Raw genomic sequence first — 483,770 nt, 5'->3', positions numbered from 1 at the left:
AAAGCAATAACCCTTAAAAACCATACACTGTTTCATATTCATACATACTTCATGGTTATGCATACATTCTATTTAAAACAAGACCTTCTGTCTGCTATATGTCAACTATTTCTTTTAATCCCCATGGCATCTTCGAGTCTGAGCAAGGCCTGAAGAAATTAGCTTCTTCTGATAAGAGAACCATAAATTCCTCTTCTCTGGAAGATTTAGGTGTTCTGTGACTGTTATCTCAAAGTGAGTATCTTATTCCTTTAAAAAAAAAAACACATACATAGTTTCTATTTTAACTACTAAAGTTTCATTTTAACTACAAAACTACATTTACCATTACCATACTATTAAAATGTTAATACAGCACTTCTAATCAATATAACAAAATACATATAGTATTCAATTTAATATTTGCAAAAAGCCAATCATTAAATATGCATTTTTCACAGAAATAATACTTTCTATAATTTCAAGTTGTTCCTTCAGTCTTGCATGCTTGTAAGCTTTCTACAGCTTTAGTGATTACTATATAAAATTTAGAAATCACTGCATAGCAAATAAAGGTAGGATGTTATTGATCCATTAGGCACTAACTATTTCTGCTATTAAGAAAGCTTGCTCAACAGACATTCATCTTGGTTCTTAAAAATTCCTCATACTTTAGAAAAGTTTATTCTCTAACACTCCTCAGTTCCGGATCTACATACTTACCATGGACATTTCCATAATGTTATTAATTCTGTACAGAGACAAAAGCTGAAATACAACTTTGGAAGTGCTCTATATTAAGACAGTACTGTACAGAAACATATTTTAACATGCCTCTGATATACTAGTGTTAAAAATAGGTTAGCAACTGTTGTAAAATAGTTGATAATTGTTAAGCATGTACTGTTAGTTTGGTTATTATATTGTAAAAGAGGTTAAAACGGTAGTTATAAGAAATACAGTACTCAATGTACCATATTTCACCCAAGTAAAGTGCACCCCCCCTGCCCCCCAGCAAAAGAAGCCAGCCTGGACAGAACTGTAATGGGCCAATCAAGTGCCTTAAAACTTCATGCAAATGAAAGGATCCAAACAGAAACCAATCCAGAGGGACAAAAAACAGGACAAAAAGGGGCATCTGACCCAGTGAATTCGTGCCGCTCCACCTAGAACATCAGGGACATCGCTGTTCCAGAAAGAACCCAGTGTCGGTGCTGCAGCATCCTCAACAGGACTGCTCCTGCTCGGCCCGCAGGCCCCCATGCTTTAGGCCTTCCCTTTTTATTATAATAAGTGATGAAATCAGTTTTAGTACCTGGAGTGTGGTCCCATTTTTAACAGCTTGGGGGCTTCGCTGAGGTCATACCTCAACCGAGACCGCCTGTCCTCCACAGAGGGACCTTGTGTCGATATCTGGGTAAAAGGCCTGAGGCACATGTACAGCACAGTGGAGCTGGTAAGTATCACCCATCCACGGGCAGGGGGAGGGCCTGAGGGGATGGGGGGGGCGAGTGTGTGTGTGTGTAGAGTGTGTTTGAGATGGGGCCATCAGCTCAAGCAACTTGGAGCCCCGAAGTGAGTGAGGGCCTCTTATCACCACAGTTCCAGCTCTTCGAGAGGAGACTGGCTGGGACCGGAGGGAAGCGAAAGAGGGAAGACCGAGTGAGATGCCTCCCCTAGCCCTTCTTGTTTCGGCACCTGGGCAGGCCCCGTTAAAGCCTGACAAGCGACTGTTCCCTGGGCGAGTGGGGACTGTGGCAAAAAGGTGTAAGTGACCCGCAAAAAAGCCATTGTTCCCCGGGCAGGTGGGGAGCCGTGGTGAAAGGGAGTGAGTCACCCGCAAATCAGCTTCAGCTTCCTGGGCGTGTGGGGAGCTGTGGCGATGGGTTTTGAGTGACATGCAGACAGCCTCACAGGTGAACTAACATCAGAAGCAACCAGATTCAGGGCCCTTCCCCGAGGCCCAGCAGTACTGAAGCCCAGAGAGGCTGACCCTAAGGCAAGGGGGTTACAGTATCGTAGGACCTTTTAGCACCACGGCTGTGAGGGGTAGTTGTGTGGCCCATTCCTCAGGGTACGGGGGGTGGGAAGTCCAGATTGGGCAAGGTGCAGAGGTCCGAACCCCTGACTCTGAGGCTTTCTCTTGGAAGATGGAGAGCCAAACCTCGGGGGAGGTGGAAGGGGTCGGAATGGGGGCCCTACACGGACCAGTGATTCTCCGGCAACAGGGGTCCTCTTTGTGTAAGTCTAAGAGGTTTGCTAATGTTGCCTTCCTCTGTTCAATAAAATGAAAGGGAAATTCCAGGGTGCTGAACCTAGGTCAGTGGGGAAACTTAGGGGTATCAGGACTTAAGGTTCTGGGGTGTCAAAAAAAGGTACCTTACATAGTCCGGGTGGGAGAGGCATGTTGCCTTCTGCTGGGGAGGCAGGCGACCTGGTTTCAAGACACAGCACGGCAACCCGGCCTCGCCCGGGTCACTCGGGCCACTGACATGCACAGACTCCAATGTGGTGGATGGTCAAATGGCATTTATTACCTTATCTCGTGAGGTTAAATAGTCAAGGGGTCTTACTACGTCAAAAGGGGATGGTGGGTCCGGCTAGAGTTAGTAAGGAGTGGAAAACTACTGGAGTTAGGAGGGGCTACCTGTCTCAGGGGTGATTGATTACCTATAGCAGGATGAGGGGGGGAAGGGTCTTGCTTTCCGTCACATCCCGAAATCTTCCGTTCGCCTGTCCCTATCTACCACATCTCCCCCCCCCCCCCCTTTTTTTACTAATAAATGAGGTAGTCATAAACTTAGGCACTAAGGTGAGGTACAAAGTTATAATTTGATAAGGGAAAAGGGGTTTTGGTAAACCTGAGTAATCTTCGCAAGGCAAGTTTAGAAAACTTTTGCTACTGGCAGTGTTCTCAGTTTTTTGTTTACAGCATTTGTTGCTGGCCTATAAACAGAATGTTGGCCCGTTCTAGGCGAGCTTGAACAAATGAGACCAGCTTGTTCAGCAGGCATGGTCCGAAGGTAAGAGCTAAAAGCAGTATCGCTAGCGGACCTATCAGGGTGGAAATTAAAGTGGTGAGCCATGGCGATTGATTGAACCAGGATTTGAACCAGCTCTGTTGGGTTTCCCTGTCTTTCCTTCTCTGAGCCAGTCTATCTCGGAGTTCTGCCATGGAGTCTTTAACGACTCCCATGTGGTCTGCATAAAAGCAGCATTCTTCCTTCAAGGCGGCACACAGTCCTCCTTGTTGCATGAACAAGAGGTCCACTCCTCGCCTGTTCTGCAAGACCACTTCCGAAAGCGAGGAGACTGATTTCTCTAAAAAGGAGATGGATTTCTCGATCCTCTGCAAGTCCTCATCGATGGTCATTTGCAGCTGAGCAAGCCCTTGGTGTCGGGTCGCGAGGGCCGAGACACCCGTGGCTGTGCCAGCTGCTCCCAGGCCGAGCAGCATTGCGGTAGTCACTCCTGTTATTATTTCTCTTTTGTGGAGCCGGCCGGGTTCCTCAAAAAGGTGGTATACCTCTTCGTCTGAGTGGTACAGGACCCTAGGAACAATCAGAACTTGGACACAGAAGTCAATAGCGTCATTGAATTTGGCAAGGAACACACAAGGACTCACCCCAGATCGCTGACAAACCCACATCCCAGATGCGGATGGGACCGCCCACTTATTGATCTTTTTGTTGGGCTTGACAACTTTGGTGCAGAAGTTGCCTTTCTGCTTTGCTATGGCCGCATTGCCAAAGCATTTGCCCTGGCCTATGACTTGACTCAGGGTGATTCTTCTGCAGGGAGTGTCCCATCTGCACTGGTGGGGGGCATTGGCTGTAGAGTAACTGAAGGGGGTGTTTAAAGCAACTCCTTTGTAGAAAGGAGGTTTAACATCGTAGCAAAGCCAGCAGGAATTGGTTAGGTTTGGGTTGGATTCGTTCAAGGATAGAAAGGTAGCTTCTAGAATGCGAAAGATTGGGTCCGAGTCTGACTCAGCTAAGCGGCCGATCTGGAAGGCATCCGCATGGCTGGTCGGGATATAAGTGGCCTTTGTGGGCAAGGTTTTGGGATGGGTTATGTTTTTCCCTTTCAGCTCGTCTTTAATAACTTTATTGGGTCCTACCGGTCGGGGTGCTGGTAGTTGGAGCCTGATAATTCGTACATTCACCCACTCTTTTGGCCCTTTGAGGACTACTGTCCACGTTCTGCCTGTGGCCCAACTAGGGTGATCTGGCTGCAAAACCGTCATGTTATAGTCTGTGCATTTCCGATATTCGTGCTGTGTATAATAGTTGTTATAGACCCCTTTCGCAATGGCAGGTTTTTTACAGCTGGTAGGTGCCCAGGTGAACTGTAGAAATTTATTGGGCTCCTGCGGTTGCCACCCTTCTCCTGATGGTCTGGCATCTGTAACAATGGTTTCACAGCCCCAGTGTCCGCAATATCCCCACCCCGGGTAGTTACAGTACTTTTTCCCCGGGTTGGAGGCTGGACACCAGTAGGATAGTGTCGTGGTTTGACATGGAAGTGAATTTTTTCCAGGAAGTTGGGTCAAACCAATCAGTGGTCAGGTTTGGATATTGGCACCTGGAGTGACCACTGAAAGTATGGACACGCCTCTGAGAACACAAGGGGTTAAAAGCAAGAACTCCCAGGGGAACTGTCTCTTTGGTTCCTCGTTGGAGAGTGCAGACTCTCCCCTGCCCAGCCTTAGGCTGGGTGGGGGAAGGGAAGCTACGCGGCCTTGTCCAGGTAGGCCGAGGGGCTGAAGGTCTGGAACCAAGCCAGCTCCTGCGGACGGAAGGGTGGAGAGAAGCGGAGATGCCTTTGTTCCCCCCCGCCACAGAGGGAATGTGACAGAGAGCCTGGCGGCACCTGGAAATTTGCCGACAGAGGAGAAGGAGAAGGGGGGGGGATGATGTCCAGCGTGGGAGACGGGACGCTGGACCGAGATATCAGCCGTCCAGGGAGTCTGAACTTTTAACCCTTTCTGGGAAATGAGGGCTTTGTAAAATATTACTCCTCCTTGATTTGTAGTGGAAGAGAGATAGTCCGGGACCTGAGATGTTAGAAGAAGAAATATTTAGGTGGGAGATGATGAAGTAGCTTTTGGCTGGACTTTTCTTGTTAGCCATGGACTGAACCAAAATCTCCTGCAATAGAGACTGCATTTTAGGGGGATGCAGTGGTGACCCAAGGAGACCTGTTTCAGCTTCAAACAGCACAGGAATTGCAAGAACTGAAGATAGCTGAGGAGGGAATGGTGATGCCCTCTGTCTTCGGGAAAGAAGATGATTCCTGTTCTTGGACCCTCGGCCCCAGGGGAAAATGGGGGGGACTGTAGTCCCAGGATGAGAAGCTGAACTGTTGTATCTTTGGGTCCATGGCAAAGCATCCTTAAAGGAGCCCTATGAGCAGTCTGTCCATGCACGGTGGTGAGAGCACTGTGACATGGAATGGAGAGTGTCACACTGGCAGATTTTCTCCGGGCGGTTGCCATGTGTGGCAGGGAAACACAGGGTGTGGCAACTGTGTTTCCTGGGGGGTCTGTGGCGCAAGAGAGACTTCTCTCTCCCTTGATAGTTTGAGTATTGATTATCCGAAGGGTGGTAGTTTGATCAGGAATCCCGGGTGATGTTTCATGGTAGGTGTTTTTGGAAATTGGGAGGAGGAGGGGTGTTTTAAAAGGTCTTCATCCTGGATTTAGTTTATGTGTTTTTTGTGTTAGTAGTAGTTTAATAAAGTTTTTTTTCCCTTTGTTATTAAGCTTGGGCCTGCTCTGCTCTGTTCCTGATAACATCTCACAGCATTTATTTGGGGAAGATGCATTTTCATGGGGGCGCTGGCATTGCGCCAGTGTCAAACCATGTCAGATAGGTACATGTACATGATGTGTGGGTGATGGGGTTGTAATTTTGGTCGTCCTGGAAACAGGTCAGCTATGTGGAACACGAAGGATGGGGTGCCCGCTGTGGTGATTTCTTTGAACACCTTATCACTTGAAAGATGTTGCATGACCCACCTGAATTGCTGATGAGGGTAATAGTCTGGGTCGGCTCGCCCTCTGGCAATGAGCCCCAATAGCAAAATCACGCAAAAACACCGTTGATGTCTGGGTCTCACCAGTGCGGGACTTTTGGGTGCTGTCTGGCGGTTTGGTGGTTCGTAGTTTTCCTCTGGAACAGGGGTGTACGCGTTACGGGGACGTCCCGCAAACGTGTCCTGCAAACAGAAACTCACAATTCTCGTTAGTCTCATTCTGAAGGTCAGGCTGGCAGGGAGCGCAAAATGTCCTTGGTGACGGAGTTGCATTGCTGGCGCAAGCAGTCCTCTACCACAGGGCCCTCTGCCTCCGCAGGCAGGGTAGAGGAGTCTACTGCCGTTTGCAGGCGGTCTACGAACTGCGTGAAGCTTTCACTCTCTGCCTGCCTTATGGTGGACCACGGTGATGGCTTGGCCACTACTAGAGAGGCGGCATGAATAGCTTCCCTGGCAGCTCGAGTGGTGGCCCTAACTTCCTCGGCCCGCATTTTTGCGGCTTGTTGTTGAGGTGTAATCATCTCATCATGTTTTCCCATCAGCCTGGATAAACTCGAGCCATGCAGTGGTTGCCCCGCCCCAGAAGATTGGGCTAGCTCTTTTGTACAATTATCTTCCCATTCCTGCTTAAACATGATCATTCCCGCACCGCCTAGTATCATGTGACATATTTGTTTGGTATCAAAGGGGAGCAAGTCATCATTGCCAAAAAGGCCGTCCACGAGGGTGGAGACCATGGCTGAGTTGATCCCTTTCTCTGAAATCGCTTTGACAATTGCCTGTATGTCTTTGGGGTTTACCGGAGTATATATCCTTTGTTGGTTCCCCTCTGGTCCGGTGATCCTCACCGGGAGGGCTTGAACTACGGCTGAAGGGGCCCATTCAGCACAAGCTATTTTTATTTTTCCCCAGTCGGTGAACTGGGCTGGTTCGTGTTGTGATTGCCTTTCGATGTGGCTTAAGGCTTTATTCGTTTTTGTTTTGAACCGCGTTAGCTCCGCTCTCTCCGTTTCTGAGTCCCAGTCGGCTTCCGTCAGCTCTCTCGAGCTGGCGGAGCTGCTGTTGCTGGACTCGGAGCCGGAAGTCGAGTGCCAGCACACTTCTGGGCTTCGGTGCCCTTTTGTGCGGCTCCGGCCCCGCTCCTCCCTTCGGGGGTGGTGCCGCTCCCGCCCCCTGGTCTTGTCCTGTCGCCCGCAGGGGGAGGTCTCTCCCTTAAATGGTAGCAGCATTGAGCGCAGCTCCCGATTGGGCATGCGCTCTCTGCCGCTCTCCCGTGCACGCACGTTTGCAGAAGTCGGTGGCCCCGGACTGAGCATGCGCTCTCTCCCTTCCTCCTCCTCTTTTCCCCACGAATGCGCATTAGCAAAAACCCGCGACTCCGGGCTCTTCCCGCCGAGAGCATCCGTGCCCCGCCCATCCCCTCGGTCACCGGCGCCATGTTCGGTTGGGTATGGCGGCGGCGCTGCCCACGTTTCCTCCCAATCCGCATTGTCTGTGTCTCTGCCTTCCCTCACCAGTTCCTCCCAAAAGGACTGCGCGCGCTGCCGCGCCCCCAACACCGAATCGCTGATCGGCGGCGAGGGGACGGATAGGGAACCCGCGGATTTTTGCGAAGGTTCCATGGGGGGGTTTGTACTCTGGCTCGGGGAGGCCCCCCCCGGATCCCTGCTCTCGGGCAAACCGCTTTCGGAGGCGGTTTGCATTGCCGCCCCCATCCCCAGCTTGGGTGTAGCTAATAAACATGTGCGCACGGCGCTCCATGTTTCCTGTTCCTCAAGCGCTCTGCATAGGGCCTGTTTGACTTTACCCCATGCCTTGAGGCTTTTGCCACTGCCTGAGGTCTTGGTATCCTCGGCCAGCGCGGCTGTGCATTTCTACCACACCTCCGGATGTAATATTTCCACGGGACGTCCAATTGCCCCAAACTCTAGGAGTCTCGCAATAGCAAGATAAAAATCCTTGAGCCTGCACTTAATTCCCCACTGCTTATGAACTGAACTTACGACCTTTGCAATGGCCTCCATGACGATCGCTGGTCCAGGGACGTCTCCCCCGCCGAGAGTCGGTCCCGCCGCTCCGGCTGCTGCTCTTGTCCAGGCGATACCCGCTACCCGAGAGAGGTTCTCCCTCCTGGGTTTCGGCACCACTTTGTTGCCTTCTGCTGAGGAGGCAGGCGACCTGGTTTCAAGACACAGCACGGCAACCCGGCCTCGCCCGGGTCACTCGGGCCACTGACATGCACAGACTCCAATGTGGTGGATGGTCAAATGGCGTTTATTACCTTATCTCGTGAGGTTAGATAGTCAAGGGGTCTTACTACGTCAAAGGGGGATGGTGGGTGCGGCTAGAGTTAGTAAGGAGTGGAAAACTACTGGAGTTAGGAAGGGCTACCTGTCTCAGGGGTGATTGATTACCTATAGCAGGATGAGGGGGGGAAGGGTCTTGCTTTCCGTCACATCCCGAAATCTTCTGTTCGCCTGTCCCTATCTACCACAGAGGCACCAAGAAAAAAAACAACCTAGACTAAGCAGAAGTCAAGAAGTATGAATGAACAGGCTTGAGGGTGTGAATGAATGTGTGTGAGAGAGTGACAAAGAATAAGTGCTCCTTAGATAAGTACGCCAGATAAGAGTGCCCAGGGGCACCAAAGTTGATTGCTGCAAGGAGACCTTTCTGCACAAAGAGAAAGAGATTAGGAGATCTTCTCTCTCTTAAGTTAAAAAAAAAAAAATAAAGAGAGTAAAACGGAACTTTTAAAAGGTCCAATAGCAGTAAGCAGTTTTATTTACCAGCCCGAAAGCTTATAGTAACTAAAAGTCACTATGGGTCAGACAAGGAAGACAGTAGACAAGGAGGGCGACCAAGGAAAAAGAATAAGGATATTCCTCCTGGAAGGCCCCCTGGTGATATACTGGATGTCTGGATGTGGAACACTGGCCAAAGAGGAAATTATAACAGAAGTCCTTAAAGTGGCCCTGTGTAAGAGACGGTCCGAAGTTTCCTGTGGCTTGTAACTTTGTACACTTGCACCTGCTTCACAGACCCAGGGGTCTCATCACAATGGCCCGTGAATCTTCCCCAACTTTTGGTCAGATGCCACTCGTTTTGGATTAAGACTATATAAGCTGCAACTTTCTGAGATAACCTTGGTGAACCCCCACAGAACAATGACGGATCTATTGGCTAGACCAGGAGGATTGGCATTGTGAGCCATTCAGGAGCAGGAGGTGGAGCTTCCTTCATTCCCGAGTGACTCGTTATAAGAGACCTCTGGGGAGCGAGGCAACCTGGAGCGCGGCAAACAGGAGCAGGCAAACAGGGTCACAGCAGTTTGCGCAGCAGTTCGCGCAGGCAGGGCAAGCAGGCAAGGTTGCAGGTTCCTGCTAGTCAGGTGAGGTATTTTCATTGGTTGCTTGATTTCAGGCTTTCTTCTAGTAATGGTTTTAACCTGGTCAAAATCTGTGGTTGGTAAAAATGTATGTGACCAAGTGGAGCCCTTCAAAAAGGATGCGTCTGTACAGACCCATTCCTGTGTGGAGTGCTTGAGCTTATCAATGGCTTCAGGGGGTGCTGTGGAGGAGGCCTGCCTATGGTGTGAACAGGTGAACGACCTCCTTTCGCTACTGGCTGAGCTTAGGGAGGAAGTTGAAAGATTAAGGAGCATCAGGGATAGTGAAAGGGAAATAGACTGGTGGAGTTCAGCCCTCACATCTTTAAGGGAAGCCCACCAGGAGTCAGAGGACTCTTATGCCTCTCACACTCAGGCAATAGAGGGGCACCTGGTAGATGAAGGGGAATGGAAATGCGTCCCTGCTTGGGGAGGTAATAACAAAAATCCCTCCTGCCCCCCATCCCCTAGCCCGGTGCCACTTCAGAATAGGTATGAGACCCTGGATCTAGAGGGTCAGCCAAATGATTTAGAAGAAAATTATCTGCCCAGTGAGTCTCCCAATTATGACGCATCTGTAAGACAAATCACCACCTCCAACATCAAGAAGAAAAGAAGGGTAATTGTAGTGGGTGATTCCCTTCTGAGGGGAACAGAGGGCCCCGTATGTCGACCGGACCCATCCCACAGGGAAGTCTGCTGCCTCCCTGGGGCTCAGGTACAAAATATCACTGAGAGACTTCCCAAGCTGATTCAGTCCTCTGATTATTACCCACTGCTAATACTCCAGGCTGGCAGTGATGAGATTGAAAAGAGGAGTATCAAGGCGATTAAAAGGGACTTCAGGGCACTGGGTCAAGTGGTTGACAGGACAGGTGCACAGGTAGTGTTCTGCTCAGTCCCTTTGGTGGCAGAAAAAAACGATGAAAGAAATAGGAGAACTCTCATCATTAACAAGTGGCTCAAGGGTTGGTGTCATCGGCAAAATTTCGGATTCTTTGATCATGGGGCAAATTTTACGGCACCTGCTCTACTGGAATCAATCGGGATACATCTCTGTTAAGGGCAGGAGGTTTTTAGCTCACGATCTGGCAGACCTTGTTGAGAGGGCTTTAAACTAGGTCTGAAGGGGGAAGGGGATGCATCTGGGCTGTCTGGAAGCAGGCCCAAGGATGGCAAGACTGTGTTAGGGGAGAAATCAGTGGCCCAGCTGAGGTGCATGTATACCAATGCACGCAGCATGGGTAACAAACAGGCAGAGCTAGAGGCCATGGTGCAACAGCAGAACTATGATGTAGTTGCCATCACAGAAACATGGTTGGATGACTCAAATAGTTGGAGCACTGCACTAGATGGCTACAAGCTCTTCAGAAGAGACAGAAAAGGGAGAAGAGGTGGAGGGGTGGCCCTTTATATTAGGGAAGTTTTGGATGTTATAGATATTGAAACTAATGACAACGAAGTTGAGTCCCTATGGGTAAGAATTAAAGGGAAGGCCAACAAGGCTGACATCCTACTGGGAGTCTGCTATCGTCCACCCAACCAGGATGAAGAGGTGGACAACTTATTCTATAAGCAACTGAACAATGTTTCAGGATCATCAGCCCTTGTTCTTGTAGGCAACTTCAACCTACCAGACATCTGCTGGGAACTTAATACATCAGAAAAGCAGCAGTCTAGAAAGTCTTTAGAGTGTGTGGAGGATAACTTTTTGTCACAACTGGTGGGCCAGCCCACCAGGGGAGGGACTATCTTGGACCTGTTGTTCACAAATAGAGATGGACTGGTGGGTGATGTGGAGGTTGGAGGCTGCTTGGGGCACAGTGATCATGAAATTATAGAATTCTTGATAATTGGTGAAATAAGGAGGAATATCAATAAGATCTCTACATTTGACTTCCGGAGGGCAGACTTTGGCCTATTTAAGAGACTTATTCAGTGAGTTCCTTGGGAAACAGCCCTTGAAACAAAGGAGTCCAGGAGAGATGGGCAAGCTTCAAATCAGAGATCTTGAGGGCGCAAGAACAGACTGTCCCTGTGTACCGAACGATGAGTCGACGAGGCAAACGTCCAGTCTGGATGAGCGATGGGGCTTTGGAGGAACTTAGAAATAAAAAAAAGATGTATCATCTTTTTAAGCAGGGACTGATTTCTCAGGAAGTATTTAAGGGAGCTGCTAGGGCATGTAGAAAAAAAAATTAGGGAAACCAAAGCTCAGTTTGAACTTAACTTGGCAACTTCTGTTAAAAATAATAATAAAAAAAGTTTTTACAAATATATTAATAGTAAAAGGAAGGGTATAACCAACCTCTGTTTCTTATTGGATGAGGCAGGCAACTTAGTAACTAAAGATGAGGAAAAGGTGGAAATGCTTAATGCCTTCTTCGCCTCAGTTTTTAGTGGTAAGACAGTTTGTCCTCAAGACAACTGTCCTCAGGGGTTGGTAGGTGGTGCCAGGGAGCAGAATGGTCCTCTTGTTATCCGAGAAGAGGCAGTCTGAGAACTGCTGGGGCACCTGGATATTTATAAATCAATGGGACCAGATGGGATCCATCCCAGGGTGATGAGGGAGCTGGCAGATGAGCTTGCAAAGCCATTCTCCATCATTTATCAAGAGTCGTGGCTCTCTGGCAAGGTTCCAGATGATTGGAAACTGGCCAATGTGACACCTGTTTACAAAAAAGGGTAGGAGGGAGGATCCTGGTAATTACAGGCCAGTTAGCCTGACCTCAGTACCAGGTAAGATAATGGAACAGTTCATACTGAGTGCTATCACACAGCACTTACAGGATGGCCAGGGTATCAGACCCAGTCAGCATGGGTTTACGAAGGGTAGGACATGTCTGACCAACCTGGTCTCCTTCTATGACCAGGTGACCCATCTGGTGGATGCAGGAAAGGCTGTGGATGTCTATTTAGACTTCAGAAAGGCCTTTGATACTGTCTCCCACAACATACTCCTGGAGAAGCTGGCAGCCCATGGCTTGGACAGGAGCACTTGTCACTGGGTTAGGAACTGGCTGGATGGCCAGGCCCAGAGAGTGGTGGTGAACGGTGCTGCATCCAGCTGGCGGCCAGTCACCAGTGGTGTCCTTCAGGGCTCTGTACTGGGACCAGTTCTATGTAATATTTTTATAGATGACATGGATGAGGGCATCGAGTCCTTCATTAGTAAATTTGCAGACGACACTAAGCTGGGAGCTTGTGTTGATCTGCTGGACGGAAGGAGGGCTCTGCAGAGAGAATTAGATCAGTTGGATGGATGGGCAGAGTCCAACAGCATGAAGTTAAATAAGTCTAAGTGCCGAGTTCTACATTTTGGCCACAAAAATCCCCTACAACATTACAAGCTGGGGACAGTGTGGTTGAACAGTGTTCAGGCAGAAAGGGACCTGGGGGTGCTGGTCGACAGCCAGTTGAATATGAGCCAGCAATGTGCCTTGGTGGCCAAGAAAGCCAATGGCATCCTGGCCTGCATTAGGAATTGTGTGACCAGCAGGAACAGGGAGGTCATTCTTCCCCTGTACTCAGCGCTGGTGAGACCACATCTTGAGTACTGTGTCCAGTTCTGGGCCCCTAAGTTTAAGAAGGACATTGAGATCCTTGAGCGCGTCCACAGGAGGGCAACAAGGCTGGTGAGGGGCTTGGAATACAAGCCCTATAAGCAACGTTTGAAGGAACTGGGGTTGTTTAGCCTGGAGAAGAGGAGGCTTAGAGGTGACCTTATTGCTCTTTACAACTTCCTGAAGGGAGGTTGTAGACAGGTGGGGGTTGGTCTCTTTCACTAGGCAGTAACTGACAGATCAAGAGGACACAGTCTCAAGCTACATCAGGGAAGGTATAGGTTGGATATTAGGAAAAAAAATTTCACCAAAAGAATAATAAAGTACTGGAATTGTCTTCCCAGGGAGGTGGTAGAATCACCATCTCTGGATGTGCTTGAAAAAAAGACTGGACACGGCGCTTTGTGCTATAGTCTAGTTGAGGTGTTAGGGCATAGGTTGGACTTGATGATCTTAGAGGTCTCTTCCAACCTCATTATTCTGTGATTCTGTGATTTCGCCTCCCCATTGGTAGCTATATCCCCCTTCCTCTCTCTCTCTCTCTTTCTATCCTTTATCTCCCTTTCTAATCCTCCTATCGCATTTGCTGTTGGCACTCAATAAAGGTGCATTTGTTGTGATTAAACTGAAAGTCCCCTTGCTGTTTGCCTTTTGCACTTTGGGATTGATAAACGAACCATCACGACCACCCCTTGTCCTAGTAGATTGTGACATTAAATTGGCGTCACAGACAGGATTTCTGTCTAGACAGAAGGGGTGCAGGTTCTGTGTAGTCTGTAACAGGGGAAGGACATTTCGCTCCAGCTACACCTAGCCCAACAGTCCAAAAGACTGAGCAGTTGTCTAGATAGCAAAGGGAGTAACTCGAATTTCCCACAGACTGCACGTTGCCTAGGTGAAAAAGGACCCACACTGTCTTTGGAAATTCACAAAGGATCTCCTAGTGCAAAAGGCGGGACTGTGTTGTTTTGTTTTGTTTTTTGTTGTGAGTATGAATTTTGACTGCTTGGTGTAGCGAAGAGACAAGCAGAAATTTGTAATGAAGGAGTACCTCCCAAGCAGCTTCGGTCTCTTCACCCACACAGGGAAGCGAAGGGAGACACAGTGAAAGCTGTGTGGGTTGTGCAACTTAAGTCTATACCTCCCTGTTGTGGTTTTCCGGTCCCTTCACAAAATGACTGAAAACCCCAGTGCAAAAGACAAAGCTGAATTTTATGCTCCACTAGCTAAACACAATGCTAAACCTTCTCCGGCAGGAGAAGAATGGGCACAAAGTAACTGGTTTAATTTGGAAAATGTGGTTTGATAGAGTATGTTCTTTACAACATGAAACAAAATTTAAACTGGGTAAAAATAAAACTATTCTCTGCTCAGTTTTGGGAGCTTGTCTTGCAGCAGCTATAGAAACTCGCTTTAGGCAAAGAAGTGAGGAAAAAGCTATAATAGACTCCCTTCAAACCCTAGTTGAAATTTTGCAAAAACAATTAGATGAAAAAAGGAATGAGGTCCATCTGTTGTGAGCTGCCCTTAGAGTGGAACATGTTAAAAATTCAAAGCATGCTGTCTCACCAAAAGAAACAGAGGAGAAGGAAACTCCTCATGTTAACCAAATTTACCCTCAAAAAGAATTATCTCTGATGAAAAATTGTGGGGAACACTGCTGTCCTAGCTTGAGACCTTTAATTAAAACAGAATACAACTATATTAATGATGAGGATCTTGACCCGCATATAACCACTAAAGAAATCCTGTACACTGCTACTAGATTAGCTAAATTAAAAAATGAGTACGGGCGTCTCCCTCACAAATTTGAGACAGAACACGTATTTTGAGTGTCTCTCACCGGGGGAGATCAAATTCATTTGTCAGAACAAGAAGCCAGTGGGTACTGGGGACATGGGGTGTTCTTAACAACGGGGGACAGACATAGCCCATGGTCCCTAACTCAGCGCACAGCTTATTGGGCAGGGGGGCTTAACCCCTTGGAAAGGGGAGACCCTTTAGCCATAGTTGGTACCCCCGACCAACTCCTGGAAAACATTCAGAAAGCTGCCTGCTTGCAAATTAAAGAAATGAAAGAAAATTAACTACAGGATATGAGTCACCAATGCGATTACCTGTTAAGCCTGAAACTATGACCCCTTTAATTCATGACCTTCCAGAATCACTTAAATCCACAAGAATTCTCCTTCAAAAAACCAGAGCAGCTATATGTCCTGTAGAAAAACTAGATAGATTTCCTAGTAACCAGAACGACACATTTGTTCCCCTTTATGACTTGCTGAGGAAAGGGGTGAAATGGGATTGGATTCCTTCTCAAGAGGAAGCATTGCAATTGCTGATTTTTGAAGCAACAGCTTATCAAGCACTGGGGCCTATCCATCCTACAGATCCTTTCCAGGTGGAATGGGGATTTGCCTCCTCAGGACTGTCAGTACACATATGGCAGCGGGGTCCTGAGGGTCTGACGAGGCCTGTTGGTTTTTACTCCCGTAGTTTCAAAGATACTGAGAAAAGATACCCTGCCTGAGAAAAAGGATTGTGGTTAGCTTAGCTCTCATAGTAGTGGAAAAAATTGCACGACAACAACCAATTGTCTTGAGAAGTCCTTTTGAGGTTATTAAGACAGTCACTACTGGGACTCCCCCGCCTAATGGGGTGGCCCAGGGGGCCTCAGTTAAAAAGTGGTATGATCAGATTGAACATTACTGTAACATCTTCTCACTAACAGAAGGAGCTGTAAAAAATTTAGCAATACAAGAAACTGAGAACTTGGGTAGCAGCCATGACAAACCTGCCTCTGTAATTAAAGTAGCCCCTCCTTTCTCCCCCGAACAATCAGCAAATTCTTGGTTCATTGATGCTTCTGCCAAATGAGAGGGAAAGGTGTGGAAATACAGGGCAGCAGTCCTTCACATTTCCTCTGGTGAGCAAATTATTACTGAGGGAGAAGGTAGTGCTCAGGTTGAGGAGCTGATAGCTGTTTGGAGTGTTTTCCAATGTGAGGCGCAGAACACCTCTCTTGTCTGTATCTACACTGACTCCTATGCTGTGTACCAAATGATCCTAATAATCTAGCATGTTACCCTGGACAACCTGTTCTGGTTGGACCTCCCTACTGTAGGGCAAGTACCACTTGTGCTACAAATCTCTCTGAATAAATATGCATGGGTAGCCTCTGATGCTCTAGGGAAAGAGCATTGGATAAATACACGCTGGATAATTCCATCATTCTAATTTCGTGGCAGGACTCTGTTGTGCTTACGCTTTCACAGAAGAACTCCGAGGGACATGAAGACCTGATAAACCATGATAAAAAAAAAATACTGAAGGGCTTTCTTTCAAGTTTAAAGTAAATGCTATAGCCTAACCTGTTACAGTCTGTTCCATCACCACTCCAGCCCAACCATTGGTTATGCTTAGCCCGAGAATTTTTGAAGTTGGACCATATATAATTAAGAAAACTGGCCAACAACAAATATTGTTCAATCCAGCATGGTCTCTTAAACAAGTCAAATTGCTGATGCAAAATAATGTCTCAGAAATTCAGCCAGCTTGTTCACCTTTTTTGCAAACTTCCTTTCAGGGTTGGACGACCTGGTTGCGAAAGTGGAACCCTTTTAAAAGACAGACACTAAGAGACATAACCGGTTGAAACATAAACTTCAAGAGATTTAGAGATTTTGAAGGAGCTAAGATTTTAGTTAGAGATAAGCCTTACAAGAGTTAATTAAAATAAAGGGATTCTGTAAGTAGGCCTTGATGAAGTTAAGAGTTAGTAGTTAACTAATAATTGATTGCTTGTCAACACAATGTTTAGTTAGCTGGGTTTATAATGAAGAATATAGAAACTGACAAATACCTTTTAGGAACATAAGACAATTGTGGGCCTCCTCTGTTCTGAAACCAATTGAAGACAAGGAATGGGAGTTCTACCAAGGTTCATTTGTCATATTTGCATTGAAAAGGTAGAAAGGTCAGAATGAGGAAGACTTCATTTACTTCCTCATTTTGGGACCCCTCCCCATGAAAGGGACCACCGACCCATTTCAAGGAACAAACTACGCATGCTTAATAGCTTTTGAAATGATTAGCATACGAAGCGAGGAATGGGATGTACCAAAATGATGAATATGTATTTGTATTTTGGATATTCAATTCTTGTGTGGATAAAAGGACTCTGTAATCATTTGAAAGGTGCGGTGTGTATTTGGGAGCTATCCCACACGCTGTCCGGCGTCGCAATAAACATACACTTTCTAACTTTAAAACTGTTAGAAAGTTTTTGTCCGTCACAGTTGGATATTGGTGCTAGATCAATATCCATATTTCTTTAATAAATCACGGTGTTGTGGGAACAGGATTGGGAATTCTAAATAGCATTGATTCAGAAGTACTAATTAATTAATTGGCTGCCACAACTAGAGATTTGACCAAATTACAACAACCACTGCAGTCATCCTTATCAGCTTTGGGAACCCAGCAGTGGTTGTTATCAAACATATTACCAATTTGGGAATAGGTAGATGTAAATGACCACAAATTGATAATTGATGCACTCGGTGCTACACAAAACAACATTTCCTTGGCTCTCAGCTGTATCCAAGCTCACTTGTGGATGCAGTCAGTTGCCCCCTCAGTTATAAGAGAAGGTGAAGAAGGCACTTTCCCTACTGAAATTCGGAAAATAGTTTGGGACAGTGCCACTGATTTTGAAAGAGAATTCCAATCCTGGTGGAACTTAGTGAATTTTACCTATGACCCTAGCACAAACACAGCCACAGCCTTTGTACTAACCATACGTAATGCTTCAGTGCATTCAATTTTCCCTATTATTGCATTAGGGCTGAATTATGATGGAGCTATTCTCTATCCTTCCGAGCATAGAAAATGGGCCCGTCAAATTGGTGAGAAATGGCAAACTGTTAATTTAGAATCTTTTATTGTCCAAGAACAACAAGGGTTCATCTGTGAAAGTAATGCAATTATAGCTCAAGACATTTGTCTAGACACAGAACAAAATATCTGTAATTTTGAAATTCATCCTAATGAGACTTCTGAAACAATCCTTGCATATATAGGCAATGGTTGTGCATGCTTTAGAACTGCTTGTGATGTTGTATTTGTAGAAAACATAGTAGTGGATACTAAAAATCATTCAAATTTTTGTGTTTGTAACTTTACCAGAATTACAGGATGTGATTTCTCTTATGAAGCCCCAGTTACATCTCATCACCTTTTACAATCCAATTACACACTGATTCACAAATTATTGCCTACCCCCATTGGAATGAACCTTACTCTGGTAAAGCAATTGTTGCTTCACCAGAATCTAATTGAAATTTTAGAAAAATCAAGAAAAACGGACAGAAAACCCTGGTAACTGTTCATCACAATGTGAAAGAAATACATAGTGTTTTGGAAAGAGTAAAGAAAGATGCTGAACACAGGTGGTGGGATACTCTTTTTGGGTGGTCACCTACTGCTACAGGCGTCCTAAAAAAATTGTGTCATCCCATCATTGTTCTTTTGATTTTGGTTTTCATTGGTTTTATTTTATCGGCAATCCTATACATCATGAATTGGAAGATAATGAAATGGTTGACACAATTGACATCTATAACGAATGCATCTATAATTGACATCTATAATGAATGACCCCGCTTGTCCTAGCGGATCGTGACCCTCTGGTATGAAAGTAGAGATAAGTAGTTATGTAATTTATTATATCAGCAAGTGTGCAACCAAGAAAACCCTAACTCAGAAGAAGTAGAGTATGTTACTTGCTGGGTCAAATTCTTAGAAGGAGAGTCTAAGGTGTACAAACTAAAAAAGGGTAAAGAGCAGAAATCAGAGGAAAAGGATAAAGAAAACAAGAGTGTTATTCAAAAGAGGTGGGATCCCCTCAAATATGTCACCCCACCAACTCTTCCTCCAAACTATCAAGCCACTCCCCCACTTAACACCCAGCCTCCTGCTTCTCAAAACCTACCTTTATCCCCTCCAATGATCCTCACCTCTCCTCTATCTCCTCAGGGTATCTCCATTTCATTTTTACCCCCTCCAACAACCCCACTCCCTCGTATATATCCACCCCTTGATGCTTTTCCCCCACCGCCTCCTACACCCACTAACCTGCAGCTGGCTCCACCTGTAAGTCAGAATACAACACCTTGCCCTGAGAAAAAAACTCTGGATATATCCTCCAACCTAACAACTGAACCCTTCCAAAATGATAACAAAGAATTAGTGAGCCAGTCAAATAACCCTTCAGATGCTGGCCCTTACTGTAATACCAGATCAAAGAAGTGGTGTAAAGCCAGAGGTAAATCTGGACAGGCTGTTTCCCCTGAGGGAAGTTCCACTAGGTGGAGGGAGTAGGAGGAATAGGTTTTGTAAAAAAAGGTACAAAAAGCTCAGTCCTGAAAGAGTTGTGGGGATCCTGTCAATTCCACCACCCAAGACTAAAAGAGATGTAAGAAAGCTATTAGGTCTAATGGGCTATTGTAAATTATGGATTGATCAGTATACTCAAACTGTAAAATTTTTGTATGAAAAATTAATAAGCACAGAACCTGTAGCCTGGACTCCGGAGGATACTGAACAGTGCCAAGACTTAAAGGCTCGCTTGACGAAAGCCCCAGTTTTGAGTCTGCCTAATCTAAGAAAACCATTTGATCTGTTTGTTAATGTTAATGAAGGGATAGCATATGGAGTAATAACCCAAGATTGGGGGGGAAGCAGGAAGCCAGTGGCTTATCTGTCAAATTAGATCCAGCTGCAAGAGGGTGGCCAGCCTGTATTCAAGCTGTGGCAGCGACAGCTACCTTATTAAAAGACACTCTAAAGCTTACATTCAATGGGAGGATTCGAGTACACACACCCCACGACTTGAGGACAGTGTTAAGCCAAAAAGCTCCTCAGTGGTTAACAGACAGCCAAATCCTGAGGTATGAAATAAGCCTGATGAATATCAAGAATCTAGAGATTGTCATGTCAAAATGTTTAAATCCTGCTCAATTCTTAACCAGGGAACCAATGGAAAATTTAGAGCATAATTGTATAGAGCTAATTGAGATACAAACAAAAGTAAGAGAAGACCTAGAAGAAGACCCTTTACCATATGGAAGGGTCCTGTATATAGATGGATCCTCTCGAATTGTAATGGGAAAAAGGGCATCAGGATATGCCATTACTGAAGCAGGGGAAATCAAAGAAAAAGGGAAATTACCCTAGAATTGGTCTGCACAAAGTTGCAAGATATATGCCCTAAAGAGAGGTTTAGATTTATTAGTAGACAATATAGGGACAATCTACACGGATTCTTGATACGCCTTTGGGATAGCTCATACCTTTGGAAAAATCTGGCAAGAGAGGGGATACCTTAACTCAAAAGGGAAAAAATCTGGTACATGAAAGTCTGATTAGGGAAGTACTTGAACCCCTCAGAGGACCAAAAAAAAATTGCCATAGTCCATATTAAAGGCCACCAAAAAGGGGATAACCCTGAAATCCAAGGAAACAAATGAGGAGACCTGGCAGCCAAAGAAGCAGCCTTAGAAATAGGGGACCCAGTCATAGTCCTAAGGGTAAAAGAAGACCAGGAAAAAATAAGGCAAGAGTGGGTACCAATTTTCAACTACAAGGAGCTAAAAGAAATAGAGAAAATGGGAGGGGTAAAAACAGAGGATGGAAAGTGGTGGACCCCAGACGGGCGACAAATATTCAACCAAATAATAACCAGGAAAGTGATGGAAGAGATACACCAATTAACTCACTGGGGAACACAAGGAATATGTGATAATTTCCTGAAATATTACATGGGAATATATTAAATAGCCAGACCCATCACAGGAGAATGTTTAACCTGTCAAAAAGTCAGCAAAAAGGTGATGCAAAAAACCACTCTGGGAGGGAGGAAATTTGCCATAAGACCTTTCCAGGGTATTCAGGTTGATTTTACTGAATTAACTACAGCCCAAGGGTATAAACACCTATTGGTCATAGTTGACCATCTAACCCACTGGGTTGAAGCATTCCCCATGAGAAGGGAGACAGCCCAAACTGTGACAAAAGTTCTCTTGGAAGAAATTAGTCCGAGATAAGGGCTAGTAAATATTATTGATTCGGACCGTGGCCCCCACTTAAATCCAGTGTTCTGAAACAAGTCATCAGGGCCCTGGGAATAAAGCGGGAGTTACACACCCCTTGGCACCGTCAGAGTTCTGGGAGGGTCGAGAGGGTAAATCAAACCTTAAATAATATTTTAACAAAATTAGTCTTAGAAACCCAATGGAATTTGGTCAAATGTTTACCACTAGCCCTATTATGAATAAGAACGAGACCCAGAACAGATCTAGGGGTCTCTCCTTATAAAATGTTGTTTGGGCTGCCTTTCTTGCTTACCCTGTACAGTGTTGGGGAACATCTAGAAGGGGGGATGATAATGCAAAAATATATAGAAACAGTAACAACAACCCTAGAAGAACTAAGGAAAAAGGGCTACCTTCCCCAAACTTCTCCACTGAACTGTAAAATACATGGTATTAACCCAGGAGACTGGGTATTGATTAAATAATGGAAAAACCCTCCACTAACTGCTTGCTTTGAAGGCCCCTTCCAGGTGCTGCTTACAACAAACACCGCAGTAAGAACAAAGGAGCGGGGGTGGACACATGCAAGTAGAGTGGAAGGGTCCAGTACAACCCCCACCTGAGGCAAGAGAATGGACTATAGCCAGCAGAGATGATAAAGACATGAAACTGGTCCTGAGGAAAACACCAAAAGAAGCACAACCTTGAACACAACTCTCCACGGGAAGCATCTACATTGTTATCCTTATATCCTTAAAGTTTGTTAATGTTTGTTATAGTTAGTATAAGTTTTGTACAGCTAAGAATTGACAATCCAAATAACATCTCAGTTTCTGGTGCTGTTCCATAGAGCACTCTCCTTGCAACCCTAATTGGGACCAAACTGAGGGAAGGGAGTCAGTACGATAAGGGTCATGGCAGATTGTCTGCAGAAGAAGAGAAAACCGGAGGTGGGAGGCAAGACTGGATCGGGAACTACCTCTGGGAAAAACTCTCTGGGCACCGAGAAAACCCCTGTGGATCGAGAGGTGAGGAGGCCAACCCATACCAGACTCCCACTTGTAGCAATGCTACTACTCATTCACTTTGGAGGAAGTGGAGGAAACACTTGTGACAAGTGTTACTATCCCTTGTATAGAGGAGATAGAGTAAGTGTATTAATCAGAGTACACACAAACATGAATCCCAAATGCATCCATCACTCCCAGTTAACAGCCTGTAAAGAAGATAATAAAATATATTGTCTAGCTAAAAATATTGCAAACCCAAGCCAGAGGATGACAGGAGAGTGCCCTATGAAAGAAAGATGGGTATGTTTTGAACAAGAAAGTGAAACCAACTTAGAGGATACATTCAAAGAGAAAGAAGTGCAATTGAAAAGACAAAGAGATAGAGAAGGACAAATATATGGTAAGAATCTTTTTATTGATATGGTGGAAAAGATTACAAGATAATTTAATTTGACTGATTGTTGGGTGTGCGGGGGGACACACTTAAGTGAAATTTGGCCATGGGATGGTATCAGTTTAGGTCCCCTAGATATTTTAAAATGGATTACATCAAGAAAAAGCACGGTAGTACCCAAAAGAAAGGAAGGAGAGTGGAAGCTAAAATCCACAATAATAGGGGAAGAGTGTTTATCAAGGAAAGGGAAAATGTATACTATGGAAGTAGGAGAAACTCCATGTAAAAGATATCTAGCAGCAAATGACACACACACCAGGTGGATCCCAGAAACCCCCCATTCATATTGGTCAATAGAAAAAACTGAAAGTAGATGTGCATATGGTGAAAAAGAAAAAATGTTTGAATGCTTAGGAGATTATATTAACCCATTCTGGGCAATAGAAACCCTATCCAAATATTGGAAACATATAACGAATCAAGATTCTAATTTTTGAGATGCACCTAAAAATCTATTTTGGATCAGTGGTAACACGGCATATGTGAAATTACCGGGAGGGTGGACCGGGAGTTGCACAATTGGAGCAATAAAACCATCCTTTTTCTTACTGTCTAAGGATGCGAAATCAAACTTGGGAGTTCCAGTATATGATGATGTGGCCAGAAAGAAAAGGAGTTTATTTGGTGGAACCCAAAATTGGAACAATGAAATTTGGACCCCACAAAAGATTATCGATACTTATGGGCTGGCTACTTGGGCCCAAGATGGATCTTGGGGGTACAGAACCCCAGTATACATGCTCAATCGAATAATCTGTTTACAAGTAGTACTTGAAATAATGTCCAATCAAACAACTCTGACCATTGATTTCTTAAACCAGCAGCAACAACAAACACAATCAGTAATTTACCAGATCCGATTGGCAGTGGACTACCTCCTCGCAGAGGAAGGAGGGATCTGCAGGAAATTTAATACTTCAGAATGCTGCCTAGAGACCGATGACCACAGTCATGTAATTAAAAACATTAATAAAAATATTTGAAAACTAACCTATGTTGGAACACAAAAATGGACTCCATTGTTTGGAGAATCCGATTGGTGGGACAACTTGTTCCCCTGGAACGGTAAATGGTGGAAGAAATTGGTCTTCTTTGTGGTGTGTGCATTAGCAAGTGTAATATTTCTACCATGTGCAATTCCATGTCTAGTCCGGATAGTAACCAGCATTGTCCCAAGCAGTATCATGCTGCAAGGTAACGTAGAAGAGAAAAATGGCGAAAAAGTAATGTTAATAAAAGAACAGTGATCAGAATGCCAGAGATATGCTTGAACAGTACGAGAAACTGAGAAAAGTAGAAGCTAAACTTTAAAAGGTTGATGCAGGCTAGAAGCCTGATCAAAGAGTTAGAGGGGGGAATTGTTAGAAATAGGTTAGAAACTGTTGTAAAATAGTTGATAATTGTTAAGCATGTACTGTTAGTTTGGTTATTATATTGTAAAAGAGGTTAAAAGGGTAGTTATAAGAAATACAGTACTCAACGTACCATATTTCACCCAAGTAAAGTGCACCCCCCCCCCTCCCCCCCTCCCCCCTCCCCCCCCAGCAAAAGGAGCCAGCCTGGACAGAACTGTAATGGGCCAATCAAGCGCCTTAAACGCTGATGCAAATGAAAGGATCCAAACAGAAATCAATCCAGAGGGACAAAAAACAGGATAAAAAGGGGCATCTGACCCAGTGAATTCGTGCTGCTCCACCTAGAACATCGGGGACATCGCTGTGTAGCAGTCAGAGGCCCTGCAAGGCCTCCATGGCGGTCACTAGCCTAAGAGAAGAAATGCAGAGCCATGATGAGTGGAACAGAGCTGCCCCTCTTCCGCACATCAGACCACTGTTATCTCTCTGTAAAGCTATAGGTCATATTCTCCTCGACCTCAGCCACAGGACAAATCCTGATCCCTCAACAGCCTATATAAACCCATACCATTGCCCAGTTCGGACGGAAGAGCTGTCACTGGAACCCTTTGCAGAAGCTGCCAATAAAGACATCTCCGCAGAACTCCACACAGCCTTCACCTCTCTCCTTCCCTGTGTCTGCTGAGGCACTTTGCGAGCACAGAGCTGAAATCACTAAGAGCTGAAATCACTCCACTAGTGCTCGCAAAGTAGCCAGCGGCTCGGAGCTAGCCCAGGGGCCCAGACAGGCTGTGCCTCATCAGCACAGTGCTATCCAGGACACCTATGGTGGCTGCTGCCCCGGGGGCGAGACAGACCCCCGGGGACCACCAAGCCGTAATACGTGGCAGCCCGAATGGGAGAACGGACATCCTGGTACTCCTGAGAGCAGCATTCCTTCGGGGATCGTTACTGCCTCAGCCCGCCACGACCCTCTGAGGGTAACTTCTCCGTTATAGAAGAAGCTATCTGGAAGAGGAGTCCAATAAACCTGAACATCACCATCTGGGACGAAAGTCCTCAGGAGCTGGACAGAGCAGACCACCCACCCAGCAGTTTCTGACCCAGTTTCGGCTGAAAAAGTGTTAGTTTAAAACAGCCTTTCTGCGCGCTTCTAAATTTGGGTCCGCTTTTTCGTTTTTTTTTTTTTCTTTTTTTTCTCTTTTTTACTGCTGGGGGGGGCAAGGGAATTTACAGCAATGGGATCAAACTCTAGTAAATGAAAACAATCCCAGAACGAGATATATATATACAAATCCTAGAAATCCTAAATGCTAACAACTTTTCTTTCTCTAAAGGCAATCTTTCAAAAACTAACTTGAAAAAATTTATAACATGGATCCTTTCTCAGTTTCCAGACGCTAAGATAAGCATGATTAATTCAGACTCCTTTTGGGACTCATTAGGGACAAAACTATATATTTTCCAAACCAAAGAAGACTTTTCTGTTGCTAAATTTCTGCCTCTCTTTCACTACATTGCAAAAGCGGTGGAAAAAGCTAACACAAGCAGCTTAACAGCAGCTGAGGAAATTCCAAACTTATCTCCTATAGCAGATCCTCCAAATGCTAATCTCTCAGATAACAGTCCTCTCTCTGTGAGCTCATTTTTTCCTGAGATGGGGAACAGGGGAACCGCCCTGCCCCAACACTGCCCTGCAGCCCGTCGTGCAGCCCGCCGCGTCCCCTCCTCTCCCCCCCGCCGCCGCGACTCTCCCTGCTGCCACGACTCTCCCCACCCCCGTTACCACCCCTACCTGCCTGTCTGCCGTGGTGCCAGCAGCAGCAGCAACCCCCAACCCCACCGCCTCCTCTCCCCACCTTCTCCCCTGCCTGCATTCCGAAGCAATGCATCCACCCACCCACCCTCAATGCCCACCTAACGGCAACCCCCCACACTCTGTCCAGTCTCCCACACCCCTGCAAAAGGTTGCTCCAACACGCCCAAAAAAGCATAGAGCACCTCCTCACCACACCTCATCAGAGGAGAGTGAGTCTGAATCTGACACAGACGAAATTGAACCATGGACTTTAATTAAAATGGAAGCGACTCTGGCAGGAGATTGGGAACTAGCTCAGAGAATTACTGCCTTCCCAGTAAATTATATAAAGGGGAAAAGAGGGGGGGCCACTACTAGAACAACATGGGAACCTAACACAAATAAAAGAATTGATACAACTATGAAATATAGCCAAAGAACATGGTAGAAGTTCACATATTTTCATAAACTTCCTTGAAGCGCTTTTTTTTGGCGCATATTCTGGTCCCTCATGACCTTAAAAACATTGCCAACTGCCTTCTTTCCCCGGCAGAATATAGGCTATGGGAAAGACAGTGCAAAAGGCAATTAAAAACATTATCAAACACCTATGCTCAAGATGCAAATAAGCCAGATTTTACAGTCCAGCAGCTGGCCGGAGAAGGGGATTTACAGAAACCCTCTGACAAAGCTAACACCTTACCTAAGGCAGCACTACAAGATTTGGCTATTGCAGCAAAAACCTCATTGCTTCTTACCCCAGATGCCTCTATTCCTACCCAACACTTCTCTAGTATTAAACAAGGAGTAGATGAAAGCTTTACCAAGTTTGTAGACAGAATTAAAGATGCTCTGGAAAAACAGATAGAGAGCACAGAAGCAAGGAAAGAACTGTTGTGCAAGCTTGCTTTGTCAAATGCAAACGAACAATGTAAAACAATTCTGGAGGGCCTTACCCTTGGATACAGAACCCACCATAGAGCAAATGGTGGAAAGCTGCACACGTCATCTGTCCACTGAAAACACAGTGGCCCAAGTAGTCTCTAAGGGAATTGCAGAAGGAGTTTCTGGTGTGTATGCAGTAGTAACTTCCAAAGACCAGGACTGCTGCTATTACTGTGGGGAATTTGGACATTTCATGAAGGACTGTCCAGACAGGTCACCTACCCGAAACCCCCGTAACACCTACCAAAGACCCCAGAACCAGCAGCGATACCAGCAGCGTTTGGGAAACTTCCAGCAGAGTGCGGCCAGGCCCCGCGCAAAGACAGCAAATCAAAAGCCCCCCAGATCCAGTCACGCATCATCCCAGCAGATTCCAGGACACGTGGAGAGGATCCAACCCACGGAGAGATACAGATGGGAACATGGCGCCAGTTGGTAACTGTTTTATCCATTTACTTTAATAATAAGGATGTCTATCATGTTCCCACAGGCAAGCATGGGCCAAAAGGTGGTCCTTTTAACATTTTAATTATAGGGGACACTCTCCATGGCCCAGAGGAAATCTTGGTCATTCCAGAGGTACAAACAGTGCACCCAGGACAAGAAATCTCTGTTCAGCTGTGTTGCACGGACTTATCATTTTTTCTTTCAAAGGGAACTCCTATCGCACAGGCCTTTCTACTCCCAAAGAATCACAGGGAACAGCTTCCTCTCAACCCTACAGCAATGTGGGCACAAGTCGTGGGACCAAGTAAGCCTACCATTGAGTGCGGTCTATCCTACAGAGGAGAAAAGTTCCACCTACCAGGGATGCTGGACACCGGTGTGGACGTGACCATCATCGCTCGCTCGGAATGGCCAGCACACTGGGGACTACAACCGGTAGCAGGAATGATTTCGGGGATCGGTGGAGCCACAGTGTCCATGCGAAGCGAGCACAACATCCTCATCGAAGGGCCGGAAGGCAAGCTGGCAACCATCCGCCTATTCGTGGTAAGAGCCCCCATCACCCTTTGGGGAAGGGATGTTCTATCCCAGTGAGGGGCCTCCCTACGTATTCCCAGTCAGGATTTCTGACTGGGGCCACTGAGGAGTGCATACTACCAGATACACCTCGGCTCACCTGGAAATGCCAAGACCCAATCTGGACTGACCAGTGGCCCCTCTCTAAAGTAAAATTGCACGCACTACAAGCCCTTGTGGAAGAACAGCTCGCCAAAGGTCACATCGTCGAGACCACCAGCCCTTGGAATTCTCCAGTCTTCGTACTGCAAAAACCTGGGACGGACAGGTGGAGGCTCCTCCATGACCTTTGCAAAATTAATGCGGTACTCAAGGACATGGGTGCCCTCCAGCCTGGACTGCCTTCACCATCGATGCTGCCTCGAGACTGGACACTTGCCATCATAGACATTAAGGACTGCTTCTTCAGCATTCCGCTGCACCCCCAGGACGCTCCATGGTTCGCTTTTTCCGTTCCCTCTCTTAACACAGAGGCTCCACTCAAAAGATACCATTGGTTGTATCTCCCCAAGGACTAAAAGTCTCACCCACCATATGCCAGTGGTACGTCGCTCACATCCTGTCTCCTGTTCAGAACCTATTTCCAGATGCAATCATCTACCACTATATGGATGATATCCTGGTCTGTGCATCAGAAAAAACCTACTTAGAAAAAGGAGTTAAAGGGACAATCGGAACCATAGAAAAAGCAGGGTTCGAGATCCGTGAGGACAAAATACAATACACCAACCCATGGACTTATCTTGGATTCCTGATCCGGGAAAGGAGCATCGTACCCCAGCAGCTCGCCATCCGAGACAACCCAAAAAACCCTGAGAGACTTACACAGTCTGTGCGGATCCATCAACTGGGTACGCCCCTTGCTAGGAATTACAACAGAGGACCTTGCTCCCCTGTTCAACCTTCTCCGTGGCAACGAAGACCTAGACTCTCCACGCACGCTCACAACAGAAGCCCGAGACACCATCGCCAAGGTCCAAGAAGCCCTGTCTTCACGCCAAGCCCATCGCTTCGAGCCCAAGCTGCCTTTCCAGTTCGTCATCCTCGGAAAAGCACCTCGGTTCTATGGACTGATCTTCCAATGGGATCTTCAACTCCGAGACCCTTTATTGATACTGGAATGGATCTTTGCAAATAACCAACCTTCAAAGACAATTACCACCTTCCAGGAAATAATGGGACATTTAATAAAAAAGGCCAGAACTCGCCTCCGCTCCCTTGCTGGGTGTGAGTTCACATGCATATATTTGCCACTAACCACTGGGGATCTGGAACATTTGCTCCAGACCAATGAAAACCTCCAATTTGCCCTAGACAGCTATACAGGCCAAATTTCCATTCATATCCCAAAACACAAACTTTTTAATGCAGTCTTTAATCTGACCCCAAAATTAGTCCAAAGTAAAACACCTCTCAAAGCTCTAACAATCTTTACAGATGGCTCAGGATCATCCCACAAATCTGTAATGACTTGGAAATAGTGGAGGGATCTCCACAGATTGCAGAATTAGCAGCAGTTGTCAGAGCCTTTGAGAAATTCAAAGATGAACCTTTTAATCTGGTCACAGGTTCTGCATATGTTGCAGGTATAGCTATGAGAGCAGAACACGCTCTTCTCAAAGAGGTTTCCAATCCAAAGTTACATCAATTGATTTCGGCATTAACACGCTTAATCTCTCACAGAAAGAAACCTTACCATATAATGCATGTGAGGTTGCACACTGATCTCCCAGGTTTCATCACAGAAGGGAATAGGAAAGCGGACGCATTGGCCATGGCAATAGAAACTGCTAACGTTCCTGACATCTTTGCCCAGGCAAAGTTGTCACACGCATTCTACCATCAAAATGGACCTGCCCTTATTAGAATGTTCAAGCTTCAAAAAGATCAAGCAAAAGCTATTGTCGCCACATGCCCGAACTTTCAAAATTACCAGATACCCTCGATGGGGACAGGAGTCAACCCCCGAGGACTGAACAGCTGCCAGCTGTGGCAGACGGACGTAACTCACTTCACACCTTTTGGAAGGTCCAAATACGTGCATGTATCGGTTGACACGTTTTCGGGAGCAATATTTGCATCAGCTCATCCAGGAGAAACTACACAGCACACCATAAAGCACTTCCTCCTTGCATTCGCTACTCTGAGAGTACCGAAACAAATCAAAACGGACAATGGACCTGCCTATACCTCTCGAAAATTAAGAAAGTTCTTCAGTGAAGGGGGAATAGAACACAAGAGAGGTATACCAGCAAATCCCACAGGACAATCAATCGTGGAAAGGACACATCAAACCCTCAAAAGAGTCCTCAATCAGCAGCGAAGAGAGACAAAAATCATATCTCCAGTTGAGAGACTTTGCAAGGCTCTCTACGTCATCAATTTCCTAAATGGTACAACATCAGAGCCTGACCCGCCAATACTTCGCCACTTTGCAAATACCACCCAAGTAAAGCTCACTGAGAAACCACCAGTGCTACTGAAGGACCTGGAAACACATCAAATTTCTGGCCTTTCCAGTTGATTACTTGGAGTAGAGGGTATGCATGTGTTCTACTACCATCAGGTCCAAGACGGTACCCAGGAAAAAACATAAAGCCATACCTAGGCACTGCAAACACTACTCCCACAAACAGTGACAAGAATTCTCCGGAATCAAATACAAGACCTCCTCAAAATCAGACAAGTTCTGCCTGGAGACAAAGACGTTGCCGAATATTCATATACAGAAGACAAGACCATCCCATTACGCGACAGCAGACAAACCGAAAGTGGAAAAACATTCTGCTGTAGCAGTTAAGCCATAAGCTAGAAACAGCCTGAACACAAACTGTTCTCTGAATGATATGTTATTAACTTTGTTTGCCCTATAAAATCCAAATGCTTTCCCTTCCTAACTTGTTAACTCTTACCAAAAACCTCTAACCTTATACCCACTCCCCCATCCTTAGCTTATAGAAGAAAAAAAAAGAAAAAAAAAGGGGGAGGGAAGGAAAGGATGAAAGGAATAAGGGAGAAAACCCTCTCCTACCACCATAAAGATAACAAATGTTACTTATATTCCCGATTAGAAGCCCCATCCTTATCCAAAGATGAAAATTATCTCCATCGGTGCTGTCCTCACCGCTGCCTGGATGTTCCTCAACATACCGTATGCCTACGGCTGGATTAGTCCACAGCCTAGCCACAATGTTTGGGTGACCCTAGCAAAAACATTAAAACAGGATAACATGTGCATACCCATGGGAAGCATTGATAATCCACTTTCCACATGTTTAGTAGGGATTCCATTCGTAGCAGACGATTGGCCCGCCTACAATTCAGAGCTTCTCCGCACCACAGGTAAGAGATCCAACATGGTAGATACTTGGGACGAGTGGACAAAAATGTTGCCCAATGCTCAAGAGGAACCCCAAGAATTGGACCTGTTGGGGTCCACCAAGGCAACATACTGTGTCAAATTTTACTTTAGATGTCCAAAGAGCAATTGGCCAGAAATTGACAAGACAAAAAACACATACAGAAAGGATGTATCACCCATTAACGAAGCCTATAACGATCTGGATTGGTGCAATTACACCGTTCGGGTGATCTCTGTATCCTCTCTCCACCCCAAAGTATTACCCAAGGGAACGTTTCTCATCTGTGGTGACAGAGTATGGGCTGGGATTCCCTCCCACCTTCAGGGAGGTCCCTGTAGCCTTGGAAAACTTTCCACCCTCACTCCAAATATTACCTTGTTACATAATTGGAAAAAGGAAAGCAAATTAAAATGCCACAAAAGATCTGTCGTGGTTTGACATGGAAGTGAATTTTTTTTTCAGGAAGTTGGGTCAAACCAATCAGTGGTCAGGTTTGGATATTGGCACCTGGAGTGACCACTGAAGGTATGGACACGCCTCTGAGAACACAGGGGGTTAAAAGCAAGAACTCCCAGGGGAACTGTCTCTTTGGTTCCGGTCGTCAGAGAGTGCAGACTCTCCCCTGCCCAGCCTCAGGCTGGGTGGGGGAGGGGAAGCCACGCGGCCTTGTCCAGGTAGGCCGAGGGGCTGAAGGTCTGGAACCGAGCCAGCTCCTGTGGACGGAAGGGTGGAGAGAAGCGGAGATGCCTTTGTCCCCCCCCCCCACAGAGGGAAAGTGACAGAGAGCCTGAGAGCACCTGGAAATTTGCCTGCAGAGGAGAAGGAGAAAGGGGGGGGGATAATGCCCAGCGTGGGAGTTGGGATGCTGGACAGAGATTTCAGCCGTCCAGGGAGTCTGAACTTTTTAACCCTTTCTGGGAAATGAGGGCTTTGTAAAATATTACTCCTCCTTGATTTGTAGTGGAAGAGAGACAGTCCGGGACCTGACATGCTAGAAGAAGAAATATTTAGGTGGGAGGAGATGATGAAGTAGCTTTTGGCTGGACTTTTCTTGTTAGCCATAGACTGAACCAAAATCTCCTGCAATAGAGACTGCATTTTAGGGGGATGCAGTGGTGACCCAAGGAGACCTGTTTCAGCTTCAAACAGCACAGGAATGGCAAGAACAGAAGAAAGCTGAGGAGGGAATGGTGATGCCCTCTGTCTTCGGGAAAGAAGATGATCTCTGTTCTTGAGACCCTTGGCCCCAGGGGAAAATGGGGGGGACTGTAGTCCCAGGATGAGAAGCTGAACTGTTGTCTCTTTGGGTCTGTGGCAAAGCATCCTTAAAGGAGCCCTATGAGCAGTCTGTCCATGCACAGTGGTGAGAGCACTGTGACATGGAAAGGAGAGTGTCACACTGGCAGATTTTCTCTGGGCGGTTGCCATGTGTGACAGGGAAACACAGGAGGTGGCAACTGTGTTTCCTGGGGGGTCTGTGGTGCAAGAGAGACTTCTCTTTCCCTTGATAGACTGAGTATTGATTATCTGAAGGGTGGTAATTTGATCAGGAATCCCGGGTGATGTTTCATGGTGGGTGTTTTGGAAATTGGGAGGAGGAGGGGTGTGTTTTAAAAAGTCTTCATCCTGGATTTAGTCTGTGTGTGTCTTGTGTAGTAGTAGTTTAATAAAGTTTTTTTCCTTTGTTATTAAGCTTGGGCATGCTCTGCTCTGTTCCTGATAACATCTCACAGCATTTATTTGGGGAAGGTGCATTTTCATGGGGGCGCTGGCATTGCACCAGTGTCAAACCATGACAAGATCCTACACGGAATTTGATGAAAATTGCAATCCAAAATTATACATTTGGAATAAAACAAAAAAGATTGCAGTCTCCCTATTCCTACCCTGAGTAGTTGCAGCTGAAGCTCTTGGGGAAATAAATCACTTAGGGTGCTGGCTCAGCAAGCAAGCCAATGCTACCTCTGCCACCCTAAGTGATCTTTTAAAGGAAGAAGAAACCACAAGACATGCATCACTTCAAAATCGAGCAGCGATCAACTTCCTACTGCTAGCCCACGGACATGGCTGCGAAGACTTTGAAGGGATGTGTTGTTTCAACCTCTCTTCACGCTCAGAATCCATCCACGCAAACATCCAGAAACTGAAGGAACTTGTGAAGGACTTAAAAGTAGAAAACAACCCAGACTGGGTTAATGACCTTTTAGGTCAATGGGGATTAACGGGATGGGTTGCATCTTTGGTTAAGGGAATTTTGTGGATTTTCGTTGTAATTGACATTGTGTTAACTGTGTTCTCATGCCTTGTCCACTGTTTCAAAAGAACTATAGGACATGCATTTTTACTAAATACAGAAAGTGGAGCTGTAGCAGTCAGAGGCCCTGGAAGGCCTCCATGGTGGTCACTAGCTTAAGATAAGAAATGCAGAGTCATGATGAGTGGAACAGAGCTGCCCCTCTTCCGCACATCAGACCACTGTTATCTCTCTGTAAAGCTATAGGTCATATTCTCCTCGACCTCAGCCATAGGACAAATCCTGATCCCTCAACAGCCTATATAAACCCATACCATTGCCCAGTTCAGATGGAAGAGCTGTCACTGGAACCCTTTGCAGAAGCTGCCAATAAAGACATCTCCGCAGAACTCCACACAGCCTTCACCTCTCTCCTTCCCTGCGTCTGCTGAGGCACTTTGCGAGCACAGAGCTGAAATCACTAAGAGCTGAAATCACTCCACAAGTGCTCGCAAAGTAGCCAGCGGCTCGGAGCCAGCTGGGGGGCCCAGACAGGCTGCATCTCATCAGCACAGTGCTATCTGGGACACCTACGGCGGCTGCTGCCCCGGGGGCCAGACGGACCCCCGGGGACCACCAAGCCATAATATCACTGCTCAAGAAAGAACCCAGCATTGGCGCCGCAGCATCCTTGTTGGGACTGCTCCTGCTCAGCCCGCAGGCCTCCATGCTTTAGGCCTTTCCTTTTTATTATAATAAATGCTGAAATCACTTTTAGTACCTGGAGTGTGGTCCTGTTTTTAACACTAGTACAAAATGAGCTTTTTAATATGTAAACTAACATGGCATTCAAGCTTTCATCTCCCTCATCTGAACTGATACACAGTGATGGGGAGCAGAATAGACCCCCAGCAATCCAGGAGGAAGCAGCTAATTACCTGCTCTGCCACTTAGACACTCACAAGTTTATGGGACCAGATTCATCTGAGGGTGCTGAAGGAGCAGGCAGAAGAGCTTGTCAAGCCACTCTCCCTCATTTATCTTCATTACTGGTGTAGTGGGTTGACCCTGGCTGCATGCCGTGCACCCACCAAAGCCTCTGTATCACTACTCTCTGCAACTGGACAGGGGAGAAAAAATATAATTAAGGGTTCATGAGTTGAGATAAGGACTCACCAAATACTGTCACGGGCGAAAAAGACTAGAGGTATTAATTGAATTTATTACTAACAAAATCAGAGGAGGATAATGAGAAGTAAAATAAGACCTTAAAAACACCTTCCCCCTACCCCTCCCTCCTTCCAAGCGCTACCTCCTTCCCCAGCAGCACAAGGAGACAGGGAATGGGGGTTATGGTCATGCCTACATTGGGTGCCAGAAGGACTGAAAAGGGTTCACCATGATTAGGTGCTAGGTGCCCACCAAGTCACTCTATCACTCCCCAGCTGGACAGGGGAGGGAAAATAAGATGGAAAACAACTGGCAGGTTGAGATTAGGCAGTTGACTAAAGCAAAAAACCCTGCAAGTTTGCACATGCATAAGCAAAGAGAAAAAAAAGGTTATTCTGTACTTTCCATCAGCAAGTGATGTTCAGCCACTTCCTGGGAAGCAGGGCTTCAGCACATGTAGTGGTTGCTCTGGAAGGAAAACATTGTAAAAAATGAATGCCTCCTCCCTTCCTTAGCTTTTATATCTGAGCTGATGTCATATTGTATGGAATACCCCTTTGGTTAATTTGGGTCCACTGGCCTAGTTGTGTCCCCTCCCAGAATCTAGCCCACTTCCAGCCCCTTGATAGGGGTGGAATGTTGAGAGACAGCACTGATGCTGTGCCAACGCTGCTCAGCAGTAGCCAAAACACTGGTGTGTTATCAACACCTTTCTAGCTACCAATGCAAAGCATAGCACTGTGAGGGCTGCTATGGGAAATGAACTCCAGCTCAGCCAGACCCAATACACCTGGTTAACCAGGGAGGACACTGACAACTGGAGGTTGGTCAATGTAATGCCCATCCACAAGAAAGGTTGGAAGGAAGACCCAGGGAACTACAGGCCTGTCAGCCTGACCTCAGTGCCAGGAAATGTTATGGAACAGATTATATTGAGTGTGACCAGACGGAACATACAGGACAACCAAGGGATCAGACTCAGCCCAGATGGGTTTCGGAAAGGCAGGTCCTACTTGACCAAACTGATCTCCCTTTATGATCGGGTGACCCGCCTAGTGGATGAGGGAAAGGCTGTGGATGTTGTCTACTTGGATTTCAGTAAAGCCTTTGATGCAGTCTCCCATAGTATTCGCTTGGAAAAGCTGGCCGCCCATGACGCACTCTTGACTGGGTTAAAATCTGGCTGGATGGCCAGGCCCAGAGACTGGTGGTGAATGGAGTTACATTCAGTTGGCGGCCAGTCACTGGTGGGGTTCCCCAAGGTTCAATATTGGACGAGTCCTGTTTAATACCTTGATTGATGATCTGGACATGGAGATTGAGCATACTTTTGGTAAGTTCACAGTCAACACTGAGTTGTAAAGGAATGTTGATCTGCTGAAGGGTGGGAAGGCTCTACAGACCTATCTGGACAGACTGGATCAATGGGTCGAGGCCAACTATATGAGGTTCAGTAAGGCAAAGTGCCAGGTCCTGCACTTTGGTCACAACAACCCCAGGGGATGCTACAGGCTGGAGGCAGAGTAGCGCAGCGGAAAAGGACCTGAGGGTGCTGATCGACAGCCAGCTGAACATGAGCCAGCAGTTTGCCCAGGTGGCCAAGAAGGCAAATGGCCTCCTGGCTTGTATGAGAACTAGTGTGGCCAACAGGACTAGGGCAGTGATCATTCCTCTGGATTCAGCACTAGAGAGGCTGCAACGTGAATCCTGTGTTCAGTTTTGGGCCCCTCAGTAAAAGAAAGACATTGAGGTGCTGAATTGTGTCTAAAGAAGAACAACAAAGCTGGTGAAGGGTCTAGAGAACAAGTCTTATGAGGAGAGGCTGAGGGAACTGAGGTTGTTTAGTCTGGAAAAAATGAGGCTGAGGGTAGACCTTATTGTTCTCAACAACTATCTGAAAGGAGATTGTAGCAAGGTGGGTGTTGGGCTATTTTCCAAAGTAACAAGTGATAGGATGAGAGAAAACAGCCTCAAGTTGCACCATGGGAGGTTTAGGCTAGATATTAGGAAAAATTTCTTCACCAAAATGGTTGGCAAGTTTTGGAACAGGCTGCCCAGGGTGATACATAAAGATTTTTAGCTTTTTATGTATTCTTCATGTATTTTTAGTTTTATAGATTTTTAAGGCATGGTTGTAACTTCTAGTACTTTTCCAGCTCTCTTTCCCACAATGAACAAACTGTTAGTGATGCATTCTTGGAATTCTGTTTAGTCTTGTTTGTTTAGCAAGGGCATTTTATTTTGCATCACATAATTGTAGACATAATAAAGGTAGAGCTAGGACATGGAGGGGGAGCACCAATGGGGCAGAACCCAGGGGGGAGATTACCTAACCAACTGCTCTTCTAATTGGACAATATTTGCTAGATATACTAATTGCCCAATCTTATAAAATTGTACTAATCTAATTTGGGGCACAGTTTTTACCGTATTGTGCACCTGAAAGCTTTCAAGTAAGGGTTTGTTTTTGTATTATCATTTTAATATTGTTTGGGAAGGTTTTGTTCTATTTCCAGGCATCAAGGGAACTGGTGGAGTCACCATCCCTGGAAGTGTTCACGAAATGACTGGACATGGCAGTTTCTGCTATGGTGATGTTTGGTCAAAGGTTGGACGTGATGATCTTGGAAGTCTTTTCCAACTTTACTGGTTCAATGATTCTATGATAACCTCAGTAATATATGCAAACTGTTTTCCTGTCAAATGGTTTCCTTACATTATAGTATTGTATATAACTTTATATGCAATCCAAAAGTTGATTACAAGGTAAAATGTTTTAAATAAGTTTCTCCAAAACACTGAAAGTTAAAAATAACTACAAAGCAGGATTTTTCTTCATATTTTTTAATACTTTTCACTTTTAAATACTGGTTCAAAATTTGTGATTGTACCATGGTAGGACCAACTTCTTTTTAAGTTTTAAAAATTTATCATTAGGAACATAAAGGTATTATAGAACAAAACAGTTATGCTCTATACACTCAAGGTATTCAAAAATATGATTCATGTTTTCAATCTGTAGATGAATGGTGGCAATTCAAACACAGCGTAATCTGTACAACTTGACAAAAAATACAGATGGACAATCTGATTAGTTAAAAGAGAATCTGCACAACTTCACATAAGCCAGCTCAGCCCAATTAAGTAAAAGGTAATTTTTTTTCCAAAATGTGTCAAATTTTTCACAGATAAATTTGTCAAAATAAGATGTTCAGGTTTTCAGACAGGATAACAATGACCATCTCTCATCCTCATTCCCAATACAAGTTCTACAAAGTAATTTCCTTCACATCTAGTTCAGAAACATTCAAATTCACCAAACAGACACAGATATTTAGAGAACAATATGTGATGGATCAGAAAACTGTCTTCTCAGCCCTTCAAATTGGTTCAGCTTATGAAAACAGCCATTCTAGAATCATGGGCTGCTTCTGCAAAGACCACAGCTGTATAAATACTACAGATCCTTTAACAGGAAGAAGAGAACTCAGAATGCACAGATATGTGGCAGTGACTGGAAAGAGGGTTGGGCTCAAAAGACAGGGGGAACTTTAAAAAAACATGAAAGATCCCTTCTAGAAGAAAAGACGTAATGGCTACTTGCACATGGACAATCTGACAGTCCGATAGCTGCCTTTTAAAATTTGTTTTTAAAGCAGTCAATTAATACCTATTTTTCAATTTTGCAACTCCTTCCGTATTCTTTAAGAAGACTTACAACTCTGATTGGGCAGGGCCAGTTGTAGTGAAGTACCAGTGCCTTTATCTAAAAGCAAAATATTATTTACAATTAGTATCTGTAGTTTAATTTTATTTACAGAATTGCAAAAATACATCATATTTAGTGCAAATGCAACTAATGATATAAGAATTATATACTGCTTTGTAAACTTCCCATACCTTTGCAAAATAAAGTTATCCAATTAAATTAATGAGCAGTTAGTTGCCTGTGTTCAACAACTACAAGAAAAGGCAAAAATGGAATTAAGCTCTTTATATTTTGGACTTTTTTTCCCTTTACATTCCCATCAGTAGCTATGGTGGAATTAACCACTGTTTGGTTGATTTTAAAATGAAGAAGTATATTTGAGATATTTTTTTTAACATTGCTATATAAAATGTTCACTAGTGATATAGTAAGCATACAGCTTTTTATCTTATTTGCCTTAGTAGCATTAACATATAGGCACTTTTCTAGATATTCAAATTAATAAAATAACTCTGTAATAAGGCATATTCCATGTACATCATTTGAAAAAGGCAAATAAAAAGGAAAAAGTTATGGAACATGAAAGCTGCATGCATGTATAATTGTGTGTTATGTATGATTTCATCTCTATGAAGAAAATGAACAGATAAAGTATTTTTTCCAACACTGTGCAGATCACATTTAATCATTCACCAAATCTTTATTAAATTGCTATTTTTTATTTATTTTCAGTTACCTACCATACTATAGCAAACAAGACTTTCAGTTTTCTTTTGAGAGAAAAAAATAAATCTGGAACTTTTTTCTTGAAATACACAGGACAGTGAAACACCCAGCAGTCTCTGAAGAGTTTCCAGCTACAGGACATGGATAAAAGACCTCAAAATCAGTACTAGTCTGCCAGACACTTCTCTTAATGAGCCTATCCAGAATCAGAGGCAGGCAAATATCTGACATTTAAATTATCATAGCAAATAGACAGAACTTTCCAATATGAACTATACATCCTTATAACTGATTGAGGCAAGTATCAGTGCAACTTATTTTCTACATGAACCTCATAGCATGGCTTTATCAAGATGAGAAAAACACATGCAGGATCTGAAAATAATGTACTCATCCTCATTCTAGGCTGGGAATGTTGTCCTATGTAGTCTAAATTACTTCAGTAAATATTATAGTCTACCTTCTCACAGCTTTGGGAAAGCCCCAGATATGCAAGAACGCAGTCCACATTTATAACGATCAGATGACTTGTAGCTTTCAGGTACTGTCTTGCCCTCTCATACAGAATCTTCCTAGAAATTTCTGGATCATGTTTAATAGCAACATTTCTTTAGCACATATTGCATAACTAAAAAATCCAATAGAAATATACCTGGGAAAAAAATAAAGCTTTTCACACTCTTATTCCTTCAGAGACAAAGATCTTGATAAGAGTAAGACAATAGAAAAGGCAAAGTCATAAGGATATTGAAAGCCCTCAATTATTACCTGACATTTTATGTAACAAGACGATTCATTATAGAAACAAATGGCAATGAACTGATTACAACAAAGCAAAACAAAACCTGTTAATAAGTCACTTAGGCTTTACTGAACTCCGTCCCTCCCCACCAAAATACTACAAATTTTTGTGCACATAAAGCACATAGAGTATGCTATATGTGCATTTGTCTTTTGTGTTTTTTAGACACGCACAAAAACTGCACTAGTATCTTAGGAATGTTGACAGAGAAATTCTGCAAGTTGTTTAAAATTAAAGCAGTAACCCCTGTTGGTGATTCAAAGCTGTACACATTCTTCCTCTTCTAAAGCAATCAAAATAGCCATATGCATGTTATCAAAACATCTATTGATAATTACACACTGACTCGGCAAAAAATTTAGGAGAGAGCTAGTATTAAATATACAGCCTCATGGTAATGCAGTGCTTCTTCAGTATACAAACCCTAGAAACCATAAAAAGACTATAGATCCTTTGTTCCAACATTGAGTGATTTATGCACTTATCGGTCACTTCAAGGTGGAATGCTCACCCAGTCTTGTTCTGATCACTGCAAAGACAAAATACAGTAGTGAAAATTTTGAACACTAATAGGAAAACCAGAACTTGTTAAACCCGTGAAATAGTATCAGCACTGCTATCACATTTGAACTGCCGGCTAGTGACAGCTATGTTTTAAATGATCCACCTACACCAGTTTTTTAACAACATACAAATAAAAATGAGAATCATTACTGGGCTACCTCTTACAGAAGGATGAAACTATGATGACGTTTGGAGACTGACAACAAATAGAATTGAAAAATATAAGTAGCCTATGGCACACATAGAAAAATTATAAAACCCCATTTTCATAGAATCATAGAATATCTGAGTTGGAAAGGACCCAAAAGGATCATTGAGTCCAATTCCTGACTCTGCACAAGACAGCCCCAAGAAGCACACCATGTGCCTGAGAGTATCGTCCAAATGCTTCTTGCACTCAGACAGGCTTGGTGCTGTGACCACTTCCCTGAGGAGCCTGTTCCAGTGCCTAACCACCCTCTGAGTGAAGAACCTTTTCCTTATATCCAAGCTACATATCCCCTGACTCAGCTTCATGTCATTCCCTCGGGTCCTATGACTGGTCACCACAGAAAAGAGATCAGTTGCCAGCCTGCCTGCCTGCTTCTGCTCGTGAGGAAGTTGTAGACTGCAATAAGGTCTCCTCTCAATCACCTCTTCTCCAGGCCGAACAAACCAAATGACCTCAGCTACTCCTCATATGGCTTCTGCTCAAGGCCCTTCACCATCTTCATGGCCCTCCTTTGGATGCTCTCCAATAGCTTTATTTGCTTATTATATTGAGGTGCCCAAAACTGCACACAGGACTTGAGGTGAGGCTGCACCAGTGGAGAGCAGAGTGGGACAATCACCTCCCTTGACCGGTTCATGATGCTGAACTTGGTCACCCCAGCACCTGGTTGAGTCTTATGACTGCCAGGGCACACTCCTGACTCATATTCAACTTGCCGTGAACCCAAACGCACAGATCTCTTCCCATGGGGCTGCCCTCCAGCCTCTTGTTCCCTAGTCTGTATGTACATCCAGGGTTGTCCCATTCCAGATGCAGAATCAGTCACTTGCCTTTGTTAAACTTCAAATGATTGACTCCTCCCGATTTAGTGTCATCAGCAAACTTACTTAGTATCTTTTCAAGTCCTGCATCCGAGTCATTTATGAAGATGTTGAAGAGAACTGGCCCTAAAATGAAGCCTTGAGCTTCAAAATGGAGCTTTACTGAAATTCCGAAAGATTACATTAACTGGCTTCCTTGGATCATCTAGGTGGGCTACCTTGTCATAAAAGGAAATGAAGTTTGTCAAACTGGACTTTCCCCTCGTGAAGCCATGCTGGCTGTGATCAGTGATTGCGTTGTCCTTCAGGTGTTTTTCAATAACTCCCAGAATAGTCTTCATAATTTTACCAGGCACTGAAGTGAGACTGGCAGGTCTGTACTTACCAGGGCCATCCCTCTTGTGCTTCTTGAAAATTGGGATAATGTTACCCAGAATCCAGTCAACTGGGACCTCTCCAGATTCCAAGACCATTGAGAAATCATTGAGAGTGGCCTCACAATGACATCAGCCAGCTCTTTGAGCATTTTTGTATGAATCTCATCAGGTCCCATAGACTTATAGGAATCCAGCTGGAGCAGCAAATCCTGCACAGTTTCACTGTTGACTGGGAGTTTGTCATTCTCACAGCTGTGGTCCTCCAGCTCAGGGCTCTGGGGGTCCCAGAGGCCATCATTGGTGTTGACGAGAGAGGTGAAGAAAGCAGTAAATGTCTCTGCTTTGTCTGTGTGCCTGTTTGTGAGGTGACTGAATTCATCAAGCCACAGACCAATGTTATCTCTGATTCTCCTTTTGCTGTTAACATATTAAAAAGCCCTTTTTGCTGTCCTTCACAGTGTTAGCCATCTTGAACCCTAATGGTGCTTTGTCCACACAAATTTTCTCCCTACAGTGGCGAGCAGTACCTCTGTAGTCCTCCCATGTCACCTGACCTTATTTCCAATGTCCATACACCTCATTTTTTTGCTTATCTCCAAAAGATCACTGTTCAGCCAAGCCAGCCTTCTGCCTCATCTGCTTGACTTCCAACATTTGGCAGTTGCCTGCTCCTGTGCCCTTAGGAGGTGGTGTTTAAAAAGTGATGAGCACTGATGGACCCCAGCACCTTCAAAAGCATTTTCCCAGGGAACCTTAGTCACTAGTTCCCTGAACAACCTGAAGTCTGCTCTCCTCATTTGCAGGGTTGAAGCTTTGCTGACACTTTTTCTCCTGTCAACAGATATTTTAAACTTGATTGCTTTGTTGTCACTGTGGTCAAGACGGCCACCAATCTCCCCTCACAAGACCCTCTCTGTTAACAAGCAACAAATCAAGGAGGGCATCTTTCCTAGTCAGCTCCCTTAGCACCTGTACCATGAAGTTGTTATCCAGGTGTTTTAGGGATCTCCTGGACTTGCTTGTACCAGCTGTGTGGTTAACGTCTGGCAAGTTGAAGTCTCCCATAAGGACAAGGGTGGTTGACTTAGAAGTGTCCCTTAGTTCCTTAAAGAATAATTCATCAGTGTCATCATCCTTGCTGGGTAGCCTATAGTAGACCTCCATGCTTTATTTGTTTTTCCCTTGATCCTTACCCCGAGGGTCTCAACTGTGCCACTGCCAACTGTGAGCTCCATACCTTTCAGCCCCTCCGTTACATACAATGCCACCCCCGCCAAATTGCCTTCCCTGCCTATCCCTCCTGAAGTACCTGTAACCATCTACATGTATTAAATCTAAGCACTGAATTCATGCTAAAAAGACATTTCTTGATCACATACTTCTGTTTGGCCCTATATATTTACATTAGTGAATCAAGATTTAAAAAATGAATGCATACCTCCTAATACTAGAATAAAATAGTCTTTCCTGCTGTTTTCTCTTGCACATATGATGTAAAACGCTTTAAGAATTTTGGATATTCTCGTTTTGCCACTGCCCGTAACACTGATGCTGGTGCCCATCCTCCTGGGTTCACTAGAAGTAGACAGTAAGCCAGTCATTGAAATACAACAAATCTGCTAAAAGCTAGAAAAGAAAATTTAAGTTTGTATTTTTGCAATTCTTTCTGAAGTAGCAGGAAAGGATAATGAGCAGAATTTAAACCCTTACAGCTTGTGTTGCCGCACTTTCTACTCTTATTACTCTCATTTAGTCCAGTTCTACAATGCTACTATTTAGAAAATATTAATCATGGTGTGTTGGCTTTGGGGCATCCTCAAATGAAAGATGATATTCTTTAAGTACTTTCAAAAAACAATGGAAAGACAGACTCAAGCTACTTCTCATTTCAAAGAACATAGAAGTCAAGCTTTAACTTTTCAAAAACTGCTGCATTTGCCTGCAGAGTTGCTACATAGCCAATATCTTAGAAATTATTTTTAAAGCACTTCAAGCAAAATTTGCTCTGCTTATAAAATATGCTTAAATTCACGGGTCAAATACTTTGCTGAAAAAGATGCCACTTCCCATATAATCACAGTTCAGAATTTGTCAATGACGATATATTTTTTAAATAATTGTGAAACTTCTAAACAGGAAACAAAGGAGCTTACCCCAGAGTTTAACATCATTCAGTATTATTTGTACAGGATTTAATACAAGTTGTATCACTCCTATATGGCAAAGATTTACTGAACACAATTTTCAGATTGTGATTATTTAACAAGCTATGTAATAGGTGGTCAAAAATAATAAGCAGGTGAGATACTCGAAGTATTTTGCAGATACAGGAGAAGAGATAATAGGTATGAGGTTCCAATACTATAATATACTGCTAAATACTGGGTACAGTAACAATACAGTTTGGTTTTGCTAACTTTGCAGTCAGTACCAAAGATTCTGTCACTTAAAAAAAAAAAAAAAAGTAGACTACATTATACTATAGTTTGCAAACATCCTTTCACAAACATGAATTGTGTAAAAACATTTGATAGTAATGCATGAATAAAACCCCCAGATTATTACTAAAACTTAAATCTCATGCCAAGTCATGCCAATTGCAGACATTTCTTCTGCCTACCCCCCCCTTCACCCCAAGGTTCTGTACTTAGGACTGAGCTACACATTACTTTCATTTATTGCTCTCAAAATGCAATACAATGAAAGATACCATTCACTGATTGATGTAGCACATTAATTTGAGTACTTTTGACCATGAAGACCACAAGTGTGATCCTATATATAAATTTAACAGAAAACTGCATCAACTTTTTTGTTCCCCAGTATTCAGCTCCCAGGAATTAACATATATAATTAACGTCATACTGAATAATTTTAGACTTACCATTAGCTACATATGTAATCTTGCATAGGATATTGTCCCTGCTTATTTCCTTGTTCCCCTCTGGCGGGCTTACTAAAGTTTGACAAATCATAGCAATATTTATTTTGGCACGGACACAACGATTGTTCATCTATTAAAAAAAAAAGAAACATTTGTAAACTTCAAACTAGGTTTATTTCAGCATATTCAAATGCTAACATTTTAATTTAGTATAAAGTCTAAGGTAGTCCAAAAGTTATGTTTCTGGGAGTTTGCATTCTAGCACTACATGGATGTGACATGAATGTGAATGAAATGAAAGGTACATGGTGAGTAGGGAAAGGGTTAAACTGAAACACCTGAATCTCAAGTTTCTGCTTGCTTAATACAGTGAATTATTTCAATTATTGTGACAAGTAAGGAAACATCTAAAGAATAATGCATTAGTGTTCACAAATATCAATTAGTAACTTTTCCCTTGTAAGCAGCAATGGCATAGTATTGAGCACAGAAACACTACAGAAGAAACAATCATTGCTACTGTCTGACAGAACCAAGGCAGAACTGTGTAAGCTGTAGGTTTAACAGATTCCATATCTAGTTATATAAGCCTATCCCCATGTCTGACAATATTGAAGAGTTATTTATTCAATTCCATATGAAGGAACCTCAATTCTTTAAAATGTTTTCACCAGAAATTTTGCTTCCATTTTTCTGCAACACCTTAGGTCTGCCAACTGTTGAGATAAGGTAAGAAAGTTTTTGGCTCAGAATGCTTTCATCAGGTCATTGTATCATCTGGTATAAACCAACTGTATTTTTGAATACACCTCTCTCTCCCTCCCCTTCCCTCCTCCTAGTATTGCAAGAGCATCACACCACATAATAGAAAAATGGCATCTTTAAAGCAGAACTTGGTAGAATAAAAATAATATTTACAGGAGCACTGTCATGTTCCACAGAGAAATTGCAAACAATCCATGTTTCAGGATCATTTTCACTGAATGCTGGTATTTTTCTGATGGCAGACAAATACAGCACATCCCTTTGAGAAGCCGGCCACACTCTCTGCAGAGAAACACCTGAATATAAGCTTTTCCAGTTTTGCAAATTAAGTACTTACTATCCTTAGATAAAGGAAAAAAACAAACAAGGCAAAACAGGTCAGTCACATTATTTAAGTAAAAGTTTATTCAAGTTAGTAATTTCATGCAGTTTTGAAAACTCAAGCAGAACACAGGCGTTGTACAGATGTATAACAGGTTATATGGCTATACTTAATTTTAAAAATTTAAGACAGAAGTTTAAGGCCTTTGAAAGGCAGGGAGCCAAGTTGCAATGACTTTTTCAGTAGACAACCAGGAAGAGGCACTTCCTCTCCTGTTCTCTCAATCTCAGGTTTACACTGTAATTAATACTTGTAAGCTACAAACTATACTAGTGGTTATGTAAAAATAGAAGCATCTACAGTTATTTATGTCTCCATAAATATGGTGAAAGAGAGTGCGCAATAAATACTTCTAACAAATATTATTTCAAGAAGTTACTACTTTAATGAAATAGATACGGTAAATTGGTATTATCTAAGAGAACATTTCAGAAGCAAAGTGTCATAAAATAAAGCAAAACTGTACAGAAGCCATTTTCCTGACACTCAATATGGGCAAAAAGTCTAGCTTTTACCACAACACTATTTAGTTCATACAACTGTGTTGTTCAAAAATCAGTCTGCTCTTCCATCAGTTTTAACATAACCACATTACCAGTTTTTAAAAAAATGGTTTCAATATTTGAATATACTAATACTTAGAATCATGCAAGATTAAAGATAAGATTGTACACTTCATTCCCAATTTTTTAGAACTTGTTAGGTTATAGCTATTGGGTTATAAGTCAAATGAACATTTTGGTAAAGCTAAATCAGAGCTAGTTGGGGTGAAAAACCATAATGAAGTTAAAAGAACAAATGTACCAGGAATTATAAGACCTCATAATGCCAATGCAGAATATCAACTAATTCTGGTCAACAATAATTTGCATTATTGCAACAAAATGAATGATACAGGGGTAGAGGTTTCTTCCTTGTAGTCAGTACCAATTTATTGCTTCAATTTTCTTGAGATGAGCCTTGCATTGCTGCCAGTGATACACTTAAGAGATTAAAAACAGTCCTCATTTGTTATTACAAACTCTATCAGATAGATACACAAACAAGTATACAATCAAGCCAAGTTTGAAAAATTTACAAAATTGCAGTTCAATAGAGAAGTTGTTCTAAACTGTTGTTCTGGATAATATTTTAAGTTGCTAAGATTGTAAAGCATTTCAGAATAGATTAGAACACATATAGACCAGACTGTCTCACCAAGGTTTGTATACAGGCAGAGGGTTATTACCTTATGCATCTGGTAAATGATGATGGCATTATCAGCTAAATTTTCCACAACATGGAAATTTTCAATTGTTGCTAAGGGGAGAGGAAATAAAAATCCATCAGTAAACAAGCACAGATATTAGGTCAATATTATAAACGATATGCGTGCTGATAAACATGCAAAGATTAAGAATGGATTCCTTACTTTCCCAGTCATAACGAACATCAACATTCCAGAAGTAGTGGCAAACTTCATGCCCTGTTACCCCTTTAACGGCATGCGTTGCTTTCAAAGGATCTAATACTATTCCATTCTCTTCCACCTCTCTTCGGTACACCTATGGTCAAATGCAAAGACAGAAATGAAGAGAAATTGCCAAAACTGTTGATGTTTTTATTATAATTCCATCAGCTTTGATAAAAATTCAGAAGACTAAAAAATGAATAATTTGCCATGTCAGTGTTCTATGGCAACTACCAATGCAGATATTCTTGAAAGACATTTCACATGGAAATACCAGTATTTTGAAAAATCTCAACTCCAAAAATGAATATTACAGAATATCATCAGTTGGAAGGAACCCACAAGGATCATCGAGTCCAACTCCTGACTCTGCACAAGACAGCCCCAAGAAGCACACCATGTGCCTGAGAGTATCGTCCAAATGCTTCTTGCACTCAGACAGGCTTGGTGCTGTGACCACTTCCCTGAGGAGCCTGTTCCAGTGCCTAACCACCCTCTGAGTGAAGAACCTTTTCCTTATATCCAAGCTACATATCCCCTGACTCAGCTTCATGTCATTCCCTCGGGTCCTATGACTGGTCACCACAGAAAAGAGATCAGTTGCCAGCCTGCCTGCCTGCTTCTGCTCGTGAGGAAGTTGTAGACTGCAATAAGGTCTCCTCTCAATCACCTCTTCTCCAGGCCGAACAAACCAAATGACCTCAGCTACTCCTCATATGGCTTCTGCTCAAGGCCCTTCACCATCTTCATGGCCCTCCTTTGGATGCTCTCCAATAGCTTTATTTGCTTATTATATTGAGGTGCCCAAAACTGCACACAGGACTTGAGGTGAGGCTGCACCAGTGGAGAGCAGAGTGGGACAATCACCTCCCTTGACCGGTTCATGATGCTGAACTTGGTCACCCCAGCACCTGGTTGAGTCTTATGACTGCCAGGGCACACTCCTGACTCATATTCAACTTGCCGTGAACCCAAACGCACAGATCTCTTCCCATGGGGCTGCCCTCCAGCCTCTTGTTCCCTAGTCTGTATGTACATCCAGGGTTGTCCCATTCCAGATGCAGAATCAGTCACTTGCCTTTGTTAAACTTCAAATGATTGACTCCTCCCGATTTAGTGTCATCAGCAAACTTACTTAGTATCTTTTCAAGTCCTGCATCCGAGTCATTTATGAAGATGTTGAAGAGAACTGGCCCTAAAATGAAGCCTTGAGCTTCAAAATGGAGCTTTACTGAAATTCCGAAAGATTACATTAACTGGCTTCCTTGGATCATCTAGGTGGGCTACCTTGTCATAAAAGGAAATGAAGTTTGTCAAACTGGACTTTCCCCTCGTGAAGCCATGCTGGCTGTGATCAGTGATTGCGTTGTCCTTCAGGTGTTTTTCAATAACTCCCAGAATAGTCTTCATAATTTTACCAGGCACTGAAGTGAGACTGGCAGGTCTGTACTTACCAGGGCCATCCCTCTTGTGCTTCTTGAAAATTGGGATAATGTTACCCAGAATCCAGTCAACTGGGACCTCTCCAGATTCCAAGACCATTGAGAAATCATTGAGAGTGGCCTCACAATGACATCAGCCAGCTCTTTGAGCATTTTTGTATGAATCTCATCAGGTCCCATAGACTTATAGGAATCCAGCTGGAGCAGCAAATCCTGCACAGTTTCACTGTTGACTGGGAGTTTGTCATTCTCACAGCTGTGGTCCTCCAGCTCAGGGCTCTGGGGGTCCCAGAGGCCATCATTGGTGTTGACGAGAGAGGTGAAGAAAGCAGTAAATGTCTCTGCTTTGTCTGTGTGCCTGTTTGTGAGGTGACTGAATTCATCAAGCCACAGACCAATGTTATCTCTGATTCTCCTTTTGCTGTTAACATATTAAAAAGCCCTTTTTGCTGTCCTTCACAGTGTTAGCCATCTTGAACCCTAATGGTGCTTTGTCCACACAAATTTTCTCCCTACAGTGGCGAGCAGTACCTCTGTAGTCCTCCCATGTCACCTGACCTTATTTCCAATGTCCATACACCTCATTTTTTTGCTTATCTCCAAAAGATCACTGTTCAGCCAAGCCAGCCTTCTGCCTCATCTGCTTGACTTCCAACATTTGGCAGTTGCCTGCTCCTGTGCCCTTAGGAGGTGGTGTTTAAAAAGTGATGAGCACTGATGGACCCCAGCACCTTCAAAAGCATTTTCCCAGGGAACCTTAGTCACTAGTTCCCTGAACAACCTGAAGTCTGCTCTCCTCATTTGCAGGGTTGAAGCTTTGCTGACACTTTTTCTCCTGTCAACAGATATTTTAAACTTGATTGCTTTGTTGTCACTGTGGTCAAGACGGCCACCAATCTCCCCTCACAAGACCCTCTCTGTTAACAAGCAACAAATCAAGGAGGGCATCTTTCCTAGTCAGCTCCCTTAGCACCTGTACCATGAAGTTGTTATCCAGGTGTTTTAGGGATCTCCTGGACTTGCTTGTACCAGCTGTGTGGTTAACGTCTGGCAAGTTGAAGTCTCCCATAAGGACAAGGGTGGTTGACTTAGAAGTGTCCCTTAGTTCCTTAAAGAATAATTCATCAGTGTCATCATCCTTGCTGGGTAGCCTATAGTAGACCTCCATGCTTTATTTGTTTTTCCCTTGATCCTTACCCCGAGGGTCTCAACTGTGCCACTGCCAACTGTGAGCTCCATACCTTTCAGCCCCTCCGTTACATACAATGCCTATCCCTCCTGAATTAATCTGCCTTATTTATCACTATACACAAGAATGTGGACAAGCACAGTGGAGTAGCCTGCCGAAACCTGCTACCAAATAAGATTTTCATACACTGAATTTCCATGTTGTCCTTTGACACTGGCAAAATGCCAGGCACCCACGAAAGCCGTTCGCTCACTCTCTTTTGCTTTCACCTGGACAGTGGAGAGGGAAAAATAATTAACAAAGGGCTCATGATTTGAGATGAAGATTGGGAGAAAACATTCCCAGGGCAAAACAGGTTCAAATTTAAAAGTCTAAGGTACGTTTATTATTAACAGAGTCAGAGGAGGATAATGAGAAGCAAAATATGCCTTTGAAACACCTTTTGTCCCTCCCATCTCTCCCTCTTTCCCACCAACAGCACAGGGAAACAGGGCATGGGGGTTTTGTTCAGTTCGAGATCTTTTTCTGCTCGCTCAGGTAGAGGAGTCTTTCCCCTGCTATGTCGTGGGGTCCCTCCCACACCACAACCTGCAGTGGAATCTCAGCTCTGGTGCTTGGAGTACCTCCTCCCCCTCTTTTTCCACTGACCTTAGTGCTACCATGGTGTTCTCCCTCACATGTCTTTACTTCCTCCTCTTTTCTGACTAGAAGAAAAACTGCTGCATGCAGGTATTACTGCCAATAAGTTCCACCAATTCAAAGATTATTGCAGGATCCCGCAGGTTCCACATCTTGTTCACCATGTTTCCACTGCCAGCAAGCGGCCCCACTTCCACCTAGTGGGCAGTGGCGGCTGCTGCGGTGCTGGCGCTATTTAACTCCTCTCTTCATGCAGGACGCCAGAAAGGAGAAGCCACCGCTGCTGCCCCTGCCCTTCTGCCCACAGTACGGCTGGCTAGGGGGGGCCAGGCAGGCAAGGCTCGCCGCGGGCCTCACTGAGATGGTGGTGGCTGCAATGCATTGCCACGTGCTGTACCAGGATGGCCCTGGCAGCAGTACCTTGCCACCCCTGGAAAAAACTACACACTGTTTTGATTTTCTTCTTAAATACGTCATCACAGAGGCGTTACCAACCTCTCTAATTGGGCCAGCAGCATGTCCATCTTCAGAATCATCAGAGATTGGCTCTGTCAGACATGATGGAAGCTTCTAGAAGCTTCTCACAGAAGCCACTTCTGTAGCCCTCTCCCACTACCAAAAACCAGGCTGTGCCAAATCAGTACAGCACACCATGTTGATAGGAAGTTTTAAGTAGAAGAAAATGAGAAAGGAATCTGTAAAGAAAAAGCTATTGCAAGTGCTGCATAAGATTTTGCTGATTAGAAGCTGCTGCTTGTATGGTCTCCAGTCCTAACTTAAACAATGCTATTCTCAGAGAGGAATTTTAATAGCATAACTTGCTCAGTAATAGTATTCAAAGAGAATAAAAATATCTGTCTTCACAGCATATCATCTTATATCAATTAAGCAAAACAACAAATGCTTACCTTCATTTCTCCTTCTTCTACCACTAGCTGCCAATTGGCATCTCCTCCTACATCTTGCAAGGAATATGTCATATGGTTTTGTACCATCTCTTCCACCTTTAAAGGAAAAATTACACATTATTAAGTAATTCCTTTCATCTTCTTGTGCAGGTGACTGTATAGTATTGGAAGCCATAAGTCAATACTTCAAATCCTGTGCAGGAGCTGAACTTGGACAATAGAGCCTTCTATTACAGGTTAAGATCAAGCAGGTACTTGTGGCCTTCAGAAACAAAAGCCAAAATCTTGATTCCACTTCCAATTTCATTCTTTATGGGTTCTTCCCTATCCTTCCTTTGTACCTTTAAACTGTCAAAACTCACTATTCCTACCCAAGACAGTTCTATTTCAGCATGTAGGAAATTACTTCCAGTACCTCCAAATAAAATTACAGTGCACTGTAGGACTTGAAAGACAATATTCACTGAAGAGCATTTAAAAAGATGAAGGGGAGGGAGGGGGGAGAAGAGACAGACAAACGAGCTCTAAAAAAGTAAATGCATATCAAAAGTTATATTGAAACAGCAGTGAGGGAAACAGACATGAGAAAATCATGCCTATTCTGTTTCTTTGGCATCTTTGCACAGTTGCCAACTAGAAAAACAGAACAGAAATGCGTACATTCAAAAATATTATGATGATGCAGAGGTCCACTATTTTAAAATACTCATTCAAGAATACCTAGCTAGACAGTTGCATGTTTTTCTTAAAGGCCAAATACTTAATACATTTTTATCAAGCTATGTGAATACATTTTTTTTGTTCCAAATAATGTGCATGAAAATAGGGGGTGGGACAGGAAACACATTTTTATGTTAAATCTACGGTCTTGTTATGTTTCTTTGGTGTCTGTCCGTCCATTTACAAATCCTATTCGCCCCCAAATAAAAACAGAGACAAAAAGCTAAATTATCCATTGCTGTGTAATGTATACAAGTGCTGAAAACAATTCAGTATTTTTTTTTGCCTAAGAGGTAGGTGACAACTAAAACTCATCACCTCAAATAAGTCCATGTAATTGACACTATTTTCCTGAATCAGTAGAAATTTTCTTTTAAGAGGAATTGCATTGCAAGCTGTCATGGTTTGACACTGGCGCAATGCCAGCACCCCTACGAAAATACACCTCTCTAAATAAATGCTGTGAGATATTATCAGGAACAGAGCAGAGCAGGCTTAAGCTTGATAACAAATAAAAACTTTATTAAACTACTACTACTGTACAAGTCACACACATTAAATTTAGGATGAAGACCCTCCAAAACACTCCTCCTCCCACCCAATTTCTAAAACAACTACAGTGAGACATCACCTGGGATTTCTGATCAAGTTGACACCCTTCAGATAATCAATACTCTGTCTATTAAGGGAGAGAGGAGTCTCTCTTGCGCCATAGACCCCCCAGGAAACACAGCTGCCACTTCCTGTGTTTCCATGTCACACGTGGCAACCGCCTGGAGAAAATCTGCCAGTGTGACACTCTCCGTTCCATGTCACAGTTCTCTCACCACTGTGCATGGACAGACTGCCCATAGGGCTCCTTTAAGGATGCTTTGCCACGGACTAAAAGAGACAACAGTTCAGCTTCTCATCTTGGGACTACAGTCCCCCCCATTTTCCCCTGGGGCTAAGGGTTTAAGAACAGAGATCATCTTCTTCCTGAAGACAGGGGGCATCACCATTCCCTCCTCAGCTTTTTTTTGTTCTTGCTATTCCTGTGCTGGTGGTTGATGAAGCAGGTCTCCTTGGTTCACCACTGCATCCCCCTAAAATGTAGTCTCTATTGCAGGAGAATTTAGTTTAGTCTATGGCTAATAAGAAAAGTCTAGCCAAAAGCTACTCTATCATCTCCTCCCACCTAAAAATTTCTTCTTCTAACATCTCAGGTTCCGGACTGTCTCTCTTCTACTATAAATTGAGGAGGAGTAATATTTTACAAAGCCTTCATTTCCCAGAAAGGGTTAAAAGTTCAGACTCCCCAGACGGCTGAAATCTCGGCCCAGAACTCCCAACTCCCATACTGGGCATCTTCTCCCCCCCACCCCCCCCCTTCTCCTTCTCCTCTGCCAGCAAATTTCCAGGTGCTGTCACGCTCTCGGTCTCTTTCCCTTTGGGAGGGGGAGGGAACAAAGGCATTTCTGCTTCTCTCCACCCTTCCGTCCACAGGAGCTGGCTCGGTTCCAGACTTTCAGCCCCCTCAGCCTACCTTCACTAGGCCGCGTGGCTTCCCCTCCCCCATCCAGCCCATGGCTGGGGGGGGGAGAGTCTGCACTCTCTGACGACCGGAACCAAAGAGACAGTTCCCCTGGGAGTTCTTGCTTTTAACCCCCTGTGTTCTCAGAGGCGTGTCGATACCTTCAGTGGTCACTCTAGGTGCCAATATCCAAACCTGACCACTGATTGGTTTGACCCAACTTCCTGAAAAAATTCACTTCTATGTCAAACCACGACACAAGCAAAGGTTAGTCATTTGACCAACATACGGATTAGTCTAAGATTTGTATAATCACAAGATTAACAGCCTGAACCTATGGGTGGTTTTTGTACAACTTGAAGGAAAAAAGTAATTGAATCAATTCAAAATTCTTAAAAATACAACATAAAAATAAAATCCTTTCAACAGAAATGCTCCTTTATCTTATTTTAACTATAGAATTCTCTACAGAAACCAAATTATCAGTTCAGTTTTGGGGGTTTTCTTTGTTTTCTTTAAGTTTTTTTAGTTAAAATGAAGTATAAACACCCACAAGATTCATGTTTCTGCTTTTAGACAGGCTATCTTTTCCTGCCACTTACTAACAGGTTTCCTACCAAATATTCTTCTAATTATTCTTTTTTCCATGGAAACAATGACACAGTACAAGCCAAGCCAAGTAAGAATGTGAGCTATTTAAATATTCAATTTTCTAGCTCTAGGTCACACTTCTTTCAGAAAGGAATCCTCCCTATGCTCCTGCAACTTTACCTGCAACATATTCAGGGTCCCTATCTGCTCCCCTGGCTTCTAATCTATTAGGGACAAAGCCAGCTTGTATGTGATTGTTTTTTATTTTGCTGCTTTTTGCTTTATGCCAAATGCAGAGGGAGGAGGAGAATAGGAAAGAAAGAAGAGAATGAAGCATTGACAGGAGTATCAGAGAATTAGAGAATACCTGAGTTGGAAGGGACCCATAAGGATCACAGCGTCCAACCCCTAGCCTTGCACAGGAATACCCCAAGAATCATACAATGTGCCTAACTACAATCTAAACAGTTTAAGGCCTTTGGAATTGTTCAGCATTTACCCCCTGACTTCCTCTGAGAACTTCAAAGGCATCTTTAGTTTGTTTCTCTCCCTCTCTTCTCCCAGTAAAGTTTCATTCCTGCTAATACATCCTTCAGACAGCTTCCCCTTAGGTTTGGGAAAGGAGAGGTCTTACCACTGCAGCTTTCAGAGGAAAGACAATGTTGTTTTTCACTAACAAGCAATTATTTCAATTTGACCAAGTAATTGCAGTGCCTTCAACCGCCTTGTGCATACTCTGTCAAAACTGTGATCTACTGTTACAGTGCGCTCGGGCTATGCTATTCCCCCTTTCAGGGACCCCTGTGACTGGAATCAGATAAACAGGGTCCCTTCCTTCCTGCTCCCCAGGGGTTGGCAGAGAACCAGAAAGCCCTCCCTGTCCAGAGCCTAGATAAGGCCATGACACTTCCTGTTCGCTCTCTCTTTTCCCCTCCATCTCATGGATTAAACAAGCTTGGAGAACCACATTGGGAATTGGAGCCTCTTTTGTACCTGTGCCCATCTCCTGACGTGCCTTCCCTCAAGGCTATGTATATCTGGGCTGGCCTGGTGATTCGGGGGCTGAGAGGGTAGGTTCGTCAGTTGGCCCCCAACGTGGGTTTGCTAAAAGCCCACACAAGAGCTGGAACCCTTATTTTAGGGGTCTCAAAAGCTCTTTGGGAAAGTCAACTACCCTGTTCACAATCAGCTGCTTTTGAGTGGCTTTCAGGGACAGGGATAGGTCGGGACCTCGCCTGAGCGCCCCAGGCGAGACAGCTGGAGCTGGGACCCCAGACCCTTCCACGCACGACCCCAAGGTTTCACAGGATTGGTAAGAACCCCTTTGTTTCGCGTTTCCCGGGTACGCGCCTAGCTGGGAGAGGGTTACCATAGTGACCGTAGGACGCTGCGAGCACGGGTAAGCTAGGACCCAGCGCAAGAAGCTTGGAATGGGCGGGCTTGTGTAAAGAGCCCGCGTTCCCAGGGTGGGGAAGCCACGGGAGGGGTATCTAACCCTGGGAGGGCGGCGGGAAAACCCCCGTGCCCCAGGGGAGCCGAGAAAAAGAGCAGGAGCCACCCCGGCAGCCCCCCCCCCTCCATTTCCCGTGCTTTGCGAGTGGGTAATTCAAATTTCGTGCTGTGCTAAGTCTCTGGTGGTGGATAAGTGCACCGATAAGAGAAAAAAAATGGGTGCAGAATTATCGGTGGACCAAAAGAGCACACTAAAACACCTTAACAATATTTTAACCAATGTTACATTCCCAAATAAGCTTCTACTGCGTTTTGTGTGCTGGCTAACAAAGGAAATACCAAATTTTACTGTGCAAGAAATGAATTCACTCTCATTTTGGGACCAAATTGGACAGATATTAACTTTAAAAGTCGAAAATGCTGAACATAAAATTTCTCTATTTATTCCAATATTTTTACAAGCTCGAAAACAGATTTCAGAAGCAGAAAAAAGCATACAGACAGAGACTAACAGTCCGACTAACCCTTTTTCTCATCCCGAAGTACCCCCCCAATACTCTAGCTCTGATATCGCTTTACCCACCCTCTATCCCCCTACAACACCTGTTTCTTCTCAAGAATATAGTCCGGACTTCTGCAAAAGTCAAAGGCTCTCTTCCCAGAGCCCTGGGGATGTGGCAGGATCTCACAAATACACGCGGCAGCATAATGGCGGCGGCCACGTGCTTTTGCCTTCTCCCCACAGTCCCTTCCTCGCCCCAACCACCCATCCCTCCCCCAACCCTTTCTGGCCTCCGGCAGCACCGCCCCACCCTCCTTATCAACGCCTCCCTCCGAGTTGCCACGGGAACGGGGCAGGGGCCGGCCCCTCCACAGCTCCCAGCCCGGATGGAGGGGGGAGGCAGGGAAGCCCACCCCACAGCACCGGCGGGGCGGGGGTTTCCCCGGCGGCCCGGGGGAGGGGGGGCGACCTACTTCTCACCGGGACCCAAGGGAGGGGGGGGAACCCCTGCCTCTATGGACAGTGGAAAAGCAGCAGAAATTCCTGCAATTCAGGGAAATGATGATGAATTCATACCATCTGTAGCACCTGTTGTATACCTAGGCAGGAGAATGGGTACCAGAGCTTATCAACCAATACCATATAGGGACAAAACAGAGATCTGCAAAATACAGAGAGAATTTGGGAGATCAAGCGAGATTTTCAAAGGGATGATATGGGCAACTTATAATTCAAATGAGATGGTACCGAAGGATATTACAGATCTTTTTAAATGTTTACTAAGCCCTTCTGCATATGAGATGTGGGAAAACAGATGGAAGTTGGCTCTAACAGCAGTTTTAAAGGAGATACAACAAACGCCCAGTGAGGCCAACGATAATGAGGGTAACCCTATTACAATAGTTCATCTGTGCGGCACAGGTGACTGGCACTGTCCAGAAAACCAAACCCGAGTGCTATCTAAGTCGGTTTTAGATAAGATCTGTAATGCTGCAGAAAAAACGTTTTATCAATTACCAATAACTGAGGCTAAGGGCAGCTATACTGACATTAAGCAGTTCCCTTCAGAGAGTTTTTTACAGTTTGTGGATCGCTTGAGAACACAAGTTGAAAGAGAGGTGCAAGACCCTATGATACAGACCGAGCTGCTTAAAGAGATGGCTCAGAGGAATGTGAATGAGACCTGCTGCAGAATTATCCTCAGCCTTCCTTTTGACCCATCACCTAGTCTTGCTCAGATGATCGACGCGTGTACCAGAAAAGCAGAGCTGTTTGATACCCCTGACAGAAATACAACATCTGCACAACTACAGCCTGCTGCCATGGCCATACCAGGTCTAAGGAGGCAACCAATGTCATCAGACCAGCTGCAGAGCATCATCTGCCTCCATTGCAAGAAACCAGGACACTTGGCTAGAAACTGTCCTCGAAACCAGAACCAGAGAAAGTTCAACAAACAAAAAAACTGAGTGTACAGCGCGTGCCCGCTGCTAATACAACTACACGCAAAGATATAAATATAGTGGGACCCACACGGGAAAATGCCTCTCTCTTAACAAATAAGGGGGAGGACAGGACTCATGGTGGGGGGGGGGGCAGAAAAATAGAAATGTCAAATGTAGAACTTACAAGGCTTGGCAGCCGCTAGGCCGACCTCACCTAGTGACTACCAAAGGGTTTCATTTCAGATCCACTGATTGGGAAGTCATTATAGTGGACCTGTCAAACAGCTCACAGGACCTGAAGGTGTACCAAATGGAACCGGACAGTGAGTATTTTGTTGTTGCATCCTGGAGTTTGGGTTTAGATTAGGGTTTTTAATTTATGTTAAAATAAGTCAAGTGCTGTAATCCTGCATTTCCCCCTTGTTGTTCCCCCCCGCGGTTTCTGGCCCCATGTTGCCTGTTGCCGGACCTTACCCCTGTGCCGCTCCTGTAACCACCCTGCCGTCCAGCCCCGGGAAACCCCGTGCTGGCCGCCCCGAGCCACACGATCCCGCTCAGCCCGCTCTGGCTCGGTGCCCGCCCCTGCGGGGTTCTCTGGTTGGTCGCTGTTGCTGGCGTCACCGCCACGGCAGCCGCCCCTATTGGGCGGCAGGCCGTGGATCCTCTCGCCCCGCCCCTCCATAAAGCCCTATCCCGCCGGCACGCAGGCGCCATTTTCTCCCATGCGAGTGCCGGGAGCGGTCGCGTCTTTCCATCGAACCACGCCATGCGTGACCAATAAACCGTTCCTGCCAAGCACGGAGTAAATGGACAAATTCCTTTCCTCTTTACCAGATCCCTAGCGCACGGCAACAGAGGCTGGCCAGCCCACGCGCCCGAGACACGGAGCCGTGTCCGGGAACCCGCGGCAGCAAACCCCGGCAGCACGTGGAAGCTACGCCACAGCCGGGCTCCCAAGAGCCGCGTGCAGCCGGGGAGAGGAAAAACCCACGCTGCAATTGGCGCCCAACGTGGGGCCGAGGCCAGCGCTGAGCTGATCGCGTGGACGGAGGTTCACCGCGGAGCTTCAGGAACAGCGCCGGGAGCCGCCGCCGCCGCCCAGGGGCCGCGCCGCAGCCAAGGGGGGAGCGCCGCCGCCAAGCCAGAGCGGGCAGCGATCCGCGCCAGACCACAGCTCCGTGCCGGATGGAAACCGAGAGCAGGGGCTCTCCAAAGTACGTCAGTGAAGTCTCCGTCGCCCACGGGGGACCAGACAGTGTGTCCTGCGTGGAGCAGGAAGTGCAAACTTTCGCAGCCAGGAGGGCAGAAGAAAGAACACTTCCCGGGACTCCCGGACCCTGGTGGCAGCTTTGCTTTGCAGAGACTTCAGTCTGGTAAGTATTAGTCGTGGAAACGTGTCCAGCTAATATGGGGAGGGCTGGCCGTGTTCCCGAGGTTGGGACGTGCGGCACGCAGCACGAACGGCAGCCGCTGGAGTCGCCTGCGTTTTTTTGCTTTTTTTTCTCCTTTTTACTGCCCCAGGGGTGAGGTGGTTTGGGTGGAAGAAGCATGGGGACCGTGCTATCTGCCCAACAAAAGGAATTTTATTCCCAAGTTAAAGAAATCCTTTTGGTGAAGGGCCCCTACCCAAAAAATTTAGTTAAGAAATTTGTCCGGTGGTTGTTCTTTGCTTTCCCCCGTCTCTCTACCGAGGACGCGCGCAAAACAGAATTTTGGGAGCAAGTGGGAAAAAGGCTAGCAGAGGGGATCGGTAGGGATCCCTCCATAGATGACTGCTTCCCTAAATTCCATTTGTTGATCACAGATGTGGTAAAATCAGACCCCGCGCGAAACTCGGTTGGGGAAAGGAAAGAACCATCCGGAAAATCTGTTACTCCCCCTGAATCTGTTTCCCCATCCCCTTCTCCTACCCCTTCTTCCCCTAACCTGGGTGGGCGGAGGGGGGGCACCCCGTCGATCTGAGACGCAGGGCAGCTCCACAAATGTGGACCGTGCTCCTGGCTCCCCCAAGCCACCCCGGCGTCCCCGCCTTAGCGAGATCGGTCGATTCGCTGAGGCCACGACCCTAAACCCCTTTTCCAATCCCTTTTTCCCAGTTGAAAATCCCAGTTTCGGCGCTGCCCCGCGCAGTTCTGTTTCTTTAAACCCCTTTCTTTGTTCCTCTGAGGAGGCCGAGGCCACGTGGTTGATCCCTTTGTCTTCCCAAGATGGAGGGCAGCCACATGGCAGGGTCTCTTCTTCCCACAACCCCTTTCTGTTCTTTGTTCCTGGTGTCCCCGCCTTTGACCCAACCCCAACCTACCTCCCTGTGGGTGTGGGCGCCGCCCCCTCGGGAGGTCAGGTTACTTCCTCACCCATTGTTCTCCCTCAAGTGGGTGTTCCCTCGAGTCCTTTGCATGTCGTCCCTGCTGAGTCATCGACTCCGCCCTCCTCCACCGGGGAGAGCTCTGCCATCTCCACCCCGCTGCCTGAGGGAGGCAGCCCCCGTCCTGTTGCCCGTACCCCGTCCCCATCTTCCCATGGGTCCCGGAGATCCGGGCGGGAGGGAAGAGGGGGGAGGGAGGAGCGGGAACCCCTATCCCCATCTTCCCATGGGCCCTGGAGAGCCGGGCGGGAGGGAAGAGGAGAGGGGGGGGGACGGGAACCCCTACCTCCAAGTTCCCATGGGCCCCAGACGTCTGGGCGGGAGGGAAAAGGAGAGGGGGGGGAATCGGAGCCCCTGCCTCCACATTCCCATGGATCCCGGAGACCCGGGAGGGAGGTAAGCAGGGGGATGTGGGTCTCTGAGCATTTTCCGGATTCCGTGGAACGGGTCGAGCCGACAGATGAGAGGCAGGTAGAGGGATTGGAGGTTCAGGACAAGTTTGTCCTGGAAGCGGCATCCATGAACACTGCTGCCTTGGATGCCGTGCCTCCAAAGAACGCTGGTCCGAAGCAGCCTCCAGCAAGACGCCAGTGCTTCCACTGCAATCAGAGAGGACATTTTGTGGTTCAATGTCCGTTTCTGGGCAGGGCACCGCCAGGGACAGTGGGAGGGGGGAGAGGGGGGGAGGGAGATCCCATTCCCCCAAAAAACTGAAGAAACAACGCACACCTGCCTCGCGTGAAGATAAAAGTAAGGCAGGCCACAGCACCTTAAGGGGAGCTGTGAGTTATCAAGTAACTGTGCAGGTGGTAGTTCAGAACATCAGGGTGCCTTTGAGCGTGGCAGATGACCCCACCAATCGAGGGGTTGCATCAAACCGCAGGTGATGCAAAAGAAAAAGGACCCTACAATCTCCTTAAAAAATGTTTTTCCCCAAAGCCCCAGTCTGTGTGTGTCCCAAATCCCCATGTTTTTAATAAAGTTGCCTCCCAGTTTCCCTATCCCTAAACACCCTGAAAAGAACCAACCCCAGCACCATCTTCAGGCCCTCTCCACCTGCGTAGCTGTCACTGCAGTTGCAGCAGCAGAAGAAGCTGGGAGAAGAGGCCACCGCTTGAGAGACTGAATCAACACCACTGCTTTCTTTTTATATTTTATTAAGCAGGGAGATGTTGCATCCCGGAATTTGGGTTTAGATTAGGGTTTTTAATTTATGTTAAAATAAGTCAAGTGCTGTAATCCCGCGTTTCCCCGCGTTGTTCCCCCCCGCGGTTTCTGGCCCCATGTTGCCTGTTGCCGGACCTTACCCCTGTGCCGCTCCTGTAACCACCCTGCCGTCCGGCCCCGGGAAACCCCGTGCTGGCCGCCCCGAGCCACACGATCCCGCTCAGCCCGCTCTGGCTCGGTGCCCGCCCCTGCGGGGTTCTCTGGTTGGTCGCTGTTGCTGGCGTCACCACCACGGCAGCCGCCCCTATTGGGCGGCAGGCCGTGGATCCTCTCGCCCCGCCCCTCTTTAAAGCCCTATCCCGCCGGCACACAGGCGCCATTTGCTCCCATGCGAGTGCCGGGAGCGGTCGCGTCTTTCCATCGAACCGTGCCACGTGACCAATAAACCGTTCCTGCCAAGCACGGAGTAAATGGACAAATTCCTTCCTCTTTGCCGGGTCCCTAGCGTACGGTAACAGAGACTGGCCTGCCCACGCGCCCGAGACACGGAGCCGTGTCCGGGAACCCGCGGCAGCAAACCCCGGCAGCACGTGGAAGCTACGCCACAGCCGGGCTCCCAAGAGCCGCGTGCAGCCGGGGAGAGCAAAAACCCACGCCGCATTTTGTCATTAGAGATACAGCACACACACCTTCAGAGATTGAGGTAGCTCCCATGACGACTAAGGAAAAGATATCAAGCCTTATGCTGTTGGCACGCTGCTCGCACCCACCATTTTACCTAGAAAAGGGGCAAATTCTGGCCCAAGCCATTCCCATCCCAGTAGAAATAACAGTAGAAGGAAAATCACCAGAAGTCTACTGGGCAGAGGTCGTGGGAGAGGTTAAACCCTCAATGGCATGCAACCCAGCCCATGGGTCAGAGCACCTTCATATGGAAGGGGTTCTGGACACAGGCACAGACATCACAGTAATACCTAAGAGCATGTGGCCATCACATTGGGAGTTGTAACCTGTGGCAGGCAAACTTCAGGGCATAGGAGGAACCACATTGCCAAAGATTTCAAAAAATGTTGTGCAAATTGAGGGACCGGATGGGAAATTGGCAAGTGTTCGTCCATTTGTTGCAGACTATAAGGCCCCTCTGTGGGGGAGGGACACTATGTCACAGTGGGGAGTCGGGTTGGTCATTCCTAAGACACCCCAGGATTTTTGGAAATAGCCACTGTGGTGCGCCCTGCCCACAAGTTAAAGTGGTTGGATAACACCCCAAGGTGGGTAGCACAGTGGCCTTTGAGTATCGAGAAACTCGAGGCGCTTGAGAAACTTGTGGAAGAGCAATTGGCTCAAGGACACATTCAAGAGACAAATAGCCCTTGGAATTTCCCAGTCTTTGTAATAAAGAAACCTGGGAAAGACAAGTGGAGATTGCTACACGATCTCCGAGAAATAAACAAACTTATAGAGGACATGGGTCCACTCCAACCAGGGATGCCTAGTCCAACAATGCTCCCTCGAGATTGGCAATTGGCTGTCCTAGATATCAAGGAGTGTTTCTTCCAAATTCCACTGCACCCTGAAGATGCCACGAGGTTTGCATTCTCGGTTCCCACCATCAATCGAGAAGCCCCAATGAAACGCTATCACTGGAAAGTTTTGCCCCAAGGTCTAAAATCTAGTCCTTTCATATGCCAACAGTACGTAGCCTCACTACTGTCTCCAGTACGCGCAGAGAGAAAGGACGCCATCATCCTTCACTATATGGATGATGTGCTTGTGTGTGCCCCCAATGACTCTATACTCCAACACACGCTTGACGTAGTGGTTCAGATTTTAACCTCTGCTAGATTTCAATTGCAGAACGACAAAGTTCAAAGGATGCCACCTCAGAAATACCTGGGTCTGGAGATCGCTGCAAGGACTATTATCCCGCAGAAATTGGAGATCAATTGCAACCCCAGAACACTAGTGGACCTCCACTCTTTGTGTGGGTCTTTGAATTGGGTAAGGCCCTGGCTAGGCCTCACTAACGAGGACCTAGACCCTCTCTTCAATTTATTGAATGGGGAGAAGGAGCTGGCCTCCCCCAGGGAACTGACCCCACAGACAAAGACAGCAATCGAAAAGGTACAGAAGGCCTTGTCAGAGAGGCAGGCACATCAGTGTGACCCAAACATGCCTTTCCAATTCATTGTTCTAGGAAAGTGGCCACATTTGCATGGATTGATTTTCCAATGGATCGAGGTGCAGAAGGATCCACTCTTGATCATAGAGTGGGTTTTCGTCTTGAACCAAAGATCCAAGACCATCACTGAGCCACAAGAGCTGATAGCAAAGCTGATTCGGAAGGCCAGGGTGAGATTGTGCGAATTAGCAGGGTGTGACTTTACATGTATTCACCTCCCAGTCAGGCTTTCTGAGGAGGGAGGGAACTCTTCTGAGAAACTGACCAAAGGGAGGTTTGAGCATTTGCTCCAGAGCAGCGCCATTCTCCAATTATCTCTGGACAACTACAGGGGACAAATATCAGTCCATTGCCCCATCTCACAAGTTGTTCAACAAGGAATTCCACCTTATTCCTCGAGAGAAAAGGAGTTGAAGACCACTCAATGCTCTCACAGTGTTCATGGATGCATCTGGGACTTCCCACAAGTCGGTGATGACTTGGAGAAATCCACAGACTCAGCATTGGGAAGCTGATGGCGAGTTTGTGGAGGGATCCCCCCAGGTGGCTGAACTGGCTGCAGTGGTAAGAGCTTTTGAGAGGTTCTCTGAGCCAATCAACTTGGTGACAGACTCTGCCTATGTGGCAGGAGTAGTGTCCAGGGTGGAGCAGGTCGTGCTCAAAGAAACAGAGAATGAACATCTCTTCAGACTGCTCTCAAGGCTGATTTATTTAATCTCTCACCGAGAGCATCCATTCTTTGTGATGCATGTGAGGTCACACACTGATTTGCCAGGTGAGATTGCAGAGGGGAATCGCAAAGCAGACTCCCTTGCTGCTCCAGTCGAAAAAGCACGTCTCCCTGACGTCTTCCAACAGGCAAGGCTGAGTCACCAGCATTACCATCAGAATGTGCCAGGTCTGATCCGACAGTTCCAGCTAACACGGAGTCAGGCTTGAGCCATTGTGGCCAACTGTCCCAGTTGCCAGCTCCAGGCCATGCCATCGATGGGCATGCGGGTAAACCCCCGGGGCCTTGGCAGCTGTAAGGCGTGGCAGACAGACATCACACACATTCAAAGTTTTGGTCGCCTTGAATGCGTTCATGTAAGCGTGGACACCTTCGCAGGTGCAGTGTATGCCTCTGCTCATATAGGACAAAAGGCTGCACATGCCAAACAGCACCTAGTGCAGGCATTTTCAGTATTGGGGGTTCCAAAAACGATTAAAATGGATAATGGCCCAGCGTATGCATCCAAGGAGTTTCTGGAATTTCTCCAGCAGTGGGGAGTGGAACATAAGACTGGCATCACCCACTCCCCCACAGGTCAAGCCGTGGTCGAGCATGCACACCAGACGCTCACACAGGTATTGAAAAGACAGAGCAGTTCAGCTCCGTGGATGTCTCCATGGGAGAAGCTCTGCAAAGCCATGTTTACCATCAATTTTCTGAACTGTTCATTTGAAAATATGAGTCCACCAGTTGTACATCACTTTAACAGTGTCAATCAGTTCAAACTGTCTCAGCATCCACCGGTCTTGATTAGGGATCCAGAAACTTGGGAAACCAAGGGTCCCTATGCTCTCGTGACCTGGGGTCGTGGCTACGCGTGTGTAGCTACCCCCTCAGGCCCTCGGTGGATTCCCCAGAAGTGGGTGAAACTTTCTGTCCCCAAGAATCCAGGTCAGACAGAAGGGGATGAGAAGCAAGTAGCTGATGCTTCAAAGAGAAGACACCGCCGAATGGAAGAAGGAGACTTTTCCTAAGTGTGAATTCCTTCCGGCAGAAACAGAGACTTTAACATGTTCTCAAAATGTTTGTTTTTCCCTTCTAAAGAAAACCTACCTCCCACTCAACCCTGTGATGAACCCCATCCAAGTTGTCATCTTGCTAATTGGTTCAGAGAACTGTTCAAAGGCTGGGGATTCACGGGGTGGTGGACATCTGTTGTTAGATCAATTTTGTTACTTCTTGTTATTCTGTTCCTTGTAACCTTGGCGTTCAGGATCCTGCGTTGTTGTAGATGTCGGCGAACCCAATGGGAAGAATGATGATGTCTAACTCCATTTCAGAAGGCTGAATGATTTCTTTATTATAATTATGTTATAAGACATTAATATGCTATATAAAAGAGGATACTAAATACTGCATGCTACTTTCTCTAACTATCATATCTCACTAACTCACAACTCGTGACCCTGTTCGCCAGAGTCCAGACACAGGTGGATCCGATTGGCCATCAGGCCCAAACAATCCACCATGGTCCAACCAAGCGCTCACTCCGGGTAAACAATTCTCCAAACACATTCCACAAGAGAAAAGCCAGGAGCAGAAATAGAAATTGTTTTCTCTTTCATTTCTCTCTGTGCACCTCAGTAGAAAATCCTGAGAGAGAGAGAAATGTGCTTGCCACGTATCACCCTTTTAGTATAAATTTAAAAAAATAAAATAAAAAAACTGCATCTGCAATTCTTCTGCAGAGTCCTGCAAAAGAGAGCAAACACATCTCAAGAGGTCCCCTTATCAATTTGCTAGTTATCAATCAAAAGCCAAATCAAATGCTTATGTGAAATGTTCAAAGAGATCCTTTACCTGCAAACCATCTATCAAATCTCTAAAACAAAACTTACAACATAAAAACCCAAACAACAATTAAAAGAATGCTCAAATTTCAAAGCCCAAACAACTGATTCTCAGGAGAAGGTGTCCACTGATTGGAAACGTTGATCTTGACATCCTCAAAAGTCCTTCTCAATGCTGAAACAGAGAACTGCTGAATCCTAAAACAAAACAACTGAAGAAAGTCCAAACAACAATTAAAAACCCATAAACAAAAACCAAATGTGACATCATATAATTATCTAATACCAAAACACTGAATGTCATCCCAGAGACTGCAACAACTGATAAAACCAACTCTGGGCTGATCGTCAACCATGCAAACATACCTTTCTTGTGCAAAAAACCATCACCAAATTAAAAAAAAAAAGAAAAAAATCTCTGAAATTCCATGGCCAAAACTCTTAAATCAACCACTTTTTTTCTTGTTTTTTGTCTTTTCAACCACCTCTATTTAATTAATCTTAAATCTAATTTTTTTTTTTTTTTTTAATCTCGTTATCAGAATGCCCAGCAACTAGCAGGCTTTAAAACCCTGCGCAGCTGGCGGCCCCGGTCCATGCGGGCGGAGCCAAGATCCCAAACCCGGCCGTGGAGGGCACACACGGGGCCCTCCGGCCGGGGGGCTGGACCAATCGGTCTCAGCCCGACCGGCGGGGCGGGATCTTCATCTTCACAGCCCGCCCCCACCACGCGGCCAGTGTCACGGCAAGTCTTCTAGCATTGTGTTCATCCCACACCGCGCCTGGCTGTGGCCGCAGCCACAGCCTCTCAGGACGCGGTTGGCCCCGCCCCTCAAACGAGGGCATGACACAAGAACTGCCCCAGGGCTCAGCAGAGAAGGTGTTTTTCCCAGAGAAATGTTGATTCTCAGGACCTGCGGCACGGTTGGGCCGGCACGCAGCTCTCTGACCCCCGGCGGCAGCACCCCCACGCTCTCCGGGCACAAGACCAGCGGCAGCATTCCCAGAACTCATCCCCCCCGCCCCCCAAACGTGAGCGGGAGGGGCGAGGGGCCTCGAGCTCCGGCGAGAATCCCCCACCCAAGCAAGAATTGGACCAAGAAAAACACTGTTCCCCAGAAAGGCACTAAACTTCATAACTTTCACTTTCGCGGCAGCTGCAAGGAGCTGCCGAGGAGCGCCAGCAGCAGAGAACAGGCTGGGAGGGGACCCCGGGCTGATTGGAGACGGCGGGGTCCGCTCCAACGCGGCCCCAGGCTGCTGCTGCTCGCTGCTGTTGCTGCTGGCAGCGCCTGGCGACCCGGCGAAAGCCGCGGGAGGCGGCGGGGCAGCCGGGACCAGCGGGGCCGGCGCGGGGGCCGGTGCGGGCGGCGAGGCGCGCATCACAGCCGATGTCGGCGGCGGAGCCGGCGCGGGGAAGTCCTCGGCCGGCGCCGCAGGCTGGGGGTCTTCTATATCATCACAGCTCGCATCGGGAACAGCCTCCGAGCCGGCGGGCGGGACCACCGGCGCGGCGGAACTGACCGCTGTGGAGGGATCAGCCGCTGGCGCAGGGGGCGCAGCCGCCGCCGCGGGAGCGATGACGGGCGGTGGCAGAGGCGTGGCTGACAACTCCGAGGCAGGGGCCGGCGCGGGAGCCGGCGCAGGCGGCGTCTCCGCCCCTGCCGAGGTGGCTTCAGGCTGGCTCTCAGCGGCGGGTGTGTCTCCCAGCTCCGAATGGGCAGGAGGAGGAGGAGGCACGGCTGCAGGCGGGGAAACCGGCGGGCGGAGCGGCGTCTCCGCCTCCGCCGGGAGCGGCCCCGCACCCTCCGAAGGGACGTGGAGGCGGGGCTCACACGCTGCAGCAGGAGGAGGAGGAGGAGGTGGAGGATGCTCCCTCTGCAGCAAAGACTGGATTATCGGAAAAGGGGTCCATTTCTGGACTATCGGAAGAAGCTCTAAATAAACTTTCATGTATCGAAACGCCCAGAGATCTCGCATGATGCTTTGCCTGATGAGGAAATACAGGGATCTCCAAGCCTCTGTATTCAGGGAAAAAGCCAGATCCCCGAAAAAAACACGACTGTCTGCATATTCAAGAAACTCCAAAAAATCATCATCAGGGATAGAAATTCCATTGACCCGAGCCAAATCTCTCCAGATGGCAAGTATAGGGCCATGTACACAAGAAAAACCAATGTCGAAATCTGCAGACATCTCTTCCCAAGGTTAAAGTCCACCCCAGATCAGGGTAGTACTATTATCAGAAAATCAGTACCTTTCAAAGGAAGGCAGAGGCGTCCAGGTACGGCAAACTGCTCGGGGCTGCACCTGGTCCTATAGAGAGGGTTCCCACGGCGTCTTACCTCCCCTATCCCTCGCAGGGACGTCGGACATGCCTTTTCAAGAGGGTTCACCTCCTTTCCCGTGTTAAATCACGGCTGTGGACTGATCCAGGTCCTGGTTCTTCATCCAACGTTCGGGGCCACCACTTGTTGTAGATGTTGGCGAACCCAATGGGAAGAATGATGATGTCTAACTCCATTTCAGAAGGCTGAATGATTTCTTTATTATAATTATAAGACATTAATATGCTATATAAAAGAGGATACTAAATACTGCATGCTACTTTCTCTAACTATCATATCTCACTAACTCACAACTCATGACCCTGTTCTCCAGAGTCCAGACACAGGTGGATCTGATTGGCCATCAGGCCCAAACAATCCACCATGGTCCAACCAAGCGCTCACTCTGGGTAAACAATTCTCCAAACACATTCCACAAGAGAAAAGCCAGGAGCAGAAATAGAAATTGTTTTCTCTTTCATTTCTCTCTGTGCACCTCAGTAGAAAATCCTGAGAGAGAGAGAAATGTGCTTGCCACACTGTGTCACTTGATTTTCAAAGCTATCAAGGGTCTCATACCTTCTACCTCAGAAGTCAACCACATAGAGTTGGCAAACCTGAGGAGGTCTGACTATGCCGCCAACCATAGGTGGTGGGAAACCCATACTCAGGTTTAAATTAAGCCCAGTGAATTCCTGTAACCTTGTTAAACAAAAAAGGGGGAGGTGTTAGAGTGCGCTCAGGCTATGCTATTCCCCTTTTCAGGGACCCCTGTGACTGGAATCAGATAAACAGGGTCCCTTCCTTCCTGCTCCCCTGGGGTTGGTGCAGAGCCAGAAAGCCCTCCCTGTCCAGAGCCTAGATAAGGCCATGACCCTTCCTGTTCGGTCTCTCTTTTCCCCTCCATCTCATGGATTAAACAAGTTTGGAGAACCACATCGGGAATTGGAGCCTCTTTTGTACCTGTGCCCATCTCCTGACGTGCCTTCCCTCAAGGCTATGTATATCTGGGCTGGCCTGGTGATTCGGGGGCTGAGAGGGTAGGCTCATCAATCTACCTGTTGGTTGCTGTCAGCCTGAACCTATTTCAGGTACCACATTAGGCACCAAGTCAATATTCACAGCTTCTTTCCCAGTGGGGCGGGCATACTATTACCTCTGGGTTCCTGGCAGACGAAAGGAATGATCTGCAAAAATACTTCTATCCTATGCAGCCTTGGTCTTAACATTAAATGGGCAGATCATTTAAAAGGCTCAATCTATTTTAAAATCTGATAGTCCTTTAAAAGGAGAAAATTATTTGCAACACATTTGCAGCATTTTAAGCCCACAACCTCTCACTCAACTGGCAGAGACAGATCAATGTCTTTCTGAAGGCACATTGAAGAACCAGCTCCTGTCAGAATATGTTTATGCGTCTCCATCTTAAAAGCAAAGCTGCAAGTTTCTACTTGACCTGTTACTAAGATTCCCTTCATATAAATGAAGTCTAGAAACAAGCCCCATTTTTTCAGAATCAAGATTTATCTTGCCTTTCTAAAAGCCAAATCCTCAGCCTGGAGACAGAGGAAAATTTCCTAATAATAAGGTCTACAGCAGGTTGTCACCAAAAGGTGTGCTGCTTTTCTCTTCATGCTCTCAGTTGTCTTTCACCTACTTGTTCACTAGCAGTGGAGCTCCAGAGCAGGTGAAGCAACTTAGTGAACTGGCAAGTTTGTTCTAGGGAAGATATGGGGGAAGAATGGGGCAGAGGGGAGTAAATTTCTTGTAAGTTAGCAGGATCATTCTTTCTCTAGTCAGTTAACTTGAAACCACATCCTAAGACACTGGGTAGTAACTTCTACACTGTATAATCCCTGAAGCTGCTAGAAAGAGGAACACCATGACCCCATAATCCAGTCCATTTGACCCTGATCTTTAACATCAATTTGCATTATTGTGATAAGGACCTGGTCAATCTCAGATTTAAATGGTTAGGTTTTCAGCCACACTAGTGGTCTGATACTCAGGTTTACCATATAGACTCACAAATGTTATCACAGACCTAAGAGGTGAAAATGAGAAGGTTCACATATTTTAATGACTCTTTCCCTTACATTGAACTGGCAATGCAGCCTGATAGAAAATTAATTCTCTCTTTAGACTCAAACTTACTTTCTATTACTTGAATTATTAACGTCACTGGAGTACCAGTAGATCAGCCTATTGGTGTTGTGCAATATGACCTGCATACTTTTCCCCTTGTAAAAATTCAAATTTCAGAAATTAACTGACTGCAAAAAGTCAAGGCAAGTGTTGGGATTTCAGTCCAATAAGTAAATCCTTAAGTATTAGGGTTCTGCTCACAAAGCTGGTGGCAAGGTATTCAGGTAGTATGATTCCAGGCTCTGTTACTCAGAAGAAAAATCCATTTCATCTATTTGAAAAAGCAGGTTGTTTGCAGTGTGTCAGAGATTGGAAAGATGGATGTCTGGAGACATTTTGGGATGCATGTGTGTGGGGGGAGGGGCAGGTTGGGTCTTGCCCTGGCAAGACAGTGAACTACCCCCCACTCCCCACCCTTAGAGCCAGTATCCCAGTCCTGCAGGGGTGCCAATCATGGAACACTGGAGGCAGAGCTCCACTCTCGCCTAACCCCGCTTCTGAGTGGCTGGAAGTCCCACCTGGGGGGAGGGGCCACAAAGGTCAAGGGGTATTTAAGGCTGAACATGAAGCCAGCACATGTCTTGACCCTACCTTCCTCTTGGAGTTTCTCTCTGAACACTGCTGGAACCCAGGAGTTGGTCGCTATATGCATGCCTTTCTATATATTTTCTTTCTGTCTTTCTCTCTTTCTTCTTCTAATTCCTTCTTGGAACATTTTGAGTAATTTAGCATTGCATGGGTTTAAAGTTTGCTAAGTTGAATGGACCAAATTAATGCTATGAGAAGTGTTTTATGTTGACTGGATGTTGTAGTAAACCTTTTGCCAAAGGTCTCTGATTTTTTCTAAAGTTTGCCAGTAAACTTTTGTCTTGTTTCGATTGCTTGAGAATATCTGGTCAGTATTTCTCTTGTGTATCTAACCCAGAGTATATGAACCATTGTAAAGTCCTTTTATTGGGGCCTTACACAGCATTAGTTAAAAATTTAAAAACAAACAAACCCAAAACCAACAGACCCCAGAAGGAAGCCCCATATTCATAATCATATGGACCACAGCAGAAGGAAAGTAATGGCATGAATGCTGTTTGAATGATTTTTTTTTTTTTTTGAGACTAAAGACCAAACACATGAATTCACTTATCTAATTCAACTTTAAACTATGCTCTTCAGAGCAAGCACCTAGAGTAATTTTGTACATGACTGGAATATGTCACCACAACTAAATTCACTTACTTATTCAGGATGTCAGACATTTTTTGAAGCATAATTGAGTATATTGGAACTCTTTAGTAAAAGTTCTCATATCCGCAATCTCATTTTTTTAATGACACACTTTATGACCTTTTGGTAATAAAACTAGTTGTAGAGGTAAAAAATTATAATAGAGAACCTTAAAAATTGGTGTTAATGTTATTATAAGTGACAGATTTTAAAGACAGAATTAAACCTTTGATTTAAAAACAAGAAAAACTATTCAATTTAAAGCAAAGATCATCTCTAGCCCACACAAACCAGGTGTTATTTTATTACTTTTATTATAATCAGAAATGTAAAATTTTCAAGTTGTAGGTATTTTTATTAAAGCTAATTAAATCAGTCCAAAAGTTCACAAGATTTGGGCTTCTGCACAAGTGATATGCATGCAAGCAGAATGTAAAAAGACAACCATTTAGTATAGAAATAATTTTTTTTTGTCTCAACATACTAGTTTAGAGTAAACAGTGATTTATGTAACAAAAAACCCAGGTTCTAGAGAAGAGGATGATATGCAGCAAAGATACACAACCCCCACTCTACACATTAATACAGTACCTGGGTGCTGAATCTGTGAACATCAAAGGCACTGACTAGATCAATGGAAGACATGGAGGAAGAGCAACTATAGGGCTACCAGAGACAGACAAAGAAAAAACCAAGTAATCAGAACAAAGGCACAACAGAGCACTCAGTACCAACTTGCAAGCACAAGATAATGAAGAAAATGAAAACCAAAGCACCATAAGAAGCAAGCACAGTGGCAAATACTGATTTCACGCACCTATGATGTATTATGCTCCCAGTGTAGCCCTAAAAAAGGCATAGTGTTTAAAGTAACACTAAAAGAAGTCAATTGATCCTAATGCAAGAGACTGTATTTTTTTTTTCTACCAATTAAATTAATTTTGGTGAAGGTATCTTAAATGCACCAAGGTTAGGAAGTTGTTGGTTTTTTTCTTTATAATCTCTAACTGACAAGCTTGATACAAATCAAGAGTACTCTAAATAGAAACTGAAATAAGGATTTTTTTAGCCAAGACAGAAAACAGTTCTTTTCCAATTCCAGCTACTTCAATTAAAAATGAGTAAACCACTGAAAGTTATTCTAGAAACATCTAAAAAATAATTTAAAAAAATCTTACCTATCCATATAAAATAGTATATACAAATACAAGTCAGCCAATTATACAGAGGAGAACACGAGAAATATCTTACCTTTTGGACAAATCTATGAGTCTCCACAGCAGAATATGCATCTCCGGGAGGTAAGGATATTGGCCAGTATAATCTGACCTTTTCACTTTGGGACTGCAACAAAATAAATTTCATTATTGGTAGTCAGCTGCTACTGGATGGACTATGAAAGAGTGAGGCACCTTCAATCTTTATAGTGGCTACAACTAATGCTGTCCATGACAGACATGAAGTTGTCATCCTGCTGGAGTTCTCAGGAATCAAATGGGCCTGGAGACTGAATCACCCATTTATCTATACTTCAAGGTATATTTCCAGGTTAAGCAAAATAGATTGGCAGCACCACAGATGTTGCATCCATGTAGTAGTACTGCAGAAATTCAAAATTTTTACCTTCTCCTAAGAGACCTCAACATAGATAAACTCTATTGGGTACTGTATGTCCACTAGGCAGTCTTATAATTCTTAACCAAGTCATTGTATTCACTATATTCATAAGCCAAAACCATTTTAAGACAAAGGAGGCATCACTTTATTATTCCCTCTCATTTTATACACTACTATATTTTATCATATTCCATGTATTTCATCATACACATCCCTTTTTGATCCTTGTCACTGAAGAGTATTCAAGAAATTAGTTAAAGAAATAGCCAGAGTCTACACAATTTTTAAACAAAACCAAACACCAATAGAACTATGTCTTTCCTATTTCATATACTGCTACAGTCAAAAGAAACTTCAGAGCAAAAATTAGGTTTGGAAAAATAGCTGCATCATTGGATATTCTTATTTGCCCAGGGCATCAGTTACATATAAAGATAAGTTTTATACAGGACTAATACATTTATTTAGGAGTTAGAAACCAGAGACAATCAATTAGCTTAACACTTATACTATCCTTTTCTATGCAAGCTGTCAAGTCACTTTCTCAAAATTAGCATTAAACAATTATATTTAATTGTAAATATTATATAGTGAATCCCATTTATAAGTGTCAGTCTAAAATATCTAGAGTTTCAGGAGATGCACCCCAGGACTGATTAAGTCACAGAAGTCTTCAATTAAGTGCCCATCATTAACACATTTCTCAACTATCAATACCTGTTCTTCCATTTTATCCTGTCTATCAAGAGCAGCTTCAACAGCATCAAAGAATTCTTCTTCATTAATCAGACTATTAGGACCCTCCTAGAGCATAAGAAACAAAACTAGTTCAAGATTTTGGAGACATGAGAGCTCCACTTAAGTTCAATATTAGAAATAGCTATTTATGTGTTATGCGTATAACTGACAGAAGGAAATTTTTTCCATAGACCTTAAATATTTTCACCAATATTCATATATTAGAATTAATCTGAAAACTCTACTTGTTAAAGGAAGTTATTTCCTTTAAGTACAATTTAGGGATACTTAAATAAACAAGCAAAAACCCCAGGAAACTGAAGACTGAGTAACAGTGTCAATATGCTTTGATATGAGATTTAGGTTTTAATTAACAAATATCTTCTCTTAAAAATGTTTACTGTACATAAGTAAATATATTAACATAATTGTGTATTTAGACTCCTTCCAAGTATTCCATTGCCTTAGGATGGATTTCAGATATATGTTCAAAGCACAAGACAAAATCCTATGGATCACTATTGAGAATTCTTGGAAAGAACAGTTTAACAACAAACAGCAGGTAGAGTTGACTCAATTATTAAAAACTTGTGTCCACTAAGTAAAATGGTAATTTAGGAAAATTAGGTTTACTGGTTTTATTGTATTGTAAAACAAACTAGTCCAGCAAATTTCAAAAATCTACTTTATATCAGGGATATCTGGGAGAAGCAGTTGAGTTCATAACAAGGTAGACGAAGTCCAACTTCCTATCCACTCTTTTCTTTTACAGTGCCTCAGCCACAACAGAAAATATAAGCTCAAATACCTTTTAAATATCTCAACATATTAATAATATTTCTCAGGCTATGATTTGTAAGTAGAAACCTACTTAATTAACGTAAATAAACAAATTGAGTTCTTAAAAATTATGCAAACTGCTTTATAGGTGCATTACTTTACATTATTGTTCAGAAGGCAGTTTAAGAAACTCAGACTCTAATTAAATAATGAAACTGAGGAGGAAGTTGATAGCATATGCCATTTAACAGATGAAGCAGAACCTAAAATAATTGAATTTATCAACACATTTCAAGTGGCAGTGACAAGTTAAAAATCAATTCAAATTAAACTTCAGATTCTAGGACTGCCTCTGCAGTCAGGGCTTTCATATTTGCATTACATATCCAGACAGCTGGCTAATTAAAATGTAAGAGTACACAACTTTCAAATGAACAGCATAAAATGTGCAAGAAAAATAATTATAAAGCCAGCAAAAATATATGTAAGCAAAATGCTTTAGACAAAAGTAGAATAGGAAATCCGAGGTGAAGACAGACTTCTATTCTCAAAACACTGAAGGATTTTGATTCTTCATTTAGTTTCAGTTTCCAAGGCAGAAAAAGTGGCATGAACACATTGCACAAAGACCTTGATTTACATACACACTCTGCTGAGAAACAAACTAATCTTCAAAAGCCTTAGCATTTTTAAAAATTTCAAAAGCAGAATTTGTACCTCATAGTCTGGCCCTCCGAAGTGGGACTTTTTCTTCAGTTCTGTCATGGCATTTTTGTATGCTTCTTCAATTCTTCTCCTTTTCTCTATTTCCTGTTAAAATGACATGATCATTTAAAGTAGCAAGAATATATTGACTGATAATAGTCAGTATGACAATAAATGGAATAATCAGTATAAGTTTTATTCCTGAGGAACAATTGCAGAGGTGCTGATTTTCTGATTTTATTTGAATGCATGCATTATATGTGCCCTTATAGATGCATATATAATACAAAGCTCAGGGAGCTAGCTACCTTGAGCATAACTTCTCTAAGTCACATGGAATAAACTAGATCAGCAAGAAAAATCTGGTATCTAGTTTAATCATAGCTATTCATGGTTTGTTGAGGGTCAGTCCTACTTCAGTGCCTGAAATGTTATGGAGAATATTCTGGGACTTATTGAAAAACACCTGAAGGACAATGCAGTCACTGATCACAGCCAGCAGAGGTTCATGAGGGGAAAGTCCTGCTTGTCAAACTTAATTTCCTTTTATGACAAGGTAACCTGTAGCAAGCACATTTCTTTCTCTCTCAGGATTTTTCATAAAGGTGCACAGAGAGAAATGAAAGAGAAAACAATTTCTATTTCTGCTCCTTGTTTTTCTCTTGTGGAATGTGTTTGGAGAATTGTTTACCTAGAGTGATCGCTTGGTTGGATCACGGTGGATTGTTTGGGCCTGATGGCCAATCAGATCCACCTGTGTCTGGACTCTCGCAAGAAGGTCACAAGTTGTGTGTTAGTTAGATATGATAGAGAAAGTAGCATGTAGTTTTAAGTATCCTCTTTTATATGGTATATTAATGTATTATAACATAATTATAATAAAGAAATCATTCAGCCTTCTGAACTGGAGTTAGACATCATCATTCTTCCCATTGGGTTTGCCGGCATCTACAACAGTAGCCCACCTAGCTGATCAGAGGAAACCAGTTGATGTAATCTTTTGGGATTTCAATAAAGCTTTGATACTCTCTCTCACAGTATCCTTCTGGATAAAATGTCCAGCACACATCTGAATAAACACATCACACACTGGCTTGTACTAAATGGGGTTACATGAGGCTGCTGACCAGTCACAAGTGGCATTCCACAGAACTCCATTTTAGGGCCAGTTCTCTTTAACATCTTCATAAACAACTTGAATGCAGGATTAAATTATATACTGAACAAGTTTTCAGGCAACACTAAATTGGGAGGAGCTGTCAACTCCTTCGAAGGCAGAGAAGGCTAAACTGTCCCTCTACAAGATAGAGGCTGTATAGTTTTGTGAAGTAGCAGGACTCTCACTAGTCACATTTGTGTTTTGCTGCCAAGTAAAACATGGTCCTGAAGCTAGTGAAGTGCCGAGGCTGGAGAAGGAAGGAGAGCAAGCTGGATTACGATGGTACTTAGACAACTTATAAAACACTCATTGCTTTTAGCCACTGACAGAGATCTTGTTCTTACTGACACACATGCACAGCACAGAGCCTGCATAGTGAATCTGCTGATATATAAAGGACAAATCTGATGCTGCACCTTTGAATTTTTCTAGCTGGTCTTTTACAGATACTGAACAGACTTACAAGAGCCTTAAAAACCTCCCAGCTAAAACACACACAAATTGGCTGCCCAATTTAATATAATTTTTCCCTCTAACCTCGCAGAGAAAACATTCTGAATTTTATCATCTTCTAATATTTATTTCTTTTTCAGAGCAACATAAGCATCTATCCAAGAAAGCCAAGAGTACACATATCAACATCATTCTCCTCCTACATCTATTTATCAGATGACAGAATAATTATTTTTTGCTCAGGCTCATAGTTATAGAAGAGACTTTTATAGAGCCATGTTTAGTCAGTAAAACAAGGAGAAAAAAACAAAACAAAAGAAGGTCTACAACTGAAGTGGAATAAATAGTGTTAGCAAAGGTCTGAATATATTCAACTGCTGTTTTTAAAATTTTGTGCAGGGTGTAGCTGTCAAGGTGTTGATTGTGGGGGGCTGCAGGAGTGGCATATGAGGGAGGTGGCAGGGGCTGTCCTGTGTCAAACAGGCTCCAAAACAGACCCACCACAGGACATAGCTGAGCCCATCCACCACATGCATGGAATCTCTGTGAAAGTGCATTTAAGAGCAAAAAACAACCCAGGGAAAGAGGAGAGGGAACAAAAAGGGAGAAACAGAGGGAATGCCAAGGCCAGAAGAGAATGATGAGGAGCTCCAGGGCAGAGAATATATCCACACTGTAGCCCATGAAGGACCCCATGCTGGAGCAGAGGGACATTTCCTAAATGAACCATGTTCCATGGAGGACTCCCAATGAAAAGGAGTTTTCCCAGAGGACTACAGCCCTGAAAAGGACCTGTGCTGGAGTAGGGGAAAAGTGTGAGAAGTGGCATAGACTAAGTGTTTTGGATTGACCTCCAACCATCCATTCCCCACCCCCCATCCCCACCACACTGCATTCCTTGGGGCCAGCAAGCAGGGATGTAGAGTAGCCTGCAGTTAAAGAGTGAAGTTGAGCTGGGGAAATGGGGGAAGAAAGCTGCTTTAGTGTTTGTCATTTTGTTTCCTACTAACTGTACCTATTTTAATCAGCAACAGATTTTCTGCCAGGATAAAAACTTGTAAGCAGTCTTCCTGTCTTTCTCTTGACTTGTGAGCTTTCTCATCCTGTTTCTCCTACACACACACACTCCAGTCCTTCTGGATGGGGTGTGGATACGACAGTCTGGTCAGAGAGAGAGAAAGCTAGATAAGTTTTCCCATTAATTGGTCTGGGAAGCTTTAGGGAGCTGGAGAGATAAATGATAATCAAATAATAAACAATCCACAGGTGGTGTTTTTTAACAAGTTGTTTTTCTCATAAAGTTGTTTACAGATGGGTGTCTCCTTAATTAGCCAATCATGTGAGGTGTTGATTACATGACCAATCAGGTCCACCTGTAGCAAACCAAGGCATAAAAAGGAGAGGATTGAATAAATGGGCTGCTTTTTAGCATTTGCTTTCTGATCTGATTTTGTGTCATTTCTGACTCAAGGGTGACATCTGATGACCACGACATGGAATTGCATCTGTCAACCCTTAGTGTAGCGTGGGACGGACGGAGGCGCCTCGGACCCCCCACCGGGATCTCACAGTGCCCGCACAGTCTGCTCATGACTGGACACCCTCTGTTCCCCTGGAGAGGTAACAATGTCCCTTCCCCGCGTCTTCCTGGAGAAGACTCATCCCTTTTGGACCACAGTTTTGGCCCTAATAGCTTAAAAGCTAGGACAGGAATGAGTTCCCCAACAAAGCAGACAGTCGGTACACCGACGTAGTCTTGCTGGAGGTTGGGAAGGGTGCCTTCACGATGGGAAGTCACCTCTCTACAGAAGAACATGCAATTATTTCTGTGTGGAGAGATATGAGTCCTCTTATTGGAATTTCTGTGTTGGATGACTCACTTTGCACTCTGCTTGCCTGGGCCAAATCTCATGATTTCCCCATAGATGTGGACACTGCTTTTAGTCCACAGACGTGGGATGCATTAGGCTACCGGCTGTGGGAGGAGGTTGCTAGGGGAGATACGACCATGCCGCGATTAATACCTGTATGGGGAGTCCTGTCCAGAGCCTTGCTGTAATGAAGAGTTTCCAGGTGTTCCCCAGAGATGCGGGCAGGGCCTTCCTAGTTCCCATGGCAACACTGAAACAACTACTAACTCTAGCTGAGTACCGATATTAAAATGCTAACTAGCTAATTGCTCTGTTTGTTTTCTCTAAACTGGGAAGCAGGGAGATGGAAGAGACAGAGAGCCCTGGTGCTGCCACCAGGGAAGGAGCGGGGACAGCTGTTGTTCTGGACTTCAGCGACAAACTCTGCATGCCTCCTTCCTTTCGGCCACCTGGGAAAGCTACAACAGCAGGGGCGAGCTCTGTGTCAAGCCCCCTGCCCAGCTGATCTTTTTAATACAGAGCTGAACATTAATAAAGGCATTAGCCCTGTTCATTTCAGCTGGGGGCTCGTCCGGGATAGCCACACCTGAAGAGGACCCCCGGACAGCTGGCCAGCTCGACTACCTGCTTCGAGGGACCCTCGGGAGTTGCTGGCTACCTTCAGACGCTAGGATCAGCATGAGACGAGCAACGCGGAGGAGCATTGGATTGGTAAGAAAAACCGGGAGATGAGCGAGTGAGTGAGTGAGTGAGTGAGTGAGATGGGGGCTGGCAGCACGGACCCCCGAAGTGAGAGGGACCCGCTAGTACCACATTTCCGGACTCCTGCGAAGGGGCCGGCCGGGAACAGGGGGAAGCGAGTGGAATAGAGGAGTAACTGAAGCGTCTCCTTAGAAGTAAAGCAGGCCCTCCTCCGAGTGTGTGGAGGTCCCCTAGGGGCAAAGTAAGTCCCTGGAAATCAGAGCAAGGGGAATGTCCCCAGCTGGGCAGGTGGGATGTGAATGTCCTAGCAGGCAGGAATGGCAAGTCCCGCCAGGCAGAGAGCATGTCCCTGACAGGCAGGACGGGATAGCAGGGCAGGTGGGATGTCCCCGGCAGGTAGGGCAGGATGCCATAGCAGGCAAGAGCGGCATATCCCCTCCAGGAAGAGGGCATGTTCCTGGCAGGCAGGACAGGATAACAGGGCAGGTCAGATGTCCCTGGCAGGCAGGGCCGGAGGTCCCCGGCAGAGCAGATAGGGGAACATCCCTGGAAGGCAGGGCAGGATGTCCCCAGCAGAGCAGGCATAAACCCGAGTAAGCAGAAAGGCAGGAAAGCAAGTAAGTTAAGCCTACCAGGAGAGTCAGGCAAGGGGGCTTGGCCGGAGTTCGGGTGTAAGGCTCGGCAGGACGTTCGACCTTACCTCGGCAGGGAGACCAAGCTTCCTAAGCCTAGTAGGGTCAGGCAAGGGGGGCTTGGCTGGAGTTCTAGTGTAAGGCTTGGCAGGACGTTCAACCTGACCTTGACAGGGAGATCAAGCCTCCTAAGCCTAGTAAGAAGGTTAGGCAAAAGGCCAAGTAAGAGTTTGGGCGAGACTTAGCAGGGGTACAAGCCTAGAAAGTCCAGCAAGAAGTCCAAAACTCAGGCCAAAGAGCAAGAGAACAGAAGACAATAGATGTGAATGCGACTAGTGATTGTCCTAGCCGAGAAACAATGTAAAGTGTCAAGAGGGTAGTACCAAGAGTGGGAATTTAGTTAAAAGAGACTAAGTTCAGTCAAGAGATTCAAAATACTAAAGTTGTGGGAAGGGAGCTTTCGTTGCCTGTCAGTATATTCCATTTTAGATAGAGGTACCATTTAAAGTATATTTTTTTCTTCTTTTCTTTTTGAGGCCTGAAAATGGGAAGAGGTTATAGTAAAGGAGCAAATCCTTCCAAAGAGAAAGCAAAGAGGATTCCCCCGAACAGCCCCTTGGGGCAACTGTTAGACCAATGGGATTCTCGAGAGACCACGAAGGGTCTAGACAAGAGTAAGATGATACATTACAGTATAGAAGTATGGCCGAAGTTAGGATTACAGGGAGAGTGGCCATGGTATGGAACCCGAGATCAGTGGATGTGTAATCAGTTAAACCAACACCTACAAACCCGAGAGGACCTTGATATAGAACAACTATCTTATGCAGCTTGCTGGCTGGAAAATTCTATAAATAATGAGACTGTGAGAATATGCAAGTTACAAAGAAATAGAGAAGAAGACAAAGAGAATGGAGAAGAAGAGACTAGAAAAAAAAAAGATGGGACCCCCTCGATTACCTACCCCCTTCTACTCCTGTTACCTCTCCAACAGTTTCCCCAGTTAATCCTTCGGCCCCTCCTATTATTCCTTTCCCCAGTTTTCCCACCTCTATTCCAACCACGTCCCCAACTCCCTCTTCCCCTTCCCCAACTGGAGTTTCCTTGCCTCCTCCCACTTGGGAGCTGAGACCCCCCTTGCCCAGTGTTAGTTCACCACCTAACATGCCCCCTAGCCTCCAACAAGCATCTGTCTCAACTACTGTCTCCCTACCTGGTGTCTTAGAAGGAGGGCCATATTGTAACACCCAATCCAAAGCACCAAGGGTAGAAAGGCTCTTTCCCCTTAGGGAAGTTCCTATGGGTGGAGCAGCTGGAGGAGCTGGGTTTGTAGATGCACCTTTGACAGCTTCCGAAGTCCGGGGATTTAAGAAAGAGCTAGGAAATTCAGTAGAAGAGCCCGTTGGAATATCTAACCAGTTAGACCAATTTCTAGGGCCAAATATTTATACCTGGGGAGAGCTTAACTCTATTTTAAGCATTCTGTTCTCTCCAGAAGAGGTCCAGATGATCCGAACAGCAGGGGTGAAGATATGGGAAAGAGAAAATAGATTGGGGCCCCCAGGGGACTAAAAGATACCCTTAGTAGACACCAACTAGAATCCCAACCAGGAAGAAGGAAGGCAAAACATGAGAGACTGTAGGTCCCTCATGATAAGAGGGATCAAAAAGTCTATCCCTAGGGGAAGCAACACAAAATTGGCCTTTGATAGTACTCAGGAGAAGGATGAGACCCCAGCAATTTGGGTTAACTGACTAAAATGAAATTTCCAGTTATATTCAAATATAGACCCAGATAGCCCAGAGGGTCAAGTCCTCTTGAAGGTCCAGTTTGTCACCAAATCCTGGCCCGATATTAGACGGAAGCTAGAAAAGATGGAGGACTGGCAAGAAAAGAATATGAATGAGTTGCTCAAAGAAGCCCTGAGAGTCTATTTAAGGAGGGAAGAAGAAAAAGCCAAAACTAAGGCTAGAATTATGGTCGCGGTTGCTCGAGAAAGTGTAAGAGCAGACAGATCACCAGCACTGCCGTCTAAGTCAAGTGAGAGTAGACCAGGGCCATTACCTAAAAAAAGTAGAGACGAACCAACACCATCATATGGAGCAAATAAGAACTTTAATAAGTTCAGGAAACCTGAGGCTTCACAAAGCAACAGGAGGTGCTATTACTGTGGCGAGATAGGACAACTTAAAAGGAATTTTAAGAAGTTTCAGTTTGATGAGGCAATGCATAAAGAACAGGAAGTCTTAGAAGAGATTTCAAGGGGAGACGACTGGGGGTGTCAGGGGCTCTATAAGTTAGGGGATCCAATGAACCATCAAGAAGAGCCCTTGGTAAACTTTGAGGTAGGTCCCCACTATGAAGAATTTGAGTTCTTAGTTGACACAGGGGCAGATAAGTCCAGTATAAACAAGTTACCAGTAGGAGTCACCATTGGGAAGAAGGTCTGTGAGGTTTTAGGGGCAGAGGGAAGACCATTTATTTAAAGCATCTATAGTTGAGAATATAGAAATCAAGGGGAATTCAAGACAATGTTTGGCAGACTTTATCTATCTGCCAAATTTAGGAAGTAACCTCTTGGGAAGAGACTTGCAAGTTCAACTGGGGGTAGGGATCATCCCAAGAGATGGGAGGATGGTAGTCCAGGTCATGAGGCTGACCCAGAGAGACATAGAGGAAATAGACCCCAGAGTATGGGCAGAAGAAAGTAAGTGTGGATACTTGAACATCACGCCAATAAAAATAGAAATGCAAAAAAGATACACCCTCTATCCGAGTCAAGCAATACCCAATATCCCCTGAAGGCAGGAGAGGATTAGCCCCAGTGATCGAACGACTATTAGAGCAAGGTATTCTAGAATCATGCATGTCCCCCCATAACACTCCTATACTAGCCGTAAGAAAAGCAGAAGGGAAATGCAGGCTAGTTCAAGACTTAAGGGAAGTAAACAAGAAGACTCTTACCAGACACCCTGTGGTATCCAACCCCTATACCCTTTTAAGCCAAATTCCAAGGGAGCATGCCTGGTTCACAGTTATAGATTTGAAAGATGCCTTCTGGGCATGCCCGCTGGCAGAAGAATGTCGTGACTGGTTTGCATTTGAGTGGGAAGTTCCTGACAGAAGGAGAAAGCAACAGCTAAGATGGACATGCCTCCCACAGGGGTTTACAGAATCCCCAAACCTCTTTGGGCAAGCACTAGAGGAACTATTAGGGCAGTTCACCCCTGAAGAAAACGTTCAGATCTTACAGTATGTAGATGACTTATTAGTATCTGGAAATGAGCGAGACCGGGTCAAAACCACCAGTGTTCGACTCCTAAATTTCCTGGGAGAAAACGGCCTAAAAGTATCCCAAGAAAAACTACAATTTGTAGAATCTGAAGTGACCTACCTAGGTCACATAATTGGAGGAGGGTATAAGAAACGAAGTCCTGAGAGAATCTCAGGTATCCTGTCTATCCCAGCCCCCAAGACCAAGAGAGACGTAAGGAAGCTACTAGGCCTGTTTGGTTATTGTAAACTGTGGTTAGATCAATACACCAAAAGCATGAAGTTCCTTTATGATAGATTAGTAGACTCTGAGCCTGTAAAGTGGACAGAAGAGGATGAGGAACAGCTACGGGGCTTGAAAGATAAACTATCCTCGGCACCTGTTCTAAGCCTGCCTGACCTTAAGAAAGAGTTTAACCTGTTCGTGAGCACAGAAGGGAAAATTGCATATGGGGTATTTACTCAGGAATGGGGAAGACATAAAAAGCCAATAGCCTACCTCTCAAAACTACTAGACCCAGTAGCCAGAGGATGGCCAACTTGCCGGCAAGTAATCACAGCTGCAGCTATCCTGATAGAAGAAGCCCAAAAGTTGACCCTGCAAGGGAAAATCAAAGTCCACACCCCCCATGATCTCAAAACAGTGCTAATCCAAAAAGCTCAGCAGTGGTTGACTGACTCTAGAATATTGAGGTATGAGATCATCTTAATGAACACAGGTGACTTAGAGTTAGTCACCTCCAAATGTCTAAACCCTGCACAATTTCTTGCCAGAGAACCCCTGGCAGATCTAGAACATGATTGTGTTGAACTCATAAATCTACAGACCAAAGTGAGAGAAGATTTAGAAGATGTACCCTTGCCATACGGGAGATCCCTTTTTATAGATGGTTCCTCAAGAGTAGTAGGAGGAAAAAGAGCCTCAGGATATGCTGTCATAGACGGGGAAGACATGAAAGTCGTGGAAAAAGGGAAACTGCCCTTGAACTGGTCAGCCCAGTGTTGTGAAGTCTATGCTTTGAAAAGAGGATTAGACCTGTTAGAGGGAGACCAAGGAACTATTTACACAGACTCGCAATATACGTTTGGGATCATCCATGCCTTTAGAAAAATTTGGGAGGAGCGTGGCTACCTAAACTCCAAAGGGAAGAACCTGGTACATGAGAAAGTGATAAAACTAGTATAAGAATCCTTACAAAAGCCCACAGAGATAGCTGTGGTGCATATCAAGGGACATCAGAAAGGACACACCCGTGAAGAAAAGGGAAACTGATTAGCAGATCAGATAGCTAAAGAAGCAGCCTTAGACTCAAGAAATCCAGTAAAAGCTTTTAGAATAGAAGTAGGACCAAATAGAGAAAGAAAAGAAGAACAGCCAAGGTTCAGTGAAAAAGAATTAAAAATAATAAAAGAACTAGAATGACATCAAGGGGAACATGGAGAATGCTTAACTCCTGATGGGTGTAAGTTCATAAATAAAGCCCTAGCTCGAAGAGTGCTAGTAGAGTCACATGAATTGACCCACTGGGGAATCCAAGGTTTGTGCGTCCACTTTTTATAGGAAAATTTATGTTTTGGAGTATATGATCTGGCGAAGGCAGTCACAAGAGGGTGTGTGATTTGCCTGAAAACTGACCAAAAGGTAATGAGAAAAACAGCACGTGGGGGAGGAAAACTTGCTTTGAGACCTTTTCAAAACATACAAGTAGATTTCACTGGAATGCCCTCTGTACAGAGGTACAAACATTTACTAGTGGTCGTAGATCATCTCACTCACTGGGTGGAGGCTTTCCCAACCAGAAAAGAAACCGCGCAGGAAGTTGCAAGAATAATCCTAGAAAACATTATACCACGATACAGGCTAGTCAATAACATTGACTCGGACCGAGGTCCACATTTTGTCACTCAGACTTTACATCAAGTAACAAAAGCCCTGGGGATAAGGTGGAGATTGCACACCCCATGGCATCCTCAAAGCTCTGGAAGAGTGGAAAGGATGAATAGAACTCTTAAAAATGTGTTAACTAAATTAATTGAAGAGACAAAGATGAATTGGCTCAGGTGTTTACCTCTCGCTCTCTTGTGCGTCAGAACCAGACCTCAGTTCGACATAGGGGTTTCTCCCTATGAAATGGTGTTTGGACTCCCTTTTTAAATCACCCCTTTCAGTACAGCAGATTATCTGGAAGGGGAGGCAGCAACTTAGAAATATTTAGAGGTCATAGGAAAATCCCTAGAAGGCCTCAGAAAGAAGGGGCATATCTCCCAAACTTCCCCTCTGGACACCAGTGCCCACAACATCAGTCCCGGGGATTGGGTGTTGGTAAAGTCCTGGAACACCACCACTCCATTTACCCCCAAATTCGAAGGACCTTTCCAGGTGCTACTCACCACACACACTGTGGTGTGAACCCAAGAAAAAGGTTGGACCCATGTCACCAGAGTCAAAGGACCAGTGCCACCCCTGGACGTCTGACCAGACCCAACAGTGTCACCCGCCTCCTCTTGTGCATGGACAGTAATTAAGAAACCAGAGGACTTAACTTTAAAGAAGACTTGCTAGAGACTGATATGCAGTAAGGTGTTAATAACTGCTTCTGAGTTAAAGTACCATAGTAAAGGTTTAAGTACTTTGTAATTGTTTAATAAGAATAAGTGTCCTTTAGCCAAAGGAGTTAACTGAAAAAAAATTAATTAGAATATTATTAAGTCTTACTTAGTTTCTAAAGAATAGGAGAATTACCATCAGACATAAGTAAAAGCATACAAATGCCAAAAGAAGTTAGCCCTCAAAAGCCAAAGACTGTAAGTTGATGCGGGCTTAAGCCCAATCAAAGAAATAGAGGAGGGATTTGTAATGAACAAAGTTCCCAGGTGTTCCCCAGAGATGCGGGCAGGGCCTTCCTAGTTCCCATGGCAACACTGAAACAACTACTAACTCTAGCTGAGTACCGATATTGAAATGCTAATTAGCTAATTGCTCTGTTTGTTTTCTCTAAACTACCTGGAGATAACTGGCCTCCCACCCCCCATGCTGCCATTCTGGGACTAAAATTCAAATTAAAAACCCTTGGGATCATGGGAGTGTTTTTAGGGGATAAAGACACCCCTAAATAAAAAACTAAACACAGTAGAGGAGCTTAGATAAATGCCCTAGCTGAGGAAGAGGGAAACAACTGATCAACTTTTGTCCATCACCATCAGCTAAAAAAAACTAGACTAGAGTAGGCTAGGAAGCAGGGAGATGGAAGAGACAGAGAGCCCTGGTGCTGCCACCAGGGAAGGAGCAGGGACAGCTGTTGCTCTGGACTTCAGTGACAGACTCTGCATGCCTCCTTCCTTTCGGCCACCTGGGAAAGCTACAACAGCAGGGGCAAGCTCCATGTCAAGCCCCCTGCCCAGCTGATCTTTTTAATACAGAGCTGAACATTAATAAAGGCATTAGCCCTGTTTATTTAACTTGCGAGGCCAGACCTCGAGGGAAAGTGAATCGGAAATAGGGACCTCGAAGGGCGAAGATGCTGTTTCTGTGGGCACCACACCCGAAGGACCGGACGGGCGGGCCGGGCGGTCACCGGCTTTTCCTTGGCTCCACGCGGACCTGTGGGAGACATGGGGGGCCCCCTGCAGAACCTATCTCTCACCTAAAGATTATGTTCCGCTAAAATATCCTCATCACTATGATTATGTGAAGCTAACATATCCTTCTCCTGCAAGGCTGCCACCACCGGATGTGGTAGCCACGTTCCAGCCGTGCCTGGAGGACTGCCCCTCCCTGTTTGTGCCGCTTTTGGCCCCTCCAGCGCTGCAGGTGGCGCTGGGAGTGCCTTCGTCACAACCAGCAGATTGGGCTTTCTCTGCTCCGCAAAGAGCAGCTGGTGAGCCTCTACAACAGTTGGCCCTGCTCCAGACACCAGTGATGCCCGTCTTTGCTCTGCAGGAAGCAGCGGATATGTCTTTGTTTTGGCCAGCCTCGCCCCGCCCAGCGAGGCTGCCTTTCGCTGCTCCACAAGCTGCTTGGCCCCACCTGCTGGCCCCACTTTCCCCCACTCTGTGGCGAGCTGGGGACCGACTCTTTCATGACCAGCAGGAGCCATTGCCCCCGCCGCTGATTCCCCCCCCCCGCCCCGGACCGTGTGTGAGGGTGGAACTGCCTCCGTCATCAGCTGGACCGATTGCCCTGTCAGCTCCCTTGTCGTCAGCTATGGACCCTGTGCAAATGTACTGGCCACACCCTCTGCCATCGTTGGCACCTGCCGACGAGCATTTGTTCCAGCTAATGTCGCCCCCCCCCCCCCCCCCCCCCCGCTGGTTTTCTCCCCCTTTTCTATGGTGTCTGCGCAGATGACAGTGACACCAGCACTGATAGCAGCACCAACAGCGTCTCTCCTATTGGTTAATGACACAACAGGGGCTGTGATCCCTTTCGGCCCACCCACCTTCAGCTGCGGAACAACTGCCTCCTCCTTCTCCCTGTGTGGCAGGTGATTCGGCTGACTTGATGTCTTTTGCAGTCCTACCACTACAGCCTGCGTCGCTTGTCATGGGCAGGGCTGCACCACCAGTGGCCAGACCCCCTGCGCCGGGGCTCGCAACCAGCCCCTTGGCTCCGCAGTCCGCAGTTGGTCCCTCGACTTCGGAGCCTTCAGCCAACCCACCACTCCCTGCTGCCCGCAGACTGTCCTCCCTGTCCCAGGACAGGAACAGTGACAGCAATGAATACTAACAACCTGTCCCCCAATGGGGGCATGCCCTGGTGGCAGAATGCAGCACCAACAAGCAGTGACATCGTCCCAGAGTCATCTCTGGACTTAGCCTCCTTGTCAGGTGACTGTGTGACCCATGAACCCTCACCGCTTTTGGGAATTAGTTAAGATGTGAGCTTTAGAGAACGGGGATTGGGACCTGATAGAAAAGGTGGGAATGCCAAAGTGTGGACTTACCACCATGGCAGATCCAGGAGAAGGGGCCACAGATGACAGTCAAATAGTTAATCCAGCATCCGAGGAGGGGACACAGGTGGATCAAGGAGACAATGTTCTGCCACAAGGGGGAGTCCAAGCCTTTCCCGTGTATAAGGTTGTCCCAAACACAGGACAAACTGACAGGAACGACATCATTGCCTGGCGAATTGTCCAAGATTTGCAAGATAAGGTAGCAAAATATGGCCTTGGTTCTACACAAGTTATGCAAGTTATGAGAGTGCTAAACATGGATCTACTTGCTCCATTTGATATTAGACATATAGCTCAAGTATTGTTCCAACCTGTGCAATTTAAAGTTTTTCAGGACAATTGGAGGCAGGTCGCTCAAAGGGTTGCAACAGAGAACAGGCAATTGCCTCAGAGGGATCCTAGGTATTACGTGGGGGTGGATGTTGTCATGGGGGAACATGCCTTTTCTAATCCTGATCTTCAGGCTACCTGGGACCCTGCCGTTCTTGAGCAGAGTCAAAGGGTAGGATTTAATGCATTGCTAAGAACTATAGAAATGGCCGCTCCCAAGCCACGATATGTGACAATAACTCAAGGAATGAAAGAACCATTTCTACCATTTGTTGAGAAAATGGCAGCAGCCCTGGAGAAACAAGTTGAGGATGATAACTTGAGGCAGCTTTTATGCAAACGAGGGACAACCCAAACAACAATTGCTGGAAGATCATAGATGCTCTTCCAGGTGACCCAATGCTAACAGACACGGTCCAAGCATGTTCCAAAGTAGGTACTGTAGACTACAAAATGTCTGCTCTAGCGGCTGCCTTACGGCCAGGCCAGAAATCCTCAGGGGACAGACAACAGAAAAAAGGAAAAAATAAGGGCAAGAGAAAACAGGGAACACACAAGCAGACAGAAACTAGTACCAATTTCTTGTGCTCTAAGTGCTTAAAGGCAGGTCATTTTGCAAACCAATGTAAGTCTAAATATCATGCCAATGGCCAGCTTTTGGTAAGCCTGGGAAACAGGAGGATGCGCGCACAGAGGAACTGCACTCTGAAACAAGTGATTCCCCAGGGCATGGCACCGGCACGGGCCTGCTCAACCAGTTCAGGGGCAGCACCCACGGCTCAGCCGGGGTGTATGTACATACCGCAACCACAGTCATCTTAGAATCCTGTCATGTACATAAGGTTCCTTTGGATGTGTTTGGACCTTTAGGGCAAGGACTGAGTGCACTGCTTGTGGGAAGATCTAGTGCCACCTTCCAAGGAATCTTTGTGCACCCAGGTGTCAGTGACTCTGATTTTATGGGTCAAATTTGTGCCATGGTTTCTATGCCCACCTCCCCCTGTCACTATTCCAGCAGGGACTCAGATTGCTCAACTTGTGCCTTTTCAGTCATGTGTCCCCAGGGCTGACCAGTGGACTTGTGAGAATGGTGGCTTTGAATCCACAGGACCACCACAAGTCTTCTGGTCTGCAGATATTTCTGCTCAGTGACCACAGATGACATGTACCCTGATTCTACTGGGTGCCAGTCTGCCAGAGATCTGGCTTCAAGGTTTGATCAACACAGGGGCTGATGTGACAGTCATCTCCTTCTCTGCATGGCCTCCTATGTGGCCTTTGTCTTCCATAGGGTTGGCCATCTAAGGGTTGGGGGATGCAACGCAGACCTTTGTAAGCCAATGGTCTGTGCTGATCAAAAACATGGATGGGCAGATGGCTGCAGTTCGGCCCTATGTCACTACAGCTCCGATCAGTCTCTGGGGGTGGGATGTATTGACAGTCTGGGGGGTATGAATTGAGACAGATTTTTAATTGGGGCTACTGCACTAAAGGGCGGAAAATATCCTATGCTGCCTTTACGGTGGCTAGTGGACAAACCCATCTGGGAAAACCAGTGGCCCCTGACAAAAGAAAAATTGGTTGCCCTTTGTGAATTGGTTCAGGAACAATTGCAACAGGGACACATTGAGCCTTCCACTAGTCCCTGGAATACTCCTGTCTTTGTGATAAAGAAAAAATCTGGGAAATGGAGGCTGTTGCAGGACCTCCGGAAAATTAATGCAGTGATGGAAAGTATGGGGGCATTGCAGCCTGGTATGCCCTCACCCACCATGCTCCCTATGGGATGGGAAATCTTGATCATTGATCTGAAGGACTGTTTTTTCACAATTCCTTTGCATCCTGATGACAAACCAAAGTTTGCCTTTACTGCGCCTGCAATTAACAATGCTGAACCTGTGCAGAGATATCAATGGAAAGTTTTGCCGCAGGGCTGTAGAAACAGACCGACTATTTGTCAATGGTATGTGGCTTGGGCCTTGTTTGGAGTCCATGAGCAGTTTCCTGATGCATATTGATATCACTATATGGACAACATCCTGGTGGCAGCATCCACCCAGGATGAGTTGCTGAGGATACAGCCTCAACTGTTCACTGCTCTGCATTCTTATGGGCTGCAAGTGGCTCTGAAGAAGTTTCAACAGCATCCTCCTTTGAAATATCTGGGAGTCAAAATACTGGACCAAACCGTTCAGCATCAAGAGGCACAGTTCTCAGATTTTATTAAGACTCTGAATGATGCCCAGAAATTGCTGGGTGTCATCAGGTGGTTACGTCCTTATTTGGGACTAACCACAAAACAATTGTCCCTGCTGTATGATATTCTAAGGGGGGACCCTGACCTGAGATCACCTTGAAAATGGACTCCTGAGGTGCGACGAGCGCTGGAGGAAGTCCAACAAGCTGTTTCTGCTCGTCAGGTTCATCGAGTAGATCCTTCCATTGATATCACTGTTTTCATTATCAATCTAGATTTTCATCCTACAGGTATCATTGGGCAATGGAGTGACAAATGGTCTGATCCCTTGCACATTTTGGAATGGGTCTTCTTGCCCCATCAACCGAAAAAGACAGCACCCACATTGTTTGAATTGATCGCTCATTTGATAATCAAATGCCGTCAACAGTGTTTGCAATTAATGGCAGCATATCCCGCAAAAATTATTCTTTCAGTACAACGGGAAGACTTTGAATGGAGCTTTGTTAACAGTGTTCCTTTGCCAAGTGTGCTGCAAAACTTTTCAGGGCAGATTGCCTATCATCTGCTCAGTCATAAGTTACTGTAGCTGGCAAAATCAACCAATCTATCTTTGCAGCCAAAAAGTAGTCGGGTGCTGGTGCAAGGACCCACTGTCTTCACTGACGCTCCAGAAAAACAGGGAAAGCCATTGTTACTTGGAAGGATGAATCTGGATGGAAAGTGCTGGAAGGCCATGAGTCAGGCTCGGCCCAACTGGTTGAGTTAAAGGTTGTTACCATGGCATTCCAGAAATTTTCTCAGGTGCCTCTGAACTTGGTCACTGATTCTGCCTATGTCGTAGACATAGCCAAATGTTTGGATTGTTCACTTCTGAAGGAAGTCAATAACGTGGTTTTGTTTCAGTTATTGAAAGCCTTGTGGTGTGCAATTCACACCCGAGTTAATTTGTATTATATCTTGCACATTCAGAGTCACACCAATTTACCAGGTTTCATAACAGAAGGTAATGCCAGGGCTGACAGGTTAGCTAACCCTGCGTGGGTAGGGCCTCAGCCCGACAAGATTGCGCAGGCCAAAGCGTCACATGATTTTTTCCATCAAAGTGCACATACTCTGCAGAAACAGTTTCAGTTAATGCCAACCAAGGCTCGTGACACTGTCAGTTCTTGTGCTGACTGTCACAGACTTGCTGCACCTTTACCAGCGGGGGTGAACCCCAGAGGCCTAAGAGCCTTGCAGCTTTGACAAACAGATGTTACTCACATCGCTGAATTTGGCCACCTTAAGTATGTGCACATGTCTATTGACACCTTCTCCTTTGCTATGTGGGCATCTGCTCATACTGGAGAAAAGGGTCGCAACATGATTGCCCAGTGGAGAATGGCTTTTGCAATTTTGGGAATACCTTCTTCTGTGAAAACTGATAACGGCCCTGTCTATGTCTCACAGAAGACATGGCAGTTTTTGTGCTTATGGAGAGTCTCACACAAACTTGGTATCCTGCACTCTCCAACGGGCCAGGCCATTGTTGAACGTGCTCATGGTACTTTAAAGCGTGTTCTGGATAAGCAAAAAAGGGGAATGCCTGGAGAAATCCCGCATAGTCTATTGGAAAAGGCTCTCTATACAATCAATAATTTTACAGTGCCACAAAATCCAGACAATCCTGTCATTCTAAATCATTTTCTCTCGTTGCACTCTTCAGGTGAGATGCACCTGCCTCAAGCGAAAGTCTGGATACGGGACCTAACCACTAATAAGTGGGAGGGCCCATGTGACCTTGTCACTTGGGGCCGCGGGTATGCATGTGTTTCCAGATACTGGGGTACCGTGGATACCTGCGAGGTGTGTTCACCCTGGCTTGTGACACCAAAAACAGAATGTGGCCAACAGGCAACCTTTGAACGATGATCAAGATGCTGACCATCAATCAGATGGCCCCTCTATGAGTGGGGAATGAACATTCTATCTTTTCTTTGTTTCTGGAAAAGGGTTGTTGACAAGTTAGACTGCCAGTTCTTTGAGCAGACTAACAATGTTTGGTTACTGTATTAGAATAGGTAACTGATTTTAGGATTAATACTGTATTTCTTGTAAGAGGGTACCACAAGACTTGATGTTGGTAAATATGTTGGAAATATCTCTGACCATTCTAAGTCCAGAGAAGGGCAACAGAGCTGGTGAAGGGCCTGGAGCACAAGTCTGATGATGAGAGGCTGAAGGAGCTTAACCTGGAAAAAAGGAGGCTCAGGGGTGACCTTATCACTCTCTACAACTACCTGAAAGGAGGTTGTAGCCAGGTGGAGGTTGGCCTCTTCTCCCAGGCAACTAGTGACAGGACAAGAGGACATAGTCTCAAGTTGCACCAGGAAAGGTTCAGGTTGGACATCAGGAAGAATTTCTTCATGGAAAGGGTTGTTAAGCGATGGAATGGAATGCCCAGGGATGTGGTGGAATTACCATCCCTGGAGGTGTTAAAGAAACAACTGGATGTGGCACTTCATGCCATGGTCTAGTTGACAAAGGTGGTGATCATTCAAAGGTTGGACTCAATGATCTTAAAGGTCTTTTCCAACCTAAATGATTCTGTGATTCTGTATGAGTGAAAGTGAATTTTAGGTTTGAATTTTTAACTGCTTACAGCTGAAAACAAGAGCTTTAACGTTAGTCCACAGAAGAAGAAAAATATGACAACTAAACCGAATTCTACACTAACATATTATTTTGTAATAACATATACTAACCTACTGACAAGAAAAAATCACTTCATCCATGCTGTAAGCAAACTGTGATCAGCAAGAGTGAACTCTGTTTGCTCAGTCTGGAATAGAGAAGGCTTCTGTGGAGGGACTTAATAGTAACCTTCCAATACCTCCAAGGTCATCAACAAACTGAGCCAGACTCTTCACAGTGGTCTATAGTAGGAAGAGGAAAAACAGTAGGCAGATACTGGAATAAGAGCTGTTCCAAGGGGATATATAACAGCAGTTGAGCATCAGAACAGGCTACTCAGAATTGCTCTGCAGTCTTCAGCCTTGGAGACTAGAAATCAGACTTGATAAATCCATGATCAACCTGATCTGATTCAAACTGTCCTTCTTTTAAGCAGAAGGTTGTACTAGAGATGGTCTCTTCTAACCTAAATTACCCTACAATCCTATGAACAAGCTTCAAGTCTTAGGTCTGCTATAATTCCTCAAACTACCTAGATGATGCAATAAAGCAAATGTTGACAGAAGTCACAATACAGTTAGATAGGACCAGGTCTGACATACGGACAAAGAGCCAGGAGCCATGGACAAGGATTCAAACATGGTTGTATTTTGTCTGAATAACTTCATTCTTTGAATTGTGTACCACTAACACATATTGAGTTAGATTTGAAATGTGATATACACCATACGGAAATATGTTAAATTAAAACCAGACAATAATGGCTAAAGGACTGTACGGGACACCAGCCAGTGATGGCAGAATTCTAGAAATCAAAGCCTGAAGTACAACCTAGCCATGTTTCTAGCACATCTCATCTGAAGAGAGAAGACACTGCTCCTTTCAAGTTGCTATAGTGATTGAGTAGGCTTACCATGAACTATGACTGCCATAAGAATAACCTAATATCAGCCCAGCCCCACCCCAAAAATTAACCAATTGGTATAAAACATGACTTAAACTAATCTCTTTAGTCTCCTAAAGATAAGTGAAAAACCTGTGTCTTAGGCCTTTAAAGTTAGAACTGGTTGTTCTCCTCAGTTCTGTCACCCATTCGGCTGTTTAACGCAGAAATAAGTTTTGCACCTTTAAGACTGGTTCCAAGAGCTAAGGGGGGGGGGGGGGGGGCGGGGAGGCAAGAAGCTCAGAGTTTGTTATCAGAAACTACACTTGTTCCCCCACATCCTTCTCCGGGACTCTGTTGTCTGCAGCATGGACAGCAAGAGAGAGCTCTCCTTTGCTTTTTAATTAGTTTTTAGCTAGCTAAGGCAGAGAAGTTCCCTGGACTGTGATTTTTTTTCTTTTTCTTGGAACGGTTTAAACGTGCTCTGGACTGAAAACCCAGAAGAGCACTGGCAGCTTGCACCTGTGGCCCACTGGGCCAGGCCTGGGCAGCGACATTTCCAGTGCCGGAGGGACTGATAACAGACTGGGTGAGCCAAGCTGCAACCCATGAAAAGGACTTTCTGAGTTTGTCATCTCTTTGGAGCGGTGAGAGGTTTTATTGTTTCATATTGTTCTTTTTTTTTCATGCTGGTGAATGCTTTGCCTGTTAAATAAACAGGTTTTTCGACTTTTCTCCAAGGAAATCTTTTCCCGAACCACTTGGGGGAGGGGCCACTTGAATTTGCTTTCTAGAGGAACCCCTTTGGAGGTTTTCTCCCAAATTTTCCCTAAATGAGGACATCACCATTTCTTATCACAAAACATTTCAGAGATTTTCACATCATTTTGCAAGCATATATAATTAGGTCTCTCTTAGAGGGCTGCAAGCAATACACTTATTGCTGTAGAATGCTATCAGGACCTTTATAGTATTAAAAATATAGGAATACTATCTGAACAGGGCTGAGAAAAGAAAAAATATGATGAGTAATGTTACTGTATCACCAACAGTCAGAATGGGTTTTAACATGTTAAACGAGTAATAAATAATGAAAGCATCTAAAATTAATAAGTGCTGTACATAAAAATAAAATTAATACATGGAATAATAAAGTTTAAACCAACTAATTTGAAATTTCAATTTTAAGCTGAAGAAACAATTTTTTCAACAAAAGTTAAAGGAATATCATCTTACCTTATCTAGTCTTTTTTGCCAGCTTTCTTCATGTTTTACCATGAGTTCAATACAATGAGAGAGTGTAGCAAGGATTCCAGCAGTAGTTGCCTTGAAAGTTATAGCTTCACCTTTAAAGTCTATGCCATTAATTCCTTTGGGTGTCACATATGGAAACACTAAAACCAAACATGAATTACTCATTGATAACTGCCTTCAACTCAAACAAGCATTTTACATGCATGCTTTATATTATCACTGTTTGAAGAAAATAGATTGGCTAGAAATTTAATTTAAAAATAAAAAACAGAAGTGCTAATAATTTTCTGCTATTCACTGGATAAGGAAAGAGATTTAAAAAGAAAAACACATCCCTTCAGCTTCATCTTGCTATACTGTATTTCAAGTCTGCTTGTAATGCCGTATTACTCTGCAAATCATGTGGGTGGAGGCAGTGGGAATACTTTGTAACAATAGCAGTTTGACAGCTTGAAGTGAGGCCTAATTAATACAGAGCAGCCTTAAAACATATCCAATACAGCACTAAGAAAGAAACTATTTCAAAATGCAATGAAACACCAATGGTAATATTTCAAGTCTGCTTTTAGCAGGTAACTACAGATTTAAAAACCACAACATAAAAAGGTATGATATAAAAGTATCAAATATGTTGAATTATCCAGGTACTGTGGTGTTTGGTAGTTCCAACAACTACTTCTTGCTGTCGACCAGGCCATTTGTTACTAAGGCTATTTAAACAAGTCACTTAAAATATGTGACAAAATAGTACCTAGTCTGCGTCAAACTCATATGTAGGTTGACAGAATACAAAATCAAACACTATGCAATAATGTCAGAAAATATTAGAAAGCAGAAGTAACACTCATGTTGAAGCTGAGCCAAGCAAGTTAAAGTAACTCCTGCTATGCCATGGGGCAACCTGATGACTTATCACCCACTTGGACATTGCTTTCTTTTCCTGGTCTGTCAGTTTGTCAATGTGCCACTATTGCAGTTTATAATAAAGAAACCTGGGAAGGACAAGTGGAGATTGCTACACGATCTCCGAGAAATAAACAAACTTATAGAGGACATGGGTCCACTCCAACCAGGGATGCCTAGTCCAACAATGCTCCCTCGAGATTGGCAATTGGCTGTCCTAGATATCAAGGAGTGTTTCTTCCAAATTCCACTGCACCCTGAAGATGCCACGAGGTTTGCATTCTCGGTTCCCACCATCAATCGAGAAGCCCCAATGAAACGCTATCACTGGAAAGTTTTGCCCCAAGGTCTAAAATCTAGTCCTTTCATATGCCAACAGTACGTAGCCTCACTACTGTCTCCAGTACGCGCAGAGAGAAAGGACGCCATCATCCTTCACTATATGGATGATGTGCTTGTGTGTGCCCCCAATGACTCTATACTCCAACACACGCTTGACGTAGTGGTTCAGATTTTAACCTCTGCTAGATTTCAATTGCAGAACGACAAAGTTCAAAGGATGCCACCTCAGAAATACCTGGGTCTGGAGATCGCTGCAAGGACTATTATCCCGCAGAAATTGGAGATCAATTGCAACCCCAGAACACTAGTGGACCTCCACTCTTTGTGTGGGTCTTTGAATTGGGTAAGGCCCTGGCTAGGCCTCACTAACGAGGACCTAGACCCTCTCTTCAATTTATTGAATGGGGAGAAGGAGCTGGCCTCCCCCAGGGAACTGACCCCACAGACAAAGACAGCAATCGAAAAGGTACAGAAGGCCTTGTCAGAGAGGCAGGCACATCAGTGTGACCCAAACATGCCTTTCCAATTCATTGTTCTAGGAAAGTGGCCACATTTGCATGGATTGATTTTCCAATGGATCGAGGTGCAGAAGGATCCACTCTTGATCATAGAGTGGGTTTTCGTCTTGAACCAAAGATCCAAGACCATCACTGAGCCACAAGAGCTGATAGCAAAGCTGATTCGGAAGGCCAGGGTGAGATTGTGCGAATTAGCAGGGTGTGACTTTACATGTATTCACCTCCCAGTCAGGCTTTCTGAGGAGGGAGGGAACTCTTCTGAGAAACTGACCAAAGGGAGGTTTGAGCATTTGCTCCAGAGCAGCGCCATTCTCCAATTATCTCTGGACAACTACAGGGGACAAATATCAGTCCATTGCCCCATCTCACAAGTTGTTCAACAAGGAATTCCACCTTATTCCTCGAGAGAAAAGGAGTTGAAGACCACTCAATGCTCTCACAGTGTTCATGGATGCATCTGGGACTTCCCACAAGTCGGTGATGACTTGGAGAAATCCACAGACTCAGCATTGGGAAGCTGATGGCGAGTTTGTGGAGGGATCCCCCCAGGTGGCTGAACTGGCTGCAGTGGTAAGAGCTTTTGAGAGGTTCTCTGAGCCAATCAACTTGGTGACAGACTCTGCCTATGTGGCAGGAGTAGTGTCCAGGGTGGAGCAGGTCGTGCTCAAAGAAACAGAGAATGAACATCTCTTCAGACTGCTCTCAAGGCTGATTTATTTAATCTCTCACCGAGAGCATCCATTCTTTGTGATGCATGTGAGGTCACACACTGATTTGCCAGGTGAGATTGCAGAGGGGAATCGCAAAGCAGACTCCCTTGCTGCTCCAGTCGAAAAAGCACGTCTCCCTGACGTCTTCCAACAGGCAAGGCTGAGTCACCAGCATTACCATCAGAATGTGCCAGGTCTGATCCGACAGTTCCAGCTAACACGGAGTCAGGCTTGAGCCATTGTGGCCAACTGTCCCAGTTGCCAGCTCCAGGCCATGCCATCGATGGGCATGCGGGTAAACCCCCGGGGCCTTGGCAGCTGTAAGGCGTGGCAGACAGACATCACACACATTCAAAGTTTTGGTCACCTTGAATGCGTTCATGTAAGCGTGGACACCTTCGCAGGTGCAGTGTATGCCTCTGCTCATATAGGACAAAAGGCTGCACATGCCAAACAGCACCTAGTGCAGGCATTTTCAGTATTGGGGGTTCCAAAAACGATTAAAATGGATAATGGCCCAGCGTATGCATCCAAGGAGTTTCTGGAATTTCTCCAGCAGTGGGGAGTGGAACATAAGACTGGCATCACCCACTCCCCCACAGGTCAAGCCGTGGTCGAGCATGCACACCAGACGCTCACACAGGTATTGAAAAGACAGAGCAGTTCAGCTCCGTGGATGTCTCCATGGGAGAAGCTCTGCAAAGCCATGTTTACCATCAATTTTCTGAACTGTTCATTTGAAAATATGAGTCCACCAGTTGTACATCACTTTAACAGTGTCAATCAGTTCAAACTGTCTCAGCATCCACCGGTCTTGATTAGGGATCCAGAAACTTGGGAAACCAAGGGTCCCTATGCTCTCGTGACCTGGGGTCGTGGCTACGCGTGTGTAGCTACCCCCTCAGGCCCTCGGTGGATTCCCCAGAAGTGGGTGAAACTTTTTGTCCCCAAGAATCCAGGTCAGACAGAAGGGGATGAGAAGCAAGTAGCTGATGCTTCAAAGAGAAGACACCGCCGAATGGAAGAAGGAGACTTTTCCTAAGTGTGAATTCCTTCCGGCAGAAACAGAGACTTTAACATGTTCTCAAAATGTTTGTTTTTCCCTTCTAAAGAAAACCTACCTCCCACTCAACCCTGTGATGAACCCCATCCAAGTTGTCATCAAAGAATTGTTCAAAGGCTGGGGATTCACGGGGTGGTGGACATCTATTGTTAGATCAATTTTGTTACTTCTTGTTACTCTGTTCCTTGTAACCTTGGCGTTCGGGATCCTGCGTCACTTGATTTTCAGAGCTATCAAGGGTCTCATACCTTCTACCTCAGAAGTCAACCACATAGAGTTGGCAAACCTGAGGAGGTCTGACTATGCCGCCAACCATAGGTGGTGGGAAACCCATACTCAGGTTTAAATTGAGTCCAGTGAATTCCTGTAACCTTGTTAAACAAAAAAGTGGGAGGTGCTACAGTGCGCTCTGGGCTATGCTTTTCCCCTTTTCAGGGACCGCTGTTGTTGCAGTGTGCAGCTACGCAAATGGAGCAAAAGGGCTTTGTGAATTTGAGATGGGAGTTTCTATTTCCTAAACCTAAAGCTGGAGTTTCTATTCTGTATTTTTACGTGTATTCATCCTTCCCCGTGGAGTTATTCCCATTGGATTTTACCTATAATGTATTCACACTGGGCATTGTTCTATTGGTCTCACCTTATCTCTTATTTTTTCCTATAAAACCTTTGTTTGGACCCGAGATCGGGGTCACTTGTATGTGCGGCGATCGGGCAAATACAACCTACTTTGGACTGCACAACAAGTGTCCACTCTCTTCAGTCTCTTTATCTCGGTCTTGCTAGCGCTATTTAAACAGCTGTATCCGTATCAGACGAACCTGCAAAGGTGTTTGTCGCTTCTCTCTCTTTCCGGCGGCCCCCGGAAATGCCTGGCCAGCGTTCCGGGAGAGAGTGTCCGGGCGAAAACAAGGAAGTCGGAGAGAGAAGAAAAGAACGAAAAGCGACAAGTGGCGCCCGAACGTGTGGCTTTGATGCGGAAACTGTTTTCATAGCGCGGCAGATAGCGTTCTGGTTTGGGGCTTTTCCAGACGCGGGAGACACGGCTGCTAGCGCCGAACCGCCAGCGCCAGAGTCCGCCCGGAGGGAAAGCCGCTTGGACCACAGCGAGTCCGAGGGGATTCCGCTCCCTCCGCTCAGCCGCTGAGAAACTCCTCCGGCTCCTGCCGAGTTCCGGGTTTCCAGCGGAGAGAGGACGCAACTTCTGCACACCCCAGAAGACGTCTTCAGACCGAGAACTGCTGCTGTTTTTTGTTTTCTAAGGGTCGACGGATCAGTAAGATTCAAAACTAACGCGGGAAGGCCCCGGTTAGTGGATCTGGGTGGAGGCGACCCCAGTTCCCGCGGAGGGAGAGAGCACGCATGCGCGCTGCGTGCGGGGTAGCCGCCGTCGGGTTTTAGACTTTTTTAGGTTTTTTTTCTCTGCTTTTTCAGCAGCAGGCGGGTGAGGCTTGCTGATGGGCAACATGGGTGGGAAGTTGTCCAAGCAGCAAAAAGAGATTTATTACCAAGTAAAATTAACCCTGACAGAGTCAGGAGAAGGTTTTTCTAAAAGTTTTGTGAAAAAGTTTATAAAGTGGTTGACTTTAAAGTTTCCAAACGTCTCAGCTCAGGATGTGAGGCAGAAAGTTTTTGGAAAGGGGTTGGCGCAGTTTTAACAGAAGGCACCAAGAAGGGGGATCCTTCAGTGAAAAAGGGTTTCATGAGGATCTTTTTGTTAGTTTATGACATTGTTAAAGAGGGTGCAGACAGTCGGGAAACGCGGGAAACAGAAAAGAGTCCATCTGCTTTGTTTCCCCCGTCTCCCCGACCCCCACGGTCTGAAAATGCTAATCGCTCTGTTGAAACTTCTGTTCCTAAACCTTCTGCTTCTTTCCAGGGTTGTTGCTGTTCCCAAAACTTCTGTACTCCTTCTAACCCCTTCCCTCACCCCCCACGGGACGAAACGCCACAAGATGGCGGCGGCCGCGTGGCGGGGGTCTTTGTCTCATCACCAGATGGACAAAGAAGCACGGTGGGAACTCCTCCTTCCCAGGTACCCCCCCCCCTCACACCAGTCCCTGACCCTCCTTCCCTTTGTCCTGACCCCTCCTCCTCCTCTCTTGCGGCAGACCAAACCCCTCCAAAATGCTACTGCAGACCTCCGCCCACAGCACCGCCCGTCCAGGTGGTTCCTTCAGCTCCACCTCTCGAGTTTGCACCACCCGATCCCGCCCCGCTCCACACGGCATCACCAACCTCAGCCACTCCCACACAAACCTCCACCCCCGAGCCTCCGGACCCTGCCCCCGTTCCTCCTGTTTCCCAGAGCCCGGCCTCTGGTTCCCATGGCGACGGGAAAGGTGGGGAGGCCGAAGCTGAGAAACAGAAAGCAGGCAGGGATTCAAACTCCTTGTTTCTCGCGCCAGTGTTGTACAACGCGAGAGGGCAAAACCCCAGATGGGAACCACTTTCATACGAAAGCATAAAGGAACTCTGCAAAACGAAACGTGAATTTGGGCAAAAAAGCGAATTTTTTAAGAGCATGTTAAAAGCAACTTTCAATTCTAACACCTTAGTTCCCGCTGATTTAAAGCGCTTGTTCAGTTGCTTGCTCCCTCCATCAGAATACAGAATGTGGGAAAGAACTTGGAAAAGGTTTGCAGGAGACCTTGTTCCAGGAATTTTGCAGAGTCCCGATTATGCAAAAGATATAGAGGATGATGAGATCACCCTCGAACATCTTGTGGGTGAAAAAGATTGGAATCAAGCCCAAAAACAGGCAGCAGGGATTCCAAAACCAGTGTTAGATCTCACAAAAGATGCAGCAGAACGGGCATTTCTTAGTATGCCCTCAAAAGAACCTGTAATACCTTGTATTGCTCTCATGCAGTCTGTTTCAGAGCCATTCATGGATTTTGTTGATCGAGTGAGAGACACAGTCGAGAAAAAGGTGGAAGGGCAAGAAGCACGAGACGAAATCGCGTTTGAAATTGTCACCACAAATGCAAATGAGGCCTGTCGGCGAGTCATCATGGCTAATCCAGCGTCACCTCCACCTGCGCTGGATCAGCTCATCGAAGAGTGCACAAGAAAAGCCACCCTGATGGCAGAGGACTTGGTGGAAAGTCCTCAGGGAAAAGTGGTTGCTCCAACATCAGCAACCTCAGAAACCCCAACATCGAGTTCTCCTCCTCCCAGACGCAGGTGTTATTACTGCAATGAGGAAGGCCATTTCACCAGCCAGTGCCCCTTTCGGGGGACAGCGCCTCCTCAGGGGGGAAGGGGGGAGGGGGAGAATTCTCCAACCAGCAAAAAAACTAATTGGGGAGCGCAGACCTACCCTGCGTGATGATACAAATGGGGTGGGTCAAGGGGGTGTTGGAGACCCCACAGATGACGCAGTAGCGTCAAACAGGAAACGCCGCAAGGGAGGAAGAGAACCCTAATTTCTGTTTTTCCTTTATACTGGCAGAATTTTTATAGTTAGTTTACCTTGTTGTATGGTTTCATTTTTCTTTCAGACCAGCAGGATGTCAATTTCTACGTTCCTGCTCCTCGTTTGGCTCCAGAAAATGACCTTCTACCTGTCCACAGGGGATGCATGGATCGTCCCTCAGCCACGAAAAAATGTGTGGGTTGCCCTTGCCCAAGCCTTGAAACAAGAACACCTGTGTTTAGCCACTGCCTCAGCAGAAAATCCAATGTCCACATGCATGGTAGGGATTCCAAGCAAGGGGCAAGAATTTCCCAAGTCCTTGATTCATTTGCAAACTGAGTTAAATGAAAAAAAATCCACCAAACATCTGGGCAGAGTTCTACAAGCACAAGGATGTTGTAGAACGTGTTAAAATACCTGTTCAGAATCCCCTGCTCCTGTGGCAAAGGTTTGTTCTAGACTTGCCCGCTGCTGATGGAGAACCCCAGGAATTAGAACTTCTGGGCTCCACAAAAGATGAATTTTGCGTTCAATTTAATTTTTTTCCAGATAAAGAAATAAAACAATATGCACAGGTCAGACAATACAAGATGGAATTCAGAGCAAGCCAATGGTGCACAGCTGTTGCTGTTTTAGAGGTCCCTAGCACCACGGATTTCTATCCCCGCAAGCTGGAAAAGGGAATGTTTTTCATCTGTGGGGATAGAGCATATCCAGGAATCCCTTCTCATCTGGTTGGAGGTCCATGCACTCTGGGGCGTCTTTCCCTTGCTTCCCCCAACATGACTCAAATTCCAATTGGGCAAACAAAAGGTGAAACAAAAATTACTAAACAGAGTGCAAGTCAATTTGATGAACATTGTGATGCCGAAATTTACCATTGGGCAAAATCGAAAAGGGTTGCTGTCTCTGTGTTCCTACCGTGGGTAGCGGCAGCCAAAGCATTGAGTGAATTAGGCAATTTGGAATGCTGGGTGACGAAGCAGGCAAGTTTAACATTGGCAGCCTTGAGTGACCTGCTTGCAGAGGAGGAAATTACCAGGAAAGCCACCCTGCAGAACAGGGCAGCTATCGATTTCCTGCTGTTGGCACATGGGCATGGATGCAAAGAATTTGAGGGATTGTGTTGCTTCAATTTGTCATCAAAAGGCCAAAGTGTTCAATCATCCATCCAGGAGATGAGAAACCTCATTGGCAGCGTGAAGCAGGAGAATGAAGACTGGTTCAAGGGCATGTTTAAAGGCTGGGATCTTTCTGGGTGGGTGTTGTCCCTTCTAAAGGACATTTGTTATTTTGTAGTTGCAATTTTTTTAGTTTTAATATTATTTGGGATTCTCAAGCGAATCATTTTTAGCATTGCTTCCTCCAAGTTTGCAGCCTCCGCACTTGTTGTGGTTGCTGCTGCCTCCACAGGAGGAGAATGGTGGGAAGATGGAAAACAAAACAACACTGCAGTTTGATAGCCGCAGTTTCTCCTTCCCCAAAGCTCCGTTCATTTTATTAAATAAAAAAGAGGGAGATGTTGCAGTGTGCAGCTACGCAAATGGAGCAAAAGGGCTTTGTGAATTTGAGATGGGAGTTTCTATTTCCTAAACCTAAAGCTGGAGTTTCTATTCTGTATTTTTACGTGTATTCATCCTTCCCCGTGGAGTTATTCCCATTGGATTTTACCTATAATGTATTCACACTGGGCATTGTTCTATTGGTCTCACCTTATCTCTTATTTTTTCCTATAAAACCTTTGTTTGGACCCGAGATCGGGGTCACTTGTATGTGCGGCGATCGGGCAAATACAACCTACTTTGGACTGCACAACAAGTGTCCACTCTCTTCAGTCTCTTTATCTCGGTCTTGCTAGCGCTATTTAAACAGCTGTATCCGTATCAGACGAACCTGCAAAGGTGTTTGTCGCTTCTCTCTCTCTCCGGCAGCTCCCGGAAATGCCTGGCCAGCGTTCCGGGAGAGAGTGTCCGGGCGAAAACAAGGAAGTCGGAGAGAGAAGAAAAGAACGAAAAGCGACACCCTGTGACTGGAATCAAATAAACAGGGTCCCTTCCTTCCTGCTCCCCTGGGGTTGGCGGAGAGCCAGAAAGCCCTCCCTGTCCAGAGGCTAGATAAGGCCACAACCCTTCTTGTTCGGTCTCTTTTCCCCTCCATCTCATGGATTAAACAAGCTTGGAGAACCACATCAGGAATTGGAGCCTCTTTTGTATCTTTGCCCATCTCCTGACGTGCCTTCCCTCAAGACCCTGCATATCTGGGCTGGACTGGTGATTCAGGGGCTGAGAAGGTAGGCTCATCAGTAATTCTTTAATAACTAGTCTCAAAGTAGCAGTGATACATATAGAGTTTGGAGTTTCAAAGTCAGTGTCATCAAATTTCAAAATGAAATCTTGTATCAGGAGATCTGTAGGTTTAAGTTAAAGGATAATAGAAAAGTGTTATCACTGCAGCTGCTCTTCTTGCCTAGAGATCAAACTGTATGTTGCCAGTTGAAAGATGCAGCAGTATTATTTTTCTTCTACGTTAACTTCAACATCTTTCAAGTGGTTTCTTTTTAATTGTCCTATCTCTTAATAATTTTGCTTTATTCATTAATTGTTTTCTCTTGTCTTTCTTAAAATGGATTTTTTGTAGCATGTTTTAGCCTCTTTCAAAAGGTCTTCAGCCATCCTGTCCTACACATCTCTTTTTGTTAGGATAGATCAGTTGTGCCTTCTTATTCAAAAGATGCTGTTTGTATTCCTTTCCCAGATGTTCCAAATCAAATATTTTCAACTGAAATGAAAGACTAGTTTTAAAAGACGGTAAGTAGAAAAACAAAGTTCCTTTATATTTTCCATTTTATGCCACCCTATCATATTTTGTCACTAAACTAATTCTAAATGAAAGAGAAATGCTTTGGTACACAACCAATTTATTTACACCTACTGTTGTTGGTATTCTGTGGATAGCAATAGTATCAATATAATTAGTTTTCCTCTAAAAACAACCTCATTATTCCAGCTGTATATTGTTAAATATTCTTCCTCCATTCAAAGCATTAAAATCCAATACAAATCCCACTGTGTTTTATATAAAAATCTTCTTTCAGTCTCTGTACCATTTCCATCTTTGTAGTTTCAGTACAAAACCATCTTTCATCTTCAAAGAGGTTCCCTTAAGTACCACCTTCTGCTCTTATTATTGCATAATTTAAACCCAAATGCACTCATTTTCCTGAGCAGATGAATGGTAACACTTCCTGATCTAGATTCTACATTCTTAGATTCTACAATCCCACTGGGTAAATATGCATCAGCCAGGCTCTCCCTTGGTGCTTTATACAAATGGTCATTGTTTCAGTTACCAGATTTTCTATTTGGTAAGTGAGCAATAAATTTGAATACCTTCATAGTGCTCTTTTAAGCTTTCTGTCTTAGGTTGGAAATGGGGGTGTGTTCTATTCCTATCTGATGGGGCAGTTATCTTTTGTTAGTTGGGCAGTTTTCTTTATCTCTTCCACAACCCATCCTCCCTCCGGCGAGATATCTTCTGTTAATGGGCCATTTAGTGTCACTGCATGACTGAAAAACTACATCATCCCATTGTGAGAAGCTCTGCCCAGAGGGAGGAGCCAAGCATTCCTAACTGGATTAAATCAAAGATCTGGAAGAACACAGCCAGCCTTTTCTACTGGATTCCCAGAGGAGCAGCTGTCTTTTCCACTGGATCTTCAGAGGAAGACTACACCCTTCTACAGGTTCACTGCTTCAACAGAACCACATCTGCCACTCCAGGATGACAGCAGCCACCATTTCAATTGGACTGCTACCAATACCCTGACCAACAGGGTGTAAGGTCGTATTCTGACTCTGTCAGTGTTGTTTTGTATTACTGCATTGTGTATTTTATTTTTTATTTTCTTCCCTAGTAAAGAACTGTTATTCCTGCTCCCATACCTTTGCCTGAGAGCCCCCTTAATTTCAAAATTATAACAATTCAGAGGGAGGGGGTTTACATTTTCCATTCCAGGGGAGGTTCCTTCCTTCCTTAGCAGATACCTGTCTTTTCAAACCTAGACTCTTTCATTCAAAGATCCTAGGGAACTGTACTAGTTTAAAACCAAGCTAGAAAGTTAAATCCACTGAAGATGTTCCCTTTTCCCCCTGCCCCTTCTGATAATGGCGGAACACTAGGAGAGATTAAAAGTTGGAATCACAACTTACTGAAAAATTGCAATACCCACACAATATTAATAAAAGAATGTACAAAAGAGAAAAAGAGTTTTACCCACAAAAGGGCACTCACCACCAAAGAAACACAAATGTCTCCCAAAGATGGCACCTGGCATGGTTTCCCAGACAAAGGCAGAATGGTAACTGGCCCTGGACTGGGGCAACATGGTATTTGGAAAAACAAAAAGATATATCGGGAGGCTCTCACAGCCTAACTTTTTCCCCCTAGCCCGAAAACAATATAAAGCAGGGACAAAAAGAAACTTGGAAAACTAGTTCATCCAAATGAGTTGTGCTGCTGAAATGCTGACTTTGCGCCACCTGGCACAGCTCGGGCCCCACTGCAGAGGCTCTCTTTCCAGGGCAGTGGCGTGGATACAGGGGCTCACTGTCTGGTGCAGTGGAGGCATAGCAGCAGCGACAGCAGTCCCGGTCCCACACCCTCTCCAGAGTAAGCCCAGAAATAAAAAAAACTTTCCTGTTTCCAGCCTTGTTTTTTTCCCTTCCAAATCTACACCCCCCAGTGGTGACATGGGTGGTATTGAAAAGACAGTGTAAAAAAAATCCATCCCCTTGTTTCTGTACCCAAGATATTATCCATCCCTTACTTTATACCATTAATATCATGCCCAGATTTTATACCTTTCAACTATATACATATATATACATATGACTATGCACAAGCACAGGTATTATTTCAGTAGTCACTGGAAATACCCCCAAGATGTTTGTTGAATTCTTTTAGTCCATGACTGGTGTAACTGCATCAGTTCATACTCATTCTCCATTGTATTTACAACATACAGTGTCATTCAACAACCCATATTACATATGCAATTCAACATTAAAGACTGTTCTCACCCAAATATCAAATCACCTTGAGGTACACATCATGTTTCCCTGTCCCTCTGCATTTCCCACCAAGTGCACCCAGGTCCTTGAGCAAAAAGAGTCCCATGCCCATGGGTTTGCCTTTGCTTGAAACAGGACTAATCCAAGCTGTCTTCCGTAACACATTCCTCATATGCACCATGGGGACTTCATCCCCTTCTAAAGTATGTAGAGGCTCTGATTGGGCAGAGCCAGCTTGATTGGTGGAGCCTCTAGTGTTAACTGACCAGGTGGCCTTCACTAAATGCAGATCCCAATGTTTGAATGTCCCACTGCCCATTGCTTTCAATATGGTTTTTAACAGTCCATTACATTGTTTGATCTTTCCAGAGGCTGGTGTGTGATATATCCACTCAATACTGTGCTCTTTAGCCCAGGTGTCTATGAGGCTATTTTTGAAATGAGTCCCATTGTCTTAAATCTTTCTGGGGTACCATGTGGCCACAGGACTTGCTTCTGAAGGCCCAAGATGGTGTTCCGGGCAGTGACGTGAGGCACGGGATATGTCTCCATCCATCCAGTGATTGTTTCCACCACTGTAAGCACATAGTGTTTTCCTGGGCAGGTTTGCAGGAATGTGATGTAATCGATCTGCCAGGCCTCCCTATAGTTATATTTCAGCCATCATCCCCCATATCACAGAGGCTTTACCAACTTGGCCTGTTTGATTGCAACGCATGTTTCACACTTAAGGATAACCTGGGAGATGGTGTTCATGGTTTAGTTCATCCCTCAGTCACAAGCCCATCCATATGTTGTATCTCTTCCTTAATGACCTGAGGCGTTATGGGCCCATCAAGCCAGAAATAATTCACCCTTAGGTTTCCAGTCCATATCTACCTGAGACACTTTAATCTTGGCAGCTTGTCGTGGTTTGACATGGAAGTGAATTTTTTCCAGGAAGTTGGGTCAAACCAATCAGTGGTCAGGTTTGGATATTGGCACCTGGAGTGACCACTGAAAGTATGGACACGCCTCTGAGAACACAGGGGGTTAAAAGCAAGAACTCCCAGGAGAACTCTCTCTTTTGGTTCCGGTCGTCAGAGAGTGCAGACTCCCCCCCTGCCCAGCCTTAGGCTGGGTGGGGGAGGGGAAGCCACGCGGCCTCATCCAGGTAGGCCGAGGGGGCTGAGGGTCTGGAACCCAGCCAGCTCCTGTGGACGGAAGGGTGGAGAGAAGTGGAGATGCCTTTGTCCCCCCCCCACCTAAGAGGGAAAGAGACAGAGAGCCTGGCGGCACCTGGAAATCTGCCGGCAGAGGAGAAGGAGAAGGGGGGGGAATGCCCAGCATGGGAGGCGGAACGCCAGACTGAGATATCAGCCGTCCAGGGAGTCTGAACTTTTAACCCTTTCCAGGAAATGAGGGCTTTTTAAAAGTATTACTCCTCCTTGATTTGTAGTGGAAGAGAGATAGTCCGGGACCTGAGATGTTAGAAGAAGAAATATTTAGGTGGGAAGAGATGATGAAGTAGCTTTTGGCTGGACTTTTCTTGTTAGCCATGGACTGAACCAAAATCTCCTGCAATAGAGACTGCATTTTAGGGGGATGCAGTGGTGACCCAGGGAGACCTGTTTCAGCTTCGAACAGCACAAGAATGGCGAGAAACGAAGAAAGCTGAAGAGGGAATGGTGATACCCTCTGTCTTCGGGAAGAAGATGAGTCCTGTTTTTGGACCCCTCGGCCCCAGGGGAAAATGGGGGGGACTGTAGTCCCAGGATGAGAAACTGAACTGTTGTATCTTTGGGTCTGTGGCAAAGCATCCTTAAAGGAGCCCTATGAGCAGTCTGTCCATGCACGGTGGTGAGAGCACTGTGACATGGAATGGAGAGTGTCACACTGGCAGATTTTCTCCAGGCGGTTGCCATGTGTGACAGGGAAACACAAGGGGGCAGCTGTGTTTCCTGGGGGGTCTGTGGTGCAAGAGAGACTTCTCTCTCCCTTAATAGTTTGAGTATGGATTACCTGAAGGGTGGTAATTTGATCAGGAATCCTGGGTGATGTTTCATGGCTGGGTGTCTTTAGAATTGGGAGGAGGAGGGGTGCTCTAAAAGGTCTTCATCCTGGATTTAGTTTATGTGTTTTCTGTATTAGTAGTAGTTTAATAAAGTTTTTTTTTCCTTTGCTATTAAGCTTGGGCCTGCTCTGCTCTGTTCCTGGTAGCATCTCACAGCATTTATTTAGGGAAGGTGCATTTTCATGGGGACGCTGGCATTGCGCCAGTGTCCAACCATGACACAGCTTGATCTACCTGTCCATTGTTGCAATGCTCTTCAGTAGCCCAATGCTTGGGTATGTGTGCATCTACATGATGGGCTTTTAGAGCCAACTTCTCTTCCTGGGTAGTTATGTCTTGTCACACTTTGGCATCCCAGATGTGTTTACTTCTTTGCTGCCAATTGGTCTTTTTCCATTGCTCCAGCCACCCCCACAGAACATTTGCTACCATCCACAAGTCAGTGTAGAGGTAGAGCGTTGCCCATTTCTCTCGCTCAGTGATATCTAAAGCCAGCTGGATGGCTTTCAGCTCTGCAACCTGACTTGATTCACCTTGTCCCTCGGTAGCTTCTGCAACTCACCACTAAGGACTTGATACAGCAGCTTTCCATTTTCAATTTGTCCCTACAATATGGCAGGAACTGTCAGTAAAGAAAGCATGTCACTTTTCATTTTCTGGTACCCGATTATATGGTAGGGCCTCCTCAGCACACGTCACCTGCTCCTCTTCTTCTTCTGATGACAGTTGGAAATTTTCTCCTTCGGGCCAATTCATGATGATCTTCAAGATCCCTGTAGCAAGATCCACATAGCATCAGTGGCATGATGTATGGAAGGGACTTATTTTGAACATCCAGCCCAACACTGGTAATTGTGCAAGAAGGATCTGTGCTTCAGGGCCAGTCACTTCTGAAGCAGCTCAAACCCCTTCAAAAGCTGCCAAGATCTCTTTTTCAGTTGGGGTGTAGCAGGCCTTGGATCACTTGTTTCCCCTACTCCAGAACCCCAGGGGTCATCCTCGAGTGTCCCCAGATATTTTCTGCCAGATGCTCCGGGAAGGACCATTCTCCCTGGCTGCAGTGTAGGATATGTTTTTTACATCCTGTCCTGTCCTGACTGGCCCAAGGGCTATTGCATGAACAATCTGCTGTTTAATTTGTTCAAAAGCTTGTTTGTGTTCAGGGTCCCATTTGAAATCCTTCTTCTTCCAGGTCACATGATAGAGAGGGCATACAATCTGACTGTACTCTGGAATATGCATTCTCCAAAAACCCACAGCACTTTGAAAAGCCCATGTTTCCTTCTTGCTGGTCACGGGAGACATAGCTGCTATTTTGTTGACCACATCCACTGGAATCTGATTATGTCCATCTTTCCATCTTACTCCTCAAAACTGAATTTCCTGGGCAGGTCCCTTGACCTTACTTTGTTTTATGGAAAAAAACATCTTTCAGGAGGATTTGGATTATCTTCTCCCCTTTCTCAAAAGCTTCCTCTGCTGTGTTGCCCCACATGATGTCATCAATGTACAACAGGTGTTCAGAAGCATCATCCTTTTCCAGTGCAGCCTGAATCAGTTCACAGCAAATAGTGGGGCTGCTTTTCCACCCCTGGGGCAGTCAGTTCCAGGTGTACTGGACACCCCTCCAGGTGAAAGCAAACTGTGGCCTGCACTGTGCTGCTAAAGGAATGGAGAAAAACCCATTACTTTGCTGCCTTGGACTCCAGTTCCTACTGAAGTTCCAGCATGTCTGGCACAACAGCACTCAGGGGTAGTGTGACTTCGTTCAGGCCATGATAGTCCACTGTCAGCCTCCACTCTCCATTGGACTCAAGCATTGGCCATATAGGACTATTAGAAGGTGAGCAAATCTTGCTGACCACTCCCTGGCTCTCTGGTTCATGAATCATCTCATGAATGGGGGTCATGGAGTCCCGGTTGCTGCAGTATTGTCAACAGTGCACTGCTGTGGTAGACATCAGTACCTGTTGTTCTTTGACTCTCAGCAGTCCCACAGCAGAAGGGTCCTCTGAGACACCAGGCAGGGTATTCAACTGTCTAATTTCATCTGTCTCTACAGCAGCTATCCCAAATATCCAGTGATACCCTTTTGGGTCCTTGAAATACCCTCTCCTGATCACTACAATTAATCCTTAGCAGAGCAAACTTTTTATATGATTGAAAAAAAATTTACTCATATTTTTAGTTCTCTGGAAGTATACTGTAACTCCTTCCAATTCCTTTCCTCCTAACAGTTTAATAATAATAATCTAGAAAGAAAACTTAAATACAGCAAGGAAACATGCAACACATCGGGAACTAGAGCCAGATAAAAAGCAGAAGACAGAAAAGGCTTATTTTGCACATATATTTTTCAGATTCTTGAAGAAAGTGTCTACAATTTTAAACATGCTTTTGTTAAGTACTTTTTTTGGAGATTCCATCAGATTTGCAACTGTACTGCTTCAAAGTTTTGTTGAACCAAAGTCTAACAAATACTGAATTGTCAACCATTATAGAATGTCAATGCGGAAATAATTTCAGCCAGGAAACAAGAGAAAGTATAAGAAGAATGCAAATAGATTTTTTTTTAAATGCATACACAACTTCTGTCAGGCCAGATGTATCAGATTTCTAAAAAAAGCAAGACTTGCATGAGGAATTCACATTTGGTGAATGGATGCAGTGAGTACAATGACTATAACCAGATCATTTAAGAAAAGAATAAAAATCAGAATTCTGTTCAGCATAGCACTGAAAAACACAGTTTTAAACAGTGCTAAAATTAGGATGAGTGAGATTCAGTAACAATGTTGACTTAATCCTTACATTGACACAGAAGTTAGAAAAACCATAATGGGGCACACCTAACTGGAAAAGCATTGTGCTTCACCACACTCCTAAAGCAGATAATACTTGCAAGAAAAACTGCAATTGCCTGTTACAAATCTCAGTTCCCAGTATACAAATGATGCAGCTGTTTCAACAGATTTTTGTAGTGGAAATGGCTTTGGACACAAATAGGGAATTCCAGCTTAACAGTCTTGCATTAATATTTGTGTGAATGAAGAATAACTCAGATTATAATTCCTTAACTGCTTTTCATTATTATCTTTACGTGAATAAGAATGTCCTGTCACATACATTCAAATAACTACTCTTGTCATTTTCTGCTTAGAAAAGAACATAAATACCCATCTTGTATCAGGCTTATCATACCATTCATATGAACATTCAGTGAAAAAGTTGACACACTTACATTTTTCCTTACTGCTGTTACTGTTATGTAAAAAATCCCCATCAGAACGCATCGCAGGGAAATCATCTTCATCATCTTCTACCACTAAATGTGAGAAAGTGTGTGTTATGGGAGTGAGAAAGTTTTCCCAACTCTTTAGTGTGCAAAAAAGAATTAAGAGCATCTTCATGGCTAAGCAGCATTTAAGATTTTTTCCTATAACAGTCATGACACACACCCTCCCTTCTTTTTTTTTTGGCCACTATCAACATTACCTTCAGAAACCATCAGGAGACTAACATTTGCTCAGTGTTGAAATTTAGGACTTAATTTGATGGCAAGAAGAGCATTATCTTGGTGTTACAACTGGATAAGCAAGGACCCCCAATTGAGCAACTATCTATTCTTTTACACTAGAAAGTTCTCAAAGAAGTGGAATCATACTTATCTATTGTTTTCTCACTATCAAAAGTTTCAGGCTACCAGAACAAACATGGGAATGAATATTAATGCCTCAGAAGAGTGCATGAATATGACAAGCTGTGCTCTGGGAAGAACAATTCAGAGAGATGTAGACATCCACACCTGAGTCTACTAGGACTTCCAGTGTGCACTCAGTGCTCTAGCTGCAGCCAAGACATCTCAGGAGCATTCATTATGGTAGAATCTTTGCCTTTTTAAAAGAATATATTGTTCCTATGAAAACGAATAATCTATTGCTTTTCAAAATAAAGAGAAAAGACTGGTTTTGGCTGGGATAGAGTTCATTTTCTTCTCAGTAGCTGGTACAGAGCTGTGATTTGGATTCAGTATGAGAATAATGTTGATAACACACTGATGTTTTGGTTGTTGCTAAGTAGTGCTTACCCAAAGCAAGGGCTTTTCAGTGTCTCATGCTCTGCCAGTGAGGAGCTGCACAAAGGGCAGGGAGGAAGCATGGGCAGGACAGGTGACTCAAACTGGCTGAAGGGATATTCCACACCATAGAATGCCATGCCCAGTATATAAACTGGGGGGAGTTACCTGGAAGAGGAGGCTCATCACAGCTTGTGAACAGGCTGGGCATCGGTCAGCGGGTAGTGAGCAACTGTATTGTGCATCACTTGTCTTTCTTGGCTTATATCTCCCTCTCTCCCTCTCCTTCTTATTACTATTATTATTATCTTTTACTTTGTTTCAAATAAACTGCTCTTATATCAACACATGAGTTCTATTTTCTTTCCTGATTCTCCTCCCCATCCCATTGGGAGAGAAGGGGAAGTGAGCAAGCAGATGCATGGTAATTGGTTGCCAGCTGAGGTTAAACCATGACAGAGACACAGCAATAAACAAACTTGAATTCATGTTATGGAGTAGACAATTATTGTTATATAACATCAAATGCTTAAAAGATCATTTATACAATTGACAGCTAGAGGTCAATATGTAAGTTAAGCATATTTTTATGGGAATCCAACTTCTGAAGTGAAAATAGTTAACAGTGTATGCAGAAATATCTACAATTGATCTAATTACTAAAGACTGAATTTAATATACATACTTCATTTATGTGGTATCAAATGCTATAGAAACTATTTCAAGGGCTATTACTGTGTAAAAAGTTATATTCTGTGGAGAAAACAGTTCTCAATTACAGTTTTACCTTTATCCCTCTGGAGTTCATCTTTGGAAACAGCATCTGCACAGGCATCAAAGTATTTCTGTAAAGTATCAACTTGTCTACACAAGATGTCTCTAAAGGTTTCCATTTCTGCAAGCTTCTCAAGTAAGCTATGGCCCTTCTGAAAATACAAGCAAAAAAAAAGGCTCAAATGCTTCTACAGGGTCAGCAATAGTTCAATGCAAAACAAAAGGATTTTTGCAATTATGAAGAACAAATTCTTTAAGCACACCAAAGTAATTTCAGATATCAGCAGCTATGAAATACTGGTAATGTTAGAAGAACATAAGAAACTGTATAAAAGTGTTTCTTACTCATTCTGTCCACTGGTCTCAATTTTTCATCTTGATTTCATCTGCTTCTTTAGACCATTCAATAAAAGTTTATTAAAAACACAATCTTACATACTATGAGATTTACACCTATTTACTGGAAAACAGTCAGTTCTAGTTTAAGATCTTTATTCTAGCCTTTACTCCGCCTTTTCTTGTGCTGCTCTTCTTCTGCCCCAACCAATTTCAAATGTTAAATATTTATACACATGAAACCAAGAAAGCTGTCATTTGTCAAGTCACAGAATCAGCATTTCCTTTCATCTAGAAGCCCTGATATTCTTAGAAATACGCTAAGAAAGACTAATGAATCCTCCCACAGGTTTGATTTCCTTGCCATTTGAAAAGGACACCATAGTTTAAGAGGGACTGCATAGAGGCACAAAAAAGTTTCCTGTATGATCTGTTCATCATCACATGCTGGATTGCTAACACTTATAGTAAACTAAAGATTTGTTTGGGGTTTTTTTCCTATAATTGTGTGAACAAGTCTTCACATAGCTTATTTACTTTCCAGTTTTGTGTGTTATTTAAACACTAATACTAAGAAAATGTTATTCACTAACCTTGAATGAAGAGGTGGATGTTGCAGAGTATCCACTTGCTCCAGAAACAAGAGACACCATGGAGCCATGGCGTCGTAAACTTGACTCTGATGCATAGCCAGATTCAGTCTAAAAAACAAACCACACACAAAAGTAGAGCGTTGAGGCTTTTAATAAAAAACTAGTGAAAGCAAGTTTAATATCTCCTCTAAACTAGCCCATTTGTTTCTTGTCAGGAAGCAGCAAGGGCTTAATAACTTGAATTGTGTCTGCAAGTTTAAGATGTTGATGTAGTAACTGTAAAGTTACTATTAATCTTTTTTTTGTTGTTGTTATCATGTTGATCTGGAAAAAAAGTAGTTATCTGCAATTTATTGTGTATCCCCAAAACAGTAACTAATTAAATAATAAAAAAAATGAAAAACCTCTATTGATTAAAATAGCATGAAAAAGATAAGAAAATATGAAGTTTGACAAATGTCCTCACAAGTAAAATAGAATAAGATAGTGAGGAACTGTAAGAAGAATATTTTCCTAAAGGTTAACATAAAATGGCTCACACATGACAGAGGAGAAGAAAAACCCTAAAAGAGAATGTAAGACACTGTTGGAAAATCTCATTCCCTAACTACTGTGCCAGTCTTTATAGTATTCATTTCTATGAACTTTCTTCATCCCAGGAGGACCCTGAGAACTACTGACCTGTCAGCCTTACCTCTGTGCCTGGGAAGATCATGGAAGAGATCCTCCTGGAAGCTATTCTAAGTCACATGGATGATAGGGAAGTGATTCAGGACAGCCAGCATGGCTTCACCAAGGGCAAGTCTTGCCTGACCAATCTAGTGGCCTTCTATGATGGAGTAACTGCATCAGTGGACAAGGCAAGGGCTACAGATGCCATCTATCTGGACTTCTGTAAAGCCTTTGACATGGTCCCCAACAATATCCTTCTCTCCAAATTGGAGAGCCAAGGATTTGATGGGTGCACTGTTTGGTGCATAAGGAATTGGTTGGATGGTCGCATCCAGAGGGTAGTGGTGAATGGCTCAGAGTCCCGATGGACATCAGTGACAGGTGGTGCCCCTGAGGCATCTGAATTGGGACCAGTGTTATTTAATATCTTTATTAATGACATAGATGAAGGGATCGAGTGTACCCTTGGCAACTTTGCAGAGGACATCAAGCTGAGTGGTGTGGTTGACACACCTGAAGGATGAGATGCCATCCAGAGGGACCTGGACAAGCTAAAAAGTGGACCCATGGGAATCTCATGAGACTTAAGGCCAAGTGCAAGGTGCTACACCTGGGCTGCTTGGTTGCACTGGGCAACCTCTGGTATCAATACAGGCTGAAGGATGAATGGATCGAGAACAGTCCTGCCAAGGACTTGAGGGATACCAGGGAATGAGAGGCTGGACATGCCCCAGTCATGTGCACTTGTGGCCTAGAAAGTCAATTGTATCCTGTATTGCTTCAAAATCAGAAGGTCGAGGGTGGTGTTTCTGCCCCTCTATTCCGCTCTGGTGATACCCCACCTGGAATACTGCATCCAGCTCTGGGGTCTGCGGCGTGGGTTTTAGCTCTCCCCGGCTGCACACGGCTCTTGGGAGCCCGTCTGTGGTGTAGCTTCCATGTGCTGCCGGGGTTTTCTGCCGCGGGTTCCCGGACACGGCTCCGTGTCTCGGGCGCGTGGGCTGGCCAGCCTCTGTTACCGTGCGCTAGGGATCCAGTAAAGAGGTAAGGAATTTGTCCATTTACTCCGTGCTTGGCAGGAACGGTTTATTGATCACGTGGTGCGGTTCAATGGAGAGACGCAACTGCTTCCGGCACTCGCATGGGAGAAAATGGCGCCTGGGTGCCAGCGGGGTAGGATTTTATGGAGGGGCGGGGCGAGAGGATCCACAGCCTGCCGTCCAATAGGGGTGGCTGCCGTGGCGGTGACGCCAACAACAACGACCAACCAGACAACCCCTCAGGGGCGGGCACTGAGCCTCAAGCTAGAGCGGGATCGTGTGGATTGGGGTGGCAGGCACGGGGTTTCCCGGGGCCGGACGGGGGGGTGGTTACAGGAGCGGCAGAGGGGGAAGATCCGGCAGCAGGCAGCGTGGGGCCAGAAACCGTGGGGGGGGGAAACGACACGGGGGAAGCACGGGGGTACACAGGACTCGGCTAGCTAACACAAATAAGAACCCCTAAAACCCAATCCCAGGATGCAACAATTCCCTCTTTTTCAAAATATAAAAAAGAAGAACGGCTGCTTGATCTTCGCTCAGCTTCTGCTCTTGGCGTTTCAGCTGCTGCAACGGCTGCCCTTTGCAGATGGAGAGGGCCTGCTGCGATGATGCTGGGGTGGTTCTTCCCTGGGTGCTTGGGGATAGGGGAACTGGGACAACTTTATTACAAACATGGGGATTTGGGACACATGCAGACTGGGGTGGCTGGAAAGTTTTCCTGGGGCTTTAGGGAAAAACATTTTTTAAGGAGATCGTAGGGTCCTTTTTCTTTTTGCATCATCTGCGGTTTGATGCAACCCCCCGATTGGTGGGGTCATCTGCCGCACTCACAGGCACTCTGATGTTTTGAACTACCACCTGCACAATTAATTGATAAATCACAGCTCCCCTTAAGGTGCTGTGGCCTGCCTTAATTTTATCTTCACGCGAGGCAGGTACGCGTTGTTTTTTCAGTTTTTTGGGGGAATGGGGTCTCCCTCCCCCCCTCTCCCCGCTCCCACTGTCCCTGGGGGTGCCCTGCCCAGAAATGGACATTGAACAACAAAATGTCCTCTCTGATCACAGTGGAAGCACTGGCGTCTTGCTGGAGGCTGCTTCGGACCAGCGTTCTTTAGAGGCACAGCATCCAAGGCAACAGTGTTCATGGATGCCGCTTCCAGGACAGACTTGTCCTGAACCTCCGATCTCTCCACATGCCTCTCAGCTGTCAGCTCGACCCGTTCCACGGAATCTGGAAAATGCTCAGAGACCCACATCGGCTTCCCCCTCCCCCTGCTTACCTCCCTCCCGGGTCTCCGGGAACCATGGGACTGCAGAGTCGGGGGCTTTTGTTCCCCCCTCCCTCCTCTTCCCTCCCTCCCGGGTCTCCAGGAACCATGGGAATGTGGAGGCAGGGGCTCCGATTCCCCCCCCTCCTTTTCCCTCCCGCCCGGCTCTCCGGGGCCCATGGGAAGATGGGGGTAGGGGTCCCCGCTCCTCCCTCCCCCCTCTTCCCTCCCGCCCGGATCTCCGGGACCCATGGGAAGATGGGGACAGGGTGCGGGGAACAGGATGGGGGCTGCCTCCCTCAGGCAGCGGGGTGGAGATGGCAGAGCTCTCCCTGGTGGGGGAGGGCAGAGTCGATGACTCAGCAGGGAGCAAAGGACTTGAGGGAACGCCCACTCGAGGGGGAACAATGGGTGAGGAGTAACCTGACTTCCCAAGGGGGCGGCGCCCACACCCACAGGGAAGCAGGTGGAGGCTGGGTTAAAGGCGGGGACATCGGGAACAAAGGACAGAAAGAGGTTGTGGGAAGAAGAGACCCTGTCATGTGACCGCCCTCCATCTTGGGAAGACAAAGGGATCAACCACGTGGCCTCGGCCTCCTCAGAGGAACAAAGAAAGGGGTTTAAAGAAACAGAACTGCACGGGGTAGCACCGAAACTGGGATTTTCAACTGGGAAAAAGGGATTGGAAAAGGGGTTTAGGGTCGTGGCCTCAGCGAATCGACCGATCTCGCTAAGGCGGGGACGCTGGGATGGCTTGGGGGAACCAGGAGCACGATCCACGTTTGTGGAGCTGCCCTGCGTCTCAGATTGACGGGGTGCCCGCCCTCCGCCCACCCAGGGTTAGGGGAAAAAGGGGTAGGAGAAGGGGATGGGGAAACGGATTCAGGGGGAGTAACAGATTTTCTGGATGGTTCTTTCCTTTCCCCAACCGAGTTTCGCGCGGGGTCTGACTTTGCCACATCTGAGATCAACAAATGGAATTTAGGGAAGCAGTCATCTATGGAGGGATCCCTACCGATCCCCTCTGCTAGCCTTTTTTCCACTTGGTCCCAAAATTCTCTTTTGCGCGCGTCCTCGATAGGCAGACGGGGGAAAGCAAAGAACAGCCACCGGACAAATTTCTTCACTAAATTTTTTGGGTAGGGGCCCTTCACCAAAAAGATTTCCTTAACTTGGGAATAAAATTCCTTTTGTTGGGCAGATAGCACGGTCCCCATGCTTCTTCCACCCAACCCACCTCACCCCTGGGGCAGTAAAAAAGAAAAAAAGGCAAAAGCACGCAGGCGACTCCAGCGGCTGCCGTTCGTGCTGCGTGCCGCACGTCCCAACCTCGGGAACACGGCCAGCCCTCCCCATATTAGCTGGACACGTTTCCACAACTAATACTTACCAGACTGAAATCTCTGCAAAGAAAAGCTGCCACCAGGGTCCGGGAGTCCCGAGAAGTGTCCTTTCTGCTGCCCTCTTGGCAGCGAAAGTTTGCACTTCTTGTCCCATGCAGGGCACACTGTCTGGTCCCCCGTGGGTGACAGAGACTTCACTGACGTACTTTGGAGAGCCCCTGCTCTCGGTTTCCGTCCGGCACGGAGCGGTGATCCGGCGCGGACCGCTGCCCGCTCTGGGTTGGAGGCGGCGCTCCCCCCTTGGCGGCGGCGCGTGGCCACAGCCCGGCGGCGGCCGCTCCCGGCACTGTTTCTGGAGCTCCACGGTGAACCTCCGTCCACGCGATCAGCTGAGCGCTGGCCTCGGCCCCACGTTGGGCGCCAATTGCAGCGTGGGTTTTCGCTCTCCCCGGCTGTGGCGTAGCCTCCATGTGCTGCTGCGGTTTTCTGCCGCGGGTTCCCGGACACGGCTCCATGTCTCAGGCACATGGGCTGGCCAGCCTCTGTTACCGTGCGCTAGGGATCCAGTAAAGAGGTAAGGAATTTGTCCATTTACTCCGTGCTTGGCAGGAACGGTTTATTGATCATGTGGCGCGGTTCGATGGAAAGACGCAACTGCTCCCGGCACTCGCATGGGAGAAAATGGCACCTGGGTGCCGGCGGGGTAGGATTTTATGGAGGGGCGGGGCGAGAGGATCCACAGCCTGCCGTCCAATAGGGGTGGCTGCCGTGGCAGTGACGCCAGCAGCAGCGACCAACCAGAGAACCCCGCAGGGGCGGGCACCGAGCTTCAAGCTAGAGCGGGATCGTGTGGATTGGGGTGGCAGGCACGGGGTTTCCCGGGGCCGGACGGGGGGGTGGTTACAGGAGCGGCAGAGGGGGAAGATCCGGCAGCAGGCAGCATGGGGCCAGAAACCGCGGGGGTAGGGAAATGACACGGGGGAAGCGCGGGAGTACACAGGACTCGGCTAGCTAACACAAATAAGAACCCCTAAAACCCAATCCCAGGATGCAACAGGGGTCCACAGCACATTGATCTGTTGGAGCAAGTCCAGTGGAGGGCCATGAAGATGATTAGAGGGATGGACCACTCCTCCTATTAGGAAAGGCTAAGAGAGTTGGGGTTATTCAGCCTGGAGAAAGCTCCAGGATGAGTTTACTGTGGCCTTTCAGTACCTGAATAGGATCTAAGAAATGGCTGGAGAGGGACTTTTTACAAGGGTATGTAGTGATAGAACAAGGGGAAATGGCTTTAAACTGAAAGAGGGGAGTTTTAGATTAGATATTAGGAAGAAATTCTTTATTGTGAGGATGGTGAAGCACTGGAACAGATTTCCCAGAGAAGCTGTGGCTGCCCCATCCTGGAAGTCTTCAAGGCCAGGTTGGATGGGGCTCTGAACAACTTGGTCTAGTGAAAGGTATCCCTGCCCTTTTCAGGAGGGGGGGAATTAGATGATCCTTAAGGTCCCTTCCAACCCAAACCATTCTATAATTCTTAAGATATATAGTTAACATTGTATACTGCATAGTCATGGTTAAGTCAGAATGACTAAAGGACCGCAGCTCATTGCAAGGAGAAGGACAGACCCCACACTGAAGAATAAAGGATACCCCTGGACTATCACAATAATGCCATCATTCTAGCCCCTCTAACACCTCTGTGAAACACTCCCATTATCTGGCATCATAGACAAGTAACTGTAGAAAGACCCACTCCAGGCACATCTCAGTCATGAAAAAATCAGATGGACAATGATGCCATAGAATTATAGTTGCTTTGCAAAATAATATGATTGGTCAAATGATGTTGTATCTGAACACTTGAAAGGTAAAAGAACCATGTGCGAAATCACATTTGACGTACCTCGATTTGCATGGAATACCTCATGACCATGAATAAAGAATTACTTGCAATTTTATACTATGCATCCTCACCTCTCTGTCAACATATGTCAGTTGCAAAATTTCTGTGACAGAAGAAACAAATGGTTCAGAGCAATATCTGAAATACTGTTAATAGATTTGATCAAGTAGACAGAGAATACTGTAAAGGATCTTTGACACAATAATAAATACTGCAGCAGCAGAACAATTCAGACAGGGCAGGGAGAAGGGGAGATATGTTCATATAATATGGAACAAGCAAGAAGCAACAATGGAATTCTAGGTGTTGAACTTTTGTAGAAAATTTGAAAACAGCATAGGCTTTGGGAAGTTGAGAAAGTGCTGATACATTAAGATGCAAATGAACTTACAGAGTGTTAAAAGAAAGGAGAAAGGACACAGTTGTAGTTAGTTATAACAGGAGAATTCATACAATACTGCAAATTTGCAGGACAAAACGTATATTTGGTTTACAAAGGAGGAGTGGCAATGAAACAGAGTTTTGGAAAAATTAAAGCATGATTTAAAAGAAAAATGTGACTTCCAGAATTAGCATAATTCCTGAATGAATGTGACTAAATGAGATTACCCAGCCAAAACAAGTAAAACGGAGCCAGGAGTCAGTTTCTATCTGGCCCATTTAAAGAATGAGGTATAAGACAACAAAGAATTGAGGAAACAGAAGAAAGGAATAAGTATCAGAAGTAGAAGCAAAGTGGAAAAATAAAAATGATCAGAAAACGCAAATATAGTTAGAAAAGAGTATTCCAAATCTTGGTGAAAAATGGCTAAGTAATCATCAACTTAAAAGAAAGAAAAAGGGAGAGAAAGAGAATGAGAGAGCAGAAAGGAGTGAAAAAGAAAAAAAAAAAGAAAAAAGGAAAAGGACACTCATAAGTTCAAAAGATAAGGCACATCTTAAGTTAATTGCTTAATTTAGTAAAAAAAGATTATCTGAGATAGCAGAGTTTTTTTAACGACAGCTTATAGTGAAACAAGATAAGGCAAGATGCATTTGAAAATTTCTGCTATAAATAATGAATTTAAAGCTATTTTACACAGAGCAAGAGTGATAGAAATATAGTTACATAAGTGTAGTGACAGAAGTGCTAAAAGGTCAAATTTTTAACAATTAGTACTACTATTTGTTTTAAACCATAGCTTTAAAATATCTATTGGAATAAGCTTTTTATTAGAACATTCACATTGGATACACAGGGCTCTTCTAGACTATTAGTTCAAGTGTTAAGCAGTATACCTAACTTCGGCAAAATATTTGGTATACTGGACCACATTTTGAATTGCATTGCACTTGTGTTACAGTACAGAGATTATACGTTAATTCACCAGATTTGAATTTCAAATATAACAAAACAAATAATGAAGCCTTGATTAGGTTTTTTGCAAATACTCAAGGTAAGGGCTTTTGGCTCTTTATATGGACTTTAAGACTTTCAAAGGCTTGACAAGTGAAAACAGAGGAAGTAAGGGAATAAAAGGATTTTTAAAAGAAAAATTAAGAGTTTTAGGCATGCAATGCTATAATTTAATTTCAGAAGTGTTTAATTAGCATAAGCCTCAAGAGAGCATTTTGTAAGAGTTTCAAACTTCAAAGTATCATAAAACACTTCTGTTTAGATTTCTTCTAAATACAAATCTAAACCAAACTTCACTGTTTTCCTGGTAACTTCAATGTTTACTTAATCATACACTACAAATATTAAGATGACTTGGAATGTGCTTTTACTACAGTCAGTTTGACAGTAGGGACTCATTCTGTTTTCTGTTTAATTTGATATGATTTAATGAGCAGATCAGTTTTAAAATGTAGACAAATTATCCATTGCATTGAGGTCAAAGCATTTTAACGAAGGACAGCAAATGTTTTCTATTTTTCTCCTTTAAGTGCGAAAGACATATCTATGTAAAACTTGAATTTAAGCTTAAGAAGTGAAATTTCTGAATGTCCCTATTTGAAGATTTAATCAGTCACATCTTAATAGTACTACTCTAGTACTTACAAGAACAGATGTAATCTTAGAAGGAAAAGAAATCTTATTACTTATATTCTGCATTTGAATTAAATCCTTTTCTTGTGATGTTACCCTTATAGTCAATGCTCAGTTAATTTAGTTCACAAAATAAAAACTAAAGTGTGAAAGACCAAAACCACCTTATTTCCATATCAATATGTAAGATTGATATTTTTAAAGGTACCATTTCAGCAGTATGTTTATTTGACTGTAATTTATGTTTGTGATTAACAGTTCCACTAAAAAGTTTATCCATGTTTCTGAACTGCACACAAGACAGCTGTATACAGCTATTAGCTGTATACCCTACCTATAAAAAGGTGTTACAGAATCAGAATCCGAGACACATTAAGGTTGAAAAAGACCTCGGAGATCATCGAGTCCAACCTTTGAGCAATCACCACCTTGTGAACTAGACCATGCCACTAAGTGCTGCATCCAGTCGTTTCTTGAACCTCTGGGGATGGTGACTCCATGACCTCCATGGGCAGTCCATTCCAATGTTTAACAATACCTTCCATGAAGTAATTCCTCCTGATGCCCAGTCCAGTCTGAAACTCCCCAGGTGCAAATTCAAGCTCTGTCCTCTTGTCCTGTCATTAGCTGCCTGGGAGAAGAGGCCGACCTCCACCTGGTGTCTTGGGGTGATTTTATAAAAATACTGTATTCCACTATCATCTGCTTTATGCCCAGAAATGGGTCCTGTGGTCCTGTAGTCCTGTAGCTTTAAGCTCGGAGGGGGGGAGAAGCCGGGGGAATTCCTCGGCATGTGGTTTGTTGTCAGCTCACACATACTTTCCCGTTGTCTCTCATCTCTCAGTTCTGCAGCATGGAGACAAGGTACATTTTTTTTGCTTTTAGCTAGTTTATTTTTGTTAGCTGAGGCAAGAAGTTTTTCCCGGACTGCATACAGCTTCTCCAGTGATTTCTGTGGCTTCTTCTGGAACTGTTCAGCTTTGCTCCGGTCTGAACATCAGAACATTGCCGGGAGCCCCACGCAGTGAGTCCCAGCGAGGACGCTGCAGGGACGCCACATCCTGGCTCCGGACCTTGGGTAAAAGCCAAGCCACAGCTAAGGAAAGAACTCTGAATCCACCAGCTTTCTCCACAGTGAGGAAGTTTAAAATCTAACATTATTCATTTTCTTTTTCCCGTGCCCTGCAGGCACTTTGTGTGTTAAATAAACAGTTTTTTTCACTTTCCTTCAAGAAATTCCTTTCGTATGGGTGGGTCAGGGAGTGCCAAAACCTGCCTTCTTTAGAGGAGATGTTCATTTTAGGACGTTTCCTCCAGAACTTGTCTCACATTGAGACACTTCCTTTCAGGTAGTTGTAGAGAGTGATGAGGTCTACCCTGAGCTTTATTTTCTCCAGGCTAAACAACCCCTGCTCCCTCAGCTGCTCCTCATAGGACTTAACCTCTAGACCCTTCACTAACTTTGTTGTCCTTCTCTGAAATTGATCCAGCACTTCAATGTCTTGTAGTGAGGGGCCCAAAACTGGACACAGGATTTAAGTCTGGCCTCGCCAGTGCCGCATACAGGGCAGCAAGCTCTTCCCTGGTCCTACTGGCTGCACTATTGCTGATACAGGCCAGGATGGCATTGGCTTTCTTGGCCACCTGGGCACATGCTGGCTCATATACAGCCAGCTCTTGATCAGCACCCCCAGATCCTTTTCTGCAAGCACCTGTCCAGCCACTCTTCCCCCAGTCTGCAACGCTGCATGGAGTTTTTGTGGCCTAAGTGCAGGACCAAGCACTTTGCCTTGTTGAACCTCATACAGCTGGCATCAGCTCATCAATCCAGCCTGTCCAGATCCCTCTGCAGAGCCTTCCTACCCTCTAACAGATCAACACTCCTACCCAGGGCCCAAGAAGGCAGCAGACTTCCTTGTGAGACAGGTTCAATCGGCATACAGGGTGCTCTGTCTCCCTCAGAAGGGAATCACCTGCTACAATTACCCTTCTTTCTTTTTTAACACCCAAAGTTGTGATCTATCTGTTTGATTGACTAGTTCTGGGTAACCCCACAGACAGACCTTTGTTTCCATTATCATTTGCCTGACATTTTAATTTGTACAGGTTTTTTTTCACTTTCTCCAGGCCCACATTGGGCGCCAATATATTTGTCCCAGTTTAAGACAAATTTAGGAGGAAACATCCCAAAGGGGTGTCTCCTCTTGAAAAAAGCAGATTCCGGCAGCCCCTCCCCTGTTATGTGGGGTCGTTGGTCAGAGACAGGGACGACAGAAACTCTCAGAGATCTAGGCGACAACAGCGTGTTTTATTGTTTAGACCCTCCTTATATAGGGGGTTAGAATTTCCTGGGCTTAGACAGCTGATTGGTTGGGATCTCTCTCTGCCCAGATCTCTGCCCAGTGGTGTGCTTACATCTAAGCTTGAATAGGGTTGGCTGAGGGTCCCCTGTATAGGTTTGAATCCAGCCTATCCAGGCACTTGTTACTGTGACACTCCCCCACCAGCTCATAAAAGGTTCCCATGGAGAAAGTGAAAACAACAAACTGTTTATTTAATAAGCAGTGCTCACAAGCATGAAAAAAAAATTAATAATGTTAAATAATAAAACCTCTCGCTGTAAGAAAACCTGGTAAATTGAGAGATTCTTTTCTATGGGTGTGGCTCGGCTTTCTCTCTCCAGAGCTGGGATGCAGCATCCTGGGCACCTCTGGGCCACGGTGTGGGCTCCTGATGTTGGTCTGAGTTTTTGGACCGGAGCAGAGATGAACAGTTCCAGAAGAAGAAGCCACAGTCCTGGGAAAACTTTTGCCTGAGCTCACAGATGAGAAACTAGCTGAATGTCCTAAGGTGACGTTATGGTGCTTGCATTTGTCTCATAAAGCAGATTGTAATTTTTTTTTCACTGCAGAAATACTCAATTACATTGACCAGAGGAATGCTGACACAAGCTTCTGTTTACATAATTTTTCATTTCCCATATAAAAATTGGAAAAGCAGGTAGAGTGTACACGATAGAAGCCAGCAGTCTCTGCTTGAAAACAAAATAATTTGCAGAAGTTGTATCAATTCATAGCATCAAGCACTGATGTTATATTACCATTTTGAGTACATAGATGCAGTTCTTTAAATTACATGCATACATCATAGCTTCAAAGCTACGGACAAAACTGGCATTTGTTAGTACATTGAAACACCTTCAGCTTTTTAAGGCAGTGCATGAAATCAATTAGTCCTTTCAAAATTATTTTCATTATGATAGACAAGAGGAAAGGGCCACATGATCCAAAGCTTCATGTGATTCTTTACTTGAGCAGGTGCTGATATCAGCAACAAGGCAGTACATCAGAAAAACTGCTTTCAATAAAATAGCTAAGTATCCATAGAATCATATTGCAGACCGGCATTATGGCTCACACTGATCCACCAGTTAAGGATTTCCTAAAGCGGGTAAATAATACTCTGGAGTAAAGTAAAGACTCACTGAAAAACTCCCTCACTAAAAAAAAAAAAAAAAAAAAAAAAAAGCTCATCTTTTTCTGCCATATTTTTAAGGCATTATTTTGGTTATGTCTCAATAAAGTGCCTGTCAAGCACTTCCATGTATGTTTGTCCACCAAAACAGATATTTTCAGTTAGCATTATAAATTATTTATTATTTTACATAACACAAGCAGCAGGCGGCATCTTCAAGACATACAGCCCACCCTAGGAAGGGATAAAACAGACTTTAGGATACAGTGACTCTTATCGTGTTTTCTGCAGTATTTGTGAAAAATCTTACTAAAACATCTATGAGAACAAACCACAATATGTTATAAAAACAATAATGTAAAAAAAAAAGTAGCAACACAAAATTAAAGAGGTGGAAGGTACTATGAAAGACTTGGTGGATACTAAGCAGAAAAGCTCTATCAAACACCAGTGTTCCAAGAGCAATTTTTAGACTTGCTGCAGAAGTTTCAAGAATGAAGATGAGCCACAGAGGGGCTACCTAGGGATTGCTGTAGACAGAAAAACAGAAACTACAGGTAGGGCAGTCCAGGATGCATTTCTGTGAATTGAAGTTAATTTTATCTTTAACATGCATCTGTTGGTTTTATCTTTAACATGTGTCTGTAGGTTTTATTTTTTCAATTGCTCTAAAAGGTCTGACAATAGATGGTTTCACAAGCAAGGCAATTCTCAGGAAGGTAGAGATAGAAATTTCACAGATGGATGATGATTTCCCTGCCTACAGCCCTCTCAAACACAGTGCAGGAGACTACTTAGAGAGCAAAAAAGTTTCTAACCTGACCTTTCTTTGCAACTGCAAGAACAGGTAAAGAAATGTAAACATTTTTCCTGCAGCAGTTTTAAATGTTGCAACTCCACAGTAAATAAACATACTATATGCGCAGGAGGAAAAAAATAGGAATTCTGCAATGAAAAACAAGACAACTGAAAAATAAAAGCTATAATGATACAGCACTGATATCATAACAGCTCTATTCACTCATTTAATCTAAGTAACATCTTTTGGATGTTTAGTTCTCAAACACCATACATTTTTCCTAAGTTACTGTGTGTTGCCTGCAGACAATAAGCACCTTTAATAGCTGCATGAGCTAGAGTGGTACACAGGTTAATAAGCCCTTGAACCACATACTGCTTTCTAAAGAAAGGGAAAGGGCCAAGAAGTAGTACAAATAAGACAAAATATTGAAGAGAGAAGAGAATGCAGATTGACAAAGAGGCAACCAAAGGCAAATGACTGGCCTTTGAGAATCTCTATCCACATAGTTCACACTTAGGTTTAATTACATGGATGTACACTGTTTTTTCCATGAATTCCCTTTAACTGTTAATGTGCACAGGAAAAGTATTCACCAAATATTATTTGGTGTCTTTAAATCTTAAGCTTCCATACAAGCTGAATAGAAAGGGTCAAGCACTCCCTTGAGCGGAAGGAGAATGAAGAAGAGCTAGGACATTGAACAAAAGGACACTCAAGCTAACAGAGAAAGTTCTGCTTCTCATGCTTCGGAACTGCTATGGGAAAGTGTGATTCACAGAATAAAACTCTTTCCTGAGCAAAGGGGCCAAAACCCAATCTGACAATAACCACTTTGCTCTATATACTGACTTAATAATAAATCTAAAAGAAGCTTGTTGGCCTGGCTTGTAAAATAAGCATATATTCTATTTGCCATCTGTTGGGCAGTTTTCTTATCTTTTCCAAGAACAATGTCTCCCTCCGGGGAGATATCTTCTGTTAATGTGCCATTGAATGGCTCACTGCATGACTGATAAAGTTAGATCATCCCATTGTAAGATGCTCCACCCAGAGGGAGGAGCCAAACATCCCTACCTGCATAAAATCAGCATTTCTTGAGACAGCAACTCAGCCTCTTCACTGGATTCCCAGAGGAAGAGGAAGACCAGGCCCATCTACTCTATCACCAGACCTTCATAGAAAACTACACCCTTCTACTGGATGATCGCTTCAACAGCATTTCATCTGCCACTCCAGGAGCAGGAGGAGCAGCCACCATTTAACTGGACTATCACTAACACCCTGACTCCTCAGGGTGTCAGGTTTCTGACTCTATCAGTAGTTTTGCTCATACTAATTACATTTTTTTTAATTTAGTTTTTTCTTAGTAAAGAACTGTTATTCCCATTCCCATATCTTTGCCTGAGAGCCTTTTTATTTTGAAATTGTGGTAATTTGGAGGGAGGGGGTTTACCTTTTCCATTTCATGGGAAGCCCTTGCCTTCCTTCACAGACTCCTGTCTTTTCAAACGAAGACACTTGTACAATTGGGCAGACAGGCTATATCAAGACTGGAGGAAGGCTATTTCTCCCTCTTGTGAATCTGGGCTGTCAGAAGGGGGACAAGCAAGATCTACACAAGAACCAGAAATCTCCATTCTGCTGTTAGACACTATCAGGAAAAGCACTGATGTTCTGGCCTCAGCTACCAATGCACTAAAGTTCACCTGCTGCACTTAAACATTATCTTGTCACTGCCACATACAGAAATGGGGTGGGGTTTTTTTTCCTCTCTACTCAATCCTCAGATATTCATCTAGCCATCAGAATAGAAATCCATTAAATGCTCAGCGTATCCCAGAGTATGTAATAGGTAGCAAGCACTGAAGCATAGTCAGAATTGTCAAAGATCAAAAAGTCCATATTATATCTGACAGGATTTAAGAAAAACTGATCTTACACCCTAAGAAAAATTATTAAAACACATCATTCAGTTTAAACTGCAATTTTACAAGAATAATTTAGGGGAAAAAAGGGGGGCAGAGAAAAGAGTTTTGCTTTCAACAATGCTTGTTTGCATCTCACACCTCATCAAATCTAATGCATTTTTCTTGGCTTTCAAAACATATTCCAACTTCTTCCCACTTCCTTCCTGCTGTAGTCCTTGTTTTTATCAGGTCTCAACACCCACACCCCTTAAAACTCCCCAAATACCAAAGAAGATTCACTGCACCAATTAGAGTTGAACAAAAAAAGGTTATATGAAATAAGGGAATTGCCAGGACATAGAATCCTTAAGGTTGGAAAAGACCTCTAAGACCATCAAGTCCAACTGTTAACCTAACACTACCATCCACCTTCATCACTAAACCATGTCCCCAAGTGCCACATCCACACATTTTTTGAACACTTCCAGGGATGGTAATTCCACCACTTCTATGGGAAGCCTGTTCAAATGCCTAACCATCCTTTCAGTGAAGAAATTTTTCCTAATATCCAATCTAAGCATCCCCTGGTGCAACTTGAGGCCCTTTCCTCTTGTCCTGTCACTTGTTACCTGGGAGAAGAGGCCGACCCCACCCCTTGTAAAATTGTCCTTTTATGTAGTTGCAGAGACTGATAAGGTCTCCCTCCAGCCTCCTTATCTCCAGACTGAACAACTCCAGTTCCCTCAGATGCTTATCATAAGACTTGTTCTCTCTTAAGACTTGTTCTCTTGTCCTTTCACCAGCTTCATTGCCCTTCTCTGGACTCACTCCAACACCTGAATGTTCTTATTGTCGTGAGGGACCCAGAACTGAGCACAGTATTCGAGGTGTGGCCTCACCAGTGCTGAGTACAGGGAGACAGTCATTTCCCTGGTCCTGCTGACCACACTATTGCTGATATAGGCCAAGATGTCATTGGCCTTCTTGGCCAACTGGGCACACGCTGGCTCATGTTAACCTGACTGTCAACCAACACCCCAAGGTCCTTTACCACCAGTCAGCCTTCCAGCCATTTTCCCCCAAGTCTGTAGCATTACATGGGGTTGTTGTGATCTGAGTGCAGGACCCAGCAATTCACCTTGTCGAATCCCAGAAAATTTGCCTTGGCCCATCAATATAGCCTGTCCAGATCCCTCTGTAGACCCTTCCTACCCTTCAGCAGATCAACATTCCCACTACATTTGGTGTTATCTGCAAACTTACTGAAGGTTCACTTGATTCCCTCATCTAGATAATTGTTCAATATATTAAACAGAACTGGTACTAGTACTGAACCTTAGGGAACATGCATCTTTTTTGTCATGTTCCTGATATAACCTCAAATTCCTAAAGTTGGCCAGGGTTGAGGTTCCATAAAAACAGTCTTTTCTATTTGCATCAAAATGATGTTTGTTTAGAAATGAAGCTCAGTCTGGTCAAATATATAAAACACAATGGATGTACCAACATTTTAAAAAGTTAAATGAAAGCATGAATTGGTTTACAAAGACTAGACCTACCTGATTCTATAATTCTCATATTAGTCTGTAGGTCAAGAACAAGTCTAACATGATAAAAACAAAATGCTAAATAGAAAAATTATCTTAACACTTAAGTATTTAGACACAACACTTAGTCTCAGATACAGAAAGGAAAAAGATATGCATATAGTGCAGCTCTCCCCTCAAAAGGTTCAAAGCACCTTCGACAGCATTAAGGTTTGCTGCAACATATACTTATGTAGTCAATAGAAACTGCCAATTCACTGGCTTTGCCCTGAAGTCTTCTTTCAGGAAATATACAATGTCCAGTAATAAGGGCACTTAGAAAAATTAGTAACATTAAATGATGAGCAATATCATATGTTTTAAGAGTTCCTAAAATAAAAAGACATATCAGTGCAAGTATTACATATCAGCTGAGCAGCGCCATCTATACTTGCTTACTCAAACCAGCAATTTTAAGGTAATACAAGTTATTTCAGATTACCAGGGGGAAGAAAGATGAACAACTCTCTCCCTATTCCGCTCCTCCCAAACACCAATATGTTCTAATGCTCATGTTCATAACAATAAATATCTCTGACATTTATATATTAAACCTTTCTTCCTCCTCTCCCATTTAAAACATATATTCAGGACACCAGATTTTGATTACTCTGCAGTAAGTCCATTCACCTAGATGACACTAAAGAGACAGCAAATGCATATTTTCACGCTTTGTTTTCAGAGAGAAAAAAAAAAAATTTATTCTTTTACAATAGAAATTATATTAGGATGATTACCTTCAAAGCTTCCAATAAAGGCAAGCGGACATTGAATTAAATATGCAAGAGATGTCCCAAGTTTTATTGTCCTGTTTTTAAAAGAATTCCCTTTTCCAAAGTCTTCCATAGCTCTTTAGAGTCATGTTAGCTCCTGCAGTTATTATCTTTTTTGGGAGGGACATGGGAAGGGGTGTGACAAAAGAGCAAAAAAGCCAGGAAGGACTGAACAACATTACCTGTGTTGAATGTTACTGACTATATATCATGGCTGGGCAGCACATACTCCCTTTGACTAGGGTGTAACTCTGTTCTGTTAAAATCAACTCAGTGAGTTTCACTCTAATGAAAGCTCACTGAAGCAAACCCACCCCTTACCAAGTCTTTTAGAAAAGGAGAAAAAAAAGACATTTCATTTGGTAGATGAGGCAGAGTATCTGAGATTTTTCTATTAAACTATTAATGCACAATACTGTTTGAGCTGATGAGTAATACTTCTGAGTAAGCAGTATGCAGATCTATTTGGTAACTGTCAACTTTTACTATTTAACCACTCACTACCTCCACATTGCAGCTCTGTACTTTTTGTTCTTGATACAAAGAGCAGCACTTAACCTGATTTGAAGAGGCATTTACCACTAAAGTCAAGCTTAGCACAGATGTCTCAACAAAAAATACTGTTTTCAGGAAGACTGTGCAAAAATGTGCTGCCACTGCCACAGAGAGTTTGATTTCTAGAGCTAACATGAAGGAGAAATATATCGTATTTAGCCAAGAAATTCAGTGATTTTGAATTTTGTAAGGAGCAGCATTGAGATTAGTTAAGAAATCTATGTTTTTGCAACTTCATTATTTTAGTTTCTATAATTCTGCTATTTTAACTGCTTTTAGATTTAATCAGTGGTTAACTTTGTTTTAATAAAATAAGACATGATATGGGAAAGAACAGGGAGTAACCCAGGCTTAGACTGATAAATGTACTGCACCTGTACTAAGGGAGATTGCTACACCCCAGAAGCTTCAATCAAAAGGTATTGTTTTAACTAGAGGAGCCTCAGAGTTATTTTATAACTAGAGACAGATTAGATGTTGAAGCAAACAATTAGAACAATAAGATAATAAATGGGACACCATAAGAAAGAAAGGTGCATGCATGAGGCTTGAAAGGTTATCTGGAAGGAGGCATGATGAAGGTGATTTAGAAAACGGAAACATCTCCTCACACCCCTCCTCAAAAATTACCAGAAAAGGACGCTAGATGGCAGTATTGCTTCACAGAAGAACAGCAAGGCAAAATATGATAGACCTGTACCTGATGAAATAGTAGAAGGAGGGGGTAAAAGTTGTAGTGTATATAAAAGTTGTAGTGTATATTGCTTCGTCGGACATTTTTGGCAAATAAATGACCGCTTGTCTCTGATTTTTGCCCAGAATCGTTATTAGGGATGTTAATTCAACAACTCCCAAGTTGCTGAATTTTAAGCTTTTTGGCTTAGCCCTTTGTTTCATCATGTGTCATTCTGTCAGTTACAAGCACCAACATTCCCTTTATTTCTATGAAATAAAAGTATCATAATGATCTACCACAGTTGTTGTCACAAAGTGAATTAATAACACCTTTGAGTTTACTACTAGAATCCCACTCGTTTATAGAAATGAGACCCGTTATTTACTGCATGGCCAAATGTATGTGGAGTTTGGTATCTTAGTTCCAGTCCCCTCAAGACTCAGCATTAGACTTGGTACCAAGTTTACTTCAGCCATATACATTGCCTTTCATTAAATAGCATTACAAATATATTGATTGACATACTCTTAACAGCTTAGCAGTAGTGTCACAAGCTTTTCATGCTATATGATACTGAGTTAGCGCTTTTCAAAGTGGTTTTTGTTGTTGGGGGGGTGTTGTGTTTTTTTTCAGTTGTATGTAGTTTTGTCTGTGTTGTTTTTGTGTATGTCCCAGTGGTATTGCACCCATAAGGCAATGCTTTGCTTATTTGCATTTTGGCATGTAATTTTCAGGCATTCTTTAGACATTTCAGAACAGCCCGGGTTACCAATCTGGCTATATGGTGATCAAAAAGTTACTTTAAACTTTAAATACATTTGAAGCTTCAGTCAATTAATATATTTAGCTAATTCAAGGGAAAGATAACAATAAAGTATCTTAAGTTCACTACCATTTGGGAAGAAGGGTTAAAAATGATAGTTTAAGACCTCTACTGAGCTTATAAAGACTATCTGTTAATGCTCTGACTAGATAAAGGAGACTTCAGCTTTCATGGACACAAAAATTTAAAATTATCCTAAATCCACATATATATACCACTTCAGACTCAGATAAGCAGCTCCCAACAGAATAACAAGAAAGCTCAGCTAATAACTAAGTTAGCATTAACTGATCTAGCCTTTCCTCAGCCAGCAGGTCTCCGTTCAGACCATTCTTTAGAAAGAAATAGATCAATCAGCACAATCACTAAATAAACTGAACCAAATCCAGGCAGCACAAAGAATTATTTATGGAAAGAAATCAAAATCCAAGACAGCAGAGCTAGAAAGACTAAAGTTAATGGAAGACCACCAAAAATGTAACACTTGTCTACATCAGGGAAAAATGATGTTTAAGGTTGATTTGGTTATAGGAAATATTGTACTGCATAAATACAGGACAGATAACAATCTGCAGATAGTTCTAGACATTAATCAGATTTAGTGGCTTTCAAGCTGAATTAAAAAAAAAATAATACTGTTGCAATACAGGGTAGTTTAAAAGACCTAGAAAATAATGCCATGTTCTATTCAAAATATGGAAGATCCTCTGTAGGATTACTGAATCAAATTTTGGTGCTACTCAGGAACCCAGTTAGTAAGCTTCCCTGGGAGAATGTTTTTGAAGGTTCTGGGGTCCATCAGTGCTCATCACTTTTTAAGAGCCATCTCTTAAGAGCACAGGAGCAGGAAATTCAAAAGTGTCATAAGTCAAGCAAGCAAGGCAAAAGGCCAGCTTAGCTGAGAAAGGATCTCATCCTAGAATTTAGGTGGAAAAGGAAAGTGTATGGGCATTGGAAGCAAGGACAGGCAACATGGGCGGACTATAGAGATGCTATTCAGCACTGTAGGGAGAAAAATTGTGTGGACAAAGCACCATTAGGGTTCAAGATGGCTAACACTGTGAAGGACAGCAAAAAAGGCTTTTTAATATGCTAACAGCAAAAGGAGAATCAGAGATAACATTGGTCTGTGGCTTGATGAATTCAGTCACCTCACAAACAGGCACACAGACAAAGCAGAGACATTTACTGCTTTCTTCACCTCTCTTGTCAATACCCCCAGAGCCCTGAGCTGGAGGACCAGGGCTGCGAGAATGACAAACTCCCAGTCAACACTGAAACTGTGCAGGATCTGTGTAAGTGATGGTCTGAAGTTCCCCCTCACTTTTTTGCCTCACGATCGTCTCAATGGCAGAGACTAAGATCCTGAAGACCCCGATTGCAGTTCTGGCCTGGTTGAGGTGGATGCTCGCCAAGTGATTGTTTGCAGGTGTATTTGCTGTGTCGCCACGCTACACTGCTTTAAGCGGGGCCTGGCAAAGAGCGGCTTGCTCTGTATGCTTACACTTGCTTCATGATACCCGCTCATCACAATAACCCATGAATTTTCCCACTTCTTGGCCAAATGAACTTTCTGGGTTAACATTGGTGATCTCCCACAGAAGATCCGTCATCTGCCTTACGCCCACCGTGATGGATGGAGATTGAAGCTCCCTCCCAAGGACTGAGACTGAGACCCCTATAATCATAACGCAGGGGCGCTGGCCTGACTGAAGTGGGATGTTTATCAAGTGGTGCCTGCAGGTGTGTTCACTGGACCAAAAAACAATGGGTCTCGCTCACTGCTGAAATTGACTTGCCCTGCTTTGGAACATGGACTGTCTGTACCCATTTTTCAATAGACTCATTTCTCCATTGTCTTTTACCTGTTCCCCCTTCCTTGGCGGAGGACTATAAAAGACCCCTGAGACTTTGAGACTCTCCCCGACAGACAAGACGAATCTATTGGCTGGACCACGAGGATTTCGTCTCTCCGCTGGTAGCTATATTCCCTTTCCCCTCTTTCTCTCCCTCTCTCTATCCTTTATCTCCTTTCTAATCCTTCTATCGCATTTGCTGTGGGCACTCAATAAAAGGTGCATTTGTTGTCATTAAACTGATAGTCTTCTGCTGTTTGTCTTTTGCACTTTTGGGATCGGTAAAACGAACCATCACGACCCCGCTTGTCCTAGCAGATCGTGGCAATCTGCTGCTCCATCTGGATCCGATAAGTCTATGGGCCCTGATGGGGTTCATACAAGAATGCTCAAAGATCTGGCTGATATAATTGCAAAACCTCTCTCAGTGATTTTCAAATGGTCTTGGGAATCTGGAGAGGTCCCAGTTGACTGGACGCTAGGTAACATTGTCCCAGTTTTCAAGGACAAGAGTGATGACACTGGTAAGTATAGGCCTGTCAGTCTCACTTCAGTGCCTAGCAAATTTACAGAGAAGGTTATTCTGGCAGTTATTGAACAACACTTGAGAGACAATGCAGTCATTGGTTACAGCCATCATGAGTTCATGAGGGGAAAGTCCTGCTTAATTAAAGTAATTTCCTTTTGTCTTGAGTTGATTCATAACGACATTGTATTCCATATCAATCTACGCCCTTAAAAATTGTTACTGTATCTTTAAGACCTGGCAACTGGGGACCTTGGGGGGAGGGGGGTGTTGCTATGTGTGAGGCATTTTAAAAATTTTCCTGCACAGGTTTTCTGCAGCTTTTTCCACAGTGTGGCATTTGCGCCACTGGTTTTTTGGTCTTTGTTCTGGCAAAGACTTTCTTTTTTTTTTTTTTACAGGGCTTGGAGAAACTGCAGTAGCAGTCTTTGAGCTGCCTTAAGGGCGAATTTGACATCTGCCTGTCCAAATCCGGGGGCATTGTGTTGACAAAAGCGGAGCAGAGTGGCCCTGCTCCAGCCTGAGTCGCTGTCCGACTGTGCAGAGCCAGAGAGAGGAAACACTGAGTGGCTCCAGCCCAGCTTCTTCGCCTGCCATGCCCGGTCTCCTGTGCCTTGGCGTGGGGAAGCTTCTTCAGCTTCTGCTGGAAATGGTCTATGAGACTCATGCTTTTCCGAGGGGGATGTGATGCCTTCTTGTCCTTTTTGTCCTGCAAAGCCCGGGGTTGTCCCTACTAGGCCCTGTATTGGGAATGGGTATTTCTAGCATTTCGGGTCTTTCTTTGTTCCAGTGGGGTTGTGGGATTTAGTAGTTTGATATCTAGTGGTTATTTAGGTTTTTCCCCCCTGCTTGTTGTCATTCTGTTTCTTAATAAATGGTTATTTGTCCACTTTTATGTATATTAGTATTTGCCCCTGTCTTGGTTTGAGACAAATTGGGAGGAAACATCCTGAAATGAATGCATCCTCTAATAGAAGGCAGATTTCAGCAACCCCTCCACCACCCAGGTTTGGAAAGAATTTTCCTTGGAGGAAAGTGAAAAAAACTGTCTATTTCACAAGCAGGGTGCTCACAGACACGAGAAAGAATGAATAATGTTAAATAATAAAACCTCTCTCTGTGGAGAAGAGCTTATAGATTCAGAGTCTTTTCTGTAGGTGTGGTTCAGCTCTCTCTGGGATCCAGAGTTGGCCTCCAGGCCGGCGTGGGGGGTCCAGCGACGTTATGGTGTTTCAGACCAGAGATAAGCTGAACAGTTCCAGAAGAAGGAGAAGAAGCCACAGTCCCAGGAAAAACTTCTTGCCTCGACTAACTAAAAAACTAGCTAAAAAGCAAAGAAAAACTCTCCATCTCTCTCTCTGGAGAAAAAAAGCCAAGACAGCTGGAAAAGCCGAGTGAGTTATCTGCGTTTTGAATACAGCCACTGAAAGAATTCCACCGCCTTCCCCCCTGTGCTGGTTTTATTATTGGAGCCACCACAGAAGTGAGTTTCTTTTGAAAGGAGCTGCTGACAGCTTACTCTGTGCCTGATAAAACCAATCAGTGAGTCATTTTGAATATTGACACTTTGTTAAACCACTAGAAAGCTGTACACGCCTCTGTGAACACACATGTTAAAAACAAAAAATCCGGGGAATTCTCTCTTTCTCTTCTGGCCTGAGAGCAGGTAACAAGGCTGGCCCGGCCACCCTGTCTTGGCTGGGCCGGGCTGGTCTGCTCTGCCATGGGGCCGGGCCCCATTGGCTGGCGGGCAGGGGGAAGGGAGGCCATGGGGCTGAGGCCGGGCCACGGCTGCAGCTTCTAACGTCTTGCTGCTACTAAGCCCTGCCCCACCGCCAGCCCAGGCCGAGCCAGGGTCCGCTGGGCCCTGGAAGCAGCCCCCGGCCGGGTCGGCTCGGCCAAGATTCTGCCACCTTTGAGGTTCATCCGCAACCACTGGGCATGGGGAGGGGAAGCCATCAGCCTCCAGCATTCTGCTGCTGTGTTCTAGCCTGGCTACTGAGATCCTAGCCTCCCCCTGCCAGCGCAGCCACCGAAGAAATCCTCTACCATAAACAGCTCTGCCACCACCTGGCAGAAATCACATTACCATCTGCAGGCCTGGGTGAGATATTAACTCTTTTAGTGCACGGATAAGACTTTCAGATCTTCAGTCTTCCCTTGGGTGAGAGAAAAGGACAGAGTGAGAACACGTAGAGGAACAACATGAAGACACCAAGGTCAGTGAAGAAAGAGTCAAGTCTCAGATAGGAAGGATGAGGAGATGCCTTGATCTTGGGGCTGAAATCCTCTTGTAAAGCTGTGGAGAAGAATGTAATTGATACATCAGATTTTTTGTTTCCCTGTAACTCATGAAAGTATGGGGAGATTAAATGTTCAAATTGTAGATATGAGCAAAGCTAAAGCAAGCAGATGTTAAGGTAGCTGTGATCCTATGAGAAGTTTGAACAGAGAGAGAGGGAAGAGTGATGAAGACTCTTTGCCCCAGGGAGAGAAGTTCTCTGTTCTCAGAGATGAAGATGATCTCAGAGATAGATAAAGAGAACCTTTGCTCTTGAACAGCTCATCTTTAAAATAGTACCCTATAAGTTGATATGGCCCATAAACGCAGCTGTGGGAAAAGCTGTGAAAAATGGACGGGACTTCATGATTGTAGATTTTCCAGGCAGTTGCTATTCATGGAAATTAAAAGCCACAAGAGAACTGTTTTCTTGTGGAGAAGTCTCCATAAATTGACAAGAGGGACTCTTCTCCCTACGTGAACTGAAGAAAGACTATTCTAGAAGTGATAAACTGACTGAATTGTTTCTCTATAATGTTAGTGGGAAAGAAAAAGTTGTAGGGGGATGAGAAATGTTCTAAAGGTTGTTGCCCTGATTTTTAAAAGTGTTAAGTTTTCTTTTATAGTTCTTTTGAAAGTTTTAAAGTTCTCATAAAACTTCTTTAGCCTTCTGATAATGTTTACATATTTCTACTGGAGTTCTCAGCACTGTTCATGTAAATAATGATTGTTTTGCATTCTTCTTTGTGGGAGGAGAGAATTGATGGACTGTTAGTAAAAGTTAAAGTAAAAGTTAAAGTTCTAGGCCAAAATTTCAGCCATCCTGGAAGTCCGAGACTTTTAACCCCTTCTTAAACAATAAAAGCTTTGTAAAATATTACTCCTCCTTAATCTAAAAGAAAAGAAAGATGGCCTGGGGCCCGATATGTCAGAAGAAGATAAAGAAAAAATCCTAAGTAAAAAAAAAAAAAAGAAAGTAGCTTTTAACTAAACTTTTTTTATATAACCATAAACTAAACCAATTTCTCCTACAACAAAAACTACATTAAAAAAAATACAATAGTTAAAACCAAGAAAGTAACCTACTGCAGTAATAGAGTGTAGTAGTACCCTCTGTCTTCAAGAAAAAGAAGATCTCTGTTCTTAAGACCCTCAGCCCCAGGGTGTGGTGTTATATTTTAGTTAAATGTTATGCTCTGTCTCACCCCTCAAAAATGTATGGTTTATTCTAAGCCGGTAATCCTCCCCTGAAGTATCATGTGTCTGTAATCCCATTGGCCCAACTCTTATTCCACGCCCACTTTGAATCTCCCTGTTAAGTGTGACGGTGGGATGGGGCTCTCTCTCTTAGCCGGCTCTCCTGGCCCGTGCTCTCTCGGCCCCTCTCTCCCCCTCCCCTTTCCCCCTCACTCCCCCTTCCCGCCCCCCTCCCCCCCCCCCTCAGAAACCATGCTGCTTCCCGAGGGTAGGACCAGGAATAAACCCTCATCTAATTAGCACCCTCAGAAGCCGTGTGGAGTTTCCTTGCCTGCCTGCTGCTACCAGCGAACTCACAGCTTAGGGGGCCCCCCGGGGACACCCCAGAGGGTCCCCCCAAAAATGCTGCAACACCAGGGGAGGAGAAAATAGAAAAGACTGTTGTCCCGGAAATAAGAAACAAAACTGTTGTTCTTTTAGTCCTTAACAAAACATCCTTTTAAAAAGCCCTATAAGCAGTTTCAGTCCATACACAGTAATAAGAGCACTGTAACATTAAAAAAAAAGTGTCACAATAACAGACTTTCTCCAAACAGTACCATGTGTAACATGGAAACACAAGAGATTACAATTGTGTTTCCTAAAGGTCTATAGTACAAGAGAAACTCCTCTCTCCCTTAATAGACTAAATATTAATTAACAGAAAAATAGTAACTTAATCAAAAACCCAGAGTTGTGTCTCACTATAATTTGTTAAAGAAAAGAAGAATATTGTAAAAGGTTTTCATCCTAAATTCAGTGTCTTTTATTATAATAGTTGTAAGTTAATAAAGTTTTTCCTTTGTTTTTAAACTTAAACCTGCTACTCTGTTCCTAATCACGTCACAGCACTCATTTAAGAAAAGTGTATTTTCATTAAAGCACTAACATTACACCAGCATCAAACCATGACACCAGTGTAGTTGGAGAGGTAGCAATTTCATCCTCCAATCCACTGTCACTTTTAGAATTCTATATATTGTGAGGTCAGAAATAAAATTAGCTCTTTTTCTCTCTTGAACTCACTAAGCTTCTGTGTACTCATTTTGTGTCCAATAGCGACAAAAGGTTTTATTCTGATTCTTATTATTCTTTCTTTTAGTTACTGTTAGTAAACTTTTCTTTATACCCTTTTCAAGTTTTCAGCCTACTTTGCCTTCCTCCTAATCCTATCTCACAGCAGGAAATAAGTAAGTATATTCTAGTGGGTGCACTGGCGTTTGGCCAGCGCTAGACCCACCACATTAATTGATGCGTTAGCCAGGAAAATCTCAAATTGGCGAACCAAAACCACTACACCCCCCCTTCGAACTTAAAGCTACAGGACTCATGTCTGGGCATAGAGCAGATGATAGGGGATACAGTATCATATAGTCACCCCAGGACAGTCCCTTATTTGTGGAAAGGGATGTTTGAACCCTTAAAGAGAGACAACTCATTCCAGAGTGTTCTCCTCTAAATTACCTCAAACAAAGACACCTTTTATGACAAGGTCACCTATCTAGTTGTCCTAGGGAAGGCAGTAGATGTGGGGTAGTTTGGATTTTAGCAAAGCTTTTGATATAGCTTTTCACTGTTTGCTTCTGGAAAAAATGTCCAGCATAAACCTAGACAAGGCCATAATAGGTTGTGTGAGCAAATAGCTGATGGGTCAGGCTCAAAGAGTTATAGTAAATGAGGTTATATCAGGCTGAAAGCCAGCCACCAGCAGGGTTCCTCAGGGCTTAATTATAGGGCCAGTGCTCTTTATTGTTTTTATAAATTATCTGGATGCAAGTACCTACTGAACATTAGGTAAGTTTGCTAATGATATCAAATTAGGAGCTGTGGACTCTCTCAAGGGTAGAGGCATTAGAGAGAGATCTAGACAGACTAGAGAGCTGTGCAATCATCAACCATATGGAATTTAACAAGAGCAAGGGCCAGATTATCCATCTGGGATGCGGTAATCCTGGTTATACATACAAATTGGGAAACAAGAGGCCCCAGAGCAACCCCATAGAAAGAGATCTGTGGATTTGGGTTAATGGCAAGTTGAACATGAGTCAACAGTGTGCCCTGGCAGCCAAAAGGGCCAACCAGGTCCTGGGGTATCAAAGCAGTCACCCTTGAAGGGGGAATAACGTGCTCTGCCTCCATGTTGCAGAAGGCTGAATAAATTGCTTTTATTAAGCTAAATTATATTCCATTAATACTACACTATACTAGAACTATATCATACTAAAAAGATACTCCAGAAAACCCCGTGACTGTCTCCAGACAGTCACGACACAGCTTTGACCCAATTGGCCAATCAATCCAAACAATCATCACTGGTGTCCAATTAACAAATCACTCTTCGGTAAATAATCTCCATAAAACATTCCATATGTGCCAAACAACAGGAGCAGCGAATACAGATAAGAATTTTCTTCTTTCTCTGAGCTTTCTCACTGCATCTCACAGCTTCCCAGGAAAAATCCTGGGAGAGAGAATCATGTGTCTCTCTGTTCAGAGAATGAGAATACCACACTGGAGTGCATCAGGCACAGCATCCCCAGACAGTCAAGAAAGGTGACTGTTCTGCTCTACTGTGCATTGGCATGGCCTCACCTCCAGTACTGTGTGCAGTTTTAGCTGCCTCAATATAAGAAGATATAAAGCTATTAGAGAGCATACAAAGGACAGGTATGAAGATGGTGAATGGTTGAGTGTGGTGGTTTTTCATGGCTTGATTTTTGGTGAGGAGGGAGGAAGCCAGCCATGGAAGTGATTTTCTGTGAGGAGCTCTAAAAGCTTCCTCCGTGCCTGGCAAAACCAATTGCTGGCTGGCTTCTGAGAATAGGCATACTGCTAAGCCAATTAGAAAAGATGGTAAAGCCTCTATGATAACATATTTAAAAGAGGAAAAAAATGCAGGAAGCTTTTTTTCTTTCTCACCTCGGAGGGATGGTAAGGGGGCCACCAAGCTCTTTCCTGGCAGGCCTGCTGGACCCCTTCCTGGTGGGGCAGCTGGGGCCATGCTGTTGCGGGGGGGGCCATCCCAGCGCTGTGAGCAGCCACGCAGTTGAGACCATGTGGCCAAGGCCAGGAGTGGCCACCGCCATCCCAGTCCAGGAGCTGCCATGCAGCCGGGACTGCATGGCCAAGGTGGCATGGTGAGACGGCACCATGCGGCTGCTGCCATCTTGGCATGGCTCACAATGAACTTTATTTGTTTAGCCACTTTTAGTCAGCCATGCTGTGGACAGAAGGGCAGAAGCGGCGGCGGCAGCTTTTCCTTTTTGGTGCCCCACATGAGGAGAGGTGTTGAGTGGAACCAGCAGCTGGTGCAGCTCGGCATGGTGCTGTTGGGAACCACATGATCCGCAGCAAGAGGCATGGCGAGCAGTTCCCTGATGGAATCAACTTTTCAGCACTGCAGAACTCTATAAAAACTTTTCAATTGATAGAACTTGAGAACAAACTAACTTACAGACACCAATTCTCTCTTGAATCAAATAAAAGGAAAAAACCTACAACAGAGAGCAACTTATTTGACAGCAATGAAAGATAATAGAGTCTTTGCATGCATCCTCCTTATACACACACCTCCTCTCCCTTTCCACAGTCTCTGATGCGCAGTGTGTTTTGTCCTAAGGTAAGAACACCAGGTGGGTTTTGCAGGAAGAACGGCTCATATAATTAATGCATTCCAGAGATGGGGGAGCTGAGATGGTTGAGATTGACTTTGGTGCACATCAGCCTGTATAAGGGTATAAAATGCTGCTGGAGACTGGACCAGCTGGGCAAATTGGTTTCCTGAGACTGCAGGGAGCAATCCCCTCCCTGCTTGCCTGCCAAGTATGTCCACCCCAAAGGCTGGGAACACCCACTTTTCACTTTTGTACAGGTAAGTAAAAAGTTGCTAAGATCCAGTTGATGTCAGTCAGATCAAGTTAAAACTCTCAAAAAGTTCACAGCAACAATGAGTTGGTCTTGAAACCATGTCAACAAGATGCCAGAGCAAGGGAGCAGTGAAGAGTCCCCAAGAACAGAATACTATAAATCCTTATTTCATTGACAACTAATTTTTCAAATAGATTTAAGCAGAAACTGTAACAGTATAAAGTTAAATAATAACTTGGTTATAACTGATAGGATGGAAATATAATCTAGAGTTACCTTAGATGATTATAATGCTAAAAAACACACCCCCAGGGAAATTAATATATGTAAATGATAGTATTATGAACTGGACCAAGACCACCACAGGCATATTAAGAATTTTGTTATATAAGCATGAGTGACCTGTTTCTGTATCATTGTTTCTTTGTTACTTTTTTGTAAAAAAAAAACTCTGCCGGTTTCCTAAAAGGTATGCCAGCTCTGTTAGATGCCTGGCACCCTTTTCTGCACAACTGTAATAAAATCGAATATCTTAACTCAGTGTGTTGATTGGCTCCTTCACACTGGGTAAAAGAACCCTGCTTTAGGGACAACACAGTCAAATATAGAGATAAAATCCTAAAGTAGTTCCATAGGTGCTTTCTTGGTTTCTAATTGTGAATTCTGCAAGGCCAAAGACTGTAACCCTGTACATTTCTAGATGAAAATGCTTCTATTATAACCCTTTAGTCATAGACTATTGACCAAATCTGAGACTAAGTGGACTGAACAACACCTAGACTTTTCTGAGAAGTTTAGAAAGCAGGGGGGTTTCACTTAAGCATGTGACTCCACAGGAGGGACCACAACCTGATGATACTATAATCCATTGCAATAAACAGTAAAGTTGTTATTTAAATACTCTATCAGTAATGTTTAGATACTGTATTAGCAATAAATCTGATCATAATCCATATAATCACTGTGTCTTACTTCTTGAGCCTTCTCTCAACTAGTTTGTGATAATTTATGAGGAACAGTTGAGGTCACATAGTTTTTCAGCTTTCTGACATTGACAGGGGGGAGGAAGTGAGTTGGAGATAAAGAGACCACACACCCTGATGTTCATGTGGCAAAGAGAGAGCGCTTATTTCCAAGCCCTTCCTTATAAAGGGCATTTGAAAAGCCTGGTCTGGCTATTTTCTGATGCTGTTGAGGCAGGGACAGAAAAAAGACTCCATCGTGTTCAGAAGGCAAAGAAGAATCTTTATTAGGAAGTAGCGTTCCTTTTTTATAGCCAGGATCACTAAGGTGAAATATGATTGGTCTCAAAGTGAAAACCTTTCACACCAGTGGTGCACTATGAATAGCACACTGTGGTAGAACATATCTATAAACAACATGAACAGAAAGAGAGATAAAAATTGTTTTCATTCCTTCTCCTAACTTTCCCAGGCTAGGCCTGGAAGAATTCTCTCTTCTCTCTGACTGAACTGAGAATATCCACAATTTTCATTAGTCTGATCTCTACTCCCCTTCAGGTTCTGGCCAGTGAAATGTCTGCAGCCTTGGGAGAGATGTAATTGGGCGAGGCCCCTGTCAGTCAATCCAGGGGCTGGTTAGTTTGCCTAGCACAAACCAGCTAGTATGTGGTAACATCTCACCTTTCTTGTCTTTATAAAATTTGTGATCTGTTCTCTGTCACTCATCTGCAAGGGCCCTTTGCAAACAGGGCGAAAGAAGACAGCATGGGTCTAATTTGCACTGGAGCTGCAGCATTCACGTCCAGGATCTGTTAGGGGAGAACTCAGGAAAACATGTCACAGGCATAATGCTTATAGGTTACAACTTATCTCTAAAAACAAAAAACCACTTAACCCACTTAACCTTTAGAGAAAAACCCAACTATCAGAGAAAACAATCTGTAAACAGAAAAGCAGTTTGTAAACTGGAAAAATAATTTGTAAACAAATCAAGTCCTTATATGAACTATCACTTCAAGAGTCCTAGATTTCCATGAGGTAGGTCCTTCTGATGTTTGTTGAGGGGACATCAGGATAAGCAGACATATCCAGCGTGTTCCAGTGTCAATTGAAATGCATTTATCAAAGGATTATTGTACTGTTATACGATAGATTAAAAGACATTATATTACCTAAGACTTAGTGTCCAAGACTGAGCACCAAGATGTTTCCTATTACCATCTGAGTAGCAGTTGCATCTGGACAGTTTTCCTTATCTCCTGTTAATAGGCCCATCAATGTCTCGCCTCATGACTCAGAGATAACACTCTCCAAGAGCCAGTTCTGTTTAACAGGTGATTAAGAACACACCTTGTGACTCAAAATAACATCAGCCCATTGTGAGATGCTCCGCCCAGGGGGAGAAGCTAGGCATTCCCACCTGGATAAATCCAGGAATTTCTAGACAGAAAGCCAGCCTTTCCACGGGTTTTCCAAGAAGACACAGCAACCACATCTGCCACTCCAAGAGGACTGCAGCCACTCCAATTTGGACTGCTACCAGCACGCTGGCCAAAGCGGGTGTCAGGTTGTATTCTGACTTTGTCAGTGGTCTTCCTTTTGTATCATTGTGTGTATTTTTGTCTTTTGTTTTCCCTTTTCCCAATAAATTGTATTTCTGACTTGGAGTGTCTCACTGGTTTTGCTTTCAAACCAGAACATATTTTTGGCGCCCAATGTGGGGCAAGAAGGTACTGAGAGAAGTCAGAATTACAATTTTGTATTGTAGAGGGTACCTATTGATTATGATGCTTAACATGTTTTTTTGGGTCTTATACCTAGCTCTCTATATTTTCCCGAATGTGGGGAATTATCTGGCAGTTGTAATGCTCATGTGTAAACCAGGGTATGGTATGAGAATTGCTTTATTGATCTATTATGTCTATTGCATTATAACCTCTGAGGCAATGAACATGATTTGGAATATGAACTCAATTCTGTTTGCTTGTCCTAATCTAGGCTGCTACGTCTGGGGCCTCGGCAACCACACCCAGCCCCTGGGGGGAGGGCTAAAGATTGATTTTTTCCAACCTTTCAGGCTTGACACAGCAGTTTTTGAAAATGTTAAGTTCCCTCTGGGTGCCAAGGACAGCATAATGTTGTTGTTAGTTCTGCTTTGTCTTCTCTGCACAGTCTGCAACATGCTTAGAAACAAAACACTACATAGTATGGTGCAGCAAAACATACATAGTGTGATGCAGTGTCTTCTTGAGGAAGAAGAAACAAGGAGCAAAGCAGCAATGTCCGTGTCCATACAAAATGCCACAACAGCATCCATGTCGACGCAGACTGTCACAGAGGAGGAAACCAAAAGCAAAGCAAGGGTGTCTATGCCTGCACAGACTGACACAGAGGAGGAAGGAATCCAAAGTGCCATCAGCATCTCCACACAAACCATCACCAAACCAGAGCAGCCTGAACCAATAGTAGTTGCCCCTGTTCAAAAGAAGAAATCAAGGAGCAAATCAGTCCGCATAGTGACTGATGAGGACGCTGCAGGACCTTCGTACCCAGCAGAAGAAACAGAACTAGAGATCATCACTCGCTCTCTATCCCTGGGTGAGCTGCGTGACCTGCGGAGGGAATTCACCTGCCAGACAAACGAGTCCATCCTGACCTGGCTGCTCCGCATCTGGGATGCTGCAGCCAATGACACCATTCTGGATGGAAGTGAGGCCAGGCAACTGGGATCACTGTCCCGGGATGTGGTCATTGACCAGGGGATCGGGAGAACCCAAGAAACTCTCAGCCTCTGGCGGCGACTGCTCGCAAGTGTGAGGGACAGATACCTTTGTAAAGAAGACCTCCAGGTGCACCAAGGAAAATGGAACACCATGGAACAAGGTATCCGATGCCTGAGGGAATTGGCTGTGTTGGAGATAATTTTCTCAGAAGACGAGAGATTTCCTAAGAGTCCAGACTGTGTCCAGTGCACATCGCAAATGTGGTTGAGATTTGCACGGCTTGGACCAGACATGTACTCCTGTTACCTAGCAACACTGCAGTGGAGGGAAGGCGAGGACAGGGTGGGCGTTTTAGCCAATAAATTAAGAATTTATGAGGATACTGTCACCGCCCCATTTCGTACCCATGTCTCGTCTGTGGAAACAAGGTTGGCTGAGCAAGTCCGGGACTTGATTGAAGAGAGTCATCAGAAACTAAAAAAGGAACTTAAGGAAGAAGTCTACCATATTTCACCAGAACCAACAAGAGTCTCTGCCATTAGGAGCCAGCGTTCCCAAGCCAAGGAGAAAGGATACACTCCATGAGGAAACCTCTGGTTTTTTCTTCAGAAGCATGGAGAAGACATGAGGAAGTGGGATGGAAAACCCACCTCTTCCTTAGCAGCCCGAGTACGTGAACTAAAAAGAACACCTAATACAAAAAGCTCATCTAGAGTCAATGCTGCTCCAGTCTCTCACACACAGAATTCCAGACAATATAGGAATGATGATATAACTGATCCTCTTGAAGGAACCTCAAGAACCTATTTATAGGAAGAGAGCAATGTGTACCATGACCAGGAATAGAGGGGCCCTGCCTCTAGCCAGGTAGAGGACAGGGACAATCGGATCTATTGGACTGTGTGGATTCGATGGCCTGGCACGTCTGAACCACAAAAATATACAGCTTTGGTTGACACCGGTGCCCAATGTACCCTGATGCCATCAAGATATGTAGGAGCAGAATCCATTTCTATTTCTGGGGTAACAAGAGGATCCCAGCAGCTGACTGTATTGGAGGCTGAAGTGAGTTTAACTGGGAATGGGTGGCAGAAACACCCCATCGTGACTGGCCCAGAGGCCCCATGCATCCTTGGCATAGACTATCTCAGAAATGGATATTTCAAAGACCCAAAAGGACATCGCTGGGCTTTCGGAATAGCTGCTGTAGAGGCAGAAGACATCAGAAAGCTGAATACTTTACCCGGTCTCTCAGACGACCCCTCTGCTGTGGGACTGCTGAAAGTTGAAGAACAACATGTACCAATTGCCACAGGAACAGTACACCGTCGGCAATATCGTACCAGCAGAGACTCCGTGATCCCCATCCATGAGATGATTCGTAAACTCGAGAGCCAAGGGGTGGTCAGCAAGGCCCATTCACCTTTCAACAGCCCTATATGGCCAGTGCGCAAGTCCAGTGGGGATTGGAGACTGACGGTGGATTACCGTGGCCTGAATGAGGTCACACCACCACTGAGTGCTGCTGTGCCAGACATGTTGGAACTTCAGTACAAGCTGGAGTCCAAGGCAGCAAAGTGGTATGCAACCATCGATATTGCGAACGCCTTCTTCTCCATTCCTTTGGCAGCAGAATGCAGACCTCAGTTTACCTTCACCTGGAAGGGAGTGCAGTACACCTGGAACCGACTGCCCCAGGGGTGGAAGCACAGTCCCACCATCTGCCATGGACTGATCCAGGCTGCACTGGAAAAGAATGAGGCTCCCGAACATCTACAGTATATTGATGACATCATTGTGTGGGGGAGCACAGCAGGGGAAGTCTTCGAAAAGGGAGAAAAAATTATCCAGATTCTGCTGAAAGCTGGTTTTGCCTTTAAGCGAAGCAAGGTTAAGGGACCAGCTCAAGAAATTCAGTTTCTAGGAGTCAAGTGGCAAGATGGACGTCGTCAGATCCCGACAGAAGTAATCGACAAGATCACCGCTATGTCTCCACCTACCAACAAGAAGGAGACACAAGCTTTCCTAGGTGCCATAGGCTTTTGGAGGATGCACATTCCCGAGTATAGCCAGATTGTGAGCCCTCTCTACCTGGTCACCCGCAAGAAGAATGATTTCCACTGGGGCCCTGAGCAGCAACAAGCTTTTACCCAAATTAAGTAAGAAATTGCTCATGCGGTAGCCCTTGGCCCAGTCAGGACAGGACCAGAGGTAAAGAATGTGCTCTACTCTGCATCCGGGAACCATGGTCTGTCCTGGAGCCTTTGGCAGAAGGTGCCTGGAGAGACTTGGGGTCGACCACTGGGATTCTGGAGCCGGAGCTACAAAGGCTCTGAAGCAAACTACACTCCCACAGAGAAGGAAATCTTGGCTGCCTATGAAGGAGTTCAAGCTGCCTCAGAAGTAATTGGCACCGAAACGCAGCTGCTTCTGGCACCCCAGCTACCAGTACTGGGGTGGATGTTTAAAGGAAAGGTTCTTTCCACATCATTCATTTAAAGGAAAGGTTCCTTCCACATCATGCCACAGATACCACATGGAGTAAATGGATTGCCCTCATCACTCAGCGTGCCCGTATTGGAAATCCGAATCGCCCTGGGATTCTGGAAATTATAACAAACTGGCCTGAGGGGGAGACTTTTGGATTGTCTTCTGAAGAAGAAGAGTAAGTGGCACGTGCCGAGGAGGCCCCACCATATAATGAGCTACCGGAAACTGAAAGACAATATGCCCTTTTTACGGATGGTTCCTGCCAAATCATAGGCACTAGTCGGAAATGGAAAGCTGCAGTGTGGAGCCCCACACGACAAGTGGCACAAGCTACTGAGGGACAAGGTGGATCGAGTCAGCTTGCAGAGCTTAAAGCTGTCCAGCTGGCTTTAGATATTGCTGAGCGAGAGAAGTGGCCGAGGCTCTATCTCTACACCGACTCATGGATGGTAGCTAATGCTTTGTGGGGATGGCTGAGTCCCTGGAAAAAGGCCAACTGGCAGCGCAGAGGGAAACCCATCTGGGCCGCCGAGATCTGGCAGGACATTGCCACCTGAGTAGAGAAGCTGACCGTGAAGATCCGAAACGTGGATGCACACATACCCAAGAGTCGGGCTACTGAAGAGCATCACAAGAACGGACAGGTAGACCGAGCTGCCAAGGTGAAAATATCACAAGTAGACCTAGATTGGCAGCGTAAGGGAGAATTATTCCTAGCTCGTTGGGCCCATGATGCTTCTGGTCATCAGGGGAGAGACGCAACATACCGATGGGCCCGTGACCGAGGGGTGGACCTTACTATGGACAACATCTCACAGGTCATACACAACTGCGAGACCTGCGCTGCAATCAAACAGGCCAAGCGGATAAAGCCTCTGTGGTACAGTGGGCGATGGCTAAAATACAGGTATGGGGAAGCCTGGCAAATTGACTATATCATGCTTCCCCAAACCCGCCAAGGCAAGCGCTATGTACTGACCATGGTGGAAGCAACCACAGGATGGTTGGAAACCTACCCTGTGCCTCATGCCACTGCCTGGAACACCATCTTAGGCCTAGAAAAGCAGGTCTTGTGGAGACACAGCACCCCTGAGAGAATTGAGTCAGACAATGGGACCCATTTCAAGAACAGCCTTATCAACACCTGGGCCAGAGAATATGGCATTGAGTGGATATATCATATCCCCTACCATGCACCAGCTGCTGGGAAAGTTGAACAATGCAATGGACTGCTTAAGACCACCCTGAAGGCACTCGGTGGGGGAAACTTCAGGAATTGGGAATTGAACTTAGCAAAAGCTACCTGGATGGTCAACACCCGAGGGTCCATCAATCGAGCTGGTCCTGCCCAATCTGAACCCTTGTGTGGTAGATAGGGACAGGCGAACGGCAAATCTCGGGATGTGACTGAAAGCAAGACCCTTCCCCCCTTCTTCCTGCTATAGGTAATCAATCACCCCTGAAGCATGCAGCCCCTCCTAACTCAGTAGTTTTCCACTCCTTACTAACCCTAGCCAGAGCCACCGTCCCCTTTTGACGTAGTAAAGCCCCCTTGACTATTTAACCCCACGAGATGAGATAATAAACGCCATTTGACCATCCACCACATTGGTGTCTGTGCATGTCAGTGGACTGAGTGATCCGGGGGAGGCCGGGTCGCCGTGCTGTGTCTTGAAACCAGGTCGCCCGCCTTCTCATCAGAAGGCGACACCCTTGCACACAGTGGATGGAGATAAAGTCCCTGTGGTACATATGAAAGGTATTTTAGGAAAGACTGTTTGGATTAATCCCACCCCAGGCAAAGACAAACCCATCCGTGGGGTTGTTTTTGCTTAAGGACCCGGTTATACTTGGTGGGTAATGCAGAAGGATGGGGAAACCCGTTGTGTACCACAAGGAAACTTAGTCTTAAGTGAAGACTATGTGTAAGGTTTCATCATGATACAGATGGAAATAGGAAAAGGGGTGGATAATGTCCAAGACTGAGCACCAAGATGTTTCCTATTACCATCCGAGTAGCTGTTGCATCTGGACAGTTTTCCTTATCTCCTGTTAATAGGCCCATCAATGTCTCGCCTCATGACTCAGAGATAACACTCTCCAAGAGCCAGTTCTGTTTAACAGGTGATTAAGAACACACCTTGTGACTCAAAATAACATCAGCCCATTGTGAGATGCTCCGCCCAGGGGGAGAAGCTAGGCATTCCCACCTGGATAAATCCAGGAATTTCTAGACAGAAAGCCAGCCTTTCCACGGGTTTTCCAAGAAGACACAGCAACCACATCTGCCACTCCAAGAGGACTGCAGCCACTCCAATTTGGACTGCTACCAGCACACTGGCCAAAGCGGGTGTCAGGTTGTATTCTGACTTTGTCAGTGGTCTTCCTTTTGTATCATTGTGTGTATTTTTGTCTTTTGTTTTCCCTTTTCCCAATAAATTGTATTTCTGACTTGGAGTGTCTCACTGGTTTTGCTTTCAAACCAGAACACTTAGAGAGGGGGTGTACTTTCCCCCCTTTTTTCTTTGTATTAATAACTGAACATAGGAACAAAACATGGACTTTGAATATTATTACTTAGGGGGTTACTGAGGGGGTCTCTTTTTCACTATGAGGACTTGAAAAAAACTTCTTCCAGACAAGGCTTTCTCATTTATCTAAAAGATAAAAGGGTTTAACTTATATTTTTCTTTACCAGCCAGGTTCATGGCTTGATCAGGGCCAATGAACTTGGTCAGAAGAGGTATTTTATATTTTTTAAAACAAGCTTGTGTTAATATCTAGTGCAAAAAATAAACTTTAACATGAACAACTTATGAATAATTACAGAAATATAGGTATTTAAATTTTATAGTTAATATGGTAACAGTGCAATTAATCTTTTTGTTAGAAGTTAGAAATTTGTTATTGATTTTAACAGGTGACTTTTAGGGTTTTTAAAATGATGACAGGTTGAAAATTCTAAGTTAAAAAGAATTTTGCAACTGAAATTTGCTTATGATATTTCTAAATTAATGTTCTATGTAAGCTTTAGTGGATCTAGAGTGTTAGGACAAGGGCATTCTTTGAATCTTCCAGGTCTGTCTAGAAACAATGCAAGCAGAAACACTAGGAACACCAAGAGAATACTTGTTAATATACATCCTAGGACTTCTTTAAGACACAGTAGTCCATGCCTGAGACAGAAATGTAATACTTTCTTAATAACTTTAGCAGAATTAGCTATCAGAGGCTTATCAATTTTGCTTTAAGCAAATGCAAACAACAATAATAAGTATTGTACTATGAATTGTAGGACATATTTCGTAAACTGTTGTGTAAATTTGTAACCCTTGTGTGACACTCTTTCAGTATTTTTACCCTTAGCACGTGTTATTAGTTTATTACAGTCTGTGGAATGTGAGAATCTTTCTATATCACAAGGTAGGGTGGTCATGAAGCTTTGTTTAGGTTTGAGCAGTAGAAACTTGGTCTTTGCTTGCTTTCTCACTGTCCATATGCAGGGAGGTGCTGGTTTCCTGCTGGACTTGGTGAGAGTGGCCCTCTCTTAGCTGCTGTGAAATGGCTATGGTATGTGGCCAGCAACATCTTTTCGGGACGGCTTGATTGCTATTACTCACATGGTACCACACCCCCGCACGTTTCTTTCCACTGCCTTTTGCTGGGTGGGCTCCCCACAGGGGCTTTTCCCACGCTCTGCTTCTGGGTTTGGTGTCTGCAGTTCTTCTCAGATCCGTCCTCGGAGGCAGGGTCAGCAGTGGGGCCACGCCCCCTGACGCAGGCTGGATGGAGAGTGTGGGCAGCCCCGGCGAGGACGGTTGTGGGGGGCGGTCCCAGAGACCGCATGGTGTGTCCTCATGGCCGCGGACCCCCGCCCATCCCGGCCGTGCTGGGAGGGATCGGGGCAGCCGCCGCGTGGTCTGGTCCCCCAGAGCAGAGCATTGTGTGCCCGCCTTGGATCGGTGATATGGTACCCCGAGGCAGCTGAATAACGACTCAGCTCAGCACTGCAGTCCAGAATAGCACATCTCAGAGCTACTGGAGCTGCACAGCCTGCCGAGGCCATGGCAGCCGCCATAGCTCCATGTGGCTGAATTACGCAATGCGCTCCGCCGGCTCCCTGGGCATTGTCGGCAGCTGTGGCGTGGGCAGCCCGGGGATTGTCACTGCTGGTATTTCCCCACTCCCCAGGGCTGTGCCGTTGCCCACGGTCACTCTGCAGTGGTCAGCCGCGGTCCCACTGCAGCAGGGTACGCTTTCACAGCGGCCGGGGCCGGCCAGCTTCGGCAAGGGGGGGCCGTCCCCGTCCGGGACGGCTTCTCGGCTCCGCACGGAGGTTTCGCAGTAGTCTGTGGTTGCTCCGCCCACCCTCCTTTGCCATTTACAATTCAACTGTTTTAACAAATCCATAATGATTGTCCATGGCTTTATAACACTGATGGCTGCATCATGACCAATTGAGGCTGCTGCAAGTATATTTTGTCCAACCCGCTCCTAAGTTAATAAATCTAAGGAGGTCCTTTTGGACACATCCAGTTTATGGTTTTCTCACCACGTGAGCAGGGCTTGCAGAGCCCATTCCTTGTATTTAATCCCTGTTTTTTTCAACAAAGAAAGTCCATACCTTCAGAATGGGGTTTTCTGATGCTGAAATCCAGGCCCCCATGGTCTGCTGTCTGCTGAAGGGATTTTTTGCCACAGCTTTCCACTGCCCGTGGTAGTTTCACTGCATTACCGCTGTCTACCCAGCGAAGTCCCAGTTTTTACACCAAAATTCCGGTTCCCACACCGTTTTTTGGCTTTTACACCATATTTATCCCGGTTCTAACACCAAAGTCCAGTTCTGATGCTGTAATAATCCCGGCTTTAACACCGTACTGGCTCTTACGCCATCTGTCTCCTTTGCTCTGTGTGCAGAATGTGGCTGAGTCCCATCACATCACGAGGTCACCATGTGTAACGTTGACGGGGGGGGGGGAGGGAGGGGGAGGGGGAAGTGGCTTGGAGACAGAGACCACACACCCTGATGTTTATATGGCAAACAGAGAATTTATTCCCAAGCCCATCTTTATAAAGGGCATTTGAAAAGCCCGGTCTTAATATTTTCATTGGTTTGATTTCTACGCCCCTTCAGGTTCTGGATAGTGAAATGCCTGCAGCCTTGGGAGAGATGTAATTGGGTGAGGCCCCTGTCAGTCAGCCCAGGGGCTGGTTAGTTTGCCTAGCACAAACCAGCTAGTATGTGGCAACACAGCTTGGAGAAGAGAAGGCTGAGGAGTGACCTCATCACAATCTACAATTTCCTCAAGAGGGGCAGTGGAGGGGGAGGTGCTGACCTCCTCTCTCTGGTGACCCGTGATAGGATACAAGGAAATGGTATGAAACTGCATCAGCGGAAGTTCAGATTGGACAGTAACAAAAGGTTCTTTGCTGAGAGGGTGGGTGATCACTGGAACAGGCTCCCCAGGGAAGTGGTCACAGCACCCAGCCTGTCAAGAGTTCAAGGACCATCTGTGTAATGAACAACGTTTCCAGGTGTTCCCCAGAGATGCAGGCAGGGCCTTCCTAGTTCCCATGGCAACACTGGAATGGCTGCTGGCTCTAGCTGAGTACCGATATTGAAATGTTAATTAGCTAATTGCTCTGTTTGTTTTCTCTAAACTACCTGGAGATAACTGGCCTCCCACCCCCCCACGCTGCCATTCTGAGACTAAAATGCAAATAAAAGCCCTTGGGATCATGGGAGTATTTTTAGCAGATAAAGACACCCCTAAATCAAAAACTGAACACAGTAGAGGGGTCTAGACAAATGCCCTAGCTGAGGAAGAGGGAAACATATCCCCTGATTGACTTTTACCCGTCACCATCACCTAAAAAAGAATAGACTAGGTTAGGCTGTGAGAAGCAGGGAGTCAGAAAGACAGAGAGCCATGGTGCTGCCACCAGGGAAGGAGCGGGGACAGCTGTTGTTCTGGACTTCAGCAACAGACTCTGCGCGTCATGCCTCCTCGCCCTCTGGCCACCGGTGTGCCACAAGGAAAGAAGAAGGGACAGCTGCTGCTCTGGACTTCAGCGATGGACTCTGCACGCCTCCTTCTTTTTGGCCACCTAGGATAACTACAACAATGGGGGCGAGCTCCGTGTCAAGCCCCCTGCCCAGCTGATCTTTTTAATAAAGAGCTGAACATTAATAAAGGCATTAGCCCTGTTCATTTCAATCTGGACGAGTCTTAGTCATATGGTTTAGTGTTAGGTAGCCCTGCAACAAACAGGGAATTGGACTCAGTCCTTATGGGTTCCTTCCAACTTGAGATATTCTGTTATTCTACCTATATAGCTGTGGCAGGACTTCCCCCCTACCACAGAAGAGCTTATCTATTCTGTCCATCAGCTGGAGCAATAGCTCCGGGCATTCTCCCCCCTCACATTAATTGATCGGATAACCCAGGCCAGCTTGTCTGCCTAATGAGTTGTCTCTGGCTAGTGAATTAATTCTCTCTCTGGAGCCAGGGGTGGAATTTCCAGTTGTCAATAAACAACTTGTCTTGAGAACAAGATGCAGGGAGATAAGCTGGAATTCCTGACAGACAGACACTTCACTTTACAAGCTATAAAAGCCACACAAACTTTCATGGAGGCAGAAATCTCCTACACACACCCTGGAAATGTATGGGACTTCTCCCTGAAATTTGGATGCAAATTTCACAGATACTTTCTTGGGAATTGAGGGAAAGGATTATATGTGTACTCTGTCATCAATTTGGTGGCAATTTATATTGACTCCTAATCTATACTATAGGTACCTTTTATCGTGCATTGTTTTTTTTTAATCTACTAGTATATCTTTTGTTTATCCTGTGTAGTAAGTAAGCCTGTTAAAGCCTTATGTCTGTTTTTTCCTTGTGTCTATTCAATAAATAATTCATGTTGTAATAGACCCAATCGGTCATTATTAAGAACTTGCGAGCAAGAGTGGTTTTGGGGTGCTGGCCGCTTCAATAAAGCTGCTGCCTACTGCCAGAAACCTGGACAAAGGCAGGGGCCATCCAAACTCTCCCTTCTCATTCGTAACAATAACCCAGATGCAAATGTTTAGTTGTGCTATGTATTGTACTCACACTCAACACCTTGGAGCAGTGCCTGTCTTTCATCTGAAAACATAACAGATGTTTTGTGTGTTACATATTTTAAAAATATCTGACCTTCAAGTCCTTTAGGCAAAATGAAAGTGACAGAGTTCATCAGAAGAGATAAGGCATAGATCTGGAAAACTGAATGAAAATGCTGATGAACAATAGGGCCTTAAAAGACAAGGAGACAAAAGCCAGTAATGAGATACAGTTAAAGCAGCCAAATAAAACCCTAGGAGAATGGACTCTGCAACTAAGAAGTTTAACATTTGTGGCTTTTAGATAACAACCAATTCAATAATCAGTGAGAGAGTGTAGCAGTCAGAGGCCCTGCAAGGCCTCCATGGCGGTCACTAGCCTAAGATAAGAAATGCAGAGTCATAATGAATGGAACAGACCTACCCCTCTTCCGCACATCAGACCCCTGTTATCTCTCTGTAAGGCTATAGGTCGTATGCTCCTTGACCTCAGCCACAGGACAAATCCTGATCCCCCAATACCCTATATAAACCCATACCATTGCCCAGTTCAGACGGAAGAGCTGTCACTGGAACCCTTTGCAGAAGCTGCCAATAAAGACATCTCCGCAGAACTCCACACAGCCTTCACCTCTCTCCTTCCCTGTGTCTGCTCAGGCACTTTGCAAGCACAGAGCTGAAATCACTAAGAGCTGAAATCACTAAGAGCTGAAATCACTCCACAAGTGCTCGCAAGGTAGCCAGCGGCTCGGAGCTAGCCGGAGGAGCCTGACAGGCTGCACCTCATCAGCAGAGTGCTATCCGGGACACCTACGGCAGTCGCTGCCCCGGGGGCCAGACAGACCCCTGGGGACCACCAAGCCGTAATAAGAGAGGATAGCCAAAACAAATAAAAAGTCACTCAAACAATGCAAGCTTTTTCAAGCTAGAGCTCAAGAAAGGTTCAGTTGTTAGCTCACAGTTCTTTAAACTCTTGTATATGAAGGATAAGGAAATCAATTCCTTTGGAACATAATTAACATCATGGCTTCAATCTTACAACTTTTATCTTTCAGAAATACCTTGAGTACTTTAATGACAGTACATTGAAGCTTACAAGTCTACAAGCACTACTAGATCTAATGAGGGACTGAAAAAGGAAATCAGAAAAAACACATACCTTGTGTTGTTCTATTGCATCTACCCACTGTTGTCTGTGGTCTGGGTCCTGAGCTCGGAGGTACCAAACACTGTCGTTTACACTGATATCGAACCTGCATTCATCAAAGTCATGAGGCTGTGAAATAATGTAAAAATAGCTAAAATTATCATAATGATCAACAACATCTCACACTCTAGAAATATTGCAATTAGAAAAACTGATCAATATTGCCTTGAATTCATCCTAGATTTTAAATTTGGTTGTATGTAGCTGTCTCAAATAATGAACATAATACATTTGCATAATAAAAAATGCCAATCTTCTGAAACAGAAAAGCCGATTTAGTACAACTTTAACAAAATTGTCACAAAAAAGTTCTGCACAAACAGTGACCAAACATTCCAAAGGAATCCTTTAGCAAAATAACTACTGGGGACAGCCAGGAAAATATGGTTTTTTTTTTTAATTTCAAAGCAGGAAACAGAAATTAAGGTTATTGCTATCAATATTAGTTTTCGATGGAAGAAGCACACACATCATAGCAAAAAGCACCAGGATAGAGCCATAAAAGCAGAATATATCAAAATGACAAGGAAGGCAGGAAACTAAAGGAAGCTGTGGCAACCTCTGCCTCAATTACCTTAACAAAGAGGATTGTCAGATAATTGGGAGCAACATGCAATCCCTTCCCATATGACCACTCAAATGCATGTAACTTTCAGTTCATATGCCTCAAATAGTAAAATGCCTTTAATAGCATTACAGTGAAGCTAGTAATGAAAGTACAGATGAACAAAAGAAGGATCTATTTTGCCCTGTGACACTGTCAATTCAAAGTTACTCCCTAGCAAACATCCAACACAGAAAACCTTTTTTTTTTTCTTTCATTGAAAACTATTCTTAGCAAAACATAACACAGGTCCAGCTGAACACCTTTTTGAATTTGAATACAAAGAAATGTTACACATAGAAGCACACAGGGACATCACAGACTCTAAGGCAAATGATGCAATCTGAAAAGCAATAAATATTGATTCCAGATGCCAAAGACAAGTCTATACCTGTTAATATCCTTTACTGCTCTGTGAATACATTAATCTTGCAGACAAGTAAAGCACTGTGGATCACTTGTGCAACACTCCACAAAAGAAAACCTAAAAGCAAATCTCATTTGTTGTGTTCTGTGCAACAATTCAGTGTCCATAAGAATTATTTTCTAAGGATCTGAAAATCACAAGATACTTATGTATAATAGACAATGTTTCTTGTTTAACTATACTAGAGGAAGAAAACTACAACAGAAGCCAACATGCAAAAAAAAAAAAGCTAGGAAGAGTTCAACAAAAGTACTTGAAGCATCACCTTTTTTTTAATAGCTTCACTTATTTGGTCAGGCATCTTAAACTAAGTTGAATTTAAATAAATTTAAATTTCCACAAAAAAAATCCAGCAACCGACAAAGCTAGCAATAAAGCGAATCAACTGCAGCTACCAATTCCCTTAATACCTGACCATCTCAACTTAATTCAACTTCATCCTACCCACAAAATAGCAAGGCCATCAATGCCAGGACAAAGCAGAGACATTATTTGTATTAACATGTTTCCAAACTCAGCAGAATAAAGAGATAAGCTGTTGTAGATGTTGGCGAACCCAATGGGAAGAATGATGATGTCTGACTCCAGTTCAGAAGGCTGAATGATTTCTTTATTATAATTATGCTATAATACATTAATATACTATATAAAAGAGGATACTAAAAACTACATGCTACTTTCTCTAACTATCATATCTAACTAACTAACAACTCGTGACCCTGTTCTCAAGAGTCCAGACACAGGTGGATCCGATTGGCCATCAGGCCCAAACAATCCACCATGATCCAACCAAACGTTCACTCCAGATAAACAATTCTCCAAACACATTCCACAAGAGAAAAACAAGGAGCAGAAATAGAAATTGTTTTCTCTTCCATTTCTCTCTGTGCACCTTTATAAAAATCCTGAGAGAGAAATGTGCTTGCCACAATAAGCCGTGCAGCATACAAACTCCATATCCCACACAGGAGCTTGCCATTTAATAGCTACCATAGTTATAGCACACAATACAAAACTGTTGTCGCAAGCCCCACACTGGGCACCAAAAAGGACTGTGGTAGGTTGACCCTGGCTGGGCACTAGGCAGCTATCAAAGCCACTCTGTGAATCCCACTGCAGAACAGGGTAAAAAAAATATAATGAGAGGCTTGTGAGTTGAGATAAGACAAGGGAGAGATCACTCACCAATTACTGTCACAGGCAAAATAGACTCAAGTTACAAAAATTAACTGAATTTATTACCAATCAAATCAGAGTAAGGCCAGGAGAAGTAAATCCAAATCTTAAACACACCTTACCCCACACCTCTCTCCTTCCCAAGCTTAACTTTATTCCTGATTCTCTACTGCCTGCCCCAGTGGTGGAGGGATAGGGGTTACAGTCAGTTCATCAGCTGTTGACTCTGCTGCTCCTTCCTCCTCTGGGGGAAGACTCCTCACACACTTCCCCGGCTCTAGCGTGGGATCCCACCCATAGGAGACATTCCTTCATGAACTTCTCCAATGTGAGTCTTTCCCACGACCTGCAGATCTTCACAAACTGCTCCAGTGTGGGTCCCTTCCACAGGGTATAGTAAATAACATAGAGAATAGAAATTTTCAATTCCCCTGGTGTTGCTGAATAGAGCTTAAAGACTAACTAGCAAAAAACATAAAAGAATGTAAAAGTATACACACAGGGTGATAAACATAGCTGAAACCAGTGGAGAAACAGATCATGAGGAATATAGTGGCTTTTTGGCAAGTTATGTAACAAGAAGAAACAGCGCATGCCCAAAGAAATAGTTCAAGGAAAGGGCACCTCTAATATTGAAGCATTCAGTGACTACGACCACCAGAGACCCCTTTACATGACTCTCTAGGACTATAAAAGGACTTCCAGTAGGAGGTGCATGCATGCAAATTAGTTCTAGGAAAAGTGATGTTTATGTATTAGCTAGGAAGTATGTTGTAATGAATATGTATGATCATGATGGAATAAATACCCCGTTGTAAAGTTTAACCACACGCATCTCATTCAAAGACAGATCCTTCAGTGTGTCCAGCACTGATAAAGAATGCCTGCTTTCTAATGCTTCAAATTGTGTTAGAAAGTTTTACAGATGACTTTGGTATCAGGTGCAGTCCTTCAGGAACAAACTGCTCCACCGTAGGTCTCCAAAGGGGTCACAAGTCCTGCCAGCAAAGCTGGTCTATCGTGAGCTCTTCTCTCCATGGGCCTACAGCTCCTACCCGGAGCCTGCTTCAGCACGGGCTTCCTGTGGGGTAAGAGCCTCCTTTAGGAATCCACCTGCACAGTTGTGGGGTCCTCTATGGCCTACGAGTAAAGATATGTTTCACCATTAACCTGCACAGGCTGCAGGGGGACAGCCTGTCTCACCATGGTCTTCACCATGAGCTGCAGGGGAATCTCTACTCCAGTACCTAAAGCACCTCCTCTCTCTCCTTTCCCACTGACCTTGGTGTCTGCAGTTGTTTCTCTAACATAGTCTCATTCTGCTCTTCGCTAGATGCAAAAGCTTCTGTGCAATAACTTTTCCCCTTCTTAAATACATTATCACAGAGGTGTTACTACCATTGCTGATTGGCTCAGCCGTGGCCACTAGAAGGTCCATCTTGGAGCTGGCTGGCACTGACTCCAGCAAACATAATGTAAGCTTCCAGCAGCTTTTCACAGAAGCCACTCCCCTGCTACCAAAACTTTGCACTGCAAACCAAATGCACGAGAAAAAAATGGGTGAACTGACCATTCCATGTCTCACTGTGCTGCTGGGATTTTGTTAGCAATAAATTCAATTAATATCTCTAATTCCAGCCTGTTTTGCCCTTGACAGGTTTTGGTGAGTGATTTCTTCTGGTCCTTATCTCAACTCATGGAACCTTTGTAATTTTTTCTCCCCTGTCCAGCTGTGGAGGGGAGTGAGTGGCTTTGGTGGGTGTTGTGGCTTGACACTGGCCAAATGCCAGGCACCCACAAAAGCCGCTCGCTCACCCTCCCCTGCCACAGCTGGGTAGAGGAGAGAGAAAATTAACTAAAGGGTTCATGAGTTGAGATAAGGACTGTGAGTGTCGGAACCTAACGTGTCCCTCAGACACTCTTGGATGTTCTGGGTCCAGGTCAGAAGCATTTAAGACCCTGGCATGCAGCCGGAAACCCCTGTGGCTTTGAATCTGATCCATGGAACAATTTACCAACCTTGCAGGGAGAACAAGAAATCACAAAAGTTTAGATATTATAGTAGAAGTAGCACAAAATGAAAGGAAGAATCTTTGAGTGCTGTACAGGAGGGTTTTAGGCCTTGTACAAGAGGGGTCTGAGTTTTGTACATGGGGGTCAGAAGTTCTAAGATGGAGGGATTTGGGTGTGCCCTGTCCTCCTTCTTTCTCCTTCCTGTCTTCCATGTTCATGGTGATGTTGGCACTCACAGATTGGTTTAGAGTAGAAAGTCACCATTCAATATAGGAAATAGGCATTGGGGAAAAACTATAAACATTTAACACGTAATGTATGATATAAAAGATAGCACGAGCCCCCTGGGCAGGCAGAGAGGGTGTCAGAGACAGTGTCAGTGTGTGTGTGTGCCTTTGCCTGACCTGCTGAAAGAACAGCAGCAGTTCAGGAAGAAAATCTTTTAGATAATATACAATAAACTACCTTGAGACCGGACGACTGAAGACTACTGAGTCTTTCTTTGAAGGCCCAGGTTGGAGAAGAGACTTTACCACCTCCCGGGGTCACCCCAATCTCGGGGTGAGCCCCGTCATGGGAGAAAGACACTCCAAGGGCAAAACAGTTTCGGCTTAGAGGTACAAAGTGAATTTATTGCTAACAAAATCAGAGGAGGATAATGAGAAGTCAAATATGCCCTTAAAACACCTTTTTCCCCCCAACCCCTCCCTTCTTCCCGCTGATAGCGCAGGGAGACGACATAGGAGTTTTGATCAGTTTGTCAACTGAGATTTTCCTTTGCTGCTCAGGGAGAGGAGTCCTTCCCCTGTGAGATTGTGGAGTCTCTCCCATAGGAGGCAGTTCTCTGTGAACTTCTCTAGCTTGGCTCCAAATCTCATGGGCAGCTGTCCTACTGCACCTGCTGCAACGTGAGTCCCTCCCATGGTCACACAGTCCTCCCAAAACTGCTGTGGCATGGGTCACTCTCCCACGGGATGCAGTCCTCCAAGAACAGGCTGATCCAGCCTGGAAGCAGGGGGACCCCTTGTCTGAGTTTAGGGCAAAATTTGGGAGAAGACTTCAGGAAGGAGCCTCCAGAAAGCAAACCCCCCACGGCCCCTCTCTCACCTGGTTCGGGAAGGATTTTTTCAGAGAGAAATGGAAAACAACCTGTTTATTTAACAAGCAAAAACACTCCCTAATACAAAAAAACCAACACCAGATGACAAAACCCTTTCACCATTCTGAAGAGATGACAAATTCAGAAAGTCTCTCCTGGGAGTGGTTGCCTAGGTATCAGTCTCTGGTGCTGGGGATGGCTGCTGCAGGTCACAAAATGCAGACTTTCGGTGTTTCTTGATGTTTCCCAGGTCCAGGTCTAGAGCAGGTTTAGATGATATTCAGGAAAGGGAAAGGGAAAGGAAAAAGAAACAGTCCAGGGTAAAAATTGGACTGCCTAGCTAAACTAACTAATAAGCAAAAGCAAAAGCAAAAGCAAAAGCAAGCAAGCCAGCAAGCAAGGAAGCCAAGCCAGCCAAGCCTCTCTTAGACACAGACTATGGGGGGAGGTGAGCCGGCTGATAACAAGACAAAACAATCCTTCACTTTCAGAGTCAGTCCTGAAGGCACAGAACATAATATCAGGCATAAACAGAACACACGATTTGGGATACAAACACCATACCGTCACCCTAGGACATTCCACCCCTTATCTCCAAATCATCAACATAACTACCAAACATCATGTAAAAACTTCATCAAGTAAAACTTTTATCTTTCACTTACTTAGACTTAAGCTACTTACACATTTCTTTCTATCTCACTTGCTCAAACTTTCGTTATTTACACATTTTTTTTCTGTTTTATGTTTGTGTGGTTTAATGTACAAACAATGGCAGTAACATTGAGCAAATTGAGATATTTGTATATGAGTCTCACCCTACAATCAGGTCTCCCTGAGATACACATCATGTTCTTCTATTTTTCTGCATTATTTACTATGTACAACTTGGTCTCTGAGTAAAGACTATTCTATGAATGGGTTTGTCTGTACTTGAGGCAGAATTTATCTACACTGTCTTTCTTAACAAACTTCTGATATGTGCTACTGGGACTTTATTTTTGTCTAATATATTCAGGGACTCAGACTGGGCAGGACTTGCTCGATTGGTGGAACTTTGGGTGTTAACTAACTAGGTGGCCTTTGTTAAATGTTGCTCTTAGTTTTTGAAAGATCTCTTACTTAATGCTTTTAAGGTGGTTTTTAACAGTTTATTGTACTTCTCTACTTTGCTTGTAGCTGGTGCATGGTAGGGGATATGGTACACCCACTCAATGCCATGTTTCTTAGCCCAGGAGTTGATAAGGTTGTTCTTAAAACGAGTCTTATTGTCTGATTTAATCTTTTCAGGGGTACTGTGCTTTTAAAGGACTTGCTTTTTAAGGCCCAGGATGGTGTTATGAGCCGTAGCATGAGACACAGGGTAGGTTTCTAACTATTCTGTGGTGGGTTTTACTATTGTGAGCACATAGTGCTTGCCTTGGCGTGTCTGGGGCAGTGTGAGGTAGTTAATTTGTTAGGCCTCTTTATACTTGTATTTGGACTACTGTCTACTATACTATAGGGGCTTTACTTGCTTGGCCTGTTTGATGGTAGTACACGTCTTACAGTTATGGATAACTTGAGAAATATTGTTTATGGTTAGATCTACTCTTTGGTCTTGTGCTTACTTATAGGTGGCATTTCTACCTTGATGGTTGTCCAAGACTGAGCACCAAGATGTTTCCTATTACCATCTGAGTAGCAGTTGCATCTGGACAGTTTTCCTTATCTCCTGTTAATAGGCCCATCAATGTCTCGCCTCATGACTCAGAGATAACACTCTCCAAGAGCCAGTTCTGTTTAACAGGTGATTAAGAACACACCTTGTGACTCAAAATAACATCAGCCCATTGTGAGATGCTCCGCCCAGGGGGAGAAGCTAGACATTCCCACCTGGATAAATCCAGGAATTTCTAGACAGAAAGCCAGCCTTTCCACAGGTTTCCAAGAAGACACAGCAACCACATCTGCCACTCCAAGAGGACTGCAGCCACTCCAATTTGGACTGCTACCAGCACGCTGGCCAAAGCGGGTGTCAGGTTGTATTCTGACTTTGCCAGTGGTCTTCCTTTTGTATCATTGTGTGTATTTTTGTCTTTTGTTTTCCCTTTTCCCAATAAATTGTATTTCTGACTTGGTTTTGCTTTCAAACCAGAACAATGGTCTGAGGCATTATGGGCTCATTGTGTTAGGAACAACTCTCTCTTGTGTTGCTAATTTAAATCTATTTTTGACACTCTTATTTTTGCAGCTTGATTTACCTGCTGATTGTTTTCCTGCTCTTTATTAGCTTTACTTTTGGGGACATGAGCATCTACATGGTGAACTTTCACAGGTAGTTTCTCTACCTGGGTAGTAATGTCTTTCTATTTTTTAGTAGCTTAAATTGGTTTTCTTTTACGCTGCCAGTTAGCTCTTTTTTATTTTTCTAGCCATCTTTACAGAGCATTGGCTACTATTTATGAATTAGTGTAGAGGTAGAGCTTTGGCCACTTCTCCCTTTCTGTAATGTCTAGGGTCAGTTGAATGGTTTTGAGTTCAGCAAGTTGACTTGATTTACTATCTTTTTTAGTGGCTTTTGTGACTCGTCGTGTGGGGCTTTATACAGCTGCTTTCTACTTTTGATTCATCTTTACGACGCGACAGGAACTGTCAGTGAAAAGAGCATAGTGTGTTTTTTCTGTTGGCAATTGGTTGTAGGGTGGAGCTTTTTCAGCCCGTGTCACTGGTTCTTGTTTTTTATTTGTGACACTAAATTTTTGACTTTCAGGCTAATTTGTAATTACTTTTAAAATTTTAGGGCGATTCAGTTTATTAATACGCGCGCGCTGCGTGATGAGAGCAATCTATTTGTTCCATGTAGCACTGGTGGCATGGTGGGTGAAGGGAACCTTTTTTCTGAATATCTACCTCAGCACCGGTAGTTGGGGTGCCAGGAGGAGTTGCGCTTTTGTACTAATCACTTCTGAGGCAGCTTGGACTCCTTCGTAGGCAGCTAAGATTTCCTTTTTTGTTGGGGTGTAGTTGGTTTCAGACCTTCTGTAGCTCTGACTCTAAAATTTTAGCGGTCGGTCTCGAGTTCTATTAGGTACTTTCTGTCAAAGGCTCCAGGACAGACCATGGTTCCCGGCTGCAGAGTAGAGCACATTCTTGACTTTTGGTCCTGTCCTGACTGGGCTAAGGGCTACTGCATGAGCAATTTCTTACTTAATTTGGGTAAAAGCTTGTTGCTGCTCAGGGCCCTAATGGAAATTGTTTTTCTTGCGGGTGACTAGGTAAAGAGGGCTCACGATCTGACTGTACTTAGGAATGTGCATTCTCCAAAAGCCTATGGTGCCTAAGAAAGCTTGTGTTTTCTTTTTGTTGGTTGGTGGGGACATAGCTGTGATTTTGTTGATGACATCTGTAGGAATTTGACACTGTCTATCTTGCCACTTCACTCCCAAGAAATGGATTTTTTGAGCAGGTCACTTTATTCTTCTTGATGGTGAAACTAGCTTTCAGGAGGATTTGGATGATTTCTTTTCCTTTTTCAAACACTTTTGCTGCTGTGTTCTCTTACACAATGATATCATCAATATACTGTAAATGTTCTGGAGCCTCATTCTTTTTTAGTGTAGGCTGGATTAGTCTATGGCAGATGGTAGGACTGTGCTTTTACTTCTGGGGCAGTCGGTTTCAGGTGTACTGCACTCCCCTCCACGTAAAGGTAAACTGAGGCTTGCATTCTGCTGCTAGAGGAATGGAGAAAAACGCATTAGCAATGTTAATAGTGGTGTACTACTTTGCTGCTTTGGACTCTAGCTTGTACTGGAGTTTTAGCATGTCTGGCACAGCAACGCTCAGTGGTGGAGTCACTTCGTTTAATGTATGGTAGTCTACAGTCAATCTTTATTCTCCTTCAGATTTATGCACAGGCCAAATAGGGCTGTTGAAGGGTGAGTGGGTTTTGCTGACTACTCCTTGGCTCTCTAGCTCTCGAATTATCTTATGGATGGGAACTACAGCATCTCGAGTTGTTCTGTATTGCCGGCGATGTACTGTTGAAGTGGCAATTGGTACTTTTTGCTCTTCTCCCTTCAGAAGTCCTACTATAGTTGGATTCTCAGACAGTCTAGGCAAGGTGTTTAATTGCTGGATGCCTTCTGTTGCTGCAGCTGCTATCTTAAATGCTTATTTGAGTCTTTTTGGGTCTTTAAAATACTCCTTTTGGAGGTAATCTATACTTAAAATGTATGGGGCTTTTGGGCCAGTCACAATAGGGTGTTTCTTCTACTTATTTCTGGTCAGGCTCATCTCAGCTTCTACTAAGGTAAAGTCCTGTGATCCCCTTGTCACGTTAGTGATGGAGACAGATTTTGCCCTCTCATGTCTTGATGGAACTAATGTGTATTGCGCAGTAGTGTCAACCAAAGCCTTATATTTTTGTGGTTTTGATGTGCCAGGCTAACGGATCTACACAGTTTAGAAAACTCGGTTTTCCTTTACCTCTACTTGGCTAGAGGTAGGGCCCCTCTAAGCCTGGTTATCTTTCTTTGGGCATATGTCTTAGAGGTTCCTTCCAGGGGATTGGATATGTTATCATCATTATCATACTTGGAGGCTTGGCTACTGGCAATTGGGGCTGCTTTCTTTTTGGTGGAACTTCCTCTTTAAGTCTTACTTTCTTTCAATTTACGCACCTGTTGTGCTAGAGCAGCAGTAGATTTTCCATCTCATCTCTTCATGTTTTTTCTGCAATCACGCAAGAAGAACCACAGCTCAGCTCGTGGGGTGTACCTTTTCTCTCTATTTGGGGAACATCTGCGTTGGATACTAGGGCCTCTAATTTGTACTGCTGAGATTTGGAGAAGGTCCTCTTTAATCTCTTTCTTGAGGTTTTTATGATTCTTTTCTATCTTGTCTTCTAATTTCTGTAGACGTGTTTTTACTGCTGCAATTCTGGAATGTGTCGGGCTATGCACAGCATTTGCATATGTTTTGAGCTTCTTTGCTATGTCAAGCACGGTCTCATCCCTCTTATCTCACTTCATTATTGCTAAAGCAGAAGCGTATTCATGTGGCCTAAGCCGTACAAGTTTTTGCCACATTACAGATGTACATGGTACCATGTCTGGATTCTTAGCTGTTATTTCATTTGAGAAGATAATTTCTGCTACTGCCATTTTTTTTAGGCGTTGGATCTTTTGTTCTATAGTTTTCTACTGGGTCTGCTGCATATAAAGATCATCTGCACACAGGTATTTTTGTGCTACACTTTTTAGGACTTGTGCCCAGAGGCTGTGAGGGTTAGCTTCCTTTATTATTTTTTGGTTAATGACAGGATTATGTGACATGGATCTCAAATGCTCCGTTTTAGTGTTATCTAGAATTGTGGCTTCACCTGCAGTATCTTAAAGATGGACTAACTAACTAATTATAGACTTATCTGGTCGTTGAGTGTAATCCTTTCTCAGGCTAGGGAGGTCTTTTAGGGAAAAGGACTCAATATTGGCCTCTGATCTTGTACCAGTTGCTTTGACTCCTGATTTTATGTCAGGAGACGTTGAGGGTCTTTTTCCTGCATCATAATTTTTATCGTCATCCACTGGTCGATCGGTCTTGTTTGTGTACTTTTTATTTTCTGTGCTAGTAGCAACAGCTATTGGTTGAGGCTTACAGTCTGGTTTAGCTGCTGACTTCGAGCTTGGGCTGTTGGTTGCAGCCTGAGTGACTGGGATTGCTGCTGGTTTATCTCCCTGCCCCTCTTCTTCTGTCTGCCGCCCTACAGTATCAAGTAGAGTGCAATAAGCATATGCCAGGGCCCAGCTCGCTGCAATGATCTTTTTCTCTTTAGGGGTATTATGGCACTTTTCTTTCAGGTACTTTGCCACCTCAGCTGGGTTCTGAATTTGTTTACATGGAAAGTCTCAGACTATAGGGTCAGAAAACTCTTTTAAGATTTGGCCCATATCTTCTTATTTCCCACACTACACAGGATTTTCCACACCTAGGTCTATTCCTGGGTTAGGGGTCTTATCAGCCCTTCTAGAAATCTCAGCCCTCATTCTAGAGAAGCTGCAGACTGTATAGAGAAAGCTTACCAAATTAAATATTAGAAAGATGGTTTCTTTAACACTTAGGGGAAACTGAACATTCTCTAATAGGGATGTAATAGATTTAGAGGAGAAGAAGGAAAGCAAAGGCTGAAAAGCCTCATCTCTTGCTTCTCTTCTAACAAATTGGGTGCACAACTATAACTATGAACCATACATTCCTGGAACAGACTCTAGCACTTTTATAAACTTCTTGCAAGCCATTACAACTAAGCCCAGCCCGATGGATATTTTGGTTAGTGCTCTTTTACTGCAAAAACTACGTATTAGGGACAATACTGAAGCTACTTCTGGATAAGAAAATAAACCTAAGGACTATAGAGGTATTAAGACCTCAAAAAACTTTAGGGACTAGAAACACATGCAGGCTTGCACTCCAAGAGACATTATGAATTCAAACAACATAGCCAGTAACTGCTCTATATTAGGTCAGAGTAATTGCAACTAAAATATTATAATAACAGGATTTTTTCCACTTTTTCAAGCACCACGTTGGGTGCCAAAATATTTGTCGGAGTTTAGGGCAAAATTTGGGAGAAGACCTCTGGAAGGAGCCTCCAGAAAGCAAACCCTCCACGGCCCCTCTCTCACCTGGTTCGGGAAGGATTTTTTCAGAGAGAAATGGAAAAAAAAACTGGTTATTTAACAAGCAAAAACACTCCCTAATACAAAAAAACCAACACCAGATGACAAAACCCTTTCACCATTCTGAAGAGATGACAAATTCAGAAAGTCTCTCCTGGGAGTGGTTGCCTAGCTATCAGTCTCTGGTGCTGGGGATGGCTGCTGCAGGTCACAAAATGCAGACTTTCGGTGTTTCTTGATGTTTCCCAGGTCCAGGTCTAGAGCAGGTTTAGATGATATTCAGGAAAGGGAAAGGAAAGGGAAAAAGAAACAGTCCAGGGTAAAAATTGGACTGCCTAGCTAAACTAACTAATAAGCAAAAGCAAAAGCAAAAGCAAGCAAGCAAGCAAGCAAGAAAGCAAAAGCCAGCCAGCCAGCCAAGCCTCTCCTAGACACAGACCATGGGGGGAGGTGAGCCGGCTGATAACAAGACAAAATAATCCTTCACTTTCAGAGTCAGTCCTGAAGGCACAGAACATAATATCAGGCATAAACAGAACACACGATTTGGGATACAAACACCATACCGTCACCCTAGGACACCCCTCTTTCCACCGGGTCTTCCACTGGATCACAGCCTCCTCCAGGCATCCACCTGCTCCATCACACTCCATCATGAGCACCTCCCCCACAGGCAGCGGGTGGATTTCTGCATCCCCTGTGGACATCCATGGGCTGCAGAGGGACAACCTGCTTCACCATGGTCTTTACCACAGCCTGCAGAGGAATCTCGGCTCTGACATCTGGAGCACCTCCTCCCCCTCCTTCTTCACTGACCTTGGTGTCGCTATGTTGTTTCCCTCACATGTTCTCACCTCCTCCTCTTCTCTAGCTAGAAAAAAACTCTGCCTACTTTGTTTTGATTTTCTTCTTAAATATGTTTTCACAGGGTGTTACCAACATCTCTAATTGGCCCGGCCTTGGCCAGCAGCATGTCCATCTTCGGAGCCATCAGGGATTGGCTCTGCCAGACATGGCGGAAGCTTCTAGCAGCTTCTCACAGAAGCCACCTCTGTGGCTCCCCTGCTACCAAAAACCAGGCTGTGCAACACCAATATAGTGGATACCTGGCATCTAGCCAGCATCAACCCACTACAGCTTCACTAAGGCAAATCAGGGAAAAGATTATTCCTGGAAGTATTGAAAAATACCTGAAGGACAACGCAGTCATTGGTCACAGCCAGCATGGCTTCATGAGGGGAAAGGCCTGCTTGTCAAACCTGATTTCCTCTAATGACAGGGTAACCCACCTAGTTGATCTAGGAAAGCCAGTAGATGTAATCTTTTGGGATACTGTCTCTCAGAGTATCCTTATAGAGAAAATGTCCAGCACACAACTGGATAACAGTGTTATGTGATGGCTGGGTAAATGGCTCACAGGTCAGGCACAAAGAATTATAGAGAAAGCAGTGACATCAGACTAGCATCCAGTCACTACTGGGGTTCCCGCAGGGCTCTAGCCTCAGCCCAGTTCTCTTGAACATCTTCATTAATAACTTGGATACAGGACTCAAAGGAATACTAAGTAAGTTTCCTGATGACACTAAATTGGGAGGAGCTGTTGGCTCCCTCAAAGGCAGGGAGGCCCTGTAGACAGACCTCAACAATTTAGACAGATGGGCAATCACCAACCAAATGAAGTTTAACAAGGGCGGGTGCCAGATTCTGTACCTGGGACAGGGCAAACCTGTTTGTGTGTATAGACTAGGGAATGAGAAGTTTAAGAGCAGCACTGTGGAAAGGGACATGGGGATCCTGGTTGATGGCAAGTTGAATATGAGTCAGCAGTGTGCCCTGGCAGCCAGGAGGGCCAACCATGTCCTGGGGTGCATCAGACAAAGCATCGCCAGCTGGTCAAGGGAGATGATTGTCCCACTCTACTCTGCCTCCCCTTGAGTCATGTGTGCAGTTTTGGGTGCCACAAGTGGCTGAGGTCACTTGGTTTGTTCAACTTAGAGAAGTGGGGACTGAGGGGGAACTTCATTGCGGTCTTCAACATCCTCATGAGGGGAAGTAGAGGGGCAGGTAGCGATCTCTTTTCTCTCATGACCACTGACAGAACTCAAAGGAATGGCATGAAGTTGTGTCAGGGGAGGTTTAGGTCGGATATCAGGAAAAAATTCTTCTCCCAGAGGGTGGTTGAGCACTGGAACAGACTCCCCAGGGAAATGGTCACAGTACCAAGCCTGACAGAGTTCAAGAAGCGTTTAGACAATGCACTCAGGTACATGGTAGGATTCTTGGGGTGTCCTGCAAAGGGCCAGAAATTGGACTTGATGATCCTGACGGGTCCCTTCCAACTCAGCATATTCTATAATTATATGGTGCTATGAAATAATTTCTGACAAATTCAGTGGCCTTCTATGACAGGGTTTCAGGGGAGGGGGATGAGGCAATAGTGACTTAATGTCATATATGTGGACTTGTGCAAAGCATTTGACACTGTCCTACACTACATCTTTATCTCTAAATTTGAAAGACATGGATTTAATGGTTGGACCACTTAGTGGATAAGGAACTGGCTAGATGACCACACTCAGAGCTGTAGTCAACAGCTCGATGACAAGTTGTCTTGGGGATGGTTTTGATGCCTTAAGTTTTAGCTTTCATATTTTCAGATTTTGTACTGCGTTAGTATATAACTCTGAACTTCATATAAAGTGTTAGCAAGTGCTCTTCATAGTTTAGTTAGAGAAAACAATCCTTTTCCAGCCTAAGAACCAAGGACACTGTTGCAGCTTCAGGACCAAAAAGTATAAACAACAGCGAATTGAGGACAGCAATCTGGGAGGATGGGACTTCATAACCTGAAGCTGTAATTGGACAATTAATCCCAATATGTAAATGGACCAAAACTTATAAAAGTGTGAAAACTTGTGACTCGCCATCCATCTTGGGTGGAGCTACAGCTGGGCTCTAGTACTGCCCAAGGTGTATCCTTTGATGACTTTTTTAATAAATACCTACTTTATTCCTTTAACACTGTCTAGCCTCTGTTCTAGGTAGCCTCTCTAGGCATCAGGTTTTTATCCCATATAATTTTTGGGGATTTTTTGTTTTGTTTTGTTTTGTGTCGGGGTGGCCACTGCCTTCCCCTCTACCCCATCCTCCCTGCCTCTGGCAGTATCACGATGAGTGGGAGCCAGACAGGGGCTTCTGGAGAGAGTTGGGGCAGGGCGAGGGGCAGATCCTTCCTTCCGGGCAGGCTTTTTCAGCTGGCCATGCCGATGGTGTCTCTGACCAGGGATACTGTTGCTTTTGTAGATTTTGCCTGTTTCTTTTAATTCTTTTCCTTTGGCGCTGTGACAGGGCTTGCTGGCTTGTTTTTCTGCTTCCCTGCTGTTGGGGAGCCGAGAGCCAGCACATGCCAGGCCAGGACCTGGGAACACCTTCGTTCCCTGCCGGGGGGCCAGCCCCCTCCACACAGCCTGGACCCAGGGACCAGCCATCACCACTCCACTCTCCGAGGTTCCTGCTGCAGCCCATTTTTGCCCTTCAGCCTGTCCGCCATTGCCACGTGAGGAAGATGTGACTGAGCTCACGCCACAGCGCCCCCTGCAGTCGCGAGGGAATCATTACACCTGCCCTGCCCCACCGGGAGTCTCCTAGCGCCCTTGCCAGCAGTGACCATAACTACACCAAAGGGGAAAAGTGCCTGCAGCCGAGAGAATACTGTTACTGGGTTTCTGGTTCTATTTGTTGTTGCTGCCATTGTTGTTGTTTGTTTACCTTGTTATACATATACAGACTAGTAAAGTCCTTTTCCCACATCTTTGCCTGAAAGCTCCTTAATTTAAAAGTTATAATAATTCGGAGGGAAGGGGGTCATATTCTCCATTCCAAGGGAGGTTCCCGCCTTCCTTGGCAGACACCTGTCTTTCAAACCAAGACACAAGTGAAGACCAGTGATGAGTGGTATTCCTCAAGGAACCAGCACTGGTTAACATCTTTGTCAGTTACATGAACAGCGGGATAGACTGCACCCTCAGCAAGTTCACTGACAACACCAAGCTGTGTGGTGCAGTTGACACAACAGAAGGAAGGGATGCCATTCAGAGGGACCTTGACACATTTGAGAGATGGGCCCATGTTTTGATTTGGCCCAGCCTGGTTTTTGGTAGCAGGGGAGGGTCACAGAAGTGGCTTCTGTGAGAATCTGCTAGAAGCTTCCACCATGTCTGACAGAACCAATCTCTGATGGCTCTGAAGATGGACATGCTGCTGGCCCAATTAGAGAGGTTGGTAATGCCTCTGTGATGACATATTTAAGAAGAAAATCAAAAGAGCGCAAGCACAGTTTTTTTTCAAGGGTGGCGAGGAGCCAGTGCTGGAGGCCATCCTGGTACAGTCTGCAGTGATGTGCCATGGCTGCCGCCATCTCAGCACGGCCTGTGGCGAGCCTTGCCTGCCTGGCTGCCCCTAGCCAGCCACACTCAGCCCCCTACATGAAGAAAGGCGTTAAATAGTGCCAGCACGGTGGAGTGCCACCACTGCCTGCTCGGTGGTGGCAGGGCCACATGACCAGCGGCGAAAACATGGCAAGTGACTCTCCAGCACAGAACCTAGACAAGATCAGCCTTCCTGTAGGAATCTTTGAATTGATGGAACTCGTTGAGCAGTGTGGTGACGCGCAAAGGGCAAAAGGTTTTGTGAATCTGAAGTTAGAAAGTTTTCTTTTCTGTATTCCCCTGAGCATTTACCCCTCCCCTGAGTTATTCCCATTGGATTTGACCTGTAATGTATTCAGGTTGGACACTGTCTCTATTGGTTTTACCTTATCACCCACGGCGGCCGCTGGCCAGCACCTGGGGGACAGGGGCCGTGTGAAAAAAAAGGCAACAGAGCAGCAGTTTTTCTTCTAGTCAGAGGAGGAAGTGAGGACATGTGAGGGAAAGCAACATGGCGGCATCAAGGTCAGTGGAAAAAAGGGGGAGGAGGTGTTCCAGTGTTGGAGCCAAGATTCCTCTGCACGCCGTGGTGAAGGACCATGATGAAACAAACTGACCGACCCCCTGCAACCCATAAAGTCCATGGGGGATGCAATCCACTTACAGCCCATGGGAAAAGTGCTCACACCAGAGCAGGTGGATGCCAGAGAAAGCTGTGGTTCAGTGGGAGACCCAAATAGAGAGAGGGCCCCTGCTTCCAAACTAGAGCAGCCTATCCTTAAAAGACTGCACCCTGTGGATGAGTGACCCACGCCACAGCAGTTTTGGGAAGACTGCCTGTGGGAGGGACCCCACGGCATAGCAGAGAAAAGACTCCTCTCCCTGAGCTAACAGAAGATCTCAAGTGGCAAACTGACCAAAACCCCTATGCCCTGTCTTCCTGCACTGTCAGTGGGAAAGAGGGGAGGGGCTGGGGGGGGGTAAAAAGGTGTTTTAAAGGCTTGTTTTACTTCTCATTATCCTCTGACTCTGTTAATAATAAATTAACTTTATACCTTTAAATTTTAACCTGTTTTGCCCTTAGCATGTTTTTCTCCCAGTCCTTAACTCATGAGCCCTTCATTAATTCTTTTTCCCTCTCCTCTGTCCAACTATAGAAGAGGGTGAGCAAACAACTTTTGTGGGTGCCTGGCGCTTGGCCAGTATCAAACCATGACAGCCCATTCATGCTAATCTCATAATTTTCAACAATGCAAAGTGCAAGGTCCTACACCTGAGTCAGGGCAATCCCCATCAAAAATACAGGCTGGGTGAAGAATGGATTGAGAGAGCAGCCCTAAGGAAAAGGACTTGGGGGTGCTGGTGGACAAGAAGCTTGACATGACCCAGCAATGTGAACTTGAAGCCCAGAAAGCAAATTGTGTCCTGGGCTGCATCAAATGCAGTGTGACCAGCAGGTCATGGGAGACAATTCTGCTCCTCTACTCTGCTTTCATGAGACCCCACCTGGAGTACTGTGTCCAGCTCTGGGGCCCCCAACATAAGAAGGCCATAGACCTATTGGAGCAAGTCCAGAGGAGACAAAGATGATTAGAGAGTGGGTAAACCTCTCCTATTAGGAGAGGCTGAGAGAGTTGGGGCTGTTTAGTCTAGAGAAGAAAAGGCTCCAGGAAGACCTTAAAGCAGCCTTCCAGTACCTAAGGGGAGCCAGAAAATTGGAGAGGGACTTTTTACATGGGTGTGTAGTGACAAGACAAGAGGGAATGGCTTTTAACTTAGAGGTGTTCTGGGTAACCCAAAATGTTTCTGTATTCCATTTGTATCTGTGCCCAAAATTGTTGCTGTCTTTTTAAGACCCAGCACTGTGGCCAGAAACAGGGCTGGGAGGTTGCCGGGTCCCTTTAAAAAGTAAGAGCACCCAAGCTGAGTTCTATTTTGCCTGGTGGCTTTTGCTCAAGGCAGAGGTTACACTTCATCGGAGGTTGTTTCGGGAAGGTTTTTCTGGGCTCACAACAGTAGCAACTAGAAAAGCTGCATTTTGCAATCAGAAACTGTTCTGGAATTAATTTTGCAACATCTGTCAGGAGAGTGAAGCTTGAGCCGGTCTGGGGATGAGCCATCACACTTCGCTGCTGAGAGACAGTTTGTCTCTGCGTGCCCCCCCAACACACCAGCATCTCAGAAACAGCAGCACCAATATCCGCAGAGTCCATCGGGTGGCAGGAAGAAGCAGCGAGCAGCGGTACTGACCTCACACACATTGGCAATCCTCATCTGCCACTAGAAGTTCTTCATAAGCTCCTACCTTCCCAGGAGGGTTTTTTGTTCGTCATCATTTCCCTTTGTCTCCTAGACTGCATGGTTGCCTTCAAAGAGCACCATCTTGGAGGGGGGGAGGCAGTCACCATTTTCCCTTTGTCTTTCAATCCACAAGGTTGGCTGTGGGCCCACCATCTTGGGAAAGGGAGGGGTACTCTGGCAATTTTATTTTTCTCTTTGTTTCCATGGAGTTAATGAGATTTAGCAATTTTGTATCTAGTCATTATTTACTGTCATTTTTTGCCTCTTGCTGTTTTGCTTGTTAGTAAGCTACTATTTTTTCACTTCTATCTACTCATATTTAGTTTCCCCTTATTAGTGGAAAAGGATTGGTTAAAACTATAACAGGAGGATAATCATTCCACAGTGTCCACCTCTTAAATTGTCTTAAACCAAGACAATGGGTAGATTTAGATAAGACAATAGGAAGAAATTCTTTACTGTGAGAGTGGTCAGACACTAGAACAGGTTGCCCAGAGAAATTGTGGATGCCTTATCCCTGGAAGTGTTCACAGTCAGGTTGGATGGGGTTTTAGCAACCTCATCTAGTGGAAAATGCCCCCGTGTATGGCGGGGGGGGGGGGGCTGGAACTAGATGATCTTGAAGGTCCCTTCCAACCCAAAATATTCAATGATGATTCTATGATGAATACACTAAAATCTGCATGCTTGACCTTCCTCTGCTTCCCCTGTGCTGCTGGCTGCCCTAAGTAACTGAATGTACTTTTTGCCCTATGTAGTGGGTTGATGATGTCTAAATGTCAGCCACCCACGAAAGCCTCTCTATCACTCCCCTCCAAGGCTGGACAGGGGAAAGAAAATATAACAAAGGGTTCATTAGTTAGGGACTGAGAGAGTTCACTCACCAAATACCTCCACGGGCAAAACAGGCTCCACTTAGAGCTATTAACTGAATTTATTGCTACTAAAATCAGAGCAGGATAATGACAAGTAAAATAAAACCTTACAAACACCTCCCCCTCACCCCTCCCTTATTCCAAGCTCTACCTTCTACCCCAGAAGTGCAGGGAGACAGAGAATGGGGGCTATGGTCAGTTCATCACACATTGTTTCTCCCACTGCTCAGGGAGAGGAGTTGTTCCCCTGCTCCAGCATGGGGTGTCTCTCACAGGAGATAGTTCTCCATGAACTTCTTCAACCTGAGTCCATCTGATGAGCAACAGTTCTCTGCAAACTGCTGAAGTACTAAGGCTTGAAAAAAAGTCCATGAGCCAAAGTTGACCTCTAGATGAACCTTTCAACAAAATGTTATATAGATATTTGCTCATTAACAAAGTATTATTAGCAATATAAGTATCCGCTCATTGGCAAAACATGTATTTACCTTTCTGTATTTAGAAACTGGACAAGGCCACATCTGGCCTTGTTTGAGGGTATATGATCAAAGACAATTCCCTTGGTTCCTCCTTGAGCCCTGGCCAGGCTTTGGGAGAAACCCAACAGGAGAATGAAACCAGATGTTCCTGCACTAAAAGTAATGTTAGCTTGTTTATTCAACAGTATAAAAATGGGACCCTCTCACAGCAAAGTTGGAAGCCTCATTGCCTGTAGGTAGACACACCTGCACAATTTCCCAGTTACCAGGAATGGTTCTCCAGTTCTTCCCTGTGACAGTGGCTTCCCCAGCTTGTGCAGACCTGGATAAAGGGGTAAATTATTAGGGTAACTAGTGTTGCATCATTCTTAATCACTATAGGCATTCTTTTGTAGTAATGATTAGGTGCATTGCTTAGCTTATCCTTTTGTGATTCTTTGCAGTTTTACATTATAATAAATTACACTTATTCCTTAAGTTGGTGTCTGTGTCTTTGGTGCTGATCCAGCCCAATAGCAAAATAACTGCTGCAACTGAGTCCATCCCATGGGCAATAGTCCTCCCCAAACTGCTGCAGCATGGATCACACTCTTCCATGGGGTGCAGTCCTTAAAGGACAGGCTGCTCCAATATGGGCTCTTCTCTCCACAGGCCTCCCACCAGGTCACAGCCTCTTCTCAGGCATCCACATGCTCCAGTGTGGGTGTCTTCCATGGGCTGTGGGGGGTTCTCTGAAACCCCGAGGTGTTGGGTTAACAGGTGTTAGTGTAAGGAAAGAGTTAAACAGAGAACGACAGCAGCAGTGCCAGCAGCACCAGCAGCAGGTCTCTGACACAGCATGTACCTGAGACAGAACTGAACAAACTAGTTTCTACTTCTATGTCAACATAGACGCACAATCTTCACACTCCTTTACCATGGCTTTGGAGACAACAATGGAAAATGTCAAGAGGACAGATTCATTGTAGGACTGTGATCATGTCTGTAAACTGTAACAAAAAAAAAGCTCTTAGGAGTAAAGATATATATATATATATATATACTGATGCTACCGAATAAAATTTAGATTCACTCTCTCTGCTGGTGGGTCTCATCTCTTCATGTATCACACTGTGGTCCTCCATGAGCTGCAGGGGGACAGCCTGCTTCACCATGGTCTTCACCTCAGGCTGCAGAGGAATCCCAGCTCAGCTCTGGTGCCTGGAGCACCTCCTCCCCCTCCTTCTCCACTGACCTTGTTGTCTGCAGAGTTGTTCCTCTCGCATATTCTCATCCCACTCTTCCCTGGCTGCAATTGCAACTGTGCAATAACTTTTTTTTTCCTTCTTAAATATGTTATCACAGAGGCATTACCACCATTTCTTATTGTCCCAGTCTTGACCAGCAGCAAGTCCATCTTTGGAGCTAGCAGGGATTGGCTCTGCCAGACATGGAGGAAGCTTCTGGCAGCTCCTCACAGAGGACACCCTTGTAGCCCAAACCGCTACCAAAGCTTGACCATGCTAACCAAATACACCTTATTATTTTTCTGAAGCTCAGCTTATCAATATCACAAGAGTCAGATGGAGAAAGACTTCAGCTGTGTCTCTTTCCAGGATGTTTGACCATGTCTTTCCTTGGTTGTAAAGCACTGAAACAGGTTGCCCAGGAGAGTGGTTAAGTTGCCATCCCTGGAGGTATTTAAAAGACACATAGATGTGGCACTTAAGGACATGGTTTAGTGGTTGTTCTGATTTAAAATGAGATGGAAATTAAACTCCAAGCAGCCACTTTTCCTTCCCTCCGTGCACCCACCCCACCCCATACAGAACAAGTTATATTTCTTTAAAAAGGAGTCTATACAGCAGTTGGGGAAGATGTTGGAAAATTCTTTTAGAGCAAAGAATAATAAGAGAAGCACATTATGACCTGACCACATATTTGAGACACTCTCAAGGAAAAAAGATTCATTAGAAGATCTGGAACTAATAATTAGCATATATGCATGCATTCAGGAAATGTAATTAATATGTAATAGAAATATAGTGAATATCTATTAGGTTCATGAATATAAGCTAGTCTGTTAGGCTGCAGGGGATGCATGTTAGATGGAGAGATCCCCCCATGTACTCAGGCTAAATAATGTCAGCTTTCTAACCCAACAAACCAGTTTATTTCCTGGTTTTTGGTGACACCCACTCTGGTGAGAGAGGGACAAAAAGCAGGGATTATGTGTTGAAATAACAGTTTACTAGAAAAAAACAGCAATGAGATTAATACCAAGAGTTAATTCAATTTTTACTGTGCCTGTGAAACTTTTAGCAGAGAAACAAAGCCTGGGAAAGCTGCTTTCAGCAAGGACAGTTGGAAGATAAGAAGACATCTGGTCCAGGAATGCAGTGATAGACAAAACAAAGGACTGAATCTCTGGGAAATTAGGGTGGGAATTTATGGCAATGAGTAAATTGTACTATGCATGTAGCCACTGTATATAAGTAACCCTCTTGTAGAATCACGTGTCCATGTTAGGTTAGAATCTCCTGCATGCACATCAAGCCTGAATAAATGATGCCCTCTTTAACACAATTTTAGTGATGGAGAGTTTGACTCCTATATTTCTGACATTGGTAACAGTAATTTGGCAACCCAGATGGGACTTCAGCCTTGAGCCCCAGATGGTCTGCAGCCAATAAATCTCTAGCTAACTCTGAGGTATTCTTGGGGAAAGCTTTGACTTCTGATCATTTCCTAGGGCTCAGGGAGAATCCCTGGGTGAGTAAAGGAATAATTTCAATTATTTTGGGGTTATTTGGTATGGGGTATATTTGAGTTACTGGAAAGGGGGGTTCGAGGCCCAAGAACTGGGGAGAGTAAGGGGTTCACAGGTAACCTGGGTTACACAGCCCCTGAATAAGCTTACCAAAAATGAGGGTACACAGAGGGGTTTCAAGTTTCCCCTCTTCTTTGGGAGTTTCTCCTTTTCTGTGTATAAGGGGTTCTAGTCCCCTGGAAAAAGAAAAGGGAATAGGTGTTTGAGCCCCTTGGTAATATTAGAGGTTTTCTTCGGGAGGTATAATCGGACTAAGTCTGCAGTTTCTCTGTCTCATGGTGGCGTCGCTATCTTGATTTGGGTGAAGGACGAGGAAACAAAACCCAGGCTCAGTTTTCAAGTGGAGCTCAGCTCCAGCCTTAGCTGGAGAGTGGTGAAGTCTGTTTAATTGATTTGTAGTCCTTGCATTTTTCTTGAACTCGGAGTATTTGTGTATGATAGTGGTGTGTGGTGATTTGAGTTTGCTGGCATATAAAGCAGGGATGCCCATGGGATAAAAATATCTTTGCTAAAAGAGTGTTCAAGAGTGAGTGAGTTTGCTGAGGCTTTCGAGTATTATTGCGTATTTGGTTGGACTTCTGTGTATTTGGTGTTGGTGGGTGAGATTGCATTTGTGGTCTTGGAATGCCCTCTTGTGTCGATTTTAGTGATTGCAGGTCTGGCACTCCCCCTCCCCCACTCATACTTGTAATTATTGCATCTAGAAGCAGGTTCTCCTAAAAAAAAAAAACAGTGGGGGATAATATCCTAAATTCTCCATTGAAATGTATATTGAACCACTGGAAAAAGCAGGAAAACCACTAAGTAAACCTGTACCAATGCAATATTGAAATGACTCGTGGCCTTTATGTGCTTGAAGAACAAACTAAATGGCCAAAGAGTGGTACCTTAAAGCACAACATCATTCTACAGTTGATGTTGTTTTGTAGAAAGGAGGAGAAATGGGATGAGGCACCTTATGTAGATTTGTTCTTTAAGTTGAGAAAGCACCCAGAATGGCAAAAGAGACATTTACATGTCCAGTCAGAATCCTTCATGTTATCGTTAGAAAAGGAAAAGGCAAAGGATAGGAGACTGAAGTGATGTTGTTCCTCTTGTAGTATCAGGCATGGCTATCTATAATGCAGTAGTCAGTGGGAGGATGATGTAGAGATAATGGTGGCACCAGATGTGGAAGATAGGGAGATAGAGGATTTGTCTGTGTCTGAGACTTGGGGAGTGCAAGGAGGGGACAGGCAGTCGGAAAAGAGCCAGGAATTACTTTCAAGCCAAGTGGCAGGGTGGACCCGGCGTAGACAGGAAGCAAGAAGGCAGGAAGGGGATAAACAAGAAGTCTGTGGACCAGAAAGTGGTAAGTTGGAGAGGGGCAAACAGGACGTAGGTGAGAAGGAAAGGGGTGAACAGGAGGTGATAGCACTGCTCCTAGAGGGAGTAGGAATTTGTTGCCCAGTGGTAGTGAAGGTACATTTCTCTCAAATGGATCTTGAGGCATGGGCAAAATGGGCAGGCCCCTAAAAGGTAGACCCAGACAAAGTAGAAAAAAAATATTTGAAACCATTCTCAAAACCCAGAACCCTGATTGGACAGACATTCAGGTCCTGGTAGATAATTCATTTAATTGAACAGAAAAGGAGATGTTGCTCTGTGTTGCTAGAAAGGAGGTAGAATGGAAGGCAGATTGCCAGGAAAGGTGACAGCATTTTTCATCCCAGGACCCCCGCTGGGACCCCAACACAGGAATGGGAAAAGCTGCCCTAATACGATATCAGAATTGGATATTGTCTTTAAACATGCAATGCCAAAGGCAATCAATTGGTCTAAACTTTATGAGGTGAGCCAAGGACCACTGGAGATAGCATTAATTTGCAGAATGCCTAAGCGTAGCTGCCAGGAGATACACTATTATCAACCCCGAAAAGCCAGAAGAAGCTGTACAGCAGACTTCTATATTTATAGGGAACTCAGCCCCGGATATTAGAAAAAAGTTAGAGAAACTGGAGGGAGATCACTCGTGAGACTTAAGGAAACTTTTCAAAGTAGCCTGGACAACTTTTAATAATAGGGGAGAGGAGGAAATTAATAGAATTAAGGACATGGAAAAATAAAAAGAAGAGAGAGAAAGACAAAAAGAAAAGGAAAGAGAGAAGAAAGAAAGACAATGAGAGAAGGAAAGAGAGGAGAAAGAAAGAAAACAGGAGCTGGAAAGGGAGGAGAGAAAGACATAGGGATTCAGTGTTGATAGCAGACCTGCAGAGGACGCCATCCAACTGCAGAGCAGGGAAAGGCCCTGATCCAGAAGGGTTATGGCCAAATAAATGCGCATATTGTAAAAGTTTTGGGCACTGGAGAAGGGACTGTCCCCAGAGGCTGAGGGGGTGAGAGAGCTACCCCTACACAAAGACTGATGGGAACAGGGGGTGGAAAGCCCAGCTGAACCCTTGGTTACCATAGAGTTGGGGAAAGAAAAAATTGACTATTTAATAGACACTGGGGCTACTTATTCAGTATTAAATACAAACCAGGGAAATTTAAGCCAAGAAACTGTAAACTATGTTGGTGCAACAAGGAAATCAGAAAAACATTCTTTAATCCTATGAATTTAAAATTTGACAAGCAATGGACAACACACCAATTATATATGGCAGAGTGTCCAATTTCTCTTTTGGGAAGAGACCTGTTAAGTAAATTGGAAGCTAAGATTACATTTAAAAATGGGGGCATACAATTATTGGTACATGAGACTAAAGCCACCGAGGCAAGAACTTTGATGTTGGAAGGAATACCAGAAGCAGACAACTCTGAAGGAATACCAGAAGCAGTAGAAAATGCAGTAACTCCATTGGTTTGGGCCAGCGAAACTCCAGGATGTTCCTGACAAGCTCAGCCTATAAGCACTATCCTAAAACCTGGATCAAAACTCGTAAGGCAGAAACAACATCCTTTAAAATTAGAAGCAAGAAGGGGAGTTGAGTCTAATAGAGAATTTCAGAGATTGGATTATTAATTGAATGTGAATCAGAATACAGCACTCCTATTTTGCCAGTTACAAAGCCTGGGAAAGCCAAATATAAACTAGTACAAGATTTATGAGCAATCAATCAACTAGTTTAAGATAAACATCCTGTTGTAGCCAATCTTTATACCCTGTTAACAACCCTTACAGAATATCAATTGTCCTGGGGTGACTGTATGATCCTGTATCCCCGATCATCTGCTCCATGCCCAGACATGAGTCCTGTACCTTCAAGTTAGGTCCGGGAGAGGGAGGGGAAGCGGTGGAATTCTTTTGGTGGCCTGTGTTCAAAATACAGAAAACTCCTTCGTTTTTTGTGGGAGGGGCCCCTGGGCTGCCCTGGGAAGTTACACAAGTATAAGTGAACTTATCCATCAGATGTTATGCCCTCCCTGATCTATGTCAGTCAACAGCTGGTTTACTCCCTTGCTCCAGAAAGTTCACTGTTCTCGTTACCCCTATTGGTTCTTTCTGTAAAGCCACTCCTTTCCCCTCTCTCCATTGGTTCTGTGTATGTTACTCCATCCTTGTTCCTCCCATTGGCCTTTCCCCTGTTGGTTCGTTTGTACCCCGACCACTCCTACCCCCCCCACTGCTGTGTGCCCCGGCCCCGCCTTCCCTCGACACTCTCGGAGCTGTCTCCCCCTGTGAGAGGTTGTCTCCCTGCTCCTCTCCTACCTCCCTCACCCTCTGCCTCTCCTACAATAAACCCTCGTCGAATACAGCAGCCTGAGCATCCTCCTGTTTCTCTGGTGGAGCTATCCATAACTATCTGGGCACCTGCAGATCAGCCAGCTGCGGGCCACCCTGCTGGACCAGATCTGCGGGCACTTTACAATTGGCGCTGGAACACACTGTCCACCCCCTGGCCAGTGCGAACGTCTCCTCGAACTTCTCGGATCTGTGACCCGGATTTTCAGGACTTTAAGCGTCGTTCCGAACCAATTGCAAGAACAGTTGTGCTTTTATCTAAGAAGACCTCTGCTTCCTGGCCCTGTCGACACCCTGTAGAAGTCCAAACCTGCAGCTTCTGGAGAAGCTTTGGACCCTACAGGACCGATAAGACTCCACCACCCTTCCAAGGCTCCTTTCTTTTCGTCTGTGTCTTCGTGTGGTGAGTTTTTGCTGCTGATAGCAGCCGACACAGGCTCGTTGCTTTATTTTTCCCTTTGCTTTGGTTGGAATTTTAATTGCTGTGGGAAATATGGGCAATCGCCTTTCCCCAGCGAGACAGGAGTTCTACTCCCAAGTTAAATCCATCCTTGTTCTGGGGAACATTTCTTTTAAGAAAAGGGAGTTAAAATCCTTTGTTAACTTTATGTTTGAGCATTTTCCCGATGTCACTAAGGAAGATGCTTCATCTGTTATGTTCTGGGGAAAAGTTGGGAGATATATTTATGATTTACATGTTGCTGGGAACTTTAAAGTGGGGCGTTATTTTTCTGTTTATGATTCCATTTTTAATTTAGTTAAATCGAAAGCGGAGAGTTGGGTCCCCAGTTCTCCTACCCCTCATTCCTCCCTCCCCAATCCTATTCCCACTTCCCCTAAGGGTGGGTCGGGAGACAGACCCTGCCAAAAGGCACAGGGTTGCTGCCGTCTGCCTGCTGCTTCCCGTCCCACTCTGTCCCTCTCTTGTACTGGGACTGGCCACCCCAGTATGAGCTCTACCCACTCCCTCGCTCCACAAACCCCCGATCCCTGTTCTAATCCCAGTTGTAATGATAGTTTTAATAAGGGGTCAGCTATACAAAATGGCAACGGCCACATGGCTGATTGTCAGACCCTACAAAATGGAGTTTTTCCTCCCTCATCGTTCCCTCAGGTTCCCGCCACTCCATCGCCACTCCCCTCATTGTAGGGTGCCGCCCCTGCGTCGGGTCCCTCCCTCGCCATTGCGTCGACTTCTGTGTCGTCGGGACCCTCCCCTCCTGCCTCCCTGACCACACCCCTGGGTGGGCCCCTTGTGGGTGGGACAGGCCTACAGGAAGGCCACGCCCCAGTGGGTGGGTCAGGCCACACCCCCTCCCCTGCCTTTTCCGGTTCCCACGCTACCAGAACCGGGAGCAGGCCTGGCCGGAAGCAGGCCATCTTAGCCTGCAGGGTCTCTCATCACCGAGACCCACCGGTCAAGGGGAGGCTCCGCGCCCTAGCCCGTCCTGCTTCATCCTCAGATGAGGATGAGGACAGTGATGACCCCCGGCCTACCACCATGCCGGGGGAGGGTGCTGGGCCCAGATCAGGGAAGAGGCCATCCGGGATGGGGACCTGTATCTCGCCAGGGACCTGGGAGCGTTTGCGGCACCTGTGATTTTGAAAAGAGGGAAAGAACCCAGGTGGGAGCAGTTGCCATATGTAGAGGTTAAGGAATTGCGGAAAGCTGCTAAGGACTATGGGTGCAACTCACCATTTTTTAAGAACGTGTTAGACCTCACGTTCTTGGGCCACACGTTAGTGCAACATGATAACATGATTTGAGATAAATCGCAAAGGCACTTCTCTCTCCCACGGAACTCCTCTTATGGAAGATCCATTGAAAAAAACTGTTAAAGCCACTTCTTAAAAAATATGATCTCACGGAAGTGTTGGGAGAAGGGACTGAGGGACTTGAAGCCCTCGCTGGAGAGGGGGAGTTCAGTCGGCCTGAGGACCAAATATTACTTCTGAACGATTTGTTGAATGAGATCAGAGATGCTGGCAAGGCCGCACTCCTTAAGATCCCTGATGGGACTACCCCCTTCCAGAACTTTGCATTTGTTACACAAGGCCCGGAAGAGACATTTATAAAATTCATAGACAGACTGAGGGAGGCAATAGACAGGCAGATTGATAATGTTGAAGCGAGAGATGAGCTTCTCCGAAAAATGGCCATGTCCAATGCTAACTCTGAAACTAAGAAGGTGCTTCAGGCATTACCTCAGGATCCTGAACCTACCATCACTCAGATGGTTGAGGCATGCTTGAAAGCTGTATCCACGGAGCACACAGTAGCACTGGCCGTGAGCAAAGGCGTAGAAGCCATGATCACTCTTAATAATACCAGGTGCTTCAATTGTGGCCAATTAGGACATATACAAGCAAACTGTCCACACTGGCAACCGGAACACCTGTTCCAGACTAACATCCAGTTTCCAAGATCTGCCTATAGGAACCCATATCACCATCAGCAACACCAGCCGGGAAACGGGCAGCGGAGCACAACGAGGGGCCGCGTGAGGACAACAAGTGGCCCATCGCAGTACCCCAGTCTCCCCACCATCCAGGAGCACCACTGCCCACCCGGTACATTTCCACGGACTGGCGCAGCCACAAGGACGGGCTCTGCCTCTTCTGTCGGACCTGCCAACTAGATCGAGATCGACGCCAAGTCCTTACCACCTCCATCCATATCCTTTTCCCGGATGAGGATTTGGTGCGTGTTCCTGCAGGGTTCCTTCCACCGCCTTACAGCCAGCAATCAACAACCATCCTCCTCCTTGGAGACAGTCTGAATACCCCCGACAAACTGACAATCATCCCTGAGGTAGTCTGTGTGGAACCAGGTAACGAGATCACGGTTTCTGTGACCTGCACCGACCCCCTATTTTCGTTGTGTAAGTGGTCACCTTTTGCTTTACTTTATATCCTGGACACACAATACTCTGATGACAACAATGACAATCCACATGTCTTTTTTACACAGAATGTGTGTAGAGAAAGACCCTTAATTAAATCTATCATTTCTTCCCAGGGAAAATCCATCTCCCTGATGATGATGGCAGACACTGGAGCAGACGTCACCATCCTCCCTCAGGCAAAGTGGCCCCGCGACTGGGAGTTGGTGTCCCCTTGTGGCACTATCTCTGGAGTGGGAGGAGCCGTCAATTCTTGGAGAAGCAAAAATCTGGTAAGCTTAGAGGGACCCCAGGGTCAATTGGCAACTATCAGACCCTTTGTTGTCCAATCCAACATCATGCTGCTAGGCAGAGACGTATTGTCTCAGTGGGGAGCCAAACTAGACATCCCTGACCCTAACTGGGATTTTTAGTGTGGGCCACTGCAGAGTGCACCACCCCACCTTTGAATTGGAAATCAGACATGCCAGTGTGGGTGGACCAGTGGCCCCTCCCAGTGGAGAAATTAAAGGCGCTCCAAGAATTAGTTGCGGAGCAGGTGCGCCTGGGACATTTAATACCCTCCACCAGTCCCTGGAACACACCTGTCTTTGTGATTAAAAAACCTGGCAAAGACAGGTGGCACCTGCTCCAAGATCTCCGTAGGGTCAATAGTATCATAGAAAATATGGGCCCCCTTCAACCTGGCCTTCCCTCTCCCTCTATGCTTCCCAGAGATTGGCAGCTCGCAGTCATTGACATCAAGGACTGCTTCTTTAATATCCCATTATTCCCCAGAGATGCTCCTAGGTTCGCATTTTCAGTGCCCTCCATCAATCGTAGCGAACCATTTAAAAGATATCAATGGACCACTTTTCCTCAGGGAATGAGAAATTCCCCAGTGCTCTGCCAAACCTTTGTGGCACAAGTTTTGTCACCCATGAGAAAAACCTTCCCAGAAGCTATTATTTTACATTACATGGACGATGTCCTAGTTTGCGCCACCACAGAGACTTACTTAAAAGCAGCTCTTACAAAGACAGTTTGTGCCATTGAGTCAGCGGGATTCCAAATTGCCAAAGAGAAGATCCAAATGTCATCACCGTGGAAATATCTAGGGTTCCTTATCACGGGATGGACCATCGCGCCACAAACCCTCACCATCAGGGAGAACCCACGAACACTGCGTGACGTGCAGCAGATCTGCGGGACCATCACATGGATCCGACCTCTCCTGGGACTCACCACAGAGGAGCTGGCACCCCTTTTCAACCTCCTTAGGGGAGACAGCGACCTAGCTTCTCCACGTCAGTTGACAACAGATGCACATCGAGCCCTGGAGAGAGTCGCAGATGCGCTGAAACACCACCAAGTGCACCGTGTGGTCCGATCCCTTCCTATTGAGTTCTGCGTCCTGGGTAAGTGTCCTCACTTCCACGGTCTCTTATTCCAATGGGACACTAGTCAAAAGGATCCACTCATTATCATTGAGTGGTTGTTCCTTCCCCATCAACCCAGCAAAACAGTGTCCACCCCCGCTGAGCTCATGGCTAAATTAATCACAAAGGCCCGTTTCCGCCTTCGGACACTTGCAGGATGTGATCCGGCATGCATCTACCTACCTTTAAATTTGAAACAATTAGATTCATTACTGCAAACAAACGAGAATTTACAAATTGCAATTGATAGCTATCCCGGACAGATTTCGATTCACTATCCAAAACATAAATTGTCCAAGGACACTTTACATTTGGCTCAAAAGACATTCAAAAGCAAAACCCCATCAAGAACACTCTCACGGTGTTCACTGATGGATCAGATAAATCCCACAAATCAGTGATCACCTGGAAGGACCCGGACAGTCAGAAGTGGGAGTCTGACGTCCAGATAGTTGAGGGTTCCCCCCAGATCGCAGAACTTGCTGCAGTCGTGAGAGCATTCAAAAAATTTCAACAACCATTCAATCTGGTAACAGATTCGGCTTATGTCGCCAGGATAGCAGAGCGAGAAGAACATGCTCTGCTCAAAGAAATTCAGAATAAAAAATTGTTTAGCTTGCTCTCAGAATTAATTTGGCTAATCTCCCACAGGGAGCAACCTTACCATATCATGCACATCCGGTCGCACACTGATTTACCAGGCTATATTGCTGAGGGCAACCGAAGGGCGGACTTATTAGCCATGATAACACAAATGTCACCCGACAGACGTACTTTACCAGATATTTTCCAACAAGCACGGCTTAGCCATGCTTTTTACCACCAAAACGCGCCAGCACTCTCCCGACAATTTAAGATATCGCGAGAGCAAGCCAGAGCCATAATTTCCACCTGCCCCAATTGCCAGTCCTTCACCCTTCCATCTGTAGCGACGGGGGTCAACCCTAGAGGACTGGGAGCTCTAGAACTCTGGAAAACTGACATCACGCATTACGCGCCATTTGGACGCCTGAAGTATGTCCATGTGTCTGTTGATACATTTTCAGGAGCTATATTCGCCTCCCTGCACACCGGGGAGAAGGCAAAAGACATCATCAAGCATTTTTATATGGCCTTTGCCACCCTGGGTGTGCCAAAAACATTAAAAACTGATAATGGTCCAGGGTATACATCCAAACAGTTTCGGGAATTCTTACAACAGTGGGGGATTGCCCACACCACCGGCATCCCACACAATCCTACAGGCCAATCTGTAGTGAAAAGATCCCATAAAGAAATTAAGAAACTTATAGAACAGCAGCATAATCCTACCTTGTTGATTACCCCAGTTGAGAGACTGTGCAAGGCCCTATATGTATACAACTTTATGAACTGCTCTGATAGGGAGCCAAACCCCCCCATCTTAAGATACTTCTATAATAACACCAGAGCAGTCTTAAAGGAAAGGCCCCCGGTGCTCATTAGAGATCCAGAGTCAAAAAATATTTGTTATGGTTTGATACTGGCGCAATGCCAGCGCCCCTATGAAAATACACTTTCCCAAATAAATGCTGTGAGATGTTATCAGGAACAGAGCAGAGCAGGCTCAAGCTTAATAACAAAGGAAAAAAACTTTATTAAACTACTACTACTATAGAAGACATACACACTAAATTTAGGATAAGGACTCTTTAAAAAACACCCCTCCTCTTCCTAATTTCTAAAACAATTACTATGAAACATCACTCGGGATTCTTGATCAAATTACTACTCTTTAGATAATCACTACTCAGTCTATTAAGGGAGAGAAGAGTCTCTCTTGCGCTATAGACACCCCCCCCCCCCCCAGGAAACACAGTTGCCACCTCCTGTGTTTCCATGTCACACATGGCAACCGCCTGGAGAAAATCTGCCAGTGTGACACTTTCTTTTCTATGCCACAGTGCTCTCACTACTGTGCATGGACAGACTGCTCATAGGGCTCCTTTAAGGATGCTTTGCCATGGACTAAATGAGACAACAGTTCAGCTTCTCATCCTGGGACTACAGTCCCCCCTATTTTCCCCTGGGGCCAAGGGTTTAGGAATAGAGATCATCTTCTTCCTGAAGACAGAGGGCATCACCATTCCTTCCTCAGCTTTCTTCTGTTCTTGCTATTCCTGTGCTGGTGGTTGCCGAAGCAGGTCTCCTTGGGTCACCACTGCATCCCCTTAAAATGCAGTCGCTATTGCAGGAGAATTTGGTTCAGTCTATGGCTAACAATAAAAGTCCAGCTAAAAGCTACTCCATCATCTCCTCTCACTTAAAAATTTCTTCTTCTAACATATCAGGTCCCGGACTGTCTTTCTTCTACTACAAATCGAGGAGGAGTAATATTTTACAAAGCCCTCATTTCCTAGGCAAGGGTTAAAAGTTCACACTCCCTGGATGGCTGAAATTTCTGCCCAGCACTCTCGACTCTCACACTGGCCATCATTCCCCCCCTTTCTCCTTCTCCTCTGCCGGCAAATGTCCAGGTGCCATCAGGCTCTCTGTCTCTTTCCCACATGGGGGGAGGACAAAGGCATTTCTGCTTCTTTCTACCCTTCTGTCCGCAGGAGCTGGCTCGGTTCTAGACCTTCAGCCCCCTCGGCCTACCTGGACAAGGCCGCATGACTTCCCCTCCCCCACCCAGCCTGAGGCTGGGCGGGGGAGAGTCTGCACTCTCTGACAACCGGAACCAAAGAGACAGTTTTCTTGGGAGTTCTTGCTTTTAACCCCCTGTGTTCTCAGAGGCGTGTCCATACTTTCAGTGATCACTTCAGGTGCCAATATCCAAACCTGACCACTGATTGGTTTGACCCAACTTCCTGAAAAAAAAATTCACTTCCATGTCAAACTACGACAATATTCAAGGTCCATACCCATTACTAACTTGGGGAAGAGGGTATGCATGTGTCTCCACTGAGCAGGGTCCCAAGTGGATTCCCGGAAAATTCATCAAACCCTACCTGGACATCACGCCCACGGACGACACACCCCCAAACCATGCTCCTGAAATGTCTCAGCCAACTCAGTCAGACATTTCGGTCGCGTGGAGACGACACAAGAGAAAGAAAACTGCACCACCTCACCTTGTCGCCCGTGTACTGATCACCCAGCCATACCTACCAACTGTTAGAGACACAATTCCTGCTACCCCTTCCCCTCCGACTTATCCTCCTTTTCCCTCTTACCACTTCCCTCGACCTTCTACCCTTTATCCGTAGCCCATAGTTTTAATTCATTTTATAATCTTTAATAAAGGGGGGAGAAAGGAGGGAAGGGAATTTAAAACACTTTCATTAATACATGTTTTGTTTTATCGTGATACCAGAACCACCCAAACAACAAACACCCAGATGTCACCAGTCAAGACACCCCACAGCCATCTGATTGCCGCGACCATAATTACCATAGTTGTATGGCTTCAAGCGGCAAGGAGCTGGATCGTTCCACAGCCCAAAGAAAATGTGTGGGTCATGCTGGCGAAATCCATCAGACAAGACCACTTCTGTATGGCCATGGGCAATGTAGACAACCCGTTGTCTACGTGTCTGGTGGGAGTCCCTCTGTCCAAAAATAACTATCCTTATGCAGGGATGAAACCTAACCCGGTGGACTCCTGTCTTGGGTGGGTGAGGACCCTTCCACATGCACCACAGGAACCCCAGGAATTGGAGCTACTGGGGTCCACAAAAACTTCTTTTTGCATTCGATTTTATTATAAGGCACCACAGGCAAACAATCAAGACACCATCAGAGATATTTCTCCAACTGACAAAAGGTATAATGATGACTGGTGCAATTATACAAGCATCATATGGTCCAAGTCCTACCCATATCCCAAGGAGCTCCCCAGGGGAGTGTTTCTGATCTGCAGGGATGGAGTGTGGGCTGGGATCCCCTCCAAGACCAAAGGGGGTCCCTGTAGCCTTGGCAAACTTACCACGCTGACACCCAACAAGACCCAAATTTTAGATTGGAAGAAAGAAAGTCAATTGGCTCGCAAAAAACGATGCTATGGTGAATGCGATCCAAATTGCGACTCAGAAATTAATGACTGGGGCAAGGGCAAGAGGGTCGCTGCATCCATCTTTCTACCCTGGTATGCGGCAGCAAAGGCCCTCAGTGAGATTTCTCACCTGGGGTGTTGGCTAAGTAAGCAGGCCAATGCTACGTCTGCCGCCCTGTCAGACCTGCTGGCGGACAAAGAAACCACCAGACACGCCACGCTGCAAAATAGAGCAGCAATAGACTTCTTACTGCTCGCCCATGACCACAGTTGTGAAGATTTCGAAGGGATGTGCTGCTTCAACCTGTCATCAAGAAGCACGTCCATCCAAGCAAACATCCAGCAGATCCAAGCACAAGTTAAAGATCTCAAAACAGAGACCCGGGCTGTGGACACGGTGAATAGACTGCTCACACAATGGGGTGTTCCTGGGTGGGCTGTTCTGATCTTAAAAGGACTATGATGGATTTTGATTACAATTTTTATTATTTCCCTTGCTTTAACTATCTTTAAGAAGACTTTAGTTAAAACCTTAGGGAATGTTTATTTAACTAACAGAAAAGGGGGAGATGTGGGAGGGGCCCCTGGGCTGCCCTGGGAAGTTACAGAAGTATAAGTGAACTTATCCATCAGATGTTATGCCCTCCCTGATCTATGTCAGTCAACAGTTGGTTTACTCCCTTGCTCCAGAAAGTTCACTGTTCTCGTTACCCCTATTGATTCTTTCTGTAAAGCCACTCCTTTCCCCTCTCTCCATTGGTTCTGTGTATGTTACTCCATCCTTGTTCCTCCCCTTGGCCTTTCCCCTGTTGGTTCGTTTGTACCCCGACCACTCCTACCCCCCCACTGCTGTGTGCCCCAGCCTCGCCTTCCCTCGACACTCTCGGAGATGTCTCCCCCTGTGAGAGGTTGTCCCCCTGCTCCTTTCCTACCTCCCTCGCCCTCTGCCTCTCCTACAATAAACCCTCGTGGAATACAGCAGCCTGAGCGTCCTCCTGTTTCTCTGGTGGAGCTATCCATAACTATCTGGGCACCTGCGGATCAGCCAGCTGCGGGCCACCCTGCTGAACCGGATCTGCGGGCACTTTACAGTTTTTTTTTTTTTTTCCCCGGCTCTTAGCTCTCTCGGCTCTGTTCTCCGGAGGAAGACGGAGAGTTTTTCTTTGTTTTTTAGCTAGTTTTTTTTAGTTAGATGAAGCAAGAAGTTTTTCCTCAGACTGTGGCTTCTTCTTCTTCTGGAACTGTTCAGCTTTGCTCTGGTCTGGAAAACCAGGCTACCATCGGTGGGGAGGCCCTACACCGCAGCCTGGAGGGGCCCGGGACACAGCACCCTAGCTCCAGACAGAGCCGAGCCACACCTACAGAAAGGACTCTGAATCTACCAGTTTTCCTCCACAACAAGAAGGTTTATTATCTAACATTATTCATTCTTTTTTTTCCCTTTGCCTGCAGGCACCCTACTTGTTAAATAAATAGGGTTTTTTCACTTTCCTCCAGAGATTCTTTTTAAAAACTGGGTGGGGGAGGGGTTGCTGAAATGTGCCTTCTATTAGAGGACATGTTCATTTCTGGATGTTTCCTCCCAATTTGTCTCAAAACAAGACACAATGGTTTATAGTGATAGATTTGAAGGATGCCTTCTTATGCATATGTCTCAATAAGCAAAGTCAGAGCATTTTTGCTTTTGAATGGGAAAATCCCCAAACTATCTGGAAGACTCAGTTTACCTGGACTCTATTACCACAAGGATTTAAAAATAGTCCAACAATTTTTTGGAATAAACTGGCAAAGCAATTAGAGATTTGGAAGAAAGAGAACCCTGAAGAGTTAGTCCCACAATATGTTGATGTATGTTGATGACATCTTACTAGCAACAGAAACTAAGGAAAAGTGCATGGAACTGACTATCAGCCTTCTAAATTTCCCAGGCCAAGGAGGATACAAATTATCTCAGGAAAAAGGCTCAAATCATGAAGCAGCAGGCTACCTACCTATGATTTGAAAAATTCCCAGGATGGCAGAAATTTGGAACAGACAAAAAAGAGACCATCTGCCGGATACCCATATCTGCGACTGCCCGAGATTTGAGAGCATTCTTAGGCATGGGAGGTTGGGGGGTGGGAGGGAGGAGTGTGTGTGTGTGTGTGTGTGTGTGCAGATTGTGAGTCTCAAACTATGGACTTTTAGTTAAATCGTTATATGAACTTTTAAAGGAAGCCCCAGAAGGACCTTTGATTTGGACTCCTGAGAGTGAATATGGGTTTCATAACTTGAAGATAGCCCTGATATCTGCACCCTCCTTAGGGCTTCCAGACTTAAGGAAACCCTTTGAGCTTTTTGTGCAGGAATGACAGCACTTCGCCCTTGGAGTTCTGGCTTAGAAAGTAGGAGCCTTCAAGAGGCCTGCAGGGTACTTTTTTAAAAAATAGAAAGCAATAGCCAGGGATGGCCCAGATGCCAGTGGGCTGTAGCAGCAACTGTTCTCCTGTCCTGGTTTAAAGAACAGGTGTCTGCCAAGAAAGGCAGGAACCTCCCTTGGAAATGGAAAATATGACCCCCTTCCCTCCAAATTATTATAACTCCAAAATTATGGGGCTTTCAGGCAAAGATATGGGAAAAGAAGTAACAGTTCTTCACTAGTGCATATGTGTGTATATATATAAAACAGGGTGAACAAACAACCACAACGGCAGCAATAGCAGAAATCTTCCTAAAATGGAAAATATGACCCCCTTCCCTCCAAATGATTATAGTTTTGAAATTATGGGGCTTTCAGGCAAAGACATGGGAAAAGGAATAACAGTTCTTTACTAGTATGTATTCGTATACCAAGACAAACAAACAACAACAATGGCAGCAACAACAAAGAAAACAGAAACCAAATAACAGCCTTCTCTCAGCCGGCAGGAACTTTCCCCTTTGGTGTAGTTATGAGCACAGCTGGCATGGGCAATGTTGGCTCCTGGCCAAGCAGGGCTGGTGCATTGATTCCCCCACGGCTGCAGGGGGCGCTGTGGCATGAGCTCAGCTACCTCTCCACGTGGCAATGTAAACTCAGGTCATAGGGGAGAGAGAGGGTGGCTCCCTTTGCAAACTCACAGAAAGCAGCCAGTCTCAGTGCCACTCCAGGTGGCAAAATGTACTGTAGCAAGAACCTCGGAGCAGTGGGCGACTGCAAGCACACCAGGGGTGGCAAACAAAGTGTAGCAAAAAAAAAAACCCCAAAGTGGTGGCAGGAGCAGTGGGGTGTCTGGGTGGACACGGGGTGTTAAGTTAAAGTGTAGCAACAAACCCGAAGCAGTGGCAGAAAACAGCAGGGCTGGGCAGCGGCAGCCAGGCTCCCACAAGCAGCTGCTGCAAGCAGCTGGGAGATGCTCCCTCCAGAGAGGGTTCGGGGGTTGGGGTCCCAGGTTTGCCCCTGTGGCACATGAGCAAATGGTGAGGGTCCCTCCCAGTGAGATCGGGTGTTGAAAAGGTCCCAGTTCAATGGCAGCTCTTAAAAGCAAAGGCTCATGTTATGAACAGTTTCCAGGTGTTCCCCAGAGACGCGGGCAGGGCTTTCCTAGTTCCCATGGCAACACTAAAAGAAAACTACTAACTCTAGCCAAGTACCGATATTGAAATGCTAATTAGCCAATTGCTCTGTTTGTTTTCTCTAAACTACCTGGCCTCCCACCCCTCCACGCTGCCATTCTGGGACTAACGTGCAAATAAAAACCCCTTAGGATCATGGGAGTATTTTTAGGAGATAAAAATGAATATAAATCAAAAACTGAACACAATAGAGGAGTCTAGATAAATGCCCTAGCTGAGGAAGAGGGAAACACATCCCCTGACTGGCTTTTAACCGTCGCCATCACCTAAGAAGGAACATACTATATTAGGCTCTGAGAAGCAGGGCGATAGACAGACAGAGAGCCCTGGTGCTGCCACCACGGAAGGAGCGGGGACAGCTGTTGTTCTGGACTTCAGCAACAGACTCTGCACACCACGCCTCCTCACCCTCGGGCCACCGGTGTGCCACAAGGAAGGAGAAAGGACAGCTGCTGCTCGGGACTCCAGTGACCGGCTCTGCGCGCCTCCTTCCTTCCGGCTGCCTGGGAAAGCTACAACCGCGGGGGCGAGCTCTGCGTCGAGCCCCTGCCCAGCTGATCTTTTTAATAAAGAGCTGAACATTAATAAAGGCATTAGCCACGTTCATTTCAATTTGGGGGCTCATCCGGGATAGCCACACCCAAAGAGGACCCCCGGACAGCTGGACAGCTCGACCACCTGCTTCGAGGGACCCTCGGGAGTTGCTGGCTACCTTCGGACCCTAGGATCAGCGTGAGACGAGCAACGCAGAGGAGCATCGGATGGGTAAGAAAAACCGGGAGACGAGCGAATGAGTGAGTGAGTGAGACGGGGGCCGGCAGCTCGGACCCCCGAAGTGAGAGGGGCCCGCTAGTACCGCGCTTCCGGACTCCTGCGAAGGGGCCGGCCGGGAACGGGGGGAAGCGAGTGGAATAGAGGAGCGACTGAGGCGTCTCCTTAGAAGTAAAGCAGGCCCTCCTCCGAGCGTGTGGAGGTGCCCTATGGGCAAAGTAAGTCCCTGGCAATCAGGGCAAGGGGAATATCCCCAGCAGGGCAGGTGGGATGTAGAGGTCCTGGAGGACATGTCCCCGGCGCTGGCAGGATGGGATAGGACGGCAGGTGGGATATCACTGGCCGGTAGGGCGGGCTGTCCTAGCAGGCAGGAGTGACATGTACCTGGCAGGCAGAGGGCATGTACCTGGCAGACAGAGAGCATGTCCCTGACAGGCAAAAGGCATGTCCCTGCCAGGCAGGACAGGACAACAGGGCAGGTGGAATGTCCAAGCAGGCAGGAGCGTCATGTCCCCCGGGCAGAGGGCATGTCCCCGCCAGGCAGGACAGGATAACAGGCATGTAGGGCGGGATGTCCTAGCAAGCAGGAGCAGCAAGTCCCGCCAGGCAGAGGGCATGTCCACAGCAGGCAGGACAGGATAACAGGGCCGGTAGGATGTCCATGGCAGGCATAGATGGAGGTCCCCATCAGAGCAGATAGGGGAATGTCCCTGGAAGGCAGGGCAGGATGTCCCCGTCAGAGCAGGCATTAACCCGAGTAAACAGAAAGGCACGAAGGCAAGCAAGCCTAGTAGGAGAGTCAGGCAAAGGGACTTGGCCGGAGTTCGAGTGTAAGGCTTGGCAGGACGTTCGACCTTACCTCGGCAGGGAGACCAAGCTTCCCAAGCCTAGTAGGGTCAGGCAAGGGGGCTTGGCCGGAGTTCGGGTGTAAGGCTCGGCAGGACGTTCGACCTTACCTCGGCAGGGAGACCAAGCTTCCCAAGCCTAGTAGGGTCAGGCAAGGGGGCTTGGCCGGAGTTCGAGTGTAAGGCTCGGCAGGACGTTCGACCTTACCTCGGTAGGGAGACCAAGCTTCCCAAGCCTAGTAGGAGACTCAGGCAAGGGGGCTTGGCCGGAGTTCGAGTGTAAGGCTCGGCAGGACGTTCGACCTTACCTCGGCAGGGAGACCAAGCTTCCCAAGCCTAGTAGGAGAGTCAGGCAAGGGGACTTGGCCGGAGTTCGAGTGTAAGGCTCGGCAGGACGTTCGACCTTACCTCGGCAGGGAGACCAAGCTTCCTAAGCCTAGTAGGGTCAGGCAAGGGGGCTTGGCCGGAGTTCGAGTGTAAGGCTCGGCAGGACGTTCGACCTTACCTCGGCAGGGAGACCAAGCTTCCCAAGCCTAGTAGGAGAGTCAGGCAAGGGGGCTTGGCCGGAGTTCGCGTGTAAGGCTCGGCAGGACGTTCGACCTTACCTCGGCAGGGAGACCAAGCTTCCCAAGCCTAGTAGGAGAGTCAGGCAAGGTGGTTTGGCCGGAGTTCGAGTGTAAGGCTCGGCAGGACGTTCGACCTTACCTCGGCAGGGAGACCAAGCTTCCCAAGCCTAGTAGGAGAGTCAGGCAAGGGACTTGGCCGGAGTTCGAGTGTAAGGCTCGGCAGGACGTTCGACCTTACCTTGGCAGGGAGACCAAGCTTCCCAAGCCTAGTAAGAAGGTTAGGCAAAAGGCCAAGTAAGAGTTTGGGCAGGACTTAGCAGGGGTACAAGGCTAGAAAGTCCATCAAGGAGTTCAAAACTTAATCCAAAGAGAAAAAGTACAGAAGACAATAGATGAGAGTGTGACTAGTGATTGTCCTGGCCAAGAGACAATGTAAAGTGCCAAGAGGGTAATTTAGTTAAAAGAGATTAAGTTTAGTCAAGTGATTCAAAATACAAAGTTGGGAAGGGTCAGATGAGCTTTAGCTGCCTGTCAGTATATTCCATTTTAGATAGAAGCACCCTATTTTTTTTTTAGTTTTGAGGCCTGAAATTGGGAAGAGGTTATAGCAAAGGAGCAAATCCTTCCAAAGCAAAGAGAATTCCCCCTAACAGCCCCTTGATATAGAACCACTATCTCATGCAGCTTGCTGGCTAGAGAATTTTATAAATAATGAGACTGTGAGAATATGCAAGTTACAAAGAAATAGAGAGGAAAACAAAGGGAATAGAGAGGGGGAGACTAGAAAAATAAAGGAATGGGACCCCCTCGATTGCCTGTCCCCTTCTGCTCCTGTTACTTCCCCAACAGTTTCCCCAGTTGGTCCTTCAGCCCCTCCTATTGAGTCCCTGATTCCTTTCCCCTGTTTTCCCACCTCTGTTTCATTGCTCCTTCCCTTAGTTTCCTCAACCATCTCCCCAACTCCCTCTTCCCCTTCTCCAGCTGGAGTTTCCTTGCCTCCTCCCACCTGGGAGCTGAGGCCACCTTTGCCCAGGGTTGGTTCATCACCTGGCATGCCCCCTGGCCTCCAGTGTCTGTCTCCACTACTATTTCCCTGCCTGGTGTCTTAGAAAAAGGGCCGTATGGTGGCACCCAATCCAAAGCACCAAGGGTGGAGGGGCTCTTTCCCGTTAGAGGGGTTCCTGTGGGTAGAGCAGCTGGGGGAGTTAGGTTTTTGGATGCACCTTTGGCAGTTTCCAAAGTCCGGGGATTTGGGAAAGAGCTAAGAAATTTAGTGGAAGACCCCGTTGGAATATCTAGCCAGTTGGACCAATTTCTAGGGCTGAGTATTTGTACCTGGGGAGACCTGAGCTATTCTAAGCATTCTGTTCTTTCTGAGAAAGGTCCAGATGATCTGAGCGGCAGGGGTGAAGATATGGGAAAGAGAGGGTGGATTGGGGCCCCCAGGGAACCAGGGGATGCCCTTGGTGGACCCCAACTGGAGTCCCAGCCAACAAGAAGGTAGGCAAAACATGAGAGACTATAGGTCCCTCATGATAAGAGGGATCAAAGAGTATCCATAGGGGAAGCAACACGAAATTGGCCTTTGATGGTACTCAGGAGAAGGATGAGACCCCGGCAATTTGGCTTAACCAACTAAAACGAAATTTCCAGTTATATTCACATATAGACCCAGATAGCCCAGAGGGTCAAGTCCTCTTAAAGGTCTAGTTTGCCACCAAATCCTGACCCGATATTAGACAAAACCCAGAAAAGATAGAGGACTGGCAAGCAAAGAACATCAATGAGTTGCTCAAAGAAGCCCTAAGAATGTATTTAAGTGGGAAAGTAATTGCAGCTGCAGCTATCCTGATAGAAGAAGCCAAAAAAATTGACTCTGCAAGGGAAAATTAAAGTCCACACCCCCCACGATCTCAAAACAGTGCTAAGCCAAAAAGCTCAGCAATGGTTGACTGACTCTAGAATACTGAGGTATGAGATCATCTTAATGAACACAGGGGACTTAGAGTTAGTCACCTCCAAATGTCTAAACCGTGCACAATTTCTTACCGGAGAACCCCTAGCAGATCTAGAACATGATTGTGTTGAACTCATAAATCTACAGACCAAAGTGAGAGAGGATTTAGAAGATGTACCCTTGCCATATGGGAGATCCCTTTTTATAGATGGGTCCTCAAGAGTAGTAGGAGGGAAAAGAGCCTCAGGATATGCTGTCATAGATGGGGAAGACATGAAAGTCATGGAAAAAGGGAAAATGCCCTCGAACTGGTCAGCCCAGTGTTGTGAAGTCTATGCTTTGAAAAGAGGACTAGATCTGTTAAAGGGAGATCAAGGAACTATTTACACAGACTCGCAATATGCGTTTGGGATCATCCATACCTTTGGAAAAATTTGGGAGGAACGTGGATACTTAAACTCCAAAGGGAAGAACCTAGTACATGAGAAACTGATAAAACTAGTATTAGAATCCTTACAAAAGCCCGCAGAGATAGCTGTGGTGCATATAAAGGGACATCAGAAAGGACACACACGTGAAGAAAAGGGAAACCGATTAGCAGATCAGATCGCTAAAGAAGCAGCCTTAGACCCAAGAAACCCAGTAAAAGCCTTTAAAATAGAAGTAGGACCAAGTAGAGAAAGAAAAAAAGAAGAGCCGAGATTCAGTGAAAAAGAATTAAAAACAAAAAAAGAGCTAGAATTACATCAAGGGAAACAAGGAGAATGGTTAACTCCTGATGGGCGTAGGTTCCTAAATAAAGCCCTAGCTCAAAGGGTGCTAGTAGAGTTACACGAATTAACCCACTGGGGAATCCAAGGTTTGTGTGACCACTTTTTACGGGAAAATTTATGCCTTGGAGTTTATGATCTGGCAAAAGCAGTCACAAGAGGGTGTGCGATTTGCCTGAAAACTGACCAAAAGGTAATGAGAAAAATTGCGTATGGGGGAGGAAAAATTGCTTTGAGACCTTTTCAAAACATACAAGTAGATTTCACTGAAATGCCCTCTGTGCAGGGGTACAAACATTTACTAGTGATCGTAGATCATCTCACTCACTGGGTGGAGGCCTTCCCAACCAGAAAAGAAACTGCGCAGGAAGTTGCAAGAATAATCCTAGAAAACATCATACCACGATACGGGCTGGTCAATAACATTGACTCGGACCGAGGTCCACATTTTGTTGCTCAAACTTTGCATCAAGTAACAAAAGCCCTGGGGATAAGGTGGAGATTACACACCCCATGGCATCCTCAGAGCTCTGGAAGAGTAGAAAGGATGAATAGAACCCTTAAAAATGTGTTAACTAAATTAATTGAAGAAACAAAAATGAATTGGCTCAGGTGTTTACCTCTCGCTCTCTTGCGCATCAGAACCAGACCTCGGTCCGACATGAGGGTCTCTCCGTATGAAATGATGTTTGGACTCCCTTTTTTAATCACCCCTTTCAGTACAGCAGATTATCTGGAAGGGGAGGCAGCAACCCAGAAATATTTAGAGGTCATAGGAAAATCCCTAGAAGGCCTCAGGAAGAAGGGGTATCTTCCCCAAACCTCCTCTCTAGACACCAATGCGCACAACATCAGTCCTGGGGATTGGGTGTTGATAAAGTCCTGGAACACTACCACTCCATTAACCCCCAAATTCAAAGGACCTTTCCAGGTACTACTCACCACACACACTGCAGTGCGGACCCAAGAAAAAGGCTGGACCCACGTCACCAGAGTCAAAGGACCAGTGCCACCCCCGGATGCCGGACCAGACCCAACAGCGTCACCCGCCTCCTCTTGTGCATGGACAGTAATTAAGAAACCAGAGGACCTAAAATTAACTTTAAGGAAGACTTGCTAGAGACTGATATACAGTAAGGTGTTAAGAACTGTTTCTGAGTTAAAGTACCATAGAAAAGGTTTAAGTACTTGGTAATTGTTTAATAAGACTAAGTGTCCTTTAGCCAAAGGAGTTACAACTTGGTTTCTAAAGAACACTAGAATTACCCTCAGGCCTGAGTAAAAGCATACAAATGCCAAAAGAAGTTAGCCCTCAAAAGACTGTAAGTTGATGCGGGCTTAAGCCCGATCAAAGAAGTAGAGGAGGGATTTGTTATGAACAGTTTCCAGGTGTTCCCCAGAGACGCGGGCAGGGCTTTCCTAGTTCCCATGGCAACACTAAAAGAAAACTACTAACTCTAGCCAAGTACCGATATTGAAATGCTAATTAGCCAATTGCTCTGTTTGTTTTCTCTAAACTACCTGGCCTCCCACCCCTCCACGCTGCCATTCTGGGACTAACGTGCAAATAAAAACCCCTTAGGATCATGGGAGTATTTTTAGGAGATAAAAATGAATATAAATCAAAAACTGAACACAATAGAGGAGTCTAGATAAATGCCCTAGCTGAGGAAGAGGGAAACACATCCCCTGACTGGCTTTTAACCGTCGCCATCACCTAAGAAGGAACATACTATATTAGGCTCTGAGAAGCAGGGCGATAGACAGACAGAGAGCCCTGGTGCTGCCACCACGGAAGGAGCGGGGACAGCTGTTGTTCTGGACTTCAGCAACAGACTCTGCACGCCACGCCTCCTCATCCTCGGGCCACCGGTGTGCCACAAGGAAGGAGAAAGGACAGCTGCTGCTCGGGACTCCAGTGACCGGCTCTGCACGCCTCCTTCCTTCCGGCTGCCTGGGAAAGCTACAACCGCGGGGGCGAGCTCTGTGTCGAGCCCCCTGCCCAGCTGATCTTTTTAATAAAGAGCTGAACATTAATAAAGGCATTAGCCATGTTCATTTCAGCTCACCCATGGTAAGGTGAAGCAGTGAAGGACAAAACTCCGCAGTGGCAGTGAATCCTCTGGGCAGCAACAGTCCAGCACCAAAAGCACAAACCATCCCCCCTCCGATCCTGAGAGAGAGAGCATGAGAGGGCTGAACTCAGCACCTGACCCCCAGCCAAGTCTCCAGGTATCTCTGCACTTCCCCATAGAAAGCCCCATGCTAAGAGACTGCAGCCAACTGCACTCCTTCCTCCTTCCTCCCCATCTTGGCCACATCTTTTGTCTCTTTTAAGTACCCATCATTCCCATCTCTTAGGAAACAAATGGGAGAAAAATTCCCTGGGAGAAAAGGAAAAAAAAAGGAAAAATCCTAACCTCCAACAATCATGTTTTCACAAAGCAGAAGTCTTCTGACATTCCCTAGAAATGAGTGGATTCTTTTCCTCAAAGTCAGGACACTGCTTTGTGGTTACTCTCTGGAGGGTTGAGTGAAAGGACTCTGTTGATCTTGTTATGTGTCTATGGGATAATTCGTGTGTATAAAATGTTATATATATCTTATGTATATTATGCTGGTGAGAAACATTCTCATAAAAGATTTTTAAGTGCACAAGTCAGTGTGGGGGATTGCATCACAGTGTCAAAACCACCATGGACAAGAGGAAGGAGAACCTCATTTGCAAATGAATGAACGTAGCCAGCCCAGAGATGGGTCGTTCTCCAAGGTGATCCTGGACAATGAATACGTGATAGCCCCATTGGAGAGATACATCTCAATACCGCATTCCAGGAATTCAGTCATGGATGTACATCACTCCATGGACATGGTTTTGTTCAGTTCCTCGCAGAGAAAGAACTCCACATGAATATGTGAAATTCTGAAAGGAAGAAAAGGGACTCTGCCTCGGGCAGAATAAACTGTATAAAAACTGCTTGGACAGGACAGTCAGTGTGAACACATGGGACCCTATGCTGTAGCAGTCGGACCTGTGTCTCACCCAGCACCGATACTTGGGCTTGGCACTGACCTTTTTGATTGGATTGTGGCTATTGCGACTGAATTTCGGTCGCATAATAAAAATCTATTTTTTATTAAATATTAAATTTGGCTTGATTAATTTTTACTTATAACAACCTCATCATCAATTTGGTGGTAAGTTACATTGACTCCTAATCTATACTATTTCTTTGCTAGCTGTAATATAGGTACCTTAATGTTGTACACTGTTTTATGTTATCTACTAGTAGTTTTTTTTGTTTTATCCTGTAAGTGTGTGAAACGACGCTCACTTTTAAAATTTCAAAGGTTTATTAAACCTTATCAAAAATACAACAAAAGACTGAATAAGGAAAAATTGCAGCGCTGGTAGTATGGAACCAAACTGTCATGTGCTCGTCTACAAAATGGCTGCTCTGCCTTTTATATCCCTGGGGGTTGCATCAGACAACCCTGTCCCCTCCCAAAGTCTGTCTGTCTGTCAACTCTTCTTCGTCGTCTATTGGTGGAGACTACTTTCTTGCAACTTGATTGGAGGTGAGGTGTTGTCATGCCGCATCCCCTAACAAGTTTTTCCTATCCCATGCAAGGGACACATGTACACGCCCTCCCTTCACAAGTCTTCACAACCAAGGCTGTCTGGTGGCAACAATACTGAGGGGGAAGGGGACTATGGGGAGAACAGAGGATGTTTAAACAACAAGACTACGATAACATAACTACATATCTTTTAACATATATATAATTTTCATTCCTTAATTGCGAGAGCCTATCCATCACATTACTTATCTATAACAGTAACTGTTTAAGGCCTTTTGTCTGTTAACTCATGTCTATTCAATAAAAAACTCATTTTATAATAGTCCTGATTTGCCATCCTTGAGAACCTGCAAGCCAGAGCGATTTAGGTGCAGGTCACCTGAGTAGAGGTGCTGCCAAAAATCTGAGCCTAAGGCAGGGCTTGACTAAAGCTCTAACTCGATCCATAACATTAATGGCGATTGTCATAGTTTAGAATGGGAAGAAATTTAAAGAAGTGATACAAAGCTTTTTGTGTACCTAACAGTCTGTTGAACTACTGAAAAGCTAGACACGCCTTTGTGAAACACACCTGTTAAAGACAAAAAACTTGGAAACTTTCTTTTTCCCTTTTAGTTGAGAACAAAGTAACACAGCTAAGCAAACCTCGTTCCGGGACAGGCTTACTAACTCTGCCACGGGGCTGGGCTCCTTTTTTTCTGGCCACCTGCCATCTCCTCCTCCCTTCCCCTATCTACTCTTAAAGAAGGAGGGGGGGTGCCACAGGCTAGATGGAGCCTGCCTTGCTAACATCTAACTACATACTACAACTCTTCAATCTAAAGCTTAACCGTACCTGCTCTGCTCCAGGAGCAGCCCTGGGTCAGTGCTGAGATTTTACTTCTCTAAAAGTTACTCACAACTATGGGGCAGGGGGAAAGAGAAGGCTACCCTCTTCCCCCTCTCCTTATCTTGGTGTGCTGTTGCTGAGTCCTGGCCTAACTAATTAAATCTGAACCACCTCCCTCAACTACCATCTAAAACACCCAGCTCTACCAGGGGTCAAGTAACCATTTAAAGAGCCCAAGCATAATGTTAACCCTTTCAGTACTTCAATCCTCCCTCAAGTAAAAAAAAAAAAAACAAAACCATAATACAAACATATAAAAGAACAACATAAAAACAGCAAAATCAGCAAAATCAGTAAAAAATAAGTCCCAGATGGGAGGGGTAAAGAGATGCTTTTTTTTAGAACTAAAATCCTCTTATAAGCTATAAAAAAAGACTCTTTTTTTTCCTTATAACACATAAACCTATAAAGAAATGAAAATGTTCAAATTAATATCAAGCAAAAGCCTCCATACTAAGATAAACAATTGTTAAAATAACTATAATCCAATAAATAGTTTAAACAGAAAAAAAAAGAATAATCCTGTACTTCCAAAAGAAAAAAAAAATCTGTTCCCAGAAATAAAGATAATTTTTTAAATAATAAAAACTTCTACCTTTAAACAACTAATCTTTAAAACAATACCCCATAAATCAACATAACCTATCAACGAGCTATAAAAAAAGCTTATTAGAATGAAAAAGATTTCACAATAGCAAAGTTCCCCAGGTGGCTGCTATTCGTAACAAAATTAAAAACCACGAGAGAACTGTTTTTTCCTCTTATAAAAAAGTCTCCATAACCTTAGCAAAAAAAACTTCTCTCCCTCAGTAAACCGAAAAAAGACTATTTTAAAAGTAGTAAACTAACTAAAAATCTTTAGTTTCTTTACATTGTCAGTAAAAAAAAAAAGTTATAAGGGGGGGAAGAAAAGTGTTCTAAAGAGTTTGTTTTAATTCTTACTACCTTTTATTCCTTCTAGTCACTTAAAAAAAATTTCTCTTTTTCACCCTTTTAAAATTTTAAACCTACTTTACCTTTCTCCTAATCCTATCTCACAGCAACAAGTGAGTATATTAGTGATAAGCCAACACCAAACCCATCACATTCTTTAATACATTAACCAAAAAAAATTCAAAATTAAAGAAATCTTAAATTAACAAACCAAAACCACAACACAAAATTAGTGTTTCTACTCAGTTTCAAACTGAAACCACCACATCCTTTGGTGGAGAATGCAGGCAATTAATAAACACTGTGAAATAGAGTATTTATTAAAAGAAATAAATAACAAGGCACATATTAGATCATAAGATTAAGTAGAATAATAGTGAAAAGGTTTTATTGTAATTATAGTGAGAGTCTAAAGGTAGAAGTTAGTATAATTTTTTTTCCCTTTCTTTACCTAATATAGTTGGTTTTATTGTTCTAAGTAAAAGTTGTACATAGAATGTGACTTTAATAATAGTTCTTTAGCATGTGTATTCCACAGAAGCAAGGGGGAGAGTGTCATAGTTTAGAATGGGAAGAAATTCAAAGAAGTGATAGAAAGCTTTTTGTGTAACAGTCTGTTGAACCACTCAGAAGCTGGACACACCTCTGTGAAACACAAAACTTAAAGAGGAAAAAACCAGGAAACTCTCTTTTTCCCTTCTGTAATGAACAAAGTTCCCCATGTTCCCGGGGACCCTGATACTCAGGGCAGGCAGGGCCTTCCTAGTTCCCATGGCAACACTGGAAGGGCTGCTGGTTATAGCTGAGTCCCGATATTGAAATGTTAATTAGCTAATTGCTCTGTTTGTTTTCTCTAAACTACCTGGAGATGACCCGCCTCCCCCACCCACACTGAAATTCTGGGACTAAAATGCAAATTAAAAAAAAACCTTGGGACAATGGGAGCGTTTTTTAGGGGCTAAAGACACCCATAAATAAAGAACTAAACACAGTAGAGGGGGCTAGATAAATGCCCTAGCTGAGGAAGAGGGAAACACATCCCCTGAACAACTTTTGCCCTTTCACCATCACCTACAAAAGACTAGACTAGAGTAGGCTGTGGGAAGCAAAAATGAAGAGACTGAATTTCCTGGTGTTGCCACAAGGAAAGGAGAGGGGACAGCTGCTGCTCTGGACTTCAGCAACAGACTCTGCACGCCTCCTTCCCTTTCAGCTACCTGGGAAAAGCTACAACAGCAGGGGCGAGCTCTGTGTCAGGCCCCCTGCCCAGCTGATCTTTCTAATAAAGAGCTGAACATTAATAAAGGCATTAGCCCTGTTCATTTCACCTTCCAGTCAAGAACAAAGTAACACAGCTAAGCAAACCCCGTCCCGGGCCGGGCCCACCAACCCTGCCGTGGGGCTGGGCTCCCTTTCCCCTGGCCGCCTTGCCAGCTCCCCCTCCCTTCCCCCATCTCCTCCCAAACAAGGAGAGGGGGTGCCACAGGCCAGATGGAGCCAGCCTTGCTAACATCTAACTACTTACTACAACTCCCCAGCGCAAAGCCCAACCGCACCGGCTCTGCCCCAGAAGCAGCCCCGGGTCGGTGCCGAGATTTTACCTCCCTGAAAGTTACCCACAACCATCAGGCAGGGGGAAAGAGAAGGCCACACCTTCCCCCCCCCCCCCCCCCTCCCATCCTGGCGTGATGCTGCTGAGTCCTGGCCTAACTAATTAAATCCAAACCACCTCCCCAACTACCATCTAAAACACCCAGCTCTACCGGGGGTCAAGTAACCATTTCAAGAGCATCTCTCCTCCTTATAACTTTTTTTTCTTACTGACAATGTAAAGAAACTAAAGATTTTTAGTTAGTTTACTACTTTTAAAATAGTCTTTTTTCAGTTTACTGAGGGAGAGAAGTTTTTCTTGTTAAGGTTATGGAGACTTTTATAAGAGGAAATAACAGTTCTCTTGTGGTTTTTAATTTTGTTTAGTTTCTTTACATTGTCAGTAACGTCTTTAATACATTAACCAAAAAATTTCAAAATTAAAGAAATCTTAAATCTTAAATTATTAAACCAAAACCACTACACAAAATTAGTGTTTCTACCCAGTTGCAAACTAAAACCACCACATCAATCCATAACATTATTGGTGTAGTTAAAGGCAGAATGGCAAATGATTTAGAAAAATAGACCAAAGGCTTAGCAGGTTACCTATGGTGGTGCAGTGTTCATATTAAAACTGATGAAACTTGGCCAGTAGATAACTGGTTTGAGTGGGGAAAAATACAAGAGAAAATAAATGAAAAATGGGACTCACTGAAAGATAAAATGAGAGAAAATATAATTTGTCGTGCACTTGCACTATGTTTAAAATCTGTTTGCCAATGAAGAGAACAGATGATAAAATGACAAATTGAAACAACAGCTAAAAGAATCCAAGGAAAAAAGAAAAACCTTGAGAGAAAAATTAGAATTTACTTCATTTAAAAAACCCCAAATCTTTGGATGTTAAGAAAATCCAAAAATTGGTAATGAAGTGATACGCGGAATAAATAAATAGACTCCACAACCTGGTGTAGTTATGAAGTGGGTATGTATTGTCAGTGCCCGGCACAAGTGAGATATCTTTCCAAAAACTTGTGCCCCGAGCTTCAGTCTGACCCACACCTTTATTCACAAAGGTATTCTATATGCAATACATTACACAACCTTTCCATGCATATTCAACCCCTGGTCCTGCCTGTCCTCGCCTCGCATGCTAAATAGGTCCACGCCCTTCTGAGCAGGCGTGGTTCGCTGTGGTGGTCTTGCAGGGGTTTCTGGTGGTCTCTTGAGGTTGAAGATTGTGGTCTTCCTCATGACAGAACTTTTGAACTTTTCTCCTTTGCACATGTGCTTTTGGTCTTTTGGTGCTTGTCTGAGTACCGTCTGTCAGTCTCGATGGGCTTGGAGACAGAGGAGCTTCTTTATCTGGGTTCTTTGCATTCTCGGTCCCTTTGGTATTGTTCGTTATGCAAGAAGCTTCAGAAATTTGCATTTTCCTATGCCCTTTGTACCATAGCAGAGGTTTCTTATGTAAAAGGTTAAAATTCAACACATAACTCTACAAGCTAAAATATAAATGCTTAATTCATTTTGTCAAGTGAACTCCAAAAAATCTCTATCTCAGTAACATCATCTAAAGATTGTGATGGTGATATTGATGAAATTAGTGATGAAAATGTTGAGTTGCATTCTGGTGAAAGCACAGAACCCCTACCTCTTAAAGCAGAAGAAATTCCAGTATTTAAAATGAAACCCATAAGTAAGACTGAACTTTCCTAAGGACCCCAAGGATGTCAAAGGAGGAATACAGTCAAAACTTCTCACTGGGAGTCCCTGCAACTGGCAAACCTTAAAGGAAAATATGAACAAAGGGCAGGGGAGACAGAAACAATATCTGTGGAGAGTTTGTTTCAGTGGGGAAAATGGGATATAATTGGATGGTGTGGAAAGTTTTGGGTTCTGGGGTGAGTGTCCTTTTGCACCTTGTCCTTCTCCTAGGTTGACTGTATGATGCTTTTATCCCCAATGATCTGTTCTGTTTATACCGAATAATACGTTTTGCACCTTTAAGACTTGTTCCAGGAGTGAAGGGAGGGAGAAGAAGTGTGATAAGTTAGAGAAGACTCTTTGTTCATCAAGACAGAAAGGAAAAGCCTTGTGTAGATAACAGAAAATCAAAGGAGAAGCCTTGTGTAAGATAACAGAGAGCCAAAGGAGAAGCCTTGTGTAGATAACAGAAAACCGCCAGACAGAAACTAGTTAGTATGTTGATTACTTAAGCTGGTTGTGTAATTAGAACTTAGGTGCATATGGAAAAGACCATTACAGGGCCGTGGACTTTCACCAAGGAAGAAGAGACGAGCCTCCCCCAAGCGACCACCAGAGAGTAGAAGACGACCCCCTAGCAATAGAGGGCACAAGCGCAGAGTACACCCAGAGATACCACAGACACGGAAGAAAGAGAGTATAAAGACTGCGGGAAGGGGGAAACAGGGTGGGCCATTTGCAGAGCGGAGACTCCCCGGCTCCACCCAGCGCTGTTTGTTTGCCATCGCTTGCTGTAATCAATAAATTTCTGATTGACTCTTGGAAGGCTGAACAAATTATTCGCCTCTATTTATAACAGAAGCGCGGAGTTTGTTTTCAGAAACTGCACTCACTCCTCCACCTTCCTCTTCTTGGACTGTGTTGTCTGCGGACGGACAGACAGCGTGACAGAACTCTCCTTTGCTTTTTAGTTAGTTTTAGCTAGCTAAGGCAAAGAAGTTCCCTGGACTGTGGCTTTTCCTTTTCTTTGGACCTGCTCAAACCTGCTCTGGACTGAACACCCAGAAGAGCAGCAGCAGCTTGCACCTGTGGCCCAGCAGGCCGGGCCTGGGCTGCAGCATTTCCAGCGACGGAGGGACTGATAAGAGACTGAGTGAGCCGAACTGCAGCCCAGGGGGATTTTTCTGAGTTTTGTCCCTCTTTTGGAGCAGCAAGAAGTTTCATTGTTTAATATTGTTTAGGTTTTCTTGTTTAATAAACAGTTTTTTCCACTTTTCTCCAAGGAGGTATTTTTTCCCCGAACAGGTTGGGGGGAGGGGCCAATTGAATCTGCCTTCTAGAGGAACCCCCTTGGGGGTTCACTCCTGTGAAAAATGCATATTTTATGATTGGCTTTTTGCAAATATTAAATTGCATACTATATGTATTATGTTATATTGATTAGAAGTGCTGTATTAACATTTTAATAGTATGGTAAATGTAGTTTTGTAGTTAAAATAGAAACTATGTATGTGGGGGTTTTTTAAAAGAATGAGATACTCACTTTGAGAGAACAATCCCAAAACACCTAAATGTTCCAGAGCAGAGGAATTTATGGTTCTCTTACCAGAAGAAGCTAATTTCTTCAGGCCTTGCTCAGACTCAAAGACGCTATGGGGTTTAGAAGAAATAGTTGACATATTCCAGACGGAGTTTCTTATTTTAAATAGAATGTACGCATAACCATGAAGTATGTATGAATATGCAACAGTGTATGGTTTTTAAGAGTTATTCTTTTGCTCACAAAACATGCTTGTTGTGGCTTAAGTGCCCAAGAGCATCCAGACGTCTGTAAGTCTTTGCTTTTTATTGTCTTGTAATTGTCCTAACTCCACATTTTTATTACTTTAATTGTATTACTATTTTTATAACTATTTATTATTATTAAACTTTTAAAATTTTAAAAACCAAGTTGTAATGAACAAAGTTCCTGATACTCCTAGGCAGGGCCTTCCTAGTTCCCATGGCAACACTGGAAGGGCTGCTGGTTATAGCTGAGTCCCGATATTGAAATGTTAATTAGCTAATTGCTCTGTTTATTTTCTCTAAACTACCTGGAGATAACCTGCCTCCCAACCCTCCCACGCTGAAATTCTGGGACTAAAATGCAAATAAAAAACCCTTGGGATCATGGGAGTATTTTTAGGGGATAAAGACACCCCTAAATAAAGAACTAAACACAGTAGAGGGGGCTAGACAAATGCCCTAGCTGAGGAAGAGGGAAACACATCCCCTGATTGACTTTTGCCCGTCACCATCACCTAAAAAAGACTAGACTAGAGTAGGCTGTGGGAAGCGGCGACGGAAAGACAGAACTCCTGGTGCTGCCACAAGGGAAGGAGAGGGGACAGCTGTTGTTCTGGACTTCAGCAACAGACTCTGCACGCGTCCTCACCCTTCGACTACCAGTGTGCCACAAGGAAAGAAGAGGGGACGGCTGCTGCTCTGGACTTCAGCAACAGACTCTGCATGCCTCCTTCCCTTTCAGCTACCTGGGAAAGCTACAACAGCGGGGGCGAGCTCCGTGTCGGGCCCCCTGCCCAGCTGATCTTTCTAATAAAGAGCTGAACAATAATAATGGCATTAGCCCTGTTCATTTCAAAGTGATTGGTGTTTTTCACATCTCCCAAATTTGCCCTGAACCAGGACAGGAAAGTTTTGGGTTCTGGGGTGAGTGTCCTTTTGCACCTTGGACTAGACCTTCCTGACAACCCCTATTCAGTAACCAGCAGGACTGCATATTGGGCAGGAGGTATAAATATTATGGAAAGAGGGGAACCTACCTCAATCCCTATGCAGTCAGCTAACGACATCTCTGCTGCTTTTACAAAAGCCGCCTGTTTGCAGACAATGCACAAATATGCAGACAGAGACATGCCAATCTCTGCAGAGGTGAATTTTAATATATTAAGAGCTTTGCTGAGAGGGGCTCCAACTATGCTAAAAAATTATTTGCTGGGAAGACAAGACAGAATCAAGAGAGATGTAATGTGTAATGAAGCTTTGCACAACACACAGTTGAGGGTTAGGTGTTTGATTTTTTTTTTTTCCTCAAGGAATTTTTCTCCAATTTGTTCCCTAAGAGATGATGAATGACCATACTTAATAGACAAACGATGTGGCCGGGATGGGGAGGAGGGGGGAAGGGGTGCAGTTCACTGCAGTCTCTTAGCTGGGGAGTGAGCTCCCTGACTGGGAGGTTTCTCTTGGGAAGTGCAGAGATACAACAAGGGGGGTGGGGGAGGGGGGGTGAACCAAGACTTGGCTTGGGGTCAGGGGCTGGGCTCAGCCCTCTCTCTCTCTGTGACACAAAGGAACCAGACTGGACAGCACAGTAACTAATAAATCTACTGTAGCTAAAGCTGCAACAGAATCAGAAACACTGAAATGGCAATTATTGTATGGTTTACATTTTATGTTTACAGGTTAATGTTTCCAATACTGTAGCATGGCTGTTCACACCTAAAGCTAATGCAAGCTGTGACATTGATAACAAACTGCAGCAACTGCCAGATTTGTTCTCAGTCTCCCATTCATTTCATGAAAGTACTCAGATAATAAGAATTCCACAACAAACATATTTTCTAAAAGTCTTCCTCCAGCTGGAGTGATGCTCCTTTGGGAAGGAAAGACAGCCCAAATCTCCATAAATCAACAAAGCCTGATGATACAATCAGTGCCTTGCAACTAGAAATTTCCAGCCTTTCAAAAGTAATTAAACAAAATCAAATGGCTTTGGATTTGCTTTTGGCATCCAAAGGTGGTGTGTACACAGTTATCAACATTGATTACTGTGTATACATAATCAGACTCTGAGAATACAAACTGATCTAGAAGAAATTAGAAAGAACACTGGAATCTTACATGAAATACAAAAAAAAAAATCAAGGGGAAGATATAGTTGATTGGTTAACCTCATGGATTCCAAATTTAAATGCGACCATGAGAAAACTTATTGGCGTAAATACCATAGTTCTGACATTATTAGTTAGTACATGGATTCTATTCCAAATTTACAAATTTGGATCTAACAAGATGTGTAAATCTCACAATAACTATTTTTTCTACAAGAGTCTCAGAAGGATGGACATCTATTCTACTTAAGTTTGTTTACACAGTATTAAAAATTCTAATTAGTATTATTAAGGTAGTAAATGATTTGATAGTTTTAATTCCTTTGATTAATATTTGTATATATTTTGTAGTTTTCTGCATGTATTGCTTTAGAATGCTTGTGTCTTCACTCTGGTTGTGGGTAGAAAAGATTCCTCCCTAAATGTAACTTAAATTTTCATAATTATAGAATCAGTTTTGTATACCTCTTCCTACATCCCCAGAGTAAGGCATAAAATTCCCAACTGGAGTAATATGTTGAGTAAGTAGAAACAATTGAGTTTCATTAAAACTTTAATTCCCCTGAGACAATGTGTCATCCCCCCCCCACCACCACAGACAGCTGGTGCATATGGATGAGATAACCCAGGCCAGACAGGGGGTTGTCTCTGGCACCAAGGGAGGTGGGATCTCCAACTAAGAATAAACATCTTGTCTGGAGGGCAAGATGTAGAGAGAGATAAAAGACATTGCTTTACACTACAAAAGCTACACATTTTCACAGAGATAGAAGTCTCCTACACACTCTCTGGAAACATGCAAGACTTCTCCTTCAAAGCTTGGACACATCTTAGATACTTTTCTGGAAATTGAGAGAAAGGACCATATGTATACCCCATTGGCAACTGGATGGTAAGACACATTGAATCCTAATTGATACTATTTATTTGCTAGCTGTAATATTAGGTACACCTCACTCGTGCTATATTCTTTAACTACTAGTAGTGTTTCTTTGCTTATCCTGTGTAGTAAGCAACCTGTTAAAGTCTTATGTCTGATAAATTGTGCCTATTAAATAAATAATTCATTTTGTAATAGACCTAATTGGCCATTATTAAGAATCTGGGAACAAGAGTGGGTTTTGGGGTGCTGGCTGCCTCAGTAAAGCTACTGTCTACTGCCAGAGGCCTAGGCAGAGGCAGAAACTTCTTTAAAACTCCACTCTCTATTCGTGACAACTAGACTATTATATAGTACATGTATATTTGTTTGGGTTATTGTAGAATTGTCTAACATTTAACATGTTGAGCAAGAATATGTGAAATGCTTAGCCTCACTGAAGAACACTGGACTAAGAAGTATAAATGGAAGTGAAGGGAGTCCCTGACCATCTATTTAACTCCTCCAATCACTGCAACCAATAAACTACCTCCATGAACTTTTCTTTGTTACAAATTTGCATCTCATCTTTCTATGATTTTAAGACTTAGGGGATGGGGAACATCCTAATCTACGCAGACTGGTAACAAAACAAGTAAAGTGACTTATTGGATTGTCCACGACTACCATGAACACTCTGAATGTAATGTTATATCTGGTCATTAGAATTTCTTTATCAGTAATCATTTTATATATACATATATATATATATATATAGTGTTACATAATCTAATACATGAAATACATAAATTGAAGCAACACCAGATGCTTCTTATCAATAACATGTCTAACACCTTTTTAAAGAAATAAAAAAGCTTAGGAGATCAATGTGTATCAAAACACTCAGCGATGGTGTGCACATGTGCAGTGAATGCTTTTATAGCATGGAGGCAAGACGTACCTGCATTACCACTTCATGAGGTTAACTAAGTGCCTGCAGCCAAGGGGTGGAATGTGGCAGGACATCCCCCCTGCCCTAGGAGGGCATATCTGTTGCCTATCAGTTGGTGCAATAACTCAGGGCATCTTCCCCCTCATATGAATTTGCTAATTGGTGAAATAATTCAATCAGGACAACTTGCCTTGTAGTGAGTTATTTCAACACCATGGAGGTGACACTCCCAGCTGACAATAAACATCTTGCCTTGAAAGCAAGAGCATACAAAGATAAGCTGGAATTTCTGACTGACAGACACTTCACTTTACAAAATATAAAATATGCACCATATTTTCACAAAGCAGAAGTCTTCTAACATTCCCTGGTGTTCTGGTTTGAAAGCAAAACCAGTGAGAAATGCCAAGTCAGAAATACAATTTATTGGGAAAAGGGAAAAGAAGCAAAATACATGCAATAATACAAAAGGAAGACCACTGACAAAGTCAGAATACAACCTGACACCCCTTTGTCCAGCGTGTTGGTAGCAGTACAAATTGGAGTGGCTGCAGTCCTCTTGGAGTGGCAGATGCAGTTTCTGTTGGAGCAGTGATCCTGTAGAAAAGGTGTAGTCATCCAGTGGAAACCCCAGCTGTGTCCTTTTGGAAACCTGTGGGAAGGCTGCCTCACTGCCCAAAAATTCCAGAATATATCTAGGTGGGAATGCTTAGCTCCTCCCCCCTGGGCGGAGCATCTCACAATGGGCTGATCTCATTCTGAGTCATGCGGTGAGTCTTTGATCACCTGTTAAACAGAAACGGCTCCTGGAGGGAGTTATCTCTGAGTCATGTGGCAAGACATTGCTGGGCCCATTAACAGGAGATAAGGAAAACTGCCCAGAAGACAACTGCTACACAGATGGTAATAGAAAAACACCCTGCTTCTCAATCTCGGACACCTGGAAATGTGTGGATTCTTTTCCTCAAAGTTGGGACACCTCTTTGTGGTTACTCTCTCAAGGGGTGAGTGAAAGGACTCTGTGTACCTCATCATCAATTTGGTGGTAAATTACATTCACTCCTAATCTATACTATTTCTTTGCTAGCTGCAACATAGGTACCTTAATGTTGTACACTCTTTTACGTTATCTACTAGTAGTTATTTTGTTTTATCCTGTGTAGTAAGTAACTGTTAAAGGCCTTTTGTCTGTTACTTCATGTCTATTCAGTAAATAACTCATTTTATAATAGATCTGATTGATCATCCTGGAGAACTTGCAAACCAGAGTGATTTAGGTGCAGGTCACCTGAGTAGAGCTGCTGCCAAAAAATCTGAGCGTAAGGTAGGGCTTGTGTAAAGCTCTCACTCGATCCATAGGACAGGAGCAGTGGAAAGGACCTTATCTGGTTCTGTTGACTACGAGAACAGCAATGAAAGTGAAAGGACTTAACTCCTGGATTCATTGCACACGAATTAAGAAAGCTCTAGACTCAGAGGGAACAGTAGAAAACACCAGACTCCTATGACAGAAAATTTCAAAGACATCTATGAACAAGCAGGGAAATGTATATAAGGTTTATGGGAACCTTTTTCCCTTTAGGTGGGAGTTTGGGAGAAAATTTGATATTAATGTTAATCCAAGGGTTTGGTAAAATGTGCATTCTGTCCAGCTTTACAAGCCTGCCTCCCTATCCCTGGTTCAGCAGGAGAACCCATTCCCTGGGGAATTATCCGTATAGATCTGTCAATTGTAATTCACTATGATAATCTAACTAAGGGAATAGCAAAAGCAAACATCACCCACTATTTGGATGAGGAAGAGAAAAGTAGGTGACAGGGAGATGGCCTCCTTGAAGATCCAATAGCTTGGAGACCAAGAGATAACAGAATTATTTTTGGAAAGGAAAAAGATAAAGAGTACCCAACAGGATCCCAGTCTCTGTTGACACAGGCTCCCAACTGGGTAATAATTAGCATTGACTCCGTGATTACAGAAGGCTGATCAATTACTTTATTATATCATCTTATAGTATATTCTATTATTCTTCTATTACACTATATTACAGTAGCAAGAGCTCTCACTAACTCGAAAACCCATGACTCTCTCCTGAGAGTCCCGACACAGCTATGGATCTGATTGGTCATTGAATCCAAACACCATCACCAGAATCCAATCAAGCAATCACCTTGGGTAAACAATCTTCAGAACACATTCCACATGGGCACAACACATGAACAGAGATATTAATTGCTTTGATTCTTTCTCCTGACTTTCCCAGGCCAAAGCCTGAGAGAACTCTCTGTTCTCTCTTCGACTGAACTGAGAACCTCCACAAGTCTCAACCAATGTTGTTTAGGATTTTGCCTTAGCCATTTCAGGAGGCCAAGCAGCCAAATTGATAGATTTATGTGTTACTAAAAATCACATCCAAAATGTTTAAAACTTGCCAGAGTGTCAAACTCTCTGAAGCAAGCCTTGTACCTGAAGAAAGCCCTTGGAAGGACAATGGAAATACTTGGGGAAGGTGGGATGGTGTCTATATTGGGCAATCACACCCATGTGTAATCTAAGAGTCAGTGGGGGTGTAGAAAAAAACAAAACCATACAAGTCAGTCCAGCACCATAAGCAGGATGGACAAATCAGTTCTAAACTTTAGTAACATGTGGTAGCAGTTTTCTGGTCACAGAGAGAAACAGATAGTTTCCCAGGCATCGTTCTGGGAAAAGCTGTGAGAAGCTCAGAGAAAAGAATTATAAACAATCCTTAATCTCTGCAGCTGTGACCATGTTTTATGTGATGTTTACAGTAAGGTTGTTTACCAAATGGGTGTATTGTTAATTAGCCAATCATGTGAAATGTATTAATTAAATGACCAATCAGGTCCACCTGTAGCAAAGGAAGCTATAAAAGAAGACAGCTGAATAAAGGAGAGGCTTTTTGCCTTTATGCCTTCTGAATGATGGAGTCCATGTCACCTTCGTTACTGTCCCCTATACCTTCGGTGACAGTAACAAACCTTTAGATTGTGTTAAATCCATGGAAGTTCCTTCCCCAGGTTATACTGTTTGGACTACTTCAGATGGATATTGGACAACTCACCTTACATTTGAATCAACCACCAGGAAAGTTACCTTAAGGTTATTAACCCTATGTCCAACTTGGAAAAGAAGCCCCATAAAGGCCCAATACTGGAATAAGGCAAAACGATACTGTGGATGAATGGACAGGGCCTTCAGCTTCCACACAGTTTGAATGGGCCTACAGAGTTTTCTCTTACCCAGAGTCATGGCTCTAGAAAAGAGGATTTTGTTAGATAATATGACTTGGCAGATAAGGAAACTATCTGAAGCCACAGAAAGGGGATTTCAAATTATGAATAAACAAATACAGGCAAACACTAGATTTACATTACAAAACAGACTGGCCTTAGATTTATTGCTGGCCAAAGAACAAGAAGTTGGTGGGTATTTAAAATTGGATAAAGAACACTGTTGTGTACACATTCCAAATATAACAGATCTCCAGAGATGACAGAATGCAGCAAGTTGCTGAAGACAGCAAGGCTATTTGCGGCGTGGGTTTTCGCTCTCCCCGGCTGCATGCGGCTCTTGGGAGCCCGGCTGTGGTGTAGCTTCCACGTGCTGCCGGGGTTTGCTGCCGCGGGTTCCCGGACACGGCTCCGTGTCTCGGGTGCGTGGGCTGGCCAGCCTCTGTTACCGTGCGCTAGGGACCCGGCAAAGAGGAAGGAATTTGTCCATTTACTCCGTGCTTAGCAGGAACGGTTTATTGGTCACGCGGCGCGGTTCGATGGAAAGACGCGACCGCTCCCGGCACTCGCATGGGAGAAAATGGCGCTTGACTGCAGGCGGGATAGGGCTTTATGGAGGGGCGGGGCGAGAGGATCCATGGCCTGCCGCCCAATAGGGGCGGCTGCCGTGGCGGTGACGCCAGCAACCGCGACCAACCAGAGAACCCTGCAGGGGTGGGCACCGAGCCGCGGGCTGAGCGGGATCGTGTGGCCAGCACGGGGCTCCCCGGGGCCGGATGGCAGGGTGGTTACAGGAGGGGCAGAGGGGTAAGGTCCGGCAGCAGGCAGCATGGGGCCAGAAACCGCGGGGGGGGGAACAACACAGGGGAAACGCGGGATTACAGAACTTATTTTAACATAAATTAAAAACCCTGATCTAAACCCAAACTCCGGGATGCAACAGCTATTCAAAAGGCCTCTGAAACTAATTGGCTTAACAAAATTCTCCAAGGAATAGAGGGATGCTCCCTGAGAGGCTGGCTAGCTGGAATGCTGGAAACCATCATAACTGCAGTACTTATTATAGTAATTATTGTATTTAGCAGTGTTGCTATTTAGCTGCATTTGTAGAATAATCAGTCGAGCAACTCTGGAGTGATTTCAGCTCTGGTGCAAAAAATGCTTACAGAAGTCTGACCAACCTGATATTACGGCAGCCAGCACTACATGGTTTTCCAAGACAAAGGAGAAAATGGCAGATGCCACTGCAGCTGGTGTCCTTCCCTCGAGGCCCAAGACAATAAAAAAGAATGGCAGACAAATCATCTGCAACTGCGCTCTGTAGCAGGCAGAGGCCCTGCAAGGCCTCCCTGGCGGTCACTCGCCTAAGATAATAAATGCATAGTCATGATGAGTGGACCAAAGTAGCCCCTCTTCCGCCCTCGGACCCTTGTTATCTCTCTGTAAGGCTATAGGTCGTATTCTCCTCAACCCTGGCCATTGGACAATTTCCAACACCCTGGTACCCTATATCAACCCCTATCTCTGCCCAGTTCGGCAGAAGAGCTGTCACTGGAAACCTTCGCAGGAGCTGCCAATAAAAGACACCACTGCGGAACTCCATACAGACTTCTCCTCTCTCTATCCCTGCGTCTGCCAAGGCACTTGCGACCACAGAGCTGAAATCACTTAAGAGCTGAATTCACCAGAGCTGAAATCACTCCAGAGTTGCTCGCAAAGTTGCCTGCCTAAAGCAATTAATAACAACAGAGAAACTCTCCATGTTGCGCCATGCCATGCCCACTGCTCTGCACCCTGTTTTGCTCCCTGTCTTGGGGTGATTTTATGATGATACTCTATTCCCTAATTGATTACTCTATGCCCAGAAATGGTTGCTGTAGCTTTAAGGGGGGGTCCGGCAGCAGGGGCGGGGGGAGCCTTGGGGCTCTTGCACGAGTTTTTTCAAAAGCCTGACGGCCAGGCGTGCTTGGTGCGATGCAGACTGGCGGTTATTTTGTTGCTTAGCTAGCTTGGGTTTTTGTTAGCTTAGTGTGAAAAATGTTATTGTGATTTGTGTCAATCAGCAATGGAATCAGAAAATGCTTGTATCTGCTGTGTCGAAAATGGATGCATTCCTTGGGATAGATACAAAGAAGGGTTTTGAAACTTTCTATAGCCAAATAAAGCATCAAAATAGGGGAAGTATGGTAAAGTAAAGAGATGAGGTAGCAAGACGACTGATGCTTAGAATAAAATAGAGGGAAGTTGTGGTAAAGCTAAGGGGATTGCAATGCGACTAAATGCTTATGTATAATAAAAAGCTTAACAAAATCATGTAGCAGACACCAGTGAAGGGGCCTCCCTCCAGATGACCACAAGGACAGGAAGCCAACAACCACCTGGAAAGATTATGAAATTGCTGATTCCAGCTAATTGATATTTGCTGATTTATACTAACCAAGCACATTGGAAAATGCTTTGTAGGCTTAAAAACAGTATATATACTTTACTGAATTTGTAAGTGGTGTGTGCTGTGAGTAGAGCGGTGACTTCCCAGCCACCCAGCGCTGCTTGCTTGCTTTAAAATAAAATATATAGAAGTGAAATTCAGTTTGGCTATCGAAATTTTATATCACTTAGGCAAGAAGATTTTGGGTTTTTTCCTTTTCCTGTCCTTGGAGACTACAACCCTTCGGCGACTTTTGTTTTTTTCTTGAGCTGTTTGGCTTGGTTTTGGTCCAAGATCAGACAAGGGGAGACAATCAGCCAGGACCGGTGGGGGAGCCGCAGGGCTGCACCATCTCAGCCAGACCTTGGAAAAAGCCGACCAAATGAAAGACAGGACCCTAAATCCACCCCCTTCACCTGCTGTGAAGAGGAGACCAACATCAGAGATTTACCAGGTTCCTATCTTTTTCTGAGCTGCTGTGTCAACTTTTGGTTTCTTTCTTCGCTGGGACAGAAGCCAGACACCATTTTGTTCCTCCCTGCCACATGGCCAGCCACTTTTTTCTTTCCCTGGCATTTTGGGGTTTTTCATTTGTTTCGTGGGGGAGGGGTGGTGTAAGGTTTCTTCTTGGAGAGCCAACCTACAGGGAAGATACCTTCCTACATCTTCCTTCTTTCCTTCCTTCTCCTCCAGGCCAATTACAGTAGCATTTGAGAATTTTAAAGATTTTGAATATCCTTTGAATACCCTTGAAACCAAGCTGGTCTTTCTGCTAGGAGCCAGCATGTTGCTGAATATGGTTCATATCTTCTTTAGGGTCAGAAAAATAATTAAGAACATCACCCAGAGATCTTCCCCAAGGCTGGATAGTTCAGAGTGGTGGGGTGTGTGGGATTGTATGGACAAGTACCATGGGCAGTGGGCACCTCCAGTGTGTTTGAACCTCACCCCTGAACAAGTGCAGAACCCAGAAAAACCAGTAAAACATTTGGAAAAGGTGCACCATCACCCTGGCAATTCCAGAGAAACACAAATCACTGCAAAGTGCTGGGGCCTGACCCAAGTCTATCCAGTGGGGAGCCATGTTCAACACTGCTCAGTGCCCTCACAGGGAAAAGGTCTTTGGATCTGAAAATAAGATGACATGCCCTGCAGCTGCTCCAACCACCATGATAGACACTGCAGGTACTCCAATCTCCATCACAGGCCCTGCAGTTACTCCAACCCTGGCAACAGACACTGCCACTGAACCAGAGAACCAACATGGGCTGGTGTCAGTTGTCCCTGCACAGAAACAGAAGAAATGCACATGGAAGTCACATGGTAAAAGAGCTTTAGTGAAATAGAACAAGAAGGTCAAGAAGGAAGGGGAGAGTGAAGAGAGCCGAGGGCAAAGAGGGAAAAGCAGCAGGGCCATCATAAGGGCCATTTTCAATGCCATTTCCAAGGCTATCACAAAAACAGGAGGAAGACATAGGAGAGGTAACCCCCACTTGATCCCTATCCTCAAGTGAGCTATGGGAGATAGAAAAAGATTTTAGCCATCATCCAGGTGAGCATATTACCATCTGACTGCTCCAATGCTGGGCTAGCAGTTTGGAATTGGAGGATAAGGAAGCCAGGCAGCTGGGATCACTTGCTAAGGAACCAGGCATTGACAAAGCATTGGGAAAAAAGACACAAGCCTCTAGAGGTGACTGGTATAAAGTGTAAGGGAAAGGTATCCCTACAAGGAAGGTATTCGATGTCACTCAGGAAAATGAACTGCAATAGAGAAAGATAACCAATACCTGAGGGAATTGGCTGTGCAAGAGATTATTTATTATGACCTGAAGAATGAGCAATTATCCACAGACACAGATGAAGTCCTATGTCTATGACTCATGTAGCAAAAATTTGTACAGACTGCACCAACATCACTTATCAATCTATTGGCAAAATTTATTCGGAAAGATGATGAGCCACCAACAGTGGATGAAGCAGTTTGTCAACTCCAGGAATATGAAGATAGCATTTTTTTCTCCCTCATCTCTGCTGTGGAGAAACTGTCCCAGGAGTTCCAGCAATTCAGAGAAACTGTCCTACTCCCCATCTGTACGGGTCTGTATCTCAGTAGTTGATAGCAGGTGTCCTTTTGCTCAAGAGAGGCTATAGAAGGTACATACCACGGGATACCCTGTGGTTTTACCAGGGGGATTGCATTTGGTCTAGCTGAACTGGAATTCATTTCCCCAGAGCAGCCCTCATAGTGCTGTGCTTCATATTGGTAGCTAGAAAGGTGCTGATAACACACCAGTGTTTTGGCTACTGCTGAGCAGCACTGGCACAGCATCAGCACTGTCTTGCAACATTTCCCCCCTCATCAAGGGGCTGGGAGTGGGCAAGATCCTGGGAGGGGACACAACCAGGCCAGCTGACCCAAATTAACCAAAGGGATATTCCATACCATATGATGTCAGCTCAGATATAAAAGCTAAGGGAAGGAAGAGGAATGGAGGAATGGGGGGCATTCGGCATTTACAATGTTTGCCTTCCAGAGCAACTGCTACATGTGCTAAAGCCCTGCTTCCCAGCAAATGGCTGAACATCACTTGCTGATGGAAAGTAGAGAATAAACTTTTTTTTTTCTCTTTGCTTATACACATGCAAGCTTTCACTCTTGCTTTAATAAACTTATCTCAACCTACTAGTTGTTTTCCATCTTATTTTCTCTCCTCTGTCTAGCTGGGGAGTGATAGAACGGCTTAGTGGGCACCTGGCATTCAGCCAAGGTCAACTCACCAGAGGGACCATGGAAAGGACATGACAAAGTGGGATGGAAAGCCTACCTCAATCTTAGAGGTACGGGTGCAGGAATCACGGGGAAAAAAAACCACTAAAATGGGGGTTCATCCAAAAAATGTGCTGCTCCAGTCTCCAGCAGAAAGTTTTCCAAGCAGAATGGAAGGTCTGATCATAGTACTGACTCTATGGAGAGAAGTTCTAGTCCATTTTTACAAGATGTTAGCGGGGAACCTTGTGACCAGTATTAGAGGGGCCCTGCCTCCAGCCAGGTGGAGGAGAGGGATAACTGGGTTTACTGGACTGTGTGGATTCAATGGCCTGGCACAGCAGCCCCACAGGAGTACAAGGCTTTGGTAGACACTGATGCACAGTGTACCCTAATGCCATCAAGCTATGTAGGGACAGAATCCACTTGTATTTCTGGAGTGACAGGGGGATCCCAACAGTTGACTCTATTGTAGGCTGAAATCAGCCTGAGTGGGAATGAGTGGCACAAACACCCCCTTGTGAATGGACCAGAGGGTCCGTGCATCCTTGGCATAGACTATCTCAGGAGAGGATATTTCAAGGATTCAAAAGGGTATCAGTGGGCTTGCAGTATAGCTGCCATGGAGATGGAGGAAATTATGCAGATGTTTACCCTTCCTGGTCTCTCAGAGGACCCTGGCATTGTGAAGTTGCTGAAGATCGAAGAACAGCAGGTACTGATTGCTACCACAATAGTGTACCGGCAACAATATAACACCATCCACAACTCCCTGATTCCCATCCGTAAGCTGATTTGCCACAGTTTGCTTTCACGTGAAGGGCTGTCCAAAACACCTGTGTGAGAGACTGGAGAAAATGATTACTGGCTCAAAACAACTGAAGTGTGTGTGTGTGTATATGTGTGTGGGCAGGGCAAGTTCTGTGAAAAGTGGGACAGTACACTGTTCCACTGCCCTCCCTCCTGGAGTCTCTAGTGCAGCCCCAGAATGGCTATCAGCCACTGGCACACCAGAAGCCCTATGTGGAGGGGAGGTGTGGATATTCTCAGCTCAGTCAGAGAGAAAGAGAAAGGTTTTCTAACCAGGCAAGAGCCTGGGAAACAGTTGGGAAAGAATGTAAATAATTCTCTAATCTATCTTGTTATTCACATTGTTTATAGATATGTTCTGCTACTGTGCGCCATTCACTGCACACCAATGGTGTGACATGTTTTTACTCTAAGACCAATGAAATTAGTCTTCTCGATGTTCTCTATATATAGAGTGGTATATTTGAAATAAAGAGAGAGCTCATTTTCTTAGCCTTCTGATCTGGAGTTCTCTGTTCCCGTCCTGCTCAACAGCATCAGGGAGGGCCCCAGGAGATCAAAGCAGATAAAAGCTGTTGCACAGACACATGGTCATGGCCCACCATTTTGGATTTTATAGTTCTCTTAGGGTGACTTTGTGATGCCTGTATCCCCAGTCATCTGTTCTGTTTATGCTGTATATTAAGTTCTGCACCTTTAAGACTGGTTCCGAGAGCGAAGGGGGAGAGAAGGAGCACAGAGTTTGTTATCAGAAACTGCACTTGCTCCCCCGCATTATTCTCTTCTCACAAACTGTGTTGTCTGCAGCACGGACAGCGAGAGAGAGCTCTCCTTTGCTTTTAGTTATTTTTTTTAGCTAGCTAAGGCAGAGAAGTTCCCTGGACTGTGGTTTTTCTTTTTGTTGGAACTGATCGACCCTGCTCTGGACTGAAGAACTCAGAAAAACAGCGGGAGCTCACGCCTGTGGCCCATTGGGCCCGGGACACGGCATTTTCCAGTGCAGGAGGGACTGATAAGAGATTGAGCAAGCTGAACTACAACCCACAAAAAGGACTTTCTGAATTTGCCATCTCTTCAGAACATCAAGAGGTTTTATTGTTTAATATTATTCATTTTTTAATGCTTATGAATACTTTGCTTGTTAAATAAACAGTTTTTTCTACTTTTCTCCAAGGAAATTTTATTCTGAACCAGTTGGGGGAGGGGCCACTTGAATTTGCTTTCTGGAGGGACCCCATTTGGAGGTTTCTTCCCAAATTTGCCCTAAACCAGGACAACGGTAGCTGAGATCGTGTTGGAATTCAAGCAGTGAATATTAATATCTGTCTATCTCTTCTCTTAATTTCCTCTTCTCAAAATGTGGGTAACTTAAAGTTGGGTGGGGTAGTTTCCAAGTCAATGCTTTGTGAAATACTATGGGGGGTTACCCCATCCCAGGGCCAGAATCTGGCACTTCCCCTTGTTAAAGTTCATACAGTTGGTGTGTGCCCAGCCCTCTATCACACTGGTTATCCACAAATGTGAAACGTGCTGCAATTAAGCAGGCCAAGCAATTAAAGCCTCTCTGGTATGGAGGACAATGGCTGAAATATAAATATGGGGAGGCCTAGCAGATTGACTATATCACACTCACCCAAACCCACAACAGCAGGCACCATGTGTTTACTCATGGACCCAAATTATCCTTTGTTTTCCTTTTTTAAAATGTATTTGAAAAAGCTTTTTTTGTTATACTTGACATCCTTGGCCAGATTTAATTCTACATGGGCCTTGGTCTTTCTAGCCTCATTTCTACTTACTCTGGTCACCTCTCTACATTCACTCCAAGTAATCTGACCCTGCTTCCATCTCCTGTATATTTCTTGCTTGTACTTGTAATGACAGGAGTTCTTTATTCATCCACAGAGGTTTCTTGCACCCTTGGCCCAATTTCTTCCTCATTGGGATGCATCATTCTTGAGCCTGGAGAAAGCAAGCCCTGAATACCGACAAACTCTCTTGAACCCCTCTTCCCTGCAGGTCCTGCTCCCATGGGATTCTTCTAAGAAGATCCTTAAAGAGGCTAAAGTTAGCTCACCTGAAGTCCATGGCTGTAATCTTCCTTGCTGTCCTGTTATCTCTTCATTCAATACTTAACTCTACAATCTCATGGCTCCTACAGCCAAGGCTGCCCCCAACCCTCACATCATCAAGGCCTTCCTTGTTGGTTAGTATAAGGTCAAGCAACACACCATTCCTTGTGGGAACCTCCACTAACTGTGACAAGAAGTCATCATCAATGCTTTCCAGGAACCTCCTGGACTGTTTGTGCTTTGCTGTGTAGCTTCTCCAGCAGATGTCCAGGTGGTTAAATTCCCCACGAGAATCATGGTCTGTGACTCTGAGACTGCTTCTAGCTGCCTGTAGAAGGCCTCATCCACTTCCTCATTAAACAATTATCTTGTCTTTTCAAACCTTAACTGAAGTGAGACCCGCTGCACCCATGAAAGCAGAAACACACTAAGCAGAACTTAATATTAGCTTGCTAGCACACTAGGCAAACTTTAACTTGGTATAATCCATTGCAAAGAAATCCTTTCATCTGAAAATTACTTTAGATCTGGATGATGCATACATTGTATGTTACTTTTGCAGTTAAACCACATTTTAAACTTGAAACCTGCAGTTCTCAATAATGAACCTGGTTAATCTGCACACATGGCAGAGATGTTCAGAGGCAGGAGTGATCATATAAAAACAATAAATAATTTGTAATTTTAGTGTGGAATCAGCTATCCTATAGTTTTCCAATACCAAATTTGTTAATGAACACTTTATCCAATTATTTTCCTGTTAATAATGTGAAATTACTATATAGTATCAAGTCACATTGTAGCGATTTATATGCAATCACACCTGTGATGCACGCTATTCCCAACTGCCCACTGAAAAATCAATGATTTGCAATAGCAAAATCTAGAATATAACACATGTGCACTTGAAATATCAGCTAAACTTGGTCCAATTACATGGAATGGCACTGTGTTATTAGAAGAAATGAGGTCAGGATTGAAGTAATTATAAAACAGCATTTGCACACACACAGACAGTGCTTTAAGTGACCTACCATTGACTGTCAATACACTATGTAAAAGCTCCATGGCTTAGTGAAGGCCTGTTGCCAGATTTAAATACATGTGTGAAGAGATGGGATGGAGTTGAGCTGCAGGCTGTGGGACCCACTTGCAGAAGCACATGGCAGCACAGAGAAGCACATGGCAGTGCAGAGAAGCTTGTCTCCGCCTGACCTTGGGGGGACAAGGTGACACGCAGCAGACCCCTGCAGGAGAGGAGCCTGCCAGAAGCTAACAGATGGGCGAACAGCGTGTGATCACCCCATAGAAGGACATTTAGAAAGCGTGTTGCTGACGTGGCAACATGGGATAGGTCACGTTGTGAGAATTACCATGTAAGGAAATACTGTGCCTTGAAAAGGGTATTAAACCAGGTGGTTTCTTTGAATAAACGATTCAGATTCCCTGCTGGTCTGTGTCCGTGTCACGGTCACTCACAAATGGCGCCTGAACAGGGACTGAAAGGCAATTAGCAGTTGCTCTGGTGAGGATGACTCAGCTGAACTTTACAGAGGGGCTGAAAGGAAGCTTAGGAGCTGAAATAAAGCCTGGGAGCTGAAACGAAGCTTGGGAGTTGAAACGAAGCTCATGGCACCAATCAACCTTTCTGCGGGATGGAGGCTAGCAGCCAAGAACCATAGGAAATGGTGTTTCCCAGGAGCAAAAGAACCTTGCAGAGATGTTGGAACGGATTTTGCAGAAACACAGCAGCAAAGTTGAGACTACAGATTTAAACAGACTCTTGTTCTGGGCAAAAGACTGTGATCCAACTTTAGCTACTGCTAATATTTTTGACCCTCAGACATAGGACGCTTTAGGGGATGCTTTGTGGGACTGCGTTGGGTGAGGCGGCAGAGTGTTGGCAGAGCTTTTGTGTTCGTGGTGGACTGTGTGCACCTCGCCCATGGCACATGCGACACCCAGAGACCAGAAAAAGAAGGACACTCATGGAACAGCGACAGTTGCATCGACTCTTCAGGTGCCCGTTCTTTCAGAGCCCGCTCCTTCGGCGCCTGCTCCTGCCCCACCTGCTCCTTCCACACTGCCGCTGCGGGAGACACAAGACTTTGACCGTCTCTTGGGACTGTGGGAGGAGAACTGGAGGGTGGCCCCTGGTCCCCTGATCCATTTGCAAAGGAAAGGGAGCCTGATATTTTCCCCCCCGATCGGTGAGCAGTGGTGATAAAACAGGCTGTCGCAGAAGGAGATGGGGATTTATTACATGCTTTTCCAGTTATCTACCAGCCCCACCAACTACCTAGACAGGAAAGCTTGCCTTATGGTGTCATAAAAGAGCTGTGTCGCTCTGCCATAGACAATGGCATCAATGCCCCATTCACTACTAGCCATTTGGAAACTGTGGTGAACTCATATAACTTGGCAGACTAAGCAAATAGCATGGTTTATGCTGATGAGTATACAATTCACTGTCTGGATGTCAGAGTGGAGAGAGCTCTGCACTGTTCAAACTATGGACAATTTATGGCAACTCCTGGGGAACATTTTGTGGCCTATCGGTGCCAAAGCTCTTATGGAGGAGGGCCAATATGTGCCGAGCAGGGTACAGGTTCAACTGCCTGCGGAAGCCCTTCGGCAGTCAAAGGAGCTCACTCTGTGGGCTTTTTGTAAAGTGCCAGACAGTGGTCTTGCTACAACCTCATTTGTTAACATAGGACAGGGAGCTGATAAACCTTTTATTAAGTTAAAAGCCACCCTAAATAAGCAAATAGACAACGCCACTGTGTGAGAAATATTACTGAAGCAGTTAGCAGTGGAAAACACAAATCCTGTCAAAAGGTTTTACGGCCCCTGCAAGCTCCCACTGTCATAGAAATGCTTAAGGTTTGTCAGGGAATTGGCACAGCCAGTCATAACATGACCTTGCTTTTGGAGGCTCTTGCTACAATGAGCATTCATTCCGGATTGAGTATTTGTTTTTTGTCCTGCTTTAGGACAAATTAGGGGAAAACATCTCCAAAGGAGCCCCTTATAGGAAACCAAACCCTCCGCAACTTCCCCCACCACCGGGTTCGGGAGGAATTCCTTCAGAGGGGAAGTGGAAAAAACTTGTTTATTAAGGAACAACAAAAAACACTCCCCAGCACAAGAGAAATAGCCCAAGATGACCACAGATGTTTTCACCAGTCCAAGGGGGTTGAGCTGTATCTCTCTTCGCCGCAGAGGGTACGAAGCTTCTTTCGCAGACCCCGGGGGAGCTCCTGCCCGGAGTAGGTCCGATGTCTTCGGGGGGGGGAAGGGAACAACGGAAACCGGGGAAAAGGAAAAAAAATGGCAAAAAAGCAAGCAAGCGAAAAGCAGAGAAAAAAGAGAGGAAAACAGAGCCAGCAAAGCAGGCAGCCAGCAGCAAGCAAAAGCAGCAAGCAAGCCCAGCAGCAAGCCCGCAGCGAGCCGGGGGGGGAAGGAAGACAAAACAAACTGAGAACAGGGAACAGAAACCACGACTGGGATAATGTGCATGAAAATGTCCTGTCCCCACGACATTTTTCATGCCGGAAGCCAGGTCACATGAGACGTGAATGCCCCTGGAACAAAAGACGTTCCAAGGACTCAGGCATATGCGCGTATTGCCAGAAGTGACAGCACCATGTAAAACAATGCCAGTCTAGATTTAATAAAAAAGGGGAGCTGCTCCTAGCTACATCTATGGGACCCCCGGGAAACCACCAGCAGAGCGCAGGGGGTGAACGGCAAATGGATAGGAAATCAAGCTCTGCTGCACTCATCCCTGGAAACGCCTTGCAAGCCCAGACAGCAGGCGGCACCAACATGGACCTGGCCTCCACCATCACAGTAACTCTTCAGGACAGCAATGTGCAGTTTGCCTTCAGATGTCCAGGGACTGCTGGGCTGGGGGAGCAGTGCACTTGTGATTGGTCAAGCATCAACCGCAAAGCAGGGTTTTTTTGTTCTGCCTAGACTTATAGATGGAGATTTTACTGGGGAGATTCTGATAATGGTTTGGACCCCTGTATCTTCCTGTCAGATTTCTGAAGGAGCATGAATTGCTCAACTTACTTATTTCCACGTTAACCCCCCTGGTAGTTTTCCACGACTTAGAGGTAACAGTGGCTTTGATTTCACTGGGCAGTCACAGATTTTCTGGGCACAATCACTTTCCAGTCATAGACCCACTCTCAAATGTGCTCTTTGGCATCAAAATGAGAAGCTACAAATTGCTGGTATACTTGATAGTGGTGCTGATTGTACTGTTATAGCTTTCTCAGCATGGCCCAGTCATTGTCCCCTGACTCAAGCTGCTAAAGGTCTAGCTGGGATTGAAGGTCTCTATTCCAAAGCAGAGTGTCAATTTTGTCACAATAGAGGGCCCTGAAGGTCGCATTGCCACTGTGAAACCTTATGTACTATCACTCCCTGTTACTTTGTGAGGACGAGACTGCCTTAGCCAATGGGGTCTTGTGTTGGGGACAAATTTATCATAAGGACCACTGCTGAGTAGCATGTCCCGGCCCTCACCTGGATGACAGATTGTTCTGTGTGGCTGGACCAGTGGCCCTTATCTTGGGAAGAGCTGCAACATCTGCACCAGCTTGTACAAGAACAGCTGCAAGCCAGCCATATCATTCCCACAACTAACCTGTGGAACTCTCCTGTTTTTATTATTCAGAAAAAGAGTGGAACATGGTGACTGCTGCATGATTTTAGAAAAATCAGTAATGTTATTGTACCTATAGGAACCCTACAGCCAGGGTTACTGTCTCCTGTAATACTGTCACAATCCTGGACCCTCATAGTGATTGATTTAAAAGATTGGTTTTTTACTGTACCACTTTGTGAACATGATACCCCCTGATTTGCATTTTCTGTGCCTTCCATTAATGTTGCTGAGCCCTACCAAACTGTTCGGCCTTTGCAGCTACAACTGATATCTCAATTGTCCACCCTCAATGATTTGCAAAAGCTCTTAGGAACAATTAACTGGGTATGTGTAGAAGAGGTTTTACAGCAACTTCTGTGAGCCAGAGAGAAGTTTGATAAGAAGATCCATGTTTACCCCTGAAATAATTTTCTACCAAGGTCATTGACATAGAAACCAAGAAAGAAAGAAGGATAAATAAGAGAAACCTGCAACTGTCTATTCCAATAAGAACTTTGTCTTTCACGACCAATGAGTAAAGTGCAAACTTGACCAACGAGTAAAGTGTAAACTTATGAGTTTTGAAAGAATGTATAAAAAGCATGCATGCTATAATAAAAACAGTTTGAAGCCTTCTGAAAATGGAGTGTGTTACTTTGTATTATGACCATCTCAACTACAACAAATGGTGACTACAGATTGTGAATAGAATTGGGCTGTGGGGCAAGGCACAGCTGGAGACAGGGCCCAGTGCAGCTTTTGAGAGCAGCAGGGAGATGCTGCCAGTCCAGATGAGATTGATTTTGACACCTGGAATAAAGGTGAGCCACTGGGGAAGACAGAGAGCTCCAGTGAAGCGTAAAGCAGCGTGGGGAGATGCTGTAGGTCCGGACCGAACTTTGACACCTGGAATAAAGGTGAGCCACTGGGGAACATAATGGAGAATCAGTTAATAAGGGAAGAGAAACTGTTTGAAAGTTTTGCTGAAGAAGAAGGATTTTCAAGTCTTTAATTATGCCCTTTGTGGCGTTTTGTTGTGGAAAAATCATAGGACTTTGAAACTGATGCCAGTACTGCCTATAAGTGTCAGAATATGGAAGACAGAACAAAAAATGGGAGTTGATGAGGAACAGCAGAAAGATGGGATTCAGCTTGAGAGTGTGTTTTTCCCTGAGGAGTCTGCTGGAGTTGCTTTTGCAGGGATTTCTCCAGGTTCTGTTATCGTGGGACACAGGCTGGTGGTGCTCCTCCTCGGTGTGTCTCTGAAGGACTGTGTTAAGCCTGTGTGCCTTTCTTTGGCACAGCAATTAATCAAACTGAATGCTAAGTTAAAATATGTTACTTCTGCCAAAATGCATTCACAGAGGAGACAAATTGAAGAACAAGTTGAGCTGTTTGTCCCCCCACTCCCTCCCCGAGTTGTCTGTCCCTCCACTCTCTCCTGAACTGAACAGACAAATGGATTCATTAACTCTGTATTCTTTGTTGCCTGAAATACCAATGATAAGATCTCCTGGAGGAGCCTCTGCCCTTCCGCCAGAACCCAGGACCAGGTACTGCGGGTGTAGGGGAGGGATACAACTGTTTGGGCTCCCCCTCGAGCCCCCCGAGACCCCCCCACCCTTGCTGCCCTTTCGGAGGCTGTGCAAGGGGGGGGGGGGGGGGGTGGGAGCTGCACCCAGACTGTGGGGGCTGTGTCTGCTGCAGTTGGAGGAACTCTGTGGGGGCAGGGCTGGAGCCGTCCCTATCCCCCTTTTGAAAGTGTTGGGACCTGCGTAGAGCTCTGTGTTGCATCTCCACCTAGACGAACCGGGACCCCTCCCTAACCGAGGCCCTGATGTGGCCCTACGGCACCCTGGGGCCACTGGTTTGATGGGACATAAATATTTTGACAACAATTACAAGCCTTTCCAGCACTGCAAAGCTATTCATTTGTGAACAATTCTCAGGGGCCACAAGGCTCCGCTGAGATGACTCATTTTAACACTAAGGTGTGACAACAATTATGTGTAATTAAGGACCTAGTACTATGCAGTGCTGAATATCTATGATTTAAAGCTGATAAGGATTTAATGTAAATAATAATTCTTATAAATATTGTTGATTGCTATATCTATAGTTGACAAAGTAATTATTTTGACAAGATATATATGTAAAGTGCTTCTTGATGCCTATGGTCCCATACGACAAGGTTAGAATGTTTTGTTATTGTGAGTGTTCAATCAATGTAAGCTATAGTAGTAAGGAAGAGAATAAAGAGAAAAAATGCAGACAGAAGATTTGAGACAAACAAGCAATGAAGACCTTTTAAATAACATAGTAAAGGTTAAAATAAGAGCAATTGCTGCAAGCTGTAAGTTTGCCTCAACAGTAATAACTAACTTAATGAAGTAAAGAGACAGCCTGAAATTACAGAGGACTTTCCTACAGCTAGAGATATTTGCTTAAAGTTAGTACTTAGTCTACTGTCAGCAAGTTTTGATGTGTTGAAAAGTTTAGAAATTTAATAAGAAACAATCTTTTCTAGAGTTTGACAAAAAACAGTAGAAAAAATCTAAAGGGAACATTACTGAATATTGTAACAATGAAATGCTTAGTTTAAAAACCTATATCATCAGTGTGTGTGATGTATTGTATTTGATATTTGTATATTATTTATGGTATTAATGTACATTTAGGCATTATTGATTCTGATTATGTGGGACAAATTTATGCTATGGTATCTGTTAGTGAATCCCCTGTTACTATTTAAAAAGGAATTTATATTGTTCAACTTGTTCTTTTTGTGAGTTATGTTCCAGTTGCAGTGAATCGGAGTCATGGTACGGGAGGTCTTGGATCTACAGGACCACCTCAAATATTTTGGACTCAAAAAGTGAAAGATCAATGCCCGGAAAAGGAATGTATCATTACAGCCGAGGGACATCACCCAGAGACCATAATAATAACAGGTTTGATTAGCATGGGAGCAGATGTAACTATAACTTCACAACTTTCCTTTGGCCTCAATCATGGCCTCTCACTCAAGCAGGTTTTGGAATCATGGGGCTGGGTGGCTCAACTACAGGTGGTCTGTATGCCATTGTGATTAATGTAAAAAATGCTGATGGCCAACAAGCTAATATCAGGACTTATGTTGCCAATGCCCCATGTAATTTATGGGGACAAGACTGTTTATCCCAATGGGGTGTTAAAGTTACTATAGAATTTTAGTAGGGACCACTGTGATGCAAGGCCTTAAACGTCCAGTTGTAACCTTGACATGGCTGATAGATAAACCTGTTTAGGTTGACCAGTGGCCCCTTCCTACTGAAAAGCTTACTGTCCTGCAAGCATTAGTAGCAGAACAGCTGTAAGTTGGACATACTGAAGAGTCATTTAGCTCATGGAATACCCCTGTTTTTGTGATAAAAAAGAAATCAGGAAAATGGAGAGTTTTGTATGATCTACAGCAGATAAATGCTGTAATGGCTACAATGGGACCTTTACAACCAGGTCTTTCAACACCCACAATGATTTCACAGGGATGGGAGATAATTATCATTGATTTAAAATATTACTTTTTTACCATTCCATTGGCTGAACAAGATAAGGAAAATTTGCTTTTACTGTGCCCTCTTTAAATCATGCTGAACCTAATAAAAGATATCAATGATATGTGTATCTCACAAATACACACTACAAGAAATGAGGATATAACCAATGGGCCTGTACTGTTTGAACACAGTCTGAAGAACCTTTAGCTTTATTAAAGGCATAACTTTAGTTTAGTGATAACTATCGGTTAACAACTCCAGGAATGACTTGAGCAACCTGGTCTAGTTGAAGGTGTCCCTGCCCTTTGCAGAGGGGTTGGAATTTGATTATCTTTAAGGTCCCTTCCTACTTAAACCATTTTATGATATGAAATACTGAAAATGGAAGCGTGCATGTTGTCACCTTGGTGGGAATTAAACCAGAGAACTACAGAAAAATGCAAACGATGCTTCTCAGGTATCCATTAGGAGCAAAATGTTTACAATATCTACCAGCAGCATATATTAGCCATAGAGGGAAAAAAAAATCTGAATTATACCACCTGGAGAAACAACAGCTAATAATTGATGTGAAATTGCCAAGTTAAACTCATTAGAAATCCCATCATATAAAGGAAGAAGTTAGAGTTATTAATCAGGCAGGAAGCAAGTCAGCTTCATATCAACTTTAGAGAATGCAGAAAGTCCATGTATCACTTATTTGAGTTTTAATAGGACAAATACAAGAACAGGAATCCCATAGACTGCTGCATCCCCAAAATAACTATTTGTGTATCAATTAGCTGTCTTTGTTGTATCTCATCCTGTGTACTGCAGTATGCCATGAAAGATCCAAAAGCTGTACATACACCAACAATCCAATATGGATTTCACAAGAAAACCACAAGGCAATACTCAGGAGAATACCATAAGAGCAAAGTCATGCTTTGAAGTTCTATGCTGAGCTGTCAGAAAGAGTACAGCACTCTGGACTCAGACTCACAGTAATGGGAATGGAAAGTTCCCATTCTATGAAAGCAGGGGAGCTGCAGCTAGAACAGAGGCTGGTTGCACACAGCAGCATACTAAACAGACGAAGACTAGCTTGCTTTGAATCCAAACATAAGCAACTTGATACAGTACAACTGTATAAGCATTTCTATAAATGCAATGCTACCACTACTGTCCCCATCCTGTTTGTGTCACATTCTCCCATCAGGTCACCTTGACCTCAACAATTAGGACCATCAAGAACATTATCAAGCTAGCTATATGGCATTTACTCCATGGTACTGCATATTGCAGCTAATTTAGGATAAAAGTGTTAAAGACTGACTGCTTTGAATATGTAATGATAGTGGTTAGTATATAAGAACTAATGTATAATGAGAATTAGCAACCAATAAGAGCTAATTATAAGCACAAGGTATACTGCTAACAAATGTCAGCCTAAAAGCTCTCATCAACGTTTAAAATTGACCTGATGTCAGTCTATATATGCATACATATTTAATTGTGAAACAACTTTTCTCCTGCAGTTTTAACTTTTAAGACTTTATTAGACTCTAGTCACAATGCAATCTGGACTCTTAGCATCTGGAGACATGGAGTAGCAAGTTTTGTTTAACTGGTCCTCTTAACTGGAGAACAGTAGACTTCAACTGAGTGGAACGACATGGACAACAGACTAAGTAGCTGAAGTATGCTAGAAGATTTGATCTAAACAACATTGATTACAATTCAGGAGGAACATGGCAAAAGCAGCAACTGAAGTTCATGTCTAAAGGAGGAGCTGAGGTCACTTGGTCTGTTCAGCCAGGAGACTGAGGGGAGACCTCATTGCAGTCTACAACTTCCTTGTGAGGGGAGGAGGAGGGGCAGACACTGATCTCCGCTCTTGTGACCAGTGACAGGACCTGAGGAAATGGCATGAAGTTGTGTCAGGGGAGGTTAAGGTTGGATATTAGGAAAAGATTCTTCACCCAAAGGGTGGTTGGGCACTGAAACAGGCTCCCCAGGCAAGTGGTCACAGCACCAAGCCTGAAAGAGTTCAAGAAACTTTTGGAAAACACTCTCAGGCACATGGTGTGACTCTTGGAATGTCCTGTGAAGGGCCAGAAATTGGACTTGATGATCCTGATGGGTCCCTTCCAACTCAGGATATTCTATGATTATATGATATGATTATATTCAAGTACTAAAGCTGAATGCTTTAGCAATATTACATAATGCAAAAATATTTTGTTATTTAATACTTTCATAAATTACTGATTTTTCACCCATCCTGGTCATATTATGACAAAGAACTCCATAATGATTAACAGTCTCATTTAAACTGATCTGAATGTGTACTTTTCCACTTCTGACCTAATTTTTTCAATACATACTAAGAAATCTTCCAGGTTTTCACCCAGCCAAATATTTGCATTTTGCTTGTCAAGGATATTAGTACTTCATACAGTATTTTGATAAATACAGGACAATATTCTGACATTTTCACTCTGAACATCAACCCAGCCACTGCTGGTTCAGATAACTCAGACTAATATTCATATACAAATTTGTACTGAGTATGTGAATGCTACAAATTATTGTCCAGGAGAATCCCATGTTGCAAACAATTTCTGCCTGTCTCACCAACAGCAGCCCCATCTCATCTCCTAGGTATCAACTCTTTCTCTCCCTCGCTCTTCTATGGCTCTTTGGCATTTTCCTCTCCAGAATACAATTACCTCAGGCCTTTCACATATGAATAAGCATTCTTGACCACATGTGCCTCTGCAATGTTTTTTGGATGCACTGTCTACCATCACCATTCAGATTTCTCTCCCATTTAACCAAGATTTTCTACCAATCTGGATGTAACTATTAAATTATTTAAAGCTCACACCAAAGCCTAAAAGTATAATTGCCTTCTGTTCTAAATAAACTCCTATCTAGGTAGGGCTTGTATTCTATATCTTCGTTTACTCAAGTCATCTTTTTAGCAGCAATTAAGGCTGAGAAAGTACGTCATCAAGTTAGAGGAAATCAATTATTTAATGAAGTGCTCTCATACTAAAACATAGTTTTCCAACCTCAGACAATTGGAAGCAATACTTCCACATGCAATTAGCAAGTATTACAAATTTATTGCTATGGTACTTCTGCCCAGGGCATGGATTTACAGCTTAGCTTTTTTAATAAAACCTTTCACCCAACTGCAACAGTAATTTAGTGTGTCCAAGCTAGACTAATAGAACAAAACTTGAATCTGTGCATATATCAACTTTTTAATAATACCCATAATTCCTTCTCATCCCTTGATCACAGCAGAACTTTCAACTTGAGTTCAAGCCTCCTCTCTGTTATAAACTGATTAAACACCTTCAAGGCTTTTAGCCAAATAATGTAAAACACAACACAGCATAATATATGGACTTTCACTGCCTTCTTTCATAAGTTAATTCACATGGCTAGTTCTTGAGAGTTCATTATTTAATGTAATCCAGTGAGTATAGAATATTCATCCTTGTCAGAGACTGGAAAAAATTGATGTCTCAAGACATTTTGGGATGTATGTGTGTGTGATGGAAGGGGCAGGTCAGACCTTGCTTTGGCAAGACAGTGAAATGCTCCACTCCCCAGGCATAGAACCAGCATCCTAGTCCCACAGTGTCTGTCAATCAGGGTACACCAAGGGCAGTGCTACACTCTGCCCTAACCCAGCTCCTGAGTGGCTGAGTGACCAGAAGTCCCACCTGAGAGGAGGGTCCATGGAGGCCCTGGGGTTTAAAAGGCTGACCATGACATGACCATGTGCCTGACCCTGCCTCTGTCGCTGTTGAGGCAGGACAGGAACAAAGAACTCCAGTTCAGAAGGTGAGAAGGAAAACTCTACTGATTTATTTCAAATATATCACTCTTTTTATAGAGAGCATCATGTAGACTAATTTCATTGGTCTTAAAGTAAGAACATCTCACACCATTGGTGCGCTCTGAATGACGCACGGTGGCAGAACATATCTATAAACAATGTGAACAACAAGAGAGATAGAGAATTATTTACATTCTTTTCCAACTCTCCCCCAGGCCCAGCCTGGTTAGAAGCCTCTCTTTTTCTCTCTGACTGAACTGAGAATACCCATATTGCCTCCTCTTGGAATCCACACTGGAGCCCAGGAGCTGGTAGCTAGATGTGTTTTTCTATATCATTTTTTGTCTCTCTTTCTTCTCCTTCTAATTCTTTCTTCATGGTAACGTAACATTAAACAGTTTAAAGGTTGCTAAGTTAAATGGGCTAAGTTAATGCTATAAGTGTTTTATGTTGAATTGGATGTTGTATTAAATCCTTTGCCAAACTTCCTTGATTTCTATATTTTACCTGTAAACGTTTGTGTAATTTTGACCTCTTGAGAATATCTGGTTGGTATTTCTTCTGTGCACTGACCCAGAGTAAAGGAACCTCAGTTTACCCCCTTACATTTAGATGTTCTGGTGTGTTACAATCCTTTAGTCCTCTATTCCAGAGAAATCAGCTTCTTGGTTACAGTGGTTAATATAGTCCAACCAGACCCCACATTTTCCATTCAATTAAAGACTATTGTCGCAGGAATCTGTGGATTTCCAAATGCAGCATTCACGTCTCCTAATTTTATGATTTGTCATAAGGCTTATCTTCATTGCTGAAAGTACAGTAAGACTACACAATGAGAGCAGTTTTCCAAATTTATGCTTATACATCAATGAAACATGGATATTCTATACTACTAGTAGCATTAATTACACACAGAAAATCATTAAATCTCCCATCAGACAAATGGGCATACCTAATCTAAACACCTAAAAGAAGGCTTCATGAGAATCCAGTCCCCTCCCTCTCCTACAAGGAAACATTACAGTCATCAACACCATTTCATACCACTCATACCCTGCTTTGTAACTTAAGGAAAATTTCCTGCAATACAGAAGGTTAGGAGATAGGTAGTTACTATGCCTGACTGGATTAGCAAGATCAAGGAAAACTATATTTACAGTATAGTGAAAGATTGTTGACAAATATTCAAGATGAGGATCCCAATTACATCAGATCAGTGCTACTGAACATTAAGTCAGTAAGAAACCCAACTTCTCTACCAAAGTCATCACAAAACATACAGTAACAAATAAGTTCCACTGATAACAAAAATAGCTTTTCATTATTATCTCAACATTTTATCAACTACTGGTATTCTCCTATGCCTTTAGATATATGTTAGTAAGCTTATATTAAGACATTACAAGGACATGAAAATAAAGATTAACTATCTACTACAGGAAGACTAAACAATTATCATAATTCATTTTATATTATAGAAAACAGGTTTTAAAAAAATTTAATTTGCTACCAAACTATCAAACCAGAAGCATTCATTCTGAAAAAGTAAATTTCTGTATCCTAGAGATACATGATCTAGAAGCATTCCTGAACCTTTAATACTTACATAGTAATTACTAACTGCAACTAGAAATAATTAACAGCAGTTTACCAGGTTTTAGATGTGCCATTTCCAACTACAAGCAATTAAACTATCAAATACCAGTCACCAGGCATGATTCTGAATGAAAATGAAACAACTAAAATATCAGAATAATTTTGAGAAATACTTTTTATTCTTTCTCAATGTATTCAAGAAGTTCCAGAACTGGGGGGAAAGGGGGTGAGTCAAACAATTCAACACCAAGTTACCAGATGCAACAAGTGCCAGACAGAAGAGAGGAAAAACACTATCTGCAAGAAGTTTGTGTTACACACTTCCTAGTCATAAGACAAGGAGCTCACCAAGTTCCCAAAGCACAATATATCAAAATATTCCCAAAACAATATCAGCATTACTATATTCTCCGCCACCAGAACTGGAATTCAAGCTGCTGAGATGTACTCTACAGCACATTTCCAGACATCTCTTGGCCTACGTCCCTGCCACCACCTTCCTGTCTCTGCCTGGTTGGCATGTTAAGTCTCTTACTAGTGAATAAAACACCTTTTTGAAAGTCCTGATCAGAGACTGGTACCTCTACAGACTACCAGAATACACTTAAATGAGCACTTCTAGATGCTGCTGCTGTGCACCATAAATTCCTGAAAAAAAACAAATCTTGAGCAAGTTTAAAAGTTTAAGCAGTTTTAAAAAGAGCTTTGAAAGAAATTAGGCAATCTATTTTAATTTTCAGATGACTACAATACCTGTCAGATAACTAAATGGAAAAATCTGTCCTTTCTTCACAATCTTTTTCCCAAAATACATAAAGTTGATGTAATCAGTCCAGTCTTTTTTTTTCCAAATCCAACTGTGTTTTTTTAAATCTATTTTTAAGGTGAATATTATTAGTAAAGGGAACTTCTTATTGGTCATCCTCAATTCAGTTTGAAAGCAAAACATTTGGTGGAATAAGAACATAAATACTAAGATTTAACACTACTGCTCTAAGAAGTTATGTGCTACACAAGTCCAGCTTTCCCCCCCTCCCCCAGTCAAATAACTGGCTATTTAACAGTAACACAGAAAAGCATGCTTTCTGGCAAGCATTAGTCATAATTAATATATATAACTCTGAAAGCTACAAAAATATTTTTCTTCTTTATCTTCTAAGGCAAGTTCATCTTTATAAGATTTCACTTATATGTAGGCTCTTTATTCTTACTAGCATAATGCTGGATCTTTTAACATTCAGCAGAAACAGCACACCACTTTAGAGAAGGAAATACATAGCACAACATTTTCTTTTGCAATTTTTGTACAGAGTTATGTTCAGAAAGTACAGTCAAAGAAATACTACCCTCTCTTTCTAGTGCGAAGTGTAAAGACTATGATGGATGCTGCTGCCTTTACGAAGTTGGTCCAGGCTGACCCTTGGGAAAACTCCACCTCCTCCAGAAGCAAACTCTATCCCTACCCACAGAAACCTCCAAGATAACAGATATGAAAAGCTGCGTATTGCAATCTCAGCTAAAACCAGCTTGTTTTCTTATTAGTAACTTCTTTCCCTGGCTCCACAGTGTTGCAGTAATATAACTAACCTTAATATTAAACAACCTACAAGAATTTATTTGCCATACCCATGTTTACTTTCACCAGACATTAGCCTACAAATATGCAACACCCAAAAACATGTCAATACTGAAATAGCACTTACTGTAATCACAGCCTTGGTCAGACAGATAGAGCCTCTACAGCCATACTCCGTTTCATCTTCAGACTTGTAATAACTGAGTGTGTTGCTTTTCAGAACTACCCATCGATCCTGCCACCCGTGAATGTAATTGGTCCACTGTAAAAAGAAATTAAAATATCAGCTAATAAAAAAACAATTAAAAATACTTTGGCTGATATTTCTCAGGCTTCAGGAAAGACACTTCTACATCAAAGTTCCTTCTTTATATTCACCATAAAATTGTACACAGGATATGCAATAAGAAAAAAACCCAACACGCTGGAGTTCTGAAACTTTTAGAGACCAGTAGGATACACTTCTGTAAGGCCCCAGAAAACTTGTTCAAACAGACTGTTACAAGGGCTTACAGATTTTCATGTACTCTGAGTTAGATGCAAGGGAGAAATACCGACAAGATATTCTCAAGAGGTCAAAACAAGAAGAAAAACTTTACTGGCAACTTCAGAAAATCAGAGAACTTTGGCAAAAGCTTAAAGCAGCATTCAACATAAAACATTCCATAAAGTATAAACTTAGCCCATTCAACTTAGCAAACTCCAAACCTGATTTTAAGTTACTCAAAACTCCGAGAAGAAGGAATTAAAAGAAAACAGAAGAGATATAGAAAAGAACAAATATAACTACAAATCCTAGCTCCAGCAGTGTTCAGCTGATAGAAATTCCAAGAGGCAGTAGGATCAAGACATGCTTGCCTCATGTTCTGGGTTAAATACCCTTTGGCTTTCCTGTGTCCTTCTGGTCATCTGGCCCTCTGGGGCTAGACTGGGGCTCCAGGGGTGGGGTGTGGGGCATTGTTTCCAGCATGCCAGTGATTGGCAGCCACTGCAGGGCTGGAATACAGGCCGGGGGAGTGGGGTGTACAGGGCAGTGCATTGCCTCACAAAAGGCAAGGCCCGACCTGCCCCTTTCCCCACACATGCACCTGAAATGTTTAGAGCCAGCAATCCTTCCAGTCTCACAACTTGTAATAAGATTCTCTTATCAAATTATTCCATTTCCTCCAAAGCTTTGCTCTTTACCAAAGGGCAGAACTGAAACAGTAGTGCATACACAGAAAACTGTAGCCTACTTTTATTGATTTAAAAAGTAATTATACACATTAAGTTATTAAAAGTAAATATTTCTTTAGTAGAAAGCTTGGTATGCTACCATTGGATTTTATTTGGCTTGTCTCAAGTACTGCTGAGGCATCAACTAGCAAAAGGTAAATGTCCCTCAAGCATATTCACTGCAACAGGTTTCACCATACTCGGCTATTCATATTCCATTCCGTGTTCTCACAGAAAAGGCAGCATCAGCTACACTCAGCACAATCATCCAGAAACGTTTGCATGTATGTAAGCTACAGAATGTCAGAAGAAGCCATGGCTTCACCTGCTACACCAGTAAAATACAGCACTAGGACTTATTAGATTATAAGATTTTACAGATGAGAGCCAAGGGGCTTCTTTCCTCCTAGCTGTTCCTCCCATCTCTAGGCTTAGAAACATTTTCAAGACGGAAGGAGTTCAGAGTCCCTCACAAAAAAGAGTACTAACCCCATCACAGCTCCTCTCAGCATCCAGGGCCTATTTATAATTCCAGTACTCTATGATATGTGCCTTCTACACAGGTCTGTGTCTGGCCTTATTGCATAGGAAAGAAATTAAAAACATAGTGCTTTAATTCGAAAGATATTTCAACATTATTCTGAAAGTATTTTCTGTTTAAAAAAAAAATCTGCTTTCAAACTTAGTAATTCAATATTCAGTTTTAAAACACTCCTTAAGTTTCCCAGTATCATCCAACACATATTTGCAAGTCATTTAACTTTCAGTGATATAAGAGCAAAAAGTGATGCTTATTTTTAAAAGGGGGAAATAAACTTCAATGTCATTTTTCTTTCACTCCTCCCCACCTCCTGTATCTCCCGCTGCAGGGGTATTTTATTGCCTTGTTTTGATAGTTGGACCAAAGATTGTGCCATTCATGCCTGGGCCTACTTCTAGGAAGTGACCACGAGCTGCGCCTGCCTTTAGGAGCTCCCGGGCAGGGATGCGTGATGTCGCGGCTCCAGACCACACCCAGGACTGACGTCAGCTTCGGCCAGAAGCCTAAGGAGTGGGAGAGACACCTCCCCGCGCGTACCTGGCTGCCCCCTCGCGGGCCTCTTTCCGGAAGCTTACGCCAGACAGCCAGCAGGTTCGATACGGGGGCAGCAGGGAGAGCCAGCCGCCAACCCCTCCCCCAGCCGCGGCTGAAGCCTCACCCGCGGCTCTTCCTCAAGAAACTGCTTCCTCATGCCGCCTCTCGAAGGTTGCGAGGGGTGGGGGAAGGACGGACTGGCACTGAGCAGATGCGAGTATAAGGACGTGAGCCTCCTCCTCCCCTGGACCAGGGGGGATGTGGTGGTGCCTCCGGCTGAGGGAGGGAGCGCGGGGGGGTTGTGCCGGACGCCGGAGCGGCTGCCTAGCAGGCTCCGCACCATCAGGTGGCGACTGCATCGGCCATGACGGCGCCTCCCACGCCCCCACCAGGCCCCTCCACCGGCGCCGGGGGACGCAGGAGCCTTAGCCTGATCCTCCGGAATAGCGGGGTGGGGAGGAAACAGGTAGCCGGGGCTGGCAGCCCTCAGCCAGCTTCAGGATTAGGGGTAGGGGTACTGTAGTGCGACGCGGAAAAAGGAAGCGAGAGGCCGTCAGGCACAGGCTGCGGGGAGGAGGAAAGGCAGCTTACCTTGCTGAGTACCCCACAGAGCTCAACAGGCAGCCCGAGCTCTGTCTCGGGGTCGTCTTCGGAACCAGAGGAATTCCAACTCTGATTGTCCGACATAGCCGAGCAGGAAAGAACCGAGCGACCCCCGCCCACAGCAGCCTCAGCTTCCTCCTGCTGAAGGGACGGGAGCAGCGGGCTCTTCTTAAGTAGTACCACTCCGCACCCGCAGTACCACCAGCAACCGGCCGGCACCGAGGCGGCGAGGAGACACAAGTACGCGTCTGCCTGACACGCATTCCACTTAGAGCGTAGCAGCCACCACCATCTTACGCAAGGCGAGTGCTCTGTGCCACTATTTATTATCTCCGCCCCTCGCCTTCCCTCCTAGGGCCCCTAGCTGGGCCGCGCGGCGGCTGCCGGGAGTTGTAGTCTTCTTTCTTTCAGCAGTAAGGCTGGCTACAATTGGCTCTTGGAGACGCAGTCCGCTACAGCGGTTCTCTCCCGTCGCCAGGTGGCCGCCATCTTGATTTCGTCGTTTCTGTGGAGCTAGCGGTGGGTTTCGCCTTCGTAACTCGATGAGGTGGAGAGCTCTGTTTTCTCTTTCTCTGCCGCGCAGTGGTGCTGCTTACGGCGATGTTTGCTTGCTTGCTTTTGCTTTTTTTTTTTTTAGTTTGTTGTTTTTTTCTTTTTGAGAGGGGGTGAGGGAGAAGGACCCTTTCTTTACTAATGTAAAACCTTTCTCTGCTTTCTCTGGCTCTGCTCACTTTCTAGATTGAGAGAAATAGTATTGCTGTCCACTATGTCAAGCCATCAGGATTTGGGAAGTGTGTGGCAAACCTTTCTGGCCGGAGGAACTATGACTTAAGACACGACCATAGTTACTAGCTGGGCAGAGCTGCAGATGTCACACCTCCTTGTGGTCCTGCTGGAATGCCTTCATGGTAATTGAGTTGACCTCTGCCCAGAGACAGTGTTATAGGTTGCTTCCTCCCTATCATCTGGATGCATCAACAATATCCTGGATGTGGTGGAATCCCTGAGATGCAGTATCCCTCTTGACAAGGTACACATGGTGTTCAAGTTGAGATGGGAATTACCTGAAACATTCAAGGGCCTTGGTGTTTTTTGATCAGTTGGCCAAGTGGACAACTTAGCATTCCAAGCTGTGGTCACAGTGAAAGAAATCTTAGTTTGAGGGATCTTATTAAAATAGATCCTCACTATTCCCAGTTAATGGAACTGTTCCATCTTTGGTTGCTCTCTGGTATCATCCCAGACATAGCAAAAGGGTGTGGACCATGACTGCAAGCATGTATGGTAACATCAAGACATATATCAACCTGAGGGATGAGCAGTCGGATCCCATCAGGATTTGGATTGGGAATCAGTGATTCAGTGTCTCAGATTCTATTTAACCTAGCTGTGGACCCTCTGCTGTGGAAGCTTGAAGAGGAGGGATATGGTTACCAATGTTGTGAGAAAAATTTAACATCTATGACCTTTCCAGATTACTTTGTTTTGTTAAGTGGATCATGGGAGGGAATGAAGAGAAATATTGAAATCTTAAATGCTTTTTGTGATCTTACAGGCCTCAGGATGCAAGGAGAGAAGTGCTATGACTTCTATAGCAAGCCTATCAAGGACTCATATACCATCAGTGACTGTCCACCAGGGACAATTAATGGCCTGCCCCTCAATATGACTGATCCTGCTAACTGAAAAATACCTGTGATTTTGCATTGATCCATGGGTAGGAATATCAAAAACAGACTTACTGGGAAAACTGGAAGATTGGCTACATCAGATTGAAAAGGCTTTTTTAAAACCATTTCAGAAGGCAGACATCTTGAAAGTGTGAAAAATGCCAATCACTTGTTTTAAAATTTTAAAAGTTTAATAGTAATAAAATAGTTATAAAAATAGTATTAAAAGTTAGAGCAATAAGAATTTGGGCAATCAGAGTTAGGACAATAAAGGACAATAAAAAGCAAAGAATTACAGACATCCGGGTGCTTTGCTATGCCCCAAAGCATGCCTCGCTAACAAAGGATTAACCCTTAAAAGCAATAGCCTATTGCATATTCATATATTTCATACATGATTCAAAAATTCTTTTCAAACAAAGGATTTCTTCTGCTTGGTTTCAACTCCCCCCCTCCATCTTGTAAATCAATCGTGTTGGTCCCTCGAAGTCTGGATCTTCCCAATAAGGAGGCAATAATTCTTCTCTTGCAATCTTAGTGCCTTGTTGCTGTTATCTGTATGTGAAGAATTTCTTAATTATCTTATCTATTCCTTGAGCTAGTTGCAAAAAGTAGTTTCTATTTTAATATTATGCTATAGCCTAAAACTATATTTACCACATTACTTAAAAGAGATTAATACAGCATAACTTATTTGCAAAGAGCCAATCATATAATATGCATTTTTCACAAAAGGATATACTATCCCCAGATTGATCTATTTGGCAGACCAGGCTGGTGTGAAAGCCATGGACCTTGAGTCTTGATTTGGCAATTAGATCTGCCATCAAGAACTGGTTGCATTTACCTTCAAGTATATCTGATGCCATCCTTTATTCCAGCACAAGAGGTGGTGGCCTAGGTATTACCAGACTGTCAGGACTAATCACTGGTATACAAGCCTGAAGACTCTACAGGATCACACAGTCTTCAGATGAAACAATGAAAGTAATTATAAGGGAAGAGGAAATTTAGAGAGAATTTTAAAAACTATGGATAACAGCAGGTGGAGACAAAGTTCCATCACTTTGGGACCCAAAAACAGTTATGGTAATGATAGGGAAGATGTGTGCTAATGTCTTTAAAAAAATTCGATGGGTGAGGGTATGGGTGTTAACATCTTTGAAATAGGTCTTAATGTCTCTACTAACTTCAAGCAGCAGGTTTGTTACAGAGCCCAGACAGCTTGACTCCTGAAACAGACAAGTGGGTTGTGCACAAGCCTGAACTTCTGAAGTTTGGAGTAAAATGACAGGTTCAAGGGGGGATATGTGGTAGGCAGTTCAGGTAGGCTTCCTAGTACCTCAGCCAACGGGGAAAGGAAGAGGGCAACATGCTGCCAGGAGTTTAGGATAATGGAGGCTGTGTCCTCCAAAACCTTGAGAGAGAAAACCCTGCAGATGTGTGCCCTAGTAGACTCTCTCCCTTTATTTGAATAAAGTTGCAGGGCTTCTCTGTCTTCTTTATGGATACTGGTTTTTCATAGTGTGATTTTCCACACAAGATGGGAGTTCGTCTGGGATCCTCCCACCATCTAGGGCTAGCACACGGCAAGAGGAACTGGAGGCATGCCTCACCCAGTTTCAGTGACCAGCTCCCTTCAACACTGGCCAACACTGGGCAATTGATTGGGTACCTGAGACAGTCCAGGAGACAGATGAGAGGCAGACATGGGGGGTTCATGAAGAGTCCACAGGAAAGGACCACTGGAAATCTCACCAGGGAGTAAAACATGGCAGGATGCCTGGGGGGGGCAGTAAAGGAAAGTTGAGAAAGGGTCTTAACTATAGGGATGATGATGCCAAAATACCTTCGAAGGGTCCTTTGGGAGAATGTTGAGATGGTTTGCACATTCTCCCAGAGGCAGTTAAGGACATGGACGCCCAGAGGGGGCAATAAGGGCAGTTGAGAAGGAATCTTGGAAAAGGATTGGCTGAAGGGGAGTGTGGAGGAATATGGTTAAGGCAAATAGCAATGGGAGACTGTATGATAAGGAAAGAGAAACAGTGAGAACTGGTATGTTTTCTGCCTTATCTTCAAAGTCTCCAGTCTAATACAGGGCCGACTGCAAATCTTATGTACTCCCAGCTTCTAGGATAGGGAAAACAGGGAGGTATTGCTCCTACACCCCCACCCCTCCCCAGGTCATTATGAAGCCATGGTGGAGGATTTGGGTTTGTCCACTTACTACTCAGGGCTTGAGGGGATTTCTCTATGGTGAGGAGTGCCGAGGCCAGGTGTGAGAGAGCAGGACTGGTGGCATGGGCTGGGGACCTGTGGGGAGGTGCGGGACCAAGCCGGGGCTGTGGGGCAGCCATGGGCTCAGTGCCAGGTGGTGCCCAATGCCGCCACCCCCGCGGGGCAGGGGCTGCAGTGGCCCCCAGCCCCCATGAGGTTCCTGGACGTCTCATCCATTTGCCTGTCCCTGTGACGCTGCTGGCTGTACCCTCCCGCTGAGCTGCGCCAGCATCTGGTGCTTTACAGAGCTTGTGGTGCTGGGAGAGTGGCCCGAGGGCCTGGGAGGCGGGGGGGGGGGGTCTGTCTGGACACTCTGGCAGGACGGGGACCAGCTTTGATGTATGGTGTAAGATACAGGGACCGGCTTTGATTTAAGATACAATGTGTCACCAAAGCCTGGCCCTATATAAGAAGGGATTTTGTTTGGATCACCAGGGAGGCGAATGATTTTGCAGAGTTTGCAGTTGTGGAAGGGTGAGAGCTCATATGCAGTGGGAGCAGGGACTGGAGAGGTGGCAGTGAGGCCTTCCAGGAGTTGGTTAGAAAGGCACATCAGGTATATGAAAGAAAAGATGAGGATAAGGTAAAGGTACAGACAAGGATAATAGCAGTTTTTACAACCTCCAACGGAAAAAAGTACAGAGAACCCCAGGACAAAAGGGAAGGGGGCAGCCACCAGGACAGCGATTGGAAAGGAATCAATGTGCCATTTGTAAAAAAGCAAAAAGAGAACATTAGAAATGGATTGTTAAGGGTGTCAGGATCTCCTAATGTACCAGGGGCTCACCACACCGGAGCCCTTATGAAAGGGGATTATTTTGATAATTTAGGGAGTAAGTGGGAAAGATGAGCCAGTGTGCTTTATTCAACCACTATTGATGAATGTGTGAGATGGGTTTGAAAGGTATGAGTTTCTGTTCCTAGTTGTGATTTGCTAGGAGGGGATTTGATGACTGAGTTGGGAATGCAAGTTAGTGTGAAAAACAGAGTTCACTCCTTAGAATTTTTAAAAGTTTAATAATAGTGTTAAAAATGGGACCACACTTCCGGTACTAAAAGTGATTTCAGCATTTATTATAATAAAATGAAGGCTTAAAGCAAGGGGGCTCGCAGGCCGAGCAGGAGCGTTCCCGTCAAGGATGCTGCAGCGCCAGCGCTGGGTCTTCTGGAGCAGCGATGTCCCCAGTGTTCCAGGTGGAGCGGCACAAATTCACTGGGTCAGATGCCCTTTTTATCCTGTTTTTTTGTCCCTCTGGATTGGTTTTTGTTTGGATCCTTTCATTTGCATGAAGGTTTAAGGCGCTTGATTGGCCCATTAGAGTTCTGTCCAGGCTGGCTCGTTTCGCTGGGGGGTGGTGCACTTTACTTAGGTGTAATATGGTATGTTAAGTACTGTATTTCTTATAACTACCTTTTTAACCCCTTTACAATATAATAACCAAATTAACAGTACATGCTTAACAATTATCAACTATTTTACAACAGTTTCTAACCTATTTTTAACAATAGGATAAAAGAAGGAAAATATTTCCAGCGCTGGGGTGCTCCTGGCCAACAGCCAAAGAACTCACTGAGGTACATGCATATTCATGTGTTTCATGCATTATTCAAACATTCTTGATAACTTTCTGATGTTTTGAGAACTCATTTGTTTGGCTTCTTCACACTTCGGCTTATCTGCATAACATCCTATGTGTGAAGTCAATATATTTTATTTCTTCTAGTGTCTCCATCCTGCTGTTTCACATCCTCTGATAATGATTTAGTATGTCCTCCTTAAATTTAACATGGTATTCTCTAATTGTCCTCTGGTGCTCTGGTTTGTGTCATGGTTATCCTATCACTTGGAGGATTCAGTGAACAGAAAGCAGAACAACATGATCACTTTACACCATTTGTTTGGTTACATAGAGGTATTTTAACACCTAGTGTTCACCTAAGGCCTATAATATAGTATATTCACCCTACTACTATTTCTATAAACTATGCAATACATACTTGTTCTGGTTTGAAAGCAAAACCAGTGAGAGACTCCAAGTCAGAAATGCAATTTATTAGGAAAAAGGAAAATAAACAAAATACATGCAATAATACAAAAGGAAGACCACTGACAGAGTCAGACTACAACCTGATACCCTTTTGGCCAGCGTGTTGGTAGCAGTCCATATTGGAATGGCTGCAGTCCTCCTGGAGTGGCAGATATGGTTCTGTCAGAGCAGTGATGCTGTAGAAGGGTGTAGTCTTCCTCTGAAGGTCCAGTGGAAAACCCCAGCTACTCCTCTTGGGAACCAGTGGAAAGACTGCCTCTGATGTCCCCAAAACCCAGATTATATCCAGTTAGGAATGCTTGGCTCCTCCCTCTGGGCAGGCCATCTCACAATGGGATGTTATAGTTCTTATCAGTCACGCAGTGACATTCAATAGCCCACAATCAGCAGATGTCTCCCCTGAGAGAGGATTGGTTGTGAAAGAGAGAAGGAAAACTGCCCACTTAACAGAAGGCAACTGCCATACAGATGGGAAATACATCTTGCTTCTCAATCTGGGACAATACTTAAACTTATAGCTTTTGTTATACTGACAAACAGCTAAATAAATGTATACATGATATTATATCTGAATACTTATGATCAATGCAAAAACTAATATGTATAAATGTGAAAGCAAATATCATATTGCAGTCCTCTTTTTTTAACACTCCTTTCAAATATGAATGGGCTTCAACTGTAACTGAATTTACCTCCCAGCTATTGCTGCTTGTTTCAGTGCTGACTACAGTAAAGATGAGCATTGATTTCTCCCACATCTCTAGTCCCCTTGAGGTATTAAAACTCTGCAAGCTAGTCACCTCCCAAGTGTGGTAGATAGGGACAGGCGAACGGAAGATCTCGGGATGTGACGGAAAGCTAGACCCTTCCCCCTTCTTCCTGCTATAGTTAATCAATTACCCCCAAAGCATGCAGCCCCTCCTAACTCAGTAGTTTTCCACTCCTTACTAACCCTAGCCAGACCCACCATCCCCTTCTGACGTAGTGAAGCCCCCTTGACTATTTAACCCCATGAGATGAGATAATAAACGCCATTTGACCATCCACCACATTGGTGTCTGTGGCCCGAGTGATCCGGGTGAGGCCGGGTCGCGGGGCTGTGTCTTGAAACCAGGTCGCCCGCCTTCTCATCAGAAGGCGACATATGGTGCCGAAACCCTAAGGTAGCGGGAATCTCCTGGACGAGAGACAGCGGCCAGAACGGCCAAGCCGATTCTAGGCGGGGGAGACGTCCCCGGACCAGCGATCCACATGGAGGCCATCGCGAAGGTCGTGAGTTCGATTTATAAGCAGTGGGGAATTAAGTGTAAGCTCAAGGATTTTTACCTCGCTATTGCGAGACTCCTCGAGCTGGGGACGATTGAACGTCCCGTGGATATATTACACCCGGAGGTGTGGGGGAGATGTACGGCCGCATTAGCCGAGGAAACAAAAACCTCAGGCAGCGGGAAAAGCCTCAAGGCTTGGGGAAAAGTCGAGCGGGCTCTGCGCGAGGCGTTAGAGGAACAAGAAACATGGAGCGCGGCAAGCGCATGTTTATTAGCTACACCCAAACTGGGGGTAGGAGCGGCAACGCAAACCGCCCCCGAAAGCGAGGTACCCGGGAGCGGGGACCCGGGGGGACCGGGCGCGTCCCCCCCCTCCCCGAGCCCGAGCCCAACCCCCACCGCGGGGCTTCCCGAGAAACTTGCGGACCCCCCGCCTGTCCCTTCACCGCGGATCGGCGACTCGGCGCCGGGGGCGCGACAGCGCGCGCAGTCCTTTTGGGAGAAATTGGCAAGGGAAGCCAGAGACGCGGAGGGACGAGCGGCGCCGCCGCCGCCCTACCCCGCCGAACATGGCGCTGGCGACCCAGAGGATGGGTGGGGCGCGCATGCTCCCTGCGGGAAGACCCCAAAGACCCGGATTCTCGCTAGTGCGCAGCCGCGAGGAAAGGAGGAGGAGGGGGGCGGCGGAGAGCGCGTGCCCAATCAGGAGCCGTGCTCAAAGTTGCTACCATCTAAGGGAGAGACCTCCCCCTGCGGGCGGCAGGGCAAGCCCAGGGGGCGGGAACGGCACCACCCCCGAAGGGAGGGGGAGGGACGGGGCCGGAGCTGCACGAAAAGGCACCGGGACCCGGAAACGCGCTCGCACTCGACTTCCGGCTCTGAGTCGAGCTCCACCAGTTCCGACAGCTCGGGAGAGCTGACGGACGCTGACGGGGACTCAGAAACGGAAAAAGGGGAGCTAACGCGGTTTGAAACAAAACCGAATAAAGCCTTAAGCCACATCGAAAGGCAATCACAACGCGAACCAGCCCAGTGTACCGACTGGGCTAGAATAAAGATAGCTTGTGCAAAGTGGGCTCCTTCCGGGGCAGTAAAAGCCTTCCCGGTGAGGATCACCGGACCAGAGGGAAACCAACAACGGGTATATAATCCGGTAAACCCTAAAGACGTACAGGCAATTGTCAAAGCAATCTCAGAGAAAGGGATCAACTCGGCTATGGTCTCCACCCTCGTGGACGGCCTCTTTGGTAATGACGACTTGCTCCCCTTTGATATCAAACAAATAAGTCGCATGATACTCGGTGGTGCGGGAATCATTGTGTTTAAGCAGGAATGGGAAGACAATTGTACGAGAGCTCTAACCCAGGCTTCCGGGGCGGGGCAGCCCCTGCATGGTTCGAGCCTATCCAGGCTGCTGGGGAAGCATGACGAGATGGTTACACCTCAGCAGCAAGCTGCACTGATGCGGGCTGAGGAAGTCAGGGCCACCACTCGAGCTGCTAGGGAGGCTATTCGGGCTGCCTCTCTGGTCGTGGCCAAGCCGTCACCGTGGTCCACTATAAGACAGGCAGAGAGCGAAAGCTTCACGCAGTTCGTAGACCGCCTGCGGGCAGCAGTAGACTCCTCTACCCTGCCTGCAGAGGCAAAGGGTCCCGTGGTAGCAGACTGCTTGCGCCAACAATGTAACTCCGTCACCAAAGACATTCTGCGCTCCCTGCCAGCCGGGGCCAGCCTAGCCGATATGATCAGGCACGTCGTAAGAGAAGAACACCTAACACCCATCCAGGCAGCTGTTCACACCCTAACCAGCGCCATGGCGTGCTTTAAGTGCGGTCAGGCAGGCCACATTGCAGCGAGCTGTCCCCAGCCGGCACCGCAGTCCGCGGCGGTGCCCCCATCTCAGGCACGCCCGAGAGGGCCCTGCTGGAGCTGTGGGAAAAAGGGGCACTTCGCTAAGGACTGCAGGTCCCGGCCTCAGGGAAACGGGAAAGGGAGGGGGCGCACCGGCCGCACTCAGCCTCCTCCCGATGCGAATGCGAAGCGGCTCATTTATGTCAACCCCCAGTGGGGAGGGGGGCCCTCATACCCCATGCCCCCACAGGAGGCAGCCAGCCTCGCACCCCCACCAGCGGCGCAATCGCAGAGTTTTGCAGCGCCGCCAGCGGCACCGTCGTGTCCACCACCGCCACAAGCCACGCTTGTGCCACAGGGCCAGCAGGGGACGCCCCAGAGCGGGACCCCTGGGTGGCCTTGGCCATGAAAATAGGGAAAGAGCCCCTGAAGATGTGGGGGACATGCCGCCTTTACGGCAGTCAGGATCCCCACATCATAGGGCTCCAGTTCTGGGCGGACACGGCATCCAACTGCACAGTTTTCCCCCAAGCGCTTTGGCCTCAGCATTGGCAATGCAAAGAGGTCCCCCCAGTGAACGGAGTGGGAGGGCCATCCCGGGCGTGGAAAAGCACCCAGCTGGTGGCCATAACGCTCCACACGAAAAAGGGACCGGAATGGACGGTGGCAATCTACCCTTACATTCTACAAAGCTCTCCACCCTTGATAGGAAGGGATGTCCTCGCTATGTTAGGAGCCAGAATTACAAATTTATCCTGAGGGCCACTGCCGTACACCCACCACTGCCAATCAGACTGACCTGGAAATCGTCAGACCCCATATGGGTCGAGCAGTGGCCCCTGTCAAAGCCTCGAATGGCAGCCTTGCTGGAACTGGTCAGCCGCGAGCTGCAGAAGGGTCACATAGAACCCTCCACCAGCCCGTGGAACACCCCTGTATTTGTAATCCCCAAAAGGTCCGGAGAGGGTCATCGCCTCATCCACGACCTGAGGGAGGTGAACAGGGCAATCCAACCCATGGGTCCAGTTCAGACACTGCTGCCCACGAACTCAGCCATCCCCAAAGGGCAGCCATGCGCAGTGCTGGACATCAAGGACTGCTTCTTTTCAATACCCCTGCACGCTGAGGACAAGGAACGGTTCGCCTTTTCCATCATGTTCCCGAACGGCAAGCGACCTAACCTCCGCTTCCAATGGAAGGTGCTGCCGCAAGGTCTCGTGGACAGCCCGACCATATGCCAGATCACCGTGGACAGAGCACTGGCGCCAGTCCGACCCCGCTGCGACCATCGTTCAATACATGGACGACATCCTCGTTGCTGCACCATCGACGAGCCAGGTGGATCACCTGGTGACCGCGATCACGGAAACTCTCCAGGCCAATGGCTTTGAAATCGCGAACACGAAGATCAAGAGAGGACCCTGCGTGACCTTCCTGGGAGTGGGGATCACGGACTCCTACGTGAAACCCCCCAAGGTGAAGGTCCGCCGAGACATCAAGACACTCCATGACATGCAGCGCCTTGTGGGTTCTCTGCAGTGGCTCCGCAACATCATCCTGGTTCCACCCGAGGTCATGGAACCCCAAACGACCTCCTGAAAGGAAAGCACCCCTGGGACCCCAAGGAGCTGACGCCGCAAGCAGCAAGCTCCCTCGACTTCATCGAGCACCAGATGTCTACTGGCACGCTTGCCAGGTGGGACCCAGATGCGCCACTCGATCTATACGTCCACTTCACACAAAAGGGAGGAGTGGGAGCACTAGCCCAAGGACCTTCCGAAAAGTCCCGGCCGATCCAATGGGTGGTCCTCGGAAGACCAACTCGAGCGTTTTCCCCGGGAGTCGAATGCATCGCCAACCTCATCATGAAAGGCAGGAGACTCGCCCTGAGACACCTGGGAACCGAGCCGACAAGAATCCACCTCCCCTTTCGCAAGCGGCCAACCATGGAGTCGACCGCGATATCGGAGCACCTGGCCCTTGCTCTCACCGGCTTCGGAGGAGAAATCTCCTACGCCACCAGGCCACCTTGGACTCAGCTGCTGACCATTGTCGATATAGACATGCCGCCAAAGGTCATGGACCGACCGCAGCCGGGACCGACGGTCTTCACAGACGCTTCCTCCACGACCTCCACTGCAGCGGCAGTGTGGCAGGAAGGAGAGCAATGGCATTGCGTCAAAACAGGTGATCCCACACTGTCAGTGCAACAACTGGAAGCAGCAGCAGTGGTCTTGGCGTGCGGACTCTTCCAAGACGAACACCTCAACATCGTAACGGACTCTATATTCGTGGCAAAGCTTTGCCTGGCCATGTCAGGACCAGGCGTGTCAACGTCAGCAGCGGCCTCAATGCTAGAGGAGGCACTCTCCTCGCGACGGGGCACCGTGTCTGTCATCCACGTCAACAGCCACAACCCAGTCAAGGGCTTCTTCCAGACCGGCAACGACAAGGAGGACGCCGCAGCAAAGGGAGTGTGGACGCTGCAGGAAGCTCGGCAGCTGCACGAGTCGCTCCACATCGGAGCCAAAGCACTGGCGAGGAGATGCGGGATCTCGACCGTGGACGCAAAACACGTAGTGGCCACTTGCCCTCACTGCCAGAAGTCGCCCCTATGTACCAGCGGGGTCAACCCAAGAGGTGTCAAGGCCTCGGAAATCTGGCAGTCGGACTTCACCTTATGTCAACTGCTAAAGCCCCGAGCATGGCTTGCAGTGACAGTGGACACTTACAGCGGAGCGATTGTAGCCACACAGCACCCCAAAGCTAACTCTAAGGCCACGATGCAGCACTGGCTGACAGCTATGGCATGGCTTGGTATCCCCAAGCAAATCAAAACTGACAACGGTTCCAATTTCATTTCCAAACCAGTGCAAGAATTCACCTCGAAATGGGGCATCACCTTAGTACAAGGTATCCCGTATAACAGTACCGGGCAAGCCATAGTTGAGCGAGCAAACCGGACCCTGAAAGCTAAGCTAGAAGTATTGGCAAAGGCAGAGGGCTTTACCAATTCCGTTCCCCCAGGAGACCAAGCGCGTATACTGGCAACAGCTTTGCTAGCACTGAATCAGTTCCCTAGAGGAGATGAGGCAGACAGTCCTGGTCAAAAGCACTGGGCCACTCGAGCCCTAGAGGAGGGCCCACAGGTTGTAATCAAAAACGAACTGGGTGAATGGGAACGGGGCTGGAGACTGGTACTCATGGGACGGGGGTATGCGGCGGTTAAAAAAGAGGGCAAGATCAAGTGGTGCCCACTTAAATCAATCAAGCCAGACCTTCAGAATGAGACTAACGAGAATTGCGAGTTTCTCTTTACAGGACATGCTCGTGGGTCGTCCCCGTAACGCGTACATCCCAGTTCCAGAAGAAAGCGACGAACCACCAAAACGCCAAACAGCACCCAAGAATCCTACACCGGTGAGACCCAGACAGCAACAGTGGCATTGTGTGATCTTGCTATTAGGGCTCATCGCCGAGGGGCGAGCCAACCCAGACTATCACCCCCATCAGCCATTCAGGTGGGTCATGCAGCATCTTTCAAGTGACAAGGTGTTCAAAGAAATCACCACGGCAGGCACCCCATCCTTCGTGTTCCATATCACCGACCTGTTTCCAGGACGACCAAAACTACGACCCCATCACCCACACATCATGTACATGTACCTGTCCTACTTGTGTCCAGCCTCCAACCCTGGGAAGAAGTACTGTAACTACCCGGGGTGGGGATATTGCGGGCACTGGGGCTGTGAAACCATTGTCACAGATGCCAGACCATTGGGAGAAGGGTGGGAACCACAAGAGCCCAATAGATTCTTGCAGTTCACCTGGGCACCTACCGGCTGTAAAAAGCCCGCCTTCAAGGGAGGGGTCTATAGCAACTATCATACACAACCCGAACATCGGAAGTGCACAGACTATAACATGACGGTCCTGCAGCCAGAACACCCTAGTTGGGCCACCGGCAGAACATGGACGGTAGTCCTCAAGGCGCCAAAAGAGTGGGTGAACGTGCGAATTATCAGGCTCCAACCACCGGCACCCCGACTGGTAGGACCCAATATAGTTATTAAGGACGTGCTGAAAGGAGGAAACATTACCCATCCCAAACCACTACCCACAAAGGCCACCGATATCCCGACCGGCCATGCAGATGCCTTCCAAATAGGCCGCTTAGCCGAGTCGGACTCAGACCCAATCTTCCGCATGCTAGAGGCTACCTTTCTATCCTTGAACGAGTCCAACCCGAACCTAACCAATTCTTGCTGGCTTTGTTACGATGTTAAACCTCCTTTCTACGAAGGAGTCGCTCTAGACACCCCTTTCAGTTACTCCACAGCCGAAGCCCCTCACCAGTGCAGATGGGACACCCCCCGTAGGGGAATCACCCTGAGTCAAGTCACAGGCCGGGGCAAATGCTTTGGCAGTGCAGCCTTGGCGAAGCAGAAAGGCAACCTCTGCACCGAAGTCGTCAAGCCCAACAGAAAGATCAACAAGTGGGCGGTCCCATCCGCATCTGGGATGTGGGTTTGTCAGAAATCTGGGTTAAGTCCTTGCGTGTTCCTTGCCAAATTCAGTGACGCTACCGATTTCTGTGTCCAAGTTCTAATTGTTCCTAGGGTCCTGTACCACTCAGACGAGGAGGTGTACCACATCTTCGAGGAGCCCGGCCAACTCCACAAAAGAGAAATAATAACGGGAGTGACTATCGCAATGCTGCTCGGCCTGGGAGCAGCTGGCACAGCCACAGGTGTCTCAGCCCTCGCGACCCGACACCAAGGGCTTGCTCAGCTGCAAATGACCATCGACGAGGACCTGCAGAGGATCGAGAAATCCATCTCCTTTCTAGAGAAATCAGTCTCCTCGCTTTCGGAAGTGGTCTTACAGAACAGGCGGGGACTGGACCTCTTGTTCATGCAGCAAGGAGGTCTGTGTGCCGCCTTGAAGGAGGAATGCTGTTTCTACGCGGACCACACAGGAGTCGTTAAAGACTCCATGGCAGAACTCCGAGATAGACTTGCTCAAAGAAAGAAAGACAGGGAAACCCAACAGAGCTGGTTCAAGTCCTGGTTCAATCAATCACCATGGCTCACCACCCTAATTTCCACCCTAGTAGGTCCGCTAGCGATACTGCTTTTAACCTTCACATTCGGACCTTGCCTGCTAAACAGGCTGGTCTCATTCGTTCAAGCTCGCCTAGAACGGGCCAACATCCTGTTCATAGGCCGGCAACAAATGCTGTGAACCAAAAACCGAGGACACTGCCAGTCGCAGAGGTTCTCTAAACTTCCCTTGCGAAGATTACTCAGGTTTACCAAAAAACCCTTTTCCCTTATCACATTACAACTTTATACCTCACCTTAGTGCCTATGTTTATAACTACCTCATTCATTAGTAAAAAAGGGGGGGGGAGATGTGGTAGATAGGGACAGGCAAACGGAAGATCTCGGGATGTGACGGAAAGCTAGACCCTTCCCCCCTTCTTCCTGCTATAGTTAATCAATTACCCCCAAAGCATGCAGCCCCTCCTAACTCAGTAGTTTTCCACTCCTTACTAACCCTAGCCAGACCCACCATCCCCTTCTGACGTAGTGAAGCCCCCTTGACTATTTAACCCCATGAGATGAGATAATAAATGCCATTTGACCATCCACCACATTGGTGTCTGTGCATGTCTGTGGCCCGAGTGATCCGGGTGAGGCCGGGTTGCCGTGCTGTGTCTTGAAACCAGGTCACCCGCCTTCTCATCAGAAGGCGACACCCAAGCTTCTTTTTAATAAGGCAAACAGACTGAGCTCTTTTAAGTCTCATAGTAATGTATCCCCTGCACATCTCATCCCTGGGATGATATGTATTTTATTAAATAATTTTTTAAACTCATTCTGGTTCATTTTCAGTGCAATAGAGAAGCTGTTCTAGCAGTCAAAAAAAAAAAAAAAAGGACAGAGTAGTACTGAACAATTGGATAAAAGATGATGATTCTAAAGCAAAACAGTGTGAAAATGGACGGATCTTTTATAACACCAGTATCTAGAGACTGCAGCCAGTGTTGGGATAGATTTCATACTCTGTAATCAGACAAAGCCTAGAGATTGGCAGACTTAGTCTACAGAGGCCAAAGAAAAGAGAGGTGAACTAGAAAAAGACACAAAGAGAGAAAACATCTTGCTTAACTCAGAGAAAATGTCTAAAAAAGGGCTGAGAATAAAAAGTATCTCTTCTGACTCCTTGTAGATTTCCCCTCCTGCTTCCCTTTAGCTGTAAATTAATTTAATAAAGTGTTCTCTAAATGAGATATCCTTTGTCCAGTCACTGTGTGTCTTGGTTTGAAAAGACAGGAGTCTGTGAAGGAAGGCAAGAGCCTCCCGTGAAATGGAAAAGGTAAACCCCCTCCCTCCAAATTACCACAATTTCAAAATAAAAAGGCTCTCAGGCAAAGATATGGGAATAACAGTTCTTTACTAGGAAAAAAAAAATTTAAAAAATGTAATTAGTACAAACAGAATTACTGATAGAGTCAGAAACCTGACACCCTGAGGAGTCAGGGTGTCAGTGATAGTCCAGTTAAATGGTGGCTGTTCCTCCTGGAGTGGCAGATGAAATGCTGCTGAAGCGATGATCCAGTAGAAGGGTGTAGTTTTCTCTGAAGGTCTGGTGATAGAGTAGATGGGCCTGGTTTTCCTCTGGGAATCCAGTGAAGAGGCTGAGTTGATGTCCCAAGAAATGCTGATTTTATGCAGGTAGGGATGCTTGGCTCCTCCCTCTGGGTGGAGCATCTCACAATGGGATGATGTAACTTTCTCAGTCATGCAGTGAGCCATTAAATGGCCCATTAACAAAAGATATCTCCCCGGAGGGAGACATTGTTCTTGGAAGCGATAAGAAAACTGCCCAACAGAAGATACCTGCCCTACCTCTGACAGATGGCAAATAGAATATATGCTTATCTTACAAGCCAAGACACTGTGCCAGTGTACAGTTGTTTGGATTTTTTCTAGTGGGTATGTCTGATTTTGCTCTGAGAGCTGCAGTATTAGACTGGTCTTGGACATATTCCTTTGACATCCTTGAAGCACAAATGAGGACAGCACAGAAATAGCAGTGGTGATTGACTCTCCTTCCTCACCAAGGCCAGCATCTTCTCTGCAGTAATAGCCATCTGCTATCAGAAGAGGACCCGGAAACCGCACATTAAATAGACTGCTTGGTGGTGCTGAGCAATAGGACAAGAGGCAAGAAGCAGAAAATGATGCACAGGAAGTTCCACGTAAATACGAGGAAGAACTTCTTTACACTGTGGGTGACTGAGCATTGGAACAGGCTTCCCAGAGAGGATGTGGAGTCTCCCTCACTGGAGATATTCAAGAACTGTCTGGATGCAGTCCTGTCCCATGTGCTCTAGGATGATCATGCTTGAGCAGGGAGTTTGGACCAGATGACCCACTGTGGTCCCTTCCAACCTAACACATTCTGTGATTAAATTGCACATTGTTGGGTGAGGGTTTTGTTCCCACTTCCCTGGGGAGCCTGTTCCAGTGCCCAACCACCCTCTGGGTGAAAAACCTTTTCCTCATAGCTAACCTAAACCTCCCCTGACTCAGCTTCATGCTGTTTCCTTGAGTCCTGTCACTGGTCACAAGAGTGAAAAGATTGGTACCTGCCCCCTCCACTTCCCCTCATGAGGCTGTTGAAGACTGCAATGAGAGGTCTCTCAGTCTCCTGTTCTCTAGGCTGAACAAACCAAATTATTTCAGCTGCTGCTAATAAGGCCTGCCGATTAGTGAGTGGGTGGAGAGGACTTAATGAAAGGTCTTATACTGGAGACTAAAATAGATTGGAATTACAGCATTATCTGGAGTGATGAATGAAATTTATCGAGGTTGTTTCCTCAAAAGAATGCACTGACCATTGAAAAACTGCCTTTCCCCCACCTTTATCTGCATCTGAACTTATTTATCTGAATCAACTTCACTTAGGGACAGGATGAAACTTCTTTGTTGTGAGAATGGTCAGACACTGGAACAAGTTGCCCAGAGAAGTTGTGGAATCTCTGTCCTTGGAGGTATTCAAAACTGGACACAATCCTGTTATAGATACATATTATAATATTGGCTTTTTGCAAATATTTAAATGGATTTTATATGTGTGATGTTAAAGTAACTTTGTTATAAAGATATAGTTTGTATTTCTGCTGTTAATTAAGATTAGACATAGTAGTGAAATAGCTATGCTTGTGTTAAAATGCCTGCTTGGATGGGATAACATCCAATGAACACTGGATGAGAACACTGTGATAAGTTAGAAAAGACTGTTTGTTCATCAAGACAGAAAGAAGAAGCCTTGTGTAGATAACAGAAAATCAAAGGAGAAGCCTTGTGTAGATAACAGAGAATCAAAGGAGAAGCCTTGTGTAGATAACAGAAAACCGCCAGACAGAAACTAGTTAGTATGTTGATTACTTAAGCTGGTTGTGTAATTAGAACTTAGGTGCATATGGAAAAGACCATTACAGGGCCGTGGACTTTCGCCGGGGAAGAAGAGAGGAGCTTCCCTCGGGCGACCACCAGAGAGTAGAAGACGACCCCCTAGCAATAGAGGGCGCAAGCGCAGAGTACACCCAGAGATACTGCGGCCCCGGAGAAAAAAAAGTATAAAAAGACTGTGGGAAGGGGGAAACGGTGTGGGCCGTTTTGCGGAGCGGGGACTCCCCGGCTGCACCCAGCGCTGTTTGCTTGCCATCGCTTGCTGTAATCAATAAATTTCTGATTGACTCTTGAAAGGCTGAACAAATTATTCGCCTCAATTTATAACAATCTGGTGCCGCAACTCGGATAAGGGCTATCCGCTGGAAACTCCTCCTGGGGAGGCGCCCTCGCTGCTTCGGCAGCGAGCCCCGCTCAGGAGTCCCCCTCTGGGACCCTTACCGACGAACCCAAATTCGGTGGCAAGCAAAGAATAGCCGGCAACCCCTTAATCTTTGTGCACGAAGTCCCGGGCGAAGACACAGGACTGTGTAAGTACCTTTCAGTGGTCCTTCAGGGCTACTGAGGTTGCTTCATTCAAAGGGGACGGGGCCCGCTTGGTTGGGGTTGGGATCCCAGAGTGTGGTGAGTGAGACGTCTCTGTGAGACGACGTGAGTGTGGACCTCATAGTAGTGCATTTCCCACACCCGGCGACGGGCTGGGCCACGAATTGAGGGATGCGTGGAGGTGTGTGTGAGAAGGCACTCCGGAAGATGGGACAGAGGAAAAGCAAGCCCTCTGGTCCCATGGGTGGGGGAAACCCTGTAAAGCTTCCCCAGATTCCTCCAGATAGTCCATTAGGACTAATGATTAAAAGTTGGGATTCCTTCCCCTCCAGGAAAGGAAAGGACAAGGTGAAAATGGTGCACTGCTGCACAGAGGTTTGGGGAGGGAAACAAATAAGAGGGGACCATTTGTACTGGCCAGTGTTTGGCTCATTTGAGGATTGGATATGTCAGGCTTTAAATATTTGCATGAATTCTAAAGAGCCCTCGAACTCAGAGGAGAGCGAGTACGCCTCCCTCTGGATAATGGGGGAAACTCGCACTAAGCTGTTTACACTTAGTACTAAGGAGAAAAAGAAAAGAGTGAAAGAGGATACAGACCTACCCGATTCCACCTTTCCACCCTACATACCTCCTCCCCCTCCATCACCTCCTCTACCACCAGCTCCCCCCCGTTCTCCTCCCCGGAACCTTTACCCTCCCCTGCCTCCACATTCAGCACAACATCCTGACCCCTCTGCCCCGGCACAAAACAACTCAGCAAAAGATGACTCAGAGGGGGATGAGTTAAATGCCGAGCTCCAGGGGAATAACCAGCAGGTAACTAGAAGCCAGACTAGGAAAAGGTGGGAGGAATTGGGATTGTTCCCACTCCGAGAAGCAGGAATGGGGATGGTCCCTAACCCTAATGCAGGGCAACCGGGGCAACCGGCCCAAATCTTAGGAGTTGGATATGTGTCTGTACCCTTGAACTCGGGAGATGTGAGGGAGTTCAAAAAGGAAATGGGACATCTCTTAGAGGACCCCCTTGGAGTCGCCAAAAGATTAGACCAATTTCTGGGTCCAAACGTTTATGCTTGGGATGAGATGCAATCTATTTTAGGTATATTATTTACCTCTGAGGAAAGGAGGATGATTAGAGATGTAGGGATGAGAATATGGGATGATGAACACCAACAAGGGCCCCTCGCAGACACCAAGTGGCCTATGCAACGCCCTGACTGGAACAACCAGGATCCGCAACACAGAGCCCATATGGCAGATTTGCGGAACATTATAATACAAGGAATAAGAAGATCTGTCCCTCGAGGACAGAATATTCACAGGGCTTTTTGAGAACAGCAAAAAAAGGACGAAGACCCCACAGAATGGTTGGAAAGGTTGAGAAAAATCTTTCAGTTATATTCTGGAGTGGACCCTGATACCCCAGTAGTGGAGGCCTTGCTAAAAACACAGTTTGTAGCGAACTCATGGGTGGACATTCGGAAGAAGTTAGAAAAATTGGAGGATTGGCAAGGAAGAGGATTGGATGAATTATTGCGAGAGGCGCAGAAAGTTTATGTAAGGAGGGAGGATGAAACTCATAAAAAGCAAGTTAGGATGATGGTAGCGGCAGTTTGGGAAGGGCAGAAAACTGCCCCCTCTCCTTTACAGAAGGGGGCAGCCGTGCGGGGAAGTAAGCGAATTCCAAGGCGGACTGATGGGATTGATGAGAGGAAGGAGGAGAGAAGAATCGCCTGCTTTTACTGTGGGAGGAGGGGTCCCATTAGGCGGGAATGCCGACAAAGGATGGATGATGAAAAACAGTTTCAGGAAGACTAGGGGTGTCAGGGGCTCTATCTGCTGGGGACAAGAGAAAGAACGGAGCCCCTGGTAAAGCTAAAAATAGGTCCCCAGCAGCAAGAATACGAGTTCCTTGTGGACTCGGGGGCAGAAAGATCAACCGTCCAGACCCTTCCCCGGGGGTGTAAAATTTCATCTGACACGGTACAGGTAATTGGGGCAAAAGGGGAGCCTTTTGGAGTACCTGTGATAAAAGATGTCTTTTTGGAAACTGATTCTAAATTGGGGGTGGGATCCTTTTTATTAGTTCCCGAGGCAGATTATAATCTACTCGGACGGGACTTGATGATTGAACTAGGAATAGGAGTGGAAGTAATAGAGGAGAAATTGGGTGTAAAACTGTGTCCCCTACGGACCGTGGATGAAGCTGAAATCAATCCAGAAGTGTGGTACACCCCCGATACTGTAGGAAGATTGAATATCGAACCTTTTGAAGTAACCATCCGAGACCCTGAAATACCTGTGAGAATAAAACAATACCCTCTGTCTCAAGGAGGGAGACAAGGGTTAAAACCCGAAATCGAGAGACTCTTAAAACAAGGTCTCCTCGAACCATGCATGTCTCCTTTTAACACACCCATCTTACCTGTAAAGAAACCAAATGGTAGTTACAGGCTAGTTCATGACTTAAGAGAAATTAATAAAAGAACTGTTGAAAGATTTCCTGTAGTAGCTAACCCATATACACTTTTAAGTCAATTAGGCCCCGAAAATAAATGGTACAGTGTAATAGACTTAAAAGATGCTTTCTGGGCCTGCCCTCTTAAAGAAGCCTCCAGAGATTATTTTGCCTTTGAATGGGAAGACCCGGATGTCCATCGAAAGCAACAATTAAGATGGACTGTCCTCCCTCAGGGATTTACAGAATCCCCTAATTTATTTGGACAAGCATTAGAGCAAATATTGGCAGATTATTCCTTAGGTGAAGGAACAGCTTTGGTACAGTATGTAGATGATTTGCTAATCGTAGGCAAGGAGGAGGAGATAGTAAGAAAAGAAAGCATAAAGCTACTAAACTTCCTGAGTTTGAAGGGACTTAAGGTTTCAAAGTCTAAGCTACAGTTTGTAGAGGAAGAAGTTAAATACTTGGGACATAAGTTAACCAAAGGAACTAAGAAATTGGATGCTGAAAGGGTCCAAGGTATACTCTCATTACAAGCCCCACAGAATAAGAGACAGATATGGCAGTTGTTAGGACTTTTTGGATACTGTTGACAGTGGATAGTGAACTTTAGTGGGAAAGTTAAATTCCTGTATGAAAAATTAACTCAAAAAGGATTACTCAAGTGGACACCTGAAGATGAGGACCGACTAAAGGCCCTAAAGGTTGAATTGGTAAATGCACCAGTCCTCAGTCTCCCTGACCTAAAAAGACCATTCTTCCTATTTATTAATGTGGAAGAGGGAACTGCATATGGGGTGCTGGCCCAGGACTGGGCCGGGAACAAAAAACCAGTGGCGTATCTCTCAAAACTTTTAGACCCTGTTAGTAGAGGGTGGCCCACCTGCTTACAAGTAATTGTAGCTGCTGCTCTCTTAGTAGAAGAAGCAGGGAAAATAACCTTTGGAAGTGAGCTGCGGGTCTTATCTCCTCATAACATCCGGGGAGTTTTGCAACAAAAAGCTGAAAAATGGATAACAGATGCCAGGCTGCTTAAATATGAGGGCATCCTAATATCATCCCCTAAATTGACTATAGAAACTACCAGTTTACAAAATCCTGCTCAATTCCTATATGGGGAACCAACTACTGAGCTGGCACACGATTGCCTCCAACAAATTGAGGAACAAACCAAAATACGGCCAGATTTGGAAGAGGAAGAACTAGCCTCAGGGGCCCGGTTATATGCAGATGGATCCTCCCGGGTTGTTGAGGGGAAACGGAAATCTGGATACGCTGTGGTGGATGGGAAAACCTTCAGGATAATAGAATCTGGCCCCCTTAGCCCTAGCTGGTCAGCACAAGCATGTGAATTATATGCAGTACTCAGAGCATTAGAATTGTTAAAAGAAAAATCCGGAACCATCTACACTGACTCTAAATATGCTTATGGGGTAGTACACACTTTCGGTAAAATTTGGGAAGAGAGAGGATTAATTAACTCACAAGGAAAGGGGTTAATACATGAGGAATTAATCCAACGAGTTTTATAAGCTCTCAGATATCCAGAAAGGATAGCAGTAGTGCATGTCCGTGGCCATCAGACAGGAATAGGAGCCTCCATTAGGGGAAACAATTTAGCTGATCAAGAGGCCAAGAGAGCTGCGCTACTGACTTTAAAACATAAGCTTGAGGTTACACAAAGGGAGGATTGCTCTGCTTGTGGAGATGACTCAGGAACAACACCGTGTTGGTCAGGTTGTAAAATGTTTAGAGATGATTCCATCAGAAGTGCTTGTGGTAACCCCCAAAAGAAACATTGCTGGTATCATGGCTCAAAGAAATATTTATTAACATTCACAGTACAAGAAAAAGAAAAATTAGACCAAATGGGAATACGGGAAAAGGAGGAAGGTAAGTGGGTATTACCCGATAGTCGAGAAGTACTCCCAAAAGGAATAGCCATGAGAATCCTGCAGGCTATACATGATAAAACCCATTGGGGCACTCAGGCCTTAGTCGATCAGTTTGCTATCAAATACATGTGTATAGGAATCTATACTCTGGCTAAACAGGTAACCCAACGCTGCCTAACCTGTCAAAAGGTAAACAAGCAGCAACAAAGAGAGAGACCAATGGGTGGGAGAGAGTTAGCACAAAGACCTTTCTCTCATATACAAGTAGACTTTACTGAACTACCCAAAATAGGGAGGTACAAGTACCTGTTGGTATTGATAGATCACTTGACATATTATGTAGAAGCATTCCCCACCGCCAGAGCAACGTCTCATGCGGTGGTTAAGATACTTTTAGAACAAATCATACCTAGATACGGGATGATAGAGATCCTAGATTCTGATAGGGGCCCCCACTTTACTTCAAAAATAGCAAAAGATGTTCTCACTGCCCTGGGGACCCAGTGGAAGTATCACACTCCATGGCACCCGCAAAGTTCTGGGAGAGTGGAGCGGATGAATGGGGAAATCAAGAAACAGCTAACTAAATTAATGCTAGAAACAAAGATGTCTTGGGTCAAGTGTTTGCCCTTGGCTCTATTAAATATCCGCACTCAACCCCGAACTGATGTGGGGATATCCCCTTTTGAAATGCTATTCGGAATGCCCTATGATATGGAGGCCCCTGTAGATCACCCTTGTTTGAAAGATTCTCAGATCAATACCTATATTGTGCAAATTATGAACAGAAGGAGAGAACTGAGGGAAAAGGGGCTGTTAACTCAGAGACCTCCGTTAGACCTAGCAATACATAAGATTAAACCTGGAGATAGAGTACTCATTAAATCATGGAAAGAAAATTCTTTAACACCTCGTTGGGAAGGCCCCTTCGTTGTTTTGCTCACCACAGAGACTGCAATTCGGACCGCCGAGAAGGGATGGACCCACGCAAGCTGAGTTAAAGGACCGATCACTACGGCTGACCATTGGAGAGTAACGAGCCAACCTGGAAACCTGAAGGTCACCTTGAAGAAGAACTAACGGACTCAGTGTGGGTAATCCAAATAGACCAAGAGGGGGAACAAAAAAGGCACACTTACCCCTCGGCTGATGATTATAGAGTAGTATCTGAAGAAATACGTGGTGATTGTTATCCTTCTGTGTGCTTTGTTTGTAAAACTTGCCAAGAACGGTGGTGGGTCCATTGTTGCAAAGGAAAGCCACCTACTGGGATTTGCTCCAGCTGCTGCAAGCTAGAGCGAGGATTAACAAGAATCATATTAGAGTTAGGAGAATTAGAGAATAAGTGGGTAAGGTTCAAATCAGAAGAGTGGTGGGAGGTTTACAGAAAAGGGGTTAACCCTGAGAATTTTTGTTTCCACCTGAATGAACCTGCCCCCTTGTTGCCCATATTGTAAACCGGTGTTGTCGGAAAGAGCTGAAAGAAATCCCGTGTGACTCATCCCTGATCAAGGATAAGAACTGGGAGCAGTATAAGGCTAGAAGGGGAAAAGGGAATGGATGCGCTGGAGAGTACCGCTGCTGCCGAGAAGATGGTAATCCCCGCGGCTCGAAGCACCTGAGTCGGCGGGCGAGGCAGAGGGGAAAGAACCAGGCTCTTCCCAATCCCAAGTAGAATAATGCAGAGATACTCCAAATATTACCGACTGGGTATTGATAATCTCCCAAAAGGTACCGACTCAACCACCCCAGGTAAACAAAAAGGGCAACAAGCTAAAAGGGGAATGGTAGGAAATTATGAGTTAAATGCAAAAACAGGACTCCATCCTCCTTGGCAAGTTATCATTATTGTAGCTCTGATTATGTTATTGCCAGGAGGATATTCTCAATTCTCACATCAACCCTTTAAGTGGATATTAACCCGAGTAGATGGGAAGGAAATTCAAACTCGGATATCATCCGGATCTCCTAGCTTTACACTGTCATTATGCACACTGGCCCCCATCGAACCATGTCTAAATAAAATAGGTTTCTATATGTGTCCAGCATCAAATCCAGGAAAGGGATATTGCAATTACCCTGGGGAATACTTCTGTGGGTATTGGGGCTGTGAAACAATAGCATCGGATTGGTCAGTAGAAGGAGATCAATGGCTTACTGTTTCTTGGGGACCCTACGGCTGTAAAGCTCCACAGAAGGACTGGTCGGGCGGCATAGTCAATCAGGGGAATTGTCAATTTGTGTATCTGAATGTAACTAAACCATTAGATCCAGGATGGACAGTGGGACGGACATGGGGTTTTCGGTATGTGGAACCTGGTAAGGACAGAGGCAACATGTTCACCATAAAGAAGGAGCCTATCTCACCAGATACCCGACCAGTAGGCCCTAACCCGGTAATAGCTAAAGATGGAGAGCCAAGCCATGTTGGAATAATCAATAATCAAAGTTACGCAGGAATGGAAAATTCAACTGTTGTCACCCAGACAATAGCACCCCCTAGCGAGGATTCTCGATTTAACACCCTTTGGAAGCTGGTAGAGGGAGCGTACCAGGTCTTGAATGTAACTAACCCCTGGCTTACAGAGCATTGTTGGCTCTGCTTTGATGTTAAACCCCCATTTTATGAAGCTATCGGAATATCAGAAAAGGCAAGACGTGCAAATGGCAGTAACCCCCCTTCATGTAATTGGAAAGATCCGCGGGGGCAAGGAATCACATTGGCCTCAGTAACAGGGAAGGGGAGATGCATTGGCCAAGTGCCCCAGCACATGGAATTCCTGTGCGAAATAATAACTACAGCAAAACGAGAGGATAAGCCAGCCAAGTGGTTACTCCCTGATAAAAACACAAAGTGGATCTGTGCAAAAGGAGGACTCACACCCTGCATCTCCCTGGAAATTTTCAATGAGACCTCAGATTACTGCATACAAGTAGTCATATTCCCAAAAATTATCTATCACCCTCAAGACTATGTATATAACCTACAAACTACCCCAGCACACCATCTACAAAAACGAGAACCTTTTACTACACTTACAGTGGCTGCTTTAATGCTCATGGGGGGAGCAGGTGTAAGCACGGGAGTGGCCTCCTTAGTAAAACAAACGAAAGAATTTCACTCTCTAAGGGTAGCAGTAGACGAGTAATTAGAGCGAATAGAGCAATCGATATCAGCCTTAGAGAAATCAGTGAGATCTCTATCTGAATTAGTTTTGCAGAACAGGAGAGGATTGGACCTCCTGCTCCTACAGCAAGGGGAGCTATGCGCAGCACTCAGAGAGGAGTGTTGTATGTATGCAGATCACACAGGGGTAGTCAGGGATACAATGACAAAACTAAGGGAAGGATTAGAAAAACGAAAAAGGGAAAGAGAAGCCCAACAAGGTTGGTATGAAACCTGGTTCAACAGTTCCCCGTGGCTGACTACCCTATTGTCCACAGTGGCAGGGCCCCTAATTTTACTGATTTTGGGACTAACCTTTGGCCCATGTATTTTTAATAAGGTCATAGACATAGTAAAGGGGAGATTGGAGGCTGCTCACCTCATGTTGATAAGGGCCAAATATGAACCCATACCGGAGGATCCTGAGACTAATGAAACCTTGGCCCTTAGCTTACAAGAACTAAAAAGGTTTGATGAACAAAATAAAGAAAAAGAAAAGGGGGGGGATTGTGATAAGTTAGAAAAGACTCTTTGTTCATCAAGACAGAAAGAAGAAGCCTTGTGTAGATAACAGAAAATCAAAGGAGAAGCCTTGTGTAGATAACAGAGAATCAAAGGAGAAGCCTTGTGTAGATAACAGAAAACCGCCAGACAGAAACTAGTTAGTATGTTGATTACTTAAGCTGGTTGTGTAATTAGAACTTAGGTGCATATGGAAAAGACCATTGCAGGGCCGTGGACTTTCGCCGGGAAGAAGAGAGGAGCTTCCCTCGGGCGACCACCAGAGAGTAGAAGACGACCCCCTAGCAACAGAGGGCGCAAGCGCAGAGTACACCCAGAGATACTGCGGCCCCGGAGAAAAAAAAGTATAAAAAGACTGTGGGAAGGGGGAAACGGTGTGGGCCGTAGGTGGAGCTGGGACTCCCCGGCTGCACCCAGCGCTGTTTGCTTGCCATCGCTTGCTGTAATCAATAAATTTCTGATTGACTCTTGAAAGGCTGAACAAATTATTTGCCTCTATTTATAACAGACACCTGCTACAGATATGCCAACTGTCAGCACTCACCGTCTGAAGAAAGCATGGACCAAGGCCCAAACTGGAAGTGATAAGGAGAAGGAGCCAAAACCACAGGCAAGAAACACGCGTGCTCTAAAAAGATGGACCTGAGGAGGGGTCATGTAAAATAGTTCCTGGAAAATGTAAACTAGTTTATGGAAATGCATAAGGGTTTATGAATATGCAACAGGCTGATGTAAGGGAAAAGGTATTTAAGAGGTATCCCCAAATGTAACAGTGTGGTCTTGGCTCAGTGCCAATATGCACCCAGCCGTAATAACCTTTGCTTTATGGTCTTTGTCTCCTATTGTCCTTTAATAAACTTTTAAATTTTCACAGGAGAGTGAATGTGTTTTTCACAATCCTCAGCAATCTGCTCTAGTTGACTGCTTTGAACAGGGATGTTGGACTCGACAATCTCCAGAGGTCCCTCCAAGCCTCAAGTACTCTTTGTCTGGGATTCTATTGTGAGAAATGACTGCTCACTTTTAAAATTTCAAAGGTTTATTAAACCTTAACAAAAATTACAACAAAGGACTGAATAAGGAAAAAGTTTTCAGTGCTGGGAGTCTCCATGACTACCAGCCACATGCTCATCTGCAAAATGGATGCTCAGCCTTTTATATCTTTAGCCTTTCCCAATGTTTTGTCAGTCAACTCCTTCTCTGCTGTCCATTTGATTTTCTAAAATATGAATATCGATCTAATATCAATATCCAACTGAGACGGACAAAAGCTCTCTAACATTTTAAAGTTAGAAAGTGTATGTTTATTACACCGGCCGGGCAGCACGTGGGATAATTCCCTAATGTGCACTGCAAAAATCACAGGTATTACAAAGCCCTTTTATTTACAGAAGTCTTGAATACACAAAATATGAATGCATATTCATATCCCTGTCACTTCCTCTACTCCGCCTCGTATGCTAATTGGCAAAAAGGCTATTAAGCATGCGTAGTTTTGTTCCCTGAAATGAGTCGGGGGTCCATTTTGGGGAGGGGTCTCCAAAATGAAGAAGTAAAATAAGTCTTCCTTGTTCTGACCTTTCTACCTTTTCAATGCATACGTGACAAATGAATCCTTGTAGTTTTCCTGTGTTCAATGGATTCCTCAAGTATGGGAAGTCTGCAACTGCCTCATTCTCCACTTCTTTGAAATTAGTAAATTCCTTTACTCAGTATACAGAGTCTTCCTCATCTAAGACGTACAGCTAGTGTCTCTCAAGACCAAGCCATATGCCTTTGATAGTGATGTTAATGCTGCCACTCGTCGTAGCATCCTCCAATTCCAAACAAGTATTACAACAGGTAACACTAAACTTATACTAACCAAAATAAGCAACACAATTATAGGGTGGACTAAGGCATTCAGTATACCAGTTGCTGTTGGTGACCACCCAAAAGGCGCATCCCACCAATGATGAGACAAATGTTCCTCAAGCCTTTTAAAAACCCCTTTGATGGTCTCTGTGTCCTGGTGTATCATAATTAATGTCTTTTTCCCTCCATCTCTAATTCCTTTTAAGATTTTTATCAATTCAGAATGTTTCAACAACTGGGCAACTAGAGTCAAATTCATTCTTATGGGCACAGGCAGTATCTTCTTCACAGAGACTAGGTTGGCCTTTATGTATTGATGCGATATTACGGGTGCCCGATTGGAAAAATCACATCCCTTAATTCTAACAGAATTGCAAATACACAAATTGAATTGAGTCTCATCCACAATTTGGTTGTCTATCTTTATGATGGCGCATGCTGTCCTAAGACAGACACAACCTTGTCGTGTATACACAAGCAAAGTTGTCTGATCTCGGGGTCTGTGTCTCTGTGAAGTCTTGATGACCCCAAGATTGTAAAAGTCCTTTTTCTCCCAGCCCGAGCCACCAATGAAGAGGTCTGGAATGCGTCCAATTGCTTTTTCAAGGTTGTTTATTTCCTCTTATCTAAACATTCTTTCTCTGACCTGCCGAGATCCTCTCAGCAAGGCAGCCATGGCATCCTGCCCTGAGCCTTGGCGGCTCCCACATTATATACTCAAAACTACGTGTACCTTGTTTACAGTTCCCGTACCAATACCTAAGATCTATGTTGGACAGTGTGCCTCTACCTTAAACCAATAGAAAAGTGTCACTATCACAGCAAGACATGGAGGACAAGAAGAACAAGAAGAAGGTCAGGACATGCCCAAATCCCTCCATCTTGTCCCCTGAACCCCTTATCATAAAAACCCCAAAATTCTATTTTTCACCCTGTGTTAATTTCATTATCACACTACTGAAACCCTTGTGGCTTGTAATCCCTCATATAAAATTGACAGCTTTCCACGGGCTAAAGTCGAAGCCACAGATGTTTTTTACTTCATGCCAGGGTCTCCAAGACCCTTGCCAGGGTCTCGAGACAGCCAGGGCAGCCAGAGGGATGCCCTGGACTCCGACAGTCTGATTGCCTGAATGCGTTTCAAAGTGACAGATACTTTGGTCTGTATCAAACAAGTGTCTTTGTCACCTTCTAATGTCCCCTCACATAGGTATCCTAGTTGTCTCCTCTCAGTACAGGGCTCTAGATTAATGGTTTGCCACTTCCCTTCAATTTCTCCTGCCCACCTCTTGTGTTCAGAGTGGTACAATACAGTTCCTTTGTAGTTCAATCCCAAGGGGACTATTGGATGTATTAGGTCCACTGAGGCATTGTATATAGTTAGAACAAAGGCTGTCACCATACTAGTCACAGGGTTATAGGTGAAATTGACCAGCACCCACCAAGACTGAAGTTCCCTCTCCATATCAGAGGCATTGTCCCAGACAATTTTACGAATTTCAGCAGGGAATGTTCCCTCTCCACCTTCCCTGATAACTGTAGCAGCCACTGATTGCATCCACAGTTGTGCTTGAGTACACCCTAGAGCCAGCAAGATGTTTTCGCTAGCTGTGCCTAGTGCATTAATTATTACCTCATGATTGTGTTCTTCTGTGTTTTACCATTCTGGCAGTATTTTGGCCAATTTCCAATGATTGTTACCCAGTGCTAGTAGAGAGGATTGCAAAGGTTGTTGTAATATGACTAAGTCGCTCCCTACTGTGGTTAATTTATTCATCAGCACTTCTGAATCTATTGTGTTCAACACTCCCAATCCTGTCCCTAGCAACCCAGTGAGATCTCTCTTATTCCTAAAATAGGGAGGCATACTTTTTTGAAGCCAAGCAGTCCAGTCCATAAAGGGGTTCCTGAGAAATGGGGCACATTCTGGCCGAATGTGAAAGGCATTTACCTGTACTCCCATTTCTACTCGTTTTAAAGACCACTTCGGGTTAACTATCAGCCTCTGAATTCCTGTCTTCTTAATAGCATATGGCCCAATTTTAGTGACTACAGGAGTTGTTGTTCTTCTACTTCTGAAGTAGCTGGTATCTGGGTGATCACAGCCTTTCCTGGCACTGGTGGAGTAATCTTGGTCTGATTCTTATGGGCCTCAGTACATACCTGAGTGATGTTGAAGTCAATGTCATACCCCTTTACTGCACACCCCTCTATTTTGAGTCTAAACTCAGGACATTTACTCAAGCATTTGTCACAGTATTCAGGACTAAGCCGAATGAGTCTCATGGGTGGAACCCATCCTGTATGAATGCATACTTACATCCCCAAACATCTCTTCCTTCCCACAAGCTTGCATTCGTGACTTTTAGTATCTTGTTTAAAGCCTTATGAGAGTAAGGATCATAAGCTCTTCCTTGGCACCGGTATATCCCAGTCACATTATACCTACGTGTTATTGCATTGACTCTTGTTATGGCTAAGGTAATTACTACAATAGTTATAACCTTCCACATAATGTCCACCATAACTATAAGTCCATTTATTCATTGTTCCGAGTGAGCTTCAGCTTCAGTTCGTTATCGCCTAGTGTGACCTTCCAAATTCCCTCTGGGGCTTTCTTCACTCGGGAGTGATGGATCCAGGCCTTATGTTCTTTGATCTTGATTGCAGTGAAGGTAGTGAGGAGCACCTGGAATGGTCCTTCCCACTGCAGTTCCAAGGTCTTTTCTGCATGTCGTGGTTTGACATGGAAGTGAATTTTTTCCAGGAAGTTGGGTCAAACCAATCAGTGGTCAGGTTTGGATATTGGCACCTGGAGTGACCACTGAAAGTATGGACACGCCTCTGAGAACACAGGGGGTTAAAAGCAAGAACTCCCAGGAGAACTCTCTCTTTTGGTTCCGGTCATCAGAGAGTGCAGACGCTCCCCTGCCCAGCTACGGGCTGGGTGGGGGAGGGGAAGCCACGCGGCCTTGTCCAGGTAGGCCGAGGGGGCTGAAGGTCTGGAACCCAGCCAGCTCCTGTGGACGGAAGGGTGGAGAGAAGTGGAGATGCCTTTGCCCCCCCCCCCCCCCCCAAGAGGGAAAGAGACAGAGAGCCTGGCGGCACCTGGAAATCTGCCGGCAGAGGAGAAGGAGAAGGGGGGGGGGATGGTGCCCAGCGTGGGAGGCGGAACATCGGACCGAGATATCAGCCGTCCAAGGAGTCTGAACTTTTAACCCTTTCCAGGGAACGAGGGCTTTTTAAAAGTATTACTCCTCCTTGATTTGTAGTGGAAGAGAGATAGTCCGGGACCTGAGATGTTAGAAGAAGAAATATTTAGGTGGGAGGAGATGATGAAGTAGCTTTTAGCTGGACTTTTCTTGTTAGCCATGGACTGAACCAAAATCTCCTGCAATAGAGACTGCATTTTAGGGGGATGCAGTGGTGACCCAGGGAGACCTGTTTCAGCTTCGAACAGCACAAGAATGGCGAGAAACGAAGAGAGCTGAAGAGGGAATGGTGATACCCTCTGTCTTCGGGATCATCCTGGATTTAGTTTATGTGTTTTCTGTATTAGTAGTAGTTTAATAAAGTTTTTTCCTTTGTTATTAAGCTTGGGCCTGCTCTGCTCTGTCCCTGATAACATCTCACAGCATTTATTTAGGGAAGGTGCATTTTCATGGGGATGCTGGCATTGCGCCAGTGTCAAACCATGACACTGCAAAAGACTTAACGTACACATAATCTCCAGGTTGTACATCATGTACTGGCCCATCTAGTTCTCTGTTTTGAGCTCCAGCCACATATTTCTCAATTTCTCTAAGTTGTTTATTTAGGGCCACCATATATCTGTGTAGGGTTTCTTCCCCTACTTGAATGGGTATTGTTCCCTCTTGAACCGCATACAGCCTCCCATACAATATTTCAAAAGGGTTTAGTTTCTCTTTTGCCCTTGGTTTTGTCTGAATCCGCAATAATGCCAAAGGGAGAGCCTGGGGCCAGGGCAAATTTGCTTCTTGCCCAATCTTACAATTTGTTGTTTAATAAGATGGTCCATCTTTTCCACCTGGCCACTAGATTGAGGGTGGTATGGGGTATGCAACTCCCAGTCTATTCCCAGGTGGTGACTTATTTGCTGCACAATTTTGGAAATAAAGTGTGGCCCCCTATCTGAGGATATGGTGGCTGGAACTCCAAATCGTGGTATTATCTCCTGCAACAGTGCTTTGGTCACCTCTCAGGCCTTAGCTGTCCTGGCAGGAAAGGCTTCTGGCCATCCTGAAAAGGTATCAGTTAACACCAATAGGTAACAGTAACCTCCCTTCCTGGGCAGTTTTGTAAAATCAATTTGCCATTGTTGCCCAGGTCCACAACCTTTCCCAGTTTGTCCCACTTTAGGCTTTGGGGTATTTTTAGGGTTAGTTCGGAGGCAAAAGCTACACTGACGAGTTACTTGTATTACTGTGCCCTGCAATTTCCTAGCCATGATTCTTTCTTTCAAATGGTTATACAGAGCATCTATTCCCCAATGTGTTTTCTCATGTTCCCTCTGTACTAATGACCACAACAAACAGGAGGGTACGACAAGTTTCCCTTCTTCTGTTACAGCCCATCCCTCCTGGTTATAACTTGCCTTTTCTACCTTAAAAAGTTTCTTATCCTTCTTATTGTATATTGGCTTACCTTCAATAGAAATTTTTCCATCTGGAATCAATGCTGCCTCTACTGTCTCATCAGGTATCTCACCTTTTGCTGCATCTTTTGCCTCCCTATCTGCCAGCATGTTTCCCTCTTCTAGTTCAGAGCTCACTTTTTGGTGTGCTTTGATGTGCATGATGGCTACCTTCCCGGGTAGCTGTACCGCATCCAATAGTCTCAGTATCTCTTGGGCATGTTTAATGCTCTTCCCTTGCGAGTTCAGCAGTCCTCTCTCCTTCCAAATGCCTCAGTGTGCATGAACCACCCCAAATGCATATCTTGAGCCTTTTGTGCAGAGATATTTGTTGGTAATGGTCCAGATTCTACTACCTCTCTGCTTGTGGTAACTGTATACCCAGCATGCCTTTTTCCACTGATGACGTAGCTGCTTCCATCCGTAAACCAGGTTTCAGCATTCTCAAGCGCGGTATCCTTCAGGTCCGGATGACTGGAGTAGGTGGCTTTGATGGTCTCCAGGCAGTCGTGGATTACCAGTTCTCCAATACTCCCACTGAGGAAGGAAACTGGGTTCACAATGTTAATTACCAAAATTTCAACATCGTCTTGTTCTACCAGTATGGCTTGGTACTTCAGAAATCTCTGTGGGGAGAGCCAATGTCCCCCTTTCGCTTCCAGGACTGCAGACACTGTGTGGGTTACTAGCACAGTCATCTTCTGACCTTGGGTAAATTTGCGTTCCTCTTGAATATTCACTGCCACTGCTGCAATGGCTCTGAGGCACCCTGGCCATCCCTTAGCTGCTGTATCCAGCTGTTTGGAGAGGTAGGCAACTACCCTCCGGTACGGGCCCAGGTTTTGTGCTAATATTCCCAAAGCAATTCCTTGATTCTCATGAGAAAACAAAAAGAATGGCTTACTCACGTCTGGAAGTCCCAAGGCTGGTGCTGACATGAGGGCCTTCTTTAGCTGGTCGAAGGACTGAGTTGCTTCTTTTGTCCATTGGAGATCCCTGCTCCCTTCCGTGATCAAGGCATACAGAGGTGTAGCAAGTAACCCATAGTTATAAATCCATAGTCTGCACCACCCTGTCATGCCCAGAAAGGTTCTCAGTTCTTTCACTGTCTGAGGTCTCAGGGTCTGGCATATTGCCTCCTTGCGATCTTGTCCCAAGGTCCTTTGTCCAGCACTCACTTCATAGCCCAGGTAAATAACTGTCTGCTTTACCATTTGAGCCTTCTTTTGGGATACTCGGTACCCTTGCAGGCCCAGAAAGATTAGGAGGCTTACCATCCAGTCCAGACATGCTTCCTGAGTCTGGGTGGCTATTAGGAGGTCATCCACATACTGAAGGAGCTGTCCTTCTCCTGAAGGAGGTTCCCAGGACTCCAAATCCTTTGCAAGCTGCTCCCCAAATATAGTGGGCGAGTTCTTGTACCTCTGCGGTAATACACATCATGTGAGCTGAGTTTTACGTCCAGATTTAGGGCTTTCCCACTCAAATGCAAAAATTTTCTGGCTGGTTTCGTGGAGAGGTAGGCAAAAGAAAACATCCTTTAAATCTAGAATAGTAAACCAGGTTAATTCAGATGTTACACGGGTTAATAGGGTATAAGTGTGGCAAGCACATTTCTCTCTCTCTCAGGATTTTTCATAAAGGTACACAGAGAGAAATGAAAGAGAAAACAATTTCTATTTCTGCTCCTTGTTTTTCTCTTGTGGAATGTGTTTGGAGAATTGTTTACCTAGAGTGATCGCTTGGTTGGATCATGGTGGATTGTTTGGGCCTGATGGCCAATCGGATCCACCTGTGTCTGGACTCTGGCGAACAGTAGCATGTAGGTTTTAGTATCCTCTTTTATATAGTATATTAATGTATTATAGCATAATTATAATAAAGAAATCATTCAGCCTTCTGAACTAAGTCAGACATCATCATTCTTCCCATTGGGTTCGCCGACATCTACAACAGTATAAGGGTTGGCAACTACTGGGTATAAGTTTTCAGTTACCTTGTTAACAGCTCTTAAGTCTTGTACTAACCTGTATGACCCATCGGGCTTTTTTACTGGCAAAATAGGAGTATTAAATTCAGATTGACACTCTCTCAGCAGTCCTATCTGCAAAAAGTTTTCAATAATCGGACTAATCCCTTCTCTATCTTCTTTCTTAAGAGGGTATTGTTTAACCTTTACCAGCTGTCCTCCCTCTTTGAGCCTGACTTGCACTGGTAGTGCATTCTTAGCTTTTCCTGGTATATCAGAAGCCCACACCCCAGGAAATACCTGATCCATTATTTCCTTAAAGTTTTCCTCTTCATTTGCAACTTCAATTTCTTTGGTTATTAGCATTAAACTTAACAGTTCTACATATTGTTGGTCTTTTACCTCCAAACTAATTTCCCCATTTTTGAATATTATTCTTGCTTCCAGCTGCTCCAGCAGATCCCTGCTCAAAAGTGCAGATGGAGCATTAGGCATGTATAAGAATTGATGAATTGCCCACCGTTTTCCCAATTTATACTTCAGTGGTTTACAAAAATAAGCTCTTTCAGATTGGCCAGTTGCCCCCTTTACCATAACATAGTCACTGGTTACAGGTATGTCCTAGTTTAGGGCAAATTTGGGAGAAAACCTCCAGGAGGAGCCCCCAGAAAGCAAACCCCCCATGGCCCCTCCCTTACCTGGTTCAGGAAGAATTTCCTTGGAGAGAAGTGGAAAAAAAACCTGTTTATTCAACAAGCAAAACACTCCCCAATACAAAAAAGCAACACCAGATGACAAAACTCTTTCACTGCTCTGAAGAGATGACAAATTCAGAAAGTCTCTCCTGGGAGTGATCGCCCAGTTCTCGGTCTCCGGCACTGGGGATGGCCGCTGTAGATCACAAAATGCAGGCTCTCGGTGTTTCTTGGTGTTTCCCAGGTCCCGGTCCGGAGCAGGTTCAGATGATATTCAGGAAAGGGAAAAGGAAGAAAAAAAAACAGTCCAGGGAAAAATAGGACTGCCTAGCTAAATTAACTAATAAGCAAAAGCAAAAGCAAGGGCAAAAGCAAAAAGCAGGAGCGAGAGCAAAGCGAAAGCAAGCAAGCCAGCAAGCAAGCCCTAGCCTCTCCTAGACACCAACCGTGGGGGGAGGTGAGCCGGCTGATAACAAGACAAAACAAACCTTCACTTTTCGGAGCCAGTCCTGAAGGCACAGAACATAATATCAAGCATAAACAGAACACATGACTGGGGATACAAGCACCATAACGTCACCCTAGGACACTCAGCACTCTGCAGCACTGTTTGCTAGCAACCCCACTTTTCTTGCCATTTGTTTTCCATGAAGCAAAGCTAAACTGTCAAGTTATTACAAGAACTCCTTCAGGTCACATTTTCTGAAATTAACATAGTTTCATTTTTTTAGTGCTTATGAAGTACCTGGTACTATATAAGATAGATATAAAAGAAAAAACCTAAAATTTAAAAAATACTAGAGACCTCCACCTGTACACAGGGGAGATACACTTTGACACAAAACCTGTGGTGAAAAGAAATATATTGATGTACAGATTTGCATCATAATGTGCAGATTTTTTTTTTTGTTCTATATCACATTTGTTAAAAACAGTGATAAATTAAAATATTTCTTGTTCATAGAAAAACACACAACTATATATATATTTGTTTTTCATCTCTGTTACTCATGTAGAAAGTACATAGTAGAACGATCAGATGTGTCTTGACAAGAAAAACAAGGAGATTTTAATTTCACAATGCTATCAGATTCCTCTGATGAACTTCTAAAGTAATCTAGGAAAGACATGTTCATTAGAATTTCATTACTTTCCTGGATAATTGCTGTTAGTATCAGAAATCACAAGAAAGGATTATTAAAGCAACCTCTTAAAAATCTCAGACAGACTGCTCTGTAGTATCTGCCACTAAATCAGGCAAATAGTACCAAGAAAATTACAAAATTGGAAAGCCTTGATAAGGCTATTTTCTCGTCTTTCTGTTTGTAAGACGAGGATGGTTTTTTCCCTACTATTACCTGTTGATGAATATCTTGTCCCATGTAGTTTGCAGTAAGTCAAAAGAGAATATAATTTCTTATAGCAGATAATTTAATATACTCATAGACTTCAGTGCTAGGGAACTCATTCTTTATGTTCAATTTTTCTTTTTCTCTGTTTCATTCTCTCACTTATTAACTCTTAATTCCTATCTTTATTCTGCCTGCTTTAAACTGATCATCCATCACCACAGCTGATCACTGACCTGTCCTCTTGCTGACCTAACCAATTCTCCTTCCTTATCCTCTTAATAGGTGCATAGATAAAACTATTGTACAGATTGCTACAAATGAAGACGAGAGCTTTGACAAGTCTTACCTTTGATTAAGATTTCTGGCAGTAGCTCTGTTTGAGGCAGCCTGCATCCCAAATTGCTCTGGCTCGCAAGTTCTTAATCTCTGATTAGGTCTATTACAAAATGAATTATTTATTGAATAGACACGAGATTAACAGACAGAAGACTTTAAACAGACTACTTACTACACAGGATAAAACAAAAAGAACTACTAGTAGATAAAAAATATAGTGGATGATAAAAGGTGCCTATATTACAGCTAGCGAAGAAATAGTATAGATGAGGAGTTAACATGACTTACCACTGAACTGGTGATGGAGTGACGCCGCACCTCGGTCGCAGGAGAAGGGGGTGACTCTGGTTGCTGGCTAGCTCCGACCCCCTTTCCCCTCGGCACGCGCCAAGAGCGGCTGCTCCCCGCCTCAGCCACTGGCAGGCAGAGGGTAGTGGTTTGGCCACCAGCTGTGGTCCCTTACCAACAGAAGCAGCTGATAAGAGTGGACCCACATTGAAGAATTGAGGAGAACGAAAGAAGGAAGGACCCTTGCTTGTGTCTCTGAGCTGTCTTTATTTCTCCCCATGTAGGGAGCAGTACAGGTGACACAGTGTAGCAGCTCGAGGGGGGGCAAAGGCAAAAGGGCGCGAAGCAGAGAAAAACGGCAACTTTTAAGGGGAAGGGTGTCCCCAGGGAGGAGACAGCCTATCAACAAATCAAGGGCTAGATAGGAGGAGTATGGGGTGGATATATGTAAACATAAAACCAATAGGGAAGGAGAAGGGAAGAGTGCATACTTAATATACCAATGAGTGAAGGGAAATATCATAACTGACAAGGACGCTTCTAGATAAATGGGTGTAGCAAATAATGACAGACAAGCTGCAGGAGCAGGATTTGGAGGATGGACAGGGAAGGATCTGGAAATAAGGGAGGCATAAGAATGACTGACAACAGGACTGACATGGGGAAAGGCGGGAAACAGGTGGTAAGCAACTTTGGGGAGAGACTATTAGGAAAACTGAACAGGGGTGAATAGGAACAAACCATTACAACATTTTAAACAATTTCTTAAACAAATAAACTTCAAAATCCCACTACCACAATCGATTACACAGAGTCCTTTCAATAAATTCCCAGGAAAGTATTTGTGAAATTTGTGTCCAAACTTTGGGGAGAAGTCCTACACTTTTCCAGGGTGTGTGTAGGAGACTTCTGCCTCCATGAAAGTTTGTGTGGCTTTTATAATTTGTAAAGTGAAGTGTCTGTCTGTCAGGAATTCCAGCTTATCTCCCCACATCTTGTTTTCAAGGGAGGCAAGTTGTTTATTGCCAACTGGGAGTCCCACCCCTGGCACCGGAAAGATACATAACTTGCTAGCCAGAGATGACTCACTAGTCGGAAAAGCTGGCCTGGGTTATCTCATCAATTCATGTGAGGAGAAAGAATGTCCAGAGCAATCCCACCATCTGATGGACAGAACAGATATGCTCTTCTGTGGTAGGGTGGAAGTCCTGCACACTGATGCAGCAAGGCAGACAAACACTGCTTAATATTAAGGGGTATTCCTTATACTCCTTAATAGTGAGATGTGAAAAATGCCATTCACTTGTGTTAAAATTTTAGAAGTTTAATAGTAATAAAATAGTAATAAAAATTAAGACAATAAAATAGTAATAAAAATTAGGACAACAAGAATTTGGACAATCAAAGTTAGGACAATAAAAGACAATAAAAAGCAAAGAATTACAGACGTCCGGATGCTCTTGGGCACTAAGCCACAAAAGCATGCCTCACTAACAAAGGATTAATCCTTAAAAGCAGTAGCCTGTTGCATATTCATATATCTCATACATGATTCAAAAATTCTTTTCAAACAAAGGGTCTTTTCTGGTTATTGTCAACTTCCCCCCCTGTGGGAATCCAGGGCATCCCTCTGGCTGCCCTGGAAGGTCTGGAACCCTGGCAGGGGGTCAGGAGCCCCCCTGTACAGAGCCCCGAGAGACACTGTCTCTGATCTCTGTCCATGGAAAAGAGTTTTCAATCTTACAGGATGAATTACAAGCTCTGAGTGTTTGATATAAGTAGTAATTAGTGTGGCATGGGTGCAAAAGTAGAATTTTTGGATTCTAGATAAGGGGTTCAAAGGGGGCAAGATGGAGGAAAATTGGGCGTGCCTTGTCCTTTTTCTTCTTCTTTATGCCCTCCATGTTTCACTGTGGTGTTGGCATTTTTCTATTGGTTTAGGCTGGGGACACACTGTTCAACATGGGTGATAGATATTGGCACGTTATTGTAAATATAGCACACGTAGTTTCTAGTATATAATGTTTGTAACATCCCACTGAGGGGCAGAGCCCCGCACACTGTCCTGCAAGACAGACCTGCAGCAGGTCAGGGAGAAAATATTTTAGATAAGAAGAAATAAACAACCTTGAAAACCAGCACAGATGAATTACGACTCCTTCTTTGGCAGCGGGGTTGAAAGACAGAGACTTTCTAATATCTCAGGATCATTTAAATATCACAGATCCTGACACCCCCCCCATCTTGTAAATCAATGTTTTGGCTCCTCGAAGTCTGGAAAAAGTCTGGTTCTTCCCAATAAGGAGGCAATAATTCCTCTCTTGGAATTTTTGTGTCTTGTTGCTGTTATCTCTATGCAAAGAATTTCTTGATTATCTTATCCATTCCTTGAGCTAGTTAGAAAAAGTATCTTACATTACATAGTTTCTATTTTAATATTATGTTATAGCCTAAAACTATATTTACCACACTACTTAAAAAGACTAATACAGCACTACAAAAATTTAATACAACATAACTTTCTAACATAACACGTATTGTATTCATTTTAATATTTGTGAAAAGCCAGTCATATAATATGCATCTATAACAGGTGTTAAATATTATTTTGTTATATATGTATGTTATCTTTATATATAACATATAGAGAGATGTAGTCAAAAGGAATAAGGGACTTGTCTTTACAAACAAGCTGTAGGTCTGCTGATAAATAAAATTGGTTACTGAGAGATGAAAGAAACAATGGGAAGAACTATGAATTCCATAAGGAATTCCACTGAGTGACACAGGGAAAATACCAACGGGGGGGGGGGGGTATACATTAGAAGAGGGTCTGAGGTATTAGGCAATTTGGGAAGTCTGTACCTCTCAAGTACCTCAGCCACTGAGGAAAGACAGAGGGACATGCGGCTGAAAAATTAAGATAAAAAGGAGGCTGCGTCCTCCAAAAATTTGAGAGACCCCATGGGGAATGCCCCATGGCCTCTCCCTTTATTCAGATAAAGTAACAAGACTCAAGACTCCTCTGTCTCCTTTTTGGACATAAAACGCTGGTGTTTGTGGATTAATTTTCTTGACAATATTAAGGAGATACTTTTGTCTACCCCTCTGAAGTACTAAGGCCCTGAACAACAGGCCCCGAGCCAAAGTTGACCTCTAGATGAACCTTCCAACCAAATGTTAAATGTACCCCCTCATTAACAAAGTATTATTAGCAATATGATATGTGTATCTGCTCATTGGAAAAACATGTATTTACCTTTCTGTATTTAGAAACCAGACATGGCCACATATAGCCTTGTTTGGGGGTGTAGGATCAAAGATGATTCCCTTGATTCCTCTTTGAGCCCTGGCCAGGTTTTGGGAGAAACTCAATAGGAGAATGAAGCCAGATGTTCCCACACTAGAAGTTATGGTAGTTTGTTTATTCATCAGTATAAAAATGGGACCCTGTCACAGAAAAGTCGGAAGCCACTTTGCCTGTAGGTGGACACACTGTAGGATTTCCCAGTTACTGGGCATGGTTCTCCAGTCCTTTGCTGTTGTTATAGATAAGTAATGTAAAAGTTGACTCTCACAATTAAGAAATAGATATTATGCATATGTTAAGATGTGTAGTGATGTTATTGTAATATGTCCTCCATAGCAATAGCCTTAGTAGTCGGGGCATTTGGGGGAAGGGCAGGCTTGTTACTAAGAGGCACAGCATGGCTACCCCTGACCTCCAGTCAAGTTGCAAGAAAGCAGTCTCCACCAATAGACAGTGACGAAGAGTTAACTGACAGACTTTGGGAAGGGCTAAGGTTACTTGATGCAACACCAAAAGGTATAAAAAGGGGAGCAACCATTTTGTGAACGAGCCACATGGCTAGTAGCCATGGGGGGAGCTCCCAGCGCTGTGATTTTTCCTTATTCTTTGTTGTCCTTATCCTTTGTTGTAATCTTTTGTTAAGGTTTAATAAACCTTTAAAATTTTAAAAGTGAGTGGTCATTTCTCACACTATGACAGCTTCCCCTAGTTGATGTGCAGACCTGAATTATGCTAAAGCATAAGGGCAACTGGTGATGTGTCTTAATCACTATGGGCAATCTTTTGCAGTAATGATTAGATGCATTGCTTAGCTTATAATTTTGTAATTCTTTGCAGCTTTGTGTAATAGTAAATTACAGTATTCCTTAAGTTGGTCTATATGTCTTTTGTGCTGACCCTGCCCACTGGCAAAACACCCTCAATATTACAGTACTAAAGCAAGTGTCAGTAATCACACAATGCAAACGACCCTCTTATCCAGTGTTCCCCAGTACCACCCCAACACTTTAACAGGTGAAGAGGACATCTGGCAATTGTGAAATCAAACTTTTAACTCAAAAATCCAGAATATCTGTCCAGAAAATACATTGTCTCCTTTTTTTCTTGCATAGGTTTAGTGTACAATGTCAATATTTATAGTTGATGTAATGATTTTGCAGTAAAACTTGTATACCAGTGTTGACAGCTCTTAAATGTATCATCAGTTACATACCAAGATGATGTGGAAGGACACATTTAGCAAATATGTGATGAATGTCATCAAGACAAGAGCAGAGTTACATTTCTAAGAACTTCAAAATTACTAAGAGAAAATTGTAGGATATTTTTCTAAGCACCAGTCTCCTATTTTATAAAATGTCTTAAGGGGTACTCTAGGGAACGTTTACAGAGACAATCACACAGAACTAAATTAGTGCTGTTAATTTATGAAGAAAAACTGTTATTTTAATCTCACTGAACACTTTAATGCAATTTAAAATGACTGAGATAAATGCCCTTCAAAATTTCAGGATAAAAGTTTTGCATACTATTATGTTTATAAGCCTACAGGCAGAATTTTACTAATACACTGTTGCGGCGTTGGTTTTGTTCTCCCCGGCTGCACGCAGCTCTTGGGAGCCCGGCTGTGGCGTAGCTTCCACGTGCTGCCGGGGTTTTCTGCTGCGGGTTCCCAGACACGGCCTCCGTGTCCCGGGCGCGTGGGCTGGCCAGCCGCTGTAACCGTGCGCTAGGGATCCGGCAAAGAAGTAAGGAATTTGTCCATTTACTCCGTGCTTGGCAGGAACGGTTTATTGGTCACGTGGCGTGGTTCGGTGGAAAGAGGCAACTGCTCCCGGCGCTGGCATGGGAGAAAATGGCACCTGGGTTCTGGCGGGGTAGGGTTTTATGGGGGGGGGCGGGATGAGAGGATCCACAGCCTCCCGTCCAATAGAGGCGGCTGCTGTGGCAGTGACGTCGGCCACAGCGACCAACTGAGACTGGGCTGGGGCGGTTCCCGGGTCCCTGGGCTAGTGGGGATGCAGTATCAGGGTGACTGGCGGGGAACTCTCTGGCCAGGACGGGGAGTGGTCACAGGGGTGGTGGCAGGGACGCTCCAATGGCAGGCAGCCTCGGAGTGAGTAACCGCGGGGGGGGGGGGGGGGGAACACGGGAACACGGGGGGTGTGCAGGATTACAGAATTTGGCTATCTAACATAAATTTAAAAACCCCTAATCTAAACCCGAACCCTAGGATGCAACACACTGTTATTGCCCTGATGAAAAAATAGTAAAAGCCAAAAATTTAGAATTTTCTTTGTGATTTAAAATGACCCTTTTTCCTCTACATCAAAGTATAACTCTGCTATTTAAATAATGGATGTTTTAATTTGCTAACAATAGTCATAATTTGTAGACAAGAATAAATTTTTAAATAACTATAACAGATTATAGTCCCATCAGTAAAATAAAAACTAAGAGTGGATGCAGTTAATTCAACATAAGGTTAAGGATTTCAGCATGTGCTCAATAAAATGAATTAAAATATACCAATTGCTATCCTAATGTTATAGCTCATTTTCATGTATCCCACTAGGTTTACAGTCTCCTTTCCCACAGTTTCTGACCATCAATTCTGTTTGATTTTATGTATATAATTTTAAAAATTGACAAAGAACATGCTTATATTAAAAATTACCACTAATAAAATTTATATTCTTGTACATTCACTTTTGTATATAATTATACATATCATATTTTCCATGCAGTTTTAATTCTGCCCATCTATCTGCAATCTCATTATAGAAATCACCAATACATTTTTATCTAGACTTTCTAAATTTTTATTAAGCATACTTGACTTCACTTATGCCTCTACTCTTATACAATCAGTTCTTTTAGCATTGCATCCCTACCACTTGTGGCATCTCACAGAATCTGACTGTAATCTATAGGCTACCCCAGACCGAGTCCTGCAGGGTAACCCTCAGTTAGCTGGTCAGCGGGTGCCTGGATAGAGTAATTAAAATCCCCACCAGGAAGACGGAAGGAGTCTTGAGCTGCCGGAATCCGAGCGGGTTTATTCAGGATTGATCGAAGGAGTAGGGAGGCAGAAATAGGAGCAGGGAGACAACCACACTCAGGGAAAGCAGACTCTGAAAAACCCCGGGGAAGGAGGGGCCAGAGTATATAACTGGGGAGGGAAGGAGTAATGAGGGTACAAATGATCCAATGAGAAGAGCGTGAATTTTTTTTTCAGGAAATTGGTAGTCAAACCAATCAGTGGTCAGGTTTGGATATTGGCATTTGGACTGACCACTGATGGCATGGACACGCCTCTGAGAACACAGGGGGTTAAAAGCAAGAACTCCCAGGGGAACTCTCTCTTTGGTTCCGGTCAGAGTGTAGTGCAGACCTCCCCTGCCCGGCCATGGGCTGGGTGGGGGAGGGGAAGCCACGCGGCCTGGGAGAGGTAGGCTGGAGCCCCAGAGGGAGAAGGGGGTGGGGGGTGAAGGGAAGGGAACCAGGCCTCCCCCCCCCCCAGGACTGAAGGGTGGAAGAACACTGAGATGTCCCAGGCAGCCACCCCCCCCAACCCCCCCCCCCGAGAGGAAGAGACAGAGAGCCTGGAGGCACCTGGAAATCGCTGCAGAGAAGACAGAGACTGCATTTTTAGGGGGATGCAATGGTTGGAGCCAAGAAAGTGGCAGCGACCTGTTTCAACAGCTGCAAGTGCAGGAGTGGAGAAGATCTCTGTTCTTGAGACCCTCGGCCCCAGGGGAAGGAAAAATGGGGGGGAATGTTGTCCCAAAACAAGAAACTGAACTGTTGTTTCTTTGGGTCCTTGGCAAAGCATCCTTAAAGGAGCCCTATGAACAGTCTATCCATGCACGGTGGTGAGAGCACTGTGACATAGAAAGGAGAATGTCACACTGGCAGATTTTCTCCGGGCGGTTGCCATGTGTGACATGGAAACACAGGAGGTAGAAACTGTGTTTCCGGGGGGGGGTCTATGGCACAGAAGAGGCTCCTCTCTCCCTTGATGAACTGAGTATTGATTAACTGAAGGGTGGGAACCTGATTGAGGGTCCGAGTTGTGTCTCACTATGGTTTTTGTTAGAATTGGGGGGAGAAGGAAGAATGTTTTGGAAAGTTTTCATCCTGGATTTAGTGTGTGTGTTTTTTATAGTAGTAGTATTTTAATAAAGTTTTTTTCCCTTTGTTATTAAGCTTGGGCCTGCTCTGCTCTGTTCCTGATCACATCTCACGGCATTTATTTGAGAAGGTGTATTTTCATGGGGGCTCTGGCATTATGCTAGTGTCAAACCATGACAGGGTGTAAGGGATGAGGTAACATAAATTGGGCCAATGAGGGAAAAGGGAAGAAGCAGTTTACAGAGGGAACCATTAGAAACAATGAGAACGGGGAACTTTCCAGAACTTGGGGAGATGACAACCACAAACTGACAGGTGATGGGTATGTGCTCATTTGCATTGGGGGGCAGAGGACTCTGGGGAAATGCCTTATGCTAAATGACTGTAGTTTCCCATGGCATTCTGATGCTGTTGAGCAGGACAGGAAAAGAGAACTCCAGATCAGAAGGCAAAGAAAATGAACTCTCTCCTTTATTTCAAATGTACCACTCTATATATAGAGAACATCGAGAAGACTAATTTCACTGGTCTTAGAGTAAAAATATGTCACACCATTGGTGTGCGGTGAATGACGCACAGAGGCAGAATATATCTATAAACAATGTGAATAACAAGGTAGATTAGAGAATTATTTACATTCTTTCCCAACTGCTTCTCAGGCTGTCGCCTGGTTAGAAAACCTTTCTCTTTCTCTCTGACTGAGCTGAGAATACCCACATTTCCTCCATTTTGTTTACAAAAAGAAAAAAGAAAAAGAAAAAAGAAAAAAGAAAAAAGAAAAAGAAAAAGAAAAAGAAAAAGGCGGTGTTTGTGCCCTCCTGCAGGGCCCTTGCAGGAAAGAGAACAAACACAGCTCGAGAGCCCCATTGTCACCAGATGACACAAGGAAAAACGACGCACCACAGCTATGGTCATGATGAAGAGACTAATTTATTTCCTCTGACTCCAATCATTTATAGTTCTCAAAAGGTGCCAGTGGATTGGAGGGTGAATGTGCCACCTCTCCAACGACACTGGACAAACTACCTGTACATCAAATTTCTCCACCTCTATTAAAGAATGCAAAACAATAGGTTGTTTACAGAAAGTTGTGTGAGAAAGTTCTCTACAAGAATGTAAACTCAGAAGGCTTTAGAAAACTCTTAAAAATCAGGGTGACATCTCACCCTTCTCAGTTTAAAAAAAAAGAAAAAGGAAAAGAAAAATGAACAACGTTCAGTGTCCATTCATGGAGGACTCATCAGAGTGATCACTCACGTTTTCTGCATCCGAGTCATCAATGATAAACCCACTTGATGCCTTTCAGGTTGGTCACGGCTTCCATGTTGCCCTTCGGCCGGATTCTGTCTCTGCGGTTGCAGGTCAGGGCGAACAAACTTCGAAGGTACCCACCGTGTCCCAGTATCTGTGGACACACAAGCATACCCGCGCCCCGAAGCGATAAGGTCATAGGGACCTTCCCACTGTTTGGTGACTAAATTCCGCACTCGAACCTTCGCTCGAGGCTGATGTGCCTCGTCCGCAGCCTGCAACGAGAAATGATGATTCAAAATGACAGGGTTATTTGAGTTCTGCTGCACCGTAAGATGATTGATGGTGTACGAAGCCTTTTTCAACCGACTGTGTGGGGTTTCACCCTGCATTCCCCGTTTTTGTTTTTGAAGAACCCGCTTCAGAGTACCATGAGCACGTTCTACAATAGCTTGACCAGTCGGGGAATGAGGGATACCAAACCTGTGTGACACACCCCACAGCTGCAGGAACTGCTGCACCTTTTGCGATGCGTAAGCAGGACCATTGTTGGTTTTCACAGCAGAAGGTACACCCAGAACGGCAAAGGCCTGCCCCCAGTGGGCAATGACATCGCGGGCCTTCTCTCTAGTGTGAGCAGAAGCCCACATCACAGAGGAGAACGTGTCCACCGTGACATGCACATACTTGAGCTGGCCAAACTCGGCAATCTGGGTGACATCGGTCTGCCAAAGCTCCAAGGCCCTAAGGCCCCTGGGGTTTACCCCTGCTGGTAAAGGTGGAGCAAGCGCATGGCAGTCGTCACAAGACTCGACAATGTCACCAGCCTCAGCTGGCGTCAGCTGAAACTGCTTCTGCAAAGTATGTGCGTTCTGATGGAAAAACCCATGCGATGCCTTGGCCTGTGCGAGTGTATCAGGCTGAGGTGCTACCCATGCCGGGTTAGCCAACCTGTCAGCCCTCGCGTTACCTTCTGCCACAAACCCTGGCAAATTGGTGTGGCTCCTCACATGCAAAATGTAAAATGAATGAACCTGGGCCTGAATGGCACACTACAAGGTCTTCAGTAAATGAAACAAGGCAGGATTACTGACCTCCTTCAAGACCGAATGACCCAATTGCTGTGCAATGTCAGCCACATAGGTGGAATCTGTGACCAAATTGAAAGGTTCCTGGGAAAATTTCTCAAATTCCATGACAGCAGCCCTCAATTCAGCTAATTGGGCTGACCCATCCTGATGACCTTCCAGAACCTGCCACTCAGATCCATCCTTCCAAGTAGCAATGGCCTTTCCTATCTTCCCCAAACCATCAGTAAAGACGGAGGGCCCTTGCACGGGTTCCTGAGTATTTTTGGGACGCAAAGAAATTTGTGTGGATTTCACCACCTGCAGTAGCTTGTGGCTGGGCAGATGATAAGTGATCTGCCCTGTAAAATTTTCCAGAGCACATTGCAGGAACACGCTGTGTGCAAAGCTCCAGTCAAAGTCCTCCCGGCATACCGGGAGTATGATCTTTGCGGGAGCGGCACCCATCAATTGCAAACACCGTTGCTGGCATTTGATTATCAAACGAGCAAGCAACTCAGCCAATTCAGTCGCCGTCTTTTGCGGCTGATGGGGCAGGAAAACCCATTCCAAGATGTGCAAGGGATCGGACCATTTGTCACTCCATTGGCCAATGATACCTGTGGGATGCGAGTCTGGAGTGGTAATGAACACAGTGACATCAATGGAAGGATCAATACGATAAACTTGGCATGCAGAAACAGCCTGCTGAACCTCCTCCAGCACCTGATGCGCCTCAGGGGTCAATGTGCGAGGCGACTTTAGATCAGAGTCTCCTTTCAACAAATCATACAGAGGAGACAGCTGTGTGTCGGTTAGTCCCAGGTATGGATGTAACCAAGTGATGACACCCATCAATTTCTGAGCATCATTCAGTGTCTTCACCGAATGCACAAATTGCACCTCCTGGTGTCGGATTGTTTGTTCCAGAATTTTGACCCCCAAATACTTCCAAGAAGGCTGTTGTTGAACCTTTTCTGGAGCCACCTGCAGTCCATGTGCATGCAAAGCATCGAGCAACCGAGGCTGAATCCTCAGCAGCTCATCCTGGGTGGAAGCAGCCACCAAAATGTTGTCCATATAATGATACAGACATGCACCAGGAAACTGCTTGCGAACTCCAGACCAGGCACGAGCCACATACCATTGGCATATGGCCGGGGAATTGAACATCCCCTGGGGCAAAACTCTCCACTGATATCGCTGTGCAGGTTCAGCATTGTCGATTGCTGGCACCGAGAAGGCAAATTTTGGTCTGTCATCGGGATGCAAAGGAATTGTAAAGAAACAATCCTTCAAATCCACTATGAAGATTGGCCAATCTGCAGGAAGCATGGTAGGCGATGGCATGCCCGCCTGCAATGTTCCCATGCTTTCCATCACGGCATTGACCTTTCGGAGGTCTTGTAACAACCTCCATTTCCCAGACTTCTTCTTGATGCAGAAGACAGGAGTGTTCCAGGGACTGGTAGAAGGCTCCAGATGACCCTGGTCCAACTGCTCCTGCACTAAATCTCGAAGGGTGCTCCATTTATCTTGAGGGAGAGGCCACTGGTTCTCCCAAACACGTGTGTCCACCAGCCACCGTATAGGAGGCGTAGGACACTCTGTGCCCTTCGCCGCAGTGGCCCCCATCAAAAACCCGTCCCGATGCGCACCCCCCATGCAGACAGAACATCCCTCCCCCAGAGGTTAGCAGGGGTAGAAGTAACATGCGGCCTAACCCAGGCCGTCTGTCCCTCTGGGTTCGTGACCAGCATGGACCGCTGGCTCACGTAACATCGCGCCGTTCCCCCCAGTCCTGCGACAGACGTCTCCACTGGATTCAGGGGCCAGTCCGGAGGCCAGGTAGCAAGGGAGAGAACCGTGACATCAGCGCCGCTGTCGAGAAGCCCACGGAGGCGAATCTCCGACGGCGTCGCACCAGGGATGGACAGAGTACACGACATCTCGGGACGGTCTTTGGTCAGGACAGCGGTCCAGTGAACTTGAGGTGGTCCAGTGGACCCAAAACCGCCGGCCCCACGCGGCCGATCAGCCATCCTGCGAACAGAAGACTTAAAAGGTACAAATTGAGCAAGCTGTGTCCCCTTCAGGATTGTGACAGGGGGGGTGGGTGTGGAAACCATTGCACAGATCTGCCCTGTGAAGTCTGCATCAATGAGACCCAGGTGCACAATGATGCCCTGAAGGGTGGCACTAGACCTCCCCATAGGAAAAGCACTCATGCCTTCACCCAAGGGACCAAAGGCATCCAGGGGAACCTTGTGTATCTTAGACGATTCTAAAACAACTGTTGCTGATCCCCGGGTGCTGGCTGCAAGCTGGCTGAGCAAACCTCCATGGGCTCCGGGGTCTGGAGATGAACTTGTGTCTGGGCGCACTTCCCCTTCGCGCTCCGCTTCCCGTTTCCCGGGCCTGGCAGTGCCTGGCCATTAGCATGAACAGTTGCCTTGCAGGCATATGACATATGGTCGGGTCTTCCACACCGGCCACACAAGAACAGGGGAAACCTTCCCTTCTGCGCTTTCTTCCCCTGCTTGGTGCTGGTCCGAGCATTCCCCCGCTGCTGCTGCCAGCCCTGTGGCACTGCCCAGACCGGCTGCGCAGCAGTAGCCCAAGCAGCCATCTTTTGAACCGAGGGGCTGAGGTCTGCACAGGCCTCTGCCATCTGTGAGACAGTAGCCGTACCAGGAAGAGCCCGTATGACCCTCTTACATTCTGCGTTACAGTTGCTCCTGGCCAGGTTCGCAAGCACAAGTCTCCTTGTCTCAGGATCTGCCAACTGCCTCTCCACAGAGGCAGTCAGCCTCCCTGCAAATTTCATGAAGGGCTCATCGACCCCCTGAACAATGGTCGCAAACGGCTCCAGCGGAGCAGCCATTTCCAGAGTCTGAACCAGTGCTGCCAAACCTAACGTCTGGCACTGGTCAAGCACAAGGAGACCATATCCGTCTTGCCCCTGAGGATCAGCGTAATTGCCTGTGCCCAGCAACATGTCAGCACCAACTGCACTCCTGGGATCCTGCGGCCCCCACATAGCATTCTTTTCCACTGCGCTGGCCACCAAACGAGCCCACTTGTCCTCAAAAACGTCAGACTGCACAGGGTCAAAAAGAGCATGTGCCACAGAACGGATGTCATATGGCGTCAGCATATCAGCCACAAGCATTCGGAGCATCTGCATGACCTCAGCAGACCCAACACCATGCTGGGCAACGGTATCACGGATTTCTTTCAGTACCTTAAATGATAAAGGCTGATGGGTGTTATGAGTAACACCCCTGAGCACAGGGAAAGCCTGGGGACCCCCTAATAAGGTTGCATCATCTGCCGTGTCCCGTCCCGTGGGTTCCACAGAGACAGCGGCAGCCGCCTGACTGCGGGACAGTGCAACCTTACTTGACACCCCGCCCCCCGCAGCATCAGCAGAGCCAGAGGAACCTCCTCTGCGATCCCGCAAACGCTGCGAGGAAGCAGAGTCGCACATCTCCTCAGCCTTATCTAGGACCTCCTGCCAAAACCGCCCGTGGTCCCTCGGACGCACGGTCACCTGGCAGGCGGGGAGGGTCCACAAAGCCGATGGGGAGGATCTGCGGCCACAGGAACCCACCAGTCTCCCGCCGGCCGCGTCAGCAGTTGTGCTAAAGGTAAACACCTCAGCGCCCCGCTGCTCCGCAGCGTCAGCCCCCGCGGCAGGCGGGGAAGGCGGAGCCGAACCAGCCGGCAGCTCGGCAGTGCCGTCCACCGCAGCACTGGCAGAGGGCATCGTGGCGGACACAGGCGCCGGCCCAGACCGCGAACCCTGCTCGGCACCCCTCTCCCCCGGCGCGGGGGAGGGATGGTGCGCAGAGAGAGACACGGCGCGCGGAGTCACATCACCGCGGGACGACACAAGGGAGTCCGGCACGCCCCCAAGGAGCGTCGGGCCCGTGCCGCGCAGCCACGCAGTGGGCACCGCCCCCGCCGGGCGGAGCGGGGTGGGCTGCCCGCCTGCTGGGGCGGGGCCTGACGAAACACTGACCAACGCCCCGCCTTCGGCGGCTTCCACTGCCGGTGCATGCCCAGCAGGCTGCGCGGTCTCAGAAATGGGAGACGACCTCCCCCCAGAAGACGAATCCAAGATCGAAGCGGGTGAGCCCACTCTCGCCGTCCCCAGGGGGTATGTCGTAGAAACACCGCAGTTCGGACAAAGCGTCGTCACCGAATCAGACGCAGTCAGAGGCAGGGGCTGATCCCCGGACCCCACCTCGCCCCCGAGCGCTGGGAAGGCGCAAAGAGAGGGCCGTTCTGCCCCCGGTTCACTGCGCCTACGGCGCGGGGCGGGGCGAGGCGGCCAAGCTGACTCCACCGACCGCTCGCTCAAGGCCAGCGGGCTGGGAGCCCAATCCACCTCAGAGGGGGAACCGTCTTCCGGCTCACCGTCCCGGGGAGAAGGGGAAGCGCCTGCATCCTGCAGAAACTCAGATTCCCCATCGTCCACGTCCGAGACGGACGGTTCCCCTAAAGAGCCCCTAGAGCTACCAAACTCAGATCCCGGCCAAGCCGCGTCTAACAATTTCCATTGCACCAGCAATGGCCCAACGTCCACAGAGCAGTCATCAAACAGGGCTTCCATGAGACTGCCCCCCACCTGAGACCACACCTCTCGGGACATCGCCTCCCTAAGGTCAGAAAAGAACCCCTGCTGCCTCGCCCACAAAAACATCCTTTCAAAATCAGTCCAGGAGACGGAAACACGGTTCCTCTCCAGGACATCCCTCCAAAGATCCAACATCAGAGATTCCATCCCGAAACCGATAGAGGTTTCCATCACTAACACAGCAGGCAAAAAGCCAAAGAGGAGGGGGGGTAAGCACACTCTCACCCCACCTAAGCTGTAGTACACGTCGGCGGCCACCAGATGTCACCAGATGACACAAGGAAAAACGACACACCACAGCTATGGTCACGATGAAGAGACTAATTTATTTCCTCTGACTCCAATCATTTATAGTTCTCAAAAGGTGCCAGTGGATTGGAGGGTGAACGTGCCACCTCTCCAACGACACTGGACAAACTACCTGTACATCAAATTTCTCCACCTCTATTAAAGAATGCAAAACAATAGGTTGTTTACAGAAAGTTGTGTGAGAAAGTTCTCTACAAGAATGTAAACTCAGAAGGCTTTAGAAGAATCTTAAAAATCAGGGCGACACCCCATCAGCTCCAATCAATCAAAACCTCAACTTGGACACTGACCCAGAACGGTCGAAGAGATTCCAAACTCTTATTATAAATTTCAAGAAATCAGTTACCAACTCTAGGATAGTAACAACTCATTGTCAGTCTGCCAAAGGACCGGCAGTCCAACTTGTCAAAACCCATTTCCCAGTGTGAGCAGATGACCACATGACAGAAAAGAAGGTATTAACATGTGCACATACTCAAATCAGCCAAATTCGGAATTTGGCAAGATGAGTAACATCTGTTTGCCACAGCTGCAAAGCCTTTAGGCCTCTGGGATTTATCCCAGCCAGTAAAGTGCAGCAGGTCAAGCCTTGGTTGGCATTCATCAAATTGCTTTTGCAAGGTGTGTGCACTTGATAGAAGAATCATGCAAGGTTTTTGGCCCATGCAGTCATGTCCTCAATGAACCACTTCAGTGACATATGAAATGCCATGAAATCTCTGAAATGCCATGGCCACATCCCTTAACTCAATCACTTGGGCCGAGGTTGTTGTGGCTTTCCAGTACTTTGAGCTGTCAGCTCTTTCCCCCTTTTTTTTTTTTTTTTTTAAAGAAACCAGCAGCACCTGCGGGCTCTAGGACCCTGCGGTGCTCGGCGAGGCGGAGGACCCGGTCCAGGGGGCCGGGCCAAGCGTCCCAGACCTGGCCGGGGGGGCGGAGAGCCCAGGCTCTCTGCCGAGCCGAGATCCACGCGGCTCGGGCCATCCCCCCAGCATCTCATCGGTATCTTTTGGGGTCCCTGAATCTGGGGTCCCTGGGACACTCCATGGCCACCCACAGATGGGCGACCTATTCTAACTTTATATTTCGGTGCACGCCTCCACCAGGCTGCGAGAATTTCGGCAATTCCTCCGGCTTTTCGCTCTCCCCCCACCCCACCTGGCCATGAATCAAGCCACAGCTTCACGGGAACCCGCTTCTCCCGCTCTGCGAACAGGAGCAGGACGCGCGGGGTGCGGGCAGGGGAGGTTTTCTCGGGAATATAAAATTCCACCCTGATTTTGTGGATCTTGGCACCACACATGACTGCCCAGTACAAGGGGCTGCTCCTCGCTCCCAGTGTGATTGTCCTGCCGCGGGATCCAATGGACTGAATCGCGGCCCCACCCCCATCCCCAGCCACGGTATCAGCAGCAGTGGCGCTGCTGCGGACCAAGCCGGTGCTCCTTCCCACTGCCTCTGCCTCTGCCTCAGTGGGACAGAGTTCGGGGCAGTCTGGGGGAAGCGGAGGGAGTGGTGGGCTGGATGCAGGCTCTGAAACAAACAGGCTGGATGTGTTGTCCATCACAGTGCTGCCTGCCTCTGCTGGCGGCGGTGGATCACAGAGCGAAGTCGCTGCTGAGTCGGCTTCAGGCAGCGCGGCGATGGGATCCGCTGTGCCCTGCAGGCGCTCCCCGCCCGCAGCGAGCGGCGCGGAGGGTGCAGTTTCCCCCGCGGCATGGCACGCCACCAGCCCACGCAGAGCGGGCGGCGCGGCTTCGGCAGCGTCTTTCGGCGCCGGCAGTCCCGGGGTCGGCGGCGATGTCGGTCCCGGGGTGGGGGGCTGCGGCGGCGGCGGCGGCGGGCTCGCTCCGGCTGGAGCGGTGGCTGGAGCGGCAGGCAGGGCGGCAAACCCCGCTGCCTGGTAGGCGGATGATGTCACTGGCACCTCGCTGAAGGCGAGGTGCGTCTGCCCGGCCAGCCACAGCGCGGGCTGCGGCGCGGGCTGTGTCTGGAATCCCGAAATGTTCCAGTCAGAACGGCTGCCTCTCTGGGTCTTGCCCGGCAGGGCTACGTCAGTGCCCGCCCAGGCTGCGAACAGTTTGGGCGCTATTGCTTCTGCCTTGTCCAACTGCTTCATGAGGCAGCATCCCAAATCGAGCCAAACTCTACGATCAAAGGCGCGTCCAGGGTCCGCAGAAAATCCATGGTCCCGAGCCCAACTCAGGAGGAGAACGAACTCGGCCTCAGAGATCGGAACCCCCAGGTGAGGGAGAACGCTTTGCCAAGCGCTCAAGACCACCCGTTCAGCCGTAGATGGCTGGTTCCCCATTGTTAGGAAACCCTCCCTTAGCAGACGTCCACTTCAAGAGACAGACAGTCCACTAGTTCAGGGAAAAACCGTCCCGCTCAGTTCTCGGCTTCTAAGAGCCGACCCGCGGTCCAGACAGGACCAAGCCTTCTCCAGAAGGCACGCGGTTTCAGGGTTACCTCTCTCAGGAGGCCAAAGATGTCCGGCCAAAGCCTCCAGGCTGCTGGCGTGGAGCTGCCGCAGAGCCCCCCCGCAAGACGCTGTGGTTCGGGGCTTCAGCCGAGGCTGCAATTCCACAAGGGGTCACCAGATGACGCTGTTGAGCAGGAAGGGAACAGAGAACTCTAGCTCAGAAGGCAAAGAAAATGAACTCTATTTCAAATGTACTGCTATATATATAGAGAACATCGAGAAGACTAATTTCATTGGTCTAAGAGTAAAAACATGTCACACCATTGGTGTGCAGTGAATGACGCACAGAGGCAGAACATATCTATAAAGAATGTGAATAACAAGGTAGATTAAAGAATTATTTACATTCTTTTCCAGCTGCTTCCCAGGCTGTCGCCTGGTTAGAAAACCTTTCTCTTTCTCTCTGACTGAGCTGAGAATACCCACAGCATTCCCACACTGTCCTCCCCATAGGCACATCCCACATCCCCCTTGTCTGTTTATTAAATAAACGTCCCCCAAGGTTTTCACAAGGGTCTTTTTGAAGAGAGTTAGAGCAATGGAAACAATAAAAATTATAAGTACAATCCAGAGCAGTCCTCTTAGGATGGAGGCCACACAGCTAGGAACACCCCATTGTGTAAGTATCTTATATATTGCATCCACAGCCTGGTTTTCAGTCTTAAGGTCTTGTATTTGTGATTGGAGTTTCTTGATGTTGGCTTGTATGGAGGTGCTTCTCAAGGAAAGTTAAAACAACACAGTCCTTCAAAGTCTTCACAGCTATGGCCATGGGCAAGTAACAGCAAGTCGATGGCTGCTCTATTTTGTTAAGTGGCATGTCTGGTGGTTTCTTCATCCGCCAAAAGATCTGACAGTGTGGTGGATGTGGCGTTGGCCTGCTTACTAAGCCAGCACTCAAGGTGAGAAAGCTCACCAAGGGCCTTTGCTGCTGCGTACCATGGTAGGAAAATGGACACAGCGACCTGTGACAATGCATTATTTTTCCCAGCCCCAGGCAGCTCCGGAGTGGCTGGCTCGGGCACCTCTGCTTCTCGGCGGGACTGGTGCTTGTCGCGATTCCCGGGCGCTTCTGTTGCCGTGCACCGGGGCGGGCTGGCTGCGCACTGCCATCGGTGCGAGGGAGGAAACAAAGAGGCGAAGGAATTGTCCAATTCGTCCGCGTGGACGGCTGGAAAGCTTTAATGGCCACAGGAGCTGCGGTGGAGAAGCTGCGAACCGCCCCCAACTCCGCGTGGACGAAAATGGCGATGGGACCGGGGAGGCACGGGATTTTATAGGGGGGGGGACAAGGAGGGCAGAAGACCTCCCGTCCAATGGGGCCAGGCGCCGTGGTGGTGACGTGGACCACGGCAACCAACAAGAATGCGACAGGGACAGACACGGGGCTCTGGGGCGAATGGGGTTGCGGGAACGGGGTGATGGCCATGGAACTCTCTGGAGTGGACAGGAGAGTGGTTACAGGACTGGCAGGGTGGGCTCCAATGGTAAGAGACTCGGAGTGGACCACCGCGGCGGGGGGAAATGCGGGGGGTGCACAGAGGTACACAGAACCGGCTGACTAATATAGAGCAGAACCCCTAATCTGAACCCAAACCCAGGATGCAACAGCGACCCTCTTTGACTTACTCCAATCGTAAATTTGGGAATCACAATTTGGGTCAAATTGGGTATAGGATCTCTTTTTGTGGGTCAATTGTTTTTCCTTTTTCCAGTCAAAAATTTGGGTTTTTTTGGGTGTCAGGGTAGTAAGCTGGCCAAGGCTACAGGGTCCCCCTTTAATCTTGGATGGGATCCCTGGCCACACTCTGTCACCACAGATAAGAAGCACTCCCCTAGGGAGCACCTTGGGATATGGAGAGGACTCGGACCATGTTTGGCTGGTGTAATTGCACCAGTCGGTCATGTATTTTTTGTCATTTGGTGACACATCTTTCCTGATTATCTCTTGAGGCTCTTGTTTGATTGACATATAGAAAAATTGAATGCAGAAGGCAGCTTTTGTGGACCCCAGTAAGTCCAATTCCTGGGGTTCCTGTGGTGCATGTGGGAGGGTCCTTGTCCACCAATCCCAAGAGTCCATCGGGTTAGGTTTCTTGCCTGTGTATGGGTAGTCTTTTTCTGACAGAGGGATTCCCATCAGTCATGTCGAGAGTGGGTCTCCCACCCTGCCCATGGCCATGCAAAAATTGTCTTGCTTGAGGAACTTTGCTAGTGTTATCCAAATGTTCTCCTTTGGCTGTGGGACAAGCCATGCATCAGCTGCCTGGAGACACAGTAAGATGAAAAGTGTGGTGGCAGCCATCTGGATGCTCTGAGGTGCCTTAAGTGTTGTCTGGGTAGGTGTCAGCAGGGTGGCCATCACTGCTCTGGGTGTGTTCTAGTACGATAACAAAAGAAAGCATTTGTAAGTAAAATTCTGTTTGGTTCCCTTCCCTCCTTTCTCCCTGTCGTGGTTTGACATGGAAGTGAATTTTTTCCAGGAAGTTGGGTCAAACCAATCAGTGGTCAGGTTTGGATATTGGCACCTGGAGTGACCACTGAAAGTATGGACACGCCTCTGAGAACACAGGGGGTTAAAAGCAAGAACTCCCAGGAGAACTCTCTCTTTTGGTTCCGGTCATCAGAGAGTGCAGACTCCCCCCCTGCCCAGCCTTAGGCTGGGTGGGGGAGGGGAAGCCACGCGGCCTTGTCCAGGTAGGCCGAGGGGGCTGAGGGTCTGGAACCCAGCCAGCTCCTGTGGACGGAAGGGTGGAGAGAAGTGGAGATGCCTTTGCCCCCCCAAGAGGGAAAGAGACAGAGAGCCTGGCGGCACCTGGAAATCTGCTGGCAGAGGAGAAGGAGAAGGGGGGGGAATGCCCAGCATGGGAGGCAGAATGCTGGACTGAGATATCAGCCGTCCAGGGAGTCTGAACTTTTAACCCTTTCCAGGAAATGAGGGGTTTTTTTTAAAGTATTACTCCTCCTTGATTTGTAGTGGAAGAGAGATAGTCCGGGACCTGAGATGTTAGAAGAAGAAATATTTAGGTGGGAGGAGATGATGAAGTAGCTTTTAGCTGGACTTTTCTTATTAGCCATGGACTGAACCAAAATCTCCTGCAATAGAGACTGCATTTTAGGGGGATGCGGTGGTGACCCAGGGAGACCTGTTTCAGCTTCGAACAGCACAAGAATGGCGAGAAACGAAGAGAGTTGAAGAGGGAATGGTGATACCCTCTGTCTTCAGGAAGAAGATGAGTCCTGTTTTTGGACCCCTCGGCCCCAGGGGAAAATGGGGGGACTGTAGTCCCAGGATGAGAAACTGAACTGTTATATCTTTGGGTCCATGGCAAAGCATCCTTAAAGGAGCCCTACGAGCAGTCTGTCCATGCACGGTGGTGAGAGCACTGTGACATGGAAAGGAGAGTGTCACACTGGCAGATTTTTTCTTCCGGGCGGTTGCCATGTGTGACAGGGAAACACAGGGGGGCAGCTGTGTTTCCTGGGGGCCTGTGGTGCAAGAGAGACTTCTCTCTCCCTTGATAGTTTAAGCATAGATTACCTGAAGGGTGGTAATTTGATCAAGAATCCCGGGTGATGTTTCATGGCTGGGTGTGTTTGGAATTGGGAGGAGGAGGGGTGGTTTTAAAAGGTCTTCATCCTGGATTTAGTTTATGTGTTTTCTGTATTAGTAGTAGTTTAATAAAGTTTTTTTTCCTTTGTTATTAAGCTTGGGCCTGCTCTGCTCTGTCCCTGATAACATCTCACAGCATTTATTTAGGGAAGGTGCATTTTCATGGGGGTGCTGGCATTGCGCCAGTGTCAAACCATGACACTCCCCCTTTGTTAAACTTAATAGAATGAAATAAATAACAGGTATGGTCTAGAGATAATGGGTAGGGGGTCGAGGGAAAAGGTAAGAGGGGAAAGGGAATGGGACAACAGCAGAAGGTAAAAACTGGGTTTGTCTCAGCCGGAAACGGAAAGTGTCTTCTCGTGATGAGGTATGGGCCCTTGATGATCTTAGATTCTGGGTCCTTAATAAGGACCGGAGGCCTTTCCTTTAAAAGTGCTCCAGTGTTTTTATGAAAGTGACGCAGAATGAGGGGATTCGGATCCCTGTCTGAGCAGTTCATGAAATTAAAAACATAAAGTGCCTTACACAGTCTTTCAACAGGAGCTATAGACAGGGCCAAATAATTTTGCCGTTCTAGCAATTTCTTGATCTCTTTATGTGTTCTTTCAACTACAGATTGCCCAGTGGGGTTATGTGGAATGCTGGTGGTGTGGGCAATCTGTGGTAGACAGGGACAGGCGAACGGAAGATCTCGGGATGTGACGGAAAGCTAGACCCTTCCCCCTTTCTTCCTGCTATAGTTAATCAATTACCCCTAAAGCATGCAGCCCCTCCTAAACTCAGTAGTTTTCCACTCCTTACTAATCCTAGCCAGACCCACCATCCCCTTCTGACGTAGTGAAGCCCCCTTGACTATTTAACCCCATGAGATAAGATAATAAAGGCCATTTGACCATCCACCACATTGGTGTCTGTGCACGTCTGTGGCCCGAGTGACCTGGGGGAGGCCGGGTTGCCGTGCTGTGTCTTGAAACCAGGTCGCCCGCCTTCTCATCAGAAGGCGACATATGGTGCCGAAACCCTAAGGTAGCGAGAATCTCCTGGACGAGAGACAGCGGCCAGAACGGCCAAGCCGATTCTAGGCGGGGGAGACGTCCCCGGACCAGCGAGCCACATGGAGGCCATCGCGAAGGTCGTAAGTTCGATTTATAAGCAGTGGGGAATTAAGTGTAAGCTCAAGGATTTTTACCTCGCTATTGCGAGACTCCTCGAGCTGGGGACGATTGAACGTCCCGTGGATATATTACACCCGGAGGTGTGGGGGAAATGTACGGCCGCATTAGCCGAGGAAACAAAAACCTCAGGCAGCGGGAAAAGCCTCAAGGCTTGGGGTAAGGTCGAGCGGGCTCTGCGCGAGGCGTTAGAGGAGCAAGAAACATGGAGCGCGGCGAGCGCATGTTTATTAGCTACACCCAAACTGGGGGTAGGAGCAGCAACGCAAACCGCCCCCGAAAGCGAGGTACCCGGGAGCGGGGACCCGGGGGGATCGGGCGCGTCCCCCCCCTCCCCGAGCCCGAGCCCAACCCCCACCGCGGGGCTTCCCGAAAAACTCGCGGACCCCCCGTACGTCCTTTCACCGCGAATCGGCGACTCGGCGCCGGGGGCGCGACAGCGCGCGCAGTCCGTTTGGGAGGAACTGGCTAGGGAAGCCAGAGACGCTGAGGGATGAGCAGCGCCGCCGCCGCTGCTGCCGCCATACCCCGCCGAACATGGCGCCAGCGACCCAGAGGATGGGCGGGGCGCGCATGCTCCCTGCGGGGAGACCCCGAATACCCGGATTCTCGCTAGCGCGCAGCCGCGAGGAAAGGAGGAGGAGGGGGGCGGCGGAGAGCGCATGCCCAATCAGGAGCCGTGCTCAGCGCTGCTGCCATTTAAGGGAGAGACCTCCCCCTGCGGGCAGCAGGGTTAGCCCAGGGGGCGGGAACGGCACCACCCCCGAAGGGAGGGGGAGGGACGGGGCCGGAGCTGCACGAAAAGGCACCGGGACCCGGAAACGCGCTGGCACTCGACTTCCGGCTCTGAGTCCAGCTCCACCAGTTCCAACAGCTCGGGAGAGCTGACGGACACTGATGGGGACTCAGAAACGGAAAAAGCGGTTTGAAACAAAACCGAATAAAGCCTTAAGCCACATCGAAAGGCAATCACAAAGTGAACCAGCCCAGTTCACCGACTGGGCTAGAATAAAGATAGCTTGTGCAAAATGGGCTCCTTCCGGGGCAGTAAAAGCCTTCCCGATGAGGATCACCGGACCCGAGGGAAACCAACAACGGGTATATAATCCGGTAAACCCCAAAGACGTACAGGCAATTGTCAAAGCAATCTCGGAGAAAGGGATCAACTCGGCTATGGTCTCCACCCTCGTGGACGGCCTCTTCGGTAATGACGACTTGCTCCCCTTTGATATCAAACAAATAAGCCGCATGATACTCGGCGGTGCGGGAATGATTGTGTTCAAACAGGAATGGGAAGACAATTGTACGAGGGCTCTAACCCAGGCTTCTGGGGTGGGGCAGCCACTGCATGGTTCGAGCCTATCCAGGCTGCTGGGGAAACATGACGCGATGGTTACACCTCAGCAGCAAGCCGCACTGATGCGGGCTGAGGAGGTCAGGGCCACCACTCGAGCTGCTAGGGAGGCTATTCGGGCTGCCTCTCTGGTCGTGGCCAAGCCGTCACCGTGGTCCACTATAAGACAGGCAGAGAGCGAAAGCTTCACGCAGTTCGTAGACCGCCTGCAGGCAGCAGTAGACTCCTCTACCCTGCCTGCAGAGGCAAAGGGTCCCGTGGTGGCAGACTGCTTGCGCCAACAATGCAACTCCGTCACCAAAGACATTCTGCGCTCCCTGCCAACCGGAGCCAGCCTAGCCGACATGATCAGGCACGTCGTAAGAGAAGAACACCTAACACCCATCCAGGCAGCCGTTCACACCCTAACCAGCGCCATGGCGTGCTTTAAGTGCGGCCAGGCAGGCCACATTGCAGTGAGCTGTCCCCAGCTGGCACAGCAGTCCGTGGCGGTGCCCCCATCTCAGGCACGCCCGAGAGGGCCCTGCTGGAGCTGTGGGAAAAAGGGGCATTTCGCTAAGGACTGCAGGTCCCGGCCTCAGGGAAACGGGAAAGGGAGGGGGCGCACCGGCCGCACTCAGCCTCCTCCCGATGCGAATGCGAAGCGGCTCATTTATGTCAACCCCCAGTGGGGAGGGGGGCCCTCATACCCCATGCCCCCACAGGAGGCAGCCAGCCTCGCACCCCCACCAGCGGCGCAATCGCAGAGTTTTGCAGCGCCGCCAGTGGCACCTTCGTGTCCACCGCTGCCACAAGCCACGCTTGTGCCACAGGGCCAGCAGGGGACGCCCCAGAGCGGGACCCCTGGGTGGCCTTGGCCATGAAAATAGGGAAAGAGCCCCTGAAGATGTGGGGGACATGCCGCCTTTACGGCAGTCAGGATCCCCACATCATAGGGCTTCAGTTCTGGGCGGACACGGGATCCGACTGCACAGTTTTCCCCCAAGCGCTTTGGCCTCAGCATTGGCCGTGCAAAGAGGTCCCCCCAGTGAACGGAGTGGGAGGGCCATCCCGGGCGTGGAAAAGCACCCAGTTGGTGGCTATAACGCTCCACACGAAAAAGGGACCAGAACGGACAGTGGCAATCTACCCCTACATTCTACAAAGCTCTCCACCCTTGATAGGAAGGGATGTCCTCGCTATGTTAGGAGCCAGAATTACAAATTTATCCTGAGGGCCACTGCCGTACACCCACCGCTGCCAATCAGACTGACCTGGAAATCGTCAGACCCCATATGGGTCGAGCAGTGGCCCCTGTCAAAGCCTCGAATGGCAGCCTTGCTGGAACTGGTCAGCCGCGAGCTGCAGAAGGGTCACATAGAACCCTCCACCAGCCCGTGGAACACCCCCGTATTTGTAATCCCCAAAAGGTCCGGAGAGGGTCATCGCCTCATCCACGACCTGAGGGAGATGAACAGGGCAATCCAAGCCATGGGTCCAGTTCAGACACTGCTGCCCACGAACTCAGCCATCCCCAAAGGGCAGCCATGCGCAGTGCTGGACATCAAGGACTGCTTCTTTTCAATACCCCTGCACACTGAGGACAAGGAACGGTTCGCCTTTTCCATCGTGTTTCCGAACGGCGAGCGACCTAACCTCCGCTTCCAATGGAAGGTGCTGCCGCAAGGTCTCGTGGATAGCCCGACCATATGCCAAATCACCGTGGACAGAGCACTGGCGCCAGTCCGACAGTCCTACCCCGCTGCGACCATCGTCCAATACATGGACGACATCCTCGTTGCTGCACCATCGACGAGCCAGGTGGATCACCTGGTGACTGCGATCACGGAAACTCTCCAGGCCAATGGCTTTGAGATCGCGAACACGAAGATCAAGAGAGGACCCTGCGTGACCTTCCTGGGAGTGGGGATCACGGACTCCTACGTGACGCCTCCCAAGGTGAAGGTCCGCCGAGACATCAAGACGCTCCATGACGTGCAGCGCCTTGTGGGTTCTCTGCAGTGGCTCCGCAACGTCATCCTGGTTCCACCCGAGGTCATGGAACCCCTATATGACCTCCTGAAAGGAAAGCACCCCTGGGACCCCAAGGAGCTGACGCCGCAAGCAGCAAGCTCCCTCGACTTCATCGAGCACCAGATGTCTACTGGCACGCTTGCCAGGTGGGACCCAGATGCGCCACTCGATCTATACATCCACTTCACACAAAAGGGAGGAGTGGGAGCACTAGCCCAAGGACCTTCCGAAAAGTCCCGGCCGATCCAATGGGTGGTTCTCGGAAGACCAACCCGAGCGTTCTCCCCGGGAGTTGAATGCATCGCCAACCTCATCATGAAAGGCAGGAGACTCGCTCTGAGACACCTGGGAACCGAGCCGACAAGAATCCACCTCCCCTTTCGCAAGCGGCCGACCACGGAGTCGACCTCGATATCGGAGCACCTGGCCCTTGCTCTCACCGGCTTCGGAAGAGAAATCTCCTACTCCACCAGGCCACCTTGGACTCAGCTGCTGACCATCGTCGATATAGACATGCCGCCAAAGGTCATGGACCGACGGCAGCCGGGACCGACGGTCTTCACAGACGCTTCCTCCACGACTTCCACTGCAGCGGCGGTGTGGCAGGAAGGAGAACAATGGCGTTGCGTCAAAACAAGTGACCCCACACTGTCAGTGCAAAAACTGGAAGCAGCAGCAGTGGTCTTGGCGTGCGGACTCTTCCAAGACGAACACCTCAACATCGTAACGGACTCTATATTCGTAACAAAGCTTTGCCTGGCCATGTCAGGACCAGGCGTGTCAACGTCAGCAGCGGCCTCAACGCTGGAGGAGGCGCTCTCCTCGCGACGGGGCACCGTGTCTGTCATCCACGTCAACAGCCACAACCCAGTCAAGGGCTTCTTCCAGACCGGCAACGACAAGGCAGACGCCGCAGCAAAGGGAGTGTGGACGCTGCAGGAAGCTCGGCAGCTGCACGAGTCGCTCCACATCGGAGCCAAAGCACTGGCGAGAAGATGCGGGATCTCGACTGTGGACGCAAAACATGTAGTGGCCACTTGCCCTCACTGCCAGAAGTCGCCCCTATGGACCAGTGGGGTCAACCCAAGAGGTCTCAAGGCCTCGGAAATCTGGCAGTCGGACTTCACCTTATGTCAACTGCTAAAGCCCCGAGCATGGATTGCAGTGACAGTGGACACTTACAGCGGAGCGATCGTAGCCACACAGCACCCCAAAGCTAACTCTAAGGCCACAATGCAGCACTGGCTGACAGCTATGGCATGGCTTGGTATCCCCTAGCAAATCAAAACTGACAACAGTTCCAATTTCATTTCCAAACCAGTGCAAGAATTCGCCTCGAAATGGGGCATCACCTTAGTACAAGGTATCCCGTATAACAGTACCGGGCAGGCCATAGTTGAGCGAGCAAACCAGACCCTGAAAGCTAAGCTAGAAGTATTGGCAAAGGCAGAGGGCTTTACCAATTCCGTTCCCCCAGGAGACCAAGCGCGTATACTGGCAACAGCTTTGCTAGCACTGAATCAGTTCCCTAGAGGAGATGAGGCAGACAGTCCTGTTCGAAAGCACTGGGCCACTCGAGCCCTAGAGGAGGGCCCACAGGTTGTAATCAAAAACGAACTGGGTGAATGGGAACGGGGCTGGAGACTGGTACTCACGGGATGGGGGTATGCGGCGGTTAAAAAAGAGGGCAAGATCAAGTGGTGCCCACTTAAGTCAATCAAGCCAGACCTTCAGAATGAGACTAACGAGAATTGCGAGTTTCTCTTTACAGGATATGCTCGTGGGTCGTCCCCGTAACGCGTACATCCCGGCTCCAGAGAAAAGCGACGAACCACCAAAACGCCGGACAGCACCCAAGAGTCCTACACCGGTGAGACCCGGACAGCAACGGTGGCTTTGCGTGATCTTGCTATTAGGGCTCATCGCCGAGGGGCGAGCCAACCCAGACTATCACCCCCATCAGCCATTCAGGTGGGTCATGCAGCATCTTTCAAGTGACAAGGTGTTCAAAGAAATCACCACGGCAGGCACCCCATCCTTCGTGTTCCATATCACCGACCTGTTTCCAGGACGACCAAAACTACGACCCCATCACCCACACATCATGTACATGTACCTGTCCTACTTGTGTCCAGCCTCCAACCCTGGGAAGAAGTACTGTAACTACCCGGGGTGGGGATATTGCGGGCACTGGGGCTGTGAAACCATTGTCACAGATGCCAGACCATCAGGAGAAGGGTGGGAACCACAAGAGCCCGATAGATTCTTGCAGTTCACCTGGGCACCTACCGGCTGTAAAAAGCCCGCCTTCAAGGGAGGGGTCTATGACAACTATCATACACAACCCGAACATCAGAAGTGCACAGACTATAACATGACGGTCCTACAGCCAGAACACCCTAGTTGGGCCACAGGCAGAACATGGACGGTAGTCCTCAAGGCGCCAAAAGAGTGGGTGAACGTGCGAATTATCAGGCTCCAACCACCGGCACCCTGACCGGTAGGACCCAATATGGTTATTAAGGACGTGCTAAAAGGGGGAAACATTACCCATCCCAAACCACTACCCACAAAGGCCACCGATATCCCGACCGGCCATGCAGATGCCTTCCAAATAGGCCGCTTAGCCGAGTCGGACTCAGACCCAATCTTCCGCATGCTAGAGGCTACCTTTCTATCCTTGAATGAATCCAATCCAAACCTAACCAATTCTTGCTGGCTTTGTTACGATGTTAAACCTCCTTTCTATGAGGGAGTCGCTCTAAACACCCCCTTCAGTTACTCCACAGCCGAAGCCCCTCACCAGTGCAGATGGGACACCCCCCGTAGGGGAATCACCCTGAGTCAAGTCACAGGCCGGGGCAAATGCTTTGGCAATGCAGCCTTGGCGAAGCAGAAAGGCAACCTCTGCACCGAAGTCGTCAAGCCCAACAGAAAGATCAACAAGTGGGCGGTCCCATCCGCATCTGGGATGTGGGTTTGTCAGAAATCTGGGGTAAGTCCTTACGTGTTCCTTGCCAAATTCAATGACACTACCGATTTCTGTGTCCAAGTTCTAATTGTTCCTAGGGTCCTGTACCACTCAGACGAGGAGGTGTACCACATCTTCGAGGAGCCCGGCCGACTCCACAAAAGGGAAATAATAACGGGAGTGACTATCGCAATGCTGCTCGGCCTGGGAGCAGCTGGCACAGCCACAGGTGTCTCGGCCATTGCGACCCGACACCAAGGGCTTGCTCAGCTGCAAATGACCATCGATGAGGACCTGCAGAGGATCGAGAAATCCATCTCCTTTCTAGAGAAATCAGTTTCCTCGCTTTCGGAAGTGGTCTTACAGAACAGGCGGGGACTGGACCTCTTGTTCATGCAGCAAGGAGGTCTGTGTGCCGCCTTGAAGGAGGAATGCTGCTTCTACGCGGACCACACAGGAGTCGTTAAAGACTCCATGGCAGAACTCCGAGATAGACTGGCTCAAAGAAAGAAAGACAGGGAAACCCAACAGAGCTGGTTCAAGTCCTGGTTCAATCAATCACCATGGCTCACCACTCTAATTTCCACCCTAGTAGGTCCGCTAGCGATACTGCTTTTAACCTTCACATTCGGACCTTGCCTGCTAAACAGGCTGGTCTCATTCGTTCAAGCTCGCCTAGAACGGGCCAACATCCTGTTCATAGGCCGGCAACAAATGCTGTGAACCAAAAACCGAGGACACTGCCAGTCGCAGAGGTTCTCTAAACTTCCCTTGCGAAGATTACTCAGGTTTACCAAAAACCCTTTTCCCTTATCACATTACAACTTTATACCTCACCTTAGTGCCTATGTTTATAACTACCTCATTCATTAGTAAAAAAGTGGCGGGGAGATGTGGTAGACAGGGACAGGCGAACGGAAGATCTCGGGATGTGACGGAAAGCTAGACCCTTCCCCCTTTCTTCCTGCTATAGTTAATCAATTACCCCTAAAGCATGCAGCCCCTCCTAAACTCAGTAGTTTTCCACTCCTTACTAACCCTAGCCAGACCCACCATCCCCTTCTGACGTAGTGAAGCCCCCTTGACTATTTAACCCCATGAGATAAGATAATAAAGGCCATTTGACCATCCACCACATTGGTGTCTGTGCACGTCTGTGGCCCGAGTGACCTGGGGGAGGCCGGGTTGCTGTGCTGTGTCTCGAAACCAGGTCGCCCGCCTTCTCATCAGAAGGCGACAGCAATCCCCCATTGCTGCACGAATTTCTGAAAGCGCGTTGACGTAAAGCCTGGGCCATTGTCAGTCTTAATGGATTTTGGAATGCCCAGGGTGGCAAATGCCATATAAAAATGTTTGATGATATCTTTGCTTTTTTCTTCCGTGTGGAGGGAGGCAAACACCGCTCCTGAAAATGTGCCAATTGAGACATGTATATATTTTAATCGCCCGAAAGGGGCATAATGAGTGATGTCTGTTTGCCAGAGTTCCAAAGCCCCAGTCCTTGGGGGTTGACCCCCGTCACCACTGCAGGAAGGGCGAAGGACTGGCAGTTGGGGCAAGTGGAAAGAATGGCTCTGGCTTGTTCTTTGGATATTTTGAACTGTCTTGAAAGTGCAGGTGCGCTTTGGTGATAAAAAGCGTGGCTCAGCTGAGCCTGCTGAAAAATGTCAGGTAGCGTAGGTTTGTCAGAAATCTGTGTGGTCATTGCTAGCAGATCTGCTCTCCGGTTGCCCTCAGTGATGGCACCTGGTAGGTCAGTGTGAGACCGGATATGCAGAATATGATAGGGTTGCTCCCTGTGGGAGATGAGCCAAATTAATTCTGAGAGCAAGCCATATAATTTTCTGTTTTGAATTTCTTTGAGCAGGGCATGTTCTGCCCGTTCTGCTATCCCGGCAACATACGCTGAATCAGTAACTAGATTAAAAAGTTGTTGAAATTTTTTGAAGACTGTCACAACCGCAGCAAGTTCTGCGATCTGGGGGGAACCTTCAACCAGTTGGACATCAGACTCTCACTTCTGAGTGTCTGGGTTCTTCCAGGTGATCACTGACTTGTGGGACTTGACTGACCCGTCAGTGAACACTGTGAGAGCATTTTTCAAAGGAGTTTTACTTTTAACTGTTTTTGGAGCCAAATACAGAGTGTCTTTGAACAACTTGTGGTTCGGATAATGAATTGATATCTGGCTGGGATAGCTGTCTAATGTAATTTGTAAATTTTCATTAGTTTGTAGTACTGAGTCCAATTGTTCCAAATTTAAAGGTAGATAAATGCACACCGGATCACACCCTGCAAGGGTCTGGAGGCGGTGGCGGGCTTTTATAACAAGTTTGGCTATTAATTCTGTTGGTGTTGTCAGGTTGCGTGTGGCTGGTGAGGTAGGAAAAGCCACTCAATGATGAGGAGTGGATCTTTGAGTGTACTATCCTGTTGGGGAAGATGAAATAGCAAGGCCCTATAAATATGATGGCCTGGCAAAAGAATCAGAGAATACAGGTTCCCCTCGCTGCCGCAGCACTGGCGCTGCCTGACATCCCGCATGCATCCGCTGTTTCTTCGCTGCCACTGCCTTTTGCCGATTCCGGATCTACCGTGCCGACCACGACAGCGTCCTTTGTGCCGTGGGAGGGAGCGGTCCAGCCCACCAAGCCGCCCCGCGCCTCCCGCGCTGTGGCTCCCCCACTGTTGTCACTACCCCCATCCGACATCCCCAGTGCTATGGTCCCGTGCCTCCCCGACCGCCCGGTCCCTGCCCCAGCCCAGCTTGCGAGCTACCAGCGGCTGAGCTCCGCGGCACAGACGCCAGCTAGCCCTCCGCGCCCTGTCCCCGCTCCGCGGCGATCCCTAGCCAGCCCTCCCGTTCCTGCCACCGCTGCGGCTACGCCGGGGACCACGGCCACCACCGGGATCGCGACAGCAGCCCAGCCCTCTGCCCCTGCACCCCCCAGTGCACCCCTGCCTGCGGCGCCGCTGCCGGCTCGGAGCGCTGCGGCGCTGCCGCGGCCCAACCCGCCCCCATCGCGCAGTGGCGCTCCGGGGCTTCACGCCGCAGCGCTGCCGCCCCCTGCGGGCGGCGACACCCTGGCGTTCCCTTCTGTGGCCACAGACGCGGTCCCTGCTGCGCTCCCCACACGGATCCCGTGACACGCCCCCTCGCATGCGCAGTCCCTGCGACCCTCGGAAGACCTGCCTCACACCGCAACACCGCCGCCCCCCACGCCGCCTCCGCCACGCCTTTGATGCAGCCTCCCGGCTCCCACGCGCTCCATGCTGCCGTCTACCCCAGCCGACATCAATGTGCCCTCCCACGCCAGCACCACCGCTCCCAATTCCAGCCGCAGGACACCAGCCTGCGCCGCCACAACTTCCGGGTTCACCGCATCTACAAGTGTCTCCGCCCACACCACCACCCCAGCCGGAGTCTGCTACAGCCTCATCACAATTAGCCCCCACTGCAGTGCGCCTCGCACAGCCTCTGGAAACCCCAACGCTACAGCCACCAGCACTTCCTGCACAGCCGCAGCCTCCAGCCACCCTTCACCTGCCTCCATCGCCACCGGGTACCGTGCCTCCTCCCCCCGCGTCCCTGCCGCTGCCACCGCATCCTGCACCTGACCCAAGCAGGACTGGACTACAACCAAGCACACAAACCGTGCAATGAGAAGGGGGAGGGTCGAATGTGACAGCCACTTTGACAAATACAGGACACATAGAGAACTGTGTTGCATTTCCAAATGCCAACCCACTTAATGCTAAAAAGTCATCAGCATCAATCGCAAATTCAGAAAATCTCCAGAAAAGTTTTGATAATCTTCAACTGACAGACTGGCATGAAATCACACGTGACATTTGCAAAGAGGAAAGTCTAAACCCTATAGCACTGCCTGTGATATTCAGCCAGCAAGCCGGTGGGCCCAGAACTTGGACAGCTATCCCATCTCATGAGGTGAAAGAATTGCGAAAAGCAACAAAGGACAATGGTATCTCCTCTCCATATTTTAGACAACTGCTGAAAAGTACCCTGGAAGGACATACACTCACACCAAATGACTGTAAAAATCTTGCTGGTATAATTCTTACAGACTCACAGTATGTACTATGGGAACTTAAATGGAAGAGACTGCTTACAGGTGTACTAAACACTTATAGACAATGTACTGATGCAGACCTTCGTGCCCTCACCCTGTCTAAGCTAATAGGTGACCCACCTGATGACCAGAATGAAAATCAAGTGAATTTACCCAGAATGGTGTTAGATGACATCAAAAAGATGGCTCGCAAAGCTTTTTTGCAAGTTCAGCCTGCAGGAACTTTTGAAAAAGCCTACAATCTAATTAGTCAAGAGTCATCTGAACCGTTCACCTCATTTGTGGACCGGGTGATCCAACCAGCAGAGAGACAATGTGGCGATGATATAGCCCGTCCAATAGTGATACGGGACATCATTGAAAATAATGCAAACTTGGAATGCAAGAGAGTCATCAAAGCCCTGGGAAAAGAAAGACCTACAGTGCCTGAAATGATTGATGCCTGCAGCAAAATTGGGAGCCCACAGCATGTAGCAACAGTTCGAGTAAATGAACTTGGAGAAACGCTAGGAGAGAAAATTGAAAGGGTTCTTACAGCACAGGTAGTGCAAGCAGAAGCACAAGCAGCACAAGCAGAAGCACGAGTGTCCTGGTTTAGGACAAATTAGGGGAAAACACCTCCAAAGGAGCCCCTTATAGGAAACCAAACCCTCCGCAACTTCCCCCCCACCACCGGGTTCGGGAGGAATTCCTTCAGAGGGGAAGTGGAAAAAACTTGTTTATTAAGGCACAACAAAAAACACTCCCCAGCACAAGAGAAATAGCCCAAGATGACCACAGATGTTTTCACCAGTCCAAGGGGGTTGAGCTGTATCTCTCTTCGCCGCAGAGGGTACGGAGCTTCTTTCGCAGACCCCGGGGGAGCTCCTGCCCGGAGTAGGTCCGATGTCTTCGGGGGGGGGGGGGGGGGGAACAACGGAAACCGGGGAAAAGGGAAAAAAAAAAAAAAATGGCAAAAAAGCAAGCCAGCGAAAAGCAGAGAAAAAAGAGAGGAAAGCAGAGCCAGCAAAGCAGGCAGCCAGCAGCAAGCCAAAGCAGCAAGCAAAAGCAGCAAGCCAGCAGCCAGCCGGGGGGGGGGGGGAAAGAAGACAAAACAAACTGAGGACAGGGAACAGAAACCACGATTGGGATAATGAGCATGAAAATGTCCTGTCCCCACGACATTCCACCCCTTATCCCATATCGTGAACATGTTACTGAACTTCCTTCCCACCTGCTCAAACCTTCCACACTTACACATTCCCTTCCATTCTTACTTGCTCTGACTTTCGACATTTACACATTTCCTTCTGTCCCATGTCTGTGTGGTTTAATGTACAAACAATAGCAGTAACATCCAGCAAATTGAGATGTTGGCATATGAGTCTCACCCCACAATCAGGTCTCCCTGAGGTACACATCGTGTTCTTCCATCTTTCTGCATTATCCACCATGTACAACCTGGTCCCTGAGCAAAGACAATCCCACGAATGGGTTTGTCTGTACTCGAGGCAGAATTGATCCACACTGTCCTCCCTAACAAACCTCTGATATGTGCCACTGGGACTTTATCTCCGTCTACTATATTCAGGGACTCAGACTGGGCAGGACCTGCTCGATTGGTGGAACCTCGGGTGTTAACTAACCAGGTGGCCTTGCCAAATGCTGCTCCCAGTTTTTGAAAGATCCCCCACCCAATGCTTTCAAGGTGGTTTTTAACAGTCCATTGCACCTCTCTACCTTGCCTGCAGCTGGTGCATGGTAGGGGATATGGTACACCCACTCAATGCCATGTTCCCTAGCCCAGGAGTTGATAAGGCTGTTCTTAAAATGAGTCCCATTGTCTGACTCAATCCTCTCAGGGGTACCATGCCTCCAAAGGACCTGCTTTTCAAGGCCCAAGATGGTGTTACGGGCGGTAGCATGAGACACAGGGTAGGTTTCCAACCATCCTGTGGTGGCTTCCACCATTGTGAGCACGTAGCGCTTGCCTTGGCGTGTCTGCGGCAGTGTGATGTAGTCAATCTGCCAGGCCTCCCCATACTTGTACTTGGACCACCGTCCCCCATACCATAGGGGCTTCACTCGCTTGGCCTGTTTGATGGCAGCACACGTCTCACAGTCATGGATAACCTGAGAAATACTGTCCATGGTTAAATCCACCCCTCGGTCTCGTGCCCACTTATAGGTGGCATCTCTACCCTGATGGCCTGAGGCATCATGGGCCCATCGCGCTAGGAACAACTCCCCCTTGTGTTGACAATCTAAATCTATCTTTGACACCCCTATCTTTGCAGCCTGATCTACCTGCTGATTGTTTTGCTGTTCTTCATTAGCTCTACTCTTGGGGACATGAGCATCTACATGGCGAACCTTCACAGGTAGTTTCTCTACCCGGGTAGCAATGTCTTTCCATTCTTCAGCAGCACAGATTGGTTTTCCCCGACGCTGCCACTTAGCCCCTTTCCATCTCTCCAGCCATCCCCACAGAGCATTGGCTACCATCCATGAATCAGTATAGAGGTAGAGCTTTGGCCACTTCTCCCTTTCTGCAATGTCTAGCGCCAGTTGAACGGCTTTGAGTTCAGCAAGTTGACTTGATCCACCTTCTCCTTCAGTGGCCTCTGCGACCTGTCGTGTGGGGCTCCATACAGCTGGTTTCCACTTCCGATTCATCCCTACGACACGGCAGGAACTGTCAGTGAAAAGAGCATAGTGTGTTTCCTCTGCTGGCAATTGGTTGTAGGGTGGAGCCTCTTCAGCCCGTGTCACTGGTTCTTGTTCTTCATCTGTGACACCAAAGTTTTCACCTTCAGGCCAATTTGTAATCACTTCCAAAATCCCAGGGCGATTCAGTTTACCAATACGGGCGCGCTGCGTGATGAGTGCAATCCACTTGCTCCATGTAGCACTGGTGGCATGGTGGGTAGTAGGAACCTTTCCTCTGAACATCCACCCCAGCACCGGTAGTCGGGGTGCCAGAAGGAGTTGCGCTTCTGTACCAATCACCTCTGAGGCAGCTTGGACTCCTTCGTAGGCAGCCAAAATTTCCTTCTCTGTTGGGGTGTAGTTGGCTTCAGACCCTCTGTAGCTCCGACTCCAAAATCCTAGCGGTCGGCCTCGAGTCTCATCAGGCACTTTCTGCCAAAGGCTCCAGGACAGACCATGGTTCCCGGCTGCAGAGTAGAGCACATTCTTGACCTCTGGTCCCGTCCTGACTGGGCCAAGGGCTACTGCATGAGCAATTTCCTGCTTAATCTGGGCAAAAGCTTGTTGCTGCTCAGGGCCCCAATGGAAATTGTTCTTCTTGCGGGTGACCAGGTAAAGAGGGCTCACGATCTGACTGTACTCAGGAACGTGCATTCTCCAAAAGCCTATGGCGCCTAAGAAAGCTTGTGTCTCCTTCTTGTTGGTTGGTGGGGACATAGCTGTGATCTTGTTGATGACATCCGTAGGAATCTGACGCCGCCCATCTTACCACTTCACTCCCAGGAACTGGATCTCTCGAGCAGGTCCCTTGACTTTGCTCCTCTTGATGGCAAAACCGGCTTTCAGGAGAATCTGGATTATTTTCTCTCCTTTCTCAAACACTTCTGCTGCCTTTTCCCCCACACAATAATATCATCGATATACTGTAAATGTTCTGGAGCCTCACCCTTTTCTAGTGCAACCTGGATCAGTCCATGGCAGATGGTAGGACTGTGCTTCCACCCCTGGGGCAGTCGATTCCAGGTGTATTGCACTCCCTTCCACGTAAAGGCAAACTGAGGCCTGCATTCTGCTGCCAGAGGAATGGAGAAAAACGCATTAGCAATGTCAATAGTGGCGTACCACTGTGCTGCCTTGGACTCCAGCTCGTACTGGAGTTCCAGCATGTCCGGCACAGCAGCGCTCAGTGGTGGAGTAACTTCATTCAATGCTCGGTAGTCCACAGTCAATCTCCATTCTCCTTCAGATTTACGCACAGGCCAGATGGGGCTGTTGAAGGGTGAGCGGGTTTTGCTAACCACCCCTTGGCTCTCCAGCTCACGAATCAGTTTGTGGATGGGGATCACGGCATCTCGATTCGTTCTATACTGCCGGCGATGCACTGTCGAGGTCGCAATTGGCACTCGTTGCTCTTCCACCCTTAGGAGCCCTACTGCAGATGGGTTTTCTGTCAGACCAGGCAAGGTGTTTAATTGCTTAATGCTCTCTGCTTCTACAGCGGCAACTCCAAAGGCCCACCTGAGTCCCTTCGGGTCTTTGTAATAGCCGCTCCGGAGGAAGTCTATGCCCAGAATACATGGAGCCCCTGGGCTGGTCACAATGGGATGTTTCTTCCACTCCTTCCCAGTCAGGCTCACCTCAGCTCCCACCAGGGTCAGTTGTTGTGATCGCCGTGTCACACCAGCAATGAAAACAGGCTCTGCCCCCACATATCCCGATGGTATTAGCGTACACTGTGCACCAGTATCCACTAAAGCGTTATATTCTTGTGGCTCTGATGCGCCAGGCCATCGGATCCACACCGTCCAGAAAACACGGTTTTCCCATGCCTCTACCTGGCTAGAGGCAGGGCCCCTCTATGCCTGGTTATCCTTCTTTCCTTGGGCATATGTCTTGGAGGTTCCCTCAAGGGGATCAGACATGTCATCATCATACCTGGCTGTTCGGCTACTGGCAACTGGGGCTGCTTTCCTTTTCCTACCTTCCTTCAATTCACGCACCTGTTGTGCCAGAACAGCAGTAGGCTTCCTATCCCATTTCCTCATGTTTTCTCCAGACTCACGCAAGAAGAACCACAACTCAGCTCGTGGGGTGTACCTTCTTTCCCCAACAAGGGAACGTCTGCGTTGGGTGCCAGGGCCTCTAATTTGCACAGCTGAGATTCGGAGGAGGTCCTCCTTAATCTCTTCCCTGAGTTTCTTGCGGCTTTCCTCTATTTTGCCTTCTAATTCCTGCAGTCGTGTCTCCACAGCTGCAATTCTGGCATGGGTCGGGCCATGTACAGCATCCGCATATGCCCGAAGATTCTTTGCCATATCAAGTACAGTCTCATATACCTCCTCCCGCTTCATTATTGCTAGAGCAGAAGCGTATTCAGGTGGCCCAAGTCGCACCAGTTTCCTCCACATTACAGGTGTGCATGGTACAAGGTCCGGATTCCTAATTGTTACGTCTTCTGAAAAAATGATCTCCACCACTGCCATCTCCCTCAGGCGTTGGATCCCCTGTTCTATGGTCTTCCCTCGTGTCTGCTGGACATAGAGGTCATTGGCACACAGATATCTTTGCGCTACACTGTCCAGGACCCGTTCCCAGAGGCTTTGAGGGCTAGCCCCCCTCATCATGCCTTGGTCGATGACAGGATCATGTGACAGGGACCCCAAATGCCTCGCTTCAGTGCCATCCAGAATGGTAGCCTCCCCTGCCGCATCCCAAAGGCGGACCAGCCAACTAATTATAGATTCGTCGGGCTGTCGCCGATAATCCTTCCTTAGGCCTCGAAGGTCCTTCAGGGAGAAGGAATCAATATTAGCCTCTGATCTTGTGCCAGTTGCTTTGACTCCTGATTTTATGTCAGGAGGTGTTGAGGGTCCTTCTCCTGCATCATACTCATCATTGTCATCCACTGGTCGATCGGTCTTCTCTGTGCACTTTCCACTTCGTGTGCTAGTAGCCACAGCCATTGGTTGAGGCTTACAGTCTGGTTTAGCTGCTGGCTTCGAACCTGGGCTGTTGGCTGCAGCCTGAGTGACTGGGATTGCTGCTGGTTTATCTCCCTGCCCCCCTTCCTCTGTCTGCTGCCCTACAGTATCAAGCAGAGTACGATAAGCATATGCCAGGGCCCAGCTCACTGCAATGATCTTTTTCTCCTTGGGGTTATCCTGACATTTCCCTTTCAGATACTTCGCCACCTCAGCTGGGTTCTGGATGTGTTCGGATGGAAAGTCCCAAACTACAGGATCAGAAAACTCCTTTAAAATTTGGCCTATATCCTCCCATTTCCCACACCACTCAGGATTTTTCACCCTTGGTTGTACTCCTAAATCAGAGGTCTCACCAGCCCCTCTAGAAATCTCAGCCTTCATCTTATATAAACTGCGGACAGTATAGAGAAAGGTTATTAAATTAAATAACAGAAAGATGGTATCCTTGGCAGTCAGGGAGGACAAGACATTTCCTAATAGAGATGTAAACAATTCAGAGGAGGAAAAGGAAAGCAAAGGCTGAAAAACCTCCTCCCTCATAACAAATTTAGCACACAGCCACAACCATGAATTATACATTCCTGGAGCCGATAACAACATTTTTATAAGCCCCTTGCAAAGTATCACAGCCAAGCCCAGCCCGATAAATATTCTCGTTAGTGCCCCTCTGCTACAAAAGCTACGTATTAGGAACAATACCGGAGCTACTTCTGGATAAGAAAATAACTCCAGGGACCATAAAGCTATCAAAACTTCAAAGAACCCTAATGACCATAAATAGAGGCAGGCTTTCACTCTAAATGACATCATAACTTTAAAAAGAGACATACCAATATTCCCACAGAACAGTTAAAGCCAAAAAATTATTAGAATAAAGTTTTTTCCACTTTGTCTGGGCCTCCCCGTACGGGCCACCAAATTATTTGTCCTGGTTTAGGACAAATTAGGGGAAAACACCTCCAAAGGAGCCCCTTATAGGAAACCAAACCCTCCGCAACTTCCCCCCCACCACCGGGTTCGGGAGGAATTCCTTCAGAGGGGAAGTGGAAAAAACTTGTTTATTAAGGGACAACAAAAACACTCCCCAGCACAAGAGAAATAGCCCAAGATGACCACAGATGTTTTCACCAGTCCAAGGGGGTTGAGCTGTATCTGTCTTCGCCGCAGAGGGTACGGAGCTTCTTTCGCAGACCCCGGGGGAGCTCCTGCCCGGAGTAGGTCCGATGTCTTCGGGGGGGGGGGGGGGGAAGGGAACAACGGAAACCGGGAAAAAGGAAAAAAATGGCAAAAAAGCAAGCAAGCGAAAAGCAGAGAAAAAAGAGAGGAAAACAGAGCCAGCAAAGCATGCAGCCAGCAGCAAGCAAAAGCAGCAAGCAAGCTAAGCAGCAAGCCAGCAGCCAGCCGGGGGGGGGGGAAGGAAGACAAAACAAACTGAGGACAGGGAACAGAAACCACGATTGGGATAATGAGCATGAAAATGTCCTGTCCCCATGACAGGGAAACAGGTCATGTCATTAGTGGTCAGACACCAATTTCCCCTCCTCCCTATAGTAGGGGTCTCAGTCTCAGTCCTTGGGAGGAGGGTTCTCATTCTTTGTTTGTCACAGTGGTAATGAGGCAGATGAGGGGTCTTCAATGAAGGACCACGGGAGTCACCCCAAAAGTTCATTTGGCTTAAGAACGGAGATTTGAAGCAGGCTGCGCGTCAGGCTGTCCCGTGCTGGGTCCATGTCAGGTCTTTGCCAAGTCCTTGCGAACTCCTTGCCAAGTTCTTGTCAGGCCTTGTTCGGAACAGCTAGCATGACGGTTCAGTGGTTCCACCTGCACTGTGTCCTGTTCTAAACCGGAGCTGTAGTGCGGGAAGGGATTCTTTCTCGTGGCAATCGGAAGACAGAATAGAGAACAAGGGGGCTTCAGACGGCCTCTTACACAAGGCATCCTGATTATCAAACCTCTTATGCTAATCAGATCCAAAGTACATCAGTTAGCTATTGCCTCAAGCAAAACTACATACTTGTTTACATCAAAAGTTACTGCAATCTGCCAAAAAGCAACACAGCATAAACAAAGTATTCATGATTTACGGCTGAGTTTCAGCTTGAGTCCGTCATTATCAATAGTTGTTACTGTCCAAGGTGCAACAGGAGATTTCTTCACTCGGGTATAGTGAATCCAGGTAGGTTTTTCTCTCATGCGAATTGCAGTGAAGGTTGTCAGGAGGACTTAGAATGGTCTGTCCCACTTCTCCTGTAGAGGATCACCTGAAAAATTCTTAACACACACCCAGTCACTAGGATCAATTATGTGCAATTTATGATCTGGTTGCTTAGGTTGATTTTAAAATACAGTGTTATATTTCTGATGCAACTGAGTGTTAATGGTTTTTAAGTATTCATAAATATATTGATTACCGACCGGCATCAGGTTTTCATCATGAGTGGCGTTTAATCCATAAGGTCGACCATACAAAATTTCAAATGGGCTGATCTTTTCTTTTGACCTTGGCTTTACCCTGATTCTGATGAGGGCAATGGGTAATGCTTGGTGCCAGTGTGTCGCTTTTTGTTCTTTTCTTCTCTCTCCGACTTCCTTGTTTTCGCCCGGACACTCTCTCCCGGAACGCTGGCCAGGCGTTTCCGGGGCCGCCGGAGAGAGAGAGAGAAGCGACAAACACCTTTGCAGGTTCGTTTGATACAGACACAGCTGTTTAGAGAGCGCTAGCAAGACCGAGATAAAGAGACTCAAGAGAGTGGACACTTGTTGTGCAGTCCAAAGTAGGTTGTATTTGCCCAATCGCCGTACATACAAGTGACCCCGATCTCGGGTCCAAACAAAGGTTTTATAGGGGAAAATAAGAGATAAGGTGAGACCAATAGAACAATGCCCAGTGTGAATACATTATAGGTAAAATCCAATGGGAATAACTTCAGGGGGAAAGATGAATACACGTAAAAATACAGAATAGAAACTCCAGCTTTAGGTTTAGGAAATAGAAACTCCCATCTCAAATTCACAAAGCCCTTTTGCTCCGTTTGCATAGCTGCACACTGCAACACCAGTGCAAATTTGTCTCTTGACAGATCTTAGCTATTTGTTGTTTAAGCATGTGGTTCATTTTCTCTACTTGACCACTAGCCTGTGACCTGTAAGGAGTATGGAGTTGCCACTCAATTCCCAAGGCCTTGCTGACAGCTTGTACAATTTGTGCACAAAAATGTGATCTTCTATCAGAGGTTATTTCCCTAGGTACACCAAATCTAGTTATGATCTCATTCAACAGTACTTTTATTACTTCTCTAGCTTTATTTGTCCTACAAGGGAATGCTTCTGGCCACCCAGAGAAAGTATCAGTAAGTACCAGCAAATATCTAAACCCCCTCCCCCCTTTCTTGGGAGTTCAGAAAAGTCTATCTGCCACAAGTCTCCAGGAAAAGCTCCTCTGCTAATAACCCCTTGTTCTAGCCTAACTGTTGTATTTGGATTATTCTTTAAACAAGTCACACATTGTGATGCTATTTCTTTAACAATGTCCTGCAAGCCTGGGCCTACAATTCATTCCTTTAGGTATTGTTGTAAGGGTTCTGCTCCCCAGTGGGTCTTATCATGTTCCAACTTTATATAATGTCTCATTAACTTTTCTGGCATTATTAATTGACCTGGTTCTAATTGTCCCCAACCATTCTCTAAATGTTTTCCTTTATTTTCATTAATCCATTTATAATCAGAGTTGGTATTTCACTGGCTGCTTAGGTGATACTACAGTAGGTATTAGAGCTGCCACAATTGGTTCATTTCTTTCAGCAGTGATTTTAGGTGCATAATCTGCAAATTTGTTACTTGCTTCCAGGAGGGTGTTACCTTTAGAATGCTCTCAGCAATGTATAATTGCCACTTGCTGTTGTAGATGTCGGCGAACCCAATGGGAAGAATGATGATGTCTAACTCCATTTCAGAAGGCTAAATGATTGCTTTATTATAATTATGTTATAATACATTAATATGCTATATAAAAGAGGATACTAAATACTACATGCTACTTTCTCTAACTATCATATCTAACTAACTCACAACTCGTGACCCTGTTCTCCAGAGCCTAGACACAGGTGGATCCGATTGGCTCTCAGGCCCAAACAATCCACCATGATCCAACCAAGAGCTCACTCCAGGTAAACAATTCTCCAAACACATTCCACAAGAGAAAAACATGGAGCAGAAATAGAAATTGTTTTCTCTTTCATTTCTCTCTGTGCACCTCAATAAAAAATCCTGAGAGGGAGAGAAATGTGCTTGCCACAACTTGCAATGGGAGTTTCACTGCCTCAAGGAGCCTGAGGATTTCAGTTGCATATTTGACAATCTTCTTTTGTGCAGTAAGGAGTCCTCTTTCTCTCCATATGGCTCCATGGGCATGAACAATTCCATAAGCATATTTGGAATCAGTCCAAACATTAACTTTCTTTCCTTTTGCCAGTTATAATGTTCTAGTGAGGGCTATCAGCTCAGCCTTTTGTGCTGAGGTTCCTGCCGGTAATGGGTTTGACTCGATTGCCTCCAAGATTGTAGCCACAGTGTACCCCGCCCTTCGTACTCCCTGTCTCACAAAACTGCTGCCATCAGTGAACCAGTTCATGGCATCTGGGAGCGGCTCCTCCTTTAGATCTGGGTGGCTGGAGTACACAGCTTTGATGGTCTCTAGGCAGTCATGTACTACAGGTTCATCTTCGGACTTTCCTTGCAGAAAAGAGGTGGGGTTAATGATATTGGTCACTTGAATTTCAATATCATCAGATTAGTCAGGACTGCTTGGTATTTTAGGAACCTCGAAGAAGACAGCCAAGGGTTCCCTTTCTGATCTAAAACAGCTGACATCATGTGTGACACTAAGACAATAATCTTTTGTCCTGGTGTAAACTTCCTTGCTTCTTCAATGTTCATGATTACTGCTGCTACTGCCCTAAGGAAGGTGAGCCAGTCTTTGCTCACAGTATGGAGTTGTTTAGAAAAATAGGCTACTGTCCTTTTGTAAGGACCCAGGTATTGTGCCAGAAACCCTAAGGCTATTCCTTGTCTCTCATGTGAGAATAACCAAAAGGGTTTACTCACATCACGAAGTCCCAAGGCCGGGGCCCTCATGAGTTCCCACTTTAATTCTTCAAAGACGTGATTTGTTTCAGGGATCCACACCACAATATTTTTAGAAACTTTCACTAGCTTGTATAAAGGTTTCACAATCAGTCCGTAGTTGTATATCCACAACCGGCACCAACCTGTCATTCCAGGAAAAGAGTGGAGTTCTCTTACAGTTTGTGGCTTAGGTGTATGGCAGATTGCTTCCATCCGTGTGGTTCCCAGCGATCGTTGTCCTCCAGAGACTTCATATGCGATAGGTCAACTGTTGTTGCACCAGCTGAGCTTTCTGTTGAGACACTTGATAACCATTTAGTCCAAGAAAATGCAACAGACTTATTGTCCATGCAAGGTACTCTTTGATAGTTTTTGCAGCAATTAGTAGATCATCTACATATTGTAGGAGTGTTCCGTCCCCAGGCGGAGACTGCCATTGTTCCAATTCTTTGGCCAATTGATTCCCAAACATTGTGGGACTGTTTTTGAACTCCTGAGGTAACACCGTCTGGGCAACCTGGTTTTTCCTGCCTGGGCTAAGATTGTCCCATTCAGAAGCAAATATGTTTTGACTTTCTTCTACAAGTGGCAGACAGAAGAAAGCATCTTTGAGATCTATCACTGAGAACCAAACAAGATTATCTCGGAGTTTAGTTAGCAAAGTGTAGGGATTTGCAACCACTGGATGGATACTTTTAGCAATCCCATTGAATGCTTGCAAATCTTGCATTAATCTGTAAGTTCCATTAGGTTTTTTCACTAGTAGTATAGGAGTATTAAATTCAGATTCACATTCTTTCAACAATCCTAGTGTCAAAAAATTGATAATAATTGGTTCAATCCCTTTTCTGTCCTCTATTCTCAAGGGATAGTGTCTCCTAACCACTGGCCTGGCTCCTGTCTGTTATTTAATCTTAAAAGGGTCAGCCAATTTTGATCTCCCAGGAGCATCAGTATTCCATACTCCTGGATATACCTGATTCATTATTTGCTCCAAATAGTTACTGTTCGCTGGTCCTCTATCAATTGCCAATCCTAATGCTAAAATAAATTTGCCATCAGGTACTTTAAATCTCATTTTTCCCTCTCTAAACTCAATTGTTGCCTCTAAATTTTCAAGGAGATCCCTGTCTAATAGGGATTTAGGCAAATTTTGCAGATAGAGGAATTGATGTCTTCCCATCCTTTTCCCAATTTTGTATTCTAACGGTTTTAAGAAAAAGGCATTCTTTGGTTGGCCTGTGGCTCCCATTACCTGGATATGTTTTTCACTTTTAGGCATTAAAGCTTGATTTAAAACCAAAAATGTGGCCCCTGTATCTTTTAAGAATTCAATGTCTTTATCATTCCCTAGCTGTATCTTAACCAGTGGGTCTGCTAGGGAAAGATCTGCTGGTCCCCGCCACTCACTGTTATCTATTGCTGCAATAACAGTTTTCTGTGGAGTGTTCAGTAACTCTGGGCACTGGTGTTTCCAATGCCCTTCTTCTTTACAGTAAGCACACTGGTTTGGCCCTAACCTCCCCTGGGATTGATTTGAGCCGGGTTTACTATTTCCAACTTTACCTCTGCCTCTGCCTTGTCCCCGACCATGTCTTCCCCTTTGATGTTACTCTAAAGCTGCCACTATGGCCCCTGCAAGGTTTTTCTTCCCTTGCTTGTCTTGGTTGCTATATACCCTTCAGGCTTCTCCCATTAATGCATCTAAATTTCTATTATCTGGCTCTTTGAATCTCTGTCCTTTCTGTCTGATGTCTGGGCTGAACTGTCCTAGCATCAAGGAGACTAACTGCTGCTTCCCCATTTCTGAAGCAAGATCAAGGGTTGTAAACTTTGGCATTGCCACTCGGAGCCTATCTACAAAGTCAGTAGGAGACTCCTGCTGTCCCTGTTTAACATTATATATTAACGCCCACCTTACTGCTTTTGGAGTGGCATTGTCTAATCCAAATGTGACTAACTCCCGATATCCGGTTAGTGAGGCATAGTTGCCTGGATCATTCGGATCCCACAGAGGATTTGTGGAAGGGAATAGCATGTCCACATTAGCCTGTAGGGCTCCACTAGCAATTTGTCCCTGCACATCTGCTTTAGCTGTTTTAATCACTAATTCTTTTTCAGTTTCTGTTAATTCTGTCAGCATTAAATCGATATCACCCCAATCTGAGTCCTGGTTCTTGACTATCAGCTCAAATAATTTTGCCACTTCAGTGGAGTCTTCTCTGAAATGTTTAACCCTTCTCTCCAACTATTCAAATCACTAGTGGAAAAAAGGTACTTTTACTCTTATGGCATTTCCCTCAGGACCTACCACTTTTCTCAAAGGAGCAATAACTGGTAAAATCTTTTTTGTCTTGCTTCTAGTGTGAGCTGTTACTTGAGCCCCTGAGCTTGTTCCCTCATCTGGGTCGTCTGAGTCATCTCCTTTCTCACTTTTTAATCTACTACCACTAGGTGATAATTGAGGAGTCCCAGGGACTCTCTTGAGGAAATTAGATTGTGATTCTAAAAGATCAACCTCACTATCTTCTTCTCTGTCTTTCAGCTTAAGACATGTCTGACCTATACTACATGCAGAACAACATCTCATTTTTCTTTTACCTCCATCCTTCTCTAGGGCCAAAACTAAGGGATCTTGTGGGGGTAAATTAATACCACACCCTCTCTGTCATTCAGGCTTGTTTCTCAGAGTGAAAAACATATCCAGGTAAATAACTTCATTCAATTTGTTTTCTCTACTTAAAAACAACATTAACTGCAATAGAATATTATATTGTAAGGTCCCATTTACAGGCCACTTTTCCTCATTTTCTAATTTATACAGTAGCCACCATTGATTACAATGTTTAATTAAATCACTTTTCTTTAAATTGCCTCCAGGGACCCCTCTCCAATCCTTTCAATGAGCAAAACCACACCCTAACGGACTCTTTTTGACAATCTCCTTACTGTGCTACTCATTCCTGGTGCTATCCAGATGCCCACACTTTGCAGCAAAAATTATCACTTGTGTTCCTTTCTTTACTCTTATTCCACAGATACTGCACTGACCACAAATTGGTAATCTTAGTTTAGACTTGCACCAGAATTTGTGTTTACAATGTTGACAAGCAATTGACACAAAAGGATCACACAGTCCACTCCCACAAAATCTACACCGTCCTGATCCGCATAACAGACAAGGTAACAGAGTATGATGTGACACTAGCCGAAAACCTTTTAACAGACACACAGTCACAAAATGAAAATTTATTAACAGACACACGGATAAGAAACAGTAATCTTATATAGAAGACACAAAATGACACATAACAATCAAATCCAAAATTCCAAGACCTAGGCCAATACTTAAAGTCATCAGACTTCCTTTTAGGGGACTCTAACCCCTAGGGGACTCTAACCCCTTATGTATCAACATCGGAAATTTCACCCATGATACCGTGCCCTGCATGAGTCATCACACACTTCTTATGGGAGTTACTTAACCAAGACCAGAAAGAAAATCCAAAACAATCAACAAATACCTTAAATTTCCTGCAGTAGGTCCTTGTCTACTCCCGCGGAAAGCTGGTGAAGCATGGAGTCCCTCTGAGAAGTTCTCAGGGCACTCCAAGGGAGTCTGCAGCTCCAGCAGACCTTGCAGCTGGGCAGAGATGTCTCTCCTGGCTGGCTCGCCAAACTGAATCCCAAAATTGGGCAATAAAATAAAACTCTATAGTCAGATGGCTATAGAGCAGGTATTTGTTTATTCAGCACTGGGAGTGAGGGGGATCTTTCCGCCAAAAACTCACTCGATCTTCTTTAGCCTTCAGTTACATTTTAAAACTCCTTCTACACAATGTCACAATTACAACATACCATTAGCATACTCATATTTGCATAAAGCTGTGTCATGGTTTTACAACAGTTTGTTGCTTTCGCACATGCGCCAGTTCCTTCTGTGGTGGTTGTCAGTCTTCTGGTGGTCTTTTGATGAAGGCTTCTGTAGTCTTCCTCATGTTTGAACTTTTTACCTTTATCTTCAGCGCATGCCTGGTGCTTCTTGGTTTTTTCAGTCTAACTTGTTTTTAGCTAATTTTGCAGTTTGCAAGTTCCATTAAAACTTGCTATCTTGCTCCTGATGGCGTTTGTTATCTCCCTTTGCCTGCTATCTTGCTTTCTGTCGTGGTTTGACATGGAAGTGAATTTTTTCAGGAAGCTGGGTCAAACCAATCAGTGGTCAGGTTTGGATATTGGCACCTGGAGTGACCACTGAAGGTACGGACACTCCTCTGAGAACACAGGGGGTTAAAAGCAAGAACTCCCAGGGGAACTGGGTTTTTTTTGTTCCGGTCCTCGGAGAGCACAGACTCTCCCCTGCCCAGCCACAGGCTGGGTGGGGGAGGGGAAGCCGTGCGGCCTGAGAGAGGTAGGTCCAGGGGGGCTGAAGGACTGGAACCGGGCCAGCTCCTGCGGACGGAAGGCTGGAGAGAAACGGACATGTCTTTGTTCCCCCCCCCGCCCCCCCCAGAGGGAAAGTAAGGGTGGAGAGAAACGGAGATGTCTTTGTTCCTCCCCCCCCCCCCCCAGAGGGAAGAGACACAGAGCCTGACGGCACGTGGAATTTGCCGGCAGAGGAGAAGGAGAAGGGGGGGAGGTGCCCAGCATTGGGAGTTAAGTTCTGGGCAGAGATTTCAGCTGTCTGGGGAGTCTGAACTTTTAACCCTTTCCTGGGAAATTAAGGCTTTGTAAAATATTACTCCTCATTGATTTGAAGTAGAAGAGAGACAGTTCGGGACATGAGATGTTAGAAGAAGAAATTTCTAGGTGGGGAGGAGATGATGGAGTGGCTTGTGGCTGGACTTTTCTTGTTAGCCATAGACTGAACCAAATTGTCCTGCAACAGAGACTGCATTTTTAGGGGGATGCAATGGTGAACCAAAGAGACCTGCTTCAGCAACTACCAGCACAGGAATGGCAAGAAAAGAGGAAAGCTGAGGAGGGTGTGGTGATGCCCTCTGTCTTCAGGAAGAAGATGATCTCTGTTCTTGGACTTTTGGCCCCAGGGGAAAATGGGGAGGGACTGTAGTACCAAGATGAGAAGCTGGTGTCTCTTTTGGTCCGTGGCAAAGCATCCTTAAAGGAGCCCTAAGAGCAGTCTGTCCATGCACAGTGGTGAGAGCACTATGACATGGAAAGGAGAGTGTCACACTGGCAGATTTTCTCCGGGCGGTTGCCATGTGCGACATGGAAACACAGGGGGTGACAACTGTGTTTCCTGGGGGGTCTATGGCACAAGAGAGACTCCTCTCGCCCTTGATGGACTGAGTATTGATTATCTGAAGGGTGGCAACTTTATCAGGAATCCCAGGTGATGTTTCATGATAGTTGTTTTGGAAATTGGGTGGGGGGAGAGGAGTGTTTTGGAGGGTCTTGTCATGGTTTGACACTGGCACAATGCCAGCGCCCCCATGAAAATACACCTTCCCAAATAAATGCTCTGAGATGTGATCAGGAACAGAGCAGAGCAGGCCCAAGCTTAATAACAAAGGGAAAAAAAAACTTTATTAAAGTACTACTACTATAAATAACACACACACTAAGTTCAGGATGAAAACCTTCTAAAACATTCCTCCTCCCTCCCCAATTCCAACAAAAACCACAGTGAGACACAACTCGGACCCTCAATCAGGTTCTCACCCTTCAGTTAATCAATACTCCGTCCATCAAGGGAGAGAGGAGCCTCTCCTGTGCCATAGACTCTCTAGGAAACACAGTTGCCACCTCCTGTGTTTCCATGTCACACACAGCAACCACCCGGAGAAAATCTGACAGTGTGACACTCTCTATGTCACGGTGCTCTCACTACCGTGTATGGACAGACTGCCCATAGAGCTCCTTTAAGGATTCTTTGCCAAGAACCAAATAACAACAGTTCAGTTTCTTGTTTTGGGACAATAGTCCCCCCCATTTTTCCCTCCCCTGGGGCCGAGGGAATTAATCCTGGATTTAGTGTGTGTGCCTTTTATACTAGTAGTAGTTTAGTAAAGTTTTTTTCCTTTGTTATTAAGCTTGGGCCTGCTGTGCTCTGTTCCTGATCGCATCTCACAGCATTTATTTTGGGAAGGTGAATTTTCATGGGGGCGCTGGCATTGCGCCAGTGTCAAAGCGTGACACTTTCTTTGTTATCTTGCTTGTTTTACCTGCACATCTTGCTACAATGTTACTTGCAGTTAACCTTTTGTTACATACCACTTAGGATTCAATGGTCTCAACATACTTGTGAAAGAAATACTGACAATTAGCATCAAATAGGGACAGATATTTTTCTGCAGTTTAGAGTAAACCTTAAAACTCATTTACATCACTACTCAATATAATTAGTGCTCTCTTTCAAATAACATTATTATATCTGTGATGGCTTGTGTGAGTGTGCTAAAACAGCTTATGATAATGGTTAATGTCATTGTTTAATTGCTATTTCCACCTAACTTGTCTTCATAAGGTTTTTTGCTGTTGTTTGTTTTTTAGGGTATATTTGAAAATAATATGATTTGTGATTCAAATAATACATTTGAGACAGAACATGTTCTCAGTACCGTAGACTCTGCCAGTGCACACAGCCTGGATTACACATACTGTGGTATACATGGGGGAAAAAGGTCTTTCCCTTCTGTTTACCTTTTGTCTTGGTTTGAAAGACAGGTGTCTGCTAGGGAAGGCAGAAGCCTCCCTTGGAATAGAAAAATGCAACCCCTTTCCCTCCGAATTATTATAATTTTGAAATTAAGGGGTCTCAGGCAAAGATATGAGAATAGGAATAACAGTTATTTACTAGTATGTATAACAAGACAAACAACAGTAACTATGGCAGTAAAAAACAGAACCAGGAACCTAGCAACAGCCTTCTTCCCATTTTTTCCCCTTTGGTGTAGTGATGGTCACAGATGTCAGGGGCGCTGGCGGGCTTCCAGTGGGCAGGGCAGGTGTGATGATGCCCCTGCGGCTGCGAGCTTGGTGATCAAGCAGTAATGGCGGACTTGACCAAGACGGGAAGGGACAGAAGAAAGGCTTGCTTTACAAACCCACCAGAGGCAGCCAATCCCAGTGCCCCAGCAGGACTCTTGGAAGCAGCAAGATGGAATGACAAGAATGAGCAAAAATCCCAGGTGGTAGACAAGATGTATCAAACTCCACAGCTGCAGTGGGAACCACAGGACGTCTCGGCAGGCAAGGGGTGCAGGGCTACAGTGTAGTGAAAAACTTGGAGAAGTAGCAAAAGAATGGCCACGGCAGTCTGACTCCTGAGCAGATGGTGCAAGTTCTTTTTTTAGTCAGGTAGTGTGGTGGTTTCAGTCTGATTATGGGTGGAAACACTAATTTAGTGTAGTGGTTTTGGTTGGATAATTTGAGATTTCACCAATTCTGAGATTTCCCGGCCAACGTACTAATGAGTGTGGCAGGTTCGGTGCTGTGACCTCTCTTTTCCCCTGCCCGATGGTTGCGGGCAACTTCTACAGGGGTAAAATCCCAGTTCCGACCCGGGGCTGCTCCCGGGGCCCGGTGGGCTCAGCTGGGCTCCGAGCTGGGGGGGTTGTAGCAAGCAGCTAGATGTTAGCAAGGCCGGCTCCATCCGGCCCCGTGGCACCCCCCTCTCCCTGTCTGGCAGCCATTATTAGGGGGCTGGCAGGTGGCCCGGGGGAAGGGGGCCGGCAGGTGGCCCGGGGGAAGGGGGCCCAATCCCGTGGCAAGGCTGGTAGCCCAGCCCCTTGACAGGGCCTGCCCAGCCATGTTACCTCGCTCCTGGCCGGAAGGGAAAAAGGAAGTTCTCAGGTTTCTTATGTCTTTTTACATGTGTTTTTCACAGAGGTGTGTTTAGTTTTTCAGTGACTAGAAGCTTTGCATCACTTCCCTAAATGTCTCTCATGCAAAACCATAACAGGTAGGTTGTTAATAAGGTCCCAGTTCAGTGGCTGCTCTCACAAGCAAAGGCTCACCCCATGGCAGAAGAAGCAAGACCGGGCTGGGCTACGGTGGTGGCAGCAAATTCCCTCCCCCAAGCAGTAGCTTTGGCCATCCTCCTCCACAGCCGAGAGCAAGAGCTAGCAGCTGCCGTAGCCCTTTCTTGTTCTAGTCCAGTTCTAGCAGTATCTCTGCCCTTCTGAGAGAAACCCTAAGATGAGAGAAGTGCAGCCAGATGCCTGCCTCCCCTGAGCTTGGCCACTTCTTTTGTTTTCCTTAAGTACCCAGTCGTTACTGTTTCCTAGCAACTTATGGGTCAAAATTCGGTGAGGAAAAAGAAACAAAAGGAAAGGTGCTAACCCTCAACATCTTTTAACTTTCAGAATTAAATTTTTTATTATTATTATCACAGATTGTCACAGAAGTTTGTCATTGAGAGCTGCCACTTTGCTTAAAAGCAGGCACAAAATGTTTTATAAACATATCCTGAAGAAGGTTGACGCTTCAAAACATAACCAAGTAGTTCAATAATATCTTCAAAAACACTTAACTTTTATGAAATGTGCAGGTTAATAAATCAAAATTTCCAGTATTATTTTAGCAATCTCATTTTCTGGGATAATTAAGATTTTTAGACTTTTATGGTTGGGCATTGTGTATGTTCATATTTACGAGCTAATTGTTTTAAATTTGATAGGAAAATATAATGAAAAAATTGAATCAAGTGGGCAAACAATCATGTTCAGTGAATTTTAGTAGTAAAGCACTGTTGCAGTGTACAGCTACGCAAACGGAGCAAAAAGGCTTTGTGAATTTGAGATGGAAGTTTCTGTTTCCTAAACCTAAAGCTGGAGTTTCTATTCTGTATTTTTACGTGTATTCATCCTTCCCCCTGGAGTTATTCCCATTGGATTTTACCTATAATGTATTCACACTGGGCGTTGTTCTATTGGTTTCACCTTATCTCTTATTTTCCCCTATAAAACCTGTGTCTGGACCCCAGATCATTGTCACTTGTACGTGTGGCATTTGAGCAAATACAACCTACTTTGGACTGCACAACAAGTGTCCAATCTCTTGAGTCTCTTTATCCCGGTCTTGATCGCGCTCTCTAAACAGCTCTGCCTGTATCAAACGAACCCACAAAGGTGTTTGTTGCTTCTCTCCGGCTGCTCCCGGAAGCGCCTGGCCAGCGCCCTGGGAAAGAGTAGCCGGGTGAAAACAAGGAAGTCAGAGAGAGAAAAGAACAAAGCAACAAAGCACTTCATAATTATTGAGGCTTTTTGAGTTACTAACACAGGTTATTTGGCAAACACTAGGAAAGTAGCACATGAAATTTTAAAATATGTTTTACTAAAAACTAAATGCATTTTATTAGGATTAGCATGCATTACAATTTTCTAGGTATGTTCTCTATTTGAAATATTGAGGAGCTTGAACATTTCTTCAGGGTTTCTGGGCACCCTGGCAAATGGTTGGAGATCCCGTGTTCTAGAAACCTTGAATATGTCTGCCACAAAAGCACCGAATGTTTATTCCTTGCTGGGTACTTTGACTCTATTGCACACTGCTGAGTATAACACTGTTGCGCTATGCTGCAAATATAATGAATATGACAGTGAAAGGATACCAGAGAAAAAATCAAACACCCTAGTGCTTTGTAAGGAAGCTTCGTGGTGTACAGGACTCAGCCCCATTAGAGTTTCATACCCTCTTTACTTGAGCACTGAAGGTCTAATAGTGTGACTGCATGATCTGTACAAGGAATATGGGAGCCCTTCTTCCCTCCTTTATGGGCCATGTAAAAGAATGAAATTGAATTTTGAAAATGAAACAATTTATAGTAGTGAAATGAACAGGGCTAATGCATTTATTAATGTTCAGCTCTTTATTAAAAAGATCAGCTGGGCAGGGGGCTCGACACAGAGCTCACCCCTGCTGTTGTAGCTTTCCCAGGAGGCTGAAAGGAAGGAGGCGTGCAGAGTCTGTCACTGAAGTCCAGAGCAGCAGCTGTCCCTTCTTCTTTCCTTTGTGGCACACCGGTGGCCCAAGGGTGAGGAGGCGTGGTGTGCAGAGTCTGTTGCTGAAGCCCAGAACAACAGCTGTCGCCGCTCCTTCCCTGGTGGCAGCACCAGGGCTCTCTCTGTCTCTCTGTCTCCCTGCTTCTCACAGCCTAACCTAGTCTATTCTTTCTTAGGTGATGGCGACAGGTAAAAGTCAATCAGGGGATGTGTTTCCCTCTTCCTCAGCTGGGGCATTTGTCTAGACCTCTCTACTGTGTTTAGGTTTTGATTTATGGTCCTCTTTATCTCCTAAAAATACTCCCATGATCCTAAGGGTTTTGTATTTGTATGTTAGTCCCAGAATGGCAGCGTGGGGGGGTGGGAGGCCAGTTATCTCCAGGTAGTTTAGGGAAAACAAACAGAGCAATTAGCTAATTAACATTTCAATATCGGTACTTAGCTAGAGTAAGTAGTTTTTTTAGTGTTGCCATGGGAACTAAGAAGACCCTGCCCGCGTCCCTGGGGAACACCTGGGAACTGTTCATTACAAATCCCTCCTCTATTTCTTTGATCGGGCTTAAGCCCGCATCAACTTAGAGTCTTTGGCTTTTGAGGGCTAACTTCTTTTGGCATTTGTATGCTTTTACTCATGTCTGATGGTAATTCTCCTGTTCTTTAGAAACTGAGTAAGACTTAATAATTTTTATTGCCGCCTTGTAGTTAGTGCATTTGCTATACTTAGTTTTTCTATTTTAAAATTATATTTAAATTTTAACTGGTTTTTTTTGATTGCCAATTCAGTCATGCTCTTGCTTAGTCTTTCATCAGTTAAGACTGCAACAACAGCTGTCCTTTTTTTCTATTTTCATGTGTGCTATGCTGTTTTAGGTGGTGAAGATATAAAGTTTAATACTGTTTTTCTCTCTGTGCTGATTAAAGAGCAGAAATCAGTGGGATTAAATAAGGAAAGATGCATGAATAGATGCTGCTAAAAGAAAAAAAAGGAGTGGTTGAAGATATACAAAACTATGCAATTATTTCATCTCCATTTAATTAGCGTTTGAAAAATTGTTTATTGCTTTTCATTTTTAAAACGTGCAATTCTTTAGATAGTTCAATTTTTTTCTCTTAATTAGAAACACAAAACTATTATATAGATATTATAATCTCAGTTATCATCGTCAGTGATGATCTCATGGGTCAATAAAGACAGTTTTAAAAGTGAAGAAGAAAAAGCAAGTGTGGTGGGTTCAGTGCTGGCTTAACACTACTGCACTCACTAGAATATACTTACTTATTTTCTGCTGTGAGATAGGATTAGGAAGAAGGCAAAGCAAGATTAAAATTTTAAAGGGGTATAAAGAAAAGTTTAATAACAGTAACTTAAAAAAAAAGAATAATAAAAATCATCATAAAACTTTTAGAACACTTTTCTTCCCCCCTAGAACCTTTTCCTTCCCACTAACAACATACAGAAACAATTTAGTCAGTTTATCACTTCTAGAATAGTCTTTTTTTAGTTTACCTAGGGAGACAAGTCTCTTTTGTCAATTTATGGAGACTTCTCCACAAAAAAACAGTTCTCTTGTGGCTTTTAATTTCCACGAATAACAGCTACCCAGGTGTTATGTGTATTTTGGATAATTTGTGCGTATAAAAAAATATATATATATAAAATATGTGATGCTGGTGAGAAATAGTCTTATAATATTTTAAGCATGCAACCCAGAGTCGGGAGATTGCTTCACAGTGTGTCAAAACCACCGCTGACAAGAGGGAAGAGGACCTCATTTGCAAACAAATGAACATAGCTTGCCCAGAGATGGGTCGTTCTCCAAGGTGATCCGAGCCATCGGAGAGATACATCTCAGTGCTGAATTCCAGTAACTCAATCATGGGCATATATCGCTCCCCGGACACAGTTTTGTTCAGCTCGATGTGGAGAAAAGAAACCACATGAACATGTGAGACTCTGAAAGGAAGAAAAGGAACTCTGCCTCAGGCAGAATAGACTGTATAAGAATTGCTCAGACGGAACGGTCGGTGTGAACATAGGAGACCCTATGCTGTAGAGGTCGGACCTGTGTCTCACCCAGCGCCGATCCCCAGGTTCAGCACTGACCTTTTGATTTGATTGTGGCTATCTCGGACCGGATCTCGGTCATGAAATAAAAATCTATTTTGATTAATTATTAAATTCAGCTTGATCATTTTTACCCACAACACAGGTATTTGCAATCGTGAAGTCCCTCTCATCTTTCACAGCTCTTCCCACAGTCTGCGTTTATGGGCCATGTCAATTTATGGGGTACTATTTTAAAGATGAGCTGTTTAAGAGCAAAGGTTTTCTTTATCTGTCTCTCAGATCATCTTCATCCATCTCTGAGAACAGAGGTATTTTCCTTCTTTCCCTGGGGCAGAGGGTCTTTATCACTCTTCTCTCTCTCTGTTCAAATTTTTTATGGGATCACAGCTACTTCAACATCTGCTTACTTTAGCATGGAGGCTTTTGCTCATATCCATAATTTGAACACTTCATTCCCCATACTTTTAACAAGTTACAGGGAAAAATAGCTTGATGTATCAATTACATTCTTCTCCATAGCTTTATAAGAAGATTTTAGTTCTAAAATCAAGTCATCTCCTCATCCCTCATATATGGGACTTGACTTTTTCTTTACTGACTTTTGGTGTCTTTAAGTTTCTCTACATCTTCTTACTCTGTCCTTTTGTTTTACTCTTACTGAGACAGAGTAAAAATTTAACAGGGTAGAAATCCATTTGGATTTAGGTGAAATGTGCCGCTTTGAGCTTGCTGACATAAGTAAAATATGCTGTTTAGTCTAGTAACTGCAGCACTAGCAAAACTGCCCCAGCTGAGGAGAAAGAATGCAAATTTACAAGCCAAAGAGATAAGAGGTAAGACAGACTCCTCGGACCTTGAAACAGACAGCGCAGAGTGACCCAGGAGTTCTCTGTACTTTCTGACAAAAACTGAGTACAAGTGTAACTAGCTGTAAGTGTAATGCGAAATCAGAAGAATGAATATGCATAAGCCTATTGTGAAATTCTATGAATATGTAAATTAGCTAGAGTAATAAAAAAGGATTGGGAGTTTTCAGGGGCACGCATGTCCTTTGAAGGGGAAAGATCCCTCACATGCACCCAGCGCTGTAATAAACATACCGTCCCTACAAATCTTTATAAGAATTGTGGGGTCTTGATTTTTTCACTGCAATTCAGAGAGAGGATTGATGTCTGTGGGTCTTATCTGTGTACTGAAAGAGTTAATGTCTCACCCAGGCCTGCAGATGGTCATGTGATTTTTGCTGGGTGGTGGTGGAGTTGTTTATGGTAGAGGATTTTTTTAGACAGCTGTGTTGAGGGGGGAGGCTAGGATTTTAGTAGCTAGGTTAGAACACAGCAGCAGCATGCCAGGGGTTGATGGCTTCCCCTCCTCCTGCCTAGCAGTTGCGGACAAACTTTAATAGTGGCAGCATCTTCGCCGAGCTGGCTCAGCCCGGGGCTGCTCCTGCAGTCTGACAACCCTGGCTCAGTCTGGGCAGGCGGTGGGGCAGGGCTTAGTAGCGGCAAGATGCTAGCAGCTGCAGCCGTGGCCTGGCTTCTCCCCCAGCCAGCTACTGATGGGGCCCGACCCCGTGGCAGAGCCCACCCAGCTGGGCCAGCTGAGACAGGGGTCTGGGCCAGCCTTGTTACCTGCTCTCAGGCCAGAAGAGCAAAAAAGAATTCTCGGGAGTTTTCATTTTTAACATGCGTGTTCACAGAGGCATGTTCAACTTTCTAGTGGTTTAACAAAGTGTCAATATTCAAAACAACTCACTGATTGGTTTTATCAGGCACAGAGGAAGCTCTCACCAGCTCCTCTCAAAAAACTCACTTCCATGGTGGCTCCAATGATAAAACCAGCACAGCAAGTGATGTAAAGGCAATCACTCATCACCTCCCACCACCAGACTGATAACCAGCCAGTCTCCAAGCAACAGCTTCTTTATAAATAGTCTTCCCTTCTACTACCTCCCTCTCCAGTTTTATTGATGAATGTTGTTATATGGTATGGAATATCAGTTTAGGTCAGTTGTCCTGGCTGTCACCCCTCTCTGAGGGGGCAAAGTGAGAAAGAGAGAAGGCCCTAACACTGTGTAAGCACTGCTCAGGAATAGCTAAAACAGTGGTGTGTTATCAGCATTGTTTTTAGCCATAAATCTAAAACTCAGCAACATACAGGCTGTTATGAAGAAAATTAATGCCATCCCAGTCACATCCAATGAAATCTCTACCCCTTCTTCCATACCATTTACATCTGTTTGGGTATTCAATATGTTCTCATCAACCACCACCATGCCTTTCCCTGTCCTTTGACATATGCACAGATATAATTCTCTTAGCCTATAGGGCTGTCCCCATTCAAATGTCCATTTAGTTAGTTTTCTACATGACATGAGCGCCATCTATTGTGATGGTCATTCATGACAGGAAAGATGTGTTGTGTTGGATTCTTGGGAGCTGAAACCAGCTCAGGTTGTTGCACTTGCTTGGTTCCTTATGAGGTTCATCCTCCATTGGTTTAGATGGCTCCTGTTGTAGTACTTCTGACATATAACTAAGGCATGATACAACTATGGCATTGTAGAATTCAAATCATAGGTTATTTTCACTAATGAACCCTTTTTGCCTACTGGTTTTCCTCACACTGAATGTATAGAAGCTTCTAGGTTTGAAGGTAATGTGAGTCAACACAGGAAGGCAGCTGGAACAGTCACAAAGCAACAGCTGAAATGCAGAGTATATTTATTTCATTACCTTGCTAACTGGAGGATATCAAAACAACACCTAGACTGAAAAGGAGTGTATTGGTTTTGCATGGCCTGGTTTTTGGTAGCAAGGGGGCCACAAAGATGGCTCCTGTGAAAAGCTCTTTGAAGCTTCCACCATGTCCAGCAGAGCTAATCTCTGATGGCTTTGAAGATGGACATGCTGCTGGCCAAAACTGGGCCAATGAGAGAGGTTGGTAACACCTCTGTGATGACATATCTAAGAAGAAGATCAAAACAAAAGTCACAGGTTTTTCTCCTAGTCAGAGAAGAGGATGAGGTGAAAATAGGTGAGGAAAAACAACATGGCAACTCCAAGGTCAGTGGAGAAGAAGGAGGGGGAGGAGGTGCTCCAGGCGCCAGAGATGAGATTCCTCTGCAGGCTGTGGTGATGACCATGGTGAAGCAGGTTGTCCTCCTCCAGGCCATGGAGGTCCATGGGGGATGCAGAGATCCAACTGCAGCCTGTGGGGGAGGTGCCCATGCTGGAGTGTGTGGATGCCTGGAGGAGGCTGTGATCCAGTGGAAGACCTGGTGGAGAGAGGGGGCCCCTGCTTCCAGGCTGGAGCAGGGTGTCCTTGGAGGATTTCACCCCGTGGAAAGAGAGACCCACGTCACAGCAGTTTTGGGAGGACTGTCTGCCCCTGGGAGGGATTCATGTTGCAGCAGGTGTGGTAGGGCTGGTGCTCATCAGAGTGGACCCACGCCAGAGAAGTTCACAGAGGACTGTCTTTTGTGGGAGGGACTCCATGGTCTCACAGGGGAAGGACTCTTCTCCCAGAGCAGATGAAGAAAATCTTGGTGATGAACTGACCAAAACTCCCATGCCCTGTCTCCCTGCATTGTTGGTGAGGAGGAGGGAGGGGCTGGGGGCAAATGGTGTTTTAAGGGCTTATTTTACTATGATGGCTAACAGCTGGCCTGAAAGCCTCACAGGCACAAGTAACCCTGACCTTAACTCCATCAGCCTATACTTATGATAGAAAGGAAACATCTTTGGGAGAGAGGGCACTAAGACAGAGGGACTTGGCTGCAGAGAATGGACACCATCCAATCCCTGGCGAGCATGTACGCAGGCAGCTATTGGTCAGTGGATTGTGTGGCACCAAGATTCTAGCCAATCGGGGTCAACCATATAAAAACAAGTGGTGAAAAGTAAAGTTTTGCTATTGCCGCATGAACCTCAGAGTGTCATGTCGTGTCCATCTCAACTGCGACAACTGGTGACCCCCGATGTGATGGTGATAGCCTAGCCATGTGGAGAGCGGGGAGATGGACCCCAGCAGGGAGAGAGCAGCCTGGAGAGCTGCTGACAGAGTGGAGTGCTGTAACAGTCCAGACATGAAAATAATAGGGTGAGCCGCTGGGAATATGGAGGGACAAGTTTCAACAGAAGATAAAGCAATAGTAAATGTATGGACCCTTATGCTGAGCAAAAGAGGGGTTAAATACAATGAATAGGCTTTGCAAACTTTATTACAGTTTTACAGGAGTCAAGGTGTAGAAGCCACTACAGAAGCCGCTTTCAGTATTAAAAACTGGGAACAAGCTGGTAAATTGACTTTTGAGTCAGTCTCTCGAGGAAACAAGACTGCTATGATTATTATGACTACATGGAGGTTGGTGCTGGATATGTTAGAACTGATAAAAACTGAGCGGAATGCGAAAGCAGCAGCAGAGGTGCCATGGGCACCACCCATGGAAATATCCCAAAATGGCAAAACGTCCCAAAATGGTGGGGTGACAGCAGGAGCGGTCAGGGGAATAGGTGCCACATCAGGTTTGCAAGTGGAGGGTAGACAAGAAACCAGAAAGGGAGTGGCTTTCATCCGAGCTCTCTAACCCTGCAGAGCCACCCTGCCGTTGGCAGGACTGCACCTGATGTACATGTCCCCTTTAAATGGCAAGTTCACTCCAAGCTATGCCAACTAGCCACCAAACATGAACTGGCAGTAGCAAACATACTAGTTTCTAACTGCCGATGAGATGACCCCCTTTGATATTAAGCAGATTGCAAAACTGCTCTGTACTCAATACATTCAATACATGATGTTTGAGTCCACCTGGCGGTGATATGCAGAAGAGCAAAGGCTGTGGAATTTAGAGGTACCGTAGCAAGATCCACGCTTTGGGGCAGGGGTTCCTCAGCTCATGAGATTACCCCCATTGACAATCTACAAATGCAAGCATGCTTAAATCCCTCAATATTAGCACGGGCAAGAGACTTAAGAATGCAGGCCCTGATGAAAGTTGTAAACATGGCCACTCCAACCCAAAGGTATGCAACTATCAAGCAGGGCTCCAAAGAACTTTATATGCAATTCATAGAATGATTACAAGATGCAATGCAAAAACAAATAGTAAACAACAATGCAAGGAATCAGCTGATATTGCAATTGGCATGAGACAATGCAAATGAAGACTGCAAGAGAGCTATTGTGGTAGATAGGGACAGGCGAACGGAAGATCTCGGGATGTGACGGAAAGCTAGACCCTTCCCCCCTTCTTCCTGCTATAGTTAATCAATTACCCCTAAAGCATGCAGCCCCTCCTAAACCCAGTAGTTTTCCACTCCTTACTAACCCTAGCCAGACCCACCATCCCCTTCTGACGTAGTGAAGCCCCCTTGACTATTTAACCCCATGAGATAAGATAATAAACGCCATTTGACCATCCACCACATTGGTGTCTGTGCATGTCTGTGGCCTGAGTGACCCGGGCGAGGCCGGGTTGCCGTGCTGTGTCTTGAAACCAGGTCGCCCGCCTTCTCATCAGAAGGCGACATATGGTGCCGAAACCCGGGAAGTGGAAAGGGAGAAGAGAAACCCTTGGGTAGCGGGAATCTCCTGGACAAGAGACAGCGGCCAGAACGGCCAAGCCGATTCTAGGCGGGGGAGACGTCCCCGGACCAGCGATCCACATGGAGGCCATCGCGAAGGTCGTAAGTTCGATTTATAAGCAGTGGGGAATTAAGTGTAAGCTCAAGGATTTTTACCTCGCTATTGCGAGACTCCTCGAGCTGGGGACGATTGAACGTCCCGTGGATATATTACACCCGGAGGTGTGGGGGAAATGTACGGCCGCATTAGCCGAGGAAACAAAAACCTCAGGCAGCGGAAAAAGCCTTAAGGCTTGGGGAAAAGTCGAGCAGGCTCTGCGCAAGGCGTTAGAGGAATAAGAAACATGGAGCGCGGCAAGTGCATGTTTATTAGCTACACCCAAACTGGGGGTAGGAGCGGCAACGCAAACCGCCCCCGATAGCAAGGTACCTGGGAGCGGGGACCCGGGGGGATCGGGCGCGTCCCCCCCTCCCCGAGCCCGAGCCCAACCCCCCCCGTGGGGCTTCCCAAAAAACTCGCGGACCCCCCGTCCGTCCCTTCACCGCGGATCGGCGACTCGGCGCCGGGGGCGCGGCAGCGCGCGCAGTCCTTTTGGGAGAAATTGGCGAGGGAAGCCAGAGACGTGGAGGGACGAGCGGCGCCGCCACCCCTGCCCTACCCCGCCGAACATGGCGCCGGCGACCCAGAGGATGGGCGGGGCGCGCATGCTCCCTGCGGGAAGACCCCAAATACCCGGATTCTCGCTAGTGCGCAGCCGCGAGGAAAGGAGGAGGAGGGGGGCGGCGGAGAGCGCGTGCTCAATCAGGAGCCGTGCTCAAAGTTGCTACCATCTAAGGGAGAGACCTCCCCCTGCGGGCGGCAGGGCAAGCCCAGGGGGCGAGAACGGCACCACCCCCGAAGGGAGGGGGAGGGATGGGGCTGGAGCTGCATGAAAAGGCACCGGGACCCGGAAACGCGCTGGCACTCGACTTCCGGCTCTGAGTCCCGCTTCACCAGCTCCGACAGCTCGGGAGAGCTGACGGACGCTGACGGGGACTCAGAAACGGAAAAAGCGGAGCTGACGCGGTTTGAAACAAAACCGAATAAAGCCTTAAGCCACATCGAAAGGCAATCACAACGCGAACCAGCCCAGTTTACCGACTGGGCTAGAATAAAGATAGCTTGTGCAAAGTGGGCTCCCTCAGGGACAGTAAAAGCCTTCCCGGTGAGGATCACCGGACCAGAGGGAAATCAGCAAAGGATATATAATCTGGTAAACCCCAAAGGGCAACCATGTGCAGTATTGGACATCAAGGACTGCTTCTTTTCAATACAGCCACAACCCAGGGGACTAACGAGAACTGCGAGTTTCTGTTTACAGGACATGCTCGTGGGTCGTCCCCGTGACGCGTACATCCCGGTTCCAGAGAAAAGCGACGAACCACCAAAACGCCAAACAGCACCCAAGAATCCTACACCGGTGAGACCCAGACAGCAACGGTGGCATTGTGTGATCTTGCTATTAGCGCTCATCGCCGAGGGGCGAGCCAACCCAGACTATCACCCCCATCAGCCATTCAGGTGGGTCATGCAGCATCTCTCAAGTGACAAGGTCTTCAAAGAAATCACCACGGCAGACACCCCATCCTTCGTGTTCCATATCACCGACCTGTTTCCAGGACGACCAAAACTACGACCCCATCACCCGCACATCATGTACATGTACCTGTCCTACTTGTGTCCAGCCTCCAACCCTGGGAAGAAGTACTGTAACTACCCGGGGTGGGGATATTGCGGGCACTGGGGTTGTGAAACCATTGTCACAGATGCCAGACCATCGGGAGAAGGGTGGGAACCACAAGAGCCCGATAGATTCTTGCAGTTCACCTGGGCACCTACCGGCTGTAAAAAGCCCGCCTTCAAGGGAGGGGTCTATGACAACTATCATATACAACCCAAATATCGGAAGTGCACAGACTATAACATGACGGTCCTGCAGCCAGAACACCCTAGTTGGGCCACAGGCAGAACATGGACTGTAGTCCTCAAGGCGCCAAAAGAGTGGGTGAACGTGCGAATTATCAGGCTCCAACCACCGGCACCCCGACCGGTAGGACCCAATATGGTTATTAAGGACGTGCAAAAAGGGGGAAACATTACCCATCCCAAACCACTACCCACAAAGGCCACCGATATCCCGACCGGCCATGCAGATGCCTTCCAAATAGGCCGCTTAGCCGAGTCGGACTCAGACCCAATCTTCCGCATGCTAGAGGCTACCTTTCTATCCTTGAACGAATCCAACCCAAACCTAACCAATTCCTGCTGGCTTTGTTACGATGTTAAACCTCCTTTCTACGAAGGAGTCGCTCTAGACACCCCTTTCAGTTACTCCACAGCCGAAGCCCCTTGCCAGTGCAGATGGGACACCCCCCGTAGGGGAATCACCCTGAGTCAAGTCACAGGCCGGGGCAAGTGCTGTGGCAATGCAGCCTTGGCGAAGCAGAAAGGCAACCTCTGCACCGAAGTCGTCAAGCCCAACAGAAAGATCAACAAGTGGGCGGTCCCATCCACATCTGGGATGTGGGTTTGTCAGAAATCTGGGGTAAGTCCTTACGTGTTCCTTGCCAAATTCAATGATGCTACCGATTTCTGTGTCCAAGTTCTAATTGTTCCTAGGGTCCTGTACCACTCAGACGAGGAGGTGTACCACATCTTCGAGGAGCCCGGCCGACTCCACAAAAGGGAAATAATAACGGGAGTGACTATCGCAATGCTGCTCGGCCTGGGAGCAGCTGGCACAGCCACGGGTGTCTCAGCCCTTGCGACCCGACACCAAGGGCTTGCTCAGCTGCAAATGACCATCGATGAGGACCTGCAGAGGATCGAGAAATCCATCTCCTTTCTAGAGAAATCAGTCTCCTCGCTTTCGGAAGTGGTCTTACAGAACAGGCGGGGACTGGACCTCTTGTTCATGCAGCAAGGAGGTCTGTGTGCCGCCTTGAAGGAGGAATGCTGCTTCTACGCAGACCACACAGGAGTCGTTAAAGACTCCATGGCAGAACTCCGAGATAGACTGGCTCAAAGAAAGAAAGACAGGGAAACCCAACAGAGCTGGTTCAAGTCCTGGTTCAATCAATCACCATGGCTCACCACTCTAATTTCCACCCTAGTAGGTCCGCTAGCGATACTGCTTTTAACCTTCACATTCGGACCTTGCCTCCTAAACAGGCTGGTCTCATTCGTTCAAGCTCGCCTAGAACGGACCAACATCCTGTTCATAGGCCGGCAACAAATGCTGTGAACCAGAACCCGAGGACACTGCCAGTCGCAGAGGTTCTCTAAACTTCCCTTGCGAAGATTACTCAGGTTTACCAAAAAACCCTTTTCCCTTATCAAATTACAACTTTATACCTCACCTTAGTGCCTATGTTTATAACTACCTCATTCATTAGTAAAAAAGGGGGGGGAGATGTGGTAGATAGGGACAGGCGAACGGAAGATCTCGGGATGTGACGGAAAGCTAGACCCTTCCCCCCTTCTTCCTGCTATAGTTAATCAATTACCCCTAAAGCATGCAGCCCCTCCTAAACCCAGTAGTTTTCCACTCCTTACTAACCCTAGCCAGACCCACCATCCCCTTCTGACGTAGTGAAGCCCCCTTGACTATTTAACCCCATGAGATAAGATAATAAACGCCATTTGACCATCCACCACATTGGTGTCTGTGCATGTCTGTGGCCCGAGTGACCTGGGCGAGGCCGGGTTGCCGTGCTGTGTCTTGAAACCAGGTCGCCCGCCTTCTCATCAGAAGGCGACAGCTATAGATCTATTACCAAAACAAAATCCATCCTTAGATGAAATGATTGATTCATGTTCTAAAGTTGCAACTCAATCATATAGCATGGCTTTGTTAGCCAACTCTTTTGCAGCTGCTGTGAGGTTATCAGGCCACTTTTATGGATGTGGGCAACAAGGCCACATGAAAGCAGGTTGTCCTTGCAAGTCCAACTCACTGGGGACATGCCAAAAACAAAGAACTGTGCCTACAGTAGGAAACTGTAACTGATATGGAAAACCCAGTCACTTTGCCAAGGACTCTAGGTCTAAATTCCACATTGATGGACAACCTCTCAGGGAACAGGGAAACGAGAACAAGAGTGTGACAGGGAAGCTTGCGCAGACACAAGCAGCTTCCTGTCTCCCGCTGTGAGCCTATGTGACCAGCTCACAGGGAGAACAAGAGGCTCAGCTGGAATGGATGTTTCCATGGACAACACAATAACTATAGACTGGTTATGATGCCTTGTGAAGGCTAATCTAGAACAGAGACTAGATGGAGCTAAAGAGTAAAGTAGGTATTTATTAAGAGGCCTCAAATAGATCCACCTTGGGCAGCACAACTCAAAATGGCCACAAAATGGATGACAGGTCACGGGGTCTCACACTTTTACAAGTTTTGGATCATTAGCATATTGGAGCTAATTATCCAATTACAGCTTTAGCCCATGAAGTCCTATCCTTCTTGTTTTCTCTCTTCGGTCCACCGTTGTTTATGCTTTTGGGCCTGAGATCTGGATCGTCTGTCTTTGGGTCCCCAGCTAGAGAATGAATTGTTTTGTCTACCTATTCTGTGAAGAGAGCTTACTATCCCCTAATATGAAGCCTAGATTTACACACTGAAGTAGAATAGAATCTGAAAGATATAAAAGCTAAAACCTGAGTCATCAGTTAAAAGTGCATAAAGGCCCATGGGCCTATAGGGAGAGGGTTGAGTGCACTACTGTTAGGAAGATCAAGTGCAACGTTGCAAGGTATTTTTGTTCACCCTGGTGTTGTAGATGCAGACTATGCAGGACAGATTTGTGCCATGGTGTCAACACCTACTCCTCCTGTGACCATCCCAGCTAAAACTTGCATTGCCCCACTTTTAAAGTCTTGTGTTCCTAAAACAGACCCAAAGCTGCGAGGAGACCAAGGCTTCGGATCAACGGGAGAACCTCAAGTGTACTGGACTCAGGTTGTTTCTGATTGAAGACCAAATATGGTTTGTACACTTACAATGCCTCCGGCAAATCCATCCCACATCAAGGTTAGTAGGATGATAGATACTGGAGCAGATGTTACCATCATATCTGCTAACATAGGACCTCGATAATGGCCTACCACAGCTGTAGGATCTGTTGTTGCTGGCCTCAGGGGCACCACACAAAGTTACTTAAGTAGTAAACCTGTGTTAGTTAAGAATCCAGAAGGACAGACAGCCACAATCTGTCCCTATGTTACTGCTGTGCCACTCAACTTGTGGGGAAGGGATATCTTGTCAGCATGGGGAGTTTGGGTAGGAATGGATTTTTAACAGGGGCCACTATGCTGAATGGCGTAATGCATCCTACATTAACCTTGAAGTGGCTCACTGACCAACCCATGTAGGCTCCTCAGTGGCCCCTTGAAAAAGTAAAACTAAATGCCTTAAATTAAGGACATATAGAGCCATCAACAAGTCCATGGTACACCCCTGTGTTTGTAATTAAAAAGAAATCAGGTATATGGAGATTACTCCATGACTTAAGGAAAATTAATGCAGTTATGGAAAGCATGGGTGCTTTACAGCCTGGAATGCCATCCCCAACTATGATACCTCCTACCTGGGACATTTTGATTGTTAATTTGAAAGATTGTTTTTTCACTATTCCCTTACATCCTGTTGACACCCCAAATTTTGCACTTACAGTGCCCTCCATCAATCATAAATCACCAGTTGAGCAATATCATAGGAAAGTGCTGCCACAGGGTATGAAAAATAGCCCAACAATTTGTCAATGGTATGTTGTACAGGCACTCACAATAGTGAGAGAACAATTCCCAGGAGCATACTGTTATCATTATATGGATGACATCTTGATAGCAACCTCAACCAAAGAAGGCCTTTGCAGATTTGGTCGAGTTTGATGCGAACACTGCAAGTGTTTGGGTTGCAAATTGCACCAGAAAAGGTGCAGCAGTGAACCCCATGGAAGTACCTGAGAGTTAAAATTTAGATCAAACAATACGACCACAAACAATTCCATTTTCAACCAAAGTTCAAACTTTAAATGCTGCACAAAAACTTTTGGGTATCATCAACTGGGTACGACCCTATTTAGGGTTAACCACCCCACAGTTATCATCCTTATTTAATATTCTTAAGGGTGACCCTGAGTTAACTTCTCCAAGGAAATTAACTCCAGAGGCGAAAACTGCTCTTGAAACAGTGGGCCATAACAAACAGACAAGTGTATTGTATATGTCCTGAAGTTTGTATTACAGTGTTTGTTGTTATTGTTGATTTACACCCTACAGCTATCATTAGTCAATGGGACACTCAGTGGTCTGACCCACTACACATTTTAGAATGGATCTTTTTTTTCCATCAACCTAAAAAGACAGCACCTACTATATTTGAATTGATTTCACAATTGATTATTAAATGCTGTCAAAGGTGCTTGCAGCTGAATGCCAAAGATCCCTCAAAAATTATTATACCTGTAAAACAAGAGTATTTTGAATGGTGCTTTGCAAATAGCACAGTGCTACAAAGTGCTTTACAAAACTTTACAGGGCAAATTACCTATCACTTACCCAAGTCACAAAGTGTTGCAATTAAGTGAGACGACTGCGTTGTTCCCTGAAACCAATAAACCATCGCACACCCCTGGAAGGTCTCACGGTTTTTACTGATGGGTCTGGGAAAACAGGAAAAGCCATCGTGACCTGGAAAGATGACAATGGATGGCAAATGCTAGAGAGTTGCAATAGTGGATCACCTCAGCTACTTAAATTACATGTTGTAGCCATGGCTTTTCAACGTTTTCCTCATGTTCCTTTAAATATTGTAACTGATTCTGCTTATGTTACAGACATCATACAACGATTGGACCAAGCAATGTTAAAAGAAATTGATAATTGCATATTCAGAGTCATACAAATTTGCCAGGCTTTGTAGCAGAAGGTATTGCCCGAGCTGATTGGCTATCTAGCCCTGCCTGGACAGCACCACAACCAGATATGCTAGCACAAAGCAAGAGCATCACATGCCTTTTTCCACCAAGGTATTCAAGCCCTACAAGGACAATTCCTGTTAACAAATGCAGAGGCACACAATATTGTTAATATTTGTGCTGACTGTCAAGGCCACACTGCGCCACTGCAGATGGGAATTTACCCCTGTGGTCTGCTAGCCTTACAAGTTTGGCAGACAGATGTCACACACATCTTGGAATTTGGTCGCCTAAAATATGTGCATGTGTCAATAGACACTTTTTCATCTGCCATATGGGCCTCAGTCCACACTGGAGAAAGAAGTCGTGATGCCATTGCACATTGACGATTAGCCTTTTCTGCCCCAGGCATTCCCCATACTATAAAAACTGACAATGGCCCTGGATACGTCTCACAGAACACTCAACAATTTCTACAACTCTGGGGTGTGTCGCACCACAGTGGTATTCCTCATTCCCCTACAGGACAAGCCATTGCTGAGCGTGCCCATGGCACTTTAAAGCATAACCTTGAAAAACAAAAAGGGGGAATGTGTGGTCAGTAGGGTAGCCAAAGCCCTGTACACTTTAAATCACCTCACAATATTGACAAATTCCCCAAATCCTGTCATCTTAAACCATTTTTTATCATTACAGTCCTCTAGTGATGCCCAGTCACCCAAACCTAAGGTACTGGTAAGGGATCTGATTACCAATAAATGGGAAGGTCCTTGAGATCTTGTCACTTGAGGACACGGGTATGCCTGCATTTCCACAGATGCCAGCATTCGATGGGTACCTGCTCAGTGCGTGCATCCTGCTCTATGCTCTGCTCTGGATCACAACCAACAACGCCTTCCTGATGGCCCCACAGCAGACGCCGTAGAATAGTAACCAGAACAACCTTTTGCACCCGCTGTATGGAAATATGGAACCTTTGGAACAACAATTTACCTATGACTTCACTTAAACCTCAAAAGTCAAACAAATTAAAGACATTACTAGCAGAAGGATGTGTAATTTTTAATTATACACCTGGGCATGACCTGTAAGACCAAACTGAAACAAGAAAGCAAAATGTTTTCTCTGACAGTTTTTTGAATTTACTTGTTCGTAACAAAATATAAATTAAACTTCTTTAAGTTTGAGTGATTCTATTATAGATGTAAATAGCCTGCAGCATGCCACCTGGTGAAATTGTGCTGTTACCGATCTTTTTTCATTAGCTTCTGGACATGGTTGCAAAAAAATTGATGATGTGTGTTGTGTGAGAGATTTTAGATCAATGACTGGAAAGGTTTGGCTTGTCCAGTTGAGTGAAGAGCCTCATTTGAACTGGGCTCATCACCTTTGTGTTATCATAATGGTTTCACTCATTGTGCCATGTTTGTCATCCTGTCTGTGAAGGGCCCCGCAGAGGATGACAAAGACTGCCTTTGTAGTTGAAAAACAAAAAGGAGGAACATTGACAGCTAACAGCTGGCCTGAAAGCCTCACAGACACAAGTAACCCTGACCTTAACTCGATCATCCTATACCTGTTGTAGAAAGGAAACATCTTTGGGGGAGAGGACACTGAGAAGCGGAGGGACTTGGCTGCAGAGAATGGATGCCAGCCAATCCCTGATGAGCATGTATGCAGGCAGCTATTGGTCAGTGAACTGTGTGGCACCAAGATTCTAGTCAATCGGGGTCAACCATATAAAAACAAGTGGTGAAGAGTAAAGTTTTACTATTGCCGCATGAACCTCAGAGTGTTGTGTCGTGTCCATCTCAACTGCGATATTTTACTTCTCATTATCCTCCTCTGATTCTGTTAGTAATAAATTTCACTTTGCAACCTTTAGTTGAGCCTGTTTTGCCCTTGAAGTGTTTTCTCCCAGTCCTTATCTCAACTCATGAAGCCTTCATCAACTTTTTTTCCTCTCCTCTGCCCAGCTGTGGCAGGGGAGGGTGCGCGAGCAACTCTCGTGGGTGCCTGGCCTTGGGCCAGTGTCAAACCACAACAAGGAGTTATTTCTCATTTAGCCAAGAATCTTTGTAGACTTTTGAAGATTGCATCCATTTATCAAGGGCCCATGCACGCATAGTTTACCACTATGCTGTGACCTCCTCTGTGCTTTTCATGATCAGTGAGCTTTGATCTTCTCTCTCCCAAAACAGGGAGTTCAAGCATGTCCAGGACAGTGCCTCCAAGTCTCTCCAAACACCTACGTTATCTCTACACAGAGATTCTACTTCTCAAAACAGACAGAGAATAAGCAGCAGTAGGCATAATATATGGGCTTTCCCATGCTGTTATTCCCCAGGCCTTGGCATTCTCAGCTGCAGGGTCATTTGAGCAAATCTACCATCCTCCTCACCGTTCTTCTGCTTTTAATGCTTTCCTCCCAACACTCCACCCCCTTGTTCAAGAGACCACTGCTGCTGGGGCTGGAAGTGTAGGACAGGGTAATTTGCAGAGGCACTTAATGGAGCATATAGGAAAAAAGAAATAAACATATAATGCTCTAACACAAATGTCCCAGTCCTCCTGTCAGGGAATTAAACCATTCACCTAGCAAGGTATCACTGATAGGTTGCCTTAGTTGATGTATGAGGTCCTGTCGATGTCAAATCTTTCTCTCAATGCAGCTGATTCAGCAGTCACGTTGAAGCAGCACATGCCATTCAACTTGGAACAGCGTATGTGGTGTTGAGACAGGAGGTAGCTCACCAGCAACTCATCTGGTGAGGTTCCTAGGTGTAGTGCAGTTGCTTCCACATTCCAGGCAAAAATTGCCTTTGATGTCCAATTTAAACCCTAGGTGAAGGCATACCTCAGGTGCTCTATATTTGCTATGTGGAGAAGAAAAATGTTACCACAATGTATTGGGTTTGCATGACCTAGATTTTGGGAGCTGGGGGGCCACAGAGGTGGCTTCTGTGAGAAGCCGTTAGAAGCTTCTGCCATGTCTGGCAGAGCCAATCCCTGGTGGTTCTAAAGATGGATGTGCCACTGGCCAAAGCTGGGCCAATTAGAAATGGTGGCAATACCTCTGTGATAACATATTTAAGAAGAAATCAAAACAAAAGTTGTTGCACAGTTTTAATTCCAGTCAGAGAAAAGTGGAGTGAGAATATGTGAGAAAAACAACTATCCAGACACCAAGGTCAGTGAAGAAGGAGGGGGAGGAGGTGCTCCAGGTGCCAAAGATAGGATTCCCCTGCAGGCCATGGTGGGGACCATGATGAAGCAGGCTCCCCGGCAGCCCATGGAGGTTCACAGGGGAAAGCAGAGATACACTCGGAGCCTGTGGAGGAGCCCACACCAGAGGGGGTGGATGCCTGGGAGGATGTCGTGGTTTGACATGGAAGTGAATTTTTCCAGGAAGTTGGGTCAAACCAATCAGTGGTCAGGTTTGGATATTGGCACCTGGAGTGACCACTGAAAGTATGGACACGCCTCTGAGAACACAGGGGGTTAAAAGAAAGAACTCCCAGGAGAACTGTCTCTTTTGGTTCCAGTCATCAGAGAGTGCAGACTCTCCCCTGCCCAGCCTTAGGCTGGGTGGGGGAGGGGAAGCCACGCGGCCTTGTCCAGGTAGGCCGAGGGGCTGAGGGTCTGGAACCGAGCCAGCTCCTGTGGACGGAAGGGTGGAGAGAAGCGGAGATGCCTTTGTTCCCCCCCCACAGAGGGAAGGTGACAGAGAGCCTGGCGGCACCTGGAAATTTGCCGACAGAGGAGAAGGAGAAGGGGGGGGATGATGTCCAGCGTGGGAGAAGGAACGCTGGATCGAGATATCAGCCGTCCAGTGAGTCTGAACTTTTAACCCTTTCCAGGAAATGAGGGCTTTGTAAAATATTACTCCTCCTTGATTTGTAGTGGAAGAGAGACAGTCCGGGACCTGAGATGTTAGAAGAAGAAATATTTAGGTGGGAGGAGATGATGAAGTAGCTTTTAGCTGGACTTTTCTTGTTAGCCATGGACTGAACCAAAATCTCCTGCAATAGAGACTGCATTTTAGGGGGATGCAGTGGTGACCCAAGGAGACCTGCTTCAGCTTCTAAAAGCACAGGAATGGCAAGAACAGAAGAAAGCTGAGGAGGGAATGGTGATGCCCTCTGTCTTCGGGAAAGAAGATGATTTTCTGTTCTTGGACCCTTGGCCCCAGAGGAAAATGGGGGGGACTGTAGTCCCAAGATGAGGAGCTGAACTGTTGTATCTTTGGGTCCGTGGCAAAGCATCCTTAAAGGAGCCCTATGAGCAGTTTGTCCATGCACGGTGGTGAGAGCACTGTGACATGGAAAGGAGAGTGTCACACTGGCAGATTTTCTCCGGGCGGTTGCCATGTGTGACAGGGAAACACAGGGTGTGGCAACTGTGTTTCCTGGGGGGTCTGTGGTGCAAGAGAGACTTCTCTCTCCCTTGATAGTTTGAGTATTGATTATCTGAAGGGTGGTAATTTGATCAGGAATCCCAGGTGATGTTTCATGGTGGGTGTTTTTGGAAATTGGGAGGAGGAGGGGTGTTTTAAAAGGTCTTCATCCTGGATTTAGTTTATGTGTTTTTTTGTGTTAGTAGTAGTTTAATAAAGTTTTTTTCCCTTTGTTATTAAGCTTGGGCCTGCTCTGCTCTGTTCCTGATAACATCTCACAGCATTTATTTGGGGAAGATGCATTTTCATGGGGGCGCTGGCATTGCGCCAGTGTCAAACCATGACAGAGGAGGCTGTGATCATGAGACCCATGGAGAGAGGAGCTCTGCTCCTAGGCTGGAGCAGCCTGCCCTGGAAGGACTGCACCCTGTGGAACAGTGACCCATGCTGCAGCAGTTTGGGGAGGACTGTTGCCCGTGGGATGGGCTCATGTTGCAGCAGTTCGCAGAGAGCTATTGCTCCTGAGATAGAGCCACATTGGAGAAGTTCCCAGAGAACTGTTTTCCACGGAAGGGACCTCACAGTGCAGCAGGGGAACAACTCCTCTCCCTCAGCAGCTGGAGAAGCTATGGGTGATGAACTGATGATAACCTCCATTCCCTGTCTCCTTGCACTGCTGTGGTAGGAGGTAGAGCTGGGAAGGAGGGAGGGGTGGAGGGAAGGTGTTTTAAGGGCTTGTTTTACTTCTTATTATCTTGCTTTGATTTTGTTAGCAATAATTTCACTTTATATCTCTAATCTGAGCCTGTTTTACCCTTGATGGTATTTAGTGATTGATCTCTCATGGTCCTTATCTCAACTCATGAATTCTTTGTTAAATTTGCTCTCCTCTGTCCAGCTGCAGCAGGGGAGTGAGTGAACGGCTTTCATGGGTGCCTGGCATTCAGCCAGCATCAACCTACAACACACACACAAGTATTTACACAGTAATCTTGCAGAAATATATTCAGAGTATGAGCATGTTGTACAAGTCTACAAAGCATGGGGACCCAACTGGTGGTAAGGAAGGAAAATAGGAATGTCATCTCCTTCCAGTAATACATATGCCGTTGTCCCAGATCCTTCAGCTAAAATTACTCCAGGCCTGGTAGTTTGAGATGGGGTGATTGTCCACTCAGATTGAAGAGGTTTGGTTTGTACTTTTTCAGACTGAACTTCAATTTGATGATGGGTTTGTGGCACCATGTCTTGGTTTGAAAAGACAGGTGTCTGCTTAAGGCAGGCAGGAGCCTCCCCTGAAATGGAAAATGTAAACCCCCTCCCTCTGAATTGTTATAATTTTAGAGATTAAAAGGCTCTCAGGCAAAGATATGGGAATTGGAATAACAGTTCTTTACTACTGATGCACGGACAGATGACTCTTCAACTAATTAAAGTTGAAAAGAAGGGTATTTATTGCAGCGTGCTGGACACATGTGGAATAATTTCCAAATACATGTGCAAGGAGTCGCAGACTCCTGCTATCTATTTATACAGAAAAGATTTTACATATCCAAGTAGTTTCTAAGGACACATAATACATAATCATTACCTGCCCGCTTTGTATTATAATCAGTTGAATATCCATTACGGCTGCACAATTGTACTCCCTTAATTGGGTCAGTAGGATTTTGTAATAAGGGAGTGGGCATTTGGGAGGAAGAAAGCTGTCTTCCTCATGATGAACTCTTCACCCATGCCCACTTGGCAGGACTTTTTGATCTGCTGGTCACGGTCCAAGCCGCTCCTAATTGTTTGATTATTCTTAAGGCAAGGTATTTCTATGGTCTCTGCTCCTTCACAATTGCTACATCTATCCCTGTCACTCCTAGCTTCTCTTTCCTAATGTATTTGTTACTCTTTAACTAAGGTACTTGATTCTTGCCACCTATATTACTAACTTAGCTCCTTAAATAATTTTAAAATCTTAACTAAAATATGCAATCTTCTCCTATCCCAATTATATTCCCAGCTGACCCCTTGACTCACTAGGAAAACTCAAAATACAAATGCAATAGTACAAACAAAAAAAACCCACACTGAAAGAGTCAGAATAGGACCTGACACCCTGTGGGTCAGGGTGGTGATAGCAGTCCTATTAGATGGTGGCTGCAGTCCTCCTGGAGTGACAGGTGTGGTTCTGTTGAAGCAGTGATCCTGTATAAGGGTGTAATTTTCCTCTGAAGGTCCACTGATGGTCTAGATGGGCCTGGTCTTCCTCTGGGAATCCAGTGTTGTTCCAAATCTCAGATTATGTCCAGGCAGGAATGCTTGGCTCCTCCCTCTGGGCAGACCATCTCACAATGGTATGATGCAATTTTATCAGTCATGCAGTGACACTCAATGACCCATTAACAGAAGATATCTCCCCGGAGGGAGGATTGGTTGCGGAAAAGATAAAGTAAACTGCCCAATTAACAGAAGATAACTGCCCCACCTTTAACAGATGGCAAATAAAATACACACATATCTTACAACCCAGGACACACCAATAATAGAATTCCAAGGCTATCCCTTCTAGATAAGGCCCATGTATTTGTCAGAGATACCTGAAATGCAAGAACTCAAGAATCTGATATGAACAGAGGATGTAGCATAAGGGGAGAAGATGGAGTACAGAACCATGCTGCATTTTCAGGGGTTATTACATGATTTTTCATATCTAGACTAACAGGCTGCAGTCCCACCACACAATTAATTGGTGCAAACAATTCCATTTCCACTGAAGTTAATATCTTGGGAAAGACACATCTGGAAGAACCTCAGTCCTCACCATGTCTTGTACTGGAAATGATGTGATACAATCTTTGGGTGCTTGGTTATGAATATTCTAGTTGTTTAACAAAGAAAATTGCTTTAGTAAGGTGTGAACTCTGCTGTTGGAAATGTTTAGTCCTGGTTAACTTTTTCGATTGTTCTTTCAACATCCCACTCATCCTGTCAATCATTCCATTATCTTGGGGATATTGGGCAATGTGGAATATCCAATGTATTCCCAGGCTTTGAGCCCAGTCTTGGACATTATGTCCACTAGAGTGTGTTCCTTGTTCACTCTGCATTTGATGAGGAGGCCCATATTGATGAAGGAGTTGTTCTAATGCTTCAAACATGCTATGTTGGTTGGCATGTTTGGTGGGTTTAGCAAAAAGCAATCCTGACACTGTATCCACAGCAGTGAATACATATTTGCCACCCCCTTGATCGAAGCAGAGGGCCAATGTAATCAACCTGCTAGGTAGTCAAAGCCCACTGACTCTATATATATATAGACCGGTACATTTGAAATAAAAGAGAGAGTTCATTTTCTTAGCCTTCTGATCTGGAGTTCTTTGTTCCCGTCCTGCTCAACAGCGTCACTTCCCTGGCTTTTTTATTACAAAGACTAGGGAATTCCAAAGGCTGGTTGTTTCTTCAATGTGACCTTTTGCCAATTGGTCCTCTACAAGCTCCTCGAGCGCCTTCAGCTTTTCTTTGCTGAGTGGCCACTGATTTACTCAGACTGGATTATCATCCAGCCATGTTAACTTGTGGGCAGGGTGCTCCACAGTGGCCACTTCTAAAAATCTGGGGTGTCTTAGGGATGACCAATTTGACCCCCTCACTGGGACATGGTGTCTCTCCTCCACAAGGGAGCTTTGCAATCAGTGACAAATGGACGGACACTGGCCAATTTTCCATCTGGCTCCTCAATTTGCACGACACTTTTTGATATCTTAGCCAATGTGACTCCTCCTACACCTTGGATTTTGCCAGCCACAGGTTGCAAATCTCAATGTGACAGCCACAACTTTTCAGGTATGATTGCCACATCTGCTCCTGTGTCAAGCAACCCTTCCACATGGAGATGGTCTGCCCCACACATTAGGGTGCATCCCATAATTGGTTTGTCCTTGCCAACCACTTCTGCCCAGTAGATGCCTGGTGATTTGTCATCTACTGGGATTTCCACTGGAACTGGAATGGCCTGGGCAATAATTTGCCCCTTGGCCAAATAGAAGGGTGGCTGTGGACAGCGCGCCAGGAGAATGAGGTTAGATATGTCCCCCTTGATGGTCATGGGAACCACTTCAATCTCCACTGGTGTGTGTGCGGTGTCCCCAATAACAAAGTTCTCACTGTTCAGTCCCATGCGATCTTTTGTCAAGTCCTGTGAGTCCTCCGGCAGGTCAACTCCAATGACTGTCCACTGGGTAGACCTGAAAAGAAAGGCTTTGGTGGTCGCAAGCTTGAAACACTTGTGAGGCCACCAGATTCTGCCATGCAAACATTTCTCTTGTTGTCCTGCACCCTGCCTCCCTTCCTCCCCATTTTCTGTTTTGAGAGAGGTTTTCCTCATGGGGAAGCCTGCTGCATTTATGTCATGGTGCAGGGCGGGCTCGCGCTCATGCCCTAGTTTTTTTGTTTGATGGTCTTCTTCTGTGGCTGGTTGTGGGGGCAGTTTCAGGCAAAATGTCCTGGCTTCCTGCAGTGGAAGCAGATGACATGTTGGGGCTGCTCCGGTGACATCTGTTGCCTCCTCACTCCTGGAGACACAGCTGCCACAATCTCTGAGTTTGTCGGCCTTGCCCACGCCTGCTGTGCAGCAAACAGTTCTGCCTTCCTAGCACACGCTTCGATCATCTCTGCCAGTGTAGGTGGAGAGCTGAGAGGCAGTCCTAGGAGCACCCTGCTGCAGACCTCATTGGCATTTTTCTGTGCCATCTCTTTAACTATCTCCACCTGTGTCTTGGGGTCCTGTACTTGTCTCTCAACTTGTGCACGGAGCCAGTTGACAAACTGCAAGAAACTCTCCGAAGGAGACTGTTTAATGTTAAGGTAACTACCCCTAACATCAACAGTTGGCAACTGGTAAAAAGCCTTTTCTGCAGCCTTTGAGATCTTATCTAGGACAAATTTTGATAACACCTGAGCTTGGTCCTCAGGCCTAGCCCATTCCCCCTCACCACATAGATGTTCATAAGTGATGTCATTATCTTCTAAATCTTTGGCACCTTGTGTGCTTTCCTTAAGTTCTACTAGGCAACAGACCACCCCCCACCCCACCCCCTTGGTAACTGGGTGGGGGCACACCCCCTCCCCCAGGTCCACCCTCTTGGGACCTGGGTGGGGGGGCGTGGGAAACAGCAACAGGCAGGGGGGCGGAGCAACCGTGGGAAGCAGGGGCAGGGTTGGAGGATGACATCACGGAGGGCGGAGACATGGAGGGAGGAGAGGGGAGTGTCTGAGGGAAGGAAGGGGTTGTAAGACTGGAAGGGGTTGGGGGAGGGGACAAGTGGGCGAAAGGGATTGTGGGAAGAAGAAAGGTAGTCACGTGGCCAGCGCCATCTTGGCCCCCAAGCATGTGGTCAGAGGGGGGGGTCAAAACGTGAGATTGGGGAAGCAGCAACTGGGTTAAAGGGGGGCAGGGAAAGTGCTCTGTCAGCCTGCGCACAACTGCCAGAGCCAAGGTATTGAGTGGTGCGAGGACTGCTGGGCTCCAGGACGGTTTGGATGGGTGGTGACGAAGGATCTCTGAAGCCAGGTCTTTAGAACATGTGGTTTATTTTAAAGGGTGAAGGGCCTTGCTTGGAGTTGCCAGCTGCAACTCGTGGCAGGCCCAGGGAGAGCGGGGAGAGAGAGAGAGAGAGAGGGAGCAAGTCCCAGGTAAGCGTCCCAAGAGGAAGGTCCAAGAGAAAGTCCGGTCCCTCGGCCACACCTTATCAGGGGGCTTCGAGGTGGGCTGGGACAGGACTTGGGCCAATGGGATTACAGATACCTGATACTTCAGGGGAGAGTTACAAGTATGGGATGAACCACACACTGGGGGGTGATAGAGAACATTCCATTTGACTTTTGGATCTATCAGAAGGGGGGATTGCTTTCAGCTTGGCTGTATTATTGTTTTCGAGATGCTCAGTAATTAAGGTTTGGTATTTCAAACCTTTTTTTCATCTCAATACCTGTATTTTCTGACTCTTTTGCCAGGCCATCATATTTATAGGGCTTTGCTATTTCATCTTCCCCAACAGAGTGGGAGGTGGGAGGCCAGGGAAACAGTGGCTGTGCCAGGAACCCTGCGATTCTCAGCGTGCCTCACAGTTCAGGGGCAGAGGGTTTGGGAGACTGGGTAGGGGAAGCCGCAGAAAAGGAGGCTTGTTTTGGCTGTTATGTGTATATGGGATAATTCGTGCATATAAAATGTTATATATATCTTATATATATTATGCTGGTGAGAAACATTCTTATAAAGGATTTTAAAGCGCACAAGTCAGGTTCACTGCATCACAGTGTTGAAACCACCGTGGACAAAAGGAAGGAGAACCTCATTGTCAAAAGAATGAACGTAGCCAGCCTGGAGATTGGTCGTTCTTCAAGGTGATCTGAGGAACGCCCGGACGATGAATACGTGAATACGTGATAAATATCTGAGATAGCCGGAGCCATCGGAGAGATACATTTCAATACCGGATTCCAGGAACTCAATTATGGATGTACATCACTCCCCGGACATGGTTTTGTTCAGTTCCTCACAGAGAAAGAACTCCACATGAATATGTGAAATTCTGAAGGAAGAAAAGGGACTCTGCCTCAGGCAGAATAAACTGTATAAAAACCACTCGGACGGGATGGTCAGTGTGAACATAGGGGACCCTATGCTGTAGCAGTCGGACCTGCGTCTCACCCAGCACCGATACCCGGGCTCGGCACTGACCTTTTTGATTGGATTGTGGCTATCTCGGACCGAATTTCGGCCGTGTAAAAAAAAAATCTGTTTTTTATTAAATATTAAATTTGGCTCAATTAATCTTTACTTATAACAATCTTGTGACCCCGACATGATCTGATTTAGGGGTCTGGGATTTTGGCGGACGGACAGGATTGGGAGACCCCGCAGAACCAATCAGATCTCGAACTCAGAGCCCAAGCCACTATCAAAAAGGGGATAAAAACGGGCCCAGAGCTCTCGGGAACTCGGAGCAGAATCTCCGAGGCCGCAGCTAATAATTTTTCACTCTTAAAATCTACGTGCACGAAGAATCCACGTGGGAAAAGGACCATAAGTATCGCGTGGTTGAGTGAGGTGTGATCAAGCGAGTGTGTGAGACGTGACGCTGTCACGAGGCGAGTGCAGACCCCAAGATCGCATTTCCACTCTTCCACAAAAAAAGTGGTCAGTCGCGGGGGAAGCATACGAAACCAGGTAAACTCATCTCACGCATAAAGCCTGTAACTCGGGCAGTTCAGGGGTTCGATCACGGGTGGATCGAGGAGGGAGGGTACGTTCTCGGGTGTTTGAGAACCGGTAAACCTCTTCGGTCCAGGACTTTGGAAGTCCGGGAAAATGTAAGAGAGCTCACTATCAGCCAAGAGGCCACAGATCGGTTCACTGTGCGACTAATAGGCCGGTAACATTCAATCGGAATAGGGAATAGAATAGAACCACGGTACCAACTAGGATTGCTTTAAGGACTTCATTTGAGTAATTACGGTAAGAGAATTTTAAAGAAATGGGACAGACGAAGAGTAAGATTCAGGGAAAAATGCGGGGTAAACCTGGAAAGGGGCAGAAGGACTGTTTGCCCAAAATCCCGAGGGAGACCCCATTGGGATGGATGCTAGAACATTGGGAAGACTGCCCCGAGAGACAGAGGAAATCTAAGGAGAAAATGATTCACTATTGTGTGGAGGTATGGGGGAACAGGGAGATTGGGAAATATATATTTTAGCCTATATTTGGCACTTTTGATGCAAGGATGTGTCAAGCAGTATCTGATTGTGTATATGAAGAGAGTGGGCTGGATAGTGAGGAGAGGAACTATGCCAGATTGTGGGAATATGTCGGTGCGAGGCTATTCCCGGTCAAAACTTATGGCAGTAAGGTAAACCAGGGCGAAACCTGGGAGCCTTTGGACAACCTTCCACCTCCATATCAGATTCCTCCTCCTCAGGCTCAGGATCCCATGCCCGCACTGGCGGGTCACCTGCCTCAACCTGCACGGGCACAGGCACTACCACTTAACATACAGCCTTCGGCTCTGGCGGTGCCGAACCCACAGGGTCCTTCCCAGCCCCCACCTCCACCGCAACAGACAGACGATTTCGGGCACACACCTCCCACCGGAGAGACTGCTTCTCCCCCAGCCAGCAGAACACGGCGGAAGACACGGAGAGAAAACAATGATGATAGTGAGGAGGAAAGAGATAGACCCAATCTTTACCCTCTAAGGGAAGTACCAACCGCTCCCGGAATCATTGGGTATGTAAACGTGCCGATTAACATGGGGGACGTGAGAGCCTTTAAAAAGGAAATGGGAAAATTAATGGATGACCCTCTGGGGGTAGCGGAGAGGCTGGATGAATTCTTGGGGAATAGCATCTATTCATATGATGACATCAGTGCTATACTGAGGTAGTTATTCAATGCCAAGGAACGGGACATGACAAGGCAAGCTGCAATAAAAGATTGGGAACACAGGAACCCCCAGGGAAGGAGTGGCACCGAGAAATGGCCTGAACAGAGGCCATCGTGGAACGCCCAGGCAGAGGACGACCGGCTTAAAATGATAGGATTAAGGAACATGGTAATACAAGGTATCCAAGGGGTGGTACCAAAGGGACAGAACATTAGCAAAGCATTGGGGGAATGCCAGGGGAGGGATGAAACACCCACCGAATGGTTAGAGAGGCTGAGAAAGAGCCTCCAAATGTATTCGGGGACAGATCCCAATTCCCCCGTAGGGGGAATTCTATTAACAACACAATTCGTTGCTAAATCATGGGAGGGCATACGGAAGAAGCTAGAAAAAATAGAGAATTGGCAAGAAAAAAGTCTGCAAGAAGTGCTCAGGGAAGCACAGAAGGTTTACATGAGAAGGGATGACAAAAAACAAAAGGCACAGGCAAGGGTGCTGGTAGTGGCAGTGAGGGAAGCACAGAAGCAGGAACGGGCACAGAATCCTGGAAAGCCAGCACAAGCAGAACGGCCCCAGGGAAAACCTAACCCCTCTCAGAAGAAAAGCATTAACAAACAGGTAAGCAGCCCTGATTGCTTTTATTGTAAACAGAAAGGGCACTTCAAAAGTGAATGCAAGAAGAGAATGAAGGATGAAAGGATCTTTCAGGAGGATTAGAGGTGTCAAGGGCTTTATAATTTGGGGTCCAGAACACCCGGAGAGCCCTTGATAAAATTGAAAATTGGACCCCAAAACCAAGAATTGGTATTTCTGGTTGATTCGGGAGCAGAGAGAAGTACGGTTCAGCGACTACCACCTGGGTGCACTAAAAGTAAGGACTCAATGGTGGTCATCAGGGCTAAAGGGGAACCTTTTAAGGTACCGGTTTTAAAGAATGTGGAGATAGAATCAGAGAATAAGTTTTGTCTAGGGAATATTTTACTAGTTGAAGAAGCAGATTATAATTTGCTGGGGAGAGATTTAATGGTAGTCCTGGGGATAAGCCTGATAGCACAGGACTCCCAGCTCATGGTAAGTTTATATAAATTAACCACTGAGGATGAGAATGAGATAAATCCTAAAGTTTGGCACACTCAGGAGGAGGCGGGAAGGTTAGACATGGACCCAATTCACATTGAAATCGAGAGACCGGAGGATCCGATCAGGATTAAACAGTACCCCATTCCCATGGAAGGTAGGAAAGGACTAAAGCCTGTAATAGAAGACCTAATAAGGAAAGGCACACCGGAACCTTGCATGTCAAGACACAACACACCTATCTTAGCAGTGCAGAAGACTGGATGGTAGTTACAGGTTGGTACAAGATTTGAGGGCAGTAAATCAGAGGACAAAAACCTTGTTTCCTACAGTTTCGAACCCTTATACACTACTGAATAACATATCTCCGGAGGACACCTGGTACAGTGTAAAAACTTAAAGGATGCCTTCTGAACTTGCCCGTTAGCCAGGGAAAGCCGAGGCTATTTTCCATTTCAATGGGAAGATCCAGAAACAAATAGAAAACAGCAACTAAGGTGGACATCCTTGCCTCAGGGCTTTGTAGATTCACCAAACCTATTCGGCCAGGCCCTTGAAAAACTCTTAAGTGAGTTTGTGCCAGTTGAAGGGACAAAATTACTGCAATATGTAGACGACCTACTCGTAGCCGGTCCCAAAGAGGAGGACGTACGGGCAGTTACCATAGCATTATTAAACTTATGCATTTGGGGTGGTACATACTTTTGGAAAGATTTGGAAAGAAAGAGGGTTACTCAATACTCAGGGACGAGGATTAATGCATGAAGAAATATATCAGGCAAATCTTAAAGGCTATCAGGGGGCCAGAGGCAATTGCCATAGTCCACGTGAAAGGGCACCAAACAGGAATGCAGTTCAAGACCCGAGGGAATAACTTAGCAGATAAAGAAGCCAAAAGCGTGGCTTTGCTGAAGGTAAGTACCCCGGAAATCGAGGAAGGGGAGGTCCAGGAATATCCCCCACACGTTCCCCAAAAGAAATTGAGTGGTACGAAAAAATAGGAGGCCGGCCAGAAGGAGGTAAGTGGAAGTTGCCAGACGGGAAGGAGCTGTTGTCTAAAGACTATACCAGAAAAATCCTGGAGAGATTACATCAACAGACACACTGGGGAGCCCAGGCCCTGGCAGAGCAATTCCTGAGATTCTTCACGTGTAAGGGGATTTATGAATTGGCAAAACAAGAGGTGCAAGGGTGTATGATTTGTCAAAAAAGTTAATCAGGCAAAAACATGGCAGGTGGCATTGGGAAGTCACCCAGTGGCATATTGGCCTTTCGAAAGAATCCAGGTAGACTTCACCGATCTGCCTAAGGTGGGGAGATATAAATTTTATTGATAATGGTGGACAAATTAACCCACCCGGTAGAAGCCCTCCCAGGCTCTCGGGCTACGGCTCAGGCAGTATTGAAGTTTCTACTGGAGGAAATCATACCCCAGTATCGGTTAGTAAAATGCATAGATTCGGACCAAGGGACACACTTCACCTCGAAAATCATTAGACGCTCTAGGGATCTGGTGGGAATACCACACCCCGTGGCATCCTCAGAGCTCTGGACAAGTTGAAAGAATGAATCAAACATTAAAGGCCTAATTGGTGTGATAAGTTAGAAAAGACTCTTTGTTCATCAGGACAAAAAGGGGAAAGCCTTGTGTAAATAACAGGAAGCCAAAGGGGAAGCCTTGTATAGGTAACAGGATTTGAGCTTAGATGCATATAACATATAACCTTATATGGAAAAGACCATTACAGGGTCGTGGACTTTCATCGAGGAAGAAGAGAGGAGCCTTCCTCCAGCGACCACCAGACAGTAGAAGAAGACCCCCTAGCAACAGAGGGCGCAAGCACAGAGTACATCCAGAGATACAGCGGACACGGAAGGAAGAGAGTATAAAAAGACTCTGGGAAGGGGGAAACGGTGTGAGCCGTTCGCGGAGCAGGGACTCCCCGGCTGCACCCAACGCTGTTTGCTTGCCATCGCTTGCTGTAATCAATAAATTTCTTATTGACCCTCGAAAGGCTGAACAAATTATTCAACTCAGTTTATAACAATCTGGTGCCGTGACTCGGATAAGGGCTATCCGTTGGAAGCTCCTCACGGGGAGGCGCCCTCGCTGCCTTGGCAGCGAGCCCCGCTCAGGAGTCCTCCTCCTGGGACCCTTACCGACGAACCCAAATTCGGTGGCAAGCAAAGAATAGCCGGCAACCCCTTAATCTTTGTGCACGAAGTCCCGGGCGAAGACACAGGACTGTGTAAGTACCTTTCAGTGGTCCTTCGGGGCTACTGAAGTTGCTCCGTTCAGAGCGAGCGGGGCCCACTCGGTCGGGGTTGGGATCCCGGAGTGTAATGAGTGAGACGTCTCTGTGAGACGACGTGGGTGTGGACCTCATAGTAGTGCATTTCCCACACCCGGCGACGGGCTGGGCCACGAATTGAGGGAAGTGTGGAGGTGTGCGTGTGAAGGCACTCCGGAAGATGGCACAGAGGAAAAGCAAGCCCTCTGGTCCCATGGGTGGGGGAAACCCTGTAAAGCTTTCCCAAATTCCTCCAGATAGCCCATTAGGACTAATGATTAAAAATTGGGATGCCTTCCCCTCCAGGAAAGGACAAGCTGAAAATGGTGCACTACTGCATAGAGGTGTGGGGAGGGAAACAAATAAGAGGAGACCATTTGTACTGGCCAGTGTTTGGCTCATTTGAGGATTGGATATGTCAGGCTCTAAATATTTACGTGAATTCTAAAGAGCCCTTTAACTTAGATGAGAGCGAGTACGCCTCCCTCTGGATAACGGGGGAAACTCGCACTAAGTTGTTTGCACTTAGTACTAGGGAGAAAAAGAAAAGAGTGAAAGAGGATACAGACCTACCCGATTCCACCCCTCCACCCTACATACCTCCTCCCCCTCCATCACCTCCTCTACCACCAACCCCTCCCCCCCATTCTCCTCCCCGGAATCTTTACCCACCCCTGCCTCCACATTCACCACAACATCCTGACCGCTCTGCCCCGGCACAAAACGACTCGGCAAAAGATGACTCGGAGGGGGATGGGTTGAACGCTGAGCTCCAGGGAAATAACCAGCGGGTAACTAGAAGCCAGACTAGGAAAAGGCGGGAGGAATTGGGATTGTTCCCACTCTGAGAAGGAGGAATGGGGATGGTCCCTAACCCTAATGCAGGGCAACTGGGGCAACCCGCTCAAATCTTAGGAGTTGGATATGTGTCTGTACCCTTGAACTCGGGAGATGTGAGGGAGTTCAAAAAGGAAATGGGACATCTCTTAGAGGACCCCCTTGGAGTTGCCAAAAGATTAGACCAATTTCTGGGTCCGAACGTTTATACTTGGGATGAGATACAATCTATTTTAGGTATATTATTTACCTCAGAGGAAAGGAGGATGATTAGAGATGTAGGGATGAGAATATGGGATGATGAACACCAACAAGGGCCCCTCGCAGACACCAAGGGGCCTATGCAACGCCCTGACTGGAACAACCAGGATCCGCAACACAGAGCCCATATGGTAGATTTGCGGAATATTATAATACAAGGAATAAGAAGATCTGTCCCTCGAGGACAGAATATTCACAGGGCTTTTCGAGAACAGCAAAAAAAGGATGAAGACCCCACAGAATGGTTGGAAAGACTGAGAAAAATCTTTCAGTTATACTCTGGAGTGGACCCTGATACCCCAGTAGGGGAGGCCCTGCTAAAAACACAATTTGTAGCGAACTCATGGGTGGACATTCGGAAGAAGTTAGAAAAATTGGAGGATTGGCAAGGAAGAGGATTGGATGAATTATTGCGAGAGGCGCAGAAAGTTTATGTAAGGAGGGAGGATGAAACTCATAAAAAGCAAGTTAGGATGATGGTAGCGGCAGTTCGAGAAGGGCAGAAAACTGCCCCCCCTTTTACAGAAGGGGGCAGCCGTGTGGGGAAATAAGCGAATTCCAAAGCGGACTGATGAGATTGATAAGAGGAAGGAGGAGAGAGGAATTGCCTGCTTCTACTGTGGGAGGAGGGGGTCACATTAGGCGGGAGTGCCGACAAAGGATGGCTGATGAAAAACAGTTTCAGGAAGACTAGGGGTGTCAGGGGCTCTATCTGCTGGGGACAAGAGAAAGAACGGAGCCCCTGGTAAAGCTAAAAATAGGTCCCCAGCAGCAAGAATACGAGTTCCTTGTGGACTCGGGGGCGGAAAGATCAACCGTCCAGACCCTTCCCCGGGGGTGTAAAATTTCATCTGACACGGTACAGGTAATTGGGGCAAAAGGGGAGCCTTTTGGAGTACCTGTGATAAAAGATGTCCTTTTGGAGACTGATTCTAAATTGGGGGTGGGATCCTTTTTATTAGTTCCCGAGGCGGATTATAATCTACTCGGATGGGACTTGATGATTGAATTAGGAATAGGAGTGGAAGTAATAGAAGAGAAATTGAGCGTAGAACTGTGTCCCCTAAGGACCGTGGATGAAGCTGAAATCAATCCAGAAGTGTGGTACACCCCCGATACTGTAGGAAGATTGAATATCGAACCTTTTGAAGTAACCATCCGGGACCCTGAAATACCCGTGAGAATAAAACAATACCCTCTGTCTAAAGAAGGGAGGCAAGGGTTAAAACCCGAAATCGAGAGACTCTTAAAACAAGGTCTCCTCGAACCATGTATGTCTCCTTTTAACACACCCATCTTACCCGTAAAGAAACCAAATGGTAGTTACAGGCTAGTTCATGACTTAAGAGAAATTAATAAAAGAACTGTTGAAAGATTTCCCGTAGTAGCTAACCCATATACACTTTTAAGTCAATTAGGCCCTGAAAATAAATTGTACAGTGTAATAGACTTAAAAGAGGCCTTCTGGGCCTGCCCTCTTAAAGAAGCCTCCAGAGATTATTTTGCCTTTGAATGGGAAGACCCGGATACACATCGAAAGCAACAATTGAGATGGACTGTCTTCCCTCAGGGGTTTACAGAATCCCCTAATTTATTTGGACAAGCATTAGAACAAATATTGGTAGATTATTCCTTAGGTGAAGGAACAGCTTTGGTACAATATGTAGATGATTTATTAATCGCAGGCAAGGAGAAGGAGATAGTAAGAAAGGAAAGCATAAAGCTACTAAACTTCCTGAGTTTGAAGGGACTTAAGGTTTCAAAGTCTAAGCTACAGTTTGTAGAGGAAGAAGTTAAATACTTGGGACATAAGTTAACCAAAGGAACTAAGAAATTGGATGCTGAAAGGGTCCAAGGTATACTCTCATTACAAGCCCCACAGAATAAGAGAGAGATATGGCAGTTGTTAAGACTTTTTGGATACTGTCAACAGTGGATAGTGAACTTTAGTGGGAAAGTTAAATTTCTGTATGAAAAATTAACTAAGAAAGGATTATTCAAGTGGACACCTGAGGATGAGGACCGACTAAAGGCCCTTAAGGTTGAATTGGTAAATGCACCAGTCCTCAGTCTCCCTGACCTAAAAAGACCATTCTTCCTATTTATTAATGTGGAAGAGGGAACTGCATATGGGATGCTGGCCTAGGACTGGGCCGGGAACAAAAAAACAGTGGCGTATCTCTCAAAACTTTTAGACCCTGTTAGTAGAGGGTGGCCCACCTGCTTCCAAGTAATAGTAGCTGCTGCTCTCTTAGTAGAAGAAGCCGGGAAAATAACCTTTGGAAGTGAGCTGTGGGTCTTATCCCCTCATAACATCCGGGTAGTCTTGCAACAAAAAGCTGAAAAATGGATAACAGATGCCAGGCTGCTTAAATATGAGGGCATCCTAATATCATCCCCTAAATTGACTATAGAAGCTACCAGTTTACAAAATCCTGCTCAATTCCTATACGGAGAACCAACTACTGAACTGGCACATGATTGCCTCCAACAAATTGAGGAACAAACCAAAATACGACCAGATTTGGAAGAGGAAGAACTAGCCTCAGGGGCCCGGTTATATGTGGATGGATCCTCTCGGGTTGTTGAGGGGAAGTAGAAATCCGGATACGCTGTGGTGGATGGAAAAACCTTCAGGATAATAGAATCTGGCCCCCTTAGCCCTAGCTGGTCAGCACAAGCATGTGAACTATATTCAGTACTCAGAGCATTAGAATTATTAAAAGGAAAATCCGGAACCATCTACACTGATTCTAAATATGCTTATGGAGTAGTACACACTTTTGGTAAAATTTGGGAAGAGAGAGGATTAATTAACTCACAAGGAAAGGGGTTAATACATGAGGAGCTAATCCAACGAGTTTTACAAGCCCTCAGATATCCAGAAAAGATAGCAGTGGTGCATGTCCGTGGCCATCAAACAAGAATAGGAGCCTCCATTAGGGGAAACAATTTAGTTGATCAAGAGGCCAAGAAAGCTGCGCTACTGACTTTAAAATGTAAGATTGAGGTTACACAAAGGGAGGATTGCTCCGCTTGTGGGGATGATTTAGGAACAACACCACATTTGTCAGGTTGGAAAATATTTGGAAATGATTCCATCAGATGTGTTTGTGGTAACCCCCAAAAGAAACATTGCTGGTATCATGGCTCAAAGAAATATTTATTAACATTCACAGTACAAGAAAAAGAAAAATTAGACCAAATGGGAATACGGGAAAAGGAGGAAGGTAAGTGGGTATTACCCGATGGTCGAGAAGTACTCCCGAAAGGAATAGCCATGAGAATCCTGCAGGCTATACATGATAAAACCCATTGGGGCACCCAGGCCTTAGTCGATCAGTTTGCCATCAAATACATGTGTATAGGGATGTATACTCTGGCTAAACAGGTAACCCAACGCTGCCTGACCTGTCAAAAGGTAAACAAGCAGCAACAAAGAGAGAGACCAATGGGTGGGAGAGAGTTAACACAAAGACCTTTCTCTCATATACAAGTGGACTTTACTGAACTACCCAAAATAGGGAGATACAAGTACTTGTTAGTATTAATAGATCACTTGACACACTATGTAGAAGCATTCCCCACCACCAGAACAACATCTCATGCGGTGGTTAAGATACTTTTAGAACAAATCATACCTAGATACGGGATGATAGAAATCTTAGATTCTGATAGAGGCCCCCACTTCACTTCAAAAATAGCAAAAGATTTTCTCACCGCCCTCGGGACCCAGTGGAAGTACCATACCCCATGGCACCCGCAAAGTTCCGGGAGAGTGGAGCGGATGAATGGGGAAATCAAGAAACAGTTAACTAAATTAATGCTAGAAACAAAGATGTCTTGGGTCAAGTGTTTGCCCTTGGCTCTATTAAATATCCGCACTCAACCCCGCACTGATGTGGGGATATCCCCTTTTGAAATGCTATTCAGAATGCCCTACGACATGGAGGCCCCTGTAGATCACCCTTGTTTGAAAGATTCTCAGATCAATACCTATATTGTGCAAATTATGAACAGAAGGAGAGAACTGAGGGAAAAGGGGCTGTTAACTCAGAGACCTCCGTTAGACCTGACAATACATAAGATTAAACCTGGAGATAGAGTACTCATTAAATCGTGGAAAGAAAATTCTTTAACACCTCGTTGGGAAGGCCCCTTCGTTGTTTTACTCACCACAGAGACTGCAATTCGGGCCGCCGAGAAAGGATGGACCCACGCAAGCCGAGTTAAAGGGCCGATCACTACGGCTGACCATTGGAAAGTAACGAGCCAACCCGGAAACCTGAAGGTCACCTTGAAAAAGGACTAACGGACTCAGTGTGGGTAATCCAAATAGACCAAGAAGGGGAACAGAAAAGAGACACTTACCCCTTGGCTGATGATCACAGAATAGTATGTAAAGAAATGTTATCCTTCTGTGTGCCCTGTTTGTAAAACTTGCCAAGAACGGTAGTGGGTCCACTGTTGCAAAGGAAAGCCACCTACTGGGATCTGCTCCAGCTGCTACGAGCTAGAGCGAGGATTAACAAGAATCATATTAGAGTTAAGGGAACTGAAGAATAACTGGGTGAGGCTCAAATCCAAAGGAGGTGGAAGGTTTACAGACAAGGGCTTAACCCTGAGAACTCTTGTTTCCACCTGAATGAACCTGCCCCCTTTGTTGCCCATATTGTCAACCGGTGTTGTCGGGAAAAACTGAGAGAAGTCCCGTATGACTTATCCCCGGTCAAGGATAAGAACTAGGAGCAGTATAAAGCTAGAAGGGGGAAAGGGAATGGATGCGCTAGAGAGTACCGCTGCTGCCGAGAAGATGGTAATCCCCGTGGCTCAAAGCACCCGAGTCGGCGGGCGAGGCAGAGGGGAAAGAACCAGGCTCTTCCCAATCCCAAGTGGAATAATACAGAAATACTCCCAACTGGGTTTTGATAATCTCCCCAAAGGTACCGACTCAACCACCCCGGGCAGACACAAAGGGCAACAAGCTAAAAGGGGAATGGTAGGGAATTATGAGTTAAGTGCAAAAACAGGATTCCATCCTCCTTGGCAAGTTATCATTATAGTAACTCTGATTATGTTATTGCCAGGAGGATATTCCCAATTTTCACATCAACCCTTTAAATGGATACTAACCCGAGTAGATGGGAAGGAAATTCAAACTCGGATATCATCCGGATCTCCTAGTTTTACATCGTCATTATGCACATTGGCCCCCATCGAACCATGTCTAAATAAAATAGGTTTCTATATGTGTCCAGCATCAAATCCAGGAAAGGGATATTGCGATTATCCCGGGGAATACTTCTGTGGGCATTGGGGCTGTGAAACAATAGCATCAGATTGGTCAGTAGAAGGAGATCAATGGCTAACTGTTTCTTGGGGACCCTACGGCTGTAAAGCTCCACAGAAGGCCTGGTCGGGCGGCATAGTCAATCAGGGGAATTGTCAATTTGTGTATCTGAATGTAACTAAACCATCAGATCCAGGATGGACAGTGGGACGGACGTGGGGTTTTCGGTACGTGGAACCCAGTAAGGACAGAGGCAACATGTTCACCATAAAGAAGGAGCCGATCTCACCAGATACCCGACCAGTAGGCCTTAACCCGGTAATAGCTACAGATAGAGAGCCAAGTTATGTTGAAATAATCAGTAATCAGAGTAACACAGGAACAGAAAACTCAACGGTTGTTACCCAGACAATAGCACCCCCTAGCGAGGATTCTCGATTTAACACACTTTGGAAGCTGGTAGAAAGAGCGTACCGGGTCTTGAATGTAACTAACCCCCGGCTTACAGAGCATTGTTGGCTTTGCTTTGATGTTAAACCCCCATTTTATGAAGCTGTTGGAATATCAGAAAAGGCAAGACGTGCAAATGGCAGTAACCCCCCTTCATGTAATTGGAAAGATTCGCGGGGGCAAGGAATCACATTGGCTTCAGTAACAGGGAAGGGGAGATGCATTAGCTAAGTGCCCCAGCACATGGAATTCCTGTGCGAAATAATAACTACAGCAAAATGAGAGGATAAGCCAGCCAAGTGGTTACTCCCTGCTAAGAACACAAAGTGGATCTGTGCAAAAGGAGGACTCACACCCTGCATCTCCCTGGAAATTTTCGATGAGACCTCAGATTACTGCATACAAGTCGTCATAATCCCAAAAATTATCTATCACCCCCAAGACTATGTATATAACCTACAAACTACCCCAGCACACCATCTACAAAAACGAGAACCTTTTACTACACTTACAGTAGCTGCTTTAATGCTCATGGGGGGAGCGGGTGTAAGCACGGGAGTGGCCTCCTTAGTAAAACAAACAAAAGAATTTCACTCTCTAAGAGTAGCAGTGGATGAGGACTTAGAGCGAATAGAGCAATTGATATCAGCCTTAGAGAAATCAGGGAGATCCCTATCTGAAGTGGTTTTGCAAAATAGGAGAGGATTGGACCTCCTGCTCCTACAGCAAGGGGGGCTATGTGCAGCGCTCAGAGAGGAGTGCTGTATCTATGCAGATCACACAGGGGTAGTCAGGGATACAATGACAAAACTAAGGGAAGGATTAGAGAAACAAAAAAGGGAAAGAGAAGCCCAACAAAGTTGGTATGAAACCTGGTTCAGCAGTTCCCCGTGGCTGACTACCCTATTGTCCACAATCGCAGGGCCCCTAATTTTACTGATTTTGGGACTAACCTTCGGCCCGTGTATTTTTAATAACGTCATAGACATAGTAAAGGGGAGATTGGAGGCTGCTCACCTCATGTTGATAAGGGCCAAATATGAACCCATACCAGAGGATCCTGAGACTAATGAAACCTTAGCCCTTAGCTTACAAGAATTAAAAAGGTTTGATGAACAAAATAAAGAAAAAGAAAAGGGGGGATTGTGATAAGTTAGAAAAGACTCTTTGTTCATCAGGACAAAAAGGGGAAAGCCTTGTGTAAATAACAGGAAGCCAAAGGGGAAGCCTTGTGTAGGTAACAGGATTTGAGCTTAGATGCATATAACATATAACCTTATATGGAAAAGACCATTACAGGGCCGTGGACTTTCATCGAGGAAGAAGAGAGGAGCCTTCCTCCAGCGACCACCAGACAGTAGAAGAAGACCCCCTAGCAACAGAGGGCGCAAGCACAGAGTACATCCAGAGATACAGCGGACACGGAAGGAAGAGAGTATAAAAAGACTCTGGGAAGGGGGAAACGGTGTGAGCCGTTCGCGGAGCAGGGACTCCCCGGCTGCACCCAACGCTGTTTGCTTGCCATCGCTTGCTGTAATCAATAAATTTCTTATTGACCCTCGAAAGGCTGAACAAATTATTCGCCTCTATTTATAACAATTGGCGAAATTGATTTTGGAAACAAAAATGTCCTGGTTAAAGTGCGTCCCCTTAGCCCTGCTAAATATGGCTATCCTTTCACTTCCCTCTTTAACACTTCTTTCCGAATCAAAAGGAACACAGGGAAAACTGGAGACACTGTCCTGTCTCCCTGTTCTGCCTTAGCTGTTAACAATGTTCCAATTTTGTCCCAGGTTGAGACACAATTCACATTTTGCTGGGTAAACTGGGGGAAATGAAAAGATATCCAGAGAACAAACCGTTTCCGAACTCCGTTGGAAATTCTAACATTTCCTCTACTTAGGGTATCTCTAACTTGGATATAAATGCCTCTCTGTGTTGCAGAAAAGTTTGTACCACTTTCTGATGTTAAATCCTTTCTGCACACTCAAATCTACCTCCCTTGCACAAACACAAACTGAAGGTGCAACAATGTCCACAGCCAAACTAGGGAAGCGTCTGCAGTTTCCCCTCCCCCAGCTCTGAGGCAAGAGCAAAACCGCGTGCGTGCAAAACTGCGCAGTTTTTAAAATGGCCTCCAGCAGCTGCCGCGCTGTCCAAAGCCATGTAGCTGCCGTGCCAGGATGACCCATGGACCCGGGCCAGTCTCCGCCACTTGCAGGAGGAAAAAAGCACAAGATGCGTTTTCTCCCCACGCCACCCGCCCCCCCTCCCCCCCCGCGCCGGGAGCCACCACCGCCCGACACGGAAAAAAAAAAAACACCGCAGAGCCGGAGCTGCCCCGCGCCACGTGGCCGCTGTGCCTGGGGCTGCTACTGGTCCCACGCATGCGCACGTGGTATAAGTACAAGCCGCGGCTGTTCTGCCGCTGCCCGCGCTGCTACCGCACTACGGAAAACCGATGCTCAGAGCCGCGCACCGCCCAGAGCCTGGGAGCCGCTCCACCGCTGCCGCTCTGACCCGCAAAAAACCATGTGCACACACAAACCCCTCCACCTGGGGCTAGCACCTTGCGGGCATCATTCTGGGATCCCCGCGGCTATACTCACCTCTCCTTGGGACCTTGATTTGGCTGGAACTGCAAGGAAGTCCTCTGCCCTGGACCAACCCGTTCCTGGGCTAGAAAGAGCTACCGGTCCTGCCCCGTGGGTCCACGCCATCCAAAAAGCGACGAAAAACCCCGAGGAACCTGACTTGTCCAAAAGCTTATGAAATCCACGCGTGGGTGGAATTCTGACTGCTACACGTTGCTCCCTGAATCGAGCACCACGTTGGATGCCAGCTGTAGAAATTCCCTTTATGTCCCCTGTGAAAAATGCATATTTTATGATTGGCTTTTCGCAAATGTTACAATGAACATTATATGTGTAATGTAGGAAAGTTATGCTATATTAATTCTCTCAAGTAGTGTGTTAAATGCATTTTTAGGTTATAACACAATGTTAAAATAGAAACTATACTATGTAAGATACTTTTTAACCAGCTCAAGAAAGAGATGAGATAATCAAGAAATTCTTCGCACAGAGATGGCAGGGACGGGGCCCATAAAGAGTTATGGCCTCCTTATCGGAAAAGACAAACATTCTTCCACCTTCTCTCCGTCTTTATGGAACCACCAGGATTAAGGAGAAGAAGTTGACAAAAACCAGAAAAGCTCTTAATTTGCAAGGAATTTATGCATCATGTATGGGATGTATGAATATGCAACAGGCTATTGCTTTTAAGGTTATTCCTTTGTTCACAAGGCATGCTTGTTGTGGCTTAGGGGCCCGAGACCATCCGGACGTCCGTAATTCTTTGCTTTTCATTGTTTTGTAATTGTCTTAACTCTAAATTTTTATTACTCTAATTGTATTACTATTTTTATAACCATTTTATTACTATTAAACTTTAAAAACTTTAAAAACCAAGTGATTGGCGTTTTTCACATCCCCTCTGAACACAGCGGGGGGGAATCCTACATGGACACAGATAAAAGACGAAAGGCGCTCTTCTCCCTGGGGCTCAAATCCTGTTTATAATCAGGAGCCACCTCAGATCCAGGTGACGCCTCAGGGGATAACAGAGGCCGAGGTGTTTGGTGGTGTCCAGGAGGGAAAAAGAGTTCGAATGTCTTGTCCCAGGGGGGTTCAGAGCCCAGGGGAAAATGGGTGGGGCGGAACCAGGAAGCCGCATCCTATGGGACACAGGTGAGGCGAGGGGGAGGGGGGAGCAGGTCAGGGAGGCACCATCACACACCTGAGGCTTGGGGGGGGGGGGGGGGGGGGGGGGGGGGGAAGGTGTGTGGAATAGACCAGTGTGACATAGTGCAATATAAAAGCTACTCAGTGCAAGTTCCCAATCACCCAGTGCAAAACAACAACTAAATAACTATTGCATCACAACATGTTGCTTTTGTTGCCAGGTAAAGGCAAACTGGTCTCGACTCTCTGAAGGATAGCTATTGAAAAGAAAGCATTGGCAAGATCCATTACTACCTTTCAGGGATGTAGATTTTTGCTGATTTTTTCTATAAGAGTAACCCTGTCTGGCACTGTAACTGCAAGGCCAGGAGTGACTTTATGCAATGCGGGTATTCTCAGTTCAGTCAGAGAGAAAGAGAGAGAATTCTTCCCAGCCTAGCCTGGGAAAGTTAGGAGAAGGAATGAAAACAATTATTATCTCTCTTTCTGTTCATGTTGTTTATAGATATGTTCTACCACAGTGTGCTATTCATAGTGCACCAATGGTGTGAAAGATTTTCACTTTGAGACCAATCATATTTCACCTTAGTGATCCTGATTATAAACGGAACGCTACTTCCTAATAAAGATTATTCTTTTGCCTTCTGAAGACTTTGGAGTCTGTTCATTCAGTCCCTGCCTCAACAGCGTTATCTAGTGACCCCTCATGGAATTGCAGCGCAGCCGGGATGCGTCTCTAAGAGAGTGGCCTGGCGACTTTCTGCGGTCGGACACCTTTGCCCTCTTGAGTGAGGTAACACTGATTTACCCTGTGTCTTCCGGAGAAGACTTGGTCCTGTTCAGACCCCGGGGTCGGCCCAAGAGGTCAAACAGAGTGGGGACAGTTTTTCCCTGAAGTAGCAGACTGTCTGTCTCTTGATGTGAATGCCTGCTGGGGAAGGGTTTCCTTAGCAATGGGGAACCAACCCTCTATGGCCGAACAACTGGTTCTGACCATGTGAAGGGCTTTTATCCCTCAATTGGGGGTCGATATCTTGGATGAGATGCTGTGTGACATCCTGGGTTGGGCCAGAGATCGTGGCTTTCCTGTGGATCTCAGTGCTTCCCTAAATCCGAGAACTTGGGAGGACTTGGGTGACTGCCTCCTGGACGACATGTGCACAGGGGACACGTTCGCGTCCGCACTGGTCACCACCTGGAGACGCATTCTCCAGGCCCTTCGGGGCAAAACTCCGAGGGGCAGTGACTCTGAACGGGAGGTTTCGGGGAGCAAAGATGCCGTCTCAGTATTCAACGGCATTTCAGGGATCATCGGGTGGGAGGCGGGCAGGGCAGTGCCCAGCCCTGCCCCGGAGCAGCACAGGGCCGCGGGACACATGGGAACACCCCGCAGAACTTATATGTCACCGAAAGACTATGTTAAGCCCACGTATCCCCATTCCTGAGATTATGTCCAGCCGAAATATCCTTCGCCGGCCAATCGGCCGCTGACCGCACCGCAGCCCGCGCCGCGGTCGGTTGGGCTGAACCATCCCGCCCTGAGCGCAGCATCGGTGACGTTCTCCGACCTTCAGGTGGCTGCTGGGGTGCCTTTGTCACAACTATTAGTTCCGGCACTTCCGACACTGCAGGGACTGCACGGGGCGACCCTGGCCCGGCAGGAGCTGCCACCGCTCACAGCTCCGCAAGCTGGGTGTTTGCAGACTCTTTTTTTGTCTCCACCATGGTGGCCCGAAGCCCACCCATTTTCGAGCAGGTGGCTTCACTGTTCCAGCTGCTGCTGCCCCCCCGGCTCCTTCACTATCGACTATGGAGCGTGCGCAGATGTACGGGCCCCGCCCCCATGTACTGCCGGCACCGGCCGTGGAACCTCTGATCCAGCCACTGGCGCACCCCCCACCGGCCGCGGTACCCCTGGCTTTGCCGACGGGGCTGGTACAACTGCCTCCTGCTCCGCCTCCCTGCACACCGTGTGGACCGGCTAACTTAATGTCCTTTGCAGTGCCAGTGCCTGCTGTACCGCCCTCCGCCCTCCGCCACTCAGCCACACATCCTCCATCCGGTGGACTGCCTCCCGCGCCAGTGACAGGGGCTGCCTTCCCCGCCTTGCCGTCCGCGGCGCCGTCGCCGCCGGCAGATGGGTTCGGCGTGCCGCTCACCGCTTCAGCAGCAGCAGCAGCCCTGCCTCTCGCTCCACCCGCCGCTCCAGCAGCGGCAGCTTTGCCTCTCGGTCTGCCTGCCGCGGCTCCGATGCCCGTGACGCCTGCTGTGGCTCTGCAGCCCACACTGACTGTGGCTCTGGTGACTGCAGCTCTGGTGCCCGTGTCGCCTGCTGTGTCACAGGCTGCGGTTGGTCCCTTTGTGCCACCACCTGCGATGGGAAGATCCGCCGCGCCACCGGTCACGGCTCCAGTTCCTGCTCCGTCACCGATAACTGCCTTCCCCACCCCGGAGGCTGTAGGTCTGGAGGTTGTACCTGGCTCTTCTGTGTCACAGTCAGCAGCCGCTTCTCCTGCTTCAGCGCCTCCCACCAGCCCGCCTTCCCCTGCAGGTCGCAGGCTGTCCCGCTCGCCCCCATCCCAGGAGGCAGGCAGTGATAGCGATGATCAGCAATGCTCAACCCCCCGACAGGGGCGTGACCGAATGTCAGAACGCCGGTGCCAACAGGGGGGACCGGCATCACAGAGGGATCTCTGGATGCTGCCTCCCTGTTGGGTGACTGTGCGGCCGATAAACCCTCGCCGCTTTTGGGAGGCGGTCAGGACACGGGCTTTGGAGGCTGATGATTGGGATTTGATAGAGTGGGTGGGCAAGCCCGGGGGTGGTGTCCTGAACCCACCGATCTGGGAAGAGGAGACCGTAATTAGCAGTCAGGCGGTCCCTCTGGCCTCTCAGGATGTGGTACAGAGGCATCGGGGTGATGATGTTTCGCCGCAGGGTGCAATTCAGGCTTTTCCCATGCACAAGGCAGTCCCGAATTCGGGGCAACAAGACAAGCACAAGATCATGGCCTGGCAGGTTGTTCAAGATTTGCAAGATAAGGTAGCGAACTATGGGCTGGGCTCTGTTCAACTGGTGCAGGTTCTCAGAGTGATAAACACTGACCTGCTTGCTCCCTATCATATCAAACATTTGGCCTCTGTGTTGTTCCAGCCTGTGCAGTTTGTCATTTTTATGAACAATTGGAGGAGTCTGGCTGAAAGGGTCGCGGCCGACAACACACATTTGCCTCAGACGGATCTTAGATTCTATGTGGGGATGGATGTGCTCATGGGACAAAATGCCTTTTCTAATCCTGGTCTTCAGGCTACCTGGGACCCTCTCATACTTGAGCAGGGCCAAAAGGTGGGTTTTGCGGCATTGATGAAAACCATGGAAACGGCTGCTCCCAGGCCACGATATGTAAAAATAACTCAGGGAGCCAAGGAATTGTTCTTGCCATTTGTCGAAAGACTTGTGTCAGCTCTAGAGAAGCAGATTGAGGATGACAACTTGAGGCAGGTTTTATGCAAGACTTTGGTGAGAGACAACACAAATGATGATTGCAAGAAAATCATAAATGCGCTGCCAGGTGACCCATCATTGATAGACAAGGTCAAAGCTTGTTCCAAGGTTAGTACGGTGGACCATAAAATGTCTGTTCTAGCAGCTACTTTGCAAGCAGACATGCCGCCCTCAGGGGGTGGCCAGCACAAGAAAGGGAAGAAGAAAGGCAAGCAGGCACAGGGGACAAAGATAAGAAAGGGGGCAGATTCTAATTTCTTATGTTCGAGGTGTGGAAAGCCAGGTCATTATGCAAACAAATGCCAGTCTACCTATCATGCCAATGGCAAACGTTTGACAGGTTCGGGAAATGGGGGAAAGAGCACACAGGGGAACTGCGCGCTGACACAAGTGGTCCCCCAGGGCACGACACCAGCACAGGGTGTCTCAGCCAGCTCAGTGCAAGCACCTGCGGCTCTGACGGGGTGGATGTACACACCACAGCAGCAGTCATCTTAGACTCTTGTAGTGTGCATAAGGTTCCTCTGGATGCATTTGGGCCTTTAGGCCATGGACTGAGTGCATTGCTGGTAGGACGATCTAGTACTACCCTTTTGGGAATCTTTGTGCACCCAGGTGTCATTGACTCTGATTTTATGGGCCAAATTTGTGCCATGGTTTCCACCCCCCCCCCCCCGCCCCGTCACTATTCCGGCAGGGACTCGCATTGCTCAACTTGTGCCTTTCCAGTCATGTGTTCCCAGGGCTGACCAGTGGACACGTGGAGATGGTGGTTCCGGATCCACAGGACTGCCACAAGTCTTCTGGTCTGCGGTCATCTATGCCCAGCAACCACAGATGACATGCTCCATGATTCTACTGGGTGCCAGCCCACCTCAGATTCAGCTGCAAGGTTTGATCAACACCGGAACCAATGTGACAGTTGTCTCCTCCTCTGCATGGCCTCCTAAGTGGCCTCTGGACTCTATGGGTGCGGCCATTGAAGGGCTGGGGGGATAGAACGCAGACCTTTATAAGCTGGCAGGCTGTGTTGATCAAAAACATGGATGGGCAGACAGCTAAGGTTCAGCCCTATGTTACTGCAGCTCCAATCACTCTCTGGGGACAGGATGTGTTGGCAGCCTGCGAGGTGCGGATTGGGACAGATTTTTGATAGGGGTCACTGTGCTGAAGGGCAAAAAATATCCTACGCTGCCTTTATGGTGGCTAGTGACCAGACCCGTCTGGGAGAAGCAGTGGCCCCTACCAAATGGTAAATTAGTCACCCTTCGTGATTTAGTTCAGGATCAGCTTCGGCAGGGGCACATTGAGCCTTCTACCAGTCCCTGGAACACTCCTGTCTTTGTGATCAAGAAAAAGTCAGGGAAGTGGAGGTTGTTACAGAACCTTCGGAAAGTTAATGCAGTCATGGAGAGTATGGGGGCATTGCAGCCTGGTATGCCCTCACCTACCATGCTCCCCGTGGGATGGGAACTCTTGATCATTGATTTGAAGGATTGTTTTTTTACAATCCCTTTGCATCCTGATGACAAGTCAGTTTGCCTTCACAGTGCCTTCCATCAACAATGCTGAGTCTGTACGGAGATATCAATGGAAAGTTTTGCCACAGGGCTGCAAGAACAGTCTGACTATCTGCCAATTGTATGTGGTCCAGGCCTTGTCCGGAGTCCGCGAGCAGTTCCCTGAAGTGTATTGTTATCATTACATGGATGACATCCTGGTGACAGCATCCACTCAGGATGAATTGCTGAGGGTACAACCTCAGTTGTTTGTTTCCTTGCATTCTTATGGACTGCAAGTGGCTCCGAAAAATGCTCAACGCCATCCTTCTTGGAAATAATTTGGAGTCAAGATTCTTGATCACACTATTCAGCATCAAGAGGTGCAATTTGCAAAGTCTATTGAGACCCTGAATGATGCCCAGAGATTGCTAGGGGTCGTAAATTGGTTATGTCCTTATCTGGGACTGACTGGGGCACAAATGTCCCCACTGTTCAACCTTTTAAAGGGGGACCCGGATCTGAATTCACCTCGGAAATTGACTCCTGAGTTGCGACAAGTGCTGGAGGAGGTCCAACAAGCTCTTTCTGCTTGTCAGGTTTATCGAGTAGATCCTTCCATTGATATCACTGTCTTTATTACCTCTCCAGACAACCATCCTACAGGTGTCATTGCCCAATGGAATGACAAGTGGCCTGACCCCTTGCACATTTTGGAATGGGTCTTCTTGCCTCATCAACCTAAAAAGACAACATCCCTGCTGCTTGACTTGTTTGCCCATTTGATAATCAAATGCCGTCAACAGTGTTTGCAATTGATGGCAGCTGATCTCACGAGAATTGTTCTTCCAGTGGAGCGGGACACTTTTGAATGGGGCTTCATTAACAGCGTTCTTTTGCAAAGCACGCTGCAAAACTTTTCAGGGCAAATTGCTTATCATCTGCCCAGTCACAAGCTGCTGCAACTGGCAAAAACAACCAGTCTGTCCTTACGACCAAAAAATAGTCGAGTGCCAGTGTGGGGACCCACTATCTTCACTGACGGTTTGGGAAAAACAGGAAAGGCCGTTGTGACCTGGAAGGATGAGTCTGGATGGCAAGTGCTGGAAGGCCACATGTCTGGTTCAGCCCAATTGGTTGAACTGAAGGCTGTTGCTATGGCATTCCAGAAATTTTCTCAGGTGCCTCTGAATTTGGTCACTGACTTCGCCTATGTCGCAGATGTAACCAAGTGGTTGGATTGCTCACTTCTGAAGGAGGTCAATAATGCAGCTTTGTTTCAGTTGTTGAAAGTCTTGTGGTGTGCAATTCAAACCCAGGTTCATTCATATTGCATACTGCACATTCAGAGTCCCACCACTTTACCAAGTTTCATAACGGAAGGTAACACCAGGGCTGACAGGTTGACTAACCCTGCGTGGGTGGCACCTCAGCCTGACAAGATCGCACAGGCCAAAGTGTCACACAATTTTTTCATGAAAGCGCACATACTTTGCAAAAGCAATTTGAATTAACATTGACCAAAGCTTGTGACATTGTCAGTTCTTGCGCTGACTGTCACGGGTTTGCTGCTCCTTTACCAGCAAGGGTGAACCCCAGAGGCCTAAAGGCCTTGCAGCTTCAGCAAACAGATGTTACTCACATTGCTGAGTTTGGTTGACTCAAGTGTGCTGTTTTAAATTGTTTAGTCTTGTCGTGGGGACAGGACATTTTCATGCTCATTATCCCAATCGTGGTTTTTGTTCCCTGTCCTCAGTTTGTTTTGTCTTCTTTCCCCCCCCACCCCCGGGCTGGCTGCTGCCTTGCCGCTTAGCTTGCTTGCTGCTTTGCTTGCTGCTGGCTGCATGCTTTGCTGGCTCTGCTTTCCTCTCTTTTTCTCTGCTTTTCGCTGGCTTGCTTTTTGGCCATTTTTTTTTTCCCTTTTTCCCGGTTTCCGTTGTTCCCTTCCCCCCCCCCCCCCCCCGAAGACATCGGACCTACTCCGGGCAGGAGCTCCCCCGGGGTCTGCGAAAGAAGCTGCGTACCCTCTGCGGCGAAGAGAGATAGAGCTCAACCCCCTTGGACTGGTGAAAACATCTGTGGTCATCTTGGGCTATTTCTCTTGTGCTGGGGAGTGTTTTTTCGTTGTGCCTTAATAAACAAGTTTTTTCCACTTTCCCCTCTGAAGGAATTCCTCCCGAACCCGGTGGTGGGGGGGGAGGTTGCGGAGGGTTTGGTTTCCTATAGGGGGCTCCTTTGGAGGTGTTTTCCCCTAATTTGTCCAAAACCAGGACAAGTCTGTAGCTTGCTCGCATAGATGAAGTGTGCTGTTTTATTTGCTGTGCTCATAAAAAGCCTGTGCTCACAAAAGCCTGTAGCTCACAAAACTGTCTCATACAAGGTGAAAGGAATGTGAACTTCCAAGCTAGAGGGGTATAAGAGGGTCCCCTTGGACCTTGAAACAAGAAGCAAACCAAAAGTGAGGCTGCAGGAGAGGGACAGACAACCAGAGAGCTCTCTGCACAAGGACTGATAAGAACTATTTATGATGCGAAACAGGCTAGTAAATGAATATGCATGAACCTATTGTGAAACTTAATGCATATGCAACAGGTATGGGGACAAAGGGGAAATTTGGACTCTTGAAGAGCACACATGCCTTTGGAAATTATTCCACTTGTGTCTGAGTGCTGTAATAAACATACCACTTTTCACCTTTAATTAGTTGAAGAGCCATCTGTCTGTGCTTCAGAATCATTTGAGTAATGTCCTCTTTCTGCCCTGGAATGAAATACTGTTTTACATTTGTCACCTTGGCAGCCACTGTCAGCACAACAGGATTCCATGTCAAAAGCCCACACAAAGCAGTTATAGACTGAGTGGAAAATCTCTCTGTGGTCATGTAAATAAAACCACAGGGTGTCACATGGTGTGGGCTCATGGTTCCCTCTCCCTTGATCAGGGAGAGACAGAATCCATGAAACTTTTGATAGCTGAGATCCCAGCCTATATGGGGGAGGAGAAAGATCTGTTGAGACAGTCAGGATAGCTGAGACATAGGCCTGTAGGGTTGGGGAGGAAAAGAGATTCTCTTTGAATTGCTGGAGCTGCCAGGCCAGTCTATCCACATTTGTTGTCTCAATCTGTCCGATCTATTATTGCTAGGGTGCTGGCATATGACATTGGTATATTCCATACACCTTCCACAACATGGAACACATGCATTGAACATTATTCAGATCTTTAATGGCCTGGTTGTTGCCCAGGTTGCTGTAGATCACCTCCACCACCATTAATATCCTCAGATACTAGATAACTTCCTCTACAATAGAGTACTTGTCTTGGTCGTTTACAAGATCTTTCTTGAGGGGATACCTTGCCTTCATGATTGACAGAGGCTGCCTCCAGAGACTGTGCATTGTGTCTCCTCTTCTGATTCCTTTGTCAATTCCTGAGTGTCTAGTGATGGATCCCAGTTGCCAGGCTTCATTACTCTCTAATTGCTGACTGTCTTGGTTTGAAAAGACAGGTGTCTGCTAAGGAAGTCAGGAGCCTCCCCTGAAATGGAAAATGTAAACCCCCTCCCTCCGAACTATTATAATTTTGAAATTAAAAGGGTCTCGGGCAAAGATATGGGAATAGGAATAACAGTTCTTTACTAGGAAAACTAAAAATACAAATGCAATAGTACAAACAAAAAACTGACGGAGCCAGAATGCGACCTGACACCCTGTGGGTCAGGGTGGTGGTAGCAATCCTCCTGGAGTGACAGGTGTGGTTCTGTTGAAGCAGTGATCCTGTAGAAGGGTGTAGTTTTCCTCTGAAGGTCCACTGGTGGTCTAGATGGGCCTGGTTTTCCTCCTGGAATCAAGTAGAGAAGCTGATCCCCTGGGAATCCAGTGGGAAAAGGCTTCTCGTCGTCTTCCAATTCTCAGATTATATACAGGTAGGAATGCTTGGCTCCTCCCTCTGGGTGGAGCCTCTCACAATGGGATGATGCAATTTTTATCAGTCATGCAGTGGCACTCAATGACCCATTAACAGAAGATATCTCTCTGGAGGGAGGATTGGTTGTGGAAGAGATAAAGTAAACTGTCCAATTAACAGAAGATAACTGCCCCACCCTTAACAGATAGGAATAGAATACACACCCCTATTTCCAACTTAAGACACCCAAGAACCCAGCATTGGAGCAACCAGGTGATAATTTTCTGTCCCAGATGATGGCTATGATCTTTCTATATATCTTGCAGCTCACTCAAGGATAGGGACGTGATGGTTTCTGACTTGTTAATTATTTCTGTGTCTTCCATTTTTTGTTCTCATGGTTGTTCTGCAACAGAACAGGTTGCTTCTTCTGATTCTTACTCCTATTCCCTCTCATGAAGAGCTTCTTCCTCCTTTATTAGCCAAGTCAACTTCCATTGTTTCTTTTTGTATATAGAAGCAATTTTTTTAGTTGATGATTTGGTTTCTGGCTTAACCACAGATTCTTTTTGTAAGGCTTCAGATCCAGAGACCCTCTCATCCACACGGACACAGGGTCAATAGATGTAGGCCAGGCCACAGCACAGTACAAGAAGTTGTATCTCTTTGTATAGGCAAGGCATCTTTTCTCCAAGTGTTCTGCCACTACAATAGGATTCCATGCCTGTTGGGGAGTGCAGTCCCACACCATTGGAGATGAAAACTGGTTTAGGCATCTGTTCAAATTCCTAAGGAGATGGAACTTTCCTGCTTGATTTCTGTACGTAAATCTTGTAGCAGATTGGAGCTAAATATGTCTCTGCCTAGTGCCTCATTTTATCTGGTTCTGAGCAATTCAGTTCTCAGTAGAATGGCTGTTTTAGTGCACAGATGAGCCTTGAAAACATCAATCCTCATTGAAGTGTAAGAAAAGGAAAGAGTGAAGACATGTAGAAGACAACATGAGACACTGAGGTCAGTAAAGAAGAAATAAAATTCCAGATGGGAGAAGAATGAGAAGATGCCGTAGTCTTGGGCTGAAATTATTTTTGTGAGGCCATGGTGATGAACTATGATACATTAGAATATCCCGGTAATTCATGAAAAAAAGCATGGGGGGGAAGGAGCGTTCAAACTGTAGACATGAGCAAAAGCATCCATGCTGAAGTAAGGAGATGTTGACATAGCTCTGATCCAAATGAGAAGCTTGAACAGAGAGAGACGAGTGATGAAGACCCCTTTACTCCCAGAGAAGAAAACCTCTGTTCCCAGAGATGAAGATGATCTCAGAGATAAATGAAGAGAACTTTTGCTTTTGAACAGCTCATCTTTAAAAGTGTACCCCATTAGCTAAAGATTGAGCCCTCGAAAACAGTTGTGGGGAAAGCTGTAAGTTGAGGGGAGGGAGTTTTTACACATTGATCAGATTTCCGTTTTTCCTAGGTGGCTGACATTGAAGTCACAAGAGAACTGTTTCTTGTGGAGAAGTCTCCATGGCATGGCAAGAGACACTCTTCTCCCTAATTGAACTTATGAAAGACTGTTCTAGAGGTGGTAAACTGACTGAAAGTACCAGGTTTTGTGTCTTTACATTGTCTGTGGGAAAGAAAAGAAGGTTGTGGGGGGAGAAGTGTTTTAAAGGTTTATTCTGGTTCTTATTATTCTTCTTTTAGTTCTGTTAATAAAGTTTTCTTTATACCTTTTAAAGTTTTGAGTCTGCTTTGCTCCTCCTTCTAAATCCTATCTCACAGCAAGGAATAAGTAAATAATTCTAGTAGGTGCCCTGGCATTTGCCTAGGGCTAAACCCACTACATAATTGGTGCTTTGGCTGGGAAACAAAAATTGGCAAACCAAAACCACTACACTAAGGATCTCTCACCTAACTATTTCCCAAAAATGATTTCGAGAGCAGCTCTTGGAACTACTAGTTGCTGCTAAGCAAAGCAAGGAAGTAGTCACTGTTGCCAAACAAGCGGTGTTGCTCCACACTCCACACCACTTGGCACTCTGCTTCTAGTGCAACAAAGAAACACAACACCTCTCTAGAGGTTGAAGTGTGTGCTGATGCTCTGCTAATGTTGTACCAAGGCATTTGGAATCTCCAATCAGTTTCTGTGCTCCAAGGGAGCAATGCTGCTGAGGTAGTCTTTCTGAACAAGAACCGTAACTCATTGGTGGCTATTAAAACCACATTATGGACCTTAACATTTATTTTAAACAGGATAAGACAATGTGGATATAGCAGTTCTTTGCAATGCTCCAGAATTTGTTTTCAGTAGTTTCACACTATTGTGTGCACTTTAAGTGTGGTAATTCCAACCCTATAATGATTATCATGATGGTCTTCAACTATTGTCATTGAGGAAGAGAGGCAGATGAACACTGTTTTCCATATAGCAATAGACTGAAGTATCATAAACCAGGTTTCAGGTTTTAAAAATAGATATACTTAGAATATTTTTCTGGAAATTATTGATCTTTATACAGGTTGTACTAGTTTGAAAGCAAACCAGTGGGAGATCCCAAGTCAGAATTACAATTTAATGGGAAAATCAAGATAAAGGCAATAATACAGAAACACTGGCTTCAACTGACAGAGTCACAATACGACCTGACACCCTGTTGGTCAGAGTGGTGGTTGCAGTGTGATTAAATGGTGACTGCAGTCCTGTTAGAGTGATGAATGTGATTCTGTTAAAGCTGTGATCCTGTAGTAAAGTCTGGTCCTTTTCTGGAGGTCCAGTGGTGGTTATGTAGCTCCTGTCCTCTGGGAATTCAGTGGATAAGGCTGACTCTGGTGTTCCAAATCTCAGATTATATCCAGGTAGGAATGCTTGGTTCCTCCCCCTGAGTGGAGCATTTCACAATGGGATGATGTAATTTCATGAGTCATGCAGTGAGACTTGATGGCCCATTAGCAGAAGATAGCCCCCCCAGAGGGATATATCAGGGATGAGTCATGGAAGAGATAAAGAACAGGGCCCCATCTGTTTTTAACAGCTTATGAAGATGGCAATAGAATATATACTTTTGGTTACGTCTTACATTGTAACCTAAGACACAGGTGCTTTGAAATCATGCTGTTGATAAACTTTTGCTGTACTGCTTAGGGATCAGTTCAACAAACTGACATTTCATTTGGTTTCCCTTCCCTTTATGAGCTCTCCTTATATCTACTGTTTATGTAAATAACATTGAATAATTTTTTCTTCTGTTAATACACTTCCAGTTTACTTACTTCCTTGACATTTAAACTACTGAGAAGTATAATTCCTAGTCATTCATTATTTTAATCCACTAGTGGAAAATTTTTCTTGCTCAACTTATTTCCTTTACAATAACATGAAGAGCCAAATAATTAAATATGCATTATCCGAAGCATTTAAACTTTTGGCAGCACAATGCTTCTTTGTAATCTATGTCTAAACAAAATCATACCTGTTAATTTAGTACCTTATTATAAAGTGCATTTACTACTTAGTGATGTGAATCTTTAAAACCATTTATGTTTCATATGCATCTAATTAATATAAAATTTGGGTAAATATTTAAAAAATATTTTCACATTTTAACATTACATTTTGCTTTTATAATTGTTTATACTGTGGTGGGCTGACCTTGGCTGGACTCCAGGTGCTCACCAAGCCAATCTATCACCCCCCTTTCTCAGATGGACAGGGGTGAGAAAAAAAATATAATAAATGGTTCAGAGTTGAGATAAGGACAAGGACAGATCACTCACTGATTGCTGATTGGGGAAATTAATTGAATTTATTGACAATTAAAATCAGAGAAGGATAATAAGAAGTAAAATAAATATTAAACAAACATTAAAAACACCTTCCCCCCACCCCTCCCTCCTTCCCAGGCTCTACCTCCTCCCTCTTTAGTGGCTCAGGGAGACAAGGAATGGAGGTTATAGTCAGTTCATCACACATTGTTTCTGCTGCTGCTCAGGTGGAGGAGTCCTTCCTCTGCTTCACCTAGGGGTCCCTCCCACAGGAGACTGTTGTCCTCGAACTTCTCCAACGTGAGTCCTTCCCACAGGCTACAGTTCTTCATACACTGCTCCAACATGGGTCACTCTTCCATGGGGTGCAGTCCTTCAGTAACAGCCTGCTCCAGTGTGGGTCCCTACAGGGTCAAAAGTCCTGCCAGGAACCTGCTCCAGTACAGGCCTCCCATGGAGTCACAGTCTCAGGCATTCACCTGCTCCGGTATGGTCTCCTCCATGGGCTGTGAGTGGATCTCTGTATCCCCATGGACCTCCAAGGGCTGCAGGGCCGCAGCTGCTTCACCATGGTCTTCACGACGGGCTGCAGGGGAATCTCAGCTCTGGTGCCTGGACCACCTCCTTTCCCTCCTTCTGCACTGACCTTGGTGTCTGCAGAGTTGTTCCTCTTACATATTTTTACCCCACTCTTCTCTGGCAACAATTACATCTGCCCAATAACTTTTTATACCTTCTTAAATATGTTGTCCCAGAGGTGCTTCTACCATTTCTTATTGGCTTGGCCTTGGCCAGCTCTGAGTCTGTCTTGGAGCCAGATGGCATTGGCTCTGCTGGACATGGGGGAAGTTTCTAACAACTTACAAAAGTCTCCCGTTTCTCCCCAGTAAAGCTTGGCCACACAAACCCAAAATATATATAGTCTAACTAGTTTAAATGTAGGAAGATAACTGGCAGAAAATATTTTTTTGCCGTCTGTCTAATTTTTATATAAGTCTGTCTGTAATGCTCACACAGCCTTCAATCCTTTTTCAGGGGCTCCTGTCACAGGAGCCTGTTTCAGCTCCATCATTGCTTTTAGTACCACAAAGTTGTTCTCTCAATGCTTTAGAGGAAAAAGATTTTCACCGAGTACTTTCTTGGTAGAGAGAGGCTGAAGACCTATTTGTAATTTATGAAATTTGAATGCCTTTTAAAATTTTAAGTTGTTATCTCAAAGACTATTCATGCTTTGCAACCTGCAAAACACCTCTTCTACAAATTGATCTGGTCTTCACAATGACAGTGTCTTTCTTTTACAGCTCAATACTACCATTACGACAGTTGCCCTCTAGTCTCTTAATATCATTGAGGGTCTTTATAAAAATATTGTAATTTATCTGGGATCTCTAAATCTGAAAGTGAATACTCAAACTTCACCCAATGCCTGCTGCTGAATCTGAAGTTAATAGGTTGAATCCCAGTATTCCTTTCTCAGGATAGTCTTCATGACTAACTGTCGTGGGTTGACCTTGGCTGGCTGACAGATACCCACCAACCACTCTCTCACTCACCCTCCTCAGCAGGACAGGGGGAGGAAAATAAAAAGAAAAATTGTGGGTCAAGATAAGGACAGGGAGATTGTTTACCAGTTATTGGCACAGGCAAAACAGACTGGAGCTGGGGAAAACTAATTTAATTTATTGCAAGTTAAAGAGTAAAATAGGGAGAAACAAAAATAAGACTAAAACACCTTGCCCCTGCATCCTTCCCTTCTTCCTAGGTCAACTTCACTCCTGACTCTTCTACATCCTTCCACCCTGAGCAGTGCAGAGGGATGGGGAATGGGGGCTGTGATCAGTTCTTAACACTTCATCTCTGCCACTCCTTTTTTTTCCTGCTCCAGCATGGGGTTCCTTTTGGGACTTCTGCTGGAACTGGCTGTGTCTGACATGGGGTTGAATCATGATTTTTAAAAAATTAAGATTTTAGCTGAGGGATAGAAACACTTTACATTGATCAGGAGGTAGGTAGGGAGTAGGTTAATGATTATCAGATGCTTAAGCTAAAGCTAATTGTTATATTATGAGCTCATTTGTAGAAGGAAGTGGAACAAGTGAACCATTATAGGAACATACTGAAACCAGTAGAACAATGCCCAGCACCTGGACTCTATGTTAATCCATCACGAAGCAGGGGGCCTTGGATCATGACAGAGGGTCACAGAGACCTTCCTGACTTCATCCCTGGGACCAGTGACCCAATTTGAGACCACCTACCTAATTCAAAAGAAGAATTGTGCACGCGTGAAGGACTAATAACCTCATTTTAATACAGAGTGGGGATGGGAGGTGCTGGGGTTATGCATATGTATTGTATGTAAGATCTTGGGAAATAAATAGAGGGCAAAGAACCTTGCATGGTGAGGTCATGCCTTTCGGGGATGACCCCCATGCTGCCCGCCAGTGTAATAAACATACTACTTTCTAATTTTAACTAGTTAGAGAGCCTTTGTCTGCGATCTTCGGTTTTAATAACTCAGGCCCAACCCCTGGTCTCTTCTCACAGAATCCACCCCTGCAGCACAACCCCCCCACACACACCCCACTGCTAAAAACTTGCCAGAATCTCAGAGTGGGTCAGCTTGGAAGGGACCACAGTGGTTCATCTGGTCCAACCTCCCTGCTCAAGCAGGGACATCCATCTTGGTTTGGAAGGTGGGAATCTCCCTTGGAATGGAAAATGTCACCCATTTCCCTCCAAATTATTATAACTTTGAAATTATGGGGCATTCAGGGAAAGATATGGGAAAAGGAATAAAAGTTCTTTACCAGAACATATACATATATACGTATAACAAGGCAAACAAATAACCACAATGGCAGCAACAACAAACAAAACCAGAAACCCAACAACAGCCTTCTCTCGGCTGTCAAGCCCTCTCCCCTTAAGTGTAGTTATGACCACAGCTGGCAGGGACACTGTTGGCTCCCATCCTGGCAGGGGCAATGATTCCCCCGCAGCTGCAGGGGACGCTGTGTCACGAGTTCAGCCAACTCTCTGCACATGGGTAATGGTGGGAGGGCCAGCAGGAGAGATAGGAAAGGGGCTTCCTTTACAAACCCCCAGGGGCAGTCAGTCTCAGTGCCCCTCCAGATGGTGAAATGGGCTGTAGCAGGAACCTTGGAGCAGCGGCTGGAATGACAGAGGCAGGCACACCCCAGGGTGGCAAACAAAATGTAACAGAAAAACTCCACAGCCTTAGCAGGAGCCACAGGAGTTGGGTCAGAGTGTAGCAAAAAAGCCCGAGGCAGTGGCAGAACACTGTGGGGCTGGGCAACAGAAGCCAGGTTCCTGCAAGCAGCTCCCAGACACAGCCAGGAGACATGTCATCCAGGGAGGGGGAGGGGGAGGGGTCCTGGGTTTTTCCCCTGAGGCACCAGAGTAGATGGTGAGGGTTCTTTCCAGTCAGATCGGGTGTTAATAAGGTCCCAGTTCACTGGCTGCTCTTACAAGCAGAGGCTCACCCATGGTAAAGAAGCAGTGCCATGCTAGACTCCGTGGTGGCAGTGAATTCTTCTCTCCGTAGCAGCAATTCCCGTTCTCCTCCTATCCAGAGAGTGAAAGAGAGAGGAGCCAGCCCAGCCTCTCACACCCCAGCCAAAATCTGGCAGTATTTCTGCCCTTCACAAGAGAATGCCCCTAAGCTACCAGAGTAGAGCCAGCTGCATGCCTCCTTCCCACCTTGGCCACTTCTTTTGCCTCCTAAGTACTGGTCATTATCATCTCTTAGCAACAAATTGGACAAAATTCCCTGAGAGAAAGAAAAAAAAATAGAAAAATCCTAACCTCCAACAACATCCTAGAGCATATGGCACAGAATTGTGTCCAGATAGTTCTTGAATCTCTCCAGTGAATTAGCATTTTACCGAGATATTCATTGCTCATGCAAAATAGTTTCGGTGCTAAATAAAAAAAAAAAAAAAAGAAAAAGAATCTGTCCCTTTTGGAGCATCTGGCTGCATGTATCTACATGACTTCCCATAATAAACTTTTGGATAAGAAGACTTCATTCTTTTTTCTTCATCTAATCACTACACAATCTTGCACTGCGCAATTCTTATGTAGGTTTCTGCTGCATATTCCTAATTCTATTTTGTATTTCTAATTCTTTATTGTTTTTGCATAGGAATTTAATTTCATTTTCATAACCTTATCCAGCATGGCAATCTCCGATACTGCTCTTCTGGCTCAGCGAACTAAGTCACCTAGTAACACGTGCAAGTTATCACTGTAATCGACCTTAGAGTTCTGACAGTTCAGAGCTGCTGGATATGCTTGTCATGTCTTCCTTATGAGACAGCATATTCAGATAAGACAGGGAATTACAAGTTCAAGGGGAAATTTTAATCTAAATCTTTTAGAATTGTGTCTTTCCAGACACAAATATTTTATCCTTGAAGATGAACATGTGTCTGTAATTCTATTGCAACAGAGGCTAGCTCTTTGATCAATATCAAATGCATTCTTGATACTATGACCAGAAGCACTGATACACACCCCTGGCCCCATTCCCTTCACTGAGGAGGCGGGACCAAGGATCAGAGAACTCCTCAATCTAGTTTGTCCCACATGGGGGGGACCTTCAGAGTGTCTAATTTCAGATTCTACCTAATAGCTGATGTATTGGTTTTGCATGGCAAGTTTTTGGTAGTGGCAGGACTATAGGGGTGGTTTCTGTGAGAAGCTGCCAGAAGCTTACCCCATGTTGGGCAGAGCCAATGCCATCTGGTTCCAGGATGGACCCACTTCTGGCCAAGACTGAGCCAATCAGAGATGTTAGTAACTACTATGTGATAACATATTTAGAAAAGAAAAAAGTTATTGCACAGAAGTAATTGCAGCCAGAGAAGAGCATGGTGAGAATATGTGAAAGAAACAATTCAGCCGACACACAGGTCATTGAAGAAGAAGGGAGAGGAAGTGCTCCAGCTGCTGGAGAAGAAATTCCCCTGCAACCCATGGAGGACTCTATGCCAGACTAGGTGGATGCCTAAAAAAGGTTTTGATTCCGTGGAAAGCCCACACTGGAGCTGGCTCCTTGAAGAACCTGTGAATACATGGATAGAGTATCCCATGCTGGAGCAGGTTTACTGGCAGGACTTGTGACCCCGTGGGGGACCCACTCTGCATCAGTCTGTTCCTGAAGGACGACACTACATGGAAGGGACCCACCCTGGAGCAATTCATGAACAACTGAAGCCTGTGGGGAGGATTCACATTGGAGAAATTCATGGAGGACTGTCTTCATGGGAGAGACCCCACACTTGAGCAGAGGAAGGACTTCTCCCCCTAAGGAGAAAGGAGTGGCAGAAACAAGTGTGATGAATTGACTGCAACCACCATGCCCCTGCATTGCTCTGGGGCAAGAAGTAGAGAATAGTGAGTTAAACCTGGGAAGAAGGGAGGGATGGATGAGGGGAAGGTGTTTTTTTAAGATTTGGGGTTTTTTCTCATTATCCTACTCTTTGGCCCACCAAAGCTGCTCTACCACTCCCATCCTCGACTGAAAAAGGAAAAGAGAAAATATAAAAAAAGTTTCATGGGTTGAGATAAGGACAGGGAGAGATCACTCAGTTATTACTGTGAGAAATTATACTCACTTTCCAAGAATTTAAAAGGTTTATTAAAACCTTATCAAAAAAATACAGCAGAAGACCTAAAAAAGAAGAGAATACAGTGTCGGGAGCAAAGGATTCAGTCACCATGTTGTCACGATCCGCTTAGAGGAGCGGGGTGTTGTGATGGTTCGTTAACCGATCCCAAAAGTACAAAAAGGCAAACGGCAGGGGACTATCAGTTTAATCACAACAAATGAACCTTTATTTTGGTACCAACAGCAAATGCAATAGAGGGGACAGGAAAGGAAATAAAGAATAGAGAGAAAAGAGAGGAAAGGGACAAAGCTACCACTCGCCGAGACGAGGTCCCCAATGGTCCAGCCACATGGATTCGCTGTCATCCATGGGGGTTAACCGAAGTCTTCTCAAAAAGTTACAATTTATATAGTCTTTAGCCAAAGCGAGTGGCATCTGGCCAGAAGGTGGGGAAGATTGATGGGCCATTGTGAAGAGCCCCTTGGTCTGTGAAGCAGGTGCAGGCATGCAGGGACAAGCCACCACTTGTCACAACCTAGAAGCATAGCGAGTGCACCTGCTAACAGTCACTTGGAAAGCGTCCATGCCCACTTTGCCCAGGCCAGAACTCCTGTCAGGGGTTTTCAGGGTCCTTGCAACGGTCGTGAGGCAAATGAAGGAAACTTTGGACCGTCTCTTACACCACCCCGTGACTAACGATCATCGTAAGAGAGAGAGAGCTCCATCCGTAGTGCTGTTCTGAAGTCTCCAGGACTCATCAAGGTGGTAGTAGCATATTCCAGAAAACAGAGACAGAAAATTAGACAGAAAAGTAGGAAAAATATAAGGGAAAGAAATGAGAGAAAAGGAAAACAAAACCAAATAATCAATTCTCCAATTATGAATATATATTCAATTTCTTATTAAAAACAAATAATCAACTTTGATTTTAAAAAAAATTACAACATAATCAAAAATCTTATCATGAGGGTTGATTGCCTATTTTAATGCTCAAGTAATTCACCTTGTGTCAATAACCCTGGGAGTGTCTACAGTAAATGGGGTATTGACCAAATTGTGTGCATTAATTATAGATGTCAATTGTGCCAACCGTTTCATCGTTTTCCAATTCATGATGTATAGGATTGCCGATAAAATAAAACCAATAGAAACCAAAATCAAAAGAACAATGATGGGATGACACAATTTGTTCAGGACACCTGTAGCAGTAGGTGACCACCCAAAAAGAGTATTCCACCACCTGTGTTCAGCATCTCTCTTTACTCTTTCCAAAACCCGATGTATTTCCTTCACATTGTGGTGAACAGTTACCAGGGTTTTCTGTCCGTTCTTCTTGATTTTTCCTAAAATTTCAATTAAATCCTGGTGAAGCAACAATTGCTTTCCCACAGCGAGGTTCATCCCAATGGGAGTAGGCAATAGTTTGTGAATCAGTGTGAAATTGGATTGTAAAAGGTAATGAGAAATTACTGGGGCTTCAAAAGAAAAATCACATCCTGCGATTTCGGTAAAGTTGCAAACACAAAAATTTGAATGAGTTTTAGTATTCACTACTATGTTTTCTACAAGTACTACATCACAAGCAGTTCTAAAGCATGCACAACCATTGCCTGTATATACAAGGACTGTTTCAGAAGTCTCGTTAGGATGAATTTCAAAGTGGCAAATATTCTGTTCTGTGTCTAAATAAATGTCTTGGGCTATAATTGCATTAATTTCACAAATAAATCCCTGTTGTTCCCGGACAATACAAGATTCTAAATTAACAGTTGGCCAGTTGTCCCTGATTTGATGGGCCCATCCTCTATGCTCGAAAGGATAGAGAATAGCTCCATCATTATTCAGTCCTAATGCAATAATAGGGAAAATTGTGTGCACCAAAGCATTCCGTATGGTTAATACAAAGGCTGTGGCTGTGTTTGTGCTAGGGTCATAGGTGAAATTCACTAAATTCCACCAGGATTGGAATTCTCTTTCAAAGTCAGTGGCACTGTCCCAAACTATTTTCCTACTTTCAGTAGGGAAAGTGCCTTCTTCACCTTCTCTTATAATTGAGGCAGCAACTGACTGCATCCACAGTTGTGCCTGGATACAGCTGAGAGCCAAAGGGACGTTGTTTTGTGTAGCACCAAGTGCATCAATTATCAATTTGTGATCATTTACATTTACCTTTTCCCAATGTGATAAAAGGTTTGATAGCAACCACTGATGTGTTCCCAAAGCCAATAAGGACAACTGCAGTGGCTGTTGTAATTTGGTCAAATCTCTAGTTGTGGCAGCCAATTTATTCATTAGTACTTCTGAATCAATACTTTAAACTTAAAAGAAAGTACTTCAGTATTTTTGGACCAAAGACAAACTACTTCTACAATTTGTGTTAATGTGAAATTGTGCCAACAATCCTGTACACTTGGGTGCGTACAAACCTTTTTGTGCTTAAAGAGATCCTTTCACTTTTCTGCATGCTACCACTATTATTTTAGACCACAACCACTCAGCTGGTTTCTGGCCATGGGGTTGGGGTAGGATGCAGAAAAGTATTACCAGTTTTATCATGGATTAGGTGGTCTTCATGTCCCTTGAGTTCTTCTGAAAAAGTAAACACAAGAGAATCCTGCCACCAAGAGGCAGAAAAAGTTAGAATGATGGAATTATCCAGTGTGTATTTATCCGATGCTCTTTCCCTAGAGCATCAGGGGCTTCCCATGCATATTTATTCAGAAAGGTTTTTAGCACAAGTGGTACTAGCCCTATAGCAAGGGAGGTCCACCAGAACAGGTTGTCCAGGATAATGTGCTGGATTATTAGGATCATCAGGTCCCCATAAGGTGGGGATAATGCTATGGGCTTTAGGGTAAAAAGCAGTGACTTTGGGACAGCCGTTTACCCCCCATCTATCATTCACACCTTTCACAGCTTTCCTTAGCCGAAGATCCCAATTACCCTCCTGTGGTTTAAGGAATCATTTAAGGAGACCATTAGTTCTTTCCACTATCCAGATCCCGTTAGCTTGGGGGTAGTAAGGGGTGTGAAAAGTCCATTTTATTCCTTCACCCTTTGCCCATTCTTGTACAACTTTAGCGGTAAAGTGGAACCCATTATCAGATTGAATTTCCTGTGGTTTTGGGAAAGTTCCAAACCACCCCTGCAATGCTTTAACAGTATTATCTCCTGTAGCTCTGTTAAAAGCTTTGGCTTGGACTAACCCAGATATAATCTCCACTCCTACTTGCACAAAATGTTTGCCACCTGATTTCTTGAAGGGACCTGTCGTGGGGACAGGACATTTTCATGCTCATTATCCCAATCGTGGTTTCTGTTCCCTGTCCTCAGTTTGTTTTGTCTTCTTTCCCCCCCCCCCCCCGGCTGGCTGCTGGCTTGCTGCTTTTGCTTGCTGCTTTGGCTTGCTGCTGGCTGCCTGCTTTGCTGGCTCTGCTTTCCTCTCTTTTTTCTCTGCTTTTCGCTGGCTTGCTTTTTTGCCATTTTTTTTTCTTTTCCCCGGTTTCCGTTGTTCCCTTCCCCCCCCCCCCCGCCGAAGACATCGGACCTACTCCGGGCAGGAGCTCCCCCGGGGTCTGCGAAAGAAGCTCCGTACCCTCTGCGGCGAAGAGAGATACAGCTCAACCCCCTTGGACTGGTGAAAACATCTGTGGTCATCTTGGGCTATTTCTCTTGTGCTGGGGAGTGTTTTTTGTTGTTCCTTAATAAACAAGTTTTTCCACTTCCCCTCTGAAGGAATTCCTCCTGAACCCGGTGGTGGGGGGGGAAGTTGCGGAGGGTTTGGTTTCGTATAAGGGGCTCCTTTGGAGGTGTTTTCCCCTAATTTGTCCTAAACCAGGACAAATAATTTGGTGGCCCGTACGGGGAGGCCCAGACAAAGTGGAAAAAACTTTATTCTAATAATATTTTTGGCTTTAACTGTTCTGTGGGAATATTGGTATGTCTCTTTTTAAAGTTATGATGTCATTTGGAGTGAAAGCCTGCCTCTATTTGTGGTCATTAGGGTTCTTCGAAGTTTTGATCGCTTTATGGTCCCTGGAGTTATTTTCTTATCCAGAAGTAGCTCCGGTATTGTCCCTAATACGTAGCTTTTGTAGCAGAGGGGCACTAACGAGAATATTTATCGGGCTGGGCTTGGCTGTGATACTTTGCAAGGGGCTTATAAAAATGTTGTTATCGGCTCCAGGAATGTATAATTCGTGGTTGTGGCTGTGTGCTAAATTTGTTATGGGGGAGGAGGTTCTTCAGCCTTTGCTTTCCTTTTCCTCCTCCGAATTGTTTACATCTCTATTAGGAAATGTCCTGTCCTCCCTGACTGCCAAGGATACCATCTTTCTGTTATTTAATTTAATAACCTTTCTCTATACTGTCCGCAGTTTATATAAGATGAAAGCTGAGATTTCTAGAGGGGCTGGTGAGACCTCTGATTTAGGAGTACAACCAAGGGTGAAAAATCCTGAGTGGTGCGGGAAATGGGAGGATATGGGCAAAATTTTAAAGGAGTTTTCTGATCCTGTAGTTTGGGACTTTCCATCCGAACACATCCAGAACCCAGCTGAGGTGGCAAAGTATCTGAAAGGGAAATGCCAGGATAACCCCAAGGAGAAAAGGATCATTGCAGTGAGCTGGGCCCTGGCATATGCTTATCGTACTCTGCTTGATACTGTAGGGCAGCAGACAGAGGAAGGGGGGCAGGGAGATAAACCAGCAGCAATCCCAGTCACTCAGGCTGCAGCCAACAGCCCAGGTTCGAACCCAGTAGCTAAACCAGACTGTAAACCTCAACCAATGGCTGTGGCTACTAGCACACGAAGTGGAAAGTGCACAGAGAAGACTGATCGACCAGTGGATGACAATGATGAGTATGATGCAGGAGAAGGACCCTCAACACCTCCTGACATAAAATCAGGAGTCAAAGCAACTGGCACAAGATCAGAGGCTAATATTGATTCCTTCTCCCTGAAGGACCTTCGAGGCCTAAGGAAGGATTATCGGCGACAGCCCGACGAATCTATAATTAGTTGGCTGGTCCGCCTTTGGGATGCGGCAGGGGAGGCTACCATTCTGGATGGCACTGAAGCGAGGCATTTGGGGTCCCTGTCACATGATCCTGTCATCGACCAAGGCATGATGAGGGGGGCTAGCCCTCACAGCCTCTGGGAACGGGTCCTGGACAGCGTAGCACAAAGATATCTGTGTGCCGATGACCTCTATGTCCAGCAGACACGATGGAAGACCATAGAACAGGGGATCCAACGCCTGAGGGAGATGGCAGTGGTGGAGATCATTTTTTCAGAAGACGTAACAATTAGGAATCCGGACCTTGTACCATGCACACCTGTAATGTGGAGGAAACTGGTGCGACTTGGGCCACCTGAATACGCTTCTGCTCTAGCAATCATGAAGCGGGAGGAGGTATATGAGACTGTACTCGATATGGCAAAGAAGCTTCGGGCATATGCGGATGCTGTACATGGCCCGACCCATGCCAGAATTGCAGCTGTGGAGACACAGCTGCAGGAATTAGAAGGCAAAATAGAGGAAAGCCACAAGAAACTCAGGGAAGAGATTAAGGAGGACCTCCTCCAAATCTCAGCTGTGCAAATTAGAGGCCCTGGCACCCAACGCAGACGTTCCTTTGTTGGGGAGAGAAGGTACACCCCACGAGCTGAGTTGTGGTTCTTCTTGCGTGAGTCTGGAGAAAACATGAGGAAATGGGATAGGAAGCCTACTGCTGTTCTGGCACAACAGGTGCGTGAATTGAAGGAAGGTAGGAAAAGGAAAGCAGCCCCAGTTGCCCGTAGCCGAACAGCCAGGTATGATGATGACATGTCTGATCCCCTTGAGGGAACCTCCAAGACATATGCCCAAGGAAAGAAGGATAACCAGGCATAGAGGGGCCCTGCCTCTAGCCAGGTAGAGGCATGGGAAAACCGTGTTTTCTGGACGGTGTGGATCCGATGGCCTGGCGCATCAGAGCCACAAGAATATAACGCTTTAGTGGATACTGGTGCACAGTGTACGCTAATACCATCGGGATATGTGGGGGCAGAGCCTGTTTTCATTGCTGGTGTGACAGGGGGATCACAACAACTGACCCTGGTGGAAGCTGAGGTGAGCCTGACTGGGAAGGAGTGGAAGAAACATCCCATTGTGACCGGCCCAGGGGCTCCATGTATTCTGGGCATAGACTTCCTCCGGAGCGGCTATTACAAAGACCCAAAGGAACTCAGGTGGGCCTTTGGAATTGCCGCTGTAGAAGCAGAGAACATTAAGCAATTAAATACCTTGCCTGGACTGACAGAAAACCCATCTGCAGTAGGGCTCCTAAGGGTGGAAGAGCAACGAGTGCCAATTGCGACCTCGACAGTGCATCGCCAGCAGTATAGAACGAATCGAGATGCCGTGATCCCCATCCACAAACTGATTCGTGAGCTGGAGAGCCAAGGGGTGATTAGCAAAACAATCAGCAGGTAGATCAGTCTGCGAAGATAGGGGTGTCAAAGATAGACTTGGATTGGCAACACAAGGGGGAGTTGTTCCTAGCGCGATGGGCCCATGATGCCTCAGGCCATCAGGGTAGAGATGCCACCTATAAGTGGGCACGAGACCGAGGGGTGGATTTAACTACGGGCAGTATTTCTCAGGTTATCCATGACTGTGAGACATGTGCTGCCATCAAACAGGCCAAGTGAGTGGAGCCCCTATGGTATGGGGGACGGTGGTCCATTACAGGTATGGGGAGGCCTGGCAAATTGACTACATCACTCTTCCCCGAACACACCAAGGCAAGCGCTACGTGCTCACAATGGTGGAAGACACCACGGGATGGTTGGAAACCTGCCCTGTATCTCATGCTACTGCCCGTTACACCATCCTGGGCCTTGAAAAGCAGGTCCTTTGGAGACATGGTCCCCCTGAGAAGATTGAGTCTGACAATGGGACTCATTTTAAGAATAGCCTTATCAACACCTGGGCTAGGCAACATGGCATTGAGTGGGTGTACCATATCCCCTACCATGCACCAGCTGCAGGCAAAGTGGAGAGGTACAATGGACTGTTAAAAACCACCTTGAAAGCATTGGGTGGGGGATCTTTCAAAAATTGGGAGCAGCATTTAGCAAAGGCCACCTGGTTAGTTAACACCCGAGGTTCCACCAATCAAGCAGCTTCTGCCCAGTCTGACTCCCTGAATATAGTAGATGGAGATAAAGTCCCAGTGGCACATATCAGAGGTTTGTTAGGGAAGACAGTGTGGATCAATTCTGCCTTGAGTACAGACAAACCCATTCGTGGGATTGTCTTTGCTCAGGGATCAGGTTGTACATGGTGGATAATGCAGAGAGATGGAAGAACACGATGTGTACCTCAGGAAGATCTGATTGTGGGGTGAAACTCATATGCAAATATCTCAATTTGCTGGATGTTACTGCCATTGTTTGTACATTAAACCACACAGACATGAGACAGAAGGAAACGTGTAAGTGTCGAAGGTTTGAGCAAGTGAGATGGAAGGAAATGTGTCTGGGTAAGTAAAAGATGGAAGTTTTTACGTGATTAAATGCATGATGTTTGGTAGTATGTTGACGATTTGGAGATAAGGGGTAGAATGTCCTAGGGTGACGTTATGGTGCTTGTATCCCCAATTGTGTGTTCTGTTTATGCCTGATATTATGTTCTGTGCCTTCAGGACTGACTCTGAAAAGTGAAGGTTTGTTTTGTCTTTTTATCATCTGGCTCACCTCCCCCCATGGTCTGTGTCTAGGAGAGGCTAGGTTTGCTTGCTTGCTGGCTTGCTTGCTTTCACTTTGCCCTTGCTTTTGCTTTTGCTTATTAGTTAGTTTAGCTAGGCAGTCCAATTTTTACCCTGGACTGGCTTTTTTTTTTTCCTTTCCCTTTCCTGAATATCATCTGAACCTGCTCCGGACTGGGACCTGGGAAACACCAAGAAACACCGAGAGCCTGCATTTTGTGATCTGCAGCAGCCATCCCCAGTGCCGAAGACCGAGAACTGGGCGACCACTCCCAGGAGAGACTTTCTGAATTTGTCATCTCTTCAGAGCGGTGAAAGAGTTTTGTCATCTGGTGTTGTTTTTTTGTATTGGGGAGTGTGTGCTTGTTAAATAAACAGAGTTTTTTCCACTTCTCTCCAAGGAAATTTTTTCCCGAACCAGGTGGGGGAGGGGCCGTGGGGGTTTGCTTTCTGGGGGCTCCTCCTGGAGGTTTTCTCCCAAATTTGCCCTAAACTAGGACTCTGCGGTAGCCCCAAAAGTCTTGTGCGTGCAGACTTGAAGAAGAAAAGCGGATTGGTAAAGTATTCTTTAGGGAGGGCAAATACGGGGAGATGAATGTGTGTGTGAGACGCGGGCTGGTTATCCCAGACCTGCGAAGTGGTTCAGGAGTCTCCCAGGCTGCGGTTCCATTCTTTCACAAGAAAAACAGCCAGTAAAGAGACGAAGCAAAGGATAAGAGGAGTGAGAGAATCCCCAGGGGTAACTGGGACTGGTTCTCAGGGAAGGGGTGGGACCCCTTGGCGGAAGGGAGCTGAGGGTTTTCCTGGCACAATCCACTTGGAAAACAGGACAAAAGTGGGCGCCCCACAAAGTTTCCAGATTGAGGATATGCCCAAGAGCATCCGGCGTTGGACAGTACTGCTGGATTGAGGGAAACTCAAGAAAATCTGGGGTTGGCCAATAACATTTTGAGATTTTATAATACCTGTGGATGGATATGAACAAGTGACTTGAGAACAAGGGTACCTTATTTTTGTGTTTTACCGTTGTGAGTGAGAGTGGGTGAGATGTATTAAATAAAGTGAGCGAGCATGAATGAATCAAAGTATATGTAATATGGATTGTTGATTTAAAGTTTAACCTTATTTTCTGGAGGAAGGTGGATTGGGAAGGAAGGATTTTTCTGTGCTGTGAAGAGTGGGACGTGTTCGAGCTGTCAGGGGAATGGTTTGGAGCAAGGACATGTAGGCGGGGCCCTCGGGAAATGAGACAGGGAATGAGAGAAAGGGGCTGGGGCCCCCTGGAAATTTTGCCTCTCCCTGTCTCCAGTTTCTCTGCTCATGCCAGGAGCTCTAGTCTCCCTACTTGTATCAACTTCTCTGCCTGTGTCAGGAGTTTCCGTCCTCCTCACCCATACCAAGCATGATCATTTCCGTCCTCGCCATGACTCTGGAGTCACCTGCTCCTACCACTGTTTCTTTGTTGAATCCGGCTTTCCTGCTGACTTCTGCTCCTAACTCTATCCCCTTAATGGTCCCAACCTCACTGCCGACCCCTGCTCTTGTCTCTGTGATTCCAGCTCCCCCTGTATCTATGAGAGGAGTTTTAGGGGAGACACAGCCCCGGTGTGGTCAGGGTCCTGGGAAGGGACTAGAGATGCCTGTTTCTGCTGTAGCAGGGGAAGGCACTCGCACTTAGAGGGAGACTTGGAGGTGCTTCAGGGGACATGTCCTGTGAAGGAGTGGAAAGATCATGGGCTCTGTTTTCTGGGGGAAGAATGCCATCTGGAGCCTTTGATAACTTGGGAAGCAGGCCCCCAAGAGGAAGTATTGGAATTTGTGGTTGATTCTGGGGCAGAGAGAACTTGTGTGGTAGAGATTCCAGGGAGATGTGATATGGGTGGTGACACGGTGGAAGTGGCAAGGGCAGAAGGGGAAAGGTTTAAAATCCCTGTTATTTAAGATGGAGTAATTAAGGGAGAGACCAGCATAGGGATAGGAGATGTGTTGTTGGTTCCTGGAGCAGGTATCAGCTTGTTGGGGAGACACTTGGAGATGCAACTGGAAATGGGGGTTGTACCAGAAGAAGAAAGGGCTCTGGACTTACTTTTAGAGATAAAGTAGTTATGTGTACTCCTTGTGCGGTCCAAACTGTGTTAAATCAGAAAAAAAAAAGAGGGGAAAAAAAAAGAAAAAAAGAAGAAAAAGAGAGGTTGAAAAAGAAAGAAAGGGTGGTTTGCAGATTCTAAGATGTTGGAATATGGAATAATGATAACTTTGTATGGGAGGAGGATGGGAGTTTGAATACAATTTCTGTATGAAGGGCAGGGAGGTGCCTTAACACATGGTTGTTTGGAGGTTGTTCAGTGCTGAACTGGGGTTCTAGAACATCTAGCAGAACAAGCCCTCCTAGAAGGGGAAAGAAAATATATTGATGGTTTGTCCAGATGCCTACAAAAGAAAAAAGAATGATAAGAGCACCTGGGGACACCAGGTTAAAGGTTGTCAAGTTTAGGAGGTGTTTGGCTGCTCTCAAGCAAATGGCAAGGTCTCAAGGGGCTGCGGCAGGGGCTGATAACTTCCAGTGTTTGTTTACCCGGTGGAGGCGGCGCAAGGCGCATTTTGCATAGGGCGCCGCTGGGGATTGGGAGCTAGCTTGGTTGTGCCAGGGTCCCAAAGGGGCATGGGGTTGCCAGATGCGCTCATCGGCCCGGTGGTGGTGCTGGGTGTGGATTGCGCAGGAGCTGAGGAGCCAGCTGGCTAGGTGGCGAAGTTATCGGGGATGGGTTCTAGCCTGCTGGGGTCCCAAGTCCAGGATGGTAGCCTTGGCCCCAGTAGGTGGGTCGAGGGAGAGAGAGAGAAAGAGGGTGTGATGGATGAGTAATGTGATGATTGACTCTCACAATTAAAAGGCAAATATCATGTATATACACTAAGAAAAGTTTTATAGATTTATAGTTATGTTTTACCCCCCTTGCGTTATTATCACTGGACGGCCTGAGTTTGGAACATTTGGGAGGGTCGGCTTGTCACTATGGCAACACCTGACTGCCAATCAAGATTAAAGGAAGTAAACTCCACCACTGGACAGCAAAGAAAGAAGGAGTCAATGGACAGAACTTTGGGAGGGGCAAAAGGATTAAAAGGCGAAACCTCCATCATGTAAACGAGCACATGGTGGGAAAAATCCTTTGCTCCTGGCACCGTAATATTTTCTCTAGTCAGTCTTCTGCTGTATTTTTGATAAGGTTTAATAAACCTTTCTAAATTTTTGGAAGTGAGTACTGTAATGAACAAAGTTCCCAGTGTTCCCAGGGACACAGATACTCTGGGTGGGCAGGGCCTTCCTAGTTCCCATGGCAACACTGGAACCGCTGCTGGCTCTAGCTGAGTACCGATATTGAAATGTTAATTAGCTAATTGTTCTGTTTGTTTTCTCTAAACTACCTGGAGATAACCTGCCTCCCCCACCCACACTGACATTCTGGGACTAAAATGCAAATAAAAAAAAAAAAACCATGGGAGCATTTTTTAGGGGATAAAGACACCCATAAATAAAGAACTAAACAAATTAGAGGAGTCTAGACAAATGCCCTAGCTGAGGAGGAGGGAAACACATCCCCTGATCGACTTTTGCCCTGTCGCCATCACCTACAAAAGACTAGACTAGAGTAGGCTGTGGGAAGCAAAGACTAAGAGATGGAATTTCCTGGTGTTGCCACAAGGAAAAGAGAGGGGACAGACTCTGCATTGGACTTCAGCGACAGACTCTGCACGCCTCCTTCCCTTTCGGCTACCTAGGAAAGCTACAACAGCGGGGGCGAGCTCCGTGTTGGGCGCCGAGCCCAGCTGATCTTTTTAATAAAGAGCTAAACATGAATAAAGGCATTAGCGCTGTTCATTTCACTTGGGGGCTCATCCAGGATAGCCACACCCGAAGAGGGCCCCCAGACAGCTGGACAGCTCGACCACCTGCTACGAGGGACCCTTGGGAGTTGTTGGCTACCTCCGGACCCTAGTATCAGTGTGAGACAAGCAACACGGAGGACCAACACGGAGGAGCGTCGGATCAGTAAGAAAAACCAAGAGACGAGTGAGTGAGTGAGTGAGTGAGACAGGGGCCAGCAGCATGGACCCCTGAAGTGAGAGGGACTCGCTAGTACACGTTTCCACACTCCTGCAAAGGGGCCAGCCGGGAACAGGGGGAAGCAAGTGGAATAGAGGAGTGACTGAGGCGTCTCCTTAGAATGAAAGCAGGCCCTCCTCCAGGCGTGTGGAGGTCCCCTAGGGGTAAAGTAATTCCCTGGCAATCAGGGCAAGGGGAATGTCCCCAGCAGGGCAGGTGGGATGTCCCTGGCAGGTAGGGCAGGATGTCCTAGCAGGCAGGAGCAGCAAGTCCCACCAGGCAGAGGGCATGTCACCGGCAGGCAGGACGGGATAACAGGGCAGGTGGGATGTCCCTGGCAGGCGGAGCCGGAAGTCTCCGACAGAGTTGGTAGGGGAATGTCTCAGGTAGGCAGGGCAGGATGTCCCTGGCAGGGCAGGATGTCCCCAGCAGAGCAGGCATGAACCCGAGTAAGCAGAAAGGCAGGAAGACAAGCTTCCTAAGCCTAGTAGAAGAGTCAGGCAAGGGGGAACTTGGATGGAGTTTGAGTGTAAGGCTCAGCAGGACGTCCAACCTTACCTCGGCAGGGAGATCAAGCCTTCTAAGCCTAGTAAGAAAGTTGGGCAAAAGGCCAAGTAAGAGTTTGGGCGAGACTTAGCAGGGGTCCAAGCCTAGAAAGTCCAGCAAGAAGTCCAAAACTTAGGCCAAAGAGCAAGAGAACAGAAGACAATGGATGTGAGTGTGACTAGTGATTGTCCTGGCCAAGAGACAATGTAAAGTGTCAAGAGGGTAGGACCAAGAGTGGGAGTTTAGTTAAAAGATATTAAGTTCAGTCAAGAGATTCAAAATACTAAGTTGTGGGAAGGGGCCAGATGAGCTTTAGTTGCCTGTCAGTATATTCCATTTTAGATAGAGGCACCATTTAAGGTATATTTTTTTACTTTTCTTTTTGAGGCCTGAAAATGGGAAGAGGTTATAGTAAAGGAGCAGATCCTTCCAAAGAGAAAGCAAAGACAATTCTCTCTAACAGCCCCTTGGGGCAATTGTTAGACCAATGGGATTCTTGGGAGACCACGAAGGGTCTAGACAAGAGTAAGATGATACATTACAGAATAGAAGTATGGCCGAAGTTAGAACTACAGGGAGAGTGGCCATGGTATAGAACCAGAGATCAGTGGATGTGTAATCAGTTAAACCAACACCTACAAACCCCAGAGGACCTTGATATAGAACAACTATCTTATGCAGCTTGCTGGCTAGAGAATTGTATAAATAATGAGACTGTGAGAATATGGAAGCTACAAAGAAATAGAGAAGAAGACCAAGAGAATGGAGAAGAAGAGACTAGAAAATGAAAAAAATGGGACCCCCTCGATTACCTACCCCCTTCTACTCCTGTTACCTCTCCAACAGTTTCCCCACTTAATCCTTTGGCCCCTCCTATTGAGTCCCTGATTCCTTTCCCCCATTTTCCCAACTTTATTCCATTGTCCCTTCCCCCAGTTTCCTCAACCATCTCCCCAACTCCCTCTTCCCCTTCTCCAGCTGGAGTTTCCTTGCCTCCTCCCACTTGGGAGCTGAGGCCACCCTTGCCCAGTGTTAGTTCACCACCTAACATGCCCCCTAGCCTCCAACAAGCGTCTGTCTCCACTACTATTTCCCTACCTGGTGTCTTAGAAGAAGGGCCATATTGTAACACCCGATCCAAAGCACCAAGGGTAGAAAGGCTCTTTCTCCTTAGGGAAGTTCCTATGGGTGGAGCAGCTGGAGGAGTTGGGTTTGTAGATGCACCTTTGACTATTAGAGCAAGGTATTCTAGAATCATGCATGTCCCCCCATAACACTCCTATACTAGCCGTAAGAAAAGCAGAAGGGAAATACAGGCTAGTTCAAGACTTAAGGGAACTAGACAAGAAGACTATTACCAGACACCCTGTGGTATCCAACCCCTATACCCTTTTAAGCCAAATTCCAAGGGAGCATGCCTGGTTCACAGTTATAGATTTGAAAGATGCCTTCTGGGCATGCCTGCTGGCAGAAGAATGTTGTGACTGGTTTGCATTTGAGTGGGAAGATCCTGACAGAAGGAGAAAGCAACAGCTAAGATGGATACGCCTCCCACAGGGGTTTACAGAATCCCCAAACCTCTTTGGGCAAGCACTAGAGGAACTATTAGGGCAGTTCACCCCTGAGGAAAACGTTCAGATCTTACAGTATGTAGACGACTTCTTAGTATCTGGAGAAGAGTGAGACCGGGTCAAAACCACCAGTGTTCAACTCCTAAATTTCCTGGGAGAAAACGGCCTAAAAGTATCCCAAGAAAAACTACAATTTGTAGAATCTTAAGTGACCTACCTAGGTCACATAATTGGAGGAGGGTATAAGAAACGAAGTCCTGAGAGAATCTCAGGTATCCTGTCTATCCCAGCTCCCAAGACCAAGAGAGATGTAAGGAAGCTACTAGGCCTGTTTGGTTACTGTAAACTGTGGTTAGATCAATACACCAAAAGCGTGAAGTTCCTTTATGATAAATTAGTAGACTCTGAGCCTGTAAAGTGGACAGAAGAGGATGAGGAACAGCTACAAGGTTTGAAAGAAAAACTATCCTCGGCACCTGTTCTAAGCCTGCCTGACCTTAAGAAAGAGTTTAACCTGTTTGTGAGCACAGAAGGGGGAATTGCATATGGGGTATTAACTCAGGAGTGGGGAAGACATAAAAAGCCAATAGCCTACCTCTCAAAACTACTAGACCCAGTAGCCAGAGGATGGCCAACTTACCTGCAAGTAATGGCAGCAGCAGCTATCCTGATAGAAGAAGCCCAAAAGTTGACCCTGCAAGGGTTCTGACTGGGCAGGACCAGCTCGATTGATGGATCCTCAGGTGTTGACCATCTAGGTTGCTTTTGCCAGGTTCATTTCCCAGTTTCTAAATGTTCTCCCACCAAGTGCCTTCAGGGTAGTCTTAAGGAGTCCGTTGCACCGTTCAACTTTGTCGGCAGCTGGAGCATGATAGGGAATATGATATATCTATTAGATACAATTTTTTCTGGCCCAGGGGTTGATAAGGCTGTTCTTGAAATGGGTGCCGTTGTCAGACTCAATTCTCTCAGGTGTGCCATGTCTCCACAGGACTTGCTTTTCCAGGTCTAAGATGGTGTTCCGGGCAGTGGCATGAGGCACAGGGTAGGTCTCCAGCCATCTAGTGGTGGCTTCCGCCATGGTCAGCACGTAGCGCTTGCCTTGGCGTGTCTGAGGCAGTGTGATGTAGTCAATCTGCCAGGCCTCCCCATACTTGTACTTGGACCACCGTCCACCATACCACAGGGGCTTCACCCACTTGGCCTGTTTGATGGCAGCACATGTCTCACAGTCATTGACAACCTGAGAAATGCTGTCTATGGTTAGATCCACCCCTCGGTCTCATGCCCACTTTTAGGTGGCATCTCTGCACTGATTACCTGAGGCATCATGAGCCCATCGAGCCAGGAACAACTCCCCCTTATGGTGCCAATCTAAGTCTATCTTTGACACTTCTATTCTTGCTGCCTGATCTACCTGCTCATTGTTTCAGTGCTTCTCATTAGCCCAGCTTTTGGGGACATGGGCATCTACATAATGGACTTTCACCCTTAGTTTCTCCACCCGAGAGGCAATGTCTTTCCATATATCAGCAGCCTAGATTGGTTTTCCTCTATGTTGCCAGTTGGCCTTTCTCTACTTTCCCAGACATCCCCAAAGAGCATTGGCTACCATCCATGAATCGGTATAAAGGTAGAGCTTTGGCCACTTCTCCCTTTCAGCAATGTCCAGGGCCAGCTGAACGGCCTTGAGTTCAGCTAGTTGGCTCGATCCACCTTCTCCTTCGGTAGCTTGTGCAACTTGTCGTGTGGGGCTCTATACGGCTGCTTTCCACTTCTGGTTCATCCCTACGATGCGACAGGAACTGTCAGTGAAAAGAGTGTAGCATGCTTCTTCTGCTGGTAGTTGGTTATAGGGTGGAGCTTCTTCAGCCCTTGTCACTTGTACCTGCTCCTCGTCGTCAGTGAGACCAAAGATTTTACCTTCCGGCCAGCTCGTAGTTGTCTCCAAAATACCAGGGCGATTCAGGTTTCCAATACGGGCACATTGGGTGATGAGGGCAATCTATTTGCTCTATGTGGCGTCAGCGGCATGGTGGGTAGTAGGAACCTTTCCTTTGAACATCCACCCCAGCACCGGGAGTCGGGGTGCCAGGAGGAGTTGTGCTTCCATGCCAATTACCTCTGAGGCGGCTTGAACTCCTTCGTAGGCAGCCAAGATTTCCTTCTCTGTTGGGGTGTAGTTGGCTTCAGACCCTCTGTAACTTCGGCTTCAGAATCCCAGTGGTCGGCCTCGAGTCTCACCAGGCACCTTCTGCCAAAGGCTCCAGGACAAACCATTGTTCCCGGCTGCAGAGTAGAGCACATTCTTGACTTCTGGTCCTGCCCTGACTGGGCCAAGGGCTACTGCATGAGCGATCTCCTGCTTGATCTGGGTGAAGGCTTGTTGCTGCTCAGGGCCCCAGTGGAAATCGTTCTTCTTGCGGGTAACCAGGTACAGAGGGCTCACAATCTGGCTATACTCGGGAATGTGCATTCTCCAAAAACCTATGGCACCTAGGAAATCTTGTGTTTCCTTTTTGCTGGTTGGTGGAGACATCGCCATGATCTTGTTGATGACTTCACTGGAAATATGGTGCTGCCCATATTGCCATTTCACTCCCAGGAACTGGATCTCTCGGGCAGGTCCCTTGACTTTGCTCTTCTTGATGGTGAAGCCAGTTTCTAGCAGTATCCGGATGATCCTCTCACCTCTCTCAAACACTTCTGCCACTGTGCTCCCCCCCCAATATCATCGATGTACTGCAGGTGTTCTGAAGCTTCACCTTTTTCCAGTGCAGTCTGGATCAGTCCATGGCAGATGGTGGGGCTGTTTTTCCACCCCTGGGGCAGTCGGTTCCAGGTGTACTGCACGCCCCTCCAGGTGAAAGCAAACTGAGGCTTGCATTCTGCTGCCAGAGGAATGGAGAAAAACGCGTTAGCAATATCAATAGTAGCATACCACTTTGCTGCCTTGGACTCCAGCTCGTACTGGAGTTCCAGCATATCCGGTACAGCAGCGCTCAGCGGTGGAGTCACTTAATTTAAGCCACGATAGTCTACAGTCAATCTCCATTCTCTGTCAGATTTGCGCACAGGCCAGATGGGGCTGTTGAAGGGTGAGTGGACCATGCTGACCACCCCTTGGCTCTCCAGCTCACGAATCATTCTGTGGATGGGGATCACAGCATCTCGATCCGTCCGATACTGCCAGCGGTGCACTGTCGAGGTCGCAATTGGCACTCGTTGCTCTTCTACTCTTAGGAGTCTTACTGCAGACAGGTTTTCTGACAGCCTAGGCAAGGTGTTTAATTGCTTAATGTCCTCTACCTCTACAGCAGCTATTCCAAAAGCCCACCTGAGTTCCTTTGGGTCTTTGTAATAGCCGTTCTGGAGGCAGTCTATGCCTAGAATACACGGAGTGCTTGGGCCAGTCACTATAGGATGTTTTTTCCACTCCTTCCCAGTTAGGCTCACCTCGGCTTCCACCAGGGTCAATTGCTGCGATCCCCCTGTCACACCAGCAATGGAAACAGGCTCCGCCCCTATATGTCCCGATGCTATCAGAGTACACTGCGCACCAGTATCAACTAAAGCATCATATTTTTGTGGCTCTGATGTGCCAGGCCATCAGATCCACACCATCCAGAAGATCCGGTTTTCGCATGCCTCTCCCTGGCTAGAGACAGGGCCCCTCTAACCCTGGTTATTATTCCTTTCCTGGGCATACATACTAGAGGTTCCTTCAAGGGGGTCCGACAGATCGTACTTGACAGCGTGGTCATGGGAGGTTGAGGCTACCTTCACCTTGGTGGAACTCCCCCGGTTAGAGTTTCCCTCCTTGAGTTGACGCACCCGTGCTGCCAGGACAGAAGTAGGTTTCCCATCCTACTTTCCCATGTCTGCCCCATGGTCATGCAGGAAGAACTACAGATTAGCCCTTGGGGTGTACCCTCTCTCTCTATCTGGGGAATGTTGGGCTCTGACTTTGGGGCCTGTGACTCGCACGGGTGCTGCATTAACCTTCCTCATCTCCTCCCTCATCTGCTCTTTGAACTCCTTAATGACAGCTGAGATATGAGCCTGCATTGGGCCATTAATCATACTCTCATAATTCCTAAGTTTGCTGGCAACAGAACCCACTGTCTCTCGGTTAGTGTCAGCATCGATTGTTGTGATGAAAGTGGTGTACTGAGATGGCCCAAGATTTGCCAGACTCCACAACATTTGCCCTGTGCACCTGACCTTGTCGGGGTCATTATCATGCTGTCCATCCCTCCCAAAGAGTACCTCCAATACTGCCACTTCCCTCAGCTGTCCTCAAGGGTCTTTTAGCGCATTCTATGATGGTGCTCCTGCATTCTCTCCCTGTGGACAAACCTCTCTCTGACACTCATTAAAAGCTGCTCCCAGAGAGAAAGGGATCCTGGCTCCCTTACAAAAATCTGATTCATACCTGAGTCCTGGGTCTAGGGTCCCAAGTTCTTTGCCTCACCACCATCCAGCTGGATGCCTGTACCCATAAGGTCCCAGACCTGGAGTAACCAGGTAGTATAAGCCTCATGCCCTCGTCGCACAATGTCTTTGTGCAGATTACGGAGACTTTCGTACGTCAGGGACTCGGTGATGATCGCAAACTCTGACTCCCCTGTGGGTAGTGAGGTTCCTCCATTCCTATCCCTATCTGGGTGCTCTGCTTTCATCTTAGACCTCCTTGTTTCTACAGGGGCGACTGCTGCTGGCTGTGACTGCCTTTGTGGTTCAGCTGGAACCTGGACAGTTGTAACATCTGTGGGTTCCACAGCTGTACTATTAGGCTGTCCCTCTTCAAGGCAAAGGGAGGGTTTCTCACCAGCTGGGGAAATGCACTCCTTCAGCATCTCACGTATCTCCTTTACCAGAACCCTCACCCAATCTGGGTGGTTAATTTCTGAGGCGGGCTGTGGAGCAGAGTCAGGCTCTGGAGCAGCAGCATCTCTAATCTCTGGGGCAGTGTCAGGCTCTGCAGCAGTATCCCTAGTCTCTGGTGTAGGTGTCAGGGTAGTTATCCAGGTTAATCTTCCTTTATCTCTGAGTGCTAAATAGAACAGGCCTATCAGCAACACCAACCATTGTATGATGTCATGAGCATTTAGAGTGGATCTTAACCCTTCGAAAACTGGTGGAGCAGACCTAAAAAGATGGTTAAAAGGTTGGGAGAAAATTTCCCCGTGTCATTTCCTCGCAGTACGTACCATTATTAAAGTAACCCCAAAAACATACAGCTAGTGTGTGATAGCTCTGAATCCATATGCCTGCTTTCCAAAGGAAGTTAAAGATCCATGAATTCCTCACCTTATTAACCCATAAGCCAAACTGGATAACAGCCACAGCAGCCTTAGTTATAGGGCCCATGTCTAGATAAGGGCCTACAAATGGGAGAAATATAGCCACGACCACGTGCCACCCAAACCAGGGTAAACTAGACCACATGGTAACACTTAAAGGTGTTTCTATATCAGCACACACACAAAAAAATAGATTACTTAAGAACTGTTAATCCTTTTTTCCTCTCAATGCCCTCAAGCCTCACATTGGGCGCCAAAATCTGTCTTGATTTGAAAAGACAGGAGTCTGTGAAGGAAGGCAAGAGCCTCCCGTGAAATGGAAAAGGTAAACCCCCTCCCTCCAAATTACCACAATTTCAAAATAAAAAGGCTCTCAGGCAAAGATATGGGAATGGGAGTAACAGTTCTTTACTAGAAAAAAAACCTAAATTTAAAAAAATGTAATTAGTACAAACAAAACTACTGACAGAGTCAGAAACTTGACACCCTGAGGAGTCAGTGTGATAGTCCTGTTAAATGGTGGCTGCTCCTCCTGCTCCTGGAGTGGCAGATGAAATGCTGCTGAAGTGATGATCCAGTAGAAGGGTGTAGTTTTCTCTGAAGGTCTGGTGATAGAGTAGATAGGCCTGGTCTTCCTCTGGGAATCCAGTGAAGAGGCTGAGTTGCTGTCTCAAAAAATGCTGATTTTATGTCAGTAGAGATGCTTGGCTCCTCCCTCTGGGTGGAGCATCTTACAATGGGATGATGTAACATTATCAGTCATGCAGTGAGCCATTCAATGGCCCATTAACAGAAGATATCTCCCCGGAGGGAGACATTGTTCTTGGAAGAGATAAGAAAACTGCCTAACAGAAGATACCTGCCCCACCTCCGACAGGTGGCAAATAGAATATATGCTTATCTTACAAGCCAGGACAGTGACTTAGAGTTAGTCACCTCCAAATGTCTAAACCCTGCACAATTTCTTGCCGGAGAACCCCTGGCGGATCTAGAACATGATTGTGTTGAACTCATAAATCTACAGACCAAAGTGAGAGAGGATTTAGAAGATGTACCCTTGCCATACGGGAGATCCATTTTTATAGATGGGTCCTCAAGAGTAGTAGGAGGGAAAAGAGCCTCAGGATATGCTGTCATAGACGGGGAAGACATGAAAGTCGCGGAAAAAGGGAAACTGCCCTTGAACTGGTCACCCCAGTGTTGTGAAGTCTATGCTATGAAAAGAGGATTAGACCCGTTAGATGGAGACCAAGGAACTATTTACACAGACTCGCAATATGCATTTGGGATCATCCATACCTTCGGAAAAATTTGGGAGGAGCGTGGCTACCTAAACTCCAAAGGGAAGAACCTGGTACATGAGAAACTGATAAAACTAGTATTAGAATCCTTACAAAAGCCCACAGAGATAGCTGTGGTGCATATCAAGGGACATCAGAAAGGACACACCCGTGAAGAAAAGGGAAACTGATTACCAGATCAGATAGCTAAAGAAGCAGCCTTAGACTCAAGAAATCCAGTAAAAGCTTTTAGAAAGGAAGTAGGACCAAGTAGAGAAAAAAAGAAGAAGAGCCAAGGTTCAGTGAAAAATAATTAAAAATAATAAAAGAACTAGAATTACATCAAGGGGAACAAGGAGAATTGTAGCAGAATTTCTGAGAGAGAGAGGACATGATTTATATTTAGAGTGAAGGTTGAGCTACCCCAGCCTAGGCCTCAGATACGGGCTTCGGTGAGGCCTTGAAGCCTATGACGCAGTTAGAAATTAGTCGGTGGTGCAGTTAGAAATTATGTTAAGGTGTAAGCACAGTGTAATGGGCTTTCTGGGTGTGAATTAGTATAGGTCTGCAGTGTGAAACTTTAACCACCTTAAGACAAAGACAAACAATGTTTGCTTGCCAATGAGAGTGTGCTCTCAATTGTAAACTATATTGAAGTGTATATAAACTACCATCTTATAAACAGTAAGGGGAGAACGTTTGATTAACCACATTGGTTCGGATCTGCGTTTCTCCTGTCCAGCTTTCCCGATTTTATATGAAGTCCCTTGCTTCATCTGGTGCCACGAACAAGGGACTCTGAAGACTCCGATGAGTTCCCAAATCGCCTCTATGGCGACAGGGATCACGATCCCAAATCGCTTTTATAGCGACAGGGATCGGAGTGCCGGAGCATTGAAGACTCCAAACTCCAAATCGTGCTGGTCGCGACGGGAGAAAGGTTTCCAAATCCCTTGTTTTGCGACGGGAAACACCGGAACACAAAAACTGAAGACTCCATGGTTCACACATTGCCCGCTTGGCAGAGGTGAACGAGACAGAGAAGGGAGCTGGAGCGGGTGTCGCCGCTGTGTCAAGTGGAAGCTAAGGGGCGCCCCGCACTGGTTGGAAGGTAAGCCGCATGCAAAGAGAGTGCAAGTGAACATGGATAGCGATTGGCAGGCAGCACTGCGGCTCCTTTTGCATATTCTCTCCAAGAGAGGAGAAAAGATAAAAGAGACTGATTTAGAACAGTTGGCCCTGTGGGCCAGAAATAAGGGCAAATTACAGAAGCCCTCACTCAGTTTTAGCGAGACCGAGTGGCATGAACTAGGGCACCTGCTTTGGGATTCTGCCGTTGAAGGCGGAAAAGATAAGAAAACAGTACTTGAACTCGGGGCAGTTTGGAAGAAAGTTTTACATACCTTACAAAGTATGTCCGCTGAGAAAAAAGTGGCGAAGGCCGCGATACTGGCGTTTGAAGGGTCCGTGGTGGAGAAGACAGAGGTGCAGCAGCTATCTCAGGTCGAAAAGTTTTTTGGTGATAATAATATGTGTCCAATGCGAGGACAAAGGGCTCCAGTCAGCTCTTCAGTGCAGGAGGTGGTGGCCCGCATGGAGGCGGAAGTAGCGGGACTCAGCTGTGCGCAAGCGGTGGAAGTTCGCGCGCAAGCAGCGGAAGTGACTCGGCCAGCTGCCAGGCAGAATGAAGGGCAACAGGAAGTGGGCCAGCCGCCCCACTCCTTGGGCGGGGTGACACCCGAGGAGGCAGGCAGACTTGATGATGAAACGGGGCTGGGTCAGTGGACAGAACACAGGGGCGGAGACCAAGGTGGAGATGGGAGCGAGGCAGCACCGCCCCTTCACCCCCCTAGGGGAGCAGCAGCGGCGGCAGCGCGCGCGCAGGGGGGCGGTTTCAAACATGGCTGCGGCAGCGGGATGGCAGAAGCGACCACACAGACAATAGCGATACAGCCCGCAGCAGTCAGTTCACGTCACACCGCTGCAGCACTGCAATGTCCCCTCCCGATTTTAATTCTCGCAAAAAGAAGCGATTACAGAATAAGATACCGAGAACAAATACCTTACAGCAAAAAATAGCCCAGCTTGCCAACCTTTCAAATCAACAGGTTCAATTAGAGGAACATTCATCTGAGCAGCAATTGACATTAACAGCTGTTTTAAAAAATCCAATTCAGTCCCGGTGGGCTTCAGTGGTGAAGAATGCTATTTTAGGTGGAGACTGGGACGCTGTCAATTCTTTAGCCTGCCCTGTCATTGTAAGAAATAATAGTGCAGTCTGGGAACCTCACGAATGGAAAATTCTCCAATCAGCCAAACAAACAGTCACAAATTATGGGATCAGTTCAGAGGCAGCCAGGAACATAATTCAATATATATTTACAACCAGCTTTTATGTGTTTTACTATCTCTTTGTGTGATCACCTACAAGACACGTGTCTCTTCAGGATCCTGCTTTTTTGTTTCTTAACTACTCATATGTTTTCTTTATCCAGACTGCGAGTCTCGTGGCCTTCTTCAATTATTATTACAGAAGTACTCCAGCAGAGAGTTCAGTTGTCATATTCACTTCTTTTTTGGGTTTTAGTTTCATACTAGGCAATCAGTCTCTCATGCAGCTGCACTTCCTCCACCTTCACACTCTCAGTGTCCAGATCCTGGCTCACAATCCTGACTGTGATCACGTTCAGATCTTTCAAGAAGAGGTTTGCTGTGTTTGAAGAATCTCTATCCTGAAGGAAATTTCGGCAGGATTCAATTACTTGACTGTTTGATTGGTTTTTAACCCTAAGTTTTTTTAGTCATAACTGCTATTTTTAAGAGTTTTGTTTTAAAATGTGTTAAGTGACACCCACCAATTAGAGTTCGGGTACTGGCCAAGCTCTAGCTCTACTTGGATGGAGTGATTGACCCAGATGTTTTCTGCATCAAAAAGTATTCAAGTCCTTTTGGCTTGGGAATTTGACCATATATGACAGCTGAGCCTATGTTTAAAGGGAGTTTGGAGACACATGAATCCGGACATGATTTCTCCAATTCTCCAATTCTCTGTTGTTTTAAGGTTTATCAGCTGTTGCAGACTCTGGGACGACAATTCGGTGTTGTAGTACTTGGTAATTGTGTTATTTTATATGTGATATTGATTGTGTATTGTCTGATTGATTTTTATTTGCTGTTAGTTTCTTTACTACATGCATTGTTTTGCTCTTGATGTTTTCTCATGTTTATAACCAAAGAATGTTAACAATAACAACTTATGTTGTTATCTTCCATTTCTCTATGCAATTTTACAGAACAGAATTGAGAAAGAATCCTCCAGTCCCTGTGGGGGCATTGGGTTTGTTTGTGTTTTAACAGGTGCAGAGTCTAGGTGGATTTCAGTGAAGAATGTGGAACTTTACCAACTGCAAGAAAGCGCTGACCTCTCCACAAGCGGAGAAGAAGATGCACGGATGTGGACTGTACAAAGATTTGCGTTTCGCCCACAGAAGATTGTGGACTTTGGGTTTTTTCATGGGTGTGGGAATTAGTGATGTTATAGAATTTAGTTACTGGGTCTTGGTTAATTTTAGTAGGGTTTGTAATTCTTCTGCTCGTTTTGTCATGCTTTTTTCAATGCATGCGAACAGGTGAATGGCAAGGGCCAAGTTCTGTGTTGTTTAATGGCAGAGGTTATATGTGTGTCTCAACAGGTACTGGTCAAGTTTGAGTGCCAAACAGATTTACACGTGCATGTCCACAGGCAGAGATACCAGCCAACAGTGATAACAACGTTGATGACAACAATTTACCTGGAACATCCCGTGACAAATCTAGTTCTGATGAAAATTTGTAGAGTACAGGAAAATAAGTTAAATGATCATAAGCGTAACACTGAGTTTATCATAAGTTATAGTTTGTATTTAGAATTAAGGTTGTTCCTTTAATGTTAAACAGAGCAATCAAGAACGTGAGAAATATGTGGTGGGTCAGAGTGTTTCCATTAAGTAGTGTTTTAGTAACTAAAGTATTTGGAATGCTTGACATTGACAAGAGACAAAACATTTGGATCACTTGGGCCAAACAAACTGGGCAAGATTCATTCTGCCTGTCATTAACCACACCATCCGATCCTTTTCGTACTTGTTTAATTGGAGTTCCACTGGGTTCCATGGTGGAGTTCAAAGCTTGGACTCAGGCCAAAATAAATCCAAAAAGTGTTCCGGGAGCGCAAGCTGTTGCAGTTGTGCAAAATCTTAAAGTCGTTAATGTCAAACCTCAAGAATTTGATCTTTTGGGCTCTGTCCCAGGAAATTACTGTTTGATATTTGGACCTCATGCTACAAAACCAACACAAAAAGAAAGACAGACAACAGATGACAACACTTGGTTGTCTCCCAGATCCTCATTGTATTATAACTACTCTGAATATTGTAACAATTGGACACAATCCGTGACACCATTAAAAAGTGCCACAAGAAAACTGCCACCAGGAATTTTCCTCATTTGTGGGGATCGAGCCTGGTCTGCAGTGCCTCAAAAAGCTATGGGAGGCCCATGTTACGTTGGTAAATTAACACTGTTTGCTCCCACCATTCATCAGGTTCTAGGATTTCCTCAGAAGCCTCAACGAGCCAAATGGAGTGCTCTCCAACTAGACCCCAATTGTAAAGATCAAGTATCATTATAGTGGCGCACATCTGTAATACTAGCCTCAATTTTCTCCCCAGGAGTTGCTGCAGCGCAAGCTCTCACACAATGGAAAACCCTGGCCTGCTGGACAAGAAAGCAAATTAATATTACATCTAAAATGTTAAGTGATCTTGCCACAGATGTAGATAGCATCCATCATGCGGTTCTGCAAAACAGAGCCGCCACTGACTTCCTTCTTTTAGCGCAAGGACATGGGTGTGAAGAATTTGAAGGCATGTGTTGCATGAATTGATCTGACCACGCTCAATCAATTTACAGTTAATGCAACTGAAGAAGAACATGAAGAAACTTGTCATTGTAGACTCTCCGTTTGCTAAGTGGCTCAGTTCTTTAGGTTTTGCTGGTTGGGTCAAAGATTTAGTTCGTTTTAGTATTGTACTTTTTCTTATTATTATAATTATTCTGGGTTTTATACCTTGTTTACTACAGTGCATGAAGAAAAAGACTAACCGCACCTTTAAGTCAATCTGGGTAGCTCAAAAAGAAAAAGAGGGAATTGTAGCAGAATTTCTGAGAGAGAGAGGACACAATTTATATTACAGAATCACAGAATCACAGAATAATGAGGTTGGAAGAGACCTCTAAGATCATCGAGTCCAACCTATGCCTTAACACCTCAACTAGACTATAGCACCAAGTGCCATGTCCAGTCTTTTTTCAAACACATCCAGAGATGGTGACTCCACCACCTACCTGGGAAGACTATTCCAGTACTTTATTATTCTTTCAGTGAAAATTTTTTTCCTAATATCCAACCTGTACCTTCCCTGACGTAGCTTGAGACTGTGTCCCCTTGTTCTGTCAGTTGCTGCCCGGTGGAAGAGACCGACCCCCACCTGTCTACAACCTCCCTTCAGGAAGTTGTAGAGAGCAATAAGGTCACCTCTAAGCCTCCTCTTCTCCAGGCTAAACAACCCCAGCTCCTTCAGACGTTCCTCACAGGGCTTGTATTCCAAGCCCCTCACCAGCCTCGTTGCCCTCCTCTGGACACGCTCAAGCATCTCAATATCCTTCCTAAACTGAGGGGCCCAGAACTGGACACAGTACTCAAGATGCGGTCTCACCAGCGCCGAGTAAAGGGGAAGAATGACCTCCCTGATCCTGCTGGTCACACAATTCCTAATGCAGGCCAGGATGCCATTGGCTTTCTTGGCCACCAAGGCACATTGCTGGCTCATATCCAACCAGCTATCGACCAGCACCCCCAGGTCCCTTTCTGCCTGAACACTGTCCAGCCACACTGTCCCCAGCCTGTAACGCTGCAGGGGATTTTTGTGGCCAAAATGTAGAACTCGGCACTTAGACTTATTAAACTTCATGCTGTTGGACTCTGCCCATCCATCCAACCGATCTAAGTCTCTCTGCAGAGCCCTCCTCCCTTCCAGTAGATCAACACAAGCTCCCAGCTTAGTGTCGTCTGCAAATTTACTAATGAAGGACTCAATGCCCTCATCCATGTCATCTATAAAAATATTAAATAGAACTGGTCCCAGTACAGACCCCTGAGGGACACCACTGGTGACTGGTCGCCAGCTGGATGCTGCACCATTCACCATCACTCTCTGGGCCCAGCCATCCAGCCAGTTCCTAACCCAGCGAAGAGTGCTCCTGTCCAAGCCGTGGGCTGCCAGCTTATCTAGGAATATGCTGTAGGAGACAGTATCAAAGGCCTTGCTGAAGTCTAAATAGACAACATCCACAGCCTTTCCTGCATCTACCAGACGAGTTACTTGATCATAGAAGGAGACCAGGTTGGTCAGACATGACCTACCCTTCGTAAACCCATGCTGACTGGGTCTGATACCCTGGCCATCTTGTAAGTGCTGTGTGATAGCACTCAGTATGAACTGTTCCATTATCTTACCTGGTACTGAGGTCAGGCTAACTGGCCTGTAATTACCAGGATCCTCCTTCCTACCTTTTTTGTAAACGGGTGTCACACTGGCCAGTTTCCAATTGCCTGGTACCTCACCAGTGAGCCACGACTCCTGATAAATGATGGAGAGCAGCTTTGCAAGCTCATCTGCCAGCTCCCTCATCACCCTGGGATGGATCCCATCTGGTCCCATTGATTTATAAATATACAAGTGTCCCAGCAGTTCTCTGACTGCCTCCTCTTGGATAACAAGAGGACCATTCTGATCCCTGGCACCACCTACCAACCCCTGAGGACAGTTGTCTTGAGGATAAGCTGTCCTACCAATAAAGACTGAGGCAAAGCAGGCATTAAGCATTTCCGTCTTTTCCTCATCTTTAGTTACTAAATTGCCTGCCTCGTCCAATACGTAACCGAGGTTGGTTATACCCTTCCTTTTATCACTGATATATTTGTAAAAACTTTTTTTATTGTTTTTAACAGAAGTTGCCAAGTTAAGTTCAAATTGAGCTTTGGCCTCCCTGATTTTTTTCTACATGCCCTAGCAGCTCCCTTAAATACTTCCTGAGAAATCAGTCCCTCCTTAAAAAGATGATACATCTTTTTTTTATTCCTAAATTCCTTCAAAACCTCATTGCTCATCCAGACTGGACGTTTGCCTTGTCGACTCATCTTTTGGCACACAGGGACAGTCTGTTCTTGTGCCCTCAAGATCTCTGTTTTGAAGCTTGCCCATCTCTCCTGGAGTCCTTTGTTTTCAAGGACTGTTTCCCAAGGAACTCTCTGAATAAGTCTCTTAAATAGGCCAAAGTCTGCCCTCCGGAAGTCCAATGTAGAGATCTTATTGATATTTCTCCTTATTTCACCAATTATCGAGAATTCTATAATTTCATGATCACTGTGCCCCAAGCAGCCTCCAACTTCCACATCACCCACCAGTCCATCTCTATTTGTGAACAACAGGTCTAACATAGTCCCTCCCCTGATGGGCTTGCCCACCAGTTGTGACAAAAAGTTATCCTCCACACACTCTAAAAACTTTCTAGGTTGCTGCTTTTCTGCTGTATTAAGTTCCCAGCAGATGTCTGGTAGGTTGAAGTCACCTACAAGAACAAGGGCTGATGATCCTGAAACATTGTTCAGTTGCTTATAGAATAAGTTGTCCACCTCTTCATCCTGGTTGGGTGGACGATAGCAGACTCCCAGGAGGATGTCAGCCTTGGTGGCCTTCCCCTTAATTTTTACCCATAGGGACTCTACTTCATCATCATTAGTTTCAATACCTATGACATCCAAAATTCCCCTAATATAAAGGGCCACCCCTCCGCCTCTTCTCCCTTTTCTGTCTCTTCTGAAGAGCTTGTAGCCATCCAGTGCAGTGCTCCAACTATGTGAGTCATCCCACCATGTTTCTGTGATGGCAACAATATCATAGTTCTGCTGATGCACCATGGCCTCTAGCTCTGCCTCTTTGTTACCCATGCTGCGTGCATTGGTATACATGCACCTCAGCTGGGCTACTGATTTCTCCCCTAACACAGTCTTATCATCCTTGGGCCTGCTTCCAGACAGCCCAGATGCATCCCCTTCCCCCTTCAAACCTAGTTTAAATCCCTCTCAATAAGGTATGCCAGTTCATGAGCTAAAAACCTCCTGCCCTTAACAGAGAGATGTATCCCATCTGATTCCAGTAGAGCAGGTGCCATAAAGGTTGCTCCATGATCAAAGAATCCAAAATTTTGCCAATAACACCAACCCTTGAGCCATTTGTTAAAGATGTGGGTTCTCCTATTTCTTTCATCATTTTTCTCTGCCACCAAAGGAACTGAGCAGAACACTACCTGTACACCTGTCCTATCAACCACTTGACCCAGTGCCCTAAACTCCCTTTTAATCACCTTGACACTCCTTTTTTCGATCTGATCACTGCCAGCCTGGAGTATCAGCAGTGGGTAATAATCAGAGGACCGAATCAGCCTAGGAAGTCTCTCAGTAATGTTTCGTACCTGGGCTCCAGGGAGGCAGCAGACCTCCCTGTGGGATGGGTCAGGTTGACATACGGGGCCTTCTGTCCCCTCAGAAGGGAATCACCCACTATGATCACCCTTCTTTTTTTCTTGATGTTAGAGGTGATAATCCGTTTTTTAGACGAGTCATAATTGGAAGTCTCACTGGGCAGATAATTTTCTTCTAAATTATCTGTCTGGCTCTCTAGATCCAGGGCATCATACCTATTCTGAAGTGGCACCTGGCTAGGGGATGGAGGGCAGGAGGGATTATTGTTATTACCACCCCGAGCAGGGACCCATTCCCATTCCCCTTCATCTACCAGGTGCCCCTCTATTGCCTGAGAGTGAGAGGCATATGAGTCCTCTGACTCCTGGTGGGCCTCCTTTAAGGATGTAAGGGCTGAACTCCACCAGTCTATTTCCCTTTCACTATCCCTGATACTTCTTAATCTTTCAACTTCCTCCCTAAGCTCAGCCACTAGCGAAAGGAGGTCATTCACTTGTTCACACCGTAGTCAGGCCTTCTCCACAACATCCCCTGAAGCCACTGATAAGCTCAAACACTCCGGGCAGGAATGGGTCTGTACAGACACATCCTTTTTGGAGGGCTCTACTTGGTCACATACACCTGTACCAACCACAGATTTTGACCGGGTTAAAACCATTGTTTAGGAGAAAGCCCAAGATTAATCAACCAATATAAACACTACACCAAACTAGCAAGAACCTCCAGCCCTGCCTGCTTGCCCTGCCTGCGCGAACTGCTGCGCAAACTGCTGTGACCCTGTTTGCCTGTTCCTGTTCGCCGCACTCCCCGGTGGTCTCTTATAATGAGTCACTCAGGAACACAGGAAGCTCCACCTCCCGTTCCTGAATGGCTCACAATTTAGAGTGAAGGTTGAGCTACCCCAGCCTAGGCCTCAGATACGGGCCTCGGTGAGGCCTTGAAGCCTATGACGCAGTTAGAAATTAGTCGGTGGTGCAGTTAGGAATTATGTTAAGGTGTAAGCACAGTGTAATGGGCTTTCTGGGTGTGAATTAGTATAGGTCTGCAGTGTGAAACTTTAACCACCTTAAGACAAAGACAAACAATGTTTGCTTGCCAATGAGAGTGTGCTCACAATTGTAAACTATATTGAAGTGTATATAATCTGCCATCTTATAAACAATAAAGGGAGAACGTATGATTAACCACATCGGTTTGGATCTGCGTTTGTCCTGTCCAGCTTTCCCGATTTTATATGAAGCCCCTTGCTTCAGAGAATGGTTAACTCCCGATGGGCATAAGATCCTAAATAAAGCCCTAGCTCGAAGAGTGCTAGTAGAGTTACATGAATTGACCCACTGGGGAATCCAAGGTTTGTGCAACCACTTTTTACGGGAAAATTTATGTCTTGGAGTATATGGTCTGGCCAAGGCAGTCACAAGAGGGTGTGCAATTTGCCTGAAAACTGACCAAAAGGTAATGAGAAAAACGGCACGTGGGGGAGGAAAACTTGCTTTGAGATCTTTCCAAAACATACAAGTAGATTTCACTGAAATGCCCTCTGTGCAGATGTACAAACATTTACTAGTGATCGTAGATCATCTCACTCACTGGGTGGAGGCTTTCCCAACCAGAAAAGAAACCGCACAGGAAGTTGCAAGAGTAATCTTAGAAAACATCATACCTCGATAGGGGCTAGTCAATAACATTGACTTGGACCGAGGTCCACATTTTGTCACTCAAACTTTACATCAAGTAACAAAAGCCCTGGGGATAAGGTGGAGATTGCACACCCCATGGCATCCTCAAAGCTTTGGAAGAGTGGAAAGGATGAATAGAACTCTTAAAAATGTGATAACCAAATTAATTGAAGAGACAAAGATGAATTGGCTCAGGTGATTACCTCTCACTCTCTCATCAGAACAAGACCTTGGTCCAACATAGGGGTCTCTCCCTATGAAATGATGTTTGGACTCCCTTTTTTAATCACCCCTTTCAGTACAGCAGATTATTTAGAAGGGGAGACAGCAACTCAGAAATATTTAGAGATCATAGGAAAATCCCTAGAAGGCCTCAGAAAGAAGGGGCATCTCCCCCAAACTTCCCCTCTGGACACCAATGCCCACAACATCAGTCCCAGGGATTGGGTGTTGATAAAGTCCTGGAACACCACCACTCCATTAACCCCCAAATTCAAAGGACCTTTTCAGGTGCTACTCACCACACACACTGCGGTGCGGACCCAAGAAAAAGGCTGGACACACATCACCAGAGTCAAAGGACCAGTGCCAACCCCCGGACGCCAGACCAGACCCAACAGTGTCACCCACTGCCTCTTGTGCATGGACAGTAATTAAGAGACCAGAGGACTTAAAATTAACTTTAAAGAAGACTTGCTAGAGACTGATATACAGTAAGGTGTTAATAACTGTTTCTGAGTTAAAGTGCCATAGTAAAGGCTTAAGTACTTTGCAATTGTTTAATAAGTGTCCTTTAGCCAAAGGAGTTAACTGAAAATTTCTAATTAGAATATTATTAAGTCTTACCTAGTTCCTAAAGAGTGGGAGAATTACCATCAGACATAAGTAAAAGCATACAAATGCCAAAAGAAGTTAGCCCTCAAAAGCCAAAGACTGTGAGTTGATGTGGGCTTAAGCCCGATCAAAGAAATAGAGGAGGGATTTGTAATGAACAAAGTTCCCAGGTGTTCCCTGGGGACGCGGGCAGGGCCTTCCTAGTTCCCATGGCAACACTGGAACAGCTGCTGGCTCTAGCTGAGTACCGATATTGAAATGCTAATTAGCTAATTGCTCTGTTTGTTTTCTCTAAACTACCTGGAGATAACCTGCCTCCCTCACTCACATTGACATTCTGGGACCAAAATGCAAATAAAAAAACCTTGGGATCATGGGAGCATTTTTAGGGGATAAAGACACCCCTAAATAAAGAACAAAACCCAGTAAAGGGGGGCTAGACAAATGCCCTAGCTGAGGAAGAGGGAAACACATCCCCGGATTAACTTTTGTCCATCACCATCACCTAAAAAGGACTAGACTAGAATAGGCTGTGGGAAGCGGAGACAGAAAGACAGAGCTCCTGGTGCTGCCACAAGGGAAGGAGCGGGGACAGCTGTTGTTCTGGACTTCAGCAACGGACACTGCCCGCCACGCCTCCTCACCCTTTGGCCACCGGTGTGCCACAAGGAAAGAAGAAGGGACAGCTGCTGCTCTGGACTTCAGCGATGGACTCTGCACGCCTCCTTCCTTTCAGCTACCTGGGAAAGCTACAACAGCGGGGGCAAGCTCTGTGTCAGGCCCCCTACCCAGCTGATCTTTTCAATAAAAAGCTGAACATTAATAAAGGCATTAGCCCTGTTCATTTCAGAAGTCAATTTAGATTTAAGTAAAATGTTCCATCTTTGAATTATTAGTAACTTACTAGCATAGGTAAAATATGCTGTTTAGTCTAGTAGCTCTGCTGCGCTCGTAAAAACTGCCTCAGCCGAAGAGAAAGAATGCGAATTTCCAAGCTGAAGAGCTAAGAAAGGCTCCTTGAACTTTAAAACGAAGAAAAAACCCCAAAGCTAAGTCTACAAGAAACAGACAAAGTAACCAGAGAGTTCTCTGTACAAAGACTAATTACAAGTTATAACACAAAACCAGTAAAACGAATATATAAGAACCTATTGTGAAACTCTATGCATATGTACTAGTAAGAGAGAATAAAAAAAGATCATAAGTTCTCAGGGGTGCGCATGTCTTTGAAGAGAATGATCCCCACATGCGCCCAGCACTGAAATAAACATACCGGCTTTACAACTTTTACAAGTTGTAGAGTAAGGTTTTTTTTTTTTCACAAATCACCATCAACATATTTTCTTTCCCCTTCTAGGAGGGCTTGTTCTGCTAGATCTTCCCAAACCCAAGCTTGGCACTGAACAACCTCCAAACAACCATGTGTTAAGGCACCTCCCTGCCCTTCATACAGAAATTGTATTCAAACTCCCATCCTCCTCCCATACAAAGTTTTCATTATTCCATATTCCAACATCTTAGAGTCTGTTAACCACCCTTTTTTCTTTTTCAACCTCTCTTTTTTGTCTTTTTTCATTTTTTTCCTCTTTTTTCCTCTTTTTTCACACACTTTGGACCGCACGAGGTGTACACATAACTACTTTATGTACAGCTCTCTCTTCTTCTGGTACAACCCCCATTTCCAGTTGCATCTCCAAGTGTCTCCCCAACAAGCTGATACCTGCTCCAGGAACCAACAACACATCTCCTATCCCTATGCTGGTCTCTCCCTTAATTACTCCATCTTAAATAACAGGGATTTTAAACCTTTCTTCTTCTGCCCTTGCCACTTCCACCGTGTCACCACCCATATCACATCTCCCAGGAATCTCTACCACACAAGTTCTCTCTGCCCCAGAATCAACCACAAATTCCAATGCTTCTTTTTGGGGGCCTGCTTCCCAAGTTATCAAAGGCTCCAGATGGCATTTATTCCCCAGAAAACAGAGCCCATGATCTTCCCACTCCTTCACAGGACACTTCTCCCAAAGCACCTCCAAGTCTCCCTCTAAGTGCGGGTGCCCATCCCTGCTGCAGCAGAAACAGGCATCCCGGGTCCCTTCCCGGGTCCCTGACCACACCGGGGCTCTGCCTTCCTCTTGAACCCCAGCATAGGGTCCCTCCCTTTCATGGGAGACAGTCCTCCATGAACTTCTCCAATGTGAGTCTTTTACATGTGTCATTTCCATTGGGTGCAGTCCTTCAGGACTAGATTGCTTCAGCGTGTGTACCCCATGGGGTCAGAAGTCCTGCCATCAAACCTGTTCCTCTCTTCACAGGCCAGGACAGATTCTCCACAGGGTCACAGCCTCATCCAGGCACATCCACCTACCCTGACATGAGGTCCTCCATGGGCTGCAGGTAGATCTGCTCCACTGTTGACCTCCATGGGCTACTGACGCTGTTGAGTCAGGGACACGATGGAATGACTCCAATGATCAGAAGGCGAAAAAGAGAGCGTTTATTAAGAAGTAGCATATTCATATATCTCATACATGATGCATAAATTCCTTGCAAATTAAGAGCTTTTCTGGTTTTTGTCAACTTCTTCCCCTTAATCCTGGTGGTTCCATAAAGATGGAGAGAAGGTGGAAGAATGTTTGTCTTTTCAGAAAAGGAGGCCATAACACTTTACATTTTCTGTTGCTGTTATCTCTGTGCAAAGAGTTTCTTGATTATCTTATCCCTTTTCTTGAGCTAGTAAAAAATATCTTACATCGCAGAGTTTCTATTTTAGCATTATGTTATAGCCTAAAACTATATTTAACACACTACTTAAAAAGCATTAATACAGTATTACAAAATAACCCTGTCGTGGTTTGACATGGAAGTGAATTTTTTTCAGGAAGTTGGTAGTCAAAACAATCAGTGGTCAGGTTTAGATATTCGCATTTGGACTGACCACTGAAGGTATGGACACGCCTCTGAGAACACAGAGGGTTAAAAGCAAGAACTCCCAGGGGAACTGTCTCTTTGGTTCCAGTCAGAGTGCAGTGCAGACCTCCCCTGCCCGGCCACAGGCTGGGTGGGGGAGGGGAAGCCATGCGGCCTGCAGGCCGGAGCCCCAGAGGGAGAAGGGGGCAGGGGTGAAGAGAAGGGAACCAGGCTGGCCCCCCTCCAGGACCGAAGGGTGGAGGAACACTAAGATGTCCCAGGCAGCCCCCCCCTGGAGAGGAAGAGACAGAGAGCCTGGAGGCACCTGGAAATTGCTGCAGAGAAGACAGAGGTGCGGGAGGAGACAGCTGCCCAGCCTTGGAGTGTGGGAGTTCGGTAGCCTGCGTGAGATCTCAGCCATCCTGGTCCTGGGAGCCTGAGACTTTTAACCCTTTCCTGGGAAAGGAAAGCTTTGCAAAACACTATTCCTCCTCGATGTAGAAGAGAAATGAGACAGTCTAGGACTGAGATATCAGAAGAAGATGGGGAAAAGAATTCTAGGTGGGAGCAGATGATGAAGTGGCTTTTGGCTGGACTTTTATTGTATAGCCATAGACCGAACCAATCTCTCTTGCAACAGAGACTGCATTTTTAGGGGGATGCAATGGTTGGAGCCAAGAAAGAGTGAAAGTGGCAGTGACCTGTTTCAGCAGCTGCAAGTACAGGAGTGGAGAAGAAGATCTCTGTTCTTGAGACCCTCGGCCCCAGGGGAGGGAAAAATGGGGGGGACTGTTGTCCCAAACCAAGAAACTGAACTGTTGTTATTTGGTTCTTGGCAAACCATCCTTAAAGGAGCCCTATGGGCAGTCTGTCCATGCACGGTGGTGAGAGCACTGTGACATGGAAAGGAGTGTCACACTGGCAGATTTTTCTCCAGGCGGTTGCCATGTGTGACATGGAAACACAGGAGGTGGCAACTGTGTTTCCTGGGGGTCTATGGCACAGGAGAGGCTCCTCTCTCCCTTGATGAACTGAGTATTGATTAACTGAAGGGTGGGAACCTGATTGAGGGTCCGAGTTGTGCCTCACTGTGGTTTTGTTGGAATTGGGGGTGGGGGAGGAGAAATGTTTTGGAAGGTTTTCATCCTGGATTTAGTGTGTGTGTTTTCTATAGTAGTAGTAGTTTAATAAAGTTTTTTTTTCCCCTTTGTTATTAAGCTTGGGCCTGCTCTGCTCTGTTCCTGATAACATCTCACAGCATTTATTTGAGAAGGTGTATTTTCATGGGGGCGCTGGCATTGCGCCAGTGTCAAACCGTGACAATAATACATATAGTGTTCAATTTAATATTTGCAAAGAGCCAATCATAAAATACGCATTTTTCACAATCCCCCCTCTTATTCTTTATAAATCATTTATATGGTAAACGTCCAGTCTGGATGAGCAATGAGGTTTTGAAGGAATTTAGGAATAAAAAAAAGATGTATCATCTTTTTAAGGAGGGACTGATTTCTCAGGAAGTATTTAAGGGAGCTGCCAGGGCATGTAGAAAAAAAATTAGGGAGGCCAAAGCTCAGTTTGAACTTAACTTGGCAACTTCTGTTAAAAATAATAAAAAAAGTTTTTACAAACATATCAATAATAAAAGGAAGGGTATAACCAACCTTTGTTCCTTATGAGGAAAAGGCAGAAATGCTTAATGCCGTCTTTGCCACAGACTTTAGTGGTAAGACAGCTTGTCCTCAAGACAACTGTCCTCAGGGGTCGGCAGGTGATGCCAGGGAGCAGAATGGTCCCCCTGTTATCCAGGAGGAGGCAGTCAGAGAACTGCTGGGAGACTTGGATATTTATAAATCAATGGGACCAGATGGGATCCACCCTAGGTTGATGAGGGAGCTGGCAGACGAGCTTGCGAAGCCACTCTCCATCATTTATCAAGAGTCACGGCTCACTGGTGAAGTCCCAGATGATTGGAAACTGGCCAATGTGACACCCGTTTACAAAAAAGGTAGGAAGGAGGATCCTGGTAATTACAGGCCAGTTAGCCTGACCTCAGTACCAGGTAAGATAATGGAACAGTTCATACTGAGTGCTATCACACAGCACTTACAGGATGGCCAGGGTATCAGACCCAGTCAGCATGGGTTTACGAAGGGTAGGTCATGTCTGACCAACCTGGTCTCCTTCTACGACCAGGTGATCCGTCTGGTGGATGCAGGAAAGGCTGTGGATGATGTTTATTTAGACTTCAGCAAGGCCTTTGATACTGTCTCCTACAGCACACTCCTGGAGAAGCTGGAAGCCCACGGCTTGGACAGGAGCACTCTTCACTGGATTAGGAACTGGCTGGATGGCCAGGCCCAGAGAGTGGTGGTGAACAGTGCTGCATCCAGCTGGCGGCCAGTCACCAGTGGTGTCCTTCAGGGCTCTCTACTGGGACCAGTTCTATTTAATATTTTTATAGACGACATGGATGAGGGCATCGAGTCCTTCATTAGTAAATTTGCAGACGACACTAAGCTGGGAGCTTGTGTTGATCTATTGGAAGGAAGGAGGGCTCTGCAGAGAGACTTAGATCGGTTGGATGGATGGGCAGAGTCCAACAGCATGAAGTTTAATAAGTCTAAGTGCCGAGTTCTACATTTTGGCCACAAAAATTCCCTACAGCATTACATGCTGGGGACAGTGTGGCTGGACAGTGTTCAGGCAGAAAGGGACCTGGGGGTGCTGGTCGACAGCTGGTTGGATATGAGCCAGCAATGTGCCTTGGTGGCCAAGAAAGCCAATGGCATCCTGGCCTGCATTAGGAATTGTGTGACCAGCAGGATCAGGGAGGTCATTCTTCCCCTTTACTCGGCGCTGGTGAGACTGCATCTTGAGTACTGTGTCCAGTTCTGGGCCCCTCAGTTTAGGAAGGATATTGAGATGCTTGAGCGCGTCCAGAGGAGGGCAACAAGGTTCGTGAGGGGCTTGGAATACAAGCCCTATGAGGAACGTTTGAAGGAGCTGGGGTTGTTTGGACTGTAGAAGAGGAGACTTAGAGGTGACCTTATTGCTCTTTACAGCTTCCTGAAGGGAGGTTGTAGACAGGTGGGGGTCGGTCTCTTCCACCGGGCAGCAACTGACAGAACAAGAGGACACAGTCTCAAGCTACGTCAGGGAAGGTACAGGTTGGATATTAGGAAGACATTTTTCACTGAAAGAATAATAAAGTACTGGAATTGTCTTCCCAGGGAGGTGGTGGAATCACCATCTCTGGATGTGTTTAAAAAAAGACTGGACGTGGCACTTGGTGCTATCGTCTAGTTGAGGTGTTAAGGCATAGGTTGGACTTGATGATCTTAGAGGTCTCTTCCAACCTCATTATTCTGTGATTCTGTGATTTGGCTTGAGCAATATTTCTTATCCACTTGCATTCTTTAGACTATGTTGGTAATCAAATAAAATATGGGATTAATCAAGGAAGAAACATCAAAACAGTTGTAGCACATAAAAGGAAAAATCCTAATTTCTTCCACCATCCCATCCTCAATACCTTACCCCACCAGTTAATTTTTAACATTGTTTTCCCATTTTTGGACCCAGTACGTGGGGTTTTTTGTTTGTTTTTTTTTATGAGATCCTTTGTTTTTTTCCAGGATGACCTCCCCGTTGTCATCTATTTTCAACAATCTGATATATTAAACTTTTCACAAACACACCCTTCTTCTGCCGCCACTTTACCTAGCGGGAGCGGGGGCGGGGCGGGGAGAACTCACAGACACCCATGGGGACCCTGGGGGCATACCTTGCTTCCCTTTTGCCCTGTCTCTCTGCCTCTTTCTCTATTCTCTATTCACTTGCTGGGGCCGAGGCTACTCCCCTGGACTCGGGACCCTGGCAGGCTGGGCGGCAAACCCGCGCAATCCACGCCCAGCACCACCACCGGGGCAGCTAGTGCATCCGGCAACCCCCAAACCCCAGCGACGTCTCACGCAAACCGCGCCCTGCGCCACTTCCACCGAGTGGGCGAAACACTGGGAGTTGCTGCGCTGGGTCATCCCCATGAATAAGCTCCTGCCGCAGCCCCTGAGATCCCGTTCATTATAGGGATGATCAGCTCACCCTTCTGCTAAACTTTTTCCGGACCCCAGTGTGGCATTGAACAATTTCCTAACAACCATGTGTTAAGACACTTCTCTGCCCTTTATGCAGAGACTGCATTCAAACCCTTGTCCTCTTCTAGCACCAAGACATCATCACTCCACATTCCAACATCCCGGAGAGGTGAGTCTGCCACTTACCTCCCCCCCTTTTTCAACTTCTTTCTTCCTTCCCTTCTCTGATTCAACACACCTCGGACCGCATGAGGTGTACACACAACTAGTTTACTTCTAAAAGTAAGCTTGTGACCTTCTTTTACTAGGATCACAGTAGCTGCTATAGCTTGAATACATACTAGCCAGCAGTGGCTTATTGGGTCTAGCACCTTTGAAAAATAAGTTACTGGTCTCTTTACTCCTCCCTACTCCTGAATTAAAATTCTATGAGCTACTCCATTTTCTACATTTATGTGCAAATGAAAAGGGTTTTTCTAACCAGGGTAAGCTTAAAGCTGGTACTTAGGCCAGTTTTAACTTCAACTCTTCTAATTTAACATCATTTTCCTTTGTTAATTTTCTATATAAAAATTTTATTGCTTGTGTGTACCCATCAATCCATAATCTGCAATATCCTAATAATCCGAGTAGTCTTCTGATTTCCCTCTTTGAAGAGGGAGGGGGAAAAGATAAAATTCCTGAAATTCTCTTGTAGTTGAGTTTCCAGCTACCCTTACTTATTAAGTGTCCAAGATATTTTACCTCTGGTTCTACAAATTGCAGTTTCCCTTTTGATACCCTTAATCCTTTTTCCTGCCGAAAATTCAAAAGTTTTATAATAGCATGTCTAACCTCAACTTCAGCTTCCCTGGATAATAAAAGATAGTTCCTCTCGAGCTTCTTTACTGGGAGAATAAGGGTATTATGAGAAGACATACAAGGTTATGTCCCATCTTTTATTAGTCCTTCTATTACTGGCTTCAAACCTTCCTGTCCTTCTAAGGATATAGGACACATATGGGACAATCTTCTCTCTCAGTTGTGACCCTTATAGGGTCTATATCTAATCCTCCCCTATTTCCTTCCCCAGCCCAGATTTCCTTGTTAATTTTTTTTTTCTCATCTTCCTGGCCAAGTTTTAAAACTCTAGCTGTCATTTTCCCTTCTTCAGGTATAACCCCTATTCCTAGTTTTACCTGTAAGTTTCTTCTTAATAAGTTGCTACCTACCCCAGGGACCAATAAGACATCCCCCATCTAAATTCTAGTTTCTATCTCAATTACCACATCTTTAACGACAGGAACTGTGAAACTCTCTCTTTTTGCCCCTGTTACTTTTACAGTATCTTTGCTCACACTATAACCTTTTGAAATATTTAACAGGCAGGTTCTTTCTGCCCCTACGTCTACCACAAATTCTAATTCTTCTTCTTGGGGACCCACTTTTAAAGTTATCACCGGCTCCAGATGGTATTTGTCCCCTAAAATATAGAGCTCATGACTTCTGTATTCCTCTTCTGAGCCCATCTCTCGGAAGATTTTCAGATCTTTTACCTGATTAGTACAATTTCTCTTATAATGTCCTAAGTCTGTCTAACTATTCAGTTGGAGTTTCTTCTTTCTCTCTTAAAAGCTGTCCCTAAAAAGCCTTTTTTTTTTTTTTCACATTTCGCCTTCGGGATGCCGTCTCTTTTATTCCCTTGATTATCAAATTACGATAATTATTCTTGTTTCCTCCCCTCCTCATCATTTTGACCCCACTCAGGAGGTGCTTCCTCTAGAGAGAGTTTCCCTGAACAGCTGGAGTTGTGGTTACCGAGGGAACGGAACGCAGGGCAGGAGGAGGGGTTAGGGGAGGGATCCGCGCCGCGGCTTAGTCCTCCAAGGCGCAGGCGGGGTCAGCTGCCGGAACCGCCAAAGGGGCATCTTCTGGTGGAGAACGAGCCGCACATGGCTGATGGCGGCCGACTCGGCAGCTCCCGGCAGAGACGAAGCAGGCAGGGCGGCCTCAGCAGCAGCGGCGGTGCCCAGCGCAGCCGGCACGGGTAGGGCAGCCGGGGATGGGACGGCCGGGACAGGACCCCCCCGGGGCTGTCAGCGCGGCGACCCCAGACCACGCGGCAGGACAGAACCCCGGCACGGCCGGCGGAGCGGCCGCGGGCCAGCCGGCCAGGACCGGGGCAGACAAATTCACCGGAGAGGCCGGAGCCGGGATGGGGGCAGAGTCCGGCGGTGCAGCCCCGAGCGGCGAGACCGGGGCCGGGACGGGAACCGGGACCGGCGGGGCAACCGCGGGCGGTGGGGGGCGAGTGGGAACGGAGGAGGCAACACTTGCAAAGGATCCCAATCTTTTTCTTTCCTCCCTTCCTCCTGTTCCCAGCCCTTTTCTTTCCCCTTTTGCTTTTCTTGCGTGGTTTCGGGGTTTCGGATACTTTAAAGATTTTTATTCTCCTAAAATCTCCCGTCCAGCATATGGCATATTCTTTCTTTGGATTGAACGGTTCTTTTGAATTTATAAATAAATTTTAGAGCCTAACAAATTTAAACTTCTACTTGGATACTTTGAGATGGTCGAAGAGCTAACTCACGACCTCCTAATGTTGTTTTTCTCATCACCTTTTTATTTATCCTTTGGCAAGTTATACATTTTTCAGTCACTTGCCTTGCTACTCCAAAAAAATCCCAATGCATCTATAGCTCCTTTCTTGTGTGTTACATATTCCTGAGACATTAATTTTGAAGAATTAAGAATTTTAGGAAAGTTAAGATGATAGTTAAATTAGATGTTGCTGAGTCAGCAGAAGTAGATAAACAGGCTTTGTTCATAGTTAACAGTAGCCGGATCTATTAACTCATTGCTTGTCAACTTTATGTTTGGGTAGCTGTGCTTATCATGAGAAACAGAATGTGATAAACACATTTCAGGGACACAAAAAGAGTTGCAGACTTCCCATACTCGAGGAATCTATTGAACACAGGAAAACTACAAGGGTTCATTTGTCACGTAGGCATGAAAAAGGTAGAAAGGTCAGAACGAGGAAGACTTATTTTACTTCTTCTTTTGGAGACCCCTCCCCAAAATGGACTCCCGACTCATTTCAGGGAACAAAACTACGCATGCTTAATAGCCTTTTTGCCAATTAGCATACGAGGCAGAGTAGAGGAAGTGATAGGGATATGAATATGCATTCATATTTTGTGTATTCAAGACCTCTGTAAATAAAAAGGCTTTGTAATACCTGTGATTTTTACAGTGCGCATTAGGGAATTATCCCATGTACTGCCTTGCCGTTGCAATAAACATATACTTTCCAACTTTAAACTGTTAGAGAGTTTTTATCCGTCTCAGTTGGATATCGATATTAGATCGATATTCATATTTTAGTAAATCATTCCAGTGCTCTTTTTAGAGCATATAATTCACAAGTTTGACTTTACCAGTTTAAGGTTAATTTCCCTTTTTCAATAGTTTGCATGTATTTCCCATAAACTACTGCATACTCTGTATTTTCTCTTTGTACAGTGTTGGGGAAGATGAAATAGCAAGGCCCTATAAATATGATGGCCTGGCAAAAGAATCAGAGAATACAGATATCGAGATGAAAACAAGGTTTGAAATACCAAACCTTAATCACTGAGCATCTCGAAAACAATAATGCAGCCAAGCTGAAAGCAATCCCCCCTTCTGATAGATCCTAAGGTCAAATGGAATGTCCTGTCTCACCCCCCAATGTATGGTTCATCCCATACCTGTAACCCTCCCCTGAAGTATCAGGTATCTGCAACCCCATTGGCCCAAGTCCTGTCCCAGCCCACGTTGAAGCCCCCTGATAAGGTGTGGCCAAGGGACCGGACGCTCTCTCTTGGACCCTCCTGCTGGGACGCCCACCTGGCACTCTCTCTCTCTCTCCCCGCTCTCCCTGGGCCTGCCACGAGTTGCGGCTAGCAACTCCAAGCAGGGCCCTTCATCCTTTACAATAAACCATATGCTCTAAAGACCGGGCTTCAGAGATCCTTCGTTACCACCCATCCAAACCGTCCTGGAGCCCAGCAGTCCCCGCAGATTGGCGCCCAACGCAGAAGACCGACCCCCACAGACCGGCAACCCCACGTGTCTGAAGACCTCTTCAGCTTTTCTACCTGTGGGAGACTTCTCCATGGACGGTAACTAAATAACCAGTTGTAGCCTCCTAATCGGTGTCGTGAGCATGGCGTATCGTTGCTGGGCAGCGTGAAAGCCGGAGCTCTATAACTTTGCCGAGGCAATCCTCGAGCACGGGGATTCGTTACAAGGTAGTGAGTACCTGCAGCTCTCGGAGGAATTCGCCTGGCAATCCTCGAGCATAGGCGGCCGCTGCTGCGCGGCAGCTACCTAGAGCTCTCTGAGGAACCTCGCCGTGGCACCCCGCCACGTGCACCGAGCACAGGCGAGCACTGCTCTGCACTTCCCGCACTGAAGCTCTGAGTGGAGTCTGGAGGCCCCGAGCACGGATAGACGTTCCTGAGCGACGCCTGAAACCGGAGCTCTGAGGGGGACCTCAAGCAGAGTCCTGAGCGCCGACTGGAGTGCCTGGCCAGCCCCCCACGTCGGAGTTCTGAGTGAGGACCCTGCCCCTGCGATATCGAGGTGAGCTACACTGGTGTAAAAATGGGACAATCCCACTCTGCCCCTGATCAGGATCTCTATAAGGAACTTAAGCATTCTTTACGCTGCAGTAACAGTACTTTACCTAAGCAAGAGCTAAAAAACCTTTTAGAATAGACTCTAGTTAATTTCCCGAATGCGGACCGTTCAGCCGTCTTTTACCAGAGACTTTTGGGACTCAGTTGGAAATAGACTCTTTAATGATATTTCACGCCGGGATTTGACTGGCGTTAACCTCCTCCCGGCGTGCAGAGCCTTGTTTGAGCTGTTTTCTGCTCAGCAGAAGCCCGCGGCAGCCTCTCAGCCTGGCCATGCTGTCCCTGAGAGTCCCCTCCATGCTGCCGCAGGTCCGCAGCGGGGCACGCCCCCCGCCTCCCCCCCGCGCGGCTGCGGCGTCCACGGCCCCTTTCCCCGCCCTCATGATCGCGGCGTCCGTTGCCCCAGCCCCCCTACCGGACCCCGCAGCCCCACCCCCCGCCCTCGCGGTCACGGCACCCGTTGCTCAAGCCCCCCCACCGGACCCCGTGGCCCCTCCCGCCGCTCCCTCCATCCCCGCACCCCCCACTCCGTCCACCCCTGCCGTTCCGGTTGCCGCGGTTTGCCCCCCCCCCCCTCCAGAGCCGTCATGTCTGGCCCCTCCCCCGCCTCCGCCCCAGCGAGCCCGCCCAGCAATGTGATCGCAGTAACACCTCCTGCTGCTGGCACTGCACTGGCCCCGCCCCCCCCTTCCCCCGCGGCCCCGGCTGTACCTCCCCTCCCCCCCGCGAGTCCCGCCGCTCCCCCAGCCATGTGCTGTGCGTCCGTAGCCGCCGCCATCGCCGGCCTCCTGCAGAGTCACGCGACCATGCTTTTGCAAGCAGCGCAGGTTCCCCTCGCTGCCGTGGCGCTGGCGCTGCCTGACATCCCGCATACATCCACTGTCTCTTCGCTGCTGCTGCCTTTTGCCGATTCCGGATCTACCGTGCTGACCACGACAGCGTCCTTTGTGCCGCGGGATGGAGCGGTCCAGCCCACCAAGCCGCCCGTGCCTCCCGCGCTGTGGCCCCCCCACTGTTGTCACTACCCACATCCAACATCCCCACTGCTGTGGTCCCGTGCCTCCCCGACCGCTCGGTCCCTGCCCCAGCCCAGCTTGCGAGCTGCCAGCGGCTGAGCTCCGCGGCACAGATGCCGGCTGGCCCTCCGCGCCCTGTCCCCGCTCCGCGGCGATCCCTAGCCAGCCCTCCTGTTCCTGCCACCGCTGCAGCTACACCGGGGACCACGGCCACCACTGGGATCGCGACAGCAGCCCAGCCCTCTGCCCCTGCACCCCCCAGTGCACCCCTGCCTGCGGCGCCGCTGCTGGCTCGGAGCGCCGCAGCGCCGCCACGGCCCGACTCGCCCCCATCGCGCAGTGGCGCTCTGGGGCTACACGCTGCGGCGCTGCCACCCCCTGCAGGCGGCGACGCCCTGGCGTTCCCTTCTGTGGCCACAGACGCGGTCCCTGCTGCGCTCCCCGAGGCGGCCGCCATGATGTCTCACCACGCGAACCCCGTGACACGCCCCCCGCATGCGCAGTCCCTGCCACCCTCAGAAGTCCTACCTCACACCGCGACACCGCCGCCCCCCCACGCCGCCTCCGCCACGCCTTTGATCCAGCCTTCCGGTTCCCACACGCTCCATGCTGCAGTCTACCCCCAGCCGACATCACTGTGCCCTCCCACGCCAGCACCACCGCTCCCAATTCCAGCCGCAGGACACCAGTCCGCGCCGCCAGAACTTCCGGGATCACCGCATCTACAAGTGTCTCCGCCCACACCACCACCCCAGCCGGAGTCTGCTACAGCCTCATCACAATTAGCCCCCACTGCAGCGCGCCTCGCACAGCCTCTGGAAACCCCAACGCTACAGCCACCAGCACTTCCTGCGCAGCCGCAGCCTCCAGCCACCCTTCACCTGCCTCCATCGCCACCGAGTACCGTGCCTCCTCCCACCGCGTCCCTGCCGCTGCCACTGCATCCTGCACCTGACCCAAGCAGGACTGGACTACAACCAAGCACACAAACCGTGCAACGAGAAGGGGGAGGGTTGAATGTGACAGCCACTTTGACAAATACAGGACAGACAGAGAATTGTATTGCATTTCCAAATGCCAACCCTCTTAATGCTGAAAAGTCACCAGCATCAATTGCAAATTCAGAAAATCCCCAGAAAAGTTTTGATAATCTTCAACTGACAGACTGGCATGAAATCACACGTGACATTTGCAAAGAGGAAAGTCTAAACCCTATAGCACTGCCTGTGATATTCAGCCAGCAAGCCGGTGGTCCCAGAACTTGGACAGCTATCCCATCTCATGAGGTGAAAGAATTGCGAAAAGCAATAAAGGACAATGGTATCTCCTCTCCGTATTTTAGACAAATGCTGAAAAGTACCCTGGAAGGACATACACTCACACCAAATGACTGTAAAAATCTTGCTGGTATAATTCTTACAGACTCACAGTATATACTATGGGAACTTAAATGGAAGAGACTGCTTACAGGGGTACTAAACAGTTATAGGGAATGTACTGATGCAGACCTCCGTGCCCTCACCCTGTCTAAGCTAATAGGTGACCCACCTGATGACCAGAATGAAAATCAAGTGAATTTACCCAGAAGGGTGTTAGATGACATCAAAAAGATGGCTCGCAAAGCTTTTTTGCAAGTTCAGCCTGCAGGAACTTTTGAAAAAGCCTACAATCTAATTAGTCAAGAGTCATCTGAACCGTTCACCTCATTTGTGGACCGGGTGATCCAAGCAGCAGAAAGACAATGCGGTGATGATATAGCCCATCCAATAGTGATACGGGACATCATTGAAAATAATGCAAACGTGGAATGCAAGAGAGTCATCAAAGCCCTGGGAAAAGAAAGACCTACAGTGCCTGAAATGATTGATGCCTGCAGCAAAATTGGGAGCCCACAGCATGTAGCAACAGTTCGAGTAAATGAACTTGGAGAAACTCTAGGAGAGAAAATTGGAAGGGCTCTTACAGCACAGGTAGCGCAAGCAAAAGCACAGGCAGCACGAGCAGAAGCACGAGACCAAAAACTTACTGAAATCCTAACTGCCTTGCATCTAAGGTCCCAGCAAAGAACGTGAAGCCGGCTGACACCCTCACATCAGCCAGTACTTCCACAAGTACAAACCAAGAAGCAAGCACCCAGACCTGAGCTGCGCAGAATCATCAGGAGAAAGTGATCTGCCAGGAACAGCTCAAGAAAAGAATGAAGTTTTGTCATTTGCGCGCATGCATGTTGCTTTTGTTCTTTTGTTTTAGTTCTTGTAGTGAAGCTTTACCTGTAAGTCAACCAAAGACGAATGTCTGGGTTGCTTTAGCCAAGTCTTCAGACTCTGATACCATCTGTCTATCCATCCTGGCTAGACAATTTGTTCGATGGTTGGAGCTTTGCACCCTGGCTAAAGGAACTCTGTAAAGTAGGTTTGATTATTCTGATAGTGATAATTGTAGTTTTAGTAGCAGTACCCTGTATACTTCAGTGTGTGCAGAACATAATGAGTAAGACAGTATCTAACATCTTAGTTGTTCATCAGAACGGGGGAGATGTTGGGGAAGATGAAATAGCAAGGCCCTATAAATATGATGGCCTGGCAAAAGAATCAGAGAATACAGATACTGAGATGAAAACAAGGTTTGAAATACCAAACCTTAATCACTGAGCATCTCGAAAACAATAATGCAGCCAAGCTGAAAGCAATCCCCCCTTCTGATAGATCCTAAGGTCAAATGGAATGTCCTGTCTCACCCCCAATGTATGGTTCATCCCATACCTGTAACCCTCCCCTGAAGTATCAGGTATCTGCAACCCCATTGGCCCAAGTCCTGTCCCAGCCCACGTTGAAGCCCCCTGATAAGGTGTGGCCGAGGGACCGGACGCTCTCTCTTGGACCCTCCTGCTGGGACGCCCACCTGGCACACTCTCTCTCTCTCTCTCTCTCTCTCCCCGCTCTCCCTGGGCCTGCCACGAGTTGCGGCTAGCAACTCCAAGCAGGGCCCTTCATCCTTTACAATAAACCATATGCTCTAAAGACCGGGCTTCAGAGATCCTTCGTTACCACCCATCCAAACCGTCCTGGAGCCCAGCAGTCCCCGCAGATTGGCGCCCAACGCAGAAGACCGACCCCCACAGACCGGCAACCCCACGTGTCTGAAGACCTCTTCAGCTTTTCTACCTGTGGGAGACTTCTCCATGGACGGTAACTAAATAACCAGTTGTAGCCTCCTAATCGGTGTCGTGAGCATGGCGTATCGTTGCTGGGCAGCGTGAAAGCCGGAGCTCTATAACTTTGCCGAGGCAATCCTCGAGCACGGGGATTCGTTACAAGGTAGTGAGTACCTGCAGCTCTCGGAGGAATTCGCCTGGCAATCCTCGAGCATAGGCGGCCGCTGCTGCGCGGCAGCTACCTAGAGCTCTCTGAGGAACCTCGCCGTGGCACCCCGCCACGTGCACCGAGCACAGGCGAGCACTGCTCTGCACTTCCCGCACTGAAGCTCTGAGTGGAGTCTGGAGGCCCCGAGCACGGATAGACGTTCCTGAGCGACGCCTGAAACCGGAGCTCTGAGGGGGACCTCAAGCAGAGTCCTGAGCGCCGACTGGAGTGCCTGGCCAGCCCCCCACGTCGGAGTTCTGAGTGAGGACCCTGCCCCTGCGATATCGAGGTGAGCTACACTGGTGTAAAAATGGGACAATCCCACTCTGCCCCTGATCAGGATCTCTATAAGGAACTTAAGCATTCTTTACGCTGCAGTAACAGTACTTTACCTAAGCAAGAGCTAAAAAACCTTTTAGAATAGACTCTAGTTAATTTCCCGAATGCGGACCGTTCAGCCGTCTTTTACCAGAGACTTTTGGGACTCAGTTGGAAATAGACTCTTTAATGATATTTCACGCCGGGATTTGACTGGCGTTAACCTCCTCCCGGCGTGCAGAGCCTTGTTTGAGCTGTTTTCTGCTCAGCAGAAGCCCGCGGCAGCCTCTCAGCCTGGCCATGCTGTCCCTGAGAGTCCCCTCCATGCTGCCGCAGGTCCGCAGCGGGGCACGCCCCCCGCCTCCCCCCCGCGCGGCTGCGGCGTCCACGGCCCCTTTCCCCGCCCTCATGATCGCGGCGTCCGTTGCCCCAGCCCCCCTACCGGACCCCGCAGCCCCACCCCCCGCCCTCGCGGTCACGGCACCCGTTGCTCAAGCCCCCCCACCGGACCCCGTGGCCCCTCCCGCCGCTCCCTCCATCCCCGCACCCCCCACTCCGTCCACCCCTGCCGTTCCGGTTGCCGCGGTTTGCCCCCCCCCCCCTCCAGAGCCGTCATGTCGGGCCCCTCCCCCGCCTCCGCCCCAGCGAGCCCGCCCAGCAATGTGATCGCAGTAACACCTCCTGCTGCTGGCACTGCACTGGCCCCGCCCCCCCTTCCCCCGCGGCCCCGGCTGTACCTCCCCTCCCCCCCGCGAGTCCCGCCGCTCCCCCAGCCATGTGCTGTGCGTCCGTAGCCGCCGCCATCGCCGGCCTCCTGCAGAGTCACGCGACCATGCTTTTGCAAGCAGCGCAGGTTCCCCTCGCTGCCGTGGCGCTGGCGCTGCCTGACATCCCGCATACATCCACTGTCTCTTCGCTGCTGCTGCCTTTTGCCGATTCCGGATCTACCGTGCTGACCACGACAGCGTCCTTTGTGCCGCGGGATGGAGCGGTCCAGCCCACCAAGCCGCCCGTGCCTTTTACTCCCTTTTTCTTCTTTTTTTACTGGTTTTCTGTCCCATTTTTCAAGATCTTATATATTTGTCCCATGCCTCTGTTTCCCACTTTCTCTAACAACCTGAATACCACCTTCTTTCAACTACCCACACAAAAAATCCTTTTTCTCACAATACTATTCAACACAATACACCTCCCTCAAAGGAGATATAGTAAAGCTCAAAATAAACAATCAACATTACCTATACTTCCATTCATCTACATTTACTCACCTTTATTTCTCACTCACTCTCACACACATTCACACCCTCAGGCCTGTTCATTCATACTTCTCCACTTCTGCCTGGTCGAGGTTTTTTTTTTGTATCTTGCCCACCTGGACTGTGTAAGGTTTTATACAGATAGCCATGGGCATGGGGATCCTGGGAGCATACCTCGCAAACCTGGTGTTCCCCAGGTGTGTTTTACCCCCCAGAACCTTAAGTACTGACACTCCTAAGTTTCCCACTGACATAGGTTCAGAATTTCATACATTTCCCTTTATTTTATTGCACAGAGGAAGGAAACGTTAGCAAACCTCTTAGACTTACACAAAGGGATTTCTGTTGCCAGAGAATCACGGATCGTGTAAGCCCCCACCCTGACCCCTCCCCAAACCTCAGCAAAGACAAACATTCTTCCATCTTCTCTCCTTCTTTATGGAACCACCAGGATTAAGGGGAAGAAGTTGACTGTCGCCTTTTTGTCCCCACCTGGCTTCTGTTCTTCCCAGGCGCCGGCCAGCGGTTCGCCGTGGGGGGAGGTGCTAGGCAACACACACACCGCTGCTCCTGGGTCTCTGCCGAGAATCCATGTAGCAGTTGGTTCACTGCGATACGGGCTACACTGTTCTAAGAACGCTACTAGGACCGAGATAAAGAGACAAGAGAGGACACCTGTGTGCAGTTCGAAGAAAGTTGTATTGCTCGAACGCCGCAGGGACAAGAGACCCTGGGCGGGGGTTTGGTTACAGTTTTTATAGGGAGTATATAGGTGATAAGGTAAAACCAATAGAGACAGTGTCCAGCCTAAATACATTACAAGTCAAGTCCAATGGGAATAGCTCCAGGGGGAGGGATGAATACACAGAAAAATACAGAAACAAAACTCCAACTTCAGATTCACAAAGCTTTTTGCCCTTTCCGTAGCTATGCACCACCACAGTTGACAAAAACAAGAAAAAATCTTAATTTGCAAGGAATTTATGCATCATGTATGAGATATATGAATATGCAACAGGTTAGAGCTTTTAAGGATTATTCCTTTGTTCGCAAGGCATGTTTTTGGCAGCTTAGTGCCCAAAAACATCCGGACGTCCATAATTCTTTGCTTTTTATTGTCTCGTAGTGTCCTAATCCTCATTGTCCAAATTTTTATTACTCTAATTTTATTACTATTTTTTATAACTATTTTATTACTAATAAACTTTTAAGATTTTAAAAAACAAGTGATTGGTGTTTTTCACACTCTTCTTTAGACATACTTTGTTCCATGTTCCCCCTGGCTCACCTTCTTCTCATGGAGGGATCGTTTCAGGCCTGCTCCTGGTTCTTGCACCAACACTTCCAGTTCCAGGGGACTCGCTGATTGCAGCCAGATTGGCTGTTTCTTACTCCTCACAAGGGGCTACCAATTACTGGCGATGGAGGGACGAGGACAACTGAGCTGGATCAGAAGCCAATTTTTATTGAGAATACAAAGCATTTATATATGGTTTTACGGGTGAGACATGAGGGGTTCAGAAAATTAACTTAGAGTAGAAATTAATTTTCGGATTTAGATTAAGTGTGCAGGTTTTGTTTCGTCTCTGACTTGCTGTGCTTGCAGAGGTCTGCAGAGATAGACAAAAGAATGCAAGACTTTGATAAGAACAGTTTTCCCAAACAAGGTGGAAGGAATGTGATCTTTCAATCTGGAAGGAGATAAGAGGGGGCCCCTTGGACCTTGAAACTAGAAGCAGACCAAAACTGAAGCTGCCAAGATCCCCAGGAGATGGACAGATGATCAGAGAGCTCTCTGTGAAGGATCACAAGGACTGATAAGGACTAATTTTAATGTGAAGCGGGGCTAGTAAATAAATATGCATGGATCTATTGCAAAACTTAATGCGTATACAACAGGTGAGGGGACAAAGAGGAGGTCTAGCCTCTGGAAGAGCGCACATGTTCTTTAAGGAGCTATTCCGCATGTGCCCAGTGCCAAATTAAATACATACCTACTTTACAACTTTTATGAGTTGTAGAGGTTTTTTTTTCCACAAATCATGGGCATGGTACTTATATAGGATTGTATTTTTGGTAACAGTTTTCCATTGGTTATACATGCTTCATGACATCAGTTACCTGGTAATCATTCGAAAGTTTCACATGTCTCTTGGTCACTTCTACACCAGGGAGCAGTTATCTGCGTCTCTCTCCCATGGTTTCTGCTTGATTAGGCCTAAGATATCAGGCTGCTTTATCAGTTCCATTGTACTCTCTGTCTTTACTCTCCATAAACAATGGCAGCAACAACAAACAACAGAAACCCAGTAACAGCCTTCTCTCAGCCGTCAGGCACTTTCCCATTTGGTGTAGTTATGTTCACAGCCGGCAGGGGGGGCTGTTGGCTCCTGGCCAGGCAGGGCAGGTGAGATGACTCCCCCACAGCTGCAGGGGGCACTGTGGCATGAGCTCAGTCACCTCTCTGCATGTCAGTAATGGTGGCTCAGCCGGCAGGAGAGATAAAAAAGGAGCTTCCTTTAGTACCTCGCAGAGGCAGCCGATCCTGGTGCCCCTCCAGATAGCAAAATGGGCTGTAGCAGGAACCTTGGAAGCAGCAAGCTGGAATGGTAGAGGCAAGCAGACCGGGGGGGGCAAACACAGTGTAGTAAAGACTCCAGGGCCATGCCAGAAGCTGCAGGTTGCTGGTTGTTGGGTTACAGTGTAGCAGGAAGCCCTGAAGCAGTGGTAGAGAACAGCAGGGCTGGGCGGGGATTCACTCCCCTGGGTAGCTCACCTGCAATGGCTGATGCCTGGGTCGGGCTGCGCAGAGGGGGTGGCCCTGGCAGGGGACAAGGTGCTCCCAGGTCCCGGCACAGCATGCACTGGCTCTGGGCTCCCAAGCAGCAGAGAAGCAGAGAAACAAGCCAGTAAGCTCCAGTCACACTGCCAAAGGGAAAGGAAAAAAAAATGGGCAAAAGCTACATGGCAACAGTATCCCTTGCCTGGAAGGATGCAACCACCCCTCACACCCCCCCATCCCCCTATTCTCACAGGAAATCCTGGGCTGGCTCTCACCCATCATGATATTCCTGGAGCCGGGGGGAGGGGCAACAACCACCCCAGACACAAAACAAAAACAAAAATGGGTATGGGATAAAAAACTATCCCCAAGACAAAGCTGTAGACTGTTATGAGGTCTCCCCTCAGTTTCCTCTTCCCCAAGCTGAACAGACCAAGTGACTTCAGCTGCTCCTCATATGACTTCCCCTCTAGACCCTTCACCATCTTTCATAGTCCTCTTTTGGACATTCTCTAATAGCTTTATATCTTTCTTATATTGAGGTGCTCAAAACTGCACCGAGTACTTGAGGTGAGGCCCCACCAGTGCAGAGCAGAGTGGGACAATCCCCTCCCTCGACCAGCTGGCGATGCTGTGCCTGATGTCCCCCAGGACATGGTTGGCTCTCCTGGCTTCCAGGGCACTGCTGACTCATATTCAACTTGCTGTTGTCCAGGACCCCCCAGTCACTCTCTGCAGCACTGCTTTCCAGCCTCTCATTTCCCAGTCTGTTCGTACATTCAGGGTTGCCCCATTGCAGGTGCAGAATCTACCACTTTCCCTTGTTAAACTTCATACAGTTGGTGATTGCCCATCTCTCTAATTTGTCTATGTCTCTTTGAGGGAGTCAGCACTTCCTCCTAATTTAGTGTCATCAGCAAACTTAGTATACCTTTGAATCTTACACCTAACTTGTATGAAGACATTGAAGAGAAGTGGCCCTGAAACGGAGTCCTGTAGAACCCCACCAGCTACCAGCCTGATGTAACCCCATTTGCTATGTCTTTGAGCCCAACCCATCAGCCAATTGTTCACTTGTCACATTATTTATTTATCTAGCTATATGCTAGACATTTTGTGACTCCCAGTTGGGAGTGATATTGAGCATAAGAAGGGAGGAATTGGGAGAAAATATGTTTTTAGATTTGTTCTTATTTCTCATTTTTCTACTCTGTTTAATTGGCAATAAATTAAACTAATTTCTCCAAGTCGAGTCTGTTTTTCCCATGGTGGCTATTGCTGAGTGATCTCCCTCTCCTTATCCTGACACATGAGGTTTTCATAGTACTTTCTCTCCCTGTCCTGTTGAGAAGGGGCAGTGATAGACCAACTTGTGTACCTGGTGACCAGTCAAGGTCAACTCACCACCCTGTCTGCCAGGACCCTCAGATCCTTCTCTGCCAAGCTGCCTTGCAGCCTGGTGCCCCCCAATATATATTGATGCATGGATTTCTTCTTCCCCAGGTGTTGGGATGGATGAAAGTTTGACAAGAAAGTCTCACAGATATGTATGCTTGGCAGAAAGATTTTTGAACGTAGAATCTGAAGAAGGAATAGAAATTAAAGCAAGTTTTGATATAGAAGAATAATTGTCACCGTTGAGCAAGAAATGACACAAATCCACAAGCAAGCTGGTTCACAAAACAGCAGCTTTAATATGAAAGTTCTATTATAACTAGGTTTGATACATTCTACTTAATTGGCTAATTAACAAAAACATTTTTCTCACAAACAGTCCTTGAGAAGAACAGAAAAACAGAGTAGAAAAACACCACCTGCAGGTTGTTTATACTAACAAGTTATCATCATTTCTCTACAACTCCCTAAAAAGTCTCACAAGTCCTTTGTGAGAAAACTAATTCCGTTTTCTCGCTCTCTGACCAGGCTGTCACATCCACAAATAATAGATGTGTAAATTGACAATTGCTGAGCCAGTCTTACTGGATAACCAAGAAGGCAAAGGTTATGTCGAGATGGAAAGAGGTTTTATGACTTAGAGCAAAGGATAAGCTGACCACAAACAAAAAGATGTTTTTACCAAGCAGAAAAATACCACAGGCAAACAAGACTGCTGATGCTGCAAGTAGAAAAAAGGTCTCCGAATTTTCCACTGCAAGAAAACTGAAAAACAACTTCTAGCTTAAACTGTAACATACTAACGTTTTGTGATTGGAGAATAGTAACATGAATATGGTAATTACAGTAGTTATGATAGGCTATAGGTAAAAGTTAAGGTATAGATTGGTTCTTCTGTATTAAGATGCTGAGCAAAGTATATAATGCATTGTAACCAAAATTAAAGGGTCTTCAGGCTTGTCTGCAGCTGGAGCTGACAGCTGTAGGCACGGGCCCTGTCACCTACAACCCTGGACTGTTGTAACATCTTGGATATAATAAATTGCATTTTGAAGAGCCGCCTGGAGTCCCACATCTCTCATTCAGGCTCTTACTCCCAGGTGCAGGAATTAGCAGTTCCCCTTGATGAATTTCACAAGACTTAAAAGGAAAGACTGAAATAAAGAGGGACTGTGACAGAGAGAGAGGGAGAGAGAGGTTAAGACCAAGAGGGCAGATATTCAAACATTCCAGGGGACATTTAGAGAGAGGGGGAAAAGAAAGATCAAGAGAGAGGTCAGTGCCAAAAGAGAAGGAGAGAGATAGCGAGAGGACTGAAGTATTCTTTCCAAGCTACAGTGAACATTTCTGGACATTTCACGGGGTGGTACATAGACTGTCGCTCTGATTTTTAAGATTCTTCTAAAGCCTTCTGAGTTTACATTCTTGTAGAAAACTTTCTCACACAACTTTCTGTAAACAACCTATTGTTTTACATTCCTTCATAGAGGCGGAGAAATTTGATGTACTAGTAGTTTGTCCAGTGTCGTTGGAGAGGTGGCTCGTTCACCCTCCAATCCACTGGTACCTTTTGAGAACTATAAATGATTGGAGTCATATTACGGCTTGGTGGTCCCTGGGGGTCCGTCTGGCCCCCGGGGCAGCAACCGCCGTAGGTGTCCCGGATAGCACTGTGCTGATGAGGCGCAGCCTGTCAGGCTCCTCCTCGGCTAGCTCCGAGCCACTGGCTACCTTGCGAGCACTTGTGGAGTGATTTCAGCTCTTAGTGATTTCAGCTCTTAGTGATTTCAGCTCTGTGCCCACAAAGTGCCTCAGCAGACATGGAGAGAGGTGAAGGCTGTGTGGAGTTCTGCGGAGATGTCTTTATTGGCAACTTCTGCAAAGGGTTCCAGTGACAGCTCTTCCGTCTGAACTGGGCAATGGTATGGGTTTATATAGGCTATTGAGGGATCAGGATTTGTCCTATGGCTGAGGTCGAGGAGAATACGACCTATAGCCTTACAGAGAGATAACAGGGGTCTGATGTGTGGAAGAGGGGTAGCTCTGTTCCACTCATCATGACTCTGCGTTTCTTATCTTAGGCTAGTGACTGCTACAGAGTCAGAAATAAATTAGTCTCTTCATCATAACCATAGCTGTGGTGCGTCGTTTTTCCTTGTGTCATCTAGTGACAATAGACTAAATAAATTATATCTTGTCGGGATCTGTGATATTTAAATGCTCCCGAGATTGTAGAAAGTCTCTGTCTTTCAGCCCCGCTGCCAAAGAAGGAGTCGTAATTCATCTGTGCTGGTTTTCAAGGTTCTTTATTTCTTATTATCTAAAATATTTTCTCTCTGACCTGCAGCAGGTCTGTCTTGCAGGACAGCATGCAGGGCTCTGCCCCTCAGTGGGATGTTACAAACATTATATACTAGAAACTACGTGTGCTATATTTACAATAATGTGCCAATATCTATCACCCATATTGAACAGTGTGTCCCCAGCCTAAACCAATAGAAAAATGCCAACACCACAGTGAAACGTGGAAGGCATGAAGAAGAAGAAAAAGGACAAGTGTCATGGTTTGACACTGGCGCAATGCCAGCGCCCCCATGAAAATACACCTTCTCAAATAAATGCTGTGAGATGTTATCGGGAACAGAGCAGAGCAGGCCCAAGCTTAATAACAAAGGGGAAAAAAAAAACTTTATTAAACTACTGCTACAGAAGACACACACACTAAATCTAGGATGAAGACCCTCTAAAACACCCCTCCTCCTCCCAATTTCCAAAACAACTACCATGAAACATCACCTGGGATTCCTGATCAAATTACCACCCTTCAGATAATCAGTACTCAGTCTATTAAGGGAGAGAGAAGTCTCTCTTGCACCACAGACCCCCCCCCCCGGAAACACAGTTGCCACCTCCTGTGTTTCCATGTTACACATGGCAACCTCCCGGAGAAAATTTGCCAGTGTGACACTCTCTTTTCCATGTCACAGTGCTCTCACCACTGTGCATGAACAGACTGCTCATAGGGCTCCTTTAAGGATGCTTTGCCATGGACCAAAAGAGACAACAGTTCAGCTTCTCATCTTGGGACTACAGTCCCCGCCATTTTCCCCTGGGGCCAAGGGTCCAGGAACAGAGATCATCTTCTTCCTGAAGACAGAGGGCATCACCATTCTCTCCTCAGCTTTCCTCTGTTCTTGCCATTGCTGTGCTGGTGGTTACCGAAGCAGGTCTCCTTGGGTCACCACTGCATCCCCCTAAAATACAGTCTCTATTGCAGGAGAATTTGGTTCAGTCTATTGCTAATAAGAAAAGTCCAGCTAAAAGCTACTCCATCATCTCCTCTCACTTAAAAATTTCTTCTACTAACATCTCAGGTCCCGGACTGTCTCTCTTCCACAACAAATCAAGGAGGAGTAATATTTTACAAAGCCCTCATTTCCCAGGAAAGGGTTAAAAGTTCAGACTCCCTGGACAGCTGAAATTTCTGCCCAGCACTCTCGACTCTCACACTGGCCATCATCCCCCCCCCCCCTTTCTCCTTCTCCTCTGCCAGCAAATGTCCAGGTGCCGTCAGGCTCTCTGTCTCTTTCCCTCTGGTGGGGGAACAAAGGCATCTCCGCTTCTTTCTACCCTTTCGTCCGCAGGAGCTGGCTCGGCTCCAGACCTTCAGCCCCCTCGGCCTACCTGGACAAGGCCACATGGCTTCCCCTCCCCCACCCAGCCTGAGGTTGGGCAGGGGAGAGTCTGCACTCTCTGATGACTGGAACCAAAGAGAGGGTTTCCCTGGGAGTTCTTGCTTTTAACCCCCTGTGTTCTCAGAGGCGTATCCATACTTTCAGTGGTCACTCCAGGTGCCAATGTCCAAACCTGACCACTGATTGGTTTGACCCAACTTCCTGAAAAAAAAAATTCACTTCTATGTCAAACTGCGACAACAAGGCACACCCAATTTTCCTCCATCTTGCCCCCTTTGAACCCCTTATCTAGAATCCTAAAATTCTACTTTTGCACCCGTGCCACACTAATTACTACATATATCAAACACTCAGAGCTTGTAATTCATCCTGTAAGATTGAAAACTCTTTTCCATGGACAGAGATCAGAGACAGTGTCTCTCGGGGCTCTGTACAGGGGGGCTCCTGACCCCCTGCCAGCGTCCCAGACCTTCCAGGGCAGCCAGAGGGATGCCCTGGATTCCCACAGTATTGTATTTCATATAGACGGAGACCTGCATGTCATGCATGTACCCCTGAATTGCTGGAATACTATATAACCAAGAGGTACATGCAAGGTGTGAAATAGTGAATTTAATCTATGGAAAAAGCCACCTAGTCCCTGAGACCTGGGACATTTTTGAAGAAGACTGGGAAAGGGTAAAGGAGTGGCACAGCTGTATCAAAAGGAAGAACTAAGGCATTTTTTTCTCTCCCCAGTCCCAGTGGTTTGGATTGAATCCTTAGGAGTTTGTAAATTTGTGGGGGACTGGGCAAACAAACAAACAAACAAAAAAAAGAGAGTGTTTTGATTTTTGAGACTCCTATTTGAACATTCGGAACTGAGTAAGCTAAGCTTGCTCTAAAAAGAAATAATGGGAGCCAGGCAGAGTAAGGAAGTACCTAAGGCTAGCCCATTAGGGTGCATCTTAGCACAGTGGAGAGAAATAGCAGGCAAAGGGGGCACAGAAAATTTTAAAAGTGTTGCTGTTGAGGCAGGGACGGAATGAAAAGACTCGGTTCAGAAGGCAAAAGAATAATAATCTTTATTCGCAGGAAGTAGCGTTCCTTTTATAACCAGGATTGCTAAGGTGAAATATGATTGGTCTCAAAGTGAAAAGCTTTCATACCATTTGTGCACTATGAATAGCACACTGTGGTAGAACATATCTATAAACAACATGAACAGAAAGAGAGATAATAATTGTTTTCATTCCTTCTCCTAACATTCCCAGGCTAGGCCTGGGAGAATTCTCTCTCTTTTCTCTCTGACTGAACTGAGAATATCCACAAAAAAGCCTAATTAAATATTGCTCCCATTGGTGGCCATTATATCACCTAGAGGATGGGGCAAGGTGGCCTCCTACAGGTACATTGGAGTATAATACCCTGTTACAGCTAATGTTGTTTCTACGGAGAGAAGGGAAATGGGAGGAGGTTTCTTATTGTGATATGTTTTTCTCCCTCCGAAATAACCCTGATTGGCAAAGGGACTGTGGCATCAGAGCCCCCTCTGACCCCCTCGTTCTGGCTCTTGAAAGAGAAAACAGAAGCAAAATGGGAGAACTTAAACGGTGCTGCTCAGCCTGTAGCATAAGACAGAGATGCACCAGGACAGATAAAGTTTACCGCGCAGCACTAGAGGAACAAGAATAATATCTAGGCGACCTATTTGGTCCTCACTTGGGAGGGCAGAGGGGAAGAGGTAAGGACTTGGGAGGGGCATCGGCACCACCTCTGCCACTTCCCGCTAATGAGAGAGAAATAGATCTCATGGAATCTACTCCTCCACCTATTCCTCCTATTCCTCCTACTACTCCTGTGCCTACTCCTACTCCTATTCCTCCTACTGTTCCTACTCCTACTCCTTCTACTACTCCTGTGCCTACTCCTACTCCTATTCCTCCTACTACTCCTCCTCCTCCTCTTTCAGAGAAGACACCAGCTCCAACCCCTCCAGGCAGCCCAATAGCATCCTGAACCAGAGGACGAATACTGCAGGCCCCTTTGTGGGAGACAGTAATACCAAGCGGAGGAAGGATATTGGTTAAGGTGCCCTTCTCCACCCTTGATTTGGAAGCATGGGAAAGGGTTGCGGGAAATTACTGAGATGACCCAGTAAACACTGCTAAATGTCTACGATATATCATGAAGCAACACAATCCAGACTGGGGTGATATTCAATTGTTATTAGATGCATTCACTGAAACAGAAAAACAGTTGGTTCTAAAAACAGCAGGGGACCTGGTAGCAGACCACTTTAGACAACAACAAGTGGATCTAAAGGAATATTTTCCACTTCAGGACCCAGGTTGGAACCCGAACCAACCAGCAGAAAGACAGAGGCTAAGGAATTATCAGGGTTGGATTATATTGGGAGTGGAAAGAGCAATGCCTAAAACTATAAATTGGTCAGCTTTATATGCTATTAAACAGGGACCCTCGGAATCCCCCACAGAGTTCCTAGACCACCTGAGAAATGCAATGTGACGCTATACACCACTGGACCCTGCATCTGATGTGGGGATACAACAACTAATTAATCTATTTTTGGGACAGTCCACAGGGGATATTAGGCACAAACTCCAAAAAGTCTGAGAAGCAGATGCACGGAATTTAGAAACTTTATTGGGGGAGGCCTGGAGAGTCTTTAGCAACAGAGAAGAGGGGTATAAACAAGGGATGAAAAACTTAATAGCAATAGTGCAGGAGGAATGGAAAGAAAAACATTAAAGCGGGCAGGGACCACCCAAGCAAGGCCCTCCTTGACCAGGCAGAAATCAATGTGCAAACTGTAAGAAACAGGGCCATTGGAAGAAGGACTGTCCAGAACGGAAACAGAATGGTCAAGGGACTCAAAGGAGAGGAGGGGTGGTTGCCCATGTGCAAGAGGATTAGGGGGGACTGGAGCAGACTATCCCAGCAGGCCCTCTGGTTGTAAATCTGAAGCTGGAGGAAATGGAAAAGGAAGTAAAATTCCTAGTCAACACTGGGGCAACATACTCGGTGCTAAATACAGCCTTGATGCCCATAGGGGATGATTATGCCATGGTTACGGGAGTGACTGGCCAAACTGAAAAGGCATTTTTCTTTAGGCCGCTAAAATACAAACTGGGAAAGCAGTGGGGGATCCACAAATTTCTATATATGCCCAACTCCTTTGAGCCACTTTTGGGCAGAGATTTGCTGGGACAATTACAAGCAACTATTACATTTAAAAATGGGAAGATGACTCTGGAGGTAAATGATCAAAAGTATGTAGAAATGTTGAGCTTGATATTAACCATTAGCGAAGTCACAAGGGAAACTGAAATTTATGAAGAGATGATGAATCAGGTATTCCCTGGGGTATGGGCCTCTGATGTACCAGGGAGAGTGAAAAACACTCCCCCTATACAGATCAAACTGAAAGAGGGAAAGCAACCTGTCAAGGTTAAACAGTATCCTCTGAGGAGGGAGGATAAGGAAGGAATTAGCCCAGTAATTGAGAACTTTTTGCATCTAGGATTATTAAAAGAATGTCAATCTGATTTTAGTACCCCTATCCTACTGGTCCGCAAACCTGATGTGTCATACTGGTTAGCACAGGATCTGCGAGCCGTGAACAAGGTAACTGAGGATCTGTATCCTGTGGTGGCCAATCCCTACACGTTATTAACTTGCTTAACACCTGAACTAACTTGGTTTACTGTTTTAGATTTGAAAGATGCCTTCTTTAGCCTTCCTATCCACGAAGCCAGCCAGAAAATTTTTGCATTTGAATGGGAAAATCCTAAAAGCGGGCGAAGAACTCAACTTACATGGACAGTACTGCCGCAAGGATTTAAAAACTTGCCCACTTTGTTTGGAGAACAACTTGCAAAAGAATTAGAGACCTGGGAAGCCCCTCCAGAGGAAGGGAAGCTGCTACAGTACATAGATGACATCCTGATAGCCACATGGACAAGGGAAGCATGCATAGCCTAGACGGTAAGCCTCTTGAAGTTTCTGGGGCTCCAAGGGTACCGGGTATCAAAGAAAAAGGCTCAAGTAGTAAAGCAGGAAGTAACCTATCTGGGTTACAAAATCAGTGCTGGACGATGTACCCTGGGCCAAAGCCAGAAGGAGGCAATATACCAGACCCTAAAACCTCAGACTGCAAAAGAACTACGAACTTTCCTGGGGATGACAGAGTGGTGCAGGTTATGGATCTATAACTATGGACTGTTTGTTAAGCCGTTACATAAACTTATTGCAACTGAAAGCAGGGACATCCAATGGACAAAAGAAGCTACGCAGGCTTTCCACCAGCTGAAAAAAGCCCTCATGTCAGCTCCAGCTCTGGGATTGCCAGACGTGAGTAAGCCTTTCCTTTTGTTCTCCCATGAGAAATAAGGAATCGCCTTGGGAATAACAGCACAGGACCTCGGCCTGTACCCGAGAGCAGTTGCTTACTTTTCTAAGCAATTGGTTGCAGCAGCTAAAAGGTGGCCTGGATGCCTCAGAGCTGTTGCAGCAGTCGTACTGAATATCCAAGAGGCACATAAATTCACCCTGGGCCAGAAAATGACTGTGCTAGTGTCTCACATGGTGTCCGCAGTGCTAGAGGTGAAAGGCAGGCATTGGCTTTCCCCACAAAGATTTCTGAGATACCAAGCTATTATGGTGGAGCAAGATGATGTGGAGATAGTGGTGACTAACACTGTCAATCCAGCCTCCTTCCTCAGTGGAAACCAAGGGAACCCAGTGGAGCATGACTGCCTGGAGACTATCGAGGCCACCTATTCCAGCTGCCCTGACTTGAAGGACACCCCTCTGAAGAATGAAGAAGACTGGTTTACTGATGGAAGCAGTTATATCATCAGTGGAAAACGGCACGCCGGGTACACAGTTGTTGTAGATGTCAGCGAACCCAATGGGAAGAATGATGATGTCTAACTCCATTTCAGAAGGCTGAATGATTGCTTTATTATAATTATGTTATAATACATTAATATGCTATATAAAAGAGGATACTAAATACTACATGCTACTTTCTCTAACTATCATATCTAACTAACGCAAAACTCGTGACCCTGTTCTCCAGAGCCCAGACACAGGTGGATCCGATTGGCTCTCAGGCCCAAACAATCCACCATGATCCAACCTAGCACTCACTCTGGGTAAACAATTCTCCAAACACATTCCACAAGAGAAAAACAAGGAGCAGAAATAGAAATTGTTTTCTCTTTCATTTCTCTCTGTGCACCTCAATAAAAAATCCTGAGAGAGAGAGAAATGTGCTTGCCACATATCACCGTTTTAGTATAAATTTAAAAAAAAATAAAATAAAAAAACTGCATCTGCAATTCTTCTGCAGGATCCTGCAAAAGAGAGCAAACACATCTCAAGAGGTCCCCTTATCAATTTGCTAGTTATCAATCAAAAGCCAAATCAAATGCTGATGTGGAATGTTCAAAGAGATCCTTTACCTGCAAACCATCTATCAAATCTCTAAAACAAAACTTACAACATAAAAACCCAAACAACAATTAAAAGAATGCTCAAATTTCAAGTCCAAACAACTGATTCTCGGGAGAAGGTGTCCATTGATTGGAAACGTTGATCTTGACATCCTCAAAAGTCCTTCTCAATGCTGAAACAGAGAACTGCTGAATCCTGAAACAAAACAACTGAAGAAAGTCCAAACAACAATTAAAAACCCATAAACAAAAACCAAATGTGACATCATATAATTATCTAATACCAAAACACTGAATGTCATCCCAGAGACTGCAACAACTGATAAAACCAACTCTGGGCTGATTGTCAACCATGCAAACATACCTTTCTTGTGCAAAAAACCATCACCAAATTAAAAAAAAACTGAAAAAATCTCTGAAATGCTATGGCCAAAACTCTTAAATCAACCACTTTTTTCCTTGTTTTTTGTCTTTTCAACCACCTCTATTTAATTAATCTTAAATCTTTTTTTTTTTTTTTTTTTTTTTTTTAATCTCGGAATCAGAATGCCCAGCAAGTAGCAGGCTTTAAGACCCTGCGCAGCTGGCGGCCCCGGTCCATGCGGGCGGAGCCAAGATCCCAAACCCGGCCGTGGGGCACACGGGGCCCTCCGGCCGTGGGGCTGGACCAATCGGTCCCAGCCCGACCGGCGGGGCGGGATCTTCATCTTCACAGCCCGCCCCCACCACGCGGCCAGTGTCATGGCAAGTCTTCTAGCATTGTGTTCATCCCGCACCGCGCCTGGCCGTGGCCGCAGCCACAGCCTCTCAGGACGCGGTTGGCCCCGCTCCTCAAACGAGGGCATGGCACAAGAACTGCCCCAGGGCTCAGCAGAGAAGGTGTTTTTCCCAGAGAAATGTTGATTCTCAGGACCTGCGGCACGGTTGGGCCGGCACGCAGCTCTCTGACCCCTGGCGGCAGCACCCCCACGCTCTCCGGGCACAAGACCAGCGGCAGCATTTCCAGAACTCATCCCCCCCCGCCCCCCAAACGTGAGCGGGAGGGGCGAGGGGCCTCGAGCTCCGGCGAGAATCCCCCACCCAAGCAAGAATTGGACCAAGAAAAACACTGTTCCCCAGAAAGGCACTAAACTTCATAACTTCCACTTTCGCGGCAGCTGCAAGGAGCTGCCGAGGAGCGCCAGCAGCAGAGAACAGGCTGGGAGGGGACCCCGGGCTGATTGGAGACGGCGGGGTCCGCTCCAACGCGGCCCCAGGCTGCTGCTGCTCGCTGCTGTTGCTGTTGGCAGCGCCTGGCGACCCGGCGAAAGCCGCGGGAGGCGGCGGGGCAGCCGGGACCAGTGGGGCCGGCGCGGGGGCCGGTGCGGGCGGCGAGGCGCGCATCACAGCCGATGTCGGCGGCGGAGCCGGCGCGGGGAGGTCCTCGGCCGGCGCCGCAGGCTGGGGGTCTTCTATATCATCACAGCTCGCATCGGGAACAGGCTCCGAGCCGGCGAGCGGGACCACCGGCGCAGCGGAACCCACCGCTGTGGAGGGATCGGCCGCTGGCGCAGGGGGCGCAGCCGCCGCCGCGGGAGCGATGACGGGCGGTGCCGGAGGCGGAGCTGACAACTCCGAGGCAGGGGCCGGCGCGGGAGCCGGCGCAGGCGGCGTCTCCGCCCCTGCCGAGGTGGCTTCAGGCTGGCTCTCAGCGGCGGGTGTGTCTCCCAGCTCCGAATGGGCAGGAGGAGGAGGCACGGCTGCAGGCGGGGAAACCGGCGGGCGGAGCGGCGAATCCGCCTCGGCCGGGAGCGGCCCCGCACCCTCCGAAGGGACGTGGAGGCGGGGCTCACACGCTGCAGCAGGAGGAGGAGGAGGAGGTGGAGGAGGCTCCCTCTGCACAGAAGCAGAAGAAAACTTCTGAGCCACGGACAAAGGCTCTGCCCCCCCCCCCCTTTTCGCGGGGGGGCACCTGCAGCAAAGACTGGATTATCGGAAAAGGGGTCCATTTCTGGACTATCGGAAGAAGCTCTAAATAAACTTTCATGTATCGAAACGCCCAGAGATCTCGCATGATGCTTTGCCTGATGAGGAAATACAGGGATCTCCAAGCCTCTGTATTCAGGGAAAAAGCCAGATCCCCGAAAAAAAACACGACTGTCTGCATATTCAAGAAACTCCAAAAAATCATCATCAGGGATAGAAATGCCATTGACCCGAGCCAAATCTCTCCAGAGGGCAAGTATAGGGCCATGTACACAAGACAAACCAATGTCAAAATCTGCAGACATCTCTTCCCAAGGTTAAAGTCCACCCCAGATCAGGGTGTTATAAACAGAGGCGAATAATTTGTTCAGCCTTTCAAGAGTCAATCAGAAATGTATTGATTACAGCAAGCGATGGCAAGCAAACAGCGCTGGGTGCAGCCGGGGAGTCCCCGCTCTACCTACGGCTCACCCCGTTTCCCCCTTCCCACAGTCTTTTTATACTCTCTTCCTTCCGTGTCTGTGGTATCTCTGGGTGTACTCTGCGCTTGCGCCCTCTGTTGCTAGGGGGTCGTCTTCTACTCTCTGGTGGTCGCTTGGGGAAGGCTCTTCTCTTCTTCCTTGGTGAAAGTCCACGGCCCTGTAATGGTCTTTTCCATATAAGGTTATATGTTATATGCACCTAAGTTCTAATTACACAACTAGCTTAAGTAATCAACATACTAGCTAGTTTCTGTCTGGCAGTTTTCTGTTATCTACACAAGGCTTCTCCTTTCTGTCTTGATGAACAAAGAGTCTTCTCTAACTTATCACAAGGGTAGTACTATTATCAGAAAATCAGTACCTTTCAAAGGAAGGCAGAGGCATCCAGTTAAGGCAAACTGCTCGGGGCTGCACCTGGTCCAATAGAAAGGGTTCCCACGGCATCTTACCTCCCCTATCCCTCGCAGGGACGTCGGACATGCCTTTTCAAGAGGGTTCACCTCCTTTCCCGTGTTAAATCATGGCTGTGGACCGATCCAGGTCCTGGTTCTTCATCCAACGTTCGGGGTCACCACTTGTTGTAGATGTCGGCGAACCCAATGGGAAGAATGATGATGTCTAACTCCATTTCAGAAGGCTGAATGATTGCTTTATTATAATTATGTTATAATACATTAATATGCTATATAAAAGAGGATACTAAATACTACATGCTACTTTCTCTAACTATCATATCTAACTAACGCAAAACTCGTGACCCTGTTCTCCAGAGCCCAGACACAGGTGGATCCGATTGGCTCTCAGGCCCAAACAATCCACCATGATCCAACCTAGCACTCACTCTGGGTAAACAATTCTCCAAACACATTCCACAATGTTGCAGTGTGCAGCTACGCAAACGGAGCAAAAGGGCTTTGTGAATTTGAGATGGGATTTTCTATTTTCTGAACCTAAAGCTGGAGTTTCTATTCTGTATTTTTACGTGTATTCATCCTTCCCCCTGGAGTTATTCCCATTGGATTTTACCTATAATGTATTCACACTGGGCATTGTTCTATTGGTCTCACCTTATCTCTTATTTTCCCCTATAAAACCTTTGTCGGGACCCCAGACCGGGGTCACTTGTACGTGCGGCGATCGGGCAAATACAACCTACTTTGGACTGCACAACAAGTGTCCACTCTCTTCAGTCTCTTTATCTCGGTCTTGCTAGCGCTATTTAAACAGCTGTGTTCGTATCAAACGAACCTGCAAAAGTGTTTGTCGCTTCTCTCTCTCTCCGGCGGCCCCGGAAACGCCTGGCCAGCGTTCCGGGAGAGAGTGTCCGGGCGAAAACAAGGAAGTCGGAGAGAGAAGAAAAGAACGAAAAGCGACAAGTGGCGCCCCAACGTGTGGCTTTGATGCGGAAACTGTTTTCATAGCGCGGCAGATAGCGCTCCGGTTTGGGGCTTTTCCAGACACGGGAGACACGGCTGCTAGCGCCAAGCCGCCAGCGCCAGAGTCCGCCCGGCAGGAAAAAGCCGATTCGACCACAGCGAGTCCGAGGGGGTTCCGCTCCCTCCGCTCAGCTCCGCAGATCTATCGCCGCTGAGAAACTCCTCCGGCTCCTGCCAACTTCCGGGTTTCCAGCAGAGAGAGGACGCAACTTCTGCACACCCCAGAAGACGTCTTCAGACCGAGAACCGCTGCTGTTTTTTGTTTTCTAAGGGTCGACGGATAGGTAAGATTCAGTACTAATGCGGGAGGGCCCCGATTAGTGGATCTGGGTGGAGGCAACCCCCGTCCCCTCTGAGGCAGAGGGCACGCATGCGCGCTGCGTGCGGGGTAGCCGCCGTCGGGTTTTAGACTTTTTTAGGTTTTTTTTCTCTGTTTTTTTCAGCAGCAGGCGGGTGAGGCTTGCTGATGGGCAACGTGGGTGGGAAGTTGTCCAAGCAGCAAAAAGAGATTTATTACCAAGTAAAATTAAGCCTGACACAGTCAGGAGAATGTTTTTCTAAAAGTTTTGTGAAAAAGTTTATAAAGTGGTTGACTTTACAGTTTCCAAACGTCTCAGCTCAGGATGTGAGGCAGAAAGTTTTTTGGAAGGGGGTTGGCACAGTTTTAACAGAAGGCACCAAGAAGGGGGATCCTTCAGTGAAAAAGGGTTTCATGAGGATCTTTTTGTTAGTTTATGACATTGTTAAAGAGGGTGCAGACAGTCGGGAAACGCGGGAAACTGAAAAGAGTCCATCTGCTTTAGTTCCCTCGTCCCCCCGACCCCCACAGCCTGAAAATGCTAATCGCTCTGTTGAAACTTCTGTTCCTAAACCTTCTGCTTCTTTCCAGGGTTGTTGCTGTTCCCAAAACTTCTGTGCCCCTTCTAACCCCTTCCCTCACCCCCCACTGGATGATCCGTGACAAGATGGCGGCGGCCGCGTGGCGGGGGTCTTTGTCTCATCACAAGATGGACAAAGAAGCGCGGCGGGAACTCCTTCTTCCCAGGTACCCCCCCCCCCCCCCCACACACACACCAGTCCCTGACCCTCCTTCCCTTTGTCCTGACCCCTCCTCCTCCTCTCTTGCGGCAGACCAAACCCCTCCAAACTGCTACTGTAGGCCTCCGCCCACAGCACCGCCCCTCCAGGTGGTTCCTTCAGCTCCACCCCTCGAGGTTGCACCACCCGATCCCGCCCCGCTCCACACGGCATCACCCATCTCAGCCACTCCCACACAAACCTCCACCCCCGAGCCTCCGGACCCTGCACCCGCTCCTCCTGTTTCCCAGAGCCCGGCCTCTGGTTCCCATAGCGACGGGAAAGGTGGGGAGGCCGAAGCTGGGAAACAGAAAGCAGGCAGGGATTCAAACTCCTTGTTTCTCGCGCCAGTGTTGTACAACGCGAGAGGGCAAAACCCCAGATGGGAACCACTTTCATAGGAAAGCATAAAGGAACTCTGCAAAACGAAACGTGAATTTGGGCAAAAAAGTGAGTTTTTTAAGAGCATGTTAAAAGCAACTTTCAATTCTAACACCTTAGTTCCCACTGATTTAAAGCGCTTGTTTAGTTGCTTGCTCCCTCCATCAGAATACAGAATGTGGGAAAGAACTTGGAAAAGGTTTGCAGGAGACCTTCTTCCAGAAATTTTGCAGAGTCCCGATTTTGCAACAGATATAGAGGATGATGAGATCACCCTTGAACACCTTGTGGGTGAAAAAGATTGGAATCAAGCCCAAAAACAGGCAGCAGGGATTCCAAAACCAGTGTTAGATCTCACAAAAGACGCAGCAGAACGGGCATTTCTTAGTATGCCCTCAAAAGAACCTATAATACCTTATATCGCTCTCAAGCAATCTGTTTCAGAGCCATTCATGGATTTTGTTGATCGAGTGAGAGACACAGTCGAGAAAAAGGTGGAAGGGCAAGAAGCACGAGACGAACTCACGTTTGAAATTGTCACCACAAATGCAAATGATGCCTGTCGGCGAGTCATCATGGGTCTTCCAGCGTCACCTCCACCTACGCTGGATCGGCTCATCGAGGAGTGCACAAAAAAAGCCACCCTGATGGCAGAGGACTTGGTGGAAAGTCCTCAGGGAAAAGTGGTTGCTCCAACATCAGCAACCTCAGAAACTCCAACGTCGAGTTCTCCTCCTCCCAGACGCAGGTGTTATTACTGCAGTGAGGAAGGCCATTTCACCAGCCAGTGCCCCTTTCGGGGGACAGCGCCTCCTCAGGGGGGAAGGGAGGGGGGGGAGAATTTTCCAACCAGCAAAAAAACTAATTGGGGTGCGCAGACCTACCCTGCGTGATGATACAAATGGGGTGGGTCAAGAGGGTGTTGGAGACCCCACAGATGACGCAGTAGCGTCAAACAGGAAACACCGCAAGGGAGGAAGAGAACCCTAATTTCTGTTTTTCCTTTATACTGGCAGAATTTTTATAGTTAGTTTACCTTGTTGTATGGTTTCACTTTTCTTTCAGACTAGCAGGATGTCAATTTCTACGTTCCTGCTCCTCGTTTGGCTCCAGAAAATGACCTTCTACCTGTCCACAGGGGACGCATGGATCGTCCCTCAGCCACGAAAAAATGTGTGGGTCACCCTTGCCCAAGCTTTGAAACAAGAACACCTGTGTTTAGCCACTGCCTCAGCAGAAAATCCAATGTCCACATGCCTGGTAGGGATTCCAAGCAAAGGGCAAGAATTTCCAAAGTCTTTGATCCATTTGCAAACTGAGTTGAATGAAAACAATCCCCCAAATATCTGGGCAGAGTTCTACAAGCACAAGGATGTTGTAGAACGTGTTAAAATACCTGTTCAGAATCCCCTGCTCCTGTGGCAAAGGTTTGTTCTAGACTTACCCTCTGCTGATGGAGAGCCCCAGGAATTAGAACTACTGGGCTCCACAAAAGCTGAATTTTGCGTTCAATTTAATTTTTTTCCAGATAAAGAAATAAAACAATATGCACAGGTCAGACAATACAAGATGGAATTCAGAGCAAGCCAATGGTGCACAGCTGTTGCTGTTTTAGAGGTCCCTAGCACCACGGATTTCTATCCCCGCAAGCTGGAAAAGGGAATGTTTTTCATCTGTGGGGATAGAGCATATCCGGGAATCCCTTCTCGTCTGGTTGGAGGTCCATGCACTCTGGGGCGTCTTTCCCTTGCTTCCCCCAACATGACTCAAATTCCAATTAGGCAAACAAAAGGTGAGACAAAAATGACTAAACGGAGTGCAGGTCAATTTGATGAACATTGTGATGTGGAAATTAACCATTGGGCAAAATCGAAAAGGGTTGCCGTCTCTGTGTTCCTACCATGGGTAGCAGCAGCCAAAGCATTGAGTGAATTAGGCAATTTGGAATGCTGGGTGACGAAGCAGGCAAGTTTAACATCAGCAGCCTTGAGTGACCTGCTTGCAGACGAGGAAATTACCAGGAAAGCCACCCTGCAAAACAGGGCAGCTATCGATTTCCTGCTGTTGGCACATGGGCATGGATGCAAAGAATTTGAGGGATTGTGTTGCTTCAATTTGTCATCAAAAGGCCAAAGTGTTCAATCATCCATCCAGGAGATGAGAAACCTCATTGGCAACGTGAAGCAGGAGAATGAGGACTGGTTCAAGGGCATGTTTAAAGGCTGGGATCTTTCTGGGTGGGTGTTGTCCCTTCTAAAGGACATCTGTTATTTTGTAGTTGCAATCTTTTTAGTTTTGCTATCATTTGGGATTTTCAAGCGAATCATTTTTAGCATTGCTTCCTCCAAGTTTGCAGCCTCCGCACCTGTTGTGGTTGCTGCTGCCTCCACAGGAGGAGAATGGTGGGAAGATGGAAAACAAAATAATACTGCAGTTTGATAGCCGCAGTTTCTCCTTCCCCCAAAGCACCGTTCATTTTATTAAATAAAAAAGAGGGAGATGTTGCAGTGTGCAGCTACGCAAACGGAGCAAAAGGGCTTTGTGAATTTGAGATGGGAGTTTCTATTTTCTAAACCTAAAGTTGGAGTTTCTATTCTGTATTTTTACGTGTATTCATCCTTCCCCCTGGAGTTATTCCCATTGGATTTTACCTATAACGTATTCACACTGGGCATTGTTCTATTGGTCTCACCTTATCTCTTATTTTCCCCTATAAAACCTTTGTCTGGACCCCAGACCAGGGTCACTTGTACGTGCGGCGATCGGGCAAATACAACCTACTTTGGACTGCACAACAAGTGTCCACTCTCTTCAGTCTCCTTATCTCGGTCTTGCTAGCGGTATTTAAACAGCTGTGTTCGTATCAAACGAACCTGCAAAGGTGTTTGTCGCTTCTCTCTCTCTCCGGCGGCCCCGGAAACGCCTGGCCAGCGTTCCGGGAGAGAGTGTCCGGGCGAAAACAAGGAAGTCGGAGAGAGAAGAAAAGAACGAAAAGCGACACCACAAGAGAAAAACAAGGAGCAGAAATAGAAATTGTTTTCTCTTTCATTTCTCTCTGTGCACCTCAATAAAAACTCCTGAGAGGGAGAGAAATGTGCTTGCCACACACAGTTACTACCTTCAAGGAGGTAATAGAATCTGGACCCCTGCCAACGAACACCTCTGCACAAAAGGCCGAGATAGTTGCTCTAACTCAGGCCTTGGAATTGGCAAAAGGGAAAGAAATAAACATATATACGGACTCAAAGTATGCATTTGGAGTAGTGCATGCTCATGGAGCCATTTGGAAAGAAAGAGGACTGCTGAACTCTCAAGGGAAAAACATTAAACACACATTAGAAATAGTGCAACTCCTAGAAGCAGTCCAGTTGCCAGAGAAGGTGGCAATCATGCACATTAAGGCACATCAGAAGATAAACTCAGAATTGGAAGAAGAGAATGAGCTGGTGGATAGGGAAGCAAAAGAAGCAGCGAAAAATGAGTTCATAACTGAGGCGGTCCTGATTCCAGACAGGCAAATTTCCCTCGAAGGTAAACCAAAATACAACAAATTAGACAGAAAATTGATCTATGAGCAGAAAGGAGCCTATAACCAAGAGGAATGGGCCACCATAGAAGGAAAATTAGTTATTCCCTCCTATTTATTATGGTCCCTAATAAGGGAGGAACATCAGAAAACACATTGGGGAATTGATGCCTTACATAAATATCTAAATGAAAGGATCATTGCTAGAAATTGATGAGCCACTATCACCCAAGTGACTTGACAATGTGACCTTTCCCTCCAGACCAACCCCAAGAATATTCCCAAACCAAAACTTGGCTAGATTGGGAAGGGCCATGGACCAGGGCAGCAATGGCAAATCAATTTCACGGAATTGCCAAGAAAAGGGGGGTATAAGTTTTTACTGATGCTAACAGATACCTTTTCAGGATGGCCAGAAGCATTCCCCACCAGGACTTCTAAAGCTCAGGAGGTAACTAAGGTATTGGTACAGGAAATCATACCACGCTTTGGAGTCCTGGCCACAATCTCCTCAGATAGAGAACCATATTTTATTGCAAAATTAGTGCAACAGGTTAGCCAATACTTGGGCATAGACTGGGAACTTCACACTCCATATAACCCACAATCAAGTGGTCAGGTAGAGAAAATGAATCATTTGATCAAACAACAAATTATACGACTGGGACAAGAGGCTAATTTGCCATGGCCTCAGTCCCTCCCATTAGCGCTGCTGCAGATTCGAACCAAACCCAGGACTAAGGAAAAGCTCAGTCTCTTTGAATTGCTTTATAGGAGACCATATGGGGTGCAGAAGGGAATGTCTGCCCAGGACGTATCGCTAACCTCCTATATGATTGCTCTGAGCAAACAAGTTAGAGCAAGTGAAAAATATGTGGCTGGAACTCGGGGTACGGGGCTCGATGCACCAGTACATGACATACAACCTGGATACTATGTATATGTTAAGTCTCTTACAGAGAAGACCCTGGAACCACAATGGGAGGGACCGTACCATGTGCTCCTTATTACCTTCACTGCAATCAAGGTTAAGGAACAAAGCACTTGGATCCACCACAGCCGTGTTAAGAAAGCTCCAGAAGCCCCTTGGAGAATAACACCGGGTGATAGTGAACTGAAACTGAAACTTACCCGGACAAAATGAATGCATTATGGTGGGTGGCGATTTTCTCTGAAGTGTTGTTTACAATCATAGTTTGTTGGGATCTGTGATATTTAAGTGATCCCGAGATTGTAGAAAGTCTCTGTCATTCAGCCCCGCTGCCAAAGAAGGAGTCGTCATTCATCTGTGCTGGTTTTCAAGGTTCTTTATTTCTTCTTATCTAAAATATTTACTCTCTGACCTGCAGCAGGTCTGTCTTGCAGGACAGCATGCGGGGCTCTGCCCCTCAGTGGGATGTTACAAACATTGTATACTAGAAACTACGTGTGCTATATTTACAATAATGTGCCAATATCTATCACCCATGTTGAACAGTGTGTCCCCAGTCTAAACCAATAGAAAAATGCCAACACCACAGTGAAACATGGAAGGCATGAAGAAGAAGAAAAAGGACAAGGCATGCCCAATTTTCCTCCATCTTGCCCCCTTTGAACCCCTTATCTAGAATCCTAAATTTCTACTTTTGCACCTGTGCCACACTAATTACCGCTTATATCAAACACTCAGAGCTTGTAATTCATCCTGTAAGACTGAAAACTCTTTTCCTTGGATAGAGATCAGAGACAGTGTCTCTCGGGGCTCTGTACAGGGGGGTTCCTGACCCCCTGCCAGGGTCCCAGACCTTCCAGGGCAGCCAGAGAGGGATGACCTGGATTCCCACATCTCCCCCTCCTTTTTGAACCAAGAACACTTCTTTGACAACTCTCTCCATGGTCTGCCGCATGCGCTTAAGCAAGCACGGCACAAGCAACAGAAGAATTACAATACTCTATAAATATATATAACTGTTTTTAAAATTTCCTTCTACAACTGTGAAAGGTAAAACAAATTGAACACACCATCCATCTAAGATTTAGTTTTCCTTCAGGTGTGTTTTCTGTCATGATACCTCTTCAAATTTATCACTCTTGTGTCCATGTGTCCGCAATAGATGTTCAATTGCTGCTTTGTTCTCATTTCACACTGTTAGCTAACAAATCATTCAATGCAAAAGAAATGGCATGGGCATCTTTACTCCACCCACAACCTCTTTTGATCCAACTGTGCCAAGGCTCTTTTTGATGCCACCTGCTGTGAAAGCAGAACCATTCCAGTTTTACGAGCCTTTTTTCCATGTGTTAACATTATCATTGTCACAATCTGGATCACTTCATTCATTAGATTTTTTTTTTCCTTCTCGCTCTTTTATCAAAGTCATGCTGCATGTTAACAAAAGATCTCCCAATGCTGCATGGACTGTCCCTGACATCCGTAGGGATAGCAAATCAAACTGTGTTCTTACAAATGAAAAAGATCTCCCATGGCAATTATTTTGAAACCTGATTGGATGGTTTCTTCGACATCTTAGTGTAGATACACCAAGATGATGCTTCTTTACAAATTCTGTGGTTTGGAGTGACTTCTATGATTTTATCTTTGTTTTGTGCCACTCTGAAAAGCCGAATTGTTATATAAAAATTTATTTTTGCCGCAACTTTCCAGTTCTCAAGGCTCATAAGGAGCTGCAGAAAAAAATCTCATCCAAACACCACCTCCATTTTCCAAATTGAGAATGCACTTGCAAAATTGTTGGAGGGGTGTCTTTTGGAATCAGCCATTTGTTCACTGGCAAATTCAAACATGTTGAAAAGGGCTTTTCTGGCTTTGAGTGTTTCAGACTGATGGTGCCAACCCTGATATGCTGCTCAGAGTTTCCCAAACATTTCCCTTGGTTGAAACATGAACAAAACCACCCCATTGCCCAAGGCAATCAGTGAGAAGATGAGGCACAAGTATAACACTTGATCAAACTGCAGGCCTCATTCCCCATGGGAATCTGGAATGCAACATCAACATCTCCCTTTCCTGAAATGGAAAGATGACAACTCAAGTCCTAAAAGAAACCCAAATCCCAGAGTCCTCTTTTTGCATGTAGAACGAAGAGATGTCCGCTGTCTTGACACCTGCTCACGTCTGCGTGCTGACTTCTCTGCTTCTGGAGTCAGGACCTGCTCTCCTCTGAACTCGACAAGATCTCACGCATCATGCTGACACCCACTTTCAACCCCTGTGAAAACACAAACACAATCCTTGCCCAAAGTTATTAATTTGAATGTTTTTTTCAATTTGATCTGTCCAGTGTCTGGGACTCTCCTCACGTTTCATTCGATGATCAGTGAAGTGGTCTTTACAAAATAATTATTTCAAAAGATTAAAATACACAAAATCTCCAGCCTCATTCCAGCCTTATTTCAGGCACTTCACCTTTTTTTCCTTCTTTTTTGAAACAGGAAGGTTGAAAAATATAAAACATAATACAAAATAAGTCAAAATACCTCAATGATAAAATGCATAAAACTTATCAAAACCGACAACAATTCAAGAAGGTTCAAAAGAAAGAGATTCTAAATAACATATGTAAAATTGAACAAAGCACAATCATTAGAAACATTGTGTCAGCACTTCAGAGGCTGAAAACAGCTGAAACATTTGTTTCCAGTGAAAATCCTTGGCATCCTTTCCTGGGCAAGGCTGACAAGTTTCACTTCAAAGCTGCATCAGCTGTTACATCTGTAGGATCGAATCGGTAGGTCAAAATGACCTGCATATTATTCATTTTTGTGCAGAAACCTCTGGATTTTGCTGGCAAACTCATCTGTCCAAGTTAAAATCAGGGCCTGGCCAGGACCCAAACTTTAAACTGGAGTGATGTCCCCTAACATATTATCTAAAACAAAGCTTGTACCAACAAAACATATATGATACTTAAAACATAATAACCTATCATAACATTTACACATAAAATACACACTTGAAGTTCAAGAGGATAAATCGATCAGATGACACAAGGATTCATTTTCCTTGAAACTTCTTTGAGGGAAAAAGGATGTCAATTGGAAGAAATCATAAGATCAACAGTTGACAAAAGGCTGTCAAAATGTTTCAGGCATCTCCCTCTGAGATCTTCTGAAAAACATTTGAGAATGAGAAAAAATAGAAATGCAATGATTCCACTCACAAGAGATATAAAAACAAACCAGAAGGTCCACCTAGAAAAATGCACAATACAGTTAGAAACCAAAATGAGACATCAAAATGGCATGCAACCTGGATAAGATTGCATAAAGGACAATAAAACATACAAAAATTTGCTATGAAAAAACAAAGCACAAGGCTTCACCTAATAATATGATACCTTTTCTTAACAATAACATTTATAAAACACTTAAATAGTTAAAAATTAAAAGAAAGGATTTGAAAACAAAAAACACCTTTTGTATCATTATACAAAGAAATAACAGACTGTAAAAACTGACTATTAAACAATGAAATCAATCTCAGAAAATCCAAAACAAATTCCTTTAAAACTCTTATATATTGATAAACTTATAGTAAAACACGAAAGACTGAAACAAAACCAAGGATCCAACAAAACTGTGTCTTCTCCTTAAATAAATGTTCATCAATGTTTCATGACCTCCTTTTCAGTCAAAATCCTCCCATCCTTAAAGAAAAACAACTAAACTTTGTTAGCTAAATAAACTTGATCTTTGAAAAACTTAAAATAATTTTTGAATCAAACAGTACTTAAGCTCAATATAAAAAAAAACTTGGTCAAAATTCCTAAATTATATTAACTTTATAAAATCCATATGTATGAAATTAATAATATATAAATTCATTATCAATTAAACCTTTATAGAGCTTAACGTCTTCAGGGCCCAAACCTAAAATAAAACTTAAAGTGATATACTCTAATTAAACAATACTTAACTTAAACTCAAACCAAACTATATAAAAATCAATCCCATCATTAATAAAATGTTAAAATACAACCTAACTTAAACTTTAATATAATAAATTACTAAAAATTCATGCTATTTCATTTTCTATTTCAATTTTCATTATGATAAGATGTCCTTTTCTCACATTGTGTATCCCACACAATGATGACCCGTCACACAACAAAGGAACAAGTGATTGTGATTCTTTCTTCTGGTCCTCTTCCACAATCTTCATGTGTCTTCTGTAAAGTTGTTTTGCTGAAACAGTAGTTGAAGTGCTGCGAGAAATCTTCCATCCCAAACTTGGAGGATCCTTTCAAGTTGCTCTCCCCAGATGTTTGCCTGAATTGATGCAGTGTGTTGAGGTGTATCATTTTTGCTGCAGGCCCTCACCATCTCTTACAACGAGGGTTGACCAGGCAGTGTGTTGATGATTTGTTTGCATTTTTTGTTGGCATTTGCAAATGCAAGACCTCGAATCAAGTGTAGTTTTGCTGTTTCTTCATTCACTTGCCTGTTCACTGCCTGTGTGAGACGCTCAAGGAATGAAGTAAAAGGTTCTGAAGGTCCTTGCCTGATCCCTGTGTAGATGTTTTCAGGTGTTCCTGCTGATGGAGTTTGTAAAATTGCATTGTATGCTGCATTCTTGATGCCAATCAACACATCTCGTGGCAGCTCTTTAATCTGTTGTCCTGTATTATCATTTGGTCCCAGGGGTTCACCTGCCATCTGCGCTACGGAGATGGCTGCATTTGGTCCTCCCTGATATCTGTTTTTGAGCTCCTCAAGAGCCCTCCTCCACCTTGCTTCCCATATAAAAATCTGTGATTCAGTGAAAATCACTGAAACTAGGTATTTGAGATCGTGCGGTATTAGATTATATATTTCAAATGTACCCTTTAATAACTGTTTAAAATATTTAGAATCCAATCCATCTTCTCGCAGTGCTGTTTTTAAGTCTTTCACAACCTCATAGTCCAGTCTTTCCCATCTCGTGTTTGCAGTCCATGGACTACGAGTCACTGGTAATATGATGCTGTCCATGTTCACTACATCAACGTTTTTGTCTTTCAATGCTCTCTTTCTGATTTCTGCCCAGTCTGTGACACCAGACACTTGTGCAAATTGTTGTCTTGATGCATCCTTTGTCATCCCGGAGTTCGCTGACATTTCTGGCCTTTTCGCACCTTGCCAAGATGTGGTTCTTTCATCTTGGAGGGCTACTGAAGTTCTTGGCCTTTCTGCACCTTGCCAAGATGTGCCTTCTCTGTTCCCAAGGGGTATTGACACCTTAAGTATCTCTTTCCTTCTTGGATAATAAGTGGGAATCCGCATTGGCATTTCTTCTCCTCCTGGCTGAGGAAGTGGAAGCTGCCTTCCCTGTGCAGCACACAGTCCCTGTGCAGCACAGTCAGGGGAAACCATGTCCGAAACCGCCGTCCGTCCAGCAGGTAGCCTGGGTGCTGATGAAGAAGGAATATTTACAGATTATATGGAAAGGGTGTGGCGACCTTCTGCTGGAAGGAACAATTGGGAAAAATGCATTGCCAAATGCAAACACAGTTCCAGAGCACAGCCTGTTAATTGGAGGAAAGGTTGTAACAAAAAGTCTCTTGTAAATGGAAAAGATTCCGGTGGAATCTCAGATGACACAGGTTGTTGTTGCTCTCGAGAAGAAATGTCATGAGTTCTGTTGTCTTTCTGTTGGTGTTCTTCTTGAAACTGTGGCAGATGAGTGTCTCTGGAAATCTGTTCATTATTAATGATATGAAAAAACCGTTGCGATTTGGCCGTTCTGTCATTGGATGACGCTGTCGCCACACCTGCTGGGTGCAGCTGCTGACCAGGTCGTGTCGACCTAACTGAAGAGTCTGGGGTTGGTGTTAGAAACATTGGAGAAGTTTGGAGAAGGCCTTGTGTTGCACTGGTTTCAAAAGACAACTGACTGAATCTCATTTCAGGGTGAATGTTGAGGTCCAATCGCTCAGCGTTGCCGCAGGACATTCGATGCAATGCGTGTGCTTGTAAAAAGTTGTTTGCTTTGGCTGCTGTGGTTTCTGGGCACTGCTGTGTATTTGTTGTTAATTTTTGGACGTGCACTGCAGTTGAACCATGCGATTGCAGGCTCACCGATGCCGCGGAAAAATTCCAGCACCTCTGCTCTGCCGCTGCCACAATGCAGCTCTGTTGTTGCTTGCCAGCCACTGCTGATGAAAGGAAATGGGCGGTGCGTTGCTCGCACTTGCTGTGGAGGGGCGGTGACCAAAGGGAATCCCTGCCTTGGCTCTGTTCAGCCCCTGTCTGCACTGGCATGGGGGTGTGCAGAGTGTGAAAAACGCCAATCACTTGTTTTAAACATTTTTAAAAGTTTAATAAAAATATAATGGTTATAAAAATAATAATACAAGTATAGTAAAAAGTTAGACAATTAGAGTTAGGACAATTAATGAGACAATAACAGCAAAGAGTTACAGCCCGGGCTGGGTACATCTCTCTGGACAAAAACGAGCCAGAAAAAGGACCCCGTTAAAAGAGAATTTACTCCTTAAGAGGGGTAACCTGTTGCATATACAAAACACTTCATGATTATGCATATATTTTATTTAAAACAAGAAATTCATATGGTACTTGTCAAAAAGTTTCTGTTAATCCCCAGGCGCCTTCGAGTCTAAGTCAGGCTTGAAGAACTTCGTTTCTGTTGATAAGGAAAACCATAAATTCCTCTTCTCTGGAAAATTTAGGGGTTTCTGTAATTGTTATCTCTGTGTGAAGAATTCCTTGATTATCTTCTCCTTTTCTAATAAAAACAATATCTCACACACATAGTTTCTATTTTAACTACTAAAGCTTAATTTTGATTACAAAGCTACATTTACTATATTATTAAAATGTTAATACAGCATAACTTTCCAACCTAGCATAATACATATAGTAAATATCTGCGTAGAGCCATATAATATGCATTTTTCACAGTCCTTCCTCTTTCTTTTTTATAATTACTTTGGCTCGAGCAATATTTACTGCTTTCTAGCCTTCATTTTTCGTTCATTTTCTTCATAAATCAATCTAGCTTCTTGAAAGGGGTCTTCTATATTATTTTGTTTCTTTAATACCATAATCCTTTGCACCGTTTTTGTTGTATCCAACTTTTGATCCATGGTCACTATTTGCATGCCTTGAACTACACTGGTGATACGTCGAATGAAACAGGGGATCAAACAAGGAAGGGATATTAGACCAGCTGTAGCGCATAAAAGGAAGAAGCCTAGTTTTTTCCACCATTCTATTCCCAACACATTATCCCACCAGCTAGTACTCAGCATTGACTCCCACCTTTGAACTGGTACATGGGCGATTTTTCTGATATAATTGACTATATCCAGGACAGCATCCCTGTTATCATCTATTTTTAAGCAGCAATCCGATGTATTGAATTTTCCACAAACACCCCCTTCTTCAGCTAATAGATAATCTAAAGCCAACCTATTCTGATACACGGCTGCTCTGGTTTGGGTTTGTTGTCTTGATATTAATGCCATTGCCCGACCAGTTTTGTTCGTTATTATCTCTACAGCTGCTTGGAGTCTTATAATACGATTTAACATATAAATTGGAGTTCGATATCCCCAACTCCCATCTTGTGCCCAGGTGGCTGGCCCATATGTTTCTAATATACGTTCAGGGGGCCACTCCTCGTCTCCCCATTTTTGGAATCCTCCAATTAAGTCTCTCTTGTTTCTTTTTAGATCCTCATAAACTGGTATCCCTAAGTGATCCCCTTCAGGCCCTGGCAAAAGAAAAAATCCTGGCTGTATGACTCCCAGAGTACAGCTCCCTCTCCACTGAGAGGGAAGTTTTGGGTATGCTCTTTTTCCACATATCCAGAATAAGCCATCTGGAGCTTTTCAATAATCAAATTTTTGCTCATCTATATTCTCCCAAAATTTAGAAATCTCTGGGATGCCAACATAAGGATTTTTGCCTGTGTCATTACATTGAAAAAGTCTGATTTTATTATTATACTTACAATTTCCTTTTTTTACTTTTTCTTGGGTCCAATACATGGTAGGTTCTTCTGGGACCCACCATACAGAAGTTCCATTACTAACCTTATATCTTTTACAGGGAGTTTTTCCTACTTCATGAAGGAACTTTTTCCCATTGCGCCAAAGACATTCTTCCCCTATGACTACTGAACTCAAAATCCACCCCTCTGGTCGGTTTTCTCCTGTTATACTTGTCTGGTTCCACTTAAGGAGCTCAATTGGGCCTGAGCTGCTGCCTTTCCATGGCCATTCTTCTGACATCAAGGCCCCTCCACAGACCCAACAATTGGTTATGTTAAGTTCCTTACTTATTCTTTCTCCCAATTCCACAAACTGATTTTTACCCATCCTTGAAATATCTATTTCTTTTTCTAATTGTTGTTCCAGTTTTGTATACAAATCGTCAAGTAAGATTGGTACAGGTTTAGGTGGTGGTGCTGGCTTAGCCTTTTTGTTTATCAATTGCTCTTTTACCAAATCCTGTGCTTTATTCCCAATAGCGTATGTGAAACAAATCCATTTCTCCCCTTTTGGGCATTCACTTCCCATCCTGTTACCACTTATTCCTAAATTCTCCGTAATCCAGTACTTTTGTCCATTGTGCATGCAGTTTCCTAATTTGGATGGGTTATAACAGTGACTGTTGACATGAGTGTGAGAGATAAAAAAGGAGCCTCATTGTCTTTCCATATACAGCTTCCAGTAACACCTGTAGCATGGCCTTGTCAACATCCCAAAAGGGAAAAGACAGAAAATGAGTGACAGAAAAAGGAGAGGTCCAGTATGGCTTATACTCCCACCTCCTACGCCTATGGGGTTGCAACCCACAGCAGGTGTATGTGATCTTCTTGGTGGCGATTATAGAGGCCAATCTGGTCTTGCCCTCTCTTCTCTTGTCACTTCCTCTTGGCTAATTTCCAGGCAAATTGTTTTTGACACTCCTTAACGGTGGTTTCCCACTGTTCCTCAGCTATTTCCCATTCAACAGGCACTAAAAATTCCCATCCACAAAACAAAGTTATTATTTCAGTTGCTTCGAGTTCTACTTGGATAGGGGATCTAGTTGGCACTCGACACTTCCTGCAACGAGGGCGTCGATTGTGTGAACTACAATACCAAATTTTCCCACAACTCAAACATTTACATTTAACCCAACTAACGTGCCCGGTATTTGGGTGAATCAAACAGGGTATATTACGTGGCACTGATTGAGGTTGTAATTCACCCTCCTCTTTGTATAAATCACAGGCTAAGGCCAAAATACAGGAGTTTTCTGTCCGAAACAGTCCCGATCCTCCTGTCTGTGGCGGCAGTATTCCTTCCCAAGGAGGGTACCGGAGGCGCCTCAAAGTTTGTCCAGGCGGTATTTGAAACCACTGATGTAAGCTCGGTCTAACTTCCCAGTCAGGTGTGATCCTGCGTATATTTCTTGGATCACTCGGGTCTTCCCAGTTCATTACCACCCATTCCCCGTTTAAGAGTTAACTTTGTATCACCCGGTTCAGATGTTATCGTCCACTCCTTAGGTTCTTCCACAGGTCCTTTGATTCTGCTGGCGTGGATCCACCCTTGTTCCCTGGTCCAGATCGCAGCCTCGGTCGTCAGCAATACCTGAAAAGGACCTTCCCATTGTGGAGTTAAAGATTGTTCTTTCCATGGTTTTACCAATACCCATTCCCCTGGGTGAATATTATGGATTTTAAGGTCTAAAGGTGTGGTTTTGAGGGATTATTCCTTTTAACCTCAAATTTTCAAGAGTTTTTGCAATGGTGTTAATATATCTTTTAACACTTTTCCCCTACCTCATAGGTAGCATTTTCATGTTGAGTGGTCAAAAATGGTAATCCAAACATCATTTCATAAGGTGACACTCCCAGGTCTGACCTGGGTTGTGTTCGGATCCTCAGTAAGGCTAAAGGTAGGCATTGTACCCACGACATTTGGGTTTCAACTATTAATTTAGTTCAAGTTCTTTTTAGAGTCTGGTTCATCCTCTCTACTCGGCCAGAACTTTGTGGATGCCATGGGGTGTGTAACTCCCATTTTATCCCCAAGGTCTGAATTAATTGTTGTAACACTTTTGACGTAAAATGTGTTCCTCTGTCCGAGTCTATCCTATTAACCATTCCATATCTTGGAATAATCTATTCCAAAAGGGTTTTACTTACCACATTGGCTGTGGCCTTGGCAGTGGGAACCGCTTCCACCCAATGAGTTAGATGGTCTGTTATTACTAATAAATACTTCCATCTTTGAACTTGAGGAAGTTCAGTAAAATCTACTTGGATACTTTGAAACAGTCTAAGAGCTAATTCTCGACCTCCCAATGTGGTTCTCCTCATTACCTTTTTATTTATCCTTTGGCATGTTATACATTTTCCAGTTACTTTCTTTGCTATCCCAGAAATCCCAATACATGCATAGTTCCTTAGAAAATGGTCACACAAGGCCTGAGTGCCCCAGTGAGTTTTCTGATGCATGTCTTCTAATATTCTTCTAGTAAGTATTTTATTAAGTAATTGTCTTCCATCAGGAAGTTTCCATTTCCCTGATTCATCTTGTTCACCTCCTATCTTGTTTAATTCTTTTTCCTCATTTGGAGTTAATATTAGCATAACTCTTTCAGCTCCAGTTTCTGCTGCATCCTTAGCTTCCTTGTCTGCCAAATTATTTCCTCTTACTTCTGGAGTCACTCCCTTTTGGTGACCCTTAATATGTACTACAGCTATCTCTTCTGGTAATTTTAATGCTTCTAAAACCTCTAAAATGAGCCCCTCATGTACTAATTCTTTTCCTCTTGAATTAAGCAATCCTCTTTCTTCCCAAATTTTCCCAAAGGTATGTACTAGTCCAAAGGCATACCTTGAATCAGTATATATAGTTCCCTTTTTGTGTGCTAAATATTCCAGTGCCCTTTTTAGAGCATATAATTCACAGGTTTGAGCTGACCAGTTTGAAGGTAATTTCCCCTTTTCAATAGTTTGCATGTTTTTCCCATCAACTACTGCATACCCTGACATTCTTTTTCCTTGTAGACACCTGGAGGAACCATCCACATAAATTATTTCCCCTTCTGAAAGGGCTTGTTCTTCAAGGTCTTCTCGAACTTTTGTTTGGTATTGAATAATTTCTAGACAATCATGTATTAGATTATCTGTTGGTTCCCTATATAAAAATTGAGCTGGATTTAAATTCTATTTACTTCTAGTGTCAAGTCATCACTGTCTATCAAGATTGCTTCATATTTTAACATCCTAGAGTCTGTCAACCATTTTTCAGCCTTTTGATTCAACACATTTTGTACTGCATGAGGTGTGCACACAATTAGTTTACCTCCAAAAGTCAGTTTACGACTTTCTTCCACCAGGATTGCAGTAGCTGCTATAGCTTGAATACATACTGGCCAGCCATGGCTCACTGGATCCAACATCTTTGATAAATAAGCCACTGGTCTCTTTACTCCTCCCCACTCCTGAACCAAAACTCCATGAGCCGCCCCCTTTTCTGCATTCACATACAAATGAAAGGGTTTCACTAGTGAAGGTAAGCTTAAAGCTGGTATTGAGGCCAGTTTTAACTTCAGTTCTCCTAATTTATCATCATCTTCCTTGGTCCATTTGATATCATCTCCCTCTGTCAATTTTTCATACAAAAATTTTACTGCCTGTGTGTATCCCTCAATCCATAATCTACAATATCCCAATAACCCGAGTAGTTTTCTAATCTCCCTCTTAGAAGAGGGAGGGGGAAGGGATAAAATTCCTGCAATTCTCTCTGGGTTGACCTTCCGACTACCCTTACTTATTAAGTGTCTAAGATATTTTACCTCTGGTTCCACAAATTGCAGCTTCCCTTTTTTTTCCCCAAGAAAATTCAAAAGTTTTATAGTATCCTCTCTGACTTCAGCTTCAACTTCCCCCGATAGTAAAAGATCATCCACATATTGGATAATTTGTATCCCAGGAGGAGTGGGGAAAGCTTGTAATATTGTTTCTAAAGCTTGTCCAAATAAGTTTGGGGATTCTGTGAAGCCTTGTGGTAATTTCGTCCATCTTAATTGCTGCTTTCTTCCAGTTTGTGGATCCTCCCATTCAAAGGCAAAGATATCTCGGCTCTCCTTGGCTAATGGGCAAGCCCAAAAAGCATCTTTAAGATCCACTACACTAAACCACTGATGCTGGTGAGGGACCTTACTTAGGAGAGTATAGGGATTTGGTACCACTGGGTAGCGAGTCCGAGTTCTTTTGTTTACCTCCCTTAAATCTTGTACCAGTCTGTAACTCCCATCAGGCTTCTTTACTGGGAGAATAGGAGTATTATGGGGAGACATACAAGATTCTAATGTCCCATCCTTTATTAGCCCTTCTATTACTGGCTTCAAACCCTCCCATCCTTCTAATGAAATAGGATACTGACGCACACGTATGGGACAATCTTCTCTCTCAATTGTAACCCTTATGGGATCAATATTTAATCCTCCCCTATTTCCTTCACCAGCCCAAACTTCCTTTTTAATTTTCTTTTCATCTTCTTGGTTTAATTTTAGCACTTTAGCTGTCATCTTCCCATCTTCTGGTATAACTCCTATTCCTAATTTCACTTGAAAATCTTGTCCCAATAAATTATTACCTGCTCCCGGGACCAACAAAACATCCCCCATCCAAAATCTAGTTTCTCCCTCCATTACCACATCTTTGATGACAGGAGCAGTGAAACTCTCTCCTTTTGCTCCTGTTACTTTTACAGTATCTTTACTTACACTATAACCTTTTGGAATATTTAACAAACAGGTTCTTTCTGCTCCTGTATCTACCACAAATTCCAATTCTTCTTCTTGGGGACCTATTTTTAAAGTTATCACAGGCTCCAGATGGTATTTGTCCCCTAGAAAATAGAGCCTTTGACACCCCTATTCTTCCTCTGTGTTCATCTCTTTGAAGATTTTCAGATCTTTTGCCCATTTAGGACAGTCCCTTTTATAATGTCCTTCGCCCCGACAGTAAAAACAGACATTCCTGGAATGCTCCTGAGGCTTGGTTTGTATTGGGGTTTTATTCTTTTCTGTTCCCCTGTCTCTACAATCGTCATATTTAGGAGTAGTGCCTGTGTGGTTTTGATTTTTCTTGTAATTGTTTTCTCTCATGGTGACTGCCATAATTTTTGCCTTCAGTTTAGCTTTTTCTTCATCCCTCCGGACATAAACTTTCTGAGCTTCCTTCAATAAGTCCTCTAATGGTTTGTCATGTCAATCCTCAATTTTTTTCTAATTTCTTTCTAATATCTGGCCAAGCATTTGTAACAAAGTTAATTCTTAACAAAGCTTTTCCCACATCAGTTTCAGGATCTATTCCGGAATATTGTTTTATATTTCTCCTGAGTCTGTCTAACCATTCGGTTGGGGTCTCTTCTTTCCCCTGCTGTGTCTCAAAAGCCTTTTTAGCATTTTGCCCTCGAGGTGCTGCCCCTTTTATTCCCTTGATTATCAAATTACGATACTCATTCATACGTTTTCTCCCCTCCTCATTGTTTTGACCCCACTCAGGAGGTGCAGTGGGCATTTTCTCCTCTCCAGGAGGCCCCTGTGGATTTTCTTTATCCCAGGCTTTTATGCCTGCAATTCTGATAAATTCCCTTTCCTCCTGAGAAAATAGTATCTGTAGTATAGACTGCATTTCTTCCCAGGTATAAATGTTTGGACCTAAAAATTGGTCAAGTTGTTCAGCTGTGCCTATGGGGTCCTCCAAAATCCCTTTGATTTCCTTTTTAAAATTCCTGACCTCAGAAGAAGTCAGGGGAGCATTCACAAATCCAGTCCTACCCCCTCCCATCGGGACCTCTCTCAGTGGAAATAGACCCATTTCTTTACCCCTGTCTTTTTCTGTAGCCTTATTTTCGTGTGGTGAGGAAGAATCAGGAGGAAGTTGTCTCTTAACTGTACTTCTAGTATTTTTATAAGGAGCATCTTCTAGGGACAGGGAGTTCCTTTGAGCCGGAGCTGCGGTTTCCAAGGGAACGGAACTCCAGGCAGGGGGGTGTGAGAAGGGCACACCATCAAGACTTGGTCCTCCAGAGGCGGGGCATGGGCGGGGTTTCCTGCTGAAACTGCTGAAGTGGAAAGCATTTCTGGGAGGTGCTGGGTGTTAGCGCGGTCAGCCTCTACGTGGCTAATGGCGGCAGAGCCAGCCGCTCCCAGCAGAGGCAAGGCAGCGGCGGCAGCACTCAGCGTAGCCGGAATGGGCAAAGCCGCTGGGGATGGGGCCGAGAAAACCGCTGCGGGAGAAGCGGCCAAAGACGGGATGGCCGGGACCGACGGGAGCCCGCCGAGCGCGGCTAGCGGACCAGCCGCTGTGTAATCAAGTGTGTTAAGAACAGATAATCCTTTGCTATGCAACAACAGGATTTCGCCTATAGTTTAAGACTGAAAAGTAGGAACTAGTGCTCTAAAAACTGGTACTAAAGCTGGATCTTTAGTTTGGACTGTGGCCAGAACCCTTGAAGGACGAATAGACACCAAGAGAGCCTGCGCAAGGACTAGGATCATCCAGAGGACATTGTGAGGAAGACTATTCACTTCATCCAGCAACCCCTGCCCAAGACCACCAGAAGATAGCAGAAGATAATGCGCAAGCAGAACGATGAAAGGCTGATTAACATACAAAGTGAGAGTAGGTGGGGATAGGTCATGAATATGTATAGGTGATGTTGAAACTTTCATGAATACGTATGATCTTAAGTATATATAAACAGAGCATCTGCTCTGTTCTGGTGCACACGTTTTTGGTAGAACTATTCCCCCTGTGTGCCCAGCGCTGAATAAACATACCTCTCGGGGTCTGCGGATCAAGGTGACCCTGAGAATGTAAAAATCTTTGTTTCCCAGCTCATGCAGCCAAAGAAGGAGTCTGAATGCGTAGGGTCAGCTTCTCAAGGTTGTTTATTTTCTCTTATCTATAACATTCTTTCTCTGACCTGCTAAGCTCTGTCTAGCAAGTCAGCCATCACATTCTGTCTGCCCTTTAGGGCGGTGTTCACATTTTATACTAAAAACTACATCTACTATGTTTACAATAATGTGCCAATATCTATCATTTATGTTGGACAGTGTGTCTCTACCTTAAACCAGTAGAAAAGTGTCACCAGCACAGCAAGACATGGAGGGCAAGAAGAAGGAGAAGAAGGTCAGG

General features: G+C 45.9%; 1 protein-coding gene and 3 long non-coding RNA genes across 11 annotated transcripts; 3 read left to right on the top strand and 1 right to left on the bottom strand.

The window, feature by feature from the left end:
* Positions 1-37,270: 37,270 nt before the first annotated feature.
* LOC128802372 (ceramide transfer protein-like) lies at positions 37,271-246,101 on the bottom strand. Of its 8 annotated transcripts, XR_008435391.1 has the most exons (18): positions 245,908-246,101; positions 243,154-243,288; positions 158,607-158,723; positions 115,548-115,655; positions 114,632-114,770; positions 113,011-113,094; positions 95,679-95,836; positions 75,323-75,415; positions 73,805-73,891; positions 72,722-72,814; positions 51,279-51,374; positions 47,062-47,194; positions 46,879-46,949; positions 45,422-45,550; positions 44,504-44,633; positions 38,859-40,175; positions 38,128-38,175; positions 37,271-37,470 (listed from the first exon to the last, which is right to left on the bottom strand). XR_008435391.1 is itself a non-coding variant. In XM_053968691.1 (17 exons), exons 1-16 carry the CDS (start codon positions 246,001-246,003, stop codon positions 43,067-43,069), a joined length of 1,797 nt encoding a protein of 598 aa, XP_053824666.1. In that variant the 5' UTR covers positions 246,004-246,101; the 3' UTR covers positions 40,098-40,175; positions 43,058-43,066. The 8 variants fall into 8 exon arrangements, 4 of the variants coding, with proteins under 4 accessions (XP_053824668.1, XP_053824666.1, XP_053824669.1 ...); XR_008435390.1 differs by having other exon boundaries at positions 38,128-40,175; XR_008435387.1 differs by having other exon boundaries at positions 37,271-38,175.
* LOC128802375 (uncharacterized) lies at positions 165,579-166,088 on the top strand. Its single transcript, XR_008435394.1, has 2 exons — positions 165,579-165,762; positions 165,896-166,088. It is a non-coding gene; the product is annotated as an uncharacterized LOC128802375 (long non-coding RNA).
* Positions 246,102-246,157: 56 nt separating the features above from the next.
* On the top strand, positions 246,158-252,716 carry LOC128802373 (uncharacterized). Its single transcript, XR_008435392.1, has 3 exons — positions 246,158-246,466; positions 246,658-246,949; positions 247,475-252,716. It is a non-coding gene; the product is annotated as an uncharacterized LOC128802373 (long non-coding RNA).
* An 8,083-nt stretch (positions 252,717-260,799) lies between these two features.
* Positions 260,800-272,938, top strand: LOC128802374 (uncharacterized). Its single transcript, XR_008435393.1, has 3 exons — positions 260,800-264,046; positions 269,371-269,511; positions 272,618-272,938. It is a non-coding gene; the product is annotated as an uncharacterized LOC128802374 (long non-coding RNA).
* The last annotated feature ends 210,832 nt before the right edge of the window (positions 272,939-483,770 follow it).

Source organism: Vidua chalybeata, chromosome W, assembly GCF_026979565.1.
Source record: "Vidua chalybeata isolate OUT-0048 chromosome W, bVidCha1 merged haplotype, whole genome shotgun sequence".
NCBI classification, from domain to species: Eukaryota; Metazoa; Chordata; class Aves; order Passeriformes; family Viduidae; genus Vidua; species Vidua chalybeata.
The sequence above is the reverse complement of the archived record's forward strand: the minus strand, read 5'-3'. Positions and strand labels throughout refer to the sequence as shown.

Bases quoted from the DNA above. Each gene is read 5' to 3' on its own strand.
- LOC128802372 (XM_053968694.1), bottom strand. From the start codon at position 246,003: ATGTCGGACAATCAGAGTTGGAATTCCTCTGGTTCCGAAGACGACCCC. The intron at 47,195-51,278 runs GTAAGCATTTGT...ATTTGACCATAG, and splicing joins TAGAAGAAGGAGAAATGAAG to GTGTACCGAAGAGAGGTGGA. The intron at 44,634-45,421 runs GTAAATATTATT...TTTTTTTAATAG, and splicing joins TGGAACATGACAGTGCTCCT to ATGAACAATCGTTGTGTCCG.